The 549,420-nt window shown below is 36.1% G+C and overlaps 34 protein-coding genes and 3 long non-coding RNA genes across 103 annotated transcripts; 22 read left to right on the forward strand and 15 right to left on the reverse strand.

The window, feature by feature from the left end:
- The first annotated feature begins 45,422 nt into the window (after positions 1–45,422).
- On the forward strand, positions 45,423–69,233 carry LOC110376170 (synaptotagmin 1). Of its 5 annotated transcripts, none has more exons than XM_021334556.3 (11): positions 45,423–45,582; positions 56,395–56,494; positions 57,396–57,527; positions 57,772–57,914; positions 58,215–58,313; positions 58,697–58,891; positions 58,973–59,149; positions 62,953–63,070; positions 63,662–63,795; positions 65,668–65,875; positions 66,107–69,233. In XM_021334556.3, the coding sequence occupies exons 2-10, from the start codon at positions 56,401–56,403 to the stop codon at positions 65,860–65,862; spliced, it is 1,287 nt and encodes a 428-aa protein (XP_021190231.1). In that variant the 5' UTR covers positions 45,423–45,582; positions 56,395–56,400; the 3' UTR covers positions 65,863–65,875; positions 66,107–69,233. The 5 variants fall into 5 exon arrangements, with proteins under 5 accessions (XP_021190231.1, XP_021190232.1, XP_049696285.1 ...); XM_021334557.3 differs by lacking the exon at positions 45,423–45,582 and adding an exon at positions 55,094–55,252; XM_049840328.2 differs by lacking the exon at positions 45,423–45,582 and adding an exon at positions 55,094–55,252 and having other exon boundaries at positions 62,962–63,070.
- Positions 69,234–69,382: 149 nt separating this feature from the next.
- On the reverse strand, positions 69,383–69,933 carry LOC110376171 (electron transfer flavoprotein regulatory factor 1). The gene is made up of 2 exons (XM_021334562.3): positions 69,773–69,933; positions 69,383–69,627 (listed from the first exon to the last, which is right to left on the reverse strand). The coding sequence occupies exons 1-2, from the start codon at positions 69,815–69,817 to the stop codon at positions 69,418–69,420; spliced, it is 255 nt and encodes an 84-aa protein (XP_021190237.2). The 5' UTR covers positions 69,818–69,933; the 3' UTR covers positions 69,383–69,417.
- Positions 69,934–71,309: 1,376 nt separating this feature from the next.
- LOC110376126 (cilia- and flagella-associated protein 44) lies at positions 71,310–86,445 on the forward strand. Its single transcript, XM_049840319.2, has 43 exons — positions 71,310–71,450; positions 71,796–71,988; positions 72,219–72,381; positions 72,511–72,665; positions 72,781–72,944; positions 73,100–73,230; positions 73,430–73,534; positions 73,695–73,844; positions 73,917–73,976; positions 74,049–74,291; positions 74,368–74,544; positions 74,628–74,819; positions 75,083–75,225; positions 75,394–75,518; positions 75,671–75,851; positions 75,962–76,127; positions 76,234–76,337; positions 76,415–76,520; positions 76,654–76,826; positions 77,010–77,219; positions 77,329–77,439; positions 77,674–77,842; positions 78,012–78,185; positions 78,278–78,475; positions 78,715–78,862; positions 78,976–79,075; positions 79,164–79,266; positions 79,419–79,538; positions 79,743–79,941; positions 80,203–80,362; positions 80,468–80,606; positions 80,701–80,903; positions 81,272–81,392; positions 81,932–82,039; positions 82,454–82,558; positions 82,737–82,844; positions 83,020–83,171; positions 83,714–83,863; positions 84,165–84,306; positions 84,836–84,989; positions 85,293–85,406; positions 85,570–85,718; positions 86,353–86,445. The coding sequence occupies exons 1-43, from the start codon at positions 71,429–71,431 to the stop codon at positions 86,443–86,445; spliced, it is 6,183 nt and encodes a 2,060-aa protein (XP_049696276.2). The 5' UTR covers positions 71,310–71,428.
- Positions 86,446–88,122: 1,677 nt separating this feature from the next.
- LOC110376154 (signal-induced proliferation-associated 1-like protein 1) lies at positions 88,123–104,159 on the forward strand. Its single transcript, XM_064037409.1, has 15 exons — positions 88,123–89,158; positions 90,979–91,212; positions 91,388–91,673; positions 91,842–92,442; positions 92,523–92,658; positions 92,737–92,852; positions 93,132–93,264; positions 93,811–93,978; positions 94,634–94,803; positions 95,121–95,283; positions 96,327–96,469; positions 97,098–97,274; positions 98,650–98,751; positions 99,292–99,483; positions 100,531–104,159. Exons 1-15 carry the CDS (start codon positions 88,516–88,518, stop codon positions 100,639–100,641), a joined length of 3,375 nt encoding a protein of 1,124 aa, XP_063893479.1. The 5' UTR covers positions 88,123–88,515; the 3' UTR covers positions 100,642–104,159.
- Positions 104,160–104,904: 745 nt separating this feature from the next.
- On the forward strand, positions 104,905–106,721 carry LOC110376134 (trypsin CFT-1). Its single transcript, XM_021334514.3, has 4 exons — positions 104,905–105,065; positions 105,229–105,397; positions 105,838–106,093; positions 106,272–106,721. The coding sequence occupies exons 1-4, from the start codon at positions 105,023–105,025 to the stop codon at positions 106,593–106,595; spliced, it is 792 nt and encodes a 263-aa protein (XP_021190189.3). The 5' UTR covers positions 104,905–105,022; the 3' UTR covers positions 106,596–106,721.
- A 12,264-nt stretch (positions 106,722–118,985) lies between these two features.
- Positions 118,986–123,669, forward strand: LOC110376168 (trypsin CFT-1). Its single transcript, XM_021334553.3, has 4 exons — positions 118,986–119,132; positions 119,496–119,664; positions 122,789–123,041; positions 123,278–123,669. Exons 1-4 carry the CDS (start codon positions 119,081–119,083, stop codon positions 123,596–123,598), a joined length of 795 nt encoding a protein of 264 aa, XP_021190228.2. The 5' UTR covers positions 118,986–119,080; the 3' UTR covers positions 123,599–123,669.
- A 1,881-nt stretch (positions 123,670–125,550) lies between these two features.
- On the forward strand, positions 125,551–127,457 carry LOC110376142 (trypsin, alkaline B). Its single transcript, XM_021334523.3, has 4 exons — positions 125,551–125,655; positions 125,972–126,140; positions 126,522–126,777; positions 127,101–127,457. The coding sequence occupies exons 1-4, from the start codon at positions 125,613–125,615 to the stop codon at positions 127,419–127,421; spliced, it is 789 nt and encodes a 262-aa protein (XP_021190198.3). The 5' UTR covers positions 125,551–125,612; the 3' UTR covers positions 127,422–127,457.
- A 4,088-nt stretch (positions 127,458–131,545) lies between these two features.
- LOC126054495 (uncharacterized) lies at positions 131,546–134,885 on the forward strand. Its single transcript, XR_010277098.1, has 3 exons — positions 131,546–131,769; positions 132,128–132,363; positions 134,766–134,885. It is a non-coding gene; the product is annotated as an uncharacterized LOC126054495 (long non-coding RNA).
- A 429-nt stretch (positions 134,886–135,314) lies between these two features.
- On the forward strand, positions 135,315–144,967 carry LOC110376167 (PR domain zinc finger protein 10). The gene is made up of 17 exons (XM_064037438.1): positions 135,315–135,663; positions 135,749–135,870; positions 135,945–136,026; positions 136,129–136,377; positions 136,622–136,753; positions 137,007–137,141; positions 137,729–137,923; positions 138,044–138,138; positions 140,995–141,065; positions 141,152–141,199; positions 141,283–141,571; positions 141,643–141,731; positions 141,865–141,976; positions 143,009–143,125; positions 143,377–143,536; positions 144,000–144,136; positions 144,781–144,967. The coding sequence occupies exons 2-17, from the start codon at positions 135,751–135,753 to the stop codon at positions 144,817–144,819; spliced, it is 2,070 nt and encodes a 689-aa protein (XP_063893508.1). The 5' UTR covers positions 135,315–135,663; positions 135,749–135,750; the 3' UTR covers positions 144,820–144,967.
- Positions 138,465–139,823, forward strand: LOC135117692 (uncharacterized). The gene is made up of 3 exons (XR_010277062.1): positions 138,465–138,605; positions 138,877–139,038; positions 139,683–139,823. It is a non-coding gene; the product is annotated as an uncharacterized LOC135117692 (long non-coding RNA).
- On the reverse strand, positions 139,225–140,886 carry LOC135117693 (uncharacterized). Of its 3 annotated transcripts, XR_010277064.1 has the most exons (4): positions 140,387–140,886; positions 140,085–140,177; positions 139,572–139,641; positions 139,225–139,496 (listed from the first exon to the last, which is right to left on the reverse strand). It is a non-coding gene; the product is annotated as an uncharacterized LOC135117693 (long non-coding RNA). The 3 variants fall into 3 exon arrangements; XR_010277065.1 differs by lacking the exon at positions 139,572–139,641; XR_010277063.1 differs by having other exon boundaries at positions 139,225–139,641.
- Positions 144,968–145,058: 91 nt separating the features above from the next.
- LOC110376143 (galectin-4) lies at positions 145,059–157,639 on the forward strand. Of its 4 annotated transcripts, none has more exons than XM_021334525.3 (8): positions 145,059–145,198; positions 145,604–145,766; positions 153,584–153,693; positions 154,466–154,612; positions 154,976–155,195; positions 155,520–155,641; positions 156,176–156,380; positions 156,579–157,639. In XM_021334525.3, exons 2-8 carry the CDS (start codon positions 145,647–145,649, stop codon positions 156,756–156,758), a joined length of 1,104 nt encoding a protein of 367 aa, XP_021190200.3. In that variant the 5' UTR covers positions 145,059–145,198; positions 145,604–145,646; the 3' UTR covers positions 156,759–157,639. The 4 variants fall into 4 exon arrangements, with proteins under 4 accessions (XP_021190200.3, XP_021190201.3, XP_021190199.3 ...); XM_021334526.3 differs by having other exon boundaries at positions 145,064–145,202; XM_021334524.3 differs by lacking the exon at positions 145,059–145,198 and having other exon boundaries at positions 145,417–145,766.
- Positions 157,640–158,266: 627 nt separating this feature from the next.
- LOC110376152 (glycogen phosphorylase) lies at positions 158,267–168,612 on the forward strand. The gene is made up of 9 exons (XM_021334535.3): positions 158,267–158,655; positions 159,064–159,295; positions 160,262–160,446; positions 161,617–161,728; positions 161,813–162,930; positions 163,169–163,276; positions 164,194–164,372; positions 165,882–166,083; positions 167,512–168,612. The coding sequence occupies exons 1-9, from the start codon at positions 158,416–158,418 to the stop codon at positions 167,659–167,661; spliced, it is 2,526 nt and encodes an 841-aa protein (XP_021190210.1). The 5' UTR covers positions 158,267–158,415; the 3' UTR covers positions 167,662–168,612.
- A 143-nt stretch (positions 168,613–168,755) lies between these two features.
- LOC110376151 (cell adhesion molecule Dscam1) lies at positions 168,756–225,309 on the forward strand. 50 transcript variants are annotated; one of them, XM_064037512.1, is made up of 42 exons: positions 168,756–169,120; positions 174,085–174,256; positions 182,453–182,637; positions 182,939–183,077; positions 184,227–184,388; positions 188,804–188,953; positions 189,934–190,057; positions 195,329–195,477; positions 195,581–195,764; positions 195,855–195,958; positions 196,070–196,326; positions 196,454–196,611; positions 197,079–197,233; positions 198,996–199,046; positions 199,427–199,663; positions 210,394–210,513; positions 210,598–210,771; positions 210,852–210,940; positions 211,020–211,227; positions 211,318–211,474; positions 211,558–211,809; positions 211,900–212,010; positions 212,147–212,388; positions 212,468–212,623; positions 212,753–212,901; positions 212,985–213,117; positions 213,414–213,523; positions 213,800–213,959; positions 214,306–214,457; positions 214,727–214,809; positions 215,139–215,315; positions 215,567–215,631; positions 215,711–215,812; positions 216,010–216,183; positions 216,820–216,996; positions 218,215–218,313; positions 219,679–219,851; positions 220,172–220,285; positions 220,586–220,724; positions 221,092–221,241; positions 222,332–222,392; positions 223,489–225,309. In XM_064037512.1, the coding sequence occupies exons 2-42, from the start codon at positions 174,211–174,213 to the stop codon at positions 223,565–223,567; spliced, it is 5,907 nt and encodes a 1,968-aa protein (XP_063893582.1). In that variant the 5' UTR covers positions 168,756–169,120; positions 174,085–174,210; the 3' UTR covers positions 223,568–225,309. The 50 variants fall into 50 exon arrangements, with proteins under 50 accessions (XP_063893582.1, XP_063893579.1, XP_063893576.1 ...); XM_064037509.1 differs by lacking the exons at positions 184,227–184,388; positions 189,934–190,057; positions 198,996–199,046; positions 199,427–199,663; positions 216,010–216,183 and adding exons at positions 187,235–187,414; positions 194,209–194,341; positions 208,380–208,673; positions 216,213–216,410; positions 222,796–222,811; XM_064037506.1 differs by lacking the exons at positions 189,934–190,057; positions 198,996–199,046 and adding an exon at positions 189,771–189,894 and having other exon boundaries at positions 199,376–199,663.
- A 69-nt stretch (positions 225,310–225,378) lies between these two features.
- On the reverse strand, positions 225,379–231,980 carry LOC110376153 (ATP synthase subunit delta, mitochondrial). The gene is made up of 6 exons (XM_021334537.3): positions 231,822–231,980; positions 231,240–231,357; positions 230,796–230,886; positions 226,303–226,409; positions 226,082–226,186; positions 225,379–225,541 (listed from the first exon to the last, which is right to left on the reverse strand). Exons 2-6 carry the CDS (start codon positions 231,354–231,356, stop codon positions 225,476–225,478), a joined length of 486 nt encoding a protein of 161 aa, XP_021190212.1. The 5' UTR covers position 231,357; positions 231,822–231,980; the 3' UTR covers positions 225,379–225,475.
- A 2,647-nt stretch (positions 231,981–234,627) lies between these two features.
- Positions 234,628–243,696, forward strand: LOC110376133 (breast cancer type 1 susceptibility protein homolog). 2 transcript variants are annotated; one of them, XM_021334512.3, is made up of 9 exons: positions 234,628–235,012; positions 235,093–235,292; positions 235,376–237,483; positions 237,608–237,756; positions 237,840–238,433; positions 239,690–239,786; positions 240,665–240,799; positions 241,869–241,995; positions 243,346–243,696. In XM_021334512.3, the coding sequence occupies exons 1-9, from the start codon at positions 234,933–234,935 to the stop codon at positions 243,513–243,515; spliced, it is 3,660 nt and encodes a 1,219-aa protein (XP_021190187.3). In that variant the 5' UTR covers positions 234,628–234,932; the 3' UTR covers positions 243,516–243,696. The 2 variants fall into 2 exon arrangements, with proteins under 2 accessions (XP_021190187.3, XP_021190188.3); XM_021334513.3 differs by having other exon boundaries at positions 235,478–237,483.
- A 1,711-nt stretch (positions 243,697–245,407) lies between these two features.
- On the forward strand, positions 245,408–251,070 carry LOC110376125 (acyl-CoA Delta-9 desaturase). Its single transcript, XM_049840331.2, has 7 exons — positions 245,408–245,541; positions 245,621–245,767; positions 247,160–247,398; positions 247,544–247,674; positions 248,885–249,090; positions 249,325–249,900; positions 249,936–251,070. The coding sequence occupies exons 3-6, from the start codon at positions 247,179–247,181 to the stop codon at positions 249,827–249,829; spliced, it is 1,062 nt and encodes a 353-aa protein (XP_049696288.1). The 5' UTR covers positions 245,408–245,541; positions 245,621–245,767; positions 247,160–247,178; the 3' UTR covers positions 249,830–249,900; positions 249,936–251,070.
- Positions 251,071–251,155: 85 nt separating this feature from the next.
- Positions 251,156–255,672, reverse strand: LOC110376124 (uncharacterized). The gene is made up of 8 exons (XM_064037554.1): positions 255,664–255,672; positions 255,098–255,294; positions 254,756–254,930; positions 254,566–254,665; positions 254,219–254,484; positions 253,560–254,038; positions 252,169–252,424; positions 251,156–251,832 (listed from the first exon to the last, which is right to left on the reverse strand). The coding sequence occupies exons 1-8, from the start codon at positions 255,670–255,672 to the stop codon at positions 251,641–251,643; spliced, it is 1,674 nt and encodes a 557-aa protein (XP_063893624.1). The 3' UTR covers positions 251,156–251,640.
- Positions 255,673–258,893: 3,221 nt separating this feature from the next.
- LOC110376145 (ELAV-like protein 2) lies at positions 258,894–260,408 on the reverse strand. Its single transcript, XM_049840332.2, has one exon. It carries the CDS (start codon positions 260,367–260,369, stop codon positions 259,464–259,466), a length of 906 nt encoding a protein of 301 aa, XP_049696289.2. The 5' UTR covers positions 260,370–260,408; the 3' UTR covers positions 258,894–259,463.
- A 3,285-nt stretch (positions 260,409–263,693) lies between these two features.
- Positions 263,694–270,993, reverse strand: LOC110376135 (proton-coupled amino acid transporter-like protein pathetic). The gene is made up of 6 exons (XM_021334515.3): positions 270,590–270,993; positions 270,180–270,357; positions 268,431–268,788; positions 265,846–266,021; positions 265,315–265,487; positions 263,694–264,944 (listed from the first exon to the last, which is right to left on the reverse strand). Exons 1-6 carry the CDS (start codon positions 270,849–270,851, stop codon positions 264,712–264,714), a joined length of 1,380 nt encoding a protein of 459 aa, XP_021190190.1. The 5' UTR covers positions 270,852–270,993; the 3' UTR covers positions 263,694–264,711.
- Positions 270,994–271,282: 289 nt separating this feature from the next.
- Alc (alicorn) lies at positions 271,283–273,263 on the forward strand. 2 transcript variants are annotated; one of them, XM_021334505.3, is made up of 5 exons: positions 271,283–271,722; positions 271,796–271,942; positions 272,087–272,221; positions 272,305–272,403; positions 272,486–273,263. In XM_021334505.3, exons 1-5 carry the CDS (start codon positions 271,402–271,404, stop codon positions 272,630–272,632), a joined length of 849 nt encoding a protein of 282 aa, XP_021190180.1. In that variant the 5' UTR covers positions 271,283–271,401; the 3' UTR covers positions 272,633–273,263. The 2 variants fall into 2 exon arrangements, with proteins under 2 accessions (XP_021190180.1, XP_021190181.1); XM_021334506.3 differs by having other exon boundaries at positions 272,090–272,221.
- Positions 273,259–280,117, reverse strand: LOC110376127 (UDP-galactose transporter senju). Its single transcript, XM_064037375.1, is given in 4 exon segments — positions 273,259–276,089; positions 276,536–276,685; positions 277,653–277,776; positions 279,823–280,117. Coding segments are annotated over 4 exon segments (1,044 nt in total). The 5' UTR covers positions 279,905–280,117; the 3' UTR covers positions 273,259–275,401.
- Positions 280,118–280,398: 281 nt separating this feature from the next.
- On the forward strand, positions 280,399–285,058 carry LOC110376130 (TBC1 domain family member 23). Its single transcript, XM_021334507.3, has 2 exons — positions 280,399–280,757; positions 280,940–285,058. The coding sequence occupies exons 1-2, from the start codon at positions 280,729–280,731 to the stop codon at positions 282,951–282,953; spliced, it is 2,043 nt and encodes a 680-aa protein (XP_021190182.2). The 5' UTR covers positions 280,399–280,728; the 3' UTR covers positions 282,954–285,058.
- A 2,251-nt stretch (positions 285,059–287,309) lies between these two features.
- LOC110376160 (uncharacterized) lies at positions 287,310–347,076 on the reverse strand. The gene is made up of 7 exons (XM_021334545.3): positions 346,744–347,076; positions 308,367–308,575; positions 298,677–298,812; positions 292,159–292,292; positions 291,745–291,930; positions 290,808–291,021; positions 287,310–288,869 (listed from the first exon to the last, which is right to left on the reverse strand). Exons 1-7 carry the CDS (start codon positions 346,814–346,816, stop codon positions 288,721–288,723), a joined length of 1,101 nt encoding a protein of 366 aa, XP_021190220.2. The 5' UTR covers positions 346,817–347,076; the 3' UTR covers positions 287,310–288,720.
- LOC110376161 (brachyurin) lies at positions 294,142–295,161 on the reverse strand. The gene has a single exon (XM_021334546.3). The coding sequence runs from the start codon at positions 295,143–295,145 to the stop codon at positions 294,276–294,278; it is 870 nt and encodes a 289-aa protein (XP_021190221.3). The 5' UTR covers positions 295,146–295,161; the 3' UTR covers positions 294,142–294,275.
- Positions 347,077–367,258: 20,182 nt separating the features above from the next.
- On the reverse strand, positions 367,259–374,893 carry LOC110376165 (glucose dehydrogenase [FAD, quinone]). The gene is made up of 6 exons (XM_021334549.3): positions 374,737–374,893; positions 372,094–372,462; positions 371,450–371,680; positions 369,891–370,023; positions 368,632–368,751; positions 367,259–368,512 (listed from the first exon to the last, which is right to left on the reverse strand). Exons 2-6 carry the CDS (start codon positions 372,455–372,457, stop codon positions 367,267–367,269), a joined length of 2,094 nt encoding a protein of 697 aa, XP_021190224.3. The 5' UTR covers positions 372,458–372,462; positions 374,737–374,893; the 3' UTR covers positions 367,259–367,266.
- Positions 374,894–389,186: 14,293 nt separating this feature from the next.
- On the reverse strand, positions 389,187–409,294 carry LOC110376158 (uncharacterized). The gene is made up of 7 exons (XM_021334543.3): positions 409,159–409,294; positions 397,630–397,863; positions 397,029–397,157; positions 393,461–393,575; positions 391,924–392,102; positions 390,011–390,073; positions 389,187–389,684 (listed from the first exon to the last, which is right to left on the reverse strand). Exons 1-7 carry the CDS (start codon positions 409,199–409,201, stop codon positions 389,617–389,619), a joined length of 831 nt encoding a protein of 276 aa, XP_021190218.1. The 5' UTR covers positions 409,202–409,294; the 3' UTR covers positions 389,187–389,616.
- Positions 409,295–418,489: 9,195 nt separating this feature from the next.
- Positions 418,490–424,422, reverse strand: LOC110376146 (lipase member H). The gene is made up of 8 exons (XM_064037646.1): positions 424,310–424,422; positions 422,241–422,286; positions 422,052–422,168; positions 421,680–421,836; positions 420,856–421,004; positions 420,350–420,576; positions 419,926–420,088; positions 418,490–419,301 (listed from the first exon to the last, which is right to left on the reverse strand). The coding sequence occupies exons 1-8, from the start codon at positions 424,350–424,352 to the stop codon at positions 419,232–419,234; spliced, it is 972 nt and encodes a 323-aa protein (XP_063893716.1). The 5' UTR covers positions 424,353–424,422; the 3' UTR covers positions 418,490–419,231.
- Positions 424,423–428,909: 4,487 nt separating this feature from the next.
- On the reverse strand, positions 428,910–497,469 carry LOC110376155 (uncharacterized). Of its 3 annotated transcripts, none has more exons than XM_049840602.2 (12): positions 497,202–497,469; positions 483,107–485,544; positions 482,471–482,607; positions 463,788–463,874; positions 461,770–461,919; positions 433,986–434,173; positions 432,927–433,059; positions 432,060–432,190; positions 431,483–431,794; positions 431,012–431,311; positions 430,665–430,900; positions 428,910–430,573 (listed from the first exon to the last, which is right to left on the reverse strand). In XM_049840602.2, exons 1-12 carry the CDS (start codon positions 497,208–497,210, stop codon positions 430,360–430,362), a joined length of 4,335 nt encoding a protein of 1,444 aa, XP_049696559.2. In that variant the 5' UTR covers positions 497,211–497,469; the 3' UTR covers positions 428,910–430,359. The 3 variants fall into 3 exon arrangements, with proteins under 3 accessions (XP_049696559.2, XP_049696561.2, XP_049696560.2); XM_049840604.2 differs by lacking the exon at positions 497,202–497,469 and adding an exon at positions 486,594–486,955; XM_049840603.2 differs by lacking the exon at positions 497,202–497,469 and adding an exon at positions 486,449–486,585.
- Positions 497,470–498,339: 870 nt separating this feature from the next.
- LOC110370743 (palmitoyltransferase ZDHHC23-A) lies at positions 498,340–500,991 on the forward strand. Its single transcript, XM_021326669.3, has 6 exons — positions 498,340–498,762; positions 498,994–499,203; positions 499,391–499,468; positions 499,551–499,727; positions 499,832–499,935; positions 500,317–500,991. Exons 1-6 carry the CDS (start codon positions 498,554–498,556, stop codon positions 500,355–500,357), a joined length of 819 nt encoding a protein of 272 aa, XP_021182344.2. The 5' UTR covers positions 498,340–498,553; the 3' UTR covers positions 500,358–500,991.
- Positions 500,873–506,783, reverse strand: LOC110370718 (girdin). Its single transcript, XM_021326627.3, has 8 exons — positions 506,468–506,783; positions 506,199–506,248; positions 503,952–504,911; positions 503,538–503,758; positions 503,320–503,465; positions 502,851–503,234; positions 502,526–502,680; positions 500,873–501,919 (listed from the first exon to the last, which is right to left on the reverse strand). Exons 1-8 carry the CDS (start codon positions 506,576–506,578, stop codon positions 501,778–501,780), a joined length of 2,169 nt encoding a protein of 722 aa, XP_021182302.3. The 5' UTR covers positions 506,579–506,783; the 3' UTR covers positions 500,873–501,777.
- Positions 506,784–506,978: 195 nt separating this feature from the next.
- LOC110370687 (post-GPI attachment to proteins factor 2) lies at positions 506,979–508,522 on the forward strand. The gene is made up of 3 exons (XM_021326589.3): positions 506,979–507,491; positions 507,594–507,812; positions 508,027–508,522. Exons 1-3 carry the CDS (start codon positions 507,083–507,085, stop codon positions 508,152–508,154), a joined length of 756 nt encoding a protein of 251 aa, XP_021182264.2. The 5' UTR covers positions 506,979–507,082; the 3' UTR covers positions 508,155–508,522.
- Positions 507,993–511,713, reverse strand: LOC110370685 (L-2-hydroxyglutarate dehydrogenase, mitochondrial). Of its 2 annotated transcripts, none has more exons than XM_064037420.1 (5): positions 511,550–511,713; positions 511,328–511,426; positions 510,366–511,238; positions 509,692–509,912; positions 507,993–509,439 (listed from the first exon to the last, which is right to left on the reverse strand). In XM_064037420.1, exons 2-5 carry the CDS (start codon positions 511,417–511,419, stop codon positions 509,273–509,275), a joined length of 1,353 nt encoding a protein of 450 aa, XP_063893490.1. In that variant the 5' UTR covers positions 511,420–511,426; positions 511,550–511,713; the 3' UTR covers positions 507,993–509,272. The 2 variants fall into 2 exon arrangements, with proteins under 2 accessions (XP_063893490.1, XP_021182260.3); XM_021326585.3 differs by having other exon boundaries at positions 511,328–511,464; positions 511,550–511,712.
- Positions 511,714–512,174: 461 nt separating this feature from the next.
- On the forward strand, positions 512,175–514,511 carry LOC110370686 (modifier of mdg4). Its single transcript, XM_021326586.3, has 7 exons — positions 512,175–512,444; positions 512,567–512,707; positions 512,811–512,954; positions 513,031–513,083; positions 513,153–513,583; positions 513,831–514,011; positions 514,277–514,511. The coding sequence occupies exons 1-7, from the start codon at positions 512,367–512,369 to the stop codon at positions 514,458–514,460; spliced, it is 1,212 nt and encodes a 403-aa protein (XP_021182261.3). The 5' UTR covers positions 512,175–512,366; the 3' UTR covers positions 514,461–514,511.
- Positions 514,512–515,229: 718 nt separating this feature from the next.
- On the forward strand, positions 515,230–519,139 carry LOC135117716 (transcription activator GAGA-like). 3 transcript variants are annotated; one of them, XM_064037577.1, is made up of 8 exons: positions 515,230–515,471; positions 515,679–515,819; positions 515,970–516,101; positions 516,435–516,563; positions 516,912–516,964; positions 517,124–517,305; positions 518,378–518,561; positions 518,899–519,139. In XM_064037577.1, exons 1-8 carry the CDS (start codon positions 515,394–515,396, stop codon positions 519,092–519,094), a joined length of 1,095 nt encoding a protein of 364 aa, XP_063893647.1. In that variant the 5' UTR covers positions 515,230–515,393; the 3' UTR covers positions 519,095–519,139. The 3 variants fall into 3 exon arrangements, with proteins under 3 accessions (XP_063893647.1, XP_063893646.1, XP_063893648.1); XM_064037576.1 differs by having other exon boundaries at positions 515,233–515,471; positions 518,375–518,561; XM_064037578.1 differs by having other exon boundaries at positions 515,449–515,586; positions 518,375–518,561.
- Positions 519,140–522,426: 3,287 nt separating this feature from the next.
- Positions 522,427–530,495, forward strand: LOC110370673 (aminoacylase-1). Its single transcript, XM_064037575.1, has 10 exons — positions 522,427–522,835; positions 523,032–523,210; positions 524,797–524,963; positions 526,293–526,464; positions 526,846–526,992; positions 527,352–527,422; positions 527,653–527,769; positions 528,899–528,994; positions 529,251–529,384; positions 530,120–530,495. Exons 2-10 carry the CDS (start codon positions 523,051–523,053, stop codon positions 530,349–530,351), a joined length of 1,296 nt encoding a protein of 431 aa, XP_063893645.1. The 5' UTR covers positions 522,427–522,835; positions 523,032–523,050; the 3' UTR covers positions 530,352–530,495.
- Positions 530,496–532,632: 2,137 nt separating this feature from the next.
- LOC110370749 (aminoacylase-1) lies at positions 532,633–544,828 on the forward strand. 2 transcript variants are annotated; one of them, XM_064037586.1, is made up of 10 exons: positions 532,633–532,772; positions 539,014–539,164; positions 539,489–539,661; positions 540,486–540,657; positions 540,979–541,125; positions 541,300–541,376; positions 541,624–541,740; positions 541,979–542,074; positions 542,147–542,280; positions 542,418–544,828. In XM_064037586.1, exons 1-10 carry the CDS (start codon positions 532,764–532,766, stop codon positions 542,671–542,673), a joined length of 1,332 nt encoding a protein of 443 aa, XP_063893656.1. In that variant the 5' UTR covers positions 532,633–532,763; the 3' UTR covers positions 542,674–544,828. The 2 variants fall into 2 exon arrangements, with proteins under 2 accessions (XP_063893656.1, XP_063893657.1); XM_064037587.1 differs by lacking the exon at positions 532,633–532,772 and adding an exon at positions 538,504–538,645.
- The last annotated feature ends 4,592 nt before the right edge of the window (positions 544,829–549,420 follow it).

Below are 549,420 nucleotides of genomic sequence, written 5' to 3' on the forward strand. Positions count from 1 at the left end.
AAATGAGATGAAGTAAATTTTCACTTGAAGCGTCAGCGTGAGCGGGCGCAGAAGCGGAACTACTAGGAACTGCTATCATTCCACGGCTCAGTGGACAGCTTTCACGGTAATTCGAAGTGTACTACTTTGAACAATTCGAAGTGTATCAGTTATATTAGTAGACTCGCAAATATACAAAATTGCATTTTTTTTTCAGAAGAAGTTCTTGTCCAAGTTAAGTTTTTTTCCTTTTAGGTTTCATGATTATCTATACTTCTGTGCTGGCACTAGCTATTGTTATCCTCAAGTCGGCTCAAGTATTAGTCATTAGTATGATCGTGACACATTTATCTACACATGGCCAAAAAATGATATTCATTCCTATATTCCGAAGAAATGGACGTGAGTATTTTCCCCATAAATCTGAAGACAATCAAAGTTTTACACTCGTTTGACTGTAAAACAACGCCTCAGGCATCAAAAACATATTCAAGGGAAAATGAAAACGTGATAAAATAAAAATAAAATCGCAGTCGTTTAAAATAAATAAAACGAGTTGGATACGACGTACTTGTTGTTTGTTTAACTGAATAAATAACATTATTAGTAGCTAGATTTTCTGCTGCGGTTTCGTTTAGGTACCTGTGGGAACCGAGTTCCGAGAAGTAAAATGGCTTATACTGAGGAAATGAACCTTTTTTTGTTGAATCCGATCATTAGTTTTCGGGATTACCCGCTTCATGTGTACTGACCGTATCCATTCTATCGTTTTTATCTTTGTGGATGTATATTTTCATATCTTTTGTTGTGATATAACATGCGATGATAACTACTGAAATACAGTCACTTAATTCTAATAAAAAAAGAAATTCTGAAGCAACTCTGTTTACTTTATAGTCGTGTTATTCTCCTTCAGAGTAGGTCGTAGTACCCGTTTGTCATTTAGAATGTTTTTTTATGAACCACGTCAAGAGCGCGTTAGTCTTTGAATTGCAAATTAACTGCGGATATTTTATCCTTTTTAACCCTCGACTGGAAAAAATGAGAGCTTTTATAAGTTAATGCCTAAAGCTTTGTAGCTACCAAACAAAAAGATTGATTTGAAAAGTTTTCTTAGAGATAGTTCTTTGTCATCCGATGTAATGTTCTTTTTATAGTTCTATTAGACTAGCTTCGGTTTTATGCGATTTATCAATTACTTTTTTTACATACCAGAATCTTCTTGGGTAATATCGAGAAAGTGCAAACCTACGTATATATGTATAACATTCCATAATTGGGAGATTTAACTTCCCAACTTCTTTAATAGGCTTTTTGTCCTTATTCGTGTTTTGGATTAAACGATTATATGTATATTCGAAGGTCGGAAAATGACGTCAGGTAAGTATTTATTATTTTCGCGAATTTTGAGTTTTTCGTTTACCATAAAACGAACCTTTATAAGATTTCTTAGGGGAGTTAAAACTGTTTCTTAGTTAAAGTTCTTAGGCAAGTTATTTATCGATACTTTTGACCTTTAGGTTAAGTAAGTACAGCTACAGACATATATTTTGGTTACAGAGATGGGTACAAATAAGTTAATGAGAAAAAATAAATAGGTGACTACATAAGAAACTAAGCAATTAAGAAACAATGGTAAATTCAGTTTTAATCTAACAGTAATCTGAATGACAATAAGTAATAGATACATCATTAATATACTGAAGCTTGTCTATTTATTAATATTTTCTCACCTCTCAGTAACCTTTTACTGGGAGCTATATTATGTGTAGGTATATGTAGGTAAGTCAACATAAAATAATACTCCTACAGACCCTTTAACCTCGTCTGGCAGATTTATCTAGCATGTCAGTCAATATAAAGCGGGCGTATTATGCGTCTCGTATGTCACGCCCTGTACAAACTCAACCCTCGAATATGCTGCTTAACCTTGACCAGAAAAACCGAAGTCTGAAGGTTATAACGCGATTAATCATATGTGCCCACTTTATTTTATAAAGCAATATTTATAAAGTACAACGATCCAATTTTTACAGACACGTTATAGATTTGTTTGCTTATTTCAACCTTTTGTAAATGACATAAAAAAGTAGAAAGGAATTATATATCAGGTTCACATTAATGCTTAAAGTGGAAGAGGTTCTCAAAAAAAAATATTTCTCTCAAAGTTTTTATTAAATATAAATAAAAAATGTATATCCAATATATTCACTCACTTTACATAAACTATAAACAGTTACCAAATAAAAACAATCAGTACCTACTATTTCTATGAGCATGTGGAATATGTGGATATTGTTTTATTTAGTAACTTGACACAACACTCACATTACACCGACTAACCACCACAGCATATTACCTGAAACGTATAATTTCGAGCTATGAATTTTGAATCCGATCGTTCACCACTCAATTGCCGACAATCATTAAAACTACGCTAAAGTACTGTTTACACAATAGCAATTATTAAACTATTCGGTTCGGAAAACCCTAAAACGCGCGAGTTTCCGCGGCAAACTTTCACAGGAACTAGAAATGTCGGAACATCTAAGCGGGGACCACGTCACTAGAGTTATGGTGAAAGTTCCAAAACCTACTGAGTTAAGTTCGGTGACTATGCATCGTTTAAATGTATTAGGATCCAAGTAGGAGCCAGGCACCTGAGTAACTCCTGTCTTCTTCATAGATCTTCGGAGTCATAAGAGTGATGTTCTTTATATGCTGATCCTTGGTTCTATTCCCGTGAGTGACAACCTGTTAATGCTGCTCCAACCCATAAACATAACTGTCGAGATGTTCGTGTAGCCTTCTCTACATAGCCCTTTGGGGATAACAAGCATGATGCTGTTTTGATGTTACACACGTAAGTAGGTGCTACCTATTTTAAAAATAAAAATATCTATGAACGAGTATAGCGGAATTTTCTCTGCCTGCAAATTGCGAGAATCTAGTGAGCATGCACTCATGGAATGTATAAACAAAGGCTACGCTACGGTACTGGGTTACGAATTTTTGGAGTATATCGGTTTGTACTGGTGTAAAAATGTATTCCTGGTTGGTATCTTAAATTTTTTAACTCTTGTTGTCAACAGTTTTTTTTTTTTTATCTCCCAACCTTGTAGCAAAAACGCGGAGGACCTTTTTACGAAAAACATTCGTGGGCGGATAAGCAAAACAAAACTGTTTGGGGGCCAGGAATGTGTGTTAAACAAAAAGTATGAACCTGAAAACTTTTTTTAAGCTTTCACGAAAAATCCGGCTAATGTGATTAACATGAAACTTTCATTACCTACTGTGTTTTTAAAAGGTCCTGATGCACGGATATACATCTAACTGGAAATGTAGCCAAAGGTCGATTTCCCGTATATTAGCCGTGGTTTCGGTCAAATAATCAAGTTTATGCGCACAGTGTAACATGGACCTGTAATCTAAGTTTACAGGAATTTTGAGTACATAATTGTGTTCATACTAGATTTTACTATGTTTCAAAGGTTCGTGAAAAGTCGTTGTTGTTGTACCTATTCATGTTTACACCTGAACATGGAAGCTGTCAAGAACTGAACAAAAAATACAACCAACCATTCGTTTTCAGAGAATCATGTTCATCGTTCGTTCATCGGTCGTGTTGTAGTATTTTATCCAAATATTTAAGTAAGAAATTATTTAAATGATTAAAGTAAAATCCCTCTCCAGCGACTGGGGTAAATGTTGAAATATCAAACATGTCCCGTATGTTAAATTATCGCAGCCCCAGAAATAAAATTACACGCAGACGTGGTCCCGCGCGCCTGACAGCCCTATTACTGGCCACGGTCTGCCAGAGCCGGTAATACGGGTTATATTGCTACATACTCACTAATACTAAACAACGGTTATAATAACTCTATAAATTCTAAAGTAAGGATAATATTTACTGTTGATTATGCTCCATTGAGACTGCCTGCTATTGTATATTGAACAGAAAAACTGTCTCTTATACTTAGGGTAAAGGCGGGATAGATGCCGCAGTGGGATAGATGCCCCATTTTTAAAAAAACCTAACTTCCCATGCTCGCTATTAAGAAACCACGGTTTAACTAGAAGCCACAAGCACCCCGCACCTAAATTAGCCACGCGCCATCGAGGGGTGAGGTCGCGTTTTGCTTGTGTGTGAATTCATCTCCGCGGCGAACTTACAGCGAGCGTAAAATTTTTAAAGGTGAGTATTAGCTGTTGTATAACTTTATAAGTAGATATTAATTCCGTCAAATTTTTTATTACGTATGTATATTGTTTCATGAAGTATACATTTTGATATAAATAGTTGCTCTATTGTATTTATTTATTTAAAAAAATATTAGGGCATCTAACCCTGTCAAAAAAGTTAATAAATAATTATTGGATTCAGATGGCAAAGGGTAAAGAACGCGTGGCGATCCCACTTCTGATCTTAGAGGTCAGATCAGAAGTGGGATCGCCACGCGTTCTTTACCCTTTGCCATCTGAATCCAATAATTATTTATTTTGTTCATGAAATTACACGTCAACTGTAAGTAAGTCTTATTTCTTACATTCGAGGGCATTCTCGTGAAAAACGACGAAACAGTTATAATCTCACGAATCGTGCTGCGATAATATGAATGCTCCTCATGCGCTGGGTGTAATATCCTACAACATACTAGTACTCAGAAGCCCAGGATATGCGGATGAATTGGTCACGCAAAAGTCTTGGATAAAAATTGCGAGAAGAAAAGTGACAGCCACTGTAGCTTGTTTGTAAAACAAAAAGCGATCGGATCCTGGAAACACTGAAGACTGTCCACCAGCTGGAACTCTATCAGAGCGATATTACGAAGATTTCTTAAATAGCAGATTAGTGCTTTAGTGTTAACCCCTTGGATTTCTTTTCAAACATTTCGATTTCTTACACAGAATATCGAAGGAAGTGGCCATGAACAGCCATGTTGAAGTCACAAGTTACACATTTATGACCATCCATCCGATGTTTAGATTATGAATGGTGCGGATAGTGCATCTACTTCTAAAACTCAACTCTTGTCGTAGTATGAGGTATAAATAAGCCTAGCGTTGAGAAAGAAGTGCTCTACATCATGACGCTACTTTTTCATCACATTGGCAGACAACTATATAAAAGTGAAGCCTTAGATTACCAATTGTTAAAACTATTTGAATGTTCAGTGTGATATATGACTTGTTACACTAAAAATAATTTTGAAGAGTAATTGCATAATGACGATTTTGTGTTCCGTTAGCCGAGAGAATAGTATCGACGTGGAGTTCTTCATTCTTCGATAAATCATAAATAAATAGTGGAAATTGACATAAATTTTAAAATAACAAGTCGTGTCGGGGTTACAAATACATAAGCAGTTGCTATGGTGACATGTCGTGTTGTATTTACATGATTGCATTAGAATTAATTGATTTATTATTCAGTTTCATGTGATAATTCGTTTTGTGGCGAGAATAATACTACATGCTGGGAACACGCATCCTGTTTTTCGAATGAAACACCTCTTCAAGCTATCGCGAGGCCGCTCATATGCTTCGTGTGGAAGGAGACCACTAGCAGTAGGGCCGACTACGGTCCTAGCAAATATCCACCTCATTCTCTCCGTGTCCACGAGCACTGCCAGCCGATAGCTAGCACATAGTGTGACTCCTTGCTGTTATTATACGCGCAAAGGCTTAGCGCCACCAAACATGTCATGCATGATGTTTGTTTGCAGAGATATTACAAGCATGGAGTGATAATGCCTGGTGAGATCAATCCAGTTCTTATGTATCTTATCTGTTATAAATAATTAAGGAATTCAGTCATACGCAACTATGATAAATCCTCTTATTGGTTTATTGGTTTGCGGTGCGCGACGACTCGGGTTCGATTCTCGAAATGCGCCTGAAATACTCGATTTTAATACAAAACCTATGTTTCGAAGTTCGCAAAAGTATTTGCATGACAGTGAAAACTGCAATAATGATGGCTAAATAGTAGAAGCAAAGAAATACATCTTCTATCTGCTTTTGAAACGTTTTGGCTTATCACATCTAACAAAATGTTCTTACTTGCATGCAAACTAGACTAGACATAGCTCAATGAACTTGTTTCATATACTACCCCATTTATGCCACTTTCTACTAAACACAGAAATATCAGTTTCCTCCTACCATTGTATAACTACGTTGTTTTAGCCAATTGCTTACCAGTTTTGAGCAATAGCTTACCTATTACTTATGACTTACACTGACTTATAGTTCAGGCATGGAAGGCAGCGTTAATGTAAGATATGTTTAGTGGAAGGTATTAATTGAAATGAGTACTCCTAGTAATGGCAATGATTCTTAACAATCTGGAAGCCTGACTAACAATTAGGTACAGCTTAGTTTTCGCTTTCTTATTAAAATGATTATGTTCACTTATACTCCTTACTAATAATGCATGAGAGTTCGTCAATTAAATGTTTAAACACTCAGATGCCTGAATCTAGCCAAGCCTACTTCCTTAACCTTCTAACTACAGATATCGGAGATAAACTGAAACCAGAAAACACAACGAGGTTTACTACGTGAGAAGCACATAATTTGACGACGTATGTGCTGAAGTTACACACTTCTTGCGCTTGCTTTATTGCTGCATGCTGTGCGGAGTGCCGCCGGTCAGCACATCGCGCGACATTGCTCGAATGATGAGAGCGAGTGGACAGTATGCCTGGTATATCATGCATTCAGGCGATCAGGTGATCTGTTTTATTTTTCATGTGGTTCTCAAGTTGAGTTCGCATTCGCCTCATTGATCTGGCAGACGCATAGCACGACTGCTGTGCAGTTTGGGGTTCGATCCCCGGGTCGGGCGAATTTGTTTGTTTGTTAAAGATTAATTGGATACAATTTATTTAAGAACATCGATTTTTAAATTTATGGTCAGAAGTGACCGAACGAAAAGATGTTCAAAGATGTTCCTTGGTATTATTTCTGTTACAGTGCACTTACACGAGGACGTGTAAAGCGCAGGATGGCCGTGTCGGCGCGGCCCACAGCGCGGCCCAATATTGCTGGCTAGTTCCTTGTTGGTGGTCGTCATGGTGCTGTAAGGTGGCAACGTCAATTGAAATAACCTTATATGGAGTCTTAAGGAGAGTCTGATCTTATATACTTTCAATTTGTTGACCCCATCCCATCATGACCTTTTACCATTATTTTATAAAAGATGATTAAAACTGCATACGTGTCAATTTTAACCGTTGATCACTTATGTTTGTTGTCACTTGATTAACGATGAGTAACGATGATATTTTGGATTACTATTTTGATTTTATGTGTCAAAGTTATGTGTGTCGTGCAGCTATTGGCTTATTTAGCCATAAAAGAAAGTGATTGCGGCGCTAATAACCGCATAGATAAGCACTGCCACAATCGTCTGACCAAGATGCTATGTGGCCAATGATGATGATGTCAAAGTTATAATTAAGTCATGGATTTATTTCTTAGAAAACTTAGATCCTTCAAATGAATGGTCAGCAGTGGCCGAGCGAAATGTGACCTCCTTGGCTTTCTTTGAGAGCTGCAAGGCAATTTGACAATGACAAGGACTTTGAGGACGTTCGAATGTACATGAGTCTTTGTGTGCGTGCCATGAAAGGGTGCATGAATATTGATGTGTTGATCTAATTGACCTACTTTCAATGACTGATTTTGACCTTGACTGTAATTTTAGCTTGGAAATGGTCTTTTCCTTGATTTTGACTTTGACATACTGATGGTGCTAGTTGTCTAGACCACTTTGAGAGAACATACGACGGTATGGGTCTCTGTTCCACGTCTTCATAGTATGCTACCTATAGCTTAAATGCGTGCCTATGCTATGAGCGTGTGTAATGACAAGCAAACTGGGAGCCTCTGTCACCGAGAACATACGACGGCATGGGTCTCTGTTTCACGTCGTCATAGTATGCAACCTATAGCCTAAATGCGTGCCTATGCTATGAATGCGTGAAATGACATGCAACATTTTTTTTTTGTTACCCTTCCTTTTCTCAACATATTACATGCTTCAGACTTATACACAAAAACGACTACTACAAGTAAATTACTTATACCTTGCTTAACATGTTTCAGATGTGTGTGTCGGTGACTAGCTTATGGGGAGTTGACCTGATGCTGGAGAGGCGAATAATACTGCTGGCGAGGACGCCGCAGGGTCAGGAACGGCCGTGTTAGATATGAATCCTCCTTGCTACCAACCTGGCCTGACCGGGCTGGTATAGAAGAAGAAGTTATGACGGACAGAAGGATGACGGACGTTGAAGATGTCACATCGTGATCTTATAATTAATTATCGATATTGTATTTGCTATTCATAGTTGGCTTCTGCTAAATCCTTTGTAAGAAATAAACCTTACCAGGTTAAATGTTTATAGACGTGTGTTATTCATTTTCAAGTACCACTTCTGATCTGACCTCTAAGAACTTCTGATCTTAGAGGTCAGATCAGAAGTGGTACTTGAAAATAATAAATAATTAATAGTTGCCCTGATTTTTTACGGTATAGGTGCCCCTAGGGGCATCTATCCCTCCATACACCACGTGTACCCTGAATGTATTATAATTGCTTTGAATATATATTTTTCATATTTTTCATGTATTTATGTATAGGTATTTACACTTTTTATTGATTACGAATGATTTACAGTTCAAACAGTGAAGATGAAGATAATTCACCTAAGAAAAAAGTTAAGGAATAGAAAACCAAAGGTTTGCCGGTGAAGAAGACTAAAAGAGATGGACAGGATGAGCCTAAAGATACAAATAAAAATAACTGCATAGAATGCTTCGAAAACTATGAACAAACAAAGTCTAAATCCGACTGGATTCAATGTGTAATGTGTCAGTACTGGTTACATGAAGCCTGTACACTTTTCAGAAATTTTTGAAACTTAAATATTATGATGCTAAGTATATTGTGTTATTTTAGTTTTTAAGAATGAATGATTTTTATGATTTTGCATGTTGAAACTAAATAATTAATATTTTATAATAAGGGTTTAAAATACAAAAAAAAACATTATTTTTGTTGAACAAATACTTTTAGAAATTTATTGTGTTAATTTTAATTAATCTGATATATATAAAAAGATTTAAAAAACTGCAAAATACTTTTCATTTCAAATAAATTAAAGTAAAATGCCCTTCATACTTAAACAGTATGAAGGGCATCTATCCCGCACCGTAGGCATCTATCCTCGCTAGTATTTTCAAGGTGGGGCATCTATCCATAGGGGTAGGCATCTATCCCCAAAAATCGAGGTCTACAAAAAGCTAAAATCTGCAAAACGTATAGTATATAGGTCCAAAAAGACAAATCACAAATAAACATAAAGGATTAAACTAGTTACATTCATAGGTGTTATTAATGTAGAACCAATGTTTATTAAATTATAAGCATATTTCAAAAAGTGGGGCATCTATCCCGCCTTTACCCTAGTGTGTGTCTCATTGATACAAAGATCAGACTACTCTTATTGGGTTTTCTGATATTTTTCTTAGTTACCATCTAAGTTTGTAAGTGTGCTATATATCTTTAAAAATAAAGCATGAAGGCTAGAGTTTTAAAACATCACCGTCAGCAGGATACAGAATTATGCTAAGTCATAACATCAAGAGATGATGCAGATTTACAAAATATTGCTTTCAAACTTAGAAAATACTTACTAAAACAAGTACATTTTGCGCAAAAGAGCTTCCAAAAACGTTCACCCTTCTCCACCTCGTAGCGCTTAAAAGCTTCAGCTACACGCCTCTACTGTTATGTTACGAATTTTAGATGCATCAGAATACACGAGTACAGCTAAACGAGTAGGATCTTGATTCAATCGTGGGTGATATCCGAACGTGTATTGTTTTTGTGCGCCATTGTTCACGTAAACAATAGTAGTAAACGTTGTTTCCAGTGCTGCGAGATATCATTACAGCGGTAGCCAGCGAGACGCGTAAGTGCAAACACGAGGACGCGTCTACAGGAAGGTATTTGTCGTGCAAGCCTTGTCGCTCTTTCCTTTCATCGTTATGATTAATGACACGTTATTTTTCATTGGAACAGCTGCTACGTATTTTTTCTACTTTCAAGTCTTCTGTTCCATGACGTTCACCTATTAGTCACGCTCTGAAAAGCTTTCGATGTGAATTTTTAAAGTTGTTTTTTCCCTCTATCTTCGACATTTGAACGCACCACCTCGGTTTGGCTTTGACTTTAAGAGCTGCCCCTCATTATTGTTCGTACCTTTTTATTTAAGAGTTGGGACTCTTAACACATTCTACCTGTAACACCTTTTGTGTTAAATGACTGGCTTCACATTTTCGTGTTTGCGAAGGTGACAAAAATCCGCAGAGACAAAATTACGTAACATTTTATACGCGAGGTACTTAAATAAATTACTTGTTTCTTTTGTGTTTTCCATAGGTGTGGATTTTAATATAAGTGCTAAAGTGATGGGCGAACTTACAATTTCATAAATAAGCAAAAATAATAAAGCGGTTTGTTCATTTGTCATTGATAAAGATTAAAATCCAATACGATATAAACTTTGGTCTTACTATTTATTTAGAAGTGGTCAAATACAACATACATATAAACCTGAATGTGTAATTACAATTGAATTCAATGTAGTCATTTTTATTTTGTTTGTTTAAATATTGTGTTTACACATGACACAGTTCAATTTATTTAATTTAAATGAGCAAAAAGTAATTATAAATTGAAACAAAAAAGGATCGAAGTTAATTAATTTCGAACGTAAAATTCCGCCTAGTATACCGGGTAAGCAAATCCGTTTTGAAACAAAAAATTATATAACAGAATGAAACTCATTGAAAAAGGATAAGCATACGCGTAAAAGTGAAAGGAAGCGGTTGTTCTGGTAATTAAATGTCATTTTTATCCCATCGTGGGTTTGCTTCTCACTCGACCTAACATACGTTACGATAATTTCATTACACCGTTACATAATTACATCTTACCCGAGTGTCGACGGCCAATGTTTAAAGCGGCTGATTAAAAGTAACGTAGACGGTTTGTTTCTATAGCTCATGAAGGGATGGTGGGGGTAAGTAGGTACATAGCTACGTGCTGGGCGGCGGCGCCAGTTTCTTTCATTTCCGTTTTTCGAGGAAGTTTTCGACTCTTCCTGCCTGTAATGGACTCAACTCGACATAATTTTATCCACAGTGCACAAAAATATATCAGGTAGGAACACTGTTCGATCAAATAACGAACGAATCGCAAATAGATGATGAGAATATTTCAATCGAAAATCGCTATCGGATTTGTTTTGCCAGATGGCTACGTCAATTAAGTTATCTTGTTGTACCTATATTCCTTTCTTTGTTTACACACAGGAATAGCTACTGGCTGCTTTCATAAATGCATTAAATTGGCCATAAAAAAGATTGATGTGTGGCCATAAAAGTAAGTTAACTACATTACAATGGATGCTGTCGTACATACATTTATATGGCGAACATAAGAAGCGAGGTGAATTTGGTTTACTAAAATTGGAATGCTATTTCATTTCAAACTTCCAGCTATAAATAGTTATCGTTGTTCAAATAGTGAAAAGTCCTCAAACATCCATTTTCCTCTTTATAGTTTCACTCGAGCTTTTCTATTGTATGTATAATTTATTGCGTTTATAGTTTATAGCTCCCACATAAAGTAAAGTTTCAAGTCAATTCGCACTAATAAGACATTCTTCGGACAGCCACAAAGTTAATAACGCAGAATTCTCGCTTCCACATCAGACGACTGGACTAGGCAAATAGTCCCCGAGCTCAAATTTCACGAATTACTTCAGCAGAAACCGCCTCTATATTGAGTGACTTTCGGCGACTGTAAAAAGGGCTTACAGCAATCTCCGGAGACCTAGTACCTAATTGTAGGTACGTACTTAACAAGCCTCGTGGTTTTTGACACCGAAACACCGGGAGGCCATTTTGTAACTTGAGTATCTAGCAATTTAGTAACGTCAGCTTAAGTAGGATATATAAAATGTATGCTAATTTTACGCACGTGCGGAAAGGCGACACTTTCCGTGCGCTTAATCAGAAATAAACAAAAGAAGAACTTACTTTGACCAAAATAGAATTAAGTAGGGAATTACAAAATGATGTAAACGTATTTTTCAGGGTGCTCACCTACCTACCCACAAGTAAGACATTTATTTAAGTTTTGCAGATTAGATACCAGGTAGGGCCATAAATTGAGTGTTATTTACGAGCTGTAAATCAGCACTCTTGATAAAAGCCTATTGTAACTTAACAAAGTAAAGGTACAGGAAACAGGATAAACCGTGGAATTAAATAAAATCATTGTTTGAGTGCGAAAAACCGGCCAAAATCAAACTTTACACACTGCTTCATTATTTACTGAGTGACAACTAGATTGGCCAAAGTTAGTTGTTTCCTGTAGAATCTGGACAGGATCAACTTAAAGACATGTCTGTAAAAATAAACAAGCCGTAGTAACACAAATACGCTCAGTTGCCGTTCTCAGTAGATAGTAAAGCCATTAGGTCGCCGAGCTAGCCAGCTTACGCTTAGAACCTTTGCGAGCTTTTCAATTTCCTTACTGTTTGTTGTGTACTAAACGAGGAAAAGAATACACTGGATACTTTAATGCAATAACATTGATCGGATTATTACAGGAAAATGTACCTAGACTTTTATATAGGTAACTGTTAACAATAAACGTTTTATTAAGCAGCTCTTTTTTGTATAGACAGTAACTATGGGTTTTAAAATAATAATAAAACATGATATTCGTTACTGAACTGACCATAGTGCGGCCGAAAAGCTTTCATGTAAAACCACATGATAGCAGTTTTAATGTCTCATGCAGAAAACAGACCAAATATGAAAATATTTAAGATTTTTTGAGCTCTTTCGACGAAATAGTATTCCCTTTATGGAGAGCGGGCAATATTCCGCCTACTTATGTAGAAATAAAAAACAATGGTTCTAGTGGGTTCCTTAAAGAATGTCGCAACTTTGTGTATTGTCTACTTCCACTAGGTATATATTCCAGGATACTTGAATAAATATAATCTTTATTCACTCTACATTGTAACATAACATTTTATTCATTACGTACCTTTGTATCAAATTTTCAACGTTTACGTACGTACATTTATAATTTACCTTAATTTTGTCATGTACACCTACCTACATAAGTTGGTTTAATACAAACTTCCTCTTAACTCACTGCCTTCATCTTTCATCTCGAACTTTAAGAAAACAAAGTTTGCAACAAAGGCTTTTCTTGCTTAGAAACTACAGATTTTAACTAAATATTAAAACGTCTTGGGTTATAATTCAAAGCGCATTAAATAAGAACTGTACTGAACTGTTTATTTTTGCTCTTAATAAAACACATTATGAAAACAGCAAATGTAAGTACCACCTACACTTTTTTCATCATGCTTAATTGAGTATTCATATTGAGTAATTAAAAACCAATTACCAGATACCTTTTTCGCCGAACAATTTGATATTCGTAAAAATATTGAATTGACAATGGATAATACAAAATGGTTATTTGTATTCTGTAAATATTTATTTAATTTTGATTTAGAGTTACTAAGCCCGTCGTAGGTACATTAATAATAATGTATCTTTGATTCGAACATATCTATGTTAATTCTCCTTCAGATATGGCTGTCTGACGCACGAATAGATCTTAGTACAGTTGACGTAACTGCTGCACCGTCTATGTGACCAAAGTAAATTGAAACATAGTATCAAAGAGAAATAAATTGTAATGACTACTGATATAATTTAATAGCTGTATGTCTGAGGAGTTCGGCAGCTTCAGGATCATGAAACTACGAGAATACGGAGCATCAATTCCAGGATTGATCTTACTTTCAATTCCTGGGGTTGGGTCTATCAATTTCCAATTTCTGGGAAATCAAAACCCGAAACGGCAATAGTCTTATCCACAATACATGATACTTTAGCATATCATACCATAGAGTAACTATGATCTAGTGGAACGATTCTCTCGCCTTTTCAATTATGACTGCAATAATGATACCACTGGTTTAACCATTGTTTAATAATGCGCAATGTTTGTTTTTAAAGGAATTTGACAAACAAAACTTATGTACAAACTAAAACAAATCTTTTATATAAATTCACACTATCATGTAGACCACCATGTGTACCATGTCGGTAGCGACAGAACAACTCAATGTCTACCAAAAAAATACTTATACTTAATCCGCTCTTTTGAATTGAACAAAGATTTAAACACAACTAGGATAAACTGTTTCTATATAATATGACCTGAATTTCGTTGTTGGGAATTCGTGAAACTTTCTGACCTGTAGAACAACTAGCCTGAATCGAAATAACTCTGAAGGGAATTTGAGTGTAACTTAACAACATTCAATGAATTTAGTTCTTGAATATAAATTAAATCGGCACTTTGTAAGAGTGCAAATTAATCATCCATTCGTTTGATTACTTATACGAATTTTGTTAAATCGATTTAACAAAATTTAATGTACTATTTATATTCTATCTATGCGTATAATATTAATCTTTCATGATACAAAACGTACTTACTAGAAAATGGTCCACAATTATAGTTGTTAGTTTGCACGCATATATTTGTGAAAATCTGTTAAACAAAAACCAAACATTTACCTGGAAGATTTACCATCAAGACATTTACCATCTATTTCCTGGAAGCGACAGTTGCTGAAACATGGCATATAAGTAGTCTTCAATCGTAGAATTTATTTCGATTTATATCTCAAGTGAGAACGGTCGCATGTTTAAGAGCATATGACCCGGTCTACACTGGCAATTGGCCAGCATTTGAATCGCTTGAAATGAATGAGCAATATGAAGACCGCTAGTGGCATCTATAGCAGCGTTTGATTCAATGTTCATTTGAGAAATACGAAATATTGAATACATTAGTGAATGTGGTTTTTGAAACTAGTATTTTAGAAACTATAAATTACTTCACTGTATCAGATTTAATATACAGAAATAGGTACCAACTGTTTCATTCAAAATATTTAATCAGCATCAAAAAAGACAAGTCTGACGACAAAATTCAATTATTTAACCAATGGTTTCACATACTATATTTAATTAATTAAACATTAATGATTATCTTACGGAAACCAAAAGTGATAATGCCATCATTAATTTTAATGATATTTAAACGCAACTTTAACATGATGCATTTGAAAGTCGCTTTAACAAAGGTTTAATCACCAATTCAGCTTTATTGCTACATATCGAATGAATGTGGCATTGTGCATTAAATCTACACGTAATTAATTTGGGTAAAACTTTATTTAATTTACTCAATTTATATGATATTACTGGTATAACAACATTAAGAGGACATAATACATTATTTCAACGATGTACTATGTGACTATTTTATTTAAACTGCATTTTCATAAAAAAAATATTTCAAATTATAAAATTATCGGCTCCAAGTCGAATGTTTACGTCCAATAATATCGAATAACGAATAACGACCTCTCCAATAAAAAAAGCACTGCACGCAAACTTTCTCCAATGTAAAGTTGTTTTTGCATCAACTAGGTATATTTAATGGAAATATATTTTTTAATCATACAGAGCAGAACAAGGGATACCATTTATACTATACCAATTTGGAGGGTTGCATACTTCACCAGCATTTTGAAAAAAAATAAGAAGGCTAGGTATAGAATACAACTATACTTGACTCCCAGTTCTTCTACGAGGTTTTGTGTTTTCAGAAAATGTGTAAACTCTGGTTCGCAAATCTTTTTGCTAAGAAAGACCTAAACTTATCAAAGCAGTAAGCTCTGAAGTTATACTGAAGACGCCTGAAGATTGTGAGTGTAACTCCATCACAACTTCACATTATCTACTGAATTTGTTCAGTAAATATTACTTTTTGATATGCGAAACGTGTCGGTGTTAAATAGTTGCAAAACTTCAACTGTTGGACGGTTGCATTGTACTAACTTTGGTACATTGTTACTTCTCCGTGTTTATATTCAAAAGTGCATTAAGTACTCGTAACTTCTGACTTTGTTGCCTACTTCGAGAAGTTTCTCTTCGGCTCCTATTTAAGGTTAACTTGCATTCGAAATTATACTTTATATTTTCTTTGTTCCATATTCTATACACCTGTGCACAATGGGTTGGAAAAGGTTATTGTAAGACATTTAATAAAAATAATAATGGCATGTTTTTAAATATCTATGTTTTTAAATATAAAAAATGGTATTAAAGGCAATTTTGATCAAGGTGCGTAAATAAAGGTAAGTATTGAATTAGTAAAACATAAAACCACTATAAATTTTAATTAATACAACAACTAAACTGAAGTCGATCAAGTCACGCAATACTTTGAAGTGCTAATAGAGTTCATACACGAATAGGATCTTACGCGCAACGCACGCGCCTGTGAAGGCTGGAACAAAGGCAATCAACGAATTTAATGTTGACAACTAAATACTTAACCACACTTAGATAACCGAGGCCAATTTACGTTTCTATTATATTCCATTATATACACAAGTAAGTTCTTATTGTGTTTCCACACTGGCTCGCTGCCAGGGTCCTCTTAGCGTGGGACCGTCGAGCTAATGAGCATTTACAAGCATTCTACTAGTCCCTTAAGCCATGATATAATGAGTTTCTGGTAGTCCTTATGGCCACAGCGATTGCCGCTCGACCTCAACGGTAAGCTCATAAAAATGAGAAATTAGATGCATAGCGCATTAAAGTATCAGAATTTATTATATTGAATAATCGGTTTTTTGAATATTGTGTAAATTAGAATATTTGTTTCAGTTCCAAAATAAATATAGGTAAACCCTTGTGGAACATTTTGTATGAAATGAAAATATATTATATTCACACAAGTCTATTTAAAAGTTCGCAAGAAACTCCAGCTACAGCCAAAAAGAAACAAATACAAAATTGAAAAAAAGTAAACCTTATCGGTACGAAAATATATTCCTAAGAAATTCGGCCAAGTTCACGCTAAGGACATCGAAATTGATATAGACAGTTCACAGTATTACTTTATAAGGCCACGGTCAACCAGCATCGTGCCATATTGCTTCGGCGGCCAACTTTCTTCAGACAGTTTATTAGACCTGAAAATTTCGTAATTTATCACACTGTCTTAATATTTTCGCCAGGCCTTATCGTACACAACGTTTAGTGAGACGATATATTTTTCTAAGCTTTGAACATTGTCATTTATGTCATAAATAAAAGAAATATTATTTCGGTAAGCGTCTTTGAAATTGTGTTTAGTGTTTTGATAAAAATAGAGGCTTTTTTTTAGTTTTTGTAACGGCCTTTTTACTAACTGAAAGGCTAGCCACAAAAAAAACTCTGTGTCAAGAAAATAAACGCAATTTTATGAAAATGAAAAAATTTGCAATGGAATAATAAAACTAACTTTAATTTAATATTTAAAACATTTCGCTAACATGATGTTCGCTCACAATGTTCAATAGGGTAACATTTAATAAGCATATCCAGTAAGTGAAACATAAGAGGGTGCGGCGAGTGCTCTCGCTCACAACTTGCTTATTCACGGCTCACTTAAAACTGCTAAGTAGTGACTGCGCTTATTACCACATTATATTCTTGGAGGCTGAAAATATTATTTCATTATACTTATTATATTAACACATTTTTCAAAAAATGGATTGAAAATTGCGAGTTTATTTATATTAGTTAGTGTTCTTCATAAATTGATGCTCGTCAATATTTGTCTTAATTGTGTTTTACTCTAAAATCAATCAACTTAATCCTATTATCTTGGTATAAGCATTTGCAATAAGCTGATTAAATTACCTATTTTGAAATTACAAGCCGATACTTTTTATAAAATCATTATTTTTAAAATAGTCGTAAAGTTATTTTTTACCTAAAATCTATTATTAAGCATTATATAAATAAACCGTAATAAATAAAATATCGAAAGGGCACCTAACTCGATAATTTTACCTACAAACAATTTAATTATAGGAGCAAAATGTACTTGGTATGTTTGTGTTAGAATTGAAATACCAATGTGGTTAATAGGACAAACCGCTCGATTCGATACCCGGATTAGATTTTCACGCGTAGCTGTTATTTAAACTAAATAAACAAACCGTTTTCAATTGCTATAAGATTATGCTTCGGGGTATAACGTATTATTCGATAAAGGATTTAATATGTATGCTGAATAAAAGGACTCAGGTTTAAATCCGTATCTGCTTATTTCATTAAGCAGCAGGTACCCCTGGGACCAACATGCGTTTTATACTCGTATTTAATTATTTATTAATTAGTCACTTATTAATCCTTGTACCAATCGATTACTTAGTCATGACATATTAATTAATTGAGTCATTCAATTACTGAACTTATATTCACTTGAAAGATTAATATAGTTAACTTTCTAGCTACGAGCTACGACACAGGTGTAGTATATTTTGCTACGCCGTAGTCTCGTAGTCAGCGTAGACTCAATTTATAAATATTCAAATCGTTAAGATTTACATCTTTATGATTTAGATCTTACAAAACCAGCTATATTGTAAAACCAGCAAAGTGCGAGTTGGACTCTCGCAGTGTAGCTTCACATACACACTCACACACAAAATTCTAAATCTTTCCCCTTTACAATATCAGTGTAGATTAAGGGTTGTCGGTAACAAAATAATAAATCATGGATTAGTTAATATCACAATTGAGATCAGTCATCAATCTGGCTTGACTGGCAGCCAGTTGTCAAAATAATATGTGCTAGTTTTAAAATTAAATTTTAATATATTTTGTGCTTTTAATATAGTAAATTGCCTTAAATTCGATAGATATTGTGAATAGATATAAGTACACGCGTTTGTGAGTGATTTCGTTGCGAGATTGTGCATGAAATCAACAATAAAGGAACCGGCTATCATCCCAACGGATGGATTTGAAACCAACATTGAAACCCGGGGAGTATTCAATATTTTCACTATAATATAGTCTAATCTTGTCCGATACCTGCTTCCATACGCAGATTTCTTATTATACAAGTCTTCAGCGCTGTAAACAATAGCATAATAGCCCGCTTTGTTGTAAAGTAAAAAGTTTATTTTTAACAGCTGATTGAAGCAATAGTAACTGAGAAACCTATATAACAACTCAGTGTACGATAATTTAGCCTATAATCTCACAGTTGCCTACCTAAAGTGGCTGTTATTCTACAATTAAAGTTAATTATTTTTTCAAATCACAAAGGAAAAAATTGTACCCTCAACATATTTTTTATATTCTTTCTTAAAAATTTTCTTACATTTCATTATACATACATTTCCCAAAATTCTTATTCTTATTATTCAAACTGTATCCAGAAATTAACTTAATTAATTTAAATATTCTTAATAATGTACAACAGATACTAATTTCAATAAATAGTTTCCCCTATTTCCCAAGTTACTTAGAGTCTTAACTTTCTTAACTTTCTCCTTCTTCCTTCACTTAGCTGTCTCTTCTAACATTCCAGGGTGCCTCTGGGTTAACTTACCATCATGATGACCCGCAGTGCTGCACTCTTGGATGGAAAGTTGAGGGCTGCGCTTAAGGAACTTGAATCCAAAACAAACCTGTGCAATCAGCTGTTGCAGGAGAGGGATGATAGTGAGGTAGAAGTCAAACGTATAGTAGACAAGAACACTGACCTTAAGAACCAACTGGCGGAATTACATATCCAACATATGGACATACTTGATCAACATAGTCACCTCCGTCAACTTGTGTCCAATTTTCAAGAATGTAATGACACACATGAACTGGCATTAAGGCGGATCTCAGAACTGGAAATTGAGCTACGCAAGGCCCACAACACCATCACACAGTTGGAAGCTGCTAAATCCAGTGAACAGTCTGCGAACACCTGCAGTCTTTTCAATGAGTTAGTTGGTAGTTTGTCCGGACCCTCTTGTAATGAGCCAGTTGTAACAATTGACTTGACCAATGACACTTTAATTAAAAGTAGAACATTTACATCACATAATAAAATAAAAAAATATTTAAATTTAAATAGAATAATAGGTAAAATTAGAAAATCTTTAAAGAAACAAAAAGTGTATAAATCAAATAATTTCCTTAGAAAAAAGAACATTAGTTTAATTAGTGATTTAGGACTTTGTCAATCAGAATTGGACGTATGTAGGTCATTCCATGACACTGAAATACAGCGCTTACAGGAGGAGCTTCATGTTAAAGAAATGTGTCTTAGGGATATTTTCCACAAATATGAAGCTTCACAACAGGATTTGAGTGTGCGCATGCAGGAGGCCTGTGAGTTGGCAGACATAGTGAGGTGCAATGCAGAGAGGTATGAGTCATTGACAAATAACCTTTCCTGTAGTTGTACTTGCTCCCCGACACCTGAGCCCCAGTCTGTTACCCCGGCACCACAGGTGACTCAAGTGGCTGTTACCCATAATTCTGATTCTGTTACAGTTATAAATGAAAGTGTTACATACATTTTTTCAGACAAATTTGGTCAAGGATTAGGTAGTATATTTAATCAGTGTTCGCAACAATGTGTAATTAATAATTGTTTACCTGGTGCCAGTTTCAGCCACTTAATAAATACTATTAAATTGACAAAGCTAATCCCCTATTCTACTATAATATTACTTTATGGAGATAGCTTTAATGTTACAAAAAAAGATATTATAGAATGCATTAGTCTTGTTCTACATTTAAGTGAAATAAATAAATGTAAATTCATAATAGGTGCCTTACCTTACTCTTACAGTTTGACTGAGGAACAAAATAGGCACATTTTCGACCTAAATATGTTAATGTACAATAGGATTAATCGTCTTGAATCTATTTCAGTTTTTGATGTTAATCAATTCGACAATAGATTTAAACTAACTGAACATTCCATGTATTTGCCACCTAGCTGTAAACGACATATTGCTAATCTTTTAGCATATAATATACACACTGACACAGGTACTTGTCATGTATCTTCGGATATTGTTAGTAATACTACTAACATTACTATTGATACGCCTACTAGTTTAAACTATTAGGCACGACAACAGGTGAGTCGAATGTTTTGAATCTTGTACATCAAAACATGCAGGGCTTATCTGGCAAGGAGTTAGAGTTAAGTTTATTTATGGAGACCCATAATGTTCATGTTTTGTGTTTAACCGAACATTGGTTAAAAGAGCATGAATTACTGTTTATTAATGATAACTATTACACAATACAAAGTGCGTTTGTAAGAAGTAAGGCTATTCGAGGCGGTTCCTTGATTCTAGTTTCAAATAATTTAAAATGTAAACAACGCCTGGATATAGTTAAACTTTCTATCGAGCGCACTATAGAGTTGTCCTGTGTGGAACTTGAGCGTAATATTATAATCTGCGTTTACCGCCCCCCTCAGGGAGATTTCAGTATATTTGAATCGGTAATTGAAGATTCACTTAATAAATTAAAATCAAGTCAGAAATGTAAAATTATATGTGGTGATTTCAATGTTAATATCTTGGAGGCTTCTCCATTAACTACTAGAATTTTGAACTTATTTAAGTCTTTCAATTTAGTGAATTTATTTTATGAACCAACGAGAATAACGGCGTCTTCTTCTACTTGCCTCGATAATGTATTTACCGATTCTGTTGAATCAAATAATACTGTAGTCTTTAACGACCTCACGTCCGACCACTGTGGCCAAAAAGTGAGTTTTCCCATGGTAATTCATACGAGTCCACTTAAAATTGAATGCAGGCCCCATTCAGCTAGTCGTTGTAACAGATTTAAATGTAATATAGTTAAAAAAATTAAACCCAACATTATTAACAACGAGGATCCTAATGCCATCTATGGATCACTTTTCGGTATAGTCCAGAAAGAATTTGATTCCACATTTAAAACCAAAACTTTGGAAATTAAAAGTACCTCGGCCAACTTTAATCAATGGGCCACCACAGGTATTTATAAAAGTAGAGCGAGGCTGTATGAGCTGTATGAAATAAAAACGTATCAATTTGATGATGCTTTTGTTAGTTATGTTAAACAATATTCTAAATTATTTAAAAAGGTTTGTAATATCGCAAAATCTAAATTCATAAGCGATACAATTAAAAAGTCAAGTAACAAAATTAAAACTACATGGAAAATAATAAATAACGAAACTGGTAAGTCGGTCAGGCATGAAAAGAAGTTTGAGATCTTAGTCGATAACAAACTTGTTAGTCATGCGGACGACGTAGCAAAAGCCTTTAACGAGTTCTTTGCCGATATACCCATAGCTACAACTCGCTCCTTAAATTCTTCTTCGACTGATGCTGAGAAGCTTTTGCGTAGTTGTGTACCCAAGTGTGACTTCTTATTCAAGTTTGAGCATGTAACGCCGCAAGACGTCATCAATGCCTTCAAAGCTCTCAAGGCAAAAAACACCGGTGATTACTGGGGTATTTCCATTAAACTTTTAAGTCATATAATTGACATTGTTGCCCCCTATCTAGCTGTCACATTCAATAAATGCGTTGATGCTGGTGTATTTCCCGACCTCATGAAACAAAGTAAAGTCGTTCCCTTGTTTAAATCAGGAACCAAGTCGGATATTGGTAATTTTAGACCAATTTCAATTCTACCTACGTTTAGTAAAATATTTGAAAAGTTAATACTCAAGCAGTTGCTCAGTTATTTTAATGTAAATTGCCTCCTCCATAGTGAACAATATGGCTTTACTAGAGGTCGTTCGACCACTGATGCTGGTGTTGCTCTTTTAAAACATATTTTTAATGCATGGGAAAACTCTCAAAATGCAATAGGAGTCTTTTGCGACCTCTCCAAAGCTTTTGATTGCGTTCAACATGACACACTTTTACGCAAGTTACGTCATTACGGCGTTCAAAACGGAGCTTTGAACGTCATAGAATCATATTTAAATAATAGATTGCAATGCGTAGACATCAACGGTGTCAAATCTTCAGGCCTACCAGTTCAATTAGGCGTGCCGCAGGGTTCTATTTTAGGTCCTTTCTTATTCTTAGTATATATAAATGATTTACCGTTCCATTTGAAAAATATATGTGATATAGTATTATTTGCAGACGATACATCTCTCATTTTCAAAGTTGATAGGAATAGAGAGCAATTTGATGAAGTGAATAGTGCACTCTCCTTAGTTACGCACTGGTTTACAACAAATAATTTAGTTCTTAATGCTAAAAAAACTAAATGTGTTAAGTTCACCTTGCCTAATGTGAAACACTTAGGACCTAATATTATCCTAAATAATGAAGTTCTTGAAACTGTGAAGTCAACAGTGTTTCTGGGAATAACAGTTGATGCAAAGCTACAGTGGGGCTCGCATATATCTAGCCTCGCGGGAAGGCTTAGTTCTGCTGCCTACGCCGTCAGAAAAGTAAGACAATTCACTGACGTAGACACAGCTCGATTAGTCTATTTTAGTTACTTTCATTGCGTTATATCCTATGGTATTCTACTGTGGGGCAAAGCTGCAGATATCGAAAACATTTTCGTACTACAGAAACGAGCCGTTCGTGCAATATATCAGTTAGGTAGCAAGCATTCCTTAAGGGAGCTTTTCAAAGAAATAGGTATCCTTACTGTGGCATCTCAATTCATCCTTGCTAACATACTATACAAGCTGTTGATTTGCATCCGTGCCATAGTCAAGGACGTGATTATGCTAATGATTCTCGACCCAAATCAATAAAAAAATTGGTACGTAATTTTTTTTTTTTCGGAATTCCGTCAATGTCATCTAGCCGTATTTGAACTTGGCGCGTGTGTTACTGGCCGTAAAACCGTGCTGTGCCTTCACACAAACGCAAACACAAAGCATACGCAACGATCATTCATAATTTTCATTCATAAAATTGGATTAATTCTGAAATACTACGACATTACAATGATAAAAAAAGCAGTGCATAATAGCTATTTCCCGTCCACTGTAATTCCAATCGATTATTTACGTATTGTGTGACCTCCTCCTGAAGTATGGCACAAATGCAAATCAACACCTTGTATATTAGGCAGAATATTCATCTCTATACTAAGAAAAGTGATGTCCACAGTATCAACACTAGGAACAAGCATAAACTGTGCGTACCCATTCACAGGCTTCACAAGGTGCATGGAACATTTAAGGGGCTAGGTATACGATTTTATAATAAACTTCCTCAGTCGTTACTAGAATTGCCATTTGATAAATTTAAAGTCCAAGTCAAATCTATTCTGTCGAAGAAAGCCTACTATACTGTAAATGATTACATAAACGATAAGAGTTGTTGGTCCTCATGTTAAACACCGGACAGCTTCAAGAGTTATCATTGATAGTTGATGTGATTTACTTTTATTTTATAAGTGACATTTTCCATTTTGTATGTATACTGACAGATTACCACCATCGTACTGTTTTCACGATGAGTTGTATCGCAATCTTGTAAATGGTTTACTAGCGACTGTAAAACTTTTAGTATTAACTGTTTTCTTGTTATGTGGTTGCAAGTCGTCATGCTCCCTTAGACGGTATTGCTTGCGGTAGCGTCGGTGGTCGGGTTGCCTCCCTCCCTCAAAAATGTGCGAGGGGGGCGATGGCTGATCCTCGCGTTATGCTCGTGAACGGGTGCTGCTTGTGGTACCAGGTCGTCTTGCTGACTACATAATTATTTTCTTGACCCGTAATATAATGTGTATGACTTTTGATTTGAGCAGTAGTCCTAGTTCACCGTTTTCACTGTTTATGTTGTCGCTTGGTGCGCCCTAAAACTATACCTATTTTCAATGAATGGAGGCATTATGTTCTCTCTTTTTTTTTTCCACATTATTTTTTTTTGTAGCTGCTTGAGTAATAGGTATGGGAAAGGTGTGTACTAGCTAACATGATTACATGTTTACTTGTTTTTTTTATATACAAATTTATGTGTATTATTTTTAGTGATATTTTTATTTTATTTTTTTGTATACGGTTCTTCAAACCATACAGACAGAATTGTGTTGCTGGGGAGTTTGTTCCACCACTTCTTCTTCCCAGCAAAAACACATAGGAAGTGGTGAAGGGCGGGCGTTTTGGGGGCTGTCTTTTGTAGATTTGACGTTCAAAAAGTGCTGATTTTCAGCCTACTTTGAATAAATGACTTTTGATTTTGATTTTGATTTTGAATCACTCAATTAATATATACATAATCGATTTCAGCTTAAACAGTGAATAATTAAAACGTACCAATGTATATTATGATCGCTAATTATGATAATCTAAATTGCCAGTATATGCGTTTGTACATAAATAAAGCGGGGATCATCAAATGGTTAAATTTATAAAAATATGCTTCTTGGTCCAATAAACAAAACAGCGCGTTTGTACCCAAGTTCTAGACTGTCACTTTTTGTATAAAAGAGAAAATGGTATTGCATAATACGAGTTTATAAGATAGTAGTTTATTTTTTTTAATAGAAAATAAGGACGCATTCCTGCAACACACCAACTACACCGATATAAAACGAATGTGTTTCAATGTAACAAACTGTAATCTGTTCACATTCAAAATGATTAGCGTGAATGAAAATAGTCTGCAAACGATACAAGTTGATTACTGTGTAATTGCTCCTGTAATTTCCACCGCATTGCGTTAAATTTACTCTGAGTTATTGACCAAACGTTTATTAATTTAGAACTGACACATTATTTATGGTAATTGCCACCACAGTTGTCCATTTTGGCGAGTTTAGCTCGATCTGATAGAATACTGATCACGTAGAAAGTTTTCAACTGTACAACTATGGTCGCCGAACTTATCATATTTGAATGGGACTTGCTAATAAGCATGCAGCGCACAGCGGAATTTCAATGGAACAGAAATCCTTAACCAATGTTATCGGATTCTTAATACATGATAGGAATTCGTTTTAGTTTACCTGCATATAAGAAACTAACGACCGAGAAAGTACTACAAAAATAAAATGTATTCAAACAGTTTTATTTTGCAAAAACTTACCCCGCATTTATTTAAAAGGAACGCCAATGCCGTCGACATTTTCATTTAACTTACTCAAATAGTAACTGGTCAGAACTGTGGTCAAAACACATACAAAACTTGGCAATAATTTTCAGATAAATATAACCAAAGAATTTCGAGCTTTGACTGTGATTTCATAACTCAAATAAATAAACAGAACATAGAGAAAACATTTAAAATGTACAATTTCAAAGCTTCTAGTACCAAAAATAGAATAAATATCGCGTAACCTCAGACTTCAATAAAATAATCTGAATGTCAAAGGTAATAAAATCAATATCGCCATTAACCACAAGACTTGAACTAATAATACAATCAGAAATAAATGGCGGGTGTGTGAGCGTCTCTGGGAATACTATCGGCTTAATGTTCATAGTACGTACTCATATAAATTGGCCTTATCGCCACCAAGTATAACGAGAGTTCCATACATTTAGCGCGGGCTGACACTCGCTCATGTCTCACTCCGGGTCGCAAACCAAATCACGCGATATGAACCGCGCTTATAAATGACCTCGCGTTCTGCTAACTTTACGTGCACACTACTTTCTATGCAATCGATGTACCCACCTCAAACGTAGCGCACCGGTTATTATTAACTTTACTGCAGATATGTAGGAAATTTATTTAAATGTACTCCTTATTTTATGTTAAACCCTTGCGTCAAAAATAACTGAATCTAACAGGAGTTCTTTAAAGTTAACATTTTTGTTCAAAAAATTCAAAATGTGTGCTGAAGATATATCGTACCAGACTATCGGTATTCAGAACCGCGGATTCATACCCTGGAACTGCGGTAACGTTCACTGTGGAACACAACCCTTAGCCTATTACTTGTTATCATCATAATAATGAACATGGCTCTAATAGATCGCTACGATGTACAGCCACTTGGCAAACAGATAGCTGGTCGCGTTATGTAGGATACACACAGGAGGAAACTATTGCCCATTCAATTGACATAATCAGTTACAACAGACGCGGGAATTGAGTTCATTTATATTTCTTATGAAAAACCACATGGGAAATTATTATTTCCTGCTAAATTATCATTAAGACACTAATAAATCGTTGACGTCCAATCTTAATTAACAGAATTTTACATCATTTTGAAAGTTTATGAGACCAAAAATGGGACGAGGAATTTCATTCAAAACATTTTTTTCAGGAATTTTATTCTCCCTAAATTATAGTGACGTTTTTATTCGGAGTGCTTTTATAATTCTGTGTCTATTGAACTCACACAATGTTCGGTACCGCGCTGCATGAACAATTGAGATTTAACAGACTACAAAACATGATGGCATCATCAAATTCCATCACAGCTGTTTTGAAACCCCATATACAGACAAACAACAAAAAACATAATAAATATCTCATAAATAAAGTTTATATGGTATTTACAGACAAACTTTTGTCGATATTATTTGTATGTATTGCTTACGTGACGCGGGTAACTTAGCAGTATCAGATATTGAACACCGCAAAATTGTTTGCCCTGAAAAAATAAGTTGTGTTTGGTGTCGGGATTGAGTTTGTACAATATTACGTATATTAGAGGAACGCCCTAAAGCGAGGATCGTAATTTTTATTTCACTGGTTAAAATGCTCCGCGATAGCAAACCATCCCAACTAAAATCTGCCATCTACCTCCGCTACACAAAAAGTATTCAACATTTTAGTTTGGTCATGTTTTACATGTTACGTACATTGACTTTGTATTTTATTCATAACGATGTAACTTTTTTATGAAAGCGGCTCTGAAGAGCTACGGCTTCGTGTGGCGGCGCAACATAATCATTGAATTAAATCAGTACGTAAGCATGTCAGGGGGCAACAAGCTATAACTCACAAGTGGAGAGCGTCTCGCGGCCCATAACATTCAATCGTCCGCACGGAGGGAGAATTTTGATGACCTCAAGGAAAAGTTTGCGTCAGAACACTCTGTATAAATCCGGGGAGTCATGTCGGGATTTCCTAAATCGCCTTTTTTATTTATTGCACGGCTAGTACAGTAGGCAGCCGTTTAGGGAGTGACGTTGTGTTACAACTACGTGATACGTTTTCGGAGCTGGATGAAATACGCGGGCCCCAATCTCATCCAGCTTTCCGTCTTTATTTCGCGTGTGCAACTAACCTAATATCTCAAGGAAGGAAATCCGCGTTTTCTTCTGCTTGAGACATTAGTGTGTCGACGGGATTAGCTCTGTCTTGTGCGGTGAGATATGATTATTTCATACATGTGTTGTTTCGTTTTAAATGGTAATTTCTCGTCTTCAAATCTTATAGGTACCTAATAGGTAATGTTTATTTTATAAGGGTGTTTCGAATTGAATTGAATTATGTACTTATATTTTACAGATTGCCGAGAAATTGGTACTTAATTAGGTCGATAAGCATAAATAATATAGGTAATTGCCTGCGTGCCTATTGCAGCAATGAATTACTTAGTCTATTTCACTTTTTCGCTTCAGAATTAAATTGAAGCAAAGTTATAAATAAACCATAAGCAATGTTAGCCATCATTTGTTTTTGCAAGGAAACTATACTTTGACTTTAGATCAGCAATACATATTTCTTATGCAAAAACTCGAGTCCTTTAGCCTACACATGAGTCACCTACAAAGATATGTCGCAGATAAGTTACGCTCAAACTCAGTTACACGATGGCTTTTATCCCAAATTTGATCCAAGCCATAATGTATTTTAACGACAAAACTAATTTCCGAAATCTAACCTAAGCAAATAAAATAAATCCGTTCAATACAAATCCTTATTACATACAATATTCAAGTCATGTACACAATCGGTCTTCTTCCTGTTAGCCATTTCGTTTATTTAACCGACTTTTGTATTTGTTGTTGTAATGGCGTGTGCGTCAGGTAAACACGGGTACATTTGTCGGTAACAGTAATACTTTGCTGATACAAACGTTATTTTTCCGTCGCGATTTGCGAACGGCGGAACGAAGTGATAATTGCGAGAATTTAATGATCTGAATACGGCGGCGTACAAACGGAAATAATCGACTGGCTCTCAACTAGCTGTGCCCCGCGGCTTGCGTGTATCCTTTTATTTTTCCATTTGTTACATACCGAAAAATAGAAGGTGTGCGTTTGTTCCGCTACATAAAAAACATTACTCCAGTCGCTTACACAGCTGTAGGTAGTATGTGTGTAAAAATGGAAAACTGTTTCAAAACCAAATTCACCACGAAAAGACAAACCTACAAAATATTTTTGAAAAAGAGAAAAAGTTCGCATTTTGTGATAAGCTATAAGTTACGTATCCCAGGTAAAAGAAAATACTTAATCGTAGTTCCACTGGTATAGCGATAAACCCACCCAAATTATATCTACAAACATTTCTCAACAACTTCCAGAGAGTCTCTCATGTAATCCAGTATTTCAATAAATAAAAATCCCCGATAGAAAACCTTTTGCACTCGCATCAAAAATCGAACAAAATGAAAAAATATTTCGCTACACAATTTAATGTGAGGAGCAACTGTAAATACAACCGATACGCGGAGCTGGAATATGGCGTTGGTTATTTTAGCTCGGAAGCTCTATTGATAATAGTGGAGCTCTATTGAACTTGCTTTTCGCACATGTAGCAATAAAAAGCTTTGCATCAAAGGCCCTTAATGTAATTGGTGAGTGGAGCTGGAATAAGCTCTTACTGGCGTTAAAATAATTCCCGTCGGTGCGGCGGATGTGACGATGGCGGGCGGCACCGGTAGCGGGCTGCGCAACGGCACGTCCTTCCGGCCCGGTCTGCGGCTCCCTTGAGCCCCTTACGAAGCTTCCATACTACACACTACGACCAAATTATACCAACACATTTACACAACTGTGACGCCGCCGTAGACTTTATACGGGACAGCTGGGATTCACTAAATAGATCATACTCTTAATAGTTGTAGCGCCAACTATTTTTGCCAGTTGTGTAAAACGTCTGTCATGTTAGCTACGTTCAGCCACGGATGTTCATTCTTCCTAACTTTGGTACATATGATAAACCGAATTGAGTTTGCTTGTTGTACTTTTGTGAAAGTAGCTCTGAATTGATTTGGATTTGGGTATGCACAGATTGAAAGAGTAAACTCTCTTAAAATAAATTTTAACATTGGATATTGAAATATCAGCATTTGTGTGGATAATATGTTTTGCTTAGATTCAATTCCAAGAATTGTATGAATACTAGCGTACTCGTGGTTTAGTCAGTTCAGCTTAGGTGCTAAAGATTACCGCGAATCCAGATTACACAAACGTTAAGCTCTACACATGAATACTTCTTCTGAGAACCAATCGTGACTTAGCATTTAGTTATTATATCTATAGTTAATGTAATGTATTTATAATCTAATCTACGTGCTACGTGCAACGTTTTAACTAAAATGTTTTATCAATCACTAGATCGAAAAGAACCCACCGTGGAACCCACTCATACAGCATGGAAAGATATTTTATCATAAAAAAATAAACTTGCATTGCAGTGTTGCTTGGCTACCCCCGCGATGTATGGAAGGGATCATTCGCAAATCGATCATTGTGGCGAATGACTCGAGTTGTATAAAGCCGCGGTCGAATCTGCCACATCACGATATCGCTTTTCGCTACGATGCTTACTGCCAAGTGCTCTGAGTATCTCTTGAAAGGAGCAAATCATACAGTATTACGACCCTTTTCCATTTTGAAAGGACTGAGGGGCTTATAACTAAAGCAGTTTTCTATCGGGGCTAGATACGTAGCCTGATAAATGACTAGGATACTGACTACTATTATTATAGTGATATGGATAAATTAAAAGTTTAATTCAATTATAATTAACTTATTAGCCTTTTCCTAAAAAGTCAAATAAAGAGGCTCGATGGTTTATAAATATACATGTAACAAATAATCATGGTACTTAGTTACCTATCTCTAGGTACGTCATCATAAGTTACAAAAAATATTACAGTTACCTACAAAATTTCCATTTCAAATAATACCTACATACTCGTAACATTCTCACTTTGATCTGAACCAAATATAATGTGGAGTCAATCGTCTAAACTATTTCCACAAATGGCTTCCCTAAAAACGTTTGTAAATCGCTCTATTGCTCGTGATATTACGGCACCAGTCAAACAACAACGATCCCTTTGATGTTCAAATTAAATTTACCTGTATCGACTTGTTATATTGCAAGTGGCATACGGAAGTAAATTTGAACGTTATAATCGGAACACAAAATCGTAAATCTATACTTATACATGTAAAAAAAGATTATAACATTTCGTCGCAATTTAGTCATTCTCACAAAATTAACAATATTGTAATGTCGTTCCCACCTCGTGTAAATAACAGTTAGGGTAAATGTAAATAGCTACGCTCATTGGAGCACCAAGTACACATCTAATGAAAGAGAATTCGGGATGTCACACACACATCCCCACATTTCTCGGAATTAACAAAAACTGCCGACCTATTGCTCTCGAAAATTCGATTTCGTTTCGTGTAAAAAAGTCGCTACAACAATATTAACGCTGAAGAATCTTTCCATTTTTAATTTTGTGACGCTTTATATTACATATTTAAATTTTAATCAAAAGTATTATTTGATATGGATCAGTTATCTCCTTATATCAAAGATAATATCCGTGAAGTTACCAGACTGCGAAAATAAGTGCGATATCTGATAGAAGTTAAAAGAGCGAATACGAATGTACGATCTTTGAAATCTCGTAATGGACGAAAACGACATCGTGAGTACAAACCGCCGTTTGTCACATCACTAATGGTGTGGAAAATCGCGAAAGTCCCGCTTTCTAACAACGCCGAAGTAAAATCGATAGATTGAAACCGAATAACGCATAATATATTAGGCGCACTCGAGTTTACAGGGACCCTGCCTATCTCCGTGCATTAGGTGCTACTTACTTTACTACATTTATCTAAATACTAGATGGGAGGACCGAGGGCGTAATGGAATAGAATAGAGTACGGCCCAACTGTCAGCTTATGTAGGTACGTAAGAAGGATGCCATGATAATGATTATACCTCCACGCATTATCCCGCACAGGGGCGAGGATAATGATTGTGGGTATATCTCAAATAGATCAATAGTTTCAAGAGTACAGAGATAGACTTATGAGCACCACCGTATAAATTCGCTTAAGGTTGTTATCTAAACTAAATATCAGGCCCCAAAATTCAGTCGTGTCATTATTTGCTAATGCAGATATGATTCTAATTATACTGCTCCGCAGAATGCAATAACGAACCTAATTATAGAGCTCGTATTAGAGTAAGATTTCCCTTTAATGTTACAGAGTCGCAGAATTTCTTTTTAGTGTTAGTGGCAATATGAAAACGGAGCTCTTTAAGTTCCGTGACCTGTTAAGGCAGCGGCGTCTAGCAATGACGGACAGTAGGTCATTCGCTTCTCCAAATGTCTATATACGTAGATACAATGTTAAAGCGGCGCCCTGTAACCAGATTTACGAGTACGTAAGTACCAGCATTCAACATGATTACATGGAATGTTGCAAACCAGATCGGAGCTATAACTGTTAACGTTCAATCTGAACCCAAAGGCTTTATAACGTGTTATCTCTGTTGGTTTTACGGCCTGCACTAGTTGAGAGTGGGATTAATTCAGTGAACGGTTATACTCTTTGTACATTCGTTGGTTAGCTGATTTGATTGAGTTTTACATTATGTGTTTGGAACTGTGGGTGTGCGGTGCTTTTGAATTTATAATTACGTTGTGTTATTCCATTTAGTTGCTTTATTTAATCTGAACGCTGAATTGATTTGTACTAAGTGCTGAATATAAAGAACTCTGAAATTTTATAGAGTAGAGTTAAAAATGTATTCACTGAATCTCTGTAAGTAATTGTTTAAACTTTAGTACTTAAAATAATTGTTATCGGCTATAGGTATATTTAATGCTAAAAATAACAGGTTTCCCAAAATATCCGCTGAATTTTTACGCGATCTATAATCACACCAAGTTAATAATCTTCTAAAAATGAAGTGAGTGGAATGAGTACTGGAGCCTAGAGTTCGGCACACAAATACCGCGTGCCCAAGCCGGGTGCGCGTTACTACCACAAAAGCGTACGGTACGCTAAGATTATACGCCTGATTAAATATTTTCGCTCCAATGCAAATAAAGGCTGTGTGTTAAGGAAAATTTTCCCGCGAACATTTCGATTCTGCTTTATATGTCGGTTACTTGCGCGTTTGAATTGTGTTTGTATACTTTGAACAGTATGTTATGTATGTACTAGTAGAACTACATGTAGCCCAACATCGAGCTTTACTCATGAAACACAGCTTGGTTTTTTTTTTCAGAGAATTACGTAAGTGTATAATTTTTTTGATAACTTAATCTACCTACCCATATTATGTTGCCTTCATTTCAGCACAATTTCAAACATATATATGCGTTTAAATATCACAACTTTTAAATAATCATTACTGTATTACAAATTCAAGATACATCCAGTCAATTATATTTTGCTTATACCGTAAGTTGGTGAGTCTTAAATCTACGTGAATTATAAATGGGTCACGTTTCGTGTGGGCAACAAGTACCAACTCCCAATTTAAATAAAAAGCGGTCAAGAGCGAACCATAATCACACACAAATTCTAAGCACACTCTTTTTTGGAGTACCGATAAGCGGACAAAATTTTACAAAAACTTTACGGTGGTTCCAACTTTCGTACGAGGAAATTATTAAGTTCTATGATATATTGCCACAAAACCTCGGGGACATTATATTTAACTGTGCGTAACGAACAGACGGACATCACTGAGTTGCATAAAGGTTTCATTGTTCAGTATTTTTTGTCACAGGACCCTAATTATTTATCAAAGCGACGTGAATGTAAGAGCTGACCCAAATACGTACGTGACATCTCCCTTTAAAGGGAGGTGAGACTTATTAATGTCACATTATTTTGCACAAAACCCCAATGCAAAAAGTGGACCTTTCCGCTTGTCTAAATGACAGCATTAAAACCGGCCAAGAATTTTTCTTTGGTACTGGTTTTGTCAAAATCTCAGGTGCGTTCGTGTTAGGACGTTATCCTAAATGTCAAGTGGTGCGAGTGTTTTTATTTGGGGCGCTCGTGGTTGCCGCATTCTAGGAATGAATAAACAGCTCTAAACATTAAGTAGGGACAGGTTCCTGAAAGCTATCGAAAGGACTTACCGATTCTAAATATAGCCAAAAACAACCAGTAGATATAGAAATAGCCAGTGAATAAATATGAAACCATTTTTTTATAAATCCGACGATGCAAAAAATATTACATAAAAATATTCTGTGGTAAAATACAATGTTTGACCTACCAACTATCTGTAAAACATTTTTGTTCAAACTAAACTCGGGAGATAATAAAACATGAGTATAATAGGTTTCCCCACGTTGAAGTCTGTCCCACATTTATAGGTCATTAATATACTGGATATCAAAGGCAAAGCGTCGAAGCGGAATGCTATTATTGGATGGATATTTCTATTGTCAAACTCCAGATAGGGTTACTCGTCGATAAGTAACATTTTCGAATCGAAATCATTTCGTAACTCAGATTAAACCGGGATATACAGACAAGAGTGACGTCACAGCCGTGCACGAAATTGCTCACTCAACCGTTAGGGCTGTCGTAATTAACTAAAAAGTGTTTAACATTACAATGCGCGAGCGTATGGCTAATTTGCGAGATGAAACACGTTTACCTTTTCGAACAATTCACAATTTATTCACGACGTGAACATTCATTTCGAAACTGTGCAATATTCAAAGTAAAATATCTAATAACATTGTAAGCTATGGCATTTCGAGTAATTGATTTAGTAGTTGCTGAATACATAAATTTTTAGTTGATGATAAATGCAGTTGCTAGCTAGTTTTCTATAGTAAGTTTTTGCTGCTGTGGGTATTCCAACTATCAATTCAGTCTCTTTGAAAATAGTAAATTGAAGCAACTACCTTTTTACACTTTTGAATTTTGCTGCATATTTGACACGGTTCCGGAGCAACAAGCTATTTCAATCATGCTTAAGGGGAGAAAAAGACCCGTCACGTCTCTCATACCAGAAGTAGGATCAGTCACCATGTGCAGCAAGGAATACCTACTTTGCTAAATATATCTAATATTATAATTTAAATACGAGTGAAGAACACCCTTGCACGCTATATCCCTGATATTGCACGTGCACCGTATTCAACTTTCCCGACGTTTTGAAGCAGTTTCCGCACCGCTCATAGTCATACATAAGTGTAATTCATTTCGTGCCTAGCCTGCATCTACCAGGCACTTTCGGTTATATACATAATTTCTATTTTAATATCAATAAAATTCAAACGAAATATGCTAGACGATCTGCGTAAATCCTGTCTGTGTACGTATTGTAACTTCTGTGAAAACAACAAATCAATTCAATCGAATCTTCGGGCACAAAAATATTCCGAACTCGAAAACTGATGTCGGTTTATTTTATGTCAATAGTTTATCTCTTGACAAAGATAAATCCACTCTTGTAACAAAAAGTCACAATATGTCTGAGTCATGTCCTAAACCCGAATATAATAGCAAGTCTTTCGTCTAAGACTATTATAAAGAGCTATCGTATTGTCCATCTTACAATGCTCGCCGATGATATACGTCGATGAGAAATATCTCCACTCAGCCGAAATGAGGGTCACACGAATAGACAGGATTACCAATGAAAAGGTACGTATACATTAAACATAAAGTTTGTGGATAAAAAACATATTTATCTTCAAGCTTTTTCATCTTGTATGTTGGTACTTTCAGCAGCACCAAACCGTCAAAAAATTTGTGCAAACAATTTCTTTAGATTTTCTGTACCTATGTAAGAAATAGTTTAAAAGCATATTGAATTGAGAATATAATCTAATCGCGCTGCATGCCATGCTTTCAATACGTAACAAAAACAAGAATTAAACTAAACCAACTAAACTGCATAAATAAACTGTTTCATAATAACAATAATAAATTAGAAAGAAACTAAATTTTTACAGTTTTTATTGAATAAGTAACTACCTGTTCTAAGTTTTAAGTACTCGTAGTACTTGCCACATTACCGTACAATCAATATAATTCAGTAATCAAAGCACAACATCTCTAACACGATTCATAATCAAGATTATTGAGTAGTTAGGAGAGAAGCTAACCTATTCTAATGTTGACTGTTTGATATCACGAATATGAGCTCCTTCAATGCCAAACAAAAAATCTAAATAATATAAAGGATTTAATTGTAAGAATTCTTTACTTAATATTTTTTGCCAAATCATGATAACAATGTTGAACCTAAATGTTTCTTATCAATTTACATAACAACGATAGCTGACTATAAAGATTTCACGCTTACAAATATTAAAAACAACAGTAGCTACACGTTCATTCTACCATAATAACAGCTTAATTACTGAAGTAGGGAAAATATAACGAACCTTCCTTCTGAAGCAAATAGAAAAAGAAAATAAATCAGCTTCCATAAATAATGACAATACTGAAGATGATTGCACTGACTAAATCATACTTTATATTTCGCTATAAATCTACTTTTGCTCCTAAAACGCCAGATAGATCGCTATTATGCGAAATGCAAATAAAGAAAAAAATATTTCTCCAAATTTTCTTGACATGCTGATTTACCCTATAACTCTGGCGTTTAAAAAGGTTATTACAAAGCGTTTGTTTTGAACCCTGCGGCGTCGAGCATCGTCTCCCTTCTTAAATATTGCTCCATAAATCAGAGTCGCTCCATGTCGGATCGCTGTCGCCTGTCGATTATCGCGCGGGAAGCGATTTCGCTCCACACCGTTCGCAAATTGCGAAAGATAGCGATCGAGAGAAAATTGAACGACTGCACTGATATCGAGAAAAAATTGTTACGTTGCTGTAAAATTGTATATCTACTCCGGAGCTTCGAATTAAATTATTGTTGAGAGCAAGTTATAACAGTTTAGTATTTTAAGATATGTACCTGCCTACCATAACTGCTAATAACATTTAAATGTCAGCACCTAAGCATTATTAGCGAATTTTAATACAGGTAAGGTAGTACCTTCTTACATAAAGTGCAGTAGGACAAACGTGTTTTCGAATAAATGTATATATGTTGCAATATGCAAGACATCAAATATTGCACTGATAAATATAATTTCACAACAAAACACAAACGCACAATTATTTCCTGCTCATCATAACACTCGAGGCGATACAACGAGACTTATAAGCGGGATCATTAAATGACTCGCTATCAGCATATAACTTAAAAGTGCCAGAAATCGACGCGTTTAGAATATATCCCCAAGGTAATCGGATAGCGGCTTTCCGCGGAAATTTTGCTTTCTATTTATAAATTGATGTCGAGTTTGTGGATCTTCTGGGTGACGCGATTTGAGCTACGTGCATGAAATAAGTATAACTAGGCTAAACCAATTCCTCTAACTTGGTACTTACTTGTTACGGATTGATAGTACCAGGAATTCAGAAAATTGATAGGGTTAAATATAATCCTCTGATTTATAAGCGAATTTCTCAGTAATAATATTGCTTCTCAAGTAACAATTTCTTATAAATATTACCAAAGAGCTGTCTTTAGCTTACCTCCTTGCTATACCAGAGAAAATAAAGTCTAAGTAGAAAAACAGCAGCCTGCAACAAGACATAATAGTTGTAAAAGATAAAGGAACATCAACGTATAGGTGCTTACGTAAATTGCTAAGTAACTTTGTTGACAGCTTATTTGTATAGTCGGGTTTGACAAATTCACTTAGATTTTGTTCATGACGCTCGCTTCCGGCGAGTTCGAAACTCGGTTAGTCACACAGTTGAGTTTCGTAACTGACGTAAAGAAGATTGTAAACATGTCGGAAATAGGTTTTACCGAGATAGGCACGGTAATTTAATTGGGATCGACCCGCGGAACGAACTCCTTAACTACAAGGAACAACAATCGAGATAATTTAAGTAGAAGCAATCATCCAAGTATACACGAAGCCGGGCAACTTGTCATTTACCCGAATGTTTCAAACTGTGTCAGGTTATATACATGTACGTACGTCGAGTATACCTTGTATACTTACATCCCTATGAAATGCGTGGCAGAAACTCTTTGATTTTAATTCCAAACACCCTTCAATGACCCTCATGGCGAGGTATAAAGGCATTATCAGGACAGAAATCTTCCCGCCTAAGAGAAGGGACGGAGTGTGAAGAAAAGTAAGCGAGTTGAGAACAAACTAAAGGACTGCATAAGGAATGTATGGCTTGACCTAGTTGTGATGAGACCCCATGGGAGGGCAAAGGAGCACTCAACAACGTGGTGGCTGCCGTGAGAGCTAACACAGTCGCTATCGAGGATGCATTTGAACGGAAACCAGGGGGGGTTGTGTAGCAAAATTTCACAAAGCTGAACATGCTTTACGGAACACTACACAATTTGATACCACGATGTTTCTGACTTGATTTCATGCCGTTTTTCCTTAAGTAAATCCAACACGGAGTGTATTGATAACGTGAGGCGAATGTCAATAACGTAGAAATTCCAATACAGATGACCACTAGTTTTCCATTGCTGGCATAGTTTTATGTTCCGACAAACATTGCATGAAACGCCTTCTATTTTGAATGCGGTAAAGTATTCGCACGATGATAGCATAAAGTCACGCTTCATATTATAATCTTCTCAGTGGTTAACTTTGCAAATTTTAATACAATTTTATTCCTAACTAGCGCAGTCATAGTGGCACAAAATCACGCTCGTTGCCTCCCCATTCAAACGAGACCCGGTTAAAGCGATCCTGATTGCGTATTATACACTACTACATAGCAAATTGTTACAATTTCCACTGAATACATACATTTTAAATGTAAACTAAACCGGATCGGTCAAGCCAGGCATTTGATTATTGGTAATTTGGTTGTTTTGTTAAGCGATATGTTATGCTCAAATCAGTTCAGTTTAATGCCTAATACATAAATCAATAATCAGCAAACAGTAGGTAATCAACACATAACGTATCCCAGATGCATATATTAACTATTGCTGAAAATTAAACTAGCCCACTGTTTTGTATGACTGCTCACTAAATATTAATTAACGCATAATCAACATAAACAAATGGAGGATGTAAAAAAAAAACTACATATTGTCATATCCGATATCGCGGTATCTATCCCCAGTGAATATGGATGTATGACGAACCATTCAAGGAAAACAAGCGCGATGTTATCACTTAATAGATTGTGACTGGACTGTAAGTTACAGCTAAGTATTAACTTATGTTTTACTTAATCAGTGAATGAACGTGTGGTTTCCCTTTATCAGATGGTGAATTAGGAGCAATAGACTGTATGAAGAAATTGAAACAAGCAAGAGGTGGTAATTTGTTGGAGTTTAAGATTTTTCTTTAATTAATAATCGTATTTATACGATATTACATTTTGTACCTGACCCTGCTATATTGGAGTTATTCTATCCATACTAAGCAAAATAAAGTCTATACCTTTATTTTATTGAAACCTAATGCAATACAAAAATATAGCTAGCCAACAGGTAGATATTGCTTTGCGCCACATGGAGATTAGAATTTCATTACTCGGGATTAGATTCCATTATATTCTGTGGCTCTTGCGGCCTCTATCCCATATTGTATGAACTGTAGTAAAATGTAATACACGGTGCGTTCAGCCCTTAAGTTTAGTTAGTATTGTTTGTTTACAGTAACTTTAACTAGGGACTTGATAGCCGGCGGCACTTCCGCAACCACTTAAAAGGGAATAGATTTGACCTGTTATATAAATCTATTCACAAATAGGTATCTATAAAGAGATTTCTGGAAGCCTGAAGTAAGACAACTGAGACGTAATAAAGTCACTGAATTTACTATTATTTAAGCTTTATTTCCGACAAATTAAATGCAACTACACTACACAACACAACAACACACAAACAACAACTGTTACGGCCTTTACAAAAAAAAACAAATGTTTTTCTTTATTACATTAATATATTTAGGTTTGAACATATATATAATGAGGAACCATTTTAATTTCAAAGGAAACTAAAACTTCAAAGTCTATATAAAACTTAAAAGACCAGCAATTTGCTACTTCCGAAGCAATTAAGGAATTTAAAATGTTCCTGACATAATTTACGAATAAATTTTACGTCCTTTATGAAAAACATAAAGGAGACGTAAATGTTTTCCGACATGATTTTTTTTTTTGTCTTTACACAAGCAAAATTAATTCTGATTCGTTAACTTCTTTCATAGTACATGAAGCTGAATGTCGAATTTACCATTAATTTTGAAGTTGGCAGGAGTTACAGAATAGGGGTCTGAGATATCGATTGGCATGGAGGCTTTTAGGTCTTACGCAAAGGATGATACGGGATCTTAGAAGTCTTAGAAACTGCTAAGCATTTCAAGTAATCAGGAATACTTTAATTTGCAGCATGTTCGTGTTGTATTTTCCAGTTTAACCAAAATAATCATGGCTGTATTTCAGCAGTTGACGTCCTATGGCTGAGATGATGATGATGATGATGATGAATCATTGCTGTAAAATCAACTATGTAAACGACTAAACCACATTTTTTTTGCCATTTACTTGATAATTAGGTACCTACAACAATTTCATAGTATTTTATTGCGTAAAAGTAAATGCGTTTTAATGATTTTAATTACTCGACAAGCACTTTTTGGGTGCTGTTAAACGACTGTATAAAGCTATACAAATGTTGGTGCAGCCAGCTTACGGGTTCAAAAGATTTAATCCAGCGCTCTGTTTTAGGCAACTTTAAGAAACTGAATTAAGTTTTGGTCCCGTACATGAGAATTAGGATCACAATTAATCTTTACGCTTTTAACTGAGAAGAAGCGTTTTGTACAGAAGATTTGTGAAGCTTAATTTTGTGAATACGATCCTACCATATGAGACTCCATGACTCAAAAACATGAAGAAACTCTCTCTACGCATAATGTCGCGGTAGGGTGCAAGTAGGTACATTAATTTGTGATTTGAACAATTTCGTAACCATTTTCAGTGGAATTGCTTTGCGTATAATCATTACGCTGACATATCAGAAGTAGATTTAGGTCTTTTATTTTATAACATCAACCTTTAGGATTCCTAAATATTGTTCTCAGAAGACCCGTTTTGCAAAATACATAATACTTATTCGTTTAAGAAAACGGTCGAAATCGCAACATTTTTGGCGTTAAACTATAAGACTCTATTAATCACTAAGCTTGTGTAAATACTCATACTATACTCATATAATATCATATATTTGGGCAAAGACTTCGAGAGCTTGTGAACTGATAAGAAAAACCGTTGCGGCTTGACCCGTGAAATCCGTCTATAATACAGTTTCGCCGGAACAATCTCCGCGCAGTCACCCCTGACACGGTCCAGATAGTCCAATACTTCATAACAAGTAGACAACATTCGTATTGTACTTGTGTTTCATATTCTCAATAGATGAAACTATCCATAAACGAGATCACAAAGGGAAAATAAATCGGAACCATTTTGTTAACAAATGAGGGTAAGCGATGTTCCAATCTTATGTTTGGTCTGACGTTCAGAATAACGGCACTATTTCTTTATTGTTAAACTCTGTAATGCTGGAGCTTTGTACTAAGTATTAACAGTAAATATACTCGCGTACCTACATATTTATGTAGGTATAGAGAAAGAAATCTTGTGTATTTAGCCCGAATTTGCCATGATTGCAGTAGCATATAACGGACAAAAGCTTTAATTTCTGAGATGTAGTCCATCTAATCAATTTTGCACGAATACCTAGAAAAGTAAGAGAGATCCAATAAATACTAACAAAATCCACGGCTTAAGGAAAATTTCGGCAAAGTAATCAAGTAACTGAGTCACTTTCCTGGAGATTATTGAAATCAACTTAAGTATTTCGCTCTATAGAACGGTTTACTAAGATTTTTTTTATAATTTATTTTTAAACTTTTAGGCGAACGTATTGAAAATGCATAACTGAATTATTAGCTAATAATATAATTAATAATCTACTAACCCACTTTGCTACCTGGTATTCTTTATCTTTATTAAGTCTTTAAATGTGAATATTAATCATAACAAATTTTAGTTCCTTTTGGTCTTAATTTATACTAAAAAGGAAACATGGTACCTACATATTGCACATGATACATGTAACTTTATATTGAACTACCTACATCATACAATATATTAAAGTAAACTAACAATGCGTACAAGATAATTTCGAATCCAAATATGCATCGTGTAAATACTTCTCATGATTGTTTGTTTGCATATCTTAATGAATGATACTTCATTAATTACCAATCCCCAAAAGCAATCCAAATATTAACGAATATTTCTCCTGAATAATCAGTAAATCGCTCACCCAGCGCCATCTATGCTTAGTTAGTAGAACTAGCAGCGTAAACGCCATCTGGCCACTGTACAAAGAATCACTTCATTGTCCATAGTACTGAAAATACTGAAACTGTAAAGGTTTTTAGCAAAACTGCAGTTGAACGCGGAACCCGCAAATTAGTTTGCCGGGTATCCACGAGGAGGCTTGTTTAAAAATAAAGTATGTAAAAATTTTACTTTCTCTATTAAAAAAAATGAAAATATTGCCTATAATAAATATCGAGCAATTTATTGAAGTAGATAGTTCAATTCTAGAAAACCAAAACAAAATAGCATCAATTCAAGACTATTGATTAACTGTCCGTCATGTTGGCTGATTGAATCTTGAATTTCCTACTTTGCTTGGCGGGATGCTTTAAAAATACCTGTGTCTAAACATACGTAACTACGTTATAACCACAATATTATGAAAGGAAATCACGATTGCAATACGCTTTCCATATCGTTATTTATTATATATTTTTTGAGATTAACATTCTCGGGCTTTTGAGATAATTAGTTAACGCTTAATTATTCTTGGTTTAGATCCATTTCGGAAAAGCCAGTTTTTCAGAATTCTCAAATAAATAAGTATGTTAATAATGTAAACATGTAAACGCACTTAAAATTATCATAATTAATAACTCTCATAAAATATTTATTCAAATGGTCAAGAGTTAACAAGTATGATTATTGATCTAAAAGCCTTGACTTGGTTGTGAGAAATTCCCTCGACTATTTTACTTATAAAGATATTGCAAATTGTCATGGAACCATTGACGTGACCGGGTACCAAATGAAATAACATTCCCGCCTGTCCCCGGGGATCTATTCATCGAATCTGGGTAAAATGACAAGAATAAACAGAAATATTACTTGAAACCGAGGCTTTTATACTTATGTCAATAAGTTCTTTGGTATTTGAGATTGTTTATTTGAGATTGTAAAATAGCCCAGGTACTTGAAACTATAAACCTAGCTATAAATTTTTCCCATATTTTAAGATGTTGAAATCTTAAATTACTTTGAAATTTATTTTTGGTTACGATGACTAAAGAGGCTTTTAGCACGTTACAAAAATCAAAGAAGATTGGTTACAGAGAATATAGGCGCCTGAACAAAAATTGCTTGAATAACGCCTGTATGTTTTTTAATCCGTAGATTCAAATAAAAAATTGTTGCAACAATAAAACAACGATATCAATTAATTGATTCTACCGCTGAAAAATATAGGTCCTCACGTGCAGGTATTACCACTCTTCGTTTAACCTTTAGTCAGAGACATTTTTTTCAGCCATTTTCATTTTCTTCAGAGTCATTTTCTTCAGCAGTCAAATGTACAAATTCTCCCATAAAGCTAATCCAGATAAAAACCTTTAATACACAGACCCTGACACGTTATCTTGATGACACTGATAATGCGAATGTCTGGCACCATAAAGCCTTCTATTTCAGTAGGTGAAGGCTCTACCGCCATATATGAATAAATTCAAAGCTGAAGGAAATTATGCACAGTTCCCAAATGGAGTGAATATCAATTGATTACCTACAACGGATTGTTTACTCTAGCTTCATCATAAAACAGAATTAAAAGATCCAATTTTGGGCTTTGGGCAATGGGAGTGCCACAAGGCTCAATACTTGGTCCATATTTTTTTTTCTTTATAATGAATTAGGTGTTCTTGACTTTTGAGTCGTGATAATCAAAAGATAATGTTATGTGCGGATGATGATTATATTATAGTAGTATTATAGTAGGTTACTGGAGGTGAATAACACTTGATAATAGACCTTTGTTTGCTAAGAAAAACAAGACACCTGTTAAATTACATTAAAAGAGTTAAGCTGATTAGAAACGTGCTTAAGATGTTTAAGGGGCTTTCAAGAAAATCGAGTTAAAGAGAACGGTTAAGAACAGATTATTGAACGACCAGTTAGAGCACAAACCTATTTATTTTGTGTAACCAAGAAAACGTACTGATTACAAAGTTATAATGGAAACGATACTATTATATGATAACTGACTCCTTCTAACAAGCGCTCAGGCCTACGCCATTGAAACAGTATATTTCCAGAAGGGCTTTTCTGAAGTATCATATTTTTTACGCTTATATTTTCCTAAGTAACGTGACCATACATACATTATGAGCAAATGGCAGGACTTTAAAAGAGACCTTGACCTCTGTGCTCTCGTTCCTACTTCCCACAAGATGAGGAAAGGTAAGCGATATTATCTCCTTGAAAAATATTCAGGAGTCCAAACATTTTAATCTTGAATACACGAATTATCCGAGATTAAGATAATAATTTCTACGCAAACGAGTTTCAGCTGTTTTTTAAGGTAATCCTGCTTTTAAAGTAGTTGAACCTCGTTTACACTTTAAAACATTATGATTTTGATCTGAACGACCTCCAGAGAGCCTTCACCAGCTGCATTGACATTCGGTTAAGGTTTCCAATGAGATTTGATGATAAAAGCTGTTTGAAAATCAATGAGGTTTAGCAATACGATGTAGTGTATTGGCTATGCAGCCGCTGTAGCGCTTTTGTACGTAACGCTACACTTCATTCATATAAAAAATAATATAATGTTATAGATGTGATTTGGATTCAAAACTTGAGACACAAGAATTGGCTAAAATTAATGAATCAAGAATTACGTATCGAGGTTTCAATTTTCATTACAACCTATTTGTACTTTATTAAGTACACTAAAATAAACCACCTACCAAAGCACGCGTTGAACGACTTTTTTTAAATTTTCTGTAGATTACTAGACTTATTGTATTAACAATAGTCTTATATCTTTACAAACATAATACCTCCAGTATTACACTATCAAATAACAACAAAAATCATCACATCACGATGAATAAAAGCCGCTGAAACCGCTGTAACGGCGCTGCAGGGGCGCAAAGGCGACGACAGCGCCGCAGAAACCAGTCGAGTTTCAGGCGCAACCCGCGACGCTACTGTACCACTGCGCTGAAAAGCCACGCTGTGTACCGAACCAACCGCGGCATGGAAATAGACAGTGCGCTTGTTTTTCATATTTAGTGCTCCATAAACAAACGGTAAGCCTCCTTGTTTATTTTCCAGTGTATATTAAAAAGCTCTACTTTGAATGTTCTAACATAATAATCGTAATTCAAAATGGCATGTAGGTTTATGCAAATTTTATACCGCATTTGAGTTTAATCAACAATTATTTATATCCAACAATATCTGAGAATGAGCTGGTATTTCACAATGTATCTGTATCGTGTTGTGTATAGCATGAATTAAATATTACAACCCATAATCGTCCATTTTAGAATTTGTCTCGCGTTACTTATCGGGTTTCCTGTGCTCATAATATTTACGCAAAGTTCGTTGTAATCATGGAAGGTTAACTGTTTGTGGCCAGTACACACTACACAGTGTTTTTGTAATGTAGAATAGGTACATGAAATATAGGTTAAAATGGAGGGTGGACTTAGGGACAAAAGGACCCCTTTTGTACCCTTTTCACCTGCCCCCGCTAACAAGATGACTCCTGTATGGTCTTATTATGACAAGTTAACAAACAACTACCACGTTGGTGAAGGTTCCACAAGAACAATCAAGGAGAAATACTTCAAAGAGAAATATATTCTATTTTTCTGAATCACCGAGTCGGTGAGGGCGGAATAAACTAAATCAAAGGGCATGACTTCCGAATTTTTTCAGTAAATATTTATGAGTGTTTCAGTTTAGTAAATAAAATATTTCTTTTCTGATTCTATTTTTTCGTACTTCTGTTGTTACTTACAAATATTCCGAAAGATTTTTATTTAATTCGTGTAAACAGGGACGGGATTGGGTTACAAAATTAAATAGCTTGAATAACAATTTAATTATAGGATGGGTAATTATTAAATTTTAAAACTAATAATTACAAATAGCATGGACATAAAATATTAAACCACATAACTACTGATCAAATTGACCTATTTCCACTGAACATAATACGTTAGTAGGTAATAACTGATTCTACTTACATTATCAGTATTATATTTAGAATTGCCCTTTTCAACAGGGATTCGTAGAGATTTTGGGAGCATGAATAAAACATTAGTCCCACCTATGTTGGTAGACACGACCTTCATGTATATTATATAGAACACCTACCTACATAAATCCATATCAATAACATTTGGAAGGTGTACTAGGGATCAAGTAAACATACAATTTTCTTTTGTTTAGTTGAACAAATTGTAGATTATCGTCAGCATTGTAGTCGTGACGTAGATCCTAACGTCATTATTGTTCGTACGAGCTGACGTTACGACATTCGCAGGCTTTATTAAAGCATTTTAAAGACTCAATTACAGCACCTTCGACCTTAAACTCGCGGAACTACTTTATTATGTAACGCAAAGAAATTACGTTACTTTGTTGAGAAACACCACGAAGTAAGAAAAGAAAAAAGGAATTGCAGGAAAATGGCGTTTTGAAATTGTTTGGTTTTCAAACCAAGGTCAGGAAGAAGGTTATTTTATGACCTTCTACTTTTGCAGCTTCCTACTAAACTCTGTGCCAACGTGACTTAACTACTGGGTATTTCCTTTTGGAATTACTTTTTCAAAATTAAAAAGTATCGTTTTTACTAGATTTTTTATAAAACACAATAAGAGTTTAAAACATAACATATTATACGCTCAAGGGATAAACGACTTTCTGTTGAGGAAAAACCACATTATGGGCTCTCACGATCCAAAAATAAGTTAACCACACAAGCCACATCATACATAAATTTTCATAATACTTAGACTTCAACGATAAACTCAAAAAGACTAAAAAGTATGAAAGGTCACAGTGGACAGGTCACTTTACTACTTTACTGAACATAATAACACAGAGTATTAAGCTGTCATTAACTTATCCGATTAATCAGTATACGTACATACTTAGCCCTTGTTTATACGAACTTAGAGGGTAACAACAAAGTCAAAAGTTTATTGCACTTAACACGTGATAACAATGTTACGAGTTATATTCCCGTTATATCCCCGTAGATTATAAAGAGACATGCTTCCCAGAATAGAATACAGGAAAGCAGTAACAAAGAAATAAATAGAATTAAAAGGACAATCAGAAACAGTGAAATAAATCTCAAAACGTTTTGATTAAAAACTCGTCACTGATTAAGATATTACTTATTTATACGTACTACGTCCCTTAGGAATAAGGCTAATGGCAAACTAAGTTACAACCGACTTCAAAATTATTCGCCAGACTGCCGCAGGAGAGTAAACACGAATCATGTTTGAAGAAATAACATTCCACCTCAGACAGCATCAATTGTTCAATCAGCTGTCATTATCACTTAAGTTGAAACAAATATTGATCCAATAACAACAGAACTTAAGTACTAACAAACAGTTAGCGGCAACTTCTGCCAACACAAACAGGTAAACTTTAAACAAGGTACCTAGGTACGTAGCGAGCGACCGTGTGAAACTGACATCGATTTTATCAACTCTCGTGATTGAACCGTGTACTACAACCTTTATTGTCACACGTAGCTACGGTCTCTGCAAATGAGGTTCATAAAAGTGTGGAAGCTTTTCGACTGGACTTCAAATTGCTGTCCAGTTGGCAGCTGAAAGGTGTTTCTTTTCAAGTGTATTTTCAGTATGTTTCTCGATATACCTACTACTATTATAACAACGTTGAAAATGCAATTCTGAATACAGATTGAATTTTCAAAAAACATGATATACTATAATTGTTATTATGTATTAGTTTGTAGTCATTATTTTGTTTGATTTATTTATGTATTGTTTTTTATTTTTATATGTATCTATTAGTTTAAAGTATTGTCATGTTAACTATTTATGTACCTATTTGCTATGGGCCTTAGTTGCCTGATGAAAAGAAATAAATTAATATTATACAGTGAAATACATACAGTAACAAATACATACATAGTATATTAAGTTTAGAATACCATGCAACAAAGCATTAACTAGTAGCTCGGCAAAAAGATCAAAGATTATACACCAACCCCTCGCCTCGGGCTTGACATCTTTAAGCTACCACTTGATTATAATTTAATAAAGTGACTCTCTAGTTGTTGATCTTAATAAGTCAGGGCTCGGCTTGTCATGTTAAAACAGTAATATCTTTAAGTTTAATAAAAAGTACATAACGATATGAGACTTTATTTAATACAGCCATTTAATAAAGCTATATTAAATATGCGTTATCATGTGTTATCTAGTTTTTAATTAAACCGACTTATTAAATTCCAATGTATGCATTTATGGCGACGCTAATTATATTGGCGCATTGGCAAAAGCCTTTATTTATTTAGTATTTTTTTATTTATTCGATCGTCATAAGATGGGTAAGTACATACTTAGACATAGATATTTCTATGTTTATCTTAACCACCCAGTGAGAAATGACGTCACTTGTCTACGGATTAAAGCAGTCAGAGTTTACTTTAGCTTCAGTTCTAAATTCTTATCCACCTACGACTTTCTACATCGGATACGATACAACTTGTGCCTTTCATTAAATAAACACTCTGCTATTCTAAGTTATAATTAACATTATTTGTGCGCATTTATCTATCTACATGTAGGCAGGGTAGCTATTTGATTAACATATAAATAAATATATTCGTTGAACACCTACGCACTACAGTTTTCACAAGCTTTTCAACTCGCATTGTTAGCTTCTGGGATACAAATCTTATTTTTTTCCACTTCCTTTAAACTTAAGGACTTTTAATTTTGAACCTATAGTTTTTTTCCGATGGCAATATCTAACCTTTATTTTCTACCAAAATAATATTTCTAGAAGTTTCTTGCCTTAATTCCCAAAACATTTCTTATTATAAATACTTCTTAGGTACCTACTCAAATGCGTAGGTCTGTACAGACGACAGGCAGTTTTCCTAGGAACGCTAGATTAATAGTTAAACCACTAGGATTAAACATGTTAGTAGGTAGGTATTATTTATTAAAAGCTGAGCTTACGTTGATCTTCTTCATTTTGCTAATAAAGGTCATAATGTAGAATTATAAATACTTAAATCTTTCTTGTGCAGTAATATTTTGGTGATTTAGGATTACTTATTGAATTGAGGGGATAATAGTATTGAAATACCTGCTTAATTAAATACTTAATATTGAAGGGTTTGATCACGTAATATGAATCTGCTCCCACCTCGTTAACCCACCCCTCCATTCGTGAACCATCCTTTAACACCGACCCACATCCAGTTTCATCCAGGCTGTTATTCGAACTTATTTGACATTCGATATGAAGTGAGAGACTCCTGAAAGTCTGACTACCGGTCTTACTAATGGTTTTCGTCTGACCCATTAACTGGGTTAAGGAGGTCAGGTTGGCAACGGTTCCATGTGGAATATAGATGTTTTGCTGCATCGTGATTGTCACTATTGTCTAGACATAAGTAGCAGTAGAGTTTTTAAGTTCTTATGTGAAATCCTCTACGGGCATAATAGAACTAAGAACCTTGACCAACTTGGACGCAAATAAATAGGCATTCTACTAAATATTTACGTACATGGGAGTCATGATAATATTTAATAACTATTTCATTTCTACAAAATGAATCACCAAAAAGAATAAAACATTGTTAGTTCGGGATAAAAGCAAAGGCAACAGTTAACCTGCCTGCTTTATACATTTTAAAATGCAACGTCAATAAGTCACAAGCTTTCCAGCTTGACATGACTTGTAATTAAACCTTTTTGATCTGCAATCTTAAAGTGGAAGTGTTAGAGGCGGCTGTCTTGAGGCTCGTTCTTAGTGGCTATTCAGGGAAATAGGTTACAGCCGAGCGCTTAGGCACGGGTAAGATGGCTATCACTACTTACGTAGCGAGGAATGTAGGCGCATAACCCTTCGCTGCGACGCATTTGCAATTTTCAACGATCCAAGCAATCCCGGGTATGATGATTTAGGCTTTAGTATATCTTAATCGCTTTAATTTATCGATTGGTCGGGGCAAGGCGTCTTGGCGTATTTAACACTAGTCTTACATTCGTGCCATTAAAATCCCGAAGAAAAGACAATGTAAACAAAAAATAACAGTCATTTATTTATAGGTACCGATATACGATATTGGACCAATGTTGTCATTAATTTGACGTTTGATCGTTATGGTTAGTAGTTCAATAGTTTATAAATACTCTATAATGGTGTGGAAATAATTACATAATTAATAACACCCATGTAAATGCCATAAATAGATGTATACTAGCCACTCGGAGAGGTGCACGCCCTCACTAAGCGTGGGTAGATTGTAACACGTGTTGTTTCTGTACATACAATTTTATTATTGTTTGATTACACGAAGGGACGCCTTTTGTCTTCGACTAAAATCCTACGCATTTCTGCTGAACTCTGACATCCAATTATTTTTAATTTGTATCCACCAACTAACCTTCCCACCCAGTTACCTAGATGACCATTGGTAAGGCTGGTTGGCAGACTTTCTGGCTTCTGACTACCCATTACGACTGCGAAAGATGTATCGTGCCATCCAAAACACTGACCCATCCACAGACCAACCGCATCAAGCGCTGCTTAACCTTCCGATGACTATATAAATCACAGGTATATGTATTATCACAAAATAACGTAAGATTGTCTGTCTCACTACTATGGTGGGTACTAAGTACAGCTTTAACAATGAACCTATGTATGTTTAAGTATGAGGATAATAAGTTACACTATTTCAGAAATGACATGTTGACTATTTACCTACTTCTATTTTTCCCATAGGCGCTTGGGTCTATACTTCTTGATGGCTCGGAAATCTTCACGTCACGTCCGCAAAAATAAATTTTGGGTAAATGTGCCTGCGCTTGTTGAGTTACTTAAAATAATGAACATAAATATTTTCGTATCCAAATAAATTGGTATTTCATTCAGCATTTAGCTAAAACGTGGCTTCTCATTATCTCAGCTGTCCGGAGCTGTTATCGCTTTACGCAAATAATACTATCTGCACACAAACAAATATAACATCATCATATCTGCCTTCTGCACATTATGTTTATGTAGACCACCCGTGGATAGTCCCTTTAATTTGTCGAAGGCACGAGTACACGATATCGGCCCTGTTTGACTTGTATTATCATATTGGAGAAGAATGAGAATTTGCATATCAATCATAACATGATATTACCTCGTCGTATAACTTTGTATGTAAATAAAACTTCCTAACTGTATTAACATTTATTAGGTGGGTACGTTATATGTAGAATTGTCAATTCCCAGCTCAATTGATCTAGATACTTTCTAACAAATAAACCACTCTAACAAATACCCCTCTGGAATTACGGTTTCATTAGAAAAATATGATAGGTTCTTTCTGATGTTTCGAAAATAATAATTTACCAATATAATAGGATCCTCTGTTATTAGCTTTTTGATACCCGATAATGTTGAGCTTCCAGTCTCGCCGAAATGAGTTTATGACGATCTTTTTTATAGATTTTCTTGACAATATTTTCGCCGTCGTGAGCAACATCGTAACCTCAAAGAATAAAATACTGGCCTATAACAGGACATGCGTTACATAAAATACAACACATACACATGCCAATACTTACACGTGTACGAAGCGCTGGAAAATTGCAAGCCGTTTTCACAAACTAAAGGACGGAGTAAACAGATCGATTTATTAAATTACCCACCTTAACAAAAGTAAGGCCTGCGGGAAGAATTTGAACACTAACGTTTATTAGAGATTTTAAGCTGACTTACCGACGGCAGCACTTGTAGCAAAGGGCGACTCCGATTTCCTCAAGGTCGTCCGCCACCACTCGTATCCACATCATTTGGAGTTATTCCAAGCTTTTTCCAATACCTAGTTTTTCACACAGTTGCGAGCTCGCATAAAATTTAATCTGCCACCGTATTTTTCAAGATTTCATGATGACAATGGCAACTTTATTACGGTACTGACAGAGTGAAAGATCTTAGAACTGACCTGCATAATAATAAAGGACAAAGGTCTTTTTAATGTGTATTTTATCTTTAAGGATGAAATTTGCATATATAGTGTTTTTGGGGCTGAAATACTAAATTAGAAGATAATGTTAACTACATCTTCAGTACATTAGCAATATAAAAAGTCTATCCTGTTCCTAAACTATCAACCTTTGTTCGAGCTCTTCACACATTTTCCTACTTACGTACATTTATATTCAACGCCTCGGTGCAATAGGATTATTCTGCTAGCGAGATTTATAGCAGCTCTGGCTATAGGTAGATATGTTAGGTATAAGTATCTTAGTGAATACACTGCTGTTTACGAGCTCTCTGGCTTCATTCTTTTATGTGGACCCAAATAAATATCCTATTTTTTCATCTTGGCTTATGGCTATCGATTCTAGTAGGTGGCCGACATTCAGTGTGGTAATATTTTAAGTGCGAATCTCGGTCAATATTAAACGTAAACTACCTATTTATATATCTCAAATTAATATAGGTAGGTTCAAGTTCTTGCCCATGAAACTTGACGCGGTGACGTGAGTCTCAGAGAAGAGTCGAGACTGCTTCCAGCCATCTTTAATTTCAATGTGGATGCTCAAATATTTTCCGGATTTGCCGGATTGCTAGTCGCAAATTAAATTCATCTAGGTACTAATGAATTTAAGTAAATGTAGTGAGTAAATTAAGTACTTAGCTATCCATCTCTTTGTGCACTTTACGATATTGTACTAGTAAAGATGAATTAGAACAAATTGCATAAAAAATATTTTGCTGCATAAAAATATCAACCTGACCACTTCCACATTTTTCTATAAACTTGAAATAGGTAGTAAATTTCCCATAAAACGTCTCCTTCACGATGCTTGCCACCTTTATTAAACCAGTTAAAATTACTTTCTCGATACACAACGTATTTTAATTGAAATTTTACGTAATAGCGAATGTAAGGCTGAAATGAAATGTCGTTTATACACGTAATAAAATAACGACAAGCTTTAGTTTGTTAATAGATTTTTTTATTAATCTTGACGGTTTTACAATAAACAAAAGTGCGAAAACGGGGACACTAATCATTTTCAAAACTTTAACTTCATTACATCTACTTTACCTTGACGGATCTTAACAACTATGTAGATGCCAATGATTTAGAACTTTAGACACGGAGAAGGGTGCGAAGGCTTGATTTTCGTATATAGGTAGCTATAGGTAGGTACCTACTTGACATGATAAGATATAGGGGTTTCGTTTTCCTACTCTTTGTTTAGTAGACCTTAACCCTTTCTCACAAACGGCTTCTTTACAGTTAATCAATGACAATGTGTGCTCAAGCTTAACTTTGTCTGTCTAATAGAAGCGGAAAAAATATACCGAACAGCATAATATTAGTTTTTATTTGTATAAGATAAGGTCTAAATATAACTTTCTAGAACTTCATTTGTTTTTTAGTGTCAAGATATCAGAAAGTCTAACGACATAATAATTGTGAAATGAACCGTCATTGTCCTAAGTTTACATGCGACCGCGTGGGCGAGGCGGCGTCTCGGCGAGCCCTAGGACCATGATAACACAGCAACACTTCTAATTTTAAAACTCTATATTAGATCCTGTATACATTATAACGGTTGACATCTACCTAACGACCTTTTATATACAAAGAATGAGCCTTAATTGGACTGGGGATCATGTAAGATTTTTAAAGCAATCTACATTTAAAATCACCATTTCGCTCAAGTCTTTTTAACGTAAAACTCATCTAAAGTTCTGAACAAAATACTGTAAGAGTATTATAAAGGTTTACCGGGATACAAAATTCTCCCAATGAAGTCAAAATTAATCGGAGGATTAAATAGTCAGATGAGAAATTCTAAGAAAAGGATGCCACCTTTTAGAAAACAGATACCTATTATCTTATTTGGAGAGATTTAAACGATCTAGCGATATAAAATGATAAGCTGAAATAAGACGTAGCAAAAAATTAAAAAAAAAAACAATTAATGAGTTAAGGAGATCAAGAAGGTCTTTAAATCTGTTTAAATTACGTAGTTTCGTATATACCTAAATCAATACTTCCAGACTTCTTCAACCAAATATCAATTCATACAAAATTATGATTGATATTTGCTGAGTGCGCATTAACGATAGATAATTAAGTAAGTAGGAGACTTCAGTAGTCAAGGAATAATTTTAGACATCCGTTTTCCTTTTTAATTTATGGCAGAAGTAGTTTTTGTTTTCGAAACTGAGAAAGAGCTCTCTAGGCGTACGAGAGCAATCATGTAATTATCTTATATAATAGATATAGGTTGATAACTTGTATTTGCTACTTTACCAGTTATCAAAATATGTAGGAAAATATCAACGTAGGTAAAATAGCGCAAACTCTTCGGTATCAATAAATTCTATGTGAGCTAGCTATGTTTAGCGTGACTTTCGATAAATTTTACCACCGATACAGATTCGACGTACATTGAACCATTAACATTTTAAGCTTGGCCGTCAATGTACGCAACTAGTGACGTAAACATCGGGACTTGGCCAGGAACTGAACGTAGAGGCATCGCATCGCGCAGCGGCAATCGATCGGATGCGCGCGCAGCTCCGCCATCCTGGCTTCAGTACCGAGTGGTGGTTCCAGTCGAACACAATATTCGACAGAAATGTACCAAACCCGTGCTAAGTGACTACATAAAGACTTTTTGTTAGATAAAGTGACGACCAACTCAATAGGGGATCAAATATAAGGTCAGTGGTGTTAGGCTCTCATTGCCAAAGGGCGCGATCGAAACGGTACGTCGAATACTGCAATTACCATTTCAGCAATAGGTTGTTTCAGATCTTTTCTGTCGATATTTTTTCACATTAACTGATTTTACACACCCTTACATGTAATATTTAATCTGTACGACGGAACAAAACATTTATCCCTACTCGAGCATGTTAATATAAAACAAGGCGTTTATACATGGCCGTAAATGTCTAAGTGTCCCTAAGTAGCTATATACAGTATACATAGAGCGTAAGTCTTTCCTGAGTTTGACAGTTTTACCGTCGCTGACCTCTCCTGAAACCAAGCGTTAGCCGTTGCTGCAAATAAATAATTCATATATTTTTTTATTATCTATTATAAGACTTATGATAACATTCAATAATTTCAATGACAGTGAAACACTTTATCGTAGGTGGGTTGTGCACTTACCCCACTTCCCTCTAAATATAAGTCAAGGAAGTTTTCAGGGACAAAGACTAACAACAGAAACGACTTTAGTTTCTAAACTCTCGTCGAGAATGCTACGAGAAATTTAAACCAAAAGCAAAAAATTGTCTGTGAATATGGCCGTTAATATCAGCATTAAATAGTTATATATTTTCATCTGTTACAGTGTATTACTTAAAACGGATTCTCATTTTCTTTGATAAAGATTTTTTAAACCGAGTTAAAGAGTTGAAACTCCCTGTCATCCAATTAATCCGAGAAGGACAAATTACTTGCTAGACAAATTCATCAAATTCACGCCGACATATAGATCAATAACAGTTAAGATATGTAGGGCAATATTTCTGGTCCCATTTGGTCTAGTTCGGGGCTTAGATAAGTTAGGCATTCCATTTGCCAAGTGGAACAGACAGCAATCAATTCAAAGGATTAATTTACGGAGATATATAATAGACATTCCAGATATTGTTGTAATTCTGTAGATTTTTAGACTGATAGCCTTTCGTAAGGTACTAGGCGTGTATAAAGAGTGGAGGGGTGTCGAATGAAATGTAATGAACTCTTATCCAACTCTTTGGAACCGTGTAACTACTTTGACGTTTTGAAAGAGCTTCTAAGGGATTATTTGAAATAAAAAAAATCTCTGACTTTATTTTTAAATGTGTGACAGGCAATCATGTCGCCGCTGCTTGATACGCTGCTGCGGTGGCGGCGCGAGGCGGGCCCCGAGACGGCGGACGAAATAACTACGCCTACATCGAAGAACAACAGTAAGACGACACTAAATATAGCCTTTACTTCTCTATCTAGCTTTCTAGACAGATCTACAGCCTTTACAATACAAGTAATATACCAATAATAGCTATCTACCAACGTTTTTGTGTGGGAGGTGGTTTTTCAGCAGTTCTACATATTTTCGGTCCTGAATGAACGTTTCGGACAGACCCTTCTAATTCATATCTGCTAAGAGTTTTATGACCGTAATAACCACAGAGTATTAATATTATAAAATGACACATTTCTGAGACATAATAAGGATACATTTTTTATAATATTTACGTAACAATTAATATTTGTCTCAAGGTTCAATACTGCTGTAAAAATGTTGGCGAACTAATTAATCAGTTTTTATCAAATGTTAATGATTGTTACACTGGTCGAGTTTAATTTATACAGCAACTTTTTAAAGCTTTACACTAGTCATTATGCAACATACAAATTAAGCATTGTCCACAATGGCATGTTTTGTCTAAATAAGTGAATGAAAATCTACCCTTTTAGCGTGCCTATAAATGAACACTACAGTTACACCTTATTAATGAGATATCCACTATTCCCTTGTCATGCATGAATGCAAACAATATATATTAATGAAATACTTAGCTAACTTATGCCAAACCAGATATTTAGGCAGGCTTAGGGTTAGCAGAATATACAGAGCCTTCATTTTTTTTTAATTTTCCCTATCTAGAATATTATTCTGAATATCAGAACTAAGTAACAGGAGTTCACAACGACATTGGGACAAACTATACTCTATTAATGAATGAGCATTAAGTAGAGTTACCATCCAAATTAACTTGTAGTCACGCTTGCATGAGAATAACTTACCTACTAATACGAGTATGATACCTTTAAATCTATAATTCTCACAATAAAATACTTCTGCAGCAAGTACAGAACCTCCGATGCCGATAACATCGTCGACCGTGCCTCCGACGCAGGAGAGCATCGGAGAGAAGACAGCGGAGATAGCTCGCAAGATGAACATAGAACCTTGGCAGCTGGTGGCCATACTTGTCGGTAAGCATAATCTGTTACAGCCTTTTTATCGTCCCACTGTTGGGCACGGGCCTCCTCTCACACTGAGAAGGATCGAGCATTGATCACCAGCATATTCATCAATATTTAATTCATTTTTGGGACTTTGACTAGGAAAACTTTTTATTTAGACAGTTTTCGGGTGGTTGTAGTAGATGTAGTAGCAAAAGTAGATAAAAAAGATGTGAGTGTAAGAACGTCAAATTCATGTTAAACGTTTGTCAAGGTGTGGGAGTGGTGGTCCTCGGAATATGCTTCTGCTGCATCAGACGGTGTTTCCGCAAGCGACGCTCCAAGGATGGCAAAAAGGGAATGAAAGGTGTCGACCTAAAATCCGTCCAGCTTCTTGGTTCCGCTTACAAGGAGAAGGTAATGTTTTGGTACTATTCGTCATTTACATCAACATCCCCAAAAACGACTCGAAATACTTTTGGTATACGGTCGCCTGACTGATCTCTTCAAATCAATAGCTACTTGCTTGATTTTTACAATCACATTTGATTAAAAACAAATAGGTGTTTCCGCTTATTTATTGTTTTCCCTGACTTGAAGTGGACAATTTTGAAAATCAAGAAAGTTACTATTTGTAAGGCTCATAAATGATTTGGTATCAGCTATTTTTAAGAAATACGATATTCATATGAAATTTGCCGCGGGACGTGCATGTAGGTTCAGCCTGACATGGAGGAGCTCACGGAGAATGCGGAGGAACCGGATGACGGCGACTCCAAGAAAGAGGAACAGAAGCTAGGAAAACTCCAGTACAAGGTATGTTTAAACGAGCCCTGCGTACTAAAGCCCCGTGAAGATTGACTGACCGGTTTGTAAACATAGACTAAACAAGTGTCCATTTTCACACTTCATTTTAATATCTCGCAGAATGCAGAAACCTCAAACATCTGTTTACATAATTTCTCTAGAGTATGGTTTTACTAGCATCGTAATTAACCCATTCATTCAAATCGTTAATTTGTTTTATGACCTCATCGCCACTCCGTTACAAAGTCTTCGAATGCCGCTTATGGCCAATAACAAGAATTAACTGCATCATCAAATCCTTTACACATCGGGACCGAGCAGTTTCTAATAGTTGACATTTATCATTGTCTTATATTTTAAGCGTTGATCTCAATTGAAGGCTTTGTTTGCAGCTGGAATATGATTTTAACAGCAACAGTTTGTCTGTTACTGTTATTCAAGCCGAAGAACTCCCTGCCCTAGACATGGGCGGTACGTCTGACCCCTACGTTAAAGTTTACTTACTCCCTGACAAGAAGAAGAAGTTTGAAACGAAAGTTCATCGGAAGACTCTAAGTCCCGTTTTCAACGAAACATTTGTGTTCAAGGTAAGTCAAAGGTGACACGAATTCCTAATTTTCAAGTGTTTTACAGACATAATGTTATTCATTCCCAAATTATTTATACAGAACGTGCCGTACGCTGATGCGATGAACAAGACTCTTGTGTTCGCCATCTTTGACTTCGATCGGTTCTCAAAACATGACCAGATCGGTGAGGTGAAGGTGCCGCTGTGCCAGGTCGACTTGGCACAGACTATCGAGGAGTGGCGCGAGCTGCAGAGTGTTGAAGGCGAAGGGGGGCAGGTGCGGATACACACACACAAAAAATATCTCAAGTATTATCGTCCACCTTGAAACATCCAAGTATTTGTACAAATGTAAATGAACATTTAAATTCCGACGTGTCGGTCGGGAAGCACAAAAGCTACCGACACATGCTTTACTTTAAATAGGCAATATTTGTAGTTATTATCTTCGTCTTTATAAAATGAAAAGCAAAATGCTTGTAACGAACGATGAGAGAGCAATTCACACTAAAAAATATATTATTTAAATCATTATGGAACTATTGACATGGTTTGACACAAAGGTGAATTTATTTTCTTCAATAATAAAGCTTTGCACGTTGGGCCTAAAATACTTCAGTAGTAATACTCGATTCTACGTTATGCTTTGAACTATTAGGGAATAATCTAACTGTCTTAGGCAGATGTTGCAACAAATCACAATTGGTACAATTGACAATCACACCCAGGTCACATCAACATCAATTCAGATCACAAATAACTACCAACTAGGAACATCATATACCTACGAATAATTAATGCACATATAGAAATAAGTCAACAACACTAACGAAATACGTATCTGCAAAATATGAACTAAGAAGACAATTTTATATTTTTTCTTAGCTTAGGCTAGACTGGCAAAACACACACGACAGCCACACGAGTTACTCGAACCTACATCTGACTACAAATTTTGTTACTTACTAGATTTGTGTTTTGGCAGAACAGCATTATTTTAATTAACATTTCGCCATTCTTACAATCAATGCAATCCAACTTACCATTTTATTCATCCATTTATAAATAGTCCGTCAAATGTCATCAATTTTTACCAGATTTTTATTCATCTAGATTTTTTGTTTAAGTATTTATTGGAAGAATGGTCTAAATTTTTACAATTTTACTGCACTTTTTTATACGAGGAACCTTGACGATGTTATCTAATAATTTATTTATTTCATAAAAGCCTCAAGGAGAAAATCTCGCCAGTCAAGGGACCTCAACATGGATTGAGTCGTCATTTATTTTTCTGATAAAATTAATTTCGACAGCAAAAATGTATTTACTTGGTTTTTCTCTTTTTCTCCATATTTTCTCTGCTCTGCTTGGCTGTGTTTGATTGTGTCCTGAACAATCTTGCATGCCGCTTCAAAAACGAAATGATCATTCACGTAAGTATTATTTTGAGACACATCAAGATTATCTAGGTACTATTTAAATTATATAGGTACATGAATCGTATTCAAAATGGCGTGCTGTTTATACCAAACCGACAAGTGGTTAAAGGTTATTCAACCACATATTCATAAGCAAGCTTCAATCTATTCAACAGTATGTAAAGGACATTGGGCCAAGATTCAAACCCATACGTTATTAATTTTAGGTTGTTAGGCAGCATTGTGAGAACATAATGTTTGATCCACATCAGTCAACTTCTGAAAATTATTCACCTAACCTGTGATCACCCGTCATACATTATTTTCTGTTATTACGTCTTATTATTTATATCCATCCGACACTTTGATTTTATTTTTATCTTGCGGCTGGGGAATGTTGCATGTTTGTCATCTTATTGTGCTCGTACATTATCTGACTTGCCATTTTGTGTCCAAATCACTGTTTATACCTTCGTATTGACGTGAATCCGAACGAAATGACAAATCAGAGTTATTTGTGATACACGATTAATTGGCTATGTATTGGTGTTATTCACTGTTATCCAATATAAGTACATTGGTTCCTTCACTACTCAGACATGACAAAATTTATAAATTACAAAATCTTACAAACAATCGCACAAATATTTCCCTACGTGTGTAATTTGATGTTGCCCATGTGACTACATCTTGTGTCTACGTTACATCATCATGATAAATATTTAATGATTAATGATGCACTTGTTCAAGTATGTTGCAGGTCACCTTCTGACCAACGAAAGAAGATCCTAGTAATATCCTACTGAACCAATATGTACTTATTGCATGTTTGTGGTATTGGTGTAACCAAGGGGAAGCGCGTTGTGAAGGTCACTTCAGTTATTATAACAATTAACTAGACAGTATAACTCGTACAACTATATTTGACTATGGACCTCACAATGTGTTTCGTCCGGAACTCTCTTCTTTAGAAGCTTTATATGCCAGGAATTAGCTTCTATAGTATTGACGACACAAAAATAAATAGCTGTTCTACCGGGATGTACACACGTTGATTTTGCAATCATCAGATCAAATGAATTATCTGAAGAATTATACTTTTTTGTCAGTTAAACATTAATCAGTCATGAAACCCAATTATCAGTTATATTTTTCGGATAAAAAGTATCTGAAGATCGGAAAATCAATCCAGTACATTTCCTTTGAGAACAAGTTTAGCTACACCTTTATCAAAAACTCACAAGGCGCAGCTTATAACTAACACCGTCATAACACTAGAACGATATTGAAATATTTGTTTACTGTTTAGTGTGCTGTTCTCAATAGCACCTATCGATGTATGTATGTATATATACCTAGTACTATTCTAAGAGATCCATTGAAGAACACTTCGAATATTCGAAGTACTTAAAGATTTTATCGTCATGTTTTATGTCAGTCAGGTAAGCAACGACTTCTATCTTCTGTAATATTGCTATAATTCTTCAATGGTTCAATATTGTTCGTTGTATGTGTGTATTGTACCTATATGTGTATTGTTTAGCTAATTGCGATCTGTTCCTAAAATGGTTAGTCTCTCTTTCAGATTAGGCACATTCTTCAAGGTAACATGTTGATATTAGTTGGTAGGGTGTACTCATTGCTGTAGGGTGAGGGTCAAATAGTAGCAAAGTATAGGAGAGGTGACCTAGATTACATACTTCTCTCGCATTTTGATGATCTGAGCTGGGTGTAACAAAAATGATAAATTGGCTTCATTTCGGCAACAGATCGTAATAAACACACTCCTCATCTTCTATCCTACTACCTACCAGTATAAGTTTATATATTTCAGCGGAAATCTGCTTCATATTAGGTTTGATATGAACATTGATGTATATATTTATTTTGTTCGTCTAGAATTATGTTCCAAAGAGTTATATGTATCGTGTTTAATTTATATTATTAGATAAAGTGACATATATGTGCTAAAACGTTATATGTAACGCAATGAAAGTGTTCGTCAAATGTGCGTATGATTAGCTGCAAATTCCATTATTTTCGAGGCTATTAATCTCAATTGTTTACGGGCTATGCGTCCCAAGCACGTGGGTCGGCGCAGAATTTCAGTGGTTTTGTAAAATAAACATTGACATGAATATTCATGAAAGGTAAATATTTAACTTCCCTGAACTGAAGCCCTGTGCCGATAAACCAACAACCATAAATACGCTTCTAGGTGACTACACGGAGCTATTGTTATGTTTATTTGTTTTTTATTTCGTGTTACGAGATTTTGAGTGCCCTGGTCCGCCCTAAGCCGCGTTATTTATGGCCCATATTTTTTCTATGTTTTATGAATAGCTTTTCAAACCCGTTCTCAGAACGCTATATTCCTTACACAACTTTTCCTATATTATCTTCCATACAACTCACATCCTAATAAACTGTTTGTTCAACTCTGTTTATTGACAATGTTAAATTTAAAAACACATTTACAAAGAGAAACATCAGCATAATACCTTTGATTACGTCAGAGATAAAAGAATATCTTTCGTACAAAGAATTGATTACATTCACGTACTATACAGGTTGTTCTACTTCGTACATTCGCTGTCGTGGGAAAGTATCCATGTTCGTTGGATATTGAACAAACAGTCATGTTACATGTTGCATTTTGCAGGACAACAAGTTGGGAGACATTTGTTTCTCATTGCGTTATGTACCGACGGCCGGGAAACTGACAGTTGTCATTTTGGAAGCTAAGAACTTGAAGAAAATGGACGTGGGCGGTCTATCAGGTAATATTACAAACATAATGTACGGCCTTAGTTGTTTACCATATGAACAAAAAACACTGATAACACAGATATCTAATTTCACAGGGGTTTTAGGGTAACTGTACTTACCTACTATAAGTATTTTTAATATTTTTGTAAGAGCATAGTAATGTATACTTTTCACTATGGTAGCATCACATAAACGATTGAATATATCTATACCTACCTATACCCATTGCATGTTCTTAACACTCTCATCATTCAATTAAACCATTTCATAATATGAAACTCTATAATCGTAGATATCGCAATAATTATGTAGCTTCATTGATCCATATTAACTTTCATATCGAATTCTAAGTTTTGTACATATTTAATATCATTTACACTACTATTTTACAGTTCACGAGTTCATGCACTATTTATTCCAAACACAAGTATTTTACCAACATCATATACTTACTTAAATTCACAGCCTATATTTAAAGCATTTAGAAAATAATAATTTCAATTGTTTTGTCATTTCAACTCAACATAGTGTTTACATTTGTAACTAATAGAAGCAAAATTGTCTGTTTCATATTCGACTCGTGTTGCGGCGCCTGCGCACAGATCCGTACGTAAAGATAGCACTCATGCAAAATGGCAAACGTCTCAAGAAGAAGAAAACGAGCATCAAGAAATGCACACTGAATCCCTATTACAACGAGTCATTTACTTTTGAAGTACCATTCGAACAGATACAGGTGCGAGCCGAGATTCATGCAAAATTCGATGTCGCAGCGCATAGTCTGGACAAACCAACCAATGAAAAATACATACTGAAATATCATTTCCTTCAAACAAGTTATCTTATTTGCCCTAAAATTTTCTACCTTTATGTATTTTTCATTAAAATTGTCTTAACTGTGCACGATTTGATGTTGTGGACTAATTGTTGTGATTATATGAATTATGTACACCACTTGCATCCATACCCGTTCCTATCCTTTACATAACATATTTGTGTTGTATCATTTTATCTGCTCTTATGTTTGTTTTAATTTAAGAAGCTATAGCTTCTGTGACTACTGGCTTAACACAAATCTTTATGGAATTATTTACTCAAAATTCAGATCATTCTACGTAAATATTTGTTGTTAGTATGCAGTTTCTTGATTGTTGTATGTCCTAAGTTATTTATGGTTTGGTATGTTCTTTTGTGTTTCTATAGATGTTGTCTAGTTAGAACATGTGTAGTTTCCCCTAGTACCTATAGATTCTGCTGTTTCATGGATCATTCTATCATCTGTCTCTGTTCCCGAATGGCCCGCCCCCATCTTTTCCTTTTTATATTGTTCAAAGTCAATATTTTATATTTCATTCACTTTAAAATGTCGACCTTCACTTGTAACACCGCGTGCGTGTTTCGACTGAAGGTTTTCATTTTTTGTAGAAATGTAACATTTTGACTTTAATTAATATTGTATCCCCTCCAACTCTGAGTGGTGTTAGCAATCTCCCCTCGTGACTGCATTGCAATTTGGTTACTTCAAACTGTAATTACTTATGGTTTAAGGAATCCAGTTCCTCGTTCTTCTTCTGCATTCTTAATATTTTTCCACATTTTCGTATACTTTTCCGTATGAATGCTTTGTCCCCCTGTTGCGTTATTTATTTATTGTGAGGTATGTATCGTACATTGCTGTTACCTTCTATTTATGCTGTTGTACTTATAAGGTTTGCTAAAGTAGAAATATTACTGTTTACTGTGCTTTCATCTGAAATATCTATTCATCTTATGCTGATATTGCCTTTTTTGTCTATATTTTCTTACATCTACAAAATATTACACCATTCTAAACAAGACACAAAAATTACCTTAAACAATTAAAATAAATTGTGCTCTTGGGACTTTTTACATTTCTGATAACTACTTGTAATATACTAAATATGCTAAACTCAATACCTTGATGGTATTTTTGTGGTGGCTTATCAAATATACAACAGAAAACGCCACATTAGATGAATTTTTAAAAAGTTTACAGCTTCATGGTATTATTTGGTTCAATATCTAAATGACCATACTAAAATACATATGCTTGTGGGTACTCTAGTTTGTTTATATATTTGCACATTATGTATGTATGTATGTACATTTCATCATAATAAGAGTACTTACGTAGTTAGTTTCGCTTCACGAGAGCTTAGAAAATATTAATTTTAATGTAGGCCTTAATTAGTCTGGTTTAAATACTTATTTCGTGCTTATCAAGTTTGTGCATTTCCTTGTGTTTTAATATTTTTTACTAACACTGGTATTAAAAGCACATTAAAACATCGGGGAGTGTACAAAGTCACGATAATCATGAACATAACATACTAAACTAGATTAATTTCGTATAAATGAACCAAAAGTATTTAATTTGTCTCTAAACTCTTCTAAAATTTAAATACCTACATACGATTATTACAGAATATGTAATATATTGAAAATTTAAATTAGGAGTCGGGTATAATCATTTAAGTACTAAAACAAGACAAACTCATTTTTCTCAGCTCTCGTAGTTACCTTATTATCATAGAAAAGTCACTTTGTGCTTTCACTAGATATATCATTAATCTGAATCGCACCACAGAAAGTTAACCTAGTGATCACCGTGGTGGACTACGATCGCATCGGCACTTCGGAGCCTATCGGCAAGGTGGTGCTGGGCTACAACGCGTCAGGCACCGAGCTCCGCCACTGGTCCGACATGCTGGCCAGCCCGAGGCGCCCCATCGCGCAATGGCACACACTCAAAGACCCCGATGATGGAGAGAAGAAGGATTAAACGCTGAACTGAGGTGCGTCCTTGTATTACCTACAACGCTTACAACACTAGGTAGTTGTATAATTTTCCTAATCTAGCTCAACAAAGCAAGAAAATTTTACTACAACAGGTAACGTGTTCTTTATTAATTCATAATTAACTTTTAATTCATTAGTTAGCTAATAGTTATCGTTAGTCACATGCATAAAATTAAATGTAAAAGTTTTATAATATTCTAAAACGTTGATGTTGTAATAATTTTCAGTATAAGAAGCAGAAAAACCAAACTGAAGTACGAGTGTGAAGAATAAGCGACTTTATAATTATTTATTTTTAATTTAGAATATTTGCTGTTTAGTTATACGTATTAAAATATTGTGTTGGATCCAGTATGTGTCCCCCTAGAACTTTATCATTACCAAGCGCTTGATAAATGTGATTTAAATGTTGTCTTTAATCGTTCCCGATTTAAAATTTAATACTTAAATATTTCGGTGAAAATTGTAAGTAATTCCAAAGATTTAAATGTTTTAAAACCTCACGTAATGATTTCGCTAAATAGAATGTTGCTTACAAATTCTATGCGAAAACTGTGCATGGTTTATCTGCGATAAGTTTGCATCTGTGCAGTTCCGACGCGATTGGTTTTGGGTTGTCGCACGGATAACGTAGTTTACAGACACAACAGTTTATGTAGGTAGATGACTTGATTGCATTAGCGACTGCATCGACGCAAGTGTATCGACTAGAATTATTCTGTCACCTCGTCACGACTATCTAATACTCGTATCTTGCTAAATAATAAGGATGTTGGATTAGCAATATGTAAGTTGTTGTGAGGAGTGTAGGGATTGTTGTTAGAATTCCTTTGCTACTTCCATGTTCTTAGCGTCTAATATTAATTTATTTTAATGTTCTCGCTAATAAATAATCAGCTTCGTTTAATAAGTGTGCTTTGTTATCAAAAGCCGTTACTTGACGTAAATGTAATCGAAAATATATTTCATTTAAAACCCTATTACATGAAGCTGTGTAAATAAGTTGTATCCTGTTAAATTTATTACATTCTATTTTACTATCATATAAGTGTTATAGTATTGATACCCTTTTATTATAATAATAACAATGTTCCTCAGGGGAAGAGAATGTGCCGGCTACATTAGTTTACGTTTAGATAATTTAATTTGTTATTAGACTACAAAATATATTTTGTCGGGATAGTATTATTCTCTTCTTGTGAGGAACAATAGGCCTATTGTATAGGTACCTAATCATTATTATTTTAAGACATGACATTCTTTATAAATTAATTATTATCTTCTGAAGTCCAGTGTCCATCGATTTATCTGTATGAGTTCGTTAGTCTTATGTTCGAATTAAGTATAAAAAATACTTATATAATTTAGGTTAGGTAGAATAATTTATTTTTATTTTATAGTTACGAAATGGACACTCAATATACGTGGTATCATCGAAACTAGTCAAACGTATAAGACTACCTACAAATAAAAATACATACTTATACTTTAAAATTATACTGTTGAATAGTTCAAAATCGTTTAAATGGTTCTTTACGATATAATGTAAAATCGTGATTAGACTGCTGTTCGTCTCGTCGTGTCGGTAAGGTTCGTCTCGAGCGATTTATAAATCTCGTCGCAAGTTATCCTATTTCATTCGTATCGGTTCGAGGTACCAACGTATTACTGTTAGGTAGGTAAACAATCATCGAACCATCTCTTAACTTTGCGGTTCGAGTACCTATTTATACCTACATACTTAGCTAAAGCTTGACTGTTGTTGATCTCAAACATATGTGTTATTGTGTATATAATGTAATCACATGTTAAATTCCACAATCACATTATACTTATGTACGTATATCTATGTACCCATAGGGGTGATGGAGTCGGGCTTCAAGTAAATTTAGAAGTGCACCAACACGAAACAAGTAGGAATAGACTTGTGGTTCAAGTACTGTATTTAACAATAAATATAATTACTATGTTAATATAATATAGAACTTATTTATATTTGTAACAGATTCATTGACAGGAAAGGCAGAAATCAGTTTGCCTCTGTCGTTAAAAATACGCCTCGACGAAATGATAATGAACATGCTGATAACAGCAAATCAGACGAAAATATTTTCGTCGTGATAAAACTTGATAAATGAAAATATTCTGGTATACAGAGCATCTGTCGTGAATCTGTTGCAGCTCCACTCAACTACTTTATAATCCCTGACCGCGCAGATCGAGCGGTTGCGCCTCGGTAGAATTGACAATATAGATATTTCAAACGCTATTTATTATTAACATTTTGTAATATTAAGAACAAACGCCAGGAAATATGTGAATAATCGCTAGAACGTAATATTAAGAAATATCGGAACTACATAATACATGATTCGTACATACTCTCATGCTGTTAGTAACCTTCCCTCACTATAGTCATCACAGCCCTATCAAACATTTACAATTTGATTGAACTCTACTGAAAAGGTTGTACATTTACTATTTAATCTCAAATAATACCAATGAATTATTCATTGAATATGATAACTGTGGATGACTAGAGACCAAAGTTACAATGACATAAGTAAAAACACATATCTTCACATTAAAATAAATAGTCTATTTATATCACGATAGAATGTATAGAAAGAACAATGAGTGTTTTATTTGTGTCATTTAACTTTGACGACATACACTAGAAGTGTTTGGTATGTAAAACCGTTCTCAATCCAGGTTGATAAACATTTTCAATTGGAAACCTGTATAGCAATCTCTATGAGTGAAATAAAAATTTAATCACACTTTAAGTGTAAAATGTTATATCATTGAATAGTTAGCTTGTATCATACAAAGTGGTGTTAATGTGTTGGGCTGTTGTAATCATTGCTGTTTGTTACAAACTCCTTTGCTAACTTTAGAATCGTAAAAGTGTAACCAATGTTAATGAAACTTTCATTTGTAGTTCAGATATTCACAACTATGCAGGGTTTATCTGTAACTCTTACTTGCCCATCTCTTGCACCAACTATATAAAATATACTTGTAATTTTGTTGACACAAAATTGTTATCATAGATATAATGTATATACTTAACTCTGAAACGGATTGATAAAATAAATTATCATATCACTTGCCACTTAAATAAAAAATCATTGTCTCATTATTATGTTAAAGATTTTATTAACATTTTGTTTAGAAATATTAGATACTTTATTTTATTATTACACAATATAATTTTTACTAGAGTTTATAATAGTAATGAATTATGTAAACTATAAAAATGTCTATAATACATAATTACATAGACAATTGGTTTCATTTTTGTCCTCTAATTAAAAAATTAAGCACTATTTACAAATGATTGCGAACAAGTAGGTAACTAGAAAAGCAAATTATAAAAGACTCTTACATTATAACAACAATGGACTGGCTGAATTCTAGTGTGTGAACAATTTCTTATCTAATTACAAATATTCTTATCATACACATGTTCCTTATGACCAAGAATTAGCAATTTCCGTTTGTTTTGTCAATTTTCTAAAAACTATGACTTACCATGTTAGTTTTCATCATAGTACCGTTTTTTCATTGCCCTATATTTCTTCAACTTATAAAGCGCTTCAATCTCTTTGACGACGAACTCGCCGTGTTTCACCATGATTTTAACCTTTTCGGGATTTTGTTCTTGGCTGTTCTTTAAAAACACCTTGTGAAGTCTTGTACGGAAGAGGTCGTAACCCTGGGGCCAATCTCGACCCAAATGTAATAGCTGGGAAATAAAAAACCTGATAAATATCGATACTATCAATTATCAAAACAGTTGTTATTACTCGCGAGGTCATACAAACACTAAGTAAAATAAATAGGGAAACTTTTAGAAATGTTTCACTTTATCTAATTCTTACGTTACTTACAGTTTTATAAAGATTTAAAACTGCTCTACGATGTGGTTGCGACATCTTTAGAAAATACTTTCACAATTTTGTATTATTTAATTTCTTCAAAACAAAGTTCATAGTCCAAAAATCAAAATAAGCCATATAAATGTCAACAAACAACTGACAATGACAAGACATTAAGACAGCAGGATAGCAATAAACAATTCACAACATGTGAGAAAAGGACAACTTGCGTACAAGCGTTATGACATAAATGAAGTACTGCCAATACCACGCAAAGAAATGTACAGTGTTGCCAGTATTTGACATAACTACAAGCTTGGAAGTGACTATTTGAATAAATAGCCATTTAATAAATCAAACAGCAAGTCCTTTGGCTGAACAATACCACTGAATAGTTAAAAACGTTCTACGTCTCAATTTATTTAAAGCCACCTATATAATACTTACTCTTTTTCCAAATAATACAGGGTTATAGGTAAAACACTAACGACCTCTCAGGACCATATTACTAATATCATAAACTAAAACTTTTGTTCTATGACTTTTAATAATTCTCAGATTTTAGTTCATCAAAATTTTCACACAAAAATTAAAATATTTCAAGTGTACGCTCTAAAAGTTACGAAGTCTATGCGAAGCACAGTAAACAGTAGTACAAAAGACAGCGGAGGGGAGCAAGGAGCGGGGCGCCGGGGGGGGGGAGCGTTTGACCTATTTACGAGCGGCCGTCAGTCGTTTTTATGCGCCCGCGTCGCATCATACGTGTCCTTGTAGGGAAATTCGGTGGTGCGAATTTAATTATCTTTACAATATGGCGTATCGATATTCAAATTTCGAGTACACGGAAATGGTGCGAACGCTAAGTATGATGACAATGTTTCGGAAGCCTAGCTGAGTAACAATGCTAGCCGCCACACAGCGGTTACGAGATTACGGGCAATTCCGGCATGCCATCAGGGATAGTGATCGTCCACCGAGGCACACAGTACGTGAAAAAGACGATATTTTGTTTTTTTATTTGGCCTTTTCGTAAAAAGGCGGGAAATCGTAGCGTAGCGAGTTACCAATTCAAAAGTATGACTAGATACGAGAATAGTGCGCGGGAGGGTAGACAAAGATCTTGCATTCATTCTGATAATCTCGACTCGTCCGCACACTCTAAGGTCGACTAATCGCTCGACTGGTCTCGATCGGGCCTTTTGTTGGTGAAGAAATGGTAGAAGCGTGCTTATCACTATAGCAAAATAGAGTTGAAATGTGTTAGATAGACTAATGAAATCTTGTAGGTTTGTTTTTGGCAAATGTATTATGTTTTATAAAAAGTCATAGAACAAAAGTTGTAGTTTATGACGTTAGTAATACAGTCCTGCAAGGTTGTTAGTGATTTACCAATAACCCTGTATAAGCAACTCGTTAGAAATTCTTTACATAAAATGGCGCCAAAACGTCTCAAACAGAATTTTGAATCTCGAACTTACGTATCTTAGCAACGAAAAGATTCTGATATTCAATAAAAATTAAAGCCACAGAGTGCACGTTCTATTATGGTTGAAACTCAAAGTTGAAGCGAGTATTAATAAAATAATTATTATTCCAGTAACATTACTTAAGTACCCATCAAATATTCATTTTTGCTTGAAGACTCAAAAGTGAAGGTGAATACATACGATGTCTGACAAGGATCCCAACGGTGAGTTCTTATCTAAATATCTTCATTTAAAATGAATGCCTATCCTATTTCGTCTAACTGGATGCAGCTGATTATTAATCTTAGGTAAGTATGCGTAGTTCGACTACCCACCTGACGTCCTCAACCCAGTTTGAAGGTATCTGGGCAGAATGATAGCCCAGGTTATGGTACATACCTGCCGTTTCTGTATCATTGATAATTTCTGAAGCGCAGCTATAATCGAATATATTAAACATAATTGAACTTTTAAAGATAACAGAACTAGTGTCCGAAGATATTGGCAGTCAATTCATGATCAGCTAAATTATTAACTAAGTATATATCTAATATCTTTTTTTACAATAGATGAGGGCGAGGAGGGAGAAGGTGAGGAAAATGAAAAACAAACTGAAGAGCAGGAGCCTGAAATGTATGAAGGTAATGAAGAGGAATTCGTGGAAGAAGAGTCTATCCTCTCAGAATATGACCCCGATGATTTCATTTCTGAAGCAGTTACTACTCCACATTCTTCTATACCGATCGATATGTTCGATTTTGAGTATCCTTTGCAGAAAAATACAGCAAGCAAAAAACGTCACGTAATCTAGGGTTACTCCAAACAGATTTTTTTACATTATGAATAGCTCAATTAGCTGGTTCTATTTATTCAATGACTTTCATAGAGGATGGGGATGGTTGTAGAAAAAAAGTTCTAATATGGCAGGACGGGTTGTTTACCTAAATAACGACGTTAAGTTTTTCTTTAATAACTTTCTTAACCAAACTAAGACACTCGTACGGCTACAACTGTCACAAGTTCTTCAATCTATGCGCGTGCGACGACTCTGTCGTGTGCTGGTCGGCTGGCAGCATTATTACTTTTCTCGACGTCAACACGAAGCAGACGTGGTTTCGCCGCAGCACCACGGGAGGAACAGTTGGGAGTCTTACGGTAAATTAATTCATTCGCTCTTTGCATACATACCTATAGAAATGTATGTCCAGTCTCAACAACTTTATAATTAAATGTTTTTGTACCCAAAAAATCATTAAATTGTACCCAATTCGTCTTTGTGATTAGTCCTACAGAACAGACCCTTATTATCGCATAGCGATAGCAGAGGATAGAGAGGGAGAACGTGAACCACTTATATTGTTATATACGTGGCCTCAAATGGAAATAGACGCAGCCCTTCGTGATGGAACTACTAATGCTTATGCCATTTTGGACTTCAGGTAACTTTTACATGTAGAAGTTGCTATTGCAATTTTTTTTTCTTTCTGAATATAAAGTATTGAGATTTAAATTCTCATTACTACCTAGTTACTTAGGTAATTTTGTACTTTACAGTCCGGACGGTCTGCTATTAGCCTCAGTGGGAAAAGAACCAGATTACAACATTACCATTTGGAACTGGAGACGACACAAGATTCTTCTACGCACCAGCGCCTTTACTTACGACGTTAACGCGGTCAAGTTCTCGCCCTACTGTGAAGGACAACTTACTACAGCAGGTCATTTGTTAACTAAGTTTTCTTATGTTTACACATTGTTTTAAGATCATTAAAACCGTCGGTATTTTCTTATCGGAAAATTAAAGGTCAAAAAGCCATAATAAATTAAGTTTTACCTAAAAATAATAAATTTGTCGTAATCGGTAATTTTACAGGTGCCGCTCATATAAAATTCTGGAAAATGGCTGAAACCTTTACTGGACTGAAACTGAAAGGCGAACTTGGCAGATTTGGCAAGACAGAAATCTGTGATGTACTCGGCGTTTATCCAATGCCTGATGAAAAGGTTAAAACATATTGTGCAATTATTACTGGCAAAGGTTTTATTTTTACAAAGAGATATCTAAAGGTCACGGCTCAATTTAAAACAAAGTTTCTTGCTGACATTTATCATCTAACCCTTTCCCTTTTGAATAAAATAACGACCTCTATAATTGCTGTCCTTTAAATTGGGTATTGTTAAGTTTGTTAACCACGCTTTTTAGGTATTATCTGGATGTGAATGGGGCAATATATTAGTGTGGGAAGCAGGCCTCGTCAAACTAGAAGTCACTCAGAAGGGAAGAAAATTCTGTCATAAAGCACCCATTGTAAGTAGAATTACATAATACACACACACACACACACACACATTCCCAATTCGGTCCGCTTACGCTTATCCCAGATCGAATTTAGAGCTATCTTAGCAAACCTAACTATCAACTGATCTTTGGTTGTAGATCATATTCGTTTTTCATAAACACATTTCAGATCCAATTTATGCTAAGTCCAGCTGGTGACGAAGTGACAACTATAGCTCGCGACGGATGCATCCGTGCGTGGTATTGGGATACCGTGGACCAAGCTGATCCACCCGAAGACGACCCTTATGTGGAACTTAACCCTGTTGCTGAGACTTGCGTATGTATATATTTATGTTTCACCCAGACTACGTTTTTAGGTCCCTACCAAAAGCCAATATTTCGTTTACAGGTCCCTGGTTGCGAGATCATGTGTCTTAAACATAAAAAAGACACTTTTTGGTACGCCCAAGTAAGTGTAAAATACAATTCTGTATAAAAATAGGACAGACGTGCATAGTACTCACGTCTATTTCCCTTCTAGGACGGCAAGGGTGGCGTTTGGGTTGTGGAACTAGATGTTGATAAAATAGATTGTAATCATCGGAAGGTTACTACTTCTCATTCTGGGGGTGTCGTTGCTATGGCTGCTATAAGGACACATCCCATCCTGATCACAACTGGAGAAGATGGTGCTTTACATGCTTACAATACACGAAAGCACACTCTTCTGGCTCGATATATTTTCCCGAAACCTGTTACGTGTCTACTTTACCCACCTACAGACGTAAGTAACAATTTTAATTTCTGTGTTTAAATAAATATATTTGAAATAAGATTTAATGATGTTTCCAACATTGAAGGTGGATGAAACCTCTCACATCTTAATAGTGGGTTTCGAAGACGGTATAATGCGCACGCTGCTGCTACATCCGGAAAGACTTGAAGGTCAGAAAACTATGATCGACATTCGGATAGATTCAGTACTCACTATTCATAGCGATGAGTCTGACGAAGCTGACGTCATGGATTTGATATCGGTGAGTTTTTTTTTTACACGCTTTTTATCTAGGTTATAACTTACAATAAAGTTTTAAAATAAAATAATAATATTTATTTTTAGTTATTGAAACCACACTCAAAAGCGATAACGCAAATATCAATTAACGCCCAGCGCACTATACTGGTGACTTGTGGGCAGGACAGCACCATATTCATGTACCAGTTGAATTTAGGCACTCCCTTCGAACTTCAGAGAGTTGGTTTCATTGAAACTCCAAATAATATCGCGTTTATTACATGGAAACCTAACACGGTAAGTAAAAGTCAAGAGTCGGTAAGTCAAGAGTACGACCTGCATTGTACCTAAACCTAACATCCTCGTATTTTTTGTTTCTTTTGACATCTATCACTTAAAGCACTAAAAAGCGAAGTGTTTGAGTGAGTGTGAGTTTTGAAAGCGAGCTGGCGATTACCAACTGCCAACTATATGGGCCTCGCTCAATAGATTTTAGCCCGGATAAAAGACATATTTTTTTTTAAAGACAAAAGCTTTTAAGATATCTTTGTACCTTTCAGGACCGCACACTTTTGCTCTGTGGTCAAGTGGGACTCATAATGGAGGCGACCCTACCGTTGCCCGTAGTGCGCCCGTACGCCGATATTTCAACTTTTAAATTAGAATTTCAATCCTATAAAGAATCATTGGTGAAAAAGCAATTGTAAGTACATGATATTTATTTAATAAATATTTACTCTAGTGCTGCTGCAATGATGAAAATGAAAACTCAGTAGTGTCGAACCTTAAAGGCAAAGTTTGAACCTATTGCTCCGTGTGCTAAATTTATCTTGGTCATAATGGAGTTATTCAATTAAAAATGTTTTGTTAGCATGCGCCACAGGCCTTTCCCAGAACCTGAAGATCTTGCAAGCATAGATGAAGAAACTTTGAAAGCACAGGCTGCTATAGGAGATGATGACGAACCAACTGAGTGGATCGGCGAAATAGAACTAAGTAAGTTACTTGATGATTCCCAAAAAAGTCTCTCGTCCGGGTCACTTTTGTTTCTGTCAATGCTACATTGTATTTTTAATTTTAACTGTCCTTAATCAATTAACACTTAGTACTAATTAAATGATCATCAAACGAATGGTTTATTATCCTAGTGGAAAGCGAGAGCATGCTAGGAACAACAATTACTTGGGCCGAATACTGCCATGAAGGCATCTGGATTGTTCAGCAAGGGACAGGAGCTTTGCTTCTTATCCAGCCTGGAACCAACAAAATCCTCAAGTACGCTCCTTTCATCGGGGCTTGGTGTGAAGATATGACTGCTTTGAAATTTGTGTAAGTTATTATGGCAAAAAAGTGGTGTGTCTTAGCAACTTCTTGTTGATTCGTAACGCTTGAAAGCCTGCAATTATTTTTGACCTCCGAACTAAACAATATTGAATCAGATGTGACGGCCGGTACTTGGTAGTTGGAACAAACAGGGGATATATCCGAGTGGTGCGCATGCCAACTGAAGAGGAAGATAATCCTCAACATCACTTCAGAGTTTGGATGGCAGCCCAGCAGAAACTATTACGAAGTTTGAAAGGTCGCCGATTAGCTAAAGAAGAGGTAATATTTGTGATAAAGACCAGTAACTAATTTAAAAAAAATATGAAGCAATATTTATTGCTATTGTTTTATTTACAAATAAATCCCCTCTTGTTTAATTTTTCAGAAACAACCAATACCTCGTATAGACTTCATTGACAGTTACTATTTACCGATGCATGATCAATACACTGGGCGTATTACATGTCTGGAATTTAGCCACAATTCAAAGTAAGATCCTTTAAAAAATATTAAGGTACCTAAAGTTAATAAATAAGCCGTCCTTAATTCCATTGTTTCAATTTCAGATACCTATATTCTTCTGGAGCTGACGGTAATATTTTCTCTTATAGAGTAAATTTTCCAGAACGACTGCTACCGAAGCAGATACTGCCATACCCTCCAGAGTCGATGGTGAGTCGAAAAAGTTGTATATATATTACTTTATTTACCTTGCTCTTATCATTGAGACCACAGAAAATCTGAGCAGAAATAACACTGTTTCATGGTTAGAATCAGGCTTAGCCAAAATGCTCAACTTTTACAGACAGTTACCAAATTAAAAGAGCCTAGCACGGTGGAAGGTGAGTTGATGTCCCACGAACAGCTAAAGCAGAAAGAGGAATTTGACAAAATGATGGCCATTGCAAACGCACATAAGAAGAAAGTTCGAGAACAACTGGCTGTAATCACAACTGAGTACAGCAAATTAATAAAAGCGTAAGGAATATTCTAGTGCTTCTTTTAAATAGCTTAACAAAATATTGAATGCTATATTACCAATGAATTTGGAAATGTCCCAGATTCTGGGTATTTGAGTAACGAAAGCTTAACCAGATAGTGCTTACAGCCCATTAGTCGCCACGTATCTAAGAAGTAATTAAACATATTTAATTTATCCAGGAATCGTGCATTACCTTATTCGCAACAAATAGACGTAACCCTAGACCCCCGTCCCCTAAAAGTTCAAGAGAGAGAATTGGATGATGCTAAAGCTCTGACAATCAGAAAATTAGCTCATCAATTGGAAGCTTCTGATTTGGGGCTAGAAAAGATGTATTCAAGGAATATTATACAGCTCGACGTATTTCCTTTTAGTGTAAGGGCAATAAGGTAAGTGTAGAATGATTAAAAAAACTATTTGAAGTAGATTGGAACTGATTTCCTTTGTTTTAAAACACTCACTTTCTGAAGGATGTAGGTACCTTGTTAATTATTGCAGGGAGCCTGAAATGATACTAAGAACTCTACGCCAAAAGAATCTCTCCAAAGCATTCTACGCGCAACTTGATGAAGTGTACCAGAAGTTAGCTGAAGCTGCTTTGAAAGGAAGGTAGGGTACATCACATTCTTAGATTTTATATTTCCACTTATTTTCAATAGCCTAGGAGATATTATGAAATGTGTTTAATTTGTTTTTGAAATGTACATGCTGCTAGGGATATGAATTTGTTGGAATTGGCTGAGAAAGAGCTAAAGTAAGTAATTTTGTTCGATTGAAACTCTTTTTCACAACTATCGAAACATTTTCTTTATCACTATCGATCATCGCATCATTCTAAAACAGGCGAACGGAGTCACAAATTCGTCGAGTAGCGGCTCGCAGGGCGTCATACGGTCCTCCAAGGGTTGCTTCGTTCTTACTGGGCCTTCCACCAAAACCACCATACCCTCTTAAGAAAGCTCTCAGAAATTACCACATCCGCCTGAACAGACATCATAATCAATTTATTGAGGTTTGTGTATTTCCTTTTTTTCTCTATCTACTATAACTTTGCAAAATCAGTTTAAGCTTTATGCACGACAATATCTGGAAACCACATACCGATGCATATTTACGTCGTTCTTCTACAATCTATAGTCTGTTATTTCTAGATTTTATTAATCTGAAATGTTTCTTCGTAGTGGCAAAATCATCTCAATCTTAAACCAGATCCAAACGCCATGCCTCCGGGGGCAGCCGAGGCATTGAAGGAAGCTGAGGCAAGCATCGGTAACCGCATACTGAAGACACATCCTGACTATGTGGCACCGCCCGGACACAATACTCAGTTACGTGTCTGCCTAATACGGAAAGAGGTCAGCCTATTCAAAATAACAAGCAGCTTCATATATAGCAAATAAAGATATTAAGATCCATTACCATATAACACATTAAACTTAATTTCTAGATATACGACATAAAACACGAATTCAATGAGAAAGTGCTTGAACTAAGGAACCGAAAAGTTCAGATGGTCACGCGTATGAAGGAGATCGGGGAGCGCTTGTCAGAGATTCGCATAGAGATACCAGCCAAGCTTGTGAAAACTCCACCACCACTGCCTCAGTTCGACGTCGAACTTGAGTTCCCTGAAAGGCATCTGGAAGTGAGTATTGTAATATTTTGGCTTGCATTCCTATCTCCTATTCAAAATGATATATATATATATATATATATGATATATACATATATTTCCTATTTAAAAGAACAGTTCATTCTTATTCCAATATTCCAAGGGCATAGAATGGTCTTTATTTAGTAGGTATGTTCGTATGGAATTTACGTTGTTATGAACTCTGTTTTAATCATTAAGGATTTTATATACTTAAAAAATCAATGTCACAGGTAAAACCGGAGCCTATACATACACATGGTGGCCGCGCACCAACGTCAAAAAAATCGCAACAAGTTCAGGAGCGAAGAAGAATGTCTCAAATGCACCAAGCAGCCAGGGTACGCGCACCAAGGGTTGAAAGCTTCGTACCGATTACTGGTGAGAGAACCAACAGATTCCGATCCACATTTACGGCATTTTGTATTTAGCTACTAAACCCAGCTTTCAGTCTATAAATATACTTTGTCATGACCATGTATTTTTAATTGCAGTAACACGCCCTCTGGTTGCTTCTTGGGAACTTCTGAGAGTTAGACAAGACCAGGAATCCACGGAGATTGAGAATGAACTTCGAGAGAGACGCATTGAGAGGTGTATATAAATTAGAAATTACTTACAAAAAACAATATTCTTTTGTAATGTTGCTCTTAATACTACATATTTTGCCATGTTATTACAGGCATCTTTTTGAACAAGATAGGCTACTAGAGGAAGCAGAAGCTGCAGTTACCCAATTTGATGCGCGGTTAAAAGAGTTGCAGCGTACGCGCATAAGAGTTCAGGTTTGGTCAATTCCAAATAAGTATAATTGAACATTCGTAGATAGTCATACTGAAACTACAAATGTAGCAACTTAATGTACGCATTGACTTCTCGTCTGTGGCGAGGGACCTTTCGACGTCACGCTTTACTGGTACCTACTAATTTGTTTTAGGAAAAATCGCAACTCCTTGAGATACACTTGTGCCAGTTGCACAGAGAAATGAATGTCTTGAACCGCTTCGAGATGCATGAGGACCGCCTAGCTGAACGAGTTTACTCAAAACTAATGCAGGTGATGACTGTTCCATATTAATGAAGGAGAAATAGCGAGAGGTAATGTAAATTCTGATAAAGCTTGTCAAAGAAAATACATAGTTGAACTACGATACCTATATAAGAATAAGCTTGCCTGGAGAGCCAGTAAAATTCGTTAGTACCAACTTATGCAAGAATCAGTATGAAACATAGGTATCCAATCAGTTTTAAAATCTATCAGGTCCGGGGCGTTCAAGAACAGATAAGCGAATGCGAGCATCGCATTGAAGAGCATAAGGCAGAGAAAGACAACATCAATGCTGCATGTGAGGAGTTACAGAGGAAGTTCAAGAGACTGGTGCAGGACAACAAGTTCGCTGACTTCTTGCGCAGAATATTCAAGAAGAAGTACCGAGCGCCACGACTTCATGATGATGATGGTAAAAACGTTGATTTCCATTTTGGGGTTTAGTTTTATTAAGACAGAAACCTCTAAAAATTGCCGAGAAAATAAAAATATACGAAAAAAATGATGTAACTTATTCTTGTACGGGAAGTAATGAGGCAGTTCCAACGAGTCAAATCCATCACTTTTATTTAACCGTCAGAAACGGTTACTCTCTATGCAATATTTACGAAAACTAGCTATGACGTCTCTCGAAACCCGAGTAACAGATAATGAAATTTTGGCGATTGAATAGAATCTTCTGAATCGGAGTCATCATCATCATCGAGCGACGAAGAAGATGAAGGCAGTTTGGACAGTCGAGACATTGGTCCCATACGCCTGGATCCCAATATCTGTCCCGAAGGCTGCGAACAGGAAACTTATGATCTAACATACGAAATGAGGGGCGACAGGTAATAAGTAGTAATAACTGATTTACGCATGATAGTATTGGAAACGGCCATAATTGTTTTTTTTAAGAAACATTTTTTTTGTAATTTTTTTGTATTTTTTTTTAGACATAAACTCGAACAAAACATAATGGAGCAAGACCGTTTGGTTGAGCTTTTAAAGCGGGACATTGAGGCACATAACAAGGTTAGGCGGAAGCTATCTGCGCAACTGGACCAAAGGAAAAATGACTTGAGGGAATTTATGGTACATAACAAAGAAAAACTTAATAAGCAACCACTTTTATACGTAGTAAATTAAGTTAAAACAGTTACATGCTTATGCATGATATTTCTTTAAGCTGGAGAAACAGAGTTGCCTGAACGATGTGGAGACAGTAGTGGTACTTCGCTACGATCAAATTAGAGCGGCAGCTATAAGCGGGTGCACCGGTGCTAAAGGCCTGTCGCAGGCTGTGGTGTTCCCTGAAGCATTACTCACCCGACTGAGGAAAAGAGTTTTGGAGCTACAAGAAGAGATCAGGCAGCAGAGGTTGAGGCAGAAGTAAGGAGTAACTGGTTTAGTAGAACGTAATCTGTGAGGTATTTGATAATACTCGTATCTATAGTATTTTAGTATTAACGACGTCAAAAATCATCAAATGCTCCGGCTGTGAGTTAGCAGCGGCGAGGGGGGAGTGTCAGACTCTTACTGACTAAAAACCGTCGTGTTCCGGCGTAGGCCTTTTATGTACCAGGGCCGCGGTAACTCTTTCGAACAATCCCGCAACCCCAGCAGGCCTTGTCCCTGCTGGGCCCCGCTGGGGTATCTATAGTCCTAATGCGTAATTACCAATACATACCTACTTAGATATGCATTTATGTCACTCGTGTGTAAGACAAGAAGACTAGTCCAGAAACATTGGTATGCAGGATAAACCGCACTCACCTGTTCCGCATGAACGTGGACTTGCGCGCGATGGAGGCGGAGGCGACGGACCTGCGCGCGCAGATGCGCGACGTGCTCACGCGCAAGCTGGGCAAGCCACGCAAGGTACTATTCTTTATTGACAACTTTTTCTTCCTCCTCCGAGCCTTTTTACCAAACTATGTTGGGGTCGGCTTCCAGTCTAACCGGATGTAGCTGAGTTCTTTATTGACAACTCCAAATACTATTAATTTGGATTTCTAAAAGAGGATACACAGATCACTTGCAATAAACACATAAATAACTAGTTGTTACGTTTATTCAAATTAAGCTCATAAATCAGCACTTGTGCTCATTCAGCACTTTTTGAACGTTAAAAACAACAGACGGCCCTTAAACCCTTCCCCTAAGAAGAAGAGGCTTAACAAACTCCCCAGCTACCTGTACCCATGTTTCATTTTTATATATAACTGGCTGATCCCGCGAACTTCGTATCGTTTAAACTTCCCTGGAACTCTACAAACATTTTAAAACCAAAAAAAGCCAAATCGGTCCAGCCATTCTCGAGTTTTAGTGACACTAACGAACAGCAATTCATTTTTATATATAAGATTTTATGTGAGTCATTTAATTTGTGGTGGTGATGCGTGGTTTGTTCACTTAAGGTGGACCGCACACTGGACGACCTGCTGCGGCAGATGGCGCGGCGCCACAAGTACTCGCTGCGGTACGGCGCGCTGCCGCACGTGCGCGCGCAGCTTAAGACCTGGAACGTGAGTCATTATAAAAAAAAATCGTTTATTAAATTCAATTGTACATAAGTTTTACAGTAATTTACTTAATTCTAAATAAGTGCTGATATATATATAATTTGCCTGAACTAGACATTCACTTGTCTGGTGAAGAGGAAAATGGCTACATGCCATAACGGATCATCTCCTAAAAAAGTAGTGCTCAAAAATGAGGGTTTTCGGGAGACGCGAAACGTTACTTACTCCGCCATCATACGCCTTCTTTGAAACCAATGGCAACTTTTTGCAATACCTACTTACGTAGTCATCTTTGATAATACCAAAAGTCGTTGGCAGATGTCTCAAAGAACCCGAAGCTAATGCCACTTTACATCAATCAGATACTCAATTTAATATTAGATTTCTTTAATACAATAATTTAATTATTTATTTCAGGAGCGCATTAGCGAGCTCGAAAAGAAATATCTATCCTCTATGAACAACTATTCCGATCGCCTCCGGTTGGCTGCAGCACTGCAATCTGAAGCGCTACCTTACACGGTGAACCTTGTTTTATTAACTATTTACTTTTACTCAAAAGATCCCTTACTTGACTTATAACAAAAAAAATGTTTTTCTTTAGTACTAATGTATGTAGTGCGGATAAGTAAATCCATGACTTCCCCGAAGGAAACTGACAACTTTTCCTAATTTTCAAATTTTCAAATTCGTACTGCAGAGCCCCCAAACTATTGCTGAGATGTGTGGAGGATACAACTTAGAACAATACCAGCGTGATGTCATGCGTCTTCTTATTATAAGACAACGACAGAAGCAACAAATAAAGGTGATTGCTACCATTATACATGTACAAATGAGATGAGACACCTTGAAAGCACGTATATATTGAGGTCTGAAAGAAATGTAGTAACCCCCAATGTCTCCTAATTTATTCCCAATGCTTCAAATTTAATTGCTTTAAATCAATCTATTTCACCAACTATGCCCACTGATTTCAACAGGAACTGCAAGCAGAAATCTTAAGTCTTCGCCAGAAGCCATTATCAACGAGGAGCCCACCACCATCTTACAGACCAATGGAACCGGAGCCTTCGGACATTTACTTAGTAATGGCACCTCGAGCTCGTCAAGAACATAAAAAATACTTTCCCATGTGAGTCCTTTAACAGTACTCACATTGACATTACGTGAAATGTCAGTGAGCATACCTATGCCCAGCCCCAATTCGGAAATTTCTTCAATCCTACGCGTATGTCTTCAATCCTACATATGGACACATTGGATGACGGACTCTCCCACAAAACTGAGATGCAACTTCACATCGTACAAATCCAGATTGCTTTCGCGTAGTATCTCAAAAACTTTTATTTTATTTGCATCGCGCTCTGTTATGGTATTATCATGTGACTCTGAACTGTGAAAAGATGACAAGAAGCTTCAATTTTTCTTCGAAGCTTTCCGCAGGAAGTTTTCTGCGCTGTGAATTCTCATAGTTGGTATGCAGTAGACATTCTCAGATAGCGCAAATATGCAAGTCTATGATAATCAACCTGAGCAACTCTTTGCTCAACTGTTTGTTTGCTGTTGGCAGAGGCCAACGATGCTTAGGATACTTAGTATAGTAAATTTCAGATCTTCGGCTTTTGTCGTTATTCAAGTTAAAATTATCAGTTTCTTTTTATTGTTAACTTGCAGAACACCTTTAATTTCAAAAACGGAAATGACGGAAAACGTAACATCAATGATGTTACTATTCGACTGCCTCGACGCAATGCGTTTATCGCGGGATGAAGCTGAGCTCCTACTCAAAGATGTCATGACCATGCTGCCCGACGTCATGACTGGGTATATTTAATTATGTTCACTTACTCTTATTCACGCATATTCGATCAAATCATTCGAGACCAACACTGATTGATGAAATTTATTTATACACACTTACCTCGTACCTTTTACAGAGGGAAAGCCATGGCAATTGGCATTTCGGGTTGTTTAAATTCTGTGGGGATCTAAGTTCTGGTTTTACGAGACCAAAGTCTGTTTTTAATTGATAAAATTGGGGGTAAGAACGTAAATGTCGGTTACGCCTGATCTTTCACCGGTCGTGTCGGATTACTCTGACTGATATTGTAAATGTGCCTTGCAGACAGTGTTCTCGCTATGATTTGGTTGATGCTGTTGTACGCAAGTGGCAGCTAAAAGCTGGAGGTGATCCGAGAAACTACAAGCAGCAGACTAGAGCATTTGACGCTTTAGCGGCTTTAGTTGATCTCCTCGTAAAACAACAAGTAAGTTTGCACTCAAATGCTCTGCTTATCTTACCTACTTAATTTTGCGCCTCACAGATCCTAGTAGCTTGGGTCTGTGGGCGGTGAGTTCGGGTGGCTCATCGTCCCTCTGTCTTTCTAGACGACAGACCCGTGTCGACGGCGCGCGTTGTTCCACGCGCTCCTCAAAGAGATGTCAGCAACCCCAGCGGGGCCCAGCAGGGCCAAGGCCTGCCGGGGCTGCGGGTTGTTCGAAAGAGATACCGCGGCCCTGGTACATAAAAGGCCTATGACGGAACACGACGATTTTAGTCAGTAAGAGTCTGACACTCCCTCACCGCTGCTAACCCACAGCGGGAGGGGTCATTTGATGATTTTACGTCGCTAAAAAAAAAAATTATTAATATTTTTGGACCGTTACATCGAAATTATATTGGATGCCGTGCGAGATGCTCAGCAGACGTCACTTAGACGTCCTAAACTATCAGCACATCAATCATATCATTATTGGCAACAACGGTACAAATACTAATCTTCATTTTTAACATAGTTGGCAATAATTGAAGCTATGGAATCTCCGGAGTCTGTGATGGACAGTCTGGAAGGTGCTCTCTCGGAATTGGTGGAAGAGCATGAACGACTTGAAGAGCGCCTCGGACCTGCCATCGCTGCGCTCATGCACTCCGCTCATTTCAAAGATATAGGTTAGCATTGTTTCACACTGGACAAGATCGACACAGTCAATTAACGCCTAAACTTCTACTACAGTAGAATAATAAAGATGAAACATTCATAAGTTAGACCCTAGAGGCTTCGAAACGATTTGGAAAATTCTTGCACTGTTGGGTAGCTAACGCTTGAAAACTAGTCAGTTCAAACATTCTCAATTATTTCATAAGTACTATTTTGCAATATGAAAGAATTATTAATTATGAAAGAATTTAGAATATATACTTTAACTAATCACCTCAAAAAGTAATTTATTTGATGTTCGTGTTCCATTCTAGACGATCCTGAGACGTTGGCGTCTCTCGTGAAATCATTAGTGGACGAAAACCATCCTATCACCAACGATAGCCTTGAAAGAATCTGTTCTTTTGACGTCATAGAAGATATCAAAGGTAGTTTTATTTCATTAGATCTTGGTACCTGTGTGTCTATTAAAATTAAACTCTGAAACCCTTTTTTCAAGCCAGTAAACATGTGATTTCAATATTCAGTGCATGATATCATTCAAAAAGAAAACTTAGCACCTACTGAATGAAGTTATTTTTACATTAACAGACTGCGGTGTCGACATGCCAGAAGACGAAATAAAGAGGTTTGTTGCCAGAGCGATAGAAGCTCTACAGGCCCAGATAATAGAGCCAGAGGAACAGCAAGAGATCACTGAGGAAGTGCAAAGAGCGATGCAAGCCAGTGCCATAGATGCGGTAAGTCTAACTTTTCAGTTAGGTATGCGAATATTAGAGATTCTAGATTACGAAATACGAAAAGTACTAACTGTACCTATCAAAAACCTATATATTTTTTTTTTGTAATTTGTAATGTGTAAGTATATTGTTTCATCGTGTTGTGCTCACATACCTACCTACAGTTGTTTTGTTTCACGAAAGCGGTTGAGTCATACAAAGCAAGCTAGCTACATAATTATATTATCTAATCTGCCATCGTACATAGGTACATATGAGCAAATATTTAGAATAGATACCTAGGTATCTTGGCACTTGTCTTTGTAAGACTCGTCTCTCGTCGACTCGAACACAGCGAGCTTTTCCCATTGGCTTTTACGAGCTTGTACTATATGTATCAGTCGCTTTCGTGAGATAAAATATTATTAATTAATATATGTACCTACTGTAATAAATATGCTATTAATTTATTTCGTAAATTCTTTATTACAAACCTGGCCATTAGATGTCGCCTCAATTCGAATAGGTATGTATCCTATTATAAATTCTAAAATAATAGGTGAGTACTACCTACTTCCTATTGTAGACAATTAGATAAGATTGATTAACAATTTGAACACATAACATAACTAACCTATCACAAAAAATATTTCAGATGACGAAAGTAAGTGTCATCGCGAAGCGACCAAGTCGTAAATCGTCTGACATAACGATTAAACGCAAATCTCAGGGACCTAACCTAACCTAACCTAACCTAACCTAACCTAACCAACCCATTCTGAGCACGGGTTCAGCGGTCTCCTCCGACCGTAAAACCTTAGGCCGAGTCTCTATAGGCACGAAAACGCCAATGTCAATGGCTTCCGACGACGAAGACGTAGGGCCCAAGTCCAAACGTAGTACCTTGACAACTTCCGAACGACAGTCTTTAGTGAGCCGTGTGTCTGCAAGTATTATAGGGCCAGGAAGACAAAGCCAATCCGGTGGTGTCAGTCGATCTTAGAAATCTCTCGCAGGATTTCCTACTAGAAAACGCAAGCTATTATAATAATGTGTTTGAAAAATGATGTATGTGAGTTCTCATTAAATATTAAGAAATGTCTGTGTGCCTTATTTATTTTTTTTATTATAAAACAAGTTTGATGGCGTACCCAAACAATTCAAAAAAGACCACCGTTTTTACCGCGACTGCGGCTAGAGGTCAGAAACGCGCAGAGCTGAGAGTTCCTTCTTAGTTATTTTTTACAAATTATAAGCTTCAAAAGATGAAGATCGATATTATATTAGGTATATAGAGTAGGGTGGTCACTTTCGTTGCCGCTACGATTTGGGAGGCCGCGTACATTTTGCGTAGGATTGGCCAGGGGCCCGATTCTCCTAATTTTACTTAAGCGACCTTCGATTGACGTTCGACTCGATTCGACTGAGATCCAACCTCGACTCAATTACGATTGAAGCGTATGTGCCATTCCGCATTTTTTTCTTTGAAATAAACGTTTTTTATCCTTTTCTGTCATTCTATAATGAATCATTTTGTCTGCAAATGATTTACGGTTGCAAAATGATTGTACAGCAAACTACCGTATAGACCAAAATTATCAAAATTGCAGACCAATCGCACACCAATCAAATGTCAATCGAATACGATTGGTCTTTTATTAGTAGCAGAATGCCCGATATGGTTAAAACTGCTATTGCGATCATATTGCGATTCGATTTCTATTCGATTTTGACATTATTAACTTAGGAGAATCGGGGCCCGTAGTTTGCTCTACAATCATATTGCAACCGTAAATCATTTGCAGACAAAATGATTCATTATAGAATGACAGAAAAGGATAAAAAACGTTTATTTCAAAGAAAAAAATGCGGAATGGCACATACGCTTCAATCGTAATTGAGTCGAGGTTGGATCTCAGTCGAACGTGAACCGTATGTCGCTTAAGTAAAAATTAGGAGAATCGGGCCCCAGGCGAGTCGCCGGCGGCGCTGTAACACGAATTGAAAAGACTCGCCTCGCGAATTCAGTGGCATTGCGTAGGGTAAAAACAATGTTTTGTAATTTTTGTAACTGTGACAGTGCAAGTTACGTGTTTAACGCAATTAAAAAGTGTCTTACTAGTATATACGGTGTAATTAATAACATATAAAATGGCAGGAAACGCTATAGATGAAATAAAAGGTAAGTTTGTTTCGTAATTTGAGGTTACATTTTGAATATCTCATGTATAAGATGAATAAAAGTTTGAGAACCTACGTCAGTGAACTTAACGAGTTCAAGACTAAAGTCTGAACTCAGGTTCCGTTTTCACTTGCACGCCCTGACATATTGATCGTCTAGGGACTGCCTTACATCGAGTCGGCAAATAACATCATTTTTTACTTTGGCAACTCACATCTTTGAGGTCACAGATTCTATTAACAATTTATTATCTATGTATGGTTTTTTATGAAGCGTAAATTGACTTGATGATACCTATTTGACATGGGACTTCTCCATCCAAGTTTTGCAAAATTATTAATATTTTCTATTTACTCTTTGTTTTACATTTATTACGAGTGTATTTTTAACAAATAATACAACAGCAGTGTTCATTTATGTGCTAGTGATCAAATAACACGTTGATAATTTTGTGATTATGTTCAAGCTTGTTTTCTAATTTGGTAGTTCTTTTCATCTGAGTTGCAAATTATAATAGGGCTCAAGCAAAAATTTTAAATCGACGTGTGTGTAAACATATAAATTTATCCCATAGTTCAGTACGACAAACTTTTTTAGTGATTGGGAATGCACTAGGTTGTTTGGAAAAATAATGCCATGTACGCTCCAGATAATAGAAGAAAGGATGCTAGAGATGTTATTTACCGCAGCAACTCAAGTCTTGACTTGATATACGCTGAGCATCCGTCTGGGAATGGCTTGCGACGAGAGTACGGAAGTCATGGTTCAATTGACGTAATTGGAGGCGCAAACGAGCGGTTACCCGCTATGGTACACAGCTACAGCGGCGTGTCGGCACCGGACAAGACACCAGGACTGAGCCGCGCCGTCGAAAGGATCACTGATGGCATCACAGCTGACCATGCAGATGGCCCACCATCCAGATCAAGTGCCAGTCCTAAGCCTCGATTGAAACTAAATAAGCTTTGGGGTGGAACAGCACCTGTGTTAAGCCGTCCACCCCTAGAAGACGGAAGTCTCTCATCTGTAGCAGAGAGTAACAAAAGAAAACAGTTTGCCCACTATGATTGTCAGTCACTGTTGGCTAACTTAAGTTATGCAGCAGAAATTCGTGGGGCACTGCTGAGCAGGCGGCGCAACACCACAACAGGAGCGTCTGCAGCATCATTACTGGCAACTCGTGGACTGCCTCCAGGAGAGGATGCAGTGCCAGACACGGGAGATGGAAGGTCTAATGAATTGTTAGAAAGTTGTCCATTCTTCAGAAATGAACTGGGAGGTAAGTCACATTCTAAATAATAATAGAATTCAAGGAATATGTACTTAGAAGTACTGTAGGAAGCATGTAAAACCATCATGTGTATCTAATTATCTTTTTGTATTGCTTTTTATTTACTACAAATAACCATTGTGTTATCTGTGATTCAGGTGACACAAATTATGCTCTCACACTTGACATTGTTATTGAAGGAATGTAATATTTATGAGTAATCATTGTTGATAGTTGCTTGGATATGAAAGATTCCTATTTCTTTTCTTAATTATATAGGAAGTGAGGTGGTATATATTTATTTCTTTTTTAATTCTATTCAAGTAGGTACAGTAAGGCAATTGTCTTTAGCAATGTAACCTGTTTTTCTCGGTTGGAATTCTCGGATTGTCAATACATTCTACTGTTATCTTTCATTCATGAGAACACTACAAGTGTATGTAATTATTCAGAATATCCTTTACTGTTTCATTCTTCCATAATATAAATAATGCAGTAAAGAAAATAACATGCATAAATATGCAAAATATTTGCATGAATTTACAAGTAATTAAACAGGAATATTTTTTCTTTTATATATTATATTTTATGCTGTTATCATACAAATTATTTTCACCAACTATCTAAAATGAAATTTTAAATAATAATTACAAAATGGAATCAAAAAACTCCTCTTCCCTAGCCACCAGGAACGTAGCCAAGAGGCTGGCATTGCCACGTTGGATGGCAATGCCTCTCACTTAAAGTGTCAGCAATACAATTTTATATATTATAACAAATTGCAATTTTATAACTTCATTCAACAAAATGCTCTGGATTACATTAGTATAACTGTCTCCTTTTGTTGTTACCTTACTTCTAATAGCTTACTACATAGCAGACATTGTGTGCTTCCATTCAATATAACTTATTCATTAATGCAATAATTACTGCACAGACAGTTAGTCATGCGTTAACGAAGTACACTTGCAGACAATAAAGAATATACATGTAGACATTTATTTACATTATCGCTTTGAATTGAAATTGTGGTGAAATGCGGTTGATATTTACATTCTTGCAAGAAATTTTCAATTAAAATAGAAAGTCTATTTTAGTTTTCGTTTTTTCAACTTATAATTAATAATACCTACATTTCAATAATATTTCAATCGCATTTTTTTTTTTTTGCCCAATCCATATACATGAGTATGCCCATATGAGTCATACTAAGTAAGAATTTTAATTTCTCAAGTTTGCTAGTTCATATTGTCATTGATAATTTTTTATGCCTTTTTAAATTAATTTAACTTTCTCTTTGTGAAATTAGTAGAATGCTCAATAAAAGTCTTGCACTTTCCTTTATTGCATTTCAGTTGGTATCTGATATTGTATGGAACTGTACTCAACTCAGTATAATGAACATCAACTTTTTATAGAAAATTGTTGCACTTTCGTTTATTATGGATTCTCACATGTCCACAGAATCTGTCATTTACACAAGTGAAAATTAATAGTTGGATATTATAAACTGTATAATGTAACGTGTAATGAAATTGGTTTTTACAATATTAGAAATGTAGACATGATTTGAAGCTGATTTGCCAATCAGAACACACAGCAAATTATCAATTTTGGTAGTTAACTGTTAGCCTTATTCCATGTTTTGGAGGGCACAATAAACTGGTAAGTCCCGGCTGTCATTGAACATCTTTGGCAGTCGTTATGGGTAGTCTGAAGCCAGCCAGTTTTACATTGGGGTATTGGGATTTGAATCAACACAAACAGAGTACGAAACTGTATAACAGAACTTTTTTATTAGCCATATAATCATTTTGACGTCATTGCAGGTGAAGAAGAACGCTGTGTGTCTTTATGTTGGAAGACTGCCCGCGGTGCTCTACTTGGCCAGTCCGGAGGCTGGCACCGTCCACGCGCTGCTTATGGGATTTCTATGCTGGAGTTTCCTCCAGGACACACGCACTGGCGTCATGGCTGTCCATTTGCCAGATCACTTTCACCATTTCCTATTGAGAGCCAAGACCTGGGTGCCTTATACTATAGGAACTATTTCTACAATCAGCGTAAGTAATTTTCTTACTTCTTGGAGTTTAAGTTTCAGGTAACCTTTTCATCCCTAGGATCGTTAATAATACGTATAGACACACAACAATTTAGTTATTTATGTTCATGAACTAAAAGCTTTTTCTAAATAACTTAATGTCATGTAGATACATTTATTTACATTTCTTCCAACAGCTCATCAGAATTGGTTTGGAATGGACGAGAACCTCGGACCCGTTGCCATATCGATAAAGAAAGAGCGGGTTGAGCTACGTCGCGGCGGCGGGGATGTATCCGCACCCGCGTCGCAGCTCGCCTGGCAGTACCGCCTCATCGTGCGCACTTCCGAACTCCTCACGCTACGAGGCTCCGTGCTAGAAGACGCGCTGCCCACAGCCAAGCCAAGCAACAACAGTGCCACCTACAACACTAAGGATGTGTTGGAGTACGTCGCGCCAGAGTTACAAGTGGGCTGCTTAAGGTATGAACACGATTCCATTGGTCAACAAATGATTAAAGACATTACTATCGTAATCTCATACATTACTATTCCTAATCAAAATTTCGCATTACAGCAACATGATTATATTATGACTTCTTAATACTATATTTATATGTAGAATGCTACTTAACAATCCCAAATTTTCAGGCTTGGTATCAGTAATGGAGGGGCTGAAGAACAACTCTTAAGATTAGACGAACAATGTGTAACCAGACACTACAAAGTTGGGGTTATGTACTGCAAGAGTGGTCAGTCGACAGAAGAAGAAATGTATAACAACCAAGAAGCTGGACCAGCTTTTGTAGAATTTCTGAAGATGTTAGGCCAAACAGTTAGATTAAAAGACTTTGATAAATATAAGGCTGGGCTAGATAACAGGACTGACTCCACTGGACTATATTCAGTGTTTACCACGTACCAGGGCTGTGACATTATGTTTCATGTGTCAACTATGTTGCCGTACACGCCGAATAACCGACAACAGTTATTGAGGAAACGTCACATCGGCAACGATATAGTAACCATTGTCTTCCAAGAACCTGGTGCTGCCCCGTTCACACCGCGGAATATACGTTCGCAGTTCCAACATGTTTTTGTTGTAGTTAGAGCTATAGATCCATGTACAGAGAATACGCATTATAGTATAGCTGTGAGTCGTGCTAAAGAAGTGCCTTTATTCGGACCTCCGATCAAAGATGGTGCGATATACCCTAAGGGCGAAGCGTTCACTGACTTATTACTAAGTAAAGTAAGTTATCAATTTACAAATATAAATAAATTGATATTAAAACTTTCCAATAATTAATATTTTTTTAATATTTTATGTAGGTTATAAACGGCGAGAATGCTGCAATTCAATCACCAAAGTTTAGTACAATGGCGACGCGCACGCGACAAGAGTACCTGAAAGATTTAGCCAAGAATTATGTGACAGCTACCACTGTTGAAACTGGACAGAAGTTCTGTAAGTACTAGAACAGTAACTATAGCAATAAATACAGAAATTTATGTTATACTTATCTTGATTTATTTTGTGCTCCAGCAATATTCTCATCGCTACTTATGAAAAGCGGCAGCAATTCTGCGAACAGCACTTTGATTACGCGAGTGGACAACTGCACCAACGACGTGTTAGTCGGAGGAGCTCTATGTTTTCATGTGAGTTGTTTTTCTACATATTTCCGTATCTATTAATCGGTTAAATAAATTAAATACCAATCAATTTTTATTTACTAAGTTGTTTTATTAGGTCTTTGTTTCTGGCTGCGGAATTGTTCAAAATAAGCATGATGGATTTTTTGTCAGTAAAAGTCTAAACACTAACAATCTCTCACCGCTGCTAACCTATAGCGGAGGGTCATTTGATAATTTCTGCCATAAATAAAAAAAAGTTTTTTTTCTCGTCTCCTAATGATGGCTAAACGTGGCATATTTCAGGTTCAAGTACAAGATGAAGGTGCGGGCGGTTCCCTGCTCGACTGCATAATGGGCGTGTCAGCTGACACCGTGGTGTTCGTCGAGGACAGCACGCGACAAATTGTACTCGTCCTACCCACTAACTCGTTACTAGGTGAGCGTCTCAACATCACAGTTATTTAACTTGTTATAATGACACATTAATAAAGTAAAAGAAGAAAAGTAGACCACTGCAGTACCTATGTGCTGCTAATTTCTAAAAAAATCGTCAGACAGACAGATCCGGTATATGAGAGAATTATAAAGGTCAAGGCACACATGAATGGCACGGCAGCCCGCTCTATACTTAGCCCGCAGACCACGCGCGATTACTGCTAAAGGGCGCAAACGCCAAGTGTGGAGCTTAACGACGCCTTGACTAACCGTCGCGCCTCAAGAGTGTTTAAAGCAGGTGCACCGCGGGCCGCCGTCTATTTACACCCGCGCGCCGACGACCAGCGCGCGGTTTTATATGAAAAGCACGCAAGGGTACCTCGCAGATAGCGCGTCAGCTGTAAGCTAATTTTAAACGGAGTTGTGCTGTGACTTTAACACAACTCTGTCTTTAAGAGATGCAGACACTGGCAAGAAAGTAGTGAATGTTTGCTTCTACTGCCATATGTAACAAAACTTTCTAAATAAAGAACGGTTATTTGTACAGGATGGGTGGTGAGCGGCGGCTGGACACGAGTGTACTACCACCGCGGCGAGAGCGTCCGGCTACGTGGCGGCTCCGACGTGCTGCTGCGACGCCTCGCCAGCGTGGCGCCGCCGCACGCGCACGCGCTGCACGAGCTCACGCTCGAGCGCGGCGCCAACCCGCAGCTCGGTAACTACTGACTATACTATACGCAACACTCGCGCCGTGCTGCTGCGGCGCCTGCCAGCGTGGCGCCGCCGCACGCGCACGCGCTGCACGAGCTCACGCTCGAGCGCGGCGCCAACCCGCAGCTCGGTAACTACTGACTATACTATACGCAACACTCGCGCCGTGCTGCTGCGGCGCCTGCCAGCGTGGCGCCGCCGCATCGCGCATCGCGCTGCACGAGCTCACGCTCGAGCGCGGCGCCAACCCGCAGCTCGGTAACTACTGACTATACTATACGCAACACTCGCGCCGTGCTGCTGCGGCGCCTGCCAGCGGCGCCGCCGCCGCGCGCACGCGCTGCACGAGCTCACGCTCGAGCGCGGCGCCAACCCGCAGCTCGGTAACTACTGACTATACTATACGCAACACTCGCGCCGTGCTGCTGCGGCGCCTGCCAGCGTGGCGCCGCCGCACGCGCACGCGCTGCACGAGCTCACGCTCGAGCGCGGCGCCAACCCGCAGCTCGGTAACTACTGACTATACTATACGCAACACTCGCGCCGTGCTTCACGCACAACCATATCCTTCAAAATTCCTGTGCCTCCCTATAAAACTTAAACTTAAACTGTTGGTATCTACTTAAAAATGTGTTCAACTAATAAGGTCGTTTCTCCAGGGTTCCACGTGCAGCCGGACGGGCTGGTGACGCTGGTGGAGAGCTCGGGCTGCGCGGCGCGGGCGGGCATCAAGCGCGGCGCGCGGCTGCTGGAGGTGTGCCGCGCCGCCGTCGTCGCGTTACACCACGACCAGCTCGTCGATCTGCTCAAGACCTCCGATCCGGTTACGGTATGTGCAGATCTATTGACACTAGAAAATGTATCTTGACGAATCAGTAAGATTACGAATATATTAAATACTTTATTCCGGTTGTTTCGTAACTGCAATAAATTAATATGATCTGTTTCAAAAAATTCCTACAAAAAAAAATCCGATTCATAACTAACAAAAACTGTCAACCTCTATTTTCGCAAAGTGAAACCAAGCTATTTTTTGCTTGAGTGTTCTTTTTCACGGTTTTAAATCTATGTACGTTCCAACCCTTTGTCTTCCATTCGTCAGTAGAATATCCAAAATACGTTGTAATAAAAGCAGTCCTTGTCCAGGTGACGGTAACATTCGCGTCGAGCTCCAAGTGCCAGTGCGAGGCGGGGCTGGAGGAGTGGGCTCCGCTCGCCCGCGCGGACGCGCAGCAGCCGGGCCGTCCGCGCCGCGCCTACGAGCGCGGACACTCGCCGCCGCGGTCCGATAGCTCAGGATATGGCACAGGTAATATGTCGTTGAAGAAGGTGGTTTAGTTGCGATAAGCCCCTTTAAATCGATCTAACCTCAAGGTGTGAGCAATAAGCACACAAAATGTGATGTCTCAAGAAAAAATATTGTGAAACTGATTTTTAACTTTAACCACCTTCCCTAAAAGGGCGGAGGTTCCCAAATGTGTATTTTTTTAAGAATCAGAGTTTTATTTTTATTTGTAAACATAAATACTTACAAGAATTCTGAAAACGTTTCTATTCAACATGCTTATTGCAAATATGTACAGTAATTAAAAATAAAGGACAATGGGCATATTGGTATACCCCACCAATAGCAATGTCATATATATCATTGGATAGGCCTTTTTATGTAGAACAATATTTACTATGACAGCTTTGCTGAAATGTTTGTCCGTTCTGAGATATAGATCAAAAACTGTGCAAAAGTTAGAACTAAGTAATCTATTGATAACTCAAGCTTTTAAAGGAAAATCTAAGAACTACTAAGTGTAAGTCTTATATGAAAGAAAATCAGATTACAGTATTGATTAGCATCAGTTTTAAGATTGTTTGTTATCTATATCTCAGAACGGACAAACAATAGAACAAAGCTGTCATAGTAAATGTTGTTCCAGTTAAAAAGACCTATCCAATGATATGTACGACTTTCCTATTGGTGCGGTTTCTCACTACGCCCAACATCCATTTGGTACAATAAAAGGTTGAAATGCTACATAATAGTAACAATTATGGATCCTAACGGGCACAGTAGTACTTACAAGACTTAAAGTTATTAGTACTTAGATTTTCCTTTAAAAACTTGAGGTATCAATAGATTACTTAGTTCTAACTTTTGCACAGTTTTTGATCTATATCTCAGAACGGACAAACATTTCAGCAAAGCTGTCATAGTAAATATTGTTCTACATAAAAAGGCCTATCCAATGATATATATGACATTCCTATTGGTGGGGTATACCAGGTCCCATATATTTGTGCCCATTGTCCTTTAGAAATAGTGTCGTTTTATCGAGTCTAAAATATTAGTTATGTCAGGTGGTTCATGTCGGTCGGGTCGTCGGTCGCCGCAGACGTCTCCTGCGCCGGAGGCAGCATTACGCCGCCGCTCGCACGATGACGCCGCGTCGCCGCGACACGCGAGGCACAAGCGTGCCTCTGCTAATACATCTTCGCTTACTGTAAGTCAACCATTAACATTATATTCTTACGATAGACAAGAACATCCATACAAATAATTTATCCGCATAACTTAGGGTGCTCACATAAAGAAACAGGTTTCCGGTACAGGGTAGGTACCGATCAGCGCAGGTATAATATTTCAATAATATAATCCTATTCACTCACTTATAAAGAAACAGGTTGTAACTTATCGGTGCCGACTACCTGGACCGTACCATACGGGTTTAATTTTGATTGTCTTTAAGGACAGATTCACCTGTTTCTTTATACGAGTCAACACTGTACCGATCGGTACTGATCTGTACAGATTTGTCTGTACCGGAAACCTGTTTCTTTATGTAAGCACCCTTACGTAAGTTATCTGTTGACATATTGTGACAAGTAGTCACTCATCGCAGAAGTGACAACTCTTTCGCTCGTTTTTTACCCACATTGTTTAATACTCTGGACCAAAATGATGCAAGACTTGCAGCCGCATTCGCATCACTGCCAGTCAGAAAAACAGGCAATCTGAGGTTTTACATGTCAATTAAAAAACCGAGTTTTACATTTTACCTACATATCTGCACTGCATGATTTTTGTCTGTGCTTGTAAAATGCTAAGTATAAAATAATCATGTTATCCAGGAGGACCTCATCCGCATGATGGACGCGGAACTTGGCGAAGGGAGGTCTTCAGCGAGTGGGACGGGGAGCGGAGGCCCGGCGGGCGGGGCGGGGGGCGCGGCGCCGCTGCCGCTGCCCGACGCCGCCGCACTGGACTGGGCGGCGCTAGTGCATACTGCTACCCGAGCTATGCTGCAGGTATACTATCTGATTTAAAAAATTGGTTGCCTGTAAAGTCGGTATACGGGCGAAAGTTTAACGTGACAACGACTTTGAATGGTAAAATAATTTTAATGTGAATATTCATTCGTATGGGATGAAATAATAGTAACAATTTAAAACATTTATTTACCGGTGTGTATGCCTATCTCTCTCACTCTCTCTCTCTCTCTCGCTCTGTCACTCTCGCTCTTAGGCGGGCTAACTGTGCTCGAGTGGAAGGGACGCGTGCCTTTCACTTTTTATGTCTGTCTCTCTCGCTCTTAGGCGGGCTAACCATGCCCGAGTGGAAGGGACGCGTGCCTCTCACTCGCTCTCATTGTGAGCGCATAACGTGAGCGGAGCGTAACTCAGTTTCTTGAAGTGTCACCCGGCAAACCAATTTATAAGACGTTGTCACGTCAATTGAATAGATTAAATAGATAATATATTTATCTATTTAAAAAAAAAACGCATGAAAATCAGTTCCGTGGTTTTGAGGATTTAAGCTTAGGGACAGAAAAAGCGTTTTTGTTTAATACTATGTACTTATTGCATTTCTATAAAAAGTTCTATCAAGATTTACCTTCAAGCCATGTATTCACTGAGAAACAATTGTTTATAAACACTGTTTCAAAAACAAAATCTACGTGTTTACTAGAAATGGACTTATGCAAATAAATGTAGGCACCACACAACAACACTACTTCCTCGGGCGCCATATTGTAAACATCTGACGGTGTGGACGGCAGTTTCCGAAACATTGTTGCTGTAAACATCTACGTGATGTTTCAGAAACTGTGTTTCTGAAACATTGTTTCCCAGTGAATACGTGGCTTCATTTATCTGCTTAGCTCATAAACTTTATATCATTTAAAAAAAACATACACTACTACTACTACTAGATGTTTACATGACCGACTTTTGGAAATCACTTAAAAGCGATGCTCTTTTATGACTATAAACATGAAGTACCTACTGTTTTTTTTTTTATTAGCGTAGGTGTAGACTATTCACGTGATAAAATAAATAATCAAGACATTAATCGGTTTCCTGTAGGTATATACTACTTTATTTGTTATTTTATTTGTATCTAAAAGTTTTACATAGTCTCAAGATAAGATATTACAACAATAGATAATACAAAGAAGCTATTTAATTTGCGCATATTTTACCTGATGACAAAGCAAATTCAACTCAAAATTGTTTATTTTTAACAATGACACTTTAAGACCATTTACTGTTACAGCCTTTTTTTATCGTCCCACTGCTGGGTACAGGCCTCCTCACATACGGAGAAGGATTACTGCATAATAAGACCTAAACTAACTTAACTTTGTAACTTAGAATTAAAATGATATCTGTTTTGGTTTAGATATGTGAAGAGCACCAGTATCCTTCGATGGACAACACCGATCCCTCATTAGAAACTTTAGCGAACGAAACCACCAACGATTCCTGGAATGACGTATCTGTCGTAAGTTGTATTTTATATACATATAACTAATATTAGTTTGGATTGTTAAGAAATCAAACGATTTTTACGCAGTGAACGTTGATATGCAATTTAGATAAAAAAAAACAATATCATTGTCTTATTGACCGAAAGACTATTCTTAGCTCAATTAATAAATCAATCTTTCTTATCAATACTAATGTCATTTTTTAAAATTTATTTTTTTGCATGTAATGTTATTTCTGGGCAAGCGGAAAATAACCATTGAATAAAATATTTCGTAAACGTACGTTCGTATCCACAATAGCGTGATTACGATTATGGTAGTGCCTACTTGTTACGTACGTAATGTCTTTTTTATGTAATCTACCTTATGTAATACCCCTATTTTCTTCCTCATGTACTCCCCGTATATTGTACTCCTTTTCTACCTCTATTTACTTCTTTCTATACTCTCCCTTATGTTCTCTCCGTATATGCTCCCTTATGTACTCCACCACAACAGTATTCGAAATGACCAAACCTGAAAATCAATCATCACCAACTTCTTCTACGTGTCAGGTATCGGAAACAGTCCCCGCTACGTTAACAACCAGCGTTTCTACGACATCACCGACCGGGACCAACGTGGCCAACAGCACAGCGAGTTCGGCGAGCGCGGCCAACTGCGCGTGCGGGCTCGCGTCACGCGTCGCCGCGCTGGAGACCGACGCCGCCGCCTCGCAGCGACACAGGCATCAGCTCGAAGAAGAGGTACTGACATAACTATATATTGCAATCCTTTTATGTCAATTTTACAATGTTTGGCATGGAGAACAAAATGACTAGCGGAGAAGTCATTACGGAAAATCTCCTAAGTATCAGAATGCGGGTCTACTGAGGAGACTATTTGCATCATCTTTCCTTACTTACAGCCAGTTTCTTCATCAAAAGTAAAAGCCAAAGTAATGTCTAAAGTAACAACAGTAACCGTCAAATTCATTTTTTCTATTAGTTTTGCTGTCACTTTAGCCTTGAAAAAACGAATTTGACCATTACTTTTACTTTAGACATTACTTTGACTTTTACTTTTGATGAAGAAACTTTCCGTTAGTGATGATTGGTCAATTTTCGCACTAGTGTTGTCAATTAATTTATCGATACTTCAATCGATGTTTAGTATTGAATTTTGGATGGATTGGCGACTTTTGTTTCTGACTAATAATTATTCGGATGCGTAGAGTAGGGAAAAGCGCCAACAGCATTCTAAAAAATTTGCAGTCTATCTCTGGAAAAAATATTATTTATATTGTAAACATATCAATATTATAAAAATAAAAAGACGTGATTTGTACCGTCGTGTTGTCGTTCCAAGAAATTATTTTTAATACGCATTCACCAATGTAGCGATTTAATTATCACCAGACATCAGGATTACCGCATCGTAATCTATGGGCTAAGCGTCATGTGATTACATAGCACGTGTTTATGTTACATTGATCTTTATCGTTTTTAAATAGCCTAATGGATGAATGAATTCGAAGTAGAGGTCCTTACACAAGCTTATTTATTATATGAATGCAATACACATATAATATAGTCCTTGTCATTCAATTGTTGGTTTGACTTAGATATAGCTGAATATATTCTCTCGATTCAGGAATATTTAGTTCATTCAGATTTGCACTTGGACATTATAATGTCACCATTTAAATTAATATTTTTATAGGTACTTCATCAAGTTATTTCATAACAATTTCGACAGTATTAAGATTAATAGGCAGTAGGCAGCTTAACTAATTATCTCGGATTATTCGATAGGTGCGTCGGCTGCGGCGACACAACGCACGTTTGCGCGAGGAGTCGGCGCGGGCGGTGTGGCAGCTGCGGCATTTCACGCAGTGGCTCAAGCGAACCGTCGACAGGCAGTGACCCACCATACATACGAACCCCGAACTTCACGCATCAACAGTCGTTCCCAATATTGTATCTATCTAGCTGTTGTTTTGCTTACTGAAGATAGGAGTTTGATATAACTTTTATTGGAGTTAATGTCAAAATTATATCTCTAGTAAACTAAATAACAGATAGGTATTGGGAATGGCAGTAACTTCAGCTTCTTTCAACTTAGTGTGGATTTCTGTAACATGTCCATCCGTTGTTTTGCAGTTATAGATTGAAATAGGATCTCTAATCGCAAATCATTGTATAGGTAGGTAATAGAAATCTACAATTAGCCATTCGAAACTAACGATTTTGTAAGAGAAGCCATTCGTTCAGATAAAGGATGTACCTGTATGCAAAATCATACTCTTTCAAAAGTGAGTATAATGTGGATGGAGCTAAATAAGTGATCTTAGACCCTCTAGCCTAACATGAACATGTTACAATTTGACACGAGCAATAGTTTAAACAGCTCATAAACCTATTATGTAAGAAACATGTGATGAAAGTATTAAAATGATTATATTTAATTGGATTTAAAGCAAAATTCTGATATCTGAGATTTGTAGAAGTATTCGAAAAAACTATTAAAATAACTCATAGATTCTGCAAATGAAAAGAAACCTGCAACTGATTTTAACTCTTATTTACTAGACTCTAGACAATGTTGTTTGTTGAACATTTTGAATATAAAAAAAATATATTCTTTTGTTCCTATCTTCAATTGTATCAAAAGTTTATAAGATCTTGTACTGCGTCAATTATACACACCGCGATAACAGTAAATATTTTGAAATGGACTTTCCAGTTACGATAATTACAATTCTGTACTATAACTATATAATTTGTCAATTGCAGGTTTATCTTATCATCAGACTCATAAATTGTACTGGATTTAAAGTGTTATCATAACCTTATCAAGTATCCAAATCTATTTAAACCGAATCAATAAATTATTATGACCTATATGAAAATCACATCTTTAGCTTTGGATTTATGGTAGTGTTGTAGACTTACGATTGTTAAAGAAATTGAAAAAAAAAAAAACAAAGTTCAATTATAAAATAATTCTTATGAAATATGCCTATAATAACTAAATAGTATAACAATGACAATGTTATAACATGCGCTGTCTTATGAATTTCGTGCCTTTTCTGTGCTTCTTGTGAAGCGTTTGTTTTGGCGTAATTTTTACGTATATGTTGGTACTAGTATATATTCGTAGATTAATTTGTTATTACCTATATATTATGCTATTAATGGTTGACGTTATTGTCTCAATAAAATTGACGTATTTAGATACGATTGTTATAAGTCTCGTTTTAGTATAACTATCTGAAAAAATCAGACGGTTATCAAAACGTGTTAAGGGTAATATATATTATTTATTATGTGTTTATCGAATACTATATTGATACTACGTAGGCTTTAATTTATTTATCAATTACAGTTATCTAGATTACTGTTTCGAGATTACGGTTAGTTATTATGAGAACAGAAGTTGTAAGTGAACACCAATTAGGATAAGACTATATGATCAATCAAATAAATAGTGCGCCTAATACGTATAAGTCGAGGCGATGTTTGCCCTTTGGTAATTACGCCAAGGATTAAAGTATAACGAGCCACTATCACATTGGATTATGATTGATCTTGTGACGTAAGTTTATATAATTGTTTAGCAAGTAATCTTAATTGTAAACAGACTTGAAACCTGCCAAATATTAATACAATAAGAGAAAAAATGCGTTAGCACAAATAGTACTCGTTTAAAAAATAATTAAACATAATGCATAGATTGTTTACTCAAGTTGAACATAGTTCATAGTAAATACATGACATGAAATTGTTATAACTCTGTTTGTGGTAACTTATTTAACTTTTTTGCAGCTATATACTCAAGCGTATATGTAATCCCGACGTTAATTAACACACAGACATGCAAATGGGTAAAATCAGATAGTTTTAAATAATGTTTGTCTTCGTTGTACTTTGTTTGTGTAAATATGAGTCTCATTAATTAGATGTAATCACCAACAAAGCTTTATTAGTTTAGATAATCGTAGGCGTTAATTTTATTAAGAACGGGAGAGACTTAATAGAATATTGTGAGCCTTTATTCCCTTATTATTTTGGTAAATTACGTATTGTATCTCTCGATAGAATGGTTTGGCCGCTACTGATGTACAGTGTTAATCACCAGTGGAGTTACCTTCTACCATGTGTATGCTACTAATTCAGAAATAGCATTGCCTTATCCATGTGTGTACTAGAATTATAACAAAGGATACATAAAAGAAATGTTGGTGCACTTGTATTAGTCTTCCGCTTATTATCGATCACAATAATACCTGTTATGGTTACAATCTGAATTTATATTGTGTAACAAACACAAATTGTTGTCATATGTTAACAATCTGCATCGTTTACATGAAAATATCAAGCATATATCTTAACTTAAATATTAAACGCTTGGCGAAATCTTACGTTATGGACAGAGAAGTCGTTACTGATAAACAAAAATCGTTGATTATTAGTCCTGGTTTGAGCATATAATATATCGCTATCAGGTGCGCAGTAGATTTTATTGGATTAAAATTTTCTATTGCGTAGCTAATCGGCTAATTAGCAACTCGCAGTTTTAGGTCGGACATACTGATTTTGGTATTATTCATGAAACACTTACTAATAATATAAAAGTTCGCTTAACATTATTTCTATATGTTACTGCGTTCCATCTTAGGTACTTACTGGATTAATACGCTATACAAAGTTTATAAACTTGTCAAATACTCTTCGTCAATTATTCATATTCCTGGCTGTATTTTAGTCTGTGGTTCAACGTAGTTACATATTTGAGTTTTGATACTACTTTTTTGTACGTACACATAGCCCGTAACGTATTATAATATTAACGTTTTATATAAGACAGACGATAAAGCTATAATTAGTAACTGGTATCAGGGAAAGCAAAGTTTACTGTTGTATCAACTTTCAGATTGCAATTAACTACATGATAATATTTACTGATTGTGCTGCTATGATACCATTTACTAAAGCTATACAATATGTACCTATGTAGGTAAACAGTGTTCGAAGTATGGATTTTATATAAGTTTTTCCCACCACTCATGTTTAAGGTATAACTAAGTTATTATTTCTTTAGGCCTCTCGTAGAGAATTGCACAGATTTTTACAAAATGATGCTGTTGAAGAATTCTACATTATAAAATTACAATATTTCCTAAGTGATTCATAAATATTTTTTGACACTTCGTTAAACAATTAATTTCAATTTTACAAAATCTAAGCAATTCTCTATGTTAAGATGCTAAATAATTATTTTAAATAAGTATGTAACCAAAGCGATTACATTTAACCTCCATTTTTTTGAAATTTGGATTGTTTCCTCGTAACAGCTTAAAGGTTCAATTGTTTAGAGATATAATTTCCCTTAGATAATTTGTACGTATTCTAAAGGACATTCCAATAAAACTTATATACCACGTGACTGTTTCATTTTGCACATAAATTAGGAACCCAAAATTATTGACCTGTTCAAACAACAAACGAGTTATCATCAAATAAGGGGTCAAAACTTTGTGCTTCACAGCATTCTATGAAGAGCATGAAAAGCAAATGACGCGAGATTATAACTTCTTTACGACACTTTGGTGCGATTTAGTCTATGACACAATATGGAATATGGCAAGCAAAAAGTTCGTTGCACATTTTGCACAGAAAAAGTTTTATCTTTGAGATGCAAACATGCATCCACTTAAGCCAATGTCTGTTATGAATATATGCAGTTTAAGTAAAGCCGAAGTAAACAGTTTACTTCGGCTCTAGACTTATCTAGGAAAAGCTACCTAATACACAACACGACGTTAGATACACAAATTTATTCCGAAGTAATTTCTACGCACAACAGAAAAAATATTAAAAACTGCCATCATACCTACAACTACTGCAAGACGAAGACTCCCTTCCGTTTCGACTTGTCTCTATCTATAGTGCCACCTGAGGCCATTCGGTGGGAGTCCAATTCGTCACGTCCTCCTGCTAATTTGGGATCCACAGAGTGGTCGTTTTCGCCCAAAGCTCATCCGACATGCGGCAGATGTGACCAGATCAGTTCCTTTAAGTCCAGCCCAGCAGCAGTATGGCCTACATCTGCTGATCGTAGACATTCACTAATTAACAATTTCAATTAGTATCATCCGGGAGGAGATTACAATCGGATTACAGACATGAGTATGTGTAATGAAATTAATTACTTATTTGATAATTGGAAGATAACAGATAAGCACATTTAATATAAAAGAGTTTGTTAGATCACGCAGAACACAGCCTAGGCACACCAACAATCATGCGCGCCGTCATCCTGTTAGCCCTTTTGGGCTCCGCACTCGGTGAGATATTTTTCTGCTTTCTCTTCATTATCCTTGCTTCGTTTTATACAAATCTAATTTAAAGTTAACGATGTTTTCATTAAAATGTCCACTATGAAAATTATTGGACAAAAGGTTAATTGTATAAATAACATGTTTTAATATTTTTTTTTTACAACTTCAGCGGTCCCCAAATCCGTCAACCGCATTGTGGGCGGCAGCGCCACCACTGTGGAGGCCTACCCATACATGTCCAACATGCAGTATGGTTTCTGGGGCATCTGGTGGTACCAGGCATGCGGCGGGTCTCTGCTAACCTCCACCTCCATCCTCTCAGCTGCTCACTGTTACTTGTAAGTAATAATAATGTCGGGACACCTTTTCACACACGGTCGGTTAGCCCCATGGTAAGTTATTAATTAACTTGTGTTATGGGTGCTAACACAACTGATAAACTACATATATACATATTGTAACACCCAGACCACGGCTAACAAGCATGCTCATCACACAAATGTCGACCGAGCCGGGAATCGAACCCGGGACCTCAGGATCGGCAGTCCGGCATGGTGACCATTGCGCCATCGAGGTCGTCATCACCAAAGTTACCACGATTCTTGAATGTACTCGTACCACGATAGTTGCTGGTTTTTTTGTATGAAAGTTGTGTCGCTGATCTTGATTTTTCCATTACTTTTTTACCCACATTTCCGTTATTTTCATGATTAATGACAAAAGTGAAATGCGTGACATAAAGTACCGTTTATATCTCAATTTTATTTTTTAATAACAGCGGTGACTCACCTCTGGAGTGGAATGTGCGCCTGGGCACGTCCCTGGCGTCCAGCGGCGGTACCCTTCACACCGTGTCCCAGTTGGTGCTGCACCCGCAGTACAGCAGCGCCACCCTGGACCACGACGTCGCCATCGTCCGCCTCACCGTCCCCGCCACCTTCTCCAACTCCATCCAGCCCGCCAGCATCCCCGGCAGCAGCTACTCTCTTCCCGACAACACCCTGCTGACCACTGTTGGATGGGGAGCACTCTCGGTAATATTTTTTACCAATTTTTTTTTTTTATAAGTGATCTACATGAATATACAGCAACAGTGACATCTAAAACATTCCCGAATCTACTATCAGACCTTTTGTAATTATTAACTTAGTACCCACATAATATTTTCAAGAAATCGGTTTCAGATGATTTTATATAATGTTTTATTTTCAGAGCGGCGGTGGATTCCCTCAGCAGCTGCAGCACGTTGACATCAACCTCATCAACCAGGAGCTCTGTGCTGAGCGTTACGCCTTCCTGAAGACCCAGCCTGGTTACCAGAACTGGCCCGACATTACCGACAACATGTTGTGCGCTGGTATCTTGGATGTCGGCGGCAAGGACGCCTGCCAGGGAGACTCCGGCGGTCCCCTCGCTCACAATAGCAACATCATCGTCGGTGTTGTGTCCTGGGGCTTCCAGTGCGCTGATCCCTTCTACCCTGGTGTCAACGCCCGCGTGTCTCGCTACACTGACTGGATCATTGCTAACGCCTAAAATAAGAAACATTGTTTCTCACTAAAAGAATCTGCTATTTATCGACTTCTAACTGAACGTGAAGTTGTATATGTTTGTAAATGTTTTTCCATGACAGAAAAAATATAAGCTATAATTAAAAATTTATCTCTAATTTTATTGAATGGAAACACCGATGAGACAAGGAGGAGAAGTCAATTAACCTAAATTTTCATAACCAGTAAGTCTGCCGTTGTCTAGAAGTTGGTGATTGATACACCCGTGCATTGCACGTTAATGTTGGTCCTGCACCTGAAATCTCCCGTAGTGAAGGAATTCCGTCCCATCAGGGTATGATAGTCAAGGAATAGGGAGTGCACCTGTTTAAATCCAAATACAGGCCATGTCATTGACCTCATGCTGAAAATTCAAGTAGGCATTCGAATTTTGAAATTTATTAAAAGACGTTCTACTGACTCGATGCTATACTAAACATTAAAGTAGTAGTAGTAAGAAAAATATATAGTAAGTAATTTATATCTTATTAAGGTAGGGACTATTTTTTATATTTAAAAATATGCCGCTATTTTCCAAACATTAAAAAAAACAGCGCTACGCAAAATAACGTCACGGGCGATTTAAGAAAGAGTAAACAAATTTTTAATGAAACAAAAGACACTTCAATGACGTCACACACGAACGGGACAGCATTATTTGTATGACAGAGAAACAAATGTTTAATGAAACAAAAGACACGTCAATGACGTCATGCACGAAATGAACGAGACAGCATTATTTGTATGACAGAGTAAACAAATGTTTAGCGAAACAAAAGACACGTCAATGACGTCATGCACGAAATGAACGGGACAGCATTATTTGTATGACAGAGTAAACAAATGTTTAGCGAAACAAAAGACACGTCAATGACGTCACACACGAAATGAACGAGACAGCATTATTTGTATGACAGAGTAAACAAATGTTTAATGAAACAAAAGACACGTCAATGACGTCATGCACGATATGAAAGGGATAACATTCTAAATAAGACAGAGATAAGTAGACGTTTAAAGCAATTTTCAGGAAGGACATAAGGAAAATTTCTCTTTGTACGAAACTAATTCTTGTTTTAAGGTACCTATCTATTTACCTATGTAAGGATGGTATTTCCTAGAAAAGCTCTTAAAGTCAGTACTAGTTTGAGTAGTCTAAGCTAGTTCTAAGTCTAAATTGTCTAAGTTGCATCTGGTATGATCATATTTTAGAATTCAGAAAGACATATTTAGAAACTTGCAAGCTGGTCCGAGCTGACGATAGTGTTAGACGCGAAGGGTGACTTCCTTCTCTTCATATTTGTGCGAAAAGATGTAACGCTACGTTAAGTAATTTATTAATATTTTTATATCGAACTCACAACCTCTCTATTGCCAAACTTATCTGCCACCGTCATAATCCTTTTCACTGTCCTTAACGTAAATAACAGGAATGAACTTTAAGGAAATACATAGGGGAGTTCATAGAGTGCACATAGGGAAATACATAGAAGAGTTTATAGAGTGTACGTAAAGAAATACATCAAGGAGTATATAGTGAAGTAAGGAAATACATAGGGGAGTTCATAAAGTGTACGTAAGGAAGTAGGTACATAATTCATAGAGTGTACATAGTGTAATACATAGGAATTCAAAGAGTCTATATAGGGGAGTTCATAACGTGTAGGTACATAAGGGATAGTCAATAGTGTACATAAGGAAATACATAGGGGAGTTCATAAAGTGTACGTAAGGAAATACAAAGGTTAGTACATAGAGTGTACCGCTAGTATATGTATAAATAAACACTTATATAGTATACTGATAAATTAAAGCAATTGTGCAAATTTATTCCCTCGCCTTTCCAAAATTTCAAATACTTATACTCAACGTTAAAATACAAGTTTAGGCCTGTTGTTTTTATGGTAGATTTAGACCTACCTACTTTAATTGTTTCGTTTTATTCGGAGCAATTAATTCACTGAATTATCGGACAGCCTTTTCCTGCAAACGTGACTGATTGAAAGTACATTATGAATAGGCGTTAATGATGTTACCTGATTAATCACAAATCAAATCACACTGTTATTCCTATTCATTCAGTTTCAGCAGCGTCCCTAAGGAGCTACTTCTCACTCCTGAATAAAAAATATTCTGCTAATGAATAAGCTCTATTACAAACAAACTTTCATATTTAGTGTAGTATTCTCGATATCTACCTACCAATATCTCTATACTTCCATATTAAACGAATTAACAGCAATTTGATCAAAAGTGACTGATTGAAGTTACATTACGAGTAGGCATCAATGATGTTGCCTTATTGGTAATCTAAATCATTAGAGACTAATTTCCGCAACCGGTTACCGCCGAACTTCCCGACTATGTTGGGGTCAGCTTCCAGTTTCACCGGTTTCACAAGTTTCACCGGATGCAGCTAAGTACCAGTGTTTAACAAGGAGCGACGTTGATAAGACTGGTGTCAGACTTACTGGCTACTGACTACCCGTAACGAATGCCAAGGATGTTAAATTACAGCCGGGACCTACAATTTAACGTGCCCTCCGAAACACAGCCATGGTGTTCAAGATATACTGGGAAAGTAGACACAAGCTAAAGAACTACCTACTTCTCGCACCTCAATAAAGTTATTAGTTACACGAGGGTGCAAAGTTGCTTTCAACCGCGGGCTCAATTTTAATGACTGAGCAAGCGAAAGATTCTAATATTGAAACACGAGGGCACCGAGTTTTTCAAAAATTTGAGCACAAGATGAAAAATCTTTGCAGGTTACTTTTCATCCCCCTTCAGCGAGGAAATTACTAAATGAAAAAAGGAAATGGCGCGCGCAAAGAACTTACATATACAAGAAGGTTCGAAGCCTGAGTTTTTCTGAATTTGAAAAGGTTGGCATGGGCCGTGTTCTTAAGCCCGTGCTCCGGTCGTCGTCAAGACAACTTGCCTCTCCGTGACGTCATGACCACTGACCAGTATACTGAGATTCATTTTGAAACACAGTAATAATATTCACAAACAATCCACATGCCGTTCTAAATTCAATTTACTTTGTCGCTCCAGAGCTTGCACTCAAATATCGAAGAGTATCTACAAATACGAGCTCCGAGATGGGAGATCAAAAAATATTCTGCCAATTTTATTACAAACTACCTTAACTTAGCAGGATTTATTCAGTCTTCTCAACTACTTTATAAATACATAGGTAGTCGTAAATGAACCAAATTTTTTGATGGGTATAATTTAGGCGGTCACCAAAAATATTTTTAAGACTCTAAGCTGAGGCACCAAATAAAATAAACAAATCCAAAAAAAATAAATTGACTTCATTAAAAGGGCACTAAAGTATATAATATTATGATCCAAAAAAAATAAAATAACATCAGAAAAATCGCAAATCTCGCACAAATATTATTTTTGGTTCCCAAAATGGATTAATGGTCACCAAATTCTATCCAACTAAAAGATTAATATTGCTACCAAAAATCAAAGTTAGTGACGAAAACGAATCGCTGCAAAACCGACTCCACGTAGTCTTGTCTGCCCTACCCCTAGAGTGTAATTCAAAACCGCGTAGGCGCGGAGGGGCGAGGCGGCCTGCGAGCTGAGGCGCAGGTAGTTTTAAGGCTCGCCGCCGCTGCTGAGGCTGGCCGGCGGAGCTGGTCAGCAAACCGAAGCTGCGGTGGTGAGCATGAAAACCATCTGCGACGATAAGCTCGCATGGGACCGCCGGAGCCCCGCAGCGCCGGAGCCGTGACAGAAGCCATACTTGCTGCATGTTGCGTGCTTACATTTTAAACGTACTGAGTTACACACAAATTCATATAACAATAAATAAGCGACGTATATTTGGGAACCCCAGTATATTAATTGGTATTTGGGAAATATTCTAGCGATCGTTAGCTTTTTAGTCTAACAAAAATGACCAAATTAGGACAATGGTATTACATAATTGGTAACATCTAAGTAGTGACAATCTATAATATTTGGTCTAAAGTGTATTTTAAAGGCGTCCAAATATTTTTTTAGTAGTCAATAATACGAAAAAATGGTTTTCTTTAATAATATTTTTGGAAACGTTATTTGGTGACCATTTATCCCTTTTGGTAACCGTTTAGAATTTTTTTGGTAGTAAAATAGGTACTTTTTTGGGTGGTGTTTAAACATAAGCCTTTTTTGATCTGGAATCGTGCCGTCCTACTCTTTGACAGGCAGTACCGGCACTAGTCGCACGGTCTCACTCACACTTTTACTCAGTTTTCCGTTCGTTTTACTCCAGCACAAGCCAGAATTGATTTTACACAATGTAGGTAAAATTACTAAAACCTCATATTATAAAATACGAACGTTTATATGTACCTATGAATGTTTGTTCCTCTTTCATGATTTTTTTCATTTATGAAACTTGGCAGAAGTATCTATCTATACCTACTAATATAATAAAGAGGAAACTTTTCTATTGGTTTGTTTGTGATGATTAACTAATAACCAGATTTGACAATCTACCTATTTCACTGTTGGTCACAAGTTCACAATCACAATGTTCGCAAGTAACATAGGGTGAAACTGCGGGAAAACTACTAGTGCCTACTGATAAAAAGAGGAAACTTTCATTTGTTTGTGAGTACCCATTTCATTTACTTTTGGAAAGCTATACTCTTCCCCAGTTACATAAGATATATTTTATCCCGCTACGGGCAGTCGTTTCCACGGGACGCTGGTAAACAAAAGGGTACAAGAATCTAAATAATTTAAACTGTACCTAATTCTTTTTAAAAAATCCTTACAAACTCAAGGTCTAGCAAAAAAATACTAGTTTGTGTACCTACCTATACCAACGATTCAGATATGTAGAAACTGAGTGACATTTTGCATGGAAAAATATTTTCTTATTTGAAACAACAAAATTATTTGAATTACCAGACTTTAGACTCTGCCCCAGTTCTTTTAAGTTCGTCTTATCAAGGTTGAAAAAAATTAAGCTATGATTCATAAGAAAGGTTGAAAAACCCTGTCTGAAAATTGCTTATGGGCAAACACTTTTTATTAATAGGTATGTTCAAGATTAGATGACATTAATTAATATCTAATCTGATTATATTATTTACGAACATGGCTTACAAACGGAAAAAATATTGATAACAAAAAAACAATCAATTAAGTATCCGTTGCGTGCATTTTCGGTTCTAACGTTTTCATCAAACCGTGCTGAATGCGAAATTGAATCCAGGTACCTACGCATGGGCACAAAATCTGCTGAAGCAAAAGTCTATGACTTTATTTGTTTCGTTCAACGAGCTTATCAAACCTGAACTGTGCCTGAACTGATTAGAAAAAAATGTTTAATTGTTCCATATCGGGAAAGGCTACAGACTCGTGCCAAACTTCGGGCTATATTATAGTTTGTAATGGATCTACCGTAGTGGACAGTGCGGGCAATGCCCACAGCCCTCACTTACTTTTGACTTAACACTTATTTCTACTTTTATGTACTGCCCTAAGTATTCCCCCTATGTTCCCTCTTTATGTGCTCACCCTATAAACTTTCTTACCACCCTTACATATGTACATTCCTATAAAGATCAATTATTAAGTTTTTTTTTTGAGTTGGAGAATAGAAAGAAGTTTAAGTTACAAATCAAAAAAGTTTCAAATTAGTTGTTTGCACCAAAACTATTAAAAACCAATTTTAAAAATGCGTTCACAGTTAGGAAGGGAAGTAGTTTTCACGAGCCCTGGGTGAATATACGGGAAACACCCAGTTATCACCAGAACATAAAAATCAGTAGTTAATCGTTAATCACGTGATAGCATGCTTATCTTCTTGAGGAAATACCAGAATATGTAATTGTATACCCAGGTATTCGATATCTGCCTAACAAGATAAAAAACAACTTTTTACAAAATATAAATTTTGTAATTAGTTGTGTTTTGTAAAAAGTGTTTTATTATCAGCACACGAGGTAGTTTACACATTCGGTTGTCGAGTTCCCTCGACCTTCCCCGATCTCCATCATCAGGTCAGCTCCAAACCTTCATTGTTGCAAAGGTCGCGTCAATACAAATAATATAAGCCCAAACACGAGGAAGTTTACTTATTCAGTTGTCGAGTTCCCTCGATCCTCTGTCGTCTCCATCATCAGATCTGCCCTAAACCTCCATAGTATTGTAGTCTTATCAGATATACACAAAGTTTTTACCCCATGCTCGCCTACAATTTTCAAGAGATGCCCTCGATTTCTCAGGGTTTCCACCATCAGATCCTGATCTGATGACGATGGGACCAAATGACAAGCATATCCTTTCAAATAAAAAAAAAATTTGAAATCGGTCCAGGCGTCTTTGAGAAATCGAGTAACAAACATAAAAAAAAAATACAGCCGAATTGAGAACCTTGTATGTAAATTGGAGGCCATAGGTATACGAGGAATACCACTTGATCTTTTCCAGGATTATCTAACAAATAGGTCACAAACTGTTAAAATTGGGAATATTCTTAGCTCTAAATTAAATGTTAATTTTGGTGTCCCCCAGGGCTCAGTGCTTGGACCTACATTATTTCTAATCTATGTAAATAATCTTTGTAATATTCAAATAGCTGACGCGAAGGTGACTACTTTTGCTGATGATACAGTAATCCTTTTCCAACATGCAACATGGTCCGATGTAAAGTCTTCAGCCGAGCAAGGACTTCGAAGGATAATTAAATGGCTTGATTACAACCTACTTACATTGAACGTTTTAAAAACAAAATATATAACTTTTAGTATTAAAAATAATTCACAACCCTCTTCCGATTTCCAAATAAAAGCTCATTGTTCTAATTGTGACAATACCAATAATTGTGATTGTTTGTTTTTATCTCCAACTAGTAGTATTAAATATCTTGGCATTGAAATCAATAAAAATTTAAATTGGAAACAACATCTCAGCAATTTAAAAAGTCGAGTACGCAAACTAATACCAATTTTCAAAAAAATCAGAAATTTACACGATAAGTCCATTAGTAAAATTGTTTATTTTACACTGTGTCGGTCAATAGTTTCTTATGGTATCGCTGCTTGGGGTGGCGCTAGGCAAAGTACCATTATAAAAATAGAAAGGGCGCACCGATGTATTTTGAAAGTAATTAATTTTAAGGGATTCCGGTATCCGACGACTACACTTTACAAAGAATTTGGCGTCCTAAACATTCGACAACTGTTCATACAGAATATAGTTCTAAGACAGCACAACCGTGAAAGACCAACTAATAAATCTACCAGAAGATCACATGAAGTATACGCTGTCCCAGCTCGTAAAACTACATTTGGACAAAGTTTCTCTCTTTTCCTGGCTCCGCTATTGTACAATCGTATAAGTAAAATAAAACCCTTAAAAAATATGACAAGTTATATCTGTAAGAGGGCCCTGGATGAGTTCCTGTGTAAATTGGATTATGAACGGACTGAACAATTCATTAAAATATGTAAATAAAATATATATTATGATATTTAATTTATAACCATATATGTCAGAAAAATAAAAGTATCATGTACACACACACAGAAAAAATAAAAAAAAATATAATAAATATACATATTTGTTTAAGATATATATATATATAATATATATACATATTATAAATTCCATTTCTTATTATTACTAAATAAAAAAATAAAAAAAAATAAAAAAAATCGCAACATGTTTGTCTAGTTATTTTGCTTGTACTACTTGTTTACGCTAAACTCATTAACGCGTTATCGGCATCCACTACATTGAAAAGAGTGTCTTATGTTCATAACGTTACGATTGCAAATTCATGTTATAACGAGAATCTTACCTTGCCGTAACACAGTTTTTAACTAGCACGGGAGGTAAAGAACTTTTCTTGTATACCGTCAATGGTCATTATTTTATTATCTAATTGAATTGCATAGTTGTGGTGGCATTTTTGTTACGAGTAAGTAATATGTTACAAATATTTTTTAGGTAGTTTAAGAATGTACCTCTTACCGTTTCAATGTACCTACCTAATAATTAAACACCGTGTTAATTAAGAACTTAGAGAATAAGAAATATTGTACTGGTATACTGTATTTAAAAAGGAAAATAAATTCTAAATTCTAAAAAAAAAAAAAACCTCCTCCTTTTTTTGAAGTCGGTTGAAAAAACAGGTAGAATCTGACAGCGTCGAAATAACTAGAAAGACAAGTGTTGTACAAAACAATCACTTAACTGCAATGGTTCAACAAAGGGTTAAACTTCTATCACTTATCGTGTTACAGTCACATCTTTGTTTAAAAAAAAATCGTTGCAAATCCGGGAGCCGAACCCACGCCCTCATACTCGGGAGGTTGGCTCTTTATCCACTAGGCCGACTTTTTTTTGCATGAATCAACAATAATAATTTTGTAAACCATGGTTGATTATGTTTTTTTTGTGTGTTACAAGAATGGATAAAGTGAGGAATGATTACATTAGAGGAAGTCTGAAAGTAGCGCCAGTTACAGAAAAGATGAGAAGTAGAAGATTGTCATGGTATGGGCATGTAATGAGGAGGGACGATACTCATGCAACAAAGTGTACATATGCTAAGTATGAATGTAGATGGATGGATGGAGAGGAAGACGAAGTCCTAAGAAAAGATAGATGGATTGCCTGAAAGATGGCATGAATAGGAAGGGAATGAGTGTCAATATGACGAGTGACAGGGGAAAATGGATGAGGATGACATATTGCGCCGATCCCAAATAAAATTGGGAATATATTGGCTGTTTAGCATAAGCCGACGTTCTTCCTTCGTGAATTAATACGGTGTGAATCACTTTTACGTACACATATCGGAATGATTAGGGGTACTTATGTTTAATTTTATCAATGGCAAAAATATTAAAAGTGTTCAAAAACTTCGTTTTCGTTTCATATAGAATTTTAAAAAATCGCTTTTGTTAAACCTGTGTCGATAAATTAATAGCCATACTGCGGATTACAATATTTGACCGATCCAACCGTTGTTTTGCGAAGGGCAATTGAATTTTGACATAAGCTTCACATAAATTATAGCAAATGTATACAAGATAATAGATTTTATCTGAAAACCACTGATGGACCAACGATCACAAGTGCGAGACAGACTCAAGCCATAAGGGTTCCGTACCATCACTACAGTAGCGGCGTAAGGGGGGGGCGGAGGGGGCGGTCCGCCCCGGGTGCCACGTCTCGGGGGGTGCCATCTTGGTCGGCACATAACTGCATGACCAGGATGATGCGGGCAGAAGGAACTAGTCACTAAGGGTGCCATTCTAATCTGCGAAGCCTGGGTTCACTACCATTTAATGCGCGATATTCAAATTTTAAACAAAACTACAACAGTACTGACAGGGATGACACCCCTCAGTCCGACTCTCACCCCTCTCTTGTATTTTTGCTTTTACCTGATTACTTACATTAATTTCTCAAAGTTAGAAAAAAAATCCGCTCGCTTCGCTCGCGGTTTTTATTATTTTCTAATCTCTTCTGCGCTTACTTTTTGAGTCCGCGATCTAACAAAAAGTTAAAGCACCGAAGTAGCAAAAACAACTGACGCTCGCTTCGGTCATGGTTTCTTTTTATATGTGCTTAATTCTGAGTTAAAGGACAATGCCAGGGTCTGGGCTCATAGTTTGCCCAGCAATGGGAGTTGTTCCAGGGGGTTCCTTACTGCACTCTGAACACGTAATGCAAATATTTTTGCAATCGCTCCCTGGGGTCCCGAGGAAAACTGGTTCAAATATTCTCCATGAAGAGTCACTTTACAAGGCCTGAGCCATTTGCCCAGTAGTAGGAGTGGTTGGAATAGGTTCTTTACTTCACTCTTAACATGAAATTAAAATATTTTTGAAATCGGTCCCAGGGGTCCCGAGAAAAACCGGTTCAGATATTCTCCCTAGATAGTCATTTAACAAAGTCTTTGGCATTTGCCCAGTAGTGGGAGTGGTCAAAATAGGCTCTTTACTTCACTCTTAACATGGAATTAAAATATTTTTGAAATCGGTCCCTGGGGTCCGGGTGAAAAACCGGTTCTAATATTCCACATGAACAGTCGCTTTACAAAGCCTGTGCCATTTGCCCAGTAGTGGGAGTGATTGAAATAGGTTTTTTACTTCACTCTTAACACGAAATTAAAATATTTTTGAAATCGGTCCCAGGGGTCCCGAGAAATTAATCTGATAAGACTTTTCTGCCAAATAAATCTTACTCATATGTATATTGTCAATCTCAATGCTCAGGATCTCGCTGTCAGGATCCAGTACTGGAAAATGTTGGAATGGTTTTTTTTTTACTTTGATTTTCAAATAAATTCTAAAAGCGTTGGATTCTAATAAGAACTGACAATGATTTTCTGAAAAAAAGGCAATTACCGCAATATTTTTGAATTTACGATTTAAATCTACAAGGCGCCTGCGCAATGAGCTATCTTCTAGAAAAATCTTATCAAGACAAATAAAATAAGCTCGAACATGAGGTAGTTAGTAGATACCGTTGAGGAGTTCCCTCGTCTCTCTTTCGTCTCCATTGTCAGGTTAGATCTTAACCTTTACAGTTTTGTGGTGTCTGAGACATATACCCGAATGACAAGGTTTTACTCGATATGTGTCTACAATTTTCGAGAGTCGCTCCCGATTTTTTTAGAGATTCCATCACCAGACCCTGGGCCGGATGACAGAGGAACCATTGAGGAAGTAAGCCCTTTCAAACAATAAAATAATTGTTGAAATCGGTTGGTAAACGACGGAGTTATGCACGTACAAACGTAAAAAGAATACAAATGAATTAAGAACCTCCTCCATTTTTAGAAGTCGGTTAAAAAAAAAGTTGTCGTGTACAATACCTCGTATTTGTCAATGAATAAAATTCATTTCAATTAAGGTAATAATAGTGGAATAGTTAAGAGTTCGTAAGCTTATTTTTATGTAATATTGAATAAGAGTCAAACCAGTTTTTCTCAGGACTCCCGGGATGGATTTCGAAATGCTTTGGTCTGGGACCTAATATAAGCCTATGGAACATAATACACTATGCAGTTACTGTGGGCAACACTTGAGCCCAACTTCCATACAAATAATAGCATTGTCCTTTGAGAGAAGAAACCAACAATTAGAAAATTCACTTTACGGTGGATACTTCTCAGCAGTTTAAGCGCTATTTGTAGGCGGTGGAGGACTTTTGTGTCCCAAAATTCAAAAAATTTCGCGCTCGCTACGCTCGCAACTTGTTTACTCTACAGTGCTTTTTTTTCAATCTTGTTTGATTACTTGTGTGTTCCAAAACTGAATTTTTTAGACATGTTTGGGTACTATTGTGGTCAAAAACTCAAAAATTTCGCGCTCGCTGCGCTCGCGCCTTTCCCTTTACACTGGTTTCTTCTTATTTCTTTGGGTATTTTTGCGTCCCAAAAATCAAAAATTTCGTGCTCGCTATGCTCGCGGCTTCTTCACTTTACGGTGGTTTTTTTCAAACTTGTTTGGGTACCGTTGGGTTCCAAAACTCAAAAATTTCGATAATTAACCATTTTTTAAAGGCATGTTTGGGTTCATTTGTGTCCCAAAACTCAAAGATTTGGGCTTTATAACTTTGCAGTGATCTGTCTTCGGTTTCTTAATGGTAAACCTAGCGAAAACCACCATGAGTGATTTCTACACGATTTTTTTTACTACGTGATTATATTTTGTCGTATTTTTTTTGGGGCCCGCTCAATAGGTAGTCCGCCCCGGGTGCCACCTGATGCTAAGCCGCCACTGCATCACTACATAGTATAAAACAAAGTCGTTTTCTCTGTCTCTATATCCCTATATGCTTAAATCTTCAAAACTACGCAACGAATTTTTTAAGCGTTATTTAGCATGGATAGTGTGATTGAAGCGGAAGATTAAATATGTGTACTTTTATGTGTAGTATCAGCATTGCACCCGTGCCAGGGCGGGGGTCGCTAATTATCTATGTATACCTACAACTAGCAAAATGGAACGTTTGCTGTTCGATGAGAACCCCCTTAAATAATTTAATTTTGATGGCAACAGAAATACATCATCTGTGAAAATATCAACTGTCTAAATAATATATCTATCACAGTTCATAAGAGTTCAGCCTGGTGACAGACGAGTGAAGTCTTGATAATGGCCAATGGGGTTCCTGAAAATGACGATTGATCTTACTAGAATTGTTATTGTAAGCTCATCCAGTTCAGCTATTGAAATAGCAACAAATATAGACTTACTGAATCCAAATCATGAAATTTCTGTTTGGGTTTTTCATATCAACCCCGAAAACTTATATAATTATCGTATAATTATAAGATTACCTACTTATACCGTAGGGGTTTTCCTAAAATGGCGATTAGTTATCAGATGATGCTTTGGAAATTGATATGGGGTGCCTTGATGCAGGGTATATATATCTGAAACACGTCGGAGTTCCTGTTGTAACATTGCGTCCTCTGTACAGTCAGCTACCACCATGCGTTTCATCATATTTTTTGCCTCTTTGGCTCTTCTGGGCTCCGCTTTCGGTAAGAGCTTCTTTCTTGGTGTAGTTTGTGAATTACTCATAGTTTTAAGTGGTAATCACCATAATAGTGGAAAATAGTGTTTGTGCTCAAAAACGGACAAGGTTTTGGCGGTACAAGCACTACTGTACACGGATATTAAATTTCTTGCTCGGATCAGCAGTTTTTTTAAGCGGTGATGACGATGACCTAAGTGTTTATGTGGTTTGACGGAGCAGAATCCGTTAATTCAGATCTTTACTTAATATTTTTTGTTTTGAGGCCGGAGTTTTCTGTGAAAAACTACATAAAGGAATAAATGTATTGGCCTTCGTACCTATTAGAATCTGCCCACGTTTGCATATTTCATGTGAAATGTTATTACAGCGGTGCCCAGGAGCGCAAGCCGCATAGTCGGTGGTTCGGCGACGGACATCTCGGCCTACCCCTTCATGTCAAACATGCAATACCACTGGTGGGGCATCTGGTGGATGCAAAGTTGCGGAGGATCCCTCCTGACTAGCACCGCCGTGCTCTCCGCTGCGCACTGCTTCTAGTAAGTATAACACAGTCGAAATCTTAACAAGCAAAAAGTTGTAGACCGACCAAAGTTATTTAACTACTAGCTGTTGCCCGCAACTTCGTCTGCGTAGGCAATATAGAATAGTCAAAATACTACTTATCCCGTAGGTGCATTCTTTCACGTGACAGTATAATTAGGATTAGCACTTAGCAGTCGCATAGATTCATTGATCAAGGTTGTGTTGTGGATGTGACCATTTATCTAAACAAAAGAAGTAAAGTTTGTGACGTTGTGAATATCTCTGGATCTAGTCAGCCAATTTGGAAAATTATTATGGTGCGTAAGTAATTTTCACAGGAAGCAGTTATAATCTATGTCTATATGCTTTGAGTCTGACAAAGCTGTCATTTGTACATTTTCTGCAGCTGCTGCGACTAATCAGAAGCCAGAAAGTCTGTCAGTTTCACCATGGATATCGTCTTGTGTAGTGAGACTGGAATGAAGATAGGTAGATAGGTAGTCGCTCCAAGCAAAATATTGGTACTCAAACAGATTCGGTGACTGGAAGGCAACACCAACATAGTTGGGGAATAGCTGGATGGATGATAAAATGAGTCATCATCATCAGCAGGCGCATAGGGTAGGATAGTTTCACTACTGGGGAGAAACACTTGTATGACGGGGATTTTTTGTGCACTTACTCACTATGGTAAGGCTGACCCCACATTAGGCGTGCGCGATCCTCGGGCGTGTGAGTAGCGCGGGCGTCGCGAGCACGCTGCATGAACGTCGCGTTTTGCTGCCCTGCGGCATGTGTGAAGAGTCCAAGCGACGCGCTCGCGGCGAGCACGCGGCGCTCGAGTTGCGTTCTTACCCCTTCGCCCGCTATCCCCGCCGCCCGCTAAACGCCTTAGCAGTTAAACGTCAAGGAGAGAGGCGCGTGCGCGCCGCGAGCGCGCTGTAGGTAAATGCCGCAGGGCAGCAAAACGCGACGCTCACGCAGCGCGCTCGCGACGCACTCGCGGCGCCCGCGCTACTCACACGCCCGAGGATCGCGCACGCCTAATGTGGGGGAGGCCTAAGCCGGGACTCCACCGAAATGTTTGCATTAATTCACGAATAGGCAAAATGTACGTATCTGTGAGAGTCCACTTCATGTGTTCGTACTTGAAACCTGCAGTTTTGCAAAGATTTTCAAAATGTACGCTTGCAATTTGTCATTTCTTGGTGGAGCCAGCAAATCGAAAGAAACATAAGTGTTGTATACTGTGCGTCACTACCGCACACCGGGAAAATTTCGCTCTTGCGGAGGACGTTTATATACCATATTTTGTGTCACACAGGACGACAGTAAGTATCCACCGAAACACTTTCAAAGATCTGATGAACGAACAAATCAGACCTGACTTGGTCACCTGGGGCCAATCAGAGCTATGAAGCGATCATATGCTTTGGCTCCTACTGTTATTGTGGTTTCTGAAAATTTATTCACCTCATTCAACAATGAATGTAATTCTGATGGTACTATTAAGAACACTTGCTTAGCGCAGAAGCTGACGTTAGCAGGTCGACTCTTTTGACTTCTCGAATAGGATACCATTGGGTTTGTGCAATGCACACCTGCAATGCATTCTGGATTAGGATAGGATACAGGTGGATAGGACTTGCAACAGAAAACAATTCTGTCTTTGTGATTGAATGACATCAAACGTAGTTTTATATAAAAGGTGTTTTTTTAGACTTGGCTCGGGTCTTACTGAGACTGTTCGTAATCGTGACCAGTGTATTTGCGATCAGAAGTTGAAAGTAAGCATGTCTCTGGTATGCGACGCGCAATTTGTACGTTTTCAGACGCATAAAGCATTTTACGTGTGTATGGTATTAAATCGAGAAAGCTCCCATTTCTTATCTGCACTTTGTATCTGGGCTTGTTCTTAAAGCTACAGAATCCTACATTACCTACCTACGCGCTACTACTCACGCTTAGCAGCGCTTGCGAGAGACAGATCCTCCTTTCTTCTAGGATTAAGTTTACATATTTTGCATCAGAAAAAATAATTAAGGTCTACTTAATACTACTCACTCAAAGTAATTTGTTTTAAGGCCACCACATTAGTGGAAGATAAGCTAAACTATGTTTATGAAAAAATCCTGATATGAACTCCATCTGTAACTTTAAATGATAATTAATTGTTATACTAAAGTCATCATTTTTGACATAATGTTCAAAAAATAATTTAGATGGCACCGTTTTAAATTTGGCTGAGAACTATTAATTTTCCTTTCATCAAGGTAATAATTATAATTGGATTTTGATGTGGCACGGCAAACTGACAAACACTATTGAAATGTCTATCGAAAAATTACACTACGTGTTAAAATATGGTGAATTACGGAAAATACACAACTCCATCTGTTGGAATAATAATCCTCTATAAAGAATGTATGGTAATTTATTGTCATTTACCACCTCGCTCCTTTGACAAATGTTATGTATTTTATTTAACACAGATTACCACAGATGGAGCTACTTTAACCTTGGCTAAACAAAATTTTCATTTTTTTTTTCTTCCGAAGTTACTTATGAAGGTGTGATTTTCTGTGTAAAGATTAATAATAGGCCGATCAACTAATATAAGTACAACATTCAAATGTACAGTTTTGACAAACAGGTTGCGTGTCGTAATATTTTACATCTTGAATTCACAAAATTAATCATATCTTTTGATAGAGTGAATCGATTTCGATGAAACAAAAACTAAGTAATACCCCAAGTTACGTAGAATTTTTGTATATAAGCATTGTCTGCATTGAATTCGTAGATTTTACGTGAATCCCGAACAAACAAACAGATAAACAGACAAAAATGACAAAAATGATGGAAATGGGTTCTGTTAGTTATCCTTTAACATGCCGGCTATTTTTTTTGTCAATTTCTTCAATGTACAAAAATTACTTTTCTACAGATTTATTATATGTATAGATTTTATCATCATGAAATCATTAATTCACGTAATGGTGGTGGTAATTTGGTCCTAGACGTATTAATTATACCTACTTAACATCACAGGAATCAGTTCCGTACCCACACCTTAAATAGGTCCAAAATAGATATTATTATCGATTTAATTTGAATTGTTTTCTCTTTGTGTTTTAGTGGTGACCGCGCCTCGGAATGGCGTGTACTTCTCGGCAGCTCTCTGTCCAATAGCGGCAGCCTGCACCTTATCAACAGCATTACTCTCCACCCGCAGTACAACCATAGTTCTCTAAACTTTGACGTGGCCATCGTGCGTCTGAGCAACCCGGCTATATACTCCAACAACGTGCAGCCCGGTAGCATCGCTGGATCTAACTACCACGTCGCCGACGGCACCTCGGTCACTCATGTCGGATGGGGAGCTCTTTGGGTAACTAATTATTATTTTAGAGTAACATAGGCCCAAGTTCACCGGCAGCATAAACGTCAGTTGTTTTTTTTTTAACGACGGTTATTCTATCGGTGATCTTGGACCTTACTATCTCACCGATAATATTGGCATAAAGAAATAAGAGAATTGACAAAGGTTCATCTATGATCAAAAGAAACGATATTGTGTTAAGTACTTAATTCGATTTTTCTGAACATCGGTATTGCAATTTTCAGTACGACGGACCAGCATCCAACCAGCTCATGCATGTTGACATCAACGTCATCAACCAACAACTGTGCGCTGAGCGTTACGCTTACCTGAAGACGCAGCCACGGTACGAAAACTGGCCCGACGTTACCGACAACATGATGTGCGCTGGTATCTTGAACGTCGGCGGCAAGGACGCTTGTTCGGGCGACTCCGGCGGACCCCTCCTCCACAACAATGTGATCGTAGGAATCACTTCTTGGGGATTCGAGTGCGCAGATCCCTTCTACCCTGGTGTCAGCGCTCGCGTGTCATATTTCACAAACTGGATTACTGCTAATGCTTAGGTTATTTCAAATTATGTAAATAAAATGTAATTAATACTACCTACCCACTGAAATAAAAATATTGTACATGATCAGAATTTTCTTTACTTTAAAATTGAATACTATATCATAGTGTATGATGGACAGTAGTTAAGTACCCCAAAAGAGCTTTAAATTTTTTTTTGTCCAAATTCATTTGATGGCTTTTGCCATCATTAAAAAAAAGTCAAGATCTTTGAGCGTTATTAAGCTCAAATGAGGGCCAATGTGTATGATTCATAGGTCCGAGCGAATATGCTCATAGTGGCAAGTTTAAAAAAAAAACACTGATTTAGTAGGTAATTCAGTGTTTTTTTTTTTAAACTTGCCCATTTACCCAATTTCGAGAAATTTTGGATTTGTGATATTTTGCTTAATTTTTATAAGTCCTGCAGGCACCGTAAAAGGGGAAATCTTTGTTGTTTTGACGTTTCAAAAGACGAAATGAGTCATAATTCCAGTGTGCTGATTGTACTATCGATTGTACTATTGAAAATCGATCTCAGTGGCGTGCACTTGGAGAGGCCTATGTCCAGCACTGGACTGCGATAGGCTGATGATGATTGTACTATAAAACGATATCTAAAATATTTATTTTATACTACTTTTCATTAATTTTCCCTGGGGTTTGAATGCTCTAGTTAGGTGAAGAGCTATCCCAGCATTTGCCGCTTCCCGTGACGCAAAGTATGCGCCGTTGTTCATTATGCAAAAAGTATAAATTACTAAATATCTCCGATCGCATTCTTTTGCCTGGTCGTGAGCAGCGGTCCAATAGGAGCAAGCCACCCGATCGCTATTCGCCAACGCGATGGGTTGTTGTACGAGACCTGGCCACTGATTGGCCGCAGATTACCTATTAGTTTTTCAGTCTGTGAGAGTTATGCATGGACGGAAGACGAATAGCGAAGTCAGTAATAGGATTCCGTTTTTCCCTAACTATTATTTTATCTATATCTATACCTACTTAAGTTTTAATGATCAAATCTAAGGCCCATAGGCGATTATACATAATTTATTAAATGCAGTTGTATAAAAGGTAAATGGTAAGTATCCGTTTGAGACGGCACGGCACTACTTAATTTATAGGTGGCCTCGATCATCACCTCCTTAAGCTCGGGGTCTTAGGGGTCGGCTTCCAGTCTAACCGAATGTATCTAATTACCAGTGTTTTACAAGGAGCGACTGCCTATCTGACCTTCTCAAACCAGTTACCCGGGCAACCCAACCTCCGAAACACAGTCATTCGTGTTCGTGTCCAAGATGTACTTAGAAAGTACATACAAACTTAAAAACTTGCATTGGTAATTGGTAATTGCCTGACCTGGAATCGTACCCACGCACTCATACTAGAGAGTAGAGAGGATGGTTCTTTACCCACTAGGGCCACCACGAATTTAAAGGTAGGTAAACAAGCTGGATACGACTGTTTATTAAAAATCTCATCTTAAAAATGATAATATGCGGCTAAAAATAATGTAAATACAACAATAGGTACCAATGACTTTATAGATTGAATAATTATTTAAGTAGTATTTGTGTCAAAAATTCAATCGGAATTGTTTACCTTTAGTTACATGTGCCTACTGAAATGGAGCATAGTTCAGCTGTCAGTCATACATAACATAATAGGTAACATGGAAATGTTAAACCTTAAATTTTGGCGGTTTGCGTAATGATTTTAAAACTATCAATTGTTAACTCCCGAATTTGGACAGGATCTTCATTACTTTGAATATGCATATATCTGTAGGGAAACAATTAAGCCTGTATAGCTCAGTTCTCGTTTTGCGAAGACATACCTACTAATTTAGTTAGAAATGTAGTTTCAAAATTAGAGTTATCTCCCAACGGATATCTGGACGAATGTTTGGGTTTTCCTTGAATGATAAATGGGTAATTAGCTATCTGATGATGACGATGACATATTCGATATATATAGGGGGTACCAGTCTTCCTCTAGTTACAGTACGCACCCGTAACTTGCAGTTCAACCATGCGGTTCATCATCTTCTTAGGTCTTCTTGCCACCAGTTTCGGTAAGAGTCATTATAAATTCTTTCATCATACTGAATTGAACAGAATTATGAAAACCGGCTAAGTGCGAGTCTGGCTGGTGCATAAAGGGTCCACTAACTACTAAACGGCAAAAAATCACGTTTGTCGAGTGGGAGACCCTGAATATATTGGTATCACTGAAAGAGTGAAAGCCGAACCCACCATAGTTTGGGAAATGGCTGGGTACCTAGATGAAAATCAATAGATTGTACTTAAAATCAATAAACTGGACGACGACAGGACTTTGAACTGGGACGACTGGGAATTTATTTTCTTAACCTTGCGTTATTTTTGCAGCGGTACCGCGGAGCATAAGCCGCATAGTCGGTGGCAAGGACACTGACATATCGGTCTATCCCTTTATGGCAAACATGCAATTCTTGGAGGGAGGATTGTGGTGGAGGACGTATTGCGGTGGCTCACTTCTCACCAGGACCTCCGTGCTTTCCGCTGCACACTGTTTCTAGTAAGTAGCTCTACAATATGCATTATTGCCATGTAATGTATGTAGGTCCTGCCGGGGCTGCGGGATTGTTCGAAAGAGTTACCGCGGCCCTGGTACATAAAGGACTTAAGAAGGAACATGATGGGTTTTTGTCAGTCAGAATCTGACACTCTCTCACACTTTCAGAAATTATTGCAGTAAGACAAGCTACTCTATCGTATGCGTTAAAATAAGACGGGTCGGTCAATATGGGTTCGTCCAAGCATATTTCGAAGCCTCTTAGAAGCAGCTGTCATGAAAAACCAAGTTAGGAACAAAGTTGTTGATTTAGATCAAGGGCAATTAATAAGTAATCAATTCAGGAAAAGGTAGCTAGCTAGATTGATAACCTTTCTGTTTTAGCGGAGATCATGTCTGGCAATGGCGTGTAATCCTCGGCAGTTCGATGGCACACAGCGGCGGGACCGTGCACACAATCAACCGCATTGTTCTACACCCGCAGTACGACCATAGTGTTTTCAACTTTGATGTAGCCATCGTGCACCTGAACAGCCCAGCCGTTTACTCCGACACCGTGCAGCCCGCTAGCATCGCTGGATCTAACTACCACGTCGCCGACGGTACCTCGGTCACTCATGTAGGATGGGGCAGACTTTGGGTAAGTGGTGAACTCTAGGCTAAAATACCTCTTCGGATATTTATGATCAACAAAGTCTTACCTAACTACTTGTGCTTTCTATGAATGTTGGTGGTTTTATAAAGTGTAGTTGTTTTAGATTACCACAACACAATATATATTTGTATATATGTAGTCTACTTATAACGTAAATAAACTCGGTATAACCATTACAACCATTTTTAATACAAGCACAAGGAATTCTAATCCTTCAATAATTGTAGGTCTATTTTATTGGTCTAGGTATGATACCTTCTCACAGCAATCTTCAAGTTTTTCTGAGCGTGCATTATTAAAATTTTCAGTACATGGGACCAACAAGCGAGCGACTTCAACATGTTGACATCAACGTCATCAATCATAAACTGTGTGCTGAGCGTTACGCATACCTGAAGACGCAGCCACGGTACGAACTCTGGCCCGACGTTACCGACAACATGATGTGCGCTGGTATCTTGAACATCGGCGGCAAGGATGCTTGTGGAGGCGACTCCGGCGGACCTCTCCTCCACAACAATGTTATCGTCGGAGTAACCTCGTGGGGCTTCCAATGCGCTGATCCTTTCTACCCTGGTGTCAGCGCTCGAGTGTCATATTTCACCGACTGGATTATTGCAAATGCTTAGATGCATTACGGACTAATTCGGAGCTTTTTACTGTACCTGACACCAAAACAAGCGGTCAAAACAATTAAATAAGTATTAGAAGGGGCGCCTAAAAATTGTAAGACCAGGTGATTTACCAATTCTTTATCAATCACTGAATATATTGATTAAAGCAAAAAAAAATTGTCTTAGTCACGCCATAGTTGTAAAAATAATAGCAAAGATTAAAACTTTATGATTAATTACCTACCTAACACCGAAACTGTATTTTCCTATCTAAACATTCATATTGAATGAAATATGGATATACCCAGATTGATATCTGTATTAGCCGATTTCCCGCGGTTACTCCCGCGTGCCGTAGGAAGTACTGCCAAATACTGCAGTACTGCAAAATATAACCCTCCGCCCTCGTTACTCGCATGTAGCATTATAATTGTGAAAGAATTTAAAAAATCGGTATAGTACCTAGATTTCGAAATTATCCATTAAGAAAATATATACAACTAGCTGGTGCCCGCGACTTCGTCTGCGCAGGTTTAGTATTTCGAACAATATGTTTACAAATTGTAGCCTATGTGTTATTCTGATGTATAAGCTATATTATTGTAAAGTTTCATTAAAATCCATTCAGTAGTTTTTGCGTGAAAGAGTAACAAACATCCATACATCCATACATCCATACATACAAACTTTCGCGTTTATAATATTAGTAGGATTTCCTCTTTATAACATTTTAGTGTATCTATACTAATATTATAAAGCTGAAGAGTTTGTTTGTTTGAACGCGCTAATCTCAGGAACTACTGGTCCGATTTGAAAATTTCTTTCAGTGTTAGATAGCCCATTTATCGAGGAAGGCTATAGGCTACTTTTTATCCCGGAACGGGAAGTAGTTTCCACGGGATGCGGTCGAAACCGCTGGCAGAAGCTAGTTCATAATATGTCTGTATTAGTTGAATACATCATTAGTAAAAGTAGATACCTAGGTAATGTTAATTTAGCGGCAGCACTTTTGATCATTAGCTAGGGACACCTTTGGCTTCGCTCGCGACTTTTTCAATTAGGTACCTAGGTACTTACCTACATCCTATTACTTTTTCAGCCTTAAAACTTTCGCGCTTTATAGCGCTCGCTTCGCTCGTGTTTTGCAATTACTTTTCTCATTCAGATCATCGGTTGTAATGATATTGGTGATAATAATTGTTAACCTGAAAACCAGACCCCACAACCTTTTGAGGGCTAGGTGCACCTCTCCTCTACTTAATACCTAATAATACCTAAACTCGGGGGCGGCAAAATTTTCTCCTGCCCCGAGCGGCAGATAGCCACGCACGCTACGCCACTGGAGCAACTTAGAAAAATTTAAGACAAGGATTGAAAGTGAATGAATGATTAATAAAAGAAACCCTGTTATTCCCAGATTTTTATCTGTAACAGTTATCAATAAAGTACTAAATATTTTTAAACTAGCTTCTGCCCGCGACTTCGTACGCGGATCCTGTCCCTTATGCCAGCGACTACGGGGTCAGCAAAATCAAAGATCTGTATCGTCTGATATTGAATTTTAAGGGCCCGTTGACTTGAAAACAACGGAATAGGTACGCATAGCCATTACAACAGAAACGTACCATAAATTTATTTTTTGTACTTCAACGGCAAAAGCACAGCAGACTACCTAAACGAAACGCTGAGAACTGAACAGCAATAGACGTGACCATAGGGATAAGAGTAGTGATTCTAATTAGTCCGCATTTAAGATGTGAGTGGCAAAAATATTACACGTATTATTATGTAAAAAACATTAAATGTTACTGAGATGACAAAGTCGTGATGACTTAGTGGAAGTCGTGGTGGTTTAGTAGGTAGAGAACCAATCTCTCAAGTATGAGCGTGCGTCTTTGTTCGTATTTTCTTTCTACGTATATTTTGGATACCAATGACCGTTATTTAGAGGGGATGTTAAACTGTAGGTTCCGGCTGTCATTGAACATTCTTGGCAGTCGTTATGGGTAGTCAGAAGCCAGTAAGTCTGACCAGTTTTACCAAGGGGTGTTGGGTTGAGCGGGTAACCGGGTTGTGGAGGTCAGATGGGCAGTCGCTCCTTGTAAAACACTGGTACTCAGTTGCATCGTGACTGGAAGTCGACCCTAACATAATTGGGATAAAGGCTCTTGAGATAATAACGACAATAATAATGAGATATAAGCACCGCAGGACATCTGACGTCATCAGACGGGGAGTAGCGACCCCGCGGGGCTATATATACTGAGTCCTCCAAGGAGAGTATACTGTCCCCAATCTCCGGCCGGTCGGAGTAAACCATGACGGTAGTAGGTCTCACGCCTCTGGCTTGGCTTGGCCGTCCAGAGTGGAGTCGCTGGAGCAGGGTTAGTAGCCCTGCTCGGAGGATAGGTGCCTCGTGGTAAGTGACCCACAGGGAGCGCGTAATCTGCGTTTAAAATCCGCCGAGGTATCCTCACACTTCAGTCGCTCATGATGTCCCTGTTGCCCTCTTGTTGCTATTCAGTTACTGATTCCCGGGGGTCTGAGTCTGAGTCCCCACCTGCCATTTTTTACATGTATCTAATACATTGTCATCGGCAGGTATCCATAGTTCGCGTAGTTTCCCCATTCCTAGTCCATTAGCATCTCAATCACAATAGCCCAAGTAGTTTTCATCCATAGTTAGCAACAGTTTAGCACTGAAACGGGGATAGTCCTTGAGTACATTTCTATAGTGTATAAAGGGATAATCGTCGGTTTTGTGTCACCATTTCATTAAAGTTGTCTCAAAAGGGCTTCAGCGTGTTGGCTTCGGCCCCACGTTTTCCTGCCGAAAATTCGGAACTCTGTAGTCCCGAGGTCTGGAAGAGACATACAAAATAATAATAAGATATAACGCAACAAATTCGGAGAGTGGGGGCTCGTGACGCCACGTCTGGGTATGTAAAATTTGTACTGAGCAGTGACTTAACACCAAATTCAAGCGTGTTATATCTTCGTTATTATTTGTTTGTGAGAAAAAGAAAAGAAAAAATACGTGTTCATTATTTTAGGGTTATCTAAAAGACGGACTAATTACTTTTTTTAATTCACCATTCCTATTTCATAACATTCATTTCTATACATTTTAAGACAGTGTAGTATTGCTCTTGAAGTTCCACATCAGGTGTTTTACATCTTCAATTTTTATAAGTCAACAGAGAGTGCTTATCAGATTGAACAACTTTTGCTGAAACGTCATACCTCTATATGCTATAGTCTAGCTGGGCCCCTGGAGTTCCACATCAGGTGTTTTAGATCTTCAATTTGTATAAGTCAATAGAAAGTGCTTATCAAATTGAACAACTTTTGCTAAAACGTCATACCTGTATATGGTACAGAGAAGCTGGGCTCTTGGGGTTCCACATAAGCTGTTCCAGATCTTCAAATTTATTATCTCAGCTGAAAATGCTCATCACATGAAACAATTTTTGCCATGGCACCATTTTTGTATCTCTTATAGTTTTGTTGGTCTGTTGGTGTTCTGCATCAGGTCTTCAAGTTTCGAAGATAAATTATAGCCTATATGTTGACCAGGCTTAATACTGATACAACAAAGAAAAAATCATTGAAATCCGTTCAGTAGTTCCGGAGATTAGCGTGTACAAACAAACAGACATACAGACATACAGACATACAGACAAAATTTTTTTTTTGGATTTGTGCTCCATTACTGTTTCTAAACCCCACCCAATTATTATTTTTTTTAATATATTCAATGTACAGACACAGTTTTTTTACAGATTTATTATATGTATAGATAGATAATCACAGATTATTCATTTCTAACATAAATATTATTGTAAAACCCCAGATACCGATTAAGGTTTTACCAGCACCTATATAGGCACTTAGGTAGGTACTTACTTTTTACCGATTTTCGGACTTGTACTTTCAGTTACATAGGTTTTGCAGTTGCATTATAATACATACATATATTATGTAGCCATGTTTAGTTAGCTTATAGAAATAGGTAATTTACATTAAAAATCTTTCAAGAAGTGATAGTTTTTTTACTTTACATTACATAGGTAACGTAATAGTACCGTCAATCACACTTCAGCACAACATATTATCTAATCACAGTGAGTAGGTACTTATAGATATCAATTCGTCAGTTAATTTGCACATAATTTCATGCAGCAAGCAGTTTGTGCTCATTGTCGACCTATAATAATTTAAATAAAACCGTTGAAAGGAGACTCATTTTGTGAACCATCATGGATAACAGAAGATGTGAAGCTTGCGGTACCACAGAGGTCTGGCACACTAGAAACAAAAAGTTGAAGTTGCTTTATTTCAAGTTTCCTCCGGATCAAGACGTGTGAGTAATTGTCAATACATTTTGATTCTTAGGTTGTTACAGATACCGGCACGGATATTGGGCTCTCGGCGGAAGAGTGGGGATCGCTTTGCGCACCCGTACGCATAAGGCAATAAGGCAGTAAATCGCTTCTGCGCAGGTGAAGGTCATGGCTCGATATCCGTGCCGATAGGTAACTGTGGGTAGTTCCCAGGACCCACTCCCTCTCCCTGAGACACCTTTCTCTTCATTTCTGGACCTACATATGTATTGTATAGCTAATTAAAATTTTATGATGAGTAGATAGGTATGAAATTAAGTACCTACATAAATACACAATGGTAATAATTAAGTAGCCTCTTTATTTTGATTTTTCCAGCTGCCGAGAGTGGTTAAGACTAATTGGAAATGAGGAATTAGTACATCTACCAACGATAAAGCTGCAAAAGGAAAAATATGTCTGCGAAAACCACTTTGCAGAAAATGATTTCAACAAAAAAGGCAATCTTCTGAAACGACATGCAATACCAACTTTAAATATGAATGCGTCGCCTCTCACTGATGAACAATTGGCAAAATTTCCAGTACATATGTTTAGGCATTCGGAGGAAAAAGGTAAGAGAAAACCACACGCTGAAAACCACATCAAATTCGATTCAGCCTAACGAGAGATAATCACGCATAGGGTTGTAAACTGACGGTCACATACGATAAGTGACCGTCAATTACTATTAAATGACCGGTCACATTGGACATTTATTGTCAGACTGGTCAGATATATTAAATAAGTATTTTTTACTTGGTACAATTATTATTTTCGTCTCAAGCAAATTAAAAACATTATGAATGTGAAATAATACCTATAATTGCCTTTCTAAACCAACATAGTGCATAGATAACCTATTAAAAAGATAGACTCTCAAGTACGTATTTATTTTTATTGATGTATACTTACAAATCATTAATCATAGAGTGTCGGCGAAATCTTTTTTTTTTATCGACGTTAAAAATCATCAAATGACCCCTCCCGCTGTGGGTTAGCAGCGGTGAGGGAGTGTCAGACCCTTACTGACTAAAAACCGTCGTGTTCCGTCGTAGGCCTTTTATGTACCAGAGCCGCGGTAACTCTTTCGAACAACCCGCAGCCCCGGCAGGCCTTGGCCCAACTGGGCCCCTCTGGGGTTGCTGACATCTCTTTGAGGAGCGCGTGTCGACACGGGTCTGTCGTCTAAGTAGACAGAGGGACGATGAGCCACCGGAACTCACCGCCCACAGACCCACACCTACGGTGGCCGGGAGTCATCTCGCGACACCCGGCGCCCGTGGTGTCTACCTGATCCAGCACGGCGGCTGGGATGAGAGGTGCGAACTCTCTGGCGTTCCGCCTCCTCCTTCTCGAGCATGATTGCTTCGCAGAAGGAGGCGACGGCATCCCATTCCCTCTCGCCCCGGACCATGGCCTGGATCAGGGCCGGACAAGAGAGGTCGCCGCCGCCTAAAGCCTCGACGAGGACCCAGCGGTGCCCTTCCCATGCGGGGCACACCTGGACTGTGTGGTCCACCGTGTCCTCGGGGCTGTCCGCACAGCGGTGACACCCGGGTGCCTCCTCACGACCGATTCGGTACAAGTACCTCCCGAAACAACCGTGTCCGGTGAGGACCTGCGTCATGCGGTACGTGAGGGCGCCATGACTCCTCCCGAGCCACTCCTCAAAGAGGGGACTTACCGCCACGATGGTGGCGTGCCCTGCACTGGGTTGCGACAGTCGCTCGCTCCAGGCCACCATGAGATCGCGCCGGAGCTCCGCCCGCTGCGCGACAACTTGCCGCGGCAGCGGAGTTTCCCCCCGGCGCAGCGTCTCCTCGCGCCAGTCGTACAGGCGCAAGAAGACTCTCGCCTCCAGATCCCACGGTGGCAATCCAGCAAGTAGGCCAGCTGCTTTGCGGGAGATCGTACGGTACCCCCGGATTAGCCTAATGGCTATCACCTTTTAGGGCACGTTCAGGTAGTGTACAGCACGCGGCCGTACCGAACGTGCCCATACCGGGGCCCCGTAAAGGGCCATGGACCGCATGACCCCTGCGTAGAGTTTACGGCAGGGGGCGTTTGGGCCTCCCAGATTGGGCAGGAGCCGTTTGAAGGCAGCACCTGCCTTCTCCAGTTGTGGGCCCAAACGTCGAAAATGCTCAACGAAGTTCCACCGGCTGTCGAGGACGAGTCCTAGGTACTTCATCGCCCTCTCGACGCCGATGGGAAACCCCCACCGTGACTTGGGAGCCTGAAGGTGGCGCGTTCCGAAGCCCATGAAAGCACATGGCCTCGGATTTGTGCAAGGTCACCTCCAGGCCCAGCAGCTAGATCCTCTCGATGATTGTCGCAACCCCGCGCGTCATTATCTCGGCCGCCTCCTGGTGCGACCTCCCTTGTGCCAGAACCAACGTGTCGTCAGCGTAGCAGACCACGCTGACGCCGCTAGGGAGGTCGGCGCGCAGCACCTAGTCGTAGCCGATGTTCCACAAGAGCGGCCCAGAACCGACCCCTGCGGAACACCGCACGACATCTCCCGCCGGGCGAAATCTTATCTTAAAGATCGATGAATGACATTTGGTTACCTTCGATGATACTAAAACTTCCGTAGCTTTATAAAAAAAAGAAAGAAAAAACGTTTATTTCTAATAAATTCTATTTTTAAACAAAAAAAACGATTCTGACGTTGCTGACAATAAATGACAATAAGTGACCGGTCAAATTGGATAAATGTCCAATATGCTCGGTCAGATTAATCGGTCACATATAACGTGACGGTCACTTTACATCTCTAATCACGCATAAACGTGCGTACATGCCGGGCAAACTGAGAACCGCCTTTTTTTTAGTCGCTTAAAAATACTGTCTGTTTCCCGTGGTTCCAGCCGCGTCCCGGATGACCTTTTTTCTGGCACCCGGACCATGCTACTCGGAAACCTTTGAAACAGTGAATTTGAATGTTCAAAATCTGTTTCAATTTTTGTTCCAGGTTTTTATCCATCAGCTGAACAAACTGAACAAAATGAAAATATCTAAGAATAAAAGCATAAACTTTTAAGTATTGAATTAGATATGTAAATAAGTAATCAGGTAAAAATAATAAAATATTTTTATGTGTTTTTATGTGTTTTATTTTACACTTACTCAAAATTAGTATTCGCCAAATTTTTATCGCGCCCCGTGTGTTGCCTGTGTTGGTCTACCTAAGTAGGTAACAATGAGTCCAAGTTTTATCTAAATTAATTCTGCAGTTTTTGTAGTGAGAGTATTGAACATTATGTACCCATACATAACCAGCCATACATTCTTACAAAAATCCACGTTTATAATGTACCTAAGTACTCAGTGTTAGGAGGTATTATTCATATTTGATTCAGAACATATTTATACCAGTCTCGACATCGACAAACAGCTCTTTAGCGACAAGTTTATTGATTTTTAATTAAACTAAATAGCAGCCTGTGCATGGAAAGCACCGCTGAGCACCGCTACAAAATTCTTGTCATGTGTATGTGTGTAAATATGAATGACAGTGACATTTGTGACAGTTCAAAACTTCAAAAATTGTATTTAGAACTGGCCGTCTTTTGCTGTTTTTTCTGGCCGGCTTTAAAAAATATTTAGTTTTAGTTAAACAAATTCATTTGTTTTTAGAAACAAACCTGCGTTTATTAGGAGGAGTGTTTGAGCATCAATTTAAGTTATGTTATATAAGTCTATGCTTCAATTAGCTGATGATATTGTACTGAAACCATTGATATTTACCTCAACGATTGAAACTGAATTCTAATGACTGTAAACAAATAAGTACCTGTCATTTTAAAACAAAAACTTGATTAAAACTTAAATAAACATATGCCTAATATTAAAATAATTTCTATATTTCAGTAAGTAATTTGAAACAAAGTATATCAATAGTGATGTGTGCATTAATTATATGTGAAGTAAATGAACGTATTTTTATGATTTCAGAAATGAACCGTGCCGATTCTCAGATACCCAGCGCCCCAACTCATCTGTACTTGCTCCAAATGGATCCCAGCATAAATTTAAGCTCAAATGAACAAGGACTGCCACTACACATATTGGACAATGTAATTAAATGTTTTAATAGTTTAGCCTGAGTATATTTGTTACAAATTGAATTAATAATACATTGTTGTTTCAGAGCTTAGATTTTGGGCACAAGCAATACTTATTGCCGCTGCCAAACAAACAAAAAGAGGGACAGGATCTACAAGTTCTTGTTGGTAAAGCATTCATATTATTTTGTACAGCATAGCTATAATTAAATAAGCAGAATATAAATAAAGTCCACATTGAAATTCATAGATAACAAATATGTTTTGCAGATTCCAGTCAGGGACCAGCTAAAATTATGGGAGTAATCCTTGATAACAAATATCAGGATACACAAAATCTACTTGCAGGCTCAACTTTTCAACTTCAATCATCGAATATAGAGTGCAATAACTTGGAACATGTAACAACAAATACAGGGAATAGCAATTTAAATACACAAACAAGTCTTCAAGTTGAAGATTTAAATGGAAGTAATACAGAATGTAAGCTAAATAACACATCGGCAATCAAAAACTTTGGTGAGTTTTTATTTTATCTGTATATCTAATAAAAAAATTGAAAACTAAAAATAAAATCTTTATTGAGCTGAATTCTGCCTTAGGAATAATTATGAATTATTGTAAAGTGAAATCATTGAATAGAGACATCTAACCTTTTTTATCACTATGAAATGCGTCCTTCTACCACACAAGACACATTGTAGGATTACCAAATTAATGTCAATGCAAAATAATTTGTTTTTTTTTTTACATAAAATTCCAGTTCACATATCTGACCGAGTCATTCCCCCCCGAGCCCTGGCTGTTTTGCCACCGGTACTTCAGTTACAGCGGCGCCACATCATTTCAACCCGACGTAGTTTACCAGCACGCGCACGATTTGGTCCCGTACAAGGTAATCTACCTCCATCACTTGGTACTACTTCTCGCTAATTGCATATTCTGATCTACAAGCTGTACTGTAAAATTGGTTCAGCAGTTTTAATATGAAAGAGTAAAAACATCCATACATTCACATTTTATTTAAATAAGTGTGATTGCACAATAAAACAGTATATAAAAATCCACATATAATTCTTAACTTCCATGCTTAACTGATTATTATAATGCGTGGCTTGATGACTATGTTATTATAACTTATTTTTCAGGAATTAGATGCAAAATATCATATTCAGAAGCTGTTGACTTAGTATTGAATGCTACATCAAATAAGAAGCCACTATTTCTAGTCAAAGACAAAAATGATACGGATGTGATCACACATATTGATACTTACGATAAAGGTAATCTGATATCCTTATATTGTAAAATGCAAATACATATAGTATACCTAACTGACAACAAATGATTAGAACTAGTGTAGTATGTGTAAAGAAGTTGTGGTGGCCTAATGGGTAAAGAACCAACCTCTCGAGTATCAGGGTGTGGGTTCGATTCCAATTTAGGCAAGTACCAATTCAACTTTTCTAAGTTTGTATTTACTTTCTAAGTATATCTTGGACACCAATGGCTGATCAAAAGGTAAAGGAAAACATTTTGAGGAAACCTGGACTATAAAGTCCGCAAACACCAACCCGCATTGAACAAGCGTGGTGATTAATGCTCAATCCTTCTCCGTGTGAGAGGAGGCCTGAACTCAGCAGTGGGACGATAAAAAAGTTGTAACAGTAGTGTAGTATACCCACAAGATAAAATATTGCCTATGTTTCACAGGAATATTGTAGCTTCCCAACAGTGAAATATGTATTTAGATACAAGCAAAAACATATTTCGTCTTTATTACATTAGTGTACATAAAGGTAGTTATTTATATGTATGAAGCCATCATCACCACAATAATTTTCTACACCTATCCACTATTTTTTTCCAGATAAATCAAATTGGATTGGATTGTTGCCCCTCGGTGATGAGAGCTCTGCAAATGTCTGGCTGTATGAAGAAAACTATGAATTGTATGGAATCACTACAGAAATACTACCAGCTAGAAAGCCATTAATGCTCGGTTACAGTAAACAATATGCTGACTCCTATGGTCTAATAGGACCTACTAAAGATATTGACAAAGGTAACTGATATGTTTATTATAAGTATACATTATTTATGTCTATAAAAGGAGGGTTCCTTCGAAAATCTTGACATTATTTGAGAATATTTAATGCTTAACCTGTGTATTCAAAATTTACAGAACCTGTGATGCAAAAGTCGTGGTGGTGCCATGAATGTCAACACACATTCCCATCTTCTAAACAACTACAGAATCATACGGATTTATATCATAAGGTATGATATGAAACCATCTTCATATTGAAATTATCTTCGAATTTTGCGAATTCTTTTATGTACCCCTGCGGGCCTAGCATGGCGATTGTATCTCTATTCTACCAAGAAACGACAAAGCTCTTTCTTTCCCACTCGACATGTCTTCTACCCGAGCATGGCGCGAGCTGTAGACTCGCGTTTCTATCAAGAGAAAGACTTTCCATAGCAACGGATAAGTAGCTAGTGATGGGTCGCTCTACGATGAATTTACGTTTAGTTAGCCAAAAAAATGTGTCAATGCACTATTTTTCACGCATGAACCTATACATAAACTCACGTAACTCAAAGTAACAACAAAACGTATTCATCGAACTTATTTTTATCTGTGGAACTAAAATGGTTCATGTTTGTTTGTTTACAAAAAACGATTTTTGTTGTTGATTTTACTTATTTAAATATTGGTGATTACTGCGTGCGGCAAGGAAAAAGTAAGTAGATTTTGTGATTAAATTAATAAAGTACTGATTATTCCAATAGTTGTGTGTAATTAATCCAAACGAACATAATAATTATCCATACATACGATGAAAAGAACAAAGGAAAATAACATAATAATCTCAATAAATGGTGATTGGAGGCATTGTCTGATGAAAACTTTGCCATGCACAGTTCAATGCGTTCCTCACTGTTATCTTGCTTCCCTATATTATTGTCCGAAGTGTTTTTACTTTCGTCGTTACAAAACCTGTTTATTTACAGCGTACGAAGTCCCATCCAATAAACAGAGAAGATAGTATCGCGATCCATTGGGAAAAGAAGGCCACGATAAAGAAGAATAGGTCCGTATTCAAAAGCTGCTGAAAAAATATGGAAAAGAACGAGTTCTTGGCATACAATGCTGACACGAGAAACATTCTATTAGTAAGTGTCTTTAAATAATATTCATTTACTAGTAATAGTTCTCCAGACTTGTTGGTTTCATTCTAGCAAAACTCTCATGCTTTGTTTTCAAAGTATAATTATGGCAATAATAATTATAGTACCTACCTATTTGTTGCTTGTGTGATATAAGCAACAACTCTTAAGATAAAAAATAAAATGAGACAATCATTTACACAGAGGTAAAGGTTTATTTACATAAAATTAAGGCTACAGATAAAGTCATTTATTCAAAATAGGCTGAAAATCAGCAGCAGAAGCGGTGGAACAAACTCCCCAGCAACTCAATTCTGTCTGTATGGTTTGAAGAACTGTTGATATACAAAGATATTCATAATAGTTGCTCTTCTGTGAGTTGCAGCTTGTAGTAAGCTACCGCTAAGGTCATTAGTGTGTCTCTCTCTCTGCCTTTCTTCGGGAAGAGTTGTAGCATAGGCACCCTGCAAAAAGAAATAACTGTTTGGTAAAGAGTTTTTACAAGAATTATTTTACAGTATAATAAAAGAATAACATACTGATAGTGACACATTATCAGCATTCTTATTGATGTCATGAGTCAAGACCCTAACGCATGACTAGAATCCCCTGAAAATGAATGTTAATTTAATTTTGTGTTCTTGTTTCAGATTACAAAAAAAGGATGCTGAATGACAACTGGGTCGTCAGTTTACAAATTATTGAAATGATATCATTTAATAAAGAATGTGAATATTAAAATCATAATGGTTGTTTATTTAAAATGTCATTTTTTTCTTAGCAGATAAAACTGTCCAATTCTAGAGTCATATAGCCTGCGCAGTTTGTTCTTAATGAGAGAACTATTGAAAATTGATTGTTTATGAACTCTGTCAGGATAATTGGCATTTATGTTCAGTATTTTGCACTCAGTATCTACAATCTGAAATAGAGGTTATATCTAATATTAGGTATCATCATCATCATCTCAGCCATAGGACATCCACTGCTGAACATACGCCTCTCCCTTTGATCTCCACAGATACCTGTTGGAATATATTAGGTATACTAACCTTGTATTCACTGCAAAAACAAATTGCTTAAAACATTTGCTAACAGTGGTTAGTAATGTTGTTAATGACCTAAGCAGGACCCGAACAAAGAACCTGCAACGATTAAACTTTGTTAAATATTTCTCTTCTGTTTAATTATTTTCTTGCAATGAAGGGCAATACCTACATAATAGACAAAATAATCTTAGAACGAAAAATAAATGAATAGATCTTTCTATATTTAACTTATCTATAAGGACGAAAACTTTGTCATATTTTTGGTTGGAAAGCACAACGAAATAAAATAGACTGTAGGTACTTACATTGATATGAACAGGCAGACCCTAAAATATCCTAGGAGACAGATTCCGCACAAATACTGCACCATCTCTGCACATTTACGTTTTCAATGTCGAGAGGCTTAACACTCGTATAGCTCGTTCTTTGAGCTTTACACTGATTCTTCTCAGCATAAAAACTGACCACATGACGACGGTAGGACCCCGACATACTTTGTAAATGCTTTTTGAGATCTTAAAATTATAATAATATTCTTTGTCTACTCTTGTCTAGGTCAGATGAGATGTAGAGTATTTGACATTTCATATAGAAAGTTATATCTACTCCCAAATGTCAAAAGTAGAGAAAATATAGTCGTCATGCTCGACGCGATAGACACATGTCGACGAAGAAAAGAAACATTTCTTTTCTCGATGTCAAACATCGCCATGCTCGGATCGATAGAAATCTTTCTTCAATCTGTCATTTTGTCGATTCTTCGGTAGACAAAAGCTGTTTCTATGGCGGTCATGCTAGGCCCGCTGGTGCAAAAGTCACAACAGATAATTAGACTTTTTGAGAATCAATTGGGATTATGAGTTTTTTTTTCTATTTTCAATATCATAATATGATACATTTTTCTTTAATGAAGGAGGGCAGTATAATCTCCAGACGGCGCTATCGTTGCCGACAATGCTCGAAGACATTTTCAAGAATATTTTCGTAAGTACTTTTGCAATTAATAACTAATAAGTATATGTATAGATGATATTCATTTAACTGAAACTTCTTTGTTTTACTTTTACCAGGTTAAGGCGACACACGGCTCTAAATTGTCCTGTCAAATCAGAAAAAGGGTAAATATGAACTAGGTGTAAAAGAGTGTAAATTAATAGTTTGTCTTGTATAGCATTCAATAACAAAAATATCTTATTTTCAGCAATAAAGCAATACAAACAGAAGCTGATATCGAAGTGTCACAAATTAACGTGAATGACTCGATATGTTCCGAAGACAACAGAATACCTTCAGACGAAAGCTTTCAGAATTATTCAAATGGTCTAGACTTTTCCACGAATCTCTTCGATACGGATCGCATACCTAATCTTGATATTTCAGGAAGTAGATGTGATAATGATTTTAATCCTTACACTCTAGGATATAAAGATGAAAATGGGCTCACCAACTATTTAGATTTTTCATGTAAGATAGAAAATAATTCCAAAGAGGTATGTTGTACTTCTATAATTTTGTTTTTTTTACTTGGAGTTTTCGTTTTTAACACTAATTGTACTTTCAGGAATTATCGAGTCCTGAAAAACCCGCCCTGACTTCTTGTCCGTATTGCAATCAATCCATAGTAACATCGAAAAGACGTCAACACATGAGGTAAACTGTTTATTTTAGATAAGTAAATACGCATAACTAATTTTTGGAACTAACATAGAGTTAATTACCTACAATAGTTAGTTACCCATAAATGGAACTAGTACATTTTTATTTTCTTCGTATGTTTTTGCAGTAAATGTCCCGCCCGCGTATTTAAATGTGAATGCAAAAAAGTATTCACAAGTCGCAAACTCTTTACGGAACATATATGGGCCCAACATTCGAACGCAAATGCTGAAAAAAACGTAAGTTTCATTTGTACTCGCAAAAATATTCTATCTACTGAGTGCTTAGTGCGAGTTTTCGTGAATTTATTTACGGACTCACATGAGAGCGCGTATACTAAGATTTGTATGGAACAAAAACAGCTCCACCTAGTGTCAAAAATTGGAACCTGTTTTTGTTCCATACAAACAGTGTTGCCAACAGTTGTAGTAGCTTACCACCAGAGTCAACTTTTAAAACCACCAGAAAACCACTAACAAAAATTTATCCCACACTTAAAATCACCAAATTCACCACTAAAAAAATATTGTTTATATTTTATTGTAACCTAAAACAATTTAATCATCCAAAGGTGTAACTCGGCAACGATAGAAAATTAAAACAGACAAAGCATTACATCTGTTTAGCAATTCATCCGACCCGATCCGAATCCTTCACAAATTATAATCGGCGTAGTAGTTTCACAAATTGTTTAGTTACGCATTTGACCAATGAATGAGTACTTAATATAATTATATAGTAGTCGTTCACCTTTTTGTTTTGTAGATGCTTTTTTGACATTCCGTGAGACTTCAAATCTCCATAGTAACTCCTTAAAGTTGTACCACAAAACTTACATTTCGCTACTTGACCCGCAGTACTTTCAACATTTCGCCACTAAATAGGGGACTTAAACCACCAGTATTAGTGGAAAATCCACTAAGTTGGCAACACTGCATACAAATCTTAGTATACGCGCTCTCATGTGAGTCCGTAAAAAAATTCACGAAAACTCGCACTAAGCACTCTGTTCGCGCCAAATAACTTTGCCTTTCTGAAGTTTGACACCGCAAGCATGCATTGCGAAGTAGCCTTTACTTCGTTTTTTTTATTACCGTGTAGACGCAGTAGCTTACTTCAGACCAGCGAAGTTTCTACACAAGATCTGTACCAACAAATGGGCATATAGTTAAATGGCCAAGTTCAGATTTGCAGAAATATGTGGTGCAAATACTGGGCACCTATACAATTATTTATTAAAGTTCTTTAAAATTCCTATCTGTCGCTTTCAGGACACTGACAGTAAGAATCCGGCTGAAGATATAAATACAGACAGTACAGCAGATGTTAAGTCACAGGATCCAGAGCCATCAAAATATAAATGTGAAGACTGTGAACTTTCTTTCAAGGTTAGAATAAAAACATATGCTAGAGTTTTCCTATCGTTATCTATTTCTATCATTTTAATTGTATGAAAAACTCTCATTATGTGCCATTTTTTAAAAAGATAGGCATGCTCTTGTCCTCCTCACGTTATTGAAAAAGCAATGTTTTAAATCAAAGGTCTCAGGCTGTAGCTGTCAGGATTCACCTTCCTATTCGCACTATTAATGTGTTCTTCATACCACACCATTATTTAATCATTTTTTCTCAACGTCAGCGGCGAGGCATGCTAGTGAACCATCTATGGCGAGTTCACAACATGGTGTCAGCGAAGGTTCCGCTAGAGCGGAGTGTACGAACCTACCTGTGCGGCAACTGTCCCAAGATATACAGGACGGCGGCCAAGCGCGACCGACATGTGCAACAACACCATCCAGGTAGGCATAGCAGCAACTTCATTAGGTATATTGTGACGTCACACTTCTTTTTTAGTTTCATGTGCTACTCCTATGTACTTGTTTATCCTTTATGTACTCTTCCTATGTAACTGCCTTATATTCTCCCTCATAGAGAACAAAATAACTAGCAGAGATGTCATAACGTAAAATCTCTTAAGAAATTAGCACGCCAAATTACCTACGGGTGTTCGGGAGACGAGGAACGTCACTATCTCCACCATCATACGCCTTCTTTGGAAGAAAAAAAAATTGTCAAATATTATTAACATTCAACCATACCGAATGAATGGGCACATCCACAGCTCACAACCTTTCAAATCCGCCCCTGTTGCTGGTAGAAAAATATCCCTATCATTACAGGCCAAAACCTAAACCACATTTTTTAAATTATTTACTTGACTTAACAACACCAGTCTTTCATATCATGATCCACAATGTTCAGGCGCCGCGAAGGTCCGCGGTCAGGCTTTAGAGAGCGGTACCCGCGTATGCGAGCCCGCCATGTGTTCAGCGTGTCCGCGCCAGTACGCCACGCGAGCCAAGCTGCTGCAGCATCAGAGGGCGCAGCATCCTTACATGGTAAATTATTAATTACAAGTTTGAAATAACTTGATGAGGTCGAAGTCAACCGATCACTTGTGCAGTAGGTATTTTTCTTTTTCTTAAATCTACTCAGCACTGAGTTTAACTTAATGCCCGCCTTCCACTGCGTAAGTGAAATGAGCGAAAAATAGTTGACCGGAACGGAATTTCAAATGATAAATAGTTTTTGCCTTCCACTAAGATTGACTGACCTACTGATTTCCTAAGTACTGTACAACTTGCTAACCGCCGTACTGGCATCTGTGCCTATTGAGAGCAATTTAGAGATCCACATCCGGTCCTTAAAGGTCCAGATGCCAGTGGATATATTTGATCCTTGATCAGAAATGATCAGTGTAGTTGTAACTCCGCTTTGCATTTAAAAAAGCAATGCATCGTAGCATTAGTTTAGTAACCGGATGCTTAAGTAGCACTTTCAGGTATGATTCCCATTTGATTATGGTTACCCGTTTTAGCTCCTATATGTTCTTCCAGGATTTATACTTACGGTAGAAAAACTTATGAGGCCACGGGTCCAATCCTTAGGTGTCCTGTTTCGTAATTGAGGAAAAAAATCTATCAAAATGGCTTTTTACAAGTTCAAAAAAATATTCTTTTTAACTAGTTTTATCTATTTCTAGGTACCCCCTTCAAATAGAAATTCTACAAAAACAAAATGAACAAAGAAGGCAGGTAAGTTGATCAGCAATTATAACGTACATTCCAGTTTAGATCTGATAATTTAGTCATTTGTAGTCTTTCTTAATAGGTATTGTAAACGTTAAGCTATTATAAAACTCGACTGGTTTATAAAAAATAAATAATTTGCTCTCATTATGATGTTTTTATTCAACCTTCATTACTACGTACGTTTCTACCTATAGATACTTTCTATACCTATCATCACAAGAGATATAACGCTACGCAATACCCATTCAAGAGCCCAATACTACGGTAAAATAATAAAATGTGTTTTGATTCATACATATTTAATTTCACATATCTGCGTATTTATGTTAATCCAGTGTTCGACGAGTCGTCAACCTAGCCAGTGCTTACGTAGGTATTTACTTATTATAAATATATTAATTAATAATAGAAACCTGAAATCTTTGAAATTAGATGTAGTTAGACCTATTAAGGTAGTACAGTGACACTTGATTCGCTTATCTTATCTCATTGTCTCTTTTCTGAACGACATTGCTCAGGACGAGTGACAGAGATACTCAAATCGTCGTCATAAACAAAGACTGTTGTTCTATTGGTAGGTATGTTATACATTGTTTGTTTTCATTGAGGGCCGGAGGCAGTGCGCAACTGCACTGCGGTGAACTGCAGTATTTTATTATAATTTCATTTTATAGAAGTTAACTCACGTTAATTCATACGTATTGTACATTTTACGCTCTGCGGTAATTCGTGTTATGTGTAAAGTATTGATTATATCCAGAACCATGTTGACAGTTCGCAGAACTGAATTTAGTCCTTACAAGGAGCTAATTGAAGCATGCCCGTCGGAGTGATGATATGTGTCAACTGTGTTAGAATGGATTATGATGTAGAAGAAGGGACGATACCAAGAGATTTTATTGAATACGACTTTGCCGAAGATGCACTGGATTTTGAGGTTAGTTTTAATGTTAACTTAATTAAGTTCTATGTAACTGTGAACGTTAAACAAACAGTTAGGTAATATGCTATTATAAGAATTTCGATAAAATACCTAATAATCAGAGGGTCAGCTTTCGCTCATTTTCGGTTTGATGATTCTTTATTAATTTTGCTGTAGTTAACTAATACCTTTGTGGTTAACCGCACTACTGTCAGAGTTAGATACCACGGAAAGTAACAATGGCATATTATCTCTGTAGTTTAATAGCAAGTGCATTTCTTCCGCAACACCTATAAAACCACTTAGATTTCCATACTTAATTGATTCATAACACCATAATTTGATAGGAATTCTGTCTTAATTTCAGCTCTTTAGTTAAGTACACCTTACATAAGATAGGTAACGCAAAAATATGGTTCACAGCAACATAACTGACCACCTATCATCCGAACTGATAAATAACAATAACGTCAACAATGACTAAAAAAAAATCTGTGTCAAAATGAACATAAACAATTTTTTAAGGATTGTCTATGGTTTTAGAGCGAGAAGGTCTACCATTTGCCGCCTCTTTCAGCCATTGGGTATATTCTGTATAACAGTATATACCAAAACAACAAACAAACAGTTTCTAGGTATAGGTACGCCAGACGAGAATCGTTCATGAGTTTTGCGGTAGGTAGTTGGCCAGGCGCGCTCGGCTAATCGTAGCACCGATTGAGCACAGCTGGAGCAGATATTTTCGTGATATGCGATCGCGCGTATTCTGCACAATTCATAGATCTTACCGATCAACGTAGTGTCTCTCTGCTCATCTGTTGAGGCAGTGTTGTGAAATAAATGAACGTCGATTATGGTTTGTTTCGGTGATAGATGCGGCTGCGGCGCCTTTTGCCGCCGATTGTTTTGTCGCGCTCGACCACCGGAGAATACAGAAAATGAAGAAAACTTACCTGTTTCCACGGTAATTTTGTGTAACCTATGGTTAAAACATATTTTTAAGTTATAGATCGCTTATTAGTACCTGTGCTTAATGTTCATAACGTTTTGGCTTTTTATAATAAGGACCGCGCACCTTTTATTTTTAATTGAAGGCTTTAACTAACTTCCCAGCACTTGAGACTGCAATTACGCGAAAACCTTGTCAACAAAGCAATCTAAAGTGTTTTTGTTGATTCCTACGCCGTGAGTCATTTGAGCATAACATGATTCACAAAAGTTGTGTAAATATGTAAGGGTACCTACACCTACACTCAAATTCCCGCCTATATTTTTTGTAGATGATAAGTAAGTAATACGAGTGCCTATTATCAGGAGTCACCTTCCGACATCGATATGACGACATGTTTAAGTTTTTACAGTTAATCTTGTCTCGAATAGGAAACGGGAAAGTTTCATAAATTAAATTACCTATAATTTAAAGAAATGTGGCGCAATTATATTATTTTAACTAAACAATTTTCTTCTCAACCTTACCCAGCAGACATCAGATATTTATTTAATGTTTATCAAAAAATATAATATGTCATCGTTATTGACATAAAATTAATTCATAAATATTTCTAAGATATAATCATATAGGTACCTATCTCATATAATCTATCAATTACCAAATAATAGCCGACGACGCGACGGCAAAACTACAAAGTAACGATGGCTGACCACGAATTGGAATTAAAGGTACACGTCATCTATATACATATAATAAATCTGTAAAAAAACTTTGTCTGTACATTGAATATAATAAAAAAATAATAATTGAGTGGAGTTCAGAAACAGTAATAGAGCACAAATCCGAAAAAAAAATTCTGTCTGTATGTCTGTATATCTGTATGTCTGTATGTCTGTATGTCTGTATGTCTGTTTGTTTGTACACGCTAATCTTCGGAACTACTGGACGGATTTCAATGATTTTTTCTTTGTTGTATCGGTATAAAGTCTGGGCAACATATAGGCTATAATTTATCTTCGAAACTTGAAGACCTGGTGCAGAACTGCAACAGACCAACAAAACTATAAGAGATACAAAAATGGTGCCATGGCAAAAATTGTTCCACGTGATGAGCATTTTTGGCTGAGAGAATAAATTTGAAGATCTGGAACACCTGATGTGGAACCCCAAGAGCCCAGCTACACTGTAGCATATACGGGTATGAAGTTTTAGCAAAAGTTGTTCAATCTGATAAGCACTCTCTGTTGACTTATAAAACATGAAGATCTAAAACACCTGGTGTGGAACCCCAAGAGCCCAGCTACTCTGTAGCATATACGGGTATGACGTTTTAGCAAAAGTTGTTCAATCTGATGAGCACTCTCTGTTGACTTACAAAAATCGAAGATCTAAAACACCTGAAGTTGATCTCCAAGTGCCCTACAACACTTGAAATGTATAGTAATGACGTTTTAGCAAAAGTTGTTCGATCTGATGATATTTTCTGTTGACTTATGAGAATCGAAGATCAGGAACAACTGATGTGGAAATGAAAGCTATCTCTAATTTCACTGTATAATCATATAATAAGCTGGAAGTACCTCCAAGCGGTAAAGGCGGTAATAGTTTAGGACAGACTCAATGGTGATGGTATACAGGAATTAATTTTAAGCAGTGCGCAAAAAAAACTGGTGATCCAGAATCATTAACAGAACATATCTGCATCATCAGTCAAAAAAAAATTTCATTCTTTTGTCCGCCTCAAAATCAGCAAAATATGGATACCAACTATTCTTACGCGCTTGCAGCAGCGCTCGCGTCAGTAAACCGGTTTCGCGTTGCCGCCGTGCCTACTATGACGACTGTGACCGTAGAATCGGTTACAAAATAAACATCTTTCGATATCAATAACTTTTCTTTTTTGTACTAAAACACGACAAAATAAAAATTTACGTATCTATAAAACATATTTAACTATAAGTTGACAAAGTTTGCGCACTGGATAAAATTCATTCCTGTATAATCGTCAATTTTACTCTTTTACTACAAAACTTTATGGAACAAATGTTCGAGTTTTAATGCTATTTGACTGTTGTATTCTTTTCTATTTATCTTCGTGACAGGGTAGCCTACTCAGTAACGCGGGGGGCGAGGGGGGAGCCAGCTAAATTTTAATTGATCAGGTATCTTCTTCACAATAAAACTATTACCATGGCTAGAAAGAGGTCGAATCTTTTCCAATGTTCCTAGGGAGAGAATCATATGATCCCAAATATATACCGAAGAGCGTTTGGAAGGACTTGATGCTGTTCGAGGACATCAGTCTGCAACTTGCTCCGAGAAAATCTCATCGGATCGCGAAGCGCGCTTCCGTCATTTTCATATTTACGCATCATAGACGTGACGTCACGAGCCCCCACTCTCCGACTTTGTTGCGTGAAATCTCATTGTTATTATTGTTATTACCTCAAGAGCCTTTTCCCCAACTATGTTAAGGTCGGCTTCGATGCAACTGAGTACCAGTGTTTTACAAGAAACGACTGCCTATCTGACCTCCACAACCCGGTTACCCGCTCAACCCAATACCTCTTGATAAAACTGGTCACACTTACTGGCTTCTGACTACCAAGAATGTTCATTGACAGCCGGGACACACTAGGAATGACAGCTCCTCCAAAAACCGGTCATTGGTGTCCAAAATATTCTTAGAATTTGAAAGTACATACGAACTAAGAAAAGTTGCATTGGCAGGTACTTGCCAGACATGGAATCGAAGTCACACACTCATACTTGAGAGATTGGTTCTCTAAACACTAGGTCACCACTACTTTGTTATTTAAGGGTCCGCTCAGAAAGACCACTTAAATGCGGACTAATTAGAATCACTACTATGGTCACGCCTTTATTGCGTATTTATTCGCCATTGCGCTTTAGTTCTTAGCGTTTTGTTTAGTCTGCTGTGCTTTTGTCGTTGACGTGAAAAAGTTAAATATATGGAACGTTTCGAATGATTTTGCGTATTCCGTTGTTTTCCCGTCAACGGGCCCTTTAAATTCAACTGATGTTGAAGATCTGAATCGTCTGATGACGATTCAGATCTTTAATTTTGCTGACCCCGTAGTCGCCGGCATAAGGGACACGATCCGCGTACGAAGTCGCGGGCAGAAGCTAGTATATAATATAAGTGTATTTTTATCAATTAATACTTTATAGATACAATAGAAAAAAAATCGGTGACTGTTATACTTACACGTCGGTATTTTACAAAACGGTCGTTTAACGTTACTATTGATGATCGACGTAAATAATTTCCCTAAAACAATATTCCTGAATTCCTTTCATCATTCCTTTAAATATAATGAAATTGTTTGACCATTGAAGCCGCTAGATGTTATCAGAGCTGGTACATACGTCCCTGTCCTCAAACAAACAATGTTGTGAGAAAATAATTCTGACCAGCGAGAACGCAACGCTATTTTATTTTCAGTGCGAAGGTTAGTGACTAAAGGTGATGTCACTGCAATTTTTAAAAATGGATTTATAAAGATTATCATTTTTTATATGAGTTGTGCGTTGCGTGTATTTACGTCTGGACTTATTTTTAGAACTGGAAATAGTGGAAAGTCTACTGAATCTCAAATGATTCGTAAACTAATTATTGGTGGTTCAGAATATCCGGCAAAGATAGCTCTGGACGCAGACAGCTTCCAAACAGCCGTGTTGACAATCATCGGAAGACACCTATGACCACAATTAGCTAAGATGATAAATAAAAACTATTGAAATGCAACACATACTTAATGTAAACACACGAAACTCGCACTTTTGCGTTTCATTAGTTTTAACTTTGGTCACTTCCTTCCAATTTCCCAGAATTTATTCAAGAGAATGAGTAATTATTTAATTAAAACATTGTCAGACGCAAGCTAAATGTTTATTGTTGCAAAACTGAAAAGTTTCTAAGAATTCGATGAAAATAGAATATTATATCAACACCTAACAATGAAAAGCTTTAAATTAACAGTGTTACGTAAACCATAACAACCCACAGACGCAAAGCAATTAACAAGCTTCAAAGGCACCAGACACGGTTGGCGTCATTTGAACCTAAGTACCAAGTACTACTTAGCTACGTTTGGATATACGAAGGTACCTATAGAATTGAGCTGTCTGCCTGCCAGCCTATCGTACCTCTATACCTCTACATACTGCCACTAAAACTTATTGATTAAACATGGCAGGTTACAACTAGTGCCACTGAAATTGGTACACCCCGTTCGCCGTGTTGGATATAGGTTGAATGTAGCTCCCCAGCTCCCCCTTATTGGGTGCATATTTATTGTGGTTAGACACGCGAACTCACACCGTGGTGTTAAGATTGCACGTTTACTCATAATTACTGCAGCCAGTGGCGAAGTGTTAATGATGATAACGTAGGTAGGTAGGTACTTATTCAATGCCCATTAGCTTTAAGTATGCGTGTCAATAGGTCAATTAAGTAGTTTTTATGATGTCGTTTTTTCAGACTCTTAAACAACTTGTTTCGGAACGAATAAGTGGGAATTTGCAATAAAATATGAATTTACACGACCATTTAAAAGGTTTACAGTTTCTTTTGATAACAGTTATTTCCGTTTAATCTAAGGAAATGGTGTGGTCGTATTATCGAGATTTCTTATCGGTGATTCGGGCAAATACACATTTATTCAACGGAAATTATTCGCCGATAAACTGAAGTCTGACGATTAACGTGTAGAACTTCTACAATCTATATCTTAAACAGCACATGAAAAATGTGGGAAATTAGTTTCCAGTCTAGACGTTACCTATCCTTTATTATTTTTTATGTTTGTTCAGCTTAGGACACCCGTAGTCTCTACTACCATGCAATGCACATATTTTAGGATAGTAACGCTTATCTTGATATAAGCGTATGGAATGTAAATACACTTAGACCGTATTTGTCATCACCATCCTGTTCATACTGTAAATAGGCACAGGTGTACCTACAAAGACTTATTAAAAAAACCCTGACACCTATTAAGGCGAAGTCATGCCTGATGACCTCATCCTCGTAATTCAGTAGAAGCCAAAAGCGATGAGCGATTTCGTGCATCGTTTGTTGATTACTTACATTGACTCGTAACTAAACCTTGTCTAGAACAAACTAAGTGCACTAAAGTAGTGGCTTTTATGGACGGTAACATTGTATGTTATGCATTAGAATTGTAAATAGATTATTAAGTATCACTTTGACCTCGTCTAATACAAAAAAAACTAGTGGTGATTCAGTGTGTTAGCGAAAGCGAATCTTGGTCGTATTGAACAAATTTTTTGCGCTAATAATTCTTAAATCACTTATGCGGGGCTTATCAAAAGATCAAGTCAATCTAGGGTCATGGAAAGAAATACAGACTACCTACTTACATAGGAATATGTAATATCGGACATACCTACCTACCTACATTATAAATACAACTAAAACATAATAATATATGGATATATTTAAGTAAGTTACTAATTTCGCGAGAGTTATGAGAAATATATAAGCGCTTATGCAATTGTCTATCTTAATTTGGCGATTATGCACTTGTAGCACTGTTAGTACTTACTGAAAATACCACAGATTATATAATAGTTACTACGTAACAGATAAATCACTCCATACAAAAAAGTCCATACCTACTGTTATAAGCACCTACAAGTTCCCAAACTACCTACAAATTCATTGCTGCGTTAGAAAATGAACCTTAAAAACTCCAGCGCTCGATTGTTATTTCAATGCGATAGCGCACAGTTCAGTGACCGCGACCGTGCCGACAGCGAGCGTAGGGTTGCCTCTTCTGTCTTCCCGAATATCAATGGAGGTGCCCAACTACTTTTCGAGCACAGAACACGCAAGTGTTACCTATTATATATACTTACCTATTACCCCTGGCACAACACCGCTGACCGCTGATACATTCCTACTTACTCAAAATTGGTTTCTGCTCAGCGATATATGCAATGTTCCAAGCCACCATTTAGTTGGACGAAAACTATACCTACTTATACTCGAAATGTTTTTAGCTACAAAACTCGGTAATCATTGCATGTATAACTAAGAATAAGGTGTATCTATAATTTAAGTATCTGAAGTCGCTTATTTTTAAAATGACAAAGAAGACAAGTATTTTTACTTTAAAAAATAGAAACCTATGTATATTCATACATAGGTATAAAATATTTCTAAATGCATACATAATACATATATAATAGGAAACCTTTATATTTTCCTAAAATAGTCACATATACACCTACACAAATCAAAATAGTTCTTCAGTTTATTAGATAATTTTAAAAACCAAATAAAAAATAAACAATAATTGACCTGTCTACATCTCTAGGTAAACGGAAAAACGAAAGCTTTATATTTTTTCTTTTATTTGATCTGCACCCAAGCACAGCACATAACTGGCCAGAGGTCGTCATGTTCACAAATAAAAATAATAAACATAAAACGCGCGCGTCGCGAGCGGCTGAAGAAAGCCCTGTGCCGCGTGGGGCTACCGGTAACCCAGCGAGCGGTAGGCATTTATCGCGCGCAAGTACATCGAGTGACAGAGGCCTGAAAATACACTTTTCTAGTTTGAAGTTTGTAACTGCAAAACCCAATGGCTTCGGTGCAGTTGTCTTAAGATACTTATTGTCATTTTTACAATATTGTACGAAATCTCCAAATCTGATGTTGAAAATTTTCACATGGTGCTTAAAGTGCTCGCGGAAATACCAGAGAAGGACTAGTCATTCGAATATGTCTGTCTTATACCCAAATAATGTAACACGTACTGCCTCTTTATTTTAATAATTTAGTAGTGTACATTACTTAAGCGTGCTCAAAGTTATGGTTGGTTTATTTCAGTCTCAACTGGCAGAGGCCCGGGATGTTAAGTTTACGCACACGCTGGTAGAGCCGCTAAGTATCGGATCACACATCGTATGCACGGGCACGCCCAGCGACGATTTACCATGGTAGGTAAATAATCTTATCTTTAACAATATTTAAATAGCTATTCGATTACCTCACGATAACGCTTTCCTATTTTTTAATGACCAGGCTGCCTGCCATTAGAAAATAGGTTATTTATAGGCTATTTTTCAATGATTCATTTAATAATCAGACCTACAAAAAAGGTCTACGCATTTCTTTAATTCAGGTGCAGTTTTGCAAAACAGCAAAATAGCCAAAATATTAGTTATTTATTTGTCTCTTGCTGAAAGTTTAGAAGGATCAGATATCAGTTGGTACTTCTAATTCTAGTTGCTGCTATTGCGATATAGCTGGTTGGTTTTTAGCAACGGCTATGAGTATCTTCATAATTGCAACTCATAAACAAATGTGTTTACGAGTCGTGTAATCTGGGCTCACTACTCGCTTGTGGGCACTAAATTCGGTTAATGGCTGCCAAATTTCGGCGATTAACGTTAGCGTCAGTGTTCTACAAATGACCTTAGGCCATGGACGTTATAGTGTACTTTTGTGACATAAATATATTGGACCATAAACTCAGAAAGGAAAATCGAATAAGAATTGATAAAAATACTTCACAGAGGAAAAAACGTAGAGCGATAGTTGACTCATGCATATTAAATGTGAATGCATGAACTGCATGACAATGTGCTCATGCACAACATGCTGATCTTATAGCACCTACTTTTGAACTTTGCGAATCTATAAAATATGTAGTTTTTATATTTTATTACATCCATCTGTTATTAGTAAAGTTTTGCCTTTATCTTTTAGGTTTGCAGTGAACATAGGAAGTGGGGATGTGGAGTCTGGGAAAGGCGACATCGCCGTGCATTTCAATGTACGTCTTCCACAATGTTACGTGGTTCGAAATACGCGGCGGAACGGTAAATGGGGACCCGAGGAAACTACTGCATTCAGGTAATTCCTACATCAAAACAAGATAATCTTTATCTTTTCCCGTACTTATATTTTCCTTCCCCACAACTAAGCATGTCAATTTAACATTTTATATAACATTATTTTTTAAGGATAAATAAGGAGGTACCTATATACATTATTAACCAATTGTACAGTTTGCATATTAATATTTTATACCCGGCTGTGAAGTCAAACTGAACGCTGAATTAGGTCTAACATCAGCATAGTAACGGTGAGAGTTTTTTCACCCGTACGCACAATTAGCACAAATAGACCAAATTATCATGAATTCAGAAGGTGGCAACCAATTACAGTTAGCTCCCCAAATTAGAGTAACAACGCAGTTTTTTTTTACTTTTACAGATTGTTTCCTTTCAAAATAGACCAGCCATTCACGATAGAGATAGTAGTAGACGAGAAGGAGACGCTATGGGCAGTTGACGGGATGCAGTATTGCAGCTATGCTCATAGAAACCCGAACCCATTTGCCGCGCAGTGGGTGCAAGTCACAGGCGTCAGAGATGCCACGCTTAACGTCAACAAGACTGATATATTCCCTACGTTAGCGCCACCCCCCGCTGAAGTAAGTAGACAAACTTAAATCATTTATTCAAACTTGACTGCAAAACAAAAATTTTGAACGTCATTTACAAATGATAGCCCCCAAAACGCACACCCTTCACGACTGCCTAGGAATGTGTTATTGCTGGAAAGTTGGCAAAAAAACCTGATTATCTCTCTAATTACATTTTTCCATCATTCATTTCTATAGGAATGATAAATTGGACTTCATTAAGTATGCCTTTATCGATACCCAATAAATCAGCTCCAGCTTAACACTTACCTACTAATTTCCCTAAACCATTGCATCCAATAGCTACTAATTCTGAAATGTTTGGTGTTTCAGGTACCCTTTAGAGCTAGTATAGATTCATTACGAGAAGACTCCGAGCCGACGTGGCACGCGAACGTCATCGCGACACTGACGAAAGGCATTCCTGAAGGATATCAACTTGTTATTTACGGCAGGTATGCGAACAATCCCAATACAACTCAGTAGCGGAAACGAAACCAGTTAAAGGTCAAACGATATTTCATATAAACAACATATCTTTAGTTTGAAAAATGTGGGAACATCTATAGTTTCCAGTGAACCTCGGCTTAATGTGTGTATGTTGGCTCACGTCCAATATCAGTCGCTGCCGATATACAGTTTCATTAGCATGTTTGTATAGAAATACGTACACAACAAAATATTGATTTTGGATTATCACAGAGCCCTCATTCAATTCAGATTCAGCGAAGAGATTCTGTACCAACCAACTCTTCTGTCAAGATTTCTATCATATTAGATCGGGACTGCTGTTGCACTCTTAATTAAACTTAATGCTATAGGTAGTACCTACACTACACTTCTGCCATACGACATAAGCAGGTGCCATATGTCAAAACAGAAAACATATTTTTAAAAAAACGGTCAAAAACACAAAAACAAAAACAAAAAATATATTTCTACATCGTATTAAATTAGTCGCCAAAATGTGAATACATTCCAATTTGCAGGCTCCGTCCGCTGCTGCACTCGTTCGCGATCGACCTGATGGACTACGCGAGAGAGTGGCCGCGCGCTAACGTGCTGGCTCACGTCAACGTGCGCGCCTACTTCGAGTCGCAGCGCGAGCGACAGCTCGTCGTGCTCAACGCCTGGCTCGGCGACTGGGGGCCCGAGCGCAGGCAGAGGACCGCCAGGCTTATACCCGGCACATATGTCAGTACTATATCACTTGTTCCATTCTGCTACTATATATGATGTACACATAGATGCATGAAGAGGCCCTTCGTCCTTTCAGCACTGCTATCCCGGCTCTAAATCCGACTTGATGCCGTTGCGATTTTAATAGTTTATTTTAAAAAGGTAATTAAATAAAAGAACAAAGTTCACAAATACCATTACCATATGTTTCAGACGAAGCTACGAATAATTCGTCAGGCAGCTGATTGGGCGGTATACGCAGACGACTTCCTGATAGGCGAGCTGGAGTTCCGCGCTGCCGCCGCCGGCGTACGCGCAGTGCGCGTGCGCGGAGACCTCTTCCCCGAACAGATGTACCTCTGTCCAGCCACCAGTTCCCCCATACGAGAATAATCCTGCGAACACTATGTTATTATACGATAGCATGATGTAACGATGTTACGTAACTACACTGCCTCTGGAGGTCTATGCTCTAAAAAAAGTCAAAGCTGTGTTATATTTTATTATGTATACGTGCAACGGCAGATTACGCATTTAGAGGATTTGCCTGAGTAATCATTTCGCATCTAAAGTGTGAGCTTAGATGCTAAATATTATGCAAATAAATATAAAACTGTAAATTAGTGGCAAAATGCTGTTAACCATTTATAAAACATTTATTATCGACCTTGTCAATTATAATAGGTTTATGTACAATAAGTTTGTTATTATTGCATTTAAAACTATGTACTTTTTTAATTACTCGTTGTTATAATAGCAATAGATCTGCTTGAATATGACTGATCTTTGAATCTTTGATTGTTGCTTAGAAAAGATTTTTTTCAAGTACATTTCACCATAGTCTAATTTTTGGTCAATCTGCTAGACATTTATATGGGTGTATCTTATGTACCTTATAGAGATCTTGATATTACGAGAAAAAGTTGTTTTTTGGGGCGATATGTTAGTAATTAGTACGAGATTGTCTAATTTTATGTGAAAATGTTGATTTATAATTTCAGTGTATAATCTTAATAGCAACTTATAAAAATCTAATTTATGACACTAGAAATTGAACTCATAACTAAGGACACTTTATATTATACATATATTATTTACATAAGTTTTAAGATATCACAAGTATTTGTAAGTTTTTAATTCTGAGTTGGACCAAAGAAATTATACGACGCGTGATTATTTAGTAACCAACTTAATTAATACCAAGATGCGTATTTAGTTATTATCTCTGGCCTAGCGTTTTCTTCTTCCTCTACCAAATAAATGTTGAAATGTTACGATGTTTTTCTTTATTCGCTCTAGTGCCTAAAAAAACTCTTGGAAAAAAATCCGTCTTGAATACTTTTCTGTTCCCCAGGTAGTAAGAAAAGTTACTCTGTAATACTAGGGCCATCGTGGCTCTAAAAATGTAACCTCGACTTCGACCAGCCGGGAACTTTAAATAAGAATAGCTCTGGAAAGAACATAATAAAAGTTATGTTGTTACAATAATTGATTAAACTCGCTACCAAATACCAGCTTCCTGCTGCTACACATAGTAATCTGTGTCAAATACCGATAATGGTTGCTCCTTGGCATACAATATACATCAATATAAAATTAAATAGACTTCAACAAAATATACATTCACAAACAATACATCAATAATCTATTTAGATTTTTTACCCATGGCAACTTTTTTGTGTATAAATAACGAGAATATCCATCCGAACTGTCAAACCGATCAGCTGGCATTGGCATCTGTCTACATGAAAATTTGAATTTAGTATTCCCGCCTGAAACAAAACTACTTCAATATTCTACTTGTTAGCGTTTAACTGATAAATGTGACAATAAAAGGAACATTATAATGGATAAATTTATCAAATTCTGGGAGTATTACAATTAATAATTTGATACACTTCAAAGAACCGGTTGTAAAGCAGTCTGTGGTAGCTTCATATGTTTGACCTTCTCAAGGTGACCGATATCGCAGACCGCGTTAAAACAGTCAGGGTTGACAGGGTCTAGCGGTTGCACGGCCTTTACCTGATTATTCCGAGAGTAAATCAAGATGAGCGTACAGAGCGATTCAGACAAGCGGAAGCAGATCTCTGTGCGAGGTATCGTAGCGGTAGAAAATGTTACCGAAGTGAAGAAAGCCTTCAATCGTCATGTGCATTATACTCTGGTGAAAGATAGAAATGTTGCGACTCCTCGAGACTACTACTTCGCCTTGGCACACACCGTCAGGGACCACCTCGTCTCGCGCTGGATTAGAACCCAACAGTACTACTATGAAAAGGATCCCAAGGTAGATTGAATGCAAAATGTTTACTAATATTTTTAATTCAAATCTAAAGTTACTTGGACTACCCACTTCACCCCACAAAGTTGAATAAAAGTTGCACTTTTAGTTCCTATTTCATCTGTTATTCTAATTAGGTGGGTAATATATGGGTCTTATGAACTAAGTTTTAATTTTCTACTAAGACTAATTATTTCTATTTGATGTTGAAGTTTGTTGCTCAATACTCCAACTACATTTATCAAATTAAGATGTTTTACATCAAACGGATAGCATTTAATAATCCCTACAATGATTTTAGGTTAACCTGCAACTGAATATATTATTACCTAGGTACTATAAAAATTCATAATATAAGAACACACATACTGTAAACAAAATGAGTATGTATCAAATAATTATTTATTTTATTAGCGTGTCTACTACCTCTCGCTGGAGTACTACATGGGCCGCTCACTGCAAAACACCATGATAAACCTGGGCATCCAGGGCACGGTGGATGAAGCTCTGTACCAGTTGGGCTTAGATATTGAAGAACTCGAGGAGCTGGAAGAGGATGCGGGACTTGGTAATGGAGGCCTGGGACGCTTGGCTGCCTGCTTCCTTGACTCTATGGCCACGCTTGGGCTGGCTGCCTATGGCTATGGTAAGTTAATCAGTGAACAAATGTTTGTAGCCACAACAGACACTATGTATTGTGTTCAGTTGCAACAATTGTCATTTAATTTTTTTACAAAATAACATCTGCATAAAATACTTATTCTGGCAGTATGCAAAGAAACATGTTTTATGTTTACATTAACATAATGACCTGTTAATGTAGACTATTTCAAGAAGCTCGTAATTGTGACCTGCAGGACATTGGCGAACATACTTGACATTATTATAGCCAGTATATACTAATTCGAAGCAGTTGACAACACCGGCGTTGGCGCGTCGCCAATTATAAGTGTACAAACTAAATTGAGTATTATAAGCCCAAACTGAAATGTATTGTACAGCTTCATTATGACATCTGCTGGATATTCCTTATATTTTACCTCATAATATTTAATTTTTAACTTTGTGCCTAATGTCATTTGGCTTATTAATAGACAAATGTAATATATTATTATTACCATGATTATGACTATAGATTAACAGTCATCTGATTGATAAAATGTCACATAGCAACCTTACCTACGACTTTAAATAAATGGTACTGCATCCTAAGCATGTACTGTATTTTAGTACACAACAAATAAAAGATAAGCGTCATCACTGAAATAAAAGTCAATGTCCGTTTAGCACGCAATGTTCATCAGCCGAACGTATCTATGTTTACATAATTATTGAATAAAACAAATCGCGTTTTTTATCTTCAGCAATTGTCGTCGATAATGACATAAAGTCACACTAATTCTTGAAGGGCTTGGGTGATTTGAGTATGACTTGGCAATGACAAGCAGTCCTACGCAATTACCTATGCTTTATTTCTGGAAATTACCTAACTAGCTGCATAAAACATTAACATTCTCAAAATTTTCCATTGAATAGAGATTTCTATAAATCAGAATGAGTTTTATGTGATGATCAATGACGTGCTTTTCAAGCCATTTAATTCGTTTTATAGGTATCAGGTACGAGTACGGTATTTTCGCGCAGAAGATTGAGCACGGCGAGCAACAAGAGGAGCCCGACGACTGGCTGCGTTACGGCAATCCTTGGGAGAAGGCGCGCCCGGAGTTCATGTTACCCGTCAACTTCTATGGCCGCGTGGTCGACACCCCTCAGGGAAAGAAATGGATTGATACTCAGGTAATTACAGATTCTGCGAACAACCCTCCCCATTATTATATCTAGATCTACCCGTAATTATTTGATGTTGCCGCTGATCACATACCTATCTGTCCTATGGCGCGCCATTGAACTCTATCGTCACTCACTGCATTCATGTCCAATAGATACCAAAAATTATATTATCTATTCGAGAATTGACCCCAGTTCCGTCATCGGTCGTCGATCATTATAGCTTCCGAAGATTTACGAGTAATTTATTACTACCGCTGCGATTATTTTTAATTAATTTCCAGTCGAAATTACTGATTACCTACTTACATTGTATGACATGGACGGTTTCTCCTAGTCGTTTCTACAAGTTTCCTTTATACTTTATGCCCTTGTGTAACACCAATTTGCTGCCGTGATTAGCAAAGTTACAAACAAATAGCATTAGTGAAATTCCTATATAGTGTAGCATAGATAACACCAATTCGCACATTCTTCGTACATAGATACTGTTTGGCAATAATATTGCAAGTCTATACAAAATTGTGAAATTCCTCCAATTAATATTACACATTTTCCTTTTTATTTCAATTCTTTTTATATGGGGCATTGACTAATTTTTGACATTTGGTTCATGAAGCGATGTAATCAAATGAGGGTTAAATTGCATACAATTTATGTTCATTCCAGCTCTTGTATGGGGAAGGAAATTGATATATTGACTCATGAACTGATTTCGTGTATGTATATCTACACAGACAGTCAATTACCAATTACCAGACACCCCACTGTCCAAATTGCCTAACAACTTTAAGAATATCTTTGACCACCCACTCGCTATACGATCGCGATATTATATCACGTTTTGATGCGATGTTGTTTCTTTCATGAACTCGATAATAATCTTGTTCACTTATCAACAAATAGGTCGTCAGAGAAGTCCTTGTTTACAATGATCTGGTCAACAACTAGTATCCCGTCCCTTTGTTATGACATGAGAGATGTATGACGCACGGAGGTATAGGGCATGCTGAATGAATGTTTTGTATATGACCGGAGGTCGCGCGTGATAATACGGTCCATCTCGGGGTGAGATTTTCGGATCAATATCCAAGCAATAGAAAGACATCCAAATTGGTAAAGTAGGTAATAAAACAAAACTTAAACGACAGATAAGAGATGCATTGTTTCTGTTAATAGGTCGTGTTCGCGATGCCCTACGACAACCCGATCCCCGGATACAACAACAATGTCGTCAACACGCTGCGTCTCTGGTCTGCCAAGAGTCCCATCGACTTTAACTTGAAATTCTGTAAGTTCATCAAATGTCACCTTGGATTGGTTTAAATATAGTACCTATGACACATATCCATGAGGTCTTCTCTTTCTATTTCAGTCAACTCTGGTGACTACATCCAGGCTGTCCTTGATCGTAACGTTGCGGAGAACATTTCCAGAGTTCTTTACCCCAACGACAACTTCTTCGAAGGCAAGGAGTTGCGTCTGCGCCAGGAGTACTTCATGTGCGCTGCCACTCTGCAAGATATTATTAGGAGATACAAAAACTCTAAGTTTGGCAGCCGCGAGGCAGTCCGAACAACTTTCGACAGTCTACCCGAGAAAGTTGCTATTCAACTCAACGACACCCACCCTGCGCTCGCTATTCCTGAGCTACTTAGGATTCTGGTTGACATTGAGAAAGTGCCCTACGAAAAGGCCTGGGAACTAGTAACTAAGTGCTGCGCTTACACAAACCACACAGTTCTGCCTGAAGCTCTAGAGAGATGGCCTACCACGATGTTGGAGAATGTGCTACCAAGGCATATGCAGTTGATCTACCACATCAACTTCTTGCATCTGCAGGAGGTGCAGAAGCGTTGGCCAGGTGACATGGACCGCATGCGTCGCATGTCGCTAATTGAAGAAGAGGGAGAGAAGCGAGTCAACATGGCTAACTTGTGCGTTGTTGGTTCACACGCTGTCAACGGAGTCGCTGCTATTCACTCAGAGATCCTCAAAAAAACTATCTTCCGTGATTTCTTCGAGATGTGGCCAGAAAAGTTCCAGAACAAGACTAACGGCATTACTCCCCGCCGTTGGCTCCTTCTCTGCAACCCTGGCCTTTCAGACCTCATCTGCGACAAGATTGGTGAGGACTGGACTGTCCATTTAGAAAAACTGCAGCAGTTGAAACGCTGGTCTAAAGACCCTGCTTTCCAGCGCGCTGTCATGAAGGTGAAGCAGGAGAACAAGCTGAGGCTTGCGTCGTTGATTGAGAGGGACACTGGCGTGAAGATTAACCCGGCTTCGATGTTCGATGTGCAAGTGAAGAGGATTCACGAGTACAAGCGTCAGTTGCTGAATATCTTGCACGTGATCACGCTGTACAACCGCATCAAGCGTGACCCCAGCGCCCCCATCACCCCCCGGACTGTCATGATCGGAGGCAAGGCTGCCCCCGGATACTACGTTGCTAAGCAAATGATTGCTTTGGCTTGTGCTGTTGGCAACACTGTAAGTACAGTAACCCTGCATACTAACTTTCATAATAAGAATCTTTGGAGCAGCCGATTGCCGTAGTAAGCGTAACGTTTATTACTTAATCATTGATTAACACTGTTATCCAACAGCATGGCGTTATCGTACAGTTTGATGCATCATTGATTAAATTAGATATCTCAAATCATGTCATTTAAAAATAACTTTAGTTAATGAATGGAAAATAACGTTTACTATGTTTATATGTATCCAGGTGAACAATGACCCCGACGTGGGAGACAAACTGAAGCTGATATTCCTGGAGAACTACCGCGTCACATTGGCTGAACGCATCATGCCTGCGGCTGACCTCAGCGAACAGGTTCGTACCATTATTTTGTTCTTACAACCTATTTAATTATAGAACCCCTCACACATTACCAATTTATTTTTGCGACATGCATAGAAGACTAACGAAATTTTTGTATTGTTATTGAAAATATAAGAAACTATCAGAAATAGTGATGTTGTCTCGTACAATATAGGTATACAATATTCCGTACGTTGTAATATATTTCTTGATTAAAGAGGAGCATAGTAAACCACCATGCACTAAAAATGTTTAAACAATACCTGTTTATATTCATATCAATACATTTCACTTAATAGCCATTATTTTGCTATATTGTGTAGTAATAGTCATTTATGTTTTATCGTCGATATATGTATATCGAGTGGGACTCACGTGTTAGTCATAAAACACGCGAGATTGACTGGAGATAGCAAACGGTGACCTCATATTTTATCGTCGATTTGTGGTCATTCATGTAACAGGTTATTACAGGTTTTTTTGTACGCTTTATGGAGGCTAATTAATTTACATTTTAAGATCAAAAAGTTTTTTTATATTTTATTTATTAAAGTACTCACTATGCTACTAGTGGTTTCACCCCGTCAAATAGCCTGTATGTTGTTATGCCTGTATAAGCTAATTACTGCGAACTGCAAATCCAGTCTGATCTATTAGAGTGAGAAAATAGAAGGTGCATCTTTGGCTCGGCAAATGCTTGTATCCTAATATTTAGTCCTACCTATAAAAGTTGGCTTATCTCCTCGCAGAGATTTGCCGCCGTGGCAGACTACCCTTTTATTACAAGAGATAGAAATTTCACATTATTTGTATATGGCTAATGTCAAAACTCTAAATCTATTAAGCAAATCAACAGATGGTACAATATTGCGAACGGCCGCAACTTAAATAATTATGGGTATATAACTATAGATTTTTCTACTTACTAGATTTCCACTGCCGGTACGGAAGCTTCGGGCACAGGCAACATGAAGTTCATGTTGAACGGCGCCCTCACCATCGGTACCATGGACGGCGCTAACGTCGAGATGGCTGAGGAAGCCGGCGAGAAGAACTTCTTCATATTCGGCATGAGGGTTGATGATGTTGAGGCTCTGCAGAAGAAAGGGTAAGATATAAAGATTCCTCTCAAGCTTTAATGCAACAAGACGTTTATTCTTCAGAAGTAATATAACAAGATACACAGGCACTTTCGAAAAACATAGGATAATAATTCTGGCTCAATCGGATAAAAAGCATAAAATTAGCTACTTCTATGTCGATAACTCAAATACTTTTGTAAAAATTGTTCTACCATTTGTATCCCACAATAAAAACTTATTGGAGATTGTTGAAGATCCATACCAAAGCTTACCTACATTTTCTTCCTTGGTAACGGAGAAAAAAAAATTACATTGACAAATGACACTGATCCACAAGTCTTGAAAGACCAAGATCATATGTACTGTTTACAAAAACAAGTGCAGTAATCACCTAATGTTTTTACTATAAGCGTAATCGCAAAACCAAGTCACTACTGATAAGTATTACAGCTTATTATAGACATGATTAGTTAAACATGCGCGACCGCTGTGTAAACATGACGCATGTAATTGCATTCCAAATAATTGTAATTAACGCAAACTTTCTCTGATATGTTACTGATATTTATAATCCAGTCGTTTTGTGAAGTTCATTTGACAGCTGTTGTGGCGACCTCTAGCTAATCTGTATACTTATACGACCTGCGTTTAAAAAAAATACTTTAAACTCTCTCTCGGGAGTTCGAGCCATGCTCAAGATAAGTCTAACAAAATGAATACAATTTCATCAGTACATCTATATGCTCATTTGTATTCTACACGCCAATTTTATTGTTGCCTATTTAGACGCCTTTAATCCCCAAAGGGGGAAGCGTTTGTTTACTATTTACAAATGTTATCTTGGCACCATCATTCATCAGCATCGCTTATATCGGGCACAGCTCCAACACGACACACCTTTAGTGAATATTAAGGATACCGATCATAGTTTGTCTACAATAGATTTGGGAGCCAAACATCAATAGATCGATGACAGTGAACCTATCAGCAAAGCTATAAAAAGCTTAAACGACACGTAATCCGATTAGTTTTGTCGCGTCTTTTTTGAAAGTTTAGGTCCATTTTGAGAAACAAATGAATTTATTGGAAATGCAATATAACTTAACAATAGACAACTTTATTGTTAGGTTTTAGTCAAACCTTTATGCTGATGAAGTTTTTATTCTTTAAAGGCTAGCTAATCTTCCTCTTCCTCTATTGAAGGTAAACGTATCTTATACAAGATTTATCAAAGCTCCAGATTTATCAACTTTATATCCAAGATTTATACCCTCTAATCCTCTGGGCTTTCATATTCGATTGTCCAGACCTCCCAACTGCTATACCCAAAGGCTCCTCAGTATATTATTTGTAAGTTTAGAGTGTAGAAGTCTCAGCAACCGACTTCCCAAAAAGGAGGAGGTTCTCAATGCGTCGGGATCTTTTTTTATGTGTGTTCACCGGTTATTCGAAGACGCATGGACTGATTTGCAAGATCCTTTTTTGTTTTTTCTTCCTTCTAGATGCCAAATATGAACCTAACTCTATTGCCACAGTTACAACGCATTCGAGTACTACGAGCGCAACCCGGAGCTAAGACAATGTATAGAGCAGATCCGCAGTGGGTTCTTCTCTCCTGGCGAGCCGGGCCGGTTCGCTCACATCGCCGATGTTCTGCTGCAGCACGACCGGTTCCTTCACTTGGCTGATTATGATGCCTACATTGAAGCTCAGGATAAGGTCTCCGAGGTTTATCAGGTATGGTGTACTTAAGTTTATGTGCTAGGTTTATATGTATGTTTGTTGCAATTCTTATGGTTGGTTCCACCTTATGAAATGGAAGCACTGGGGTGTGGAGAGTACTCACTTTTCGCTGAAGTAAACAGAGGATTAAAGGAGGGAAAGGTTTTCCTTTGTACTAAAATCAAATCAAATCAAAACGTTTATTCGCGTTCGTGACGCACACACAAAAACGAATATATATAAAAGCTCACAAAAATAAAACAAAACAAAATAGGAATGAAAACGAAAAAAGAAGAGAATGGAAAAAGGAAAATATGCGTCACAATCACGCTAAATGGCCCTCGCTCAGCATATGCAGCGTCCCTATGCGAGACAGAGTCGCGGCGCTGGTTTAAGCAATGGCCAACACTAACTACTACATTTTAAAATCGGATCTTTGGATCTTTTAATATTAAAAAAAATAGTGATGTGACTACCGATAAGAACGTGTTAGATACGCGAATTTATGTCGCAGAATGAAATAATTTCAAGCATTGTCATAAATAAAACCAGTTAAATAATAATGTGCGAATGATGACTCAATTAACCAAAAGATCGGCGTTGATACATATTCAAATGACTTGGCCTGATTTTTCGGTTATCATATAGGTTATCGGTAGTGAAGTGAGAAATGAGTCACTTGTGGACTATTCAACCTTTAAGCCCAATATATAACATCCGCAACAATGTGTTTCTTATTGACATAACTTGGCACTGGACGTGTTACTAGTTATTACGTGGATAGACGTCAACGTGTAGGCACTTACAAACATGCACACTATACGTATCAAAAGAATCCAGTAATTAAATGCATAATGTAAATTATTGGGATATCTGAAAATTCACATAAAATATGATTTTGGGGGTAGTCCTACGCCTGCAAAGTACAGACCATGGTGGAACAAAATAAAATTCTAGAAAAAATCTATAACTTTGGAAGTCCCATTTGAATTAAGACGTAGTTTTAAATGACCAGACAATAGTTAAGACACTTACGTAATTTTTGCTATATGTAACCAACTTTAACCTTGAATGACATAATCGCAACTACAATTATAATTTGTATTAAACATCCAAATGGCATGACATATAGTTAACATTTAAGCTTAATCAAGTTTATTTTGTAGTCATCATGTGGCTAGCATTTTCACAAGTACATTAGGTTTGGTCCCTGGAGAGACTGCCAATCTCACTTCCACAATGGGGGTAAAACGAGATAACCTTTGGTATCATTGGATGTCACGCGTTTCTAATACATGACTGACGCTTAATGAATTTGACCGAATTGTTAGTCTTAACATGCTTGCAGGGACATGGAGTGTGCCTGTGACAACCCTAACTAGAAATAGTTCCGTTTCCGAACTTTTCGAATTTGTGATTTTAAATTCTATTTTCATTGTACAGAACCAGTCAAAATGGGCCGAGATGGTGATCGAGAACATCGCATCGTCTGGCAAGTTCTCTTCTGACCGCACCATCGCGGAGTACGCGCGTGAGATCTGGGGCGTGGAGCCCTCGTGGGAGAAGCTGCCGGCGCCGCATGAGACCTCTTAAGCGATTCCCCGCCCCGAGTCCATCCCGCTTCCACAGATATAAGAACGGTACTCACTGTCTTGTTACCACCAATCTTCGTAGCCTCGAAAATTTTCCTAATATTAGTATGTTAACTTAAAAGAATATAGCAATACATTGCAAAAGCTTCCGGTTTTTACAAATATATTTTGGAAACTAATATAACTTGTATGTATATTTTTATATAATTAAAACTTTTTACTTCATTTATCTGTAGTAGTGCCAAGAAAATGTTGTTGTATAAAATATCTATATTTTATAGCAAATTCAAATTTAAGTGTTGCAGAACCGTGATTGATTTAGTTCTATGTGTAACTTCGCGGCTTTTGTAACATAGATTTTGTAATAAGTATATTATTATATCTTGTAGTTTGAAGTAAATTATAAAAGCTATTAGATGTTGAAATTGATGTTGTATTTAGAAAAATATTTATACTGTGTATTGAAATCACAAGTAGATCTTGATCTTCTGTAGTTATAAAAATAAACACAATGTGCTGTGTTTCAAAATAATCAGTGAGTTACATGTCTCAGTGTCTCTAATACCGCAACTAACGTTCCTACAACCTATGTTTCAACCATTTCTTATTTCTCATGTGTGTAATTATAAGAAGACAATACACCAACTTAAAGAATTTATTTTTGTGTGCCATATATTTTTGTATTCCTGAAATACATTATACAGCACTATGCCATTAAAATAAATATGTGACTAATATGTTAAACCCTTCCAAACTATCACTTTAATACAAACAGTAGGGTTAAATTGAATTAAGAATAAAGTATTGATGTTAATGGTTATAATTTTAAGAATATTTTTCTATATTATATACCAGATAATATAATTATTATACTTATGCTGCCATAGATATGTTATTTATTTATGTTATAAAAATTTTAATTGTACTTTTAATAAAATATATTCTGAATCTATTATATTTTTTTATATACATAATACCTGTTTCACACATTTTAGTGAAATATACACTCGATCACAAGTATAGTCGGAGAGCTATTAAAAGCGGATTGTAAACATTGTGAAGTCGATATCGCATCCTGCGAGAGAGAGACGGCGCTAAGCACCTTGAATTCAATAGTGTCGGAGTAAGGGGACATGCACGCACGGCTCGTCAATGTCCTTTGGACGAATTTCCTGCGTGCGCATTACTTTCATGTCCTGCGACCCTCGGCCGAAATCGCTCGCTCTGTCTCGCCCAACAGGACTACTCTTGTTGATTCGTTGAGGCATAGAGGAGCGACGTTATAATACACCCATCCTTTTCTGCGGTCGGATGTCATCGGCCGTTTATATCGTAGCTGTAGGAGTTACTCATACCGCGTCTGTAGCCTGGGCGGGTCGGTTGTCGCCACTCGTCTCCTCGCGTGTGTTGTGTTTCAAGTGTTGTGGGTGCTGCGCTGAGCCGCCACTCGGTCTTCTCAGGTAACTATTGTGACTTACAATACACTATTCTCGCTCACTAATCTCCATCCCTTCGTGTTTGTGTTAGAAAAGGGCCTTTTTTGCAAAAGCGCCGACCCGGCGAATGCGCGACCACGATCGATAACGATGTTGTCTCGGCCGTGTAGATATAGAGTCGCAGTAATATCTGCCGTTTAATTTGATATTTCCTTTTCTGATACTACATGTTTATATATAATGTTTTAATTATAGACGGAATTATATTTAGACCTTGGTTCAATTTATCTGCCATGCCTCCAGCGCACAGGGGTGGTTCGCCGACTCTCGGCAAACGAAAGCATGTACTAATAATGTCCTTTAATATTATGTTTTGCTTAAGCTTTTGAATTAAACTGGCTTTAAAATTAAATAATACACTATGTTTGTCACAATCTAAACAACAAAATGCTAGTGGGTGGCGGATATTGAGAAACTTCGCCTGGCCACTCACGTTTCGCAATTATCGATCTGATTCGGATGTTATTTTTATATGGGAAGGTACCTATCAACCAATATAAACGGATTGATGTATAGCTTCCTATGTTGCACACTAAATTACTCTTAACTGCTCATTTCCTTACACAAAAGATAATGAGTGATTCAATTAAGCTTGATTCGTTTGCTTTGAATAAAGCTATGTATTGATATTATAATTTATCATCCATATCCCTCAAGTAAGCTTGACTAATCAAGTGATTCATTCAGTTGTAAGTCCAAGCACGTGGTGTAGCAGACACCTCCCATACATGCGATTATTTAGTAGTAGCTATCTGAAGTACTCAATGAAATACCATTTTTTACTTGCTTCGTATGTCCATCCAAATATTACTGTGGAATTAAAAAGCTATTAATACTGAAATGTATTTATAGTTGATACATAAAAGCTCATCTAATTACCTAGTTGATCTTAAGTTGCCTAGATCTACTCAACTACTAAGTATAAATAGATGCTAGACCATAATAAAGCAGGACAGCTTTCGCTGCATGGAAAACCGGTCTCTCCATAAAATTCGCAGTACGAAGAAAATAAAGCTCATTTCTGAGTTCTTGCTAGTTTCATTTCTTAAAAATGTTTTTTTCTAATACATCATACATTCATTACTTAGTCATAAATCAATATTTACTATGTAGGCCATTAATTTCGGTCGGCCCTTCTGGCATTTTACCTTCCCTCGATGGAACTGTTTCGAGGGGTGACAATTCATTTGGAACTGTGCGTGTATAAAGGTCTGTAGAAACAAAGAAATTAAAGACATTTCGAAATTGAGAGATGTACAGCGATTGGCCGAAAAAGCCTGTTTCTCAGTGGCAGGTGCAAAACGTTCGAACAACAGATGCAGCGTGTTTTTGTACAGGTCGGCAGGTAAAGGAACCTCCCTTTTCAAAAATATTTTTTGAACATTGCCTTTTGTGGTAAAACTAACAATATCGAAATGTTACTTAAGTTTCAATTTGCTATTCAAGATTGCGGAAAGCTCTTTTTTTTAACAATGCTTTCATTTAAAACTGTAGCTAAATGGAAGAGAAAAAAAAAGGTTTAACTAAATTAAAACTTTAACATTACAAGTGTTTTTAGTTTAACAGTTCAACTAATCTAAGTGCTAGCGTAACAGCGAGTTGTTTATATCTGATCAATTCCATTCCATGGTCATGAAATAAATCTTTTAATTTTACAACCTAACTATCATCCCACATCCATTAACTGAACGAATGTTCTATGTGACGCCGTCCTGCGTAGGCGGGTGTAAGGATAGGGGGAAAGGAATTCGCTATCTTTCCTTCCACTTAGTAAGGGTGGGGGGAGGGGGACTCGTATTGCAGCTTTCCAGACGGCTCGGAGGCGAGTCGATCCATTCTATTGAACCAAATATCTATAACGACATCTTATATTATACGTAGTGGAGGTACATTGTATTCCGCCGGCTGTACGTCGTAGACGGTCCTTTTAACGATTTTCTTCCTGAACATGTAAGTTCCACACTCAGATTTTTAATGTCGAGTATAATTTATTGATAGTAAACTGAACGCACGTAGGTTATCAAGCGATAATGCCATCATTTTATCGATTTGGATAAGATAGGAGAAAATGCATTACCCAGAGAAAAATAACAACAAAGCTCTGGTAGAGGACGTTATTGCAACAGAAATCAACAATGTAGTCGATAGTTAAATTGTCCTTATAAAGTATGCACACAAACGTAAAAAAAAAATGCGAAAGCCAAAATTGATCAATATTTATGGGCAAGATCCAAAAAGAGCTCAAAAAAATTATACCATTTTCGGACTAATAGCCATTTGTATTCAATTCTCTTAATTTCCTTTCTTCCTTTGCAATAAAATCGAATCTACATATAATATTGTTTCTTGCCACGTTCAGTTGATATAATATGTATGTTATGTACGTACCCAAACGCTCACTCGTTAAATCCAAACACGAGCAGCGCGTAGCCATTTCTGGATAATGGAGCCCAAAATAGTCTTCCGTCACTCATGCACGAAGCTGGGTTTGTATTGAAGATATGCGGTTACGGAAACCGACAGAACGATTAAACTCATGGATCTTTGACATGCAAAACTCTTGGTTGGCTCATTATTCGTAATTAAAGTACTTCAGACACGACGATACATAATGTTAAGCCTCAAGTACGTAGTTGCTAATTAGGTCTAACGCTCATGACGCCTAATTAAAATCGATTTGCATAGCATGAATGATCGTCTAGCCAATAATAGTACCTACTTACGTATGCAATACCTAAGTACGTTGCATTATTTTCCTAGAACTTGGAGAAAGGTACGAAGAGCTTACATTTAATTAAAGTAGAATAAAAAACAATTATACCTTACACCTAAGTATCAATATTAACAACATTGGTAAAGTTAGTCTCGGGTTCAACCGCCGCATACATTTTCATATGGTTGGTGATCTAGATTCTGAGCTTCTAGTGATTGGGTTAGTTTACAAATTGGCGCGATGATGTCACCGACATTACCCAAGTGCTTGATGTAAGAGAATTAGTCGAAATATGTACAACAAGAAACAAGCATATTTCGTGACTCTTACAGTAAGTATAGCCACAGAATACTAAATAGTACCAACTACAGTATAAAATAGTTGATCTAGCTAGTCTATAAACATCTTGTTCTTGATTTACTACATTATTATGTATGCTAACTGCAAAAACTTGTCCCAAGACAAGTCTGGGTTATAAATGGAAAATGTAATACAATTATGAGATGAAGTAGGCTACTGCCTGTTATGGTTAAAACTTCAAATAATTTAAAATTATAATGGTTCGCTAATACAAACCTTAGGTAGAGCAAAAGTTTGTCTGTTCGGACAGGAACTAAAGTAATAACGTCCATCTGTTAATGCTCTTAATCCCTCAGCTTACACCTCCCTTTTAAATAAATTAGAGGAGAGGGATAGCAAACAATATACAAGCCAGAAATAGGGTTGAACGCCCTTGAACTCACTGCAGCGGACAAAAGCTCCCCAAAAAATTGTTCATGCTAATATTGATTGTGCTTTTTCATGTTTCTAGAATTATTTAAGTACAAAACGACAAAAGTGCATTAAGTAAACACAGTGGAGTGTGTAAACACGTACATTTACACATTACACCAAATTGGTTTATCCTTGCGTGACTGACCGTAGTTCCGCCCCGTTTTTGCCCCCCAAGCGTTATGAAACTTGGTAGATTTTTCATTTGTTAGCAGATTACAAAATAATTAGGTTAAAACAGATGTAGATTAGCGTTACATTCAACACGAAATGCAAGTTTATAAATAATATTTTTTATTGCAAAGAGCATGACTGAAAATTAAGTACCTACTAAACGCTTCAATGCATAGATAGGTACTTTTAATATAATGCAATGTTTCGATATGTTGTTGTTTGTTTGTATCTACAGTTTCAAAGTAAGAAAATATAGTATAAGAGAGGAGGCACACATACAAAGTTGTCTCACTAACCTTGACATGCCAATAATCTCGCTTGAGTCACCGCAGATTGTATTTCCCTACTTGGACTAGCGAACACCCTGTATAGAGTACACTGCCATTGTTTTCACGCCGGTCCTTCCGTAATATATTACGTTAAATTAAGCTTATCTAAATATGTTCACATGCCGTATTCAATGAAGCAGAGGCATTGCTCACAATAGAAGTTTTCTATAAAGCTTTTTACAATGGCATTCGATTCGGGCACCGAATTCATTGGTATTCCTTCCTGATTCGATTGGTTTTGTACATCAGGAAATTAAAGAAACACAGGGGCACGATTCTCCTAATTTTACTTAAAAACATTCGATTTACGTTCGACTGCGATCCAATCCCGACTCGATTACGATTGAAACGTAAGTGGCATTCCGATATTTTTTCTTTGAAATAAACGTTTTTATCCTTTTCTGTCATTCAATAATGAATCATTTTGTCTGCAAATGATTAACTATTGCAATATGATTGTAGAGCAAACTACCGAATAAACCAAAATCACCAAAATAGCAGACCAATCGCAAACCAATCAAATGTCAATCGAATACGATTGGTCTTTTATTAGTAGCAGAATGCCCGATATGGTTAAAACTGCTATTACGATCATATTGCGATTCGATTTTGACATTATTAACTTAGGAGAATCGGGCCCCAGGTGTTAGCACGTGTGCAATTCTAATTCATATGAATAAATTTAAACAGCCAAATAATATGATCTCTTGGTTGGGCGAAACTTTTTGCATGGGATTAGTCAAAAAAACATTTTTGAAAAACAGTTTATATTAAAGCTTTTAATACGAATAAAAACGTAATTGGACTGAATTGTACATTAGCTGCTGTGGCACTTTATTTCTTGACCATTTTCTATAATTTGCTAAAATTAAGTAGGTACATACTATGAATACATGGATCCACTTAGATCTCAATTTTAACAGTATTTCGTCTTGTTTCAGATTCGGGCGGAGCCCAGCCGCATAGCGGCACAACGATCTTTTTAGTTTTTTTTTAAACAGTGGAATTTTAATTCTAAGTTGTGTAAAAAAACCAAAGTGATCTGTGCAGTGTCGAAGTGCGATAAAATGTCGTTTATTGGATTAGCTGCCCTCGTGGCACTGGCCACTATAGGTAAGTTTATAAACATTTTGTTTTATTATTGAAAGGGAGCTGACACTTTTTTTCAAAACCGAAACTAAAAAAATATATTTGCTGAAAGCATTTTGAGGTTTGGAAAAGGTTTTTATATTTTTTTATTTATTTTTAAGTGCTTTAAAAGTTAATAACAAAGCTCGTGACCATCTACGCAGTTAGCGTAAAGCGCACGTCACGATCATTGGGGTACCATCCACCCCACACGACTGGAAGCACGCCGTTCGTGACGTCACGGGTCGATACAGCGGCCGGGCAACGAACCTATTCAAACTCTGTTTACGACTACTCGCCAAAATCGTGTGCCTAAACGCCATTTACACATCTGTTGTGAATTCTACGCTTTACGTTTTAACCGTATCTTCACTACTACACAATGTTAATCCGCGTATGCCATTGCGGTTATAAGAATATTGAACTTCATGTAAGACGGGGGACGAGCGGAAGCTCAAAGTCAAGTCAAAGACTCACGTAATTTTTTTTTTATTTACGCCCGATTTATCTGCTACCACGTGGGTGAGGGCTGCACTGCATGCGGTGCCCATCTCTAAATGCATCGGGAGCCCTCTATCGACGAATATTCTGTGCTTGATATAGGTATTTGTCTTTTAGGAATCTCAATAATTAAGATTTCTGTTATATCAGACAGCTACTTTATCCAAGTAGATAAGTATCTACTATCAAAATACTCCCGATTAGAATATCCATTAAGAATAGTAATCGAAAGTACTTTTATCTACCTATCTACACAAAAAAAAATGTTAATTTTCCCCGATTTGTTTAATAAATACCTAAATAGGCTGTAAAACAAAAGTAAAAGGTTTTTGAGTTAATAATAATTATGTATTTATTATCGTCGTAGCAGCTGCAGGCTCAGACATCATCACCATGATTCATTTTATAGGTAGGTACTCTAACTACTTACCTACTTGCAGCTACGAACGACGCATTTTTTTCTTTGTAATTGATTACGGCAACCAGCAATGATTTAGTAGTAAACGTCTATTATTCTCGTAGAGTATAAATAGGATGATCTAGGTAATAAAGTCACGCCAGTAAAATGGCATTTTCCCTATTTTGCAATATCTCTATCCGTCTGTCTGAACATTCTTTCCATTCAATGTACTAGACATAGGTCTGCTTAACCAATTTATGCCCATCACTTCGTTTGCATTCCAATGAAAATATGCCTCACTTCCGGATAAAAAGACACCTATCTCTATCTAGCTGGTGCATCTCAAGAATCTAACTAGGTAATAGTTAGATTATTTCCATCCCAAATATCTTAATTATTCCAGCGTTCTAGTGTGAAAGTGGAAATAACAAACAAGCGAACTCACTTTCATTTTTATAATAGGACTACGAATCGAAGGAAAATATGATTTCTGGCAATAGAAAAATTAATTTGTTTTAAGATGTTAGGCTGTGTAGGTGAATTGAACAGCTGTCAGTGTTGCATAGCCTATTCAGACTAGACGTACAGGCAACTAGAGTGGCGCATGGCGTAGGCGAGGACGCCAGGTTCGGTTAAAATGCTAGATTTTGCACAAACACAGCAGAACATTGGCCTTTCAACGCGGGAAGGTCATGACCCTGACTCCGATACAACGATAGCTTCCACTGCCAGACAGTTACTAGTTCTAATGTATAGTAACTATACTATCTGGCTTTTATTAAGGTACCAGTAAGATAATCTGATATGTATTAGTCACAACTTTTCACTAGGTACAAAATCGTGGCCTCAAAACAAATATTCCCATGGCTGGGACTGTAATAGTGTCATCTTGGGTTCAAAAAGAAAAGATTCCGACGATTTGAGGACCTACAACTTTTTTTGAAGTCGGTTAACCAATTAATTTGTACAATAATAGCTGTTTCACCCGCGTACCCTGATAAAGTATAGCCTGTGTCACCCAGGTAAATTGAAGCTTCCCAACAATGAATTTTTTTTTTTTAATTGGTTCAGTGGTTTCGGAGCTTTTAGAGCACAAACAAAGAAAACATCTTTATAATATTAGTATAGAAAAACTTTATAAGTAGAAGAAAGGAAACCAGTCACACACAAGTGTCGACGGAACATAGGATGATTCAATTGCGTTAGAAAAACTTGAGAACCGAGTGACTAATAGCACAGATTACAGAATACTACGCTAATAGCCGTGTCTAAGCAATACGTATTGGAACTTAGCCTCAGAGTATGCATATGTATGTTTTAATAACATATTTTTTAAAGTGCCTACAGCTTTTAAAGCAGATAACAATGATATTCGTTTCAGGATTTCCGGATATGGGATAAGAGTATCATCAAAACACAAACATGTAGCTTTTTAGGCAGATTGAAAATCATGATGTCTAAAGTTAAAAAAGTTTATCTGAGCTCTGTTCAAACATCATAAATGTTACAAAATTGAATGCGTCTCACAAATCTTTAAAAAATTACCAGATCAAAATTAATGAAATAAAAAAATACAGAGAATAGAGCGTCGTTCGTTTGTTTTTTTACTATTTTGGTACATTGCTGCCATGTATTTCTGGTCAGTGTAAACATAACGTAAACAGAATCACTGAAAGTTTATTATTTTTACCATTCAGTAGTTTATTCTTGCGTGTCCCTAATTTACACAATACATTCTTTAACATGACATGGTCTGCTGTATTAAATTGTGCCCATGGACCACAGAGACTATAGGAATGATTAACACGCAACCATGAGCCATATTTATTTATTTTTAGTTACTCATTCATTAACCGCATTCGCAAACAATGTCAACGATCTTAATTGAAGTGGTTAAAGCCTTAGAGTACCAACATCAACTGGTACTCGTTCATGTATGAGCAATAGAAGCAACCAGAAATCAATCACTATGATTCCATTTATTTTAGTTACTTATTATTCAAATTAAGGATGTTATATTAAAATAATCGGAAAATAATTAAATCTAACGAAAAAGTCGGAAATCGCAATGAGCTCAGCGGAAATTCCATAAGAAAATCAGTCTAATAATGCATGTTTTTTTTCTATCGTGAACGCGAATGCCGCTGTCCCACAGTCTTTGATTGGGTGGATTCTGATAAAAAATCAAACTTCGACTGATAGTGACTACATACCGTACCTACCATATCAATTCCGATATGAAGTCCTACTGTTTATCAACAAACAGCTAGCACGTGTTAACGAGCCACTAACAAACGCTTAAAGTGTGCTCGTAATTAAAATATTTGTTTCTTTTTAAACATGCTAACGAGACCCTCATTTGGATAAAAAAATGCATACCTATTCATAATAAATGCATATTATTTATATTCTATAAATAAATATTATAATTTTATGTCGATACAGCTAATAGTGGAAATTATAACAATATGTTTCCAAGTAACACGTTCTATCAAACAGATGTGCTTGAAGTGTTAACGAACTTTTTTTGGACCCTCATTAATTTATTGTTTAGTTAGTAGACCAAACATTCCAGACATACTTTAAACCTTATTATCTATGTTCTTATGCAACTATACTAACAAAGTGACAACGGACGATGTACTTACACTGTGATCTTGTACAATGACTAGCAGCGTAGATATGCCGCAATAAGTATGTAGTAAGTACCGTAATAGACTGACCTATTCGTCGAAAACGTATTCAGCCTAGTATTGAAACAGTCTGGAGGAGTCTCATAATACCGCATTAAACAAAAACATGATAATCTATCTATTTCAACTCTTCCTAGAATAATAGAAATACCTAATCTACTTATCCCATTAGAAAAATTATTTAACTGATAGAGAGGTAAATAAGTTATTTGTGAGTGTTATAACTTTATAAGCTATATTTTATTCGGTTATGAGAAATGGACGCGGGTGAAACCGCGGGCTCAGCTAGTTATAATTTAACGCGTTAAAAAGCACATAATTTGGAGCTTAACTGCGCTTTATAACGGCGAGAGTAGTGTAGTGTTGCAAGACGTTGAGGAACAAACGATAAGGATAGATGAGCATAGTATAAATACGGTAGCTGCCGACTACCAAGAATTTCACCGGGTCAACGGCCACAAATAGATTTATATAGCATTATATTCAGTAAGAGCGTAATGAAGGTTCATATAAAATTATGTACACTTAGTAATTTTTACTGTTTACAAATGTTATTTTATTGTACACTTGATGCCTCTCGTATTATATATAAAAAGGTATTCTGTTGGTATACGTCAATTATTATACCATGTCCAACATCGATTAAGTTCGATAAAAACGTTGGACACGCTACCTTTTATTGGTAAAAAGGTACCAACTTAGCTAATCGAATGTTCATGGCGATAATTGTCAGTCAATCGAATGGTAATTGAGACTATTTTCATAATAAAAGTGTTGTAACTTGTAATATAGGCCGTTAGTATCTACGCGAACGGTTGATTGTTTTCTAAATTAGGAATTCAAATCAAAGAGCGTTGACGCGAGACATACCGTTTGGTTTTTGGAATTCTCCTCATGGACGTGGTGTATTACTCTGTTGGAATTCTCCGCTGTCGTTATTCAGATATCTCACCATATTACTCATAACATTAGGCATTCCACCGCAGTTAGCAAATGTGATAAAATAGCATAGGTACAATTATCAGACCTTTAAAACCGCGTGGTGACCCCAAAGATAATGGATATTATAAGACTAAACATGACTTCTATATCGGATAATAGAGCATGATAAGTGATAACACAGAGAAAGTAAATAGGCACCCTTTCAGATATAAATACCTGTGGTAGCTTTTTAAAACGCATCTTAGAGAGATGACAAGAATATAAATCGCCTTGTCGCAAAAAATAATGTTATCCTGGCGTAAGTGCAGTGAAAATATGCAATATCGGCCGTAGTAGAACGTCGTGCAGCATCTTAATCTTATCTTAATGTAAGTCTGAGGCTTTCTTTGTCCTGTTATCCGACAAGTTCGGATACGAATCAAGCGCATGCTGCGACAGCCTCTGAATGTACAATACCGTCTGCTCATGCATGAATAGGATACAAAATGTGGAGAAAACATGACTCCACAAGAAAGTATTAAAGCGGCAGATCAGCAGAATGCTTCATAGTAAAACACCAACGCATTAAATATGAGCATTTCAAAAATTAAACTCATCTACAGCATCTTTTTGGGTTCATTCGTGCAAGTGAGTGTAATGAGGATTTCACGCCGTTCACGCTCGCCTTGATCGCAACAAAACCTGCCTGTATCTTCCTATAACCTCGCACAGAAAATTAAACATTGTATTTATATTAAAAGAATGCGTTAAGTCGTCAGCTTGATGCGCCTCACCTTGAACTCTTAACGACAGGTATGTTTTGCATGTATCAGGGATTGTTCACACCAAACGTATTGTCCGCCGCTGACTGTGAGTATACTCACTGTCTGCCCCAGTGTGAACGTCGACTCAATCTGCAGAACGCGTACTCACCAAGCCGACAATAGGCTATAGCGTACGATGCGCTACATGTGTGAACAAAAGAATAGGCTCGTGTAGGTTCACACTAGATGCGTACGCTGAGCGGCTGACTATTCTACACATAAAAGGGCTCAGTATTTGAAGTTGCTCGTAGTATTTTATAAACGATAAAACTAGCGTAATTTATATTTTTCAAATCAGACGTTTTACTGATATTTCAATTAAATGATGCGCATTCAGATAGTTGCCATTTGCGAAGCTCTAGAGGAAGACGAAAATAATAAAAAAAAGAGATTGTGGGTACATCCCTTAAATTTGAAGAGATGTTTTCTTTGTCAATTTCATACTTTATATTTCGAATATAGACTTTATTCAAATAAGTTCAAGAAATATTTTCGTATGACAGTAAAACATTCGATGAGTTACTATCTTTAATACGTTTAAGTTTATATAAAAGGGACACTAATTATCGACGTGCTGTACCGAGGCGCGGCGGTGCGTACGCGGCGGAGCGGCGCTATTCGGTAACTGCGTCCGCGTAGTCAATCCGCGTCCGCCGTGCATAGTCGCGTAGTAAAATAATCGGCCACTGAGAGTCAGCTACAAAAGACGACGTCACAGCGTATAGTCGGTTCGGTGTGAACGACAATTTCAATATATATGGAAAAGCAATAAACTGCGTAACGCGCGCTCACAGTCAGCGGCCGACAATACGTTTGGTCTGAACGATGCCTTAGATGTGATGACGTGTTTAACATAAATATTGTATACTTGTTGTAACTTGAACACAAAGCTTCCTTGCAGGTACAGTCACCTAACGATTGTTTGTAAAAGTTCAATTACATGTAACAAAAATCTATTTTTAATAAAGGCAAGCTTGATAACTAAAAGTGCTTCTGAGTGCTTTTATAGCATGCGTAAACGAAAGTGTTGACTGACACTGATCTAAACCTCAATCAGTTTTATCACTTTATCAGGAAGCATTATCGATAATAGATATAAACATGTCCAAAACGTGCGGTAAACGATGCGGGTGAACAATGAAGTCATGTCCAAAAAAATCTAAATACTTTCGCCAAAGCCATAGAGTCCGTTTGTTTGAACGCCCATACCTCAGAAACTACTGGTCCGAAGAAAAATCTTTCAGAAGTAAAAACCTCTTTTATTGAGGAACGCTACTTTTTATCCTGGTTAGTACAGAAGTTTCCACGGGACACAGGTGACAACGTTGGCAGAAGCTAGTAAATTATACATTGAGATAGTTGTGGGTGTAATCTGGCTAATTGTACAAATTATATAAATTGTGAGTACCACATATTACTACGCGACAGAAGCAAATTAAAGCAAATTGCGTCCATATTTGTTTTACACAGCATGATTTTTACAATGCCCACTTCCGAGAGTTAACTAAAATTAAGCAACCTCGGTAACTTTCTGAAAAATCTACAAAAGTTGAGATTCATATTAAGTTTTTGGTGTTTAAAGTGGCTAGAAATCGTTACAAGTGTTGTGATAAATCTTAGTTGAATCAGCATCCTGCGTTCAGGTTGTGAATTTGTGATGTAAAGAACATCTGTCGTGGTGGCAGCCAATCAGGAGCGTGCGCGAGCGCACATCTGTCGCAAGCGCGCAACACGCCCTCGCTTTTTTGTTCGCTTTGTTGCTATTTTTTGTTTTCCATCGGGAATGCTTCGAATTGGGCATTGAATTTTTGACGGTTGAATTTAAATAGTACAGGTTCGTTAGAAGGATTAAATTTTAATTTAAAATGATGATTTTGCTAACTTTTCATAGATTGTATGAAGAGTTATATTGAGTCGAACGTAATAAGGATGCTTAAACATGAGAATCTAGAATGCATATCGTTTCACACGTGTGGACTTAAACCGTTTGTATACGTTGGTCACTGAAGTATTTTAACTACACAGGATATTAGTATGTACACCATTTGTCGTACAGTAAGTTGACCTAATGGGGTCACTAATTAACATTTAGTGAGTGTCATTCTCATGCTCTTCATCTAGTGAAACGAGGAGCGAGACGTGGCATGAGAGCGCGGTCACTTGTGCTGGATTATATTTCCAGGCTTCATTATAAACTGGGTCGAGAATTTTTTAGTACGCGGGGATCGCACTTTGCATACTCGTACTTTTGATGGCAAACGGCTGCAGCAAAAGATTGTTTTTCTATTTTTTTTACGGAATTGTTATTTCCGTTTGTTAAGAGCATCTGACGATGACTAATGGGTATAAAAATATGTATAGGCATATCAGTAAAACATACTACAGCTTACAAGCTGACTATGAATTGTCTTATAGCCATAATAAATTTTGGAACAATAATAATTATTTCGAGGACGTTTTGTATAGTGAATCTTACTTGCTGAAGGAAATTTGCTATATTTTCATACTCCAGACGATCTATTCCTATTTCCAATGTATTCCTCTGTTTATATCTTGACGTTACATACTAAATTGTAAAATTATTTTAAGTAAAATATCTTTCTCATCATCATCTTCCGAGACTTTTTCCCAACTATGTTGGGGTCGGCTTTCAGTCTAACCGGTCTAAATAAAATATCTTTCTCTGAAGTGGTTTTAGAAGAAAATTCGATTAGTTTAAAAAAGGTAGCTCCAGTGTTTTATACTATTCCAAACCTCAATGTGTGCAATTGTTTAAATATCAGCCAGTAAAAAATCCTCAAAAGTCATCAGAAGTTTCAACTGTATTCTGTATTTATTGCAGGGTCAGTGCTATGCGAGGACGAGACCATAGGACCCATATTCATGAAGGAACCTTCAAACCGAGTGGACTTTAGCAACACGACCGGAGCGACTGTCGAATGTGCGGCCCGAGGATCCCCGACTCCCGACATCATCTGGGTGCGATCTGATGGAACTGCTGTTGGTGATGTCCCTGGACTGCGACAGGTAAGACAACTTCAAAAACTTCTGCATAGCGAAAAGTACGAAAGGTCCGAAGTAAACTGAATATTTGTAAAATTATCTAGATCCGTCATCCAAAGTGCCAACAGCCACTTGGCAAGGACAACTATTTTATACAGTGCCCGCATATGTATATGATTGCATAATTATTAAACAAAAGCGAATCGTTATTTTTAAACAGGTTGCAACTAAATAAAAACGTGTTTTTTTTTTCAAATTAAATGATCATGATAAACAAAAAACAGTGTTGGTAAATATTCTTTGTAACATTGTTGTGTTCCTTCAGGTTCAAGCGAACGGAAATCTGTTGTTCCCGCCTTTCCGTGCCGAGGATTACCGGCAAGAGGTTCACGCTCAAGTTTACGCTTGTCTCGCTCGCAACTCTGTTGGCACCATTCATTCCCGTGACGTTAACGTACGAGCCGGTAAGCACCATTTACATAAAATTACTGGCCCCAAGAGGCACATTCTTTCAGTCTTTGTTCGTTAGAAAGTGACATAAGTACATACTACAAAGTCTTCAACATCAGAATTTTTAAGTTTCTAACGGATCTTCTAAAGTTACAGCCATATCTCATAAAGCAAGATTGTGTAAAACAAAACCAAGTTCATAATATCACGTGCGGCTTAAAGAAGCAGCCATAAAGAACTCCAAGACAGATTTATAAATAATGTCTAATGGGTTAACATGACATATATGCTGTGGCTATGTCAACCGACACGATTATGTTTCTGTTTATAACCGAACACTTTTATTTGTTGACTTATCACCCTATTTCATAATGTAATTTGATAGTTAATGCCTTTGTATATTGGACTACTGGATTTAAATCAGTATCTAAACAATAAACATTATTAATTCAAGTGGTTATTCAATAGAGGTAGTAATCGTTTGTAATGCATTGAATGTTTCACACTCATGCTTAATGAGGCTATTGGCGATGTCCATTGCCGACCCTGCCGTATTAGGCGTCTCATCTATTAACATGTCAATGTTGTACGGGTTTATTCACGAGCTTTTAACACACCTACTTATTTTCTACATGTCATTCAAAATGTTACTATCACTTGTGAACTTATAAGACACATTGGGTTACTCTAACCCGTAGTCAAACCCCCATATATTATACTCTACTACTCTACTAAATAGGTATGAAAGTTTTATTGACCATCACAGGGCGCTGCCCTTTGTGACACGAGGTCAAGTACGGTCAATTAAATAATCAAAAGAAAATAAGACCGAGTTGGTAGTTATTGAAGTTCGTCGCACTATTTTGTTGCATTAGTGATGCACGATAAGATTAATATTATGCTTGGTGAGAATTTGTAGCTTGTGTTTAGCTGCTAAGTTGTGAATAAACTCGTATACCTCTGATTATTTACTGCTACATGTGTTCTCACAAATTAATGATGTTATCTGTGTTGTATTATAACCTTTTATTTCAGGGATTCATTGGTTATTGTTTATGAATACAGATTGGTTTAAATGATATTCATGACTTCATGAAACTATGTACTACTGCTACATGGACGTTTACTAATGAATGTTTTGCATATATTCTGTTCTACCCAAGTGGTTGCGCAGCATTACGACACCGACGTCAATAAGGAGTATGTCATTACTGGCAACAGTATCGTGCTCAAGTGTCAGGTCCCATCTTTCGTAGCTGATTTTGTTGAGGTTCTCTCTTGGCACACTGATGACAATGAAGACTTCCTTCCTGGCGAGAACTATGGTTATTCCTTCACAATTTCGTTTCCCTATACAAATCTCCTCATTCCTTTAACCCAAAAGAAAATACCTAAACTACAACCAATACAATTCCACAGTGGTACAGCAGCAATATGAATCAGAAGTAAATAACGAATACGTGATTCGCGGAAACTCTGCTATTCTTAAATGTTCCATACCTTCATTTGTGGGCGATTTTGTGAATGTTATTTCTTGGCACGACGAGGCTGGCAATTCCTATACTTACGAAGATAATAAGGAAGGAGATGGTACCACATGCTAATCGTATTACAAACCTCTTATATTTAAGAACCCAAAAGCCTGTCATGTTCACTATGCCAATTCCTAAATCCTTTCAAATACAATCAAAGCATTTATTGCAGTTGTTACACAATATTATGAAGCCGAAGTAGTCTCAGAATATGTAATCAGAGGAAACACTGCTGTACTTAAATGCAACATTCCTTCCTTTGTCGCCGATTTCGTGAAAGTGGAAGCTTGGGTTAACTCTGATGGTGGCGAATACTTACCAACCGATGACATCGGTAGTTCAGATGCAACAGCACTTTATAATATATCCCCATAATTTCCCTCCTGTTTCCTTCAGGCTTGTATTGGTCATGAACCTCACACTCCACTCTCCTTTCAGTTGTGAATCAATTCTATGAAGCAGAGATTCTCACAGAATACGTCATACGTGGAAATGCCGCTGTTTTAAAGTGTTCCATTCCTTCCTTTGTCGCTGATTTCGTGAAGGTGGAAGCATGGATTGATGAAAACGGAACGGAGATTTCTCATTCAGGGGACCTCGGTACAATGGCCTCTTAAACAAATCATACTTGCTTCCCGTACTAAAACAATTCCTTACACCTCGAACCGTTCCAACTTATGTATCTAATTGTTATTCTTCAGTCGTATCACAGTATTACGTGACCGAAGCCGAAAACGAGTACGTGATTAGAGGGAACGCTGCTATTGTTCACTGCAAGATTCCATCTTTTGTTAGTGACTTCGTTTACATTGAAGCATGGCTTATGGATGACGGACAAATCCTCACAGTTAACAATACAAGCTCAGGACAGGGTACTCCTCCACAGATTTTTCCAGAAACACTTTTCCCATCCAAATTACTTCCTCAATATTTTTCGTTCAATAATACCTATTACATTTTTTGGTTAAGTGGTGTCACAGCCTTTCGAAGCCGAAGCTGACAACGAGTATGTAATTCGTGGCAACACAGCTATAATGAAATGCGAAGTGCCAAGCTTTGTATCTGACTTTGTATATGTTGAAATGTGGATGGACAGCGAAGGAGGCACATACTATCCCAACAGTAGCGAGGGTAATTTCTACTGAAAGAGAGTAATCCTCATTCCCCATTCCTTTTTGATTGTCACAGCTGTGCTTCAAGCGTATGAGGCTAGAGTCAACGATGAATTCATTTTGCGAGGCAATACAGCAATTCTGAAATGCATCGTGCCTTCGTTTGTAGCAGACTTTGTCCATGTTGTGGCCTGGATAATGGACAATGACACAGTATCTGCTGAGGAGTACTCTAGTTTTAATAACGGTAGTTGATGATCGTTATGTATTTAAATCCTGTTTTCCTGTCCTTCGGTTTAATGTGGTTTAGTAATATCAAATACAATATTTAGATACTGCAAACACGTACAGCACATTATTAACTTCCGCAGTGGTACATCAGTCATATGAACCTCGTGTCATTGATGAAGATGTTCTGCGTGGCAATTCCGTCATTATCAAATGTACGATTCCATCATTTGTAGCCGATTACGTTTATGTTATGGATTGGGTGACAGACGAAGAATCTCTCTCTGGGTTTTCGTTCAACCGCTCCGAGGGCAATTACGGTAATAGAGAGCTACGCACGGCCCCAATTGTCCCTATCCGCACTCCACTGAATCCCCGTGTCAGAGGCAATTTATGGGTACAGATGTAAACATATTCTTGTCTGTAAAATATTTCAGCTGTTAATCAATTCTACGAATCGCAAGTCTACGATATATATGTAATTCGTGGCAACGCTGCTGTATTCAAGTGCCATATACCCTCGTTCGTATCAGATCATGTACAAGTTGTATCTTGGCACGATACGGATGAAGGAGAATACACAGTCAATGAAAACTACGGTACTTAAGATTCCAAATTGAAATCACTTGTCTCCTTTGCATCCTGTCCAATCTACTTACTCCATTTTTACAAGCTCTCTTTACTGAAATATCCAATATTTAATAACGTAGAGTTTCTTTCTATTCCGTGTTTTAGTCGTCTCTCAAGCATATACAGTTCACTTGGTTGAAGAAAATGTTTTGCGGGGGAATTCTGCAATTGTGAAATGTCTGATTCCAAGTTTCGTGACAGAATATGTATCAGTCGCTAGCTGGATAATTTCTGAAGGAGAACAGGAGGTTGAAATAACGATAAACGATACTTTTGATAAAGAGGGTATTTAAAATTGAGATTGCTTCTGTCTGAATATCCTATCCTTGTCCCTTGATTAACGGATTCATTTGAAAATTAGAAGATTCTTTCAATTCATAATTATTTACAGTCGTAACGCAAGCTTATACTGTTAACCTCATGGAGGAGAGCGTATTACGTGGCAACGCAGCTATTCTGAAATGTCATATTTCGACCTTCGTGACCGAATATGTTAGTGTATCGTCCTGGATTATTTCTGAAGGAGAAACAGATGAATTGGAAATAAAAGCAGAATCTAATGACTTGGGTATTTGTTCAAAAATAGGTTTTGCGTTATCCATAACCCTTTTTCCTCTCCTATTTCAAAACGTTCTTCAACCAATTATGAGTTATTTAAAACCATTTCAGTTGTATCCCAGGCGTACACGGTGAATTTAATGGAGGAAAATGTCCTTCGTGGAAATTCAGCGATTGTTAAGTGTCACATACCAAGTTTTGTAACAGAATACGTTACAGTATCGTCTTGGATTATATCCGAAGGAGAAGTTGATGAATTAGAAATCCAGCTAGATCAGTCATTCAACTTAGGTATTATGAAAAAAAAACAACGGGCTCATACTCCTTCTACATCCATTCCCTCAAGAATATATTGATCAACCACAGATCCCAGCTGTTATTGTCTTTTTCAGTCGTTTCACAATCATATACAGTAAATCTATGGGAAGAGAATGTGTTACGCGGAAATGCCGCTATACTGAAATGCCATATTCCAAGTTTCGTCACCGAGTATGTTACGGTTACTTCCTGGATAATTTCCGAAGGGGATCGAGATGAAATGGAGATAAATTTAAATTCTGAATTTAATTTAGGTAACACAGCCTCTGCCTGCCTACAATATCAACCCACCTTAACACTTCATCCATTTAATCCTTTCTATCCTGTCCCATTGGTTACCTACTGGATGTAGGTCTCCTGAAAATGGCATTTCAGCGTGTTTAGCATTTCCATGATACTGAAGAAAAGAGTGAATTAGGACTTACCAATTTCGCTCAGCCCAATAAATTTTGTCTTAACGATTTCAGTCGTGTCTCAAGCCTATGATGTCAAGTTTTGGGAAGAATACGTTTTGCGTGGCAACGCTGCTATCTTAAAGTGTCAAATTCCAAGTTTTGTATCTGAATACGTATCAGTTAGTTCCTGGATCATTTCTGAAGGCGATAAAGAGCAAGAAATAAATATAAATGCTTCGTCCGACCTAGGTACATTGGAATCGATTCTAGAGTTTTGTGCCCCTTAATCCTATGTACCCTTAATTCTACATCCTAATACCTGTTTAGAAAATAATGTCGGCAGGCATAGATCTTCCAAAGTGTAAATAAAACTTGTAGAAAGTATATTAATACGGGTATGATATTCCAAGCAAAATAAAATTATTGTCTTCTCGTCTCAGATTCACGATATTGTTTCAGTTGTATCTCAGGCATACGCCGTGAATCTGATGGAAGAATACGTTTTGAGAGGAAATAGCGCTATCTTAAAGTGCCACATACCAAGTTTTGTATCAGAATACGTTAATGTCATCTCTTGGATCATCAGCGAAGGCGACGAGGAACTAGACATCAAACTAGAGTCGACAAATAACTTTGACGGTACGCAGTAAATGGTTTTTCAGGCTATAATCGGCCTCAAATCATCCTCAAATCGTATTAATATGACAGGAGATCAGTGAAATATATGTCTGAATCTTACCGGTCGTATCACTAGGATTGCATAATTGTTTAGGGCATTGTTCCTCAAAAGGGTTCCCGTGATTCCATGAGCCTCACGGCTTACCTTTTTCCTCCATCCCTCTTCCTTAGTATAATGCATGCTATAACATTTATAAGTAAATCGCAGCCCTAAGTTGCGTTGCATTAAATGGCTTTTATTAGTTTTTAAATGTTGACAGAATAAAACAATTATATATTTTTTTGACAGAGGGAAAATACTTAGTGCTTCCATCTGGAGAATTACATATTAGAGATGTTGGACCAGAAGACGGATACAAATCCTATCAATGTAGAACAAAGCACAGGCTAACTGGTGAAACTCGACTCTCTGCGACTAAGGGACGACTCGTCATTACCGGTAAGTTGTATTTACACTTCGCATTTAACTTTAACGAGTGTCATCAATTCATGTTTTATTTGCAATCATATAGTATACCAACCTAGAGAACATTAAAGTACGTCATGTATTTTTATTTTGTCTTCTTCTCTTTATCTTATTTTTTTTAATACGGTTGTTTATCATGAATTGATGGCGCTATATATTGCAGTGAATAGTAATTGTAATAATAACAAGTTAATAAATGGTTTATATGTAAACCAAATATGTGTATTACGTTATCTACTGAGAGTATAAAAATATCACATTAGTATGAAGATTATTATGTATACGAATGATGTTTTGTGATGATAAAAAGGTAAAAATCTGCCTATTTTTTGCTATACACTGCAACTTTTTTTAAGTTATCTATTTGATAATTCTACCCTTTATAGTACTACATAGTTGAATTTTAGTGAGACCATTAAAGTTAATTTAAATTGATTTTAACAACAATTCAAATCTTTATAATGATAAATACTTAAGAAAAACATTTATATTATATTCTTATCGTAACTTGATATATTTTATTTTGATAGTTTATTTTTATTGTATATAGAATATAGAAACTAATTATTATAATTATGAGGCTAGCATAAAAACGCAAATTTTAGTTTGCGTCTTTACGTTAGCTCTTATTTTTTTATAACTTGCCTGAATGTTGGGATAGGGTACCCTGCAGAGCCTTGACTCGCGTTATTTTTGCAATCCTTAGGGATCAGTAGGGGTGCTTAGGGCATTTTCCGATAGTTACTTGGTGTCCTCTGTTCGTGATTTCGCCTTCTCCCAACATGCGCAGAGCCGGTGGGCCGGGTACCTCCCAAGTTCCCTAGCGCGTCGACAACAAGTGGCTACCAGTTTAGCAAGCTCTCCAGCCTCTCTGTACTGTGCCCAGCACAGGCTTTCCCCGCACCAATGTTCCGGTAAGAGCCACATTAACGTCGTTTTGCATAATTCCTCAGAGCCAATAGGGCGCGTGCCACCTAGGTTGTCTACGACACAAGTGGGCATGATGTTCGTAACCTCGTCGGGATCGTCATTTACATTGCAATGTCCAGCTCAGGCATTCCCTGTCCCTATATTCAGGTATGGCGCTTTGCTATTCTAGTAATATTATAATCATTTTTAGAACCCGTTGGACGTGTTTCTCCAAAATTTGCGTCCGTTTTGACTGGGACCATGTTTGAAGTAAAAAAGGGCGATTCTTACGCTTTGCAGTGTCCCGCTCAAGCATTCCCAATTCCTCTATTCAGGTAATTTTAGTTCAAACTTTTCTTTTTCGCTGCGTCTGCAGAGCCTGTCGGACGTGTTCCGCCAAAATTTGCATCTGTCGTGATGGGAACAATGATTGGAGTCAAGAAATCTGATTCGTTTGCCCTACAATGCCCTGCGCAGGCGTTCCCAGTCCCGATTTTCAGGTATTTTTCGCATTCTTGTCGTTTTATTTCCCAGTACAATTTCTAAATTTGCTTCAGAACCAATGGGAAAAGTTTCACCAAAATTTCCAAGTTTAGAGAAAAGTAGACTTTTCAACTATAACAGCAATCAAAGCGTAGCGCTTTTATGTCCCGCTCAAGCATTCCCCGCCCCAATGTTTAGGTAAGCGATTCTTGATTTATATTTTGTCCTACGTTTATATTTTATAAAATAATACAATGGTTAATTTCATAGAGCCTATGGGAAGAGTATCGCCTAAATTTCCAACCGGGGACATTAGTAGGACATTTATTGCTAACATGAGCGATGGAGTACCTTTACTTTGCCCTGCACAAGGATTCCCTGCTCCAGCATTTAGGTAATCATTAAAATTGTCTACCGTTCTTATAATTATACAGAACCGATGGGCAAAGTCTCGCCGAAATTTCCATCGACTGAAACTGGACGCAGTTTTACGTTCTCCTCAAATTCTTGTGTGACAATACTCTGCCCGGCACAAGCGTTCCCAGCCCCATTTTTCAGGTACATTGATTTATCTTGATCTTATCTCTTTAGAGCCAGTGGGGCGAGTATCACCAAAATTCCCTTCGATGGATAGTTCAAGAAGTTTCAGCGCTGTATGTAACGCCAGCTTGACAATTTTATGTCCAGCACAGGCTTTCCCGGTTCCAATATTCAGGTAAAATTCCGTTGGATTAGAAACAAAGAATTTTAATTTAATTTGATCGTAGAGCCAGTTGGTCGTGTTCCACCAAAATTCACGACAGGCGACAAAAGTCGTGCATTCGATGCAAATGGAGGTGATAGCGTCACTCTTTTGTGTCCCGCTCAAGCTTATCCTGCCCCAGCCTTCAGGTATTTTAATAGAAATGAAATATAATATCTCCTTTGTAACTTGTTCTTAGAGCCAATGGGTAGCGCCGCTCCGAAAGTAGCAACAAAAATGATCGATATCACGGAAGTCTCTCTCAGTAACACTGTCACATTACTTTGTCCCGCACAAGCTTTCCCTGTTCCAATATTCAGGTAAAATTAATAAATATAACTATTTAGCAAACATGTTTATGTCCAGAGCCTGTAGGACGAGTTCCTCCGAAGTTCCCAACCATGGATAGTGTTAGAGGTTTCAGTACCATTATTAATGCCAGCGTAACGCTGCTGTGTCCCGCTCAAGCTTTTCCACTACCTTTATTCAGGTAACCTAAGTGATTTTTTGTATCTATTTTCTTCTAGAACCAATTAATAGCGCTCCACCAAAAGTACCTACAAAAACAATAGAGTTTGTGGAATTTGCGATGGATTCCAGCGTTACGTTGCTTTGTTTGGCACAAGCGTTTCCAGTCCCTGTATTTAGGTGAGTTTAAACTCAACTATAATAGGTCGCATTTGTTTTTAGAACCAGTCGGTTTAAAAGCCCCTACGTTCTCTACGGATTTCAAAATGGCGTGGTATGTTAAGAACGTTGAACAGGGCTTCGCGTTACTTTGTCCAGCACAGGGATTCCCAGCCCCTCTATTCAGGTATTTCTTACACATGTTTTAGAACCAATTGGCTCCAAAAGCCCTTCGTTTTCAAGCGGTTCCAAACTAGCCTGGTTTGAGATTCGACAAAAACAGGATTTTGCATTGATATGTCCGGCCCAAGGGTATCCTGTACCACTATTTAGGTGAGAATATTTAGCTATACGAAACAATTCTATCAATTTCCAGAACCCGTTGGTTCCAAGCCCCCTACATTCTCTACTGATGACAGATTGGCATGGTTCATTAGACCTGTAGGTCAGAGTTTAGCATTGCTATGTCGAGCTCAGGGACATCCTATTCCTGTGTTCAGGTAATAACCCAAATATTTTGTTATTTTAGAGCCAATCGGATCAGTCACCCACATTTTCCACTGATAATAAATTTTCTTGGTATATGAGGAATATTGGCCAGAGTTTAAACATCTTATGTCCGGCTCAAGGTTTTCCAGTACCAGTGTTCAGGTGAATGAATTATACTTAATATTTTCAATTGTAGAACCTGTTGGCTCAAAGTCCCCTACATTTTCAAATGACGTTCAGTTCTCTGGGATAACTCGTAAAACTGGTCAAGATTTTGCTCTTTTGTGTCAAGCGCAAGCATTTCCAGTCCCAATATTCAGGTAAGAATACCTACTATTTAAATTATCAATGATGTTTAAAACATTTGTCACAGAACCAATCGGGTCCAAAGCACCAACATTTTCTCTGGAATTTAAAAGCACTACTCTTACGAAAGTGATAGAACAGGCCATTGTTCTCTTATGTCAGGCTCAAGCGCATCCTCCTCCTGTATTCAAGTGAGTGCTCCATAACTTAGATCATGTTTTCTTGGTTTAGAACCAGTAACTGCGAGAGCACCTGCATTTCCAACTTCCGCAAGTTCTTATAATTACGAAATAGAAGCCCATGCTGAAGGCTCTATGCTTTGCCAGGCACAAGGGTATCCCCAACCAATATTCAGGTAGGTTCCGCTATTGACTTTATTGTCCCTCTTTTAGAACCGGTTGGTGCAAAAGCTCCCTCATTTTCTACCGATTCTAAAGGCAGTATATTCGTTAGAGAAATCGGACAAAGCTTTGCGTTGCTCTGTCAGGCACAAGCGTCCCCTATTCCCGTATTTAGGTAAGTCGTCGTTAATATATTGTTATTTTCTCCAGAGCCCGTGAGCTCCAAGCCACCTAGCTTCTCTACTGATTTTACTCTGTCAGCGGTAACAAGACATAAGGGACAAAGTTTTGCAATACTGTGCCAAGCTCAAGCTTTTCCTATACCGGTTTTCAGGCAAGTGTTATATAGGTTTACTTTTTTCAACTAGCCTGTCTATTCATATTATACTCGTATTAGTCTTCGAAATACCACATTTAATAAGGAACGTTCATCTGAAGTGCGATAACGTGTGCTGATTTTTATCCAGAACCCGTCGGATCCAAAGCTCCTTCTTTCTCAACTGATTCGGCTCTTTCGTCTATAAAAAGGCATCAAGATCAAAGTTTTGCTCTACTTTGTCAAGCTCAAGCTTTCCCAGTTCCAATTTTCAGGCAAGTTAAAAAATTGAAATAATTAATTAGCAGTATTGACTCGATGTTATAGAACCTGTTGGCGCTAAATCCCCGACATTTTCCACTGAATCTATGGGAAGCATTTTCCGAAAACGCGTTGGACAAGCCTTTACACTTCTTTGTCAGGCTCAGAGTTATCCCGCTCCAGTTTTCAGGCAAGTCATTTTTTTTTCACCTCACAGAACCTGTGGCCTCCAAAGCACCAACATTTTCAACGGACGCTCGTAGCACAACTTTTATTCGCACCGTCGGCCAAAGTTTCGGATTACTGTGTCAAGCACAGGCCTTTCCCGTTCCCGTATTCAGGCAAGTTTGTGTACAATTTGTTATTTGAATTGGTCCTTCTCATCAGTTAGCTTAGGCAAGTAAAACCTTTTTCGAATTTTATATAGAGCCGATCGGGAGTGCTGCACCAAGTATCACAACGACACAAAAAGCTGCTGTATTTTACCCCCAACATACTTCACTAGCGCTTTTGTGCCCTGCGCAAGGATTTCCTGTACCACTTACAAGGTGCGTTAGTTTGTGTTTTTAGTTTAGACCTCGGTCAACAAGATCTACAAGTTGCAAAATGATTGGTCTTTAATATATTGAATTTTCTAGCGCGACAGTTGAATTTGAAAATAGGTATTGGGTTGGGAACCGATGATTAAGTCTTTTACAATATGCTATTGTGATTCTATTTAGGGTTTGCAAAATAGTCGTCTCTGTTATTACAGAACCAACCAATAAAATTGCGCCTCGAAAGGATTCCACTAAACACTTTGAGGGGTGGGAAGTGTTCACCGTGGCTCAAATGGATGTGGCATACTTAACGTGTCAAGTCGCTGCTTACCCGGTTCCTGTGTTTAGGTGAGTAGGCAATACAACGACGGTTTTGCATTGCAGAGCCGACCGGTAGAACGGGGCCAAAGGTGACGGGCGATGGGCTCAATCGACAAATAGGTCGAGAAGGCGAAAGCCTCGCACTGCTTTGCGATGTTCAAGCTTTCCCAGCCCCTCTCACGAGGTATGGCATTTAATGACTTTTACGGCCGGCCGCCGGCGTCTCACGCATTCATTTATCACGTAGTCATACCATACCTATCATCCAATGTACTGATATCCGTTGTTATTGCAGTCTATTGCGGCGGCCGCCCCGCCCACACGTGACATGAAGGCATGATGAACCGCGGCCGGCCGCGCTCCCTATTACGGTCCCCAGCCAAAGTAACGATTGAGCGGCGTAGACACCTGTTGGTAAGTGTCAGGGTGTTCTTGCTTTCGTTCAGACGCTTTAATCTTTACTTTGTGCTTTTCGTGAGTCAAGGCTGCACTTTACTTATTTTCGTAGCAAAAGAACAGCCCTGGTTTATGCGTTAGCTTTAATAACTCTGTCCCAACGGCTGGCTTTTTATGTTTATTAAATCTTCGTGGTTATCACTTTATTTCTCATTGCAATGGTTTGAATTTCTTTGAAATGGATCTGTGTTAAATCATTATTACATGTAAGGTACGATGGTTCAGATTGCTTTTGTTTCTTCTTTAAGAACCAACAAACAGTATTCCTCCCAAGCTGTCTAGTGGTCGTTTACAAGAATCAGAGTTGAATGTCGGAGAAGTGGGCACTATTTTATGTCCAAGTCAAGGTTTTCCAGTTCCTGTATTCAGGTGGGTTATCCGGGGTCTATTAGGAATCAAATATCATCTACATAGAGATTTATGGTTGTAGATCTTGTTTGACTATAAAATCTCAAGTAATTAACTTGCAAGCTCAGCTACCGGTGTCCTACCTCTCCCTTCGTTAAGTGCCTATAGATATACAAGGATGTCGTCTGAACATGATCTGTTTTGTTTCAGATGGTACAAATTCGTTGAAGGAACGACCAGAAAACAGCCAGTTACCCTTGATGATAGAGTGAAACAAGTATCAGGAACTTTGATAATAAAGGAGGCTAAAGTTGAAGACTCTGGAAAATACCTATGCGTTGTGAACAATTCCGTTGGTGGTTAGTATATGAAAAAATAGCAACTAGTGAAAATGTATACTAATTGACAAAAAGTTAATATATCTCAATCAGATTTTAAAATCTAAAACAACTTACTTTTCAGGTGAATCTGTGGAAACTGTTTTGACTGTCACGGCTCCTCTCAAAGCCACAGTCGAACCCGCTACTCAAACGGTAGACTTTGGAAGACCCGCTGTTTTTACCTGCAGATACGAAGGTAACCCTGTTAAAACTATCACATGGCTTAAAGATGGAAAGGACATGAAACATCACGACGCTACTCTGAGGTAAAAGAACATTTTCTTAGTACAATTTAATATTTGGTTGACATACGTTTAAAGAAAGCAAATTACATTAATTTGACTTTGGTATCACAGGATTGAGTCGGTTAAGAAGGAAGATAAAGGAATGTACCAGTGCTTCATTAGGAACGACCAAGAAAGTGCAGGCGCCAGTGCAGAACTGAAACTCGGAGGACGATGTGAGTTTGACTTTGTTACTTTTGCAAATATGTCAGTGAGCAGCTGTCTTAATCTGTCTCTGTCGAAGCGAATCGAAACAATTGTGTAATTTACTTTGCAATAATTTTCAGTCGAACCACCACTGATCCGCCACAGCTTCGGCGAACAGACCTTCCGCTCCGGCCCATCTCTCCGTCTCAAATGCGTAGCTTCTGGCAACCCGACTCCCGACATCGCGTGGCTCTTGGACGGCGACAAACTGACTAGCGGCGACCGGCTACAAATCGGACAGTTTGTGACTGCTGATGGCAACGTTGAATCTCACTTGAACATCTCTTCTGTGCATACCAACGATGGTGGATTGTATACTTGCATTGCGTCAAGCAAGGTCAGTAGTTTTTACTTTATTTCGAATACAATTATGCAGTTCTTGAAGTTTACTGCACGTTTTGAATGTTACTCGTACCTGTAGCGTTATTATTGTTACTAAGCAATGGTATTATAATAAATTGCAGGTTGGCAGCGCATCTCACGCGGCGCGGGTGAACGTGTATGGTCTGCCCTACGTCCGCACCATGAAGAAGCGTCCCGTCGTCGCCGGAGACAACCTCATCGTGCACTGCCCCGTCGCCGGCTATCCTATCGACTCCATCGTCTGGGAACGTGATAACAGGTTCATATTATCTCTATTGTACTCGAAATTCACCCACTCATTGTGATTTTTTACAAATGTAAATAATGATTATTACGAGGTATAGTTAAACTCTTACAAGTTTCATGCTTCAGTCAAAAATCATGCTCAAACATTCATTCTATCTCAGCCTTGTTTATCATCGGCCGAGGCTGCGGGATTGTTCAAAGAGTTAACGTGGCCCTGGTACATACCTAAACTTCAAACTTCAAACTTCAAATATTTATTGCAATCATGAGTGTTACAAGGTGTTATAAAATGTAGAGGTACATACCTTAAGGGCTTAAGAAGAGATATGGTGGGATTAAGTCAGTAAGAGTCTGACACTCCTTCATGTTGTTGACCCACAGCGGTTTATCATCTAAACTGACGTCGCTCAGCTATTATCGGATGCCCTTAAAAAAATGAGAACCTAGGTTACAACTAATTTTCACATGCTTAAATTCCAGGGTACTGCCTATCAACCGAAAACAGAAAGTATTCCCCAACGGCACCCTCGTCATTGAAAACGTGGAGAGAATGAGCGACGAAGCGACCTACACTTGCGTAGCTAAGAACTCTCAGGGATATACCGCCAAAGGAACATTAGAAGTACAAGTCATGGGTAAGTTTATAGAATGCTAGTTTATACAATGGTATATTAACGTCAGGTACCTTTGAGTCTAGGACTAGGATTAATTTACGATGTCAATAACAAGAAATAACTTGTTAAATTCTATTGACAGTTAATCGTGGACCCCACTTAACCAGTAAAGAGATAATTATTTTACAATCCGTAAATATGGAAAACTGAATTAATAAAAGTAATCTTTGAATTCTCATTAGTTTGCTAGCCAATCTTATCTGATATAATGAATCAAGAATTGCATAATCTTTTTATCACGTATTTACTGGCTAATCAGTCGAAGAACCAAAAAATATTTTACCTCAAAGGTGCCTGCACAATTGTTCTTTTTAGGAACACTCTGTGGATGCAATGATATAAAACCAATTACATATTTACATACACCGATGAATCTTTATACTTTACTGTATATTAGAAAATGTTTACGTGACTATTAAAACTGTATACATAAGGCAATTTAATGTTTTTTTCCTGTCGTTTCTCTCAAATTGGCGCCATATCTTTGCATTCACAATCAATATTTTTTAAACATCGAATGGGTCTGAAATTCAAGAACTACTAAAACTCTGATTGAATAATACTTTCAGATGGATCCTTTTGGGGAACCAAAAAAAAAATATTTTCTTGCTTGCTCTTTCGAATAGAGCAAAACATTTTTCAGTTCAATTTTATAAAATTTATGAGACCCTCTTCTTCATCATTATGTAATACCATAATTTAATAAATCAATTGGAGTAACGATCCCGATACTATGTCACAAAAGTGGTCAATATCATGTAGGTAAAATTCAAACACCAAAATTGAATTATGGTATTCAATGTGGATTGTGTATTAATCAATTTCCTTTTCAGGCGTATAAACTGTTATTTTCTACAAAATGAAACGAATTTCTAGTTTTAAAACATATTTATGACCAAGACGTTTATGCCCGCCAAAGCTACATCGTTTGCCACACGCCCCGATGTAGTGCTTAGTTAAAATGAATATTCTGATACAGTGCCCCCTCAAATATTACCCTTCGAGTTTGGTGACGAACCAGCAAATGCAGGAGACATGGCCTCCATATCTTGCGCATTAAGCAAAGGAGATCAGCCCTTAAACATTTCCTGGGTACTCAATGGACAAGTAATACCAAAGAACAACGACATGGGAATCGTATTAACAGTTATCAATAAAAAGACTTCGATTCTTAATATCGATTCTGTTAGTGGTATACACAGGGGCACTTACCTCTGTGTGGCGACGAACATGGCAGGCTCAGTTAATCATAGCGCTGTACTCGAAGTCAACGGTACTCATTCTTATAACGTTCCGCTTGTTTTTTCGGTTATGTAGTATGCATTATCCCAGAATCCTAACCCTCTTTCAAATAATAATCATTTTGCAATAGTCCCGCCACAAATAACACCTTTCGAATTTGGAGAAGAAATTTTGAATGAAGGAGAAACAGCATCAGTGTCATGCGTAATGAGCAAGGGTGATCTACCGGTTAAGTTCACGTGGCGATTCAATGGAGAAGAAATAAAATCACGGAACAACCTCGGCATCGTACTCACAAACATCAGCAAGAAAACGTCTATTCTAAACATAGAACCCGTAAGCTCAGTCCATCGAGGATCTTATACTTGTGAAATCAAAAATGAAGCCGGCGTAACAAACCACACCACAATTTTAAGCGTTAACGGTCCGCTTTATTCTTAATTAACTTAATATTTGTTTTAGTCGCTTTTTGTAACTACAGTTCCTCCCCAAATCTCACCCTTCGAATTCGGCGACGAACCCGCCAACGCTGGTGATACCGCGTCGGTTCAGTGCGTTATGAATAAGGGTGACCTACCTGCTAACTTCTCATGGAGCCTAAATGGAAAGAAAATTGCTCAGAACAATAACATCGGAATTGCTATTGGGGGCATGGGTCGCAAAATGTCCATTCTCAACATAGATTCAGTCAATGGCACCCATCGGGGATTATACGTTTGCTATGTGGAAAACACAGCTGGTCAAGTTAATCACAGTGCGACGTTGGAAGTCAATGGTTCTTCATAATTTCATTTACCTATGTAGTTTATATATTTTTATGTTATTTGGTATCCAGTAATAAATCGTAGTTTCCTATAACAGTTCTACCCCAAATCCATCCCTTTACCTTTGGAGAGGAACCAGCTAACGCAGGCGACACTGTCGGAGTACAATGTATGGTGACAAAGGGTGATACACCAGTCAATATCACTTGGCATTTGAATGGAAAACCCACTAGTGAGATTCAGGGAATCACTGTGACTAGAATCGGCCATAAGTCAAGCAGCCTGTCCATAGACTCAGTAGCATCCGTGCACACAGGAGTGTACACTTGTTCAGCCGCAAACAGAGCCGGCCATGCTAATTACTCGACTGAGTTAGCTGTTAACGGTATTAACCCACTGACCACTCACATTTTATTAATTAGTTGCTTTGTATTCCCCTTTTTTATTCCCCTTTCCGTGTTTCCTTCGATGCGACCCTCAAATTACAAACGTAAAACATAAACTTATAAATCAATTTATAATAAATAAAAAATAAACAAATACCAAGTGTGACAAACATGCCATCGTTAAAATTAATCAAATATAAGCTGCCTACTATTTTACGTTAATAAAAAAACAAACAATTCATAACGATTATTCTATAGTTGTACCGCAGGTTACGCCTTTCGATTTTGGGGAAGAAATACTCAACGCAGGTGATACAGTTTCTCTAACTTGCACGGTCGGGAAGGGGGACTTACCTTTGAAAATTCATTGGCAATTAAACGACCAAACTCTTAATCCCGGCAACGGCATCTTGATAAACAGGAATGGGAAAAGAGTATCAATTTTAATATTAGAAAATGTTCAACATGAACATATTGGCAATTACACTTGTATAGCTGAAAACGAAGCCGGCCGCAGCAGTCACAGTGCGGTGCTCAACGTGAATGGTACAACTCTTCCGCCATTTTCATAGCTTATTGTCGCACGATTTACATAAATTTTATGTTTGTTTATTTACCATATGTTTTCCTGTAACGAAAACCTTATCCCATTGTTAAATTGAAAAATCCCAATAAATTGCAATCATCTTATCGGATTTGATTCCAGATAGACGCCGCGAAAAAATATTTTAGCTATAGGTACATAAAATAAATTAATTAACAACAATAAAGGAGCACTCTTCTAAAAATATGAATGTCATATTTAATTCAAAATATAACAGCTTATATTAATTTAAGAAGTAGTGCCAATAACGTGTAAATAATTTTCTATTTCATCTGCAGTCCCTCCACAGATAAAACATTTCGAATTCGGAGAGGGACCGGTAAATGCTCAAGAAATGGTTGTCGTTATTTGTCTGGTCAGTAAAGGTGATCTGCCTGTAACAATATCGTGGTTTTTTAATGGAAATCCTGTGAAATCTGGAGACATTGGAATCAACGTTGTGAATACTAAAAGGTCAAGCCAACTCAACATCGAATCAGTTAGTCATCAAAATCAGGGAAACTATACATGTGTGGTAAAAAATGCGGCGGGCTCCATGAACTATTCCGCAGAGTTATTCGTCAACGGTACCAACATAATATAAATTAATGCATATCTGCCTGCTAGATTGATTGTTTTTAAGTTTCTTTTTTACCTTTTGTAACTTTGGCGGGCCATAAAATATTGTTCCTAGTTTAGTCAACACTCAGAAACATCAACAAAGGATAAAAGACAGATTGTAAAGGTGCTACAAAAATATGTAAATCGTCGAAAATATATATTTCAGTTGCGCCAGTTATAACACATTTTGAATTCGACGAATCAGTTTTTTACGGAGAAGGTATTCAAGTCATGTGCCACGTATCAAAAGGAGATAAGCCTTTAAATTTCAAGTGGACTTTTAGTGAAGGAGATGTGAGTTCATTAGCCGGTTTGAACATCATGAACGTGGGCGATAGGGGTTCAGCTCTTATAATCCCTGCGGTGACGGCAAAACACTCTGGCAATTACACGTGCACAGCCTCTAATGTTGTCGCCAGTGCTAGTCACCATGCCACGCTCAATGTCAAGGGTATATGGTCTTGGTGATTTGTCTTTGCTTATGCATTCTGTTTTTTTAAACCAATCCCACGGAAATATATTTTGCTCTTTCACAAAACAGTGACGCTAGATAATATCTCTTTCAGTGGCACCTATTATATCCCCCTTCGAATTTGATGAGGCCGTTTTTTACGGTGAAAGCATACAGATTATGTGCAACATTCCAAAAGGCGACATGCCATTGAACCTTGCCTGGTTCTTTCAAGATAAACCTGTAAAAAAGACTGATGCAATTGTAGTCACAAAATTAGGGGCTCGAAGTTTAGTTTTGGCAATCCCAGCTGCAACAGAGAAACATTCGGGAAATTACACTTGCACAGCTTCTAATATTGTAGCCAGCACCAACCACACAGCTACGTTAAATGTTCAGGGTACACTGGTTACTTTAGCGTTTTATCATATTTTATTTGTTATTATTTATTTTTTGCCCTCACCAGTTCCTCCGCACATCGTTCCATTTACGGCTGAAGAGCCGGTTTTTGCCGGCGAACTTATACAGTTGACATGTTATGTATCAAAAGGCGATGCTCCTATTACAATCAGTTGGAGTTTTCATGGCCAGGAATTATCCTCGCATCAAGGAATTGCTACAATGAAGATCGGCGAACGGACATCGTTATTGACGATATCTAATTCGCAAGCTAGCCACAGCGGCGAATATTCATGCCACGCCGCCAACCGTGCCGGCATAGCTGTTCATTCGACCACAATTAATGTTCACGGTATTCCTGAAGCTCGTTAGCCGCCCTAGCCTCTCGCACGCTGCACGCTTGACTCTGCAATAATTAAAGCCTTCTGGGTTAACAGTATTACCACACATCGTACCCTTCGAAACGGATGAGTCAGTGTTCGCCGGGGAACCTGTTCAGCTTACCTGTCATGTATCCAAGGGCGATTTGCCTCTAAACATCAAATGGCATTTTCATGGGCTGGAGAATACGTCATCGCATCTTGATATTATGACAAATAAAATGACATCTCGGACTTCGTTTCTATCGATTTCTGCTGTAACTGCCAGTCATAGCGGCAACTATACCTGCGTTGCTACTAACAGAGCTGGTTCCACCAATCATTCCGCTACTCTCAATGTACATGGTCAGTTTCGTGTAGTTGATCAATATTTCACAAAAAAACATTTTCGCTTATTTTCATCAGGCACAACAATGCTTCGACATGAATTTACTGACAAAATTAGCATGAATTTTGTAAGCATGTCTGAAACAATGTGCGCATTTTTATTTCTTGTCCAGTCCTTATCATATCACCATTATTTACCAAGCTACTCCTACATTGACCAACTATACTTTCAGATAAGTTTCGTTTTAGTGATCTTCGAGGTTCCAGAAACAATTATTTTGAGTCTAAAATCTTCGCGGCGTTTCCTATTGTAATACGACAAAATCAGGCTGTTAGTTAGGTACCCTATCTTATGGCTGAATGATAAAGTTCGTTTCTGTAGGTTCTTCAAATCATGTGGACATTTACCACATTCACAGGCAGTCCACCTCATCATCGGCGAACCATTGAGGTCAATAACTGTATAAAAAAATAAATAACTAACGCTACACTATTCTATAGTTGTACCGCAGGTTACGCCCTTCGATTTCGGGGAAGAAATACTCAACGCAGGTGATACAGTTTCTCTAACTTGCACGGTCGGGAAGGGGGACTTACCTTTGAAAATTCATTGGCAATTAAACGACCAAACTCTTAACTCTGGGAACGGTATACTCATAAACAGAAATGGAAAAAGAATATCAATCTTAAGCATAGAGAACGTTCAACATGAACATATTGGCAATTACACTTGTATAGCTGAAAATGAAGCCGGCCGCAGCAGTCACAGTGCGGTGCTCAACGTGAATGGTACCGATTACATCACTTCCGACAGTTGCTTAGCTTTTGGTCGCACGATTTTCATTCTTTTTTATTTGTGTAACTCCATTCCATGTATCTTTATGTTTTCTTATTCCTTTATTGAAAGAAACTTATTGAACTTCCCGATACGAATATGTTTGATCGCTAGCATTAGGTACATTTCGGAATACGTCGGTATACATCAACAAGACAATAAAATGTATTAAAATACAGTCCGCGCCAAATAGCTTTACAATTCTGAAGTTAGCCTTTTTGACTCCCTACCTCATTTGTTCATATTTTTTTTCGAAAAGCTCTGCTTGTCCGAAGTAGGAACTTCAAATCGTCGTTAAAAAAATTAACAAAAAACTACTGCGTAGACGTGAGGGAGGCGTCAAATGGCTAACCTCAGATTTGAAAAGTTAATTGGCGCGGACTGTAAACAATTAATGTAACCCTGTCACTGTCCGACTACCTATTTGTCCCTTAAATTAGGTACATAAATATGATACCCGAAGTATTGAAAATACAGCAAACAAATAGACGAAAATATCAATTTTCAACCAAAAACTGAAGCATAAGCAACAACGCTGTTGTTCTAAGATCCATCAGTAAATGTTATTATAATGTATGCAGTTAATAAATTGTCAATTCCTCTACAGTCCCCCCACAGATAAAACATTTCGAATTCGGCGAAGGACCAGTAAATGCTCAAGAAATGGTTTTGGTCACTTGTGCGGTCAGTAAAGGAGATCTTCCTTTAACTATAGAGTGGTATTTCAATGGAACTCCTGTAAGATCTGGAGATATTGGAGTCAATCTCATAAACACGAAAAGGTCAAGTCAACTCAACATCGAATCAGTTAGTCATCAAAATCAGGGAAACTATACATGTGTGGTAAAAAATGCGGCGGGCTCCATGAACTATTCCTCAGAGTTATTCGTCAACGGTACATTGTATTATTTATTTATGCCTGCTAGATGTTACGTTTTACCTTTTTATTTATTACCTTTGTAACTTTGGCGGGCCATAACTTTGGTTGACTTTACAGAAACCATTCGGTACTTCAAACATGTATTTGACTTCTAGGAAATCATGTATTTCAGTTGCACCAGTTATAACACATTTTGAATTCGACGAATCAGTTTTTTACGGAGAAGGTGTTCAAGTTATGTGCCACGTGCCTAAAGGAGATAAGCCTTTAAATTTCAAGTGGACTTTTAGTGAAGGAGATGTGAGTTCATTAGCCGGTTTGAACATCATGAACGCAGGAGATAGGGGTTCAGTTCTCATAATCCCTGCGGTGACGGCAAAACACTCTGGCAATTACACATGCACAGCCTCTAATCTTGTCGCCAGTGCTAGTCACCATGCCACGCTCAATGTCAAGGGTATAATATGGTCTCGGTGATTGTCTTTGCTTTTGCATTATATACTGTTCCCTCACACCAATCTAAAAATGTAGTTAGACGTCACAAAACGTTCACCTAGAATATTTGGCTATCTCTTTCAGTGGCACCAATTATTTCCCCGTTTGAGTTCGATGAAGCCGTATTTTACGGTGAAAGCATACAGATAATGTGTCATATTCCGAAAGGCGACATGCCTTTGGACCTTACATGGTCATTTCAAGGAAAACCATTAAAAACGTCCGATGCCGTAGTAATAACAAAAGTAGGGGCTAGAAGTTTAATTCTGGCGATACCAGCTGCAACAGAGAAACATTCCGGGAATTACACTTGCACAGCTTCCAATATAGTAGCCAGCACCAACCACACAGCTACGTTAAACGTTCAGGGTACACTGGTTAATTTAGCGTTTTGTCATGTTTTATTTGTTATTGTTTATTTTTTTGCCCTCACCAGTTCCTCCGCACATCGTTCCATTTACGGCTGAAGAGCCTGTTTTTGCCGGAGAGTCTGTACAGTTGGGATGTCATGTATCGAAAGGGGATACTCCTATTACAATCAGTTGGAGTTTTCATGGCCAGGAATTATCCTCGCATCAAGGAATTGCTACAATGAAGATCGGCGAACGGACATCGTTATTGACGATATCTAATTCGCAAGCTAGCCACAGCGGCGAATATTCATGCCACGCCGCCAACCGTGCCGGCATAGCTGTTCATTCGACCACAATTAATGTTCACGGTATTCCTGAAGCTCGTTAGCCGCCCTAGCCTCTCGCACGCTGCACGCTTGACTCTGCAATAATTAAAGCCTTCTGGGTTAACAGTGTTGCCATACATCGTACCCTTCGAAGCGGACGAGTCGGTGTTTGCTGGGGAGCCAGTTCAACTAAATTGTCATGTTTCTAAGGGTGATTTGCCCTTAAGTATCAAATGGCACTTTCATGGGTTCGAGAATACTTCATCACATTTAGATATAATGACTAATAAAATGACATCGCGAACTTCATTTCTATCGATATCTGCGGCGACTGCTAGCCACAGCGGCAACTACACCTGCGTAGCTACTAACAGAGCCGGTTCCACTAATCATTCCACTGTTCTTAATGTTCATGGTCAGTTTCATTTGATCTCATATACAATTTTTTCCTTAAGTTAATCGCATCGAGTCTATGCTTATTAGATATGCTGGCAGAATGAGCATGAATTCTACCATAGCATATCAGTAAGCAACGTGCGTTATTTTGTTTTATTTTTTCCATTCCTTATCATTTGTTTTCATCAATATCACAATTAAACTCTGAACTCTAATATTATTTGATTCCAAAAAGAGGATTTAGGAAAGAAACTGAAAGTTCGTTTGTTCTACCCAATGCAAAAATGACCAGTAGGAGGAAGTTAATAACAATAAGTAGCTTATTAAATACATCTCTGCAAAGGTTATCAATTATGAAATAAATCCACTTCTTAACTCACACAGTCATAATTTATGTAATTTATATTTTTTCATTCAAGTGGTACCGCACATTATACCGTTTGAAGTTGAAGAATCTATATTCGCTGGTGAATCCGTGCACCTAACGTGTCATGTATCAAAAGGCGATCGACCGCTTCAAATATCTTGGAGTTTTGAAGGCCATGAAATCCCTTACCATAATAACATGGGCATAACAACCACTAAGTTAGGAGAAAAAGCTTCAGTCCTGAGTATTCCTACTGCTATGGGCCAGCACAGCGGCAACTACACTTGCACGGCCAGTAACCGCGCCGGACGCGCATATCACTCTGTCCTCGTCAATATTCATGGTATTGGATGTGTTCCCCTAGTACAATAATAGCTACTGTAAGAAAATTGTTCCTTATGTGTATAGATATACTTGCACGTTTAGATTTACATTTAGATTTCCTTTTTACTAGTCCCTCCCCATATACTACCGTTTGAAATTGAAGAATCCATCTACTACGGAGAATCCGTACAAATGACCTGCCACGCCAGTAAAGGAGACCGACCTATGTCTATTACTTGGACGTTCGAAGGGAAAGATGTGTCAACTCATAATGGGATTAAAACCATGAAAATGGCGGAACAAACATCTTTCTTGTCGATTTCCTCTGTGACTGGAGACCACAGTGGAAATTATACATGTATCGCCAAAAATAGAGCAGGAGAAGATAGATATTCCACTACACTCAACGTTAAGGGTATTTCCACTTGATGTCAGAGCATGCGCCTTAAATACGTATTTACTAACGTTTAAATATTTTTTTATTCAGTCGTCCCACACATCAAACCTTTCGAGTTAGACGAAGCTGTATTTGCGGGCGAGTCCGTACACCTCGACTGTCACGTTTCGAAGGGCGATACACCTCTGAACATTTCATGGACTTTCCAAGGGTACCCTGTGACCCGAAAAATGGGAGTAATGACTACAACTTTAAGCGAACGAGTATCCGTACTCGACATCCCTTCTGCACTTGGATATAATAGTGGCAACTACACATGCGCAGCAACGAATAGGGCAGGGACCACTGCTCACACTACTATACTCAACGTTATTGGTACTGAAACGTTATAGGTCGGATGTGCTTGCTTTCTGTTTAGTTCCTCCTGTGGTCCAACCTTTCTCTTTCGGCGAAGTCGCTATGAACTCCGGACAAGTAGTAACCACCCCCTGCTCCGTTATTGAGGGAGACCATCCACTGAGACTGAAATGGCTTTTTGACAACGAACCCATCAAACCCAGATCTGGAGTAACCGTGTTTCACATAGGCGAGAGAAGTGCTATACTGAGTATAGCATCAGTAGCACACAACCACGCTGGAAATTATACTTGTGTTGCGGAAAACGAAGCAGGCGTCCACTATCACACCTCTACTCTGATAATAAACGGTGCTTAAATACTTCTCGTTACTGATGCTCGGTATATATGATTTATTTTGTGTCCTAACCGTCGTACAATCTAAAACTCGTTTTGTTTTTTTTCTCTCAATTTAAAATTATATCCATTTCTCTTTCAATTGATTAAACATTTCAGTTCCTCCCAACATTTTGCCATTTACATTCGGTGATAAACCCACCAACGTCGGAGAATATTTACAAGCTGCATGCACTATAAATTATGGTGACCTTCCACTCACAATAACTTGGATGTTTAACGGAAAATTTATATCTCAAAGGAATAATAACTATGTTGTGAACAATTCCAAACGAAGTAGTTTACTAATAATAGAATCAGTGGATGCAAAACATGCCGGTTCTTATACATGTATCGGAGAAAATCGCGCTGGCCGCAACACTCATTCGGCAGACTTAGTTGTTTACGGTTAGTCTCATATACAGTAGATTTATCATTTTATCATTTAGATAAACTTTGTTTCAGTTCCTCCCAAGATTGCACCTTTCATTGCTGGCCCTGAACCGGCTTTTCTTGGAGACTATTTTGCTCTTCAATGTATAGTAACCCATGGAGACCAACCGGTTCTTATTGACTGGACAGTCAATAACCAATCTGCCAAGTCTATTCCCGGAGTCCGTGTTAGTAACGCTGACAGAAGGAGTAGTGTATTGACGATAGAGTCCGTCGACGCAACACACGCAGGGCTATTTAATTGTACTGCGAGTAATGCTGCGGGCATCGTATCGCATACAACCGATTTAGTCGTAAAGGGTGCGAAAAGTGACAATTTTTACGCTTCCGTCCTATTAACCTCGACATTATTATCCTGTACATTTATCACTGTACCATAATTTTTTTACTGTCCTAGTTCCGCCGTTGATAATGCCGTTCAATTTCGGTGAAGTGCCATTCAACCCAGGTGACACAGCTTTAGTCAATTGTGTCGCTACCAAGGGAGATCTTCCTCTCGACATCTCTTGGACATTCAGCAGTGAAACTATAGACTCGACCCTTCAGCGAGATATTACGACGATGTCTCTTAATCCTCGTGCCTCCGTCCTCACCATCAACTCCGTCAGCGCAAATCATCAAGGGAACTACACGTGCATCGTGCAGAACGCGGCCGGCCGCGCAGAATATGCAGCGACACTCGTCGTCAACGGCACGTCTTTATCAGATAATGATATGATGCAACCGAGTCCTTAATATGGGAACTAACATCACAATATAGCACTTGGAAGGACAGTTCATTCACAGTCACCGTTCTATACCTCCTTTCTCACTATTCGCTAACATTGCCTGCCTCGACGATATCCTAATTGATCTAACCCAAAAATCTATGGTTATTTCCAGTACTGCCTCGCATAGTTCCATTCTCGTTCGAGTCCCCGCTGTTTGCGGGGCAGGCCAGTCAAGTTACATGTTTGATCTCGGAGGGCGATCAACCTCTCGATATTCAGTGGTACTTTGAAGGGCAACCTTTAAAGGAGAAAGCTGGTGTGACGGCTACTAAAATTGCACAGAGAGCTTCATTGCTTCTGATCGACCCGGCGAGTTGGTCACACAGCGGATCATATGCGTGTATTGCGCGCAATGCCGCTGGCATGTCCAACTATACGACCTCATTAGAAGTCCATGGTATACGAACTCATCTGTGTACCCTTCATTCCTAGCACGGACCAGCTTTGCGTAGATTCCGTATTGTATGCTTTAAATATTCCGTTACTTTAAAAAATAAGTCATTCAAAATATCGATGATCGGCAGAGTGATGTAATCTTCTCACTTAATCATAAATGTCTTTATTTGACGCTAGTCACATATTTAGGAGATTAGATTATAAACGCATAACATTCTCTATCTCAGACAGGGCTCAGATCAGTCGTTTTCAATGCTTCTAATAGGAACCGGCTGCGGCTATCATCGACGTTCCCCTTTCATCCTTCCCTTGCATTTTATTTAATCCTGGCCATCCGCTCCTTTGGGTTCCTTCCTTTATATTATTTTCATTACATATAATTTGCCACGAATTTAACGCTTGCTGGCTGTTTAACTCTGTGTGCAAGTCTGTTAAAAATAATGTGTTTTTTAATATTATCTTTAATAAATACATTCACATTATTTTATCAGATTGTTTGCGCGATGCTTTCTTTGTTTTATGGTGAAGTGATGCTTTTTATTTACTGTTTTGTTTTTGAAATCCTATTTACTTTTATTTGGTTTGTAGTTAGAAAAGCTTTAAACTTTTTTATTTGCAAGCTGTGGACTATACTCCTGTAAAAAGCTTCTATTGCGGCGCCTAAAGCTGATGTAAACATATTTTATACTCGCGGAGACACTTATTACCATGCTTATAAGTAAACCTTAAAGTTATAATAACAAGTCTATATAGGAGCTTTTATACCAGAAAATATAGTCTTTATTTGAGTATAATGAAAAAACTATGTTTAGTACATTGATAGTTTATTTTCTCGATAAGTTATTATAATATTTTCGAATAAAACACAACTCATAAGTAAACTTCATTATACTCAAATATGTTATTAATTAAGTTGTACAAAGATTCCCCTTGTTTTAGGTTGAAATTTTTTAATGTGTTAAAATAAATGGGCAATTAAAACAAATATTTCTACAAGCCTATTTGACTTTTACTCATACAGCAAAAGCATTTATTAGAAAATTTCATCCTATAAAATTAAAATTCAAGTTACATTTTTTTTTGTTAACTTAAATGTCAGAAAAATACTTTTTGTACCATTTTTGTCTCTGCTCTTGAATTAATACTTAAACTAATTTCAAAATAAATGTAAAGTAAAAATCTGGTTTGGCCCCTATCTCTTCTAGCAGACAGAACAAGTTCTATAACAAATCGGTGATATTTCAGTTCCTCCCCGTTGGATTATTGAGCCCACTGACAAGGCATTTGCCCAAGGTTCTGATGCTAAAGTTGAATGTAAAGCCGATGGTTTCCCTAAGCCTCAAGTGACATGGAAGAGGGCTGAAGGTATGAATCATTGCTGTATAATTGTAATTTAATATGCGGTACAATATTTGAACCTCGCATTCATGTTTTGTGCTATTCTTTTAGGCGATACCCCCGGCGATTACAAAGATCTTAAGCCAAACAACCCTAATGTAAAAGTTGAAGATGGAACATTGACCATTGCGAACATCCAAAAGACTAATGAGGGATATTACTTATGCGAAGCTGTGAATGGAATTGGATCAGGATTGTCTGCCGTTATTCTTATTAGTGTTCAGGGTGAGTTAAATTAAAATAACTGCAACACCTAAAAGTGCGTAACGTGGTCAGAAATATAACAAGTATGTTCTAAATTACAGCTCCTCCTCAATTCGAAATTAAAATGAGGAATCAAACTGCCCGCCGATCTGAACCAGCTGTTCTGCAGTGCCAAGCTAAGGGAGAAAAGGTAAGCCTTTCAAAAATGCAAAAACATATAAAGAACTACTACAACAGGACCTTTATGTAACATCATTCATTGTTTACAGCCAATCGGTATTATTTGGAACATGAACAACAAACGTCTTGAGCCCAAATCTGACCCCCGCTACACCATTCGCGAAGAAATTTTGCCCGGAGGTGTTGTATCCGACCTTAGCATTCGAAGAACTGAACGATCTGACAGCGCTCTCTTCACGTGTGTCGCTACTAACGCTTTTGGATCTGATGATACCAGCATTAACATGATCATTCAAGGTAACAAAGATTTTCCAATAATTATGGATATAGCCGTCACTGTTGCACCATCGAAGAATAAAAACTACAAAGCAATGTGTTATTTCACAGAGGTTCCTGAAGCTCCCTATGGCTTGAAGGTTTTGGACAAATCTGGAAGAACTGTACAACTGTCTTGGGCCGCTCCTTACGATGGAAACTCACCAATCAAGAAGTTCCTTATTGAATACAAACGCGCTAAGGGCAACTGGGAAAAGGATATTGATAGGTAATCAAGAAGATAAATTGCTTAACTGTGAAGGACATAAAACATATAGACATTTTTTCATTGCAATCATATTATTTTTATAGGGTTCTTGTACCTGGAGATGCGACTGAAGCCGGAGTGTTCAGCTTACGACCAGCCACCGCGTACCATATTAGGATCGTTGCTGAAAACGAACTAGGAACTTCCGAGCCATCTGAGACTGTCACCATTATCACCGCCGAAGAAGCCCCTACTGGTCCCCCTCAGGATTGCAAAGTTGATGCTGTTGACAAGCACACCCTCCGTGTTACATGGAAGCCTCCCCCACCCCAGGACTGGAATGGTGAACTCCAGGGGTACGTCAAAAAATTATACATACTTAAATTAACATTTTATCGTGCAGAACATAAATTCTTATGATTAAATAAAAAAATGAATACTTTCAGATACTATGTTGGCTACAAACTCGCTTCAAGCAACAAGTCCTTCGTCTTTGAGACTGTGGATATCTCTAAGGAATCTGGCAAAGAACATCATTTGGACATTCTGAACTTAAAGTAAGTGCTGACCTGTGTATATTAAGAGTACCAGTATTCAATCCATAGTGTAATAAAGATCATTTAGCTAGCTAGAGATTAATCATTTTTTGACATCGTCACCGATGATTGTATTAATGGACCAATCTGGTTCCAGGACTTACACCCAATACGCGATTGTGGTTCAGGCTTTCAACAAGATGGGATCAGGACCGGTATCTGGCGAAGTGCGAGCATACACCGCGGAAGGCGCCCCCTCTGCCCCACCCCAAGACGTTCTTTGCACCACTTTGACTGCGCAAACCATTCGCGTGTCCTGGGTATCTCCCCCTCTTGCCGCTGCCAATGGACTTATCAAGGCTTACAAAGTGATTTACGGACCCAGCGAAACCTGGTATGGTAAGTATCCGGCAAGTTTAAATATAAAATATTTATAGGTCTCTTAAGGCACAATCAAAAATTTTCGTAATTATTTTAGACGAGAAGTCCAAAGACACCAAGATTACGGCCAGCAGCGAAACCATTCTTCACGGACTTAAGAAATTCACGAACTATTCCATGGAAGTGCTTGCGACTACCAATGGAGGCGATGGCGTTCGATCTGCACCTATTCACTGCCAAACTGAACAAGACGGTAAGTCTTTTTCAGAATATCTTACACAACTTTCTTAAACCATGTTATGTACTTTGATATGTGAACATGGTCAAGGTGAAAATTTATCACTGAATTTTAACAATACTTTTTGTTGTCTATTGCAAACAGTACCGGAAGCACCACGCGCTGTAAAGGCCCTAGTTATGGGACAAGATTCCATCCTAGTTTCATGGAGGCCTCCCGCGCAACCCAACGGTGTTGTCACTCACTACAACGTCTACACTCAAGCACAAAACGCCGAACCTCACCCCAACAAGGTTCGTATTAACTTTTCCATAGTACCAGACAACAATCCAAAATATGGAAAATAAAATCTAACAATAATATCCTTGTTTCAAAGGTACCCGCTACACAAACCAGCTACTCTGCAACTGAACTGAAAGCCGGCCGTTACGACTTCTGGGTGACCGCGTCTACCATTATTGGTGAAGGACAACCCTCAGCCACCGCATCGTGCAGCCCAAGCGACAAAGGTAAGTTGTCCTTACCATCCATAAGTTCTTCAAACCGTACTGACAGAAATGTGTTGCTGAAGAGTTGGTTGGTTCCACCATTTCTTCTTCCCAGACAAAACACATAGAAACTGATAAAGGGAAGAGCGGGCTTTATTGGCTGCCTTTTCTACACTTGACTTTCAATAAGTGCTGATATTCAGCCGACCCCAACATGATTGGGAAAAAGGCTCGGAGGATGATGATTCAGCCTACTTTGTTTAGTAGTAGTTTTACTTTAATTAGATTAGTCATATTAACGTTGATTTTTGTTTTAGTACCCGCCAAGATCGCTTCATTCGATGAATCGTTCACCGCTACCTACAAGGAAGATGTCAAACTGCCATGCCTTGCCGTTGGTGTTCCTCCTCCTAACATTTTGTGGAAGGTATTAACCTGAACTATAAGTAAATATGCCCAGATTTATTGGTCAGAGCTGAACAAAGCCTGCACATCAAGGTACTACAATCTGAAAAAATCTTTAATATATTTTCAACCTTGTCTAAAAGGTTTAATGTTCCATATGCATTGGAAAAAATTGACAGATTGGAGTAGCTTGATGAGTTGGTGTGTGTACATATTCCATGTTCATGAGTTTCAAAAAGTTGTAAATATCAACCTCGCCTTATTTTCGTAAAGCTAATATTGATGTACTATTTTGAAGGTGAAAGGCCACCCCCTGGAAGCTTCGGAGCGCGTACGACAGCTGCCTGAAGGATCCCTGCAAATTGCCGGAGTGGCTCGCGAAGACGCCGGGGAATACTCCTGCCATGTCGACAACCAGTTCGGAACTGACACTGTTACGCACACGCTCTCTGTTCTCGGTATGTTCTAGATTGTACTTTATGACATTTTCCTGGTATTTTCATTAAAAATCACTTCGTTTTCACACTAGCGAATTATTTGCTGGGTTTATAAACAGTCAGACAAACGCGCAGTTTGGACAATCATCTTAGCTTAACCGAAAGTCGCGCTATATGTATATAAGTAAATATTTTTTTTTAGACGCGGATGTTGCGCGTAAAGCTATTAGTTTAGACATAGACGGAAGGCGTAGAAGAGGCATAGTTTTTCTATTTTCATAATTGATTGGCTCTTTCTTTATCATTGATCCCGAGACTATGTCTAGTAATAAACAAAAATGTAGTAAAACTCACATTTTCCCGCCAGCTCCCCCCTTCCCGCCTCAGCTGAGCATCGCATCGTCGTCCGTGTCATCTCTCACTCTTCGTCTGAAGCCTTCCGTCGATGTCGACCAGTCGCCCGCCGCCGGTTACACCATCCACTACAAACAAGAGTTCGGAGATTGGGAAACTGTACAGGTACTAATTTTATAAAAAGTCAAAGTATTTATTCGCGGTTATGATGTAGGACACGCACACATACATACAAAACACAAAAAACATGGTAGAATAAGAAAACAAAAGAACAAGGTAGGAGAAAAATTTGCGTCACGTGCACGCGAAAAAGATGCTTACTGAAGTAGCTGTTTGTATTTACAATAGAATATTTTTTTAATATTTTTCTCTCTTTTCTTTTTTCTAAGGATTTGTGTAGAACCATAAAGTTAAAAATAATTTTCCCTTTACAGATTCCAAGCACCACTGACACGTATACTTTGGAAAACTTGTTCTGCGGATCTAGATATCAACTCTACGTTACGGCTTACAATGGGTACGTAGACTAAAATGTCCTTTTCTTCTGCTTCCACGCTGCTGTCACGTTAATTTCTTCCCCTTATTGTTCATATATTTATAACGGCGTCTGTTCGGCCCGCGCCTGTTCGGCCCGCGGCTTCGCCCGCGTGGTGTGTTGATTAAAAACAGCTTATGTGTTAATCCAAGGTATCCCTTATTTGCTGGCCTATTTACCAGCCGTTTGACGCGAAAAATAACAAATATACATTCTCAAAAACTTTCACATTTATAATATTAGTCGGGTAGTAGGATAATTTTGCGCAAACAATTGAGTTTTCTTACTGTATTTGTCTAAATTTTGTACAGCATCGGCACCGGCGAGGCATCAGACGTGGTGATCGCCCGCACCCGCGGCTCCAAGCCCCCCGTGCCCCGCGCCGCCGACTTCATCGAAGTAGGCAGCTCCTCCGTCACTCTGCACCTCAAGCAATGGCTCGATGGCGGCTGCCCAATGTCGCATTTCGTCGTTGAAAACAAGAAGAAGTGAGTCGATTATAGTCGTAAATATGTTTACAGAAATGCTGATAGGTACTGACTTTTGCTTCTTCCAGCCCTGTGCCCAATATTATTTGAGAGCGGCGCAATATGTCTCCGGCTTCCATTCTTCCCTGTCACTCGTCTTAGGGACACTTATTCGTGTCATCTTTGAGGCAATCCATCCATCTTTTCTTAGGTCTTCTCGCTCTCCATCCATCTCCATTCAAACTTAACACAAACCGTTATTTTTCCATCAGGGGCGCTGCTGAATGGAACCAAATTTCGAACGCTGTGAAACCCGGTGGAAACTTCGTCGTACTCGGTATGTCCTCAAAACATATTTTTGCATGGTTACATGCATGTTGATAAAAAGGTTATAACATTGTTTTCTTCGATTGAAGATTTGGAACCCGCTACATGGTATGTTCTGAGGATCACGGCCCACAACAATGCTGGATTTAACGTCGCTGAATACGAATTTGCAACTCTTACCATGACTGGCGGTAAGTTAACAACTGTTTTGAAGTCTCATTTAATTTGAACTGATCGTTGCGTTAAACTTATAAATGAATTTAACCCTTTTTACTTCATGAACATTTAATTGCATAAAAACCAAATTCGTACCTGAAATGCATCACCTTTTAATTGTACTGTAATATCCTGACATGAGTAGGTGCTATAACGTGGGGTTGCATTTCAGGTACGATAGCGCCCGCGCGCGAGGTGGGCGGCGGCTCTCTTACCACGGAACAGACTCTCAAGATTATCCTGTCGCACCTTAACCTTATCGTGCCCGTAGTGGCCGCGATCCTTGTCATCATCATTGCTATCGTAGTCGTTTGCGTGGTACGAGGCGCCAGGGACCATCACAAAGGTAAACAACTAATTATTCTACCATTGTAGGAACTATTGCTCCGTTACCTGGCAACATTGGCACTGATAAGGAACTGCCCCCCTGGGTCAAGGCTTGGCTAGAACCTGAAGTTTTGGTACCGATTTTGGCAACGATCGTCGTGTTCATCGTAGGCGTGGTGGTGATTTGTCTGACCTTAGCTCGCAGGAATACCCCACATCGCCTGCGAGGTCAGAAGGACATGTATTGTATGTATAGTGGCATGGCGCGCCGCTTTATTTATTTTTTTACCCGAATTCGAATTTTCATATTATTAATTTTTAACTTTTACATTTTACTTAATCATTACCTAATCATCTAGCAAATAATTTAGATAATATTTTTTGTAACATACACTCATCTTTCTCTCTGATTTTGTATTTTGATTTACCTAAATCATGGTTTAATATTATTTGCTCTACATACCTAACCAAAAAAAATAATGAAAACTCACTTTTAATCGGTGACTTAGCTTATAAGAACACTAGCTGTTCCACGCGGTTGCACCCGCGTCCCGGAGATATTTCTTTCCGGCAGCCCGTGTTTTTATGATATTAGTGTACTTACATATAAAAGAGAAACAAAAACTATAAGGCACTTACTAGCTCTTATATACAGACGACGCAGTGTACAACGCATCTCAGGCGGCGTTAGGCGGCGGCGGCGGCACTCTGGACAAGCGCGGCGGACTTCGCGACGAGCTCGGCTACATCGCACCGCCCAACCGCAAGCTGCCTCCTGTGCCCGGCTCCAACTACAATACCTGCGACCGTGTTAAGCGACAGGCTGTCATCAGTGAGTACACACTACTGTCAACTGCACAAGACCCAAAATTGACGTTATTCAAACTATTAGGGGTACCGAACACTTTGTTCCGTTGAAGCTGTCAGTTTTTGTACGTTGTTTCATCTGACCGACAGCTACTGGCAATTGCACCAAAACGGTCAGACTGTACGAGTATGAGACTGTACGAGACTGTACATTAGTTTTTATTGGGAACTTACCTAGGGTCCAGCGTTCGATAGACGCCTTTGTAGTTACATGCTCAGGCTTGTGGATGTCGTCGGATGAATCGGCACGGATTTTCATCGATTTACACTCTTCATTTATTAAGCACACTTCTATACACTATCAATAAAATATAGCTGCTCCACAATAAGAGATTCGACGAGGTACAGTTGAGGTAATAGTTATATTAACAATTCTACCTTTCACTTCTTTTTATGCTCGCACGATTTATGCTCTTCTCCTCTCTATGCTTTATCTCTCTTTCTCTTTCCTTTTAGACACTTGGTGGATGTAAGGTGAAAGCTATGTTATATATTTTTGTTGTCCACTTTAAATTCCTTCCTAGTGGTAACGGGGAGCTTATGTTACCAAAGGAACAGCTTTTAAGTTTTAGACTATAGATTATATTTTTGCTACACGCCATTGAAGTTCAAACCCCCATTTTAATTTTAGCTTTGCATAAAAATTTACATACTTATTTTTTTCAGCATGACGTTTTGTTAATCTCGTCGTAGTAGTTTAACATGCAAGAAGATAAATTAATTTTATTAAAAACTGAGTTCCTATATAACAAAAATATGCTATGACAGATTAACGAACCGTTATTTTATTCCTCTCAATTTATGTGGTATCGTCTCAAGTATAATCTCACTCACTTGCGGCATTGCGTTGCATTCTATGACTGTTTGAAAATACAAGCTAAATAACACTAAGAAAGAAGGACTTGCTCCTTGAGTAAATTCTCTTCTACAAAGCAATAATTTAAAGCGATTGCGTTTTTTTTCTACTGAGCAAAAAATCATTGAAGGAGATAAACCGGTCTTTTAGTATCCTTCATCTGCCATCCTTTTCCCAACTACATATGTTGGAGACGGCTACAAAGGTAAAATACAAATACAGCTGAATTCCAGCCCGACAAAACTTTGACCAATACAAAAGTGAGTGAGAGAATATTGAGACGTGTTAGCGGGTTGTTAGCGCATGCGTAACGTTAGTGTGGTTCAGTGGGCGCGCACTCGACGTGGGACCCGCGCCGCCACCACTACGAGCGGGTGCGACGCCCCAGACTGCGCCGCGCCGGCTCCGGGGATACCGCCTCCACAGGTCAGGGCTTACTGCATGATGTGTGAGCATACAAATAATACACGAACTACACTATATTGGACACCGCCCCGCGAGTTTTAAGTTATATAATGAAGTTTTCATTCAGAGACATTTACAGCCTTACTACAAAAACTTAAAACATTTTTTTAGACAAGTGTTCAGCAGACTTCTAAAAGTTTTTGTGGTACGACGGTTAATGGTTACTTGAGCCATTCCTTAGTGAAGAATTTCTTTGACTAGCCGTCACTAAGGAGTGACTTAAGTAATCTAGGTAGATGTCTCTGAGTGCGGGGGTCAAATTAATAAAGAGTAAAATCTTGTTTGAAATAAAGATTTAGGTACTGCAGATTACAATAAGAGATCCATCCTTTGTTTTGCGATTAGACAGTGAAATTTGACATAATTTATATAGGTAATGTCAAAATTCAATTTCCAAATAGCAAAACAAAGCATGGATTGATTATTATAATCTGCAGTAAATTACTTCCAAGAAATGAAAACGTCGCTTTATTTGTGTGCTCACTACTATAGTATACATCCAAAAAAATGGTCAAAACAATTGTATAAAATTTGACCGTTTTGTAACCTGGTTTCAAAGTGAATGAAAATCGTGAGATATTTATCAGAATGAACTACTAATAACATCAAATGAGTGAGTATGGGATAATTACTTGTATTTTATATTATTTGCGTTTGCATGATGGATTGTCTTGTTCATATTTATTTTATTTTTGGTTTGCACTTTTCTAACCCCAGTTATTTTTATTTGCTTTTAACAAATGTAGATAATTTTCTGATAGTGAAAGTTTATATTAACTACATAAACTAAAACAACATAAGCAGCTACAATACACAATTTTCTACTGATATATATGATACACGAATACACATTAATGTATTGTTAATCTACTTAGGTATGTACTACAGAGTTTGTTGAGTGTGAATTTCTTAATACACATTTTAGCATGGACTTCCAGCAATAAGGGATTGCAGCAACGAATGATAACACTTTACTAATCCTGTAAAATCACAGAGTAGTAAACAATAAGGCAACCCATTTTTACCCAATTTTGGTTTAAACTTGCGTGTGAAATAATATATTATTAGGTACTTCCAAATCACCTTAATTGCTATAACTTAAATTCTATATGGAAATTATAACTATCGCAAAAGCACACCTTAAGAAGAGGTATACACATACCCTATAGGCCCAGTGATCCCCCAACGCTATTGGGCAACTAGACCCCATAAGTAGCTACTTACCTACTAATGTAAGCGGAAAGGGGCAAATGAAAGAAAAATGAGTTTACTACTCTGTGAACAAAAAAGAAAACAAAAGCCAACTTAATTTCTATTTGACAACAGGCATGGAAGACGAAATCTGCCCCTACGCGACGTTCCACCTGCTAGGCTTCCGCGAGGAGATGGACCCGAGCAAGGCGCTGGCGTTCCCCCACCACCATCCCGCTCACGCTGGCACTCTCGCGCATCCTCATCCCCACCACCCCGCTCACTCCCGCGCCGGATCTCAGAGCATGGTACGTACAAAATTTCTACTTACTTACAGTTATATTACCAAGAAATGAATTAGCTAAACATTTTAATTCAAGTAGACTCTTCTCGTGCAGAAGATATAATTTATCGAATATATCATCAATCATGTCAGGTCAAATCAGGTCAAATAAAAAAGTAAAAAAAATACATAATATATCGAAGTCCAATTTTACGCACGTTGTTCAAATTCATGTTAAGTGATTGAGCTGTATTTGTTAAGTTTTAATTCCGCATTTTTTTTAGACTACTACTAGACTTGTGCAGATGAGTATAGCAAATATTTAAATATAATTATCGTTGGCAGCCCCGTGCCAACAGCCGTTATGCCCGCAAGAACTCTCAGGGAGGACAGAGCGCCATCTACTCGACCGCCCCCGAATACGACGACCCGGCCACCTGCGCTGAAGAAGACCAATACGTAAGACTCCTTACCGTGCAATACTGCCTTCTTAATTTCCATTTCACAGCTTTTATGTGAATTATATGTGGATCTGCCCTTTTCTCTAACTCCCTTATTAATAAACACAAAGGATCCAAGATAAGTCGAAAATATCTTGATTTTAATAAAAGAGTAACTGTTTGTGTGAGATAATATAAATTTAATAAAAAATGACTGGACAAGAAACGTTTAAGATTAACATAGCTTTTTGCACCCTACTACAAAACAAGCTTCTTTATTTTAAACCTTTTCTAAACTTAATTGGTTTTATGCGACCAGCGTGCCCGCTATTCCCGCCCCATGTATGCCTGCGGCCCCGAGTACGACGAGCCCGCGTGCTGCGCCCCCGAAGACGAGCAATACACCGGCGCCTACGGCACTCCCTACTCCGACCACTACGGCTCCCGACCCAGCATTGGTGAGTTTATAATACAGTTACCAAAGTAATTGTGTATCAAGTGTATTTGGTCTTCTTGAGAATAAGCCTTGTGTAACATATTTAAACAATTACTGAACTATACGAAAAAGTCACCACACATACTTCGATACTAATACTCTAAAGTTTAGAGTTCCAAATTGGTACCTATGTATTAGTCTAAAGTATACTCTTTTTTCCGCAAACAATGGTAGCCCTGAAATATTTTCTATAGAAGGTAATTTATGAGATAACTATGCTGTGCTACATTTTGCATTACGACGACATGTGGGAGAGCTGATTGTAGCTCCAAAAGTTCTACAAACTGCATGACAAGAATCCTTCCGTGATTCGCTTACTCACTGTGCAGGAACTCGCAAATGTGGCGGATCCCCCGAGCCTCCCCCACCCCCTCCCCGCAACGCGAACAACGACAACAACTGCTCCTCCTCATTCAATGAAAGCAAGGACTCCAACGAAATCTCCGAAGCCGAATGCGACCAGCCCCGCAACTATCCCGGTACGTAACAACTAACAACCACCAAAGCACCCCAATGATAATACCACCCAAATATATAAATACTTACATTAAAAAAATATCCATGTATCCGTCCAATCCCATTAGGAAATTCATCTTCTGACAGGGACACAATTTTCATTGCCTGATGCTATAAACTACGACGAATCATACTTTTTTGTGAAAACGCTTTTAAATAGTATGTGCTGCTTCATATTGAAAAATATTATCATATTGTATTACATATTATAAGGTTTTGCTGAGTAATAATTTTAATGGAATATTATACAAGGATTTTTAGTTACTTTAGATTTATTTATTTCAATCGATTTCAATAAATGTCTAACTTAAATTAATACCCAGCACAACTTGTAAGCAAAACAAAAAAGTATGGTTCAAATTACATTTTGGTATTCTTATACAGTTTCGAACCACCCTAATTTTAAGAAAAATCTCTAGTTGATGAAATGAAATTGATTGTTGAATTGGTTTATGCACACGTGGGTGTCACCTGAACAGAAGACGGTAAAACTTTTGAATCAAGTTATTTGATTCCTTTATGTTTCTAATTATTGTGACTGACAGCATGCAACATTTGTATCAGTAATAACAAATTGAATTTCAAGCTTCAAGATTAGAGTTCTTGTAATTGGCTTAACTATCTTTATTTTTCAAAATTATCTACTTTTTACTGTTGTTTCGTTTCAGCACTTGTCAAAATTAAATTATTTTAATCACAATTTATTTACACTAGCTTCGTTTAATTTAGACAAGTGCAAGATTCAAGACGGGAAATATACAAAGTTAAATTTCTTTGAATCAAGTTTCTATTTTATGTGCTTAGACGTGATTGTGTTAACTAATTCACTCTATTTGAAATGATTCTGTAGATATTTAGTACGTGTTTTGGAGATAGACATGAGCGAACAATAACCACTTATTGACATATCGCTCGTATTTGTACTTACTTAGCTAAACTTAGTGGAAAGAGCTCTCTGGCTGGTTATGTGGTTATTGTTCGAGATGTCGGTAGAAGGCGGCTCCAGGTGTCGTGGCTAGTATAGAGCGCGTCGTGACTTGTGTGTTGTTGCAGTAAGGGCCCACACTGCCAAGGACGGTTTGCACAGCGAGGAAATGAGGAAACTCATTGACAGGTCAGTTTGATAGGCCTTGCCCACTGTACCCTATAACAGACACTTTTTGTGTTCACACTGTCTCACAAAACAAAATCCAATTATATATTTGTACAGCACAGACAGAACTATATATAAACTATTGAAAATCCTTAACTGAACAACTAATAAAAATCATAATTAAGTAGTCTTTAGAAGCCATAAATCAAGACAGATAAAATAAGAACCCCTTTTTTAAATAATATAGAACACTGTCAAACAACTTCCACACTATTGAACACACGAAACTAATACATGAGCCGGATCCTTGTGTGTGCGCTAGCACGAGTACATTGTGACGTGATAGATAAATTACCTAATAAAGCATTTTGTACTAGTCTATGCTCGTTATTAAGCATGTGTTATGTTCTGCATCCATCTACAGGAAACAGTAAGTCAAAGTATGTGAAAATGACCATTTTTAACCGAATATACCTTATTTACTGCCTGATATTTTTGTTTCGTAATTAACCTTTTTGTGGCTAACATACTCAACCAATGTGCACTAATATGTTATTTTTTGCTCCAAGAATGGTAAGGCAAGTTATTTAAACCTCGGCTAGTTTGATTTTATTTTGTGATCATTGCGTTGCCGGTAACAAACGCATGAAATGTACATACCAACTATACCCGTTACTTTATACTATGATATTAAAACCCAATATTAAATAGAACAGAACCCTGGCACTTGTTCTTTTTTAGTCCGCGCGTGATGGATTAGTTGCTTAATTATCGTTAAAATAGTTCCTCCAACAATTTTTTTCTTTAGCTATACATACATAGGTACCTATATATTAGCTGTATTATAAAGCACTATACAATAGATGCCAAGCGTGCGGACATATTATATTGGTGTTCCCTAAATAAACAAATTCTTCATCTAGCATTCATTTTTGCTGTTTAGCAGTGCTATGGTTTTCTTTGATGCTTAAAGATTGAATGAAAAACAATTTTATAAGGCACATCCCTTTCGCTTCCCGAACGAGAAAATTACCCGTCGATTTGATCGCCAGATTTAGTAAAAATTATGCATATATAATTATATATATGTAATTAATAGTAGGGACTGTGTTTTCAGACCAGAAGCAGCCACCCCAATCCCCCAGCAAGCAGTCCACGGGCGGGGACTCACAGCCTACGATACTGTGGCAGTGTAACCTGTAAACTGGACAAGTGTCCCAGCTCAGCGACACACGCACATTTATAAATTCATTTAGTGGACCATTACCATCTTGCTGATGTACCGCTCGCAGGCTTCCGCAAATACATTTTAATTAGTATACTTTTCAATTGCACCTTGGCTCTATGATTTGGTCTAGCATTCAGCAAGATGGTGATACTTGTGCCAAATCTTCTCTCTTTTACAGTTTCATTTGTGTGTCGCATTTTTGAGTTGCTATTTACTTACTTTTAAATTATTTACCCCAACTTAGTTGGCTGGACATTTTCAATTTAGTTTTTAAATTTTTTTTGATTATCAACGTGTAGTAAACTTGCAAAGTTGGGTTATGTACAAATTAGAATCTACCTTTCCAGAATAGAGTAACCTATGATGCGTCACTGTAGTATTTACCATATAAAAGCAGAAAATTATGGTTGTGGTAGTTATCTCAAATTGATATATTTGCTTAAATAGATAGGTGACGCGTTAATATCCTGTCCAAAACATTAGTACCTATGAAATGTACGTTCATCTAACGTGCCCAACTTTGATATATTTACTACAGAATTTTCTATAATTTTAATTATAGTTAACCTTATTTGTTTAGCTTAATTTAAAGACAGCTTCAGTGATAATGCATCTGGTTTTGGGGTGTTTCGGATTAAATTTAAATTAAGCTCAACATGTAATAATGTATGTGATATTTTGTATTTTTATCCCATTTTTAATTTTTACATGGAATAATGTCGACGTAAACTTTATTTATACTCTTAGGATGGCAATATTAGGTAACCACAACCACACGGTTGTTTCGATGCTTCCTTTAACGTTATTGGTTTTAATTATTCTCTTTGTCATTTTCGTTATTGCCACACGTCCTATTTGTGTCAAACATGTTGGTTTTGATTTTCGCATTTATGCATATACTACCTAGGATAAGTTTAGATATAAATTTCTTTATTAGTAATTAATCAACTTTTAAACAAAGTACTATATAATCCGTAGCTAGTTAGTAACACACGTTACGCATTATAATTATGTAAAATTAATCGATTAGACTATTCTTCGAAACGCAATTAAATAAGACACAGGAAGCGTACCATAATAATAATATTTAACAGTTACCTATATAAACAGCAAGGAATTACTCAGTATACATCACCATCGAAAATATAACAGACACTGCTGACATGGAATTTAAAATAATCTTTTAAAATATTAATCTAGTACAGTAAGGTGCATTTTTAATAATCATAATCGTAATTTTTATCCTTCTATATTTACGCAGATGACTAGGTGTAAGACACTCGAGTGTCATTTTCTAGGTGTTTCCCATTATATGTTGTGTATTGTGGTGTAAGCTTCGCATAGTAGGCTTGTAGTTAGGTTTTCGCGACTTCCTAGCAACAGAATCTTCTCTTAACCTTCCAATTAGAATTCGATTTAAAGAAAAGAATATAGTTAAATTGAAATGTGAACAAATAAATGAAATTTATTCAAAATTATATGATAAATAATCAATTAAAATTTGTACCATAATCTTAATTGTATTGGCAGCAGAGGGGTTAATTGTTTATGATATTTTCGCTTTTGTCGTTGTGCGTTTGGTTTGCGGCTACTTGAGAGTAAGTTTAATAATTTTTATTACGGCGATACGACATCGATAACCACAGCTAACTAACTGTACCAAAGTGTTTGATTTGTGTTAAATAAACTACTCAAATGTCAACTACATAATGGTGTTTTATTTGTATGTCCCTCAATAATACTTAAATTATAAATATGAGTAATAAATAAAATACATAGTTGTTCTACTGGAGACGGTGTTTATTTATACAGAAACGTAAATATTAAATAGTTGTTTTATCACTAACTGTTCGGTGGCAGCGCTGAGTGAACATCATTAACCTGACGCCGCCTTGAGGATCTCTTCGGCGACCTCCACGGCGATAGCAGCCTCAGCCTTGGCCTGCAATATCATAATAGATTTTCTGAGAATAATCCCTTATTTTAGTGGTATACAAGCTTAACTATATCCATTGACCGATGAGCGTACACGTGGGCATTAAAAGCGAAAGGAAGTTTGCTTCGCTTCCACGCAAAAGCGGATGGACTAATTTGGATAAAATTTTTTTCCGGGTAATGTAAGATCTTTCGGGAGGTTGATAAAACTGCGGGAAGCAGTTATCTTATACATTATTAGATAGATGTACATTATGTATAGTTATCGGCACGGATATTGAGCCCTGGCCTTCACCTGCGTGATTTATTGCCTTATGAAGCCAGAAGCGATTTATTGGTTTATTGCCTTATGTGTACAGTGCGCAAAGCGATCCCCACTCTTCCGCCGAGAGCTCAATATCCGTACTGGTAACTATATAAATAGAAAGGTTAGCTTCACGCAGGCCAAAACAACTATTCAATGCCGCGGAAGACATCTTGTCACTTTTATTTAGACACTGGTACTGAAACTGAAGTGGTATCAAGTAAATATCATTGGAATCCTTACCTTCTCATTACCAGCAGAGTTTAATTCAGACTGGGCTTTGCTAAGGGCCTCCTGTGCGGCGCTGCGGTCTAAGCTTTCCAAGGGGTGAGCTTCCTCGGCTAGGACCTGTAATGAACACAGATATGAACAAAGTTATATAAATTGAGATAAAATATCAGACTTGTTTCGAGGAAACCTATTAAACAAAGCCGGATTATTTTTATTATCCATATTTAACATACCTGAACAGAAGAATCATCGTTGACAGTGACTGTGCCAGATGATACGAAGATCTTAGTTAGCTTGCCGTCATTTTCAGTCACAGCAACAACGCCGGGGCGTAGGACAGCTAGAAACCAAGAAATAAAATAATAAAATCGTAAATTGAAAAAAAAAATGCTGTTAATGTTCTTGAAAAAATTAATATTTTTGTGGTATAAATAATTATCCAAGCAAAATTCAATAGGAGGTCCAAAACGTACATAACCTACATTTTTTTAAGGTCATAGGGTAAAGGCGGGATAGATGCCGCAGTGGGATAGATGCCCCATTTTTAAAAAACCTTACGTCCCATGCTCGCGATTAAGAAACAACCGTTTAACTAGAAGCCACAAGCACCCCGCACCTAAATTAGCCACGCGCTATCGAAGGGTGAGGTCGCGTTTCGCTCGTGTGTGAATTCATCTCCGCGGCGAACTTACAGCGAGCGTAAAATTTTTAAAGGTGAGTATTTGCTGTTGTATAACTTTATAAGTAGATATTAATTCCATCAAATTTTTTATTACGTATGTATATTGTTTCATGAAGTATACATTTTGATGTAAATAGTTGCTCTATTGTATTTATTTATTAAAAAAAATACTAGGGCATCTAACCCTGTCAAAAAGGATAGTTGCCCTGATTTTTTACGGTATAGGTGCCCCTAGGGGCATCTATCCCTCCATACACCACGTTTACCCTGAATGTATTATAAGTGCTTTGAATATATATTTTTCATGTGTTTATTATGTATAAGTATTTACACTTTTTATTGATTACAAATGAGTTCAAACAGTGAAGATGAAGACAATTCACCTAAGAACAAAGTTAAGGAATAGAAAACTAAAGGTTTGTCGGTGAAGAAGACTAAAAGAGATGGAGAGGATGAGCCTAAAGATACAAATAAAAATAACTGCATAGAATGCTTTGAAAACTATAAAACATATAATACAAACAAAGTCTAAATCCGACTGGATTCAATGTGTAATGTGTCAGTGCTGGTTACATGAAACCTGTACACTTTTTCAGAAACTTTTGCTCGAGATGTAGAAAACTTGGTGAAAAGCACTGTCCGGTTAAATATTATGATGCTAAGTATATTGTGTTATTTTAGTTTTTAAGAAAGAATGATGTTGCATGTTGAAACTAAATAATTAATATTTTATAATAAGGGTTTAAAATATAAAATACATTATTTTTGTTGAACAAATACTTTTAGAATTTTATTGTGTTAATTTTAATTAATCTGATAATGAATATATCATCATCATCCACCGAGCCTTTTCCCAATCATGTTGGGGTCGGCTTCCAGTCTAACCGGATTCAGATGAGTACCAGTGCTTTACAAGAAGCGACTGCCTATCTGACCTCCTCAACCCAGTTACCCGGGCAACCCGATACCCCTTGGTTAGACTGGTGTCAGACTTACTGGCTTCTGACTACCCGTAACGACTGCCAAGGATGTTCAATGACAGCCGGGACCTACAGTTTAACGTGCCATCCGAAACACAGTCAATGGTGTCTAAGATATACTTAGAAAGTACATACAAACTTAGAAAAGTTGCATTGGTACTTGCCTGACCTGGGATCGAACCCGCGCCCTCATACTTGAGAGGTTGGTCCTTTACCCACTAGGCTAATATAAAAAGATTTTAAAAACTGCAAAATACTTTTCATTTCAAATAAATTAAAGCCAAAAAATATATAAATTTTATTAATATAATATACTTAAACAGTATGAAGGGCATCTATCCCGCACCGTAGGCATCTATCCCGCACCGTAGGCATCTATCCTCGCTAGTATTTTCAAGGTGGGGCAACTATCCATAGGGGTAGGCATCTATCCCCAAAAATTTAGAAATGAAATGAAATTATTTATTTGCTATGAATGTAGGTACAAAAATATGGTGTTAAGTGAAAGTAGAGTCCAGTACATTCTACCATGAGGCATGCAAAATTTTATAAAATATAATTTAAAAAAAATGCAATTATTTGTCTTAAATCAAATTTTGTTAAAATATTGTTGTAAAATTGCAATGTATAGTTCAAAAGTTCAATATATAGTTAAGAAATACGATGTCAATAATAAAATAATACAATAAAAAACAAAAACGATGGTACAATGTCAATAATAAAATAATACAAATAAAAAAACAAAAACGATGGTAAGATTAAAATAAAAAAACATGACTAATATAAATAGTAAAATTGGGAGTCATGAAGAAATTATTTTTTTATAAATAATCATATACATTCGTCGTTCAAAAAATCATCTATTGTATAATAACATTTTTCAACCAGCATTTTTTTTAGTTTCTTTTTAAATAATTCTAATGTACAGTTTTTTATACTGTCAGGTATTTTATTGTATACCACTGGACCCATATGCATTATACTCTTTTTTAGCAGTGCTGTTTTAAATTTACCTGTATATAAAAGATTTTTATATTGGGATCTTATTAATGTCGGTCTTGTCGAGTGATCTATCCTTGAACAAAACAAACTCATATTACCCTTTACAAACAATGCCATTTCTAAGATGTAGATTGATGGAAAAGTAAGTAAATTGAGAGACTTAAACATAGGGACACAGCTGTCTGTTGAATTTATTCCAGTCATTGATCTAAGACAATATTTTTGGGCTCTGAAAATCCTTTCTCTCTCACTACAATTACCCCAAAAAACAACTCCATATCTTAAAACTGAAACAACCAGACCGTGATAAGCAATAAGAATTGTATCAGTGTTAACTTTTTTTGTCAAATTATATAAGATGTATGCGGATTTACATAATTTCTTGCAAATCTCCTCGGCCTGTGGTTACCATGAAAGTTGACTGTCAATAATTATACCAAAAAATTTTGCTATATCTGTATTCTCTATACTATGTCCATTATATGAGATAGTCAAAGCGTCAGGACGTAAACGCTGGTAAAAATGCATTACTTTAGTTTTATTCAAATTAATAATTAAGTTGTTTTTTGATAGCCAATTTATTATATTTTTTATAGTGCCGTTAATATTGGTTTCATATTCCGCTTTATTTGTACAGTTGACTATAGCTGTGCTGTCGTTGGCAAATAATACCATAGGTTGTTGAATTCTTCTAGGCAAATCATTTATATATAGCAAAAACATTAAAGGTCCGATAACAGTACCTTGCGGAACGCCGAATTTGACTTCCCTGCCTTCCGAAAGATATTTTTTGTATTTAAAGATTTGCATTGTATTTTACTTTTGGAACATATCCTAGTGATTTCTGTTTGCTGTTTACGATTGCTTAGGTAAGATTCAATAAGTTTTAACACGTTACCTCTTATACCGTACCTATCAAGTTTCTGTAGGAGAATGTCATGTTTAACGTAGTCAAAGGCTTTAGTCATGTCAGTATATATTGCACAAACTGGTGTTTTTTTGTCAATATTCAACATTATATTATGTAATAAGTCATGTATAGCCATGTTAATATGAGGTCTACAAAAAGCTAAAATCTGCAAAACGTGTAGTATATAGGTCCAAAAAGACAAATCACAAATAAACATAAAGGATTAAACTAGTTACATTCAAAGGTGTTATTAATGTAGAACCAATATTTATTAAATTATAAGCATATTTCAAAAAGTGGGGCATCTATCCCTTCTTTACCCTATCAACTATGCCCATCAATCTGGATCCAGCTTTTAACATTAGGAATAACTAGTTCCAAATAAGCTATTAAAATATATAAATAAGTTATTAAAATGGATCAATCAGCTTGGACAATATCTGAGTAACTAGGTTGAGAAGGTCAGATAGACAGTCATTCCATGTCAGGCACCATCTAAACTTTTGAAAATCGAAAAAAAAAACAGGTTGAGATTTAATTGTACAGAATAGTCTACTGCAAATCAGTTTTTTTTTTCACTACATTGACACTATAAAAAAATATTTCGGGAACCTTGTTGTCTCGGTTGGTCAAATTAAAATAAACTTTTATAGCTTATTGTATCAGGTATGCCGTTCACAATCACATTAAATGACATGCGTTAATATACTGGTAAATATATGTCGATTAACATAAAGAAAAAATAAAAATATGTAAAAAAATAATTAAAACAAAGTAAATAGGGTAAAAATTTACGAAAATTAGAACACCACATAAAAGTCAGTCATAACAAACTGACAGCTGTCAACTGATCAAAACATTTGATAGGTACTCCTAACTTTATCTCTGCTTTAAACTGATGTTGTAAATTATAAAAACGAGAAATGACTCCTGTGGCTAAACCACTGAGTGGATTAGGTAATTTCTTTTACAATTCGCCATAGAATATCATAAAGTATATGGATTGTGAACGACACACCCTGTATATGATTGCGTGGATATAAGAACTATTTTTATGTACCTAGTAAGCAGATATACAGAGAGACAATAATTTTTTATTGTCTTATAAGTGTTGGCATATAATAGGTTAAATTAATTATTGTTAGGTCTTACCAAGTGTGGGGACATGTTTGGGCAGGATACCGAAGGCTCCACTCATGGAGGGGACATCAACTTGCTTGACAACTTTTTTGTCATAGAAAACCTGTAGATAATGAATTCAATTAATATACATAATCTTCAAATTGGTCATAATGTTACCTGGAATTATTATCAGTGCATTATTAATGCAATAAAACATTTTTAAAACTACCAGCTTGTAAAACAAAACAGAATAGGTAAATAATATTTATAATCTTGTTAGGAGATTGAACAAAATTGAATTAGTGCACTTCTTGTGAAATTAAAAATGTGAATGAACATTCAACCTTAACCTATGCCAATGTCAACAAAAACTACATAACAATTCCTGGTATACATGGCTGAACTTGAATAATGAACATTACAACAATTTTATCAAGTTCTTTAAATGATCAAAGATTTTAAGGGAAGTTTAACCTTGTTGCCAGCTGCAAATGTGAGGGCCATTTCTTCACCTGAGGGAGCATCAGCATAGCTACGGACTTGCAGCTTCCTAGCCAAGCTCCTCAAACCAACACGGAATGCCAAAGCCATTCTGTAAATTATTAAAATTAGACCTTAAAAATATATATCAAACATGAATATTTTGTAATAGGTGAAATTTGGGTGATTAAATCTGATCAGTAATGAAGTTTCCATTACAAGCCCATTTAGGTAGAGGTCAGATATTGACCTCGGGTCACCACTCAACCAACCCTGTGACCACCCCTGCTAATACATCTACCTATTTTATAACCTATAACTGAATTGTACAACTGATAGACAACATTATTTATAGACAGACAACATCACAACACCCAGCAAGGAAATTGTCTAAGAGTCACATATTGAAAATACATGGAGTAATTTAATAAAAATCATCTGTATAATGAAAACAATCCTGGATTATGTAATAATTTTGATAGAAAACAAAAAATTACATGCAAGCAAAAAAACAGCTAGTTAATTGAAATTAACGCACAATATTTTAATTATATCAAAACAATATTAATAACTTACTTGGATATTTGATAGCTTATTTGATTGAAATAGGAAAAAACCTTTTTTCGGCACCCCTTGACTACTCTTGACAGATAGTGACAGTTTCAGTGTTGCCGCTGTTGTAATCTTATCATCATCCGCTAGGCGCTAAATCCGCAAAGAATACAGTGCAAGAAATTGTGATTGAAATAAGTCACGGCTACATTCTTGAATCAGGATTCCTAGTCGCTTACCCGCTTATCTTTAGATCCCTGACTCATTTTAATTAATCTACTAAAATACACCGTAATAAGAGCAAATTAAAATACCAGGCATCGGTGAAAGCTTATAATGATTTCAGCAGCTTAGAGCAAGCCGCACAAATAATGTGTGAAAGTACGTAATAGATCTTAATAGGTGTGAGGTGCAAGACCTTCTACACAGCAAGCCAATGCAAGAAAAATTAAAAACTTAGATACTAACTGATACATTTTTGTTCATATAGTGATATCGTTACGTTTTATTTGTTTAAGAAATTACTGGATCCAATTTGAAAATATATTACAGTTTGTAGCGAGGTGGGGCCTAATAATTCATCGAGGGAGTCTGCTTTATTTTCTACTAGCTTTTGCCCGCAACTTCGTTCGCGTGGAATAGTGACTACCAGCAGATTTTTGATTTGACCAAAATGTCCGGAATAATTATTATTTTTTTTTTTTTTGTAATAAAAACTATCCTATGTCCTTTCTCAAGTTTGAAACTATGTCTGTACCAAAGGACAATGCTCATGAAGTATGAGAAAAAAACCCAGGCCCGGCGCAAAAGAAATGTAACTCAAAATATAGATAAAAAATAAGTAATTAAATATTACATAGGGGGCATTATCGAAATCAGTGGCTATATGTGTGAAATTGCTATTCGAATGTTAACATCTGCGGTACATTGCTACTCGAGATTTTAGAGGTAACATAATGTATTAGTAAAAGGAACAGTAAACAGATACAGCTGGCTTATTCGCTAACTTTCGAATTCTCAGATGTCAACTGGCCTCAGTTGTCATCGGAACTTTGATGTCAACCTAAAAGTTCAAAACATTGGTATTCTGTATCGCATGAAGTGGATATCGTTACACGGTTGCTGACGCCAAAACTACGATGACAACTTGACAACTCTATTTTTTTATCGACTATTATACTGCTAAGTAGGAAATACCCTATTAGCATTACATTACTACGTTTGAGAGAACGCTTTATTTTCAGCGTGTTATATATTTAAAAACAATCTGTGGCGGTAAAATTCAGTATTTGTTTTCTATTGTGTCTGAACTTGGTGTCTAAAATTCCGTGTGGTTGAACAATATTTTAACTGAGAATATTGTGAGTATTGTAGTTATTATAAATTTAACAACGTAAACAATATTTTGATACGTAGATTCCTATGTTTTGCATGCAAAACAAAAATTGATACACTACAGGAAGGTAACTTTACGTACTTGAGTACATCCCATACATTGAGAGCATCGGTTACCTCACTTACTAAATGAAGGTTGAGACATGCTGCAAATTAGTAACATCAAATTATGTAATATTGGTATTTATTTAACTTTTTACGTTATAAATTCTTACTTTTAGCTCAATTGCAACAGCAGTGTTTTGTTGAGCACGTTGCAGAAACGGACCTAACTCTGCTGAAACTCGCTGAAACCTTGATTTGTTGATACGGAAATTTGCCATGAATTCCTTCTCCCGTAAATCCAGAGAATTATTGCAATCTCGCATACGACGTTTCTGGAATCTGGATAAACTTCGTTTTGTCTCTTATTCCACAAATGCCAGCAAAAATACACGCGAAATTTTTATTCCACACAAAGAAAGATAAAACAAATAAAAATAATACAAATAAAAATAACACTATCAAAAAATAAAGGAAACGACTCAGGGTTTGTATTTCTATTGGAATCGCAAAATTAGAGAAATCTAATATGTCTGATGCAACAATATAGTATAGACATCCCAGTGATGAGGCATAAAACACTGCTATTTGTAGTGTATTTCAAAAAATGACATTGGCTATCAATTTGATGTCCACTGGGCTTACGGAATCGCAATATAACGTTTATCGATACAGAAACCGCTGTCAAAATGAGTCATGGTGGATATCAGCCTGTGTCGATGCTGATGACGTCATCTCATTTGGTAACTGGCGTTAGCGAATAAGAAAATAGCTGTTTGACAATTTACTGATGTACACTTTACCAATTGATGATATCTGCGAGCTGTCAGTGGAGTTAGCGAATAAGGCTACTGCTGGCTTATTCGCTAACTTTCGAATTCTCAGATGTCAACTGGCCTCAGTTGTCATCGGAACTTTGATTTCAACCGATAAGTTCAAAACATTGGTATTCTGTATCGCATGAAGTGGATATCGGTGGATATCGTTACACGGTTGCTGACGCCAAAACTACGATGACAATTTGACAGCTCTATTTTTTTATCCATTATCCATTATGTCCACTGGGCTTACGGAATCGCAATATAACGTTTATCGATACAGAAACAGCTGTCAAAACGAGTCATGGTGGATATCAGCCTGATGACGTCATCTCATTTGGTAACTGGCGTTAGCGAATAAGAAAATAGCTGTTTGACAATTTACTAATGTACACTTTACCAATTGATGATATCTGCGAGCTGTCAGTGGAGTTAGCGAATAAGGCTACTGGGGGTCTTTGTACTTTGTGCCCTCGCCTAGGCCATAGCCATGTGTCTTAAGTAGCCATAGTGTTTATTTTTTTTTAACTGGCTACATTAGATTGCCTGACATTGACATTGTCATTTGATTTGAAATGCCATTCAAAAAAAAAATGACAAAAGGCGCCAAAAAATTATAGGAAGCATTTTGTTTTTCTGTTTTTTCTTCTAATTATTTTTCCTTTATGTGTTAAAGTAAAGCTAACCTGTGTATATGTATAATATCGCTATTTGGGCAATACTTCTAGTGTTATTTGACTAGTTATTAACTCATGTTAATTGAGTAGACCCAGAGCATTCATAATAAAGAAAATTGCCTAAAAGTGGAAGAAAACAAGTGCTGATTCTCATGAATAAACCGGTACTGGTATAGAACACTACCCTCACTGCCCTGGCAAAAATGAGTCTTAAAGACTTAGATCTGACCAAGTTGTCGAAACTAGCATCCAATCAAATTGACCTCGTAACTTGTTTAGAATGGTATGTTGTTATACTGAAACATAATGTACCTGTGCCTACGTGAAACGGACTTAAAAATATGTATTATTTTTATGTTCTAGCTGTAAATATTACATAGCTCCTGCGACTGCTGCTTGCGGCCACACTCTGTGTCATACGTGCTGGCGAGGCCGTCGAACGTGCCCAACTTGTGCAACATCGCTTGACCGTAAAACTCTAAAGCTAAACATTCCTCTGCAAACATTGACGGACCATGTTCAAGTGCTTGGTGAAGCATTCAAGAGTCTTTTTAACATTAAACGTGAGTCATTTAAATGTTATATATACATGTTAAATGTACAATTAGTACCTACCTACATTAATTTGATAATTATAAACTTTCAGTAGACGAGTTTAAACTTGATACACCAGGTGAAGTTGACTCAGAAAAAGATCCAGATAAAAATGTAAAGGACTGGCTAGTAAGCTCTCAAAATCATTTTTCAGCACCCCTACAGAATTCTGAAACATTTTCACAAGACTTACAACAACCAAGCAATCCATTAGAGATTTCAGCAAGCAATATAATTATTCATACAGATACCAAGAAAGCTGCAAGCCCACCAAAAGTAGTTCATGTGCCACCACCGCAGGACGACTGGGACAAAATTGAACCAATGCCGGATCCTAAAGAAACTGCAAAAAGATGTGATAATGTGGTGGGTCCTATGGATATAGAACCGTTTTTTATAGAGGATACTGAATATAGCACTGATAACCCTCGTAGGAGTTCTAGAAAAAGAGATGTAAAAAAAGATAATTCCAATGCCCGCACACATGATAATTCTTCTAACATGCATAGTTCTAGAGACTCCAGTGCTGATAATGATAAGAAGTCAGCCAAACAAAATTGGAATAATGTTAAAAGAATGAGAAAAGAATTCAGTAAGTTGAACAAGCAGAATAGAAACAAATTGAATGTCTCAATTGAAATGGTTAAGAAAACACAGAACCTAAAGCCAGCCGTGAATACTCCTGTGACTACACAACCTCTTTACAACATTGATGACAATACCCCAGAATACAGCAATAAAGAAAATCAAGTTATTAATATGGATATAAGTGGTGACAAACAGGCAGACAATGCACCTCAAAATCTAGCAGTACAATCTGAAGAAAAAGTAATCTGTGATAACAAATCTGACAAAAGGGAAAACCAAGAGCCACAAAACATTATTCCACATCATGATGATAGGAACAATATAAAAAATAAAGAAGTTTTGACTGATGATCCACATCATGAAAATCCTGAAGGGGCAAGAACAAAAATGCCATTTATAAAAAAAAGTGCATTAAATCCAAAGAGGGCAGATAATTATGACTTCGCTGTGAATCATGGTGCTGCTCCTCCAGCTACTCCTGAAAATTCTGATGACATAGAGATTTCTATTAAAGTGGGAAATACAATTACTAACATAGTAATAAAGAAGAAAAACAATGATGTACAAGTAAAAGTCAATACAGATCGAGAAGTTCAAACATCATTAGGTCCTCATCAAATAACTGAACAAAATAGTGGTGTGCCCGAGGAGAGGAATACACATAATATAGACATGAATGTAGAAAATGTGAGAACCAAGGACCAAGATGTTCAAACAGCAGATAAAAATATTAATCAAACTATTGGAGTAAATATAAATGAGTGTAACAAACTACCAGTAGTAGACTCCAACTTAAATAAAACTACATCAGATAAGAAAAATACTGCATCAGCTGAAACAGCTACTGCTCAATTTGAAATCACTGATAGTGTTGAAAAAGAACTTTCTAAAATAATGGAGTGTGAGTCAGTAGTTGAAAAAAATAAAAGCTGTAAAAATAATGTAGTCGCACTCACACAAGTCAGAGGACAAACTGCAAACAAGATTATACAACAGACTGAGACTATAGATGATCTACATGATTTAGATATTTTCAATAGTGGCTCAGTTAAAGAAGCGAATGTACATCTTTTGAAGGAACATGCACCCTCAGAAATATTAGGTTCCACAGTACAAAGTAAATTCAGAACACAAAAACTAGCTGAGAAGCGCAATAGAGACAATAATGACGAGGGAGTGGTACCTAAGAACAAGAAAGTGAAAATAAGCTCAGCAGAAAAGAATAAAGGAGACAATGTCCAACCTGACAGTGAACCTATAAACTATGATGAGGTAATGGGTCAGGTATTTGCCAACATTGATGCAGATATGGAAGACATCAGAAAAAGTCAGGACATAGCCAGTTCTTCCATTTTAAAGGATACAAGGTTTGGCATCCATGAAGAGCCTTCTCAAAAAATTAAAAGTACATCACAAATACAAAAAACGCAGGTAATAAGTAAGGTAACAAACCAAATGAATGAAGAAATAACTCCCAATTTAAATGAATACTTTAACGAAAAACATAGTGAAAATGTTTTTTCTATTGTGGAAAAGGAAGATGAAAATACAGAAGCTGTCAAACATGACAAAGTGAGTATATTCGGTTTTACTCCTTACTTTTTTAAAGCCTTGTGAAACGAAATGTTTATTTCTTGCTGATATATCTATTTTTTAAATGGATGTGTATGTGTGTAATGCATTTAATTATTTTCAGATTCCACAAGCTGAAGAATTTTTGACACCAGTTGTACGTCACAACTCGTCTCAGGAGAGTCAAGATGGCATTGTTAGAACAAATAAAATTGCCCAGTCACAAGATTATGATGATTCAGACAAGAGTGTGGTTGAGGAAACACCACAGAAGTATTTATTGTTATACATATGTTCGAACTTAGTATTAAAAAAAACTTTCCTTAAATGTTACTTACTGACATTATTATTTTCAGAAATTTATCAATGCCGAAACTGAAACGAGCAAGTACATTGAATCAATCGCAAATGAACTTGAGCGAAACAAAGAAGATATCTCTAAGAAAGTCCACATCTTCAATAAAGAGCATTATTAACTTGACCGACACTGTAACTGAGTCTGGTAGAGATGCCACTGTCATAGAAGCTGCTCAAAAAGCAGCGCTGGAGACGCCACTAACTATTACCAAGTTTGCTAATCAAATACAGTATAAATCTACACCAATGGCGAGAAAATCACTTAATTTTGAGAATGAGAATGATGATAATGATCCGGAACAGACCCTTTGCCCTACTTCTGAAGTGATAGCGAAAACGACGCAAGAAAAGGAGTTTATGAGTAAAGCGTTTGAGTGTTCGCCCGTGACGCCCACCGCGCGGCCGCTCATGGCGCGGAACCTCGCGCTCAACACCAACAGAAAGTATTGCTTAGCTGGTTCATGTTTAACATCTGGCGAAATAACAAAAGTCAAGATTCTTTGCAATGAACGCAAATGGAGCTATGTTGATAAGTACACAAAGGATATCACACACTTGATTGTAGGCGTTGATGAAGAAAAGAAGTCGCAAAGGTTATTAGCTAATTTATATTTTACCAACTTTTCCTATGTTTCACCCGCGTGCCGTGGGTACTAAATCTGGATAAAAAGCCTGTCTTGATAAATGGGAAATTATTCAGCGTTATAATATTGCTATAGATTTCCATTTAATTATAGTAAGTTCAACTCAGTCGTGCGCGCGGCCTTATGTGTGGGTAACCCTTGTACATATACAGTGACTTTGTGTGCGTGACAAGAGGTACAGTCGGGTACAATACAGTTATTTAGGGGTTATATGGGAGTGTGTGGTGTTTAAAGAAAAACAGTTATTACGTAATTTAATGTTTATTTATTTATAATGATTATGAATCGCTACTTGAAAAATCAAATGATGAATTTTCGGATTCGCTACTCTACTACTCGCTTTCGCTTCGCTTCGCTACGCTACTAATTATAAATTCTGACTCCATGTCAAAATGTCTATAGTATTCTTCTTTTTTCTTTTGTACATGTCGACAAGTATTACCCGACATTCCTTCATCAATTTGACTTAAACGTTCATTTATGAGTTTCATTATTTACATCTTATTTTGGTCGACATTATGCGAAGCAATTTAATTTATTTTAATTCCCCACACATTTTGTTTACATTATTATACTAGATTATACCTCTTATTACATTCTTAGTCCACACTTTTATTTATTGTCCGCGTACCCCCAGCCTGAAAATATGTAAGGAGTATTTAATTCATCTTAGATATTTCACCTTATTTATTTCTTAGATACTGTCAATGTCAATTTGAAAAGACGTATGAGAAAATAATGAAAAACTATATTTAATGATAAAAAGCTTTGAGTCGTGAATAACTAGTATTTTCGTAAACGACTGTACCCATAACAAAAAGCGATAAGAACACGTCATCCTTGGACGACGTCACTGTCACACAAATGAAAGTTGTATATTTACAAGCCGACGCACACATAGGGCCGCGCGCAAATCTGAGTTGAACTATCTATACCACAATGCTGGATGGTTCAGAATCAGAAAAAAAAATCGGGACACTCCAGTATCTTTCATAGATTTAAATCCTCACTCACAACTGAAACCGAAACATATACAGACCCTCCATTATTTTCGAATTTAAATCAAATTCAAAGTATACTAAAGTACTTATTTATTTATTTTGTTCTAAACATTTACCGTGATATTTCATTTATTATAGCTAAGCATTCATTGGATGATCTGTCTATACTTAGCACCGCTTCATTAACACCTCCTTGCTTTCTAGATCTGTGAAATACATGTGCGCGTTAGCGGCCTCTAAATGGATTGTATCATTCGAGTGGATCAAGAAATGTTTGCAGACTAAGGATATTGTTAATGAGGTAACTATGCTGCTATTAAGTAACCTAATCCGATAGAAAAGAGTCACTATTGTATAATAATATATCACCGTAAAATTGGTAATCATAAGAAATAAAAATCTAATTAATTAAAACACGCATTATGATTGGGTAATCAACAAATCGTTTTACGAACGCTTATTTTTATAGAGCTAAGAATAAATGAAAAAAAAAACCGAAATAATTGTCTTGACTCGGTCGTATTTTCGCCACCTTGATATTTTTTATATTGGCGAAAGTTCCGGTAGTCGTGATTTTATTACCTACTTCAACATTTTCAAAAAGTTTCCATACCCCATCTGGAATAAATTGATAGGTACCTATTTTCAGAGACCAACAAAGCTAGGCGAAAGATCACTTGTTGACTAGACTATTAAGCTATTATAGGACCACGTCAGCTGTCATTTCACACAATTGCGTGATGCATGTGACTCACAAGTCAGTGTGGACTATTGTACTCCACCCTTATAATCCTATTATATCTGGAAAAGCATATTAAATTGATAGCAGTAGTCATCTTTAATGTCCAATAAGAAATTATAAATACTAGCGAACTTTATCAATAATAAATTGTGATAAGTATTAAGTATTCACAGAACTCGTGTCTAACGATAAACTGATAAGAAAGTCTAAAGTATGAAGAAACAGGTGTAACATTTCGCCTAAAAAGTCCCCAAGTCCTGTGACTACTTATCAATGATCAGGTGTTACGTTTATCTTGAAGAAATTCATTATGATTTATTAATAACAGCCTTCGATTACCGTTTTAATTGTAAACAATGATAAACAAAATTATAATCGAAAATGAACTTTGTTCTTACACTTTTGATAAAAATATTTATTGCCATCTGTTTTTGTAGGAATATTTCGAAGCTTTAGATAGCACAGGTGAGCCGGGTCCCAGGCGCTCTCGAATCTCGAAGAAGAAGCTGTTTGAAGGCATCACGTTTTACTGCATGCCACCATTCAGCGTGCTCGATGTAGACACATTGAAGGTAAGAATGTTTGAAAGTATCCTTGAATGATGCAATTAATGTTCGCTGTAACAATCACGACATTAAACTATGGAGTATGCAACATCACTAATTATTATCATAGGTTTAGAATTGTTTTCGCATGGAAAATTTCACCAATATCTCGAATTTCTGTGATCATTGTACCATAGAAGGATCTCCTGCGACGAAATGTGGATTAAGCCAGTCAAAGTTTAATACCATTAGATAAATTTTGTCACGCCATCCAATTAATATTGATTTAGGATACTCGTATACTTAAACATCGGTACGACTACATTGGTGCGTACGTGCTAAGAGTCCAGTAGCCATGATAATTTTAATAAGACTCTACTGCCATTAACCTACGACCAACTGGCATTATCTATATTTTAAGCTGCCTCATTGAGATGATATTGCCTCATGCTGCCTTTTGAGCAATATTCCTCCAAAATTGTAGCATAAGTACCCAGCTATGTCGCAATCATTTGTGTGCATACTTGAGTCGAAGTTCGAGCCAATGGCAGTTAGACGGTACATAAACATAAGTGCTGTATGCACGCGAAATCTTAGGGTCAAGTTTGCATTGTTCACTGGAAACTTACCGCCATTTACAATGTTAACGTGAGGATGATAGTTATTACATCATTATCGAGCATTTATCCCTAGCGTGATCGGAGCACGCATGCTTACGAACTTTAACCTATCACAACTAAAGCGCGGTTAGATATGATAGTACCATAGGCAATCTAGAAATATCTCCCTCTCTATTAATAATATTGTAGAATACTAGTTGCATGTTTACATATACACGTGACTCGCACACGAGATCGGAAGTAAACAGTGGTGTTTATGTGTCATGCATACTGATTATGGTTTATTATAGGTATATGTTATTGTGATTAAAATCCGTAAAATCATGAGTGCAGGTATTTAATTTATTACCATTTACCATTATAACATACTGTAAGCCGATAAGAATCTTTCCATAATTATGTACCTTCTTAAATCGAAAACTGTCTAATATTTTCTTGAAATGTGATCATCAGCATTAACCGTATTGTTGTTTCAGAATATGCTACTGGCCGCTGGCGGTCGCGTCGTAACAGATGCCAAACAAATCAGGATATCCGAGGAATCGCGCCAACCCGCCCTGTTACTGGCTGAACCAGAGGATACACAAGAAAATCGATTTACATGTAAGGCACTTCCTGCACTTGGATAAAAAGTAGCTTTTATGTTATAATTTATTCTGATATAAATATGAGCTATCAAGTTTCATATTCAGTAGTTTCTGAAATGGTAATGTTCAGAACCCGTTCTGAATAGTACATACGTTACTCCAGGTACTTGACTCAACTAAGATTGAGAAAAACTATTGGACCTTTAACCACTTACTAGTTAAAGGTCCAAAAGTCCACAACGAGAAAACCCTAAAGTGATGTATCAACACGAAAATAGCTTGAACTTAGAACCCCGTTAGTATCTATATCTCCGCTGTGATTCACTTGTTGTGATGGAAATCAGTGCCTCAGGTCAAGTCTATATTATAAACACGTCATGTTATGTGACGCGAACATCAGATCATGTATGATACAATACTACGTTGTATTGTCTAATCTCTGCAAAAATAAGTGGGTACAAAATATAATCTCCATATTTTTTACTCGCTTCACGTGCCATGGATAATACCAACGTGTGAACTAGATAATACGTTTAGTTTACACAGACTTACCGTAATGCATGACATCAGATTTACCTCGGAATATGTGTACTATGGTTTGAATAAAGGTTTTATTCATTGTAGTCGATATGAAGGTCACTCACATTTTTCCTGTACAGAAAAACTACACCTACCTTTTTATATTGATAACAACTGCAAAACCCGAGTACGAATGGAAAATGTTGGCCGAGACATGTTAATATTACTTTGTTTTTAAAACTAAAAATAATCTTAGTTCGATAATAAATAAAATATTACGCCGATGCCAAATGCGAACACGTTTTAAAACAAAGTTGTTAAATAGGTACTTAGTAACTAAACATCCTTATTTAGTTCGAAAAAATGTCCATTGAAACATCCTATGGGGCAAAATCCCGAAAATTACCACCTTCAGGACATAATATTACAAAATCTAATCCAAGATAGACGCGGCAATCGCATCTTCTGAATGCGGATATTATTCTTATAAACTTTGTTTGTGCTGGCACCGTTACCTTTACAAACAACAACTGCCGTATCCTATCGAAACATTGTGCTGAAACTAAATACAGTAAATACGTAGGTACTACCGGTATGTTATCAACTACAATAAGTTCCACCCAACGCGTTGACTGTTGAGGTTAGCGTACCTAATAAAAAATAATGGATCTGTCACGCACTTTTAATGATTCTGATATCCGACGAGTTACGTGACCTACCTGCACGTAATTATAGTAACTGGTATTCGGCGGAAACCGGTTTGACTCGAAAATTTTCCCACTATTGTTCGCTAAAATATGAAGATGACGAATTGGGAGAAGTTGTAAAACTTTTCTTTTTATTTCAGACATCGCGATGGAGCAAGGTGTAGTGCCAGTTAACTACGAGTGGGTTCTCAACTGCCTCGGCAACTACACCCTGGGATCAGTCCAGGAGCTACTTCTGTGTCCATCTTACTTGCTGCCACCAGCGACTGCTAAATGGCCTGCAATATTGCTAACTCAAGATAATGATTAAATTGTTATCAAATTATGTTTTTTATAATTAATAATTATAATTATGTTCTGAAGATGGTGACTAATTTTAGTGGAGTAAATACTTAGGTACTATAACGTTTACACATATATGTGTGCCTTATAGAATTTATGCGATTAATAAGATGTATAATAAGTTATGAAATAAATATTTTATACCTGTGTTTACGATATTTTAATTTGTAGTTTTAAGTTGAGCCGTCTTTACCTAGACGCACAATGACACCATCAGTTGCATCTGCAACACTTTAAGACGCAGATCCCCGGAAAAAGTTACTTTGGTGCCATTATTATCTACATTAATGTATTGAGACATGCACAATAAAACACAATACATAGCCACTTACAGCTGGGCTACGTGGAGTTCGCTGTACGGTTATCTAAGTGGAATGGAAGCCAACAGACTCTTTATGCACGTGTTACACCCATGCGCTGCTAATCCAGCACAAGTCTGTAGTCTGTCTGTCAAGGGGCTACCTATTTAAAAGTTAAGTGGGTGCAAAGACTCGTCTACTTTCTAGCTAGGACCTACTCTATACCTTTATATTATATTTAATACTATTTTAGTATTATATTTTTGAACATTACCTACACTTTGGCAAATGCAAAAAAAAACTAAATACTAGCACCTACACTACTTTACATCGCATGATTCATCAAAAACGTGCGGTTGATTGATTGAGTCGGTCAGACCTTATCTCAAACGAAACATTATTTATAGATTACAAGGTGTTTCCCGCGGGTTTACTAGCAACAATATTTGTTTACCTACCTACCCAAATAAAAGCAAGTACCTAAGTATATAGGTAAGTTGTAGAAAGGGATTAAGGGTCAATTCACACTGAAGGAGCAGCGGCCGGCAGCGGCCGTAAGAGCACGGAAAATGTAAGAGCGCGGCGCGGTGCGGCGCCGCGCGGCCCGCCGCGCTCGCGCTCAATCCCTTGCAATTTCGGCCGCTGCCGGCCGCTGCCGGCCGCTGCTCCTTCAGTGTGAATTGACCCTAACCATTATTTTTAGATTAAATAGGTAAATTGCTTCAACGTTTTGCCACAGAGCAGAAAATACCTACCTACAATCAGGGGTTTTTTTATACCATGATTATAATAGTTAGGTACATGCCTATGTAACAAACATAGTAATTGTAAACTTTCTGCCTATTGAAAAAATGCCCAAATACCTACTTACTAAAATATGTCCAAACTGTAACATCGTCTAAAAACTGAACTAACTTTTTTATATAAATTATATAAACTTCCTAAGAATTTCGTTTATTTATAGTCCGCCTATATTTATCTATAGTTTATTTAGAGCACTTTCAAATCGATGTTTTCTTTAATGCGTTAAAAAACATGAGGCATAATCAGCCACCATCCTGCCTACTTAGTGCCTAACTCGTAATATTCAACCTATAGAAAAAAAGTCAATAGACCTACACTGTAGTTGTTAAAACAAAACGTTGAAAGAATCGATCCTAACAGTCGTTAAGGTTGGTAAACTCCAAAAAATTACAAAGCACTGGGTGGCATTGACTTGGATAGAGTTACTTTACTACATAGGTACTTACTTTCTATTGTTAGTATTATGTACCTGCCTACCAAGCTAGCTAGAATACAAGTACTTACGTACTAAGTAGCTTTTATGGTTTAATCAAGGCTAAGTTTACGACACGAATCGTATTGTAAAGGCACGTAAAGGTATCGGACTAAATTAAAACCAGCCTATATTTAATGACGTCATTTTGCACATTGGATCTATGCAGTAAGGTACCCCCATATGTTTACTCAGCATTAACCTTACCCAAAGTTCGAACTCCCGCCCCGTCTCGCGAATTTCGACCATAATATCGCATGATCACAACTGTACATCGTGCCATCTACGTGACGAGCCAGTGACGTGGTCGTCGACATCGCGCCACTTCGCCATCCAATCCACGCGCAATCGTTGCTCCTACCATACCACTCATTTCAGTCTGACTGGAACGACCGCCACGAACGTGGCCCAGCTAGTAGGTAGGTCTATAGTCCAACACGTGAACTTATCGATTAAACCGGCCGGTCTGTTTTTTGTTAATATTATTGTTTTTTGCAGTTGGACTTTGTCTGATTATACATTCATATAAAAAGCTCTCAGCGGGGAAGGATTCCCACACGACCTCAGTTATTCAAACGGTTAACAGTGTTATGTTAAATACTTGGTATAACAAGGATTATTAATATTACATCAATAAACTAATTGGTGAGTAGTTTTTTATAATTAAAGTGATATTCCTTTTTCGAATAATTATTCGGAAAGGTTTTTTAATAGTGAAGTGTCAGTGTTTTGAGATTACCGATATCACCTGTAAATAACTTTAGTGCAGTCAATTGAAGGTCAAACAAAAGTATGTAGATAATATGCACTTTCTTTCCATTTATATTAGAGTACTTTTTTTTTCATCTTTTCATTTCATATTTTGGTCAGAGGGTCGTCTTAATTTTTTCATCGTGTAGATGAAAAAAAATATTTTATGTAGTTTACCTTCCTTGTACAAGTTTAGAAAACATTTTGTCACAACTGCAACCGCAGTTAGTATTTCCTTAGGTACAGGAAATGGGGATATCCGCATGTACTAGTTATTGCATTTTGTTTAGTTCGATTAATATAATTTTCATTTACCAGTCCTGACTAACCATGCATCTACCCCCAAACTATAATAATTCATGGAGTAGGTAGGTTGTCCTTATTAGAATTTGAATAAATCCTTTAAACTTCCATTTATTTTATAATTATTAGGCTTGTTACGTGGATTAATAAACTTTTTACCTTTAAAGAACACATTATTGCACACAAAATGATCTCTTAGAAAATGTGGTGCCTGTATCTTAGCAACGTTAACATAATTAGTATATTTTATGTTAGTGCTTACGCAGACAGGATGCGACGCCAGAAGCCCAGATTTAGTTAGTTTGTTTTTAAAACTTCGTGATAAAACCACGTGCACTCTATGCGGGGCTGGCATAAAACGAATTAATGGCGGTATAGCTACTCTGCTCGATGCAAATATTTTTCGAGTTTATACCAGTTTTATTTTTATATATTTTAATAATCAATCCACTCATCATTTATAGACCCATTCTATTTGCAATATTTGTTCATCTATTCAAAAATATGGAATAAAATTTCTAAGCGGTAATTATCGACATTCGATATGCCTATCTCTTTTGCTAGTCTTAGCGCATCCCTAAATCATTCAATATTTCGTTCGAATTGGGGAAATGTCACCCGAGGAGCGGACGAGCACTCAGTATTAAAAAATTGCCGTGTTTTGTTTTAAATTGTAATAACTCGCTATAATTGAGTAATAATTTACTGGGACCGGTAAGTCCAAAATATACCTTCCAATTAACTATGGATAACTTCATATAGTAATGACAAAACAATTCGGGAGTTAGCAAAAAAACTGTTGAGGAAAGCAAAAATTCCTATTATTTTTTAAATACTTAACGATATCTTTTTTGGCATAATATATATACTTAAAATACACCCCACAGAGACGCATTAAGTAGCAAACTACTTCATTCTCTTTATTTGCATCCTGTCCAAAGCATTGCAGTAGTGTTGTGATTAAAACATTTCATTTGTCCTTAGTAAACACTAGTCCAATAAGATGGCTCCAAATATATCGGAGGATGTGAACGGGGTACTCTTCGAGAGCGATGCAGCGACGCCGGACCTGGCGCTGTCCACTCCCCCTGTGCAGAAGGCTGACAACAGACCCAAGCAACTGGTGTGGAGGAACATACTACTGTTCGCGTATCTTCACTTAGCGGCCCTTTACGGAGGTTACCTGTTCCTCTTCTCAGCTAAATGGCAGACAGACATATTTGGTGAGTTTTGTTTATTACTAAACATTAGCATTATAAATAAACAATGTTAAATAATGAAGAGAGTGCAGCATCAATGAGTGGTCAGTTACATAATCTTTCAGTAACTTTAGATTAAGCATTCTTAACAGGTTATGTTTGTTTTCAGCCTACATCTTGTATGTGATCTCCGGGCTTGGTATCACGGCTGGAGCTCATCGCCTGTGGGCCCACAAGTCCTACAAAGCTAAATGGCCTCTCCGAGTTATCCTGGTCATCTTTAACACGGTGGCGTTCCAGGTGAGATATCTTATGATCTATTTCAGACACAGAAATTTTACAAATTATCATAAAGAAATGAAACTAGATAGTTAAGAGGTCAATAGTTACCATTATCATCACTCAGAGAGAGTTCTGTTAGATAATTATTAATTTGTAAACAAAGTAATCAACAAAGTATCTACTTATCATATGATTAAAGTTTTATCTGAGTCATAATTATGGATGTATTCTATGTTTAGGTACCTACAATAAAAGATTTCACATGTAGATAAAAGCAATAACATTTATGACGTCTTTTAGTGCAGATTTTAAACACATAATTTAATTCGTTATATTTTTATAGTTTTTGTATTTTTAAGAGTGACACGAGTTGTTAATTTATGGAATTGGCTCAGCATTCCAGTTTTCAGAGACCCATTAACATAAAAAAGTTAAGGTCAAAATACATTATTTACATATTTATGTACCTTCAAAAATAATTATGTAAACAAACTTACATTATTTCATGTCAATTAGGTTCAATGATACATGATAAAAAATGACTCATTACCTGCACTGGTCTTACTTTGTTGTTTTCTTTCCAAAATATCGCCAATAGTAATCATTGTTCGATATCATTATTAATGAAGAGAGATACCCATTGGACTTTGACAATAATTCTATCATTCCTTCTTTAGAATATGTACAATGATAGAAAAGAGTCAGCTCTTCATTCTCCTTCTACTTAAAATAAATTGTTCTTATTAGTTTTTTAATGGTTTATTGTATTTGCGCTCAATATTATTTAATGTAAAAATGTTCTTTCAAGGCAACTGGTGTTTGTCATGCATAAGCAAACTATTACTAGCACAGCACACTTTTCCTGTATCCTTAATGAGAGCTTGGTTGGAAGTATGGATTGTTCACTTTTCCTTAAATAGTTGGGGGAAAAAATATAATTTATATTGGATCTTTCAGTGTTGCATTCAAATTATACATTTGATAACCATTGTACACCCTGACCTTCACCTTATGTATATCATACTAGCCGTTTCCCCGCGGTTTCAACTTTTTCCTGTACCTGGAAAAAATATAGTCTGTTATCTTACTCGGGCATAGACTAGCTTCCCAACAGTAGAATGATTTTTCTGAGCTTTAAGGGTATAAATTAACTAAAAAAAACCACTTTGGTATGTTAGATGGTGTAGAATAGTATATGATTACTGAATATTATTTATTAATTTTGAAGGATGCCGCTATGGACTGGGCGCGCGACCACCGCATGCATCACAAGTACTCGGAAACCGATGCCGATCCTCATAACGCGACCCGAGGATTCTTCTTCTCTCACATTGGCTGGCTGCTCGTCAGGAAACATCCCGACCTTAAGGAGAAGGGCAAGGGACTCGACATGAGCGACTTACTGGCTGACCCCATCCTCAGGTTCCAGAAAAAGTAAGTAAAATTCTTGTTTATTATACCAAGTTAATTTCATTCCTGCTCCATGAGCTAGACACGTGATGTGATCTGTATTTGTTTAATTAATTCATTTTTGCGATGATTTAATGAGCATGTTTGGTCAATATCTACTCATTTAAATTCCAATAACAAGTTTTTTTCTTGGATTTGATTTTACCTTAGATGTTAAGTTTGTATGAGTAAGACTAAGTTTTATTTATTTTATTTTAGATACTACCTGATCCTGATGCCCTTGGCTTGCTTCGTGATGCCTACCGTGATTCCGGTGTACTTCTGGGGTGAAACCTGGACAAACGCATTCTTTGTGGCTGCCATGTTCCGCTACGCGTTCATCCTGAATGTGACGTGGCTCGTCAACTCTGCCGCTCACAAGTGGGGAGACAAGCCCTACGACAAGAGCATCAAGCCTTCCGAAAACTTGTCGGTCGCCATGTTCGCTCTCGGAGAAGGATTCCACAACTACCACCACACTTTCCCCTGGGATTACAAAACTGCTGAGCTGGGCAACAACAAACTCAACTTCACTACTACCTTTATTAACTTCTTCGCTAAAATTGGCTGGGCTTACGATCTGAAGACAGTGTCTGATGATATCGTCAAGAATAGGGTGAAGCGCACTGGTGACGGCTCCCACCACCTGTGGGGCTGGGGAGACGAAAATCAATCCAAAGAAGAAATTGATGCCGCTATCAGAATCAATCCTAAGGACGATTAATTGTACCGCAGATTACGTGGGTATGTTTAACCACGCAAATTTTATTTAATAGATATCTAGAGATTTTAATCCTATTTGAGATAGACTTATTAATATAGAATAACACATTAGAAATACTTGTGAAGCATAAATTATTACCTGAATGCACTGCGGTCAATGGATGAAACACAGTTGCTATAGAATACTAAGCAGCCAGTGACCCTGTTGAGTTGCGTGACATTACTTCCGTAGACGCTACCATGTGAGGCGTGAACCGGTGGCCGTCAAACGGACCACTGCTTCACATTCATTAATTTATATTGTCGCCATAGCAGCTTATTCTGTCTTCCTAGTTTTCACTTTCATAATACAGAAATTAAATTAATCATAATTCGCCTTATTGCATCCTAAATATCGCATTACCAAAATATTTTTTTTTTTTCTAATAATATAACATACTTTAAAGTAAACTTAAAGTTTACTAATGTCTGAGCAAGTTAATCTATGTGATAGATATAATTTGATAGAGGTAATCACACATCAGTATTATAAACCACATATTGTTATTTTATTTTAATATGGTTATGCAGGTAACTAGTCTTTTGCATTTGTAAGAAGTTAAGTACAAACATTATGATTTTAAAATCCCAGTAAATTAATAATATTAGAAATTCTGATGAGCTTACTTATGAAAGAAATATGTGGTATATAAGATCTAAGTTATTTGTTTCATGTTGTAAAAGCAGATACAGAAGTAACAGGTAAATGGTTGGGTTTATCCCCATTTATATTTATATTCTGTAAAATACGTAGAAATGCACGAAAGTTAAATAACTTGTTTATTATTTGAATATAACAAACAATACTGAATACAGCGTAAAAAATAATGGGTCAGCTGGTCTGTCCCCCAGATTGCTTATGTGTTGGTATAGTTTGATGAAAGTTATTTATGTACTCGTAAATACGTATGTGCTTATACAACGTGTATTGTCGACTGATGTGTAAGAGAATTGTGATAATTAGAAGGGTAAACAATTTACCCAGTATGTAAGCGGAAAGTGAACAATTGTAGGCTATTTAGAAAGTATGCCTGAATTTATTATTATAATTAATTTTATTTCATTAAAACGCATACATGATCTTTACTAATGTCATTTCATTATTAAACTATTCACACATCATGTAGCTTATTCAAATACTTAATTTGTTTTTCTTTTTAATTGTTTGATAATAATTACATTGCTGTAGCACAACATTATAAAGTTCTTTTATTTACATATTTTATACCAACCTACCTTAATAGATACGCTTTTTATTATGCGGGACTGAGGATACAAAAAAACTCCATAAATAGATAGGTAGTTTATTAAATAACAAGCCTATATAATAAATATATCATTAGCATTTGTTATTAGTTCAATAGACATAAGTCTGTCGTGTAACGTGTTGCGAAACAATGCGTGTGGCTTGTAGGTTCATCATTAACTTCCACTATGTTGATTGCAATAAATTGAGCAGTCAGTGGTGTGGTATTCGAACGCGGTGCTCTTACTTTCTAATACCAGAATAAAACTAGCAGTCAGCTGATACTTTTTGTAACAGAGGAGCTTACTCTCGCCTTTCTAAACTTTTCGGAACAGTCGCAATTCATTTGTACAACTTTGACGTAAGATTGTTATTTAAGTCTTTTTAAAGTAAATGATATCTAAATATGTCCATAAAATTTGAACCTTAGCTTAGCAAAAATATACATTTAATAATGAGATCTATTATTTTTGAAGATCCTTCTCAGACCTTGGTCCATTAAGGTCGTTGCGTCATTGCGCCTCGCATCATATGGTCTCCTCGTGAAATATATCTTGTTCATCGCACTTGTCGGGCAAGCACACAAAGAACTCTATCAAGTTCATAATAGGTCCTCGAGAAAATGGATTTTGGTAACGACCACGTTTGTCTCTTAGATAAGGATATCTCTTGTAATTGAACATCTCGTTTGTCGTTAAATTCATGCAAGCGTGCAATATCTGTGAAAGAAAGAAATAATTTAGTAGTTCGGCGAAGGTATCTTAATTATAGTAGATAATTATTATGATAGTGACGCACAAATAGGTATCTAATGCATCATACGGAAAGGGCAGGTTACTGTGTCATAAAAACTTGATTGCAGCTATCTACAAAATTTTGGTTAATGACGATAAAATTGACGTCAAATCTAAGATTCTAAAATATGAGTTCCGAGATAGCATTCATGTAGTACCTTCTAAGTATGTATACTACATATTTAGTATCTCATACACTCATGGTAAAGGAGGTATCCAATACTTTGAAAAGAAAAACAAAAAAATCTTACGATAACTTACCGAAGTACAAGTAAGGATCCATCCTAGGGCACAGAAGGTGATTGCTTCTAACAGGCCCAGGACATAAAGCAGTCCAAAACCCTCGAGCAGCAGGCAGTAGCAGGCGAAGTAAATAGACAGGGTGCAGTTAATGGCCACGCTCATCACGAACAAGAAGAACCACATCCTGTTGCGAACGCCCACGCAGTTGTAGATGAACGGGCAGTGGTGGTCGAAGTAGGCGACGCAGCGTTTGCAAATGCGGCAGTGTTTAGCCCTGCATGAAAAAACAAAAGTTTTTGGTGCATAGACCTATATAAGGAATAAGGATCATCATTTCATGAATATGTTAGTACCCTTAACTACTACAGATTGTCATATTAATAAACATAGGTAGTGTAAAGTTTGTTTAGGTACGAAAAACATGCTTTGGTAGGCACCTATTTCGTAAGTAAATTGCATTAAAGGAAGTTGGTATGTTGCAATTCCTTTGGATGAAGTTTGGTATTATTGCGTTGGCTGCTATTATTTATAAAATAAATAAATAGCAAGCGTAGCATATCTAATTTTAATGAAGCTTCAGGCTGGGTATTTACATATATGTAGATAGGTACAAGTTGTTTTATGACGTTTTTTTCCGGTTACCTAATATTTTTTTCAGAATCAGTTGGGACAGTTGACACATGTTCATTTGCCGCTTGATTCAGAACTCAAAAATGGAAGCGGGCACATGCATCACATAAAATTCGCAAACCACCAAACATTGAGGTTCATGAGGGAGTGTAAAGTTGGGTGGGGAGTAGACTAAATGAAGTAGTAAATTGGGAGATAGCTATAGCACTGCCAAGATTTATCAAAACTAAACTTAGTCAAACAATCTCCTGGATCTGATGAAAGTAGGTTCCCACTATAATCACTATCTACCCAAGTTTCGTCGCCTCAAATTAGGCGAGACGGATTGCAGCATTCGTTGCAACTGAAACCCGCGAAACACTGCAATCAGCGAAAGTGAAGTGTTTATTCAATCCAACTTCTTTTCATATTTTGCATACTTTTTAAAACCTAGGTATATGCTCTTCTGAGCCAGTTTTAATTCCAGTATTGTGATCCTACAGCAGTGATCCAATTTGAAGTCACTCAGTGGAACAGAACCGCGATAGAGCTCTATGATTAGTTTGGTTGACCTTCCTACGTTTCAGGACTATTACGTTGGCCTACTTTCCTTATCTCAAAAATGTAGGAAATACTCAAACACAAAATACTTATATAATTATTCATAGTAGTAATAAGTAGGTAGGTACCTACCATTAGGGACCGCGAAAATGTTAGCTCCAAATAAACAAATTATTACTCTACAGGTAGCTGCCCTTCGAGAGAATCTGGAATAGTTATAGGAAGGTAGGTATAGTTACCTCAGGGGTCTTAGACATCGGCAGGTATGGCACAACCGAGAAAGAATCACGTTCCTTTTCTTCCATTTGTCATAATATGGTATCTGCCTGATGGCTCTGTAGTAAGTCTCCGAATTCTGTGGAATATAGCCAGGATCCCGTCTATTGGCAATGACCCAGCTCAGCCACATGATCGCATTCCAATAAAGGAAACAGTAATGTGAGAGACGCAATGTATTCCATGTCAGTGGGATGCATCTTATCACATACATGGGGTATCCCCAAAGAAGAACTGAGATTAAAAAGAAGAGAAGAGGTCCTTTCGAATCGCCTGCTCCTCCGAATAATAAAGCCCACAGTTCAGATAGAGGCGGCATCCAATGCGATTTCCGTTTCATCTCCTTTTGTAACAATTTCACAACTTCTAAATGTCGGTGACTTTGTGCTAACATCAAAGGCGTTTTCCCGTTTTTGTCTCGGGGTTCCAATTCAGCTTTTACCTGTAAATATTGCCTAATATTAAAATGTAAATAGGTCTTGTGCCAGTGATCTGTCTCTGACCATATGTAAAGATACCTACTTAGCTCCGTACCTAAAGCAATTTATGTAAAGATATCTAGTGGAATCTTTTCACCCTAGAGAAGGGTTAAGTAAAATGGAATTGATTTTCAAATACCCACCTTTTCACAAAGCAGTCGCACGCAAGTTAAATTGCCGGATAAACACGCCAAATGCAGAGGCGTGGATCCGAAATTGTCAGTGCAATGCAAGGGTACGCCTGAGTAGATGAGTAGGCGTACTAAATCCGCATGGCCCTTATACGCCGCCCAGTGAAGTGCAGTATCTCCGTTGATGTCTGATAGTCGCGTCGCTGCCCCCATACCCAAGAGATACGCCGCCGTCGCTGTCTTCCCATACATGCAGGCTGTCATTAGTGGCGTCAAGCCTGAAGGGCAACATTCGCATTACTGTTCTGTACCTAGTACAGATTACTGTAGTCACATGCTGTCATTATTAGATAGTTTACCTTTAAAGTCAGCAGCATTGACAGCAACTCCGGATTGTAAGAGAACTTGGACTACCGATGCATGTCCTTTGCGACATGCCCAATGTATCGGACGAGGACCCTAGAATTAGAATAGTTGTTCCAGTCAACTGCTTACGTAGTAATATGTAAGACCGCTAAGCAATGCATTATCTACCTAAGAGATAAATACCTGTGTGCCTAAACAAGAGAGGTCTATGGGGGCTCCTCGTTCGACGAGGTAGCGCATAACGGCGACGCTTCCATCCAATGCAGCCCAGTGAGCTGGCGTGTAGCCATGCTGGTCCCGAGCGCTCAACACTTCCACACCAAGCTTCTCTACAAGGCGCTCAATTTCGGAAACTTCACTAAAAATCAAGAAAATACATATATGTAATCAAGACAAAATCTACTAGGTATCATTAGAACCAAAGGGAATAGAACAGAGCTGACTGATCAAGAGTCAGACGCGCTTGGCTCAGTCGGTCCGAAGAGATTGGATCCACAGTTTTCTTTAGGTAAAATCATATCTAACCCAGATCGGACGGCTTCAAAAATGAGTTGATGTAGATCAGAATGTTGATTGTAGCTGGTGATAGTGCGCGGCGGTGCTGCAGGCGCGTCCGGCGACATGGGCGAACACGGCGGCAGAGGCTCTTCCGCTGCCATGGTGCAGGGGGGCGGCTGCGGCAGGGCCCACACGCCGCGCGCCGCCCCCGGACTTGGGTACACCTGCGTAAAACGACATCCAATTAGAAGATTTCATCAAAATGTAGGTACTATTAATCTGTGGTACTACTAATTGTGTGACTATATCAAAGGATCTATAGAATAGGAGGTTTTAGTGCTGGCCCTGGCATAAATCCCGCAATGTGGGTTCACCAGTGTATTATGAACCAAATAAAGCAAAACTTAAAACCGTTATAAAATAGAACCGACTCATCTGCACTCTGCAGACATTTAGCTGAGACGATCACAGAGGAGGCAAGTAAAAAAATAATTACTGGAATTCATAGTTGTTGGGGCTGAATGTAGGAAAGGTACACAGATTACCTACTACTATATGTGTAGCAAGCCAAAGGCATATTAAAAAAATCTTACTTTTAACATTTGCATGTAGCGTGGATCCCGTAAGTATACCCCTCCAGAAGAAAATGTCTAACAACTAGCCAGAGAGCCAGTTATGGCAAGAGTTAGCTTTTGTCACGGTGTGATTATGAGTTCGATATTATTCACATTTATCGTACCCTTAAGTAGGTATTTTATTATAGCGTGAACTTGCCACACATTAAATTTAACGTTTTATTTTACAATGTAGACAAAACATCGTCATTATGTAATATGAAAGCCTCGCGAGATATTAACACTTCAGTTTATACTGTTCACCTAGGTGATATCGATGGCCCGAGCGCAAACATATCCACTTTTCACGCATAGGTTGTCTCATTAATAAATAATTCTGTAGACCGAGTGGAAAATATGGATTAGGGCATTCCTCTTACCTTGCTACTCACGGTGAGGCCGACGCCCCCCGCTACCACGGAACCCTCTCCGTCCGCCACGGCCGTATCGCCCGCACACGAACGCACTGTGAAACTTTGTCCTACTCCAACTATTAAAAATTATAAGGACTATTCTCAAACAAAGTAAAAACAAATCCGAGATTGCGTGACATCCGGCACCTAACACAGATATTATATCGATTCCGCAGTCCCTGAGCATGCGCCTTCCCACCCAAGGTGCCACAGTTCAAATACATATGAACACCTCAAAAATCGGTGTTTGAATTCTTGTGTTTCTTAACGTTTTCTTTCTGACTACAGATTGCAATTACCGATGCGTAATTATCATCTAAAAATTAATAACTACCTACATATCAGATGTACAAGGCCTAGGAACTAACTATTAAGTTGTGATTAGTCTGCATTGAAGTTAAAATACAACTTAAGTCTCTCTTAGGTAAGTATATATCAAAAACCTTGAACTGGTTGATGCTGACAGCCCCGGATCTAGGGGGGGGCAAGCCGGGGCCCATGCCCCGGGCGGCAAATTCAGGGGGCGGCAAAATCAGGCGACCGCCTGATTTTAAATCTTACATCACACATCACAGATTACCATAATAGTTACCTACAGGGCCGTCTTAACCTATGGTGCAGGGTGTGCGAATAACCCGGCCGCCTCGGTCTCAGGGGCACCGCTGGACGCCCCAAAATCAGGAAATTTCGATGAAAGTACACCCGTTTGATAAGGAAGTTCCATTGTATCATGATACTGACAAGCAAAGTTTCCAAAAAAGTCACCTTCGCTTTGTTTAATTGATCATTTTGATTATTTTTCACTTTTAACATCCTCCAACTAAGTGAAAAAATTCTCGCTCGCCACGCTCGCGGCTAAATGACAATTTGTGAACTGTTTTTCTGATGGTTTATTATTTTTATTGACGCACCGAATCGACGAACACAAACGGCACTCGCTCTAATCACGGTTTCTTTTTATTTGTACATAATTCCTTGTTTAATTTGTGAGTCTTCAAACAAATAACTTAAAAAAGTTCGCGCTCGCTACGCTCGCGGCTACTTGTTGCTTGACTACTTCTGCCCAGGTGAATGTCAGAGCTCAAGATTCGTGCCGATAACTATACTTGCTTAATCAGGTACTTTTGTGTCGTAGACTCAAAAATTTTCGCGCTCGCTTCGCTCGCGCAATATTACACAGACTTGTCTTACCTATTATAAGTCAAATGTAGCAAAAAAAAAAATATGGAGTCCTCAAAAAACTTATTAACTTTTTGTGTACATTAATCTGTCTCGACTTTCATACTTACACCTGGCCAACTGTTTGAGCCTACAATGATTTGGACACATTTTTTTAAGTCCTTTACCTACCAAAAAAGTGACTTTCGTTGGTGAAAATAAACATAGGTATGTAGGTAGGCAGGCCGGGCGGCATTTTTCAGTTTTTGCCCCGCCTAAAAAAAATTGAAGATCCGGGGCTGGATGCTGATAATGAAACGGTCCATTGATCAATATAAACATAATGGAGATATACCAGTAAATATTATCTGATGTTATAAAGCTATGTTATCTATCGAGAATGGTGAAGACACACAGTTGTTAAAAAGACAGTTGCTAAAGTGTAACTCGGGTTTTTTTTGTCAGATTCTCATTTGATTGGCCTGTCGGCCGTAACTGTATAATCCTATTGAGATTATAACTGCAAGTTTGTACGAATGGATAGGATATATTGTATGGGCCGAATAATAGTACTACATACATCGGCGTATATATAGGAGAGAAGTAGTATTTAAAACTATATGATAGTAACCTATATGTGCAGAAAGTATGTATATGTATAGGGGAGTAATAAATGTACAGGGAGAGTACATAAGGGAGTACCTGCATAGGGTGAACATAGAGAAGTAGGTACTAAGGTAAAGTACATACGGACACACGCTCACAGGGACCTAAATTAGGGTCAAAACAAAATCACTAAAATCGTGTTTATTGAAGGCGGTTTTATTAACCGACTCAAGAAAAGAAGGTTTTCAGTTTGACCTGTGGTAGTAGCTATGTATGTGTTAGTGCGCGATTACTAAGATACCTATTTACCTTCCTAGTTGGGATCCAACGGACTCTTATTGACTACTTTTATCAAGGTTTGTGAAGAAGTTTCCTTTAGAGGTGAAAGAGTAGGAAACAGCTAGTAATTTGTAGGTAGGTAAACAATTTTCATTGCCTAGGAGAGATTTGGAGTCAACTGGTAAGGTTTTTGCCTATTTTGCACCACCCCTTATTATTATAGTCCATAACGCATCCATGTCTAACTATTTAAAGAACATTCTTCTTATATAAGAAACAGTTTTTCTAATAATATTACACGAGACGCTACATATAGACAACAACGCCATCTTGTGACAAAAATGTGAAAATGACGCAATAGTTAACGCCCAACATGTGAGGCAATCTAAGTGGGTTATAAAATGAACTATTTGTCATCATTTTAATTTCAACCAGCTTAATCAAGAATCAAATATACCATTAGGAGGAGAAATTTTTCCACCAATAGAATTAGATGTAGCAACTCAGATATAGTACCAGCATTTTGATACCTATACTTAATTAAATAATTCCTATTATGATAACCTTATTAAAAGGATAAAAAAAAAAACGAATTATGATTAAATTTAAACACACAGAACCGTAATTATTTTAAATCTATGTCTATACATTTTAATTAATCTAACAAACATTACTAAGTGCATATAAAGTTTAAAACAAATCTCAATGCAGTAATCACAAAATAGGAAAAGGTAATTAAAATCAAAACACAAATTAAAATTGTGAAAATGAACTTTAATTCAGCAAATTTTATACTAAATGTATAAATATGATATAATCTAGATTTCGTTTTCACTACCTAAATAGACATCATGTTATAAAAAGTGTACAACTAAAACTAGTAGCTGATTAAACATCTCAATGTGGCTTATCAATTAGTTAGATCTTGTAAAAGCACTTTCTTTAAAATGGTTTTATTATACTTAAATAATAAGATTAAAGTAATGAAAGCATTACAGCTCACAACTGATGTTGAACGTCCAAACAACAATCATATTCAATACAATCTTAAACTTCTAGTAAACTTGAAACATTTAACGAGCAAACCGAATAAATTATTATTCATAAACAAACTTAACAATGTCGATAGCTCAAAGTAATATAATATTTTCAACAAGAGTCAAAGTCAACTGACTGCACATATGGTTAAGGGGTGTACACAAAATTCAGAAGTCGGGACTATTTTATTTGCAATTTTTGATAATGCCAATCAATTAGGTATTGTTTTTGTCTATTTATTACTGTATTGATATTGTAAAGTTTATTAAGTCTTTCACATAAGCATTATCTCTTCTGAGTCTTGAAACTAACCGACAGGGGTTGGCCATGAAGAACATATCCATTCAATGCTTGTATTGCCATCGCCGCTTGGTCATAATTTCTCATAGTCACAAATCCAAATCCTTTACTCTTATTAGTTGAATGATCCTTGATTATCTTAACCGACACAATAGCACCATATGGACCAAATAGCTGCCACAAAGTCAACTCCTCCACTTCCGGAGCAATATTATAAATGTATATAGACCATGTACTCGGAGAATTGTGATCTCCTATAGCATTCATATGATTTATCCAGTGATATGGTCTCACAAGGGGACTTTTAGGAAAGTTATTATTATTGTTTTTATGTTTATTAGGGTTACTCTTATTAGCATACTTAACAGTTAATGGGTGTAGAAAGCCAGGCGGTGTGGTGCCATTAATGTTCTGAATGGCTCTTTCCGCTTCATACTGATGCTCGTATAAAACAAATGCTATACCTGCAGCTATGCGAGAATTAACTATTTTACCATATTGTGCGAATAGTCCATGTAAATCCTGCAAGGTCAGTTCATTAGGCAGGTTACATACATAGAGGTTCCAGTCGGCTTCTGGTTTCGAAGGCGGTTTTAACTCCGGATTGAGTAGGGCATGCGACACTTTCAGCGTCTTGTTTTGCATTAGGAGGCCGTTGAAAGCCTTACGTGCTTTGACTGCATCCTCAGGACGAGAGTACTCGACGAATCCATAGCCTCGGTTCGCTATCAATTTACAACTTTCTAGTTTACCCATTGTTGAAAATAGCGAGAACATCATATCCTGGGTCATGACTTCAGGAATGTAATTGACGATAAGTTTGGTGGGTGATTCGTCCGGCCCATATTCATTATTTCCTTGACAATTACCGTCTTGACACGATTCCGACATTTTTTAATTGTTGTCGGTGAATGACATTTCACAGTAGTGTTGCGTGTTTTCTTTCTGTCGTTCGGAAATTGGCCTGATATTCTCGTAACCTTTTAATTACACGTAAAAATATTTCAGAAACAATATTATTTATTGATTCATTTATCAATGACTGGAAATAAGTAGGCGTAATGAATTCAAATATTATGGATTTCATCCTAAATCATTGTCATAAAACAGTATAGGTGTAATAATTAATGTGTGTACGTAAGTGTTGGATAAATGACTACATGCACAAAGTATGCCTGCAATTAGCTCTTAACATATAATACAAAGTGTAATTTTATGAGTAAAGATAAAGCTTTCTTAGACCATTAAAAAAGTGCAGGAAATTCCATTTGTAGTAAAATTTCTAAACGTTTGAAATCAGGGTTGCTAGTGCGTATATTTCTTGAGAAGAACTCTTATTAATTGAAAATAAACACGTTCCTAATAAAGTTCATGGAACGAACAAAACTGCTACTGAATCAACAATTTAAAAGTTATTTTTTAAACTAATTTTTTTTTAATTAAGGTTTTGGAAACTGAGAGATTTTAACCTTTATTAAATATTTCTTACTTGCAACACTTCAACTATAACCACGTAATACCCGGTTAGGCCGTATACAGAAAGACAGCTGATAGCCCATTATTTTACTCTTTCTGGTAGTAGCCGGAACTGATCTGAAAGTGCATCTGATAACAGTTAGATACCTAAAGCAAGCAGATTAAATTAAATGTATCTGATAATGCTGGTCCAACTGTTAAATTATAATTTACCAGACCAGCGCTAGTAGATCGGTGCCTGCTACCAGTTTTATTTTTGCCTTTATGGTTTTAGGTAGAGGCAGCACAATTACAAGATTGAACCTACCTCCCAGTTTCATGCTCCATTTTATGCTGTTCAATTTATTTATTTTTAATTACCAGTAGAAATAATACATAATTTTCCAGCACAACCACATATATACTACTTTAAATTAGTAGGTAATCATTAATTACTGACTGAACTTGTAAAACCTCAACTTAGCAACTTGAAGGTATACGTTACTAAATAGCGCACATCAATAATATGGTTCAGGTAGGATATAAAGAATACCACTTTGTAATTTGCACCATTATCTATATTTTCTTTGACATAAGTACATCACCACTAAAATAGGCAAACTATACACTAGGGTGTGTCACTATTGTATGGAGAAAAAAAAAGTGTGTTATTTCTTTGCGTAATACCTCTCAAAAGTTGAAGGGCAACAAAAGTAACTAGAAAATGTCAAAAAAGTTCAGACTTTAATATACTTTTGGCTCGCTCAAGCGACATCAATGACTGAAAAAAAAAATATTTTACTGTAAAGTTCTAAGTCGGTTCTTATGTAATTTTTTTGACATACCTTTGTACCAAATCACGTGTATCTTTAAATACATATATGTGAATAAGGAAATAAAATTATAACAAGTAAAAATAATTAAGTTTATATTATAAAAATACGTTACTTAAAATCTGTTTTTGAGTTGAATTTTGGCATTATTTGCCTAAAATTTTGCTTGCAAGCAAAAATACAAAAAAAAATATTTTAAACAATTTAGATGAAGGAAATATCGACAAATTTGACTTTCCATAGCTTTCCTGTCACACTCAGTCTGTCGAAAGATGTGTTGAGTCGACAACGGAACAGGAGTTGACAGGGAAACTATGGAAACTCGAATTTCTCGATATTTCTTTCATCTAAGTACAATTTTTTTAGATCATCTGTCTCCTAATTACACAATAGCGGAGGTTCTGTTAAAACCAGAGACTTGTCTTGCCAATCAATCATGTCGTAATAATTTTGGCATTCAAAGTAAATTTTTGGAATAACAGATCTCATCATTGTCGCTTGACGCGAAGGGCGAGCTTTTATAATTCTTCTGCAACCAAGTTCTCTTATATGCTTGCTGTTATCGGTTAACATCGATAGCAATAAGTTTACTTGGTGATCGAAATATGCGTTCCGCTCTATTACTGGATCCAATAAAGCCTTCATGTCTTCAGATAGATATCTTGAGCTTTTAATAAGAAACCACAAATTTCTAGCTCCGTCTTGACATGAGCTGTTTATTTTAATGTGAAACCAAGTTGGACTGCATGTTTTGCAGATGTAATTGCCTTAAAATCAGTTCATTTGTCGTCAGTTTTGTAGAAACATACAGTCGTAATATCCTATTAGCAGCCATGAGCCATCTAGCATGTGACATTTTACCAAGAAACCGTTTTGCTAAATCGTAGCTAACCGATCCGGTTGACACTGCCACACACAATATTGTTGATCTGAGCTAAATTTTATCATTGATAGGTCTAGTAAACAAACGGCGATTAATTCAAATTTAGTGTTTTCTCTATTTTCACAAGTTTTTAGCAATTTACCAATAGGTCCTGAAAAAGCTCTCACGTATAAGTAGGTATTAAAAACAACGGACTGTCAAATTAGTATTTTTTCACTCGGTCGTATTACTAACGATGCAGTTATCATAAAATAACTATTTAAGTGCATAGAAGTAAGAAATATAACCTGCCAATGCCGAACCAAATTTCACTATTTTTAAAAAACTTCAAGGTCGTTGAGCGAGCCATAAGTAGGTATGTATAAAAAAAATATAAATGCCACTTTTAATGACACTCAAGATAGCAACTTTTGAGAGGTATTAAATGTAAAAATTCGGAAGTTGAAAAAAATGACACACCCTACTATACACCCACTGAGTAATCTGTTCAGATCAGCACTGTTAGCTTTGATATTGCTGCTTTATAACTAAAATTTCCTTGAGGAAATGTATATCAAAAGAAAGAAAATTACATAATGGCGTGTCCACAGATATGTTTGCTTTTTGCGGCGCAAAGTTGTCAATAGGTTGCAAAGCAACAGCGTCTGATTTGATTGTAAAATATTTAATTTATTAATAATCTCTTTTTCCTAGATTTGACCTAAGCGTTTGTCAAAAATTTCCGCTCACCACCTGCACAGCTAACTCGGTGGGCTTTTTTCATAGATTCTGTACAGATCATTAGTATCATAAACTGAGAATAAACACAGATCATTATTTAATTTGTATCATATTTTGCGGTGATCAATTTATGTTATATTAATATGTGCTTCATTAACTATTTTAAATGCTATTATGTAGTCAACATGTTTGTAGAAATAAAACTAAGTATTATGTCTCATGCAAACAGAAAGCAGAAAACGTATTGTAATTGTAAAGCGAGAAAGCATATTATAACACACAACAAATGCTTCCAAGAATACATGAATGAATACATGCATGCCTAATTATTTTCTTTCTAGTTACGACGTATTAAACTACATAGCATTTGTTATTTACAACATTGTATTTAGGTACATTGCACTTGCGACTCGCTACTAAGAACAATTTATCAATCTGCTTCTGGTTATTATAACATAAACATTTATCTGCTCCGTCTGCGCGTCCTTATCACATAAAACATTTTTCTGGTCTCAAAATGCTTTTTTTTTTCAAAATGACATACACCAACTGGATTTTTAAGCAACAAATTCATTTAACCTATGAGCATACATTGATAACACCAAATACATTGAATACACAAGCACCATTTATAAATGCGTTCAATATATTAACTATAGTTTTAAACATTTAAGATCAAAAATATTCGATACTGTACATATTTTTATATTCTTTATCTTATTTCTTTGCTTAGGTGCTCTAAATAGATTTTATTACTAATTCAACTAAACAAGGATTTGAATAATCTAACAAAAATAATTTAATAATTAAATAAAAAAAATAGGAAGGTACTAAGATCACATTATACACATACCAAAACATAAAACAAAGGTTTATTTATACTGTCCGAAAGTAACAGTGGAATGTAAATTACTAATATTATAATATTTTGGTATGCTGATATCAGTAGGTATATTAGGTATTATATACGTATCATACGTATACAAAAATTAGAGCTAATGTACACATAATAGGTAACAATATATCTATGCATGAGTACAAGCCCATGTCATCTCTATCAAAAGTTTAAAATAATACCCATTTCAATATTTCTGATACTAAAAAGGATACTACAATGATCAATACTAAAAAGGTCCAATATAAAATAAACGTTTAAAAATAAGCTGAGCTTGTCAATAAATCAACACCTAAAGCTAAGTTTATATTTTCATACAGCAAAATATTTTAAACATTTACTACACACAATTATTGTCATGATTATCATATAAAACAACATACAATATTACAAAACTCTTTGGTTTATATTATTTTTTGTCAAGTAGGTACTGAATTTTAATTTCTTTTAGAAAAATATATTTTTTACATTGATGAAAGTGCCGAATACGAATCCTGTAAAACCGAAGAAGATGATGAATATATCTTTATATAGCATCCACTGGTACCGTCCGAGTTGGTCAGGCCAGAACGTCATTATTTCTATGACGGGCGGGAAGATTAGCGCGAGAGCCGAACTGCTGAATGCGCCCACAAGAGAAATTATTCCACTCAAATTGGGAATCAGAGCAGCCGCCAAAACTGTAACCGATAACGTATCATTAGTCACCTAAATACAAATATGTTTATAACGAAGTTCAATAACTGAATGTACTCATATGACAATATTTATTTGATGATATTTCCCACAACATAATGTTGAGGTAAAAATCAATATTTGACTGATAACAATGATAGGTGTAAAGTAGTACTATTAACGAAGTATAATATAGATAGTGTAGCCTCGAAGTGAGACTAACAATTGTTTTGGTCCAACATAGATAACCTTCGAACCAGGCAGACATGCCTGTGAGTGCACAACAATACCTATTAATCTTTTCTATGCTGAGATAAACTGTGACTTTTAACCAAGACGGTCCGAGTCGATGATCTATATTCAAATTCAACTTACACGTTATAGAAATGAGCACGAACCGAGTGACTGCTTCACCGTGTTTTAGTGCCTGCTCTGACGTCAGTTTTGATTTGACATATGGCCAAACAATATTCATCGGTACGTAAAACTGTAGCCCATACGATAAGAAAATCGAAGCTGCCATAACTGCCCGAACACTTTGCGCTAACCTGCAAACAGAGATAAGAAAAGTTTACACATTTCACATATTTAGATACAAAAATAAATCACGGATGGGATTCGCGCACGGAGGCTTTCGTATCATTTGTAAAGGAGAACCCCTAAATTAATTTCACAGGACATACAGCCTAGTGACGGACAGCGAAGTCTAAATAATAAGGTCCCATTTTACTAGTTGTATGGTACCCTAAAGAGGTTAAATAGCGGATACTGATAGCCATAGATAGTGAGAATGTAAAACACGGAATCTCTCGTGATATCCAAAAGGTCATCCACTTTCAACGGTTATCTTCATAATTACTCAAAGAATATATAAAAATAAAGTTAATTAATGAACTGAATACTTACAAAGTGTTGGGCAAGTTGAGCGTTATACTGCCGAGTACATGGTCGCCGTATTTCAAATAGCCAAAAAATCCGATAGCTGTATACAATGCGGCTACTATCACCATGCCAGTATTGAGCACACCATTCCAGCCACCAAAGTCTTCTGGGGTTTTCATGTTATTTTCCAATGGTAAAATCTGCAATTGATATCTAGCTATTAATTTTGGCTTCCAAAATAATGGTAGGTACTTTTTACTAATATTGTTAATGTGAAAGTAACTCTATCCGGCATTCACGCTAAAACTACTGAATCTCCTAGATGGAAGGTACTCTATGGTTTAGAGCCTGAGAAAGGACATAGGCCACTTTTTATCCGGGCGAGGGAAGACATTCCCTCAGAACTCAGATGGAACAGCTGGGAACGGCTAGTACATAAAAACATACCAAGACAAGCACATACTTATTAAGTGAAAGCAATTGATTTTGCTGGCTGTCTCAGATAAAATTGTGGCTGTCTAAATATTCGAAAACATAATGTTTTTTTTTGTGTCCCATGTGGCTGTGCAATATGTATTACTGATTGAATATACAAACGAGGTACCTACATTGCGTAAGCACCATTACAGACGCGTCATCATAGAAATAAACATTTGATTAAATAAAACAAATTGCTATAACGTATTATTCATTCGTCCAGCAAACAGTCTATTAGGCGCCAGCTGCAGTGGTTTTATGTAGGCACAGGTAGTTAAGTTCATCAACACAAACTAAATTTCCATTATTCTTAAATCAATATTTAATTAGGAATAAGAGATAAGACTAGGTCGGAGACATTGTGAAAAATAGAGAGGGCGTAATCGATATCCATATTAATATAACAATAACAAAGAAAGGTCATATCGTGAAACGACTATTATGTATTAAGTACCAATAGCAACTATATTCCTATCGACCCTGTATAATCGTTTCTGGCTCGTAGCCATGGGAGGTAAAAGTGCACGGGATCCATATAAACTGTGGAAATGTTTTCTCCGTTTAACGAGGTCTTATTGCGTCATGGGTGACGTCAAGATGTCCCAGCTATCCGGGAATACTAGTTCAAGCTGTACAACTACATCATATTACGGATAAGTGACGTAATATCTTCCTATTGTATGTTAGAGAAGTGGCAAATGTATTATGAGTAACGATGACACATTAAAGTTAGTGGTCTAGAGCGAGAATAATTGATGGTGCGTTAAAGGACGGTTGCTACATATCGTTTATCAACAGTATTATTTGTTTGATGTAGTGTTAAGCTGTATAGCAGATCAGCTAGGAAATACGTTCGTTAATAATATAATTTGCTAACATATTTAGGCACCTATGCATTTTTGAATAATTGAAGCTCTAAAAGGATACGTACTTATTTGACAGGCAAACAAAGACAGACAGACGCTGAATAAATTCAGTTGAGCAACAAACGATGTGGCCCAGATTAGGAGGAAAACATGTTAGTGGGAGAAGTAAACAGATGGTGACACACATTCCTAGGCTTAACTGCCATGTTTCCAAAATAATTAAAGTTGAGAAGAAACCCCACAATCTCTTCTCTCACATAGACTCGAAATAAATTCATAGAGGAACTTGATCGCCATAAGTCCGATATAAGTTAAAGGGTCAAGCGGGCATATTTTAATATCGCACTCGCAACATTACCCAGTCCTAGTTAACTAATATTAATGTGAATATCTAGATCTACTTTATATGACCGTTACTTTCGCCGATGTGCCGTTGTTGCAATGCATTGAAACGAAGGGAACTCGTTCAAATGTGGTTTTGTCATTGTCGGTGAACTTGGGCTCAACGGTATTATTATATCATTCTTCGATATTGCAGCTTGTAAAGATTATTCATAAATCAAGTTTTATTTACAGGCTTGAGTCCCTATTGATCGGTTTTTATTAGATTTTGCACGAAGCTATATCTTCCGCCGACTTAATAATTGCATTCTAATGTAAATGTCGAGGATATTTGCACGAACTGAATGAAGAAATAACAGACGGTTTACATATCGTTATCAAGATAACAGATGGCTATGTAGTTCAAATGACTCTTTTTTTTGTGCGTTGTAGATCGAGAGCCCGCGACTGTCAGACCTTCGTTATTTTATATATAAGGCTTTCAGCGTTTGTGTGTGCATCTACCTTAAAGTGGGTATAAACGAAAGACTACTGCAAGGCATAGTTTGACTGACGGGGTGGCTTGAACCAGAGCCGAGCGCAAGAGTTCATCGCCGCCAATTGCCTGGGACGAGGACACACTGATTTTGCTCCAAGGTAGAGAACATCTCCGCATTGTTGGACATGACGACCTACCTGGTATTCATTACCAAATTGACATACGCCTATGTACCCACACATAACCACTGCAGACTAGGTACCTCAATACGCAATGTTACAAGCGGACATCGTATTATTTTCGTCTTAGCGGTAAGGCATATTAGCATTGACATTTTGATAGTGCATATAATCCGATGTCTTATTATGACGTGGAGTCAGTCGGATTCCTTTACGAGGTACAAACACAATTATAGGTACATACATTTAATAATAAAATAAACTCACCACTCCTATTCCTTCAAATGCATAAATAGCCGTGCCAAAATATAAAGGTAATTGATGCCAGCTAGAAAATGCATCCACAGTATTTGTAGCTGGCAAATCTTGAAGTATATAGTAAAATGTTATCACAAGGCCCCAAGCAGTCATTATAGAGGCAACCAGAGACACTGGTGTCAGGTACTTTAAGTTCTTCACCATAGCCAGGGCAAGTATTGGCGGGAATAATAAAGCCAAGTATGCATGTACACTTAAATTTATATGAAAGAAATGCATTGTATCTTGAAGGTTAGTTGCAACAAATAAAAAGTATACACAGCAAAATCCCAATTGTGTTATTACCAAAAATACACTGACAATATTCCTGAAACAATATATATTGCCATCAGTGTTATTTATTATACATAATATAAACTTACTCTCAATATTAAACTAATTAACTCATGCCATACATGCTCTACCTACATTACCTCAAGTGCATAGGTCATAAGCCAGAATATAGGTATCAGATAATTCTAAACATATTTTGTTTATATTAATTATTTATATTCTATTCTAAAAAAAATAATACTTTTTCATAGATCTCTAGTTCTCTCATGATTAATGGACTTATTCAGCCACCCAGAGTAGGTGCCATTCATAACAAAAGCCACACGAAATGTGTAAGTTAAGCATACAAAAAGATATCAAATGTTAAGATAACCCTCAGACTGAGAGATAACCATTACACAATCCCTTGTGAGTTGTGATCTTGACAGGTTGTGTAATGTCCACTGGAACTCATTAAAATATAAATTAACTGAGGTGAAATAGATAAGAACACTACATAAAACATGCCTGTTATCAACATCATTATTGTTTGCCAGTAAATCTGTTCACATCAATATAATGAAGACAGACATTTATTTGTTTGTGAGTAATATTCCTAAATGATAACAAGTAAACCTAATTACTAGGAAGAGGAAATTTTCGATGTATGCTCATTATAGAGAGTGCAATGTCTATGAACCAATAGTAGTTGCTAATAAATATTATCTGTTGCAATTTTTGAAAATGAAACAGGAGAAATTATTGATAAAGTTTTTTCCTTTGTAATTGTGTGGGCTTCCTCATCCAATGTATTTGTAAAACTATTTCCTGTACAGACCATAAAATGAAATATTTTGTTGACACAAAATTAATGTAATTTTATACCATATTGTCACTGTGATGAGTGAGGCCATATCATACAATAGGCACATATTGATTGACATTGCAATTGGCAAATGGTGCGGCTAGCTGATAAGATTAAACTGTAATTTGTAGTGGAATATAGGAAATATAAGTTATAGCATACATGTAATAAATAGATTTTGTATATCTTGAATGGGTGAGGCACATTGACTTGAATATTTAATTAAAAATACAAAAAAAACAACTCTGTTTTATTATTATAAAAACAAGGAATAAAAGCACTTTACATAAAATTTTGAACTGGATTCAAAATTCCTACTGTGACATTTACATAACTGGAAATAAATAATGTTGATAAACAGGTACTTTATGTTCTACCTGCCTTGTTTTTATTTAATAAGGATGAGTATTATTAATAGAAAATATTTCAAAAGGTATGGCAAAAAATCAAGACTTTGTTACGTGGGAGTTATCATTTCTAATGATAATCCATTGTTATTATTTGTATTTATAATTACTTGATTTTTTTATCACATAGAGATTAGTGAAATAGGTAATATAATAAACAGTAAATTCACTTACTTCATTGTTTTAGCATATGGCCTCACTGATATTGGTCCTAGTGCAAATGAATCTTCAACTACTTCTGAGAAACCCAGAGCTGGCTTCTGACTCCTGATGCATAGCTCATGTGCACACTTTATCAGCATATGCATGCAGTGGGTACATATTGTACCCATAAGTAATGTACCAAATACACCTGGTCAGGAGAAAATCACCTGTTAGCCTGTTACTTTCAAGAATTTTTTTAATATACAATATTTAATTTGAGAGGGATGAAATTTAAAGTAATAAAATCTTTATTTAATGAAATAAAAAATTGGAATGTAATCATCATTTTTAACTGATGAAATATCAAATAACCGGCTTTTATTCATTAGCCGGAAACAATGGATATTTGTATACAACACTTTTAGATTGTAAACACTTACCAATTATGAGGCCAGCATTTTTAAAAGCATCTGGCATAGCCAGTATGCCAGTGCCTATGTTTCCTTTTAGAAGGTGGATTAAGGTATCGAAGTTGGAAGTCGGATGCTCCAGCCGCCTTTCCGCGGCTGGGTGATAGTCGCTTTTTGGTTTGCCACTAGTAGCTGAAGTTGCAACTGGAGCTGTCACTAATTCTACTGGCTGTTCGATACTATCAATTGAATTGCTGGGTCCCGTGAGAAGCGGTTGCTTTTCATCGTTCATTATTTTATTCTATACTTTATGCTTATATGTACTTTAATAAATATTATCACGCAGAGCCATACGCTTTACAGTCGCCCTTATCACAATGAAATGAAGTGTATTGTATTGACTATTTCGACTTGACAGTTATTGAATAAAATCAAACCAAAGAGAAAAGATGTGATGTCGTCAAAAATTAGTGATGTGTTTTACATCGAAAAGCAAAACGTAATCGCGTAAATGTGCAAACATTATATGAAAATAAGATTCAATACCGTTTTTTATTAACCTCCTCAATCAAATTACGCTTACGAGAAAGAGATCAGAACACTTCAGTATTCGACACAACAACAAAACCACAATAATTAAATCGATTAAAACCAATTGCTATACGTTATCAATACTACCATCCATAAATAAGAAACCTCCATCGCTTCACTGCTCTATTTATATTAAATGACGTAAAATAATGTCAAATGTCAATTTATGGCAGTGACAGATTGTTGACCAAAGTCGCAAAAGATTTCCTGCATGTAAAAAAAGGTTTTTGGGGGAGTATTTTCATAAAACAATGGGAAACGCGGGGAGTAACCAACCCAAAGAATGGCACAGAGATGCTGTGACGAAGGCACCCGATGTCGGACCGTCATCGCCAGTTAAAGAAGGAGAAGCATTTACATTTGATAAAAAGGTTGACGATGATCGTAGTGGTCGAGATGACGAAAATAACATTGAAGATGGTGCACCCTATTATACCAAGGCTGTTCCTGAAAGTGATGTTGAATACAGTGGTCCACGCGAGAGGTCGAACACATTGACTGAAGGCAGTAAGATTATTGACGATGTCAAAGTTTTACCAACTGTATTTAAATGGGAAGGAGGAGGAAAACAAGTAAGTTAATATGTTTTGGTAGATATCTGCTTCTAAACGGCAAATACTTATAAACATTCTTGTTTATTTCCAGGTGTACATTAGTGGTACATTCACTGATTGGAAAACAATTCCTATGGTTAAGTCCCATGGAGACTTTGTTACGATAATTGATTTACCTGAAGGTGAACATCAATACAAGTATTTTGTTGATGGAGAATGGCGACATGATCCCACTGTGGTATGATTTATTTTCATAAACTCGTAATTCTATTGTCTAGTATACTATATCTAATAGACATAAGTGATTCATATCTACTGTATAATAACAGTACTTAATCAAAAATGTTCAAGTATATTAAGGCATACACTAATTTTGTTACAGCAGAAGGTAGTGGATAATGGAATGGGTAGTAAAAATAACTTGGTTACAGTGAAAATGTCAGATTTTGAGGTTTTCCAAGCACTTGCGAAGGATAGTGAAGGGATTCACAGCAGTGCCCAAACAGAATATTCTCAGGTTTGTAGCAAAATTGACTTGAAAATACTAAATTTCTTCTGAACTAAATCTATACTAAATATTTTTTTACATTTTCTTTTTAGGAAATACCACAGTCAAAACCATGGGAAAAAGTTTCAGGCCCACCTATTTTACCACCTCACCTTTTGCAAGTAATATTGAACAAAGATACTCCACTATCAGTAAGTACTTGTAACTTATGAAGAATATTTTATTATGCTGTATATAAATTCATATGCTGATATTCTAATTAATCTTTTCCAGTGTGAACCAACTTTGTTACCAGAACCAAATCATGTGATGTTGAATCACCTGTATGCATTGTCTATCAAAGACGGTGTTATGGTATTATCAGCGACACACAGATACAGGAAGAAGTATGTTACCACACTACTGTACAAGCCCATATAATTTTAAACTTGTGATCTGAGGTATCATATAATTCACAAGCCACATCATTTCAGTATTCAATTTACCATTGCATAATAACTATTCACCTGCCAGCAAAATTGCATTCTTAAATCTTCAAAGTACTTTTTACATACTAAGTTTAATGTTAACCAGCTAAATATTTGGCACTAAATGCTTCCAGTTGAAATAATGATGTAGATACAAATCTTGGTTTTGAATGGCAACCTTCAGAGTTTTAGTATTATGATTATTTTGTTATGTTTGTTAGTTAATACTGTTTGCGTGTTAGTAACTCAGAACTATGGCCTTAATGGGAAATAACAATAGTGTGGGACCCAGTTACTTTGATCAAGAAGTTTCAAATACATATTATGATGAATACAATGGTTACTTACTGTGTGTGTATATAAGATCAAGTCAAGAGTGTAGTTGTGATAGACAACAGTTTGACAAATCATTTATATAAATATTATTACATATTTCTAAGTGCAGCCAGATGTGATAATGTACTACTTGTTTTAAATTATTATTGACTTGTTGTGATTGTAACTATTAGTTAGGTATAAATTTAATGTGCTTTGCAAAGGTAATTATGTAAACATTAGTGTGTAAATAAAAGGTCTATATAAAATTTGTATTTTATTTCATTTGTAACTTCAAGCTTTTATTGCAGTTTGACAGTTTAAAATTACTATGTACATTACATACTTAACCTTAAGTTATTGTAGATTACTGTGATGCTGCTAATCTTGATAAAAAGAAGTGGCACAATAGATTTGATTTATTTAGGTACTTAATGAGTGGTGTAGAGCCTTAGAATACAATGAAAAACTTAATTATAGAAACCTTTCGAGTACATTAATCACCATTGACATAGAAGTTGAGATTTAAACTTAGCAGCTCTTTGGGTTTTTTTAGAAAAAGGTAGGTACATAAAACACTTTTGATTTCCATATAGTAGTACAGTTATCGGCACGGATATTGAGCCCTGACCTTCACCTGCGCAGAAGCGATTTACTGCCTTATTGCCTTATACGTACGGGTGCGCAAAGCGATCCTCACTCTTCCGCCGAGAGCCCAATATCCGTGCCGGTAACTGTACTTATTACAAAATGTTGGCAGCCGTAACCCTTAATTTAGCTAGAACTTAGTCGAGGTAATAGCTGACATTCTGTGACAAGGGGATTCTGATTGATGTATAAAATAATCGTAAGTTATTAGATGCTTCATATTTCAAATATAATAAAATAGTAATCTTAATGGTTTAAATGCAGATAAATAAACTAATAAGCAGTTCCAAAGAGTAACAATGCCCTTACATCAATGTCAATAAAAGTATCTAGGGACAATAATAGTACTAAGTAGGTGTGGAAAACTTGCTCGCTAAATTGAAGAACTGTATGTAACAGTATTACTTAGTATAATTCAGAATAGAGCCAAAGATGTCAAAGAGTATTTTATTGATTATACACATAGACAACGTGCATTTTAAGGTTCATCTTTGCCACTGTCTAGCAAATCATAAATCTATAATCATTACCTATGTAATCACATTCAATTTCAATAATTGTCACTTCAATGAGTATTGTAAAGCCATCAACTTAAATGTTTTTAAATCAATCTGTTTTGGATATGGCCATGATTATTCTGGCTTCTATGCGCAACTGGCTTTATGGTAAGCCGTAATTTAAAATTAACGGATGTGTCTTATCGCAAGAACATTCATGGTTTTTTGAATTTACATTTAGCATAGAATTTCTCTGAGAATTCTAATAACAAAAGTATCTGATACATACATTACATACATATTTGCACCTATTATGTCTAGTAGAACGTTTTGTATTACGAGATTCAATGTTATGGCTATCTAATGGTTAACAAAAATCTTTAAATCCCTTGGCTTTAAGCTTTTCTTAAACTTCTATTTATCTTTATTAACAAAATAAAACATTTTGCACCTTTATCATTAACAACATGTAAAATAAATTATACACTCAAATAAATTGAAATACTTATAAACTGCTTTGAGGCCAACCTATATTTATGGTATATAAAATGCGAAAAAAATTGCTGTACAGTATAATAAGAGTATACTTTGCATCGAGACTTAGTGATATGAAGGAAAGCGTCTTTATGAGCACGGCTAAGTATCATAGTTGCATTCCAGAATGAAAATAAGGATAACATTTGTTCAACCTTATAATTGTCTATCCATAAGGTGGATAATGGAATACATGAACAACAATAAGTATTTTGAAAGATATTTGGTAATGTTTGGTTTTTATGCATAGAATCTGGCTTACAGCCATAAATCTTAGTAGCCAGGTACTAATACTAACTTAATACTTTTAATGACCAAATAATGATCCACATTAAAATATGGCATCTAAACTGTGTGATGTTAATTTGCTGTTATAATGAATATAATCAACAATGATACACTCAAAAAAGTTACATAGTAACATCGAGCACAGAATGGGGAATGATGTACAGTTCTCACCAAAATTAATGGCGGTTCATCACTAACTTCCGAGCACAGAAAAGCACATGACGCCCAATGCCCTACAATATATTGCTGATACCCAAAAGGGTTTCTGTGTTGTTCCGAGTCGCATCTATATTTGGCAATTTCAGCTTATCGTCACCAGATTTTTGTTCCTTAAACTACAGCATACGCATACACGTATATTTTTATTAGTTATTATAATCATGAAAATTCATAAGAAATTATAATACAGAATGTCATTAGACTACCTACAATCTATCGATTCAGTTATTTGTTGTAACTTCTATAAGGGGTTCCTTATCTTTGCCATCAGCTAAATTCATGTTGACATTACTAACTGGATTTTTAAAATACATAGCGACAGCAATACTGACTAGACATATTGATATCACTGTGAAAGCAGTTATCACAATATTAAATAGTATATAGCAAACTACAGCCGTTATAACCAATTCCAAAGCGCTCGCGTATGTTTTTAAAATAGAGTTTAAGTTCTTTAAGAAGAAACTAGTAACTATACCTACCACAGCGCTATTTACTGTGATAAGTACTACAAAAGTATCAGCAAGTGAACCAAAATCATCGAATATCGTGCCTAATTCGCCTTTGAACATTAGAATGAAGAAATTGCAAATAACCGAATCCAAATACATAAATACATTTTGTAGGAACATGTCGACATTCGAGCCTTTAGTTTTTAACAAATATTCGTTATATGTACCGGCCAGACAGGAGCAGAAATTCTGGAAATTAATAGATACGAAATAAATGTTGAATAGCTGTGACCAGAGATCCGAGTCGCCTTTGGATTGTATTGAAGCTGCATCGAAGTTCTTGATCATACATCCCACGGTTAATATGCCTAGTGAGATCCATTGCATGAAAGCTAGCTTTCTCTTGAATAGGAACTGAAAAAGAAAACATTCATCATTATTAACAAGTCCTTAGTAACTTGCTGTTTCGTTCACAATGTCAAATTACGCGTAAAAAAGTTATTTTTGCCAAGGAGGATACTTTAAAATATTTTTGCTCGCGTCCGAGTGAACTACGGCCCAAAGCCTTATGAAAAGCCTAGTCAATCTCCAAGGCTAATTTCATCTCATTATTTATTTATTTTATTATAATCGGAAAACAGAGTAGGTATTAGCAGCTAACAAAAACAAATTACCTATGCAACTATTAACCAATTAGGTTCATGTTTTCGCATTTAGTTATTTATGAAGAGCATGCTTGAAAGAGATAAAGTAAAGAGAAAGGTAATAAGGATTATGTCTAGCGATTTTACCGTGAAAGTGTAAACAACAAACTCATTTCCGCATTTATAGTTGTTGTATTGCTATGCATGTATGATAATATATTTGTTACCAAGGTTAGCACAATTCTAGTCCTTTAAATACTAAACATACCTATAATACAGTTACCCGGAACATACGTGGGGTCTGACAAATTAATAATTGTTGTAGAAACAATACAACAATGATGGTATGAAGTACAGGAGTAGTAGTTTGTAGTTTATGGCGATGGCTCGGAATATATGCGGTTTATTGCTGAAATACATAGAAAAAAACATTAGAAATAAGAAGGTGCACAGATAGGTGAGATTTGAATATAAAATAACGATTTAGAGGAATCTTGTCTATCACTTCTGATGAGCATCGGTACCGTTTGAAACCATTTGTGAAAAAACGGCAAAAAAAAACTAAATAGGTAAGTTTCTGCAATAATAAATTACAATTCGTTATACTAAAACTATAATGGGAGAGTCAAAATGTCAAGGTGATATTATAATAATTCTGTAGCAAAAACAGGCTGTAAAAATAAATATATAGCTGAGATTTGCCAACTGGATAGGTGTCTTTGGAGTAATAATCCACAGTTGCATATAGTTTTCATACACTGGACACTGACATATAAACAACAAAGGGTTTATGCTTTTGTCGATAATAGCTGAAAATCAGACAGGCATTTTCCTGTAGGTTTCAGTTAAAAATCAAACTAATATTACAAAAGAGAAAATACGTGAGTGTGTGTATGCTTGTTTGGAACTTCTTGACTCGAAAAACGGCTGAACGGATTTTGATGAAACTTTGCTAGACACACTATATACATTTTCTTAAATATGTAACTGCCGACTAGATTTTTACGTCTAAAAGCTATCTATTGACATTGATCTCGACATAGCTAACCTTTGCAGAATAGATTTTTTGCTGATTTGCATTCTAGCTAAACAGGAAAGTGAATGCCTAAAAACATGATCTATTAATATTTTGAGAGGACCTATTACACATTAAGTCGCTATAGGTGTAAAAATAGACGAACAGGTTTTTTTAACGTATTTTATATAATATGGAATTTATTTAGCAAAAATTTTTATTTCTCGAGGTAGGTATAAATTTAATTGCGTAGAATCGTAACGAGTGGCGCGTAAGTAATTGGGTAAATACCATTGAAAATTAGGTAAGGTTAATTGGTAGTAACTTTTATTCCAATATGTATATAGCCATAGGTACTTACTCTCTTCTATAGGTGTAAAGAAATGCTGATGCACATAATTTGAGGAGTTCCGATAGGAAAACCACAAGTGTTGTGTTGTAGTCATATCCACCATTTTCTGTCTTTGATGCTGTTACAAACACACCTGGAAGCAAAGGGAAAAAGGTGTTCATACAAAATATTATCAACCAAGTAATTAGAATTAACTTACGATAACGTTAAGGTGGCAACAGTATGAATCACCTTTAGTTTTATGACATGCAGGCTTATCTCGTTTTGAAATTGATTTATGATTCAATTTGAAGTTTATACATATATTTGCTTTTCAAAAATACGAGAAATGTGAATTCCCTTGTTTTCATACAGGTTTATTCATTTAAAATTTTATGTTACACACAGTTTTTTTTTACATTTAGGAATCTAACATATTTAGGAGATTTTGTTGGGTAGCAGAATGAAAATGCTAGTGTGGGCACATGTATGGTTCCATCAGTAAGCAAATCTTAACTGGAAAATTGAACATGTGGCATAGTCCATTGTTGAAGTATTAAACTCAAAACATTTACTATCACGCTTGATTGTTGTGCCTTTGATGCAAGTGTACATAATAGGTAAGACTGCCTATTGTTTTAAGAGCTGAGTAAATACAAGATACCCTTGAGAGTAAAAGTATTAGGTATTTATTCATATAAGTATCATTCATTTATAAAAAAATCAACAAATTTCTTAGCATATCAAATTGCCTAAAAACCGAATGTAGAAATAAAATAACTAGATGGTTACTTAGTCTAAACTATTTACAAACTGAAAAAGTCCGTGAGGTGTTAACATAAAACTGAGTTTCATAGGCTGTTTACACCTGTTCAAACACCCACACCACAGATTCACACATATACAACCAAACACACACACACACAATCACACACATATACACCCAAACACACTTATGTGTACGCACTAACTTGAGTTTGCACATGTGTTCTTGTGTCCACACAAAATAGTATTTCTAAACCACATTGACAATATTGTGAACCTATTATTACTCATGTAATGGGGGACCTGAAGTTCTAAGATATCGGATTCAGCTTAGTTTAGATTCCAGATCTCTTACAAGTAAGGAACTGTATCTCCCAAATTGTTGTCAACTGATCATTTGTAATTTAGTATGTAATATGTGGAGATAAATAAATCATCTTTATTATCCTAATTGCTTGCTACGATTGAATGAATCATCTGATAGAAATTCAAATCACATTTATCTATTATAAGTAATATTATGTAGATAACTTGAATTATAAAATATTTGTGGATTCCGTTCCAGGTCAAGCAAGTACCAATACAACTTTTCTGAGTTTATGTGTACTTTTTAAGTATATCTTGGCCACTAGTAGCTGATTTAAGGTGAAGAAAAGCATCTTGAGGAAACCTGCACCATAAAGTCTGATAGCACCAACCCGCATTGTGCAAGCCTGGCCTCTGCCTAGTATCTAATAATGCTGATGATGATGAGAGAGAGAGAAGGCTTCAAAAACATATTTAACTCATTCAAAAGTTTGTTTCACTATCAAAATCAATGTTGGGGATTAATTGGTTTTCAAGTTTATATCCAAACTGTAATGAACAATGTTATGGAACAAATCAATTGCTTCTTATCAACAGTTACAGCAATTCAGAATTGTAGAATTTTGTTATCTACATAGCAGTTCATTTTCCTGCTATAGTTTATTGCACTGCATATCCATACATTATAATTATAAAATTATAATATGGTAACAGTAGACATGATTTGAAATTGAACAATATAATTTATCTACTTTCCTACATTATTTTTATTAACAATATCTGCACTTTAAAATAATTAGTGGAGCAACTTCAGCTTGGAATGCTCAAGCAAACATCGGACACAAGGAGTTTATCCTCAGCTGCATAAAATATGACTTCAGATTTTCATTTTCAGACAGATTTTATTAGTATTACATTTTCTTCAGAATAAAGAGTTTTAGATTTTGTTTGATGAAGATTTCGTTTCATTATTGTTGTTTTAACAAAGTTAGAGAAACAAATAACAGTACGTAAGATAGTAATTAACGTTTGATAGTATTTATGTTACATTTTTTGTATAATAAGGTCTAAAGTTAACAAGTAGGTAAAAACCTATTATACGAAAATGAAAATTGTTATAATTTCTTACCTTGGAACACGAAGAGAATTATATAAAGGGCGAAAATAATAAATGCCTCTTTATTGGGAAACAAATTAGAACATTGTTGCATTTTCTATTCGAAATTCTGTAGACTTATGAGTGAATTTGGAGCGCTATTACGAGCTCATTTAACATGAACACCGAAAGCAGTAACGTTCATTAAAAATCCATTAAATCTTCTTATCCACCCGGTGTAATTCAATATTTATTGGCATCGCACATTCGGTTCCCAATCAACCACAATAATTTGCGTGCCTTGCAGTTGCACAAATAAAATAAATATTCATTAAGTCAGTGTCAGGTGTCAGTTCAATGTCATGTCAAACTATGCGACCATAGAGTATAAAATGGCTGTAATAAATATAAAAATGGTAAGTGGTTTGAAAATGAACTTATTTTATCAAATTAAACCTGCCACAGACATTTACTGTGCCACAATTTAGCTTCTCGAGGTTTCTGAGAGGTTTTTTAAGTGATAAACATACTCTCATCATATTCCTCTTCATCTTCATTCCTCTCTCTTACCTTAACTATGCCTTAACTCTCCATAGAACGAGAACTCTATTTTTTGACGTATTGACGTTTCGTGTTCCGTTCCTTCGAGCTCGATTTGTTGTTTGATTAATTTACTGGAAAAATGATCACTTCGACATTAGTTTAGAGTTCAAATTGCCATTGATTTTTATTCCGTAACTATTGCTGGAAAAGACAGAAGTGTTGACTAGAAATTATCAGATCTTTTCACAGTCTGAATTTTCCTTGTGATTCATGAAGCAGTAATGCATTTTCATGTAATAGTGTTAGAACTGATACTTGAAGTGTAAAATAAAATTGTTTGACAAAGAGTGAGAAGCAAACAGTGCGATAAAATTCTGAGTTCGAATAGCTATTGCGATGGCTGGAGACGAAGACGACAGTACATGGTAAATATTATGTTATTTTGGGCATTTGCTTTACTCACCGAGTTTTCATCCACGTAAACAAACAGTGCATTAAACTGACTTTTGTATTCAGTGTCCCTATTTGTAATTTAGTGAAGTTGTCATACTACAGAAAGTATCAATCGTGAGTAGTGATACATAAACATTGACCTATTTATTTTCAGGCTGATAGAGTTGGAGTCTGCCCTCCTCGATGGTTGCTCAGCACAAGAAATAAATGTTCTGACCAAAGGCAAGAAGATCCCAGAAAGCTTACGGCCTGATGTCTGGCTTCTCTGTCTGAGATGCCAAGATGCAGGCAATCAGCTGCTTTCATTTGATGAAATATTTGATCTAAGTAATCAAAATGAACTCCGTGACGATGTGAAGAAGTTCGTGAAACGACTTGGAAATGATGACGATGACAAATTGTCAGTTATTTCTGACATTGAATCGATTATAACTTTCTACTGCAAGTCCAAATCTATTAACTACTCTTCAAATAATGGTTGGATTGAAATTTTACTACCATTACTGAGTTTGAAGTTACCAAGGTCTGATACATACAACTTGTTTGAAAAAGTATTACAACTGTACATTCCGCAGGGCTGTGTTAAAAATGGTGTGCCATTTCACATATTGAGATTGATTCTGCAATATCATGATCCAGAACTGTGTTCCTTTTTAGACACAAAACGAATAACTCCAGAGCAATATTGTCTGTCATGGTTAAGATCTCTATTTTCTGGTACATGTAGCTTGGAGGTGGTGTTATTTATGTGGGATTTATATTTCCAAAGGTCTGATCCTTTCTTCATATTTTTCCTTTGCTTGATTATGGTCATCAATGCCAGGGAACAGTTATTGCAAATGAAGAATGAAGATAAAGATGCTATTATTCAAACTTTAATTCAAATGCCTTCTGATCTTGAAGCTAATGATGTGTCTGACTTTTGTTCACTTGCCCATTATTATTCACTTAAGACTCCGCTATCATTCCGTGAAGATGTTTTGGAAGTCTTGTTTTCTGAGACTGGAGTTGAAATTAATTCAAAACTGTATTCTCAAGCCCTATGTCTTCCTGTAGCTGTACATGAATTGATTGAAAGTGCTACATTAGATTCTGGAAACGGCAATGATAGTGTGAAGTTCTTTTTGGTTGATTGTCGCCCTGCTGAGCAATATAATGCTGGTCATCTGTCAACAGCATTTCACCTTGACTGTAATTTGATGTTACAAGAGCCCTCAGCATTCAACACAGCAGTTCAAGGTTTGTTGAATGCTCAGAGGCAAGCTCTGGCTGCTGGATCCTTGGCCGCTGGAGAACACCTCTGCTTTGTTGGCTCTGGTAGAACTGAGGAAGACAGTTATGCTCACATGGTGGTAGCATCCTTCTTAAAAAGAAATACCAAACATGTTTCTATGCTAGAAGGAGGTTTTGTTGCAATCCATGACTACTTTGGTCCACATATGACTGATTGCTTGGAGGAGCACAACCCATCTACTTGTTTAGTCTGTGCACCTAATAATAACAATGATGGTGCAGATATACACCAAAGTAAGGTGAGAGATAATATACCAGCAAAACAGTTATTTAGCAAGTTGTCATCTGCAATGAAAGCCAAGAGCCAAGAAGTGAGAGGTAAGTTAATTGAATATATTGTGAATCCAAATTCCACATATAACAGTGGGGAGTGGCATGTGTCTGCTGGAGACAGAAAGGAACAAAGATATAGAAATGTCCCTCCAGTGTTTAGCATCAATGACGAAGACGACGATTCAAGGTCAGACAGTCTAAGACGAGACTACACTGATTCAGATTCTTTAGAAGAGATAGTTGAGTTGCAATCCTTCCTGAAGGAGCATAATGTCGTTGACAATTTCCCCTGTCAGGAAGTTCTGCTTAATGGCTACATGCATGATTCTTACTTAGTAGTTACTGAAACACATTTGATTGTTTTGCGTGACATTCCGAACAAGCGAGGTGCTGCGAAAGTTATGTCTAGAAGACCTTTGTCCACTATTGTTAAAATCACTGCTAAAAAGAGGCACCCTGAATTAATTACTTTCAAGTATGGTATACCAGATGGGGACAATCTCTTGATAAAAGACATGGACCGCTTCCTTATTCCAAATGCTTCCATCGCCACGAAAGTAGTTTCTAATCAAATAGTTCAACAGTTGGATAGCAAAGCTTAACTAATAAATAACTAACTCCAAGCGAATTCTTAATTAAATAAAAATATATGCAGAACATAGAAGTTAATAAAAATATGCAATTTCTAGAACAATAAAGTTATTCGCTATTATTTAATAATACTGGCTGCTGCTGTGCTGTGTAGAGCAATTGTGGCTAAAACCTTGAATTTGTAGTTCATTGTGTTTTACCTTAAACTACATAATTTATAGGTACTTGTACCTATTACTTATACTAAACGTTTGTAAGTATCTACTACAACTAGCGTTAAAAAATACTAATTGGAATTGTATCGTCCGTCATAGAACGATGAACAAGACGAAGTCAATTGATACCTACACATTTTTTTTTCAATCTCCAAAAATCGATAAATTGAGTGATTTACGGCCTGAACTTTTTGACCCATATTTCGCAAATCATTTTATAAAAACCTTGCGATACTTTCTGGTTAAATGGTTTTTTTTTATTTCGTTAATATTCTTATTATTTTTTGTTAAGGAATATAAACTTCATCAGTCACTAAAAATAAATTGTATCGCCATACCCCGACTAAGCTTCTTTATTTCGTCAATTGATCAGATTAGCTTATGTTGATGTATAATGCAGCTATGTAGCCAACAGTTTAATACCTAATGAAATGTAGGTATTTAATGAAATACTTTTCACCTGTAATAATTATCTATAACGTGCTAGCTACAGCATTCATAACTGCTTTAATATTGTCTTCCTTCAATTCAATCACATCGTTTAGATAAAAAGTTTAACTAAGTAAAAAGCAATAAGTGTTTTTCTTAAAGGTCTTCGATATCTTTCCACAAAACTAAATGACGACCTATGTGTCTAATATTATAAATATTAACTTTTTGCACATCCAGGATAAACCTCGATTGATTCGTTAACGAACATAATGCCTTTTGTCAATTATGTTACCGTCGTTTTCCTAGAATTGCCTATTTTTAGTTTTATATATTTAAGTATATGAAAATGTGATAAATAGATTAGTATATGTATAAACAAACACAGACGTTAAACTATTGACTAATTATTTAAAAATATGTGCAACAGATTCTAAGCTGAACGGTACCTAACATAGCAAATAATTACTTTGAAGGCTAATATGTACCTAATCACGATACCTTTATAGTTTATACTAAGCGGATAATCTTTACATTTCCTCGCGTCTAATTAATAGGTGTCACTAACACACATTTTATACTCGTGTCTTGGGTCTTTGCTAAGTTCTTCCAAAAACGATGTAACGGTTTAAATAGAACAATGAAAATTATCGTAATTTTCTTCTTTTCCTATCACCTTGATGAAGTATCCTCTGATATGATAAAGTACCAGGCCATCACTGTCATCCACTTTCCTAAATAATTTGAAGTCGACGCAGCATGGTTCTGCCTTTCTATATATAGATCTCTATTACAAAGACAGTGTGACAAAGTTTGCGTTGCAAAAATACCTGAAGATTAACTACTATTACTAGTATCATAGTTATGTACGATAAAATATTCTTCTAAGTCATTATTTCATTATCTTTGTCGATAGCATTCGTCTATTATAATTAGAATTGTGAAGAGTTGGCAAGCCACTAAAGGGATAGGTTTTGTCAAGAGAAGGATGCTGCTCGTAAACATTTTTATAATGGAGAAAGAACGCATAGTCTTAATAACTAAGAATATTAAATTAATAGAAGTATTTTTTTTATTATGCACTTAAATAATATTTCGTCACGTTTAAGTACCCGTACTTAAATGCAAAACTTGCACTTATGTAGTCTTAGATTTTGTAAAAAAATTGTTAATCAGTCGCAAAATAGTTTTGCTAAGCAAAACACAGTCAAAAAGAGTAACAACACTTTGGATATAGTAAAAAAACAGCTATCTACTTTTTCTGTTGCAAAGTTGCAAGGCAAAACTGTTGACGGCGACTGGGATAAGTGTAGGTTGAAAAATATAAAATCATGTAGGTATTCCTAATAACAGGCGATAATCACCATGTAATTCTGTGTTATAGATGTTCTATTTTATCTAATGTTTAAACTATTCTTAAATTATTTGTATATTTAGTTGTTATTTAAATAAAGAGGTATATTACAAGACTACGTTTTCCATTTTCATTCATATTTGCCTTCACCGAACCTTCTTGGAGATAACTGACGTATTATCATGACTCTGGACTTTTTTGCGAGTCGAACTGATATTGAAAAGTTACATCCTGACTATTTATTCCCTCTGTGTGTTGGTGAATTTTTGTGTGAAACCTCCGGGGCATACCTATATATATCACTTTGTTTGAGGTGTGTAATAGACCGATGCCCTCATATTTTCCCTTCAACATTGAAACTTTCATACTTTGCATTGTATCCCCTTCGATCTATATCTCACCTACGTAGTTTCTTCTATTTTGTGGGCATATAAAGGGACTGCAGGAATGAAAAAAAGTCGGTCTTTACTTTCATAAGTACTTTATTGTTTAGCCTTATTATGTGGGGTACTTTTTACGTTTAATGTAGAGATATTACAAAAAATATATTGAAAATAAGTCAAAAGAAAACCTCAAGTTCTTAGCAGTCAAAGACAAAATTTTTAGCACTTGCATTTACTTAAAAAATCCATCAACTCAAGATACGAATGCCTGTGACTGCAGTAAGATATGGTATCTTACAAGAAAAGTTCTTGCCGTGGTAGACCGTTATACTTCTGTCAATGTGTACTGAAAACTTGCTTTGTAACGAGTAATAACGAACATATAGAAAAAAAGTATAAGTACATAAACTCGGGAAAACTTAACAATAGATGCTTTATCCAACATATTATACATTGTTTCTGATTATAAAATCTTAACATTGTTATGTAACAATTATTAATATTTATTAACATAAATACAAAGGAGTAAAATACAATCATTAACATACAGTTATATAAGTCGCTGATTGAAATCTGTGGAAACAAATGGAGTACTTAGTATTAACAATTTATTTAAGTATTCAGCTCTTTAATAATTGGACAGCTTAATTTTTAATTCATAATCTGATTCTTTAATTCATAATATATACAGCATTTTTAAATTGTAGATATAAGTAGATATCTATAGAAGACATAAGATTTTTGTAAATAGGTACGCTTATCCGGCAAATCTTATCATTATTAGTTATTATAAAATAGGAAAGACCGCTAATTGATATGTTTCGTTTTACTATAATTGGTACATAGATAAAAGATTTTGGTTTTTGTGGATTTTGTTAGACAGGCAAGAATTTGGTTAGTGTACATTAGTGTTTCGTTGATGACGATCACAAGTTTATTGCTTGCAGTACATTCAAATCCATAAATAGTGAGTGACACACTTTACGATGTTACTGTCCTGATAAGGATTATCAAGTGTTGAAAACAAATATTTCTGGATCTGATAGTACGATGTGCTAGGTCAGTTAAATACTTTTTTGTGTAGGTATATTGTTATTACCCGAATTCATTTTGGTAGACATGTTTATCCTGTTATTACCCTACCTATATATTTTTATTATTTCATGGAATAGTCCATAGCATGTCGCTAGTGTAAAAACGAATATTTACAGTAATTAAAATTATATAAATATTATCATATCTATTTACATTAAAAACTTATTGAACTTGTAATTTTATTCCTAACTAACTACAGGCAGCATGTTTAGCAAAACTTAAGTAATACCTAAAAGATCAATCAGTAAGGGTCCTATGAGAAAATAGAAGCGAACAAGGAATAGCTACTTGGTCAAAGAATAATTTGTTAATTCATTTAAAAAACGTAAGATGATCTTCGATAAGTATGTATATGCCAAATGTACTCAATTTTTTCTTGCACGTAAATTTGGTTTAAATTAACTAAACTTAAAAAAAATACAACTCTGAAACCGTCTCGCTCTTTGTATTAAGTTCTTCATTTTAATAAGTTCTTACGCATTAATATTACAGGTATCTATCTAATGATATGTTCTGGTTAGGTAAGTAGGTAGTACATACCTCTTATTTACAACTAAGAAATACTTATAAGATAATTGTTTTAGTAAGTAGTTCTAACTGGTTATATACACTTAAAGTTAACCTACGCCTATAAAGCCACTTTCTTAAATTAATAATTGTTCATGAAATTTTAGATCAATTATTTATCTAAGGCCTCTTTGCTACCGGAGCCGAAGAAATATATTTTTTAAAGGACACCACAAAAAATAATATTTTTTAAGTAATGGAAGAACACACTAAATCGGAATAATAAGTAGGAATAATAAGTAGGCAGCCCCACAGTTTTTTTTACAAAAAATAAGATATTTTTTAATTTTGCCGTTAGGTATTATTTGAATTTTCCCGGTAGTTTTTCATTTGATTATTTTGCATAAAAAAATAAGCAACTATAGGTCAGTAAAATAGAATGCAACGTTATTTACTTGGATAGCAACGTTACCATGTTGTTATGGTTTACGTAACACTATAGACATTATTAAGGTTCGTATTTCCTATACGAAAAATAAACACAGGTAGCAGGAATTAAGAACAATTCATATCATAAATAAGTACCTAGTATAGAATTTTCTATATATTTAGAATAAATGCTCTTGTTACGTATGCCTATACCGTACCTCATTCTTAACAATTTAAATAATTGATCCCACTTGATTGCATTGGCAATAGGCGACCTATACAAGATGGGATGATGACTCAATTGTAATTTAGCGATGTTTTAACGTATCACAACCCTGGTGGGTACGTTATTGTACGTTTTAAACGTACTATTCAGGAAAAATGCTGTTTCCTAAAGTTGGAAATCCAGATCATTTTGCTTTTGTCGTTTGGTCATGATCGTAGACTTGTATGTTCCAAACTCGTTTTTATGGTAGGTATCAGCTATGTCTGTCATTTATTTTATTACTATATACATAAAGAAAATATGTATGTATAGGTAGTCCTTATTTTTGGCAGACCTGTGCATGAATCTGTAGTAGATTTCAGACACCTTTACACTTGTAACGTAGGTACGTAGGTTTGTGGGTATCTGGTTTACGAATACGCTACAATTTAAAACGAGGTGCGTTTTTGTCGCATGCCATTTCACAATTCGACACAACCGATTGTAACCTATCGAAAAAAAGCGTTAAGTTGTCAGCAGATCATTGTTGTGGTTCTCAATATTTCGATAAGTAGGTAGTATTGTGTATAATCCGATTTCTATTCATAATAATGAATTGTTATTATGTCACAAATCACGTACTATCTAATTGTACAGCTCAACATAAGACACTCAAGCACTTCGGTTTCTTAAGTAGGTAGATAATATCTAGAGGTGGATATCATCATAGAATCATTACATCACACACAATCATTACTTAGAAATAATGTTCTCTCAAGGAGATGATATGTCATTAGTTTTGGCGACTTGAAAAATGTCTAGGCACAACAATGGCAATCCTCACACTCGTTTTGTTACAGTATTTATATGTGTTGCATCCATTTTTTATCGGCAAGAATCTGGGGCTAAATCTCATGTATTTACGTTTAACCTTTAAGTTAACTGGGCTCGAAGTTTTCTTTGATTGCAACATAATAAAAAGAACCGATTGATATCAACATAGTCTTACAATTACTTAATCAATCTAAATAATTTGTTTGTGCCTGTACACGATTAGCATATTCACATTTTCACTCACGCGTTAAATATTATGTTAAAAGTATTATGAACATTCTACATATTTTATCACAGCCCATTATTTAATTTTAACGACTTGTCCTATCAAGCAACCGTGAGCAAGCAAATTAAGATAATACACATTAGAGTTGAATATAGGTTTTTAGACTTTCTGGGAGTTCCTGAAGTACTGGAGTCAGCCTTTGTGAGGTTGGCGGATGGCTGAGCTAACGTTGAGGGCTTGATCACGTCAACTGGAAATACAGAAAAAAACATTATTACAGAATAGAATAGAATAGATTTATTTATTTGCATAAAATGTAGGTAATTTTACAATTAGGTGTTAGGTACAATTTTATTTGACCCGTGTGTACATTCTGCCAGAATGGCATGCAAAAAATAGGACTTATACTATAAACATATAATCTAGGTATCACTTATAACTATATTAATTTAATCTAAGAACAATAATACTGTAAGCTAAATTGAGTTATCATTAATGAAATCGGATACAGAGTAATAGCATTTTTTAATAAGTAAATTTTTGAGTGTGTTTTTGAATTTTCTTAATGGTAGCTCTTTTATAATTTTTGGTAGATGGTTGTAGATTCGAGGAGCCATACCCATGACACTCTTTGTCAACAAAGAAGTTTTATATTTACCTAGATATAACTTATCTTCATATTGAGATCTTAGACATGTGGTTCTGTTTCTAGACATCTTTAAAGTCGGGAATAGGTGGTGATTAGTTTTTACAAAAATAGCTATTTCCAATATGTAGGTATAGGCATGGGAAAGTTAAAAGATTATATTTTTTGAAAGTAGGTATGCAGCTGTCAGTCACTTTGAGATTAAAAATAGATCTAATACAGCGTTTTTGCGCCTTAAAAATATTTTCTCTCTCGCTACAGTTACCCCAGAATATTATTCCAAATCTCAAGACAGAAACAACTAGACTATGGTAAGCTATCAATACTGTTTGCGTGTTAACTTTTTTAGATAAGCTATACAAAGCATAAGCAGCTGAACTAAGTTTTTTACAAATGTTATCTGCTTGAGTTTTCCATGTCAGTTGACTATCAATCGTAATCCCTAAAAATTTTGCTACGTTAACTTCATCTATTGTTTGTCCATTATAATTTATATTCATATTTGTATTTACTATTCTTTGATAAAAATGCATTACTTTGGTTTTTTCTAAATTTATAATTAAGTTATTTTTTTCCAGCCAATCAATAAATTTTTCAAGCGTACTGTTAACGTTATCTTCATAGGAATCTTTATTGTGACATTTAATTATTAAAGTGCTGTCATCAGCAAAAAGAACCATAGGATTTGGCATTTGGTTAGGTAAATCATTCACGTACAGTAAAAATAATAAGGGGCCGAGTACGCTACCCTGTGGGACACCAAATTTTATATTTCTTCTAGATGAAGCATACTTTTCTTCTTTTTTCGTTTTCTGACTGACTCTAGAAATTTCTGTAAATTGTTTGCGTCCTTTTAAGTAAGTTTTGATGAGATTTAGCACATTTCCTCGTATCCCGTATGTTTCTATTTTCTTTAAAAGGATATCATGATCCACATAATCAAATGCTTTTGATAAATCAGTAAATAGAGCACATATCGGTATTTTTTTATCAATATTTGGCATTATGATGTTAAGAAAATCAAAAATAGCCATATTAATATTAGTGTTCTTCCTAAAACCTTTCTGCTCATTACATAAGATATTAAATTTAGTCAAGAAGGCATATATTGCATTATAAATAACTTTTTCTATTATTTTAGAAAAAATTGAAATCAAGGAAATTGGTCTATAGTTTGAAATCTCATCTTTGGCGTTTTTTTTATAGAGTGGCTTCACCTTAACGATTTTAAGTGCTTCTGGAAATTTACCAGCTGATATACAGCATTTATTATATGAGCTAGTGGGGCTGCTATATAGCTACTGACATATTTCACAGGTACATTTCTTATCCATTTCTTGCTTCTTTGTCAAGCGGTATTATTTATGATCACTGACCGCGTCTGTTCTCCAATGCACTACTTATAAAAAGTATTCTTAGGATAATACTGCCTATAAAACGTATAAAAAGCTACGACCTTAATATCGAATCAAACTGTTCATGATCGGTGTTAGGTTGATGACGGTTTTTTTGCAGTGATGTGGAATCTATTAAAAATCTTACCTATAACAGTATCGTTTCTAACATCAGCGAACTTATCCTCGATACTCCTAAACTCTGGTATCGTGCTGACACAGGTGATCTCAAGTCTTCCCGTGGCTACTATCTGCAGTTCTGACACGGTGACGTAGAGGTCCCTCTTGCCAGGCTTACGGCTCTTGTGTCGACTGCTCATGTGGATCACGTTCAGCTCTTCATGTTCTTTTATTTCGGCCATCTGGAAATGTAGATAAATTGATAGTTAATTAGGTATGGAAACTCATGAATTTTTTTTTGGTCTTATGTCTTGATATGAAGTACTTATAAGTTCGCGGTTTCATTATGGTCCCAGTCAGAAGGCAACTACCTACTTGCTATACCCGAAAAAAATATGTTAAAAGTAAAGTTCCCCTTTTTGAACTTTACTATTCGTTCTTCCTTTCTTGAAACTCAAATATTGGCCACTCAACAAAATTATCTTGCAAAAATATTTTGTCTACTCCTCACCGCTGGGATCGCTTGACGTCTGAAGGTGGATTCGTTCGGTGCCTCAAGGGGTAAAACACTAAAATGGAAGTTCTTCCAGCATGTATATTTAAGGTAAATAAGGAAAAATATTCCGTACATACGTAAACGTGACGGTGGGTAGATGTGCACGTACAAACATAATGGTTAATTTGCATAAAAGTAATTTCCTTGCGCCCAGCGACTTACCTATCTAAATGTATGTGTTTGTATGTAAACAAAATATGGTTCGCGTCATTTTAGACTGAATTCAGAATTTAATTAATCTCTTGCTGACGTACCTTTATCAAAGTAGTTATTAATATTCAACGTTAAAAATCGAATGGATTACAGGAACAATTACAAAATAGGAGACTACATTTTCGTCTGCCTCATCTCCCATGTAAAAAGTAGAGCAAAACCCTATACAATGTGTAACCATTTTATTGATAATCACCTGAGTTTCCTTCAAACTGCAGCCGGGTGGTCTGGTGGCGACGTGGGAGGCGTGAGTGAGAGTCAACAGGGGGGGAGGGCTGCTGAACCCGGCCTCGTACTCGAAGGTCCTCTGCAAGCCTCGGCGACCGTTGCGCTCGCTCATGGGCACGCGGAACTTGTGTGAGTGGGCCACTAACTCGTCCATCTGGAATTTTTAGAGACTTGATTTAGTGTCTATGATAACAGCTCCAGAGAGTATTTTAGTATACTTGGTCGGTCTCGTAGAAAATAAAGTTCCCTGTTGTGATAAATAGGACAGTAGATACTCTATCTTTGAGCACAGCTGGCAGCCCTAATATTGTAAGATACCAACTTTTTAAAATAATAATACATGTTAGGCGTATTGGTTGATTTAATTAATGGTAACACCTACCTTTCTTCCATTGATGAACCATGTTATGTGAGGGGCGGGCAGTGCGGGTGCTGTAGTGCAGTTAGCGCGCAGGGTCTCCCCGAAGCTCAGGTAACGCGTGGGGAAGTCGATCCTGGGATGATGCTTCTGAGGATCTGACAAGGAAACAGGCTTTTAATCGGATCGATGATTTACAAAGCTGCGTTTAAAAGTTAAATGTTTCTAAATTCGGCTTATGTGGATATCCCAAATCTGGGATCCAAATTATGTAGGTATACCGGCTGCGAAACAAAGTAGAGATAGGAGAATATTGCTTAAATTTATAGCATAATAATTTATCATTTTAGATTTTCTAGGTAAATACTTATACTATTTATTGATGTGATATCACACGCCGACGACATCGTCCTGGTTAGTGAGGACGGACCTGAGATCCAGAGCAGATTGGGGAGTTGGCAACAGAGACTGGAGAATGTTGGCTTAAAAATCACCAGAACCAAGACCGAATACTTGTTCTGCGATTTCGGCGGCCTCTCCAGTCCTGAAGCCATAGCGCTTGATAACGCACTTCTTCCAGTCTGCTCCGATTTCCGGTACCTTGGTTCACTTATTCAGGGCGATGGCGAAATAGATCGGACAGTTACGCACAGAATTAACACAGGATGGATGAAATGGCGGCAGGTAACGGGAACAACTTGTGACCCTCGTATTCCCCTTAAACTTAAGGGGAAAATTTACAAGAGTATGGTCAGACCTGCTGTCTTGTATGGATCAGAGTGCTGGCCCACAAAAGCGACGAATGAAAGACAATTGCATGCGGCAGAGATGAGAATGTTAAGAGGTATGTGTGGGGTTACGCGAATGGATAGAGTGAGGAATGAGTATATAAGAGGAAGTTTGAAAGTGGCGCCGGTATCAGAAAAACTGCGTGGAAACCGGCTGTCGTGGTATGGGCATGTGATGCGGAGGAATGAGAATCATGTTGTGAGGAAGGTGATGAGTATGAACGTGGACGGATATAGTGGAAGAGGAAGACCAAAAAAACGATGGATGGATTGTGTGAAAGTAGATATGGTAAGAAAGAATGTTACTTGTGAGATGACGGAAGATAGAAGAGTATGGAAGAAGAAAACATGCTGCGCCGACCCCAAATGAAATTGGGATAAGGGCAGGAGGATGATATGATGATGATATGATGATGATATCACTGTTAATACTGTTATCCTTTTGTAGAGAAAATAGGGATTTTCGAAATCATATTGTTGACAAAATACCTAGGTACTTATTAAATGATATTACAAAATTGAGATAAAACATAAAATCCGTCGTTCCTAGTATTAAATCTCAATATTGTAATATCATGAATACTACCTTTATTGACAACATGATTTCTAAAAGCATTTTTATGAAAGCAAAATGTATGTCAGTCCCCTAGCAGGTGGATTTTGTGTGTGTTTTAAGCCATTTCCATGAAATTTCACACTAGTCCCAATGGACAAAAGACTCATTTCATGCTTCGTAAAATTGCTACTGTAGGTAGGAAATATACTTTAATACCTGGATCGGTAAAAGTCGAAATGACTAAAAATACTAAAACTTAATGTCTTGGAAAGTGTGCCGATTTTATGTTGAAAAATGGTGAAATAAAAGGTTGGTTTTATATTTTAACATTGAACATTTTATTATCTCCAGCCCCTGCTCTTTGGTCGCAATTGATATGGATCTCTGACATATTGGCGGCCGTCACATCGCTTTATCTTTTGTCCCGAACGAGTCAAACGTTGGAAAGTTTTAAACTTACGAATTTAGGTTCACATTTCCATAACCAAACCTAATTTACAAAATGAGAGAATAATAATATCAAAATCTGAACGTTCTTAAATCTTGAATTCATTTCATCATAATTTAAGTATCAATGACAAAGAAGCTATACGAGAAATAAAGACAGTCTTCTACGCTTCTCACTGACAACGTGCACAGAACATATAGATTAATTGAACAAACTTCATGATTACAATATTTAATACAATAAAGAATCCAGGTTCATCATAAATCTATCAATGATTCTATGTTTTCCATCCGAAGCAGTATGATCGAACACCAAAGCCTTGATTGTTTCTTTAACAATATTGTTGTTTTTATAACTGTACCCGAATCCAGTCGATGTAACTGCTCACTCTTGCAAAAGCAGAAGGATATCCTAATTCACATCCATCACGAGCTACAAATGAACTCACTCCGATTAGAACTTGCTGTCCTTGAACGTTCATTGTCAACGGTCCGCCAGAGTCGCCTTGGCAAATACCAACCTGCCCGTAGCCGTTCGTGCATATGTTAGAATCAAGCACTAAATCTCCGTAGAATGATCGACATGTCTGTAGAGGTATCACTTCCAGCTCGACATTTCTAGCCATGGTATTCGTGGTGGGGTTCGTTACGTCTGAGTACCGTCCGTATCCGGCAGCAATGACTGTCTGGTTAGTATAGTCCATGTGTAAGAGCGGCCCCGATGGCAGAGCTATCGGCTGGATATCAAAAGCAAGAGGAACTTGAACTGGCAAATATAACATTGCAATATCGTTGGCGAATGTTCTCCAGTCATAGGTTGGGAATACGGCAATAGCAGATGCAGGTACTCTTACGCCTCCATGGAAAAGGAATTGTGAGCCCAGGACGACGGTGATTCGGTGTACTTGGTTAAAACCGTCGAACCAGCAATGAGCCGCAGTCAGGACTCTATTTTGAGAAAGTAGTGACCCTCCACAAGCTGACGGCGAAGAGAATCCAACGATATCAATGAGGAGTCCGGCAAGATAAGGATGAGCGGAGATAGGTGCTATAGCTCCTCCGACGATGCGACCACTTCGTGTGGGATCCTCCAACTGTTTAATCCTCTTGGCATTTTTGATGCCAACTTTCTGATGCCATCCTAACGGTTCGTCAGTTGTTGTTCCGTGGGTCCACGAGGACCCAACGAAGAATAAACAGATTAAGAGAAGCGCGCGCATTGTGGACGTTTGTTGTGAGCCAGGCTGGCACTGGGTCTTTATATGGTTAAGTTTATCTGTCTTAGTTTTTAACAAAAGCTGATAAACAATAATTAAGCCGATAATTATTTTATTACCCTTGTTTTAAAGAATTAACGGTCTAGAATAATTGATTGTTATTTGGACGTAATTTGGAAGTTATTTGGAAGAGGCATTATCTGTTAATCTCTGGATTAATGTCCGATATGTTTTCGAATGAAATCTCCTAACAGCAATAAATGAGGATTAAACCTTGGTTTTAGCAGTAATTTCATGTACCTAGTGTTGAAAATGCGCAGTAGAGTTTTATTATATAAAGATAGAGTTTGATTATATCATAGGAGAGGTGATTCACTGGCACTGATCACCGGCTTGCGCGTGGCAGTAAACTTTTAAATGCTTTTTTCCTTTTTCAAGCAAATTACAAGTACCTATGTACATTGTATCTTCTTATATGTAAAAATGAATTCGTTAGTCTGACTAATCAGACGAGAATGGCTGGACCGATTTGGCTTAAAACGTTAAAACGATAAGAAGATCGCGGGATCAGCTAGTAGTTCCATAAATTATTCTCACATGGTTCATTTCCATTCTGAGAGAAACCTAAGAAAAGTTATGGTATTATTTGTTTTTAAACTTCAAACTTGTCAAAAAATATTTTTCAGTTTCTTACTGTTTGTACAAAAATTATGTGAATATCATATAGGTATATTATTTATAAAAGTGATATCAATCTGTATGAACCTGTCTTATTTGAAAACTAATAATGAACCAATAAAGCATTTAGGTATATAAACACAGTTTTTAAGGTTATCTTAAGAAGCATGACCATTTATTTTGCATTTCACAATTGAATCCCAAGGAGACGTTACAGAGCTTCAGGAAATACTTAAACAAAACAAGTTTATTAGGCACTTCTGAAAACAATGCTCCCACTTTTCGTCTTAATAATAAAGTACATAGCTACACGCGTTGATAGACTTAAATCATAAATGTATCAGCGAATTCAACCGATTAGATACATCATTCAACTTTTATTTCTAGAAAGCACTTTATCTATACGTTTTCAGGAACACTAAGTTAGACTCTCGATGTTCCCTTTCACCTGTAATAGCTGTTGATTTACTACCATTGGCTGAGGTATTTCCTTCCCGAACCTTTTCAGTGCTCGATTAATCATTTATTACGCTGCAGGGTTCCAAATTACGAACAATTTTGGGGTCTGCGGCTTCAACGGCTATCGGCCTCTCGATAATTTTACAATAAATCCGGTGAGGAAAGATTCTATAATCTATAGAGCGTAGGTTTTTATTTCAGCTTGCTTCAAAAGAATTAGGTCAATACTGACTTCACAAAATTTAGGTAACCTTAAATTTTCTACAAGGTAGCCACATAATATATCTGGGTTACCTTACAGACATACGTATAAAGTATAAGGGAACGGAAACGGATTCTCCTCAATAAAAACGAGACCACGATATTTGTTGCTCGACCCCGGACTTGATAAATGATCGGAGAGGAGAAATAACCAACATACATTTCTTTACGAAAGAGAACAATAATTTTAACAATGTTTTACAAAAGGAAACGTACAAAGTGATATTTTATTTGCATTATGCTCAGAGAATACGAAAGTTTAACTGGACCGAGCATCCACTTTAAACAAAATAGATAAAATTTTAAGAAAAAGATAAAATGCAAGTAAACTTAAGTAGGTATATGTTTATGTCTTGCAGACGCCGCATTTATTCAAGTCAGAACTAACCGAATTTGGTCTATTCGGCGAAACCAAATTCAAAACCTAATCAACGTTCCATTTCTGATTCGAAATAGCTCCATTTCATTCAGCTATTCGTATCTTTCAGGCTGGATTACTTGAACGTCTCGTGTGTTTAAATTTGGCTTAATAGTTGACGTCATAAGGTTTAAAATGCCATGGGATTGATATTGTCAGAATGTCAGATTTTAATGGTGCGTGTTATCTTGTTTGATATGCGTCTCACGCGCCGGCCGATGTTCATCGTGCATTCTAATAGATCGCTAATGATGATGTTTTGGCCAGTAAATGAATACTTTTACAGGCGCCATGCTTTAGGAGCGCAGGTATCTCTAAAGTTTTATTTGTGTTCAGAGTTTCAGGGTGGTTTAGGGAAAAGCAATTGTTTGTCCCTACTAACTACTTACTGATTAGAATTTCTGCCGAATTGTTGTTACTTTAAAGTTAAATTGTATAGATAGGTAGTTTATTTTGCGGTAGTAAAATAGTAGTTTAGGTTTAGAAGAAACTACAACGTTTACTAAATAAGTACATAGGTAAAGAGACGCATGCAACAAAATTGTGAAATCATGTCAACGTTGATAACAATGTTTATTTATTGATTACTTATTTTGAAACAGGAACCAAAGCGCTATGCACGATTATTTAAAAATAAAATATTTGTTAAAATAATTGATTAAGAATGTCTCTGCATCTGCCAACTTTAAACAGAAACACAAAGCAGAAGAATAGACTAAATTAGATTTCCTGCTGACTAATTTGTTATTAAATAAGTATCCCGAATTCTATCTATGAACTCTCAAACTTTGCAAGTGAAAGAAAATATAGTCTAAATTATTTCCGTCAAGGGTCAATGATATCGGTTATTTCAGTCTGGGATCGATTGTACGTGGCTAGTAGATTGTCGACCGAAGACGCGACGTTGCAATTTGTGCCGTGATGCGTTGACGTTCATTTGTCTGCCCCATTTGAGGCACGTGTGAGCTGAATTTCCTCGAAATTCATTGTGAACAAATTGACTTCATTAATTTCTGCCTCATCTTAGAAACAACGGAGAGCAGTTCAGTGACGATTGGTAGAGGAGGGCTTTCTAATTAAAATTTCAAATAGGTTCTGATGGCATTTTGTTAACATGTTAAATGTTTCACATGTTAAGAGGACGAATTGGAAATTTTGGCGCCAAGGATCTCAATTTTTCTCAGTAAATACAAAACGGATCAAAATACAACTTGGTTACCTGAAAGTTCATGATATAAACCTTATTTTGTTAGTTGTAGAAACATGATTAGGTCACTTTTATAACAGAGAAAAATATATCAAACATACCTCTTTTTAAAAAGAGATTCACATATTATGGGCAAACGGGACCGATTAAAGCCTCTTAACTTTTTTAGTAGTTGAGTATATACATACTCTTTAAAATTGTAGTAGGATTTTTTATCAAATTATCATTTCTAAATATTAAAATTACAAAACCATTTTGTCGCTTACGACTTTTAGTTATAAGCTAGCGCGCGTATTGTTATCCTCGCGCCGCTCAGACGCTCCGACCCCTTTTGGCGCCTTAGATGCGCGTGCCGGTTATGGAATTATTGTTGACCACTTCCTCGCCTTAAATAAAATCAACGGACTTATAGATAAAATTAAGTTTTTGTTACAACTTATCGATTAATCACCCTTTACTAACACGTACGTACGAGGAAATAGAAGAGAATCATTAACAAAGACAAACTTACGGAAAACTGTGAGTTGTTTTTCTGTTGAGGCTTTGGTGAAGATAGGTGTGTCGAGTGACACCTCGCACGAGTAGCTGCCACTCGCTGCGAAATCCAAGTTCTGCAGGATTATAGAGTTTTCCGTAGCTAAGGCGATCTGAAATGAAGGATACAAGTCAATTAGCTTCACACAAAGACAACCACTGAATTGTAAAACAATTGTACAATACATGACCCGGTCATTAAGCAATAGATTGAAACAGAAATTAACTATAGTTGTACATATTTAAGTATTGCCTGAAGCGAGCCTGTAAATGAACAGTCGTCGGCTTTCACATAGAATGCTACAATTAAGGAATTAACGATCGTGAGTAAGTGGATATGTTTATAATCATCATAATATGCTTGGTGTATTGGGAAATGGCAGAGGGGCTGACCGAAATTTAGGTCAGCGGGGACTAAAATATAGTGCGATTCCAGATAGTACGAGTATGTTTGTGTTATTTATTTACACACCAGGATCTATGTAAATATTAGAGTAAAATAATCTGCACTCTGTTTGTCTGTTGAAATTTCTGGATATATGGATTTTTTAAATGGGTTTAATGGGTTAGCTTATTGTCGTTTCTCCTATTTATCATACGCCAGATGAACTACAACAATAAGCCATTCCAGGGCACGCTGAGTGACCTTAAAGTTTTGGACCAAACCTACGTTTTGGTTTCGGCTTACGGTTAAACACCCTGGTTCTAGGCAGTGCGTGATATACGATTTAAATGTTTCAGGCAGTTTTCCGAATGCCGCCCAGTGTATTTTTCTATTCGCCTCCTTCTTGATGTTATGCATTGTGGATTTGTACAGCCAGGCTTCAATCTGTCGATCCTTCCATTTGCGATGGTTGTGTAGTTGCGAATGGCGGCGAATCATTATGTTTAGAGAAGTACTTAGCACAATAAATAAGCGGTCGAGTACCATTGTTTTTATTAGTGTCTCGTAGTTTCCGACTGTCGGTCCCTCCCAAAACTTTCGCCACAAAAATAAACGCTAATTAGGTAGTTGCAAACTGAACAAAAATTACAAATTTTAAACAAATAAAATAACAAAAATTTTAATCAGAATGCACAAAGGCGTAATAATAGAATGGAAAAGCTTTGGACGTATTTTAATGTTTTATAAATGTTCTGCTTTTGTTGTAAACTGCAATATTTATTCGACCTCTTAATTATATTAATTAATTTAAACAATGTACCGTACCTAAATGTTACCGACTCACACACGCACGTATAAAGCACAGCGTAGGTATGTTAAGTACGGCGAGTGTAACAATAGCAGATTTGTATCCAAATATCAATGGGGTAGAGAGCCGTAACCTCGACTTAGGCAGTTAGGCCTTCAGACAATTCACTGGTATATTCACAATTCGCTAGATTGACCTGGCAGTGAGGTCGACCTGTTACGCCCTCCTGCAGCGGAATGGAACGAGCAATGTGCATGCAATGAAACCTACCTTAGGCACGCCGAATTAATTTAAGTGCGCTTTTACATTAGGTGCATACTGCCTGCTGTTAGCACACGTTACAGCCTTTATAATAACTTTATGCGGCGAAACTATTAACGTATGGAAAACCAAAGGAACGCTTCGTACGTAATTGTTTAATAAGATCGTGTGTGGGAGCTTGTTATTGAGTTACCCGAAGGCGTAGGTTTTTTGTTATTTTTATCGTGCAAACTGGAGGCGATTAATCATTATGGGTATATAGGTTGGGTTGGTATTGCTAAAATTACAAACAAGAAGTCTCATATATAATGAAAAAAGGGAATAATAACACATTTGACATCACATCACACACTAGTATTATAAAAGTGCAAGTTTGTGAGGAATGTGTATGTTTGTTACTTCTTCACGGGCAAACCAAGAAACTAATTTTGGTGATATTTTGCCATAATGTAGACTTTACGTCATAATTACATACAGGTTACTTTTTATTCAGGTGCGGGAAGCAGTTCTTTTAGGACGTGGCTGGAACGTCTAGCGGAAGCTACTTATATAAATTATTTAAAATATCGAAGAGTAGACACGAACACAGTTGAAAATGTAGCAGCTTACTGACATAACTCTTGGCTAAAAAGTATTACTCAACTTACTACTAAAAGTATTAGTATTACTTAGTATATAATTATGTACCTATTTACCTAAAGATACCCAAAGTAAATCTAAACTAAAGCATAAATCGTTACGTAACCTTAAAGATCGAAAATTACATTTAAACTAAAGTTAGGCCAAAATAACTCCATACAAAGCCGCGGGAAAATAATATTTAATAATGAGAACCTGAAACTTTGTAAGCATTCTATACAGTTGTGAAACAAGTTATGTTAAGCCTACACTTTACCATGGAGTTTTTGTAATTTTGTTAGCGCGGCTTGTGGTAAGTTTGGTTTCGGAAGTAAGGAAAATGTGTTACGTATCCTACGTAAGATTTTAACCCTTTCTCATTCTTATCAGATTTTTTTATAAAATAATTATGAGCCATACTTTACAAGTTCCCGGACTCCACATTTTATTTTTATCCACTTTTCAAGAAAATACCTTCTAAAACTGGAAAATAAAGTCGAGTGATTTTGCGAAATTACTTCGTAGCTACTGTGTTACATCCCACATAAATCGTGGGATGTCGTTTATTAGGATACGAGAACAATATCCCGGCTGACTGGCTTGAACCGTCCACAGAAAAGCGTTTAATTCATTACGATCTATACAATTAGACGGTGAACTAGCGAAAAGGCAGGAAAACCTTCCTGTATGGTGGCCATGGCTTTCTATTCATTGAGGAAAAAGCTTTTCCGAATCTATGTAACGTATTTACCATTCATGTGTGTTATTTGTATGTTTTTTTTCTGTGCCATGTGAAGGTTGTTGGTAGATTTTTTTATAGGTATTTTATTTCATGTTTTTCATTTGTCCATGCATAAGGCCCGATTAATTTACAATCAAATGCAGTCATGCATGTCTTCTTAAGATAAGATGTTCTTAACATTTATAAATAATAAGTGTTATTGGACAGGACTTTAAACGGCAGATTGATAAAGACCGAGAGGTATGAATATTGGTATTGGCACTATGTACATACCTACTACATACCTACCTATCTACCTATTAAAATATCATATAGATACTCGAGCCCTGCTGTATATCTAGTTTAAATCCGCGCAAATTGACTCCGTCCTGTATATATTCGAAAGAAGATGTTCTTTCTAACGGCTACCGAAAATGTATTGGTGATGTTCATCGAGTAGGTATCGACACGGGAGTGTGAGGTAACCTCAGGGTTCCGGCGATGGCTAGCGACCTGCCATTATTTATGCATCGGCGTTATCTCCACCCAACATCAATTGGTGGGTACGGCCATAAGCGGTTATTGCTGATAGCAACCCATTGTGACACTATACACATCTACACTACATATACATACACACCTATAAATAATTTTCCCATTTAAATTTAGTAATTGAAAGCCGCTGATACCAAAAATACGGCGGCATTTTCAGACGTAATCAGATTATTTTCAATATGAAGTTTCTATTTACGCTGAATAATTTTAAACGAATTTTCAGGTCACGAGTTCTGAGCCTGTGTAATTGATTTAGGTATGTTTTTATTGACTTTTTAAATGTCATGAAATACCCACGTACTAAGTATGTTTATTTTTTATTCTGAATAATAATTGTCCAAGGTATGCAATTGCATAATATTATGTATCTAAGTCAGCCATAGAAGTAATAATTTACAGATAAAATAGATTCTCATTAAAAAAAGACAATACAAAGAACTGCATCATATTGCGTCCGTGAAATAACACTCAAACTCAAACCATAAATACTTTATGGTCTATCAAATAACAATGTTGCACTTGTATTACAGCTCAACATTCCAAACTTGAATGTGGGAAGTTATAAACAACAAAATAGGCGAGCTACCGAACACTTGGTAGCAGAACACTTGATCAAACTAAACTCAAATCGTGTGGTAACCCTACAGTAACGTTGACCCGGAAAATTAACTTCGCCCGCGCCATTACCCAACCAGCACCTACGTCTGTAAATTTTTAAGGTACGTTCACATATTCAGGATCGTTGCAGAAAGTGAAAAATATAATCTGGGTAATCTTGAGATATCGCTTATGATATTTTGTAACTACGGTCTTATAGAGATCTGAGAGTATGAAACTATTGACGCTAATATACATATGTAGGTACTAGGTGAGCATAAGTGACTTGTAAATATGTCCTAGCTAGACAGATAAAATGAACTCAAATAAATAGATAACAGAATAGCAACGGCGTGAATTACCTAGAATTCGAAACTAATCTTATCTTTTTAACATTTCATTTATTGCAAATATTCTTAGACAACTAACTAAATGGGCAAATATCGGGGTTATTCCCGCTCGGTAACACCCTTTCATCAACACTGTTGACGATCGGGAAAAAAAAGTTTCGTTCGTTCACAGTGTTGACGAACGCTACTTATTATTTTAGTGTAAAATGGTTATTATGCACATGATAAGGCCACTTTTATTTTCTAGTTAGTTGTGTTTCAAAAGATCTAACATAATCTATTAAAACATTTTAAAAATCCATGACAAGTCTTTCCATATTTTAAAAATAAAAACCAGCGTTCGTCAACACTGTGAACGAACGAAACTTTTTTTTCCCGATCGTCAACAGTGTTGACGAAAGGGTGTTACCGAGCGGGAATAACCCAAATATCGGATGAGTTAAAATGATTCCCGTTCATAAGTGCTTGTAAAAGCCTAAATGAAATAAATGATTTGAATTTGATATTGAATTCAGTGGGTAATTCACTTATTAAGATGATTAATTTCAATATTTAAATATTAATTTAACAACGTTGTTTAATCCAAATAGAGGTTTGTAACGAAATATCTACATTTTGTATTTAAATGTTGTAATTAAATCTTACACGTCAATGAATGTAGCGCTGCTCATAATTGGCGGTTGTATCTCACACAAAATCTACGTTGGCAATGATTAAAATGTTTTCCGTTTTAACATTGCGAAATATTGCAATCAAATATTGTCACCGATTTAATTCCAGTTCATCGATCCAGCTGGTACCCGCTCATGTGAGGTCGGGTAACTTTTATGCGAGTTTAATAACCATTTTTTTGGTCACTTTGATTTGTAGGTTCGTGAATATCGAATTAAATAATGATGTGATGACGAAGCACTGGTGAGATGAGATTGAAGAGTAAAAAGTTTTTATTACTTTGACTTGCAGGTTTATGGACAAATGATGAAGATTAAATTAGATAGAAAAATAGACTTTTTAACTATATGTCTGCTTGCTTTATCGGTTTGAATTAAAGTAATGTACTTAGATTCGTAAAGATTGTGTGGGTGTAGCAGCCTAGCAAGATGAATAAAGTTTGCAAGCCACTAGTTGTTTTTGTCGACAAAGAAAGTCTGATTCTCTTCCAGTCTACGAGTAAAGCGGGCTTTAATCAAGAGAAGCGGAACCGAAATAAATGATCGCTTGGAGTCTTGCGAAGCAACGAGCGCCCAAGTCACAATCTTTCTGTATTTTTAACCGACTTTGTAACAAGCGTGGGGTAACAACTTTCTGTGTGAAAGCACGGAATAGTCATAATCTTTGTAAAACTACAATACAAAGTCGGAGTATTTCTTTCCACGTGGAATTGTACTGCAAATAAATTTTCATAGTAACCGCACTAACAGTTTAGAACAAAAATAACCATTGTTTCGAATATAGTACTTATGTGGAGTTCAACACGTATCTAGCTCAAAGTACCCATTTGTTAGCCAGAAACTTGCATAAACTAATTAATTAAGTTGCTAAGTGAGTTAAATAATAGTGCAACGGGCAAGCCAAGAACTTTTTTGAACCGAATTTCACGTGAATACAGTTTCAACGTGGTAATTATGAAGGTACACAGCCCAGCGCAGCTTGTAGCCTTTTCATGACTTACCATTGCAATTAATGTTTTCCCGTTAAATAATGTCTCTTATATTTTAGTAAATGATGAAATCATGGCCACACTATACAAATATGAAAAGCAATTTTCGGAGCTATTAACTTTGGTCCTTTAAAATTTTGATTAAATTAAAATTATTTACATCTTTGCATGAAACTGTGCAATATTTGCAAGGAAGTATGATGTCCAGATGCAATCCTCTGTCAAAACTGACGGCCCCAGTCGATTAATTAGGTGTACGGCTAGTTTACTGTTACCTTTGTTTGAACTAGCTCTGCGTCGTTCATGCAAAATGTACGCTTCGGTGCGAGAGTGTTCATTATTGTGACTGAGTGGAAGCTTTGCAGATCAGGCGCGAGTTACGTCAGGTAATGTCATAAATATGCATTACAGAGTACACTGCACAGCTTCAGAGACATGACGCTCTCCGCGTCATCTGAACTGCGACATTGAGCTATGATGAGAGACTGACAAAGAATGTATGCGATCATGCAGTGTTGTATTTCTAATTGGGAACAAATATAATGACCACCATAAAATGCTTTGATACCCTAAGTTTTGCAACCAGAAATATCTACTGAACACCAGAAAAATAAAGTCTAAAAATGTAATAGTACCAGCTATTTTAGTCACGACTTCACTTTAAATTGTATTCGACCACCAAAGGACATTGTTCCGGCTCCATACATGTTTTGCCTAAGAACCGTTCGAATGGAAAGTGACTTCTATACACTCTTAAAATTATATGGAATCCTATGAAATAAGTTTTCACGAACGGACACTTCAGGAAACTAAAATAATTACGAAAAAAGTTAATATTTTGAGGTTATAAATAAAAAATAACCAAGCTTGCGTGAAATATCAGAGTAGTATTATCAAACTACACTAAACAAAATATCAACAATACTATGTACAGCTCTATATGTTCTCTTCTAGATCTAGGAAAGACTACTTTACTAGATACTAGGAAAAGAGATAGTACCTAGTCAAGTTTAAGATAATTCTTTGATAATGATCATTTTATAAAGTTGCTTTAGATCTTTAAAACTATGTACGCAATGGATTTGGGTGCGATTTTTTTTAATAGATAGAGTAGGTCAAGAGGGAGGTTTACACCAAGGTTTTACATTGCCACCGTGCGAAGACGGGGCGTGTGACTAGTTTTCATAAATGCTTAGAATTTTTATGAAAAACAACTACCTAAACGCTTTTGATTTGTGATAAAACGCATAAGTATGCAAAATGGAAGAGTTCCATTCACCACAATTCATAAAATATCGATATTATTACGATAGAGAATTATTTATTTAAATGATTGTTACTACTTTTATATTAGTCAGTTACCTAGCTATCTACATGCCATAAGGCGGGAATCGAACCCGCGGTCTATTACCAAGAAGGCACAGACCATACTAAAAATGTCATTACCACACAAAATAATTTAACAGTTTACCAATAACAATGAAAGAGGTTTTCGAGGATGTGCAATAAAAACAATATTTATATTCAATTAAAGGTTTTTAATCATCAATATTTCTCAATAATACATTATCTAAGAACTGAGCAGGGGGTTCTCGCCCAGCTTAAATACCAGATAATAGTCATTATGTGGGCACAACAGCCCACTGTTCTACGCCCAACGATACAATTGCAACAGTGATGCCTGATGGTAGGAGCTTCTTACAAAGTACACAATTGCGTCCAACAGTGCATTGCATTTTATTATGCTCGACTGCTTCAGACCAACACGTCGTACATACAAGGTCATGAGCTTTAACCTGTAATAAATAAATACAATAAAACATTAGTAAATGTCAAGTAACTTGCAATTGTGGCAATTAATTTGAAAACCGAGAAATTGTGTGCTTATGAAAACATAAGTAGGTAGTAATATTCTTATCAAAATTAGAAAAACGCTTTCGTAGACCACTTACCATACGGGGAACAGTCCATTGTTGTATGCAACGAAGTATATCTTCGTTTTCTAATGCCAAAGAACCTCCAGCAGATCCACAATTTATACAATATACTATATTCTCCATCCATTTTTGTTATTATAATACAACTAAATTCGATCACAGACAGAGCAATATCCGAAAATGCCAGGAAAATCCAGTCCTTTACACACAGCCGAGTCTACCAAGTACGCAATCTAATCGGAGTCCGTACTCAAGCCAAAGTTGTTAGAATAAAACCATAAAACGCATAGAAAATCACAAAAGAAACGATAGTCGCAAAGCAATCAAACTGACTTCTAGCAAACTGACTGAAGTACACCAGTGTTGCCAATTACGAAAACTATAATCCTACTCGAATGCCAAGCTAGAAATTCGCGATTTCGCTTAAAACATATAGAATACTAGTTTTTTTCTAGCTAGTCAGTTTAGGTATTTAAATGAATAAAGTGTTACCAACTAATTTTAATAACCGACTTCGGAAAGGAGGTCCTCACTTCGATCCGTATTTACCGAAATCGCGAAAACTTCCGAAACTGGCAGCACTGGCTAACGGAAACATTTTATAAGGCATCAATAATTGTGAACCAACTTTTTATTTGGAATTTATTTATTTGAAGTGTCCGTGGAATACTAAAATATGTTTCAAACAATATAAAAATAAATGAAAATTATAGTATAATTTATATTCACATCGGTTCTTAGGCCAAAATTGAACAATGTCCTTTAGTAAATGATCACCAACTCTTGACGACCAAATTAATGTATTATTTTTGCCTAAATAAGTCACTGTGATTGCCATAAAATGTAGGCTTATTACCAAATAAAGTATTATGATGCCATAGTAAGTTATGTGTCCGGCTTGCAATGCATGCGTGAGTGTCAGTATGACGAGTGATAGGGGAAAATGGAAGAAAATGACATATTGCGCCGACGCCAAGTAAAATTGGGAACAGGGCAGGAGAAAGAAGAAGAAGAATGTGTTTCTCAATACACTCTTATCGCACTGTTTAGAGGCATGCAATAGACAATTTTCCACGCTAGTGCAGGAAAAGGGTCCCCATAATGTTATTACATTTATTTTATCAGGCCGAACTTATTTTTTTGGAGTCGGTTTACTTAAACAGGATAGCAAGATGTAAAAACTTTTTTGATGATCATTTACTACTTTTGGTGATCATTTACTACTTTTGGGATAACAATGATTTTTTTGGACTCATTTTGCTTAAATAGGATAGCAGAATTTAAAAACTTTGGTTATAATCTTACTTTAAAATGGTGGTTTAATTTTGGTGATCATTTACTATTTTTGGCTTACGCATGATTTATTTTGGAGTAATTTCACTTAAATAGGATAGCAAAGTGTTAAAACTTTGGTGATAGTTTTACATTAAAATGCGAGTTTCATTTTGGTGATCATTTACTATTTTTGTCTGCTGTTTGTTACTATATCTGGTGATCAGTTAAACATAAGCCTTTCTAATTTAGAATTCTAGAAGAAAAACTCAAGTACGCAGCTCGTTTTACAAAACAAATCGAGCAATCAATTACTGGCACATGTAGGTACAACTTGTACGTAGTTTGTAGTGTGCGAAGCTCGTACACAAAAGCAATATACTTCGTAGTTTTAAATTACACGTCTTAAGAAAGTGAAATAACAATTTTATCCGAACTATTCAACCGCTGCGAGCGCTGTTACAGCTAACACGGTGCTAGTAAAATGTGTATTATTCACTTACGTTGAGCACGGCTCCGGGGGTAGTAAAGTTTCTATAAGGCGGTTTCCTGTCTCTAATGTACTGGAAGATTTTGGTGCCGTGCCGGAGGAAGACCACTTTGTCAAGCAGATGGGCCGGCACGTCGTGCACGCACCGCAGCCGCACCGCGCCGCCGCGCGCCGCCCACCGCTCCATTTGTAACTCCACGCGCACCTCTGCGTGCCCACGAACTGGAAAAAATACAGCTTCCATCAGTGCCCGTACAAGTGTATAGTGCTTTAGGTTTAGGCTCGGTAAGATAAATGTTACGTGAATCTTTTAGGCTCTGAGAGCCTACTTTAATGCTTCGAAATATTGTACTAAAGGTAGTAGTTGAGGTCATAGTATTAAAAGTAGTTTCAGTAGCTTCAGACATTTTTTTTTAATGATGTAATCAGGAAAACTATTTACTATATATCTTATAAACTAGGACTACATTTCAGTCCAGCGCCGATTTGTATACAGAAAATCATTGTACAAAAAAAAACTAAATTGCCTACCCCGTGCGAGCAGGGCAGGCAGCTAGATTAAGCCTTGTTTAATTGGTGATTTGATATCGCATGTTTCCGAAGTTTCAGAACCACGTGAGTTTGTGTAGTAAACAAAACATGCAACTGTTGAAATATAGGCGAGCGGCGTGAAGGTAATCCGACGCGCCTTGCACGCACCGTCGCAGGAAACAATGTCCTTTTTTATGACCTTTGTCACGTTTTCCAGAAATTGCGTCGGCTCCCTTCTGTTCCCACGATTCAAGAAAACCCATGCCATTTCCACTTTTTTATATCCATTGTATTTTGAACTCTTTTCACTCGTATGTAAAGTTCTCGGTACCTAGTTGTTTGGTATTAGGAAAATGTGTCTTTGTTAGTAACATTCTCGGGTGCGCCTCGGTAAACTCAAGGTTCATGACAACACGTTTTATACTCGCTGTTATTGTGCGGTGGTAATGTGGAAGTGCCATATGTACAGAGAAGTATAATTATATGACTACACTTTTACTACCATCCAGCATATGCCTACCTAATCTTTCACACAAAAATAAAAATCCAGAGCTACATACTGAACTGATTTTGTTATTTATTTTAGTTTTGAATAATTGTCTAAACTGCGTGTAAATCTACCAGAAGCTATTTAAAAAAAGTAAATATAAATCTTTTGTTAATTCTTCGCTATAAAATATTTACTTTAAATAGGTATGCCAATATTGTTAAAAAAATAAATGTTGATGCATAAAACTGATAGTTTCCTAGGAAGTGTTCAACAATTTCCTTAATCCGAACGCGGCAAGAAATGACGATGAAATATAATGTGCAATCAAGTGAAATGGAAAAGCTCCGTGGAATAGCTCGCATCCTTCTTGCGTGCTATAAACCATTTCCGTCAGTTTTATGGTTTGCACGTTTTATGATTTTCACCGGTACATTGCAACTCCTAGTTGGTACGCCACGGCACAAAATTAGAATAGCATTGTCTAATTAAATTAGTAAAGAGTTATAAACGTGAATGACGACCATTTTTGACTTAGACTAGACACATTCGTGCACAAAAGCAGTTACAAAGCTTAATGCTTTTATAAAAAGCCAGTCCTTGGATTAATAGCTGTACTTTTGCAATAAATTAGACGCGTGTTGGTTTTTTAATTAGTATAAAACTTGTTGATTACTGCGTAGGTCAGTATATAATGCGTGGACTGGTTCAATAGGTAAGTACCGGCCCTTTATACTTACCTATGTCTGTTTAATCGCCCATTCATTAGTTTAAAGAGCTATACTTAAAAGGTTGTTAATTAATAAATAGGTTCAGGTATGTATTTTAGCTAAATATATTGAAATATTAGAAAGCCTCAAAATATTTTAAGTTCAAAATTGCAAAATAATTGTTCGATTCTTTTCATCCTTGAAGAACGCAGATAAGTATTTTATATTATAATGAGTTTACAGTTGAAAGGCGTTAGTAATACTATTAACACGTTAAAGCTCTTTATTTTCTCTTCAACTCTCAAGTCTGATACGACTGTTGTTAAATTTTAAAGGAGCGAACACATGAAATGTTAATAGACTTTTTCGACCAGCTTTATTCGACTAGATTAGTTTCTAGCCTAAGTAGTTACCGCTGAACATCAATATTTTACAAGGAGCGTCTGTAATCTGACCCCATGACCGCACAAAGAGCTAGAATCTTATATATGCTGGAAAAGTTAAATAACTTTCGGACTTGTGAATAATATTCTAGACTTCTATTCTAACGTAAGCTATACGAATTATTCTCTAACGCTAAAAGTAGGTAAATACAACTAAAGATAAATATAGCCATGAAAAACATGACATAGATATAAAGCTATAACTAGCCTGTAGTCCGAAAAATACGTGTAGAAAGGTCGTAAGTTGACAGCGAACATAATTACAATAACTTCTCATGAATGTCCACTATGTGACAGTGCAAACTATGAGAGAGAGACCTATTTTTCTTTTCTATGATACGTAGTAGGTACCATTACCTAGTCTATAAATAAAAGGACAATGTGCGTGTTGTGATGAAGGGAATTTTGTTCCTTTGTGTTTTAAGTTATGACGTAACATTTTTCATTAAGAAAAGCCGCCATATTATGTTGTGTTATTTTTGGAATTCAACAGTGAATACACACCGCAAACAAAAGTTCTTTGATACAAATATTGTAAATAAAGTAATTTCAAATTATATTGTTCTCACGTAGATACAAAATTAGCGTTAATATTAAATTATGTGGCTTTAACTACAGTCTAGAGTTGTTAACCAAATGCTTAAACGTGATGACTACGAATATGGTCCAATAAACCGTTTCAGACAGGATTTAGAAATAAACATAACTAATAATGTTCAAGACAATTGAGTCTTTGACTCAGTTTCATTTTATTACCGTAGCTCAGAGAAAAGATAATTTCGAAATGAAATTGAGGCATTAGTTTTAACGGCTCCAAGATATTCCCCTGTTGGTCGAATGATTGCGAGTAGGAACATATCGCTTATCATTATGTTTCTTTTGAGATTCTAGTTAAGGCGATACCTCGAAATCAAACAATTTTTTTACGTTAATTTTAACTAAAGAATACTTATTTGAATAATTATTTGTTTTTTATATGTGTTTGTTGACTATATTACCTAGATTAATCCGAAGACAAAAACATAAAACAAGTAACTTTTCTCGATAGAAAAAAAATCAGAACTTACCTCTAAAAATAACATTTTATGAATTTTATGTCGTAGTCATGTACTTTCTGGCACATTAAAATAATGAAGAATGTAGATAATATCTTATTAAACATTAATCATAAATCAGTTTTTAAAGAAACATAATATTGAATTTTTAATAAATTTTTATTTAGTATGGCGCTTACGTTATTTTGTTTCGAGCAGGTTGCATGTTTCCTCTCTCTATCTATTTACGTTACTATCGCATAGTTCTATCCCTTTCATCCATTTACCCAGTTCGCCCGTGAACATCGCCACGAGGTATCGTCTTAAGGCAAAGTTACTGGGTTTTCCATAAAGGATATTTTTAGCTAACATATTTCAGAGGCATGGAGGTGTTTCGATATAACATAGTTAAGTTACCCGTCCACGGATCGACATCACAAACCATTTTTTTTTTAAATTGTAACCTACAGTAGCTATTAAAGGTGAGATTATGATTAGGTATACACATTAGGTAAGTGCAATCTATCTGGATAATTTACAACCACTTATTACATCAGTAGTCTAAATATTTTACTAAGGCCGATAGCGTTCAGATTTTCCTGTCTCTTTGTGTCAAACTTAGAGGCAGTATAATGTACAACCCCGTATCTACATAAACGCAGACATAATATAATCGCACAACGCTGTCTCAATCCGGATAATCTTCTATTATGATAAGCTTTATTGGTACCTATACCACGCATGTTTGTAATCAAATAAAAAAACAATGATCTAGGTTTCTTATGCCCGTTTTCACCAATAATCTCTTAACGTTTCCCTAACTAAGCGTCACTTAGATAAGGGCTCCCCCATTTCTTAAAGGTATAAGGGACACTTAAACTTAGGTGAAAACGATTAAGTGTTCCGTAAATGCTCTTAGGGGATCCCTAATTTTAGGTATTGTTGGCGAAAATGGGCATTAGTCTCTGAATACTAATCTTATTTTTTTTCTAGATTATTAATAATATTGTTAGGCGTAGCGTGCCTCGTTTGCATAGTATGAACTTGTAACACTGTTAGACCCGCTCAGGGTTTTAGTACTGAAATATCTTATCTTAGATGAACTCGAGTTAAGTCTAAGTAAACGCAAGTATTATGTAAAAGTGTTTATCTTAAGAATATTTTTTACTATTTATTTTAAGCGTGGGTGGTCCACTTATTTAATTTATTTAAGTAAATGATAAAGTAAATATTACATCTAACAGTTAGGCACCTCAAAAAATATCGATGGCGAGACAATGTTAAAGCTCGAACTAAATGATATTGCTCGAAAGCACAAAAAAGCCCATGAAAGGTATGTCGTCGACATACGCGTACTCTCTATGTACTCTCTTATGTACTCCTCTTATGTACTCCTCATATGAGTGATATCTCTCTTATGTATTCCAGTTATGTACTCGCCTTATATACTCCAATTATGTACCCCTCTATGTACTCTCCGAAGCCGAAATCGGCAGTTAAGTAAGTAACCCAGTTGTAGGTCGTTTAGTTTACTCGACTAAACTAAAGTAAACTAGACTAGAGTGGAGTGAACTAGATAGATAGATTAAAAGGTCTTACAGATGATATGATAGCGAGATAACTGCTCAAGTATTCCTGCTATGAATTGGATGCGTTTGCAGTTTACTAATTCACGATAGCTCACGTCAGCGCAATCCAAACGACCATTGCTGCATTCGTGCAGACAGGATACGTTAAAGTGTTAGTTATTCATTAGTATGAATAATAGATGCACAAAACTGTAGTACGAAAGCTTAGAGTAATAGAAATCATGATGAGTTGGGAATCTTATTAAATAAACTCACATTTACTTAAAAGACTTTGTTTGACCTCAAGTGTTCGATGGGTCTAAACTATAAAGTATACCAGGCTATTTAATTTCCCCCAAAAAGCTTTAAAAGGCTTCCCTTTTTGTATATTCAGCTCCTGAATGACCCACGTGTGTATGATAATATAACAGGTTCATCAAACATTTTCATTGTTTCCGAATAAAATTAAATTCTCTTCGCACAGTTGTTTGAGCGTTATTGACGTGTGCTATTAATTGCACAAGGGAAACTAGAAACCTTTATTGTTGACCTGTCTCTTTGTTTTACTGTTATCAAAATGTCCGAACGAGTTTATTCATATGGTTGGTGAGAAATGCTGAGTACGGCGTAAGAGACAGTGACAAATGTGTGGCCAGTGCCGTCGCGACAAGTGTCGCGTTCTCACTATCCTATAATCCAACATTAGTAACTTGTGTTACCGCTTCCAGCTTTCCGCTAAGTCAGCTTATGTCGTCCTCCAGGCACTGAATTATATATAAACTCACAGAACTTTCTAAGATAAACGTACGTATGTTATTTTCCAAGTCGGAATAGCTCTTGGCAGGTTTTATTGATGCATGCACTTTGGTACGTAACTGAATGCTTACTCGCACATAAATGTGAATGTAATTTTATGTTTGATGGTTTCTTACGCCTTTACGGCTAATCTTCTTAACACATTTACCTAGATTACATTTTTGTACTCTTAATAAAATCCTGGGCGGGAAATGGATAAGGAAATAATCAGCTAGTTAAATTGTCTAATTAATCCACCTAATGAATTATTTAAGTCATACTCGTGTTCATTATGCCAAGTTAAATTAAATTGAAGTTGCATGCATAATATCCAATCAGCGGAAGTTTGTGGATGTAACTTTATATGGGAATATAATACAAGTTGTAAACTGTCGTAAAACTAAACGACACAAGTTAGTTGCAGGCCAAACGGCCGGGTGCCACGATTTCTTTGACCCTATCGATACAATGCGTACCTTCGTAGTCAGTAACTCTATAAAGTTTAAAGTATTTGTTAGTACTCTCTATACCGATTACGTATTGTTGTTGTAAGGGGAAATTGAAATTCCTTCACTGACCACAAGAGGCGCTGTAATTTTTTTTCCATACTTTTATATGTACCTCCTCGATATCGAGAAGTACAGTCGCAGTAAAACTCGAATACTTTACTCTATCGCAGTGCAATTCTCCATTGTCTAGACATGGTTTAAACAAACGAGCATCTTATCAAACTAATGCTTGTAAAACTTGTCAATAAACTTGGATGTGATAAACTTACTGTTCTGCGGTAAGGTATAAAGTATGATCTATCACAATCATGAGCTGGATAGTTTTCTAGTCTAAGTTCTAGTTTGAATCAGATACTCTTATGAAAGTTTTTAAGTTCACGCTAAGTTTGAAGCAGCAGCACTTTTTCTAATTCGTTCGTCAAAAGGAATGTCTAATACTTTTAGGTATGTGTGAGGATTTTGAAGACAAACGTGGACACATTTTGGGTAGGTCGTATAAAACGTCTAATGTTTATTTTTGTACGAGATATTTTAATCTGGCCGTCACAAATTATTCAGAAGCTTGATATGCTTATAAACACAATGGCCGAAGGTTTTTCTCTAATGAATTATAAAGGCTCTCGGTTCAGAGCACGTGGATTTAATATTCTATACAATAAAACTCGGCACAATCGTAAAACCTTTCTGGTTTCATTAAAAGTGTAATTTGTTGTTTTCGAGCAACTTAAAAATACTTTTGTGAAAATTTTACGCAAACGTGATATTTATTCAAATATAGAACGGTCGAATAATAAAGCGCTACCCAAGGTTTAAAACGTCACTAAACATTTTCCTGAAAAATGATCCTGTTTTGTTAGTGTAACCTACTTTATGTTAAAGTAACCGCTTTTACAAAGTAGATCAATTAATTAGAGCAGCATGAAGGCCTCCAATATCCATGGAAGATTACGAAATTAAGATACTTACTCACCAACATTATATATGCGTTTCTTATTTTCCTTTTCGGAGTGTCGGTTTATCTTTACGAAGTAGCGGATGGCGTAAAAGAATCATGTACTAAGTAGATGGGTAAAGTATCCCCTGAAGGTTGTGTTTGTGCTTTCCTTCCACCTCTCCGAGAGATACACACGGTATACGTGCTCGTATCACACGTACGTTTGATTCGACCCATTTCGCAACACTCATTTATAATTTAAAGATCAATGTCTCTCGCCACCAAGTACATACATACACATACTCGTACGTCGTACAACCCTTATTGGTAGATAAAACACACACAGACACCTAATATATTTAGCAATTATGTTTCACTAGATTGTATGCACAAGAAATAACAACATTCTTTTTTAGATACCCATTGGACGCAATGACAATAAAAAAGATATAAAATAAAAAAACAGGTGGCTACAGATCTTAGACGATGCCCGAGAGAGTCATAAGGGGCATGTCCCTTCCAGAGAGTAAACCCTTTTCCCGAAATGTTTGTTGAGATAGACCGCATGTAAATATATGTACGAAAATAATACCTATATGTTTTTCAATATTCATAAAATAAATTGATTAGCTCTATTTGGAGCCCTATCTTACCATGACTAATAGATTTTACAATTTATTTGAGAGAGCCCGTGATTTATTTGAGGTAGAGGCTGTCTTCATAGTTTATGTTCTCGCTGTATCTTTTTCTTTCACCTCACTTTTTTACAATTTTGCTGTTTGCGCCACACTAAGAAACAATGATTAACTCACATTCCAACGTGAAGCATAAATAATTTACCTGCAAAACTAAGTATGTGTTTGTTATTCACGAAAATTCCTTCTAGCTTGATGCTTAATTTAGACTGTAAATACTTACATTTGTTCATTTTATGCCGAGTTGTGGAATAATATGGTTTTGGAGACATTAAACAGAATTTCAGTGCTACTAGTAATATATTGATAAACCAAAGTTCTTTGGGTATAATAGACTTACTCAAAGATTCATAAACGCTGTTGAAAATGCGTCTTTTCCACGATCGCTACGTTATATAGTGACGATATAATCAAGTAGAGGTTTCGACAGCTAAAGTAATTGAATTTCGCGGTAAGGAGAGTATCCAGTACATTTATTTCCTAGGCCGGAGCAGTAGGTAGCCAAGGCGCGGGATACTCGACCTATATTCTGACGTCCCTACACGGATTGTATCTGTTTTTGATGCAAATATCTTGTGTGTTGATGCAGTCTTTTTGAACACAATGCGAGGGACTTGCCTTGATTGTTATTAAAGTTTTCAACGAGAAAAACTTGTATTGAGTTCGGTAGAGATTTCAAGTATTCCGCATGTTCGAGTGTCTTCTCAATGCAATTATTTCTGAGACATAATATCAGTAGTTATAGTAGGCACACTTAACTTTAATAATGAGTCCGCAGAAGTTTATTTTGAACATAGAATTAAGATATTCGAAAGGATTACTTCGGTAACTTGTCGGGGTACCTGACGAAAGGTCACTGCCCATTTGAATGAATATTTCATTAGACATTTTCAGCATCACTTATTTTGGATATACCGATATATTTTGGCCTATTTTTGGGCACATTCCGACAAAAAGAACAAGGATTATAATTTGATGTAATAATTGGGGGTAATTTTATTTCTTGAAACAAATGAGTGGCAATTTTACGTTGTTTGCTGAAAATGTATTTATTCAGCGCGTATAATTAGCTGGTCGAGTGATATAATTAGAAATAAGGGCAGCGTTGATGGCTCTACTGCATGAGAGTTAGTGTGAGTAAAACATTTTACACTATTTTGCACATGCTACGAAAATATGACAGAAATGAACTACGAATAATATATCGTAGTAATGAATAACTTAATTTATGAAACTTCAGGTTTCATATTTTAAAGAATAATTTTATGTAGACTTCCTCTAGTTTTCACAAAACTCGAACGGCTTTGCAAGCTACCTTCACCGGCAGTTCATTTACCTTCGCAGAAAAGTTAATTTCCTCCGAAAAGTATGCAAGTAAGATCACTAAGCAATCCAAGATAAACTGGAAATACGTAACGTATCATCTGACATAAACCCAACTCAAGTCGAGGGCGAAGCTTTCTGGGTGTCTAGATAACTTCAACTTGAACTGAAAAACGGGACGTGCAAACTTCACTGAGAGAGCTACTTAAATAAAACGAACTGGAGCATCTCCAAAAATTTAAGCATTCATTATTTTTTTTCATTTCACAAGTGCGGTCACATTCTGTAGCGGGTCAAGCAGTTTTCAATCTTATGTAAGTAAGCTTTAACGACCCCTCGAGGGTGTCTTTGAATGCGTAAAGGGATACCTGAATAATTTTATTTGATTACTTTCCCGTATTTTAATGCGTCCTCATTGATCTGCACACCTGACTTTTTAGTAGCTATTTGATTTCAATTTTGTTTTTTATTTATTATTTCCATTTTCTGTCATGAAATCATAAAATAGCAAACAGCGTTAAAACCGCTGACAACGTCATTAAAATAATATGTGCTGCTATTTTCCGATTTTATTAGTTTTGTCTTTATAAGGAATTAATAACTATAAACGGGTGTGAAGGATGGTGTATTTCACCGAGTACGAACAAACTGCATTGTACATTAACGTATGCATCTGTGTATATTGGTCGGTGCGATTTTATCGAAGCTTCTCGCGCTATTTGCGTCTGGTCACGTATTCTGACTAGATTCTCTCTAGCCGTGTCTGATTCGTGCCACTGGATTATCTAAAAAAACTACTTTCCTAATGCATGTTGTTTGTCATCCAATTTTAGCATGCCATTTGTGTTGATCGGCATATGTTTCACAACAAGATCTCAGAATCCATTTATTTTTAACTGCATTGATCAACAAAAGCTGATTTCTAGACGTTCGTTTAAAATTAAACTTTACTGATAAAAACTGAAAGATAAACAGATATGGAATAAAAAGTTTTTGTTTACTTTTTTTTTACTTTTACCAAAATGAGCTTGTTATCTGATAAGTAATTTTAGCAAAGCGGGGCTTCAGTCGGATCTCTGATCTTAACTAGATTTTTTTGCCTGATTTAATGCATATTTCTGTAATGAGTTTGCATAGAAAGCACTGAGGAATATAAGGATCATACCAACTTTTTTGTGATTATATACTCCACTATAACCTATCTATTTTAAACGTATGTTGTAATGTCAAGTTAAGTACCTAAGCTATTTTCTTTTGAGTTTAAAACAACTCATTAATATTTCATACGATAAAGTCATTATTTCTTTGGGCCTCATAATTTGGGGAAGTGCAATAATCGTAAAACATTCTTTCGTCGACAGTTAAGAACTTCGTTACAGTTGATGATATTTTAATAGCCGCGGAATAATTATTGTAATAATATAGAGCTTTGTATTTTTTATATGACCTTCTTTGGTGTTTCTACCACGCAGCCCAGTATGATTATTTTTGGCAAAAATGTGTAGCTAAGTCAAGGTCGAAAAATTACATCCAGCTAATTGTTTGTTACTTAAATCTGGTTGATCATAATAAATCCTACCTCTCACTATTTAGCTTAGTTAATTAATACAAACTTCTACACTCGAGACAGGGTTCGTGTTGAAAGACTATTTATGTTTTGTAACTATAATAGTATTTTTTGGCTGTGGAGAAATAAAGGCAAAGTTAGCGGCGCGGTAGCACTGTTTTATTGGATCCATTAATACAACATTGGTTAAAAGGGTTGTGGAATACTGCCGGCCAATTTGCTCTGTATCTAAATAAAGGTACCTGCGGATAAAACTTTAACTAATGTTATTTCTGAACTATATTTTTAGAAAAACAATCGTAAAAGATTTAAAATATTTAAAGCGAGACACGATGCCACGATAAGTGAAATGTGCTGTAAAAATAAATTAAACATTTCAGAAACACAACGACGGTTGGAATTCGTTAACCGATCTCATTATACGCCATCTACTTTCTAAAAAGGTCCCCAAATTTATTGGTGAACAATCGTGCGTAATTCGAGCTTAACCGCCCATTATAATTATGAGCTATTAAGCGATGTAATGGTTTCGAGAGGAACACCGGTTTTACCGAATAATGAGGCTTGACATTTTGTTTGTCGAACTTCGATCGATGACAATATTATGAACAAGCGTGCCCGGATTCAGATTTAAATTGATGCGAGAGATGCCCTGGCGCGTTTAACTTCGGACAAGTCATTACGATGATTTATCGAATGACTATTATTTATTTCTCTTTACATCTTTTTTCATTTTATGCTCAGGACAAGTAAGTAACAATAACGAAGTGTGATATGAAAGCACAACTGACAAGTGAAGTGCACACACAGAAGAAGAGTGATAACAGCGAAAAAAGGTGAAATGTTTTTTTTACGGAAAACGCCTCGGGCCCGACCGCATGCATTATATATTCACTACATAAAAAACGCGATTCCTCATCATTCATTTCCACTGAATGTTGAATTCACATGATTCTCATTGAACCACATTCTGTGTTAATATTTAATTAAATCTAGGTAGGTACTTTTTCCTAGCGTTTACGTCGAAAATTGAAAATATATTTACCTATTTTAATCGTTGCACTATGAGTAAAGTTCCTGCAGTTAATTTAATACTGTTCTATAAATGTTAGTTCCTAATAAATCCAGATAATTGGGAACAAATCTGTCAATAATTGCTTACCGCCGTGACAATCCAGACGGGAGATCTAATTTCAAATGAAGTTGTGCCTGATGTTGGCTGAAACGTGTACCTACAAATAGAATGTAGGTTTTGTTGCGTTCCAACCAGTTTATTCTCCAGTAATCGGATTATCGAGCCACACCCCGCATGCGGATGTGGACTAGCTGCCGTAGAATGTGAATATGAAGGCCAGCGCACGATTTTTGGGTTTCACACGTAATGGGGTTTGTTACGATAGATAGTTGGCAGCCTGGAATAAAACTTTATGATCGAGTCACTTCTAACACCTTACTTGCGGTTATTTTTTCACAAGCCTTGCGGGTGAGGCATGCTTTTGCGCCATTCGCATGCTGTATGACGCCATAGAGAAATACAACGTGAAACGTGAGCTGTTGTGGTGGTTGGCGACCGCAAATGTTGCACAACGCGCCGAGAGTTTGTTCGGTAAATGTCCAACAATTTATTATTTTCATAGAATTTCATTAAAAGTTTGAACATTAAGAACTTAAATCTTGAAATGTAATTAAATGCGTCGGGCGTTTGTAAGATTTTTTGAACAAAATAATCCATATACAAGTGTTAACTTTGTCAGAGCAGATGCGAAAACTAAGAAAATCGCTCATGTAAGAAAGTTGCGAACGCTAAGCATTGTTAGGTATGTCGAAAGGTTTCGCTTAACGACACCGAAATGGGCAATCATTACAGTAGTCAGGCCCAATTCTTTGGTGTCTAACAGCCGTATAGAGAATCAATCACTTTTATGTAATGTTCGATGGACTCTATATGGTCGTAACGTGAACGTAAGTGCGAGTCGATAATTTTACCCTTTTGAGATTTTATTTTTAAAACCACTTGCAATGCCTTTTTAGAATCATTAAATTGACTCATTTTGCTCGTAACTATGGTATCATAGCTAAGCATTGAAATAACAGTTTTAATACAAAAAATATGTAGGTAACGAGAAACATTCCTTCAGCTTTTATAAGAATCACTTAGAAAACGTCTCACTAATCCGACATTAGGACGCAATCAATCAAAAATATAAAACAGAACGAATGAAAAGACGAACATTTATTTCTGGAAAGCGTCCGCGACAGTTTTATAAGGAAAAACAAAATAAAATATATGTCTACGTGACTGTACCTGACTTTCTTTAGTGTTGTACATTGAAGGTTATTAATCTGTGCCAGCTTTATAGATGTCGACTGAGAACGTTACTGCTAAACTACTTCCGTACGAAAAATAAAATACATATGGATTTTTTAACAGATCGTTTACCTTTGAACTACACTCGAGAAATATGTAGGTAGATTATAGAAGAGGTTTTGATAGAAAATTAAATCTACAAACGCAGTAAAAACCACGATCTAAGTAAAATTTTAATGTAAACATGTATTCCACAAAGACATAATGTATACAATGTAGTATTGAAGAGCGCTTGCAGCTTTCTCACAACTATTGCTGGCAGCAATCTAATCTGCTTGATGAAGTCTCAAAAATGTTTGTTGAATCGGGACAAATTAACGTTTGCAAACTCCGCTGAAATATTATTCATATTTTATAACGAACACCATTTTATTTCACAGTCCGTGAGCGCTTTGAATAGAAAACCTGAATGTTTGCATTTGATTTTAATACGATTATACGTTTTAAAAGAAGAAATATTGTGTTTGAGTGGATTATTAATAACGCACTAGAGGCGCACAAATAATATGTTTATAAAACGTATGCTTTACATCTGTTTTATTGAAATGTTGAGCACATTTATATAAAACACTTCAATGCGATGTATCATTTATTCGATTTCCTGAGTTAGTAGATACGAGTAAGAGCTGCATTATTTTAAAGAAAACAGCTTCATATTTTTTTATGAGATCTCACGACTACTCACCCCTAAATACTTAACTCTTTAACTCTTTTATACTGTAGAAGAGCAGTTAATAGGTTATATGCCAGCTTCATTTTAATGAAATATTTATCGAAATTGAAATTACAGCAAGCCGGTCATTCAATTCAGACACAGGGCTGATTAGCGATTCCTGATAAAAAACGAAAAATGTTCAAATCAAATAAAAAATTCACTTCATTTAGAATGTTCATAGTGACGTAAGTAGGGATAGAGGGTTACGATGACTAACGACCCGAAACCTAATAACAAAATAACAACTCAAGTTAGGATTGAGAGTGAGTTCTATCTGCCGAGGTTCCATAAATATTTGGTAATATACCGAGCAGTAGGTAATTTACGCAAAAAATGGAAAGCGTAAATAATAAATTAAGTTAATCCCAGTGATGGCGCACGAATTTGTTTATTTAAATAAATATTTCACTGCAGGATTGATTACTTTTAGATTAATATTTATTTGTAGCAGCTTGATAATATGATTTATTTTTGGTAGAATAATTTATTCGTGAAATACGTTTATTTCTCAAAAGATTACTATCAAATGAACACTGCGTGATGAATAGTTGGCTGTTGACTTGTACCTAAATATTTTATTGAGCACAGTCGCCTTTGTAAAGAAGATACTATCTGTATTATTTACAGCAATCTATGTCAACAAATTCAAGGAAACTTTCGAGAATGTACACAGGGGCTGAAGTTGGTGTACAAAATTAGGAGGTGGTGTACTGGGGAACTTAGTTCGAAGGTAAATTCGGCACTTAATCGATAAGTTTCCGTTAAGTTTTGGTATTATATTGAAGTAGCCTAGCCAGGTGAATGAAAATCATGTCGTAATGAATACTTACAATTAAGCGCACAAAAGTATTTCCATGAGATAAAAACGTCGCTAATATGAAATGCTTTTTATTGCATTACTGAAGTCGAATATAAAAGTAGGGCTGTTCTCGTAATATTTGCATCGATTAGAGCGCAGTGCTCGGTGCAGGCCGCAGGATAGTTTCAGCCACACAAGTCGCAGCGCTGATTGCGCGGACTGAGCAAACAGCATAGACTCCCAAGTCAAACATTCCGACCGGCGCTGGACTGTTCTTGTGTACCTACAGATGAGACATCGTTTATACTGCACACATAACATAATACATAGCTTTTTGTAGCCAATCAAATATGTAAGTAGTACAGAAATAACCATAAAATACTGGCATTAATCAAGATTCACTTGTGTGGTAATCGTCATGGGACATCTTACTAGACTATATTTCCGCAGTGGAATAGAGCCTTTTGAGCCAAAAGAGTTTATTTTAATATAATAGGTACTTGACATATCTATATTTTTAAATAAAAAAGTATTTTAGCTGCAAAGTAAGTAATATTTCAGTCTTAATCCCGTTATATCTAGGTTAAATCAGGGTCTCAATCAAAAGAACAATAGTATTTCATACAAGACCTTTTAGAACACCCACGTACATTGCTATCAAACATGTTGAAACGTCGAGCTCCAACAAAAGATAGGGGTTATTTCCGCCATTACTTATTCTAGAGGTACGTTATCAAAAAGTAAAAAGCAGTCTAATATTTTTCAAATGGAAGCCGGGCTTGTTCAAATTGGATTATACCTACATTAAACCAGCCGTAAAGATTACCACGGTCGGTAGGTCATAATGGAACTCTTTCGTTCTAAAGGTTACAATACCGGCACCGTCGTTATCTCAACAAGAGTCAGTTATTTTAATAGTCCAATAAACGGTAATATAGAACTAGTTTCAATTTAGTTAATACGCTAAAATATAGCTCACTAAATTCAGATGTTAAAGACGTTTCCCTGGAGAGATTATCATACTTAGGTAGACGCCTAAGTAATTGGGAGTGGAACCTAAGGTACGTCTCACAGTGTTGATGTACGAGCGAGTAACATGTATTTGGCACATATACGGGACATAAAACGGATTTCAAACTGGTTTACGTGGTCAAGCTATTAGTATAGCGGAATAATTAATGTGTCCTGTCATGTGTCATATCGTCATTACGAAGCCCTAAAGACCCGCGTTCATCTTTATTTAGCCTTATGTGATGGAGCAGTCATTTGCCAAGCTCATTTGTTTTTTGCGGGCTTCCCACTCAATTGGGCAAATAGTGAATCCTCGTGGTTCGCAAACATAGTTCTATGTATTGCTTTCACATTTAGTTGGTTATTTTGCTTCATTAATATATTCATGGTTATGTGCATTCCGCACACCTATTTAAGTATATTAGTATTAATTTGATTTATCATCATCTGGCTGTCAAATATACAGAAATAACATTTTCAGTCTGTTTTGATATTTACTTTACACAGTCAATTATTATCGAAATTTTTTTTTAAGCCATAAGAATGACTTAGCCTAGTTTAGCGCCAGTGAAACGGATTGTCCTTTGTTTAGCACATCGTTTTAACGCGAATTAAATTTTGGCCCAGCTGTGACCATTCGACTGTATCATTAATTCTCTCTGACTGTTTAGATGCCCCATTTTCTGTGGTCGTACGCAGTAATTACTGTTGCCTAACAATTCGTATAACATATGAATGCTTAATGTGATAAAACAAACTACATACTTGCTTATTTAAATTTATTTATGTAAAATATTTATTTAGGTTCCGTTTTATTATGAATTATGATGTATACGCCTCAATGTTTATGGAACTTTCCTTATTAGCATAAATAAACAGAAACTGACGTACAGTTATTATAATAATTATGTGACGGTATGGGTATTCGTCCGTGTCAATAATTATATGTTAGTTCCCTTGTAATTGCTTTTGGGACATTTTGTAGAAAGTTCAAAGAAACAATTTTCAGCTTTCATGCGATTGCATGTTGAAAAAATATGGCAAGTAGAATTGTTCATAATAAATATAATTAAGGGATTAGTTTTTCGAAACGTACGTCAATGATCGAAAAATTGCGATCCTTATCGGAATACCGACATGCAAACAATGATTGAGTTGTAACTTGAGGTCATAATTAACGAGGACTAATTTGAAGTAGGTACTTATTTAACAAGAACTAATTGTTGACATAATAATAAAAAAATACAGACTCATGTTGAAATTATATTGAAAAGAACAACAAATAGATAGGTATAAAAAGGAAATTACTTTCATCGCAGACTAGCAAACGGCAAGCTGCTTCATTCAATTCTGTTAAATTTTTGAAGCTAATCTATTTTACGTTTCTGCTAGGTTTTACTGTTGGGGCTTAAACTACGACTACCAATTTTACAGTACAAGCTTATTTGGTAAAAATAAACATTGGTGTCAACACAATATGCATTCTCTTTTAAGTAATTTATTCATACGAACTTCCTAACTTTTTAAGCATAAGTGCACAACAGCACAATGCCTGAAATAAAATATTTTTATTTTATTTATTTATTAATTAGGTTCACCAACAATTGTCTATACTTATAACATTTCTATATAACACAACAGTGTAATATTAAGGTAACAGCATAACATATTATTTATAACAACATATTTGGAAACCATCCGAGAGCTACTGATTATCATCGGTAGCTCTCGGATGGTTTCCAAAATTGATTGGTTTCATCTCCCTCAAGTCATGTATGACGGTGTCCAAATACCCTTTAGTACTAAGGTCAAGAACTTGGGTGTATACTTTGATAGCCGAATGTCCTGGGAGCCGCAGATTCAGGAAACCAGTCGACGATTATTTGCATCTGCAGGATCCTTAAGACGGCTGGTATTTGTCAATTATATATAATCTATATGTATGTACACCCCAAACTGCCCGTTTTTCACTGTATCCTACAGATAAACTCCATCCAAAGGTTGTCTGGAAGAAATTGCTATTTAGCAATAAGACCGCCGATTGTACTGTGTTTTTGTATGTTGTGATGTCCTGTGTTGTGTCTTGGTGTACAATAAAGAATAATCTATCTATCTATCTATATATTATTTGGTAACAGCATAGCATATTATTTATAACTGATATTGACACAAGAAATATACAATAATGTTACATTTAAAATGAATATTCAAAATGCTAATATTTATCGAGACAGAAAGACACTTAATCATTACGTCAGAGCATATCGAATTAATCGTTTCCGGCTGATCCGTCAGTGGGAACTCGGCTTACCTAAATTGGATTTTGATTCGATATTATGGCCAACATAGGCGTTTACACAGAGATTGATTGCTTTATTTTGAGCGAGCACATTCAAACAATTCTATCGGTCTGAATGAAACTCGTTTGTGCGCTCATAATGCAATTACCTGTTACTTTAATAGTCGAGCAAACACTACTGTGAACTGGATTTTAAGGTTTTGTTTTGTAATTTTTTTGTGTTAATTTGGGATTTTGAGTGCATTGAATTTAATATTTAAGATTGTTTGATTGACTAATTATTACGTAATGTTATGAAATGAGTAAAAGCTTGTCGGTGCTTTACCAGTAGGACCCATAGCGTGACAATAACATTTAATTGACACGGAGACAAACACGAGCCGTTGTTGATTAAATTCCACTTTCAGAGTATTAACATTTAGTACTTATGAAGGCGACTGAGCTATATTGTTGGTTTGTTTAGCACATTTTTCTACATAAAATGTTTTTGCAACTCGCTTTCATTTGAACATCCATTCGTAAAGTGGGGCGAGCGTGCACGTCCATAAATAAAGAATGTCGTGTAAAAGGCGAAGCTTTCGCACTGTATTTTTTGTTTTGCGTACATTAACTGTACGACGGTATTAAGGAGCGCGTTTGGGCATATGGAGCCGCTTCCCTCACACCGACTGCGACTACTCTAGGGGAAAGAACGAGTGCATAAGTCGCTGCTACGAAATAATCAAATTATGCTAACAACATTGTTGAAATAACTTGCTGTGACTTCTTCTTCTTTAGATTTAAATTGCACGAAGACTTGTTTTTGAGACTCGTGAAGACGTTAAAATCTCAAAGAACCAACAACATATTGCAATAGTTTTAATGATACTTTCAAGAAAATGTCTCAAACAAATATAAGAAGCTAGCAGTAGGACAAAGTAACCGCTCGCCTGGAAACGTGATCGTGTCCAGTTGTCGCAAAGTGGATATGATACATTGTGACGTAGCCTGCTCACGTAGTCTATGCTCTCTACGCCGTAGTAAGTAGTCTATGTTCTACGTCTACGCCGTAGCAAAACTGTCGCGACATTCGGAACCGTGCATTTCCATATAAAAATATGCATGTAACTTGATATTTTCTTCTTGAAATATGATCCGTTTTATATGTAGATATGACGAATCAACTATATTTGACTAGCGCAGCTACCTTTATAATTTTGTTATAACTATGTTGTTAATCCGTTAATGTGAAAGTTGATCATTTTTGGAACCGCCAAGCATGATAAGAACTCGTTAAATGGGTAAGATATAATGTTGCTGAAAAAATATGATGAGCTTTAGCCTTTGTTGAACGTAAATGGCTCGACATACTGCGTGCGTGACACGAACATCGGTACTGGGTAGCTATACACACGATTCTCCATTACTTAGTAACTTGTTAGTCTTATCTAGATAAAACTACAAAGATGAGAGTCTGAACAAAACAGACGAGTTTATATCGCCGAATCTGTTTTACGAGATCGTTCAATTCAAAATGTAGATGTTTTACAAAGTAGAGACTTGTCTTAATGTAAAGTTGAGATATAAATACGAGGTCAATCCAACCCGTCAGTCCTGCGAACAGTTGGGAGTCCGAAGAGGGTCAAACTCCGGTGTCACGGGTAATTTATTAACACTCCACTCTTTTACAACGATTTATTTAAGAGGTGAAACTCCACTCTTAGTAATTGAGTAATTATTTTAAGTAAATAAAACACTTTTACATTGATGTTGGTGATTGGTCATAATCCAATTTAATTTGTTATTTCCTTGTACCGCTGTGCCATTAACATTATTTTCAATTTACGAAAATGGAGTAAATAAAATAATATAATGCGCGGCCGACAGATATTTATTCCGGGTTTGGGTGATTATGCATGTAATATGTATGTTAATGTGTGTGTGTGAGTGTTTTATGTTGAATATGTATAAATTCTCTTTTAAGGAAAAAATGTCAAGTGTGTACTGTATTTGAGAGTGAATTTAATTGCTTTTTTGTTTCATAATATTCCATGGCTGCATCTTTCTGGGCTCGTGCCAGAAGATCTATTTTTATTTAGGTAGAAGAACGTGTTGGAGAGTCGGTACTCGAGCTTTTGTCGTTTGATTCATCTATTATCGAGTCTAGCATAAGAAGTCCAATCAACTTCTTGAGAATAACTATGTGAGACAACCTTCAAAAAATCTGTCAGAATCGCTATGTTCACTTTTATGCGTACTTTTTCATAAACACCCATTAATACCAGCTTTTTAACAAGAGTGTTAAGATATCAATGTTATTATTTGACCGTTTTACTTGTATAACAAAAGTATACGGAACTTCAAAAATTTTCCTTATTGATTCTCTGAAAAATTTGGTGCAGTATGCGGAGTAAAAATGCATCTTCTATTAAAGTTACATAAGTGCATGCACGCGGGCTACACTTTAAATAACGCGGGAAGGTACCGCGCGATACCCGAGGGAGCACTATCTTACACAGTCTTCATAGCCAGAACCCTACATATGTACGTACACGACGGGAAAAGCACATACGCCACCTACGATATAATGTAGGTGACTATGAAGGCACCCTTGTCTAATTGTCTAATATGTGAACGTTCACACAAAGCATTTTAGGTTCCCATTGTTTCTCTAAGTTTGGGATCTTAGCAGTACAACGTTAGAAGGTCGGGGAGACAGAAAATCATATGTTGTTAATGGTTTGCGTTTAGTTAACAGGCCGAGCTTACCTTTAGTATTTGAGTAACAAAGCTACATTTCTTTAGTAATTTAATTAAGAAAGCCTGCTCTACTACCGGTTTAAATAATAATTTTAGATGCCAATCTCTTTCCCCAATTTGACTATGGTAACATGCAAAACAAGATAAGCGTAAAACCTTTTTTCTTTTTAGGTTTTCTTCAAGTATTACAGCGAAATTAGTTAGGAAACTATAGTGTAACAAATTGCAATTATGCTTGTAGAATAGCCATTAGTTAATTTTCATTCGTTTTTTCTTTTCATCGGCGACCCAATAAATTCTAAGCTTCCATTTAAAGCGATGCTCAAGCAAAGATCTTGTCATTAGCATAGATCGAAAGTCATTTGATTCGTTGAATAAAGGTTTCTAGAAACCTGCCAGGTTATCATTAATCTTAAGATGTAAGTTAAAAGTGCGTATTGTGGTTACTCAGAAGCCAATCATTATTTTTTATTCTGATATGTTGATCACATACATGTTACATGATCTTCGCATGCTGTTATTGTACGTATTATTTTTCAAAAGAGTAACCATGGAGTTCCTTGCCCGATCTTCTACAAGGAAGCTACTTTTGGAATGGGCTCTTAGAATCAAACTTATTTAAGGCCTAAATGCAATAAATGATTTGACTTTAAAGATGATTGCTTTCTATTTCGAGGCCTGACGAGTGACGACTGTTTCTGAAGGTTCCTGCGAGAGTTCCTTGTCGGCGGAGGTGCGGTTTGTACATAAATATTTACATAATGTCTGGGTCCCCGACGTCAGCGGTGGAAATCAGTGGCGGCGGCCATATTGTTTGTTTTGTTATTCTCTTCTCTTGCCCTGGATTCTATTCTGTTTCCGAAAAAAAATTGTCAAGCCGTAGCTTGTTTTTGTTAAGAGTAAAATTACTGATTTGGTTATTTACCTCCTGTATTGTAATTTTTCTTATAGGAAGCTAGGAGAATTTCTAATGATGGAACGTAGTTTTTTACGCATTTCTGTGGAAACCCCTTAGGGTCTTTTTTCTACCGGTGAATTTTTTATACGACCGGCAGTTAACAATGGATTCATATTTACGAATGTCCCCAGTTTTCGCTAACAGCTGCTACGTCAGCAATGGGGGACGGTTCGTTTGAAAGTTTATTTTAGTTGCAATACAAAATGTCGTCACTTGCTTGATAAATGTCAGGTAAGTAGGTCAACCGAGGTGTAAACGGGAGCGTGCAGCAGTTAAACAGTTTTATTAGTTCAATGTTCATTGAATTTTTATTCTTTGACATTTCGCCCTAACTGTCTGGATGACATTATCTTTAAACTTAATCGAAATCAAAGTCTCTGTAGCCGAGCAATGCTCTACTACAATTGCAAAGCTTGAATAACTAATTTGCCTGATTACATGCATGTTGTAGCAACGTGTACCAGTAAACAATTCTATGTACACGTCGCAAACAATGTCCATATGTCCAACCAAACGCAATATATGATTATTTATTACTCTGTGACATCCCTACATAAATAACTATATCAGGAAGATAGTGAATGACAGCCACTACCACAGTAAAGAGCGCGATATTTGCGCGCGTATTTCACGGAACTAAAATTTGTCTACCAAAACACCGCGCCGGGGTTTACCCTTTGATAACTTGAGTGTTACTCATTAGTTTCCCGACATTGATAAACTTGAGTCGTGGAACGTCGTGGGGTGCTATATTTCATTCAGGTGACCTATATAGAAGTGTGGTAAATGCTGGAGTGCTCAGTCCTCTCGCAAATTGCTCAAGTTTGAGCGCGTTAACCCACGACACGATTTAGCAAATATCGCTCAGATGCAAATCCGAGTCTCTTGTGGTAATGCCGCGAGTTATTACATCGTTCGAACAACGCACAACTTTGTCCATGAATGTCGCCTGATTCGAAGGTGCGATGTTGCGACGCGAAGCAAACTATCATTTGTTGTTGTGCATAGTTTAAATGTCTTGCCGACGATAAGATCACCTACATATTGTACTAATGTACAATGTTATGACTTCCTTTACTGTTTGTACAGTTTGTGATACTGGAGAAAGCACATGGAAGCACATAAATTCGAAGATTCGATTATGCATTATATTTTAGATGAGCATGTCTAATTGGTCCGTGAAGATTTTTTATTTACTTATACAAATATTTATTTATTACAAATATTTATTTAAATCTCAATACCTATTTCTGCTCATTTTGAAGTAGCATAACCTACTCTATATTCACCATTCCGAAAGAGTAAGGCCGGGTTACGATATCTGGCCACAATAAAAACGCTAAAGAGTCAACCGACCGCAAAAATATTGTCTCCGCTGGCGTCTAAAGTAAGTAGAAAGCCAAGATAAGAAGAAGCGAGCATTGTTGATTTTAGTATTCTGCACGAGTTTTAAGCTAACACGTGAGATTCAGAAACCGAGAAAAATCTTACCTTAGAATATTTACTAATGCTCTAAAATAATACAAAATGTAACATGAAAATGGAAGGTCCCAATTATTTATTAAGACTGCAGAGATGTTCTGACTAATCTTTATGAGACGGAATAATGCATCATTCGTTTGGCTCCAATGTTGTAATAAATAACAGAGCGGAACGAAAGCCATCATTTGGCTCATGGTAAGGGTCCTTCATCTAACAAAATACTTCTGGTTGTTGAGGGTTGACAGAATGAGAACAAAAAGCTCATTATTGGAGCCCGGGCCGAGCGCTACTAATACTTGTACACTTACAATAAAATTACTGGCTACGCTGGCTACGGCTACGGCGTAGCGGAAGGTGCTACGCGATTTATGATATTGTTCTTATAGTTTATTTCATGAATAATATGCCCGGTAAGCTGCTACGAAAGGAGGTTTGTCTAATCTTATGGTATATTTTTACTTCAGTGGTTGATTCCGTTTTTCTTCGGGTTGCAATGTTGTTGGAAAATTAAAAATTTTATGAAATTAAACAGAAGACTGTCCTAATCAGTAGTTCCAGCGTTCAATAGAGGGAACTTTAATAATTTCGCTACTAACAGTTGCTAAAAATAAATACATCACTTTATCTGAAATATTCAACAATTTAAGTGCAATAAATGTTCCTCATATTATTCTCCATGAAAAAAATGAAACGACAAAAATAACCCACCACGCTCAACTCTGCCGTAGTCCATTCGGCCTACAACCGCCATTCACTTACTAGGGAATATTTTTACCTCTGTATAAGCTATTCTTGCACGAGCATAGTCAACGTCGATCTAGAGGGAATGTAACGTATTGTGTTTGGGCTTAGTAATTGGACCGCGGATCCCTATGGGAGTAAAGTGCACATGCTTCGACAAAGTTTTCGTATCAATTATATTCTAGGTATTGGAAAAGGTTCCTAACAAACGGTACAATCCACAAAACAATTTATAGTGAAAATATTTTCACGTTCTATTGGAGTTTGCTGTGAGTATATTTTATTGTAAGGAGAAATATTTTGAGGGAATGTTACATTTTGTCTACGACATTAGAAATATCCCTTTAGATTCTACGAATGTATTTATTAATGGAATCAACACGAGACTGGTGTCGTGCAAGAGTGCCGCTTAGTTCGATACATTGTATCGGTTTGATCACATATCGTGTAGTCGGGGATGGCCGGAAGGCGCGCTGCATACAAACTGTCACAAAGAGCTGCAGCGTGTGCGATTTTTATTATTTCAAGTGCACAGCCCGCAGCCGCCGCGCCACGTTCGATACCCATTAGAACAGTTCGCTCGCTCCGATACTAAACACATTAATATTAACTTGCCGACGCTACTCCACCTAACTACACTCAATAAAGATGCATTTGCTTCGATGTTTTCTTGAAAACCTCGTTAGATATAATGTCTGTATGATATATTACCCACTACACTCTGTCTTAATACAACTTCTATAATATTTACGACGTGTACTTTCTGCATTACAGAGACATGATTAAATGTCAGCTCCGTGGGTAATGAATTTGAATTTATGTTGAGAACATGGTTCACCTAGCCAAGTTTTGCGAAGTATTCTCATCTTGATGAAGGATAAACATGATAACAATATTATGTTTATCTTTTAAGTATTTTAAAGTACATAGTTTTCAACCACTAAAACATTTTCTTCGTGGCTAAAACTCCGAAGGGAAATCCACAAAATGTTGGCGCTTGAAAGAAAATATTCATAAGATGTCATTGGGTAATAAAAAGGGGATAAGATTACATATTTACATGAAGATATTCCAGTGGTTATAAATAGGGGTGTAACGTGTTGTGAGCAGGTGATGCAGGTGATGTCGGTAGGTGGGGTTCCGCTTTGTGATAAGCTGTTCCGATCGACAGGCGGTCACGCGAGCGTGCCGCGTCGTATCACCTACACTAAGCACTATTACACACACAATCAATTACCTTGTCATTGCTTCGTTTAATGGACCCCGCGGTTACAGTGTTGTCCTGCAGCGTTAAGTTTGTAGTTTCAAATCATATTTGCTTAAACATACAATTGTTTGTCAACGCTATGAATCTGTGCGGTTTGATAATTGCCTCAATTTCGGGATTTTGAAGCTTTAAAATGTTGCATTATTTGTGGCTGACAACAGTGATTCGGAATGAAACACATCGCCCAAAGGATGATCGTTATCGAAACATAGTCGGAATTCTGAAAAAGCCCGACCTTTACATTTTTTGATTTATTTGTAATCCGGTTGTGATCGCCGAACTTGAATAAATATGCAATCTCTGAACTTATCTGATGTTATAGTATACTTAAGAGGACGAATTGGAATTTTTGGCGCCAAGGATCTCAATTTTTCTCAGTAAATACAAAACGGATCAAAATACAACTTGGTTACCTGAAAGTTCATGATATAAACCTTATTTTGTTAGACGTAGAAACATGATTAGGTAACTTTTATAACAGAGAAAAATATATCAAACATACCTCTCTTTAAAAAGAGATTCACATATTATGGGCAAACGGGACCGATTTAAGCCTCTTAACTTTTTTTGTAGTAGAGTATATACATACTCTTTAAAATTGTAGAAGGAATTTTTATCAAATTATCATTTTTCAATAATAAAATTACAAAACCATTTTGTCGCTTACGACTTTTAGTTATAAGCTAGCGCGCGTATTGATATCCTCGCCCCGCTCAGACGCTCCGACCCCTTTTGGCGCCTTAGGTGGGCGTGCCGGTTATGGAATTATTGTTGACCAATTCGTCGCCTTAACAGCAATCGTATGACGCAGCAAGGAGGCAAGGTTGCAAGAAGTTTATAATGTAGCAGTTACATAAAATGCTCTGCAGATGTGCTATTTGAATGCAAGTTGCAGATACAGCGCTCCTCTCCATAACCAGATATTCGTAGCAAAATATTTATAAGCACTTCATCTATCCTTCGCTTGAAACTATTTGGTTTGGATCCAAGTTTATGAAGCACGAAGACGTTACCTATTACGCTAGTCGACTCGATAAACGGTTTATGAAATTGAGTACTTACCTTGCAGGTTTACTCGAATTTAGCAGTGGCAATTTTTCACTTGAGCTACACTCGTGTTTAATAATCGTAAACGAAATTTGTGTTACCGTCAGTTACTTATTAAGTGCTTAATTTTATAACATTGATTTAATTGGAAAACATTATTCAACAAACTAAGCATAAGTTTAGATCGTCCGAGATAGTAAACACAAACGTATAGTTCATCAGATTTCCAATTTAACCATGTTGACCTCCAGGAACGCCAAGAGGCGCTGGCTGTATCGAATATCACGTTAATGTTATAGTGGTAATGCCTTGAACTATCTTTATAAACACGCTTCTATTTTTAGGTGCGAAATAGTGAATGTATAATTGTGCATAATTTCAATTGTGAGTAGATCTGCAACTGATTGAATGCCACTAATTGGAGAACAATAGAATATCAATTGTATCTCGCGTGGATCCGCGCACCGGCATACAAGGGGTTAAAATACAGGTTTATAGAAGAAGAAAGAAGAAAAACATCAGAAATCAGGACCTGAACAAAAATTTAATAACAAAAAAAGAAAGGGCAAAAACATAACTTTAAAAAATCTTAAAGCAACAGAAAGAAAGTAAATCTGAAGTTTTCTTCGAAGTGAGATAGTGTGTAACCAGTAATTTAATTCCGAGATGCCACTCGGTAACCGTGCACTAACAGAATACGAAATAGAACAACATTGATTCGGCTCGTTACTGCGGGGCTCCAATAAAAAGGCCGAAGCAATTCTGCGCTCGCCCCTCGAAGCAGATCATCAACGTGAAACAATCAATATTTGCCGTTCATTTCCGATAGTTGTTTTATTGATTTGCTTTCATTGAATCCTAGCTCGAATATTACGTATCTAAAATAAACTTATATTACTTTGGTATTCTGTGAATCAGTTCTGTTTCATCTTCCTACGAGATACCTTAATCCAGTACTTTCCAAGTTATGTTTATCCCATTGGTACCATGATTGAAGGTATAAAGGATGATCCTTTTAACTCCGTGTTGCTCATAAGGTATTGAGTTTTTGAGTGATTCTGCTAAATTGACGACTGGTGGTTGGGTAGCCAAGCTCAGCAGTCGCACATGACAGACCAGCGAGGCAAAGCAATTTAAAATACAGATATTGTACAATTATGTAGGTACAATAAATTAGTTGAACATGGTTTGAGCTAAGAATAAAATAATGCTGTACCCAGTTAATTTTTATGATTCTTAGAAAAAACAAACGCTTTTATGCATTTAGTTTCATTAAGTCAAACTCAAAGAGTTACTTCTGTGAATAATGCCAAGTTCTACACTTTATCAACTAACAGGGACCAAACAAAACCTTTACCTATGTAGGTACCTTTTCTTCTGAGGTTAAAGTTTATTTCTTTTTTCTGTACAAAATAAAAAAAGTTATCAACTGAGTGGCTGCATGTGCCGTAGAAAGGTCAATGTTGCTACAAAAAAAAAAACTACCTATTTCTATATTTTCAAAGCTAGGGTCGATGCTACCTAACCTATTCAAAGAGCACCCACAGACGAAATTCCGTGTAACTTTGTGAAATTTGAATAGAAAATGTTTAATTCAATTTTGTCATTTTTGTAGGCGTTCAATAAGATGTTATTCTGGTCTTAGAATAAGGAGATTTATTTTTAGTCGTTACTCAGAAAAAGCGTTTTCAATTTACGGCGCGCTCCAGAGAGCTGTCTGAATGTTGTTTCATTTTATTAAAAAGGTATCGAGTGGTTTCATTCAATAAAATCAGTACCTAATATAATTTATTTGATTTATATCAAATAATATTTCAAAAGTTTACTTTTTGCTGAAAGTTAGATTGACTCATGACCTATTTAATATATTATATATTTAATTTAATTTAAAAAATAAACGTAGATTAAATTGAAATGTAGGTAATACTACCTAAATACTAAATAAATACTTATTAAGTTTTTTTAACAATGTTGCACTAAGTTTAGCAACCAAATAATGCTTAATTCACTTTAAGACGAGGAAGACCGATTATTCACAATTAAGTTTTCAAGCAAACAATCCTGAATAGTTTAGTTTCGGGTTCGAAATCTCTCTTCTCAGATCAATCATTTAATTTAATTTACTTTATGAGGTAGGGTTTACTCTCCGGCTTTTGTTACGAGATAACCAAACCCTAACGTAAACCAAGCAAAATAAATGGCGGCACTTAGCTACGATTTATACTACCGATGCCATTGCTAGACGTGCTTCAAACATTTTATAAATGTTACTAGATGTTGCCCTGGATTTCACCGATCTTTTGTTTGTATTTTTTTTATTTTGAAATCGGAAAACTAGAAATTGGTAGGTGTGATTAATAAATGTACGTCATAAATGTATATGAGCATACATAAATGATGAGAAGAATGATTATTATTTTACTTTCCCCAATACAGTATTTTCACTGTTATTGAGTATTTTAAGACTGTGCAGATTTTTTCATTACTACAACCCATTTTGATATTTGATACTGGTTTTTTTGTTCATACTGAGCGACTATGTTTGATAAAAATGCAAGGTGCACATCACTAGAATTTCGAAACATCAAATAAAATTTCTTGTGAAGGCGTTAAATTATTAAAGTTCAACTTACCTGTAACCTGCGGGCCTTAAATAAGAAACTAAAATATACATGCTCTCTTTTATATGGCTTGCAAGAAGAATAAAAAACCTAGTAGGTAAGTGTATTGAATTGAATATTGATAGCAGAAATGTCACTGACCGCAAGTGTAAACACTTACTACTATTACTTGAGAAAGCTTTTAAAATAATTATATACCACCAAAATTGTGTTGTGTGGGTATCCACCACTTATTTGTATGAACTGTGTAGGCACTACAATTTATACTGGTCACCTTTCCCAAGTGAGACAAATGTTGTTTCTTCCATAACCGTAAATATTCTGCAGTATATCAAGAAGTGTGCATAAAATGTCGCTGATATTCGGAAGGTTTGTAAACTTGAGACAACTCTCGCAGAAACTATTTTAAAAAGGGAAATATTTAGTAGGTAGTCAGAAAAGTCAGAGTTTAGAGGCCAAAGTTAGGCGGGTAGTGGGCCAAAGCCCGAATCTTTTCAGCTGTAATAACATTACTTAAAAATAAAAGACTTCCAAGTAAGTTTTAAGCAAAGAATCGTTGAATAACATTAAATCTATTTTCATTATCCTTCTTTCATTCCAATTCGAAGAATGTCTAGAGTGATTGCCAATAAAAGATGATACGAACAAGAGTTTTTTATTGCACTTTAAAATTTTAAAGGCGTTAGGACAACTTTGATAAATTGATGCTGAAATAATGACAGTACTCTAATTTACCAGATACATTAAGAACAGACTCATATTAACTTAAGCTCGTGTTTTTCCAATAAATGATAAGTAGGTATTTATTCATGCATGCTTCGATCCGTGTAAGCTTTTAGTCACGACAGTAACGCGGTCAGACTTTTCTTTATTTTTATATAATTAAGTATTCAGGTTTTTGAAAAAGTATATCAAGTTACATATAAATAGGTTAAATATTTCAAGTTTACAATTTAATCTAGATTACATCTCAGCTAACACCACGTTTCTTGATGAAGGGTTCACTGTTTGAGATATAACTTCGTGACAAAAGGGTGCCGATCTGAGGCGTTTAAATGTACCCCGCTCGGCTTTCTATTACGCACCTCCGTATAATTTTCAAAGCGGCCTATCTCCCTAATTACACTGTTATGGTCGTAAAGCAAATTACGCGCGGTGGGTACATTGTGCTATTCGTTTGTGGGCACAACCCACACATCTGGGAGGGTACTGTTATAGCACAGTTTCCTACACGGTCTGTTTAATCTGACCCTCGCATGACACGCTGGTTTAAAACTAGTATCCAGGTAATGTAGTAAAAAGACTAGTATTTGTATTAGCTAAGGTGACCAATTTTCAATTCAGCTACCTTACCTTTGTTAATTTGATAAATGGATGACCGTTGCTTCAGTACGTTACATCGAGCAGTTTCCGGCGCCCAAGGCAACAGGAAACTGGAATAGTCGAATTTCCCGTAAGTCTGTGGCAGTCTCTAACACCGTACCTGTGTATATTGTATAGGTACATTGGTATGCGCGCCACCTAACACAATTTTTGCTCGACACTTTCAAGGAATTGAAACAGAAGTGTCCCCGTGAGCGATTTGGATGTTTCACAGAAATTCAGTACGTACAGCGTCATATCTTCCCTCGTTCGTGTTTTATTTCAGTACGTTGTCTTTTATTATCTAAACTGAATTGAGCGTGATCGTGAACGCTATTCGTTGACGAACTCGAGCGGGGAGCGCTCCGTGTCGCGCCAAATTGATTGATAATCAGGAACGGAATCACTATACCGTACTCCGCCAGGTAACGAAGGAACATATTGCGCTACTAGCTGCGGGGAAACTGCATTACGTTTTTACTACCTACATTACATTCGTTCATCAAAAATGTAATGAAGTGTTTGCTGTTTATTTACTTTCGAGATAACTCACGGAAAAACTTGTTTGAGGTTTTTCTTCGTGAAAACGCCAACGACCCCATGGACAGAAGTTAGTTTGTATGTAATAAATTATTGTGTTTAGGTGTGTTGCAAACCACAAAGCCTGTTTTTCTGTAGCAGGCGTAGAGGTTTAGATTTTCTGTTATCCCTTGAGATTCGTGTGCCTTTCGTAGTCACAAAGAATTTATAAGCAACGTTCAACGTAATCCAATGTTGTATGAAGTTTTGTTTGAAATGTTCTGTGTACCCTGATACCTGTTCCCCCTTCTTTGTTGCCTGAGAATGTCGAATCTTTTGTGTGCCTATATCAAAACTTTGAGAGAAAAATCTTGCCAGAATCAATTTTAACTTAGAATCAGGACGAAACGCTTTCATCAATGTTGTTAAAAATAGACCATTATTTTGTAGGAATAAAGGACAGATACTTGAATCACACTCACTTACCTTGGAAAATAAAAATGTATTATTACCTTTATCTTCTATTCTGATTGACTAAGTACAATTATGAAACTAAACCCTTCCCAGTCACAGGTTATGAATAAGGCATTCCATATTGTTTTAGGTCCTGAATCAGAATTACAATTACAACGCACGTGTTTGCTTGGGATATAATTGAATACAAATGAGCGGTTGTTCTAATGTCATTTATTTAATTAAAACACAAGAAGTGGGAAATCTTGGCTGACGTGACATAAAATTATGATATGTGAAATATATGAACGCGGGATAGTATTTTAGAAATAAATTGTTGTTGTCACATTATAAATTCCTCATTGGGACAATAAACACGATTATTATGTCCGATAAACTGTTTTATGTTCTGGGAAACGAGTATATCTCTCTCAAAACATGCAATATTATTGACTGAACAATCATGTTCTAGTGATATAAAGTACTATAAACTATAGCCTTTGTTACTCGGGAAGAGTGCAGCTTTTCAACATCATCCTCCGAGCCTTTTCCCAACTATGTTGGGGTCGGCTTCCAGTCCAACCGGATCCAGCTGAGTACCAGTGCTTTACAAGAAGCGACTGCCCATCTGACCTCGTCAACCCAGTTACCCGGGCAACCCGATATCCCTAGGTTAGACTGGTGTCAGACTTACTGGCTTCTGACTACCCGTAACGACTGCCAAGGATGTTCAATGACAACCGCTTTCAACAGTGAAAGAATTTTAAAATTGGCCTAGTAGTTGTTTATCCAAACAGAAATAAAAATTTTCCGTTTTATAATATTAGTATAGAAAAGAGACCCTCACCCGCTAAAACTAAAACAAAGCACATTGTATGTACATTTTATTCCTGACTACAATATTCTTTATCCTATTCAATGTCAAGCTACGAGGTGTTCCCTATAAGATTCGAAGGATCGACGGAATACCATACCTCTATTATTCAGTTATCCTTGGATTTTTGGTAAGCAGTCCGTATGTGTACCCGATTTTGTCAAACACAATTTTTGTGGAAAATAGGAACAAAATTCTAACAATGAGTAATAGAGCTATTGTCGTAGGAATAGCATATATTCTAGGTACGCTAAATATAGTGTAGGTAAGTATAATATACTCGGGTGTAATGAAGTTACGTATTTGTGTAATCGATCCAAAAGTTCCGAATATTATCAACAACATGAAACTTTGCCTCTTTATAACATTTCTAGGAATTATAGTTACCTGTGGGGTAACTTTTGTTTGTTTTAGACTAGGCTATTTTAGTTTATTGTGATTATGTTAGGCAGTTTCGAGTTCCGTTTGAGAATTGAAGCCAGGAAGGGGAAGATGAAAATTTTACCCTATAGCATACACAATTCGGTTGCTCACCATGATTAACCCGTTGTGTGTCGAAGCGCCGATTTATGCGAGACACAATTGATTTTCTATCGTTTTGTAATTAGCGACAAACAAGCAGTGAAAGCACCGGTTTTCACATAGAATGTCAAATAGATTTTTTTCTCTTCACACTTTATGACTAATTATATTATTTTTATGTCAACAAAGATCTATACGATCCAGGTAAAGATCCGACTAAATATAAGTTATAGTTAATACCTGAAGAAGACACATACTAATTACTATTATGTACTATTAACGTCTCAAGCGGTCTCCTTTATTAACATAGTTAATTTAAGTCTCTAAATTCTAAACTAAAGTACTTGCTTTATTCCAGTTGTTAACTTTCATTAACACTTTAATATTATTTAATTTATTTGATTCTGGAGTTACGATTGTAAACCACAATAATATTGTAAATTAGGGGAGAGAGTTTATCGGTCTATAACTAAATTAGAACTGAGAAAGTTACAAGCTCTTAGTTTTAACAAAGACACATGGAACTTCAAAAGTGTTAAAGTTATGAACATTTGTAAAACAAATCTTGGGTACTAAAGATTCAGCATCAAAATAATAACTGTTACTATGGACTGATACAACCCAACAATTGTTTTACCTCTCTTCTTATCGAATGAGCTGCAGGTTTAATCACATTTCTAAAAATATCTTTACTAAAAAATTCATCGAACCGAAAACTAGAATACGAAAACCTACTTTTCATACACAAATACACAACACGTGTATAATACATACAACTAGTTCAACTAATAATACTCCTTACGTCTTATTTCAAAGAAATACTATCCATTGTATCCTGATAAGAATGACACGTTAAAGTTATTTATTGGTCGTGACTTGTGACTTAGGTTGGCACATAGGTATTGTTCGAATAAACACAAAGTTACAACACGCCAGTAACATGGGTAGATTGACACCAGTTCACTTCAGTCCGTCTCTTTACTTTGTTTTCTGTTCCCTCGAGGGACCTCCGAGATACAATAGTGCTGTATCTCAATATTGACGTATCGATAAAAATAAAAAGGTACACACAAAAACGTGTGTAATCCATTAATGTTAGTGGTAACCAAAGACGAATTCTGCCGTAATTTAAAGATATATTAAAGTTTTGAGGTTAGTTATTTTAATAAGCAACTTTCTTTGTGCTTTCAATAAACTTCAACTATTTTAATATAACAAGTTTGCGCAATACGGCTTTATATAAAGGGTGGAAAGTTTGTTCTACATGTTACGAGTAGTATATAGATTTAACAAAACGAGTTCACCGAGCTAGGTTGTAACATACAGACTACCTAACTAGCAAGCAAATATATACTATAGGTATCTACTGAAGGTGTGAATAATGTAATTAATGGAACACGCGACCCAAACCAATAATAGTGTTCCAACCCACCACGATGTATTCTCAGGAGGATAATATAAAAAAATAAAATTAACACCACATCGAAGCATATCGATTTTATTCCAACCCAAACATGTAGGTAAGTAATCTAGCAATTTTCGTGAAGTATAACGCTCTTAACTAGTTTTCCATCACGGTTTGACAAAGTTACGCAAAACTTAAGCGCCTACATAAGCTTGGTACAATATGATTAACAAATCCGCAGTACGTAGGGTGTACAATAACATTATGGAGATGTAGTGCGAGGAAACCCTCGAATATATCCGAGTGAAACAGGGGCGCGCCACTTTCCTTAAGCGCTCTTATGGGATCTTGAATCGCTCCGGCGCCAAACTTATTTCTGTATCACGTCAAACTTATAAGTTAGGAACGAATGAGTTTGCGAAGGGAAAGGCTACTGAGCAAGTAGCTCATAGGTTTTCTTTTTCTTTATTTTCTTAGTTACGATGTACAGGGCATTGAGGTCATACTTCATCTTCTGAAAGTACTGTCTGTACAGAAATATCTAGTTGATGTGAACTATTTGCTTATCTGTAAGTTGTCTGAGGGTCTTGCTTAACATGTCATACTTAGTAGAAATTGTAAAATGTTTAGAAATATGTAACCATTGAAGTCGTTAAATACAGTGCCTTTTATATAGACAGCTCACTTAATTTGATAATTATTCGTACCTACCTATTTTGTGAAAAGATCAATGTCTTAGCATTCAAAACTTAAATCAATTTTACACTTGCAAAATATAGGCTGATGAAAACCGTTGACCCAGTTCAGGTTTTTTAATTAGAATAAGGATTTCATAACAAAATTGCATCGTTAAACTTTAACGACCAGAAGTGGTTGTTAAAAGGCGCTTAGATTGTTAAGATTCTTATGTCAGGACAAGCCAAGCTGGTTTTAATGGAATGTCAGTTCGCTTGACGAGTGATAACAAATCGAATTACGAGAAAAATCCCGGCTTTCAATGAACAAACAGTATCTGATGTTAACGTGTTATATTTACGTTATAATAGCATGCAATGCAAGCATTAGAAGAGAATAAAGCAGATTGAAAATTATAAGCTAGGTTTTTAATATGATTATGGCAAAAAAACTATTGTGATTAAAGTACTCGATATAATGGAATTGCTATCTTAAAATCTGTTATAAAACAAAGAACCAAAATCATGTGCTTAGTTACAGGCATTTCACGTTAATGAACGACTACTGAAATAATGACACCTTACAACATGGTTAGTTCCCAATATCGTGACTGATTGCCTACAAACGATAAAATAAATGCTCAGAAGAAAATCCAACCGCCATTACAGTTTCGTGAATAAACTTGGCTAAACATGTATTTCGGGAGGGTCTCCAAGTCTCCGCAGAGTTTGTGAGTTTGCAGCCACCCACTTTGTCTGCTACCGCACACTCACCTATTTTCAAAAGTTTTACTAGTTGCTTAATGATGTCTCCATTTGTCATGTGGGATAGCCAAGAATAGTTCGCGGTAACTCTTCTAATTTTATCACATAAAACTTCAAGTGGTTATTGTCGAAATTAGGCTCGTACGAAAACTTTTGTGCCTAGTTTATCGTGTGGAACCTTACCACAGTAAAGGTCAGATAAGTACGTAAGCTGTAAAACTTTTGTGTGGTTTAAGCCGGGACAAAAGTACTCAGACTTAAGTCTTTATGTGTATGTATTATGAAAGTTGACAAAACGCCGTATGTTGGTCTTTAGTATAGACAGAAAAAAATATTACCTGTAGTACCTATACTTTGCTGGGAAATACTGGTGGAGTGAGGACTTGTTTCCTAATGCAAAAACCTCTTCACTACTTCTAGAAAAGTACTGGTGAAGCTGCCAACTTCAGTGCATTTAAATATTTATATTTAAATACGTGAAAGTTTTTTAAGAGGACAAGATTTTGATCGACGGTACACTATTTTAAATATTTCTTTTTCTCTGTAAACTCAAATACGCAGAAACTAATGTGAAGAGAAGTTAAACCCAGTTGAAACTATATAAGCCTGATAGCTATCAACAATTTCCATGTTTTCTATCATGACTAAGTATTCACAACTTATAGGCCGACATTCATCACTCAGGCTCAATTTCTACACTTAATTGAGCTTAAAAACAAAATCCATTAGAAAGTTCATCAGTTTACACGTTAATTAAGTATACTTAATGGGGCCTCGAACTGATCGAGGCCACAGTTTACGCGCGATACCTTCAAAGGAAATTTAATGACTTGTATCATAGAATTAAGGGAAAGTAATTTTTCACACTTTTGTACTCGCCAATTCATTACATGTACTAACCACACCCATCCAATTACTAAATCAAGATTTTAATAAACAATATTTAGTCTCGCAACTGCATGAAAATATGAGAAAAATGTTGAAATACCAATCTTTCAAAAATGTATATATCTATGTAGCGTGTACGTGATTCTATTGCAGATGTCTGCCAAATGCAGATGGGTTTACAGCCGGTTTGCACTACGCAAGTGAATAAAGTCGACGAAATAATCTTGAGCGAACCACGTATGAGGAAACTCTTTGCACCTGCGATACTACACCACCTCTGGGCAAACGTGTGTAGTAAACCAGTTAATTCCTATAGTTATGTTAGCCAAGCAGTATTTTATGTTACATGTCAGTTGTAGATTGATTTATTTCGTCGGAGGCAGCCGCTGCCTTCCTCGACACTGTTTAATGATTCATTTCTGTGGAGACTCTAACTATACTTTGTGAGCACAATAGCTGCGGGAAATAAGCTGGAATTTATAGTGCGACCAACCGTTGTTCGGTTTTGTTTCTACAACGTTGAGAGATAATTCTCAGTGATTCGGGCTATTATTATTAAGTGTTTTATTGTTCTCGGTCACCTTTAACAATTTTGATAAAAGGGTGATTAAGCCTATTGTGAGAGAATCGTGATAAGGCGGTATTTGTAGAAATTCGTGTTGTTTAATGGTGGATTGTCAGAAGGACAATTGAAATCGTTTTATTGATACACAAAGCGAGCGAGGTTCTTTAGCGATACGCAATTATTTCCAAACTCATTTTAGACATAATCAAATATAAATAGCTGTTATATAGACTATGATTTTTGATGATTATAAGTTTTGGCACTACCGCAGCATTCCACAGACGTATTTACTCCTCTAAATGGTTCATTTTGTTAGATTAGCTTATTGGATAAACGGGATAACTCGTTATCTGTGCTACTAACAGCACTATTCATTAAACGTAGTATCTGTTTGTTTGCCATGTATTCCCAACAGTTTTCTGCTAACATAAAGTAAAAGATTTTAGATTACTTTCGCCAAGCGTCGCGTCGCCGACTAATTAGTGAAAATTAATTCGAATTTGTTTCGGTGTTTTAACTATTTGTGTTAATGCTTCGTTAGCTGGGAGCTGTACAATCAGCAGCAAAATATTAATACCCGACGCTCACCGGCTTACAAAATTGTTCCGTTAGAGCCCTCGTATTTTGGCAATGTTCGTTTCTGCATTTAATTACTGCTAAATCTTAGCATTCGCAATAAATATTTTTTGAATATAACAACGCGTGTAGGCGAATATTTGGTAAAGTTCCATATAGCAATCAATACTTTTGAGTAGGCGGAGACTTAAAATAACAACGGATATCTGTAGACTTTTTGTACTTGATTGTACCGTTGAGTCACGTATTAACGAAGTTAAGAGTACATATCTACTCGGGATCCGATGTTGTGATTGCCTTTGAAAATTAAGAGTGTTCCCGGCAGTTTGTTTGTTCGATTGTTCTTAATAAAATTAGCAGTCATCGCTATACACACACAGTCATTTATGTGGAGTCCCTTCGTTTGTTGTTTACGTCGATATTTTATTCGTGTCATGTACCTAGACCATAAATATTTAATCACAAAAAATGTAGTTCCATGTACAAATAAATAATTCATATAGAATGGTGTGGAAATGGGAAAGCGGTAAATTGTAGCAATTTCGTACACAATGATTCATTACTACGTATAATTACAAGAGCAGAATAAAGAATTATTTAAGGTGTGACAAGTCTCCAAGATGAATAAAATTTGTAATCTTGTCGAATATAAATTGAATGGATAATAGAATCGGCTTTGTCGAAAGCTAAATTTGGTTCGCTGAAATCGCCTTCTTATGCTAATATTTAAAATAGACAGAGCTCCGTCCATCGATACAGTAGCTCAGCTGATGCAAGTTTCGAGTTGGTTTGCGATTCACTGGGTTTTAGCTAGACGGAACATCGCTTTGGATATTCTTTCTCGTGTCACGGCAAGGCAATATTTTAAGCTTTAAAGTTCTAGACCTGCGGCTCAATGCTAATAGTGTAAACTAACTTCAGTTCGGATCGATTGTAATCATGTTAAGAGGCCCATAAATACACGTTATTTAGTAATAGGTATATAATTACTGGCGAGTGTACTTTTATGTATCATTATTCACAATGTCGACGAGTAGCCTTGTCGGTTTGACACATGTGAGTAGGTATTAACAATGGGCTTAAATATTTATTAAACAAACAAAAGAGCATCAGGGTGAGGATTAAATTAGTCTGCGTGTCTTACCTGCAATAGCCCTTCCCAGCAACAGCGCGCTGAAGAGGATGGAGAGCATGCGCCCTCTCCCTCGAGCCACCATCTTGCAGACCGTGCGGGTTCGATCAACATCAACTGGCCATCATTGTACACACTTCGCACAAATCTTAATTATTCACCACACACTTATTTCCTTACACTCGGCACTAACATGGTCATTAATTGTTCTTTATTTCACTAGAGCGGTAGTTAGGAATTACTTCACTGTGATAACGAACCTATTTATTTATTTATGACTTTTAGCATTTATGCGAGCACGTACGTGAAAATAAACACCATATTTTTAATTAACTTTTTATAGATTTTGATAGTAAATACTGTGAATAATTAGTATATTTTTATGGTGAAAGTTTATGAATCGTAAATAAGTCGGTTGTCGTTAATATAATGCAGGCTAATTTATGAGCTTGCAGCGTGTTCGTTTAATAAGGTGTAGACAGACACATAATGGACTGCTTCAAGTTAGCTTTACCTAACGATATGTTTATTGCATGATAACATGCAGATTGCATGATAATAAAATATGCTTTTAAATGTAGGTATTAATTTATTGTGTACTAGTGATTGCTGTTCTCTAAACGTTATTAAGAATTTAGTATCATCACGTTTCTCACTCCAATCTCCAGAGACTGAACTAGCAGGTCACCTAAAATGTTATCAGCGTACCAGCTGTGAGGCTTTTTCATTCCATATTCGTATTCATAATGTCTCCCTTGTAATATAAAACCGAAAGCAATTGAGAAATCTTTAATCAAATCGGGAATATTGAATTACAACCGTCGTATATTTTAATCTTCGATCGATTGTTAGATCGATCAAAAATTATATGTTTGTAATTTACGTTGGACCCAATTTATCACTTGAAATTATTTTTGGCGTTTTTTTCTTAGATATTTAGGGAGCGCGTTTGGGAAAAACTCAATACTTTAGGTACTCCTTATTAATAAGGGATCACTTAATGGTATTAATAGTATAGGAATACCAATGACTCGGTGCTTTGAAATAATGTAAGCAAAAAAAATATATCGATTTTCTATTACAGGGCGTGAGCTTGTGTTGTCAGACAATTATTTACGGAGCATATTCCTTAATTACACACACGTTAGCAGTATAAACCAATGTTATAGACACTAGAATTTAAGTGCTCCAAAGAAAGAAACGTTAGTACTGAATCGTAAACTTGGCATCCATACAAAGTGAGTGTCAATTACATGAAAAGGGGAACAATATAACAGCTAGGAGCTTCAACTAAACTTTACACGAGGGTTAATTGTGTCCGTCGTATTTCTCTTGTTTCAGCAATAGACAGTAAAAACTTACCAAGTTGTAAACATCGGTCAAAAGGTACAGAAACAGAGACCACAGTCGCTACGTAAAGTTTTTAAGCTGCGAGGGATAAGACGGGATTTTTTACTGTTTCTCTACGAATAACGAAGCCAGTCTTTGATGGATTTGTTTTGCGATGGTAGTAAAATCTAGCCGTGTAATACTAACGGAACGTATTTCGCTTGAATGGTGTTAGGCGGTAGTTATGTGGGTATTATTACGGAATCAGATAATGACGCTCGAGCTGCCGAGTATCGGATACCGAGAGAAGAAGGTGAACAGGATTAATAGGCAACAATTATGAAGAAACTGTGCCTGTTGTATATTATGTGTTAGCAACGTTATATCTTTCTCACCATTTCTTGTTAAACACTGAAAAGACTTTCCTTATTAATTTATTTAATTGGGGAACGTAACTTCGGAAATATGATGAACATTTAATTAATTTCTTGAGAACTTTTGTTACTTTTTTGACCATTCCACATTGCAGTATAAGGCAAAAATGTTCATTAGAAAGTAGAAAGAAAGGCTTAAGAAATATGCAAGCGTAAAGAATATGCGGGGAATAAAAAAGAACCGAATACATGCAACCGAACCCCGATTTTCAACATGGTGTTTCGTGTCACGACCATTCTCGAGTGTTGACACGTCGACCGCCCGTAGATTGCATTTTGCTTATTATTCCACTACGTTCAAGTCAAAACGAGGGCAATTTTCAACAAACATAATATGGACTTAAGCCTCAAAAAGTTGTTTATTAAAACATATTATTATTAGGGTTAAAGTAGTTAAAGAACATTCATTGATTTATTTTCTTTTTGGTTACCGTAGATATCGTCCCTTAATCTACCTGTTAATAGAATCCACAACCATTCGTTATATGCCATTGCCAAATAAACTAGAACCCTGTTGTAGTTTAGAAATATAGACGTTTTAAGTTCAAGATACACTGGGCACTATACGATGTGCTACCTAAGTAATTAAACATTAATGTATTTACTAGGGAAATCTTTATTGCTTTTCATCACGTGTGGTTCAAGTTAGGTTAAAGAATTTGATTGAAGTCCTTTACGATAAACTTTAAAAGCTACGGGCACTAATGGTTTAAACACAAAAGAACATGGCTATTTTAGGAAATAATTAAAAATGTTATAAAGTTTGGTTCTGTTTGTGACGCCTTGAAGTTTGAACTGATCTGAAGAAATATAAATTACTTTGTAAATTGTGTTCAGAAACAAAATGTGCGTGGTCGTTAGTTTCAGGATTGCCGTTTAACGATGAAAACATCAATCTATGTCTTAGTATGTCCTCACTGATTCATCAACCGGCCGGCCGTCGACGTCCTATTATAAATCTTCATTTAGTCAAAATGGCGAAAATGGAAGCTATCATTTTTAGTTCCTTTGCTCTTATTAAAGAATCGCTTTGCCTTTCTGCACGTCATAAAAGTTTTATAAAAAGAAATCAGTTATATAGGCATTTATGTATTTTTGATGCTTAGTTTTTGTGTTTAATTCAATTTAACACCGTTTCTATTAGAAGCCAAATCGTCGGTATAAACATACGATAACAAATCCCTTGGTTGACAATTTTCACGAAAAAGGCTCACGGGTGTGAAGGTGGGTAATGCGACACCGGAAATGTGTCAATTTTACCTAAAACAAAACAAGCATGTATCACTAACATTTTTATAACAAATTCTTTAAATATAGGAAAAAATACTATTGATTTAAGTACAGCCTAACTTATAAACGTGTAAATAATAAGTAATACTTAAGGGCTGTTTAAGAAAATTCTTACTTATAAACGTTGCTTTTAAGCATGTCTTAACTAGTAGTGATTAGTTAAAATGTTGCTTAGAAGGTGATTAGAGATTTTTATAAGTAAGGGGGTTATTTGTTTGTAATAAAACGAACGGAACATATTTCAGCAATATTTCACAATAGTTTAGCTCCAAAAGAGAGGGTATCGAATAACCCATGTTTAGCAGTTTTAAACCCCTGTCGGTACAGATGATTTATGCCTAGTCCAGATGCACCAATTAATTATTCATACAGGATCTAAAATAGTTAGAACCTATGTACCTATATATAGTACAGTTACATTTCGTCGTTTACAGCAATAACGTATAGGAAGTGGTGAAGCTGTGGTGTAGGGGATGTCTTTGTGTATTTTTATTGACGTTTAAAAAGTCTCGATTTTCAGCCTAGTTAGAATAAATGATTTTGGATAACACCCTGAGCTCATTATTTTATTCAAGACCACATTATGGTTATAAATTCAACAAATGGCCGCGGGTGTGGCCTGCATTACGGACGGCTCCCGAAGGATTCCTATCGTAATATTAATTTCATTTAATTGGTTAAAAACAAGTGAACACTTTTCACACTAACACTCGTTCATACATAACTAAATACCGTGCTGTTTCAATAAAAATATTGCAACTGATATTTACACTATCAACATTTTATTTGAATTCAGTGAATTTTTTCGAGTCATTTCATCCTATAGCAACAACCACCAAAGTAAACATTGAATGAAAAACTAAACCGCACATATTAATGTAGGTCATAAAACTCATAAATAATAATATCGTCACATATACATTACGGAAGCTAGTGTCAAGGTCGAATATATAATTAGAGAAGTTCATATATTAGTGTTCTGTATTGTACAGCGGTCATTTACCAAATTGAAGTGACACGGTCGCGTGACCGCCTCGAGGCGAGGCGGTGCCAAACTTGTGAACTCACGCATAGCGTCACTTTGCCTCGCGTCAGCTACACACTGATAATTCCTTCACATACTAGGCGCGACTAGGTTCAATGAACTCGGAATTCAATGAACGATTATATTTCGGTGGATGCTATTTTTGTGATATGGAAATATCATAATTTAGCAGTATATTTTAATTTAATTACAATTTATTTTTTCAAGAAATCGTGATCGCAAATTCTAATGAGAATTTACTCCCTGAAAATAAAGTAACGTAATTGGATCAACGATTGTCGTCTTGTTTATAGAACAGGATTGAACGCATTCGTTTGACGGCTGTTTGGCTAAATTGGTGCGGCTTTACGTTTGTTTGGCCTTAAAACTCGCTCCACTTTCGCCTCCTCCGTAGTCCGAACAGGAATTTTCCATTTCAAGCTAAGCACGAGTTGTATCAAAATAAGTAGATACTGCGGGGCTGGAAGCTGTATGAAAATGGAGCACGCTTTCATCGAAATAAATATATAATATATTAAATATAGAATTACCGGAATGAACCTGATATCATACAATGTCGGCTAAGCTCGATGCTAGTTAAAGAACTAAGTTAAAGTTTACATTTGAGGTAACTCCGTAAGTGCAGCGTGTATTCTGCAACTGACTGTTTATTCTTGGTAATAATACGTTATGGTATTACTGCGAAATCTGCGCGATGCAACTAATGTAGTTGAGTGCTTTGATTGTTTTGTTGCCCGAGAAAAGCTTATTATTAACTTTACGGGTTCATTTTCGGATAAAATAATGTGCTCATGGTCTAAATTATGGAAAATTAGTTGTGGCTTCGTTTTTTAATGGCCAGTTACCATTCGAAACTCTTCCTCTCAGTATTACTTGAGACTAAATTACAATTAAATTCTAGTCATGATAAAATTTTCTCCAATCACCAGAAATGCTTAAATATAATTTAGTCAAATAAAAATTAATTTCTCAATTTCAAAATTCGAACAATTTACCGAGCTTTTAAGAGCGCCTGTTGAAACGTGAAGAGCATTATTAAAATCATATTGAGTATGTGTGTTAACAAGTTTAAGAGCCCCACTGAACTGAGAACAAAGCCTCGTTGAAAGCTTCACGCGTCCCCACTGCACAATTCACGTCGAAGCTACTTGCTAGTACTGGCTGGAATGATAACTGTGTTACTTCATCCCCTCCCCCACCCCTGCCTACAGTCTTATCTACATTACCCGTAAAAACGCCCCGGGAAGTAATCTCGGCTTGCTCAAAAACTTGACAATGCTAATGATAAGTGATAACGTTGAATTTTAAATGTTTTCGTTGTGAAAATCGTGTGGAATATTTTTTCATTAATAATTATAATTAAGCTGGTCATAATCGGGTGAACCTGTAGACGACGGCCTACCTTGTCAAATACATGATACAAACATTATGTTGTATCAAGTTTTCAGGAGGGTTAGTTAAGGTTTAAACGTCATCTTTAGAACTACTCACCCGTATCGACATAACACCATCATAATATTTTTCATTAAACTCTTTACCTGAGTCTTCATAAAATTCTAAACGCAGGTCTGTGCAATTGGGGCCAAAACCATTGAGACTTGCCAGTCCAAAATATTTACACAAAAGTGTAGCGCAAGTAATGTTCAACGACTTTGTAAGTCTATTCCGAGTCACAAGTTTATTAATAAACGTAATGCGCAATTCCAAGTATTCTTCGCAGAGGTCAAAGTCAGAATTGGATTTATTTTACTTCGAAGTATTTGTTTGTTCCGTTAATTATTGTTTTAGTTTGTGATTTAGAAATTACTGTAGTTTCTATTTTAGGAAGCTAATGTTGTCTACTCTACACACATACTAAAAATAACGAATTTCATTTACTTTCTACAAAAAAAACAAAACATTTTAAGCTGTATGTACCTTAATAGTAAACTGTCCGAAAAACCTCTATGCAAAATAACTAAAGTGGCAAGAAGATTACGGGTAAATTATGGCGGTACTTTAATTCCGCGTAATAAAGTTTGGACAGGTACGAAACCCGCAGAGCCCAACTCACTTAACCGACTTTTTACAACTCAACGTAGCTGTTTTAGTGTGTCGTGTGTTACGCCCATGCTCGGGAACGGGTTTCAAGAAATTCTAGTCATGAACAAGAGCAACAGCTCAGTGTGAAGACTAAAAAAGTTCAAACAGAAGGTTAGCATTATCTCTCAATGATCAGGCGATAAAAGAAAGAATAATATTCTCTTTGTTAAACTCTCTTAAAACTAATCTAAAAGTTCAGTAGCGATAAATTTCTACGCCCATTCGCGGTGTGCTGCAAAAGCGTAGGCCTTTATTTCGTAGCCGATTATGACGTTAAACATAACTCGAGGCATTTCTTGGAAATCCGTTAATTTACAGTTTGAACAGCGCAGATTAATGGTAAGGTCTAGTTATGCTAAATAATTGGCCTTAAACGTACCATGCTACTTGATTTTACTAGAACTGGGGCGTAAATGATCCGTGAATGAAGTCTGAATCTTGAAGATAAATCGATAATCTTCATCTTTATTTTCGTACCGTTTGACGTAAGCTCGTAAAAGTATATGTGATAGGTTTTACTAAACCTCCGAACCTCGGACAAGGCTATAAAAAGATTTCAGGAAAAATCTGCCAAACGTTGTCTCAAGGTGAAACTTAAACGAAATATTGTTTTTGTTGGCACGGATACCGTTTTGGCGCGTAAGGAAAATTATTCTCATAAAACTTTGAATTTTTTCATTGTTTTTAGCGGATTAAATTATGCAGGAAGTTTTAATTGAAACCAAAATGAGAATATAGTGCCTTACTCGACTATTCTATGTTAATAGGTTGGACATTTTTATTAATATTTAATAAGGCGATCCATTAAATAAAAACACGAAGGTGGACGTACACAATGGAAATGGTGTATGAAAGAAAAGTTAGTTTACACCTTTGACAAAACGCGAGTAAAAGTTTTTATGCAAATATATGCGGCGCCGGTTCCTGTCATGAAGGAAATAACAAAACTAAGTAATAATTACCACGAGTATTATACTAATATTCAATACAGAGTTCATTTGTTGTGTTTGTGACGATATATACCTGTTTAAATGAAGTAAGTTTCAATGAACATCATTATTTGAATGCTCGTAATAATTATGTCATGTTTGAATTATTATTCGGCTTGTTTGGTTTTATGATGAATGAATGAAATGAATGAATTTGCCTTGCTAAACTTCGTCCAGTTTTCTGTACAAAGTGAGTCGGGTTTTCAATAAAAGCACGCGTGTTGATCTGAAATATATATTTTTTCAGACCTAAGTAAATATTTCTTGCAAGTTTTTTGCATGTCATCTACGTTATTGGCAAATTAGGATAATTAGAAGATAAGCCTAATTTAACATATTACTAACAAACAACTCAGTTTAACATATATTCGTATAATCCAAGCAGCAGTTTAACTGTTGCCAGTAACAGACTATGACACATTGTCCTCTGGTGTCGTCGACTGGTCCTCGCATAAATTATACGGGAGCTTGTAGATCTTCAATCCACATGTACAACAACACAGAAGGCATATTTGCTATAAATAATCCTACAAACCAACATAAATATTGTTACACCTACCTACGTATATGCAAAGTGAACGAATTCCCAGAGATACCCGCAGAGAACAACAAAACACTAATGAACTTAAATTTTAATTTACAAGCACAATAGGTGGCAAGCTAAGAATAAGAGGCTGAAATGTGTCGCAAATGAGTTCCTTACCGAACACAAAGGAGCCCTGGGACGGTGGCGTGATAATGTTAATAAACCATTTTTATGACGTTTTCAAGCCTTTCCTTTCTCCTTCGGAAATAATGTTAGGCAGTCAAGAAATTCGGAACAAACGTTAACCTACTTCTTACTTCGCTTGTTCAAAAGATTATTAGTTCAAAACTAGTCAAGGATAAGATTTTCAGTCATTAAGTGGTTAGAAAAGTTTTATTCGGAATATTATAATCTATGAAAGCAGACGATACAAAACTGTCGTACAAAAAATAATAAAAATATTTCGTTAACGTTTTCATAAAAGTGCGAATTCTTTCATGATAAATTTTCCGGAACTGTCCGAAACTGTCCAAAAACTGTTTTTATTCGGCCTGTCACGTTCTATGTAGTCGGCAATCTTTAAGCCCCTTCGTTAGTGCTGTTGTGACTTACAAAACCACCCTCATATACAGACACGTGCTACCGTTTCAAACTATACAATATTCTAAATAAACCTTTTCCTGATTAACCTGTTTCATGAAAGTATGATTCATAAAGCTCTATGATTGTGCATTTAAACGTGTTCAAATACAGCTACCGCAGCACCGCAAGCTCTGAATAAATTTTATCAATTATTTTTAATATAAATGGTGCACCGAGGAGTTGAAACTTGAGTTTGCAGTCAACACAGAATATCGTAAAACATAATGCAAACTGTGGAACAAAACAGAACTGGGAAACATGGCTACCGGGTGGCAACTACTAGAATTTAGTCCGTGGGGTTGCTGAAAGCTAATAAAACTTTGCCTAGCTGCCAAAGTCTGCTACGTAGCAATGAGAATAAATATCACCCTATCAGTTCATTTATTGATTGTTATTTATAGTTAAATTTGAAAACGTGCCATTTTGCACAGCATAATATACCTATATTTAAAGCTTATCGAAAACATCAAATGCATTTGAACCTATCGTTTGAAAAAGGCATTCTAAATAAAATTGTTCTGTAGTAACGACTACGTTTGAAGTACAAACAAATTATAATTCGTGTTCTGCCTGCTTCGTGCCTGATTTGTAGAACAAAGCTCAGAACCGGACGGTAGAGGTTTGGGATGCGAGCTGACCTATAATATGGTACTAAACCTCTGGTAAGCTTTGGTTTACCAAACAATTGAGATCATATTCGTCATCGCTGCTTGATCAAAGCTTCCATTTGGGAAAATTAATTATAACTCAACTGCTATCATATTGAAAATTAATCACCTAATAATTGTTGGTATGATGACTGTTTCATTGATGTAGAAGCAATAACTAAGGCGTAAAACACACGTGTACAAATCGTGCTTAAATGATAAAATAGCGTGATACACAATCTACACGGCCATTAAACTTGACGTTTTGATAGAGAACGAGGAAGACTACAAAAAGTTACATAAAAATAATTGGTGCAGTCGTGTTACAGTTTGTCACGCACGTGATGCTATAAATCATGTTTATGTGATGTTCAGCACGGACTAATTTATTTCACTATTAGATAATTTCGGGTACAAGGGACGTCCTATGCAAATCAACTTTCGGGTAGCTTAATAGATCAAATATTATCTTTGTCGTCGTAAAGCTTCTGTGTGTACGTGTATCAGTGCGCGGTTGCAAAATTAATTGGAGATTAGTGACATATTGGATTACATATCCAGTCTATTGTATTAAGTCAGAAATTGAAGTCAAAGTTCATTTTAATTACCAATACTGTGCGATGGCTTCTGACACTGTCTATTTTCAGTTGATGTGATTTCTCAATTAAAGAGAAGCAACAGACTTTTTCTTTAATTAGTATCGAGTCGCAGAGGACACGATAAGTGAATGCCCGCAATAATTGTGAGCGTCAAGCGTCGCCCATTCACAGCGAGTTGTAATCAGCTATGTGTAGGATGATGATACAATAAAAAATACAATCACAGAGGGGTGATGATAAACGAGCCAATTTCAATTTATCGCGACTAGGGCGTATTATATGGGCAGAAGAAACGACCTGAGTCGTAACTCGTACATTTATGTCGTATTTCACGAGCTACGTGGTAATGGCGCCACGTACGACGTCAGTTGAACCTTGACGGGCGCAACTCCAATATGTGTATAGATACAGCACGGACAACTTAAACAGAATTACAGTTTGCCGCCAGCGTGCTCCTCAAAGTGGGGTGCAGCCCCGCTCAACGTATTTTCAGTAAACCAGCTGGTTCTTATTTAGAACAGGGAAAATGTTGAAATAAAATCTCAACACCTGAGTACCTATTAACCAACGAGCCAAATATAATAGGATTTAAAGTGTTTAATTTCGTCTTCGCAAAGAGAGTTTTCCACTTACCTAAATTAAAAAGTATAGAAAACAGAAACGGAAATAAAACAATTTTATTTCGTATTGAGTTGAATGAAATATATCTATGTACGAAAGTGTCTGGTGGTTAAGTAATTCTTAGCGGGGAGAAGCAAAGTTTTCAAGCTATCGGTGTTCAGCAGTAATTGCAGTAGCGAAGAGTTTTTTCTCTTTGGACGCGCCAGCTTCGTTAGTAAGCGGATGGTGGTGTGCGGATGACCGCTCTTTTGTTCCCCCTCCCTAGCCGGTGACCGATGCTTCCTGAACGGCTATTATGTACCTCCTTTTAATAAATTACCCTCATTAAGCTTTATTTCTAAACGTTTCTGGCCTATTTTAAAAGAATATGACCAGTCACCGATTTCTAATTTATTTACGTTAAAATGGTTAAATGCCGACCTAGGTCCTTTCATTTTTTTCTATTAAATATGAAGTCGAGCAAAATCACTAAATCTGGAGTCGAGCTTCAGTTAAATGACATTACCTAAATGAAAAAGCAGTCTCTGTTTTATTATTTTAAAACAAATTTGCGATATTCGTTGAGCACTTAAGTGAATTGATCTTGGAAATTTAATGTCTTACCAAAGAAAATAAATTTAGCTCGGGGAAACTAGAGTAAAAACATCATGAAATACATTTTACAGTTCACTAATACGGCAAATTTTCATCTAAAGGTCGGCTACGAGTTTGGATTAATTTGTTGGCACTTTAAAACATTTATTACGGGCTTTTTGTTCTACCGTCGCAACCCTAGCGCACAATAATTTGTGGTTTTTGCGCTCGATTTGTGATATTAAAGTTTTACCGAGATACGCTGGCTATTTATAGAAAATACATCAAGTATGTATTTAAAGTGCTATATTAATTTTATTATATTCCCAAAAAGCATATTATTTAATTTGTAATTATTTACCTGTATTGTCAATAACATAAACGATTAAAACCATAAATAATTATAACGGTAAACACTGTGTACATCACTTAAATACTTAATCGCGTGGAAAACTTTCGCTGCGGATAAGTTACGTTACTATATTTTTAAATAAAACCGAAAACGCACAAGAATCAACTCTGCAGTAAATCAAACTTTCGTAAAATTAACAATTAATAGTCAGCTTTCAGGGATAACTTAGAATAATTTATGCAACGGCTGCTTAATTTAGCGCTGCGCCAAAAATTCGCTTACTATAATGTTTCATGAAATCACAAACTTTCTCACTTAATAAGCACTTTTAAAATATATTTTTAATTTAATTGGAACACATTTTTATTTTTTAATTCGATGTTGTAGTTTCGCATATATAATATTTGATTGAGTTCGAAGTTGGTAGCTGTAATGCCCCACTTGTTGAGGGTGCACCGCGGTCCGGTATCAACGTTCGCGCGCTCGGCGGAGCGTAGGCGACTGCGCTTCCCGCCCATTCATTGAACTGCCCTTATTTACCCACGTTCTCTCGATTCGATCTCGAATCGCCCCCGCCGCAAATATTGCAACTGCCAAACGAATAGTATCCACAAACAATCCAATCATGAACAAAGTTTAACTTTTTTGGGCTAGACTAGGCTTTTACGACTTGTGTATTTGTGTAAGCTGTAGAAAAATACAACATCTACTAGTTAGTGTAGAACTTATTTAGTGGGTTCTTGCAAAGATGAAATAAATTAAGAGCTCTGCAACAATAAAAATATTTCTTGCGTGACCGAGTTATTAGTTGAACACAATTTCCCGACAGTTAAGCATTGTCGACGAATTTCATTTCACGTACTGCATACATAAATAGTAAATTATTGATACGATGGAGATTGCCACGGGGCAGGTCCCTTTTGTGGTATCGTGTGCCTGAATGGAATAATAACCTAAAAATATTGTTTATTTTTTTGTTTCCAAATTATTTTTTATACAATTTCTTTCACCCTGGGAATAAAGTTAAAATTAATTAATAGTTAAACATTACGTCGACATCCGTTTGATTGGTAAACAAAAAAAAGTTGCCAGATATCAAATAACTATTGAAAATTACGTATTTTAATCAATAGAGTAATCGATATCAAAACAAAACAGTTATTAAAAATAAAAAAATACAATTATTTTTAATTATTATTCTAACTATATTCATGATAAGTCTATATTGTTGAACAGATAAGATAAGATAGATAAGATAAGAGCGATTTTAAATTAAAATAAAAGCCTTACGTAATTTAAAACTTAAATCGATTTATTAATGATTAAATATAATTGCTCTGGCAACATTTACTTGCGCATGTCACATCACTTTGACGTTCGTTCGTTGTGTGTTCGTGATTGCTTTGTATAATACGTTGAGTTTTGAATTCCGTATTTACTTAGTTATTATTTACGATACGTGCCTTTCTGCTACCACCGAGTTGAGCTAATAAGTTCCTCGCGTACTTACTTTATGTTTTGTGAGATAATTGACTCCTCTTTGTGAGATATTGACTCTAAGTGCTTGACTCTTGTTTGTGCTGTTCTTTGTGAGATAAAGTGCTATTCTTGGAGAACAATTTGACTCTTAGTGAAATCCTTGTGTGATATTGAACTCCCGAACTGTTTTTGTCAGAACTATGTCTACCCCAGCCAGAAGTCGGGCACACCGCCTGTCTTACCGACGCTGTATTAACTGTTCCCTTTACTAGCGTCTAATTTACGCCGGTATACAGTTGAGGAGTTGAACGAGCAAATGACAGTTCTTCTACGAACTTGGACAACGCCTACACCTGTAAGTTATCGTGTGCATAAACAATAATAATTATTGTGGACAATATAAATATAGTGGTTAAATGCATTATGCAAACTCAAAATAACATTTGATTAGAGTAAACTTAGCACTGTAAACTTAGTTCTTTATGAGAGTTTATGTATTTACAAGTTTAAGCAGTTATAAATATAGAATAGTATAGAATATAATCTTTTCCAGGTAACGTCAGATGATATCCTATGTATTGAATGTTATTTGCTGTTGCAAGAAAGGATATTGTCAAATATAACTGGATCCCACGAGGATATATCACCTGCATATGGTCACTTAAATGTTTGTTATGGATGTGGTATCTCTGTTGCAAGTCGGAGAACCCACAGAGTTGAGTTAGACTGTCCACAACGTAGCATGATTTTAAGATGGACTTTAGCACATCTGGTGAGTATTATTTAATAACATTCTGTATCATCACGCCTATAATCCCCAATCACAAGCGTGACGACGATTAGGCAGAGGTGTACCTAACAGTACACAATACATTTTGTCAGTTATGTTCTAAGTAATAACGGTGAGACCATGCAATCAACCAGGCACAAACCCAGTATTCCAGGCTCTTCTGGTTACTACTCATGAAATCTTAATGGAAATACCCAGAAACCCAATCCTGGAACTGAACCTGAGATCTCATACCCTGCAATTGTGTTTAACATTTTCTAAATAATGTTTCAGAAAAAATGCTGCATAGTTTATTTCTAATTGATGCTATTTTTATTCATATGCTTGCACAATAACAATATAGGGTTTGGTACCTATTCTGATATTCACTAATACCAACTATTTCATTTTAGGTTCCACATTTACAAAAAGTGTGCATTCCTTGCTGGTTAGCAGCAACTCGAGACGAGACGTTTGGAGGTTCAAGATTCAAACAGACCTGCAAGGGTCATGGATGCAGCTCTATCTTCATTAGAAGACCCGAGATACCTGAACCACCTCCAATGCCAGCTCCAACATCTCAACCACAACAAGCATTACGAGTTCAATCTAAGATTAACTCACAAAAGTATAAACGAGTTGCTGCAGCTTCTCGTCACTGTATGTTTGTAGGCTGTGATAATGATGAACGTCTTTTAGTACCTATGACTATAAAGGAACTGTTGTTATTGCAGTACAATATATATATACCTTTAAATGCTAGAATCTGTCATCACCATTTATATAGCAATCAGTGGGATGAACTGACTACCAACCTAAATGACTTTACTAGCTTTCAAGTTGATGATATATTTTCCATACTGGAAAGAGCTTCTCAAAGAAGTTTAGATTTTAATAATATTGCAGCAATGGATGCACATTTACGCCATTATTGGCTGGGACTTACAGAGATGCAGTTTAATGAAATATTAAATAGCCTTCCTACTTTACATAATAAGGTTAGAAATCCTAGCCTTGCATTAAGCACATTTCTTGTTAAACTTAGGACAGGGGACAGCAACCAAAGACTGGCAACTCTTTTCAATTGCCACGATCTACATTAGAAAAAAAAATGAACATTGTTAGGGAATGTTTAAAAGAACATTTTGTACCAATGCATTTGGGAGTTAATCACACTAATATACAAAATGTGGCCTCACGTAACAGGACTATTCCTGAAGGTCTATTCGGAGACAGTAGCATGGCTCCAGATTCTAAACCTGCTATTGTCATATGTGATGGTACATATGTTTATGTACAGAGTAGTAGTAACTACAAATATCAGAAACAGACATATAGTCTACACAAATATAATAATTTGGTTAAACCCTTTTAATCACATGTTGTGATGGATATATTTTAGAGTGCATTGGACCATATGAAGCAACAAAAATGACTCGACAATCATGAGTGATCTATTTCGTAATGAAAGTGGTCCAATGCGCTCATTTTTAGACAGGGGATGTCTTTATATTGGATAGGGATTTAGAGACGTGATCCCTGAACTCCAAAGCTATAATTATAAAACATACATGCCTGAGTCATTATTGGAAGGTGAATTTCAATTGACCACTGACCAAGCAAACAAGTCTAGGTGTGTGACTATGTGTAGATGGGTAGTTGAAATTGTAAATGGTCGCATCAAAAGAGACTACAAACTGTTTCGACAAGAATATTTTAACAGAGCATCAACACACCTTATGGATGATTTTAAAATTGTTTGTGCCCTTTTGAATAAATTCCACCCAACAATTGAAGATAGACCTGACGCTGCAGAGTATGTGCAAATTGCTCAGGCGAGATTAAACAGTAGTAATTATTTGGGGGAATTTATTCGAAGGGATAACATCAATAGGAGACGTACGGTTTTCCAAAACATAGACAGCAATGCTCCCCATTTAGATCATTTTCCAAGATTAACTTTAGATGATTTAAGAAGATTTGCATTGGGATCTTACCAATTAAAACAGGCTAGATCCTATTATGGGGAGCACATAAGAAGTAATGGTACTTATAATGTTGAAGTAAGCAATGATGTCTTGGAAGAGGATTTGCCCTTAATATTGGGTCAAAATAATTATTTAATTAGGACTAGAATTAAGTCCCGCCATGTGAGCCATAAAACATATTACTCTTATTTGTTGATAAGTAGAGATGAAGATCGGGCAAATTCTTTAGAAAGTATCATTGCTTACTATTGTAACTGTCTAGTGGGTAACCGTACGGTAGGGTGTTGTGCTCATACTATGACAGTATTGTGGTATTTAAGCTGGGGCCGCTTCAACAATGTGAGTGCTCCAGCTCAATCTTTGGACGAAATATTTTATGAAGAATAAATAGTTTATTCATGTTTTGTTTTTTTTTTATTTCCCTTGCTATTACTAAAATAATAATAACTATCAATAACGGTAATTATGAGTCTATACTAATATTATAAAGAGGAAAGATTTGATTAGGTAGGCTATAATTTATCCGGGTATGGAAAGGTGTTCCCGGGGACGCGGGTGTAACCGCGGGAAACACATAATAACAATTCCATTAAATACCTATATATTAATGTCATATATATATATATATATATATATATATATATATATATAAATCGATATAGGTATATTATATTTTATTCGTGGTTATAGTTTGGTGGTTACACAGCGATGATATTTCCTAATGAGTTTTTTTTGTTTAGTACAGTTCTCACTTCACGTTTTCAGTGAAACTGTGGTAAAGTACAAGCGCGTCTTATTGTACCTTTGAATCTGGTTTCTTTGAAAACCTTCATTCAATTGTTCTTACGTAAGTAAATGTGAATTAAGTTTCAACGTAGGAACATATTTTGCGTGAAATTAAAGTAAATTATTTCACGCAAAATATGTTCATACAAATACTACTTAACAAGATACCGATAGCTTGTTAAGAGTATGTAGTACCCATATAATTAACAACTTATAGCTGAAAATACATATTTCTGGCTATTTTGACTGACGTTAAATGAATTGAACTACGTTATAATTTCAAAATATTTTCCAATAAGTCTCTTTAACTGTCTTCTGAGAAAATCACAGTGAAGTACATTTGTGAATATTGTTGGTAGCATTCGTTTGAACAGACGACGGATACTTAAGGTTAGTTGAAAGCAATGTTAAGTTTAGCGGTGTCGTAATTGTAATTAACTAGTGCTTCACTACGTTTCGCTTTTATGCGTCGCGACTGCCGCATTACTTGTGCTATTGGCTTAGAAAAGCTATGTCTTAGGAAAATTGTTTGAAAGGTGGTTTCGTTGCATTTTTTTTGATGTCCTCAATGTTTCCATCCTCCGAGCCTTTTCCCAATCACGTTGGGGTCGGCTTCCAGTCTAACCGGATTCAGCTGAGGACCAGTGCTTTACAAGAAGCGACTGCCTATCTGACCTCCTCAATCCAGTAACCCGGGCAACCCGATACCCCTTGGTTAGACTGGTGTCAGACTTTCTGGCTTCTGACTACCCGTAACGACTGCCAAGGATGTTCACTGACAGCCGGGACCTACAGTTTAACGTGCTATCCGAAACACAGTCAATGGTGTCTAAGATATACTTAGAAAGTACATACAAACTTAGAAAAGTTGCATTGGTACTTGCCTGACCTGGGATCGACCCCGCGCCCTCATATTTGAGGTTGGTCCTTTACCCACTAGGCCACCACGACTTCCTCAATGTTTATTCTCCATTAAAAAATAATGTTTCACTAAATTAGCTACATTAATTCACTATACTCTACTTATATTTAAATGACATTAAATACGATACAAATTATGTGCCATTTATTATTCAGTATCTACGATGGAAGACAATAACTTTATGACCCGCGGGTGAGTGACATTCATTTTGTAAATTAATATTTTTCCAATATTGCTCGAGTGGCATTTCAGTCATTATCAATAAATACGCGTACAATGTGGAAACAAGATTTCGTGTTTTATAGCTGTGATTAAAATCAAGAACTGAACCCACCATAATTATTACTTGATAAATGATAAAACTTGCTGATTAAACCCAAAACTGTGGCAATTATCCAATAGTTATTTTTTATAACAAGGAGTTTAGCTTGTTTGGAGCGAAAACGTAGCAAAGAATTTACAATTTGCAGTGATGTTGAAAAGTGCCGTGGCAGTAATTATGCGACTGTGAGTCCGTGCAAACAGCTCCTTCACACAAATAAGAGTTTTCTCAGTTTGCTTTAAAGATGTATACTTTTTCAATTTATTGTAATAAAACAATAAGCATACCTTCATAATTTTGTACTAAACGTCTAGTTGGAATATACAAAATTGATGCAGTGTCCCAAAATAATGAAGTGAGACCCGATCGGAAGTCTAATATAGGCCTATTGGGGTTAAACATCAATAGTGCTCCTAGTCTAGTTAAGTGCTATGCCCATGTTTGATATACTGCGATGGCTGGATCACTTTCATGACACTTGCGTACCGGCTAACCCAACTGTACCGGCAGATTTATAGCCAAATGAATGAAAAACTAGTTTAAAGCACTGAAACGTCATAAAACAAGTAAGTACATAAATATTGAAAAATCTGCAATGAATCACGTTCACTGTGTCATATTGTTTACGTACACTGACAGCTACAAATGAATGTGTAACTAGACTCATGAATGAGCAAAAAATATGCTCCTGTCGTGTTAAAGCGATACTGTTTATATAAGTAATTCTTCATTCCCAATGTTAATTCGTTCTTCACTGAATATTATGGTTTCGCCCTTACAGCTCAGTTTATTGTTATCAATCTCGGGAAATCGGCGATTTGCTAACAGTTTAGAGTCACGCATAACTGAAATCCGATTTGAGAGACCGAGTTTGAATATTCATGTAGTTGCTGCGTTGTTTCATGCAATTTATTATACTTAATTCATATGCGTATTCGTGCAGCTTGAGTTCTTGTATCGTAACACATAATGTTGATATGAAGACATTATGATTATGTGTATAAAAAATGTATCTAATGAGAAATATCGCGGCAGTTAAAAGGGACATTTTCTTTACATACTATGTTAATTAGCCTTTAGAAATATACAACTTAAAAATTTGCTATGAGAATGAATCGAAACGGTGACATTACGTCGTGTTTTATCTGAATTCTTCAAAGATAAAACGAATTTGCATAAAAATATACTTGTATGATTGCACTGGAAATCAGACAGACATTGTAAATACTACATCTTATCGTCACAAAGATGAATAAAAATCTTCAGAACAAGAGCTCGTGCAGCATGCAAATACCTTTCATAACTGTTCTCATGATAAGAACATTCTGAGAACTATGCAATACATATAATCACGTCATTTCTTACAAATTGCATGATGCTTTCGACCTGTGTTCAAGTAAGTAAATACAACGTTACAAGAAAACTATTTTATAATATTACTTTTTGCTGAGCTTGCCTTTTATTAAAGTAAAGAAAACTTGACTTTTTATTCAGGTACAATTTTCTATCGTGGAATTTCCATGTTTGCAATAAACGTACCTAGACGTTTTAACGTATTTTGCACCTAGTCCGACTATATTTGACTTTTAAGTCATAATTTATTAAACTGGTGTTCTATGAAGAAATTCTATTTTTTTAACTGTGTTAAAAATCAGCAACTCAATAAACGTTAAACTTTCTCAGCGTTAACACTTATGTTTTGCGGAACATCACAAAATAATTTTGGTAAGTATTTGGACCATTTGGCAAGAAAAGCATCTTATTCTTTAGAATTTATGACGTGTGGCAGACTGTATACAGCAGTAATTTTATTGTTCTCCAAGTGTGTTTCCTGTTTAAGAAGTTAGTGCTTACATAACAAAGCACAATGTTACTTTTAGGTTTTCGTGCCAGTTTTTGACCTCGATGAAAAAGCTCCTCAACGGTCTTTGAAGTTCTCTACGTTTCATGTTTTGTAGAACTTTGAGAGCCACCAATTGTATAGGTCATCAAATTCTATTTTGATGAAATATTGGTTATTATGCGCTGCGCTGTCATTAATGATTTCATAAAAAGCCGATGACTTCATAATTTATGATTACGAACGAGAAAATAAAATGCTACTAATTAACGATTTTTAAATCTGATACAAACGCCTGATTAACTTTATGAATAAACGTTACGAAAATAAAACTTTTTAAACGAGATGAAATAAGTAGGGACGTCATCATTGGAGTTGAGTTCGAGTTTAAAAAAGTAAATGTATTAATACTATCTTACTATTATTTATTCATTTTAATTTCCTATACAAAGTATGTATATTTAGTAAGTCTTCATTTGCACTCTGTATGTGCCACCGGAGACATTTTTCTCATAGTCTTACAATACTATAAAATCAATCTTTTCCTTTCCCAAAGGTAATATTAAGGCAAACACTGAATACCCACCTTAATGGATCTCTGTATAGAAGAACCATTAATTTTATTATTTGGGGAAACATGACGGGGCATAAAACCCTTTTCCCGCGCCCGACGCCTATTAATATAATGAAATCAAACGATGCTCGCTGATTTTGTTATTTTGTTATTCAACCAAAACGTTTTTTTGTGTTGCTGTAACCATTTAATTGTTGACATTCATCACTGCACCTGAGTGCGCTAATTCTATTTTGTGTAGGCGTGTTTATTGGCTCTGTGGCATGAATTTGTTGGATATATTTTTAAGGTTTATGCGGTTCATGCTTTTCCTATGACGTGTAGGTGCTGAGTATCTACTAGATACTCAATCTAGAGGCACATATGTATAACTTTCATATGCGTATTTAGAACCTTAGGGACTGTAACATCTATAGATTCAACAGGTAAAGACATCACGTGTTTGATCTTATATGCAGCGCTGTATCCGATCAAGTTTTTAAGCCTTAATTAGTATAATTAGTCCGATGTCGATATATTTTTTTCTAAGCATAAAGTAGTCGTGTCAGAATGCTATAGAAAAAAAAATACGTTGAAAGTCAATATATGCCCATCCTTAGAAAAAGGTTTCTTATTGTGTACATTTGCTTACAACGTAAATAAAATCAATCTGGGTAAGAATCACAATTTTTAATCTTATACCTAAAACGAGAGCAGTCTTAATAAATACATACTTATAGATTATCTCTACGAGACCACATTTGACCAGGTTTGTTTTATCATATCGGCGGCTTTTTCTCCAATCATGACAGCGGGTGCGGAAGTATGGGCACACGTCGGTCGCGGGATGACACTGCTGTCTACCACCCTTAGACCATCTACTCCGTACACCCTTAATTCAGGATCAACTACAGCGTAAGGATCAGTAAGTGGACCCATTCTGCATGTTGCTATTTGGTGGTGTAGCGTAATTACCATAGTTCTAACGGCACATTCCCAGTAAGCCTCAGAACCTGGGACAGTATTCCTGCAGGTTGGGTACTCCGGTATAAACAGCTGAGGATTGTATTTTTTGAACGCTGCTGAGTTCCCGAGTTGAATAACATGTTTAATAGCTTCTATAAAAGCTGCCATATCCTGAGGGTCGGTTAAGTAGTTACCATACATTTTTGGATGAGAAAATGGATTTGCATCCTTAAGCTCAAGATAACCTTTCGACTTCGGCTGGGTCAGCATTATGACAGCCGACCATGTATCTGTGCCGTACAAAGGTCCAAAGGTTTCATGAAATAGGTTCTCAGAAAGTCTCCAACTTTCCCTGAGCGCTCCGCCTGAATCCAAAATGAGAGACCCGCCCAAACTTAATAATTCAATGTCAGGCACATTCTCTGGATCCCCTGATACCGCTGTCTTAATATAACCGATGGCTTCAATTCCGCCGGTCGTTGTTAACAGTCCGTCTCCATAGTGTAGCCACTGTATAAGATTTGGCAACGTTGCAATTTTAGGTTCTAACAGACTGGCGTTAGTTGTGTTTAACTTGAAAACAACCCCAGGGAATGCGATGTGATCGTAGAGAACCCTGCCGACTTGTAAATTTACGAGAACGGGAATTCCCAACGATTGCAAATGTTCCTCAGGACCTATTCCAGAGAGCATGAGCAGTTGGGGTGAGGCTATGGGGCCGGCCGATAAAATAATTTCCCTGCGGCAACGAACTCTGTGCTTTTTACCGTCCTTAACATAATCTACGGCGTACGCTCTCTTAGACTGGGGGTCTATGATGACTTTGGTGGCTCTGGCATCTGTGAGGATATGCAGGTTACGTCTTCGCTTATGAGGGTGTAGGAATGCTTTAGCTGCACTCAGCCGATGACCTTTATTTAAAGTAGCTTGCGTGTAACCGAATCCTAGTTCGTGTGGTGAGTTGTAGTCGACAGTGGGGTGACCGTTTTCTCTGCCAGCTTTCAGGAATGCCTCGACAAGACCAGTCCTGCAAACGAAATATTACGTCAGATGGATACTTTAAAATTCTCCCAAGTCTTAGCCTCACTAGTTTTAATTAAGTTGGAAACTTTGGATAGTTGAAATTAATAACAGTTGGTAACTTACTTGAATGGAACATTCTCGACTGTTAGCTCCCCGTCACGGCCGCGGTACGTTGCGTTTTTGTAATGTTTCAGTTCGGATTTTTCTGATTTTATGTAATATTTCAAAACTTCGTCGTAGTTCCTGCAAGAATAAATAAAATAGGGTGAGTAAGGATTTTGTTATCATAAATTAATTATTTTGAACTGGTTAACAAACCATATTAATGAAATTATATAAACGGAATACCTCATAAAAGTTGTAGACATCATAATAAACGAGCCATCTGTGAGCAGAACCCTAGTTATCGTTGGAATATTAATTCCATAAAAAGGCGGAATCGCTTTATCAATGATTCAAATAACGTATTCAAATTTCCAATTTCATTCGATTTACTTGGCATTCGATTATAAGTTAGGATTCATAACTTTCATTCGGTACACCCCGCTTAATGATACGATTGACTATAACTAGACTGTAAACCCATCTGAAGGGTATGAAAAAAAGCGTAAATATTTATATATTCACATAAACATTTTACGTTGATTGGAATAATATGATATCTGTATTATTATGCGTATCTAAGTATAGTAATATTTTGAAAGTGTCTTACATATGCACAAGAATGTGCTTAGTTTTATCAAATCCTATTTTGAAAGTCGATTAAACTTAACTTCATAAGTACCTTCTATTAAACTCATTTTTGCATATACGTATAATAATAATATATTCGCATTTGCAAACCTAATCTTTATTTTCTTATAGAAGATTGCATTTTGAAAATTACCAAAAAAATGCTTTTGTGTGGGTAGAGTAAAGGCAAGCATTTTGGGTAAGAAAAACAAATGAGTTACCTTCATCTAATGTGCATACTAATGATAATGACAGACTGCAGAGACAAATTGCCTGTCAGGCTTTATGTTATTAACCCTTCGTACATACATGTTGGCTTAGGCCATTAATTTTATAAGTCTAATCTGTGGTATTTACGGTAAAAAATTATTTGATCAGTTCGAGCCTAAATACAATTCTGAAGTTAGCAATTTGGCTCCTTGCGCATTGTGCGGTATTCTCGAGAAGCTTTGCTTGTCCGAAGTTAGCTTCTATGGACTACTACTACTTCTCTTTCTATAGACTACTTCTTCTTCTTCTTTCGTGTCGATGACATGTCTTACAATGACACTACACTTTGTCAGCCCAATATGCCGCCACAGCGAGAGCACGGTCGGACGCGCTCTTATGGCAGACTTATATAGACTACTAGAATACTACTTTTTCCTTACCATCCATAGTTTCCGTCAGCAGCAATCCTATCCCAATCCTGTGGGCGACCCCGGGTGTATAGCATATAGTTGATAACGCTGGTGCCTCCCAGAGCCTTGCCTCGAGGCCAATAGCAGCGCTCATTTCTGCTTCCTGAAATTATCGAATATTTATTTTTAAATCAAATAAGAAACCCAGAAAAAAACATCATTATCTGCTTGTCCGTCAAAATCTTTACATAGTCTTAGAAACGTGTGCGCATATTCATAGTTTGACATTGTTACTATTTACTGAGGTCTGGTCGGTCCCTTAAAGCTGTGAAAAGCTTCTGTGTTACTTAAAAGCTAAGTAGTCTTTAAATTAAACCTCATTGCATCGCCATCCATTAATTACACAATTTTGTGTGCTCTAACTAGATCTGTAGTAATTTCTCACCTTTGTCAAAGTGTTACGAATGTATATTACCCCAAATATACTATTTACATTTAAATAATTATGGCTCCATGGCAAATGACCCTCAGACGGTGTTAAAAATGAAAGTTTAATTAACCTTATTGCTATAATTATGGCACCTACCTACTAATAAACTATGAGATAACAGACCACAGAGGACACTTGGCCAAATGGGTATATGACTACTTAGTCGATGAAATAATGCTCTATTTGGACTAAATACACGATTATGACAATATATGAAAACAATGTAAAATAGAGTCTGTCTACTACCCAGTACCCGTCCTACTAGCATATATCAGTTCTTAACAATTAAAAAAGACACTCCAAACTCGAAAGTGTTTTCTATATGCATATTTTATGTTTTAATATCTATATACCTAGTTCACACATAAAACAACCAGGTACAGTATCCTCAATGGGAGGACTTATTAATACAAAGTGAGAAAAATGAGCTCCGTATGATTCTAAACCAGTTTTTATTTCTCAGCGGTACTATTAACCTCATTAGCATAATAACCCAGTTGCATAGTTCGTTAAGGAATACTATTATTTAACGCTGCATAAATAGTGTAAAGATACTGACATAATTGCTACCATAAGGTGACTTCCTCATTCTTTTAACTTATGCAGAATTATTTGTATAAAAATGGTGATATATGAATGGATGACTCAAACTGTTAACTGAGAAGTGACACACGGTTTGGTTATGCGAGAGAAGCTTCGTATATACGTAAAGAAAATCCCATAGGTCTTCAGCATCTCTTTCAGAAAATGCCTTGGTTTTTGTCAAAAATACTTAACGTCTATAAATACCGGTTCTTTAAGTTACTAATTAGTTTCTAATTAGTTTGTGATAAGATTCAACAAAGTTTTAGGGCTATCAAAGTGTTCTTCACCCTCTGGGTATGAACCGAGGGGCAAGGGATCTCATTTGGGTAACATTAGTGATGGAATTATTGAGCTTAAGTTTGACCCACATTTAACCGGCTTTTCTCCTCAACAGATGCCATTAATAAAAAAAATAAATACGTGAATTGCCAGATGCGACCATTCATTATTTGTAAGTAAAAGTTGACGTTTTTTGTGCTTCACTCATTCAGGTAAAATCAGGTTAAAAAGTTACCTAAACAAATGCCAGGTTGATGTTCCATCGTGTAAGGCCACACGTAGTCAGTAAGCTGCATGGTTGATACTAATGCTGGTACATCATTGAGGAGGCTCTCTGGCTTGCCAGCTTCGATGACCAGTACCGTGGCTTTAGGCTTGCCTTCTGTCAGACGAGAGGCTAGGACGGACCCGGCTGTCCCTCCTCCAACGATGACGTAGTCATATTCGTCAAGTGGCTGGTCATATCCTAGAAGTATTAAAAAAATATTTTGACCGAAGTGTTTTGGTTCATAAATCGTTTATATATTTAAGAAGAAGAAGCAACTGATAAAAATATGTAAGCATTATATGTCGGTAGGTATGTCGTACATTGAAAACTTCACATTAATTTAATAATTTAAGAACATGTAAAAGCTTTACTGAAATCTCGTTATTTATAGCTGAAACATTGCCAAGGGATTTTTAAGTGTCAAGTTGCTGTCGCGGCCTTCAAGTAAACAATAATGTAATTAAAACTTTGGTTCTGAGTGCGAAAACAAAATAAGAGAACAATGAGATACGCTACCGGATAACTTTGGATACATTACACGCATAAATGGTCTGTTGTTATCAGATTACATTATTAAAGAATCACTTAATGTGCATAGAAAAATGATTTACCTTTAGGCAAAGGATAGGAGTCTCGTAAGAAATCTAGAGGATCGCTTGCTTTGTTTGATGGATAATTTTTAAGGGACTGCATCATCTTGTCCGCAATTACGTTTGGTGGATACGAGTGGTAATTCAAAGGTAGGAAACGCTTTTGTCTCTCGTGGTTTTCTCCTTTATACTGCTGTTCATCTGTAGTCTTGTAAGTCAACGTTTCTTTGGCGCCAGTGTCGTTCTGTTTCAGAGGGTAGGGCCATAGTATCCGGACTTGTCTGTTATCCAGATCATTTTCGACAGATGCAAAATCGTCATCTTCAGCATTTGTCAACAATAGTGTCGATATGAGTAATATTAAAAATATGTAGTTTAGCTTCATTGTCCCTGAAAATAAAAATAGAATAGGTAATTTAGCAAAACCTTTGTAGAATGTTGTAGTCCGACTGTAAAACTTTATAGTTTACTATTGTGAATACATATGAGATTCTGCACTAAAAATAATGGAACTTAAAGCTCCTCATTCTTCTCAAAAGTCCACATTTGGCTGTAAACGATGAATTGAGAATGAAAGTAATAATATTTTACCGCCAAATCGTAAAACTGTGAAGACACGTAGTTATCATAAGCAAACGCGAGAAAACGTTGACAAAACCTATTCACATAAAATGATAATGCAATTATTTAGATGCTTTGCTTGAAAGAAGTCATAGTAAACGTCGATATTGTAAGGGCTCAATGTCCTCGTATGGTACTTACGAGGTGTCATTATGGCTTTTCAATACAACAGTTTAGAAATAAAACTGATATAATTTGTAATACCTACTAAAGTAAAACCATTTTTTTTTTACCTAAGTGCATTACTATTGTGTTGTGGTAGGCCCAGGATTAAATATCAGTTTTTATTAAGATTTTTCTGAATACGTCATAGTAAAATGAAATTGTGTCCGTGGTGAACTAATTTTGGTATAATTCTACGTAATGACAAATAGGTATGTATTAATAATTTAATTATTTAAGGATACCTTTATTACCATAACATAATCCAGTTATTCAGAGGGACCGCACGCTTGACACGAACAAAACCCAAAGTCGTGTATTTGTCACGCACTCGGCATAACGATTGCAACTGTATGAATGCGATGGTGCCTGATAGGATCCACGCATGATGCGAATAGAAACTAACAACAAACAACGGTTCTTATTTGGCGATACTAAGCACCTATTGATAGTGTTATACGATATGCAGTTAATGCTAATACCTACCTAAAGATAGATTTAAGGTAGCCGTTTTACAGTTGCTTGTGAGAACTTTATAAATCAAAGTCTATAGTAAGAAGCTGACTGTCTGAACGATATCCAATTGTTTTTGTGGGGTTCAGTATCACCTTGTTCCATTTACAGTGCTTTATTAGGATAAAAGCCTTCAAATGAAATCAGTATCAGAAAGGAGTATCATAGCAAATTAATAATTAATTTAATAGTACATTGAATAGTTGGTAAAATATAAAGCTCACTTTAAATAAGTCAAAGAGCTTAACTTTATGGTCATGTTTTTTGCAAATGCCGAACTGAACTTGTTGACAATTAATGTTAATTTACAAAGGTGTATATTAATTAGTATCTATTTTAATATCACACTATTTGCGTGGTCCGGTAATTAAAATATGGGCAGGTAGTATAACGTTCAACAAAACGATATTATAGAATACTCATAGTATCTCCAAAAAAAGTATTGCATCTTTTTCATTACGTTTTTTAAGTGTTAATATTGAAATTGAATATTGTTTGTATGCTATTTGCTTAAACGCGCTTGTCTATAAAAAAATACTCCGATTTGAAAAAATATTTCAGTGTTATATATTTTATTCATCATGTAAGGCTATATATGCTAGACTACTTTTTCCAGGGTACACGAAGTAGTAGTAATTTACGTATGTTTTGTTCGTGTATCACGAAATTATAATGAAACAACGAAAATGTATTTATTAGTTATCAATGAATAAGTATAATTAATCTATCCCACGGTTACACCCGCGTTTTAAGGGAACTACTCCACGATATTTGGTCTAAGAACCTTGATATATTATTTTTAATCATGGAAAAAGTTATAAATGCTGTTACAAGAATCAGGAACCAGGTATAAAGTTCATAACCGCTCAAAGTCGCGTATGTTATTGTATAAACAATAAGTTCAACTACATTTACTATTTACAAACAATACGCTTGAAACAAGTTGTTTTCACAATTTGTAAGCTTAGGTTCATAAAAAGAAAGTTCATAGTTACGCCTATTCAAATGAAGTTAAAGTGCAGCAGTAAGTTAGTTGTGCACAGTACTTGAGTTAGTTAATTGGCCAGTTTAATTAGTTATACCAATACGCAGCTGCTCACTCTGCACTTTGCCAAACTTTCTTGTTCAGTTGTTGATAGAATGTTTTTAAAAGTTACCCTTTGCTTTAATTTGTAGCAATTATTTAAATGTTAAGGTTAAAAACACTTTGTGTTCTGCATACATTTAAGGTTGAATTTAAGTGGTTTTAAGTAAAAATAATTGATCAAAAATAATAAAGAAATAAACAAAACACGACAACGTATTCGAAAAAGAATAAAAATATAACTGCATGTTCTTGATAAGCTAAAAACACAGTGGTTCACTCACCTCTAAAGGACGTTTACTTAACAAAAAAAAATATCCTTATAATCCTTTTATGGCTTATGTCTACCACGTCTCAACACTGCAGCGGATGGTCGAGCAATGATTGTGGAGCATTCTTCGTAGGAGACTGTGTATGCGCACCGCCTTGACCGCGCACTTGAATTTACCGCTAGTTTGACATAATGACCAATATCAACAACTACACTAGCGTTTACCCAATCCTTGAAACGCGTACTTGAGTGTAACAGTCATATGTCCTTCAAAGACTTAGAAGAACTTCGTACGTGGGGACAGCTAGCGTGAATCTAAGAAGGCGCATTATACTCAAAATTTTGCATATGAGTATGTAAGTAACTTGTTTTGTTCTCTGAAATGGTTTGAATCTAGTTCCTCGTTACTTAAGTTAATGTTAGGCTAGTAAGTACTTGTAGTTCAATTAAGTTTTGTTTAACGACGCATTTCTCATAAATTCGCAAGTTCCTGATTTAAACACCGCTAAAGTTTAATTTTTACGATTAATTTTCTGTAAGCTGGGATCTTGCAAGTAAACATGTCTGGTTACGCGGAAACTCTCAAATTTTATGACGACATTTTAAAATGAGGTGCAATAAAAAAGGGGGACATACTTTATAGTAATTACCACTTTAACGATAATACCATTTTGACATAGTACAAACTGGTACTTGTTAATGTGAATATATTGTGCATTTATCACAGAAATACAAAACGCAGTTTTGTTCATTCAAAACTTTTTACGACATGGAATGCAGATACCGGTCACCACTGTTTGTACCACAACACAGTTTGAACTGTTGTACTCTAACAGTTTTTGCGCCAGTATATTTTAATCATTTTGTTACCTACGTATTCTTCTACACTACTTTTGAAAGAATTATAAAAAAAGCCTTTGAGTGATTGGCTATGATTAATGAAGATGCTCTGACCATAATGAGAAACGCCGTGAGTGAAATTTAAATAGAGAACAAAATTAATGAATAAGTTGAACATCACTTTTATTTGGTACAGTTAAGTGCGTCAGACATTGAAATCAGTACACCAACTACCACACTTATCTTCGGCCAATTACTGAGTACTGTAGGTACATGAAGATAAATAGACAAATCGTGATGAACCGGATAATGATGACAGCACTACAGTTAAGGAGTGGTCCCGTTAAGTACTAACAAAAGAGAACAAATACTGGACTAACATATCTTACAGTTACATATAGAGAAAATTGCCAAGCTATTCCGTTACCAGGCCCGCCGTAAGCGGGCGTGCAGCGCGTGCACCGCACGCGGGCGGCACGTCCTAGGGGGCGGCAAATCGAGCGACCTATCACGTAATATTAAAAAAATACAATATCTTTTTACCAATTATTTGATTTCAATATTTCCGAACACAGCAATAGCGCTAAGAATATAACTTACACTGCCGGTTTCAGTTACATCTGTTGATCATTTTCAAAATTAAAAATTATTAAAAAAGATTTAAGATCAACCATTAGCGTAGCGTGGGGGGAGAGAGCAAATGCCCTGGGCGGCACTATTTAGGGGGCGGCAAAATTAACCCATACGGCAAAATTAAACCATAATTACGTAATAAAAACCGGCCAAGTGCGAGTCGGACTCGTGCACGAAGGGTTCCGTAAATTACAGTTAAATCAACCTATCTCAAAAACTATAAGAGATACTTTGATCAAACCAAAAATCGTTGAAAGAGTTAATTAGCATGCATCACCTCTATTTTTTTTAGAATTTTATACCCCGTAGTTATAAAAATAGAGGGGGGGGGACATACTTTTTACGACTTTGAGAGCTGATATCTCAAAAACCGTTCACTTTAAGAAAAATGTTTTTTAGAAAACTTTATATCATTTTAAAGGACCTTTCCATTGATACCCCACACGGGTATGTACATCGAAAAAAAAAATTTCATCCCTCAGTTACATGTATGGGGGGCCCCACCCCCAATTCTTTTTTTTACTATTTAGTGTCATATTTTTGTAGCGGTTCATACAACACATATTCCCATCAAATTTCATCACTGTAGTACTTATAGTTTCCGAGTAAATCGGCTGTGACAGACGGACAGACGGACATGACGAAACTATAAGGGTTCCGTTTTTGCCATTTTGGCTACGGAACCCTAAAAATATTTTTACTGAAAAAAGATGACTAGAATAGCAATAAAATTTCAGAAAAAGCCGCCCTCGCTTTGGTCGTCCCCTATCAATTTTGACGGGTTCATCCTTTGCATCCCCAAAAAAATTCGCGCTCGCTGCGCTCGCGCCTCCATGTCAGATATCGCAGTCAGTAGCGATTTTAGGGTAGGGCGCGGTTGGGCTACGGCCCAGGGCGCCGGATATAAGGGGCGCCGCAGGCGCCCCCAACCAATCCTTGATCAGATGTTACTCCTATTTTTGTTTTAAATTTCATCAAAGATTGCAACTTACAAGAACTGTACCCAAATGAATGGATAGCATCAGAGCCATCTTAACCAATGGTGCAGCGTGCGCGAATAACCCGGGCGCCGCGGGCTCAGGGGCGCCGAAGCGAATTTGTGTTTAATTCCGCGTTAAATTTGAGAAATTCTCGATGAAACACTACTTTTATGTCCCAAAACTCAAAAATTTTCGCGCTCGCTGCGCTCGTGGTTTCCTTACTTAAACGCTTCAATTTTTTATCACATATAGCTACTTTTAATGTCCCAATACTCAAAAAAATTCGCGCTCCCTTCGCTCGCGGCTTCTTCACTTCACAGTCGCTTTTTATTATATATGTTTAGGACTTTTAGTGATCCAAAACTCAAACATTTTCGGGCTTGCTTCACTTTACAGTTGTTTTTATTTTCCAAGAATTTTTTAGCTACCCTAGCAAAAAGGGAGCGTCGTTTTTAAGTTCATTTATTAATAAGAAAGTAACTTCTAGTTTCCATATGAACTTTCTTATTTACGGTACTACTTTAAGTCCCAAAATTTTAATACATAGGCGCCATCATCAACAAAGAGTTATGTACGTTTGGACAAAATTTTAAGTATTTTTTATTTTGAGTTCTAAAATATAACAAAAATTTCGCGCTCGCTTCGCTCGCGCAATCAGAAGACGTGTTCCAGTGTTTTTGCATTCATCAACCAGCAATAACTTATGTACGATTGGGCTACATTTTACGTAATTTTTGCTTCGACTTCATCATCCTCCGAGCCTTTTCCCAAACTATGTTGGAGTCGGCTTCCAGGCTAACCTTCTTTTTCTGTCTAATCAGTCTAATCTTTTTGTTTCGACTTGTTAACTATAAAAAAAATATTCGCGCTCGCTTCGCTCGCGCAATCGGTAACTACATGCGTCTCTGTTTTTCGTATGGGTTTGAATTGCAGTTGGAGGGCGCCGTAGAAATCTCGCCTAGAGCGCTGGTAGAGTAAAAACCGGCACTGATCGCAATTTATCTTTGTTTAATTGTTGAGGCATTCAATTCTGAAAAATCATTTTTCGCTCACGCTTGGAAGTGCGTTTTTTTGCAATCAGAGCGGTGCATGTACATATTTTTTTCTGTTGGAAATGTAAGATGGATATGAATGGGCGGGGGGGTCCGGACCCCCTGGACCCCCCCCCTTTATATATTTTTTGACAAAACCCAGTATAATATGTAGTCGTAGGGCGGCATAATCGGTTTTGCACGCGGGCGAACAAACAGCTAGCGGCGGGCCTGGGTCCGTTACAGGACATCACACGTACGATCACAAAGGACACACAAATGCAGGTGTTTCTACGAATTATTCATAGGAAGTTATGACCATTTAAGAGCGAACAAGATAAGAATTTTCTTAGGAACTTAAGAGGTGGAAATATTATATCGTGTCTACCTAACAGTGCTATGCAATAGATATGTGAGCTGATTTATTACCTTTCATGTTTGACCCGACTTAGCATAGTTTCGAGATGTAATACAGTAGGATATGTTTGTGTACTTATACATATTTACCATGTACATACATGTGTGATTCCTATTAAGGTTTTGCGCGTTTAGCAAATATTTTATGGTATTTACTATATGGAAGTGAAGCGAAAAATAACAGGGCTTATTGTACATTAATAACTGTCTTACAAAAACCGAATTAAAACCTTACCTTTCGGAAGGCATAAAATAAGGTAAGTATAGACATACGCTTCAAGCGTTCAGGATCATGTATGTTTATCTCATCCTCTTCATTTGACTTATGTACCACGCATGTTCATGCACCCACTTACGAACATACGTAGGTAGATACATGTACTTACTTAGACTTAACATGAACAAACAAGATCAGGTGATTACGAACAACAGCGGTCTCTTAATTAACAACATCTAACTAATGCTGTAATTGAAATTTATGACCGTAGTTAAAATTTTGTGACACAATAATATAGTCTAGTTACATGCACTATTACTTACTCGTACGTGAGTAGATATGATATGTAAACCTACTACTATTTGCAATCATTTTCGTAACAACACAGACGTGCCTTAGACATAAAAAATATGTTTGTATTTTTACTTAATAAGAAAGAAACTCTTTCGCCTAATTTTTTATTTTATAGCAGCATTGTGTAGCTAATTCAACATGAGGGATGGATGTGGGATAATTTGTAAAGAAAGAAAGGAAGAAAGTAGAATCCTTTAGTGCTCCTTTCTCTATGATTCATAGTCAAATTAATCCGTTTATAATTATATTACTATAGTCTAATAACCTACTGTCCAAATTCATTTGCATAAATATTTAAAGAGAAAATATTTTTTTGCTTTCTTCGGAGAATTTTGGAAGAAGAGAGTTAATCAAAATAAGTTTGGAAACATAATGTATTCTGTATACACAGGAACTTTTTCGCCATTAGGTATTGGTTCGAAATGCTAGAAATATCAGGGGCCAACGGCTTCGTGTATTGAATCTTAATAACCTTCATATTGGTTGTCCTTCGGCCTACAGATTTGCTCCAGGCGATACAAATGTACCGGTCCCTTTGGGCGCTAAACACAACGTAAACAGTTACTTTTTTCTGGCTTTTTAAACGAAATGACGCTTAACCGGTTCAGTTATTTTAAGATTTAAAAATGTTGTTTGTGTAAAAATAAAAGATTTTGTGAAGACAGGCCCTGGGATGCCAATAGGGACAACAACCCCAAAGTAAAGGCGAGTAGGTGGTGAGCACTTACTACCTACTCGCCTCTACTTGTTTCTTACAGAGTATAAATCATCACTTTTTATCGTTACATTCCTCTTCCTTGATTACACCCTAGCGTAGGTTGTTTTGCGTTCCCAACAGGCATTTCTGTTTTTGCAAATAAATTGCTGAATAATAAGATAAAATAAGGGGCCTACGCAGAAAGAAGTATACACCCACGTTAAACTCGTGTTTTGTTTGACAATGTTTAATGATTCTATTCTAGACAGATTAATTCCATTATGAATGTAAAAGCAGACCCAAACCCGCGAATTTCTATCATACTTAAATATCCAAAAATAGCAAAAGTGTGTCAAGTGATATTTAAGTTATTTCTGGCAACTGCCTGACCTAGGAAGGTTTCCGCTACCTATACAATTGGGTATTAAAGCTCATTCACTGTTATATTATATGTCTTTTGTACGTGTCAAAATTAATGTGTCGTTGTATTAAATAATTAAATTCAAGTTCATAGATAAACAAAATAGTTTCCATGCCTTTATAATACGTAATAATCAAGATGTCCTTATGTTCTGAGAAACAGGTCTATCGGCTGGATAATGATTATGTAGATAATAATATATTACGAAGGTATCTCAGAAGACCAGATGAATGACTTTTCTTTTCGTTTATTTTTTCAAACTGGTTCATCCTACAATTTAAATATACCTGCTTAGGTATGTACAGTGAAAGTATTTGTTCTAGGCCGGAGTCAAAAACGAGTTTCAAAAATGAAATTCATACATGATTTGAGCTAATTGATGCAAAATTAAGAGTTGACGTCTCGTCTGTCATATTGCTGGAATTGATTATTTTTATTTAGAATAAAATAAGTATTTGTGAAAAATATATTTTGGTAGGAAAATTAATCATAACCTTTCCATTTATTTTTATGCCTTATTGGAGTTTCATGTGTGATTCTTTATTTCCTCTTGGTTTTTCTAGTTCTGTTTATGGTTAAGTAAATTAGGTTCTTTACTTTGTATATTGAAACAATAAACATAAAAACGTTATCTTTTTGTAAGCATTTCTCAAGTTCATAAAATAATTATCTTTGTTTTTTATTATTAAAATCAGAATACAATTCTTTAATATAATTCCCATACTTGCTGTCAACAGTACCGCAGTTTCCTATTTATGTAGATGAGTACAGATTTTTATAATTTAAGCGTTTAGTCACTAGTATTTATTATTGTCACAATGAATTATCAAAAAGGTGACATCTAGTGATGCTCACAGAAATTAATAAACCAACAGGTCACATGAACCGTGTTCAAGAAAGTTGTACGAACTTGCGCAGTTTGAACGTACGTGGACTTGGTACCGTTGCTAGAGTTTTCTGAAATTTGCCATAGATGGCGTTGTCTGTACTTTTGCAAAAAAAGACATTACTTCATATATCACACATTATTTTAGGTATATTCCTGATATAGTTTGCGACTAAACTAACCAACGGTGTGCACTAATATGAAAAAAGTAAAAAAAAAAAGTTGGTCAGAGATAGAAAACGGTTTTGTGGAGCTATATGTACAAATACTTAAAATAATTCACTGTTAACAACACCTACTGTTATTGTTATCTGCAGAAATATCTGAATGTAAAAACCTTGATTATCCTAAAATCTTAGGTTCCAACACCTATTCAGACGTAGCAAGTAAAGAAAGGAATCGTATCCACTATCAGGATTTTCACTTTATTATAATGAACACCTAAGCTCTAAAAGCCGTTTAAATACCGATATTCCGCGAATTCTTTTGTGAAACGTAGATACCTCTCGCTTCGTATTTTTTTGCTTAAAATCTTATAAACTTACATATTCTAGACGCAGCCTTCGTTCGAGGATAATGGATTTGGTATCCAGACAGGATCCCAGCTACGTTAATCAAATGAGGGTGTATCAAGATCTTATCGGGTGATTTTCATCTCCGAGAGCTACTACGAGAATTAGTTGCTAGGCTGGGTCTATCGTAGTTTATTGATGAATCCTTCATTTACTTAAATTGTAATTTTTTTAGTCACAGTCTGTCCTACGCGCGCCTTTTTCAAATTTTCCTTTTAAAAATATTGACCCGCAACTCATGATACTTTTCTCGAGGGACTTTCGTGATTAAAAGATCCTTCCAATCACCAAACGTCAAAGGAGTCCGAATTTTCTAGATTTCTGGTACCAATTGGCATTTATATCGAAGTCGTACCGTCTTGGCCATGATATTTTTTGCACTTGGTGATCACAGCTTAATGAGGAGATATTTTTCTAGGACAATAAATCGACCTAAAATGGTATCAATCACCTGTAATGCCAACGCAGAAATGAGCTTTTTGACAAAGTTTTTATTTTATTTATCTACTTGCACGTGCTATTTAATATAGGAAGTTTGGATCCTTGATATTTTCAGCAATGGGACAGTAAATTACTAACGGGTGGTTTTTCCTAGTTTCAACTGAAACTGAGGGAAATAGCTAGTGTACAGGTTAGCAATAAAATTGATCGTGCCTAGAAAGGTTTATGTCACGTAAGTCATTTGTTTCAATTATGTGACAGTTGGCTTGGTCTCCAGAATCACGATATTTTTTCTTATTTCTTTTTATGACAACATACCTACTTAAATAAAATTAATGAATTTCAATAAATATATTGAGTAGTGGTGATAAATACAGGCTTACCATATTTCGAAAGTAAATAATTAATACTGGATGATGTGGCTTTATGTTTGATTATCTTGCATTATCAAACAAAAAAAAAGCTGGATGGATTAATCCGTGTTGCTTCAATTCACAGTAGTCACTAGAAAAATAAATATTAAAAATAAGAATAGCGTGTCCTAACCCTGCCTTTCTAATGCTTCGATTATCCTCTTTTCAATAAAACACAAGTGTTCCACAGATAAAATATCTAGATTTAAACCACCAACTGACAGAAATAAATAAGTCTGTCTGTATCAATAAATTACGTTTGTTTCTGCACAGCCTTAAAGTTATTTTATCAATCTGTGTAATAAATTTGAAAATCACATGCATAGTATGTTTTATGATCAATATTTTACCCTAAGCCCTGGTGGATTGACTTTTTGTGTCTTCAGACGCATCCCTTTTGAGAAGGGTGGGTATCAGTTTAATCAGTTAATGCCGGACCCTTTATTTTGTTGAATTAAGGTCAATATGCTAGAATAGGGATATATTTAAGGACTTAACTAGTGACGGTATTGTGTTAAGATTTTATGAGGTGAACTAATTAAAACTACGTTGGTGTAGTGTAAACTTGTAGCAGATTTTCTGATGCCAAATATTTTTATTCTGTATTGCGTTACTGTGTATTTTCAGTATTTCCGTGAAGAGTTAGAAGTCCTAAGTTTTGTTAAGGTGTAAAAATATGCAATTGAATTCACAAAAATGATTGGTAGACAGATCAAAATTATGCTTCCAAACCTCTAAATACTCACTTAGTAACTCATCTCTGATTTTCAAGAGTTTTAGCAATTTTTAAAATAAACACACGGAACCCAGCATCTCAGCCAAAACTCACTTAGCCCGCTTTGCTAATGCGATACTCGAATTCACGACTTGTTATTATGATCGCATCAATAATTATGTTCAGGGCCTGATAAGGGATTTTACCATTTCCACTGAAAAACGTGCGTTTTAAGTAAAACGTGTGTATCGGTCTCTGGCATTTTACAAATGGAATTAGCTTTATTTCTCTTCTATCTAAAGCTTTTGGGTTTCATGGAGGAACTTATAAAAATGTTGGCTTTACAATTGCAATATTTTTATAACTGAAAAGAACATCTCTATATTTCAATGTTACACTTAATATACCTGAAATATTTTTAACCGCAATGAGTTAAGCCAGGAACTTTCGTAATTGCTTTGTAATTATTAAAAAAATAGAAAGACGCTTCAATAAAAACTTTACTGAGCTGTACGTAATTATAAAAGTTTTTGTGAATAAACGGTGCCCTGCATATTCCGACGAAAACCATTGTTTTGTAGATGGTATTTTAAAACTTAAACAGTAGTACGATTTTAACGAACTCATTCAAAATTTTAAGATATACTTGTATACTAGTTTTCTTTAGTTTAATAGTATTTTTTTAAAGCTTTTGTTTTGAAAAATTAGTGTTAGTTAACAATATTGTAGACAGCACGTGACTGAAGTACCTATTTCAGATATTTGCGCAAATTCTGAAAGGCTCCTGAGAACATTATTATTGAGTTATCAAACTAAAAGTGGTATTAATATTTAATAGGTATCCTCTTCAGTTGCTGAAATTATTATTTCAGTAAAATGGATTATGAATACATCTTGATATTAAGTGCTTCTGGTGAAGATAAGGAAGATCGTATGGGAATGTCTTGTAAATGTGGAATACTTGTGTAAGTTTACTTGCTTCCAGTATTACGCGTACATACCTACATCGAGCAGGTATATGTTTTTTATCAATAGTTAGTTAAATTATTAGTTATGATAAACCTTTGCAATTTTGAACCTACTTAAAAAATATATGTCTGATCCCTTTTAAGTTTCTCATAATAAACGAAATCCTAATAATGTTTGTAGGTACCTAATTGAATGGAGGTAGAGGTTCAGATCCAAATAAAAATACTTTTAAATACAAAAATAAAACAGCTGACTGAGCTCCCTTGCAATTCAGGCTGACATCAAAGCCTTCTGCTTCGTAAGCAGGTAAAAAGGTACTTTAAAATATAATAAACTTTTTGGAAATTGCCAACAAAAACATCCAATCCTATCCTTTTCCTATCAGACAGAACTCATTATTCGTATTTCCGTTCTTTTTTGTTATTTCGTCGAGAATACGGTGCTCACCATGCAATTTCACGGTGCCTTGAACGAAAATACTCAAAGATACACAGATACGTATCAACTCATGAAATAAGGATCTTCAGTCCAATGTGGTCTGGTTTACCATTTAATTTAAAGTCTATTAAAACATTTTATGTACAAAAACAATCCGTAAATGGAATTATGTAAAAAATCTTTGTTCCTGGAAACGTAGTAATCAATTTTGCTCTCTATATAAAACGGATTTTATGAATAATAAATATTCCGAAAATCAGTTGCCCAAAAAACAACCAGGTACAAACAAATCGACAAGCAAAAGTGAAACAACAAAGACAAAAACACGTGACAACAAAAAATATTTGAGACAAGAGCAGTGTTGTTACTTTTTCAGGAAGAAAAATAACGTTAGCTACCTTTCCTCTAAGGGTCTCCACACATCGCGCAATAAGCCGATTAGCGCAGATCTGTCGTCGCAACATGGTTAACATACGCTCAACATTGCTGCCTAATGTCATCATTATGTAGGTGCAGGTACATAATACAAATAATAGTGTATGTGTCATCATTCGGATACTGACATCGTTTCAGTCTCAAGAAGGATTGATGCGACTAAAACATTTGAGAAATTGTGTTTCTATGCTTAGCCTTGATCTAAGCTTTTTGTTACCAGTTTTAGAGGGGCTTAAGTGTAATACGCGCGGATAAGTGTGGGGACGCCCTAACGTAGACATGGGTCGTTGTTTAGCAAAAGAACTCAATATTACTCCTATTTTGAGCTGTCACAAGCAATGTCCGACTTCTCGGATCACCGAGTAACATTTGTTTTGTGAAATGAATTATGGCTGTATGTGTGTCTATTTAGCCATCTGTGTATATTGATAATTTGTCATATTGATTGATGAAAATTAAATTAACTTGTGCCCACGGGACGAGCGGACTGCGTTGTTTCAACATGGATGCTTTGTATTATCCATTAGTCGATGTAATTTATAGCTCTCGCGAAAAACTATCATTGTAGTTGTACGTTTATAAATCTGACTAGCCAACAGTAATACTAAGCGGGAGTCCAGCATGGCAACAGGAGTGAAGATCTTGAATAGAAGAAAGTAGATACCTATACCTAACAGTTACAATTACAGTAACATTAACCTTCTTTGTGTCGCGAGTCGGCTTTCATGACATAACTGCCTCCGGTTATTTACTGTCGAGGTTACACTAGAATAATTTAGCCTTAACTCATATTAAACACATTCCATTATGTATAATCAAAAACTATATTTCGCACTGTAAACCTATGTGATTACTGAGAGTAATTAAATTCTACAAAACATGTCGTCTAATAAAATTTAATTAGTATAACGATGCCACGAGGTGCAGATTCAGTACGTAATATTAATTAAAAATGTTTCTTCCACTTCTGAGGAGCGCTTTGATTTAATAAGAAGCCTTTTAAAACTAGTTAGGTCAGTAGCGTGTGTAAATTTAATTAATTCAGGCGAATTGTGCGACTCTACATACATTATTTAGAAACGACCGCGCTTTCAATAAAAAGTTTAAAGTTTATAAAGCGTAAACCAAGTTATTCGTATTACTTATTAATAAATTAGGTACTTTTTGTATGAATAAAAAGCTTCATGTGGGTAAGAACTTATAAAATCTACAGACAACCTACTAGACCCATAGTGAATGTAATCAAAATGTATTGCACATAAAACGAATAGGTACTATCAATACATATATTTTTATATTACCCTTAAAGTCCAATATGTATGCGGACGCAGTCGCAAGTACAAGTTTATTATAAGCAAATAATTTGTATTTACTTCCCCCTCACTATAACATTAGATTTTATGGATGCGTGTAGTGTATGACTACGAATAATAAGATAAGACTTGTAACTGCCTCCGACTTCCTTAAAGCAATCAGTGCCCGCCAAAAGATCTGTTAGCTTGTTCAAAAGTTAATTCTACTATTTACACACACACGGATAAGGAAAACAAAAGATTTCTGTAGTGTTTGAAACTTGATAAACCTCGAAAAGTTTTCGTTTGCGGGTTTTTTATTTATTTAACGTGGCACTAACAAAATGTTTGCCTTCTCCATTTGTAGTGTTTGAACTAATTGTGCGAGTCCCGCTACAGTCCCCAGCGCAGTAATACAAAACATATATTCACAGTTAACACACGCCCCTTGAAATATGTATACAAATTGTAGTAATAAGCCAGTCTAGATGCCGACGAGGTTCATATGTCGGGTAACGACAGCTTAATATTTTCCGTCGCAGATAAGGTGTCTCGCGTAATCCACGCGTCACCGAGATCACCTTAAAGGATTTTCTTTCTTTCGTCCGGAGCCGTGATAGGCCTCCATATCGAATTGAAATACATAAAATGGAAGTGCTCGACATAACATCAAGCCGCGTGTCATACGCATTAAAGCGTAGTACATTTCAGAACACGTACGCGCGCTACGTGTTCGCCCGACGTTGCCCGCTTTACCCCATTTCCGCACAGTGAAGTGCAATTAGGAACTTATCGCCAGAGATACAGAGGCAACTTAGCACTTACCACCGCGGAGTCAGACGTTACTAGAAGTGCTGTTCGCGCTTTACAAAGTACTCAACTCAGTTATACTTTAAGGGAATAAAGGGAAGCTGGCCGCCGAGAACAATCATCTCGTAACTAGCAATTTGTTACTAAGTTAAAGTTATTATAAATGTACATTCTTACACTAGTTTTACTCCTGTTGGTACTCACAAGATAGTCCAGAAGTGATATTAGTGGACACATGATAATTCTTAGATATTTTGAAAATACAAAGCGTTAGTACTTCATTAGATTCAGTTTCCTTGTCATGTGGAATGTTCGCCGGGATTGGACCAGGAGGATACAGCAATGGCACAGTTATGGTAATGCTAAAGGAGCCACGCACTCAGGCAGACATATCGCGCAGGCCGCCTCCAAGGAATTCTCCCAAATTACTGCAGCGAGAGAGTATCTACTTAGCCGTGCTCACTTTCCTCTTTATCTGTTGTAATATTTCTATCTCAAGTTAACCTCTTACTACATACAAGTGCGAGTGTATTAAGTTCTCTATGGACACACATATAACTACGGTCCGTATTTATCTACAAACATTTATCTAACAACTGCTAGCTGGAATAATTTCCGACGACATACATCGTTGTTCCGGACATTTGTTATGAAAAATGTATACTCCGGGAATTTCATAACTACTTACTTGGTAAACGTCTATAGATGGAAGGAATAGACAAGACTAGAGAAAAACAATTATTCTACTTTTTCATTATGAATAGATTCTCATCAAGTTCTAGGATTCAATCAATACATTTGGTGGATACGACATTTTAACTCGCCGGGGACAATTTCATTAGATACCCGAGGCAGGATTATATTACAGTGTCTAAGATCTATTTATTTAGTTCGTTTTAGTTCTCTTTGTTTCAGTGACGGGATAATCTATTAACTTTTTGAAGCGTGGATTCTTCCATTCAGAGGCGAAAAATATTTTCAACTTTTAATTGAGTTATAGATTCTGCTCTTCATATTTCATTATTGAATATAAGAGCAAAAAATCCGAATATGCAATAGCATTTTCAGGTTTCCAGAGAGAATATAGTACTGCATTTTATGGTTCGATTTTAATCATATTTCCATGTAAGACCTTTATCCGATGAAATCAGTTCCGACGAGCGAATCATTTCGCAGAATAGAGATGTGCAGATATTATTGATTGTTAAAAAATATATACTGACATGATTTCCGTGAATTATGGTAGTAACCGAACGCTAAGTGTGCTGTTGTCTTATTGAGGATAAACAATTTTGAGATTGATCTGTGGTTTTCTTACCAATTCAGTAAATAACGCTTTCATGTATGACAATAACTATTTTCATTACTTTTGTAATGACAGTTGTGCATGCACTATGATGACTTTACAGTTTTACAATGTTGATAAAATACACTCCAAGCAGCTTACCTACTTTTCTTGCAGACGTAATGCTACAAGAGAAATTAAAGCTTGAAAGATTATTTACGTACTGATGGGAGATGGCTTATAAACATATAAAAAGCCTTTTTATGACCTCCTCCGCTTTTTATACGTACTTTCCAACGTTACACGAGCTCCGCCGACTTGACGTTCCCTCCAGAGAACGTGTTTACACCAAGTTTTTCTTATTTTTTTGTAAAAGAAAATGTGTTTTCTACCGTCCAGTGACGGGAGCGAGGAACAAAATCTGATTTACTGTTTTATATTATACACACCTCACCTTCTAAAACAATATAATAAAAAATATAAATGTGGAATTTCCCGTGGAATCGTACCTACTTAGGTTCTCGGATGATGCTTCAAAAGGTTTTTTGAGGTTTTACAAAAAAGATCGTCGTTATTATAAAACAAAGAGAAAACACGAAAGTACATCAAGCGTTTTATTTACAGGGTGTATATCAAAAAGCTACAATCAGTACCGGTAAAGTAGACGGTTGTTATTTTTAAAAATAATACTGTCACATCCAAGTAATACTTAATTATGTCATTTACCCTAGATTTTAAAATTATGAAAATTAAAAGCTTTATAAAATTACCTTTGCCTTTCAACAATATTAAACATTTTTAAAACTAAAGTATCACAGATTTTGTAGACATTCTAAAACAATCTTTATACGAAGCTTTATACGTAACCAACATTAATTTATACAAACTACTCGGTAGTCAAAAACAACAACTAATAAGTTTTCAGTCTAAAATATGAACCTAAACGAGAAGCCAACAAACTTAATGAACTTAAAAGGCTACGTCTTTCATAAAGTCATAGACTTAATATTCTAGACTAAATCAGTATGTACAATGTTACTTAGTTTATTAAAAAGTAATTTTAATGCTTATTAGTAAAGTGTATAATAGAGTGCACCTCCGGAGCGGGGAACTATCTGAAAATAAAATTGTTTACAGTAATTAAGGTGGAAAGTGTTCAATTAAATAAAATGATTGTATTGTTACTGAATCGGGCGGAGTTTTTATGGCAGAATTGTGTAGTTGTATCGTTTCATTTCATTTATTGCCAGTTTGCGGTTTGGGACATTGCATTTTAGCTGATTTATCGGGTAAGTAATGCTCGTGCAGTGTTTAAAAATTCTTGTTCTACACTGCATTTTGATACCTTATTAACTAATTTTTTTTTTTTATTTAATTTAGTTAATAAGGTCGATCAAAGTTGGATGATTATGTCAAAAATATGTATTCAAAAGTGTCTTACTGCTTGCTTGATGCTCCTGTGGTTTCTTCACTTCTATGCTTGCACTATGCGTTGGCATAAGACCTGCAAAAGGAGGTCAACTTCAGACAACGTACAAGAAGTTTGTATGGGGCTTATGATACCTGCTGTCAATACCAGTTATTGCACCTGTTTGCTCAGTGAAAAGCGATAGGTGAGGGGCATTTAACAAAATACTTAAAAGTAATAAAAAATGAATTCTTCATAAAAATTGGAGCATTAAGAAAACGCTGCAGTAATAATTCATGGCCATAAATGACGCATAATTTTCTCTAGCTTTAAAAAAAGAACGCGCTTCTAGGCATTGAAGAGACACGTACAGAGGTTGAACGCTCATATTATCGGACCCAAACTAATCCCAGCCTAATAGGCTTCATGCTGAACAGGTACCCCGTGTATTGGCTGCCATTACACGTACTAATCACGCAACTCAGATTTCATGGCCAGCAGATACTGCAGGCTCGTTAATATCTATGGTTTCCGTAGGCCGTAAAAAATCGTTCGTATTTTAATCGAATTTTATTTTCGAGATTGCAACTGATTGCCGTTTATGTTATGCCAGTATCGGTCAGTTTAGGTTTCCAGGACCATTAAAAAAAAAGATTCAAATAAATATTGAAGTACGTGACCTTATCGTAAACTCTCTGAAGACCTATATTAATTCACTAGTTTACAAAAAAATATATTTTTTTTGTTCATGAAATGAAACCTATATTATTTAAGTAGGCTATGGACGGTTACTAAAAAAATATTTTTTTATTTTTCGTAGCACGTCACAATTCGGAGATATCGATGATTTTTTTTTTATCTACCCGCAATTGTTTAAATGCGTTTATCGTTGTTTTGTTAACAACTGTGTGAATCAAAAGTCTCATTTTTATATAAAAATGTCATCTAGAGTGTGTAAACTACATCCAGATCGATTTTGTTATGTTTGTGGGAAAATTGTTCAGTTAAATCGTGGTTTCCCTTTAACAAAACCATTGCAAGAAGCCTATTTACAATATTTTGGATTTCCGGTGTCAAATCAAGATAAAAATTGGGTTCCTCATGTGATTTGCACTTATTGCAGATTGGTCCTCAGCTCCTGGTATTCAGGTAAAAATAGATCACTGAAATTTGGTAAACCAATGATGAAAAATTTTACCAAAGCTTTGGATAAGTCCAAGCCTGCATTTCAATATCTCGGCTCTGTATTTACGAATCTTTCTGCGGCTAAATTAAAGGAAGATAAAAAGAAGATATTTGTGGGTCCTCAAATCAGGAGAATATTGGACGATACAAAATTCGAGGGCCTTTTAACCGATGTAGAAAAAGCAGCCTGGAACTCTTTCAAAAGTGTCGTTAAAAATTTTTTAGGCAATAAAAAAAGTGATAATTACAAAGAGATCGTTGAAAATTTATTGCATAATTATGAGCGTATGGGTGTAAATATGTCACTAAAAATTCATTTTTGCATTCCCACTTAGATTTTTTTCCAGAAAATCTTGGTAGTGTGAGTGATGAACACGGTGAGCGATTTCACCAAGATTTAAAATTATTTGAGCAAAATTATCAAGGTTTTTGGGACGAAAACATGCTAGGGGACTATTGTTGGTCTGTTGTGAGAGATACAGATGAAAATATTTATAAAAAAAGAGCAAAAATTACCCATTTTTAACTGTCTATCGTTTATTTAGATGTGTTTTTTGTAAAAATCTTCTTAATAAATATTTCAAAAACCTGACGTGCTGGATTTTTTTAAATATTTTTTCCGAGATGTAGATACCCAAAGTAATGTAACCGTATGTATTCCATTTCATGAACAAAAGTCATGTAAACTAGTGTTACAATTACTTATTTTGATTTCCACTTTATCTACAGAAAAATTGTCCTAGAAAATTATAACGACTTACCTGGATAATAAACAGTAGTTCTATTACTAGTATAATTAGCTAAGGGTAAGCTCAATACACAGACGAACTCCTCCCAGGGGCTGGTGACGTCATCGTCGTGGACCAGCGCCGTCGTCTCCACGGTGTACATGCCCCAGGAATCCATCCTCATGTCAGTCAGTGCTCGCTCCAGTGGCTTGCTATGACAGAAATACCAAGCTACGTTGTAAAAGCAACTTAATTTGTTTGTCTCTACAGGTTTCGAGGAAAACCTGTGTCTTGTGAAGTGATTTAGGGGGAAAAGTTTTAGGAGATAGATCAAATTCTGGGGTAAATAAAGGATTAGTGCCAGGGTGTGTGAAAACAATGTACCTAGTATGATGACTTACACCATGAATTACATTAGTGGCTCTAACAAAGATATTTTCTAACAAAAAATAAAAGAGAAATTTTAATAAAATATTTAACAAATCACATACTATAAAAACATTAATATTAAATGTAATAAATTTGGAATTCAAACACCTTTTGAATTACTATTGCCTTTGAGAAAGTGCTGAGACATAACCTTATTTCACCTTACGGCACAGAATTACTGCAAAAATACGTTTGCCTATATTTGTCTGAAAGCTGGCTTTAATCTTAGCTTTTCGCCATTCTGAAGTTTAATCTTTGAGAAAGTTTATAGCTATAAAATTTTACTGTGTCTTGAGGGAATCGAGCAAGAAAAACTAAAGCACGTCGGGTGAGACACGTCACTTAGAAATTGCCCCCGGGCGGAGCTGAGTTTGTTCATAGTTCCTACTCCATTTGGAAGTGGTTATAATATTATGTACCGTTAAGTGACAAATATAGGTAGCTGTACCAATAGTTTTACTTATGTCACGACCGTAAACACATGTTGAAGAAGCAAAACATAGTAAAGCATATAAATCAATAATAAATATGTAGGCAGACATTACATGTGTAACCTGCAGCTGGCCAGGTCGTAAAGCGTACAGAACTTATACGACAAGATCATCAATATAACATCAAGATTCGTATAACAAGATCACTTGACCTTATCTCACTCATGAATTACCCATAAAACTGCCGTCTGCCCGTCTCAAGATTTTTATATATTTTTCCGCCCTGTTCACTTTCTGTATAAATGCTTTATACGTTACTTTTATTAGTCTTGATAATTAACTTTTTTATTACCTTTTACAAGTTTTATTTTTAATTTCTAACTATGTATTCTGCTTTTGTTGTCCAGACAGTGATGTTCGTCATCGACTAGATTCCAGTACTCATGTGCCGATTCCAGTATGTTTGCTCATGATAGAATTTCATGCTTGGCTTTGATGACAGTTGCAGAGCCTCGGGGTAGATCCTTTATTAGGTTCCAGGAAATGTATAAAGCACTCGTTACCATATAAGTCTTTGTACACGTAGATTCAATTGTTACCAGTTTTACGAGAGAGATGGCGCGCAACTTGATTCATTATGTAGACAAAAAAAAATAGCATAGTCAAATCTTCATAAATAAAGCATGTATATTTAATAGGTAAGTACTTACCCTTTTGATAATATAGTTAGAACTGGTCGAGGGTACAAGTACTCCGCGACACATCTTAACGTTACTAAAAATACATATTTTTTCTCTTGCTGGAAATGAAAACTCTTGCCCGGACCTGTGGAGCAAAAATAACTATGAGTTACAATGAAAAGAAACAATGCCGTAATTAGTTTATAAACAGACCACGTTTATTTATATCTGCAGTTGGTATGTTCCTTATTTATTTTTAGGGAAGTTACTTATTTTAGTAGATAAAAGGTACCCAAAATTCCCGTTACATACGACTTCCTAGTTCGTTGTTATTTGGGCTGTATAGGTCTGTCAGCAGCAATGAACGTACATGAGACACAAAGGTCCCGACTGCCAAACTCGATTGCAGAGTAAATCGGTTTGTCCTGCGTTGAACTAATTCGTCCATACGCGTCTCGATAAACTAGATTAACATAGGAGGAAGCCTATACACAGACAATTCGATTTGTAGTTCATGCCAGAATATTGTTATGCATTTTAGTCGGCCGTGGATGAACAAAGATGTTTTGCACTATTACGTTTTCCTTTGTCTCGTGAGGTACTGTTTTCAGGTAAACAAAGTCAAAAGGTTTTATTCCATATAGACCTATTACAGTTCTTGCGAAACGTCAATAGCTAGTTGCACGGTTCTAAGAAGTGGGTCTTATGAAGAAGAACCGGCAGGAAACTCTATAGACACTCTTTTCAAAATAATAAACTTTTTATAACCATCACATGCCTAGCCTTTTTCCTAAAATATTGTTTATAATATTTACACTCAAATAAGTTTTTATTATATACATAGATCTGAGCAAGAACCTGCAGGTGAAATTGTATACACATGGTGCAAACTTTATTATCGCCTAAATACCTAATTAGAATGACGCGGTACGGTTTATCGAACTCCAATTCCATCTATCTGTTTAGCCTTAGCTAATCTAGTTTGTTGTGGTCTGACAGCTTACCTTACCTGAAATTAACAGCTAATTATAGCCTTCGGCTAAACTGATTAGACCAAATCGGGACACATGAAGCCAATATAACTTTAGTCCGAAAGAATAAGTATAATATATTCTTTTATGAATAGTTTGTGAAGGGATCATCATCCTCCGAGCCTTTTTCCCAAACTACGCTGGGGTCGGCTTCCAGTCTGGTTTGTGAAGGGATCTCTTCATATATTATGAAAAAATTGTTTTGTTAGTTTATCTACTTAACTAAATTCGTGTTCAAGTCACTGTCTTCAATTAAGATACCAAATAACGGTCTAATCGAACACTTTTGACATCCATATTAAAGCGTTCTAAAAATAGTACCTACTTCCAGAATGTTATATATTGTGGAAGTTATCTATCCAGATTGTGCTTAGTCAGGGCAGCCACGGGCGTTCGCTTCACGAAATCATGCATATGTTACCGGCCGAACCCGATTTTAGGACAAACCAGTTTTGCCTAGGCTCAAATAGTTCTTCCTATAGGCGTTAGGATTAACTAGTATAGCCTAGTCCAAACTAATTTGTCCTAAGCCCGATAGGACGGACCAGTTTAGGCTAGGCAAAACTAGTTGATCCTGATATAAGTACGCACACTGTAGGATAAACTGGTATAGCCTAGTCAAAACATATGCATATCTAAAAGTCTAAATAAATAGATGAACTAAATAAACTACTCCGTGTTTAGAAAAATAATCATCTTTATTAAACTATATTGATTCGTCGTTATGGATAAATTGATAATACGAACAATCATACTACATATATGTAGCAAACTAACAAATAATAGGTAAGTATTTTGTTAAATTAACTAAATACGTTATTAGGCGCGAGAAGAGCTCGTGGCTAAGTCAAAGCCGGGCGGATCGATCGATTATAAGGTTAAGCAACGCTTGGCGCGGTCGGTCCGTGGATGGGTGACCATCTTGTCATAATGAATTCTTCCGTGTTTCGGATGGCACGATAAACTGTAGGTCCCGGCTGCCATTTAAACATCTTTGGTAGTCGTTACGGGTAGTCAGAAGCCAGAAAGTCTGACATCCAGTCTTACCAAGGGGTATCGGGTTGCCCAGGTAACTGGGTTGAGGAGGTCAGATAGGCAGTCGCTCCTTGTAAAACCCTGGTACTCAGCTGCATCCGGTTAGACTGGAAGCCGACCCCAAAATAGTTGGGAAAAGGCTCGGCAGATGATGATGACGTTATTAGGCGCGAGGCGCTCGGGGCGTGTACGTTATGCACGGCTAGCAACTAGACGCTAAATGCATTTAAAACCACGCGACAAATGACGAACGGGGAGCGAGCGGTGTGGGACGTTCGGAGCATTCCCGCATGAACATGTTGTTTAGACTAGGCCATACCAGTTTATCCTAGAGTGTGCGTATTGATATCAGGATCAACTAGTTTTGCCTAGCCTAAACTGGTCCGTCCTATCGGGCTTAGGACAAATTAGTTTGGACTAGGCTATACTAGTTAATCCTAACGCCTATAGGAAGAACTAGTTGAGCCTAGGCAAAACTGGTTTGTCCTAAAATCGGGTTCGGCCGGTAACACATATATTATCGAATTTACTAGCTACCTTATTATAATTTCCTATCGCTAACACCGAGTAATATAAACACATCTAGTATAAACAGCGCTCTAGAATATTATTTACATTCTATTAAACAAACCAATATTTATTCATGTGTGATTAATATCTACATTTATGTAAGGCTTATAAAATAATTATAACTCAATGGTTAATTAATTGTTTCACTATTTTACTACCTGATAAAGCTAAAAATAACTTAGCAATTAAACTGCATTTGAATAAACTCCATTGATATATCATTATAGCCATAGTTTTGTAAATCGATTTTAGATTATTGGTATCCGATATTTTTCTATGGCAGGTGATTGACATTAAACATTTCAGCCTATTAATATTTATATTTTAATATAATTTTGTGGAAATCAGAAGAAACCGCAATATTTATATATATTTGACATCAAAGAGCTGAAATCAAATGATAAATCATTGAATGTGTTATTAATATATGAATTAATAATGTATAATGTATTGTATATTTAATTATATAGAAAGCTTAACTATCAATTTCGAAATAACATTCGTATTTTAATCCGCAATTCCCAAAACCAATCAACAATATTTAGTCTAACAGCATACATTTTTTGGTTCCATCATTTATTCTTTTTTATCACTAAAAAAAAGAGCACATACCAAGTCGTATTACCGAAATAGAAGTAAAAAGTGAAATACCGAGAAGTCAATTTAATATCTCTCTCTGTGTCGGCAAAATATCTTTTCCTTCGAGACATTTCGACGTTGACAGCTGAGTTAATTTATAGGAACTACAAAGTAACGTTTTCAATTTCGTCTGGTATTTAGTTAAAGAGGTTTATAGCCAAAAATTACTCAACAATACGGGTATTTTGTTTACATACACGATCTAAGCTAAAAAAAATTGGTAAGTACCTTTGTTTTAGTACAGAGAAATGAATTTTGGCGCGCAGAAGTTGTTTGTACCGCAATAAGTTAAGGAAATGATTATAAGTTATTAAATTACTTACTGTACACTAACATGGATCTCGTTTGACTATCCTCAGCAATGAATGTAGACACCACACACGTATAGTTGCCGCTCAAGTGTGTGCCAGGGTTTATTATTTTGATGGCTCGGTAAGCCTGTAAAGGCTCATCTGAAAATAAAAATATATTCACAAAATTTGGCACAACTACGTCGAATTTAATAAAAAGATTATTTCAAAGGTTCAAGCTGGAATCAACGCTGTTGCAATTTTGCTCAACTAGAATTGTGACACAACTACAAATATGAAAGATACAAGAAAAAAATTCCCGCAAAAAAATCTTTTTCTCTATTCGTGAAGAGCAGTAAACTTAATAAAATTGCAGAGTCCATTTGTAAACATAAAAATAGGTAGGACGTTTCGATAAAAATATAAATAATGGAAGATAAGTATATTAAAGCCGTAACGTGAACCAGGCGAATAACAGGAAAGAATCAGAAAAACTTTTCTACGTAATGTTTACTTGTTTACGACGGCAGGCCTTAAAGATGTAGTACTTCACGAACCTGAATCGAATTACTATGGTAATCACATAATATAAGAATCTTGAGTAACTCAATGATGTTTTGATGTGTCAACTTACCCGATATTTTAAAATTCGGGTCAACTTTTCCCTTTAGAAGTCCTATAAACTGTGGTTGCAGCGGTGGTATCCACTGGTAGACGAGGCCTGTAGAGCCGTTGAAGAACCACTTTATGACCAGTCCAGGGCCTGGAGTTTCTCCCGTGCTGTAGTCGCAGTCCAGGATGACTGACTCCGTGCCGAGCTCCACTAAGGCTGGCACGTCTAAACGCTTGATGTTTACAGCTATACATTCTGCGAAAAATTAAATAATAATAAATATCGGAACACCTTTTTCAGACACGATCTGTTAGCCCCAAGGTAAGTTACAAATTAACTTGTGTTATGGATGCTAACACAACTGATAAACTACATATACCTACATGCATACATATTTTTAAATACATATTATCCGTCAGTTACACAAAGCTCCATTAAAGTTAAAGCTTCTTTAAATCTATTTCTGACACTTTTTATCTTGTTGAAAGAAAGAAAGTGGTATATCACCCAGACCACGACTTACAAGCATACTTATCACACATGTCGACCGAACCGGGAATCGAACCCGGGACCTCAGGTTCGGCAGTCCGGCATGGTAACCATTGCGCCATTGAGGTCGTCACAAATTGAGTTCGTTATACTGGTTACACATCGGGGAACAATCTTACTTCATGATATCACAGTTAGAAGTGTTCATTGAGATATAGAGTTAGAACTGGTAATGGGTGCTTAGGTACGAACTTAGTATGAAATATGTACAAAATTTCGAAGTTATCTTTGTTAAGGACTTCCTTATACCTATTTAGTCGTATGAGGTAATGTGTCAGTTTTCTAAGTAGCTATGTGCCAATGTATTGGTCTCTACTTGAACTGAGGTACCTAAGATGTAAATTATGTGATGGAATGCAAATAAATAAATGAATATCAGTTGTGTAAGCACCCATAACACAAGTTAATTAATAACTTACCATGGGGCTAATCAACCGTGTGTGAAAAGGTGTCCCGACATTATTATAAAAAATTTCAATATTCAAGAAGTTAGTGACACCTACCTACTAACTTCTTGAATATTGGAATTGCATTGCAGGCACAAGTATAAAGTAAGGATTAATGCGACTTGTTTATATATGTGTATATGTTAATTGGAAATAATAAAGGTATATTGTGAAGAATTTTATTACCGTTCTACCGTTTTTTATGCACTTGTGCGTAGTGCAAGCTATCCGTTCGTGCATAATTAAGTAGATACGTAGTATAATTCTTTGAGATGTAAAGATTTACTTTAATTACTGACTAGAAACTTGATGTTCGTTATTTTCTAAAAAAAAAAAAAAACTAGGTATTCGGTTTTTATAAATTGTTACGACTTTTACAATCCTACGTTTATCTCAAATTGTAATTCGAGCTAGATATCATAAATCAAAAAAGTAACTGATGAAAAAACTACAAACTCTACAGTCTACGTTTTTAATTTAAAAGTATATTTTATTTTTCTTATTACCACGTTTAATATTTTTAAAGAAAGTCTGTCTGACAGTTACAAGTATATTTTTAAAGGGTTGTGACACTAATCCCGTCTACAATGGATTAGATAAACACATGCAGGCTTTAGGGTTATACATATCTCGTTATGACAACTTAAGCTTCCCCAAAGATTTGTGACAAGCAAATAGATCGCTGGGTTGGTATCGGGTTGCCCGGGTAACTGGGTTGAGGAGGTCAGATAGGCAGTCGCTTCTTGTAAAGCACTGGTACTCAGCTGAATCCGGTTAGACTGGAAGCCGACCCCAACATAGTTTGGGAAAAGGCTCGGAGGAAGGAAGGAAATAGATCGCTGGGTTATAGCAGCTTCTATTATTCTAATATTTTTCTAACAATATAAGTTGTTATATAAAATCATCTCTTCCACTATCAAAACAAAAAAAATATAAGTTGTTATTGTCATATTCTATAACACGATAAAGTTTAAAACGTTGTACAAAATATTGCTAAATCAATGAAAGTAACCATTTCTAAGTAATAATTAGGTATTTTTGCGCATTGTGAAAAAAATATATATGTGAAATGTGAACCATACCATTGTCATCTTCCACGTAAATGGCATTTACAAGTGAGTAGGCTGTTATTGTTCAACTAAAAATAAATTGACTTTAATATGTACGAGGAGTGTTTTTCAAAAGGGCTTTGAAAACATTTTTTTAATTGTAGAAACCTGACGCTCACTTGCAGTGACTCAGTTAACGCTTGTGAGCTGCATTTAAATTAATGTTCTGTATAATTTAATTACCATTTACAGTAATTGCGGGAATAATAAGCACGATTACCATACTACAACGTTATGTTCATAATTTATTAAGTCCTATCCATTAAAATTAATATGCAAAGTGAACAATTATCCGATCTGTTAATGGCGCACGTATGCGCTACAGTTGAATGAAACTCGGTGGAAAATTCATAGCATTCATGTAACAAGCAAGTGGACAGTTTGCAATTTGCAGTCATAATGCAATCAAAACAAAATTTATATTTTACTTTTTCGTTAACGACAACGTGATGATAGCGAGTTTGTATCCGAAGAAGTCCTAAACAGCTGGACTAATTTTGCAGTAGGTAATTTTGTAAGTGGCTTAGAAACAGAACAGGTAATTCATAGAAGGAATTATGATATACGGGAAACACTGTGGTTTTGAACAATTACCTACGGTAGTCTTTACTTATTTGTATTCTGACCAAAACAAAAGAAAAACGAAGTCGATTGAAAAAAAATGTATGTTTGTAGATTTAGAAATAACATAGGAATTTCTGTTCGTTCGAATTCGTTCACGGATCGATGGACGTAATTACGATAGATCCTTTGTTTCCAGCCCGTGTAGTTTACTGGAACACAATTAGGTATCACTGTTAGATAGTGCAAGAGGATAGATAGCTCGCCAGTTATATATTCAGACCCAGTTAGTAGCGAAGCGAACACTGACATAATGTTTATCTTTAATGTAGTGGCAATCGCATGACGCGTGATAACGGACTGCAATGCCATCAACGTTGTTCTGTAGGTACTGACTAGTATCCTTAAACAGTCATTAACCAACAAAACTAAAATTTTACTTAGTGTTATGCAGTCATTAAAAAAATGCGTACCTAGTCTCTCCAATTACCATTTCTAAATGATTGGTTTTCTACGACGCCCTAATTATGAAATAAGGATTTATTTTGCTTACTTATCAAACCAAAACCCGTTGGCAGGTAAAATATTTTCACGCACCAAAAGGCTTAGATAACCAATATTCAAATTTTTGTTGAACTAATTAATGTTAAATCTGTTTAGTAACATGTATGTTTCGGTAAATTATTTGTAGTAGGTAAACTAATAAAACAAATTACTGTCTGCCTAAAGAACTAATTTAATTATGAAACATGTTTATTGAAACAAGAACTTATCCCTGTTTATTCGTATATTTAACTAATGCTTAATATTCAAAAGTCATACTCATAATACTGATCGACAATAAATTGGTGCCCTGAATATAATGTACCCGACATCTATTTTCATAAAAGAATTTGGGTCAAGAATTGTAACATCGATTGCATAATCAGTCTTATAAGTACTCAGACGAGATGAGCACGATTGCAGAAACGGTATCTATACTCCCATATGAAAGACGCCCGTATCGGACTAGGATCCCATCGAGATCAAAGAGATTAAAAATATATTATTAGGATCCTTAGATCCCAATCGTCTGCCTCAATAGCTCTTATGTAAAAGAAATGTGAAGCACATAATACGAAATACGTTCGATGCGGTTTAATATCGGAAAATCCGTCTTTCTCTCTGTTAATCACGTATGTATGAATGCAAAGAGCCTGTATTATCGGAGGTTTGAAGTTTGGCTACACATCTTTTTACTTTGTGTAGATATAACATCAGATTTAATGTTTTATTCCGTATGAAGTTTTGTAATATATTATGTAACATATCCTGTATTACGATGACTTTCCGTGAGAGAGAAAGGTTTATAAGGAAGCTTGGCTAATAGGATGTAAGCCTATCAAATAAGAACAAAGACAGATTTTAAACTGCTGCTGAAAATCACGTTATAGTTAGACAGATATTTTTCAACTTGCGTACTCATTTCTGACATAAGCCACGGACCCATTATTCTTGGAACTACAATAGTTCGGTTATGTCGCAACCCAATTTTCACAATAATTATTCTAATTAGCTAACATCGGGTATGTGGGGCTTTGAGCTAAACCTCGTGCTGCAGTGATCCGCTGGCTACCGTGTTGATTAAGGATTATCCTCTCAGTAACAGACGCACAAGTGACCGCTCTGAGTCTGATTGGTATTGCCATGGGTTTAGGAAGCTGTCACTATCGCTTTGTTGCTCCACTGGAATAACGTGATGGCTCTTTTTAGGTCTAAATGTAAGCGAGATTTACTTAACAGATTTAAGGACTGTGTCCTTAAGTTTTAATTCTCAGGTTTCCTATTTACATAGTTACATTTTCAGCATATAAGTTAATAGTTTTGTAATTAAATATACTGTAAAAAGAAAACGTTACTGTTACTCTATATTTTTTTGTTGTTTTATAAAATGTATTACTTCAAAATTGCAAAAGGCACAGTAATTAAAAACCGCATGGTCCGAAGGTTTCGAATAAAACATTTATACGAACAACAAGAATGATCAGATGTATTTTCACGTTTCATTGTTATCTACCGAGTAACGAATACAAAGAAATGATTCGACAAGCGAATACATCGACGTAGAGGTTTATGAATAAAGTATTAATCTTAATGAGAGTAAGGACACAAATTGATGGGGAGAACAACACAGACCTAATAAAAGAGAATCTGATTCATGTTGCCTTTGTGGAATAACGTTCGTATTTCAGTTGCTGGCAACAGAGAATAAGTTAATCTCTTTGTTTGCGAGCGGTAATTATTTTCCTCTGGAATAAATTCTCCCCTTTTTAGCTTTTAGCTCAACGATCAAAAACTGAATACATTTCTTTGTGTCACTGCTAATTAATTATCGTAACCTTTCTGGCAACTACGCCTGTCAGTTTTATTTTTTGTGATTTGTTTAGGTTAATCCAGCTTTCGTGATATTTTCTTTGTATTACTTTGTACAATGGCTGTCAATTATATTTTCTATTGTACCCGTTGTACTTTGTACTAGTATTAGCTTCGTATGACCTGATTTTTTGACAACAGGAAAAGTCTTAATTCTGGTTAGACAACACGAGATTACTAATTGGTCAGACACAAATGAAGGTTGAGTCGACCACCTAATGAGTTCGTCAACTCACTTATGTATGTGCCGCAGACCAAACAAAACGGATTCTGTAGGTTTAATTAACAAAGTTGAGAGGTTTTCTATTCACGTTCAAACAATATAATTATGAACATATTTTTATCTTCTCAAACGATCTTTTATCTTCGATGAAATTAGTTTAATTTTCTTCAGAAAATGTGTACTTAGTTGCTTAGTTCCGAGTACGATGATCTGAGCTCGGTTCAGTATCGATTTATAATTAAAATAAGCCAGGTTGGAAAACTGAAAATGCTGTTCGTGAATAATATTAGTTTCAGTGATATTTCAGAGCTGAGTAAAACTCTTACGTGGCGGGATGGCTGAATATGCACAGAACTAAAGCCGGTCACGCTCATAAACATTATGCAGGATATCGTTTTAAATAACGTCTAGCAATTTGTGCCCTGCACTGTGCACAATTATGGATTTACAGAAAATTTTAAAATAAAACTTATAAAAGTGTGAAATTATTTTAATTGTTAAACTAAATAGTTAAGTAGCTCATTGCTATAAGATTGAGGCGATTCCTAGAATAACAACAAAAAAATATTAATGGAACATTGTGATATGCAACAATAATTTGATAATGCTGCTATAGATTTCCATAAAAATTTAGAAAACTGTTGCTTTACTACCCGTCTGGATACAGTGCCGCACAAAGATATAGATATGGATAAGCGATACAAACGCGACCGAGAAATGTATTTCCTATGAATGTCGACAGCCTTATAAAATCAGCTACGGTATCCAACGATAATATTTCATACACTACTACTACTTGCAGTCAACAACGTGGACCTAAACTATCCTGCCGGGGCTTAGGGATAGCTGAAAAGAGTTAAAGAGCCTAATATACAAAGGGCTCAAGACGAAACATGGTGGGTTTTAGTCAGTAAGAGGCCGCTCTCATTTGATGTTTTCCCACAAAAAAGTGGACTTAAATTACCTGCATGAAAATGTAAAAAAAAAAACGTCTCTATAAAACAAGCAGATGGTCAACTCCAGAAGTAGATAGTCGTGTTTAATTTGGTCCTGGTCTTGCTACAAATAGGAATTCGGTAGAACTTCGTCTGAACCAGGAAAACTTTGATAGGAACTTGGGAATGTTAGTCTAGAGTTCGCTACATTGTCCGCCTATCACTGGTCTAGTTGTAGCTGCATCTGCATGCCATCTATCACTACCGACTGATAATTATTCGAGATATCTGAAAATGATTTCTTGGTAATTTAGCTGCATGTTTCTAATAGCGGTATGACATTTAGTAGGTTTCTAATTAAAACCACTAGGATTATCTTAGGTGAGCTATTTTAAGATTTAAGCCGATTAGAATTGCAGATTGTTATGGTTTAGCGTGAGTGTTTAGTTTTACTTAGAGAGAGCCTGATATTCAAGAACAAATAACAACATAAGCGCAAGAAATTAAAAATAACATATAGAAAAGAAAACCTTCTACTCATGATACCAAAAATAAAAAAAATGAATCGATAACGTAAGCCATTGAGACCACATTAACAATTTACAGAATAACCCACAAACATTACTACAATTGTCATTACAAATGTATGCGTTATAAGCATGCTCACTCAAGCCATGGCGAATAAACATTCTTTCGCAATAACAGACCATCCCTACGCCAATATGAATTTATTATACCGACGTTACAGTTAGATATTGTTTTCGTAGTTTATCCCTCTCAAATAGTCCATGAATAATGCAATGTGGTATAACAGCATATAGGTTAAATATTATATATAGCTCGGCTCGTAGTTATAGGCTTTCAAGTAGATTGAAACCTCGATTGTTATTACACACACATATTACTAACTTTATGTTTGTTTATCCGTCGATTTATATTGTTTATCAAGTAATATTGACTTTAAATCACAGTTATGTTACCAGCAGTTTGTCCGCGGGTTTGCTTAAGTGGAATTTAGAAACCAATAATGTATCGAAATATCGTAGCTGCTACTTAGTTCAGTAACCTTTTGAGCTACACCCACAGTCTAGGAAAGAGCTAAGTTTTCAGCACGGCTCTAACATAATAATTCTCTTATCAACAAGCGATAAAAATGACGGAATATAAACCTATTGAAAATAATCTTAATAAAGCATTTTTATTAGATTGCTTTTGGAAGGAAGCTGTTATTAATAGATATATGGGCTATCCGAAAAACTTGGGTTCGTATATGAACGTATAAAAAATGTTATTGTTAGATCTTTATACAGATAACGCTGCTTTACATGGAATTATCCGACACACTGGTTTTCTATTGAAAATAAACCATGACAGTTTTAATACTCGGAACAGATCATTTAATTATATTTTGCAGTTTCCTGGGAAAACAATATAAAAGAGCACGCCGAATTTCGGCCACGTCAGCTTTTTCGAACTTAAAAACATAGCACTACATTATTTTTATAACGCACAAGCATTTGTACATACCCAGGTGCTCACTGTTCCCTTACTCTGTCAGAGATCAGGTACAGGACCGACATTTACTTGCTCTTTGGTGCACCAACGTAACACCACCGACTTTCAAATTTTATGCTGTTTCTTAAAACTTTCTCATAAACCCACAAAGCTATTTCGGCGTGAGTCAAGAATTGAACCGAAAGAGTGCAACGAATGCTTTTGTTTTAGTAAATATCGTTCCCTCTTGCAACACGAATGCTTTTATTAAAGCAGTCCCTTTGCAGCCGCTTCTGATTAGCTTTACAGATAGGTATCAGATCTTTGAGGACTTTTTCTTCTGAGAATTGAGTCTTACATCAGTCAAGCAGCTCTTTCCTATTTATAGATCGTTCATTCAAAGTCAAAGGAGATTAACATGAAATGAAAAGGATGCCTCCTACCTGGGATGTTGCCCGCATTAAATGTACCTATGTAATATGTAGGTTCGGTTAGTCTTGAAGCTCAATAATTACAGTCAGACTAACAAATGATACCTTTTTATGGGATAGTGTAGAATATGTAGCTGTATTCTTCAGTTGTTTACACCCACGTTGAGAAATGAAGGGCCATAAAAAGATATTGATATAAATCTAGCATCCTGCCGTTTCCTATAAAAGTTTTCCAGTTACCTTATTACTTACATTTAAGATATTTTATGTCTGTCTAGACGTAGGACATCGTAAAATACGTTCTTTTGTTATTGTCCAATTAAAGTGCTAAATAAACTTTATCAAGTATTTGTGAAATTATATTTTTAAGGGTTCAAATGACGGGATTATTTTTGTTATGGCTGACAACTATTTAACTGGCCATTAGTACTAATAATATCGCCACCTAAGTTGAAACTCTTATATAATGTTAACATACCTAATGTAGCTTATATAGACAAATTATTTAGTAGTTGAGTTTTATACTAATATCCTGGATATCGTGCGTGCCGATAAATGTCTGAGTGTTCGTTTATACATTACAGAAGTACCGAAATGTTTTTGGAGTGGAAAATGTGACACGCAGGACAGCGATTATTGAACAAGGGGAGAATATTACCTATGTTGTGAAAGATAAAGCTCATGAGCGTAGTAATGATAAATAAAACTATCAATTGATATTGATAGCCGAAACGTTGACATGCATGACTTGGATAATAAACAATATTAGCACGATTTTTGGTCATTCCCTTTGACGGGGTGGCCACTGTAGATAGTAATATTCCTAATGTTGTAAATTAAATGATAGCGTAATAGGTGTCGAAGTAAATGCTTGTCGACAGTAAAACTTAGTTATTCTTTTGTCCACTACACCTATTCAGAATAAGCTATAAAGCAAACGAAAAGAATTAAAAATTGTCCGGAAAATTGAAAACCGGGAAAACTGCAAGTGCTTTTTCTAGGTATGAGATTTTGTCACAAACTTTATTGTTAGGTCAGGACAAAGCCGGGTCAGCAAATTTCTTTCGTTTCACTTCCGACAACATAACAGCAAATTCTTGAAAATAAATACTACGTACAAATACTCGCTATTATTTATTTAATGTTGACAGTAAGTAATATTGTTTTACTCAGGTAAAAGGCAAACAACTTTATCTTCCGACGTACCCATCAAGCCGATCGCTAACTTTGTTACACAACTTGTTTCTGTTGTCTCCCAATAGTTATAAAACAAATACTTTATCTTGGTATATTGTCACACTAGTTGGCTATTAATATCATAAGATAAGTTTTCTCAACATTGTAAGAGTATTGTGACTGAAAGTTTTACACAGGAAAATCGTTCAAAAAGCAGGGCAAAAAACGTTAGGTAGTGAGTTTATTTTTAGAAAGAAACATTTGAAAAGATCGTTTAAAATACACGCAATCCCCGAGCTTACAATCTGCAGTCTACCAACAATAAACAAAAAATATATTTCAGTGGAAACCACAAAGCAATCTCGTCAATATTTCACGACGATGTCGGATAACGTTACCGAATGCGTATCAATTCCTTTGTATAACACAGGAGTGGGCAGTTACCGTATTGGTCCCGTATTCCCGTTGTCTACCTTAGGAGTGAGGAGACACGAGTGGAAACGTAACCAAAACAGGAAATTAACCGTCAATATCCGAGCGAGCGTATCCACTTACTTGTCGAATGGCGGAGATTCTTTTTACCTTGCCAGTAAGAAAAAGCTATTTTTATAGAACAAATACATGCGAGATAAATAAGTTCCAATACATGCGTGGTTTTAAATGGGAATTGAGGTTAAAAACAGCCATGGCTTGGCTTGACATGATATGGCATGACATGGATTGATCGATTATAAGGTTAAGCAACGTTTGGCGTGTTCAGTTTGTAGATGAGTAACCATCTCATCTTGGAAGTTCTTCCGAGTTTCGAAAACTACTTTGAATTGTTAGTCAGATAGTAGCCGAATAGACTGTCCACCAGTCTCACTAAAGAGTACCTACCTTTATGGTCACCCGGACACAAAAAACATAGGTGCCTACTCACATGCATCCTATTAGAATGAAAGCCGACCCCTATATAGTTGAAAAAAACCTAGGAGGATGACAAAGATGTACTTAGATTCAATTTCAAAGAAATGAGTTGGTTTATCCTTATGTTAAATATCAAACATATAGCCAAAAGTCTTATTCTGAGCATCTTATTGTTTTATACTAAAATGCAGGCGTCTGTAATTGAAGCCTAGTCTTAGCAGGTGCACCTTTACGGCCGACTCCATTAAATTCGAAGCACACAATTGGCTGTGCAATCGTGAATTCATGATATAGGAGCTATGAGAACCGTTGTGTTTATACCTTTATGTGTATGTTGCCACTGGCAGCAAGTATTAGGTGAGATGACTCAAATTTACTGCCGTGTCAAACTATGAACCTTGTATATAAACTTGTGTTCTATTACCTACCTTAGAGTACCTAACCTATTAATCTGTCAATTTACTCCGCGAAATTGTGGCTTCTAGAGCTAAGCAACAAAGTTTCAATTAAAAAGTTAGACCAAAGCTATCAAGAGCACAGCTTTATAACTTGACACTTGTTTCGACCACCGGCGCCGCTTACATAATCAACCGAGTGGATATATCACCGCTAAGTTAACCGCGTCCAAGCGCGAAACTTTCTACGCGAATGAAGCCATTTGCATGATTCTGCATTAAATTGTTAACTCGTTAATTGTTTATTCTAGAAGTTATGTTAAGAATGTACGCGTTTTAGAACAGTTTAAGTTTAAACTTTACGCTGAAAGACTAACTTCGTAGCCGTAAAAGAATGTTAAGAATAGTTGGTGCTGTTGGATTACCCTCAAAACATAGTTATAGGTACTTATTACACAGAAGAGCGCTAGTGTGCTATGAATTTTCTTTTATATATAAAAAAATATTAATATTTAACGGCATGACAAAGAATGCAGTAAAGTTACAGAAATAAAAAAGTAAGTGAACAAATAACGCATCCAAGTTTTTTATGGACTTATTTTTGACATCACATCGTGGGTGTGCTTAATGTAAGCTCTTCCTGAATGTTATATTTGACATAAAAGCACCCGTTGACCTTTATAAACGTGTTTAAATAATTCCACCTTAAGTAAGGCTCTACACATGAAAACATCAAAACAAAAGGCGTCATTGTTACTCAAAACACAGCGCAATCGCTACAATCAGAAGGCAGGATGACGGGAAAATTACACACAAGCTAAACTTTCAACACGCAATAGTTAACTGACAGAAACAACGTAAACTACTACATTTACATAATGAAATGAGCAATCCATAGTTTGATACCAACTTGAGCACAGAATGAGGAACACGAAGTGTATTGAATAGTTCATAGTCTCTCAACACTTGGTGAAATATGTGCCGGTAGTTTTCGCACACGAGGCAAAGTACGAGGGGAGGAGGGACGGCGACCGCCGCGCGAAGCTGTGGTGGCGCGCTGACTGAAAACTTTACACTACGAAACTGATTCAGGAGTAAGGGCGCATGCGTTCCTGCCCGCCTGTTGAGTTACTTTACAAGTTCTTTATTACAGCGTTAAAACATTTTGCCAACTTGCTTCTCATATTTGTAAGGGTGTTTCCATGTTCATATCTTTCGAAGGATGAATTCGAATTTTGTTATTGCATGTAACTTTTTGGGGAACCTTGAGCGAAAGTTTTTGTGGGTAAATATTACTTGCGGGGTACAAAATGATATGCTTAATACTTCGTTATGGTATTTTTGGTCGGTCGGTAACGGTCTACTTAAAAGTAGTTCTCTAAAATAAAGTCTTCATTTTACGAGGCCTGTATGAATGACGTCTGAAAAATGGCTGTTATGTAGATTAAAGGTTTTCAATTCAATCATTAAAACATTTAAATTAATTTAGGTACGTTTGATAGTATGGACAACTAGAATTTAAAAAAAAAGTTTCAAAAAGCAACCGTAACAAGTACCTATCGGTTAAAAAGTCAATCACCCTGTTTTGTTTCTATGTCACTATTAATTATCCTCTGGCCCTTCTAATCAAACTTTATGCTAAAACATTAATGATAAATGAAATGTTATTACAAATATCTTTTTCGTTGTGCTCAACGACTTTATACTCTACCTTTTTGTACGCTACGATCTAATTTGAATGCCTCAGTCAAAGTGTTAATTACTCTTTTGAGCTCTGATTAATTTCGTTTATTAATTAAATGACAGGATAAAAGTATTAATTCGCTTCATGCGAAAATTTATGTTATCTCAAGCCAAATAATGTTCATTGCTTTCGACTTTGTAGCTCCAGGGAATTCAATAGAATATACTTAATAAACCTTGAATGTCTGTTCGTTCAATTAACTCAATATATAATAGACTCCGTACACAATAAGTTACTACCTGAAATATTTCGTGCGTGTTTTGGAGGATTTCATAATTATTGATAGCTAGCTATTTGTGTCATAATACACAAAACCAAGCAAACGTTCCAGAATTATAATAGAGTTATTGCAAAAATTCTAACACACAAACTGGAATATTTCCTACATACATTACTATTAAATATGAATCCGTTTACCTTCCAAAGTCTCAATGCTTAATTAGTACAGACGCGAGCAAAATATAACGTATACGACCTAAATGAAGCTAGATGAAAGCAGCATTTTTTCTTGGCAATACAATTCGGGAAATCCTCCATTTTGGTAGCATGCCAATTGTAATACCTATCTACACAGAAAATGAATTGTTATAAACCCAATATCCAGGAGACTTGCGGGGTAGGCGATATTTTTAAACATTTTTATTTGTATACTTGCTGATGGAGGAAGGAAGATGAATCCTTTAATATCCCATACTGCAGGGGCTTACTGCATGTAATGAGTTTCACTATGTTTCTGGGGTGGTGGAAATTTACTAGGGAGATAATTTTGTATTTTCTGCGACAGCACTATTATTGTGGTATTATAATACCTTTCAACTTAACTCAAATAATATTGAAAGAAATTGAATGTGAAAGGAGAAGTTATTCCCTATAGCGTATTCTATTTTCGTAAAAGCCTTTTTAAATATTCTTACGTTGGAAAATAGTAGTTTATCTTAATATATAATGATATTCTTTTCTACGATTGGATGACATATTTTTAAATCATCCCCTATTATGTATTTTGAAATTGTAAGTAATAAACCATCATCACTACATATACTTACCAATATAGCCAGTTTGACTGTATTCAACAGACACAACATAAAACAATTTGAGGGTGCCGCAAACAATGAACTGAAGATAAAAGAAAATTGCCAGTTCCTCACAATTATTTGTTCATACAGTACGCTTTTTCTGACAGCCAAATTGTTCTTCACCTACAAGCGTTCAACGCTTTTATTACAATTCCAATATCCATTGCATTTTCTACAAGCAATCCAAATAAACATCTAAGTACGAGACTAACTAAAATAACATCGACTATTGGATTCCAGTATCTCTAAAATTTCATGAAAAAATAATACTCCAGTTTAGGTTTCGAATTCGGCATCACCAAAATTGTTTTCAGTACAATTTTAGCTGCCATGTTATTGATACCTAGTGAAATGCAGAACTGGCTAATTACACGGTACCCACGCTGTTATTATCATTTGCATAACATGCATTAGTAATAAGGCAATACTCATATTAATGTACATGAGAAAGTCGAAAGTCGATTCAGTCCTCTTTTTAATATTTGACGAGGTTCGACGGACCGGGTCGGTATCGCACGGTTGCTGACCCGCTCGCCTAGCTTAGGGTTGAAGATACCTCTAACTAATGTGAAAGACAAGAAATATGCCTCCTATTTGTATTGTAAAAGAAGAGTCTCCTCTAACTAACCCTTTCGTTGAAGAATTAAAAGTGTTATTAGTATGCTTACTTCATCAATCTTCAGTGATCTGATCAATAGATAAATGCACAATGACGCCTCCACAATAAACATTCAGCAAGTTAAGTTTGACTACGTGAGTAAAATCTATGTCATACAGTGAAGCTTCAGACTTTTTAAGGAAAACGCGGTTATTAAAATTAATCTTCTAACCTAGCTATGCCAAGACAAGCCAAAATAAATATTGAATACAAACGAAGCATACATCTAGTTACTGACAACCCTTAAAACCTTTCATAAGTTTACTTTTTTAATAATGAAATGCAATGCGAGTGGTAGTTCAATAAAGCGACTCGGACCCGCAATTTATGTCCGCATTAGAATGACTAACGGTGGTCAATAAGTTTGACGACGGTGCATTACTTGTAAAGCTAAGAACTAGAAGCCCTTTTTCATTTACCTTTCCATTCATTTTCCTTTTTCCATAAATAGGTATCGAGGAATTAATTAGCTGAAATTCTATAACAACATTCTCGTGTAAAGACCTAACTAAAGGTTTTGGCCCCCGAAATTCAAGAGCCTTACCGAATTCTGGCAAAACAAGATGTTTTGAGTGTTCTTGGTACCCTTATCTAAAATACTATTTCAGTTAGAGTATCATAATAATTATTTTATCTAACCTTGGAGAGATTTGAATTTTGCTCTAAGGGTTCTACAACTACTTCTTGTTTTAATTCCTACGTAACTAACTATGCTACATGTTTACCAACGTTATATTGCCATGTTCAAAATGAAATAAAATTTAATGATTAGTTAATGAGAAGAAACATTATGATTACGAAAAGCAGATATTCAAATATATCTTTGAATTATTTAATAGTATTAAAGTCAGTTTACCACATTGTTTAGTTAGGGTATCGATTATACCTTAGATCCATTTTACCTTAGAATCTTTTTTTTTTAACGACGTCAAAAATCATCAAATTACCCCTTCCGCTGTGGGTTAGCAGCGGAGAGGGAGTGTCAGACTCTTACTGACTAAAAATCGTCGTGTTCCGTCATAGGCCTTTTATGTACCAGGGCCGCGGTATCTCTTTCGAACAACCCGCAGCCCCGTACCTTAGAACCTTAAATTCTCATTGCAGAAAACCAAAAACATAATACGATACTACACATATAAGTTCAATATCATGTACAAAGCTGACTAAACGAGATAAAGGAAATTAAGACCATTGTGTTTAGCAAAGCTCTACAGTAGTACTTACACCTGTATTAACTGCTCAAGTCATAACCAGGACTTAGAAAGTTACAACTTCAAATAGAGGTGGCAATAATAGTGTTCACCTTTGTGCATCCTGTAGCTGTGGTTGTATTTGAATTTAGAAACAGTATGTTAGCAGAATATGTTATGATGATAATGGTACAGTTGAAGAGCTTGGGGCTAAGTCAAAGCCGCCTGGTTCGACCCAAGAATGGAATGACGACGAGTTTTCTTATGACAAGTTTTTCCGTTTTTCGGCAGAACGATAGAACGATAAATTGATGAAGCCATTAAGTCTAAAAACCAGTCTTACCAAAGGTATAGGGTTGCCCGAGTAATCTGGGTTGAGAAGGTCAGATCACTCCATCAATAACACTGGTACTCACTCAGCTGCATCTGGTTATATGCATCTGGTATCACCCCAACATAGGTACTACCTACAGTTGTGAAACTAAAATGGCTAATTTACTTTCACACTAAAAAGTGTAATGTCACTTCGTCGTAGCCTCATTTTATGAAACTGTATAAAAGCTTGGTACTTAATAACAACAGCACTCACTCGACTTTACCTTTAAAAGGTTTTACAGCACAATGCTTTCTTTACTTTGTTCATTTCCTAGTATATTTTTCATTATAATTTGAGCCTATTTTTACCCTTACAAAATATAAAGCAATTTAATTTAATTAATGTTACATTTCATAAATCATAAACTTTAGACTACGAAGATTTTAATATAATGAAGCGGACTTGGCCCGCGTTTTAATAAATGTCTTGCTAACTTGCGAAAGTTCTGACAACCAAAACATAATTCCCCTACAATTTTATCTAGACTGCGCGATTGTGATGCAAAAACTCATGTGTTCGACGTTCAACTTATTTGAAATAATTAATTTAACGAAATCATGTGAGAGGAGGCCTGTGCCCAGCAGTGGGACGATAAAAAGGCTGTAACCGTAATTTAACGAAAAAACCTCGAAAACAAAAGTGCACGTTTCTATGTAAGTACTTTACATGAATAAATAACTTACAGGATTTTATAAAATTGTCCCACTTACAATTACGTTAATATTTTTTCACTTTCACGGTAAGCCAGCTTAACCGATTTTCAGATTTGCTGAAAACGCAGTTGAATAAAGTGTATCAGCTAGTTATTAGTACTTACTTGTAAGTAAGCAGCTGATTGCCGAAACTAATATCTTATGATTTTTCAGTTCACACATAAGTAAATAGGTACCTACTTGGACAATAAAATCGATTTTAAAGACGTTTTGGGTATTTGTCACCTAGAACAAGATCGGTCTAGTTTTTCTTTGTCATAAGTTGCAACAATAACATAAGTTTTATTTCTGAACCAATTAGTTGAATAATAATTAAGGATGTCAATGCCTTGTGGTTTGTTCCCACGGTACGGTGCGTCGAGCAAATGGCACTTAGACCGACCTCACATCGCCTAGTAGGTAGTGGGAACTTTAGCAATGCGATGCAAGCATTGTCGTGACGACCAGTCCACTGCGAGTACCTGAAGATTTGAAAATAGAATAGAAATGGCGTCCAGGCTGAATTTTGGCCAGTGTGACTGTTCTCAAACAGCCAGCTGCACAGGACACATAGAGTGCACAAGTATACATTATGTTACTTCAGCATTTATATACAGTTGTGTAGAACTAACAAGTTGTAGTGCACCTATTGTAGATATGTGCTATCCGAACGTGCCAACTGATTTCTCAGTAACCTACTGTGTTGACATAAAGCAGTCCCCTGGCGCGAACTCCAGTGTATCAAGCGTACACCTATGTTTAAATCCTTTGTTGGCGTCACCTCCATGCTTATCTTGCCTATGTATTTATTCGGCATTGTGTCACGTGTCGAATGAAAGCTAAAGCCTAAACATTCACACGCTCTGCGAGAATATCCTCGAAAAAGATTTCTTTGTTTTTTGTTGAAATTCTATGTAGCGCCGAGACGAGGATGCATTTTAATTAACTCAAGCAAACTAAGATAGGGAGTTTTGAGTTTAACAAGCCGATTATATTAATAAAGAATTTCATTCATAATCAAATATTCATAAAACAGACTACTAATGGCTAAAACATTAAATCAAGTTTTAGAAAAATTAATTGCTTCGACGCAGTAACTCCCCAAACAATTGCAAATTGCGCGTTTTTGAATCCCCATCGATTACAAATTAAATTACTTTTAACCGAAATCCGATATGAAATAAATAAACAAAACTCGATGTAGGTATTTGGACCTGCAGCGCCGTGCTTTTTCTCTTTGCCAATATAAATTCGAATCGAATTTTGATATTTCCAATTACAGTAAAAAAAAAAAAAACATATCGTGCGACACGCAGACTAATTGCCACGAAGCGTGTACCGTGATGACGCGCTTTTTATTTTATTTACCTACCACAATATTATTCGATAAGCTCAGTATATTATAAAAACATCGATATATAATAATCGATTGGCATTAAAGTTGTATATCCACACCGGCTCAGGTAATTGACTTCAGGTTTGATATTCAAGTAATTGACTGAACATAGGTACTTGCCCCGCCGCTTCAACCCTACACTTTGGCTTGCATAAATTATGAAAATACTAGTCCTAGTGGATAATTTTGTAGGTCTTAGTCTATAATTACAAGGAGCGAACTCGCTTGGCGCACTCGCATTACTTACACTGCAGCCAGAATGAGCTTAGTGTAAATAATGGAAAAACTTATTATAAACAGCAACTAGTTTCCTTAAGAATTATATTACTGTGGCTAAAACATAAATTATAACTGATGTTTATTATGCGCATGTTACTTTCAATTGAGGTTTTAAAAATGTTTATGATAACTTAATGTTCTACAACATTTAACTAAACCTACAGTTGCAAAATATAATTATGGTTAGTAGAAAACTAATTTATGGAAGCTCGTACGTGCCATAAGTACTAATCAATCGCAACCCTATACAATGTAAACAAAAATAATACAAAGTTGTTAGTTGCTCGATTCTAGTTCCGTGTGTCCACGAAAGGACATTCATCGAATTTATAATGTATGTACCGACCATTAATATCGTCATAATGATATCAACCACTTATCGTAAATTACACGTGCTCGGGTTACCTGACGAACATGAATAAACCGAAGCATTCATAATGAAGTTTATTTTTCCAATTATTTGTTAGACCGATTACTTACAATGTATCATTGTATGTATCGATAATTTAACGTAAACTCCATGGTTCAAAGTACGGTTGAAATACTGTTTGTTTTGATAAACAGTACCAGGAAATACTGAAATAATTTCCATTTTATCGAACACATCCCGAAAGTAAATGAATCCTATTCGTAGGGTTCACGTTCCTTTCTTAATTATATACAGTAACTTTCTGCGCGGATAGATTAATCAACAACTTGATACAAAGGCAACAATATTTTGGGGAACAACTCTATTCTCCAGTAAGAATGTAACGAAGCCGATTTGGGACGTTTCTAATTTTGAGAAAATCCCCCCGCAGCTAAATAAGGGCAGAACGAACGCGCTCTATCGGTCCGCTGGCTCTGCAAAAAGTTTGAAGGCTTTAATTTTGCCGGTTGTTAATTCGTGCGCGACCGATTCAAAGGCAGTGTCGGCTATTATTAAAAGCGTAAATTGTCAAACAGATGTACCAAACGACTTTGGTTGCGTCCCGGCTGCGTTAAAACGCAATGAAAATTGCCGTGCTCGGTTTAGCCCCATCGACGTTCTATATGAGCTTGTTGATTGGCGTTGAATCACGACAATGTGCTAGTTCATTATCGATTTAATTTTGTTTTAATTCCATTATCGAATAATAATTACCTTAAATGGCTTTCATAAGTTACTCACAAAGCTTGCTGTAAATAACGTGTAAACATCTCTCAGATTCAACAATCTTATCAAAACATTTTAAACAAACTTTCGAATTAAATTATTAAGACTGTAATCACTCTTATCACCCTTTCTTAATCTGCTTTTACCTTTAACAGAATAAGTGAAACTAAATTCGTGAAAATGTGCTTACTGAAAGCTTATTCAAATTAGGTCAATTAGTCGTGCCGGCGCAGCTCTATACATTTGTCTACGTAGGTATTTATCCGTAAACCCGGAACAAAGTAACAAATAGGCAAATGTTTATCATTTTAATTGCTGAGTCAATATAATCCTGGTAAAGAATTCTGCAGAGTCACGGGAGAGGGGATGGTGGCCACGTGGAGGAATCAGTGAATAGTTGACCGTGTTTGTAAGGGGTATCTAACCCCGTTCGTGCCACACATGAGAATAGAACTGAGTATTTAATATAGACTTGAGAACTTGGCCACTGGGACATTTGACTAGTGGAGTAAAGGAATAGAACACGATAGACTTTGATGGCGAGGAAAATGCATTCAATAATTTAGAAAAAAATGTAGCTTGGTCGTTTATATTTTGTCACATCTTCCGTCCAGAATTTCCAGCGAATAATGTCATCACACCATACTACCTTTAAAAAAATAATTCAGTTATCCTCCATCTATAAAATTGAATGGAATAGTGACATGAACACTAATGGGCAGCTAGTTAAGTTGGTACGTTATCAGCTCATTGTCTTTCTACGAGAAAAGACATCACTTCCTCTCAATTGATTTTTACGACATTCCCGGGTTAAATGCAGCTGATCTAGGTACCTACAAATTCTACGTTTTTCCTCCTTATTTTCTTTACCAAGTAAAATATTCTACTCTACAGTGTAGGTTTTTCTTTATTAAAAATGTAAGTTTTAAGGCTTCTTCCAATACCTCGAAGATATTAGAAAGATCTTGAAACTCGAGTCGCTTTCTGATTGGCTTCGATCGGTATAAATAATACATTCACGTACCTGGTTTTTAATGCTCTTATTTCCAATATACACCTTACATATATATTAAAGAAGAATAATAATTAATATAAAACATTTCAAAAATCAAGTAGGTACAGTCACATAGTTTGCTGTAAAATCTGACATACCTCATACCTAAAAAATTATTCTGAACACTACATTCCACCGTTCGAAAAAAACAAAGGCTATCTTTTGAATGCAGGTATACAAAAAAAATAATCTAAGACATTTATTTTTCACAAAAGTCATAGGTCTATGTAATATACCTTCCAAGCACTGCATTCTCGCTCGCGGCCGACACACAGCCTCAGGAGATGCATTTAAAAACCGTTTTCACTGGTGTATTTAAACAGTGTGCCTAGAAACAGCCTAGCCGGGTCGGACCTGCCCAGGGGAATTACTCTGTACGTGCTCTGATGGACTGTCTTGGACCAAATAACACCTTCTTTGTACGTGAACATGTGACTAATAGGGACATAAAGTATATAAAAGTAGTAGAAGTTAACTGTATTATGTTTTTCATTGGCGCTCAATTATTTGTGTGGAGTGCCCCTTCAACAAGCACAGAGCAATAACTATTCAGATTAAAGATTGCTCTGCTGACTGCGTGATGACGGCAACCCACGCAACGAGTCACCCAGTCTAATCAAGAGCCTCTGTTAAGTAATTCGTATGGAAACTATTCACAACTTATTTCTCATCCGTCTACGAGAGAAGGTATGTTAAAAGACTTATTTTCTTTTCATAGTTTATTTTCTCTAAGTAGCTACTTAAATTTAATATTAAAAAGTGCACCCTCATAAGCACAAAGAACTTATTAATATTTACTCGTTTACAGTGCGAGCGTTAAATAACTCGCATGTATCCACGCTGGCTTATTTAACGTAGTAACTTAGTGAGATACGCTACATAAAAATAGTAACAAAAGCTAAAGTGCCTAATACAAGCATTAAGTATTTAATTGCAGCGTTGTTCGTAACAATAGGTCAGGTAGGCAACGGCCTATCTATAAAATTTTCAGAATCCATTTGGCATCCGCATCAGAGAATCCATTTGCCTTTTAAGTGCTTTAATGATTTGTGCAAAAATTCCTCCATCTTGGATGATTAATTCGCGTGATATTCGATGAATCATTATCTTCAGTAGCAGTAATTATCGCGAGCAAAGTTTTTAATTTGCATATTATAATGCTTAAGTGTCTTAAAGCTCTTGTCGATTTTTTCCGCACTCAACAATAACAATGCTGTTCATAATTTGAAGACAATTAGTAGATACGGTAATTTATTCTAAGAGACTTAAATCTAGACGACAACTAGTTATCACATTATATACTTTTCGATTTGGTAAAGACTACGTATATAAGAATGAATGATCACAGCCATAAAGTGTAATTTTGAATGTATGTATGTAAATCTACAAGCCATTTTCAGCGAGTCCGTACGGCGACGAAGCACCCGTCAGGAAATAATAGTTTCCAGGAACACTGAAATCAATAAAATTTACAAACATAAGTGCTAGCTAGATACCATAAGATGGTTAGATAAAACGTTTAAGTATTCTTGGAATTGTTAGGTAAGTTATTTCAGGTAAAGCAACTTGGATGGATATTAACGTGTGGTGCATACACATATCATTGAACAATAAATCGAGTCTATATCATTTCTAAAATAAAAAGTACGTGATTTAAACAGAATGCAGGTGTTAAACAGTTAGTATTCAGGCGTGCACAGACCTACGTACTTGTTCGAGTGACACTTATGTTGCTGAATGTTTAACGGGGATGCGGCTCTGCGCCAGTGCCGTGGTTAGTGGCTCGGGTAAAATATAGCCCGCCACCGAACGGTTCAAACGAGGCATTGCACATTATTATTAATTGTTATTACTTCACTCGCTACGGTTGCCTTTTTTCAATTAAGTTAGTAGCTATTGATAAATATACCCAGTTGTAATTAATTGCATTTCATGTAGTGTTTGTTCGTTTATAACTTTGGTGACGATTAGCACTTTGTGTTTGTGACGGAAAAGTGCCATAAGTTATTGATCATTTTGAATCATTCTAATATATATAACACTTGCGACAAATTATATGGGAAGTCTAGGTACTTACACTTTGTCATAACGGACACCAAGTTCCAAAACGGTAGCAAGCCTTTCTTTCTTTGAATAATTTTTCCACGTCCTGAAATTCTTAGCGTACGTTCCCATCAGTGTTCCTGGGTACTTAATAGTGTCGATAAGGTACTGCCAGCATTTATTATGATTGCACAGGTCTGAAACAATTGAAAATGTAAATATGGAGAAGCACCTAGGCTAGAAGCTATTTTTATAATGTCATGGTTCAATAGTCAAGAAGTTATTTTTAGTCCAAAATGGTAATGGTGTAACTAAATATTAAGTAATCATTTATTAATGTAGGTGATCTTAAGGTTAACGATTATTAAGTAACAAAAATAATAGGTTTATTTTTAACACAAAACATGAGCAGTGTGTAATTAATATCCGAACGAGTTAAATCTACAAACTGGAAGTACCTTCAAGCGAAAACCTCGGATGCGGTTTGTTGTCACATCCAGGTTGTATAACAGGTCCACTGTTTCTATAATTAGGCCAAAAGTCGACGGTCCCCAGTTCCTTTCTCGTGCCATACTTGGTGGGGTCCGAATGGATGACGTCCACGAACCTAGCAGCCGTGGGGCTGAGTCTGTCAGCCGGGGCCCTGCCGTCGAACATTATACCGGCGGGATCCAAGCCCGTGATCCTGGGGAAGTTATCATGGTGGAGAATCAAAGTTATTGGGGGCGGATATTATGGTGGACTCAAAAAGTTTATACGTATTCCATGCTATTATTGACTAGTCCGGAATAACATTGTTGAAATTATTAAAACACTTGGAAATTTTTATTACAAAAAACCCTTAGCCAACATGGCCTTTAAGAAAGCAAATATTGACCAACACTGAATCCTTCATTCAAATATTTGCTTTGGCATTAAAACCCCACTTTAAATATTGAAACAGATAACGCAAGCAAATATTTACCAAGGCAATTGGACTCCATTCTTCACCATTTTGTTGCCAGTGATGCCAAAAATCTGCGCACCCAGGGAATGGCCCACTAAGTGCGTCTTATTCAAATCCAGTCCGGCCGAGGATAGGTTCAGCAGTACGTCAGCAAATTCCGAGCCGAGCTGAGCAAGACATCGCATTGTATTCATTATAAGCGTCATTTGTATTCATAGTGAGAGAAATGACAATAACCAGCGCAAAACATGCTCGTCAGTATTTTATTGTATTTTTGGTACTCCTTATTTTTTTCTCCTCTTCAAATCAGCGCTTCTTGAGAGGTACTTTAGATGTAATGTATAAAAGCTAGGTCGCTTACGAGAGCTTATAGACTTCAAACGATCACACATAATATTCATACTGGGTGTAATACGATTCGCTTCGAGCAGAAACAATGGAAGCATTGAGTGAGACTATCGATAGCACTTTGATATACCTACATACAATTTAGAGAGAAACAGTAGTGGAGCGATATTGGCATTAGGAATTGAAACTTCTTGTTTCTTTAAAGTGAAAAGGAATAAGATGAAACAGATTAAATAACAAATAAGTTATGAAATGTAATATCTGGTAATGTTTGGTTCTCTAACGGACGCTGATACCTTTTGTTTCAGCAACTAAGGGAGTATTAAATGTTTCATCAAAGACATCTTTAATTAAACCTTATAGTTATTTGTAGCAATAAACTTTGATTGAAATAATTTTATCCATTTTATATTAATAATGTTATTGGAAATTAGTTATTAGGTATTATAGTAATCGACTTTTCACAAAATAAGACACAAATCTACTAAACTTACCTTTATAGCATTCGGTGCCGCCCATTTCAGATATGAACCAGACATCTGATTATTCTGTACCGCTGCTAGGCGATCCCAGTTCAAAAGAGCAACATTACTCTGCCCTTGTTCCAAATAGGCTTTTATTACGGACGTCACCGCAAACCCATTGGGATGACCTGAAGTAAATTAATTTTTATTATTTCCTCTTTTTCGGCTCTGACCTTAAGCTTATTATCGTTATAAGAATTATGAATGGCTCGCAAGTCTGCTTTATAGGTTTTTGTACCCGAGAGTTTACGGAGTACATTAACATATTTTTTCAGTTATAATCAGAAATATAATAAAATACAGTGGGTAGGCGAAATTGTAAAAAAGCATTCCTAGTACTTTCCTGTGAATCCGTGAGTAAATATTGTGGTCATCCTGCTAGAGTTGTACCACGATGAAGATGAAGACAATATTTCTTGACATTCGTCTATTGGAAACTCGGTGTAATTTTCGAAGACACTAAAACATAGTCACAAAATTGGTTAAATACCTACAGCGTTAGTTAAATTACTAAAAAATAAAGCAACTTACCCATTATAAAATCGTAATTTCGCCCTTTTGTCATCTCCACATAGAACTGAAAATAGAGAAAAAAATCTAGGTTAAAGTAAGATAAACATATCCGTTAGTTTTGTGGCAGAGATACGTCTCTTGAGACAAACTTATTACCATCAATCAAGACTTTGTATTAGATGCTACAGATATCTCACCAGAATAAAGTCAGCGAGCGACGAGTTACAAATCAATAGAAAACAATACATTATTGTACATTATATGTCATACATATAATCGTCGTGGTGGCCTAGCGGGTAAAGGACCAACCTCTCAAGTATGAGGGCGCGGGTTCGATCCCAGGTCAGGCAAGTACCAATGCAACTTTTCTAAGTTTGTATGTACTTTCTAAGTATAACTTAGACACCGATGACTGTGTTTCGGATGGCACGTTAAACTGTAGGTCCCGGCTGTCCTTGAACATCCTTGGCAGTCGTTACGGGTAGTCAGAAGCCAGTAAGTCTGACACCAGTCTAACCAAGGGGTACCGGGTTGCCCGGGTAACTGGGTTGAGGAGGTCAGATAGGCAGTCGCTTCTTGTAAAGCACTCAGCTGAATCCGGTTAGACTGGAAGCCGACCCTAGCATAGTTTGGGAAAAGGCTCGGAGGATGATGATATGTCATACATATTAGAGCGAATGAACGCACGTAGAGATCAGAGAGTGAGATCCAACCATAATCCGGTACTATGTTATATTAGTAGCTTGCAGTAATTAGCTCACTAATACAACTGCATTGTAATCAGCTGCAAAAGTTGCTGTACAGGATCTAGTATAATTGTTTAGATCCGTTTTCTTAAGCTTTAGTTACTTTTTCTCTAAGTTAAGGACTAATTTCACGTAGGTGCTGATAATATTTTCAGCTGTGAGGCCTGTCTTTAACCTGCTTTCTTTTTTGTATAACTTCTAAAAATGTTTTATTTTTTTGCACGTACTCATGGAAAAATAGAAAGACATAAATAAGTAGATCAGTTAGAGTTGAAGAACCTCCTAGTTAGAAAACCAAGTCTTCCAAAGGAAAGTTTTTAGTTTTTTTATTAATTAGTATTTTTTTTGTACCAAGTCATATATTAAGTCAATTTGTTCTATTTTACACACACTACGTTATCCGAGAATATTTATAACAGGTATTAAAACGTAATGTTGACCAAACACTGGTTTAGACTGTTAATCTATGTACAAGGCCTATATTCAAACATTCCATTAACCTACTATCTAAGGTTTGCCAAAATCTTAAAAAGTTATTTATAATAATAGATTTCTAGAGCGCTAATGTATACTCAAGATTTTCTAGATATTTTTTTTATAATTCTGTTTAGGTACAATACGCCCTTTTATCGAGAGAGCAATATGGATTTCTGTATTATGGGAATAATATTGCTATCCGTATTTGAATAACAGAAATACATTAATACACCTAAAAATATTTACTGCTTAGCACCCCTAGCTAGTCCAGAATAAAAGCTTCATAAGGAAAGATGACTGTAGCAAACAGCTTTTTTTTCTTTTTCCTATTATATTAAATGGCTTCGATATACCATTACATAACGAGGCACTTATTTTTAAGAGTATTTTGTCTCCTCGTGCCCCGTCATGCGATATCATCCTTTATTCGCGTAACGCACTTATTTGAAGAAAATCCTTATTTATAAATAGAAGAGGCACACTTTTGATAAAGACAAGACAATTATTAACGATATCAGGTTACCGAAACCCAAATAGAATCTTTATAATATTATAGACGCGAAACTTAAAATAACAAATTACTTATCAGTAGATGAACCCATTGAATATATAGTTTATCTGCATAATAGATTTGATCTGCATTGATTTTTTATTTTTATTTTTTTTGAAAAATGTATCTTTACAGACAAAAGTCAGCATGAAGGGGGTCGATAGTGCACAAAGTAGGTACCCAGTTACCGAGGCAGTATCAGACTAAAAACTTTCATTGGACTTACGATTACGTACAAAACACACGGCCAAATACCGGCCAACAGTGTGTTGTTTCTAAATAAGTAATAGTTACTTAAATTATAAAATACTTACCGGCGCCAATCAACAAGAAAACAGTACAGACACTTGTGAACATTTTGAGGATTTTTCACGAATAGTCCATTTAGTTAGTTTCGAAATCTTTTTATATAGGGGACGGTATCAATGCGTTGCAGCATTACGAACTTTCCTTGACATAATCGCTGCTGATTACGATTTTGGCGGTGACGCCCCACAATATCCTTTAAAATAAATATACCGATATTATATACTTTGCGTGGATCATCACAAAATGGTTTGCTGTCCTTCTTAAGATTTTAGTAAGTGCTTTAGAATGCTTTATTATTTTTGCGGAGGGGGCTCTATCTAGCTAATTTGTAATTATTGTTATTCCTATGTATTATAAATAATTTGTAGATACAGTTACGGTTACATACCTACTGTTTATATTTTTCTACAGTCTTTGACTAGACACAAAAAGATTTCTAAGAGCGTGTTTTTCTTTCAGTCTACTTAATTATATCACGTCTATTCTTGAGTTGGTCGAAGAGCTTTTCGTTTGATGTCAGAAAATATTGCGATTTATCAAGTTTTCCTCTTATCCATCTTATCTTTTTCGAAAGGCTCGGGATTTTTTGTTACAAAAAATGTACTGATTTAAACATCGAATTTACCTATTGGCTACATTTCTCAGGCAGATATATCGGGAAATCTTGCAATATTACATTTCAATTTACGTTTCAAATATCGTAGTAGGTACCTATGTGCGGTGTTCGTGCAGCCTGTCTTCCTAGAAACATTTAATAGGAACTAGCGAGCGCTAGTTTTGCTTGTAAGTGTAGGTTTCAGTTACCTACTCTAGCAATTTAATATAAATTCCTTTCTTTGTTCCTTTCAGACTAGGTCTCTAGACGCCTCACCTACATTTTGCTCCATGGGCTGTTGGCAGTTATGTAATTTTAACTAGCTAGGACTATTTAAACAAGTTTTAAATAAAGGCACACCAATCCAAATGAACTTAATTTACTTGCCGTTACTGCATTAGTTTTTTTTCAGTAGGTTATTGTATAATCTAAAAAAGACCATTCAGTCATTTGGAATCAATTTATCTATATAGCAAAATTGTGTCTCAATTAATTAAATCTTGTAACATAATAATTTTAATATAATGTCGTCGGGTTTATTGCTCCCAAGGTGGGCGTAGTCAGCTGGCGAATATAGTTACTAATTTATGCAAATAATTACCACGTCGTCAATAAATTAGTCTAACTACAGTTGTAAACCTAATTGCTAAGTAACTGTACCATGATAATGCCGGCTGTGGTTTGCGGGTAAAGTCAAGGCAGTAACCTTGTCTGTAGGTAGCTACATGTTGGTATATTTGAAGAGAGAAACCTTGACTTCTATTTAGAATCGCCATCATTTGATTGGTGTGGGTTTTTATCGACTGCTTCTTGCATGTTATTTCTTAGTACCGTATGGAGTAACCGTTGAGATGAGGTCGAAAGTTGATCTTTAAGTGGATCTTTCCTCCTAGACTTATTTGTTTTCCTTAACGCCGCACCCAGTGTGATATTTCCTTTACACGAATCATTGCCTATTTTAATAAGTACATGTAAGAGATTCGTTACATATTTTAGATCCAAGCATCGAAACATGTATGAGGATGAATTCTGCCTTCTGTGTGTATTTTGTATGAGAAATTGACTGAATTATCCGCCTGACGTCAGTTTTATACCGATGCTGTTGCAATAAGCCCGATGTAGTGGCTTCGAATAGCCTATTTACGAAACTGTGTTTTCCCCGTGAATTGCAGGCCATATTCAAAACAAGATTATCTTCTTTTAGGCAAGCTTTTTAAAAGCCAGTTTGAAAAGTGTGATTCAAAATGATTTTGAAACTAAACGATGTATTGACCCAGTTAAATGTGGATAATGCAGTTAATACAAAGTTAGTGCTGTATTAAAATGATAACGATTGGGCCCAAGGTGGTAGTAGACCTACTTAGAAAATAATAAACATTAGATAATGATAGGCATTCCTATTTTTAGGCGTTAGCTTTAGGTTACAAGGATTACTCTTGTTTAAAAATATTGATTTTTAAAGATTAATTAATTTATTTATGGTTTACCAACAGGTGGTTACTAACCATGCATAACTTATTTTTCTTAAGATTAGGATACTAATAAGTGGATAGGTTATTAGCGACATAAAGGTGTGCGTTCGCGCAGCGGAATGTTGTTGAATTTAAAGATTTTAATTATGCAGATAATTAGTGTATGACGTCCTATAATTGTGTATGGTAAATAAAAATTTGTGCATGTAGCCATTGTAGAGAAATTCACCAAAAACAGATTCCGCTGGGCGAACGTTGGCGAACGTTGTCCTGGCGGAACTTTTTTTAATCCATAGACTTTAGAAGAAAAGAGATGTGTCCGAAAATTAGTGTGTATTTGTGTATAATTGATTATGTATGAATGAAATCAGTGCATGCATAAACTTCGGAGAAATTCAAGTTTCCGCTACGCGAACGTTTGGCAATTAGCTAGTTTTCATATAAAGCGCTTACATAGAGAGCTGTAGATTTTTACATACGTTGTTTTGAATTTGTTTATATTTGTTTAAAAAACAGATTTAGAAAAAGTCGTATGGTTTAAAAGATAAAAATATAAACGTAAAATACACTTATTAGGTCTTAGTTCTTAAAGTATGCAGTTTGGGGTCTAGATTTTCACGTTTACACAAACCTTGTAAGTGTCTCCAACATGTTGCCAAGTATCAATGATGTTCCGTTAGTAATTAAAAAGTTATAGGATATTTTACCATGAACAGATCACTGTTTACAAAGCAGTCGAATATCACGACGTTCTAAAGGAATTGCATGGTAAAATGTATGCCAATAATTAGTTTAATCATTCAACTATTCACTTGCAAGATTTCATGTCATTAAATTCAGTAATTAAAGAAAGACAATTATAATACTGACGGAGCATCGAAACCCTACATAATCCGATCAAGTTCGGATAGCTACAAAAAAGCGGCCGTGCCATTGTCTAAGCAACGTTCTTAACTTGGTAGGTTAGTATTTATTAATATGGTACAGTTGCGTACACAAGCGTTAGGAAAAAATAAAACAATTGTATTTCTTGATTGAAAAATATTTTTTTAATAATAATGGCTCTATCTACGACATTTTAGTTAAAATACGTAACGTTTATTAACGTTACTTGGCAACATGTTGGAGACACTTACAAGGTTTGTGTAAACGTGAAAATCTAGACCCCAAACTGCATACTTTAAGAACTAAGACCTAATAAGTGTATTTTACGTTTATATTTTTATCTTTTAAACCCTACGACTTTTTCTAAATCTGTTTTTTAAACAAATATAAACAAATTCAAAACAACGTATGTAAAAATCTACAGCTCTCTATGTAAGTACTTTATATGAAAACTAGCTAATTGCCAAACGTTCGCGTAGCGGAAACTTGAATTTCTCCGAAGTTTATGCATGCACTGATTTCATTCATACATAATCAATTATACACAAATACACACTAATTTTCGGACACATCTCTTTTCTTCTAAAGTCTATGGATTAAAAAAAGTTCCGCCAGGACAACGTTCGCCAACGTTCGCCCAGCGGAATCTGTTTTTGGTGAATTTCTCCACAATGGCTGCATACACAAATTTTTATTTACCATACACAATTAAAGGACGTCTTACACTAATTATCTGCATAATTAAATACTTTAAATTCAACAACATTCCGCTGCGCGAACGCACACACATAAAGTCTTTGATTAGCGACCTCTCCGTTCTATCACTATTGGCCATTGGTATTAGTTGTAGAAAGCTATTGTATCAGTGTAACCCAAGGAAAATAAAGCTTCCATGTATTGAGTAGTATAGTTGTATCATGTTTTTCTAGGTAACAGCTTGGTACCAGCTGATTCTTGCGTTATCACGTGCTTCCCAAAGCATTTTCTTTACGTACCTCCATAAAATAAGGCCTGCTGCAAGTCATTTGAAGTAAGTTTTTGAGCTTATTCGTTAAATACGTACAAATCTCCTCTTCTTCTCTGTTATAATAGTGTAAAAGTCAGGATTAATTATCAAAATTACGTTTTTAAAGATGATGTTCAATTGAATTAAAGGACTATTCAGTTCGTTATGATCGTAGGTGATCATTAAATTAACACAATCAGCCCAAAGAGCCTCTATTAATTTATATCTTCACTTACAGCATCATGAATTGCTCTATACTTACGTGTCACACCAATCATCCGCGTAACTCGTCTCAGGACAATAACATAAATGAATTAGCCATTTAAACAATTTACTTCTTGACAAGATTACCTATCTAGACTATCTAGTAATATTTTCTAACTCTGTAAGGAAGTTATTTATCTTATTGAGGGCACTGTCTCATTATATCTTGGTTACTTGTGACTGATTAACTATGTTATAGCAAGTACAGTCAGCTTCAAAAGTAGCTTAACAATTCAAAATTTTAATTGCTGCATAAGTATGTGGCGTTTGTATGGTTAAGAAATTATGACTCTTTACGTTATTAGGCTTTGAAAAAATTTGATTTCCTCAACTACTTTTAACGCTGACTGTACCTATGAAGGAGCAAAAATCAAACCACCAAATCTTTAACATACTATTTTATTCTTTATATTAATATCCTTCGCAATCACGTTATAATATATTTATGATTACAGTTTAATTTTGGAATGGTATTTAATGTAATATAACGATAAGCTTAAAAATAAATAAAAATCATATAAACTGAATTTACAATGCAATCTATCATGCACAATGACAGACATGTTGAAATTAAGGAACATGGCAAAGAGTTCAGATGAACGTGACTCTTTGGTTTCTTTGTTTCTTCTAGAATAGCGGACTATATTTATCTATAAAGAAACATAAAAAAATAATGCGAAATCAACATTCACAATAGAAGAAAGTATCGAGTCCTAATAAAACGAAAGCGTCAAACTCCGACAGACAGAATAAAAACATCATTATTACACCTTCACTTACAACTATGTTAATTTTTTCATCATTAAAATTGTTATTTGTACAAAATAATTCAACGAGTGTGATAAAATATAATAATTAAGTTAAAAATACAATACAAAACAATATAAATACCTAATTACGATCAATCTATTGCTAAGTAATACAGATAACAACCTGCTAGTACTGACAAGCCTGAACAGGATAACACATTATCAAAGCACATTATTTTCTTTAATTATTAAACAATCAGAAACAAGAATAATTGCACCAATTAATAAAAGGGGAAACGGGGTTAGAAAGTAACATAAAATAAACGTTAATAAGACGTAAGAAAGACGTGAAACAGTTTATAAATAAAAGTAAACTATAAAAGAAATAAAAAGGATTATAGACGAGAAGACTTGAATAGCTAGTTGACTAAGATATAACTTTTATTGATTGGCGCAATCCACAGGTACATAAACACTTTCCTTCAAATGCAGCCCAATTCGAGTATACCGTTCCGAGGCCAGAATGTTGAGAAAAGCAAATTCTTATATTTAAAGTGAGTCTGGAGCTACTCCTTACCTTATTTCATTTTATTTATCCACTAATGGTAGAAACGTGGGAAGTCGATAAAAATTGAAATAAGATAAATAGGTAAAACCCTTCAGCTAGGATTACTATGAGATATCTAAGGTATTGTTTTAATATCGTTTATGAGAATAACATATCATTATCACTTCAAGCTAAATTCTATTGAGAAAGAGCAAACTCGTATTAAATCTACGTAAAATAACATTTGAAGCTCATAAATTATTTGCAAAGTCCATTAAAACAATGGCATTCCAGAGCTAGGAGCTTTAGACCATAGGTATCGCGTGTTTAGTTTGATTACTTCACCATCCCATATAAGGTACATACGTATTCAATGCATAAACGCGAGATACAGAGAATTCACTCCGGTTGGGTCCCAGTTTCCTACAAGCTACACCTCCTCCTGCAGTACATACAGTCCGGCAAGAACATGACCCGGCGCACTCACTCGCGGTACAGACTAGTCGGTCACCACCACTAAGTCCAGTAGTCCATACTTCAATACTGGCGATCGTCGTATATGTAGATGGCCTCCCCGGCGGACTCCTTGAGCGGCGGCGGGGGGAAGTCCAGATCCCCCGGGCGGAACAGCTTGGAGGCGTTGGGCGCCGGGGACGCGGGCGCCGGCGACCCGCTGCCGGGCGAGCCGCCACCGCGTCGCTTCACGCCGCTGGGCGACGCAGCCGTACGGAATGACGACCGCCTAGCCAACCTATACCAACCAATTCAGAAGTTAAGTAAGTTTGTTTCACCTATGACTCTCAATTCAAATGACGAGCAGTCAGAGTAAAATAATAAATTACCTAGAAGCCACCTCCTCAGGAGTTTCTTCAATCTCCAGCACCCAGCTGACTGAGTCGTGTTTCTCGACGACGCCCTTGACGGCGGGCAGTGGCGGCGAGTCGGGCGCCGGCGACGCGGCGGGCGAGGGGGGCGAGTCCGGCGCTGGCGACGCCGAGCGACCAGAGTCGCCCGATGACGTGCGCGTGCGCATCGGTGGCCGCTCGATGTAGCCGCCACCAGCTAGCAGAGACACCACCTGGACAGCAAAAACACCTTTGTTACTACATTATCCCGTTTTGAGATCTTTCTAATGTTACTGTTTTAAAGTTAACAAATATATTTTGTTAAGTTAAAGGTTTCGTCTGACCTGTGACTTCTGTCTAAGCTTGTACCGGAGCTCTTCATTGAGCGCGGCGAGTCGCGCGGCGTGGTCCCTGTCCCGTGCCGCGGCGTCTCGCAGGCGCCGGTTGTCGTCGCGCAGCCGGTCGGTGTCACGCTGGCGAGCGAGCGCGCGCTCGCGCAGCTCCTCAGCTGCGTGCCTCGCGGCTCGAGCCTCGCGCTCCAGTGCCACGCGCCTCTCCCGCTCCGCTGCGAGCTCAGATCGCGAATCGCGTAGTGATGCGACCTCCGCCTGCTTCAGCTCGATCACCGCGCGGAGTGATCGTACCTGCAAAATAAACGTATATTAGTTTATGAAGATTTGAGGCTAGGGTTGTATTTCATTTTATTACTTTTACGTATTTGGACCTTGTCAAATTAGAACAAAACGATGCTTTTAAATATCTCAATGGCTTAATAATTATAGAACTTGTTTATTAATAAATTCAGTAGTAACTACCTCAGCTGCCAACTCGTTGGCATCCGTGCTCAATTCCTCATTCGCAGCTAATCGCAGCTCGCAATCTTCCGCCTCGCAGCACACGGGGTCGCAGGCCGCGTCGCACGTGTTGCACGACTTGTCCCACGACGTGTCCACCGACGTGTCGGTCGACGTGTTGGCCGACATCACCGACGTGTTGTACGACTTGCTCTGCTCAATCTCCGCCCGCGCCGCCTCTAGCTGCGCGCGTAACGTACGCTCGATTTCGCTGTGCGCGTGTAGACGCGCCCTACTCTCGGCGACTTCGTGTTTCAGGGATTCGATTGTATCCTATAAATAACGAAACAAGGTATTTTTTCAATCGAACACATCAACAAGTTTTTATCAACTTGGTATGGCAGAGACAAGATTCAATGAGAATGCCACTGGTAATCTTGAAGGCCAAGGGAACATTCCGTGGCCTTCGCCGTCAAAACAAGTACTCAACAATAAAAACAAATGTTTTAAAACATTTCCAGTACCACAAGTCTGTGCATGCATTAATATTAATTGCGGCTTATTGAAGTACACAAGGAATGCTAATGACAATGGTTACCTTGAGTCCCTTGATGTCATTGGCGAGTGTAGCGACCTCCTCGATGTGTTTGGCTTGGAGGCGCGCATTCACCTCTTCCTTCGATGACACCTCCATCTCCAGCTCTGAGATCTTGCTCAGGCATTCTGCGACTGGAAGCATTCAAATAAAACTTTAGTACACATTTAAAAACAAAGATTGTCTTTCTTTTCTTATTGCCATAGTTGCCACACTTGTATAAAAATATAAATGAGTTATGGCTATGTAATTTTCTTGTTTACCGATTCGTCTTTAAATATTTATGATAAAAACCAGAATATAAAAATAACTTTACTGATCATCTTAATTCTAAAAACCAGATATGCAAGTACTGTGAATTGTGGGATTCGCTTTTGTCTATAAACGTATTTAGGAATGGAATTTGACTGGTTGGACAAGTTTCTTCTTCATAGGATGAGTTATTGTACTAGACATGAGTAAAGCATAACTATACTCCGCTTTAAAGTATATCAACAACAGACGAGTATCTCGGATACCACAAGTAATTCTGACATGCTGGATCTTTTATATGGATTTCATCAGATCTGGCAAATTAAGTTAAAGAGCTCATGAGGTCCCTGCCGGGGCTACGGGATTGATTGTAAGAGTTACCGAGGCCCTGGTACATAAAGGGCTTAAGAAGGAACATGATGGGTTCTTACTAACTCTTATTGACTAAAGTAAGAGACTGACACTCCATTGTACTACTAACCTACAGAGAGGTCATTGGATGATCTCCCATAAAAAAAGCTTATGAGGTCAAAGTGAGACCGGGTCATAATTTTTGTTTATCTGTGTTTATTATTATATAGTGTACAATAAACAAATAATCTATGTATCTATACTAACTGGTATCGAGATCCTTCTGCGCTCGCTGCTGTCGGTCGCGGTCGGCGCGCGCGGCGCTGCTGCGCTCGGCGGCCGCCACGCCTCGCCAGCGCTCCGCCTCCATGCGCCAGCTGCTGCCATTTAGTGCGTCCAACTGCAATGTTACATTATAGTTAATGAGGATTCTATCTATTCTATCTATTGTTACATTATAGTTAATGAGGATTCTATATTGCTGGGGAGTTTGTTCCACCACTTCTTCTTCCCAGCAAAAACACATAGGAAGTGCTGAAGGGCGGGCATTTTGGGGGCTGTCTATTGTAAATTTGACCATCAAAAAGTGCTGATTTTCAGCCTACTTTGAATAAATAAATTTTGATTTTCTAGATAGAGTTGGTGAAACTGTGTATACCTAATATTTGCAGATGATCCTAAGAATGTTTTTATTGTAAGTTAATCTTTTCTACTAGGACAACTACAATAGATTCTACTAAAATTTTCTTGTTCTAAACAAATAATAAATAATTCAACTTTCGAAATTGTAAACATTAGTTTAATTGTAAAGTTGAATTATTTTATTTATGTTACGTTTTCACCGTTCACCAAACATGGGTGACATTAAGTGATGGGCTCACTCGGCCATCACACAAACCCATGAACAAACATCCATAGTCGTAAAACATTCGAAGGGCTATTCAAATATTTGTTCAAACACGAATCGGACTGCATTGGCCTCAACGCTTTGTCAAATGTTTGTTGTATTGGTTGGTAAACACAATAGAGTGCCTACAACTTATGTAAATCGTCTGACCACATTCGTAAATCACTACGACGTGGTGACGATATTGTGGATGCTTTACGTCATGCGGAATTAACTATTGTAGGCGCAGGTTAGGTGCTGCGTTGCTTGAAGTTTTTGCCTATGCAATAAATCTAGCAACTTTTGGTGCTGTATGCTTTGTGCTCCCACCATAAACAGAACCAATTCGATATTACTTTAATAGCACATCGAGCTCCCCTTAATTGATTTGCAGTCACTAACCAACTTAGCAACTAAACAGCAGATTTCCAGATACTTACTCGAAACACTAAATACTGGACTAAAACGCCCAGGGCTTCGACGCCTTTAGCGGCGTGCGCAAGCGCCACGGCCTGCTCTCGCGGCTGCGGCTGCGGCGCGGGGAGAGGGGCGGCGGGGGTCCGCACTGGCTGCGGAGTTTGCACCCGCTTGCCGCGGGGGCCCACCGCCGCTGTCACTCGCGGCGGCTCTGTAGACAACGAGAGATTTCATTGAAATTACGATGATTTATCACAAAAATATAATTGCAAATATAAAAAATATATACAGTCATGGACACGTAATTAAAGACACTATTGGAATCTTAACTTACCGGGGCATTTCATCTGTATTTCCTTTGTTTATTTCGCCCTGGGAACTTTCTTTTCTATTTTAAAATATTTAAGAAGGCATTGTGAAATGTTAAAACTAATGACTATATTTAATAAGCCCCCGCCCCTAGTTCTTTTTTCGCTTTATCCGAATCCCGGGCGGTATGATCCATAACGAAGCCTGGCCATCTAATTAAAGACACTCCATTTGTTCAGAGGAAGAAATACAAATTATTAATATTTTTGGAGTTATCTTTCTACAGCAACATTCCCTACTCTATAATTAAATATTCCAATAAGTATTAATATTTGGTTTATTTCCTTTTACCTCAATAACAGTACGACATCCCTGAACGAGCAAGCGGTCAGTTTTGTAGAAGTTGCTAAGGGAATTTTCTTCCATGCTTAATTAAATTCTGTGTAAAATTGATCGATGTTTCATGTACAACTTATTGCCATGTTATTTTTCGCCTATTATCAGTTTTAGTTTCATTGGATTTGCAATAGGCCAAACCAAAACCGTCATAAGTTGCCCGATCAAAGAATCATTTTTACTACTCTTGCAGTGTTTTTCTGAACTTTTCTAATTTGGAAAGTCCTAATGACCGGTAAATTATGCTTAGCTTATAACAATATGCTTATTTCTGAACTATTATAGTACTTGAATTCGCCTATTTTTAATAATACCTCTCTGAAAGGTCTTACACTAAACAGTGGCGAGCAGCCAAACACTATAACATTTTCGCCTCCTACGTTTGAGAACTTTCTTGGTGTGCTTTGGTTAAATCACATGTTTTACACTAAAATCACTTTTTTTTTAGAATTTATCAAATTTCCTTGTTTTATCAGATAAAAAAATATTTTTTTAATACTTGTTCAGAGCAACTTTCACCTTTGATAGAAAACGCCAACTACAGTATGGACTTTCCCAAAAGTAACATCTTCAGATACCCATGCCCTACAGCTTTTCCCGACCCGGTTGTAGTCTAAAAGTTCTGCAGACACGTCTGTTGTCCTTTTAGCATCAGAAGGCTTCCAAAAAAAACCAGTACCGAATCATGTAAATGATTCACTATTTTATTATAACACCACTGTAAAGTCTGTTTGCGGACAAGTTTTCCTTGGCGTCGGTTTTCAGTTGTTCTCAAACCTTTACTTTTTTAGTGCCATTAACAACGCATCTTTAATAATAAATTTATTACCATGTCCTTATTATATTCAAGTGGTATGAATGAATCCGCATGACAAAACTTTAAAAAAAAAAGCCTGAAACATTTTACTTACCACAATATGTGTTTTAGTCGTATTGATTAGACTAAAATGAAAAATTTTAATGAAGGAAACCTAAATTATTACCTAATTTGAGTTCTCAGAAATATTTTACTCACTTTAAAAAAAAAGTATGGCGACTATTTTTATCTGTCGTTTTTTTTCCTTAACTTAGCTTTTACTGTCTTTAATTAGCTGACCAGCCAAGTATCCGCTACAAAAGTTAGTGTTCAGTTCCCATAGAGCGTTATGTCTAAAGTATTAAAGAAAGTTAATATTTTTTGTCCTCAATTTAAAGAACATAATGTAAGGTTTGTTTTAATAATAATAATATTACATTTTATACCGTGCTTTAGCTCATGTCAGTACCATAACTATTTATTTCACTTCGAGTCGGGGGGTGTCTTTAATTAGTTGACCATGACTGTATATTCCGCAGTTATTCTCTCGTAATCGAACTCTTCTGACTACTTCTGATTATAAACAGACATTTTGGTCTAGCCAATACCCTCATCTATACTCGTATAATTAGTACCTACATACTACACGGTACAATGTTCATTGATAAACAGAACAAAGTCGTCCTAATAGCCCGTCATTAAGACTCCAAAAAACGGTTAGGCGAACTTATGTAGTTGGCCTCTCGTAGTAACGTTATACACAGAGTTGAACGATCGATCTGCATGAGCTACAGTCACGATCTGCGTCTAGTTCTTCAATGAAACAACAGTCACGCGTAAACAAAACGCCTAGTAAATGTTATCGTTAAGTCTCTTGGCATAATTCTCAGCCACGCGTCGCAGGATCGTGCTGGGTCAAAGAGCACGGCTAAGTACCCGCGTGGGCAGTGACAGGTTGCTATCTAACGCCTACCTCAGACTTCACAACAATATACATCCGACGGTTACCACCTTCTACTGTGAATCAGATGATCTAATTAATAAACTGCCTGTTATGTCCGCCTGTATGAACCGGGGTCTGTTGCACGAAAGTACATACACTTATATGTCCCGTCATCCATCCTAAATAAAACCAAAACTAATTTATGGAATAAGAACCTTTTAATTATATAAAACTCAGCTGGTGTGCCTTAACTTTAAAATACTAGAAAACGCTCATTAACGTTTCGTTTAATTTATAGATGCTAGAGCGGTGAAACGTTAACAAAACAAATGCCAACAGAATATGCACATACATGCACTTTGCTGCAGTAGGACGGCAGCGTTTGGGTAACATGCCAACGACTACATTAGCGTTCTAAAATTTGTTTTATTCATACTCTAAGGTTGACACATTACTTGTAACGGCCAAGAAGCTGAGGACGGTCTATCTTTAACATAGCTCTGAGAACAATACATGAAAATGTATGGTGTTTTAAAAATATTCAAGTGTTTCTGTTAAGCCGCAGTGCGCAGACGCGAGGACGTGTGTCACGATCCTACTAATCAGTGAATCGACCTCTAAAATCGTATTCCATGTATGAAGAGATGTTAATCTCCAACGGCTTCACTCATTGTGGGTTTTTTCATTATGCTCGTGTTAAATACAAAAGTCATTTATCATCTTTCAGGGGCGACGGAAGACAAAAGCTTGGGGAAAACGTTCCCATTGTTTTATTGAAATTACCTTCCTATACTGAGACTATAACCTTTTTTGCCCATTTTCAAACATGTTTTATGGAGGTTTGAAGTTTCTTCCCTTATTGTACCGGTACTTGGGACATGAATTTCTTATTTTCCTAGTTAAAATATTGGACCCCATCGGGAGAAATTCAAACAGCTTTATTTAGAGCAGCGTGTCTCAAAATTGGTCTAGTGACTGCGCGTGCGACTGTCTACGATAATAGAAACCGACACACTTCCTCTGTTTGCTTCATAATTACACGGCACAAGAGTTCACACGATTTTATAGAAATAGTGAGACAAGTTACTGAGTGGAAGTAAATCAGTAATTATCTAAGTGTATTGTTTTTCTATTAACCCAGCTATACGGCATTCTTAGAACAAGTGTTTAATATGCATGCAAATAGCCTTCGTTTAATGATTGTTATCTAATTCATTCATTCCTACATACTAATGCAGACAATATAACTTTTCAAGATCATTTTAATAGGTACTTAGATGCAAAAATCTTCATAAATGGTCGTTTAGAGTAGGTCAGCTTTAGTAGTGGTCACTGCAGTATGCCTACATGTACCTATCTATACTAATATTATAATGCTGAAGAGTTTGTTTGTTTGTTTGTTTGTTTGAACGCGCTAATCTCAGGAACTACTGGTCCGATTTGAAAATGTCTTTCAGTGTTAGATAGCCCATTTATCGAGGAAGGCTACTTTTTATCCCGGTACGGGCAGTAGTTCCCACGGGATGCGGGTGAAACCGCTGGCAGAAGCTAGTGTACAATAAGTGGTGTAATAGTCAAGAAAATATTTCATAGTATAAATGATGTGTTTTTTTTTAACATATTTTTGATGATGATATATGTTCCCATAACTAATTAACAGCGTTATACAAAACATAAGCTTTCTACATTTCGTGATGACACGGCAAGCCCTTAGCATTGCCGACACCAACCATTACAAAGTGAAATCGACGGCGTCCCGCGCACGTAACTACCTACATATTATTTGATATGAATATTTCAAACAGTAAGTACTCATTTAGCAACGTGCAATTAAATTAGAAGATACTATCACTTTTTTAATTGACTTAATTGGTAGTTTTGATAAATGGAATCATAGCTCGAAAATCACAAGTCGTTTAAATTCTCTCACTTCTATATTTTAGGCAGTTTTCTTCCTGCATTTTGGCCTACAGTTCAAAACATCATGAATCTATCCAATTATTGAATCAAAGTGGGGCAACAAAAAGGCGGCTTTGATTTAACAGATGTAAAAAATGGTCTCGCTTTATGTTCGTAACTGTTCCCACGCGACGCAACTCCACGCATCATTAGGATCGGTTGACAGCGCCCATTTCCGCCACGTGGTAAGAATAAAATCCCAACATGTTCATTTTTCAATCCAATTTGTTAACTTTCGCGTGGCAAATTAGATTACAATGTTTGACGATAAAAGTATACAGAAATCATGTCTGTACATACGAAGGATCAAGTCGATAATGATTTGCACAAACACGGTGATGTGCATTTGTTTCGTGAAAGCTATAGCTAGTTTTCGACTCAAAATCATACTGACAAACATGATTAGAACTAAGAACTGTTAGATGCTGCAAACATAAAAGTGTAAATTGAGCTATTATACAAAATTGTAGCTTTCTTCTTACTATATACTTACGCCTGACCCCGAGCTCAACCGTATAATGTTGGCATTTAACTAATTTTGAGATGACTTCTGCCCACAAGAGGTCTTGCAGGTGCAATACAAGTATCTACTAACTACTTGACGTAATTAAAAATTAAGGAACCAAATACATCGATCTAAGAATAGACAAAGCCGATGTAATAGTAATTGTGCTCATAAAGCATAATTATTGCGGATGATGCCTCAATAGTAATTTTGTGAATGGCCGGTTAGAGGGTCAAACAGCATGCGCGTGGGCATCAATTGGGAACGTTGGAACGTCAAATTAACATGCAGTAGGGCTGACATATCAAAATACAATTAATTTATGACTGCCCATTTTAAAGGGCTCAATGATCTTAATCATGTCCGTTTAAATTCCGCGTCAAAATAAAGTCATATCAATTTAAATTGTGACAGCTGTGTTATTGATCATTTCACTTTCGGCATTGACCCTAAAATGATATCAATAAAGAGATTCGTGGGTCAATTGTTTTAAGATTATTTTAGCTTCCTATAGCATTCCTACCAACCCTATTATCGTAAAAGTACCTACATGTATGAATATCAGTTAAAGTACAAGAGATCGTTGCGCCTACGCCGGGAACATAGGCCGTTTGTAAAGATGATTGCTGATATTTTTATGGACCTGACAAATGTCACTACTCATAAGCAAGATTCTGCAATCGTTATGTGAGCTTTTTGTACATAACATCTGACGTTGGTATTTGTGAGAGCCCTTCTGAATTATGATTAAGCGTTTTCTGCGTAAACGGCAAGAGTATCTTAGGGAAAAAAAATAAATGCCATCATTCAGTTGCATATTTCGGTAAATCAATGTACCCTATTACGGACGGTGAATTAAATGTATTTATCTATGCAACGTGTATGAATTAACAAACAAAACTTTCCCCACTATAGAAATCGTAAAAGCTCGTTGCTACACTTTTAAGGCTCCTAACTAAATAAGGGCAAATAGCGAAAACTATTTCCAACTTAACAAACCACTGACCATTCTAAGTTCAGACCAACTTGTCGAGTTATAAGTTGGCAATTTAAAAGGCCATAGAGTCATAAACCACAGACAGTCATTACTATGATGGATTCAGCAGCGATTGACTGTTTTGTATCAGTATTCTACTTACAGAGTAGGGTAACGGGTCTGCGCGGCCGTGGCGTGAATATTCTATGGACTAGAGTACATTGACTACTTACTATTTAAAAGTACCCATTATATATGTCTTCCTGTAATATGTCTACAATAATTCATTGAAGAAAGAAATCTATGAATATAATTTTAACCGAGAAAAAAATATACTTTAAAGTTTGCCCATATACACCATCTTCTCTAAAATGTTTATTCCAATATAAATAGTGTGTGCAGGATAATAATATGTAATCAAATATGACATTTAAATATTGACAACCCTAAATAAATCACCCTAAAGACGTAATAGTCTCAAGATGGCCTTGTAAGGCCGATGACATAAACAACAATTTGTAAAAAATAAAGCTGCTGTTTTGCAAATTACACGCTTAATTTAATAGCTATTTAGGAAATGATAGTCAATAAATAAGCATTCAAAACTTTTTTCTTCGAATAATAATAAGATTTTATTTACAGTTATTTTCATAGTTATGGCGAATTCGAAAAGTTCAATTCGTGTTTTAAATACTAGAAGGTACAGCTATAAAATAATGGAAGGTAAATATAATTCAAAGCTTCGTATAGCTCCCTTTCGTGACTACCTCTACTATTTTTATTCAAGATCAATATTACGGGTTGGTCAAAGCGAACTGAAAGGATATTGAATGTTTATTCGACCTACATTTTATGTAACAGAAGCTCTCCATCAAAGAGTTTAGTCTTCAGCATTTTACGTAAATATAGCATTATTTGAATCACGCATTGACGTACAAAGTAACCATTACTTCATTTACTGAGAAACAGTCGTAATCGATATTCGGGTTTGATTGGTCGATTAGGTAGGGTACCGATGAAAGAGTATAATTTGTTTCAGCTTGAAAAGTTAAATTAAACGTTTAGAAGATTTTTTTATATATTTTTATTTGCTTAAAGCAAATTACATTAAACGGTTGCATATATTAAATGGTTAGTAAATATTCAGTTCCACCGGTATAATACGAGTACTTAGTATGATTATAATGTTTTGAAAAAATAGCAATAAACTAATGTGCCAAACTAACACTCCGGTACTCCGCCCACGGAGCGCCATTACGAAATCCATTTATCATTCGCTCATCAAACGGTTGTTGCTCATTTGGTGGGTTCCGGATAGCAACAAATCTTGCCGCAATAGTTCATTTACACTGTTATTTGTACCGCGTACCCGCTCTAATAATACTATAATCCATTCGTTTGCGTCTAGCGTGTAGTGGTAGTGAGAGAATCACAGATCTAATTTTAGTTGTGTTTGTATGTATGTCAGGGGGCCGCGGCGAGTCGCCCGCCCGCCCTAGAAGGGTCATCTGCCCAACGACAGCTTCGCAATATATCTGGCGTTGCGCAAAAATGTCGCCTTATTGTTTTATTTTGGATCGGAATCATTTGAACTTTCTGGATGCTTCGGACGTTAATACGGGAAGTGTAGCGTGGATTAGATGATCTGAATTCTTGCTATCGTTGTATATGCTATATAGCTATTGATTAAGAACATGAACAATTATAACACATCACCTAACGTCAAAAGCGTGCCAGTTTATTGACATTTATTCCTCGAATCATACAATAACTGTAGAGTAAGGTAAGTACCAGATGTTGATAATAAAACACAGAACCTATACTAATTTCTCGGGAATTAATCTTTGATCGCGAACAAGGAACCTAATAACTGGGCCAAACTGGCAATATTAAAAAAAACTAGCAACATTTCTGTGTAAATTGTAATTGTACCGTGTGACCCTATTGTGGAGAGATCCAAATCTTTGTGAAATTGCTATTTATAATGATAACATCTTACAATTGCATGTTTCGGCAAGTTCTTGGTAATGTATGTGTGTACTGTGACATGACATAACAAAATTCATGCATCATGCAAGATACCGTATGTACTTGTACAGGTCCAAGCTCGTGCGAGCTAGGTGTGTACTCGGAAGTAAGTTATGTACGTAAGTTTCCATACCGGTGTCAATATGTGGAAAACTCCATACACTACAGTATGTTTTCCGCAAGGCACGTCAAATGCCTGAACGCTAATCGAACTAATTGGCAACAAGATTTAAAATGATCAAACAGAAGAATCTTATAACTTGTTTCCCATTGCTCTTTATTTGGAACACGATCTCAAGACAACCTTGATTACTTTTATTTTAAAACCATGCACCTGATATACTTTTACGTTAATCAAAACACTCGGTTTGGCTGGAGATCTGTATCACGGCTCGATATACATGACCCAGTAGCCGCGCACAGGTGTCTGTGCGTCATTTAGGTCCAAGAAAGTTGACCCATAAGGTGACACAATCGCGATGCAAACTCAATTGTGTTTACGCCAAATCCGGGTCTCATAGATTGCGAACAAGCCTTTGGTTTAGCATAGATTCACCGATACGTGGGTAAGAGCCTTTATTCTTATTTCTCACGCGTTGCTTATAGGTACGCATGGCATTTACGTTTAAGCATTTGAAATCACCCTACATTGAGGTTACTACATGTACCTATTTCTAAATCAAAAGTGGCGGCTATCACCTGTTTTCCTACTGCCCCGGCTTGTCATTTTACACGCCAAAAATTGTACCCGTGATGTCATCTCTTGAACTCTTTCCAACGTCAGTCGTGCGACTAATTCTAATTTGTTAAATCCAGCCTGCGAGGCTTTGCTGAATCATCGTCCTCTGATATCTTTAGCTGTTCGTCTCTCATTCAAACTCATCAGGCATACTGCCAGCCTATTGCCCACACCTATTAAATAACGTTTAGACCACGCATTTTATCTGCAATCCGCATTGCAGTGTGCACTGAACTTGATTCTTCGAGATTGTGCGTAGACAAAACCTTGAGTTTGAACTCTTGAATACTGGCCAAGGCTTGAGCACCCTAGGCGAAAAACGTGTGAATACATTACACGTTGATAACTAAGATATAAGATACGTGACGATAACGTAACCACATAGACCATATTTTTACAGAATAACCTGTTGCTAATATTTGTTTACCAACTCATCTCTTGTTTGAGAATGCTTACTTTCATATCATAATGTCAAGTGGGTTTCATAAGAAGTCTGGAAACTATATTTAGCATAATAGTTAAAAAGAATTGGTTAGTCAATATTTAGACAGAGATGATTCGTTCATTTCACTTTGGAGACTAAGAAAAGATAGATTTTACGCTTACATACCTACGAAACTTTTATAAAGATAGAAGAACTGTGAAAAAGATATCTCATCTGATGACTGATCTCTTTACTTCATACTACGTAAAAAATGTTGATAGCAACGTTTAGATTTATAGATAGAGATCATGCGCACGATTGCGCTGTTTCCCGCTCACGCACGGCAATCTATCACTTGCTAGTCTGTCACCGAGGAGCACCGTGGTGACCTCATTTCTCTTCTGACACTTTAAAAACATGCTTAGGACAGTAGGTAATGCTAACGAGTATCAACATTAGCAAGGCAGTGATCGCATTGGCTGTAGTATCTCGTCAAACAAAGGCCTCGTAATAGAATTCGTCACAATGGTCAATTTGCAAATAACTACGTAGCCCCACTACATAAATCTGTCAATGAGTACTAACGAAGTTGTAAAACTCATACATCGTCACCTTTGTTCGCTTTGAGAAATTAAAAGGACATTGCAAAGGAAGTTAAATTTTAAGGACAATCTTGACAATTTCCTTGTATTTTACAACTGGGTCACGATTACCTATAATATGATCGTTAATTTAATTTAATATTTACATAAAATTATTTAAATTAGTGGACTGGAAAAAACGAAATTGCCGATATATCGACCACACAACGATTTTGCAATACCTAATAAGGTACTGCTGTTATCGAAGGCATTATTATGCGTGAATTTCAACAAAAGCATTACTCATTTATTCACGGGCGGCGGCGCCTTTGGCTGTAAGCCCTCTATTAAATTTGTCATGTGTCAAGTTATATTTACATACGGCAGCTGATGACAGAACAGACATGCCATCAAACGTGTGCCCTCCAGCTATTCGCCAACTTAATATAATTCCACTTAACATGAAATAAACGTGGCCTTACTTTTAGTATTTTGTTTTACGACAATACCGCGCGAGCATCCTGTGTGTGCTCCCACTAATTAACTTTTAATAGGCATAATTTCCACACAAGTACTTTACTAATAGATGGCGGGAGTTAGTGTGCTCACTCATACACTATGTCGAATTAGTTTATCTCACAGCAAGCAAGTTTCGAAGAAGATTGAACTTTAACAAACTTAGCTGGCGGATGTTCCGCTGCTGCATCATTTAGTTCGCTTAAAAAACGTGCGCGGAGAATTGACAGCTTCCTCTTTCTTTGAATTCGGTTAAAACACACTACATATACGTCCTAACGGTCACGCTGGTGATTACCAAAGGGCAAGGAAGGAAACGACGTACTATCACGCAATCACGATTTACGATGTTGAAAGGCCTCGATTGATAAAGTGCATAGAGACGAAACTACCATGGATCTTTATACCAAGGTTTTGGAAGTCAACGATATGGTAATAAAGTAATAACATAATCAGCATATTCATCAGCAAATTGAACGCGCAATTTTTCATTTTGCTGTTCTGCATAATATTTCCACAAAAATTTCGTAATATCCGTTACACTACACAACAATACGGTGTTACCGAAATAATGAAACAATAGCATCACTGAAAAAAAAAAACAATCGTATCTTCATTCGCGCACTCGTACATAAATACAATTAGTTGCAGCTTTTGACGTATCTAGATAATACAACCTAGGATCATTGAAATAGCCATGAAGTCTTAACACTAACTAGGTATCATAAAATTATTTATTTTCGTCTTTCCATAAAAGTTAGCCATATAATTAAAAAGCTAAGTACCTAAGTTAATATTGGTAATTTAATGTTTTAGCACCTATTCAGAATTTCCTAGTACCTACCTTATACCCATATTTATACTTATGCAACCAGAATAAAATACATTAAAACCGAGATATCCAAGATTGTAGATATCATTGAAGTACATCGCATATTAAAAGGAGAAAGTGGACAGGAAGACCTGATGTCTCCATTGACAACAGAAGAAAACGTGCAAAACTTTATAGCTCATACTGCAATAACCGGTGTTTTTATTTCTTTACATCTGTATTTATTTTAGGACAGTAATAGAAGAAATTTACTGCGTATCGCGAATAATATATTAACAGTACCATAATCCCGTGTAAGTACATAGGGAATGAAAAATCTGAATTATCAGCCAATGCATTTGGCTTTTGGCAATTGTCCGCACAAAATCAAACAATTGCGTAGTACCTATCCAAATCAGTTGTACGCATTATTTGCTCGTTAAACTGGTGCATTTAAATGTCAAAATTATTCTAAACAGATGCTTCTTTACATTTTTAACATTCAATACCTACTTGGATTTTGGATTATAATTGTGCAAATTGTATGTGTTATGGCTGCGTCTACTCTAAAAATACTCTGACTGTACTAAAAACTGGTCATGTTTCAGATACCATAATATCAACTTTAATATTGTCACGCAAACCCATTGAAACATGGAGTATATTACACTAAGCCGACCTCGAAACCTGTGACGAATGGCCAGGTATTGTGTATGTCTTGGCAAGACTCCAATGTTAATGTAAAAATGAACAGCGAAAAGTGCCAAATTGTCTGTAGTAAATGAAAGACCTCGTGGTACATAGATACGTAGTTTTTAAAGTTTTCGCAATCAATGGTCAATTCGCTGTGGCCCTCAATTTCACACGCAACGTGTACGCACGGATTATCAAATAACGTGTTTACCAATTACAATGTTATGATTACGAAATTCTCATATCAACTGTTACGTGGAATTTTATTTATTTTAGCAAATTAAACTTCTGCATATTTACTCAAAAAATGTCAAACATCCTAAACGAATTAAATCATAATTGCACTTGCAATATTTTATCTTATCGTGTCTTCATTGTTTATAACCGACAAAAAATGTTTAAAGATATTTTTGGGCTTACTGTCTTTTCACATAGTGATGTATGAAGTAATAACAGTTTACGAAGCTTAGCAATCTCAACGAGGCCACAGACAGGTGTAGTGGACCTTAAGTAAAGTAATCAATCAACGAACATCCGCAGTTTAAACAAACGACACCATTATATTTGGTTAACAATGGTTTGGGTAATATGGCGAAAACAAGCAATGCGCCATGAAAATATTCGTGGAAATTGCTAACCTTGGCGAGGGCAAGGTCAAACGGAAACTTTCAAGTGTAAGCCCTCCCGGTAAACGTTCCCGCCATGGCCAACAGACACGACACGGTTTAAATGGACAGATGAAGTTTTTCGACATTCTACTCGAATTAATTCAGTAATCACTTTTGACATGTACATACGACAATAACTTATGAATGGCAATTATACAGTGCTTCCTGGCTGTCACTTCATATATACTTCCTTAACATATTATTTCAAATCGCAGTAAAATAGAAAGTATCTATAGAAAAAAGTATATTAAGTCTGCAATATCTTTATTTATGCACATACTTACCAACCTACATTTCTAAATGCCACCGTATTCAAACACGCAACATTCAAGAGGATTTTATAAGACGTTACTGGTTAAAGCGGGAAGCTTCTTAAGAGGAATAAATTAACTCTTAATCCCTCTATTAAGCCGTCGCTCTAACGTTGACACTAATTTGACAAAATCCTTACGCTCATCAGAGAGTACTAACCTCGTCCGTCCACAAACATTTGCGAAGTTGCACAAACAACTAACTCATAATGTGTGGTAAGTTTAATTCACTGCACTTGAACAACACTTCACCGGTACATACATCCATCCTGCAGTGCAAATGTTGGCCCAAACATTCGCCAAGGCACGAACAACGTAAATAGACGTAACAAGGGACGTTCGGAACGTGCGTTCCGAGTCACGCTATGTGTTGAACTGACGTTTCGCGTCCGTTGCGGTATTTGAACGGTCTTCTTCATTAACTCCGATCAAGTAGTAGAAAACACGGCGATGCGGAAACAACATTTTTATATATGGAAAAAATATCACTTCAGAATAATATTAAGATGCAGAGCAGCAAGCTCCAATACAAAAAGACTTTAATGAGCAATAAGCTCAAAATGTTAATGCATTCAGAGAACGACCGGGATTTGCAACCAATTAACAGGCTGCAGTTGCAGTACGTACTAAGTATTGCATTTGTTACAACGAACACGCACTCGCGAAACTTTTCCCTTTTGAAGTGAGTGAGTGACGGTTCAACGTACCTACTCGCCGGGCCGTGAGGAAAGTTGAGGAACGAGATAGGTCTTACGCATTGACACACACAGACTTAAACATTAATTTGCAAGTTTATTGTTCATATCTTTACTCAAATTGTAATGTTTCATAAATGTCAAGCTCATACACATGCGTGCACTATATGAAGTAACTTTCCCGTTATTGAACTGCGTTGTATTTATGGATTAATGTTAATGTGCATTATGCTTTTTGCATATATAATGCAACATTTCCAATGTGCATTTCGTAACACCATGCTTCCTAACTCGTTACTATGTCAATAAAGCATAGTACCCGCTGAACGTTGCGTACTGAAGCATGGCCGCGCTGCGGAGCCACACTGCTAATTATTACTAACTACACCACACTGCACTTACATACACAGGTATTAATTATAATCCTCGTCATACTCCACACAAACACCTATACACATGCTATTTTCGTAAATCGAGCAATAGAATGAAAAATACGATATGCCACCTACATTATTAATGTCCAAGTCGTAAGGCCTCGGTGCAAAAAATAAAATTGCCAGCAGTACGAGTGTGTAGTAGCGTCATGGTCAATCTACGATTTAGAGCGAGCTCGTCCAACTTTCTCAAGAAGCTCCATTGTGTACCGATCGAGTAGACCACGGGAACAATCGGCTAATTCAGCTTTTAACGTGTTGCTTATCGCGTGTTACTAATAAGCCATCGTTAGAGCGAGCGACAATTAACGCATCCTAGTCTAGGCCTCGACAATCGCAGCGGAAACTATTCGTGACGTGTAGTGAATACGTCGGCAAGTGCATCCGTTAGTTCCGTATATGTATACAAACCCGCATTATACTTCTACGAATGGAATCTCGACTCTAAGGTTGTTGATATAAGAGAGCCGAAGCTCAGTTCGGCAAGATAACGGCATGGTTGCAATCCCGTGAATGCAATCAAGGCTTCAGCTAAGAGTACAGCATTAAGTGGATGCTTACTGTGGTTTGCACTAAGCGATACGTTTGATTGAGCAGATACCATCCATCGCTCTGAAACGAATACTATGGGGGACTATGGGACAAAAGAACTACTAATGCTATGCAACCGTTTAGAGAATACAAAATGAACGATTAGGACTGGGTACCAGCAGTGACCATAGATTACCGTTTTAAAATGTTAACAAAAGCCTACTGGCACACTTTTCTACAACCAACAAGTAAGGAAAAATGCAGTAGAATGATAGGAATCATTTCAGCTAGCTTAGTTTATAACTCCCTAAGTAAAACTGTACAGTTGCGGCAACAGTCGCGGTCCGCCGCCCTCGTCTACGCGTACCATACATATGCATGCATGGCTTGAAAAACCAACTTTCTTTACACTTAGAATGTTTATTAGAATTTCGCAGATGCAATCTCTTTATATATACGCACCCATGCGTGTAACGCGCTTCTGTATTGAATAGATTCATTATCACGTGAAATGTTCAATTCTTGACATGAGACGCATGTACGCATATTATTCTGGGCATTTGCATAACTGTACCGTCTGTAATTTTACCGACTGTTTTTTTTACCATAATTTTTGGGTAGATAGAGTGTTTTTGAGATTAAATCTTGTAGAATCTTCAGAAAAAAAATAATAAACATAATATATTAATTTGAATAGAAAGTAAGGGATCCTATTCCTGAATTATGATAACATCTCACATAATAGGTTATACAATAAAGCAGTTCTAATAACCTTTTCGAAGCGGAAAGTTCTAAATATATTGCTTACATGATCAGAAAGCATATTAATGAGGAAAGCAGTAGCTATTAAAAAGTCTTAATAGCGTCTACACCTTCGCTAGCGTCGCGTCGCCGACAATATGCAAATGATTTAGAAACTAATCGAGCCAATGACCCATTGTATGCTAACTCTACGGCTACTGATAGTCGTTCCCATGCTTGATAAGATAATCTAGATAAAACCGCGTGTTTGTTCTGACATCGTACACAGATAGGCCTCTACGTACGTCTATTGTAACAGAACAAAGGGCTCAGATAATGTTACCATGAGACTTGTCTAGAATTTTGCTGTTCTCACTTTGTATTTATTTTTTTCCATGATTTAAGAAGGAATTAAACAAAGCAGGTAAGTAATTGTGTCTCTGTTGGTACTCTATAAGTACATTTCCCTATTATAATTTTAGAATCGGTGGCCACATGCCATCAAATAGCATCTCCATATAATTTGGTCGTACCGTCACATTTGGCACATTCAGCGTATTTAAAGATAACACGCAGTATGTGCGAAGGAAAACATTGTCTTGTTTCAAAAGGAGAATATAAGTAGAATAAATAGTTTAAACTGCTACCAAATATTTATTTCAGAGAAGCTGGTAGGAGACTTCCCCCGGCAACTGTTTGCCGTCATCGCTTTTGTCTCATCTCTTGGAATGATTCGGCGAACTGAATGTTTATGTTTTCTGCCATTGTGATATGAGTTTTCTAACACACATCAATCAGTTCCATTTCTCATGCAGTTGAAAAATTACTTGATCTTAGTACATAAACTAATTAAAGAACTTAATTAATATTGCAGTTGGCTTTCCCATCAACAAGTCTAACCTGGGCCTCAATCAAGATTTTCTAGATGTTGACATCGAGTAAAAGTGTAGCAAGTGGTAACTGCTTAGTTACCTATGTCCCATTACCGGTTAAAGGCCTTTCTCGTTAGACTTATCTGCAGCAAAAGGAAACTGGCCTAATCATCACGTTTGGAGCTAAAACAGTATGTTGCCATTCCGTATCCGATACTTAGAAACACGCGAACTTGTGCAAATTCTAGCAAATTAACCGAAAGTAACTATAAACCTCCTAATAGTCCATGACATGGTAATAACGCGTATTCCAAGATTCCTAATACCCACTTACGATGAAGACATCTGTCATTTATTATTTTGATTATATGCTTGCTTGGTTGGACCAAACACTAAAGCTAACGAGAGGCTTTGACAAGATATCGTGTGAACTGATCAAAGGGCTCCAGCAACTTGATGACGCTTTCAGAAAACAGGGGATAAGCCAGACAAAGAACAACAAGTTTCTGACGTGCGTCATATCACAATATCAAAAAGCTGTTCGGACGCACTATCTAGAATAATAGTGACCTCACGGTGGCGATTTCCAATCCATTCTGTATGTAATTTCGATGTTAGACACGTCGACGCAGAAGTTTATTGCGTTGCGTGACGTATATCAACAACTTATCGTAATGAACGGCTACTTAACATTCTAGCCTGGTTATGTAGCACGTGGCGTGTTATCAATATGTATTTATTGACATGCCTACTATAACACCTTAGCTACATAAATAACAACCATTGTAATACCTAACAGTGGCTACGTGAGCATCTTGCTAAGACGTTTCGCAATGAATCCATTCAGCATAACTTTTTATAATCATTAACTTCGTACGTTACATTGTTCAGCGGTGGTGTAAACATAATCTCTGTTTATGTTTTCCAAAGCTACAATAACAAACAAACATACGTTCATTATAAACTACAAACATATTAAAACAAAACTAGACTTTCCAATTGAAGTCTGTTGGTAAACGACTTAAAAGATTACCATTTATCAGCTGTCTTAAATTGAACACTACAATCATGATCCTCAATTTCAAATCCATTTAATGATGAATCATTGTCATTATACATAGAGCGTTGGACTGCAAAATGTCAGTACCCTGCAGTTATACAACATTTGGCTCACACCTGAGCAAGCGCCGTCGTACTGTGTAGTAGAGAACATATAAATTTATAAATAGTGTTTAGAAAGAACTTCGCAACTGGCGTGGGACGTTCCCATAATAGCGCAGAAAACAAAAATAGAATGATGTATTTTTCTCAACTATCCTCGACACTGTTTCACACAGATGATATTAAAATTTAGATCGTGATGCAATAACAATGCATATCCTTGCAACATTAGGTGTTAGAATAGTAAATGTGAAGGGCTAATCAGCATGTATAGTCTATATATAAGAGCAGTTTCGTCACAACAAAGCCCAGCGAGCCATCGTGTTTATTTATTGGAAGATGTATTGGCATCATTCCTCGGCTTCACGACACACATGCTTATGTGGGTCACCAAATACATAATTATTTGTTAGTTGAGAAAACACAACTGGAATCTATAATTGGGATGATTTTAAAAAAATGAGGCAAAAAAGAACCTTCGATAAGCTTGTTCTAGGCTTCAGTACGTTCCAGCACGTATGCCTAGAAATAAATAACACCGTCTATGCGGTTTATCCTTATAAGAAAAGTAATATAGTAAACCTCAAATTAAGGACGAAAATAGTGTCATGAATTATATAGTGAACACAATAATTTAGAATCGGCGCACGTTCCTCGACGGATGTGTACGAATGCCTAACCAAATTGCCTCACCCACTCCATAACTCAGGGCAATTCTCACTGAAAACTGAATAAAGGAACTGGCAAGTCTAAACATCAGAAACTACGATGCTGAACACGTACGTAACTTGAATACAACACTAAAATAGTTTGATATTACATCGATTCTCCGAAATGTTCTGATTTAACACCTATTTAGGTCTCAAGGGAGAGTAGGTCTCGAAATGTTGCTAAGGGAACAGAACACTATATTCGTTGATAAAAATCTAATGAAAAGCAATTCCAAATAAATTATAGCAACTCCTTGTTTCCATAACTTAAAATCTTCTTATAAAGAGATATCACAGAAATAAGTAGTCAAATAATAGTCAAAGAATTTACCTAATCTTTGTTTAGAGGTGCGAGATCAAACAACCACTCAGTTTACATTCTGCGTACGGCAACATTAAAGCTAGGACCGATACTGTTTTCATGTAACCACATCAAAAAGGTAAGGTTCCTCATAAGTGTTTGGAAGGAAGTAACAAGACTACTTAAAACTTTTTACTACCACTTTTCGTAATGCACATAGAGTACCGGGTCCACTATCGAAAGCATACGTAAGCAAGGCGAATACAACCATTGGTTCCAAAAATAAGTGTAGACTAATAAATTGGGGACTTAAAAAGATTCGGTAACCAAAATGTCTAGTTTGTCATCTGTAATTCCCTGCAAACTGTAAATCCATTTCAGCCAAACCAAATCCTGTTTATAAAAAATTTGGTACCTTTGGTTAAAATTGCAGTGTTTAAGCGCAGACATTGTAAAAGGAACAAATACGTCGACTTCCGATACAAAAAGCTCGTCACTTCCCCGCGGGTTTGCTTCTCGGAACTAATGAAACGTACGTAAATAGTCGGTTGGTCGGGCGGAACCGCGCGTCGGCGCCCTAACGCACCGCTAGGAGGACCCGTGATTGATAGACTGACATTGAAAAAAATCTACCATTACACTTAAGGGATATCCGTTTACTTAAATATAACATTTTACTCATTAGAAATGATCGTAAAAGATCTGAAACTGCTTGTATATTGAAAGCTGAAAAACTAGTGTATGCTATACACATCTGAATGGAGGTTAGAACAACACTGAAGAGAAAATGACGTCAAGACATCAATAAAAATGCGATTTAAATTCATCCCGCTTTAAGTTATGAGTGATTGTTAATGTAAACGTTGTAGCCGAGAATAAAAGTTGGCCATAACTCAAATCTTCAACAATTTATCAAACCAAATGGCCAGGGTCAACACGGTCCATTGCCTCCATAAAGTTTAAAAATTGCGGCTACATTCGCAAAATATAATATGTAATCCATACATAAAATGTAATGCACATAAAATTCAATGGTTGGCTAAGCGACACGCACGTAAGAAATTAACAAAAAACGCTAGCAACGAAGACATTGTACCGCAATAAATTCAATTACCTGCCTGATTAGTCGATAATCGTGGCAAGTGGTAGTGATACTTGAAACATATATCGAATACCGACAGTATTGTATTTCACTATAATGATGATAAACGCCCGCTTGCATGTTGCAAGTGAAGTAGAAAAAATTTAACGACAGAAAGTAGACGCAGCGATCGCGTGGTGAGCAGCTGGAGTGCTTACGTACTCCCACGTATACATATGTGTACAACACACACTTTTACCATCACCCAGTTCACGTTTTTATAAGCTGAGCTAATGTTTGCTCGGTCAATTTATCATTTTACGTAATATGCAATCAGCACTCACATTTGCACCTAATGTGTAAAATTAGGACACAAAATATAAAAGTCATCATTCGCGTTATTGACAGCGTTCAGCTATCAAATTAATCGTTAAGCTAACTATGTATTATTGAAATTATAAAATACTCAATTACCTAACATTATGCAGAGTAACTTTCAAGACTAGGTACATAAAGCATTTTTGCATTAGTGAAAACAGCTCGGTTTCATTTCATTAATGTAGTCGGTAGAGATACCATTTGTCTAAGTCAATTAGTATTAGCGCGATGCACGACTATTCGCGTTCAAATTAATGCATTTACGCTAAGAAAGCTGAAAAACAAGGGGTTTAGTATTACTCAACCAATGTTTACTTGTGCGAGCTGACTCAATTGAGCTAAACTTAGGACACGGCAACAGATTTAAGACTTTATGTTTAGGAGAACAACGATAATCTCTTGTCTCTGGGGACGATTGACAACCTATTTATTAAACATGTCAAGTTGTATTTCATTTTCGCTCTATAGAATCTCGCTATGAGTAGGTACTAAATTCCATATTATAGTAGATTAGTTGTTAAGTATTAGATACTTATATCATTTTTGTTTTTTTTTAATAGGTTAATATTTAAAGGTGTATTAGAACATTGAGCTAAAATAAGAACTACTGGCAGTAAATTAACAATTCAATTAATGTTCCTAACTTGAAAGTTGTAGCTTACAACCAATTACAGAAGCGAGTTGAACAGAAAACTAAAACGGCCATTTAATAGAAGTAATAAGTATTACGTGTCGATTAACGAAATGTTGGTTAATGCCCCTTTAAATGACTACTGATAATGCAGCACAATTCCAAAACTTGTTCCTTGGTTACTGACTGAGATAAAAGCCGGTTGAACGAGAAACGTGTTCTCCGTACTTACTATAATTTAAGTAATTTAACATATCAATTGGCGCCACATTTGATTAAATTATAAATGTATCCGTTACGGGAAGTTTTCTTACACTTGGTTATATAACTCTTATGAGGCTACGAGTGCAATGAATTTTATTTAAATAGTGTATTATGTAAATTTTCTGCTGCTGTGATACAGTTATTTATTTTAAGCACATAAAACAAGTTATCACGTAATTATTGTATTTAATCATGATTTTTTATATATTTTTTCTTGTTGTGTATTTATGACAATTTTTTTTCTCAAAGTGCCAAAATGAAGAGTAGTTTACATAAGCTCCCATAACTCCCTTGTTGCCACTGCTACTCGGGGATCTAGAGTCCATATTAGAAATACCTATGTCATTAACACACTTGAGAAACTCAGCTTATATAATAGGAATAATATCATTTTGGACACTGTGTGATAGAATAGGTAATTTGACGGTAAGAACTCGGAAAATTTATTAGGTATTCCTCCAATTAATTGCAAAAACCTACAAGGTAACAGAATGAAAACCGAATTAGCTTCACAAACAATATGCAGAACCCTGTGCAAAAATATCCGTTATCGGTTGGTTATTCCCGTTACTAATATACCTCTAATGGGTTTTCGGCACTTGAAAACTAGCCAGAAACGATAAAATGCGCATCTGGCTACTCAGGCGCGTCCATATTGATATATTACCACGCTTTAATGTTTCAATTTGGTGGCAAAATTCGACTAATCGCTTCCGAGTTCTTTCGTATTCTGAGAAGTTTTTATATTGTCTTTTATGCACTCTCGATCCAAATAATCTTTCTAGGTAAACTTAACATGGAAATGTAAAATTGATTTTAGTCTGCTTTTTATGGAATTAAGCGCTGGCTCCAACGGCATCGAATTTAGTACATCCTTAAGCGTCAAATATATCTAGCTTACACAGTTTCTCTGAGTCAAAAATATTCTCAGAAAGTGCTCAACTGATCCAGTATGAGAGATTACCGTTCGTCAAAATCATGAAAATAAAAACCATAACTAAGCAGATACGTCGAAAATGCAACTGGTTTTGGTTTCGCGAATAATTCAACGATTAAATATAAACTTGAAGTTTTATGCCGGTTATCTGAAGTTTAACGCATACATGTGAATTTTATTACTGCATTTTATAATTTCAGGGCGGATATCGTAACATTAATATTGATATTTTCGTTCACGGTCTTGAATTTATCACTTTCGAACTTTAAATAACTAGGTACAAGTTCTGGGTATAATCGGTGCGATTGGTGCAATATAAATTGCATTGCAGTCTGCAAGTGTATTGTTATCTGCATTTAATTACATTAAGAAATTAAAAAGAACAGATAACATTTAGATAACAATATTTTCACACAGAATTCAGCACATCATTCTTCGAAATAAGCCGATTTCACTTGATATGTGTTAAATTGCCGTACCATTGAAATATCAGTCGAGACAAAGAAACAATGGAATATTAAGATTTATTAAGCATGTAGCAGTTAACTTTCCAAACAATCGGTTAAACAGTGGGCTAGCCACATTGCGTAATGGACCGTAAGATCTGAAGACCTAACGGTGACCGACCTGGCCACACGACCGCACCTTTTTTTCTGATTTCGGTAACCATTAATAACAAAAAATGCTTCCTTGTTCCGAGTATTTAATTTCATTTTAATATGCATAATGAGTTCCAGATACATAAGAAAATATTATAATCTTAATTTCATCCAGTTATTTTCAGAATATGAATATTCATCAAAAATACATAATTTATTTTCTAGAGCTCTATACTCTAGGATATTTTTCAGGGACGAAACATTAAAAACTGTGTGCTTGTGGAAAACCGTAAAAAAGTTCCTAATTTACCGTAACACATTTTCTGATGAGAAAAGAGAGACACAATTGGTATCTAAGGGAACAAGGAAATTGCGTAACATTCGTCGTAATATAAAACAATCGGCATAAAAGGAAAAATATTTTATCAAATACTGCACGACTCACGACTGTCCGAACACTGCGAATAAAGATACTCTCGGACAAGAGAGTTTAAAGAAATCGTGACTACAACTGTAACAATACATACAGTAGATTGAACACCTATTGTTGTTTTGTTCCATAGGCAGTGTAGGCCTTTTGCACTGCTATTATAAAAAAATACAGCAATTTGTCATCGTGGGATAATCATTCATGAAGGAATTATACAATCTTAATTATACAGTCGTATGAATAGAACATTACTGACATTGACCATTAACAGATTCTTAAATAACAAACGGAACAAAGGAAGTATCAACAATAAAAAATCAAAAACAAAAGACGAGACACGAAAAAATGCATTAATTGGTGACGCGGCTAAAACGAGAAGGCCTATACGAAGTTCAAAGCGTAACAGAAGTGCTAATGGGCGGACTGCATTATTTATGTATGTATGAGATCTTTTCGGTAATTGGGAACATTTTATCGAGAGTAGTTTCAACGTTCTACATTATTGATCACAAAAAGTTGATGTGGTCCAAAGACCATAAGAGTTTGCACAACACTGTATAAATTGCATAACATGAAATAGCCGGCACATAAATTATACGCCACGAGCTAACAAGAAAACGCCTTGTAATAGCAACACTTTGTATCCATTAAGTATGAATGAAACTGACGGGTCAAATACAAAATAACTAGCCAATTAGTTGACTGAAAAATCTGTCGAGTTACAAGGAACAATGAAGAAATGAAGGAAACTATAAATATAGTGTAGGAGCCGTCAATGACGATATTCCGGGAGATACGCTTTGAGAAGAACTTATAAAGGAAGAGATTAGAGGACGTGATGACAACATTACTGGACGTTACGCTATCTTACATTTAAACAAATTATACTTGTCGTTAAGTAGAAAAGAAGTGCACAGTATCATTAATCAACTGACAATGTAGGTGGCATTTAAACTAAGAACATAAAACATGACGGATTAAATATTGCAAATTTTTAAAACGTGTTGGTTTGCTGTTTATTAACAAAACTTAGGATGTAAATTGGCCAATTTCAAAGTCTTTGTCTTCCCACACTCGGCACATAGGACATACTTTCTTTCTTTGAAAGAATGAACCACCTACGTGAGCATATTGACACGATTCATACCGGTTTCATAATGTGAGGCGGAAATTTCGTAGTTTTGATTTGTTATATCACTACTTGCAAATGTATCCTACATGCATAATTGTGTAAACGCAAATATGTTAATTTTGCTTCATTTTAATGTAACACTTCAACAAAAGGTTCCTCGAGCCGTTTCACGATGTAACTTTCATAATTCACAACAATGTATTTAATATGTATAAAACTGTGGATAATTACAATAATAACAAGGCATTGAGGTGTTCGTCTTACTTTACTGTGTATTATGCCACCAATCTTAACTGCTATAGAAAGTTTCCGCAAAATAACTATCCACTGTTGGCGCTTTCACGATCATTGCTGTTTTACTCACTAACTCAATTGCTGCGTGTTACAATTGCTCGTTTCCTACGAAATTCTGAGAACTGTAAATGTTTTTTTCTGAACATTTACGGTGAACTGGTTTCAAATAGTTGTTGAGATATGCAAATCATTTATGCGACTATAATGGATAAACAAAACAACTGTAGTGAAAGAATTAATACCACCCACATCGTTGGGCTATCGTTTATAAATGGCATTGCGCATCCGTTGTAAGGCAGACACTTTAATGCATTAATGTCAATAATACTCGCATCTCCACGTCTACTTACATTCGCAGCGGCTATAAGATCAATTTGTTGTGTTAGACGTGCACACCGTGTAAACATGAACATTTACTGAAACTTATTAAGGTCAAGGAAGTTTATTCACAGATGCGTTCAACCATGGCCGGATATTGTCATCAGAGTTTGCCCTTCGTATTCAACTTTCAATCAAAATTACACATACAGACAGCCTTCTGACTGAATTGTTAATTTATTTTAAAACAATAACAAAAGATAGCCGGGGCAGTCTACATAAAGACGGCCACGAATATAAAACTGGAAGGTCGGAATACTATAAACTGAACTAAAATGGAAATCGTATTTATTGCTTAGTGTCGATTAATGAATAGGTATGTGCGAGTAATAAATCAAACAAACATTAACACAACAAAACATACGGATATCATATTGAAAGCGTGTTATTACCTTTATACTTGCGATATCCATTAAGGGTCCCCCAATGATTCTTCTTAGCATCGACAGTTCCACTGCAGATATTCAGTTCACTTGAGAATATCTTGTGATGAATAAGGCTTTTATTGTTCGTTTTAGTATCCGATTGAAAAAAAGACACGAACTTGTGAAGCGGACTCATTTTGAGCAATTAAGTGTCTTCAAATTAAGCTATAACTTTCAGGTACGAGTTCAGAAACGTTAACACAATAAGAAAAATCACCATGAACCATGACACACCGGCAAGAGCAGAAATAACACTGTCCGAAGTTGTATAACTTTCTCCCAAATTAAGTAAAATAATTTAAGTGAATAAAATGGCTAAGCACTAATTGTTGTTAATGAGCACGGCACGGAAGAGCTCGGTTGTGAATGCGGCTAAGTTTTTTGTCGTCGCTGGTCTGATGCGCGTGCGACAGTGTCGCCGGCCGCTCTTTTACCTATTGCCACTGCTTCGCGCGCACTTTCATCAAACGGCAGGGACTTTCATTGGGCACCGCTCACCCTCTATGTGGTGGTTTGTCATGCTCTATATTTTCTATGATTACATTTTATGATCGCTTTTCATTCAATTATGCTATGTGCTATTTTAATGTTAATCATTTTAGCAGCAGTATTGTTACACTATTTTAAGAAGCAATTTTTTCGCACGAGTACCCTCTGTGAATAGAGTATACGAAGAAGTTTAAAAGGTAAGTACCTATTTTATTTAAAAATAAGGTTTTTGTCCGAAGTTACAGCATAGAATTAGATCGTAAACATTTATGGCACATAACAGCACACTGTAGTAAAATCAACACACGTGTCAAGATTTTTGCAGTCTATCAAACGAAAGCATCAGTAGGAAGCTATAAAATGAAACGAAGTCGTATTATAATAGCGTAAATCGCAATGTATCATACGGTTATAACTACACGCACACGACAAACAAAATAAATATTGTTATTTATCTTTAAGCAATCTGATACCCTTCACTGAATGCTATTTATTACCTACTCCTTCTACCAGGACGCGTTTGATCACATGTGGGCTGATATTACAATAGAAGAGATAATTATCGCTGTGTGAATCCATGCAGCTTTAAAAACAGTTTCCAAAACATTATACATTGTTCTTACATAAGTTCTGGCACACGTAACTTGGTGGCTGAATTTTATTGTATTTGCTTTTTCTTTTAATTACACATAATAAAAGCGAGCATTCGTGGCCACGGCTCGATAAAATGACGTCACAAGTTTTTACTAACCCTCGTATCTCACATTAGGTACGGGTTATTTATTCTTTTTAGAATTTTTATAGTTTACATTTTCACCTACGCTTCAGTTACAGAAGCTCATCTGTATTCTCATCAAGCTATGTTAATTGAGTTGCGTAATTATAACGTCCATGAGTGCGAATGTTAATGCGATTCAGAAGATGAGGATGAGGTAATCGGACTGTGGAACACTGATTATAAAGTCCGTTCTTGTGATCTGGGTTCCTATAACGTTTAGACAAAGTTGAAATAATAATGCAGAGACCATAAAACGTGATCAAAAGTCTAATGGTCTAGCTGAGATCTTTTAATTAATAGAAAAATAAATACCGTTATATACGCCATAAATTGATTGAAATTTCAAACGCTTTCTCCATTTATCAAATAAAGTATAGATTCAATGAGCATTAAAGACCTGCTTGATGTATACTCTTCCACAGAAATAATATCTACAATAATTATTGTATTTTCTAATCAGTCGTAACTTACACCTGCGTATTTAATTGTTTATCATGTGCTTTATAGGTAAGTATTTTCTGTCAATATTTCGTAAGAATGCATGTAACTTGAGGAAACAACTTGTCTATTGCTCAATGTATTGTAGTTAGGTACATATCACATATATCTTGTACAAAGGCTATTTCCGCCTTTATGCCTAAGGTGCATGTGCAGTAAAATACGTGAGCTAAACGTTTTATAGATAAACAGGCTTGACAGTAAGTACCTCTGCGTACCAACTGAAAAATAAAACTCCTTTTAGAATCGCTACTGTAATTTTATAGTCCCGTTACGTCGAATGTAATTAAAATTCGTTCCGTTTTTTACCGCATCTCGACGTTTTTATTGCTTCGCTCAGTCTATTTTATACATGTTTGTGGTTGGATGGGAAAACGTTTTTCATTGCTTATAGACCTATAGCTAATGTTATTTCTAGAGATATTGTCCGACAACTGGGAATACAACATTATAATTTGATGAAAAAAATACTGTTTCCAGTCCTAACTTCCAATGATTTTTAGAAAGAATCTTCACAAGCTCTTATCTATTTTAAAGAGACTAATAGAAATTTTCGTCAGTGTCATTGGACCGTAGGCATATAATGTCCTCTATAAAAATAATCAGGTGCTAGCATAGTCAAGGACATAATTTCAGTGTTCGATCAGTACCCAAAGGTTGAGTTTCGAAATTGAATAAACAAATACTTAAAGTTACGTTAAGCTAAACAAAATAGTAACCGGTACGATGTTACAACTTATGTTATGCTGGTTTTCTACTCAGCTACAGAAATGGCAACAATTTATCAATACCCATATAACTTAATTTCAAAAACTAAACTTCAACTTTCATTGGGAAAATAAAAGAAAAAGAAACTACATAGCTGCTACTTTTATTAGTGAGAATAACGCCATCTACGATAAAAAGCACGAATCAACTACGTTTCTGTGGCGCTACTAGCGTTCAGCGAAACAAAGATTCATTGGCCAGAATGTTTTCGACCTTGTGATTGGCTTTAGTTACAGACTGCAGTGCTGCCACCTGTTTTACTGCCTAGGTTACTAATAAATCACAATAGATGGCGGTAGTTTACGGACAGAGTTTACATTAAAGCTATTGTTGCATCTGCAAATACATGAACCGTTTTCGTACTTAGATCGAATAATAGATAACGTAGAACCTTAATCTTATCTTATTATAAATCTATTGGCATGTGTGTAACGTGTATTCAAAAACTTTTTTCCTACTCGACCGAATACTGCCGGTATTTTTTTGCGTGCGATTTTACTTTTAAAGAGCTCAAAGTTCAAATTAATCGATAAAAACTTCCTGAAGGTTTCGATACGAAATACTTAACGGTAATTAGAGATAATTGAGTTTGTTAAGGAAGTAGGTAAATCAACTTTCCACTGACCTTTATTGGTAGGCAAGGTGTTAGGTCTTTGAGCCGGCGGCACTCTGTGGGGCGCAGGCTTTCGAGGCGAAGGGGGTGGGGCCAGGGAGGTGCGCGCACGCACCGCCACCGGCGATGACGACAACTTAGGTACCACGCCATTTTTCTTAGCTGTAAACACAACAGAAAATGATAAGTAAACTCGTTTTCTGACAAAACAATGGGACAAGAGCAACTTACAAGATAAAGTAATCATTTGAATACAAATTATTCCAAGAGCGTTCTAGATGCATTTGGTTCCATTTACAAACATTAAAATATCGACATAATAGACGACTTGAATATCGTTGTAAGTGACCATCAGAAAGCGAACAGAATGATAAGGAAACGACCCAGACTTGAGGCAACAAAGCGATGTCAATGCAAATCAGTGTTAAAAATAACTATTGCAAAAGAAATAGAAACGATCACATTAATGCACATTTAATAAGTAAATGAAATAATAAGGAAGTCCTCATGTACCTAGTCATTTTATTTTTGAGGTATAAAAAATCCGATTTAGCTGATTATTCCAAATACGTTGATATTGATCAGCATGCTAATGAAACAATCTGGCTCGTAGTGACACGTGGCTCGTAATATTCTAATGCACTGGAACCAATCGGACCAGTTACCATCTGACACAGTTTTCAAAGGACAACCTTTGCGCAGCCGCCATTGTTTATACTCCAAAGATGCCTTGCGTAACTAAAGTTACGAAATCGTATGCAGAACATTTTGAGTTTGTTTAATTAAGTGTTGTATTGTTTTTGCTGCGGTCTGTTAGCCTGTATGTCATTTACTATGACAAAATAGCTTCTCTCATTTGCAAATGCCTTCCAAAAATATATGAAACACGGAAAATGTCAAATGTATTCTGTCAAATTCAACATTAGCCGGTCTTTTTATCAGCAATTTATAACAGCTATAATTAAAACGAATTCGTGATTAGTTTAACCTTGTTGTTTGAATGCATTGATAATTTCAAAACCTAGCCAAATTTTATTTTATGCCTACAATGTCTAATCTACTTTTAACTCAATAATTGGCTGCAGCTAGAGATGCATATTGAAGGTTATCTATAGTGATGTTATCGTTTGTTTTGTACGCCTCATTAGAGCCTACAAAGTTTCTTGTGCTGATGTGTTTAATTAAAGTTTCATTAAGACCGCTGCTTATCTCGCTCTAGTGGTTGTCTTCTACCTCATTAAGACGTAGACACTGCATGTTTTATGTAACCCCAAGGCACTTGACTTCCTTCCTGCCTACGTGTGGCTACACGAGTGCCAGTACTCGAGTACGTACGTATCTATATAATGTACTGTCAACACAAAGTTAATTAGACTGTCTTTTGTTGATCCCATAAAGCAGACTAATACGATTTGTCTTCGTTAAGTGGATTACTTGCTAATTAATTCCTTTCTAGTGACCATTAAGTCCTGTTACATGATCACATTTTGTGAGCTAAATATAGACACTATGTTTTTGAGTTCCTCATTGTTATAGGTACCAGAAGGTAGGTATGTACCTGTAGGTACATATTTCTTAATTACACGTTCAGGAAAAATAAATCAATGTTGATTTTCTTTTATTTAGTAGTTAATTCTTTTTATAGCATATTTTCCGTACATGGCGAGTCTTTAAAGCGTTTCAGGTCGACCGGTCTCAGGCTTAACGCTTGGCTTAGCAAGTCTTGCTGATTAGTTTAACTTCCGATAACTACTACATAGATACATAGTATTTAAACGGATAGCAGCGTATTATGTATAAATGGCACCTTTCACGACTTCTCGCTAGTGTCTGCTGCGGCCGCGTGTCATCAATCTACTTCAGTGTCAGTCACTGTTGTACTGTCATTAGGATGCAACTTGATACTTTTTTCGGCGTACAGTAGCCCTAATGACACGAGTCTGTCAGCGTTTACGAACTTCTAAGTGGAGTGTACACTGCGTTATACGGATGTGTGAGTTATTATGTAAATGTTGCAGACTATGACTCACCTTGAACAGTTTGGGGTTGCGGCGGAGTGGGCGGAGGGCGCGCGGGAGTGGTTGGCGTGGGGGCGCTCTCCCTTTTCTTGCCGTTCCCTGGAAAAGACGGAAAATAATCATAAATACATGTACATACGCATAGTATGTAGATATAGCTGCGGAGCATGAGTAACAGAATTATTTTGAGCAGCTAGTATTTAACTGCATTACAATAATTATAATATTTTAATCAAAGTGAATATCAAATAAACAGCTAATACCTGGAGAAGTATTCTAGGACCAAAGCCATTCCATCTAGATGCTATGTATAGACCAGCCTATGAATTATATCACCGTAATTATATACTAAAACCGGATCTAATGCAATTATTACAGGAGCCAAACATAGTCGATTATTTTTTTACTGTCATTAACAAATTATATCACACTATTGTCTTAGGTACCAAATCAAATGATCAAATTACATGACTGGCACAACGTATTACGAAGCGAATTCATTAAAAACGCACAAAAAAGGTTATAACATAAAAAATGTATAACTATAAAAAGTATCGAGCAATAAGTTAAAATGACTTAAAGTTGCCTTCTGAAAATCGTCATTACAATATAATGTAAGTACCTGTTTATTATCTACAGCACGAATCTCGCATAACATATCAGATACCGTGGGAAGAGCAAAGTTGAGAAAAATACGAGATAAGTTGAATGCATGAGGTGAAATCTTTTATCAGCTTATCGCTGTGTATGTAATGTTTGTTGTCACAAATACCCTTTAGCATTTAGACTCACTTACACGCAAATTGCATAATCTTAGGATCTTTTTAATCTACGATCTCCAATTGCCTATTTCCCTGTCTTTGCAATAATGTACTATTACGCCCCTAAGCATAAAGTTAAGAAATAAGGCCTGCAGAACTCGAAAATACTAATGCAATTTTGTATGCGGTTACTATAAGAGGCCTGTGGTTAAAACTGTAATTAGTAATGCGCCGAGAAGATAGGTCTGCAATATGTCCTATTACCAATAAGCGGTAGATATTGCTAAGATATTGCGAATTCATTGATCCAATCTCGATATTATCTAGCTCAGCCGGAATTTTTCCCCACTGATGTGTGAGGGAAAGTATCATTGTCGTTTCTCTTCTATGAGTGTCACGAAGCGAGACCACGATTTTTGCTTAACAGTGTGAATTGAGAATAACAAATCATCACATGGGCAATTTGATGTCAAACTTCATTGGTATTTTCTGAAGCTGCTAGTTAGAAGTCATCTTATCATAAAAATCAAACTGTCGCATTATGGTTCATCTAAAACAGTGCTTAGTGGCAACTAGGCAGAATTTGTTATAACATCAAATAGGCTAGCAACAGCAATAACATACATAGAAACGGCTGTGTAAAATAATAATAACTTGGCGTACAAAACAGTGCTAGTTCTGTCAGTTACCGAGAAATAGAAATGTAAACAGTCGCCTGCCCGCTCTGATTGCAGTATGTGACGAATCGGTAATATTGATAATGTAATATCATTTTTCCTGTATCTGGCTTCTATTGAGGTGATTGATGTCTGCACTGGCCTGAATCGGCAATTGTTCATTGCTAAAGCATTTACATTAACTGTAAATAAACGTCACTTAGCAATATTGAGCTAATTGAGAAATGTACCTTGAAATTACATTAAATGTCTGGGAAACAATTTAGTTTTGGACTTTAAAATAAAAGGAAATTGCTGCAAATGACGTGTTTCACAAATTAGCACTGACTAACTCTACCAGGTATAAGGGTTTAGTAAGAATTTGTTAGCAACTTCCCACACAAATTAAGCTAAGGTTAAGGCTAGGTTTATTTAAAACCCACAGTTGCTGCTTGCATACTAATCTTTATCTCTGACGTCTTTTATTTTCCGATAGTCAATTCTATACCTACTACTGATAACCTAGGGTCAAGATCAAAAGGTCTTATAAATCTAACATCAAAATCATGACGTTAGCTGAAAAGATTATCTATACTTAGAAATAATTATGCTTAATACCAATGTTAGTTTCTTCTTTAGTTTTCCTCTAACATTGCAATTTCCCCGTTTATTTCCAAAGCATAATACTTCTTACTTAACAGGTTTAGCTTTAATAAATCTCTGCATGGTTTCAGTCATTGTCAAGTGTATAACTGTCCAGTATTTATTTATATTTGTATGGATATTATTAGAAATGGGCACGTGACGTATTTAATACGGATTGTCGCGTAAGGCTTCTGAACACCTGAGCGGACACGCGGACACCCTGACTTGATTCACTACGGATTTGTTGCTGGACTTCCTACTTTGTTACCAATAAATATCTACCTTTGTTACCGTATACCGACGAGACCTAAAGTCAAAGACAATTTTGATTTTATGACAATTAGGTCTAATCCAATACCTACAGGTTTTTATGAAAAGTCAAGCTAGTTGCATGGTTCCAAGGGGTTGGTCTCATGGAGAAGAACCGGTAAGTAACTCCGTGAACACTCTATTATATGTGTAATTATACACGACTTAACCAGGTTTTTTTCAATAAAACATTATACCCTATTTCGAGGCCTAAAACACGCAACATTAAAAACCTCTTCTAGTTAACATGAATTAGAAACTAACAAGGCGACAAATTACACTTTTATATTGAAAGCGGTCCGGAATACACCACTTTGTTACTATATTTATTTTAACTGGTTCCGATTTAACTGGGTAACAGCTATTTCCGCAACAGTTGGGACTATTATAATTTATAGTAAACGTAACGTTCAACTTTTGGTTAATATTATTAACATTTTATAGACATGGGTTTTGTTAAGTCAAACTTTACTGGTCTCTGCAATGTCACAATAATAAGATTAAATACTAAATGATCAAGACTGCCCAGGGCTAATTTCTGAAAAGTTTACGATAACAATGAACTTTCAAAAACCTTAACAATTAAAATTACTTCACAAGGTCTTCCGTCTTGAAAGGTTATTTCCAAAACAACAAATGTTACTAAATTAACATTCAAAATATTACGTATGGTTACGAGATGTTTCACTATACATATTTATTTGCATCACCGAATAAAAAGTTATCACGCAATTTATATTACGCGATAGTTTTTTATTTTGGTAATTACGACTTTAGACTCGCAAAACAGTTTCTACGTGCCCCCAAAGGCTGTTAAAGATACAATTAAATTATTTCTGGTTTGTGTAAACAACGTTTTATTGATCCGCTTCTCGCGTGAATTACTATCCTGACCTGTGTCTTGACTTTACAATACACTGTGAAATATAGAGTGTGTATTATCCTTAATCACACATAATAATGTTGCTGTGTCTCTCACTTTCATGGTTAAACGACTTTCGTAATAATTTGAGCGTGAATAAGGACAGGACATTTATAATGTTATCCAAAAAAACCGACAAGTGATGTTAATTAATCAATTTAAACTTACATATATTTTGAACACACTAATAAAGTGGTTTTTCCAAATAGTAATTTAGTATCATTTTTGCTATAGGTATGAAAACCGACACAAGGAAGAAGAAAGGTTGTTGACCTGTAAAGCTATTATCCCTAGTCTGCCTACATGAGTACCTACGAATAACTAATGATGGTCTTCATGGTTCCACAGGGTGATTAATATTACTAAGTCGAACTATATCGATATATCCTAACGTTTCTTGGAAGAGGGTGAAGGACCTATAGTTTGAATCACGTTGGTCTTCAGAAATATTTTTTTGCTTTATTTTTTGTTAGTCTTAGCATGCTATTACCTCAAGGTCAAAGGTGCTTTACCCGAATCAGGCAGTTGGTGAAACATAGTTTTTAGAAACCGTAAATCATTCGTCAACATCAAACGCCGACATTGTAGGTAACAAATAATGTCATTACACTGAAATAATGTGACTCATTAGTGCCTAACACTTGAACGTTGTTAAAGCTAATGCTTCTGCGAAATCACCCTCCTGACGTATGTACGCAAGTTCTTAGCCTTTAATTTAAGAGTAGGTACCTACCTTATAAAAAAACCGCTGCATAGAAAAAGGCACGTATCAAATGTCCATTAACAATATAATGAAATTGGATGGTTATTTTCCAGCGTTACTCACCTCTGGTTCCAAAAGATCCGAATCTCTCTCGGTTTACCGCTATCTTATACTTTTTGTCATTCGGCACTGGCAGCTTAGATGGATATTTCTCGGAGCCACTTCTGTATAACTTTTCTTTGGACCCGTGTGCCCCCATCTTCAAATTCTTCATCAATATTCAAACATTTTATTATTTTGGCATCTTATTATTGTAATTAAGCACTTTTTAGGAACTTCGTCAGACTTGTCTATCACTTGTAAAGTCACATCATAAATGTTTGCGTGTCATATTTCTACGTGTGTGTGTGTCGTCATCTACATTTGTTTGTACCTCTAAAGAACGAAAACTCATTAATTACTTCTAACAGCAATGAAATTAGACGTAACTTAGTGTCATGCCTTAAGTTAAAATAATATTTCACTTTGGTCATTTTATTGTGTATTTGTATTTGCAACTTGACATTTTCTTATTTGTAACGTAACTTAAAAGGAAAACAGATTTATAGCGAGAAGTCCTTAATATTCAACTTATAAAAGCTCACACGTGTTTGGTTTACGGTGGTCAACAAAGCCCATTCGCTGATATAATTATTGCAACGCTTTAATCTATTTCTGTAAGCGACTCACGACAAATGTGCCAGTGTAACAGGAGCTCCCACTCTGCTCTCGATTCTTTTATGGACAACTAATGAGACTTTAATAAGCGAAATCACGGAGCTCTTAATAAAGTGGTAATTTCACGCGTTGTGTTTAAAAAGGATTTTCTCTAAAGAGCTACCATTTATCATTCAACGTACATTATTGCGAGAGCCACATTTTCTGTGCACAAAGCGACGCGGCCACGTGAAAACTGAAGTGTAATTTTCTTTGAACATCTTTGGTTATATCCATATTAACTGACAATTTATCATTCGTAACTGTCAATAAATATGTTCATTTTGACAGCAAAATGCAAAATCAATGATCATTTGATGTAAAAATTCCTTTTCCAATTTTCTAATGAAAATGAGAAAATATTGCCGTAGAGTGAAAATGTTAGCCAGGGACATTCATTTCCTACCGGAGATTATTGAGAGCTCGGATGAGCATTGCAACTAGATTATACATACGTCTGTACCTATATGAAACGGATATAAATAGATAACACTATGAGCATCAATAAAAAAATTGTCTGCGCTTAGTGCCATAAACGTTAGTACTTATCTTAAATTCGAAACGATCGGTCTAATAAAAATGAATCTCTCAACAACTCCTTGCCCGATGTAGGTATATGGTTTCTATTCTGATCTTCGACTATTTTATAATTAGCTTGCTACTAATTGATCCCAATTTAGCTCGCGCTCACGCATATTTATCACATTAACGAAAGTGTCGTTTTGATTTAACGTTATTTTGTTAGGACACGGAGAAAAAGAAACGTGAAATTATCCAAATTATTTCCAGTCAGGAGTGTCAACTTAACGTCACAAATCGAAATCTAAATAAACTAAAATTATCATATAATATTCTAAGTTTAGCAGTAATAGAGCGCATTAGTCACTCCAAAACATAAGCAAGTGTTACCAGTTCCCTCAGATTTGTTGCTATTTCAGTAAGCGATGCTTTCAGGGTTAAATAACTTGAAGGAGCACTTGTGTCCTTTAGTGCGGCTGAAGGAGATATTTTAGACACGTCCAATGTTGCGCGGTATATTTAGTTTATGGAGATAAATGCGTTTTAGTGCTCGGATTGTATTACTAGCTATATTGAACACAAGATGCAATGTTACTTACTAGGTATAATTTGTTCTTGTTTTTGTAACCCATAATTATCTGAACACAGCAGTTAATTGGCAATCTTGAATTACTGATTTTATTAAAATCAACAGCGCGTAAATGATTGAAGCCTTCGCAACGAGCAGAGCGTCTTTGCTTGTAGGTAGAGATGCACGCGGGCGTTAAGTATACGCCTCACCTACGATAGTTTTGTAATTTTTTTGTAATAGTTTAATGTTTAGCATTGCGCTTCTCACAATCGTTTGCTTTATTAAGAGTCAGATCAATGGAGTTTTCAATTTCACACGATTATTTTCCACATTAGGTAAATGGAATGTATCACGCGATAGGTAAACAGGTTTTATAAATCAAAACATTGACATAATAAAAGTTGACAAAGAGAACAAAAGCATTTTTAAATATAACCACTTGCATACTGACTTAAAGTGACCAAAGGCAACAAAAAAATCAAGACAGAAAAATACTGACTAAAGTATCACACAGCATCAGATATCACAATCAAATACACATCGAGAAAAATGAAACTGTCAGATACAATTCAACACGTGAACACAAGTTTTAATTTAAACCAATCTAAAAGAAAAGCAAAACGTACGACCCGATAGGAACCATATTGTTCACGTACAAGTGTTAACTACGTGAGTACGTTGGTCTGCAGTAGCGAGTTAGCACCCCACCAGACCACTCTTAAGTAATGTGTTGCTAAAAATAATCATTTGCATTTCAATCGCATTTGAATACAAAAAGACAATCGAATCCAAAATGAGCATATTTAGAAATTACAAGTATATAATATCTGCTATGTGTTATGAAAATGTTATGATCGAACTAACTTCAGTCTAACACAAAGTTGAATCGTACAGTCAGAAGATTCAAAGCTACTATTATTTTGCACTGAACTTTTAAAACAGCCATGTGAATCGCACAATCACTTCGGCACCTCTCAAACCTTGAGAAAAGAGTCTTTTTCCAAGGTTATACCAATACTCGAGCTACTACTTAGGCAAAAATGATCATTAACAGAACATTAAAGTTTTATCTTCACATTTAAAAGTGGTTTGTGATCATAATGGTTCCAAAATACATTCACTTGAAGCCGGTTAGCAGTGTTGCGTCATTTTGGTGCATCTAAAGTAGGAGCTATCGTAAAATTTTAACAAGCCACGCTTCAATACTTTACCCCAATTGCATACGGCTCGCACGAAAGTCTGTTACCGACCTAATCGATATTTTCGCCAATGCACTGCGAATTCGTTATGCAACGTCTAGAGGTTGATAATAAGCACGCTACAGTTGTTGCTAGAATGTTTTCAGTTCAAGCAACTATTACTCCTACTAAAAGCAAGGAACAGAACTTATTTGTGATGTCAATCTACAATCAATACAAGAAGTCAATTTTTTATTTTACTTTGAAAAAGCTGGACTGAAAAAGTTTTTTAATAATATATTTTCACAGAATGCAAAAGTAAAACAACATCTTGTAATACAGTCAAATCACAAGTTGGTTGTATTACAAACTGTTTGTAATAAACATTGGATATAGGGCACAATCTCAATAATTTTCCATTTGTCTGTTGTTTGTGGGTCAAAGACGTCTTTATGTCTGGTTATTTTAGTTGCACCTATTATACTGTACCAACATAGTTGATGTAAACTTTTGTTTTAGAACTTCAAAGATACGATACAGAATGGAGAGATAGAATTACGGACAGACAGTTGCGCAACATCCTAAGCAACACATAATTTTATTACTTTCGATAAAGATTAATTTTATTGGCGTGTCTTCTCGTTTCCCGTACGTTTCAAAGGATACTGCGAATCCTTAAAGGTTATTCTAAGCAGATAACGAACACTGCATCGACAAAAATAGCCATAAGATGATGCCATTAAAACAACAAACAAACGAGTATGATTATTACCTAGGTGCAGTCGTTACGACGGACACTGCGTGACGATGCTTTATTCTGAACATATTCAAGTTAATTTCAACCTTATCTAAAAGCAGATAAAGATGAATATGCCTAATAAATAAAACAAACATAATCGCCATTGACGAACCGTGAAATATACCTATGTCTGTGTGTGTTTTTCCACCGAAAAGACAAAAACTGTATTCATTAATTTCAACACATATGAACTGCTACTGAAATAACGTGAAAAACGTAGGTTCTACAGTTGCTTTCAATTTAAATAAATATAAATAATTATATTAATAGTTTATGTAGTGGAATCTGTCGTTAAAATATTCAAACGGAATGTTTGAAGTGTAACACATTAATCTAATAGTTTTAAAGTTTCGTTTTGTTTTGGGAGTAGAAAGTATGTAAAACAACCGTAACGGTTGGTATTTTCTACATGGCAAGTAACTTCTGGTATTTCAACTCGTGACATTTTGTGAGTTGACCTATCGACGAGTGGCTAGTTGAACCACCTTAAAAATAAACAGTTTATTTGTTCTAGCAGCCAAACACTACCAACCAGCAATTAAAATACCTCATTTTTATGCCTGTCAGATCATTTAACACCGTTATAATATCATTGAACACATCAAATTTGCATACCTTTCCGGTTTTATAAATCAAGTTAATTAAATCTTTTATACAACGAAGAAAAAACCAGCTCTACAGAATAACACCTTTAAATAATTCCTTGAGATAAAAGGCGCCATTTCGCAATTCAAGCACCTAATGTATGGGTCTATCACATAGTTCATGCTCCAGATATTTCTATAAATAGGCTAGCCTACCTGAAATCGGTCACCGATACGAACTCACCCATACAACAACTACGGACGACTGATTACTAAACGGATGCTGTCCCCACTGTTCTGATCCACGGCGTACACAACCTGAGTGACTTGAGTGACTCGAGACGTTCAGGTATTCGCTCTAAGTGCTCTGCCATCAAGTCCTCAAGACGCCTGTTTAATAGCCCAGAAAACCCGGTCATGCGAATCTTCAAATAGCCCTAATAAATAGAGAAGAACATCGTATTGCTAACAGATCACTATTAATATTCCACATGTAAGTAATATTCATAAACTATACGTCTTGCATTGCAAAACTGTAGTGGATGAAGACCAATCTTTCGTTAGACTATCGTCCTATATTTATTTTAAGGAATTCTTAGAAGGGCCTTGATTCTTTGTAAATAACATACTCATAGCGTTGCCCTTTCCACTTAAACTTTAAATATTATACTGAAATTATTAAACAGTCTTTTGTAAAATATAAAGGTACAGACCAATTTGGGTCAATGGCCGAGTCATGGAGAAATAGTGGCGTCAAACTGCTGGCGTGGTGTCGATCAGATAAAATTGTTCATTTCAGAATTTTACTACAATCGGTATTGTGTATTTTGTCCTGAAACCTCATTCTATGTTATACCTATGGAACATGAAAGCTTTAATACTGACGGAACTAAGTACACATGGTTTCAAAGAACTCGTTTATTCTATGCATATTGAAGCCGTCATTGCGAATGGCATGCAACACCGTTTCCTATTTTTAGTCCTCCCCTTAGCCAATTACAATCAAATAACAATAGCGAGGACAAATAATATGCTAGTGTTTATAATTACTTTCGGACGTCCTTAAATCCAATTCGCAATGCATTGCGAATTAACTGAACAAGTTAATAGAGTATCGTGCGTTTTCGTAATAAATAATCACGTCATATCATAATAGCTTCTGAAAATGGGGTCATTCCTGCCTACTGCAACAGTTTTGGCGGAATTTCGTAATATACAAAACATCGTGGCGTCTACTCCTGGCTCCGAGCCAATTGCAGTCGACTTTAAAGGAACTGAGCTGCGGATGGTTAAACACCATTTTGAACCATGTTATAAAACTTCTACCAAGAACTATCTTTATGAAAGATCTTTTGGGAATGTTCTTGAAGGCCGACGTGTATTTTGCAACCAATGCTGTATAACTTTAATGACAATCGTAGCGTCCAGTTACTATTGCTTTGAACATATTGCAGCATGCAGACTCATACAACCTCTCTCGTTCAAACGTGCGTCTAACAAATTAGTAAACAGCTTCGCAAATAGCAAAAATGCTGTAGCACAAACATTTGTGTCAACAGTTATTATGAACGGCAAGAGATTCAAAAGTCACGGAGGTCAACTTCGTTAGTACGTATAACGTTAATATAGTGGGCTGTAGGTGCTCAATGCTCATATACATTTAAATAGTAAATTGCTCGCTTGCACCCAGCATGGGTATCGCCAACGAGACTAAATCAGTGCGTGAGGACACATGTAAAGATTAACATCCGGCAAGTGATTGACTTTGGCGACTCAAACGACGCTGCACGCCGATCGGCGCCGACTAACATTTTAACCAAAATGTAAAATGGAACGTTCGATATTCCGAACAATAGTTTGAAGGTATTTCCAAGATTAAATCTATAGACCATTTAGTTATTCCGTTATACGATACTGTGCTACATGCAAGTTATTGGCGAACGTTGTTAACTGGTTGGCGAAAACAATTTATTTTTATAATTCTATGTGATTTGATATCTACTTCTCGTCTTCAAATACAAAGTTTTTTTAGTTTATTTGGTTAGTTCGAGCGTGACCTCTAGCCACAAAACAAAAAAGAAGTGGACTGTTTTGGACGACGATAAAAAAAACTTGAACAATATTTGAATGGAATGCAGCAAGTCCGACATCCCGCCACCCGTCTGGGAGCGATCGAACGAAAGTAAAATAATTATTAGTGTCACGTAACGACAAATTATGAAGTCTCGACGCGTTCCCATTAGTTACGCGAACTCTTTGCGCCGAACCACCGTGCGACAAACACGCACACAATACCTCGATCTTCTAAACTATGTGCTCATCTAAATATTGAAAATAATTATCTTTTCTTTGTACACAAATTGGAGTGATATCGCCTTTATAATATAATTATTTTTTAGATTTCTCAAAATTGTCACGACAAACTTATTTCTGATTACTGATTAAGCATCTGCCTACGCTCTTTTGTTAGTCTATTATTGTCTCATCCATCAGTCAGTTTTTATTTTTAATTTATGCTCACTTTCTTCATAGCACGATTAGCTTTTCATTCTAATCTGATCAGATCTTAATCAGTAGTTCAAAAACGCTAATGACCAATTTAATATGCAATTAAGCACTGCTAGAAAAAATACTAAATCGTTTCGACTAAGAATATGAAGTAAAAACGTGACAGCACTACCAACAAGCTTGCGACTGATGTATTAAGAAACAAATTATGTTAGCACCAATCTTTTGAACAGTAGAGCACATAATTGAACTCACGCGCACGCGGCAGCCGAAGATGTTGTCTTGTGACAGGTATATCAATAGGCGAGAACGTACCACGGTAGGTATAGTAGACAACGCTAAACAAGTTGTGGTGAGCAAAAACAACACATAGGTAGCAATAACTTTGCTTTCGAACCAATGCTTTCATCCGTTCATCTCACGATGGTGCGCCTTACAAGGAAGCAACATGGTTCAGTATATCACTAGAGACGCCGATGTCTGCTGCAGTTCGCGGCACGTACAAGGATTTAACGACTTATACGTTTTCTAGTCCAACATTTTACTTCACTCATTTTAACATCTGTTCATTTCGCAGTAAATAGTAAAAATGTTTGTATGAAACCAAAAATATTGATTTTATTCAGGTAATGCAAATACTTGCAACTGTAATTATTAGAAACCTCATACCTGACCTCATAATTCCATTAAGAAAACTTTACCGAGCGAAAAATCAGTCTTGATCAATTCAGATTTCATAAGATCTGCCGTTCCCGGTGGCACGAACCGTGATTGCGGCACTACACCGGTACTTACAACTTCCCTTCAAGTAAAAGTAGTCCTGACACGAGCACGAATTATATCTGTGCGTTCACTCACTGGACAAAGAAGTTGATTTTCAACAATACGAAAAGGAACCTGTTCTTTGTAGGAATCACCTGTAACTATCTTGCACAGAGACCGGTTTCCTGCGGTCAGAAAACCACAAAAAGGTGGTCGTCACACTTTCGACTAGGAATATAAAACTCCATGCATAATGTACCACCTTTAGAATTTTATGGATCTCATTTCACACAAGTTTTGTTTCTGTTTCGGTATTCTATTAATAGTTTATCTTATTGTTTAAATAACATAGTAGCATAACAGTTGTTTCAAATTCAATAGCAACTGTGTTCCCAGTAAGTCACACCGGCCGATACAAAATAACGATAAAATCAACATTCATCATACGCGCGATTGTAATGTCATTTCTTGGAAAAGCAACAGTTTATAAATGAAGCGAGCAGCTCGTGGGAGGCTGGAGCAAACTTAGCACCAAACAATCAACGGGAAACCTTACTGGGAACTGCAAACTGGTAACCGGTATCCATTAAAACGGTTTACGTTTTTGTATCTGTGACAGCTAAACCGAATGGACATAAAACGGTATCTGCTAACAATTTTCTACACAATATTAAGTGCCATGATTTGCATCTCTGTTCAACGCCTCATCGGACTGTATCTTCATGGCGATGCCGATGCGGGGAATTTACAAATAATAAACATCAAAGAAACAATCAGATGACTCATTTGTTTTATGTTTTACCATCTACTTGCACTGAGGTGTATCAGAATATGAATGAATGTGAAAAAATCGGAATTCCTCTCTCTCATATAAATAAAAATCATAAAATATCATTTAAATCATGGCCAATTAAATTGATATGAGAGTTTTCGTTTGCTTTGTAACACCAAAACATAAATAAAGCTATTAAATTGATGTATGAAACGTTTTAAAAACTGAAAGTCAGTTTGTTTACAGTCACGCCACAACGAAACAATGGACAGTTATGACAATTTAAAAACCAAAATGGGTGAGGCGACTACAATTTTGATTTGCCAATTTGAATATGAAAACCATTTTATAGTTACCTAGCTTATAACCAAGTCTTAACGGGTAGTAAAACAAAGACAAACCTTTAAAAATAATGCTGATTTGCATGTTCAATAAAGTTAATTAGAAAATGAATAATTTTCAGTTTCAATAAATATTGAAATTTTATGAAATAAAATTATATTTTCATTACTCAAACTTCCGAAACTGCTCTCTCTAATAGTGGCAGATTTTATTTTCAATATTTAAATCTGATAGCATTATATGGTTTATTGTTCTTGTGGGTTGCTTATATGAGCACCCAGTGGGCGTCCTCATACAGTTTAACTGTCTGCAAGCCTTTGATGTAACTAATGACATTAATGATATAATAGTAGAACACCATGTCACGTAGGCTTTTAGGCCATGGCAAGCTATTAAAGCCATGAATGTGGGTCAGACGAGACCTCATAGTTCGGCTGAATACACAACTGTTCTAGAACCGATTCCAATACCACAAAATTGGGACAACTATTATGATTTTATATTCATAGCCCAATGGCTACAGTCATTATATTTATTTTTCGATCAAACTGTTTGATGTGGCATTAATAGCAGTTTCTTATTTATTAAAATGAAGGTTTTGGTGTCATTCCTACGCATCAATTCTATAAACCCAAATAAAAAGATATTTGTTACTTTGAAGGGATACAATCAATCATTGAAGAATAATCATCAACAAAAAGCTATTACTCCAAATTAGTAGGCAACTGAGTAAATATTGGAAATCCGCCCGAAATGAACGGCAAGATAAATAAACACTTCCGAAGATGACTTTGGAATAATCTTGATTGGAAGTCGCTGTGATGATATTGTTGGCAGGGCTATTCGTGGCTGGTTAGCTGTTCTGTCAGAATTGGCTTTAACATCAATAAGTAGTGGATGGAACAGTTTGCAGTCGGTTTCGCCTTCACCGACGGGGTCAACGATTCTCGACTCGTCAACAAATCCATCGACGAGAATAACCCGTTACACTGCATCGGCTTCCAGCGGATTTCACTCGCAAGTATCGCCTAGACCATTTATACTGTCTCCGCTTATAAACTATATTTTTAGGGTTAACCTTAAAAGTCTATATTTGGAAACCTGTGCCGTTAGTAATATTATTTCTATACCGAGCTCGAGTAGAGCGATACGAGGGAATGATAAGCAAAAGCATTTGAAATACAACCGTTAGGATTATTAACGTGGAAGTTCTGTATGTTAATCAGTTAACTAATTAACGGTAAACCCGGCAGGATAGTTTAATGATCAGTAGTTTCCATATTTTTTTCCTCTCCCAAATATCATTTGATATTTTATCTCATTGAGATAAGTAATGGTCACTGTTGTAATATTTATCTATGATGGGTAACGAGGTTACTACAACGTGCTACTCCTACGATTTAGAAACTTGTTTTAACTGAATAGATAAAGATCTAAGTCTTGTTGCGTAAAATACGTTAACTTTACGTTTAATAACAGTTATGATGTAAAAGTTTGGAGCAAATTAGTTAGTATGATCGTGACTTCATTCGCATGTTTAATGGCAAATGAACCTCATAGATACATCTGTTTATTTCATTTCTCTATAACCCTAATAATCTTGTCAATAACGTAATACATCATGTTCATGTCTTACATCTTCTAAGATAAGTCGGGATAAGATTAGAACTACGAATGTACCTAAGTACCCATGTTTGAAACACTGCATGAAAATTCAGAAGTTTTGAGTCAATAAACTTTTTATGAAGTCTATTATCTCTATGCAAATTAATAAAATAATATCGATACTGGAATGCTCCTTTAATATAAAATTCACAATTGAAATATTATACGGAGTAGTTTCAACAGTTAAGGTAGAAATAACATAGCATTGTTGGCTGGCGTCAATTTCGCCAACTAATTCGCATTGCACCTCGTAGCTGTCTATTCTATGTGAAACATTTTCACATTTCCCCGATAGTAATGTCTTGAGTAAATCTATTGTTATGTATACCAGATTTGGCTACTTATTAAATATTTCATTTAATTAAAATACAAATCAATATTGACAAGGTTTCATAAAAATATAAAATGTGTAATGGAAATGAAAAATCTTTGTAGATATTTCCAGAAAAATGTCAGGTATTTTGAGATACTCTTCAAGATGATACTCGATATCTATGAAATACTTCGACATCTGAAGTAGATGTGAAAGATAAAATTTATCTATATCATGATTCTCCAATTTCATGCTTTCGAATCGAGTTAGCTGTGTCAATTAAAAATTTCGTACAATTACTTTTTGCGTGTAGAATAGTTACCTCTAGACATTGTAAGTTAAGTACGTGCATGTTACAGTGAAAGTAACTTAAATAATATATTATTTAATTCCGTTTATTACAATTTCCTTCACACATTAGCTAACCGGTTAACGTAACGCGTGAATTTAAGCTGGCGGACATAATACATACATATTTCATTAAACACCGTCACAGATTATTGATTAAGTTCTCTTGAATGCAACTTCAAGATTAAATAGAAAATGAGATAAAAAACTATTACCTCTGTAAAAACAATAGATAGAGAACATAATGTACGTTTTTGTATATAAATCACTTTTTAATTATGTAGCAGTGTTCGTTGCATGTGACCGAGCATGGGCGTTAATGTACTTTCTATTTGGCCCATTATTTTCTGCTGTGACTGCTATCTAACAATGAGTTACAACGATTTATGTAATACCTCCTACAATGTATTAAATAATCGATTTCTAATGAGACTCGTATCGAGTTACAATCGTTATGCACTTGCGTTTCATTAGCCATGATCTTTGATTCCTTAACGAGATACAGTTACGCGCCTGAGCTAACTATCAAAGGATTTAACTGCGCCGTTATTTTAAAGTTATTTATTATGCTTAAAGTTAAAAGGTAAAAATATTGTTTATTTATGCCGATTATGAATCAAAATTGTATTCGTGAAAAACCAAATGTGCTTACATGCATGTAATGTGACAAATGTTTACTTTAATAATAATGGCCTGTAGTGGTAACTTGTTTAACCAGTTGTTGGTAGACATGAAGTAAACGAAGGACGAGTATACACGTCTATATACGTCTATAAACAAGTATTATAAACAGAGATTTTTTTCTTCAACAATAGACAATAATTTAATGGTCAGGAATCCTTTCTAATAAACATAATGATTCCAAGATTCCGTGACAGTCCGCAAGGTAAACAAAAACATTATTAGGTACTTCATCAATCAAAGAAAATGTCAAGTGTTAAGTTAATTAACGCCAAGTAAACAAAAGGTAAAATTAAAGGAATAATAACTTAAACTATGACACCACACAAAACAAAACATGAAAGTAAACCGTTCACGTGCCGCGTTGCATTTTACATCGTAGTGTTCTTATCATTATCAATGAATTAGTATCCCAGGTGCATGGATCGTCAACACTTCACTGACATATGGCACATTTTCTTTGAGAAAATGCGGTATGCGGTTAACCTTAGTGTCGGAGGGGAATCCATTGATTTTTCGCGTTGCAAGTTGACGTCACGAACGCGACAGAGTGGCGGAGTGGCGGCGCGCGCCGGCTCGCGTCTCACCGGCGACTGGCGAACTGAACCTAGCCGAGAGGAAAACGCTCGTTGCCATGCGGTCTCAGCCAGCTCGCTCCCTTAGCCTGCCGTACTGTTGACCTTCCGCATCGATTTGTACTTGTCTTCCTTGCACAGCTGATTTTGAATTGGGGTAGCTATGCAACTTGAATTTTCGGGCAGGAAATGCAATTGGTAAAGAGAAATCCGTACTGAGTTCCAACCGGTAAGATTGCAATCTACGTGCTACAAAATATGCGTTTTGTAGTCAATGAGCCTAAATTAATTCCTAGAAAGTAAGCCTGTTATTGTGGATATTTAAGGAATAGGATGAATATTATTTTAAGGAAAACCACTTACAATGATGAAGAAATATATTTTAGGCTGTAAGCTTTTTCAGGCCATTATCATTATTCATAAGGGTTATTTCCATTATGATTACCTATGTGGATTATAATATAAGCATAATAAATTATTTATTTATTTTTTAAACATAACATAGTAATGATTTTATATATCTTAAACACGAATGACTGATTAAATGTTAAAGAAAACATCTCGTGGAAGCTTAGACTGACTTGGTGGAATCCATCAATCAATCCATTGAATCAATCCTTTTTTGTGTGAAAGGACACCTGTGTCCAGCAATGGAACGATAAAAAAGGCTGCTGTTGCTTATTTTTGCGAAATAATTACCCTATATAACTCATAGATACTGAATCATAATCATCTTCAAATGTGAATGGCAATATGTAGTATGTTATTGACTACGCTTGCCTTTCATTTTATAGTAGGCACCCGCACTGGATGCTTTAGATTATGAATACGACTTAAAGTAAACACCATTTTCTTTCAGATTTAAAAATATAATAATTTCAGAATTAATGAACCATAGTAATTTGAATTGGCGTGAAATAAAGCGCAATAGCTTTCATAGTTTTTGATTCTAGCATCGCAGTTAAGCGCCTAAGCAAAATGGAATGGCAATCTCGCTCACTGACTCATAATCAGATTAAAGTGTGAAGGCTATGGATAAAGCATGAAGCGACTGAAACCTAGTTAGCAAATACCTAGATTGTATTCAACCATAAATCACGATAACTTTACTATAAATTATTTCAGACTTCACTTTTACTTGGCCGTATAAGCAATTCAGCCGGTGCCTATTTATAAAGATACGGCACGCTACGTGATAATTGCTATCGCCAATAAATAAGGAGTTGCTAAATCAAACGAAACCTTATAAACAAGGACGATAGCTTGCCATGAACTCTATGCATTAGTGTAAAATTTACACAAGAATTAGGAGCACTAACAATAAGCAGCGGGTTAACATTGTAGCATGTCACTGTCACATTGCATATTCATAAAGAAGTAACGACTTTTCAAATCAGTACCTCTGCCAATATTAATAAACATAATTTTGGCTAGTAATGGAAGTATCATTTTCTTATATTTTTTTGTTTACTCTGTTCCATTTCTGTCAGTAACTGTTCAAAATCAGACTTCATACAAAACGTTCGTACGTTTCCACTTTTAATGATTCTACGTGAATTGTTTTAGAATTAACACATGTCATTGAATCACATGAAGCCAATGCTAGGTAACCTTGAAGTACCTCTAGAATGGTGTGTCAAAACACAAACTAGAAGTATTGCGTTGTTATCACGCAGGCTTAACGTCTATACGCGTGATCTAAGATTTTCCTACATTCTTCCTAGCTCGTAGTAATTCGTAGTTATTTGCGTAGGTGTGTTCAGCGTTTGAATTTTGAATTACACTACAATATTATTATTGTCAAAGGTGATTATTTGATTGACGTTAGAGCTATTTCCATAGTGTATAATAATAATAAACGTTTGCAAGTCAATTGCCGCTCTTTACATACTGAATCATTATAATAAACTTAGCATAAACCTGAATAAGTTTTTACTGGCAACCTAATTACATTTTCCCTGAAGTAATTTTCAGCTTTGTAAACACAATATAAGATAGTCATTTAGTACCTACCTGTTTTGTAAGCCACTGATTGCTTTCCACCTGACTTCGGCGCAGAAAAAATATAGCAGGCATGATATTAGTATCTGTCCCCTAAGCCACGTTTTCCATTGTCTTTCGAAGATAGTTACCCCTTGTATCCACGCGAGGCGTGCGCGAATCCACGCGAGACACAATTGATTTTCTATTGTCTTCTAATTTTTGGCATTCAGGAAGTAAATGGCAGTGTAATGAAAGCCTTTTAAATCAGTGTTACGCTTGGTCATAAAGTGACTTGAAATACATGGCAAAGGGGGCAGGTCTTGTTAGTAAATCTGGCACTTACTGAGTAAGGGGAAGCGGCTGGTGGCGTGCTTGCCTAGCGGTGTGCTGCTGGCGCTGATATCGCTCTGGGAGCTGTGCAGGCTGCTCTTGCCGCTGCCCGCCGCCGAGCCCAGCTCCATGCGCATACGCATGTGTCGGCTGCGCAACAGAAAATATAAATTAGTTATTAATATGATTTAAGAGCGAATATTTTTCCCTATGTTACGTATGTTATGTTTAACGTATTCTGCTCTAAAAACCATTTTGTTTAGTTTTAACACAAAAGATAGTTATTTTAGTTTATTTGCTTCGTTTTTTTTATAGTTGTCATGTTCATTAAATTAAATTAATAATGTAAACTTTATTTACAAACTGTCTCTAATTGTCGAAATACTGAGGAATAAAGCGCAACAATAAAACTTGGATTTTTAAGTTGATGGTCCAAAATTATATAAAACTGAATAAAAAAATTCAGGCTTGGATTTTTGTATATTCATGGTCGTGTGAAAAAGTTTAACTTTGAAACTTGACACCTTTTTGACACCACGCTGGGTGAATTGTAATTCAAAGTGACCAGTGCATCCAAGCGAGTATTTCAAATCAATGTGATTTGTAACGACTGTTAACAAAAAGTAAGTACATACCTATATGAACTTACCTTTTAGGTTTTACGTTGTTATTCGTGGATTTTGAGCTTAACATTCTACTGACACTGCATGAAGTTTGAGATCGTTGTAATGAAAATGAGCAGTCCACCTTTGATTTAATATCCTTGAAGGATTTTATCTTATAATCATTTTTGGTGTCCAAAGAATTCTTCTTTGCCAAATTTTCTCTTCTTTCGGTCTTTTTTGCAGTTTTTGGGCTACTCTGTACGCTGTTATCGGCATCAGTCTTTCTGTTAGCCAACATACTTTTTAGTTTACTTGGCACATCACGCTTAGGCATCTTGTACTTTTTCAAGGTGAAACTCCTCTTTTCCTCCTTGTTCTTTTCCGTGCATTTCATATCTTTTACACTGTTCAACGAATTTCGTTTGCTGGTGTTTTTCGGTGTTTCATCGTCGTCTATAACGTGAGATGTATCTGATTTATGTTCTTCCATGGCATCTTGCAGTGGTGAAAAATAAGCATTCAAGTTTCCTGTACTAGCATTTTTCTGACTACATTCTGATCGTGTAGATGGTGTAGATCCATCGGGAGACATGTCATCAATAACATTCAAGAACACAGGAGACGTACGATGATTTTCGAAATCGGTGTAAACTCCGCTGGATTCCATGCAGGAGTCTTCATTTCTGTTTACAATGAGAGGTGGATTCCCGTTAACTTTCTTTCCGCCGTACAGGGCACCATCAATAACCTGAGCCCGTCGGTCTCCTCTTTGCATATGATCATCTAAACCATCGGCGTCACTTTCTGTAAAGAAATCTGAATCCGTCATGGGATCTGCTCTTCTAGCGACTGGCACATTTTGCCAATCCATTTCAATAGCGTCTTCCCGGTGTTCAATTGAATGATCTGCTCCTCTGCTCACAGGTCTGGACATTTCCCCATCCCCTTGATAACCATCTAAACTCGTAATGCTCGTGATACTAGTAATGAAACTGTTGGAAACTTTAGAAGTTTCCATGGATTTCGGATAATCGTTTTTACCATCTGAATAGGTCTGCGAGTCATGCAGTGTTGAAGCGGAAAACTGTGAGTAGGTACTTATTTCACCAATAATTTCTGAACTGTCTAATGGCAAATCCTCTGGGGAAGGAGTTTGTTCGATTCTATTCGTAATCAATAGACTTTCATGTTTGCAATCTAGAGCTATTTCTAAATTAGCCACATTTTCAGCAATAGAACTAACGGGTTCTAAAATGCTGCTGTGAATAGAAGGCATGAATTCTTCGTCTATCAAATTAGATGTTAACTCGTCCTTCCCTATTGTACTATCTTGTGAGGGCATATCGTAGGTCCTAGAAGTATTTGACAATGGTTCTTGAATAGACAATGTACCAATGCATTTATGAGCTGGGGAATCGAAGGATGTTTGTGAATTGTGTTCCTCGTTATTCATTATTGTTTCCAGACTCACAATAGGCGCTAGTTGCCCTTCAACCGTGCACCTTTTATTCTCTAAGCTATCAAATCCATCGTTTTGTATCGTCGATGCTGCAGAGTTACTTTCAGTCTTATCAGTTGATGGGGTATCACCATTATCTGGAGATATTTTACTTTCATTAGTATCACAGAAAATTGGTAATCCCTCTACTGTAGGAGAGAAAGCGTTTTCTAAATAACATATATCATCCATCTGATCTGGAGTCAGAATGCCCAAACTGTCATCCAGGGAGTTTTCCTCATTAGTCCTACTCAGCGAATTATCGTTAGGACTTAAATTAGATTCAAACATACGTGAGTGTACGTGACTTTTTAACTGTAGACAGAGATCAGATCTGGAATGTGTATTAAATGTCTTTTTTGCCGGAAAGTTTAAATCATTTTCGCAAGAATATTCAAATTCCCTCATAGGTTTTTCATCGAAATTCAACACGTTCGGTAGTCTGTCTGCACTCTTGTTAATGGGATTAATTAACTTCTTGAAGTTAAGCGAGTTTGTATCACTAAGTACTTCTGATTTTGGTCGGTTCCAAACATTCACTCCTGCACTTTCATTAAATGACGTAGAGGGATCGGACTGTAGATCAAATAACAAACTGTAAGGACCAGATTCGTCTTCATCCTTCTTGTCGACTAGGTGCTGCGTTATATCATTAATTAAACCTTTTGTCCTCTTATCTACATTAGAATCCTGCTTTTTTGTTATTTGATTAAGTTTTTCACGCAAGTCTAGTATTCTTGGGTTTTGCTCAATAACTTTTTCCAAGTTTAAACTCATTTTTGGTATGAATGACGCATAAGTCTTACAAAATACTGGTTCTTTTATATCATTTTTAGTTTTAGTAACAGCATGAGGTTTTTCTGCAATTTCTGCATTTCTTGTTACATCGTAAGGCTTAATGGTATCCAAATTTTTTAATTTTGAGGCGGAGTAAACCCCTCTCAGTTCTAGTGTTCTTAGCTTGGCATTCTTATCGACAGGAATCTGGAAAAGAAATTAAACATTCGTAAATTATACTGTCATAAACGCAACAATTACATACATTTATACTAAAATAGTTTAAGTTAACTCGGGAATAATTATTGTTAGACATTTAACAAAAACATAAACATACAGTAGAGCGTCGATTATCCGAACTAATTGGGGGACATGGGTGTTCGGAAAACCGGTATTTTCGGATAATCGAACTAATGTAATTATGTATGTATGTATATTGATTCAGCCATACGAATTTACGTTCAGGTAAATGAAAACCATATTATTTACATTTATGAATATCTTTAATGACAAATAGGAAATAAACAAAAAAAAAGTGCAGACAATTTGTAGTAAAACTAATCTTTACTATGTAATTACAATTAACACTTAAAAAAATCTTGAATTTTCGTCTGTCGAAGCAAGCCTACCCGCTTACGAGCGGCTAGATCACGTATTTTTTTAAGAACAGATATTTGATACTGGTCGCTCTCGGTCTGTGTTTCAAACCAGCGCAAGGCAATATCTAAGCCATTGACGTTCGGATAAGCGGTCGTTCGGTTAAGCGACGTTCGGATAATCGACGCTCCACTGTAATATCATCATCAACAAAACGGATCAGCTGTTTTAACGTTTCAATTAGTTCAAATTAGCTTAAATTACAATAACAACGTCATAAAAAAAACAGCTCAAAAACTGCCCGGAACACGGATAGGATTGTTAAGAAGTTTTGAGGATTATTTAATTAGATGTGATGGCCTGTCCGTGAACATTCAGATACACAATTACGCTAATGTTCTAGACTTGGGGCTTTGGCGAGCACTCCCCATTGTCTGCGCATCACGGTTCAGAGCACGGTCACGCGTGGTGCTCTCCATGCATACACACTATTGTGGGGGACACGCGTACTTACGATGCGCTGCACTGTATTTTTATGTTCTTCATTAAACTAAGGTCATGTTGTAAAGTGGGCCTCGATACATTTACTTTTAAATCCCACAAAACTCAACACTTTTAACTATCTCCGGTAAAAAAAGTCACGATTTTAAATTACTCACAATCACAACAACTTTTTTACATAAACTTCATTTGGCGCAAATTGCTACGAAAAAACACAATAGAGAGGTCGTTAGCATGGCATCATCATCCATCATTACGATAGAATATAAAAACGTCTACATGTTATTGGAGCGCAAAGTCACGAATGAACACAACGATACCAAGAATCTTTGACACCAGTGTTATTCCAAGTGAGAAGACAACCGGCACTTCTCAACCTGATTCCTCTCACAAGCACGACTGTTCATTCCCACTCATAATTCCATACTAAATTAGTCTACTTTACACCGCCACCGTCTCGAAATTATATTATTTTTTCGTTCGTGTTTCCACATCGAAAGCGGATTTCATACTGAACATGTGAAATAATCACGCTGTAGTTTAAAGATACACTTACCTACGTAGGTACGTATTTTATGTCAAAGTTACTATTATCGTGCTAAATACATAAAGGTACTTAATAATACAATATGAACCATAGCTAACATAGATATATGAACCGAGTAAAATGGCTATTGGAACGAGTTGCTTAACCGTCAAAAGGAATTAACTTTTCACAATGCCAGTACTTCGGTGATTTTCCTTCAAACAGTAATTAATACTTCAATAACGTTACGTTAATACAACAGTGAATTAAACCAATACCGGCACTTGTTGTGTAATGTTTTATGTTCATTGGAGGTTTTGCAAAATTCTGTATTCTCTAGTTTTGGTGCTATAACACTGACTGTTATCTACAAATGGTTTATTTAGCAGTGTGCTTATCACCTAACTGTTCAACAAAGTCAACGTTAACGCCTTATAGATTAGATATAGGTACCTAGGTTATTTTCTATTTATTAACATCTCAAAACTGAAAGGCGATTGTTAAAGAATACCTTATTCTCCTCTGCTACTGCTCAAAGTGTTTAATTGAATGTGACGATAAACTGAACGGAATTCTATATAATATTGTTTGTTCGAGTACAAAACTAATTGTTTCCAGTATTACTTGTTCAATGTGCAATTCACCGTTGTTGGTGATTTTATCATGGACATGTGAATAATATGAATACATACATCATACGATAAAGTCTGATAAATCAGGCGCCGCATCAATTAATGTATTAGATAAAATACAATCACTTACAACAATTTGCGTACACAGTGTACTAATGAAAAGTAGCGCTCAGTCATGAACGAAGGCAGGTAGATATAGCATAGCTTCCAATCAATAATGACTTTCAAACTCAACTCGGTTTAAATCGATATAAGTGGACGGTTCCGTGTGAATGTTGCTTCAAGGCAATAAAACTCTAATGAAATTCAAACCTAGTATAGCTTGACTTGTTCAAATTAGTGCTACTTTCGTGGACTACGAAATTCCGCATTATGACACTCCGTTGTTAGTCTGTGACCTTCCTTTGATGATCTAATAACAGCGGATGATGCGATGTATCTAATTCAATCTCCAACAATTTACCTGTCATTGCCACTCTGGGCTAGAAAATATAACATCGTGGTTAATCCAATGATTACATGGCCAATAGGCAATAACTTACATTCATATGTAACACCGAATTATATCAGAAACGAGTATCTTCATTGATATGGTTATAAAACCTTTAAAGCAGAAATAAAAATAAATCGTGATTGAGCCTCCACAGGGTAATAATATTTGATATAACTATAACCTTTTCATGGATAGTCTAGTGCTTGCGACTACTGAGTAAGCAGCATGTAATTCCCGGTCCAGCAAGGTTTTAATGAGATTAATACAGTGATTGAGTAACTACGGACTCCTTATGTATACTGGCTGATCCTCGGTCACATAAAGAAACAAACCATCAATTAAATGGGTCATTAGAAACGGTAACTACAATGGAAATATGACGTTAGAATGTTTAGATAAATGAATGAGATAGGTAAATATGTAGGTAAGTCGGTTCCACAATTACTCTTATAAAATATATCAATGAACAAAGATAATGTCGTACGTAAACGTAATGTTTCTGTAATGGATATCATTACACACAGATATGTATTACACAAACGAGTAATGTCATAGGTGATTTGATATTGCATGAATAAAACTAGGTTATCCAGTATTAGCATAAATTCAAAGACTTTTAATAAATATGCTTTTTTCATTGAAGTTTTTTAGAAATATTATTTCACAAGTCGAATCTGTGCTATTTTCTGAAACGATAAGAATAATAAAAATATGAAGATATCACCTATTACAAAATATATACCTAGGTAACAAATCACGTACAGTCTTTTCTAAGTTATAAATTACAGAAAAAAACTAGGATGTATTCATAAGCTGCTTCTTTGAAATATTCGTATCATTATAGATACGAGAAAATACCGTCTGCGTACGAATGCAAGCAAAAATAAAATTAGAAACTTAACAACCCACTAATTCATGAGCATGTAGCTTTCGTGAGAACGTTCAATTAGTAGGTATATATGAACTAAAAAAGAACTTATTCACCCGTTAGATGGTACGTAGATAGGTATTCAGAATTTAAGATCGTGCGAAAATACTTTGAATGTTCCAAGAGTGAAACAATGACAAACTCTCAGTCATACAAAACACATTTCTACCTAGTTTACTTAGTTCTTTTATTATTGCTTTAAGTCCCCGTGTTCATTATAAACTCGTATTTATTTCATAATACAGCGCTGCTAACTAATCGATCGTTATCAATATCCCATTAAACCAGTTTTATATTTCTTAAAGTATCTTTTTTTACACTGTTGTATTTTGGTATGCGCCGTATAAGGTCAATTGTCTTGTATACCAAACAAAACAAGTCATGTATTTAAATTAATGCGAAATGATAAACACGAAAAGGCCATTTCAATCTAGAATATGGAAATAAAATCGAACTTTACATCGGTATCTTTAAAATAGAACCATATGAAATCACCATTTGCCTAATAAACCTTGATGCGTGACTTGCCTCGAACTGCTGGTTCGTTTAAATTTAGTTTTTTTATTTGCCTGGTGATTGTAATCGTGTGAATTTAATAATGTTGATGAGAATGTCAATATTGACTTTACGAACACGTTACCTGCCTATTGTTTTCAGGCCACTGCATACCTATGTTCTAAAAGTAGCTAACTAGTTCAATAAGAGTTGAAAATGTTGATGAAGTTATTTCATGACAGAGGACGCATTCTGTTACAGTGTAATATAGCTATTACTGTTGCATAAAGGATATCTTCATTTCCAAAGACATAAAAGCTTTCTTTAGGTACTTAATTAATTCTAGCCTGAACAATGCTAACAACGAATGATTAACTGAAACAATGTGGAACTCAAAGACCAATTAACAACATGATATGATATTTCCGGGATCGGAAGCTTCAAATTTATTTTTATTAAATAAATAACATTATTTCTTGACATTCACATGCAAATAGGAAGCGATAATTTAGTGTGCACAAAATAGAAAGCTATTACATGACATGACATCATGACACGTAGCTATAGTATGTCAACGGCCCATTGTAATGTCAAACATTATCATAACTGCGTTAAACGCTGGTCATCATGGCAAACCGCAGTATTGTTACATAAACTAGAAATTATTTGAGTTCTCTTCAGAGTTCATGTCAATATCAAATGAACGAACAGCAAATTATTCTCGTATGAGACCAGACGAGCCTTAACACATGCATAACATATTCGTCGAGGTTTTTTTTTCGTAATCCACTTGTGCATGCATAAGTTTATCTCATTTTGTATCAGCATCACGATCTGTTAATTATTTTAATACAGGTGCGCAAGCCTTGCTGATATTTACCATTTCAGTTTAAAAAATATATATCAAAGTAGAGTGGCGCCAGCCCAGTCAGGGCCTGATGTCATAATGTAAAAAATGGCGATCCAAGTGTCCTGCTTGTACCGTATTAAATACGTGCACATTAAAAACCAGACTTTCCCCTGTTGTGTCCAACATTTGCCTTGAAAGTTATACTTATTCTCGAGTCAGTGCACGCCAAGAAGGAAATGATTGCATTTTAATTTGTTACCCATCTGCCAACATTATTTATGTATGAGAATTCCTCAGCTGCTCTTACAAACCTGCTCTTTAAACAAGGTTTCTACTCTAGATATCACCTAAGAAGCAACTTTAAATAAAACGATGATCTAAGAGATGGTTACAATTTCCTTCTTATAAAAACTACATAGGTATATTTTAAAGTTCATGCCGTGACACTGCAAAGGTTATCGATTCCGACGGGGTAATAATCTTAATACAGTTCTACAAGGCTACAGGTAACTATCGATATTACATTTAATATTAACAAACTAACTAATGGAGCTACTTAGTTCACCGCCTGGCATTAATCTTGCATGCCTTCGTGTAGACATGCTCTTGCAATAAAACAAGTTTTTTTCCTCATACGGACTTAATCCTTGACCATCGTTTCTTGTGATTAAATCGTCCACTATACTCGTAAGATAATCAAGTATTAATAACTTAATGACTGTTAACTGCGTGTGTGTGACTACGTAAACTCCGCATGGATGTTAATTGTGGCCTACACAATATACAGGTTTGATTTAATAATATCAAAAAAGTCAGATGCCCAAAAATGAAAAAAGCGAAAAAACTCATGTTCACATCTTTTTTCGTAACAAATAAATAAAGACTTTGTTGGATCATGATATTATTCGGGATGTTTTATATAAATTCACCTTGAACTTAATTAACTAGGTATATAAAATGAATTCAACTACACCAGGAACTGTTCTTATTACTTCCTTCACATCGAAAACAATAATTGTACATTGTTCTAGAAATACTCTTCCGTTTAGCTTTTAAAAATATTATTAGTTTTATACATAAGAACAATTTACGCATTCTTTTAAATCGAACAACAAACCAGTAACTATGTCCATTATTGACTCGGTTCTGTTTATCGATAGTCGATACCTAGGTATAATATGACTAACAAAATCAATTTTCTCTTCAACTTTTTTGGAAAAAAACATCTTTGCTGCGTGTAAGCCGGTCGTGAACACTTATTTTCCATAAAGACAAGGCAAACACTTCGATGCCTCCAGCTCAGTTCGTGGCAAGTCACGACTTCTCATTATGTAGGTACGAACACCTCGGTGTAAATATTGAAAATACCCAGACATTCTTAAATGTTCCAATAGTTACCTTCACGTTTAAAATATATTTAGACATGGAGGACCTCTCTTGAAAATGTATTTACGACCACAAAGGCACTCATTAAATAATATATTCGTGAAATAAAACAAAACAAGGGTTCTGTTTATTTATATCTAACCTGCTATCTATTTAAACAAAATATGAATATAAACCTTCATGTTTGTTATGACTGTAGTAGCCTATTTCGATTGCCCAATAAATTCTATAGCTATTATAAATTATGATACGAAATATGATACACGGTAGCAATTGAAATCATAACCATGTCTATCAGCCTAACGTTTGGTTTTATTAATCACTTTTAGTTTTTATTGCCTATAGACAGGGTATTGATTACCAAAGTATTTCCGCCCGCAGCGTAAACTTTTTGCCTTAAATACGAAAAAAATAAAAAGGTCAGCGGTGGCTCGCCAAGGTCTGTGAATTCTAAAGAGATTAAAGCATTTTAAATTTCCTTAGATTATTAGCATAAACAATATCTAAAAACTGCTCCTCACAAAGAACCAAAAAAAGTACCTATGTATTACTAAAATCTTTAAAATTCTATTGTATCAAACAAAAATAATCAATTTCAAGGATCAGCAGCGCCTACGTGGCCTACGCTAAGTCTACGCAGCGTCTACGAAGGGTCTACGCAGTGCCTACGCAGTCTCTACGACTTTATTGAAAAGCCTACGCAACGTTTTTGCGACTTTAACGCCAACACATATTGTTAAATTCACCGATGATAATCTATATTAGATTGCTTTGGAGAGTCAAAATTGTGGACTGTGGTATTAAGTAGTAAGTCATGCTCGTATGAATTGCCTTTTTTACAACAGTAAAGGACCATGGGCAAAAATGTATGAAGCCTGGGCTCACCCACCAACAGAGATGAGACCACTATGAATATACTTGTAAAGCACCAAATATAAAGATTTAAACACTTTTTTGCGAAGAATCCATGGGGTTATTTTGCTATAAATATTTTTCTCCGACCATAAATAAACTAATATTCTGCAAAAAGTTGTGCTGTTATGGCATTGTAGGTTTTGTTATTGAACGCCTTTAACTAGTTTTAATTCCAGGTTTAATGTATACATGAAAAAAAAAAGCTGCTATCAGTTAAAAATATTTTTGTTAACATTTCAATCAATATCAATAATAATGTCATCTAAATATCCTGCCGGTGGATTAAATTGTGTGTGCCTGCCTAACCCTAGATATCATATTATTGAAATGATATGAGCACAACTTCCTACTGTGCGTCTACCTATTAGACACGAGCAGTAATACTGAGCGATGGCATCTCGACACATTTCGTTTCTGTTAACCAGAATGTATACGTAATATGAACGTGCACGAACATGTCTTGACTATATCCTTCCTCTTAATAGCCAAATCGGTCTAGGAGTCTTTGAGTAATCGGTGAACATACAAAAAAAAGATCTTGACGAATTGAGAACCTCCTCCTTTTTAAGAAGTCGGTTAGTAATATAAATCCTGCGAATTAAGCGCACTACGACTCCTAACAATCGTCTTTTTCTACAAAACCTATTTAGGTGCATATCTTTTTTTTGCCATGGAATTGAAGGTAGTGCCCATAGTAACAATTTTAGTACAAACAAAAACCTTCACAACGGCATATGCTATAACTCTGTTGGACAATGAGCCCAATTTGTCTCATGGTCCTTTGTTTGTCAATTGTAACAACTTGTCTGTGTTAGTGCGGGGTCCCGACAACCCGTAGAAAGTATTTATTATTTTAATTTGAAAGTGCTATAGCAGCTAACACGGCAGCGTTACACTTTCCCTCGTATCACTGTTAACAAAGTAGGTAAAAACGTTAATAAATTATTGACGATTGCCAACATCGCAACGCAACTGCTGAAACGTGCAATCCATACTTACCGACCCGACACGATGCCATACGATACGTCTAAAATAATAATATTGTGCCGGTTTATAGTCTAGTTCTTGATAATGTACGTACTTATCCAAGGTTTTTATAGCCTGTGCATTCAATTGTTTAAAATCCAGCTCGCAATTTGTAATTCATTGGTCATTATTGATTGGTCGTACTCAAAACTGTTTCGTGAGTGCAGCCAATTTCTAGTATTCGTGGTGCAATGGAAATCAGTTTACAGTTTGAAACTTCAGCTACGATTAGCTTTCTAAGAAAAATTCACACTGAACTGCAATATGTTGTAGGTGCTACCTACAACATATACCTGCTACAATTTTGCTCGATTACCTATTAATCAATGTAAGTAATTAACTAAATTTTGTATTGCCACCACATTTTTTATTTCCTGTCAGGAAGCGTACTAAATCGAACTATAAACAATACGATTACAAGGTATAACATTACGCGGTAATCTTTTTTCAAGCCGGAAAGCGTCGTAACATCCTCTGATTTCAAATAAATAACCATTTAATTTCGCAGTTAGAAATGAAGTCGAGTAAAATACTTACTGTACAAAATGTTTCATACCCAGCATCGATTTGGCTGTGATTGTGAGCAAAAAACTGACTCTGTCCTGTCAATGACCTGTGGTTAACTTCTTGCCGAGCATGACGTAAGCTAAGATTAGGGTTGTATTGTATTATATTTGCCGCACTCAAAATGATACAAATCCCATTGAAGATACAAGAATATTGTTTATCAGGGAAGTTAACGCCCTAAATTGATTGACTACCTACTTCAATTCGCAAGCAATTGAATTTAATTAAGATCTTTACCGGGTAAAATGAATAACGAAGCTAGGTATGATCTCATGGAATCATAAAAACGCCACGATATATAAGATACTTAATTAAAACATATGGTATCTAAATGAAACATTAACGTTGTTCCGTATATTAAATTGCTGCTAAGTTTTTGTGAGCTTGATTGATTCAAATTAATGTGTTCAATTATGCAGAAAATTAAATGTGACCAGCCATCCTACCCCCTATTAGTTCATCCCTAAACTGGGAACAGTAAATATTATTTATGAATATCATATAATATCTGAAGGTAAACTACAGAAAAAGGACAAGCATGTAACAAGCAACTGCGAAGATGGCGATCAAAACAGGCTCTGAAAAACCGGCTGCCAAGATGACACCAGACTCACCATTATTTTGAGTCAGCTCAAGGATACCTATATTTTTCCTATACCTATAACACTCGTGTTTTTTACCAATGGGCGTTCGTTAACCAATACTTCTGTGTAAAACTCGAATGTTAACTATGACAGTATGTTTAACAAATATGTAGTAAGGTTTCATCTAACCTGTCAAAACTACTTATTCGATATACGGCACAGAACAATGGATAGGTAGCACTTGTACCTCCTTATTATAGGTATTCGGATTAGATACATCACAAAAAATAAGTCACATAGGGGAGAGCGGGGCTGAAAGTGCCGATTTTGACAAATCCTTTTAAGATTCGGATAAAACAAGTACTATGTCTGAAAGTAGTGGTTCATCGTAAGCCAAATTTAATCTATTTTACGAATTTAACTTCAGATTTTGCACATTTTTAATAGTTTTTATGAAAATGCGATTTTTTTTATACAGAGGCGGCAAGGCACTACCAACCCCAATCTGGGGCAAGTTGTGCCGTAGCTGAGGTCGGTTGTGCCGTTGATAATGCTGGGAGTTTTATATGAATTAAAATTAATTAGGAAATTAAAACACATCAGTTTTATAATAATATATTTATTCGTTATATTTTTTAATATAAATCAACAGTTTTTTAAGTTTAATTGTATAATACTAAGTATTATAATAAAAAAAAAACAAGGAAGCTTCTTATGTAATTATTCAAACATAAAAACGTATTTTTAATCAATAGTTTGTACTTATTTTTATGCGAATGAGATCAATTATTAATATGTTCCAAAATTATTAACTTTTTAATCAGTCTCGAGTCTTTTTAAGAAATAAATATACCAAAACTAGTTACTCTCCAGGTGATTGATCAGAATAACAATTAGGACATACAAATGCTTGGTTTTCTTCATCTTCAATACATTGCAAATGGGCCCAATTCTTACATTCTCTGCATTCAATCCATTGTTCTCCAGGGGCAGAGTTAGAATAGGCATCACAACAAATGATACAGAACCATTCTTGTTCGTCATCAGAACTGTCGTCATCTTGCAATACTCTTCTCTTAGCGGGGTTTTTAGTCGGCTTTTTTGTTTGTTTACCCTTTCCCTTGCATTTTCCCGTCCTTTTCCCTTAACCTTCTTTTTAGTTTCGCTTTCTTTTTTCTTCTTTTTACTAGCCTGTTCTTCTGCTAAAGCATTTTTCTCTGGAGTGTCCGTAAGAACAGCTGTCTTTCTTTTACGTGCTTTAGTATGTCCAATTAGTCGGGAAGGTGCTTTAGGCAGTGGTCTTATTAGCTCTGGTGAGAAAACTGCTGCATTTTTATCTCCTGTGTTATTATCAACTGATTGAGGAGGCTGGAAACTGCATATTTTCTTTCTTTCATAATTGCTCGCGTAAATATAAACAATACTGAAACAATATAGGTTGGTTAGGGGTTGGTTGTGCCGCGGCACAAGCAGCCCCACAAGAACGGCACATTTTACCCCGTTTATGATAGTGTGATATTTTGTCTCACATATAAAAATCACTGTACACAAAGCATTAAAATTATACTGCATAACAAACTAGGATAAATAACAAACATTTTAGAAAAACTCACATATTAAAAGCACGAAAAATGCTAGCTTGAGACCAAAAAGTATTGAAACGAAAATATTTACTTACGTGGCGCTGGAGGACCCTCACATGCAGTACGACTCGGTCCGCGTCGCTGACGCAACTAAAATGGCAGCCGCGTGTGCGCGACTGTTAGGCCTTACGCGACACAATACGATCGTATATCTATCTCTTTCTGTTTTTGAGATATTCGCGTCGGCACAATTTACCCCCGGCACTTTCAGCCCCGCTCTCCCCTAGTGTTAATTCGGGTATCGTGGAATATTTTATGATCCTAAAACAATGTAGAAAAATCCTACTACTTACTTGATAGAGGTACTTATTATGTATCGTATGTATGCTTTAACATAGGTACATGTAGGATGTTCTTCTCTAGGTAACTGGATAGTTATATGATAGCCCAACGGTGCGCTGCGGTTTACATTTATTATCTTCGAGATCAGAAATCAATCAGGCAAGAAAAATAATGGTGTCATTCTGTAGCATACATTAGGAAATGGTTATCAAATTATGAAACATTTTGATTTTGAAGAAAGATTTTAGATCATACTGATAGTATCCTACCGACTTACATTAAAACATTCTCCTTCAGGAATGAGTAACTAATTATGATTTAGGAAAAGAAATCCTACAAAATCTAGGCTACCACATAATACGTCCTTGGCAGTGATTTTCGCAGGTACCCGCATCACCACTATCCAATTCTAACAATGGCTATATGCGATAACGCTTACCTTGGACATTTCGTCAACTTATAGAGCTATCACTCGCAAACACCTTTCTCACTTTTCCATATTGAGCGTTGTTTAAGGTATCAGGTTTACAGTATTCGTAGTCGACCACAGGTTAAGCGCGGAAAAATTCGTGTCGCATTTTCGAGACGCCGTTTCGTGGCGAACACCCGATCAATACTGTCGGTCGGTATGTCGTTACCGGCGGATAAGGCAAAAAACACAGCGTTAGTTACGCGTGCGCGCGCAATCTGTTGTTGACTGACACGGCGCATGTGTGTCGGATGCCACGACCCCTGCCTACCCAACCAACTTCCATACGAGGGACATAAACCTATAGAAGTGTTGTAGGTTCATCAATGAAGGCAAATATCTAATGGAATCGCTGACTAAATAACCTGCTGGGAGATAACAAATGATAAATACTTAACTGATAGTGATTTTGATTAGGTGTATCAAACTTTGGGTTGTTTAATTGCGAATCAGCATATTATTCAATTGCAATCAATTACGTACTTAGTTAATCCTAGGCAAAACATGAAAATGTTAGCTATACTTATGTACCTAAGTAGGTAGATAGTTAGGTTCGTTTTATATTGGTCTCTAGGTTCATTCGTAGGATAACATCGATTGCAACGTCGCTCGGTTTAAGCACATTGTTATGGAATCTTTGCTCCATTGAAATTAATTTGTTAGTGTGGTCACATTCCTCTACTTTTCAGTTACCACTGCCTTGGAACACGAAGGAAGAAAGGTAAATGAGTTGAGACGTAAAACCTTTTTTCAAAAAAATTAAAATGACTTCAATAACATTCCTGAAACCTTCCCTAACTGTGACAAATACTATGCTGAAAACCGCATCAAAATCGGTTCAGCCAAACGTGAGACAATCGCGCAGAAATACATAAGGTCAAACTGAGATCGTCCTTTTTTGAAGTCGGTTAAAAATACTTAATATTAGGTACGCAATTTATTGTCAATGGCTGCAGGGAGAGCATTAGGTAAGTTTCAAGTTGTGATACTTTGATACTAATATGCTACTCTCTCTCCAATCTCCGATTGCGATTTTTCGGAGTTGCCAGCTTCTTTTTGTACACGAGTTGACACTGACATTAATGACGCAAAAAACCAAAAAACAGCTTTTGATTTGACAAATGACATTTGTAACTTGACAGCTTCATTGAATGTTGTCCTCGCCAGTTGCCTGTGCTGTGTATGTTTTTGTCTCGAAAGTGGTGTAAATACGATGTAACGAAACGAAATTTAAGTAACAATTAGTCAATAAAATATTTCGAACGAAATAATACGAACAACTATTTCCCAAGGCTCTACGGTATCATAATTTTGCCGCTACAATGGTGACCACAACACTTACTATTCAAGATCTGATACCTGGGTCAAACAGAAGTGGCAAGAAAGTGGACGTGGATGCTATTTTGCCGTATTTAATTTTACCAGGATTATTGCTAATAGCTACCATATCGCGTCCAGTGACTATCATAGTAATGGTAGTTATTGGCATGGGCGCTTTATACGTACATTCCAGACCGCGACAGAAAAACAGGTACTTTTTAATTTAAGTAAATATTTTCCCTACTTTCACTTATAGGCGAATAACTTCATATCTATAATATAAGATGTAGAATAAATTTACGATTATAGAAAGTTTTATCTTTATGCAGTGATATGTTATTTGTTTATAATTTGTTTGTAACTGTTCTAATAAGAACCAGATGAATTATTAATATGCTTAAATAATTTTCAAGATACTTAGCAGACATTATAAATGTTTCAGGTCCTCATTTTTCTTTTCATGGACAATGTCATCGGGGATATGTATGTTCCTGGTATTTGAAAGCGGTGTGCTGGGTTTCTTTGAAATAACACAGCTGGAAAACTTTGTGTTCCTGCTGTTACTGTGCTGCACATGCTATTTCTTTTACAAAATGAAGGCTGTTGCTGACTTTGAACTTGCTACTGGAACATCTAAAGGAAAAGAATACAGGTAAAAAAACATGTTTTTGTCCCCTACATTAATTATTACATATTTACGGTATCTGTTCTGACTCTGAAATATGTTGTTAGGTAAGTTTTTTTATAAAAAAAAGATCCAAAGCAAAATTCAGTAACAGTAACAAATACATATGCACATGTTAATGTAAATACATTAAAGTTTCTTGTTTTTGTTTTAGCCCCGTTTTGACTGCAGATTCACATTATTGTCAAATATGTCAAATTGAAGTTAATGAAAGATTTTTCCATTCAATATGGTTGGTAAATATTATACAGATGATATTTTTATAAGGTAATCATTAGTTGATCTACTGCATTGATAAAAATCTTTTCATTCAGGTGGGACTGTTGTGTGCTGAGGCCTAACTATATGTACTTCCTTGCTGGGCAAATATTTGCATTTGCCACACTTTTATTTGGAACGAACTTGGGACTGACAACAGTTTGTCAACCATATATATTCTTTGGCGTCATACTGATGCCTCAGGATTGTGACGATATGTATTACGATTTCAAGTAAGTATTTAGAAAACCGATAGCAATCTTCAAATATGTATATTTTATAATTTTAATGAAACTCAATGCAAGCATTTTTGTAATACACTTTATTTTATTTCCAGTTCAACAATATGCTTTGTTACATGTGTCTATGCGTTGGGATATTTACTCGTTATTACACTAGTTTTGATTCGACAACTTCTAGTCTACATACCAAAATACAGTGGTAAGTTGAAAATACCTAACTACTTACTCAAAATCTATTCTCTGAAAATCTAAAACCAACAGTCTGAAATATCTGGGTATTATAAGTGATAACAGACTAAACTTCCACCAATACATAGGCAATTTGGTTCCCAGAATTCGCAAGCTCATCTTTATATTCAAAACCCTTGTAATTTCAAGTCTTATGTTATTTTATTATTCCTCTATAAATTGATCTATTGGTTTAAGATTTTTGTTTCGGCGGCGGGCAAACCTGGTGTTCTGTAATACAGGATTAAACTACATCATAGACCAGTCTATATGTTTAATGCCGTTTGTAACTACCAAATACATGTCTTTGTTGATGAGAAATAAATATTAATTGATTGATTGTTTTTTACAGAACCACAATGGAAAAAGCTTGTCAATGTGCTGAATGTATGAAGGAAAACATGGAAGCTTGGTACTATGATTTAAACTAGCTGGAACACTTCAATTCAATTGCATTCTTAATTCATTATAAATGAATGTCTAAATAAGAATGTAAAGTGTTAATTAGAAAGGGCCTTAGTAAGTACATACCATCAAAGACATGTAATCTAACATCAATATGGATTATCATGATATTGTTAAAACACTTTCAAAACTTTGCTGTATGATATTTATTAATTTATATCTGACATTAATTTACTGAGGCTTATAGATAATTGCTTATGACAAGTAGATATGAATATAAAATATTTATTTAAAAATCATGGAAATCATGAAAAACTGAGATTTACACTAGTTTTAGGTATTATAATGTAAGGGACATTTTGTTAAAAATAATTCTAGCATGCAATATTCTTTAAAGGGTCTTGGACCTAGGCCCTTTCAAGTAAGAGTTTCAAGTCTGCGGTTAATGTATACAAAAAATTTTTTGGCTAGCATCGCTTGCTTTGGTCCCTTACGTTATTGAAAAATTCAAATTGTACATGTAACAAACATATATTATGTAAGAAATATTTTACTTAAGAAGATCACAAGAATGTTAGGATTTTATGATCCTCTTTTTACTTAAACTACCTAAGTACATCAATTCCCGATTTTTATTTGATACTTACACTGCGAGTCTTAAGGAAGTCACTAGCACATAAAATAATAAATTACTCATACATAATAAGTAGCAATTTAAAGCAACAAATGGTTGTATTTTTTTTAATCTAGGTAGGTATGTACTCTATTTAATTTTTACGACGACATTGCATCAATATTTATAAGTATAGTTGTCTTGATTATTATAATGAAATTATAAAAAAAAAACTTTTTGATCTTATGTAGCTTTTCAAAATGTCAACACCTTTAAATTTAAAAATAAAACATATCAAATGATTAAAATCTATAATAATATCATTGCTTTTACGTTTTTACCTTAACTATTAAAATATTTGTAAACATCAAATTGCATGTTATAATTATATTCCTTATTATCATAGTATGTGGATGGAAGCTTACATATCTACATATGAGACTATCGATGGGTTATATTACACCATTTTAAACAGTTTTCCAATCGTTAAATGGTGCAACTCACCCTTTACGTGTATAATACTAGAAGTCATTAAAAGCGAGACAAAAAAATATATGGATTTTTCCAAACACAACACCAAGAATAATCCTTATAAATCCAGAAGAGGACTCTTGCTTGAGGTTTATCTACGAAAGACTGAAAGTCCTCAATAAAATTCACACAGTACATACTTAGCTCTCCCGTGTACCAGTTATTTTATCTCGCTATTTGTTAAAAGTGTGATGTAATGCTCAAAATTCTGTCACCTAAAGAAAAAAAAGTATTAATCTTACACTTAACTTAAAAATATATAAATTAATCTTCAGGCGGCGTGTAGTCCGGTACCACTTGCAGAACTTTTTCCCGCCACCTGGCCTTCCTCGCTTCTTGTTCCCTTTTTAGTGCATTCAAAGCTGGCAATGTTCGCCAACATGTGAATGTTTTAAATAACAGATTGCTGAAATAAAAATAAAGCATAACAAATTATGAGCATAAAAACAAGTTATATTGTAGTATAAACTAAATAGCCACCCCCATAGACTGATTTGTGCCTTCAGTTATCTAATCTATACTTGTCGTACCATTTAATCCCACACTTAGGAAGGGTAAATAATGAGGCATCTTAAACAAGAAAGCACATTGATAAACTGTTCAGCCTGATAGTAGTGAAAAGCATAAAGCGCCTAGTATACAACCTTGTGGGATCCCAGCTTGTCTACTCTTCTCAACGTAGTAAATTGCCTTATTTTAATTACAAAAATGGTTCAGAATCAACAGAGAATAATTTTTATATGAATGGTTTCAAAGTTTTTACGTTCTTTATTTTACACTCCGTCCAGGGTGCAGTTACACTTATCTGTGATACGGCTATGGTAAATCTACTAAAAGAAATTATTTCGATGTCCAAGGGTGTAAATATAATCCTAACTTATTTGTTAATAACTGAATAAGTGATAACTTATAATACTTACTATACATACTACATAATTGCAACTAATAACATATATAAGTGGTATATGGATTACGGTGATAAGTACCTCTAAAGTAAAAACAAAATAATCACCTGCTATGATATGTTACAGCTTTCTGCCACTTCATCTCATTTTCTTTCTTTATCACATTTATTCCGGCACGAAACATTCTGAATGCCATCTGCGTGACATACAAATCGTAGTAGTCATCAGCTACTTGTTTCTTTATTACCAAGCCGTGGTGATTCTGTATTGAAAAATATTCAGTGTCAAACAAAAATATGGAAAATCATCTAGGTATCGTATAACATCGCAGCAACCTAGTTTCAGCATAACCAATATCCCTTAGAGGTGCTTGAAACGCTCCAACCTCAAGTTAGACAATATTGCTTAAATTATTTTGTATCAAATAATTACCCTCTTAAATGCATCGAACCCTTTTCTTAGTAACTTCTTCCGGTGAAAATTCTCTGCTTGAAAATTCCTCTCAATCCACATATCCTCAGTATACCACATCCAATGCAAAAACGTGTTATTTTTAAGTTGAAAAATGTAATGTGCTTTTGCTTTTTCAATATTATCTCGCTTAATTTCTATAAGTTTTCTAAAAGGCTTTATCCCATATTTTGCCTTTAACGATTTTTCATAATGCAAGTCAGCCATAACTATGAGCGCTCTCAATCTCGAAGCCCATTGCTTTTTTCTTATATTTTCTATTTTTTCTTTTCGCCTTTTTTCTCTAAGTTCTTGTATTCTTCTTGTCTTTTCTTCTTTATCCATTTCAGCTTTCGCCAGTTCTGCCTAGAATCCAATTTAATTAATGTTTTTCTGTAAGTAGGTACCTAGACTGTCTCTTAACTGGCGTCTTACTTTTGGTATACATTACCTGTTGTTTTAATCTGACGCGTTCTTCTTCCATTTGTCGTCTTCGCTCATGTATCATCGCATGCTTTTCTTCTCGTTCTCGAGCTCTCTTTTCCATCCTTTGTAAGAACTGTGGAACTTTTAAGCAGTGTAATACTAACGATGGTTCTGAAACAGAATTATGAAAATTAGTAGATTTTTCATAGTAATTTAAAGATTTTGTAAATGAAACTGTCTAACCTTCAATTTCAGGTATCTTCAATTCATTAGTCAAGCACTTTATCTTAGGTTTCAGATGTCGATCTATTTCGTAATACGCTTTTCGTATATCTTCTCTCATGTCATCAACTGATTGGCGCGAGGCTTCTACTATCCTATTATATTTAAGTTCTTCTATCAAACGATTCTGTTCCTCTAATTTTGCTTTTTGCAGTGCTATGATATGCTTTTGTATTTTGTACCTAAAACATTGAAAAAAGTGCTTCTTTACGAAACATTTTGCTGCAGCTTCCCAAATGCAAAAATCGGTATAAAATTGGCAAAAATACATTCTGCTATCAGTTTAGGCCCAAAATATATATGCATACTTACTAATCTCTCTTGCCTTAAACTCTTACCTTTTGATCAACACAGTTACCTGAAATCGTAACTTACCTATGTTGGTACGTGTTATAATCCTTGACGAGAAGCTTGGATTTATTTTCAGGCACCATTGATTGGTTTATATTCATTTTCTTTTTTGCAATTTTATCAAAGAAGTTGTTGAGAGTTGCCTGCCTCTGTTCGCATGCATAATTTTTTCTATTATTGACATAACATTTCCACTTATTTACAAATTTCCTTAAAAGAGTCGTCTCTTTACTGTCAACCTGAACTTTAATTGGTGTTATACTTAAAATATCATCTATTCCTTCCGAGATTATCGATGTTTTTGATTCAGCGTTCAAACCGTTTGATAAATGATTTGCGCTTGTTGGAGATTCAGTAAAGTTGCATTCTACTTCATTGTTTATATCTTCGTCGTCATTAGAGTTAGAAGATATGGTCATCATTATCAACAAGTTTTGCAAATCACTTACTGTGCCATCAAAATTATTTGGACTCTTCGGACTAATATTTAGTTTTAAAACATCATTATTCGATTGTTCCTCAAGTGTGGATGTATTTTCCTTAAAATTATGAGGACTACGAGATTTACTACTGCATTCAACTCTAAAAATATCTTCGTTGTTTTCATTTATGTCCTTGTTCAAATCTAATAAACCACTAGTATGTTGTTTCGGTTTTCTGAAGCATTGCGTTTCTCTGTATATCTTGATATGTTTAAGAGGTTTAATCTTTTGGTTTACTCTAAAATCATTATCATTGCGTATTTCTAATTCGGTTGAATCATCAGAATAATCATACGAAAATATTTTGTCTTCATCCTCCTTGGACTTCAAACATGAATCAAATAACTGAGAATCATCGTTGAGAATACTAGGTTTTAACTTCAAAGCTTCAAGGCGTTTAAAGCTCACTCGATTTTTTAAATTGATATTGTTAAACTCGTGACGCAATTTTCCAATTTCCTTGTTTATGTTGTAGCTTTCTTTAGGTCGTTTCATCGATTTCCTTGAAAAAAAATATATAAGTATTTTATTATAATCGACCACGACAGGTAGGTACGAGTACGTAATGCGTTATCGATTTATTAAGGACAACTTTTCATTAAATTTTATACCTAGGTAATTTTATTGACTTTGTAAATGCGATTTCGATAATATATTTTTTACATAGGTACTAACGGAAAACATCTGACCGATAAGATCAAATCTCTTTTTCTTTCTTTCTATATTGAAATGGTTTCCTAATCACAGGGTATGTAGGAACGTAGGGTACCTACTGTAACCTACATTTAAATTTTATACTAACGTTTCGTCTGAATAAAGAGTAGATAAGTACTTAAATTGGACGGTACTAAGATGAGGTAAAGTTAGGATCTCGTGATTGACTAAAACCCGCACATCGATCGAAGCAACGCTTGTCTCGGTCGGTCCGTGGATGGGTGACCACGTTGCCATGACGAGCTTATTTTTACGTTAAATGAGGGTTTTCTAAAATGGCGTCCACCAGGTGGCGCACTGAGTCGTCAGGTCCAGGTAACTGTCAAAGTGTTTATCTTTACTATGAATAGTGAACGATTTTAGTGGTTTTTTTATTTTATAATTAAAGCACTGCATTATTGTTTTACTATTGAGGTTGAGTAAATAAAAAAAACTAAATCATATTGTGTTAACAAATTTTTCAACTACCAGTGACTTTTGCACCCTCTCTCTTAGCTCAATTTTTAGTTCGGAAACCTTATTCTGACCGTAGTCCATAATAAAATCAATAACACTTCCAATATAACAGAATTTCAATAAACAATAAGTTCGGCACCTACAATTCCATACTATTTGACAGCTGTTTGGACCAGACGCATACGTGGCGCCACCCGGTGGCAGAAAAAATTTCAAAAACCCTCATTGGTGGGTCCAGGGGAAGAGCGTGGATAAGTCAAAGCGATCGGTCATACGGTTAAGCAACGCTCGGTGCGGTCGGTACGTAGATGGGTAACCATCTTGCCATCACGAGTTCTTCCGTGTTTCGAAAGGTACTATGGTGGGTCCCGGCTCTATCATTTGGACATCTGTGGTAGTCAGTACGGGTTGTCAGAAACCCTCTACCAGTCTAGCCAGGGGGTATTGGGTTGCCCGAGTAACTGGGTTGTGGAGGTCATATACTTAGACAGTCGCTTCGTGTAAAACACCAGCAGTTGCTTCCGGTCATACTAGAAGCCGACCCCAACATAACTGGGAAAAGGCTAGGCAATTGATGATATTACAAGGTATAAGGTACCTACCTACTTCTGGCACTTACCTTGTAGAGTTGATGTTTTTGAGAACACCATGATTGTGAGTATCTTTAGCCTGGAAAGAATATTATAGGAATTAGGCAGGTAAGTTACAGCCAGTACAAGTTTAGTAACCGAGGTCTTTGTGACGGAGTCTTAGAAGGCAGATATATTATGAACCTTCTCTGTTAAGAAGTCCGAATCGACAATTTGCTGGTGACTGTCATATCTATATTCACTACTAGGAGAAAAGTGGAGCACAATTAATTAGAATGGATTTTTAGGTATTACTTACCAAAGTTCTTCGCATTTGCATTCGTAATACAAAATTTCGCGGTTTATAATCTGGAGAAAGTTCATCTAAATCACGATCTTTGAAAATGTCCTTATTTAAAATATTATCCATTTTAATTTCATTTCAATTGCAGTGTTACTCTGAAAGACGTCAAGATGTGTCTGATGGAGTCCTATTTCCAAACAATTTATTATAAATAAATCAATGATTGTGTAGTTGCTATGAATAAAGATATCGATAAAATAACAAAACGTAATATGCATGATTCATTGCTTGCAATATTAGAAGTTTGTACACCAAACACAAAGAAAAACGTTTATATTACACGAATCTTATCATTAGTTCCATTCACACGCGTTATTTACTTCATTATTTTTATTACCAAAATTGTTGGCTAGAGAAAATTGTGGCCGTAAAGCAAATAAACAAGCTTGGCAAATGTGTATGTGCTCAGAGAATGCGTAGAACGGAATACAGTACCGACTTTTTGACGACATAACTGTCAGTGTCAGTCAAGTGCTGTCATTTCAATTTGTCATTCCCATTGTTTATATCAGCGACACGGACTCGGTGGCCCTATTTTGACCTTATGTACTTCACATTTTTTGTTAATAAATGTATTTGCCTCTTTACAATGAATCCGAAAAGAAGTATTACATTAAAGTACCATCGAAATTGTGCTTCTCCGCAGTATCGGTGCCGCTATTTGCCTTCATAACTTGTGTTGTGATAACAATGTACAAAGATTTTGAAAGCGCCAATAATACACACTGTAAAGTTCCCAACATTTTTCCATCAATATCAGCATCCATAGGAAATTATGAACCCCAAAGCACAATATGGAAAACAGCCATTTATGTGCATGCACCTATTCGTTTCTATATACTGTATCTAAGATGGAACTATTATCAAAGTATTATAATGGAAAGCTGTGTTGGTTTAGTTAATGTGGCAGTATTTTTAAATATCATAGAAAACTTAGCTTTATTAGGACTAACACATTGGACATCATCAAGGAACTACCGTTAGTATCACATGTTTATGCTAAATTTACATAGTTATTATAATGCTGCATTGTAATGTTAAGTGAGTTAACTGACAATTGAATATTCTGTTTTATTCACAGCTTACCATGAAGTTTGTTTTAAAACATTCATTGGAACATCAGTGTTCTATATGCTCCTAACATGTATAATGCTTTCAAAGTTACGGAGAAGACCAAATATTACATACAGAGAAAGGCATTCAGTAAAGTTAAAATGGAGAGCTTTTGTTGTGAATGTAGCATCATTTTCTGCTGCCGCCTACTTCTTCCTTAGACATAACAGGCTGTGTGAACCATATGGTAAGTTAATCATGTTACTACTTGTGTTTTTTTTCATTATAATGTTACTAACATAAAATTCTTGGGGTATTCTCACTGTTAAAAAGAACTAGAGAGATTATTATTATTCCAGGGCTAAAATAAACAGGAATTTAAAAAGAGATACTTCTTGTTTACAATGAAGCCAATAAAATATCACAGTTTTATAACAAAATATTTATTTTTTTGTTTTCAGTTTATTCCCTGTTTGGTTTGTCAGAGTACATAGTGGTGATCAGTAATATTGTCTTCCACTTGACAACTGCCTATGATCTTCAAATAAATTTCATATGTTTAACCAGTAAAGGGATTATCACTGAATGACGTCCAGGAATGTTTGCCAAAAATATTTTTAAGCATAGTACATATTTTGTCCATCCATTGAAAACATATTTCTCTAAGTTTTGGGGTAAGGATAATATTATATAGAATGCTAAAACATATAAATACAAATATACAAATGTAAAAATATACGCAATTCATTTAAACAATGTTATAACTGCTACTTTTAGTGACTTTAAATTAGCACCCAAAGTTACACATTATTTAATTTATCCTTATGTAGGTATGTGCATACTTATGCAATTTAAGTAAAAATATAATTTAAATATTGATAATTAATTTATATATTTATTAACAATAGTATAAGTTAAAAAAACATAACAAAATCTTAAATAAATACATTCAGATCACATGATAACATTTTAATTCATTATAATTGTGCTCCTATAACACTATCATAGAACCATATTGCAAAACTTGACTTTGGATCTATACTCGATTTGAGTAGACTCTCAACTAAAGATAAATTTAGATAGAACTTTTTATTTAAAATATCAGTTTTAAAATAAAATGTAGCTAAACTTTAACAGCATTTAAAGCAATATTTTATTTGTTTATTTAATATTTGTATAAAAAGTTCTATCAAGATGTTTCCTTTAGTGTGCTATAATGGAGTATGGATTCTTGGCAAGAATTAAAAATTGGATTCAAACAACTTAATTTGATAATTTTCTACTTTTTGTAATTAACCTTAGCATGCTTTCACACTAGTGTATTTTTGTCGCGATTTAAACTGACCATATCTGAGCAACACATTTCAAGCTCTGGTTGACAGTTGTTTGTTCGGCCGAACTTAGCGATGTCGATCGGAAAATCCGCTGGTGTGAGAATGCTGTTGTACTTCTAAAACTATTTTCAAAATTGTTTATAAGTTTCCTCCAGTCAATATTCCTTAATTTAACATTATACAGTATTAGACCCATTCATTTCAGTTCACGTGTTTATTTTTATTTTGTTGAATTTAATGTAAATAATAAATATTTGCCCGATATAACACAAATTAGTATTGATTATAATATATTCTCTTTTACTAAAGAATAAATCAGCTCTCCTTATAAAAATATGAAATGAACATTTAGCACCTTTAAATTTAAAATTACTTAGCATTTAAGTGTAAATTGATCTTCAATTTTGTCAGCGATCATCTTTGCAATAGCAAGGGATGATGTTGCACCAGGTGAAGGGGCATTCCTACAATGTAATACTCTGCTTCCAATTGCACCAGACCCAGGTTGAGAATCAAATACAAAGTCTTCTATGAGACTTCCTGAAAATTAAAATTAATATGGTTAAAATGTGACACACATTACACATTCACTTACATTGTATAGGCAAAAGTTTGTATCTGTATATGGTTACCTCTTTACACAGAAATGGCAGAAAGGATTTTGATGAAACATGGCAATAAATCAGGTACAGGGAAACAGGAGTATCGCTGGCGGTAGCTTGTATTTAATTTAATTTTAGCGATGTACACACTAGAAGACAATAAAACAAAATAAACAATTAAATGCATTACCATCTTTAGCCATGGCCTGTGCTCTTACACCAGCAGGACCTCTCTCAACATCCGCACTTGTTATTTCTTGAATATACTTTTGTACTTGTTTGACTTGTAATGAAGGAAAAATTGATCTTGTCATTTCTTTGACACCAAAACCAGCATATTTCATTGCCAATTTTCGAAAACCAGAAAACCCTATAATGGCTTTCAAGTCTTTTATGTTGACATCACTATATCTGAAAAAAAGGAAATTATCTGTAAGTTACATACTTTATTGAACATAAGATTATTGCTATATCACTTGTAATGTAACCTTTAATGCCCTTGATAAGATAGCATCCATAAAAGTTTGCATGATAATTTTATCTGAACAAATTTTTGCCATTAAATCAACAAACTCTATTTGAGCAGGCATTTAACTAAAGGTAAACAATTTTGATAGAACTTTTACACAAATACATGCTATACCAATAAACTACTACTTAAAATAGTAGTAAATTTAATTATGTCATTGTTGTTATTGTATTTATGTTGAATTTCAGTAAGATGCAAAAATAAAGTAATATCAAGATAGCTTATCTCTAGTGAAATAACTACTCAAATGGAGTATAGGTTACGGTAAAGATAGGTATACAATGGAACTATGAACAAACTAGTACTCATTACAACAGGATAAATAATATACTTACTTGTATCCTTCCTTACAGTATGCTAATATAGCATTTGGTCCCAGTATTACACGACCATCTACTCTAGGAGTTATATGGACACCCAAAAATGGGAATCTTGGATCAGGTACAGGGTAGATGTTAGCTTTAGCTAAATTGCTTTTACTTGGTACTAGGTAAAGGTATTCACCTCTAAAAGGGATGATCTTAGGCTCTTCAGGGCATCCTGTAAGTACCGCAACTGTATCTGAATGTAGGCCACAACATGTAAGAACATGCTTTGCAAAAATAGTATTAGTTTTTTCATCTGAAATGACAACAGGATATTCTGCGTCTACAGAATCATGGAACTTTTTAACTTCAAAGTTGAGATAAGTTGTTCCACCACAGTTAACAAAATCTCTTACATAGGAATCTGTTACCTCAGCCCAGCTCACAACACCAGTGTGAGGGGACCATATTGCTTGTAAACCCTTACAAAGAGGTTCAATTTCTCTTATTCCTTTACTGTCAAGTAACTCCAAGTCTTTCACACCATTTTCAATTCCACGATCATACAGATCCAACAATCTAGGTATTTCTTGCCTTTCAGTGGCTACTATCATTTTTCCACATTTCAAATATTTGATTCCTTTCTCATCACAGTATTTGTAAGATAAATCCAATCCTTGGACACATAATTTAGCTTTTAATGATCCTGGCTTGTAGTAAATACCCGCATGAATCACACCACTGTTATTTCCACTTTGATGGCAGGCAAAACGATTTTCCTTTTCAATTAGTGCTATGTTTAACGATGGGTGCCTTAATATTAGCTCTCTAGCGGATGCAGAACCAACTATACCGCCACCAATGACGACGATATCATATTTATTCGTATTTTGATTGGAATACCTGAAAATTAGTAAAGATGAGATTATTAAGCGTAGTCTCTTTAGCGCTATTCAACTTAGTTATTGTAATTGATGTAAGATTAAACTTACCTGCGATGTGTCCTGGAATTCAATGATATAGGTATTAATTTTCGCGCAACGATCCCAGTAATTGAAGTAGCTGATTTGATTGCCGTCATCATTGGAATACTAAGATTTATGTGCATTATTTAATAAGTTTACTATACCTTTGGCAAAGAAAAGATAAATGATAAATTAAGTACGTCTATAAACAAAACAAACAATGTTTCTGCAGGGTTAATGAATACGTACATGGAATCACGCCACCATAAAATATTAGCAATATTCTAATTATTCAGGGAGATACGAACTTTAATTCGTCCAATAGTCAATCTATCAAAAATAAATTAATAAAACACATAACAACACTTCTCTGAAACAATCAGACTACAATAGAGAAAAACTCGCTCAAGTCAGTTGTAAATAGTTGTCAAATACATCAATGTCAGTGCGTCGATGGCAGAATAGTAAGTGGATCACAGAGTACATTAATATATAGGGTGAAATGGACGTCACAGAAGTTCCTTCTCCATGGTGGATTTTCTCCGAGGTTTTTGAGGTTCTCAGATTTTCAACATCAAGTCATATTTCTTCAAGGTTTTCGAGATTTTATATCTCGTTTTTAAATAGTCGAATGGTATTAAAATAATTCGTTAATTTAAAGCTGGGTGCTCACTTAGAAGTGTAGCACGTAGAAGCTTCTAGCGCTCCACGCGCGAGCGGCTTGCAACGGGCTCGTGCCTACGTACTCACTTGATACCGTATCTGATACGTTACGTGCTACACTGCTAAGTGAGTACCCAGCTTTACATCTTGCAATGACAGCCTGGCATTGACAGACATGAGACAGTGAATGACAACATAACACCACAACAACAGTCAACAAACAGAACATCAACAATACAATACACGAGATTATGATAAATAAACCCACAAATAAAACATTATCTTGTAAAACGAAATTTAAATAAAGAGTCTCCTCGCTATTCCCTAAAGATAAAGGAGGAGTTAGAATACGGCTTCTTATTGCTGAAACATTCATATCAAGATTATTTTCGTTATTTTCACTATGTCCACCGCACAATTCTGTGTAAGTTGGATGTCTTATAAAAACTCGATTTCCAAAGGACTTTCCCGTTTACAACAGGTATGTACAATTAAGAGACTACATATATATATATTCAGTACCTAATTAAAGGCTGTTTTATGCTTATGGAAAAATACTAAAGGTATGTTTCAAGAATAAAATTATATTAATTTAAATTTCAGGATGGTGAATTCGTTGATATGACGTTAGCTGCTGATGGCCATCTCGTAAAAGTACATCAAAATATTGTAGCACTTGCTAGTCCATATCTTAAAGCTATGATACAGTCAGCTCAGTGTCAACACCCAGTTGTATTCTTCAATGTAAGACTCATAAAGGTTCCGATAACTACTTGTTTTTACAAAAAAAAATAACATTGTGTCCTTCTATAATATCGCAACTGAACCTGTTTCCTTTTACTTTCAGAATGTCAGTCAACAGATGCTAAGTTTTGTATTGGAATATATGTATACAGGGGAAGTGAACATACCTACGGATTTGATATCAGCATTTATTGATGTCTGCAAAGCTTTATGCATAAATGGCGTGGAAAATTTAGTTTTGCCAAAGGTGCATATTTTACAATATAACTTAACATGGAATAGTAGTTGACTAAATGATGATTAACATTATGTTCTACTTTTAGAAAGTATGTTCCGAATCAGCTGCAGCTCAAGCAACCTCAGTAGTTGAAGAAAGGTATGCCATGTTTTATAAAATGTACACAGTATTTATTACAAATTCTAAGCATACTGCTTATATTTTCAGACCAGCAGAACCTCCGGAACCAGCGGACAATAATTTTGCAGCACATATAACAATAAACAGCGAAAACTTTAATGTAGAAGTTATACCAGTTGAAAAAAATACTGTTCAAGAAAAGACGCAGCCTGTTACAATGCCCTTAATTCCGCTAGATAGTATAGAAGTACTAAATTATCAACCTTTACCTACTACAAAAACAATAGAAGATAAAACTTCCAATGATCAAGGCGGTACATGTCCTACTATTTCACTTGATGTCATAGATGTAGATTTTGATAATCATAATGACTCACTTGAAAATAGAGAAGAACATCAAAATAAAAACACTACTGACCCAATTGAACAAGGAGTAAGGTTCACAATAAGTACTGAAGAAAATGCAACCACAAAACCGCCTAGTGTTAAAACTGTTGCACCTAGCATAGGAAGTAGAGGTATGAATTTGAATAAATATTCCTAACAACTGCTAACAACTCACTTTATAAATCATTTCCGAATTCCCAAACCAGGTGTAGTTGCATTGTACTCTGGATGGTGATAAAACTATCCTCTGTCCTTCTCCGAGTCTGAGTTATCTACCCTCTAATTTTCATCTTAAACATTTCAGCCATTCTTGAGTTACAAGTAGTGTAAGTAACACATGATGATAGACTTATGTAATGGATATTATTTTTGTTACAGACAGAACTCAACATTACACAGTGTCTAACCGTGGGTCTTTACAGCTATTGCTGAATCGTTTCATGTATTACTGCCATCATCACTCATGTGGAGGTCGGAAGCGCCGGTGGCGATGTGTAGATTATCGAAGAATGCATTGTCCAGCCTATATTGATACAGATAATGATGTTATTGTAAATAGGTAAAATCTTTGAAAGAATACTCTATACATATACATAACGCGCAGAAGTCCCCTAATCGATTCTAAAGCGAATGCGGGAATCCCCGAAAATGCGTTTCGTTTTCAAGTTTAGAAAAAATAAATAACTACCCGCAACGTAATCATCATCTAGCTAGATTGCCCCACACCTCATACCATGCAAAATAAGCGAAACAAACACCCCCAGAGTGCTTACATAATACTTCAACGTTACAAATTATTACAAATAGGTATTTATTGTTTCCAGGTCAGAAGCTCACAGCCACGCCTGCCACGACACAAAAATAATGAGGAAATTTAAATCTAAATCTGTATTTACTTCAATAACCCAAGCTGAAGAAAAAGTAAAGTCAGACAAACAAAAAGCTCCAAAGGCAGCCAGAAGCAAGAAACGTGAATTATCCTTATGGAATACTGCTTCCACTTTGTAATAAGTATATTGTGAAAAAGCATTATTAAAATATCACAAAAAATTACTGCAGTTTATATGTACTATCCTTAAGTTATTGATTTAATTTATATGCTGAATCGCCCTCAAAATGGCTACTTATTTCGAATTACTAGTAACTAGTCATCTCGGACAGAAGTTAGTTTGCTATATATAGTAATTTGGCAATCTGTAATTGAAATCCTGACTACCTCCACTGAGAACTAGGATGGAACCTTGACTAGTTTTCTTGTGCCATATCCGCGCATCTTTCTGCAAGCCACGCAATAAAATAAGTGCTCGCTGCCTGTACTGAAAGAATAGATGGTGTTAAAAACAGTTCAAAGGTCAGGAAGCGGTAGAGGCGCGGCGATCGCTCCTATTTCCCTGGGGCCTGTGTGCACCACACTTGGCACATAGTGACGGCTTCTTGGGCTATTTTGGCCCTGGCTGCAAACGCGAATAATTGGGATAGACAATAATAAGGAAAATAGCTTTCTCGCACGTACGTAGTTGCATACGTCTGACCATTAAACGCGTGCATGCGGGATGCACCCGTTCTGCCGACGGGGCCGTTCCGCGATGTGGTCGCGTAAGTGTGCAAAACGCTATATAAAAAATATGGGCACCGTCCGCCGCGCGGCAGATGCTCCTGCTTCGCAGTCGCTTTGGTCGCGCAGGTTTGGCCGGGCCCTTTCGAGTAGATGCAGTGCCCCACACTTCCAATAATTTTATAGTCTATGGTATTTGGATTGGATTTGACATTTTTGACAAATTAAGAAATGTTAGTTATCTATGGATTTGTTTGAGAGAACGCGAGTTTTCGTGAATGTGTTTGTTTTTAATATAATTGATAGTCTAAACCGGCGTATATTTTATTTGCATGTTAATTATTATAAATAAATAAGTGTTGTTGTTTTCTTGTTGTGTAACTAAAATGGTACAGTCTCAGTTTTCCCTGTCATGGGATTCGTACAAGTCTAGCATTTGCAGTGGATTTAGCGCTTTGCAACAGGTAATGTGGATAGATCTATATTCATAATGCAATCGCCAGTTTTATTGAGATAAAAAATAATAATTGTGTCATGATCGGATTATTTACAAAACAATAGAGGTACTTACAGTTTCTGGTAAGTCCCTACAGATTATGATGCATCCTGCATGATTCAGGCAACAATTTGTAACGTTGTTTAGAGATTTATTTCATGTGTTTATGTTTCAGAATGGAGAGTTTGTTGATATGACTTTAGCCGCTGACGGGCACCTTGTCAAAGTTCACCAAGTATTGGTGGCACTGGCTAGTCCATATTTGAAGGATCTTATAACGTCAGCACCATGTCAGCATCCTGTTATATTTCTGAATGTAAGTGCATAACTAAATAATTATTTGGACTAGTCTTTTGTGTGATGAGATGGGTAAATGCATGTTCTACACTTCTTTAGTTGTTCAGAGTATAAGAATATTTTTACCTTAAAACAATGTTGTAAATCAAAGTCAATTATATTATTACAGAATGTTACACATCGCACACTATGTCTGCTACTAGAATATATTTACACAGGAGAAGTTGTAGTCCCAGCTGAATGCCTTTCATCCTTTGCTGAAACTGCTAAATCACTGCACATCAGAGGACTGGAAAATATCGTAAGTATTGCACACTAGACCACTGATGATAAGGTGCACAAAAACAGGTGTTACGTTACATACTTAGCCATGTATTGTTAGTGAGATATATGTTATGTAAATAATTGAAAGATCTTTGGCTAGTTTGTAGTAAAAACAAACATTGTAATTGTAAAGGTTTAGATAATAATTTTCATTGTATGAATTATGTATCACTCATAATTGTGTGTATTTGTAGATTTTAAGTTCTCTTGTTTATACCATTCTTCTGATAGAAGAAAGTTTTCTTGCACTGCCTAAGGATACTTTCCCTTCAAGAAGTTACTTGATAATATTTTATTTTGTGAATTTCAGAGTACTGCAGAGAGCTTGCCTATTAAATTATCTGGAAACACATCACTTTTAGACAACAGTGATGTGAACAGTGTCAGTAGTTCTAAGAGATTAACCGCATCGCCTTCGGACAAGTTCAAGCAAGCACAGGTATTCAATGAAAAACCATTTTCATATTTGAAATATAATGTAATTTTGTATTTTTAAATAACATGTTAAATTGTGTATTTGTTGTATATTTATTTTATACAAAAGCAACATGCCTTTGTATTAATTGGTCATTTGGTTGATTCAGACAATTGAAAATTCAGATAATTGGACACAGGCATTAAAGAGAAATGACCTCTCACACTGGAATGAATTTCATAAAGTTTAACAAACACAGTTCTACAATAATGCTCACTTGGACAAATATTAAAATTTACAATTTAATTTTTACAGGAAGTAGCTTAGGACCAGCCTTCTACTGTACTTTATTATGTAATTTTTATTTTCCAGATTAGTTTACCATCATCTGCAAGAAAGATTTTCATCAAAAAGGACCCATCAATGTAAGTAGACTATAAATTCAATAAAAAAAGTTTTTTAAGCATTTCACTCGTCAGTAACATAATATTGTAGTTATGTAATATACTCAGACAAATGTTAAGAGTTTTCTCTTAGAAGTTGTTTGAAAATATCAAGCAAAACTTGTAACTTTTTCCAAACAGGCCATCTATAGCTTCAGTGACTTCCGTACACACACCATTAAGCACGCCAGTCGGGACGCCGCAAGATGACCACCACTACGAAAACCTAATGGATGACTCCGGCCCACACGATGATGACGATATAGACTTCAAAATGAATGACCCTAAGGACAAGGAAATCTCTCAAGATGTAAAAGAAAAATGTAAGATATACTTTTCCGATTTAGCTCATAAGTCAATCATCAGTTTAATTTTCCCAATGTTGGGACTGCTTTCAGTCTAACCAGATTCAGCTGAGTACCAGTATAAGGAGCGACTATGCCTATCTGACCTCCTCAACCCAGTTACCCGGGCAACCCAATATCCCTGGCTTACTGGCTTCTGACTACCTATAACGACTGCCCAAGATTGTAAATGACAGCCTATCTAGATCTAACTCATGAGTATTGGTTATTTCTATACTACTAATGTCATAAAGAGGAAACCTTTTTTGTTACTTTGTACTTATAGGCTCTGAAGCTACTGAACCGATTTGAAAAATCCTTTCACTGTTGTGGACCTACTTAGTCTATTAGACGTGACTGAAAACAGCTGGTAGATAATAACAATACTGAATAAGCGTAACGGCGACATAGCTATGTAATGCGACATAATCGTAGGAATTCTAAGGTTGTTTTTCTTCTGGCCATTGTATTAGGCTGGGTGTTGATTGTGTTGATAGCAATTCCTGAATTATGGCTTGTTTATTCAGGCTCTTCTTGGACAATACCTTATTCATTTCACTCTTGATGCAAAATATTTCTGACTAGCTGTTTTCTCGCCGTTTCACCCGTGTTCACCCGCGACCCAGAGGAATCTCTTGTATCCGTTCAAAATGTACCCTTTGTTAATCTGGGATAGTGTAGCTTTCTAACACTGAAAGAATGTTTCAAATTGGTTCAGTAGTTTCGGAGCCCTTGTGGTTTACAAACAAGCAAATGATTTCTCTTTAATATATGTATGTATTATGTAGAATGGATACATCTTTCAATAAGTTAGTTTTGCAATGTAAGTATTTTTGATACACTTGATGTGCAGAAAAAGTAGAAATGCAAGTTTACAAAAAGATGTATGTCAAAAAAGAAACTATGTCAGTGGGTCAAGTTCAAAAAAACAATAAATGTTATTACAAATGTTTTTGATTAATTTATTTATGAAGTTTTATAGTCTTTGTATTACGTTTTTCTGTACTAAAAATTCAAATCGAATAATAAAAACCCTTTTTGTTGACAGCAGCCTCATCGAACCTACAGTTTACAGTATCAATACGGGGCTCTCTACAAGTAATATTGAACAGGTACATTTACAACCTGCACTCCACCACATCGCGGTCAGGCATGAGACGATGGCGATGTGTTGACTACAGAAACAATAAATGTTCAGCATTTTTAGTCACTAAAGGCAATGTTGTTCTTAATAGGTAAGTTTTCTATATGCTGTTAAATAATTTTTCTTGACTCGTAACAAAAATTTTCAATGATTTGACAGTTTAGCAATCAAGCAAAGTCTTGATGATCTCTAATTTCGAACATGTTATGATGTACCAGACAATTGAAATGGCTAAGATGTAACGATGCCGGCGCTGGTGACCATAATTATTATTTTTACCAACTTTCATTGTTAGTTAAGAGCCATGTTCAAAAAATGCCATGGAAATATTGAATTTAACTTCTGTGAATAGCATTTACACTACACCCAACCTCATATTCTGTGTTTTACTTTACGCTAAATATATTTTGTTCCTTTTTTATCAACAGGGCAAATCTACACAATCACTCATTTCACGACAAGAAAATACTATCGAAAATTGAAAAGAAAGCAGTGTTCTCCGCCATTGACGAGGTCGAAGGGTACAAAGATTTGCCGCCGGAAGGGCAAGCGAACATAATGTCGCTTGAAGAATTCGGTGACGACGTAAATGAGAAACAAAATGATAGTACTGTTAAAGATTGATTTCATGGGAGCAAAATAATGTTAATATAGGCTATAATAATGTTTTTAATGAAGTTTCATTTTTTTTTCCTCTGCTCTCTATGAAGAGACAAAATCCTGACTTACAGATTTCTATGACCAGGGGCCCGATTCTCCTAAGTTGATAATGTCAAAATGGAATAGAAATCGAATCGCAATATGATCGCAATAGCAGTTTTAACCATATCGGGCATTCTGCTACTAATATAAGACCAATCGTATTCCAACGACATTCGATTGGTTTGCGATTGGTCTGCTATTTTGGTGATTTTGGTCTATACGTTAGTTTGCTCTACAATTGCAATCGTAAATCATTTGCAGACAAAATGATTCGTTATAGAATACCAAAAAAGGATAAAAACGTTTATTTCGAAGAAAAAGTTGCGGAATGGCACATACGCTTCAATCGTAATTGAGTCGGGGTTGGATCTCAGTCGAACGTGAATCGTATGTCGCGCAAGTAAAAATTAGGAGAATCGGGCTCCTGAATCTATGTTACGTTTACGATTCCGCGACATGCCGAAGGATGCGATGGCATGACGTGTCTTGCTTTTTCATTCCACGGGATGCCGCGAGACGTGTGGGACACACACGGCATGCCACTGCACGCCGTGGGATACCACTGCATGCCGCGGAATGCCACTGCACATCCTGCCGTGCCATGCCGGCATATGTGGTATGAGTAAAAAAACGAACGTGCATGGCCTGTAGTGGGCCTGTTGGCATGTATGAAGCGCAACTGTCAGCAACAAACCTGTGATGTGTATCAAGAAAATGTTTTATGATCACAATCGAAAAAAATAAGCATGGTGGTTTAAATGGTAGGTAGGTACTTAGTCTTGTAAAGTATTTGTATAGAAATACACTTGCGAATAACATGTCCTAATCTCGATTTGTCTGGGTATCGTTCTAGCGACCCCAATAAAGCCTTATCTTTTGTGGCAACACCCGAGATCAAAGGACGCACGTGGGTAATGGATTTCGGAAACAAGAGCATCATATTCTGTCTAGCCTTTTCCTAACTACCCTTGGTAAGACTGGTTGTCCGACTTACTGGCTTCTGACTACCCGTAAAAACTGCCAAAGATGTTTCATTAACGCACCAGTTTATCGTGGCTTCCGAAATGTGGAAGTAATCGTTAAGACAAGATGGTCACCAATGCACGGACTGACACACCACGCAATACTTATCCTTGTGATCGATTGGTCCGGCTTAGACACCTCCACGAGCTCTTCCTGGGACAAGAGCAATGGGAAGTATCATTTTAGTATAGAAATAATGCCGGTGTCATGCTTCTAGCAGTATACATAAAGGTAGTCATAGAGCTTTTGGTAATGGTTTGCTTTCGGTAATGCACTTTTGGTACCTAATGAGTGTACCTACCTACCTTCTATAATTTTCATTTCCTGATTTATATATTCACTAAAAAAAACGATACTTACCATAGCTCCAATTGCTCTTTTTGTTGTAGGTAAACAAAAATTCTAATCTCCTTTAATTATTTTTTGTTTTCATTTATTTATTCATTAATTTAATTCTTCTTTAATATCTTAAGTTATCCTTGAAATAAGCATTATGTATGCACCTACCTAGCTATTTACTATGTCTTCTAGGTAAGTACGTTAAAAAGTATTTAGGTAATTACAGATCAAGGTTGTGATTACCTACTTAAATAGTAGGTAGGTACCTCCTTTACAGTACGATGTTCCTAATTGTCTGAAGATATGCACATAGTTTTAGATCGGCCAAACTGTTTAGTAATTAATTCTATTCTTAGGTTTGTTAGGTAGGTACTACTGATAATAATATGCCGTAATATATAAGTAGGTACTCCTACTTAAGAACTAACCCAGTTACCTAGGGTTAGACCTAGGGTTCTTTTTTTTTTGTTGAATGTAGCTTAATGTGGCACTTTCAATTCTGTGCTGCGAACACCTGCACAGCGAAAGACTTATCATCTTATCATAACTTGGCCATAGACTTGGCGCCACTAATAGAGTCGTATGCGTGGCGAAATACTGGGCCTCCAAGATATAAGATTGATGATTGCCATCGACTCGCCAAGAAGATGACTAGGGTTGTCTTTTCCTAACTAGAGGCCCTGAGCCAGTGCACTTTAAAGTAAACACATAATGGTCAACGTCTACACACCCGGGGGTGCCTCATTTGGTTTCCAATTTACTGTAAATATCTTAATCTAAGTTTTGAGTATATGGTAATAAAAGTTTGGGTATCAACTTACTATTGTTTTCGAGTACCTGGGCACGACCCCACCATGACCCCAGGAACTGTGCCTGCCATCAGTTAGCAATGGGAATTAAAAATAACCATAACAATTTGAGTTGATACAAGAACTTATTAGGTACTAGGGAATGCAATCCCGATCCCGCGGGATCCCGATCTCGCGAGATCTCGTGTAATTTTTCGGGATCAATCCCGACGCATTATATGACGAGATCCCGTTCGAGATTGACGGGATTGGGAGGCAGTGGTCAGCGACGCAACACACGTCCACGAGCTTGGACAAATTAGAATCTACCATTAAAAAAGAAATGGATTTGTTTGAGTGTGGAGGAACAAAGGGGCGATTTTTGCAGTTTGCATATAATTGCTTCGCCACGCTGTTGCCAACCAGCGTTGAGTACATTGCAACGGACATTAGATGCCGTTTAGCTGATGAAACTATTAATACCCTTTGTTTTTTAAGGAGTCATTTTCAAAATCGCTCTTTTTCCTAATTCCCTTGAAATAAGCTTATTGTTTTGATTACCTAATTTACCTACGTTAATTTCCTTACAACCTGATTATTATTTAGTTGGTAAGATTAAAGAATAAAGGTTTTTATTTTCTTTCCAGTAATATGTTCTTTTAATTAACCTCACTATCACAAACAAGCAGTTATTAGCTTTTTCAGTCATCTGAATTCAATTTTTTTTTTTAAATTAGACGGGATCTCGAAAATTCCGGGATCCCGCGGGATTGATATTTCTAATCCCGCGGGATCCCGAATTTGCAATCTCGAGTCGGGATTGCATTCCCTATTAGGTACTTACCGAAATTAAAACGTAGGTCTGTAGTCTGTACACTTTTGTACACTGTAATTATTAAGCATATTATTTACGTTTATTTTCATCTTTAGAGTTTCGAAATAGTACTTAAAGGTCACATCAAGATTGTTTATCTAATGGAGTACCTACCTATCAGAATTAGGTAACTAGGTACCTATATACTACTGCATTCGTAACAAGATCTGAAGAGCTAGATAGGTACAAACACCTACTTCATTCTTGTAAGGCGAGCGTTGTTCTTACAATTCCAATCAGTGTTTCAGCGGATGTCTTACGAAGCGCAAGTTTTGAGTCTCACAGAATTTCATAATTATAGGTACCGATTCTATTTATAACTAGTGAGTGCCGGTATTGTGATGGAGTTATCGATTTAAAAAAAAAATGATGACTATTGATTAATTGATCACTCTTCAGTGACCCAATTATTATGTTTACGGAAAAATTAATAAAGTAACTCGACTTTAATACAGGAACTATTTCAATATCCATAAACTACATCTATTTTCGGACTTTTATATTTTTGGAAAAGTGCTGTTCATTCAGGTACTAAACCTTGTGGCGGTTGACCGGTTTGAACTCCACAAAACATACCTACTTAATCCGATGGATATAGTAGCATACCGACCATTATATTTTTGATATTCGCGCGGGCAGGTGAGTTAATTTAAAATTAATTAATTAATTTAACCAATTGTGCAAATATTTGTATGTAATGGCTTTATATCTAGGCACCTACCTACCCATTTTATTATATGGCGCCATCAGTATTTTTAATATTTTACGTTTCCAAAATATAAGTGCTTTATCGTACATAAGTTTTAAGTAAATTAATGGTTTCTTTGTGTTCCAGATTCTTAAAATAAATAGCCATGTTAAAGTCGCTGATCCTATTAGGACTCCTGTGTTTATCACGCACAAGTAATGCAGAAGAATTATCGCAGAATAAATATGCCAAATATCTGAGCTACCCTTCGGTGGAGAGATTTAGAGAATATGTCTCTATTGACACTAGCAAGGAAGAAAATTTAAGTAAGTAAACACATTTTTTAATACAATGCATTTCCTAATGACCTAGACTAAAAATGAGGACGATGCATCCCAATCTAGTTCATCGATAGCTGTCGTCTGTCGTATTAATTAACGTTATTACGTGATTATAAAAAAAAACAGGATATATTAAAATAACCGGACTATCTCTGCGTTGGCCTTGCGATTTTGGTTATTATTTGGGAATGTCTGCCTACCTACCTGCCTCGATTTGGCCTCCAAAGTTATATATCCTATCTAGTTTTTATCCTATTCATGGTTTGTATTTACAAGCTGTTTCACTGTGTCACAAGGGATCTAGGCTACATACCTTCAGGTACCTACTTACTGCATCCACACAACAAGTATTAGGTAGGTCCCATGTCTTTCTCAGGCTCTAGACTTTGTACAAAATTTTATTTAAATTGGATTTAAAGTTATAAAATAGTATTTTCTTGAAGATGCGACGGAATAACTTCCACAATTATATAAGTGTTATCTTTGGAATAAAGTCTATTGAGAACAAGAGTTTTCCCTTCCTGTAAAAAGATATCCAATTTGTTTTAAAACCTAGAAGTACTGACCTACAGATATAAATAAACCAAAGTAGATCGCTTTTTACTTGCACTGTTGCACAATTTGTCTATTTCTATTTGCATAAATAGCAAGATAACAACAATTGCTATCATATCGTAACTCTTGTAGACAAGTGATCTTTAACCTAGCTTTTATTGCTACGCTTGTCGACCCTTTGGTATTGTTTACAAATCTAACCTACCTACCTACAATTATTTTTTTGAGCTGGTTGGGTACCTTCGTGCATACAATATATTCACTTACTCACTGACTGACAGAGCTCTTAACTCTTAGCTCTACTCTAGCGGCTCCGATCTGGACATCCAATGAAGGCAAACTAGAAGAGGGAGACCTAAGAACTGTCCCCCATCATGGTTCTCTTCAGCTGGCCAAGGGTGGGGAACAGTATCCACTCCCTGGAGAGCTCGAACCATATTTATTAGTATAGGTAGAATAAATGTGCCTTTATAATGATACTCAAGACTTTCTTGTTTATAAATAAGATGCGGAATTCCGTTCCTCAAGGTTTTATTATGTGTAGTAAAGTTAAGACCTACGAGGTTTTGTGGGACATTGACTTACTCTTTCGTGTTTCATTGAGATTGTGATACATAATAATTAAAATTGTCGTAACCTGTTTTTGTATCTTAATTTTCAGTTTGATCTTGAAACGACACGATGTTGTTTATTTACCACTTAGATGGGTTGTTACAAACATCCTTCGGTGATAGCAAAGGATATTTTTCCATTTTGGCCAAAAATAAGTTATGAGGCAAACCATCGTAAACAAGAACGAAAAAATTATAGGAGTAGCTACTACATAGTCTACATATCTGTGCGACCAAAATTCTTACCCACTTTAAATAAATAGTGTAATAACTATGTTTTTCTCCCTTACGAATACATTTTGCAGGTCGAAAAAAAAGCTTCCCGGAACTGTTGAATGTGGTTTTGGTAAAACATATATTAACCTGGCATTTGGTAACTGATAAAGCCTAATCATCTACTTACAGAATATGCAGTGGATTTCTTGATCAAACAGGCGACTGAAATTGGTATCCCTTACGCCGTATACTCGCCTGCCGGGAAACCGATATTTGTAGCTACGGTCGAGGGCAGTGACCCCTCATTACCCAGCATTATGCTCAACTCACATATGGACGTCGTCAAAGTCGATGCGGTGAGTTGCACTTATTTTCAGCATTAGTATTGAAGAGTTTATCCCACCCAAAACAAAAATGTGAAAGACTGCCAAGTTCGATAATATGGGAATGCTTCGCCTATAAAAGAAGTGAGATCTGAATAAGTACCAAGTTCCATACACATACCTCAGTTAAAAATAGTTACTTTTTTAATGATGTTACTTGGCAAGTTTTCATACACCTTGTTATAAACCTACTAAACGCAATGAATCAAGTATTTAATTTTCTATTAAAACTTGCCAAGTAATCATCATTAAAAAGTAACTATTTTTAACTGAGGTATGTGTATGGAACTTGGTACTTATTCAGATCTCACTTCTTTTATAGGCGAAGCATTCCCATATTATCGAACTTGGCAGTCTTTCACATTTTTGTTTTGGGTGGGATTTCATTTATTTTTGTAAGGTTGTTTATTTTATTTTTTTCTTATGATGAAGTTAGTTAAAGAAATGTCTCATTTATACTATTTTTTAGATTTTTTAATATGCACTATATTTCTTACAAAGAAATGAACTAGATTAACTAAATGGACTAGATGTACCAACTGACTGACATGACATGTTATCATATATTATGTTCGTGGATCAAAGTTACACATTCGTTATTTTCGAAAGTGATTCACACTTGGCCGTTTTCAGATTTTTACTTTACTTTGACTAAATACAAACCTTTGTACCATTCGAAGATATATTATATAAATATAGATAAATTTAGTTCGTTTTAGTTCCTTAGGGGAAAAAAATTACACCGGGTATAAAACACCTTCATTATTTTGAAACCGACTCACACTTGGCCATTTTCAGATTTTTCCCTTTACCTTGACATAAAGACCTACCTCCATGCCAAATTTCAAGTCAATACGACCATTGGAAGTGGTCTAGGTTTTTGATGAGTGAGTCAGTGAATAAGTGAATCAGTCAGTGAGTGTATAGTAAAAATAGCGATTTTCTGACGTCAATATCTCAAGACCTGCAATAGGTATATTAATGAAATTTTGTATTTTAGATAAGTGAGGGGGTCTCAACAGATACTAGAAATTTGATATGCGTAAATAAAATAGATTTTGAGTTACAGGGGGGTCGAATTTGGCCCGAAATGGTTCGTGTAATATAACCCACGGCCGGTGTGTCGCTTTTTTTGCTCGAACTTGGCGGACACACTGCCGTGTGTCTAGATACCTACGTTAGGTAGGTAAACAACAGAATGACAACAGAACATTGTTCATCGAAAGGACAACGATTATCGTCATCTTCATCAAGCAAACGTTGACGATCACGCTCGTTCAAGTTCATTGATTTCCATTACAGAAAGAATGGAAATATCCACCATTCGATGCTCACATGGAATCAAAAGGAGATATATATGGTCGTGGAACACAGGACACTAAAGATGTCTGCATTCAGCTGATAGAAGCCATTAGGAGATTGAGGAAAGACAATGTGACTTTAGCGCGTACATTGCACCTAACCGTGATGCCAGGTACTTATTGTTAAAAATATATCAAAAATAAAAAATATATAGGTAGGTAATAATAGTAGGCTGCGCGAACCCATGGAAGGTTCGTCGCGTCTAGCCAATGTAATATTTCATATCCTTTATCCATATACCTAGACAACAAAAATTATAGCTAAGTAGGTATAACAATACCAGCAAAATAAACAAGTTCCATTGTATGGTAATTTAGTTTTAATAAAAATATGGAAACCTGCTTGCATATTTAGTTTTAAATGAAGGTCAGGTGTAGTAACAGCTAGGTAATATGTAGAAGATACTTCCTATATTTTACTTCTTTCATTGAGCTTCGATTGAGACATTGAGCTTAGATTTTCACTCGTTTCATTCACATTATTTTGTTAACAGATGAAGAGAGTGGTGGTTACGATGGGATAAAGGCATTTATAAAGACAGACGTGTTCAAATCAATGAATGTTGGATTCGCTTTAGATGAGGGATTACCGTCCAGTGATGATTCTCTCATCACTACATATGTCGACAGAAGACCTTGGCGTAAGCATACATATACATTCCTATGTTCTTACTCACCTATATTGTTCAGATAATGAAATTCGCCAATTTGTCCTTTCTTATATTAACAACGTCGTTGAACATCCTTGGTAGTCGTTACGGGTAGTCAGAAGCCAGTAAGTCTGACACCAGTCTAACCAAGGAGTATCGGGTTGCCCGGGTAACTGGGTTGAGGAGGTCAGATAGGCAGTCGCTTCTTGTAAAGCACTGGGACTCAGCTGAATCCGGTTAGACTGGAAGCCGACCCCAACATGATTGGGAAAAAGGCTCGGAGGATGATATTAACAAACAAAACTATTAGCTTTTTGCCTTATTAACATTTTCTCCAATATGCATTCCAGAAATGGAGTTTACTATTCACGGCCAGGGCGGGCACGGTTACACTATGCCCGATGGGACTGCCATGGAACAGGTGAGTTAGAACAAAACGTCAATTGCTCAATTAGTTGGTCTTCTTTTAGTATACCTATGTAGGCTAAAGTGGTGGTACCCGAAATACTTATAGCAAATCCTCATTATTCCTCAGGTGTACCATAAAATCTGCATCTAACAAAATGATGCCAGCCAGCAGAATTAGCTTTGAATATGTGTTTAGTGAAAGCTAGACTGATTAATATGTAATCCTATTCTATATATTTCCAGACATATAAATTTATAAGCATGGTCATGGCGTTTAGAGACACGCAGAAGAAAATTGTCAAGTCAGTGGATAACTTTGATTACGGCGAATATACCAGTGTCAATATTAATATGATTGATGTAAGTTTTTCAATCATCTTTCTTAAATCTAAGCCCACTAATTTCTTTTCCACAAGATGTCGTAGACGTAGACACAAGATGTCTACTCGAAGGGACCTTTTGGGCCAAAAGCCTACTGCTAGCTACGAGCTTTTACGATGCGACCCTGCTAACATAGGATTCCAGAAGGAACGAGGCTCTTCTGGCTAATGAAGAAGTACATTCAAAGCCAGTACGAACTCCGAAAACTTATTTTAATAATTATTGGTTACAAAGCTGGGTTGTCGTTGACTCGCGATGTCTATAGTTTGTTCAGGTAACACACCTGACCAAACTATTTACATACAGCGTAACGTATCTACCTATTTGTTATTTGTATTCAGGGTGCCTACTATTGTTATTATTATGTAAAATGCCAATCGAATAACGCTTATTAAAATGTCATACAGTTGCAAAATCTAGTCAATTTATATTTATGTAAGTTGGAATTTAATAGCATAATTCATCTACTTTGATATCAGAATAATATAACTAGGGCACGATAACACATCTGATATGAAGCATGATGAATTTATCATTTGATTGATAAGGGCATAGTATTATGTTCTAAGGTACAGACAAATGTCAAGCGCAGGGTTAATCTGATATCCTTTTTGACCTATACGTGCTCAAACCCATCATTATGACACCATCAGAGTTTGGTTCATTGACATCGTGTTGTTTTATAACTCGTCACTCGTATGTAAATAATATTCTGCTTCTTACCTATACAGAATTCATACTTATTTTTAATGCTTATAATTTACCTATCCTGAATGTTCTCTCTATTAAAGAAAGAATACCTTGACGATAAAAAGATAGTCGAATGAATAACTTGTGTTTTCCTAATCTACTATTGCATCTATTATATTATTATTGTATCTACTACTGGAATTAAACTTTCTAGCCTTCTTTTGCTGTGCCCTAACAGGGTCCATAATATGTACCTAATTACCCTATTGTAACATCTTTATAACTTTATGGTATGCAAATAAATATGAATATGAATATTACTTCCCCTATTGTTTTTGAACTTTAGCTTTAACCTGTGATCTCGTTATGATTTCTGTTGTGATCGCCACTCTGAAACTCTTTTGTTTTGTAATTGCAGGGTGGATTAGCACCTAACGTTATACCGTCATCAATCAAGGTTGTGGTCGATATGCGACTATCCGTAAAGGCTGACGCTGATGAAATGCAATCTATGGTAAGTGAAATTTATTTTGCGACTTTTTAACTAGTCTGCTCTTATGAAGCCAATACGTTACTGCAGAGTGATTTGTCGAATGATGTTTTGATGAGGTGCCCTTGTATCTTGGGTTAGGTATACTCAACGATTCCTTTTTATACCTAAAACAATTCTTTAGAGCGATTCTTTCTTATACAACATTGATGAGACACTTAGGTAAGAGACGTGAAACATCAGTAGTACCTTCTATATAAAAATGTGCCCTCAATTACAGGTATATTCCTGGATGCAAGAAGCTGGCAACGAAACAGAAGTGTCGTACATTCGACAGGAAAAACAATCTGCAGCAACAGCTATTGACGACACCAACCCTTACTGGGTCACGATGAATAATACTCTGAATGATCTGTAAGTTCCAACCGAAGAGGTTAGAGAGTGTAAAGTTACAATATGATTTACCTACAAAAGTAGATGCTGATATTTCCTTTTCTAAACTATTCAGTGCCGGTTTGACCGTAAAGCAAGAGTAGTAATCGCCACGGATCCAGCATCATCATCATTTCCCGAGCCTTTTCCCAGCTGTGTTGGGATCGGCTTCCAGTCTAATCGGATTCAGCTGAGTACCAGTGCTTTACAAGGAGCGACTGTCTATTTGACCTCCTCAACCCAGTTACCCGGATCCAGCATCTAGTTCTAAATTAAAATTCTGTGCTACCTGCTTAATCTGGCACTAAAGTATCCTAATATTTGCAGGAACTGGTTTAATTTAGCTAAAACCAATAAAGGCCAATGGTTTAATTAGATTGTTGACCTTTACGTGATAATGTTGAATTTGTATAATAAGGAAAAACTCTTTTTACTTCGACTGACGACTTTTCCTGGTTTTGTTTCAAGTTTTCTAAAAATATATCAGAATCGCTTAAACATAGTCTAATAAATAAAGAAAAAGCAATTCTTTGTCCATTGTTTTGTGACATATTCATAGAATACAAGCTAATAATAGACAACAACGCGTTAAATGACGCAGCTTGTTCCTCACTCCAAACAAATGTTATATCTACACGTAGATAACTCCGTTGTCTATGTCATTGTCACCGCTATCACTAGACGAGATGTAATCTTATCATGATCGTATCATTTCAGGGGTATCAAGCTCAATCCCATTGTCTGCCCAGCGACCTCCGACATGCTCGTTCTTCGCAACCTGGGGATCCCAGCCTTTGGCTTTACCACCAAGTCCAATACGATCGCAAGACTCCACGGAAAGGATGAATACCAAAATGTAGAAACCTTTCTAAGAGGCATAGATATTTACACGGAATTAGTCAAGAATTTAGGCAATCTTAACAACGAAAATACTAAAAAGACTTGTTAAATCTATCTACTTATGTTAATTTAATTAAGATAGTTTATATGAATAAAATGTTAATATTTTAAGAGGCTGCCAAACTGCCTTTAAAAATACGGAAAAGGCATAAAAACTAGTAAAAAAAATAAAAAAAATTGATACACGCATTTATCTCTTCGTATTTTATTCTATTTCCATAGAGGGCACACTCATACGTTGTCAATGTTATTGACAAAGTTATGATTCCTTAGTTCGAGAACCGAAGCCTTTCATTTGAAAAGACTGGAACAAATCGCTTAATTAACATTTCCATCACCTATAAATAACCTCATCTGCCCTTGTTTATTTATTGATACATATTTTTATTTACTGTTATTTATGTTACCTACCTATTTACCTACCAATATCAGCAAAACAATTGCCATAATAAAAACGAATACCTAATAATTTATCTACCTACTCAGTCTATTTATGAACCTACCTATCGAAATTTAACCATCTTTTGAATCAAAAACTTTGAAAAAAAAAGTCGTGGTGGCCTAGTGGGTAAAGAACCAACCTCTCGAGTATGAAGGTGTGGGTTCGATTCCAGGTCAGGCAAGTACCAATGCAACTTTTCTAAGTTTGTATGTACTTGCTAAGCATATCTTAGACACTAATGGCTGTTAAAAAGGTGAAGGAAAGGATCTTGAGGATACCTGGACTATAAAGTCTGAAATCACAAACCCGCATTGAGCAAGCCTGGTGATTAATGCTCAATCCGATAAAAAGGCGATAAAAAGGCTGCAACGGAACAGAACAGAATCTAAAACAATTCTACAAGTATCTATTCAACAAAGAAATAAAGTAAGCTAATTACCTACCTACATAGAATTCAAATAATCTGAAACTAGTTATGACCGAATAATCCAAGGTTATATAGAATGTGGTATAACTAGATATTCAGGTACGAATTCGTGGAGGTCAGATATCCAAAAAAATACATTTTCATGTAAATTGTTGCCGAGACGAGACCTAGAGCTCACACTGTCAAAGACTAATCAGATCTCCTGTGGAGCCAATTTTTTTAAAATCTACATGCTTGTCCTATATCTGTAAGGCCTAATTTTTCTCTGGCAGACACAATGAAAGAAGGAAATATCTCGTGTCGTGTCGACCCCAAATAAAATTGGGATAAGGTCAAGGTGATGGGTGTCACGCTAGAAAAGTAACAACGGATGAATCGATTAATGAAAACACGTGAAAATAATGTCCACTAACAGGTACTAAACGTTAAAAATGTATTTCATTTATGTAGCAGTTATTTACTCATGCTAAATATTATAACTTCCTGCCGAATCTCGTGTTTTTATTGTATTCGATACACGTTTTTAACCACATGTTCTCCAATTTGCGTACGGTAAGTATACCTATAATTGTTTAAACAGTTGGCAGATGATTGAGGGGACAAAAAAAATGAAAAATATATTTATTGTGAATATTTTTGGTATGTGACAGATATGGATTTAGAAGCCAAACATCGAAATATGCTTAATCCCTCTAATAAATGAAATCTTGAAGGATTTGTGACTTTTTTATAAAATAATCTACCTCCCGAAGTGGGTTCAGCATAAGGGAGTCTCCGACTCTTACTGACTAAAATCTACCATGTTCCTTATGGAGGTTTTTGTGCACCAGAACCGCGATAACTCTTTCGAAAAATTAACACAAACAGTAAAACTTTCAAATTTATTTGGTCTAAACAGTATAGAAGGTTATTTACATGATACGGAAATATTCATAACAAATTGATCTACTGATAATGTATCAGAATCTAGAGATAATGATAACGTATTTGACATTTCTCATCTGCTGCCTTGATAATGAAATCATCAATATAAACCAAATTCTGCGGAGAGGTTCAGTAGAAAACATGTAAACTTCAGATTTAATAATATAATATCATCTGTCTAGCCTTTTTCCAATTATGTTGTGGTCGGTTTCCAGTCTCGCCGGATGCAGCTGAGTACCTACCTATCAATGTTTTATATAGAGCAACTGCCTGTCTGACCTGCTCAACTCCGGACTACCCGATACCCCTTGGTACCTACACCTGGTCTCATTAATCAATATAAACTAAATAAAAATATGGAAATTCTGACCCTTAATACAAACGTGAAACTGACCAAAATATTTTGCAGATATTCGAAGGATTGCTATCTACTATTTGAAAGGATTTCTTATTCGTCTAACGAACTCTATAAATTGCAAATGTTTACATAATACCAGTAGTGTTTTAGATGTAAAGCCAAACTAAGATACAAATGTAGAATTGTGTTTTTTTTTGTAAACTCTTTTGTTGTAGATTTTTTAAAGTGCTAAGTGAAGATCAGTTTTGGTTTTTTTTTGGTACTTTGTACCTACCAAGCGTCAACGTCTCACCAGTCAAGGATTTTCTGAATGAAAAAGGTACTTAAAAATGTTTAATATTCAAACTTTGTTGCAATTACAAGTTAGATACACTGTCACTTAAATATGGTGCACTCGTTAATTGAAAATTGATAGTTCTAGGTTCTTTTGTTTATTAGGTGTCATAAACGTTTATAGCTAAGCAATAATACAATTAAACTGTTATAGATAGTTCAACTCAGATTTGCGCGCGGCCCTATGTGTGCGTCGGCTTGTAAATATACAACTTTCATTCGTGTGACAGTGACGTCGTCCGAGGATGACGTGTTCTTATCGCTTTTTGTTATGGGTACAGTCGTTTACGAAAATGTCTAGTTCTTCACGGAGAAAATGTTTCAAAGGAGTCAGGTAGCGTTTCAAAAAATGAAACATTCAAAGCTTTTTATTATAACATTTTACAATTTTTCATTATTTTCTCATACGTCTTTTCAAATTGACATTGACAGTGTCTAAGAAATAAATGACGTGAAATATCTAAGATGAATTAAATACTCCTTACATATTTTCTAGCTCGGGGTACGCGGACAATAAATAAAAGTGTGGACTAAGAATGTAAAAAAAAACGTAATCGTGTATAATAATGTAAACAAAATGTGTGGGGAATTTAAAAAAATTATATTGCTTCGCATAATGTCGACCAAAATAAGACGGAAATAATGAAACTCATAAATGAACGTTTAAATCAAATTGATTAAGGGATGTGGGGTAATACTTGTCGACATGTACAAAAGAATAAAGAAGAATACTATAGACATTTTGACATGGAGTCAGAATTTATAATTCACCTTGGAAAGTAGCGAATCCATCATTTGATTTTTCAAGTAGCGATTCAGAATCGTTATAAAAAGATAACACTAAATTACGTTATAACTATTTTTCTTAAACACCTGTATACAACCCCGAAATAACTGTATTTGTACCTGACTGTACCTCTTGTCACGCACACAAAGTCACTGTATATGTACAAGGATTACCCACACAAAAGGCCGCGCGCACGACTGAGTTGAACTTACTATATCTAATTAGATATATCAGTTAGGTACTCGCCAAAATTATGATGAAAAATAATTCAGACTATGGACACTTTAAAAAATAAGAAAAATTTCAACTGTCGTTTATTATTTTCCGACAGTTGATCAACTACCTAGAAAATTGATCAACTTACGAGTCTTGTTATATTCCGGTGACAGATGCATATCATTTTATTGTAATTAAATCCCGTCTAGGAACTTCACTTGTTTGCCATAAAATAGAGTTAGTAACAAAAAGCTACCTAGATACCTACTATCGTTTCTGACAAATGTGATATCCCTGATACAAATGCGAATAATATTCATATGAATATATGACCATATTATGGTGACATAAACCATATTATGGTATTGTAGTGTATAGTATTAGTCGTGCAACAACCGTGGCTGAGCGTACGCGTCCAGAGCTCCGCATATACTAGATTCACTCCAGTCTAAAAGTGTGTTTTATTTGCTATCCAGTCAGCACAAGTGGCGACGAGGATAAAAGTGAGTACATTATGTCCATAAAAAAGAAAAAAAAACAGAGGAAGAAATAAGTATAATTAATTGTTGCTTACCAGTAGTTTGCGTATGAATTCGTTGTAAACAACCTATTACAAATTGATAACAAATAAGAGTATGAACAATTATTAAAAAATTAACACTCATTGTCACTATACACATAAGCACTTAAAATAATACGTAACGGGTTAATAGGAAAACAAAGTTTTCTGGTAAACGAATCTAAGTATATCTACCTCTATAACTATCTTTATTGTTAATGGCTTGGTATTGCACCAGGTGAACAGAAATGAAGGCCACGCAAACACAAAACTATGAAAGAGAAAATGTTAAGTTCCTCTTTACTGATGAGATATTAAGTTAAATTAATTTCGAATGTAATAACGATCTTAAGTACATACAATAAAATTAAAAAAGAAACTACATATTTTCAATTTTCTATTTTACTTCTCTGTACAAATTACCGTCATAATCTTTATTTTTACCATAGTGTTATTTACAATTCTTTTAAAAGATAAATTCATACCTACCTGCATAATTATTCTCTCTCTTTCCAGCTATTTATCCCATATGGTGGTGGGGTCAGCTTTCCTAATTTGTCTTCTCCACTTCGCTCTATCTACGACATCGTTCTCGGATACCTGGCACTCCTTCATGTCTTTCGACACCACGTCCCCTGGTCGTCGACCTGGTCTTAGGGCGGCCTCGTGATCTTCGACAGAATTACCGACAAAGAAAAAACCGATCGAATGGAAATTACAATAATTACCCGCATAATTATTACAATGCCGTAATTTTCAATAAGTATGTGTATTTATTATTAGATATGGTTTAATTAGTAATAAATTCAAAAAGTAATAACAATTCAGTTTACGAGGTAAAAATATATGTGTATTAAGGTTAAATAATTATTATTTTGCTACATCATGAACAAAATGCCTATTTTTAATTTACCTAATTATATGCTTGCACAATTTACATTGATGGAATCATAGTTATGATAAGGTAATAATAAGGTCCACGCTATGATTATTCACCAAATCATAATAAGGCTACGCAGTTACAATACTGTTACTAATTTCCAGTAAAGAGCCACGCAACATAAAAGCCAAAATTTTATTACAGGCTGCCCCAAAATGACTCATGCATCATCGGTACTTCCGAAATAAGACCATTTTGACTGTGAAGGCGACCCAACATCTGTTGGCACTCGCTGGGAGAAATGGAATAGGGCATTTGAAATTTATTTACTGGCTGCCAATGTCGATACTCCGGTACAGAAACGTGCTACTCTTCTCCATGTTGGAGGAATAGCACTTAAAGAAGTATATTATAACCTTCCTGGAGCTCATGCCGAAGTAGCAGAAGGTATATATATATGCAATAGCTCTAAAAAATTGGACTGTTATTTTGCTCCAAAGCAAAGTCGGATTTACGAAAGGTACCTTTTTCGTCTTATGAAACAGGAGGATGGAGAACAATTTGAACGATTTTTAGTAAGGTTGAGAAACCAAGCCGACCAATGTCAATTCCATAACAAAGGGGAGCATATTATCGACCAATTCACTGAAGTGTCGATCAGTCGAATTAAGAAAAAAAAATTAGAACGCGGCAATGCAAATACTGTCGACGAAATCATTAGTAAAGCAAATGCATGAGAGGTTGTAACTCGGCAACTAGAACAATTTAAAACAATAAACACGAAGGATGGAAACAATTTTAACAAAGCAGAAATTAATGAAACTAATAACAAGAAAAGATATAATAAACATTTACAAAAACAATCACCAAACACAAAATGTTTTAGATGTTAAAGCTCTTCCCATTTTTCTAATGACACAAAATGTCCAGCAAAAGATAAAAGATGTGTAGGTAAAGTATGGCTTCGTCGGTCATTTCCATGAACATTGTAGGACCCGACAGAAAATAAAATTTTCAAGCAGCAAGACGACACACAAAAAACCAAGACATTTTCAACCTGGATGAAGAAGAAAATACAAAAAGTAAGGCCGATGAAGTAGCAGAGAAGGAAATAGATAAGTCCCGAATTGAGTATATTTCCCATCTAGATGAAGACGAAACTATTAAGTGCAATTTAGGAGGAGTTAGCGTTGACATGTTGATAGGTTCAGGAAGTCAATGCAATGTTGTTACTGACAAAACATGGCAATTCTTAAAAGATAATAGCGTAAAAATTTCTAATCAAGTACGCAAACCTAATAAGACACTTATTTCCTACGGCAGTAAAGAACCCTTGGACATTATGGGCTCTTTTGAAGCAGACATTTCAGTTGGCATTCATTATTTCAGTACACGTGATCTATTGGGCAAAGAAACTGCGATTCAATTAGGCATACTTAAAATTGGATTTCAAATTAATGCTGTTAGCAATGATGTACGTTTAGAAAAAGCTTTTCCGATGTTCAAAGGAGTGACTGTCCAGATTCCAATAGACCAAAAAATTAAACCAGTCATTCAACCATACAGAAGGGTTCTCGTCCCTTCAGAGGAAAAGGTTGCTAGGAAAAGGAACTTAAAGAGGCAGATATCATCGAGGAAGTAAATGAACCTTCACCGTGGGTATCACCGATGGTTCAAGTTCTCAAAAAAAAAATGTTGTTAGGTTGCGAAGGCACATTCAATTTTATCGATGATATTATTATACATGGTGCTACAGAAAAAGAGCATGACGAAAGGTAAGGTGCTACAAGTTTTAAAGGAAAATTGCGTTTTATTAAATAAAAATAAATGCATTTATAAAACTCAAACAATTGAATTTCTTGGTCATGTACTTTCAGCTAAGGTCATTAGGCCGCTCGAAAAATATTTGACATCAATTAAAACTTGTAGAATACTACTGAAGAACTTCAAAGCTTTTTTGGGTTGGTTAACTTTGTAAGTAAATGGATTCCTAACGTAGCCACCCTTACTGAACCTTTATGGGAACTGTTACGACTAGGACTTGGAAAGTCAGCAAACGTTCAACAATTTTGGACTTCCAAACAAGATGAGTCGTTTGAAGCTCTAAAAGAAAGCATTTCTAATATTAAAACTTTAGGATATTACAATCCCTCTGACACAACTCAGGTTATCGCTGATACCTCTCCTGTGGGGTGAGGCGCAGTGTTGGTCCAAGTTGGTAAAGATGGTCCCCGTATGATCGCTTTTGATCATAAGCCTCTTACTGATTGTGAAAAGAGATATTGCCAAACTGAGAAAGAAGCTTTAGCGCTCGTCTGGGCAGTGGAGCATTTTAAAATTTACCTGTTGGGTAAAGACTTCGAACTGATAAGCGATCACTAGCCATTGGAAACCATTATTGGACGAACTTTTGTGATGTGCCAGAATAGAACGGTGGGTCCTCATCCTCAGGTTACAGGCGTATAGGTACAAAGTCGTTTACAGACCAGGTAAATCCAATATAGCTGACACAATTTCCAGACTTTGCAAAACTTCTTCGTCAGAATCATTTCACCATTTCGTATTAGATTAACGTTGCTGAAATAAGAAATACCTAAAATGTATTGTTTAGTTTTATAACTAATATAAAATACAGATCGCCATAAATGTAGATTTATGAAGTGCTATTTAAGTCATAAAACGGTCATAGTTAATGTGATTCTGTGTATAATGTTAGATATTACTACTTGCAGTAAATGGCTACACAAAGGGCCGATTTCACTTAAAGTCGATTACCTCGATCAGTCGTATATGTTATAAAGTATTAGGTAAGTCAACAGTACTCGTTTAAACCAGTACACGATACTTTATGTGTTACAAGCTCGTTTTCAAACTTATTTCAATCTTGAATAGTCGAATTTTGCAACGGGCAAAAGGTAAAACCATCGAGAAGAAAAGGCATCCGAGCATAAACCATCAGCATTATTCTAATTCTAAATCCGTATTCAAATAACACTGCACAATAATGTTTATGCTTATATTGTACCTAGATTGTAATAAAAGCTCAATAAAATTTAACTTCTAGATAAGCAATCAGTCAATGTTAATAACGTTAGTCCATTCCTCTAGTCAATGTACAATCTGATAGCAAAGACAAGTGCCGAATTCGGAGAGAATTAAAAAAAAAATTAGCAAACTAAAATTACTAAGCACAAAAAGTAATTCTGAAAAAATCCAGGACATTGCTAACCTGTACATTTGTGTATTTAAAAAAATACATGCTAAAATTAGGCATCTACATACTGGTTTTAGCAATTAAAAAAAAAAAAAAATTTTTTCGTAACTGACTGAGTTGGTCTCTGTGTTGATGCCGATTTGCTAAATTCGCAATAAATAGACGCGTGATAATGAGTAATTCAGCAGTTGTCTGTCACCTGGGTAAGTGTTCACGTACAAAATGATGAATAAGAAATTGGTGAAAAATATTCGATTTAATTAAAACCTGTATGAAAATATTCAGTTAGTCCTGAAGACCTATGATATATACTCTTTAACCTTACCGTTTCACAAAGTACCAACTTTAGTTCAGCTTACATTTGAAGGATTAATTAATAGTGCCATATTTTATAGCTTTCTATCTGTAGTATAGACTGATCATAGAAAGTAAATCATTACAATAAACTAAAGAACTTATTTGTACCTTTTCTGGACTCTTACCTGAATCATATTAGGACTATGGTACCTTTTCAATATTTCAACTTTGATGTATTTGTGTCAGATAATTAATGATATTGTGTGTTTAACAGGATGCAACAATGATTGGCATAGTATCTATAGTCCTGGCAGTGCTGCAGGTCAGCTCTGCAGCTAGCGACGCGAACAGCTATGCCAACAGCACCCCCATAGAGCTGCTGCAGGCGTACATACAGATCAACACCACCACATATAATGATCTTAGTAAGAACATTATTTTTTCTCATTTACGAAGGTTTTACAAAAGGAAATTACAACCTTGAATTATTTGGAATTTCAATAAGACAAGGTTGTTCGAAAACAAAGTATCTAATTCTTTACTTGATTTTATAAATATTTGAACGCAAAACCTAAGAACAAAGGTGAGTTGTAACATTTAATTATAACGATAACCGAACCATTTTCCAATTTTCCATTTTGACCAATGAGCGGTCACTTCACTGCTGGTCATAGTTTGGTTATTGTTATAGTTAAATGGCGCAACTCACCCTTAAATTATCAGATCTTAATCATATTGTTTATATACAGCGCCGGCAGTAGAATTCTGGACTGCATTAGCCGAACTAGCCGATGTGAGTATCGAAACTCACGAGCTGGTGGAAGGCTTCCCCATACTGGTCCTCAAGTGGCCAGGGACAGACAGCAGCCAACCCAGCATTATGCTCAACTCGCATATGGATGTCGTTCCTGCTAGTTTCGAGGTACGTTTGTAAGCATACATACTAACAGCTACATTTTTGAGATATTTTAATAACATGGCGTTATGGACCAGGGCGCGAACTTATTTTAAATCTATGTTATGGACCCACCAAAGTATCCGTATAGGTCAGTACTGACAGCTTTGATTAGACAAGGTTGCCATTTTAGGACAAGACACCGAGAATATACCTAAGCGTGTTAAAACGAGAGTCAAAAGTCATTTCTAATCCATAAATAGTTACCTACCACACCCATATTTAAGTGTTATCATTGCATACCTACAGGTTCCTAGGTACTAATAAAATGTAACTGAATAAGTCAGTTATCAGTTTTTATATTGTTTTACTATGCAATAATTGTAAAATGACAATAGCAATTTAACTGGTAGCGTTATCATAATGTCGTTGGCACATTCGACATTTGAATAAAGGTAGATAACAATAAGAAACGAGACATTTATTTGATGAAATTCTACATTACAACAAACACAAGTGATGTAGGTAAAACTATAAATCCATAGGCACTATCTTTACCAGTATTTTAAGCTGAAGAATTTGAGTTTGTTTGTTAGCTTGCCAGAACGCGGTAATAGCAGGAACTTTTTAACCGATTTGAAAAATTATCTCAGTGTTACACACAGCCAAATATCGAGAAGGGCCATATATAATACCTAAGCTTATCCGAATGTAGACTTTTTACTCGGGTGCGTCAAGTGATACCTAAGTTAACACTGGTGAAACTCTTTGCGGCAAGAAGTAACAGATATGTAGGAATTATGACATAGACAGCATTTTCATAGCAATGGCTCAGGGTAATTTTTTAACAGGATGGCTGGAAATACGATCCTTTCCTTGGCCACATCGACGACGACGGTGTCATATGGGGCCGAGGGACGCAAGATATGAAGTCGGTGTCCATACAATACTACTCAGCGCTTAGGAGGCTCAAGGAAAACAACGTTACGCTGCTCAGAGACATTTATATGACTCTCATGCCTGGTGAGTGAGCAAATCAATTAACACAGAAGTTATTATCTATACCAGACATGATTTTAGTAATAGAAAATTCAAAGAAATTGAAGAGGGTTTCTTCTCAGTTGTTAAGATAGCTCCCGCACTTTGCTAAGCTGTCGGGCTGTTACCTTCCGGATACCTAATCTGATGATCTCCATATTGATGCACGAGACCATTCAAGCTATCTGCCAACAACAAGTTTGCAATTCGATGACCAACTATATATTTAACAATCACGGATATTTTAAGGAATAGAGATAGGCATTGAAAGTGCATTTTTGACTAAATAATATCATTTTTCTGCAGATGAGGAGGTAGGAGCGGAATCTGGCATGATTCCATTCTTGCAGACTGATACCTTCGCCTCCATGAATGTGGGTGTAGAGCTTGATGAAGGCTCCCCATTCCCAGCACCTATGATCGCGCTCTTCTATCAAGACAAAGTTGTTTGGCGTAAGTGTCTGAAAAGCATTCAATTTTAAAACTAATATTAGAATTATATATTTTTTGTTTTTCCCTGAGGGCTTCGCAACTACATAACCGTTTTGAAAAATTCCTTCGCTGTTGGTAAGGTAAATTGTCCGCGGGGGCATTATAATATGAAATCACTTGTTTTGTTATTTACAGAGATACAAGTCACGTGTCATGGCGTGTCTGGTCATGGTTCCAGTTTCCCCGCGACGAATGACACCGCTACTGGCAAGGTATTGCTGTTAATAGTAAAATATGTTAAGATTCATTAATTTCCTGTTCATGCATAACTACGGAAGGGGTTGTTTCTTTGTGGATGGAACAGGCAGTACCAGACTTGTCATGACCCTCTTAGAGGCCCCTGCAGCATTTTAGCAAATAGATCCATTCACATTGACAAAATGATTATGAATACCTAATATTAATAACACAGTTATAGCTTATTCATATTTATTAAATTAAACTAATTTCTCTTTACAGTGCAACAACGTGGTAAACAGGTTGTTCCAGTTCAGAGACGAACAGTACGAAATAGCAGCCACCGCGCTCCCGACTGCGGCCGGCGGATACACTTCTGTCAACCTCAACATAGTGAGCGTACGTATTTAAGAACTAAATCATATAGAGCTGGACATAACCAATGCTCGGTTTTTGTAAAATTAAATATGTATAATTGTTTCCTATAATATCGTTGAAAAATGAGCATTGGGTAGACAAAAATTGGTAAAGGTGAAATCATAAGTAACAGTGGTAGACTTTCCTGCAATTTCTCGCCAATGATATCGATATTTTATGTACATAGGTATAAAGATAATAATATTATTTTTATCGACAGGGTGGAACAGCTAACAATGTGGTCCCGAGCGAAATAAGCCTTGTATTCGATATACGTTTGAGTACTACACTCAACGAAGAAGCATTTGATGCTCAAGTAAGTTTTACAACTGTCAAATAATTTATCAATGTCTTAATTATCTTCTTATCTAATGATTTTTGTTGAAAGCTTCGTGAATGGATCTCAGAGGCTGGTGACAACATAACCCTGACTTACATTTTGAAGAACCAGCAGTCTCCCGCGACTGTCGCCAACTCCACCAACCCTTACTACGTCGCTATCACTGAAGCAGCCGAGGACCTGTAAGTTTTGCTTTGAATCCAAATAAAAGTGTGTTCGCAGAAAAAAACATAAGTGGCTTAGGCTTGACTTTCGATCCACGCACAGGTAAACAAATTGCTAAATATGGAATTTATTTCATTGAATTTTTATCCAACAGTGGCATCACAATTGTACCGACGCTGCCGCCCGGCTCGACGGACGCTCGTCACGTGCGTAACGCCGGTTACCCAGCTTTCGGCTTCTCCCCCATGCCCAACACTGAGATGCTTCTCCATGCCGTGGACGAACATGTTGCCGTGTCCGTCTTCAACGACGGCATTGATACGTATGAAGAAATCATCACCAGACTGGCTAATATACCTGCGAACTCCACAGCTACGGACCAGAGTGTTTATCTTTATAGTACAGCTTAATAAACCAGTACCAGGCTATTATTAAACGTGGTTTAAAAAAGTACCAGCTTTTGTACCACCTTTAAACCACCGTCCCGAACAAAATCAGTGGACTAAAGCTATTACTAAAGCGGGTATTTCTTAAAACCGTTTTATAATAAGGTTTGTAATGTTCGAGAATCGCTATGCCAGTGTATTTAAAATTAGAACCGGAATTCAAATGCTAATAATTTCACGGGCTGCTATAATAAAATAAATGCCGATATTGACATTTTATAACAATCCGGCTGAGAAAAAGAAAGGGAGTGTTCGGCTTTTGTTTTCTAACTAAGATTGCTGTGTCATAAATAGAAAAAGATAAAAACCAAATACGTTAAAACATAACCTTAGTAATATGGTATCTAAGTCATAGAATCTACTTGTAAATAAATCTGTAATATTTGATGTACTTAAATAATACACTCTTTTGCAAAAAAAACGGGCACCTATGCGAAATCTTAGTTTTAAGGACTTTATGTGTATTTCAAGGGGTTTTAATGATTGTAGTATGTTTCTAGCATCAAAAAGGTTAGCCAAGCATGCGTGAGAGTGTATTCTAAATTTGAAAATTCTACAATTGCTAAGAAATTGGTTAAACCTTGTTTTGGACTAATTGCTGGCAGAATGTTCATGGGTGTTTTGAAAAGTTTTTGAAGTGATTTTCAGAAAAATTATAATGCAGTTTTAATTAATGATTAATGCACCTTTTTGTTTGATCAAAACATTTTTGAAAAGCTATGCGTATTTGTAAAAATTTTCACCTGCTCTAAATGGTCTATACTGATGATTGATGGCAATGTTAAGAGTTTCGGTATTTTGGTGTGAAGCGTTCCATTGTTTAGATATTGTACCCATGTGTTTTAAAATATCGCTTTTTCATAATTAAACACTATTAAGAGGAGTATCAGTACCTTAGGTTGCGACAAAACCAATTTAAAGTAAGAAGTGCCGATCACAACTCGTCTCATATCAGACTTTGACATTTAAAAAATACCAAATTTTGTGATAAATGTTAAAAATAACCACATAAAAAATTATGAAGAGGGTTAAATCTATCTAAAAAGTCAAATGTTTGCCGCGTTGAAGCTCTCGATAACTCCATAGGTATCGGGTTACTAAATGATGATTTGGCTGAAAGGGAGTCAAGAATTCAAAATTATTGGCCAAACGTATGCTTGTTAAGAAATGAGCAGATAGCCAATTATTGTTATGATTTAAGCAGGAAAGTGCTGTGGATGCCAGAAAATCTCGGTGCAGGCAAGTTTATTTAATAAAATGTCCGTGGGATGAAAACACGCTAATTGAACGCTCAGACTCATAGATCTTCAGAGGTCTACGGAGTTTCCCAAGAGACGAGGTTGTTTAAAAATCAGTGATTACGAGACCTTAAGACCTCGTGCTCACAGTCTATGCGCTATTTTCTGTATTTTGTAGAATTTCAAGACTTTTAAAAATGTCAAAGTCTGATAGGAGACGAGTTGTGATCGGCACTGCTTACTTTAAATTGACTTTGTCGCAGCCCAAGGAACTGATACTCCTCTAAATGGTGTTTAATTATGAAAAAGCGATATTTTAAAACACATGGGTACAATATCTAAACAATGGAACGCTTCACACCAAAATACCGAAACTCTTAACATTGCCATCAATCATCAGTATAGACCATTTAGAGCAGGTGAAAATTTTTACAAATACGCATAGCTTTTCAAAAATGTTTTGATCAAACAAAAAGGTGCATTAATCATTAATTAAAACTGCATTATAATTTTTCTGAAAATCACTTCAAAAACTTTTCAAAACACCCATGAACATTCTGCCAGCAATTAGTCCAAAACATGGTTTAATCAATTTCTTAGCAATTGTAGAATATTCAAATTTAGAATAGACTCTTACGCATTCTTGGCTAACCCTTTTGATGCTAGAAACATACTACAATCATTAAAACCCTTTGAAATACACATAAAGTCCTTAAAACTAAGATTTCGCATAGGTGCCCGCTTTTTTTGCAAAAGAGTTTATTATCTATTATATCTTTGTGATAGTAAGGTAATGGACAAAATATTTAAAGATGTAATTATCCTATTTTTATATTTACAAAATAAACATACTTAGATTGTTTTGAAATGACTTTATTTAATTTTTATTTTATTTGTATCTATCCTAGTTTAATAAGTTGTATGATAAGAGCTGAAGCTGGTATATTTGTTCGAGTAAACATTTGTGGGCATCGCGTTACCTCGCCACCGATGTCTAAATGCGGTATTACGAGAGATTGTGAGTGAGCAATTAGGTACAAAGGCGGCACGCAGATTATACTATCTGGAAAAGACATAAAATTATATTATCTCAAATATTGAACGTAATATATTTTTATCATCTCAACCGGAAAATGTTTTATGATGCTATTTGATAGATAGATATGTCCTTTGTTTCTTAGTTTATTCACCTACTTTACAAATTAAACGTAAACAGCTAGGTACATACTAGACCAGAGGTATAATTACGACGCATTTATACTAAGATAAAAACATTTGATTTAATAATTTTTCAAAACGACTAAACATCCTCAAAATGCACAGTTTCTGCCAACTTTATCGTAATGATAAAATCTATTCCTCTTTACCTAATACAGAAAATAAAACATCTACATATTTGAAAGAGCTAAAACTTATCATTCCAGTGCTATAATTCCTATGTATCTGAAATCTCTTCATCAATACAGAAAACGAAACATCTATTTTAAAGAGCCAAAACTTTCAATTCCAGAGCTATAACTCTGCGTACATCTAGCTGCGTTCTGTTTCCTCGTTTGCAGCTAAATCTTTAAACCAACAATCGCCACTTCACAGTAATGGGTGCCTTCCCACCGTACGTGCCGCAACATTTTTAAAAGGACTTTTTCGCGAGCTGCCTGTTTGCACAGCATCGCGCGTCGTCGCTCCGCCACGGATTTCGCTATTGTCACGCTTTTAACGAACAAATGAATTCTCACCAATGATCGGGATTCGCTGTGTAAACCGTTTAGCGCACGATTGATGATTTTGTTTTTCTTTTTTTTTTCGGTGATATTTTCTGGTAAATTAGGACTTAGGGAAGGGGAGGATGGAGAAGTTATTTAGCTTTGGTTGTATTCATATTATTGATTGATACTGCAAAATAATACGACTAAGTAATATAGCACAGAATAATCTGTTTTATGTATATCTGATACAGTGAGAACTGAAATACAATAAGATTTGTAATTACTTTGTTTCACAATATTATCATCAAATAGAGGTGTAACGTTTTATAATTATGAATGTTATATGAGGGTGGACCGCTGGGGGCGCAGTGAGCGTTAATTGAAATGAATTGTCGCGACTGGGTGTAGCCGGCACATAAATCAGAACGCCCGGGGCGACCAGCTAAGTGCCTGCTACGAGTGCGCTACGCCGTAGTAACCGATAGACACGGCTATGAGTGCGCTACGCGGTTAAAGCTTTTTCAACAGGACTATTATTTTTTATTTCAATAGTGGACTGTATTTTAATTTAATGCAAATATCATTTGATTCAGCAAAAAGGTTATAAAACTACTTATGTTTCTATATTTAGGTCATATGCCACCCAACATCAGTGACTAAACTTTTGATAACAGACCCATGAAGCGTAGGATACATTTCCTATTACATACATAAATCAAACAAGTATAAATCATAATCTCAAAACCAAATTAGGTCACGGTGCCAATTCTACCGCTTCTAAGACCGTCATTAGATCGCGACGTTCTAAGAGACATCGCGAGACGAATTAATTCAGCCAAATACTGCGGGAACGGTTGAAATGGCGCGGTTTTTACTGGTAGTGCTCATTTGTCACCTAGCACCTACTGGCATTAGTGGCACCCACCACAGGTGCGTAGCATCGCACCGCTAAAAGCACCACACAGTCGCGATACATGCAAGCTATGAAATGTGGAGCTGGCATCTTGTAAGAGACTGCCATTTAATCAATGATCCGGTATATTAACTTTTATTCGATGTCTATTTATGTGCCTTGATATAGTTTTAACATAGATTTTCATATACACTGTATAAATCGAATGTCGTTGGGTCCCTACAAGAATAACCTAAATATGTACTTAAATTATGTACTACAACCACAAAACCTTTTTTTCAATATCTTCTAATACCTCATGCTGCATGCTTTCCTCATGGATTTTGGATATGCAGCAACCACGTTATCTAGACCGGCAAGCTAATATTATAATTAAAAAAATATTTATTTTTAAAGTAAGAAAAATTCACAAACCATATCCAAACCGCACTACCTTCGTAGCTCCACCACCCCTAATGACGCTCAGTGAAGTGTGAGAGTGTCTCGATGTCGAATGAGTTGTCGTTTTACATCTGACAGATCATCTGCGTTATAACATAATGGCGAGTGGAGTGCCACGATTCGGTAATCAGCGTACTACGCGTATATTGCGTACTGTCTGTGAAGTACATAATGTGTGACTGATTATATCGCAGGGTAGAACAGATTTATGGAGCTGGTTACTGAATAAGCAGATGCTTTGTTTTTGAATATGGATAGAGAATAGTTTATACTGAAGTATCCAAACTCTGATAAAAAATATTTTAGTGGATACTTTATATATTAGTTTACTGAAGTGTCCAAATTCACATAAATAATATCAGTAATTTCAGTCTTACATGGCTTTAACATTTTTAAAATTCAGATAGAATCTCTTTGAGCTTCTTCTTATGAGTAGTGAAAAAAAGTATCTTTTATAATTTAAACGAATCCAATACGTATTTTGCCGTTTCTTTCTAATAAAATGTGCTAGGAAAAAAAATACCTCGCAATATCAGGAAGATAGTCGTGCCATTCGATTGCGTGCTTAAAACACCTTGAACAATCACATGCTCGTTTAATAAATAATAAATGACAAACACTCGCCCAGTTCACGTTGTTGATAGAACTTAAAAGGGGCATCATTCAACAAAGGAATGGTCACGCGCACATTATACAATTTTAAACTTTTCAAGTACTTTTCATAACGCGCAGAGCCCCTCACCCCTTTATATTCCTTTTTGTCACGAACGCATATGTTTTCTATTCTAAAATTAACATTCGTCATAATAAAATCTACAAAGGAATTAAGTACTTTCAAACCTCAAGTGTTTATGTAAATAAAAAATGTTTTAATTGGTTATTAAATGAAAAATCTGTGTGGGAGTTTTATGGGACATTTCCCGTGAGAATTTTTTGAAACATAGAAGATGATGTTCTTCTGAAAGAACTTTGATCAACGAAATTTATTCTTGGAATATATCTATGTAGATTATCATCATCAATTTATCAGCATTTACACATAACTCTGTATTATCTTTTGTTTGTTCAGAATGATGGAAAATTTCAATGAATATTGCTATAACTTTCAATGAATATTGAGAAAATCACTTTTAAAGTAACTTTCTAATAAATAATTTCAAATCATAATGCTGCATTTTAATACAAGTTAAAAGTCTCATTGGTAAGTTAATCTTATTCAATATTGTATTATAATTTAATTGATATAAAATTATTATAATAGCTATTAATTTAGAACACTACCGCCATATAATACAAAAATAAAATAAAGCACAGCACAAACGCTGGTTGCATATCCCTAGATTGCGAACGGGCAGCGCTCACGAGCGGCCGCGGGTCCCCGGTCGCCGGCGGTCGCTCGCGGATTACCCCGACGGGCGCGTTGAAACAACATGCTCCACAGTGCTCCACGGTACTCCATAATACTCCATATAATCGCTGGGATTCACCTACAAGATATAGGGTGGCGGCTATTGTAAACTGTGCAATTGTTCTTGCTAATAAGTGTACTTGGGTTGGATGGTGTCGTGCCATTGTTTTTTGTAAGGGATGTTTTGAGAACTGATTTTCTTTTTTCTTTTTATTTTATTGCTGATTTGTCTCCAAAAAATCATTTTTTAATTTTCTTTATTTTTATCGTACCTACTTAAAGCTGAATCCTGCAAAAGAGCTTGTAAAAATGGTCTGTTGTTATAAATCTGACCACTTTTACAGTTACCAAACCTCGCATAAAATGTTAAATCAATATGTAAAGTTGTTAAGCATTCGCTGGAAATAAGAAAAAATATGTGAAAATCAACCTAAATCCTTATCCACCCAAGTCATACGTGTAACATCATGTGAGAAACAAAAAACAATCACTACCAAACTTCAAGGTGTGAGCACAAACATTCCCCGTGCGATCAAATAAAAGATCGTAAGCGCGTGTATCTTAGATGTTAGCACGTTCATTAGACCAGCATCCTTGTCGTATTCAAGTGTTCACGTGGCGACTTCGCTTCGTAACTCGAAAGCTACGGCCCGCCCTCCGGTCGCGAGCCGCGCGCTCATTGGCTGACGCCGCCGCCCAGCCAATTAAGCTGCCTCGCTCACCCCGTGATCTAACTTGACATTTTAATGTTTACTGTACTGATAGTTCGTAAAAGAAAATTGTTTGCGTTGCTTTTGTTTCATGATCGGTGGTTGTTTTTAGTTATTTTGTGTGTTGTAGTTGTAGATTCGATGATAGTAGAATCCAAAATGTAAAAAGAGCATTACAAAGAAAAGTAACTGTAAGATGTACGATATTTGTTAATAAAAACAGGGTCAACAAAGCTTCTGTTAACCTAAATAAATTAATCTAAAAATGGTTTGAAATATTTTTCTACTTCGACTC

The sequence above is a fragment of the Helicoverpa armigera genome, chromosome 13, assembly GCF_030705265.1.
Source record: "Helicoverpa armigera isolate CAAS_96S chromosome 13, ASM3070526v1, whole genome shotgun sequence".
In the NCBI taxonomy this organism is placed as follows: domain Eukaryota; kingdom Metazoa; phylum Arthropoda; class Insecta; order Lepidoptera; family Noctuidae; genus Helicoverpa; species Helicoverpa armigera.

Excerpts from the sequence above, each read along its gene's own strand:
- LOC110376170 (XM_021334556.3), top strand. The coding sequence starts at position 56,401 with ATGTCGCCGCTGCTTGATACGCTGCTGCGGTGGCGGCGCGAGGCGGGC. Across the intron at positions 59,150-62,952 it reads TTGAAGGCGAAGGGGGGCAG|GACAACAAGTTGGGAGACAT; the intron begins GTGCGGATACAC and ends TGCATTTTGCAG. Across the intron at positions 63,796-65,667 it reads TACCATTCGAACAGATACAG|AAAGTTAACCTAGTGATCAC; the intron begins GTGCGAGCCGAG and ends ATCGCACCACAG.
- LOC110376171 (XM_021334562.3), bottom strand. The coding sequence starts at position 69,817 with ATGTCGCAACCACATCGTAGAGCAGTTTTAAATCTTTATAAAACT. Across the intron at positions 69,628-69,772 it reads TTTTAAATCTTTATAAAACT|CTATTACATTTGGGTCGAGA; the intron begins GTAAGTAACGTA and ends TTTATTTCCCAG.
- LOC110376126 (XM_049840319.2), top strand. The coding sequence starts at position 71,429 with ATGTCTGACAAGGATCCCAACG. Across the intron at positions 72,382-72,510 it reads GAACAGTTGGGAGTCTTACG|TCCTACAGAACAGACCCTTA; the intron begins GTAAATTAATTC and ends CTTTGTGATTAG. Across the intron at positions 78,476-78,714 it reads TCCCTGAAAGGCATCTGGAA|GTAAAACCGGAGCCTATACA; the intron begins GTGAGTATTGTA and ends TCAATGTCACAG.
- LOC110376154 (XM_064037409.1), top strand. The coding sequence starts at position 88,516 with ATGTACGCTCCAGATAATAGAAGAAAGGATGCTAGAGATGTTATTTAC. Across the intron at positions 93,265-93,810 it reads ACCCACTAACTCGTTACTAG|GATGGGTGGTGAGCGGCGGC; the intron begins GTGAGCGTCTCA and ends TTATTTGTACAG. Across the intron at positions 95,284-96,326 it reads TAGCTCAGGATATGGCACAG|GTGGTTCATGTCGGTCGGGT; the intron begins GTAATATGTCGT and ends TAGTTATGTCAG.
- LOC110376134 (XM_021334514.3), top strand. The coding sequence starts at position 105,023 with ATGCGCGCCGTCATCCTGTTAGCCCTTTTGGGCTCCGCACTCG. Across the intron at positions 105,066-105,228 it reads CCTTTTGGGCTCCGCACTCG|CGGTCCCCAAATCCGTCAAC; the intron begins GTGAGATATTTT and ends TTACAACTTCAG. Across the intron at positions 105,398-105,837 it reads TCAGCTGCTCACTGTTACTT|CGGTGACTCACCTCTGGAGT; the intron begins GTAAGTAATAAT and ends TTTTAATAACAG.
- LOC110376168 (XM_021334553.3), top strand. The coding sequence starts at position 119,081 with ATGCGTTTCATCATATTTTTTGCCTCTTTGGCTCTTCTGGGCTCCGCT. Across the intron at positions 119,133-119,495 it reads TCTTCTGGGCTCCGCTTTCG|CGGTGCCCAGGAGCGCAAGC; the intron begins GTAAGAGCTTCT and ends ATGTTATTACAG. Across the intron at positions 119,665-122,788 it reads TCCGCTGCGCACTGCTTCTA|TGGTGACCGCGCCTCGGAAT; the intron begins GTAAGTATAACA and ends TTTGTGTTTTAG.
- LOC110376142 (XM_021334523.3), top strand. The coding sequence starts at position 125,613 with ATGCGGTTCATCATCTTCTTAGGTCTTCTTGCCACCAGTTTCG. Across the intron at positions 125,656-125,971 it reads TCTTCTTGCCACCAGTTTCG|CGGTACCGCGGAGCATAAGC; the intron begins GTAAGAGTCATT and ends TTATTTTTGCAG. Across the intron at positions 126,141-126,521 it reads TCCGCTGCACACTGTTTCTA|CGGAGATCATGTCTGGCAAT; the intron begins GTAAGTAGCTCT and ends TTTCTGTTTTAG.
- LOC110376167 (XM_064037438.1), top strand. The coding sequence starts at position 135,751 with ATGAACCGTGCCGATTCTCAGATACCCAGCGCCCCAACTCATCTGTAC. Across the intron at positions 135,871-135,944 it reads CACTACACATATTGGACAAT|AGCTTAGATTTTGGGCACAA; the intron begins GTAATTAAATGT and ends TTGTTGTTTCAG. Across the intron at positions 138,139-140,994 it reads ATACGGATTTATATCATAAG|GAGGGCAGTATAATCTCCAG; the intron begins GTATGATATGAA and ends TCTTTAATGAAG.
- LOC110376143 (XM_021334525.3), top strand. The coding sequence starts at position 145,647 with ATGCCCGTCGGAGTGATGATATGTGTCAACTGTGTTAGAATGGATTAT. Across the intron at positions 155,196-155,519 it reads TAGCGCCACCCCCCGCTGAA|GTACCCTTTAGAGCTAGTAT; the intron begins GTAAGTAGACAA and ends TTGGTGTTTCAG. Across the intron at positions 155,642-156,175 it reads CAACTTGTTATTTACGGCAG|GCTCCGTCCGCTGCTGCACT; the intron begins GTATGCGAACAA and ends TCCAATTTGCAG.
- LOC110376152 (XM_021334535.3), top strand. The coding sequence starts at position 158,416 with ATGAGCGTACAGAGCGATTCAGACAAGCGGAAGCAGATCTCTGTGCGA. Across the intron at positions 158,656-159,063 it reads ACTATGAAAAGGATCCCAAG|CGTGTCTACTACCTCTCGCT; the intron begins GTAGATTGAATG and ends TTATTTTATTAG. Across the intron at positions 163,277-164,193 it reads CGGCTGACCTCAGCGAACAG|ATTTCCACTGCCGGTACGGA; the intron begins GTTCGTACCATT and ends TCTACTTACTAG.
- LOC110376151 (XM_064037460.1), top strand. The coding sequence starts at position 174,211 with ATGTCGTTTATTGGATTAGCTGCCCTCGTGGCACTGGCCACTATAG. Across the intron at positions 219,852-220,171 it reads GCGCCGGATCTCAGAGCATG|CCCCGTGCCAACAGCCGTTA; the intron begins GTACGTACAAAA and ends TATCGTTGGCAG. Across the intron at positions 220,725-221,091 it reads CGGCTCCCGACCCAGCATTG|GAACTCGCAAATGTGGCGGA; the intron begins GTGAGTTTATAA and ends CTCACTGTGCAG.
- LOC110376153 (XM_021334537.3), bottom strand. The coding sequence starts at position 231,356 with ATGGCTTTGGCATTCCGTGTTGGTTTGAGGAGCTTGGCTAGGAAGCTG. Across the intron at positions 230,887-231,239 it reads CATTTGCAGCTGGCAACAAG|GTTTTCTATGACAAAAAAGT; the intron begins GTTAAACTTCCC and ends CATTATCTACAG. Across the intron at positions 225,542-226,081 it reads ACTCTGCTGGTAATGAGAAG|GCCAAGGCTGAGGCTGCTAT; the intron begins GTAAGGATTCCA and ends ATGATATTGCAG.
- LOC110376133 (XM_021334512.3), top strand. The coding sequence starts at position 234,933 with ATGAGTCTTAAAGACTTAGATCTGACCAAGTTGTCGAAACTAGCATCC. Across the intron at positions 238,434-239,689 it reads GAAGAAAAGAAGTCGCAAAG|ATCTGTGAAATACATGTGCG; the intron begins GTTATTAGCTAA and ends CTTGCTTTCTAG. Across the intron at positions 240,800-241,868 it reads TCGATGTAGACACATTGAAG|AATATGCTACTGGCCGCTGG; the intron begins GTAAGAATGTTT and ends TTGTTGTTTCAG.
- LOC110376125 (XM_049840331.2), top strand. The coding sequence starts at position 247,179 with ATGGCTCCAAATATATCGGAGGATGTGAACGGGGTACTCTTCGAGAGC. Across the intron at positions 247,399-247,543 it reads ATGGCAGACAGACATATTTG|CCTACATCTTGTATGTGATC; the intron begins GTGAGTTTTGTT and ends GTTTGTTTTCAG. Across the intron at positions 247,675-248,884 it reads TTAACACGGTGGCGTTCCAG|GATGCCGCTATGGACTGGGC; the intron begins GTGAGATATCTT and ends TTAATTTTGAAG.
- LOC110376124 (XM_064037554.1), bottom strand. Across the intron at positions 254,931-255,097 it reads TTTGAAGCCGTCCGATCTGG|TGAAGTTTCCGAAATTGAGC; the intron begins GTTAGATATGAT and ends CTTGATTTTTAG. Across the intron at positions 252,425-253,559 it reads CGATGTCTAAGACCCCTGAG|GGCTAAACACTGCCGCATTT; the intron begins GTAACTATACCT and ends TTTTTCATGCAG.
- LOC110376145 (XM_049840332.2), bottom strand. The coding sequence starts at position 260,369 with ATGTCGGAATCGTGTCAAGACGGTAATTGTCAAGGAAATAATGAATAT.
- LOC110376135 (XM_021334515.3), bottom strand. The coding sequence starts at position 270,851 with ATGAACGATGAAAAGCAACCGCTTCTCACGGGACCCAGCAATTCAATT. Across the intron at positions 266,022-268,430 it reads CATTTGAAGGAATAGGAGTG|ATTTTACCATTGGAAAATAA; the intron begins GTGAGTTTATTT and ends TATCAATTGCAG. Across the intron at positions 265,488-265,845 it reads CTCAACTTGCCCAACACTTT|GTTAGCGCAAAGTGTTCGGG; the intron begins GTAAGTATTCAG and ends CTCTGTTTGCAG.
- Alc (XM_021334505.3), top strand. The coding sequence starts at position 271,402 with ATGGGAAACGCGGGGAGTAACCAACCCAAAGAATGGCACAGAGATGCT. Across the intron at positions 271,723-271,795 it reads GGGAAGGAGGAGGAAAACAA|GTGTACATTAGTGGTACATT; the intron begins GTAAGTTAATAT and ends GTTTATTTCCAG. Across the intron at positions 272,404-272,485 it reads ACAAAGATACTCCACTATCA|TGTGAACCAACTTTGTTACC; the intron begins GTAAGTACTTGT and ends AATCTTTTCCAG.
- LOC110376130 (XM_021334507.3), top strand. The coding sequence starts at position 280,729 with ATGGCTGGAGACGAAGACGACAGTACATG. Across the intron at positions 280,758-280,939 it reads GACGAAGACGACAGTACATG|GCTGATAGAGTTGGAGTCTG; the intron begins GTAAATATTATG and ends ATTTATTTTCAG.
- LOC110376161 (XM_021334546.3), bottom strand. The coding sequence starts at position 295,145 with ATGCGCGCGCTTCTCTTAATCTGTTTATTCTTCGTTGGGTCCTCGTGG.
- LOC110376160 (XM_021334545.3), bottom strand. The coding sequence starts at position 346,816 with ATGGTGGCTCGAGGGAGAGGGCGCATGCTCTCCATCCTCTTCAGCGCG. Across the intron at positions 291,022-291,744 it reads GCAGTTTGAAGGAAACTCAG|ATGGCCGAAATAAAAGAACA; the intron begins GTGATTATCAAT and ends CTACATTTCCAG. Across the intron at positions 288,870-290,807 it reads TAGAAACGATACTGTTATAG|TTGACGTGATCAAGCCCTCA; the intron begins GTAAGATTTTTA and ends CTGTATTTCCAG.
- LOC110376165 (XM_021334549.3), bottom strand. The coding sequence starts at position 372,457 with ATGAAGCTAAACTACATATTTTTAATATTACTCATATCGACACTATTG. Across the intron at positions 371,681-372,093 it reads CTCCTATCCTTTGCCTAAAG|GATATGACCAGCCACTTGAC; the intron begins GTAAATCATTTT and ends TAATACTTCTAG. Across the intron at positions 368,513-368,631 it reads GTCGAGAATGTTCCATTCAA|GACTGGTCTTGTCGAGGCAT; the intron begins GTAAGTTACCAA and ends TTTCGTTTGCAG.
- LOC110376158 (XM_021334543.3), bottom strand. The coding sequence starts at position 409,201 with ATGAACTATTCAATACACTTCGTGTTCCTCATTCTGTGCTCAA. Across the intron at positions 397,158-397,629 it reads CCCGAATTTTAAAATATCGG|ATGAGCCTTTACAGGCTTAC; the intron begins GTAAGTTGACAC and ends TTTTATTTTCAG. Across the intron at positions 390,074-391,923 it reads AACTACTGTTTATTATCCAG|GTCTTATGCCAACGCATAGT; the intron begins GTAAGTCGTTAT and ends CTCCTTTTGCAG.
- LOC110376146 (XM_064037646.1), bottom strand. The coding sequence starts at position 424,352 with ATGTTCACAAGTGTCTGTACTGTTTTCTTGTTGATTGGCGCCG. Across the intron at positions 422,287-424,309 it reads TTTCTTGTTGATTGGCGCCG|TTCTATGTGGAGATGACAAA; the intron begins GTAAGTATTTTA and ends CTCTATTTTCAG. Across the intron at positions 422,169-422,240 it reads AAATTACGATTTTATAATGG|TGTCTTCGAAAATTACACCG; the intron begins GTAAGTTGCTTT and ends ACTATGTTTTAG.
- LOC110376155 (XM_049840602.2), bottom strand. Across the intron at positions 434,174-461,769 it reads CACCTTGCCTACCAATAAAG|AGCCGCCGCGAGTGACAGCG; the intron begins GTCAGTGGAAAG and ends CGTTGTCTACAG. Across the intron at positions 433,060-433,985 it reads TCCAGTATTTAGTGTTTCGA|TTGGACGCACTAAATGGCAG; the intron begins GTAAGTATCTGG and ends GTAACATTGCAG.
- LOC110370743 (XM_021326669.3), top strand. The coding sequence starts at position 498,554 with ATGGTGACCACAACACTTACTATTCAAGATCTGATACCTGGGTCAAAC. Across the intron at positions 499,728-499,831 it reads GATATGTATTACGATTTCAA|TTCAACAATATGCTTTGTTA; the intron begins GTAAGTATTTAG and ends TTTTATTTCCAG. Across the intron at positions 499,936-500,316 it reads CTACATACCAAAATACAGTG|AACCACAATGGAAAAAGCTT; the intron begins GTAAGTTGAAAA and ends TGTTTTTTACAG.
- LOC110370718 (XM_021326627.3), bottom strand. The coding sequence starts at position 506,578 with ATGGATAATATTTTAAATAAGGACATTTTCAAAGATCGTGATTTAGAT. Across the intron at positions 503,759-503,951 it reads TATAACACGTACCAACATAG|GTACAAAATACAAAAGCATA; the intron begins GTAAGTTACGAT and ends TCAATGTTTTAG. Across the intron at positions 503,466-503,537 it reads GAAGATACCTGAAATTGAAG|AACCATCGTTAGTATTACAC; the intron begins GTTAGACAGTTT and ends ATTCTGTTTCAG.
- LOC110370687 (XM_021326589.3), top strand. The coding sequence starts at position 507,083 with ATGTATTTGCCTCTTTACAATGAATCCGAAAAGAAGTATTACATTAAA. Across the intron at positions 507,492-507,593 it reads GACATCATCAAGGAACTACC|CTTACCATGAAGTTTGTTTT; the intron begins GTTAGTATCACA and ends TTTTATTCACAG. Across the intron at positions 507,813-508,026 it reads CAGGCTGTGTGAACCATATG|TTTATTCCCTGTTTGGTTTG; the intron begins GTAAGTTAATCA and ends TTTTGTTTTCAG.
- LOC110370685 (XM_021326585.3), bottom strand. The coding sequence starts at position 511,443 with ATGCACATAAATCTTAGTATTCCAATGATGACGGCAATCAAATCAGCT. Across the intron at positions 511,239-511,327 it reads AATTCCAGGACACATCGCAG|GTATTCCAATCAAAATACGA; the intron begins GTAAGTTTAATC and ends ACTAATTTTCAG. Across the intron at positions 509,440-509,691 it reads ACAGGCCATGGCTAAAGATG|GAAGTCTCATAGAAGACTTT; the intron begins GTAATGCATTTA and ends TTTAATTTTCAG.
- LOC110370686 (XM_021326586.3), top strand. The coding sequence starts at position 512,367 with ATGTCCACCGCACAATTCTGTGTAAGTTGGATGTCTTATAAAAACTCG. Across the intron at positions 513,584-513,830 it reads ACCTAGCATAGGAAGTAGAG|ACAGAACTCAACATTACACA; the intron begins GTATGAATTTGA and ends TTTTTGTTACAG. Across the intron at positions 514,012-514,276 it reads AATGATGTTATTGTAAATAG|GTCAGAAGCTCACAGCCACG; the intron begins GTAAAATCTTTG and ends TATTGTTTCCAG.
- LOC135117716 (XM_064037576.1), top strand. The coding sequence starts at position 515,394 with ATGGTACAGTCTCAGTTTTCCCTGTCATGGGATTCGTACAAGTCTAGC. Across the intron at positions 515,820-515,969 it reads ATCCTGTTATATTTCTGAAT|AATGTTACACATCGCACACT; the intron begins GTAAGTGCATAA and ends ATATTATTACAG. Across the intron at positions 516,564-516,911 it reads ACAAGTTCAAGCAAGCACAG|ATTAGTTTACCATCATCTGC; the intron begins GTATTCAATGAA and ends TTTATTTTCCAG.
- LOC110370673 (XM_064037575.1), top strand. The coding sequence starts at position 523,051 with ATGTTAAAGTCGCTGATCCTATTAGGACTCCTGTGTTTATCACGCACA. Across the intron at positions 526,465-526,845 it reads GCACCTAACCGTGATGCCAG|ATGAAGAGAGTGGTGGTTAC; the intron begins GTACTTATTGTT and ends TTTTGTTAACAG. Across the intron at positions 526,993-527,351 it reads TGTCGACAGAAGACCTTGGC|AAATGGAGTTTACTATTCAC; the intron begins GTAAGCATACAT and ends TATGCATTCCAG.
- LOC110370749 (XM_064037586.1), top strand. Across the intron at positions 541,741-541,978 it reads TCAACCTCAACATAGTGAGC|GGTGGAACAGCTAACAATGT; the intron begins GTACGTATTTAA and ends TTTTATCGACAG. Across the intron at positions 542,075-542,146 it reads AAGAAGCATTTGATGCTCAA|CTTCGTGAATGGATCTCAGA; the intron begins GTAAGTTTTACA and ends TTTTGTTGAAAG.